Source organism: Oryzias latipes, chromosome 21 (genome assembly GCF_002234675.1).
Source record: "Oryzias latipes chromosome 21, ASM223467v1".
Lineage (NCBI taxonomy): Eukaryota > Metazoa > Chordata > Actinopteri > Beloniformes > Adrianichthyidae > Oryzias > Oryzias latipes.
Window position 1 is genome coordinate 20,530,303 of NC_019879.2, and position 503,350 is coordinate 21,033,652.

Below are 503,350 nucleotides of genomic sequence, written 5' to 3' on the forward strand. Positions count from 1 at the left end.
ATAATACGCTTTATTACAGACTCAAGGTCCATTTGCCACAACATACACAAAACATATAAAAGACTTAAGGATAAAAAAAGGACACACAAACAAGTATAATAACAATGACATAAAAAGTATAAAAGAAAACAATGTCATAAAAGTATAAAAATCAATGACATAGGAATATAAAAACAATGACATAAAAGTATAAGAACAGTAAAATAACCAGGTATCATGAACTTATTAAAAAGACTAAAAAGACTAAAACTGCTGATTTAAAATAAATAAATAAATACTTAAAAATTTATAAAGACGACCGTACCAAAACCTCCAAATACGGGATTGGTATCTAAAAGTGCTGTGCTTTACATCGGTGAGAGTTAAAAGGATTTCTTCATTTTACGCATTAAGACGATAAATAAAACCATAGATAAAATGTCTTAATAACGCTTGGAGAGTATTAACTCTAGCACCAACAAACAAACTGCTTGCACTGCATAAAATGCTTAGGGCATCACTATAGGCTACTTGTAGCTTCCTCATGCTGGATGCCCTATAATTTGTCCACAGGTAGGCAGCATACAAAGGTGTGCAGTGAGTTTTGAATAAAATAATTTTAAGATTGTCCGAGCATGAACAAAACCTGCGTGCAAGCGTGTTTGCCTGAGCATATAAAATACACCGTTGTCTGTGGATATCATTGTCATCTGTAAGCTTATCGTTGATGATATGACCAAGATATTTGACTTTTTGACAGACAGCAAGCTCAGAATCAGAAAGTTTAAAAGCAGGAAAATTCAATGCATCATCATCCCTTGTATGACAAACCATGACAACACTTTTACTGGAATTATATAAAAATATACACTTTCTATAAAATTTTACACTCAAAACAAGTCTTTTGTTTCTTTTTCATGTCTATTCAGCCATATTTATACTTGCAATTCAGATTTTTTTATCCAGGAAACTCTAAAAGGATGACAGAATATCCCCCTTTATTGGAACTCGGTAATCAGGAGAAAATGTTCCTTTAAAATTGAGAAAGACAAAGTGTTTGCTTAGGAGACTTTATCTGTATAGCAACTTTCACAGATAAAATCCTAAAGTGCTTTACAGAATAAAACAAATTATAATTTGAGCAAGATTAAAACAGTGAACAAAACAGTACAGAACAATGAACTAAAAACATCCTCAGCTGTTTCTTGAAAGACTCAACAGTGTCGCTTAACCGAAGGCAAAAGTGGGGTCACCTCGAGTTTTATATCAAGTCTTTGGGACCTTAAGCAGGTTCAGACCAGTTCAGGAATCGGCCGGAGACATACGGTACACACAGATGGAAAACAAAATTAGGAGCCTGCCCAATAAGAGCTCTAAAAAGTCAAATTAAATTTTAAAATCAATTCTAAAATGTATAGTAAGCCAATGTAAAAAATGTAAAACCAGGGAAACATATGCTTTTCACTGGTTCCTATTAAAAGCCTTGCAGCAGCATTTTGTATCAACTGTTTGCAATCAGCTGTGGATTAATTAAAACTAGTTAAAAGAAAATCTAAACGAGATGAGGTAAAAACCATTTATTACAATCTCCAGCTCATCTTTAGTAACCATTTTAAATTAGATTAGAAAAGTGACAAAAAAAAAACAGTTTTTGACCAAATAGCTTGAACGACTTTTGAAGAACACTGATTGGTGAAATACTATGCCAGGGTTCCCGAGGAGCCCAGTCTGCAGTGAAGTCTTTCTTTGTTGAAAGATAATCACGTTTCATTAGTTATTACTGTGATAACTTTTTGTGAATTTGCTTTGGTGAACATCGATGTCCCCTTCCTTTGGAGGATAAAAAAACAGATTTTGCTTGTTTGGAAGCTGCGTTTAAGCATAAAAATACTCCTTGGTGATAAAAAGATTAACCAACAGTATGTTTTCAATTATTTTTGGCAACAAAATCAATTATCAGAGCTGCTAGTTAGTGGCCACTTGAAAGTGTTTTGGCCTCCTGTTTACTCTTCTTGTCTGCTAACAGCACAGAGAGGGGTTTCAAACCCTCTCTTCTAATCCTCCATTATTCCTCCTTTCTTCTTTGCAAAGAGGGATTAGCCAACCATGTGAGCCTGTAAAGAAGCTTCTAATAAGCAAACAGTGACTTCTCTGCTTACACTGCTATGGCAGTCAAGCAGAAATATTTGTGTTATCTATATAAAAATCGCCAAATGAAAGTCAATTTCTTGATTTCTTTTTTCAAGTTGGGGTCTTTTAGGCTTAAAAACATGCAGGTATTTTGGCGCTTCATGCTGTCACACTGGAAGGAATGATTGTTGCTTTTAACCAATGGAATATGTATGGTCTCACAATATTGTTCTCGTCATGAATATTACAGCAGAAAGTTGTGCATATGCGAATAGCATCTTGATCCGCTCAAAGATTTGGGACAATAAGTATCCAAATGTTGATGTGTTGCCATGGCTGCTGTTGTCAGATCTCAAAACTGCCCCTGTGCAGGAAAACGATTTCTCATCAGGCATCAGCAGCAAGAGCACCAAGCTCATTCACAGAGGAGTCCGATATCTACAGAAAGCCATCATGAAATTGGATTACAAACAGGTAAATGCTTCATTTTTTCTCTGCAGCTGACACTTATCCGCAGAATTCCTGGTCCCTCTGGTCATATTGCTTTATTTACCCCCCCTATGTTCATTTTTCATTCACAGGAGGCAGTGACATGTTTGCCTTGAATGACTGCCTGCCTGGAATTTTTTTCTTTTTCTTTTTGGAAGTACTTTTAAAGAATTCTTACAACTTAGCAGACCTCTGTTGTTAGCTGTGAATTAATTCAAGAAATTATCTCCCAGCAATAGGCAGGATGAGGCGTATGTGTCCTCCTTTGTTATGAGTTTTTTAAGACGAGTCACCCAGGTTCAAACTAAAATGTCACCATTTTCTGTTACATTCCCCAGCCTTTGAGATATCTCGTTATTCTCCTCTTGTGTTTTCTGTAGGACCCTTATTTTCCTATCTGTGAGAACATACAAAGATGTTGAAGGTGAGCAGCAGAAGAGCCCAATTAGTGTGATTGCTGGAAACACAGCTGCCTAGTCAGCAGCTCAACAGTAAAATGCGAGCTGTGCTACAGAGCACAAATTAAAGCAACTGTGTTTGGGGGTTCGGGGAACTTTGAACTTCCAGTTTAATGTTTTAACCTAAATACATAATCTTAATTGGATTTCAAACTGCATGCAGGAAAAGAAGAACAGCATAAAGAAAATCTGCAATCAACTTACGGTTTTTTGATCATGAAGTGTCATTACCTGATACTTTGCGCGTTGAAATAAAAGACTATATAAGGTTTGATTTAAACACTATTTTTTTCTCCTGTCAGCTCTGTCTTATGACATGTTCACCTTATAGACCAGAAAAACATGTGAGCCTTTCACTTTATGAAACCATCGGAAAGATGAAAAAGTTCAGCCGATTGCAGGTAAACTTTAAAACCACCTTTTGTGTTGGCAGGCAGGTTGAACTGTGTGGTAGAGCAAGAGTGGTTCCACGGCGTCTTTGCGCCACCTCGCCTTTGCTCCGTGAGACTTTTCTGAACTCAGAGGCCTTGATTTGATTGGTACAGCCTTGAATCATAAGCTTTAATTGCACCTGACATTTAAAACCTCTCTGGTATTTAAAGCAGTGTACAGGTGTGCTTCATTACGGAGAGGGGGATAGGAGATTTTTTGATTTCGCTCTCATTTCTGGGCCATGGCAGAGTCTTAACTCATCATGCTACCTGTCATCATCCCCGTTTGCAAGTGCAAAGCTATTTCTAACTAATGTATGTCAAATTTCAGCTCAAAGACTACTATAAAATGAATTCTATTTTAGTAATGACAATGCTATTATGCGGAAGGAAGCTGCAGAGTGAATAACTGGAGACAAAAAGTGTATTAAGCATGCACATATTGAACATACGGCAACACAAATGTTAAGTTATCTCTTCAGGTTCCCTTAGGGCTAACAGAAAACAAATAAATTCCCCCAAAAAATTAGCTTAAATTGTACAATTGTATGGCATACACCAATCACCTTGAACATCTGTGCGTTACTTTGTGCAATGGTAAAAATGATAGCATTTATCACAGCTGGGGAAGCTGATGACGGCAATCTATGCAAAGGCCACTTTTAAATCTGTTGTGTTTTCCATTACTGCAAAGCAAGTGCAAGAATCCAAGTCAATTTTTTGAACAAAAAGATATTTTAAAACATTTTTTTGTCTATTGCAGCTTGTAATTGGTGTTTATGTGAGCGTAAGCACATCAGAAACAACATTTTTCTAAACAGAAACAGCCAGTAGGCATCACATCTAACTGGTCCCAGCATTGTTGTACTCCAGGCTATCCATGCTCAGTGTTGGCATCAGAAAAACAAAGCATATGTTGATTGTTAGCCAGGGTGTACATTGCATGTCCCATTCACTCAAGGTCTCCCTTGTAGCTTCAAACTCCCAACTTTGTATCTTTAGGCTATCTGTCAGACTTCATTTAGCATTTGATGATACGTGGATTCCCATGAACTGCAAAAAGGCAACATACTCGTAAGGAAACATGGCCACTATCTGAGCAGTGATCTGTCAACCTTGTTCATTTGGCAGAAGTAACAAGGAGGAGGGGAGATGTATTCTTATTTTTTATGTTTTCTTTAGATTTGAGGTACCAGGTAAATCTGATTCCAATGTTTAATTGCTTTGAATGGATTAAAAAAATATTTGTTGTGGGCACAATCAAATTTTTTTTTTTCATAATTCATCCTCAAGCAGTTTATCCACCCTTTTCCCATATGCAACTGGGTACATTATGGCAGTGACATTTTCTGTTCTGACCTTCTTTGCCGGGGATCGGGCTTTGACTGCTCGGGTTCATCTCCTCGGGATTTTTCAAGCCATCACAGTCAGATAGTTTCAGTAGATAGACATCATTTAGCCTTAGAATATGTGCTCTTCGCAAACTTTAATTTAGTACAAAATGCTTAACAGATTGTCACATTTTGTACTCATAAACCATGTGGACACATCCACATAAGGGGGAGCTCATAAACTACAGAAATACACCACGAAGCTTAACTTTGACAGCTGTGTCATGCATTTAAATTTTAGAGGTGGTATTGTTCTTTTTGTGGAGCGCCAATTCTTTTTTTTGCAAAACACTTTTACTTAGTATGTATTGTTACTATTTAATTACATTTGATTCATTTTTTAAGAAATACTGTATTTTTATTTTGCTGTGCGTTTTGAATAAGATTAAGTTTTTTAATTGTGCACAAAAAAAATGTACAGTGTGGCTGCTGATGTTTTTATGTCCTGCCCACCTGTAATATTTTAATTAGACAAGACTACCCAGCCAAGCATCATGGCTGTATGACTGGAAGACATGAAATTCATTGTCCTTATTGCCTCTGTCATTTTGCAGTTTTTTTGTCCAGCTGCAAAGTTCCTCTCACTCCACTGAGTTTTGTACCTCCAGGAGGCTGGAATGAGTGGTGGTGTGAGCCAAGCAGGAGAGGGTGGGGCTGGGGAGGGGAGTGTGTATGGAGGGGTTTTTGATGGGGGGGGGGGTACAGCAATGGTAAGGGAACTCCTCTCCTCCAGGGAGCTTTGATGCTCATTTAGCTCAGCTCTGTCACTCGGCCATTTTGGCTTTTAATTGCTGATGATAATTATCATCATCGTTATTTTTATCATCATCCGTGTGTCAGGTTATCATAGCTGGGCTACGTGCTGCTCATTCATAAACCCAGCTGTTCTGCAATCTGACTAATCCTTGAATTCCTGACATTTAAGGTAGTATTAATTCTCCTGTTCGCAGCCCAACACTGATCTGTGACAGGCTCACAACAGAGAGCTGTGAATCACAGGTCCAGGGGTCATGACGGGGCTCGGCAATCATCAGGAATCAGATGCTGCCTAACGGTGCCGAGGCAAAACTGCACATGTGCATATTCAAGCATGTGCTCACACACCACCCATGGCACAAGTTTTCTAACCACATACCATAATGGTCACGTTCACCCTACATAGATGAAGAAGTGGATTCCATGGTCTTCCTAATACATCATGGCAGGGTGCATACTCTTGTATGTAATTCATTCCAAAACGTGGCCTTTAAATCTGTTGTTTTCTTTCTTTCTTCACTTTTTGCCTTCAGTTTATTTATATATTTTCCATAGTGAGGCAGTAGCTTCCAGCATGCTGTAGCATTAAGCAGAGCCCACCAGCTACCTAGCCTCGAGTCGCTCAAATGTAAAATAAATCAGGGCACAAAGGACCCAGCTCATTCTTGCAAAGTAGCAACATTTTCCCCGGCCAACAACGTAGACTTGAACTTCCTTGGCAATAACAAATAGAAAGAAAGTCACCCGAGACACCAACATTAAAAGTGATTAATCATCTCTACTCACTCTTTACTTTTGAACCAAGGGATTGTCCGGCAATAAATCTTCAAAGATGTACATAAGAATTCCCTCCTAATGAAACCGGGCTTTGTTCATTTGTCACCTTTTAGACCCTTTCATTTAAATTACAAAACTTGTGACCTTGTGGCTCTGAATATAGATCTCTGCTATTTTGGAGCTGAAAGGGGATTAATCCATAAATCTTGATACTAGATTTCTCTGTTCATTAAAAAGATTCTGCCAAGGTATCGCTCACTTGAAAATAACATAGCTTCTGTCAGGATTTGTTTACCTTTACCCTGGCCATTTGAAAACTGTATTTTTATTTTATTTTAGGAATAATCAGAATTTATTTTTCAGGGGACTCTTTGATCCTCAACTGTTGAACAAAAACCACCAAAATTCCTACTACAAAACAGCTTTTTTTAACTAGTGTAAAAAAACAGCTGTCAAACTATCAGATTTTGAGCTCTAAATTTCTGTTCAGTTCAAGATTTTGATGCACCCACTCCATATCACCACATTCCTTGCGTTCTCCTGAGGAGAAGCTTCCCTTCCCAGAGCAGCAGAGGAGAAGAGATCAGAGGGGAGGGGTGGTTGAGGGCGCACTCTCAGGCCAAAGGGCCACTGTGGCTTTAAGTGTGCTCCTTGTGCGGCCAGAGCAGCTATTGCGCTGATGTAAAGTGACAGGGACAGATGTGACATATCGGTTCCGACACACTTCCATACCACCAGTCACAGGCTCGGGGTGACTCACATCCCCCTGCTCTGTTCCTGTCCCCCCGCTGCAGGACAACACGACGATGCTCGAATGAACCTCGCCATCGCCCTCACTGCTGCCAGGTATGGGGCTGCCATAGCTTATTACACTGAAGTGGTGCACCTACTGAAGAGGGCAGACCCTCAGACGGGGAAGCAGAGGGTCTGTGCGGCGCACTGCGGGGATTTGATCACAGGTAAATCCAACAAAAGCTGCTTCCTTCCTGCCTGCCTCCTTCTGTTGCCACCCTCTCTACCCATCACAACAGGGGCCCTCCCAGCACCTCTTATTCAGTGCTAGTTTGCACATAGTCATTGCACATCTAATGCAGGGGCTTTTAATATTTCATAAGTATTTTATAGTGTAGAGAGTGGCTTCAGATCTTGTAGGGAGGAACATAAGACCGAATTAGCGTATTCCAAATGGCCTTACTTACCTTTTAAATGTCATGCATAAGGTTGGCTTTGGAAGAATAAAGCAGTTAAGAGTAAAAGATGGTATTCTGAAGCATTTCATGAATAACCAAGATTTAAGGATCTCAACACATGACCACCCCCTGATGTTTTAAATGACGGAAGTGAGCTCTTGGAGGAGATGTCTCACTTTAATAATGTGGGAGGAGGTGCCTCATGTAGGGAGGGCTTATTCTGACAGGATTATAGAAACAGTTTTTGTCTCCAGACAGCTTTTCTTTGTTGTTTTTTTTATCCTTTTACCTGCTAAAAGAAAATTAATTCTAGTCTTATGACCCTGTCATTTCATCTTTTCTCTTCTCTATTAGTGTCATGGGGTGTGAATTCGGACACAAAAGCAGGACGGCAGAAGTTCGAATCAAAAGGATATTTTAATCCAAGGAAGGCTTCTTAAGCTCGTAGAGACCGAGGTCAAACAAGTAGAACGATCCGGTGACAAGTGAAATCAAAACAGGAGCTTATATACACACACATAAATGAAAACAGGTGGGTAAACAGGTGCCGGTGAAGACCGGGGTAAGTTACCTAAAGAACCAACAGAAGACAGAACATGAGTTAACAAAATAAAAGCCCGAACCCGGAAGTGAGACAAAGATGAACCGCCCTGGCCCCGGCTCCTGACAGTACCCCATCCTCAAGGGGCGCCTCTGGGCGCACCACCGGGCTTGTCAGGGTGACGCCTGTGGTACTCCCTGAGCATGCCTTTGTCCAACATCCTAGATGTGGGTTCCCAGGACCTCTCCTCAGGACCGTAACCTTTCCAGTCAACCAAGTACTGCAGACCCCGGCCCCGACGTCTGACGTCCATGATGCGTTTGATCGTCCATGCGGGCAGACCGTCGATGATGCGAGGTGGCGGAGGTTGAGATGGAGGGGGCTGGAGAGGACTAGTAACATGGGGTTTGAGTTGGGAAACATGAAAAACTGGATGTATGCGCATGGACCGAGGAAGGCGTAGTCGGATCGCCACAGGGTTGACGACCTTCTCCACCTCGAACGGTCCGATGAATCGTGGAGACAGCTTTCTAGACTCTGTCCGCAGCTTGATGTTGGCAGTGGACAGGAGTACTAACTGACCTGGCACGTAGGTAGGCGCCGGTAACCGACGCCGATCAGCCAGTCTTTTGTTAGCTGCGGACGAGCGAAGAAGAGCAGCGCGAGCCTCCCTCCAGATCCGTCTGCAGCGGCGGTAGAGGTGTTGTACCGACGGCACCGCCACCTCCTTCTCCTGCTCTGGAAACAATGGGGGTTGGTAGCCTAGAGAACCCTCAAACGGGGACATACCCGAGGCAGATGACGTCATCGAGTTGTGGGCATACTCAACCCAGGGCAGAAGGGTGCTCCAAGAGGTCTGGTGCCGGGAACAGATGCATCGGAGGGCCACCTCCAGGTCCTGATTGGTTCTCTCGGCCTGCCCATTTGACTGTGGGTGAAAACCCGAAGAGAGACTGACCGTGGGACCAAAAGCTGCACAGAAACTCTTCCACACCTGTGAGACGAACTGTGGTCCACGGTCAGAAACGATATCAACTGGGATCCCATGCAGTCTGAACACGTGTTCCACAATGAGTCTGGCGGTCTCTGAGGCCGAAGGCAGCTTCTTCAGGGGCACGAAGTGAGCTGCCTTAGAAAATCGGTCCACAACAGTCAGGATCACAGTTCTGCCAGCAGATGAGGGCAGGCCGGTCACAAAGTCTAGGGCTATGTGGGACCAAGGGCGGCTCGGAACAGGTAAGGGATGCAGCAGGCCAGCTGGAGGTCGATTGTTGACCTTGTTTTGGGCGCAGATCGTGCAGGCAGAAACAAACTCCCGGGCATCCCTCGCCAAACTGGGCCACCAGAAACAGCGACGCAGGAAGGCGATCGTCCTGTGTACCCCGGGATGACAGGTAAGCCGAGTAGCGTGCGCCCACTGGAGGACCTGGCTCCTTACGGCCCTGGGAACATAGAGTCTGTTAGGGGGGCCCCCACCAGGGTCTGGCTCCCGGGCCTGTGCAGTCTTGATCTCCCTCTCCAGCTGCCAGGAGAGGGTACCCAGAACACAGGAGGCAGGAATTACAGTCTGAGGAAGGGAATCCTCCATAGCCGGTTCCAGTTGTCGGGAGAGAGCATCTGGTTTAATGTTCTTGGAGCCAGGGCGGTACGACACCACAAAATCAAACCGAGCGAAAAAAAGTGACCACCGTGCCTGCCTCGGGTTAAGCCGTTTTGCGGTCCTGATATAAGACAGATTTTTGTGGTCCGTCCAGACCACAAAAGGCTGTCCCGCCCCCTCTAACCAGTGCCGCCACTCCTCCAACGCCAGCTTGATAGCTAAAAGCTCCTTATCCCCCACGTCGTATTTCATCTCCGCCGGAGTAAGCCGGCGGGAAAAAAAAGCGCAAGGATGAAGCTTGCTGTCAGCACCCTGCCGCTGGGACAGCACAGCTCCAACCCCGACGTCCGAGGCATCAACCTCCACAATAAACTGGGCGGAGGGGTCCGGTTGGATGAGAACTGGGGCGGTGGTAAAAAGGTGTTTGAGCCGCCGGAAAGCGGCCTCTGCAGTCTCTGTCCAAACAAAAGGAGAGGAGGTGGAGGTCAAACCCGTAAGGGGGGCCGCGACCGAACTATAACCCCTAATAAAACGGCGTAGGTAATTGGCAAACCCCAGGAATCGTTGAAGCTGCTTCCGATTGACCGGAGCAGGCCAATCAACCACCGCGCTGACCTTAGCTGGGTCCGGTCGCACCTCCCCCTCCGCAATCACAAAACCCAAAAAAGACACACTGGAGGAGTGAAAAATCACATTTTTCTGCCTTGACGAAAAGCTTGTTCTCCAATAGGCGCTGAAGAACCAGACGAACATGCCGCCTATGTTCGCCGGGACTCCTGGAGAAAACAAGAATATCATCAAGGTATACAAAAACAAAATGGTGAATGTAGTCCCTGAGTACATCGTTTATCATGCCCTGAAATACAGCTGGAGCATTAGATAGTCCAAAAGGCATCACCAGATACTCGTAATGTCCCAAATGCGTGTTGAAGGCGGTCTTCCATTCGTCTCCCTCCCTGATGCGAACCAAATGGTACGCATTCCGTAGGTCCAATTTGGTGAAACACCGGGCCTCCTGCAGCGTCTCGAAAGCGGAGTTCATAAGTGGAAGAGGATAATGGTTCTTTACCGTAATGGCATTCAACCCTCGGTAGTCAATGCATGGGCGTAATGTTCCATCCTTCTTCCCCACGAAGAAAAACCCCGCCCCCACAGGAGACGAAGAAGGTCTGATAAGGCCCGCCTGAAGAGAGTCAGTTACGTACTGCTCCATTGCCTCCCTCTCAGGTTTGGACAGACTATAGAGATGGTTCTTGGGCAGTGTGGCACCCGGCTGCAGTTCAATAGAGCAGTCATACGGTCTGTGCGGGGGCAAGGAGAGAGCCCGGAATTTGGAAAATACCTCCCCTAGGTCATGATATTCAGGAGGGACCTTGGAGAGGTCAGGTGAGGGCGGCTCCCCTACCGGGTCAGCGGAGTCAGACTCTGGATGCCGAGCTGAGCGTAAACAGGCCTCGTGACAATGAGTACTCCAACTGACTACGCGATTGGTTGGCCAATCGATGACTGGGTTGTGATTCAGAAGCCAGGGAAACCCTAGAACCACCGGATTATGAGGGGACTCAAAAAGAAAAAAAACTGGTATGCTCGTGGTGGTTCCCAGAAAGGATGAGGTGAACAGGTTCAGTGATCTGGTTAACTGTGGCGACCACCTCACCGTTGAGGGAGATCACCCGCCAAGGGCGGGGAAGCGACTTGGTCCTAAGACCGGCCTGTCTGGCTAGCTCAGCATCCATAAGGTTCTGTTCAGCCCCAGAATCTAACAAGGCCCGAACAGGAAACCCCCCACCCTTAGACACAATGTGACCCTCCAAAAGACAGGAGGTGGATTTAGAATCGACGGGCACCTGGCCTCCGCTCGTCAGTGTGCCCACTTTTAATGACGAGCGGAAGCTTTTGGGCAGTTCTTACAGTAATGACCCCGCTGACCACAGTAAAGGCACTCACCTGCTGCCATCCTTCGTCTACGCTCAGTGGGGAACAAACGGCCACGACCCAGCTGCATAGGTTCCTCCAACGGGGCTGCAGGAGGCACTGTGGGGGTAACAGAAGACATATGAGGGGAGGGCTGGACGTAAACGTCAGGGTGTCCCCTGAACTGGGAAGCGTCCACCCGGCGCCCCCGCCGACGATCCTGCAGTCGATTGTCGATACGAATCACCAGGGCGATAAGAGGCTCCAGGGATGAGGGCAGCTCCAAGGGAGCTAAGTGGTCCTTCAGCTCCTCTGATAATCCCTCTAGAAAAGCGTCCGTAAGCGCTGCGGGGTTCCACCCGCTCTCTGAAGCGAGAGTCCGGAACTCAATAGCATAATCCGTCACCCGACGGTTACCTTGTGTCAGCCGCATCAGCGCCCGAGCCGCCTCTCTGCCGGGTTTCGTGTGTTGAAAAACCTGGGTGAAGGCGTCGAGAAAGGCAGAGAGAGAGGCGCAGGTCGCTCCTCCACGTTGCCACTCCGCAGTGGCCCATGCTCCGGCTCTGTCAGAGAGGTGTGAGATTATAAATGCCACCTTGGCCCGATCAGTAGGGAAACTGGCTGCCTGCAGCTCGAAATGAAGCTCGCATTGAGTGATAAACGCCCGACAATCCCCTGAGTCGCCGGAAAACCTCTCTGGTCGGGCCAGTTGAACCCCCGGGGCGAGTGACGTCGTCTGGACTGGAATCACCGGTGTCGGCGCAGAGGTAGAGTGATGTGGCGGATGAGATGACGGCGGCTGCTGGAGCTGCTTTGCCAATGTCTCAATGCGATCACCGATCATGGTCAGCTGTTGCTCCTGGCGCCCAGCCATCTCCAGCATACCTCGCCTGAGGTAATTTAGCTGTTCCTCCTGCTGGAGAATGACCCTCTCCTGGGCGTCGCTGCTCGTTCGTGGAACTCCTGCGTCCGCTGCGTCCATGATGACCGGATCGTAATGTCATGGGGTGTGAATTCGGACACAAAAGCAGGACGGCAGAAGTTCGAATCAAAAGGATATTTTAATCCAAGGAAGGCTTCTTAAGCTCGTAGAGACCGAGGTCAAACAAGTAGAACGATCCGGTGACAAGTGAAATCAAAACAGGAGCTTATATACACACACATAAATGAAAACAGGTGGGTAAACAGGTGCCGGTGAAGACCGGGGTAAGTTACCTAAAGAACCAACAGAAGACAGAACATGAGTTAACAAAATAAAAGCCCGAACCCGGAAGTGAGACAAAGATGAACCGCCCTGGCCCCGGCTCCTGACAATTAGCACCTGTCAGATTTTTCGAGTAGTTTGTCATTCTTCTTGTTGCCACCACACATCTTATGATGTCCTCCTGGTATCTTTTGATGTATCTCCTATTATACACTGTAGCTGGTCAACATCAAGCATCACATTAACAAACATTTCCCTTCCACAAATTCAAAAGACCCTCAGTCACTGCCACTGAGCCAGCCTGTGACACAAAGAGGCAAGAGGGAAATTAGGTATGTCTGTTTCCTATTAATTACAATCCTGGGAAGTCTCCCATGGACACACTCGAGCCACTCTATTACGGAGAGAAGGGGGCGTTCGCTGATAAATTAATAATCCAGCTTGTCACCAGCCTCAGATGAATAGCCCCTGGTGATTGATGCTGTTTTCTTTCATAGGGCAGAAATTTGATGTCAGAGCCAAATGTGTTATCAATGCCACGGGACCTTTTGTGGACGAGCTGCGGAAAATAGATGATCAGAAGAGCCCCAACATCTGTCAGCCTGGTGCTGGGGCGCTCACCATCTTGCCGGGCTATCACAGGTAACTAACGGTGGACCCCTAAGTCTCTGTCACCATCCCGCTCTATCACCTGCTACTTAGCACTAGCGCCTCATAGGTTCATTAGTTAGTGCCAGTGGAGGCTCGTCAGCCTGTGGCCACAACAGCCGCGGCGTGTCTGGCAGTCTGCTGGTATGTGGAATTTAGTATTTAGTCCAACTGGGAGCTGCCACTGAGCAGTGTCATGCTTTTGTGTAATCAGTCACTGCAACAAAAGGGTTTTCCTCTCCTGTCAAACATCATCTCTTTCTTTTACACATGGCAACTCTGTTTTGATTGGATTCCTCTGGGACAAAGATTTATGCAATCTCGTGGATGCACTTTTCTCGTGTTTGCAAGGAATGGGGGTTACTTATATGACCCAGCCTTTTCTCTTAGCTATGACTTAAATTGAGTCGGTGCCATGCGCATGTGTTTTAAACAGGGCAGTATGTGCACCCTGCAGTGAGGCTATTGGGGTGCAGCCACTGGAATTGAAACCAGCTGAATTAATCTCCTGGAAAGCAACACTGACAGGAGCCTGATTATGGGGTGTCCCTTCAACCAGCGCAGCCTGCTCGTGCCCTCCCCTCCCTAGCAGACCAAAGGTTAATGCAGTCGCCTTGTTTGTTCCCCTCCCTATCCATTCTCCTTCCTGTGCACATACTGCTTGGACACTTCCACTTCCAATAGCGTGGGTCCAGTCTGATGATCTTCTAGTGACATGGGATACAGATGCAGGAACCCATCACTCCAGAAAGGGTCAAGAACCTCCAACTTTCAGGGCAAGTTGGATAATCTCCAAGTTCTTTAAAAACACAATTTTCTTACATATTTTTGACTGTAAAGCTGATAAACAAATGTGTTTGTCTGTTACTGTTGATCCAAAAACTGAAACATCTAACACTTGCATTTGGGACTGTCAGCTGTGATGTAAAGTATAACTTGCACAACAACAAACATATCATTTCTCAAAGGGAAAAAAATAGTCTTCACTGTGCACCAACACTTGAGGCACTGGAGTCGAGACGTCACAATCAGACCTAATTCATAACGTCCATTTATGATAATAAATACACGTCCAACAATGCCAGCCCCCAAATCCAGCATCCAGCAACCCACCCGCTCTGATTTACAAATAGCTGATGGAGCAAGCAGCTGACAGAAATAAATGAGCTAATCTGATGGCTGTGTAGAACTTCCACCAGATATTAATTCATCAGGAGGCCACGTAGTACAGACAGCTACAAATTCCTGTTTTAATTATGTATGGGAACGGAGCTGCAAACAACAGACACCTCCACCACCAGGACTGTGTCTCACAGTAATTTTATGAAGCCCTTCGATTTCGTCATTTTCCCGCTTTCGTTTGTACATAACACGTGTCTCCTCCTGTTTTCTCCAAACACTCGAGACAAAATAGATTTATTTTCCCCTTTATAGCTCTGCTTTCACTTGGGACATCTGATAATGAACAAGTGGAAAAATAACCTTTGCCACATTAAATTATATTGTTTTCGATTTGCAATTTTTATGAGACCTTCCTGGAGCCTCTATGATGTATTTTGTTCCCACTCGGTGCCTCAAATGACTGTTGCAGGCTGGCAGGCTTATCAAAACCTGCAAAGGTTTTATTGAATAAGTGACCAGTGGGTATCTAAACAGAATGCAGGGCTATTGATTTTGGAGTAGTGGTCTAATTGTTTCTACTAGACAAGGGCTTGTCCCGATTATTTGATTGATTATCTTGATACTGGTCAGTATCCTCATCCTGCTTCCCAGACTGTTAATAGCACTGTAATCCCAATACACTGCTGTATTTGTAATCCATCATCATTATTTTGGCTGTACTCAGCACAGGATTAGTCCATGAGGGTTTTTTTCCCTACATTCCTTTATATTACTTTTTCTCCTATATGCTAAATGAAAATAAAAGGTATGAAAGGTTTGCTCATGCAATGTCTTTAATTTACTGCATAGGCAGACACAACTGCAAGACAGATAGATTGAATAACACAAGGGAAAAAGATGATAAAAACATTATTAAAGACAGACATAATAATGGTAGTGTCCAGTTTTGTTACCTTTACTTGTGTTTGCCACTTTTTCTTCCTCTCAAAAGCACAAACATGCCGTATTTATCTATTTCCTTTACTTTTAAATGTTTGATCATGATTTAAATGTTTTTACTTATGTTTTCTTTGCTTAAGTCAGTCTTTCTTAAATCTTAATTTTTAGCATTTGTGAGAATTATATCAAAAAGTGTTTTTGTATCAAATGTTCAATCTTACCTTCCAAAACTGCAGATATTTACCAACATTTGATTCTGTGGATCAATGGGTTTTTTTTGTATTCAAACTTTTTTTTCTTTTTTAGCAGAATAATGTGTTTATTTATATGATTATTCAAAACTTCTGTATCACCTGTCTGTTAGCTGACAGGTGATAAATTCTGCAATCGATACCTATGCAAAAAAAAAAACATTGTCTCAAACTTTTCTTTTATACAGCTGAGTCAAATAATTGTTTAAGGTAGCGAACAAATTGCTGAATTAATGTGGAACCAGGTGTGTCACTGAGCCTGGTCATTTTACTTATTCTGGAATATTGTACACGTTTTGTTTTTTTTAACGTACAATTTTTTGTAATAATAAATAAATAAATACGATTTTTAATCTTAGCTGCTGAATCTAACAAAGTTAAACTCTGTATAATCAGATGAATGCTTGAAGTCACAGGAGGTTCATGGGGCTTAAAGTTTTTTTATATTTTATAATGATCAGTTTACATCATCAATCAAAGCTGTTGTGTTTTTTTCTGATGTTTTATTAATTCTTTTATCAATTGTTTAAATGATAAAAGATGTGTTTTCTTTTACCTTTTAATCCAATGTGGAGGACCTTAGTTGGACTTGATACATGCCTTTCCAAAGGACTGTAAAAAGATCAAAACAAAGAGAGACGTTTCATGACTCTCCAGTTCAAGCCATGGCTTCGGGCACCTTGGTCACAGACGGATGGGTGACATGTGGCGTATGTCTGGGCTAGACTATAGTAAAAGTCCCGTGGTCACAAAATGAACAAAAACAAAAAAGCCCTAGGCCTTGAAAGGGGGGGTGGAGAAGAGTATGAGGGGATAAGTGTGAAGTGATGGAGCGAGAAGCTGTGAATGGTGTAGTCCACGTCGTCTCTGTCCTTGCCTGTGGTAGTGACCAGGCCAGGGTCTTCACTCATTTGTCTGAGAGCGGGGAAGCACAGAGAAGAGGGGGGAGTGTGAAGATGGGTCATACCAGAGGGGTTTGTCACACTGTGTGGAGGTGACACCTCAGAAGAACTGCTGGACCCCAAAGTGGACAGCTAATATCTTCTGTAGTCCTTTGTTCCCCTTGAGGGACTAGGTTTCTCACAATCACACCATAGAGTCATTGGGTTGTTTGACGATTTCTACTCCCCTGTGCTGAGTTTAACTAGACTGGACTGTCCAGAGGCTGGAGAGACACATTTAAAGACTCTCTTTGTTTCCTTCCTGTGGACTGAAGTCAAATCACTTCTTGTTTTTGTGGTGAAGTCTTTCCACACCACACAAAAGTTCCATTCCCAAGCTATGAGTCAGACAAACAAAGGAAGTGTCAGTATTGCTCAATTGGCTTCTTGAATTTTTTTCTTTTTTCTTTTTGCAAGTTTGGACCACTCCAGTTCATTTAAGGTTTTTTTTAACCATATTTACATTTTTTTTAAATTAATTTATGGTTAATCTGACTGATTGTCTTCAATGCACATCCAGTTGCACTTCTACAGACATGCAGGTCTTTCAAGGCTAAATTCAGCCTAAGGGTTATTGTTCATTAACCTCAAGTTTTATTTTCAACAACTATAAACGGGCATTGTATTTTATATGCATGCTTGTTCCAATCCACGTGAGGCCTTCTGCTCCACAGCTACTCAGTTGTCATAAATGTTTAAAAAATGCCCTTTGATAACGAGTTTGTCATTGCTTTATTCAGAAATATCAACCGGCCCATTACAGTGGCAGGTATTTTTCAATCAATACACAATAGCGTATAAATATTTAATATTTTATATGTCACTGCAGTATAGGAAAAAGTGGATTGTTGACAGGCAGCAGCTGGTGCTCATTTATTTCCTTGTTGGACGGAGCAGTCAAATAGACAGACTCCTCTCTTTAGGTATGTGAGTGTGAATATTTACATGCGCATACATGATGTATATCTGCAAAATGTGGAACTATATACATATTTGGTTTACCAACACATCATTTGGTGCTGTCTTTCTCAGAGACAGCTGATGTCCTGTAATGCCAGTTGGTCTCCCAGTTGTGAGAGATCAAGTAGTTTCAAGTAGAGAACAATTTGCAGAAGATACATAGGCAGGGTAATGTGTTCATGGGATTTTGTAACCACAAGGGATATCCAGCGTAGTGGGAAACATGAAACAAGTGAGTTTTGGGGCCTTCTTTCCTTCATTTGATGTTCTTCTAAAAAAATGTCTGTGGCTAATGTTTAAGATACTGGAACTAAAAATATTTGAAGTTTTTGGGAGTCATTGTAGTTCAACGATGCAGACATTTCAGTTTAAGCCCTCTAGAGTTGCTGCTCCGTAAGTCACCCTGTCTAGCACGTTTTCTCTGCCAAAAATACGCCTGACACCTAACAGCCCTTAACTATGAATAAAAAAACTTCAAGACATCTAATGACTGAAAGCCACACATTTAAATCGCTCCAAGTGTTTTAAGTGTAAGGTCATTTAGGTTTCAAATTATGTTAAAGTCAGGATAAAGGGGTTGTGCATTCCTTTGTGTACACACATCACAATTGTTTCTATTACTTCATCCATTAGTTTATTATGCACAGAGATGTTTCTTTTAACTTTTATTATATTTTTGTGTTTATTTAAATATGAGTATGTGGCACATAATTAAAGAAATGTCATCAAATTTAATACATTTTTATACCGTGAGAGATTATGGAAAAATACTAACTTTTACAGTTAAATTGTATCTGGAATCAGAAAGTCAAGACAACAGTTTTGCTATTTAAATACTTGTGTCAGAGTGTCATGCTAAGACTCTGTCTCTTTGGATTTAGTTTGTTATTCTCATCAAACGCTTAATTAGTGATGGCTAAATTGTAGAAATTGTCACAAAACAGGCTGGTTCCAATTGCAGCAGATTTATTAGCTCAGCTAATAGTTCACAAATCTAAGTCAGTGTCAGGCAGGAAGGGGTCAATAACAAGCATGGGAGCATCAGAGAAGAGACTGGGGTAGTCAGGATCCAGGCAAGATTCAGGGCAGGCGGCAGGCAAACAGAGTCAGAGACAAAACAGGGTCAGGAAATCAGAAAATCGTGTCTGGATATAACCCTCGGTAATACAGGCAGTGTGGCGCAAACAACATTTTTGCACTAATGGAGGCTCAGTGCAATGCTTAAGTATATTGTGAGTGATTGTAAATGAAAGTCAGGTGTGTGGCATCCAGAAACTGTGCTGGGGTTGCTGGGAGATGTAGTGTGTTTAGAACTCTAAAGATGGTTCCTACCGACGACCAGATGGGGAGACAGAGCTCTGACCTCTGACAGAAATAGACCATTTACCAGGTTATGATACAAGATGTTTACTAGAGAGATTTACATAAATACCCAGTTAAGTCTTTGGCAATAAAATCTGGTGGCCAAGAAAGTAAATGTTTCCGAATATTTTTTCATTTTGTTGAATCTTCAAAAGGAAACTACATATTGCCACGACAGAAAAGACTGGTTATTAATGTGTTTATGTAGTTGCCTTCAATGTCTGTATCCAGTTATCATTTCAAGTTTTCATGTGAAAGATAAGTACAGTTTCAGCCTGATTGGTGGTATCTGCTGTTCTGGTTTTGGGATAGGTATTCATTGTTTTTAAAAATTCCAGTTCGAATTTCTGAGTGATGCCTGGACAAGCATGTCCTTGATATTGTTTTTTTTTTTTTTTTTCACCAAGCCTTTTAGAGTATGAAAATGAAAACACAAATTTCTTAGTACAAATTAAGGAAATTTTTATGAAAAGTCACTTTTATTTTAAAGAAAATGCTGACAGGCAACGTGCTGTCACAGTGTCGAATGAGATTTTCAAAAACCTGAAAAGTACAGGCATGTATAAAAAAAAGACTAAAACTGCTATAAACTGTGTGAAAATGTTGCTAAATTATCCAGATTTTTTAAAAGGAAACAGATGGATTAACATGGAATAGTGTGAAACGTGAACTGATCTGCTCAAGTTGCCTCAGCTGTCATCACGGAAGGTGTCTCTGTCCTTCTGACAATACACCCGTATCACAAGGACAGTCCGTGCCATGTTAGACTTCTAATAAACTATACAATGACCTGCAAATGACAAGCACAGAGAGTTCCAGCCCCCTGTGTCACTGGTGTGAATGACTTTTAACCCTTTCTAGGCAAAAAAGGGGAGAAAAGAAAGCTTAATCTATGATCCCAATGTTTCTGGAATGTTTAAAAAGGTCAATATGCTGATATTTTTGACAGCGCTTGACCTTTTGTGAAAAAAGTAACAAAACCATTGGAATTGAAATAACTTCTTTGTTTAGTTCTGGCACATAATGTATCACAGTCAAAGCATGCTGTCTCCCTGCAGCATCTGCCCATGAGTGACTTGACTGTTAATCCGCTGTATTGATCTAATATCAAAAGGTGCTATTTAAATGCAGCATAACTCCCCAGGAGCCATGATCTGTCAGTGGGCTCTGTTTGGAGTTTGGCTGAATAGCTAATGCCCATGCTGCTGCATCCAGGTGGCTCAACATCTGGCTGACTCTCCGAAGAGGTCAGGAGGCCTCATACACCCCTCATACAGATTTGACTTTTTTCAAATCAAAGAAAAAATAATAAAAACAGCAGAAAATTAACGGTCAGGTGAAAAAGAAACAAGACAGAATTAACACAAGGATCTGTGACGCAGCATCTAAAGAGATAGTGGCACATATACAGGCTAAGGTCACCAACTTATTGGAGACAGCTGAGTTCAACTATCAAGAGAATAAAGGAGTACAATGAAAAATGAAACACAACTGAATAGAGAAATACAAATAAAACAGAGTGTGATAGCCAAACAAACTAAATACTGCCACAAATTCAGAAGAAAATTATTCTTACAAAAAGTAAAAGTACACAAACCTTTTATTAACATTTCTGGTTTTAAGCCATGTAAAGGAAACCCCACTTGGGCAAAGACATGTAACACACAGAATTGTACCTATATTAATAGATGGAAGCAAAAGTATGAACCAGGGTGAAAAAAAAAAAAAAAAAAAAAAAAAAAAAAGGGGATTTCATCAAAAAAATAAAGCATAATTTAGTTGAGCTTTAAAACAAACCTGCAGTCTCTAAGTTGGTCTTATTGAACTTTAAAAAAAATCTCTCTTTTTTTAATTAATCTATTATGTCACTTTATCAATACATTTTGACCGTTTTCAATTTCATCAAATAAACTAGTGGAAAAACTCAAGCAGATTTGTGTTAGTTGACAATCAAAAATAGCCTTTGGAGGAACAATTTGTGAAAAGTGCAGTGCTCCTGCTTACTAACTCTACACTTAGCAAACGGAGCTTAATTTCACAAAGAGATCTCTTGAATCCATAAGAAATCAACTTTCTTTAAGAGTTCCAGTTTTTGACAGATTGTCCTTCTGTTACTCCAAGTGTTTAAAGCTTTTTAAGATTTTGCTTAAGTCCTTTAGTTGTGGTTCTCTCAAATGTCTTCTCAGCAGGTAGACAGCCGAAGAGCTCTACTGAGTTATCATTAGTTTCTGTGAGACATGGTATGAAAGGGCATTGCTCAAAAGCTGGAAAAGCACTTTACAAAAGTGAATTTCTGCTGTACGTTCAGGTTTGTGCTTCAATTCTTACAGATTTACTATTAATTAACATTTGGAGGAAAAAAACATTATAGTAAGACATCTTTGAGGTCACATGACCAGTTGTGCATGTTATTCTGAGCAACATCACAGCATGGCATGAGTAGGTGACTGTTGAAAAAACAGTTTGGCATTTTTTACCTGGCATAATAAAGTTTTTACCTGGCCTGTTTTTGATTTTATTTATTTTCGGGATGATAAATAATATGCTAAATAATATGCTTGAGAAAAAAAAATACCAATGGGGGGGGGGGGGGGGGGGGGGCTCACTAAATTTGTGTTTGCGTAATTCCTGATTTGTGGCTTGTGTCTCTGTTTTTGTGCAATTTTTAATTCAATGTTAGTTTGAAGCTGTAAATGTGAATACATAATTGCAAGGACACATAATTATGCACAAAATAAAGTATAAGTTATAAATCAAGTATTATGCACACAGAAATCCAAAGTTATACACAAACCGGCAGACACAAAAAACAAATTAAGAACTGCAAACACAAAAATGCAGTAAGTCTATTTTCTCTTCATAAAGAAAAATATACCAGTTTTCGGATTTTGGTATTAAATTTTGTGCAAAAAAGTAATATGTTTCGTATCAAATTGTAAAAGAGTGGTATCGCCCATAATTACCGGAGGACATAAATTAAGAAAATTAAGCTCAAAATGGCATTTTGAGATTGTCTTTATTAAATTGTTGTAAAGACGAAAAATGCAGTTTAAAAACTATCTTTTTTTCACATAGAAAATATGCTGGGTTGACCACAAGTTACCTGCTTCAAGCTTTTGGTAGCAGTGAGGGAAAGGGGAGGCATGGTTGGTCTGCACTAATGGTCCACCAACAATTCAGAGGTGGATTTTTGATTAACTATAGCTGCTCTGCAGAAAATATGTGTCAGAAAAAGGGCTTAAATCTGCATATTAAAAAAAAAAAAAAAAAAACATTGGGAGCAGTTTTAAAATAGCTCAAAAGATGTTTGGAATGGGTCTTTAAAGCTTGTTTCTTTTTGCCTCCTAACAATTTAAAAGAACTTATAATGCTTGGACTATATGCTCCCAATCTTTGGTTGATCTCTCCGATAGATCACTAACTAAACACCGTTCTAACCAGGAACTCGCCAAGTACTCTTGCCTGACCAGTTTGCCTGATCCCAGTACACCTCTCCCAGTCAGCTGTTTCAATTCCAGCACTGGTATTCCTGCACATGCCTTACATCGACCTCACATTAACCCAGAAACATTTGATCTTTAAGAGCCATAAATTGGCTTTTTCATTACCATAGGTTAATTACTGAGATTTACTGAGCACCATGGTTACCTTGAGATTGCCATAATATGCACTGCATTAAAGCCTGTGTGAGCGCTAAATGGGCATTGTTTTGATGTTTCTATTCCTGTCAGGAGTTTTGTTTGCATTGGTGTATTATTAGCACTTTACCTAGCAGTTCTTTTGATTAACTGTAATATTGCAAAGCTAAGTCTCAGCCTCACCCTTCCTGTAATTCTCTACCTACCACGCCAGCTGAGGTAAAAGCCAAATGTAACTATAGATCTCCTTTCATTTCTCAAAGCTCCTTTGGAAACATAACCAACCTGTTTTCAGAAAACCATTGCATGTTTTAGTTTTACAATCATGCAATAATACTGTTGCACAGTTCTAGATATAGCAAGTTTATTGAACAATTTTTTACTTACTTAGTAAAAAGGAATTATTATAATAAAGGTAAATTGAAATAAAAAAACATATTTTGTTAATTCAGGAAATGACACAAGAAGTTCAGACTAAAATTTTTTATTTTTGAACAATAAATGACAAGGGAAAAACATTTCGATAATTGTGGAGGAGAAATGGATTAGAATGTGAGCAGCTAAGAAGAGAAATTAACAAAGTAATGATTACACAAACATTATACATCCAGACAATTTTCTGCTGAGTATTTGGATCCTTCAAAGGTGTATTGGAGCAGGGAAAGGCCAGTATCAGCGAAATATATTTAAGGAAAATTTAAACTAGGTGAATAATTCATAAAATGATTTAAGGAGCAGCAAATTTGAATCAGCAGGATTCTTCTTTAAACAAGGACAATTCAGTTTAGATGAAACAACTTCGCTCGGGACACTGCTTGTCTTCATTGTTCCAAGTCCTTCTGAATGAATTAAGCTAATTTGGTATTAAGACCGCAGTTAACAGAACAAACTGAGTTTCTGTTTACTGTTATTTAGCTGGGATGTAGATCATGAGAGAAATTAATATTGTTTTAGTGTTTTGTATGAGGATCTCATGTTAATACATTTGACATTAATTACATAAAGTGATATGATTTTTTCCCCTTCTTTTCCAAAGACCACTGCTATTCTTAGTAGTTGGCAAAAGACATTAAGTTAAGCTTTTTTTATCTCATAAGTGCATGTTGTGTTAGTTCCTTTAAAATAAGGGAAATTGATAAATACAGTCAGGTGTCCTCTAAAGAATCTTCTCATTAATTGGGGTGTAAAAAAACATAATCTATTCAATTCTAATTTTCTTTGGCTGGTTTCATCTAATGAAATCGGCAATTGCAGCAAGTCTCGAACAGCATTTTGAACTGTAATTTTAAGGGTAATTCAATGGATTTTCAGTGATCAAGTCAAGTTTCATACTTTTCTGTCTGTGGGACATACAATACCTGTTTTCTGCTAGCCGATGCCTTTGGTTTCCTTTAGGTTGGTGACAGTGATGAATGCAGAACATGGAACACATTAATGTAGCACATTCTGGTCAATGCCAGCCCTTTTTTCATGGTGTCAAGTTGGACAAATAACATAAAGCAAATGTGAAGGGTAATTGACCCTCTTCAGTCACAGGAACTATAAATCTAAATCTAAAAATAGCCATTTTCAAATATGTTAAAATTGTTCAATTCTTATATTTCAACGTGTTTGAGCTGTCAGTCTAAAACTGCATATTTTACTGATATTTTTTTCAGACTTCTAGATCCGGAGGTGTCAGAATCCGGGTCTCGAGGGCCGGTGTCCAACGTGTTTTCAACCAAACTGCCCTTGAAGATCTTTATTAGCTAGGCACACCGAATCCAGGTAATCAGAAGCAGAAAAGGCAGGATTTTTGGAAAACCAGCAGAAAGCTGACCATTGAGGCCTGGAGTTTGGCACCAGGTCCCCAAGTAGTCCCCAAAAGCGATGGATAAAAAATATGTCCCCATAACACATGACAAAATGTGTGTGTGAGAGTGATTTTGCATGAGTGCAGACATAAACACAGGATGGAAAATCTCTAATGTCGTCCATTGGATTCTGCTTAGTGAACTGAGCCTGAAGTATGACGTTGACCTGCTTACAACGCCTAAGAGGTGGGATGAAATAAAGTTGAAAAAAGCTTCAGAAGCATAATGTACATTGGTATATTACGTAGAACATTTTATTTTTTTCTATGTGGACATCATTGAAGGTTTGTTCCTCTTTGAAACCTGCCTTCAATGGTCCTTGGAAGATATACAACATTTGCTACTTTCAGGGTCGGGTCGAATTCATTACCAAGGAGGGGGGGCAGAAATAGTATACATTAAAGATTAGGTGAATAAGCTATTGAATGACATTAGCTTTTTATGCATTTGTTTGGGAATAAATGTATTTGGGTTTTTAACAATCCCGTTCCTTAAATTTCTTCAGCACGTTATATTTAGGTAAACTTTAGGTAAATAAAAACAAGATGTTATTATTTATTTTTCAATTACCGGTAAGAACAAATGTATCCTCATTCAAGTGCTTTTTTTTTCTTAGTAACACAGACTTTCCCCTCCGTCCTTTCTAAGCCTCAAAATGTCCTGAAATTCTGAATGGTGTCAACCTAAGGCTGGTAAGGAGGATCAGATAGGATCACATCCTTTAGAAGACATAAATTTTTTTTGATAAAGTTAAAAAAATATATTATAGTCTTTTGAGTGCAAGAGGATTTTCAGTGTTTCTACAAATATTTATTGTAATGTAACATAATAAACTTTTGCTCATACTGATTTCAAAGGTTATTTAAACCTTTAAAAAGAACAGATAATAGCATAAAAATTGAACTGTTTAAAAAGTAGGTAACTGAACAAAAGCTACATATGCTTAAAGTAAAATTTAACACCTTTATGAGTGCAGTCATTTAATTCCGTAATCCCCTTTTCAGTCAGAAGGGGTCTCGTGCTAGGATTTTTTTTTTGTCAGACGGGAGTAAAACCTGCCTTCAATGGTCCTTGGAAGATATTGTCAAAAAGACAATTTTGATGATTTTTTTTTTAAATTACTTTGTCAGGTATGCATTTTTCTGATTGCATTGACATTATTAAATACAAACTTTTTACTAAATTTCATGTATTTGATACACTGCCACTATGAGATGTATCAAGAAAAAAAAAGAATAGACCATTTGCTCTGTTGGCAACCCATCCGGCTACAGTATCTTCAGAACCCCCTGAATCTCTTTTGGGTTCATGGGGTTGCTGGTGCCAACCCAGTTACAGTTGGCTCCATGGTACACCCTGAAAAGGGCACAAGTGTGTTGAAAGGCCACACACTTACATGGACACCAAGGGGCAATTTAGAGTCTCCAATTAACCAATAAAGTATGTGAAACCTCAGATCATAAGGATCAATGAGATGAGATGCATCAGCTGTCAGGATGAAATGTGCATAAACCTTTTACATTTTGGGACATAATTTTAATCTGTACATGCTCACTGGTCAGCGATTAATTGCATAAATACATATACCGTACCTCAGAATTGACTTTCTTCCTACATGCCATTGTCAATCAGTAGTGGAGCAGAAAAATGCTTCCTTTCTACAGGAAACTTTAGAATGGGCACATCTCTCAATGATGGTAGGGACAGTTCTGTCCAAGTGCACTTACCAGAAAAGAGCACTTGGTCGGAAAAAAGAAGATGCTACCCAAGGATGAGCATTTGAGAGAAAATACATATCTTTTTTGCTGTGGTTGAACTGGTTTGTTATTCTTTTTGTTTTGTTATCAGGAACCAAAAAATTTTAAATGACTCATATTTTTAGAATTTAATGTTAAACCTTTATATTTCAGTTTAAAAAGAGCTGAAGAATTTTTTACCTGCCAACTGATGAGAAGGCATCTGCTTTAGCCATGGTTTCCTGTAAAGTCTGAGAACTGATCAAACTGATACACCTTCAATCTTTTGAACTTTTCTTATAGTTATCTCATGCAGTATGGCATAAAAAAGGAAATCCTGGTGGAGTGGCAGTCAGCACTGTCACCTATGTACCACACACAATCAACTGTGTGAGCACATATGATTGATCTGGATGACTGGTATTAAAGCTGCTTCCAAAAAATATTTATTAATGCATTTCAAATTAATCTTTACATAGAAATATTAACATTGATTAGTTCAATATAAGAACTTATAAATAATCTCTTTCTGTTGAGTTTTTGAAATTTAAAAGTCAAGTTAAAACAAAACAGAAATTTCAACAAAAATTACATTCTATTTTCAATTCTCTAGCCACAGAAACTTTGATAAAATGGTGATGTAAGGTCACAAAATGCAGGAGACAAGGCTTGTGGCAAAAAGAAGACTTTTGATAAACCTAAACATTACAAAAACTTGACCAAAGGGAGCAACAAAAGCATGACAAAACAGATGACACTCCCACTCCAATCATCTTTTGATCTATTATAAAAGCATCCCCAGTGGTCTTTTAATTATGATTATGCCATTTTTAGCCAAAATCAAAAATCCTATGTTGTTTTCCAGGACATAGTTTCTGTGAAGCACCTGTAGTTCATCAGAGGTTTTAGCTCTGAGTTGTGAGTGGGACGGTTGGCGCAGAAATAACACACCCTCTTCCAATCATCTATTTGTTTACACGCTCTCTAGCTAGCCCCTCACAACCCCAACCTAATGTTATTAATGCAACATTGGATCCACCTAGTCATGCAGTTTTGAGCTAGATGCCAGCTAGGATATCAGAATGGAGTGGAGCAAGGAGCTTGTGGCCTGCCGTAGTAGCTTCTACATCACACCTACAAGCTTTTGCCAACTGTATTTTTGGGTCTGCTCCTGAGTTACAATGATTTAAATTAAGAAATACTCGAAAATGCAATATATACAGTACATACCAAAAGTTTGGGGACACCTTCCCATTCATTTGAATGAGAAAGTATGTCCAAACCTTTGGTCTGTACTGTATATATATACCGGTATATGTATTTGTATGCAATATATAAAGAAATATAATTTTCTGCATACATGTCCTTCATCATGTGAAAAATGCCACAAGGACATGTTAAAAACACCAAAACCAAAGTTTAGAATCTTTAGATATGCTAAGTATAATAAGGTAAAGAAGACCTGCTGTATATTATTATCATCTTCAAATTGGTGTGACTGGGAAACACATGACAAAAACCAAGAAAACACAACTAAACCAAAGAGTACAATTCTCACACAGAAGAGATCCAGTAACCCTGCACATCTTGTTTTCAAAATGAATGAATGCATCATACTTTATTCATTAAGCCTGTGCAAAATGGGATGCAAACCAACATTAAATATATTTAAATATACATTTCCAAGAATTTTTTTTAATATCTTTTTTTATTAGACTGGGCTTCTTGTTGTTTCCATTGCTGGCTTTTAATTTCTGCCTCTGTCCATGCACTTTGTGTTTTTATTACTATTGATTTACTGCTATGGTTCTGTCCGCTTGGCCACTCACATTTATAGAGTAATGAGGGAATACATTTAATGCTTCTTTCAGTTACATTGTGAATGGTGAGCATGAACAAAATTTAAGAGGGTTGTTTTAACCATACTGTCCCGGGATTCTAAGTGTGTTTAATTTCGCACCATCTATAAATTAAACAATTATTTCCTCATATCCAATTTCTATAGAAAGCTTTCATATTTTTTGGCACTTGTGAAAGGGGTTTAAAAAGACTTGTTATGTATCTGTGGTTCTCTTCTGGTTAATCTTCTTTAATGTTGACTATGGATGGTTTAGTAGGAAAGCAACACAATTTTTTTATTATTTTAACAAAGCTCAAATAAAGAGGGAATTGTGTTTTAAATTAACTTAAAAGTCAGGGCATTCCAGCACATATTTTGCTAAATCTACAGATTGTTATGTCTAGTCATGTGGGTATTATGCAACACAAACTTCTCAAAAGAGCACCAACACTGAAATTCTCAAGACTGAGTGTGTGGGAGGGCTTATCCTCTGCCTCTGAGTGTTTGCTGCCAGTTTTAACACTCGAGGATACAGGCTGAATGGGTTTATACTTTTAATTTCCAGCACTTATTGTCTCCCTGGCACAGCTTGGAAATTCTTGTCTTGATCCTTACTGAAAGAAGAGGGGAATAAAGTAAGCTGCCGAAGTCACTTTCAGCTTTAAATAGACCCAAAAATTAGCTGGTTGCACATTTGGCACTCACACTTATAATTCCTTGACTCTGGAAAATATATTTTTTTAATAAAACAAATTTTCCTACCTAAAAATTATCACTTCAGTTCATTTTTCAAGAAGTTTCACAGTGCACACATTCAGGTGGCTCTGTCTATAATCATGCATGCCTTCTGAAAGACCTAAATGTGCAGTAATTAGAAAATAATGGGCCGGTTTTCATGGATGGGAGGTTTATACTTAACATTTTCCTTTAAAGCAAATGAGCTGAAGTCAAGATCAACCTGGAGAGGGGCCCATCAGACCCCAATATAAAAGTTGATCTTGGCTGTTAAAAGATGGGAACTGTGCATGCAGAGGTGTAATGGCCACGTGGTCTCTATTAGGGCTAACAGCTTCGGTCTCTTTCAAGGTGGTCATTTAGTAGTGCTGCTCACTCAGCCTAATCAATGGTTGAAACCGCAGTGGACCATTAAATAAAAGGAGAGGATAGAGACGAGGTTCTTCTGATTGGGGTTAATTGGATGTAATTGGAATTTATACTGTACAGTGGACGACTCATTAGGAACACATTTAAAAATAATCTAGTTTGAGCTCAGGTCATTTACCCATTTTTCCACTGAAAAAGTGAGAGGTAGGACTTGCCAAACGCGGCATCATTCTTTCTTGAAGGCTAAATGAAGTCAAAGTATTTTATATAGAAATTATTTTTTTATTAAAAATATGTTTTAAATGCCCTTTGAAGAGGTTTTTTTTTTGTATTTGTTGTCGTAGTGCTTCCTGTGGCCAAGCAAGAATAGATCATTGTGCATAAATTGATGTCAAACATTATTATTTGACTTGATTTTTTTCTTTGTTGAGATTTGGCCAGCTAGTATCGTTTGTTGGACAGCTACTTGAGGTTTTCTGCCATGAGACAAGCTTAGACGGATGGATTTCTGCACTAATCCGTTTGATGTAAGTGAATTTAGGTTCTAATTCGTGGGCTTGTGCACTGTATAACAAGCCAGAATCAGCAACGCAAGGCCCATAAATTCAGGAGGAAAGCAAGAGTGAGACAGAGTGCTGGATGAGGGAAGGGGGTAGAAGAATATGGTGTTTAACTGGAAGGCAGTGTGTTTTATCAGTCATTGGCACCATTTAGCTGACAGAAATGAGCAGGCCCAGCTCTGGGAATAGGGCCTAGGCACCGGGTGTTCACCAAATCCTCACAAGAAGAATATCAGCACTTCTCACATGCTGCTGCCTGATATCCACTGCTGTAGCTGAAAACTATCTCCATTGTCCAGTTTGATTGCCTGAATCAAACTGATTTACTGCAAATCCATCTGAGCTTTGATAAATCTATTACAGTTTCATTTCACTGATTTCATTAACGTGAATAAAACCAGCCATGCTTTCTGCATAACTGCCTTTTAATGGCTTGGCCCTGTCACCTGCCTCAGTATTAATCCCTCTGACTTATTGCTCCGCAGAGGGAATGAGTAATGGGTATTTGAATGTGATCAGCACAGTACAATGCAATTAAGGAACCAGTACTGTTCTGTGCCTTTAATCCTGAACTAATTTGAATTGCAGTTTGATAGCACTGTGAATCCTGCATAATTATGTAGGGTGCATATTAAACTCTGTGACAAACCAAAGAAGCCTTTAACTAGCCCTGCCAGGGGGAAGCCAAGAGAGCCACTGTTAGGTAGCCAGCCTTGGCAGGCTAGAAGTCTCAATTACCACCGCCGTGGATGACAGGTGAAAACAAGAGAAGGGGACTCCACTTAAAAAGGGTTGACTTTGCTTTTTTTTTATTCATTTATGACTTAACAGCTATGTTAAACAAAAAGAAAACTGATTCTTGAAATATAAGATATTTAGAAAAAGAGTTTGGGCTCGGTCAGGGAAAATTAGCTGCAGAATTTTGATCTAAAAAACAGTTAAAGACCCACAAAAATAGATCCATGTACGTCTTCATTTTGTGGCTCAAAACTGTATGGCTAGATAGCTTCACCATTGATTGCCATTTTTGTTGCATTAATGACATTAGGGGTTGCAAAGGGGCTATAAGCTGGTAAGTGAGCATGTAAACAGATGGATGATGGGAAGTAAGGGTGGGTTTACTCTGTGCCAACAGTCCCACCCACAATTCAGAGGCACATTTCTAATGAACTACAGCTGCTCTGCAAAAACAAATAAAAAAACACTGGGTTTTTTGTATTTTTCCACAAAAAAAACCAGGATAGTCATCACCAATGAAATACACATGAAACACTTACAATAGATCAGTTAAGGGCTTTCCTCTATACTTTGTCTAATTTCATTCTGTTTTGCAATATAAAAGCAAGGATAAGTTAACCAAGTGGATAGAGCAATTCTTATCCCAGGTTACAACCTTGGGATTTGCCTCACCTCATTATCAAAACCTGGTGAAAACTTAAACAGGAAAAACTGTTCAATATCTTTAACGATAGCTAATTTTACTATGTAGAGTTTGAACCTGTGGTCAGCACATCCCACAAAGTGTCTGTTTGTCCATGTGCATAGGTTCAAATCTCAACTAAGTACTTCTACTATGATTTCCCACATTTCTTGTATTGCAAGTTGTCTGACTTGAGCATATTTCACACAACATTAAAATATTCCGAACTGTGAGCTATTCCACTTCACGCAACATTGAGCCACAGAGAGAAGAAAGGAGGGAGAGAGTAAAGACGGAGAAAAAGACACAGAGACGGAGGGGAGAAGAAGAGGAAGACACAGAGGGGGCTGCTGGCTAAATTAAGCCATTGTGACTCAAAATCCTCCTTTAATAAGGTTCATGCTGTCTACAACTTCATCATTTTCTCCTGAATGATAATTACTTTATTCAATCATGTTCAAGGTTTTAGTGAAAGCTAGCATTGATTGATTAACTTCAATTACCATGCTTGCATTTGCATAGATAAAAACTGCTTTTCAATTTGTGAGTGGCACACGGGTGGAAACCCTGCCTTGATATTTGCATTTCAATGTGAACGGTGAAGGATAAAGGTGGGAGCGGGGTCTGATCACTGCTAAGCCCTTTCTGGTTGGCTGCGCCAGCATCTATTTTTCCATAAACACCCTTTGTTATGATGTTGGTTTGCTCGCTCCATGCAGAGAGAGCCAGCAGTGAGCTCTGTTTGCAGGCTGGCTTGACGGCTCTGATGGGGGATTAGGCTGCGTTGCACTACAACTCAGTCGAGAGCTTAGGTGAGCTCAGGCAGTGTGAGCACGCCGTTCTCAAAACAGTTGTTCATCAAGCTGATAAATAGACGAATGCTATGAAATTTCACACCTGAAGAAACTGTATATGGCTTTGCGGAGATAATGAAGATGTACATGTGTACAGAGCAGGAACCACTGGGAGAAGATTATAGTCATTGCATGTCTAAATCAATCATCATTAAGCAGACAAAAAACTTGCATAAACTCAAAGTTATTCAGACTAACAGCACTTTTTTATGCTTCAGCTCCTTACATCTTTAACTGCAAAACTACTTGCTCATTTTCAAATAACAATGTATCTTCTCCAATGACAAGCTCAAGTCTTTGTCTTTTCAAAACTTTAAGTGATAATAGAAAACCCAACAGATACTTATAAGGGCATCACTGTAACTGGAAGACATGTGCACCTGAGAGTGTGAACAAAAAGTGAGTAGACATTTGATCAATGTGAGCTAAAATAAAAAATAATGAGAGTAGGCCTTTCTATAACATATAGAATTTCAATTTGTGCAGCAGGACTCGGGGAAAAAAAAAAAACTATACAACTACAGAGTGAGCAAAATCACAGCTGTGCCACTTATGCATGAGTATTGGGATTAGTGTCACCTTTGTCTGCATATTTTTCTTTGATTAATGTCACCCAAATGCTGTGTCTTCCAATTGAGAACCCAGTTCATTTGCATGATTTTTTGTACATGGTGCAAATTTGGGGATAAATTAGTCAGTCTCCGATCTGTGTTGGCACGGCACAGTGTCTTTTTTTTTTTTGTAGTAGGGAAGGAGTTTTCAGAGCAATACACCAAGAGAATTACACCTGTGAGATATGCTAATCATTAACACAGCTATAATGACCTTATTTACCTTCATATAAAAGACTGAAATTAGCATTAGGTGCCCTAAATGAACAGGGAGTTAATAATCTAGGCACTTACTTTTAGCCCTCATTTGTTAGCTGGAGAGGCTAAGCAGCAGCTTCAATATGTTCAGTGGCAGACAGCGATCAGTCGATGCCTTTACAATGCATTATAGAGCCATCTCCTATTGCTGCCTTGGAGGGGAATTCCCAGATGGTGGGCCATGATTATGTAGTTCACTGTGCTGTTTAGAAATGAGCATCTGGAAAAACAGGTTGAATTAACACCAGTGGGTCCCTCGTTTTCTCTAAATGAGTGTCATTCAATTAATCTAATTATTAGGCATGCAGAAAAAAATGAACTAATAGATTCAGATTATATCATCACTATCACCCCTCTCTGGCAATGATTACATTTCCAAGTAGGTCCATGTTTAAAAACAGCCTCAAGCTTCATTCTTACACCTTCAGTTTACAAACAGAGGAGTTGCTTTTTTTTTAAAGACGTTATCTGCATTTTTTTTCAGTTTAGCCGATTTGAGTTTAGCTCTCATTCCTGGTTCTTTTGCCATGCAGAGCCCTGCTGGACTCCATTCTTGTCATGTAATCAGTCTGATTTACCCTTGAATAAAATCACAAATATGAATGGAAGCAAGCTGTTTGCAATGCAGTGAAACAGGCCTGAGAGCCACCTTATTACAGTTCTGCAAAAGTGACAGAATAACCTTAAAGTTGTCCTTACAATTGATTTTTGATTCCGATTATGCAGTTTTTAGTCAAAATCAAAAAACCTGTATCATTTTCTAGAACATAGTTTCTGCAGAGCGGCAGTAGTTCATTACAAATTTGTCTCTAAAATTGTAGGCAGGACTATTGCCGCAGTGTAAGCCTGCCCACATTTCCTATCATCCATTTATTTACACTCTCTTCTGCTAGCTTACAACCCCTCACATCCCCAACCTAAAATTAGCAGTGCAAAAAAAATGATGAGCAATATTAGAGTTATCCAGCTGTACAGTTTTCAGCCAGATGCCAGCACAGACGAGGAAAACAAAGACGTTCATGGATTTATTTGTCTGCAAATAAATCCATGCGGAACAGGGACCATGTGATCTGCCGACTATCTTGTATGCCACAGCAACAAGCTTTTTCCAATATCATTTTTTATTCTGTTCCTGATTTGATTTAAAAAAAGAAATAATAAGAAATGCAATTTTAGCTATGTCTTTTAGGTTTGTCCTCCATCATGAGGAAAATGCTACAAGAACATTTTACAAACACTAAAAACATTATTTTCATCAGAGTGGGATTTTTAAGAACTTATTACCAGCAAATACCAAATTATCCTAATTATTTTTAAAAATAAAGAATTTAACAAACAAGCTTTTCTCAAATTACAAATCTTTTCTTTTTTTCTGTGTTTCTTACCCCCCCCCCCAAAAAGGTTTTTATTTACTGTTTTTGATGCCCCCTCTGTCATTTGACACCATCACACATAATGGACAGGCAGAACATATAATCAATGCCTTGTCATTGTCAGCTACCTCTTTTTACATTGATCATGACAAGCAAGGCTAAAGGGTCCCTTGCCTCACTTCCAGCTCCTCAGCCGTCCTCTCTGGAGCCCCTGCTGGCTGGAAGAACCCTCTCTCCAGGCTAGATCGGCTCCTGCTGGGAGTGTTGAACAACTGATGAAAGAGTGCGCGAAAGAACACAGGCCGGGAGGCAGGTGGAGGGTGAGGTTATACAGTCTTGAAGAACATTGTCGGCCTGCAACCATCACCATCCTAGTCTAACATCCAATGTCCCTCCCCCGTACAAGACAGCTGATCCCCCTGCTGTTTGTGTGTGTAAATGTGTCTGTCTGTCTCCATATGTGTGGTGGGTGTCACAGAGAGACAGTGCACGTGTGTGTTTCATTCATGCCTGCTTGTGAGTTACTGTTGTGAGTGCTTGTTTTGCATGTGTTCTCTGTACATGAGTGTGTGAGCATTGAACTAAAGGGGAAATGTAATGCACAATAAAAGTCACAGAAAATATTCCTATTATAAACTATACCCACTTAAATCCTAATAATAAATCTGTTACAGTGTTTTAATCGACTCATTGGAATCTTATTGAGAAATTGTCAGTGAAAGTGGTTTATTATTCCCCTTTTTGGTTCATTTCTAATGCCTTATACTTGTCTTTCTTTAGTCACTAGACCTCCTACCTACAGAACCTCCATACCCGATCTATAATGCAAACACTTGGGCAACTTAATTCACAGAGAAGAGATGGCAATTTCTTCTTAGCATGAAATATTTCAAGGATGTTAAACAAAGCAAACAGCCACATTGAATTCTGATGGCGCAAAGCTAAGCCTTCGATTTGATCCTTCTCTCTGAAGAAAGCAGTGGTTGGCTTCAAATATATTCCTGTTAGAAAAGAGGCCGTATTGTGTTATCATGAGAGTCTGTTTACCTAGGGAATCTACATATGGCTATCTAATATCTCTGTGCCATTGAGCAGGTTAGAAACTGGAGTCCCAGGGGTTTCAAGACTGGGATTATGCATGGCGGGGGTTGAACTATTGCCCCTGTGTGATTGAAAGACCACCACCAGCTTAGGCCCTGTTTATTGTACATTTGCATTGCTCAGTTCCAAGAGGCTGCTGGGAACTATCAGTAGCTGTGCAGCTCATATCTAGGCTTCTATAATTCTGTTTTCACTGGGTCCTGCTCATGGCTTCCAGCAAGGAGGAGATGCTGCAGGCTTATAGGCAATCATTTGGTCTGATTGACCAGGATATACACTGATCAATATCAGTCCAAGCCTCACACAGTGATAGAAAAACAAATCAACAATTTGTGTATTTCTAGATAGTATTTACTCTGGCATCCAGGATTCATTACCAGAACATTTCCTCCTTATTCGCTGTAACAAGTATTCACACCACGCCTTGCTGTTTACGGTAGTAAATTTCAGACTTGCAATGCAGTGAAACAGTTTTGAAATGTGTTGCATGTCTGTCAATTGCTTACTAAATCATCTTTTACCACTCAAGAGCAGATCTATTAATAAAGATAATTGCATTTGGATCCATGCCCTGAAGTGGTCAACTATGCAATTTCACTAATTCATCCTGGTGAAAGGTTGACCTTAAGAAATGTAATTACACACACACCTCAGTTACACGAGAGCCCAAGAGGTCTGCAGAACGTTTACTGGTGAAGAAGGTATAATTACCAGAAAACAATTAGCCCATTGTTGTGGTGGTTGGTAGGAGAGTTTTTTTGTGCTGCTTCTAGCTTTAAACAAACAGATGATTGGAATGAAAAAAGGCTTTTACCAAAACACATGTTGTTGTTGTTGATGATGCCAAAGTAAAGATTACTTAGGTAGTTTTTCTATGTTGGTCTACTTTTGTGCTTCAATTCCAATAATAACTATTAAAATGTATCAGAAACTAACAATACCTGCTTGTTTTTTTTAAACATACAATGGGGAATGGCATCAGTTCGACATGAAAACGTGGAATTAAATGGTTAGAAAACCCTGCTATAAACACAAATCATTTATGAATTTTAATAGGTCTACGTGTGCTTCATAACTATGCATGGTTTCATGCTTTCATAATTGACAGGATATATGAACTAGGCCAAGGGTCACCCATTAGAATGACTTTTCATTTAATTTTTTGACAGCCCAATACACAAATGCAGGGCGAATTTTCAGAACATATTCATGTAGTTTACAGGAACCTTTCTAGTACAGCCTTTCAGTAGTCCCCCAAGGCCAGGATCGCGTCTCTTATAATTACACTGTACCATATTTTGGTGTAGAGAATCAGGGATTCAAGCTTGTTTATTACAATGTGATCATTTTAAGCATCAGTGGTTATAAGAGAAGTCTAGAAAATCATGGATTTTTCTTGGTCATCGTTTTTGTTCTTTTCGGTCAAGTTTAGCTGTTATTCAAGATGATCCCTTTTTCCCATTTCTCATCTTCAGCACCTTCTCCTTGCAATGTTGCTGTGTGGCCCAGAGGTGTTCCCACACAATGGAACAATATGCAATGGGAGGGCAAAGAATGTGGGCCCCATCACCCGCTTTTTGGCATAAGCTGAAACTCATTGTGTCCCCAAGATGTAAATCTACACCTCTGGGCTGTAAAAGTGCTACAAAGACGGTTCTTCACTGAGTAAATTAACATTCATCCCACTCGCAATTAAGCAGACAGACAGACATTGTCGCTCCTACATCTCAGCAACACTGGGGGCTTTGTCTGGACAATAGAAAACCAGAGGAAAATATTTTCAACTGAGTCATCCGCTGGACCGTGGTATCCAGAGACATGCTAAGTCAAAAACAGAGATTTTAAATCAGCTTTCACTTCACTGTTGCAGCTGTGACATTATAATTTTCAAAAACAATTTGTAGATTGGGTTATCCATTTTTATTATTCATTTGAAACTGTTAAACTTGTGTTTAAACGTTGGGACCTGTTTTCCTTCTCATATACTAAGTACACAAAAGTATTGTAACACAAAATTAATAAGCAATATTACAACAATATAATATCATCTAGAAAAACCTGTTGTAAACAAAGCAAATAAGCAAGTATTAAGATCTTATCCAGTTAACATTGCATATAGGTTCACATTACTGAAAACATGAATACATTACCATCTGCTGCTTCTAATCCCAGACAGTTACAGTAGTGCCATGTTTTGGTAAAAGGATATCATTAATCATGGGTATAATCAGATGACATCAGGTCATGGCCCACTAAGTGTGTTTTCCTCATTATGGTAATATGCAGAAGAGGGGTGTGTTTCCGCTCCTGTCTTTTTTTTTTTTTTTGACACCTCTCTTCATGTCATCTGACTCCTCATTGAGGAGGAGGAGGAAGGGAAAGATTAGGAGATGTGGACACAGCGCCCGCCTCCCACTCAAACTAGAACAAGCAAATCTTTTGAAGTTGTGCAGATCTGAGCTGATGCTAGAAAAACAATATAAATTCTATTAATCCCTGAACATAAAAAAAAACGTTTTTTTTTTTATTATTTTTAACTCATTAATCTTAAAAGAATGACCACAGGCTAAACTAGCACCAAGACCAAAGCATTTCTGTAGCTGAACAAAAAGGGGCATTTCCTGTCTCCCTGATATATGAAGTTTGTGGTTTTGATTGTCTGCGATTATGTTCCAGGAGAATGACCTTTAGTGGCAACCATATTGTAATGTAATGAGGATGTGTCAGTCTGTGAGAGTACAGTGATAAGACAAGGCCAGGCAGCTGGCGTTTAGTGGATCGATCCAACGGTGCTGTGAGCACAGTGGAGAATCTGAAATATTTCAACGTCTCCTTTTCCCTATGTCCTGGTGGAGTTTGATGTAGTGGAGCCGCCAGCATGCAGAAACAGGGCTGCAGCACAAAGGCTATCTCATATTTTATCATTAACAAGAAATGCTTCTTCTTGGATCATACATGATAATAATGTTAAACAGTAAAAGCTTTGTCTCTTTGCACTCCCCCTTTTTTATCTGATAAAACCCTGCGCATGTGCTGTAACCAGGAAAACGACTATTGTATCAAATTAATGATGATTTAAGAGGAAAAGATCAAAAACAGGTGGAGTGGAGGTGAAAGTAGAGGTGGTGCAGATTGATATGGTGATGGATTCTCTTACTTCCACCTTCTCATTAACTCTGGCTGAGGTAATACGACCTGGGAGAGATTTTCTCCTCCCACTTCAGCACTAACACCGAGTCTCTAAGCCCTGCTTGGTAAGCCCTATCTCATAAAGCACAATTAACTGGACCAATCAGACAGGCTTAAAGTCACTCTCTAGTGCCTTAACTCCTAATTAACCAAAATACATCATCAGCGATGAATCAGCCCCGTGGATTTCAATCATAATCACACTCACTCATAATGTTGTAATTTTCTGTGACTTTTTCCTCAAGGACTACTTGGTGTAATCTGGACTAATAGAAATTAAAATCTATATTTTTAGTCAGGTTTGGTTTTTCTAAAAGAAAGAGTCAGTGGTTGAAAATGACTCAAGTATGTACTGACTAGTATATCTCTGGGCAGTAAGCCTTAACTATGGAAGCAAAGCACCAGTGCGGCATTAATCACCAAAGTATTATGGCTTACATCCTCGGACAGCCACATTAATTTAGATGACTATTAGGGTGCCTTGCAGCAAACTTTCAAACAGGGTCCACGCTGAAATTCCACTGACAGTTTACAGTGCGCAGAAATCTTACTATTCAATCATCAAATTCTAACACTAGACCAAACAGGCTGCAAAAATGAATGTAGCCAAAGTGTCAATAATATAAGAGCATATAATGCTATGAAATAATGTTGACTTTAGTGTGCTGCAGCTTTATGCTTTCTGTTCTGGCACTGCGGTCTTCCCTGTACTCCTTGTCAACAGAGACAGGCACTCTACCTGTGGATGGAAATAAAAAAAAAAGGCTGAAGAAACACCAATTAGAATGGCTCTCTCTCCTGCACTCCCACAGAAAAGCTTGGCTCCGCTAAAGGTCAGCCTCAAATTTGAATGACAGGGCCAAAGTCTTTTACTCATAATTTTTGTGTTTGCAATAGATTTCGGAGCAATTCACAGCCTTAAAGGCCTTAAGTGGAACAGCAATTAATTGTAATGAATAATCTGACAAATCTGGTTGACATATGGCCGCTAATACTCCTCCTTTCTAGAGGGAGCAATGGAAGGATTAGATTACCTCAAATGAAATCTGGGAGTGCGGTGCCATCTGCATGTACAGAGAGAGGCCCCTCACGTAAAACAGGACGGAGGTGGAAGCGGGGCTGCTCCCTGCTGCTTGAGTTCCCTCGATCTCACCCGCAGTCGATTTGGGAATAGAGGCTTTTTTTTTCATCTTATTGAGCCAGCTGCCTCTTATGAAATGAAACGCAATAATGCTGGGGCGTTGCCAAAATCGAACACTCCGAGAAAAGCAAACAAACATGACAGAAGTGATAAGTGTTGTGTAAACACATAAACAACACCACCCTCGTGTTGAGTCGCTGAAGTGCAGGAAAGTTCTAACTTTATTAAAACCTTTCAGAGAGACTGAATTACCCTGCCTCATCTTTTTACTGCTTTTCTTATTATTATTTTTAGCCTTATTGCAATTATTATTATTTTCTTTTGTTCCTCATGCAATCTTATTTAATAATTTTATGTTGTCAACATTTACTTACTGGTACATTGGAATGAAAAAAAATCTGCAATTTATTACTTTGAGAAGGTTCAGTGAATGCATTAACATTACTTAGCAAGCTACGGTAATAGCAAACTTAAGAATCATCATCTACATGAGTTAAACTGCATTAGCCAATAAACTGTTTGGGCCTTCAAAGCTGCAATAGATCCAGCTTCTTAAAAATAGCCTGATCCTGAGCTCTGCGAAACAATATATGGCTGGGAGTGTGCTGCTGTATCAACAAAGCTAATGGGTGTCATGGCGTCACTCTGTAAACTCCTGCTTGAAGCCTGATAAAGAGGTGGCGTTCTGCAAGACGGCTATTAACATCCAAATGACACAAGCAGAGGCAGAAGCACATTCTTTTACGGCGCGGAAATGCTGTTGTCTTGGCGTACAAGCATTTCCCATCTTTCAGTCTTTTATTTTTGTATGCACAAGAAAATCCAACAATTCACAACAATATTTAATGAATTCTATTTTTACTTGCTATGGGGTTTTATGTGCAAAATCTTTGAGAACTTCTTGTATCAAATTGTCTGCTATTTCTCCACACATGCTAATTCCTGTCGCCATGCTCTTTGGGAATAATGTTCCCCACAGAGACAAAGCTGAAAATGACTGAAAATGTGTTTCTTAATTTCCTAAACTGGTAAAAAATTATTGTTTTGCTCTTTAATAAAAGCATTTATTTTTGCTTCAACAGAAGAAAACCTACCACACTCACGGGACAGTTGCCAGGACCTTGTCCTTACTTGTTGTAATGATAATGAAAACATGTGGAATGAATTAATATTGTATAAAAGATATATATGTTATAACATCATGTTCAGTTAAAAGTACTTTTAAAGTAATATTAACATTTCAAGCAAAAAATAACTTTAATAAGTTGTGTTTTTGATGTGAACCTCACATTTTGTCATCAAGTTTCAACCCATAAAGGAAAGAAACACATCTGCAGCCGGGGTTGGCTTTGAAGCATTTTCTGTGAGTGTTACTGATGAGTGGAGGTGGAGATGTAAGACAGTGCATCTGCTCACATCTGTCTAACCAGGATCCATGTGACACAAACTCACCTAGAAAACATGCGATAATCACCTCATCCAAAGGCAGCGGGTGTCAGCTCACATTATCAGTCACCAGTGGCCGCTTTATGATCATCACTTTAGCCCCAATGTAACTCTGATACAGAACACTGGATTGGCTCCATTAACTCTACCTGACAGGAGGGAAAACAACGATGCATAATCACCCTTTTATTATCAGAAAATGCATTCTGAGCGGTTAGTTCAGGAGCAGGGCCTCATATTTAATTGCAGGAATTGAATAAGGAGCGTTTTCTGAGAGGTGCTGGTGTGTGGCTAGCATAATTGCCAGGGAACAGGTCTTAATTTAAACTGGGGGTAATTATCATGCAGAGCATTCCCACCCAGAATGTTTGCATAACTATCACAAGCGTTTTCATAAATGATGCTTTAATTAGTCTTAATTAGAATTTGTTTAAGTCAGCAGGGAATGCAGGGCCCGTGAAATGATGTATGTAATAAGCATCAGGCCCTGCTCAGTATTTTTTTTTTTTTTTTTTACTTGGGGAATTGAGCTGACAAAATCACATCACATTAAATTGATTCAGTCAGAATTAAAATTCTTATGGTATTAATTAAATGGGGGAAGATCTCATTAGCAGGCTGTGTGGTGAGGGAGAGACCCTCACTGCCAGCAGATGTGACGCTGTAAGAGCTGCTGTGCATGTTCACCATTAGGGCTTTCCAGACAAGGAAGAAGGGATGAAGCACGGAAGGAAGAGAAAGAAGACAAATAAAAGCAGGAATAAGTGGAACAGATGAATAAAAGAAAAAAAGTGGTTGACAAAGAGTTGAAAAAGTAAAAGAGAGAAGGAAAAAGCCGGTGCATATCTGTCTGTGTGGGAGGAGGAGAAGGAGGAGGAGGAGGGTGAGGAGGTAGCATATTAATGGGCAGTAGGCGCCTGACCATCTATAGCTTTATTTAGCTTCATTTGGTCTATTTGGCTGAAGGAATTCAATAAGAGGAGAGATAATGACTTGACCAGATACAATGTTATCAGCACTGATGAGACACCCTCTCTGCTTGACTCTATACAGCAACAGCACTCTAATGGGCCTGTGGAAGACTGTTACCCAGAATACAGACCTTCCCTGTGGAAATATAGAACATGATTGTGCCTCGGGGAGTTTTACTTGGTTCTTAGAAAGCTCACCTGATTCCACCAAATCACTACAGACACATCTGTTAAGGACCTGAAGTGCAGAACAGCAGAGGTGTTACTGTACAGAGTTGCTCCTCTTTCATCAAATCATGTTTTCTAACTTGGTTTTATGTTCGCAGAGGATGCTGAGCTTTGTAGAGGCTCTCAGCAACTGTCAGTTTGAGTGTACTGCTACCTTGAGTTGATAGAAATGCAAAAAAAAGCAAGTTGCCAACCATTGAGTGATGCCATATATCACATGGCCCTCATTTCCTACAGTATCAGTAAATATGGGTCAGAAAAAGACTCACAATTCCCTCAGAGTAAATAATACAACACTTTTTTATAGACAATAAATTCAAAATTTCTGAAACAGATCTCTTTACATTTCGAATGGCTTCGTAAAACACCTAAGGCCTGCAGAAAATGAGGCGAGCATTGTAAACACTGCAAACCCTGCCCTGTATAGAATCCAATGAAAATGATAATGGAGGAAACAATGGCCTCGAGCGATCCAGCAGCAAGTCAGCTCTGCCAATGTTACAAGGCATCACTTTTGCTTTATTAGAAGTAAGCATTACTGTTTGTAGGTCCTGCATAAATATTTGGGGTAAATACATGGTATATCATTTTTCTTCACACTTGAATTGCATTATGATTTCCATGCAGACTCAGGTGAACAGGGGTCAGGGGACTAAATTAAATGGGTCCTGGAAGCAGCTGCAATGGTTACTCTCTTTAACCATGCTTGGCTGGTTAAGCTATCAAAAGCCGCTTGTACATGCATCATAAAAAAACACTGTGTGTGTGTTTAAAATGATATTAAAATGCTGTTGACCCTTAAAATTAGAAAGGGAAACGTGCAACTCTTTGCATGGCAATTATTTCATGTCCATCCAGGGCACAGTGGAAGAGGCATGTGTGACAGACCCCCCCCCCCCCCCCCCTGACAAATACAGAAGTGAAGTGCTTCAGTTATGACAATGGGGTGTGATCCACCAAAAAGTCCCCAGCAGGGTCAGACACCGTTCACCATGCAAGTTTGAACCTCTGTGTCTGACATGGACATAAAACAGATGAAGGGGGTCATTTTTTCACACATCTAACTGTGTAATGTTGCCAAACAGAAGGATATCAAGTAAAAAATATTGTAATTTACATGCAGGTCAAGACCTTCAGGAAATATTAAAGTCCCACTTCAATCATCTTTTGATCTGTGTGTTCCCAGTGGTCTTTTAATTATAATTATGCAGTTTTTAGCCAAAATCAAAAAACCTGTGTTGTTTTCTGAAGAAATTGTTTCTACAGTAGTTCATTTGAATTTTGCCTCTGGGACTGCTGGGGTAGATGGGTGGCCTGCCCACCCGTCCCATCATCCATCTGTAAACACGCTCTCCCACTAGCTAACAAACCAGTCACATCACCTGACATCACTGCTGCAAGAAAAAATGGTAACCAATATTGGGGCTATCAAGATCCACATTAGCCAAATGCCAACTGGGTTGAGGAAAAGAAAGGCGTACATGGATCTATTTGTCTAAAATTGGATGCATCAGAATGGAGTGGAGCAGGGAGCTTGTGGCTTGCCGTAGTGGCTTCTACATCACAACTACAAGCTATTTCCAACGGTATTTTTGCATCTACTCCTTATTCACAACAATTCAAAAGAAGGAAGTATCTAGAAATGCAATTTTAAGCCGAATTTTCTTTATATAGGTCCTCCTTAGCGAGAAAAATGCCACATGAATGTAAAAAAAAAAATTGGAGTGGGTCTTTAAAGATCACATTAATGTTAAACAAGTGAAACAAGGCGTGTCTTTGAGTTCTTTTTAGTTTATTAGATTTTAGAAAGAGGAAACTTTTTTTCACACATATATACAAGTTTTCTACACAATTGTTTGAGCTGAACAACATTTTTTATCTTGAAGTGAAAACATAATCTGCTATTTCCCCCACAAATTGTTCTTTATTTGCAATCCTTTTCATAAGCCTGAACCAAACATACAACTACATGCTATAATGACAATCCAGCTTACTTTTAATAATTAATTGCTGTATATTCATTAGCCTTTTAATTGGGTAACTCTAGGGACTCCAAGCAATTCCAGTCAGTCAAATACTTTAATGAGACACACATCAGTTCCCTCCACAGATCTTGCAGAAGTCACCTCCCCCTGAACTTTTCTAGAGCATTCTCCTTGGAACTTCCCTCCAGCTTTGGATACAGCTGTCAGATTTGGCCGGAGAGGCAAGCTTTCACTTGGAATTTGAAGCTTTCTTCTCAGTGAGAGGAAGTACCTATGACGTGGGAGATAATCCTCCATGCAATTGTCAGACAAATTGGGGGTCAGCAGCGTTGCTGATAGGGGAACGTGGCAGGGGACAGGGAGGAAACATTCAATAGCAGGCCAGCCCATTCGGGAGCCACCCTTTTTTAGCCTCTCCAGCTTATGGTTCATCTCTCTTTTAGCACTCTCGCTCTGTCTTTCTCTGCCCACAGCTGCCGGGTTTCCACTGGGAGGAAGTTGTATTATGACTGGGTTAATTTACTGATTAATATCCAGCCACTAGATCCAGCTTTCCCCAGATGGCCAATTAAAAAATACAACTGGCAGCATGCAGAGGCCTGGCAGCAGGTTGCCATAGGGCCCAGAGCTGGAGGCTGTGACAGAAGGTGGGGTCTTTTTTGGGCCTGAAAAAAAGTCATTGACCATCTCTCTCTTTGACTCGTCATACAAATACAAGCTAAAGCCATCACTCAAACCAGAGAAAAAACAGCAGCTGCTGAGAGTTCAACTATTTCAATCTCCACTAAAGTCAACTTGAACCTATCAAGACCAAAAAGTTAGACCCTCTCCTGCTGCAGGTCAATAATAACATTTGTTTGAGTTCTTTTTGAGTACACTTTTTAATTATTAAATAAAAAGCAAAAATAACGATAGTGGGTGACCAATGAAAACATGGGACTGGTCAATGAAGCAAGATTGGTCAGACTTCAGGAAAGAATATGCAGGTTTATCTTTAAAAATTGCAATGTTTTTGTTTTTTGTTTTTGTTGAAAGGCAAGATGTGAAACAAATTGTATTCATATTCAGTACGAGAGCATAATGCATTCAGTAAAGCCTCCCAAGTTCACATGATCACAGAAATAACCTTCATTAGTTCATTATTCTATTAGTCCACACATTATCCATGTGCAGTTTTTCTTAGTCTTGCCTGGCATATCTTTTTAGTTTTAAGTCAATTTTGCTGACATAAAAATTGTGGTATCTGTTTTTATATTTTAGTGGAATTTAACAGATGAATTTAAAAAAAAATTAAATAAAGATTTAACTTAGTTATTATTGCTGAATAAGGGTGTTGAAAACTTACCCCTTATGTAACTTTAATTTTTACTTTGTAAAAATAACAGAAATTATTTCCCATGACTCACTATCTGACATTTGTATTTTATCTTTCAAGATGCTTTATTTTCATTACGTTTTCATTAAGTCATTAAGTATTTTCATTACTTTCCTTAATTTTCAGTTTAATTGTAAGTTTTATTTGCTGCAGAATTCAAGCAATAAGTAATTTAGTGCAGCCTGAAATGGAGCAATGTTAAACTGACTATAATAACCAGCACGTTATGAGCCGGGGCTATATTTAGACGGAGACTATCTGCATACAGGTCTTGCTTTAGAACTGCCACACACCTTACAAATGTGATAGTCACCATAGAAACGCTGTAAATACAATAGCCAATGCTCCTCCTGCAGGAAGGGGTAATTAATAACTGAATTACAGAAAGGAGACATAAAGCCAGACAGAACCATGTAGCCTTTTAGTCCCTTGATAAAGAGTTTAATACAAACAGTTGTACTTCTACTGGGTCAGCTAAACCAGAGATATCTGGGCCATCTCTGTTCAAAGAGAAAAAGGCCACGAAAAGAATTGATGGCCCGTTTCATTATGTAATTGCCTCTTTAGCTTCCTTGTTCTGAGCAATCGCTCTTTAAACTCAAGCTCAAGGTAATATATGCAGAGATATGAGGGTAGTCTCACAGACAGATAATTCAGTAAATAGCTGTAATCTTTGTATCACCTTTAACCACCCCGAAGCTGGCTAATATGTCATTTTAAAACCACGGAGTGCAAGAAATGAGGTATGGTACATAAAAACCTGGCCTTCTTCAAAGTAGAGGTGTACATCAACACAGAGTTCTGTGCCATCAGACAGACAGGGTTTTTTTGCGCTGAAGGGGATATCAAAAACCGGCTGTAGTGTAGAACAAGGCTTGAGACAGCCTTTAAGCTGCCACCCTCAGTGTCGGGGTACATGGAGCACAAAGCTGGATATGATTACCTACAAGGGAGTGATGCTTTGTGGCCTCCAACCCTTGAACTTAAGGTGTACCCTACACAGAATCAAAGTAAACACAGAGCTCCTGCTCAGAGCCTCTGAAGTGGGTAGATGTGAGAACACAACACGGGTGACCCACCTCCTTTCATTTCCCCCTTCATAAAGATCCCATAAATGAAAAAAAAAAAGATGTGACGCAACACACAAAGCAGTGGTGAGAAGGGCCACGTTCTTACTGAGGGGTCAGTCATAGGATCACTTGGAGAAGGTCACCAAAGAGTCCAAATTCACACCCCATAATTGAGTAACAGGGGTCGCTGATTACAGGAGATAGAGCATAGAGGAATGTTGGACAGTTGTAGGAACTGCAATCATCTCATACGGAACAGAACCCAGAAAAAACAATGAAGGAAGGCTCTGAAGACAGGATATTGGATGGTCTTCACAGGTCTACCACTGTGATAAAGAATGGAGAGTTAATTAGGTGAACAGCCGGATCCAACGATGGCGGCTATACCAGACGGACTGAGAGAGTGAATTCCTTTTTGTAATTAGATCAATTGGGCATAAAATAAAGAGGCTTCCAGGAGAGGCGCGTGTTTCTGGAGTGGGATCCTTGACTGTTGTATTCTTAATGCAAATATGGATTAGACCACAATGGAATAAATCTGTTTTTTTCTTTACTAATTATGAGGTTGTTTTATTTCATTGATGAAACCTGTATAAATATATTCTGTAAAAAATATCTTTAAAAGTAGTACATTTCTAATAAATGAAATTCAGTTTTCTTTTTATGCCAAGAAACTAGTCTTGGAAAATAATTTGGAAGAGTCATAAAGCACTGTCCATTTTTCTGTTGTAATCTGATTTTTAATGCCTTTCTTAATATAGACCCACCACCATAGGATGGTCCAAGTATGAGTGTCTCTAGGGAGAATGGTAGTTCTGTGGCCCAGTGGAGCAGTTGAGTGTCATTGTCTTTCTCTGTCTCTGTGCACCTTCTGTCCCACTCAGAGGACATTTGTGAGGGATGGGTCTCATCGTCAGGGGGAAACGGCTTGTGTCGGCCGCCCACACTGCGCCTCCTCTGTGTGAAATTGTCTGAGAGGATGTAGACATATTCCATGCACTGATCCATGGCTGAGTATAAACAAGAGAGGATCTCGCTTTCACTCCTAGAAGGTCAGGAAGCTTCCCCGTGAAACAGTAAGTGACACTGCCTCTTCCGCGCTCACTAACAGTCTGACCGGTGGAACTTGACCCTCCCTTCCCCCTTCCTCTGCATTCAGCATCTCTGTGACGATGCCTTGTATACAGCCGGTCCCTCCGCCCTCAGTGGGGTGCACTGATATTTGGTCCCTGAGTATGCCAACCCAATGAATATTTCCAAGGACAGTTACTTAAACGCAGAAGGAAGGATGGAGCTGCAGAGGCATTCAGGTAGTGACTAAAGATCCATGAGCACCTGGGAACACCTGTAACATCCAATGTCAAAACAGTACTCCCAAGTCATTTGTCATGGTTTCACTTAGTTAGACCAAAAAAAATTAAAATCCCGTTTCATCCCCGTCTTAGTGCTAACTCTGTCCAATTGGTTGAGGCAGAGGAGATCTGTGCATGAAATCTGACTGCAACTGAAATAAAATGGACTAGGGAAGGCATGACTGTAATTAAAGTGGCTGACACTTTTATGCTGGGTAATGGGACTCCGGGGCCCAGCTATTCCCTGACGAGCTCCCCTCATTGAAGTAGATTTTTACACTGCCATGCACAATGACTTTAAACGTACAACTTTCACAGAGATGTAATATTATGCCTAAATAGGATAAATAGCAACATCTAGGGGTTTAAGGACAAGCACCATCTAAGAGACATAATACACAGAATTCCTCAGGCAGGCTGTAAAGAGGGAATGAATAAAAAGCGGTGCATATTGCTCACCATGCAGAATCTTTTTATCTTTTTTTAAAATGCTGCATCCACTAAAAATATTGCCCTTGCTTGTGTTTAATTAAAACCAAATATAACTGATGTTAAGATAACTCCGAAAAAATCCTATTTGCTCTAAAGCGACTTCTTCAAAAGGGAAAAGCACAACTTTTTGATGTAATATTAGACATAATGACATCACAATAGGCTGTCCACATTAAGTGAATTAAACAAATGTAAACTGCCACTGTAAAAAAAAGTAACACAACTGTTGTGAATTGTCTGAGCAGTAATGTATTTCTCAATGCAGGTAGGAAGCAGGGAGCTTTTTAGATCACAGTGGGGTAGATAATGAAGAAGTTAATAAGAGGAATGGTACTTTCAAATGTTCCTCAACCACCCAGGTCCCACAATTTAATCTGTAATAAATAATCCGGCATCATTGCAAGATGGCATCTCATAATGGCAAATGAAATATGCTGGTATGATAGGTACAATAAATCTGGATTTTCTTATGGCTCCCTCAGGCTAGGACAATATGCAACTATAGTGCTCTCTGTCAGGAAGAGCAGATCTCAGCGCCATCATAAAATCTAAATGGGCACTAATTAGGCAAGCCTTCCCTCTCACACTTACTATTTCTATTGACATTTTCGGCGCGCCATCCCCCCTCCCCCTGCACTACTATAAGTCACGGGGAAAAGAACTCCCAAGATTGCAAAGCACAGGGCTGTTAAAAGGAAGTTCAACTTAGTGGTAATGAATAAATTTGCCCTACCATGCAGTACTGTTTCTTTTGTCTTGGACCCAAGCATATTCATGCATCTAAATGGTAATTTTCTTTGTAAGAGCCAGAGCAACTACAGCAGAAATTAGAGTAATAGAAAATACATTTTGATTTGTAACAAACTTTGGTTTGTTACAAGAAGAGAGGAAAGTGGGGAAAGTCTTTTCTGTAGTGCATTAAAACAAAGGTTTAGCAATAAAAAAAAGTCCATGTAAGAAAATAAGATCCAAAGGGAATATTTTACAGAGTGAAGGCTTCTTGCTGCAACACACCTGCAGAGTTTAGCTAAGTTCTCCATTGGGGATAAGCGAGGCGAGGACTGGTGGGATCAGGTAAATATATAAGTATGCATTGCTGGCTGCTTCAAATTAATAAAAATCTAATGCATGCTTGGCGCAGGACTGCTTGTTGAACATATGCTGCCAGCACGGCTAAGCCATCTGGCTCAGAGTCAAGTATTCCCACCAACTGTAGTCTTACGCTACCTGACAGTGGAAAAGCTTTATTCCCCTGGCATCGAGGGCACAAATGGAGAAATATTATTGAAATGATTATCTGCATCAAGACTCAGATTTGGGCTGACATTTCACTGGCTCTGTGTAATCCAAGGGGTTGTCTAGAAGAGGGTGGAGAGGGGGTTTGCCAGTAAGCCTTGGCGGGATGATTAATGAAGCCAGGATACTAGGTGGACCCAGCCCACCTCCACTCAGACCCAGGGGCCGAGCCCTGCATATGAAATTGGCCTCTGCTGCTCATCTCCCTGGGAGAGAGCCACTGATGATCCTCCCGACACAGCTATACCCTCAGTCACCAAACAGCACTCCAAAGCCGAGCCAGATCCAGGCTTAGGAGAGGCTCTCGTCATACTGTGGGGATGAAAGGGAGGGCTGCCTGATGGGGAGCAGCATCCTTACACCTGCACTCCTGTCGGTTCATTTTTGGTTTATGTGTGTGTTCAAAATGACAATTTTAGTGATGTTATATATGTTGATACTCAAGTTTGAGTTTGGGTTCTCCCTAAACCCCTTAAGCTCGATGGTTAGGCAAGTAAAAGCATCAACACACCAATGTTATAAAAGAAATGTAATTGATTAGTCGATGACAAAAAACAGACAATCAGGAGTGTTTTCACAACACTGAATATGTACTTTCTAAATAGTTTAAATCAAGTGTTTACCTTTTGTGATCCAGCCTTTGACACTGCAGCTTTTTCCTTCTTGAGAGCCAGACTAAAGGGAATGATTAATTGCAAGCTCACAGGTTTTACAGCTTCAAGACTAAATCAACTTCTGAGAAGTGCTAACTCGCTAAAACATAAACTAATTTTAGGCCCTAGATATTAAAATATAATCCATCTTCTTCCTCCACAGGGAAAGCTAATTAGAAAATGTGACTGGCATAAGAGAAGAGAGCTAGAAGAATGGTGGGATTAGGCACAGGGAGCAGAAAATCACACTCTCTTGCTAAATCTTGAGATTTCTATACACTTCAAATGTACTATTTTGCTTTCCCCTTAAAATATGACACTTTTTTCAAAGAAAGCCAAGACATAGTTAACAATAAATCTTTTAAAATGAAAAGTAGAAATACTGGTGGTGCTGAGAGCTGTCTGTGGACATTAATGCAAATATAAATTACCGTTACATATTTTATTCTTATATATTGACTTTGCAGTACAAGACAGAATCCACAATCTCATACGCTGTGTAGTTTATTTACATAAAAGCCAAATATGTTTTTAGTAGAGTGATTCTGACTGCCTTTCATTAGAGAAAGCTCTAAAAAAACACTAGAATAAAATTACTTCAAAACCCTTGTTAAATTAGTCTTGATACAGATTCTTTTTTGGGTTTGACCTCTTTCATTTTGATACAACCTATGTCAGCCAGTGTACTTCACAAGAGAATCTGTTAAAAATAAGTTGTATGAGAATGCTTTACATGTGACATGACACTGTGCAACAGATCTGAGTATCCAGAGCCAGCCAAGCTCTCACCAATCCCAGAAGACAATCCCCTGAGAGCAGAAATGCTCAGAGTGGTGACAGCTTAAGGCAATAAGCCAATAATAAAGAGCAGCAAAGTGGCCATGAGAGACACTTCCACTACTGCTGCATCCAAAACAACAGAGCACACAAGCAGTGTTAGACCAAATGTACAATGTTATTTTTTTGAGTATTTTTTAGCACATTTACAGGGGGGGGAAAAAAGATTGTCTCCTCACTTCTAACCTTTTTTTCCCTTTTTGTCTAAGCCTCTCTCATCAAATGAATAAGAGGGATGTAATTTGGCTGAGAGTGACATACTGGCAATTTATTTTCAGCAGACCAGTGTGTTAACCCTTTCAGTATATGACATAAGTTCATAAACCATTTGCAGAGGCGTGTATTTTAGCGCTATAATAGCTGTACAATTGCTGCCCTGCTGGGAGTCTATTTGGCTGCACCAAATGCATTGAAATGCCTTCCTACTGTCTGTAACTACTGAGAAACACTCAAAAGAAGATCGTCAGATTGCAAATTGCACTTAAGCTAGCCAAACTTTTCATAATGTATGGGCCAGGCACAGAAGGTGATGGTAAATTTGTTTAAAAGTTGGCGCAGTAAAGAACAAAATAAAGGTTTTAATGGAAGCTTTTTCTTAGGCTTTGAATAACATAACAAAATGTGTTTTTTAAAAAGGAATTAAAGTACATGTAGAGGTAAAAATTTAAGTGCCTTCAATTTCTTAAAAGCCAAACGAACTTTGAGTACATACTGTCATTTCGGTACATATTGTTTTCTTCACAGAAAATCTTAGCTTTCCGTTATCAGTCTCTTTGATCAGATGGTCCGGAAGAACTTGAGTTTATTTTGCACCTTAGTGCAGATGCACTCGCAGAAGTTGCCAATACATTTCTGGGCTGGTTTCGGAAGGAAAGGTGATGCAGAGGAGGGCAGTGACCAATTTGTGATGAAGACACCAATCAGTGAAAACTCATTTGGAATTCAGCACTGCAACATTGCCATCTTTTGGCCAGACTGTATACTCTGAAAAATCTTGATGCTCCGTCCATCTCCTGACCCATACTGAGGTTGATTGATCCCAACCGCTGTGATATTGATGGTAAGAGGTGTTGTCCTTTGCTAAAGAGAAATACTGCATTATGAAACACACTTTTTGTTTTCCCCTTTGGATAATTGATGGGTAACATGTTTTTTTTTTAGTGCAAAACTACCATATTTTATAAAACCCATGATATATACATAGCAACAACACAAAAAAACATATCTGATTTTTGACTTTTTTGCAGAGGTTTGGCTTAAAATAACCAAGAATAACAAATACATTTCATATATTTAGCTATTATTTGAATAGTAAATCATAAAATCAGTTTCCGAATTTCATCCACACATTTTCATCATTTTTTCCGTCTTTCTGGCAAAAAATGTGCAAACAAAAAAGCTTGAGTGTCTTCTATCTGAATAAATATTTGTCAGATGTGAGTGTGCTGTCCTGTTTTCCCACGGTGGTGTATGGGACATCATGGATAAGATAGAGGATGGGCTCTGACAGAGAGTGACAATTCATCCCTTCATCCCCTCTAACTGACATGTCACATTCTCTGATGACTTTATTGTGCTTGCTGTCACTGCACTTAATCTGTGTGTCAGTCAAGCTGCCGCTGCCCACACCAGCACCTCTAGACAGCAAAGCTAATACCCACCCTTTTAATGACATTAGATTTGGAGTAATGCCATTCAGCATAGCACTGATATTATCTTCTATTTGCATCGTTCAGCCGGCGACACAGCCAGAGCTCGGCCGATAGAGAGCTGGTCATTTCCCCATCCATTTCCACTCCGATGACAGATGTCAAGATGGAAACTGACTATTATTTACTCTAGCCGTGTTTTTATCACACAGAGACATGATGTCTCACTTTACTCCAGGCTGTCAGCCAACTGTATCACAACCTGTCTTTTTGTGATATTGGGAGCACCAAAAAATATGCATTTATTTTCTTAGTTTCATTTTTAAAGATGCGTTATTTTGTGAGTTTTGTTTTTAACAAACAGAACACATTACATATTATTTAGGTCTTATTGTAAGGGAAACAATAACTGATGATTGTTTATTAGTTTCTTCGGCTGAATGCAAAACAGCAGCTTGTGCATGCTAGACACTGCTTGGGAAAATATCCCTCCTCTCAAGAGGAATCTGTACTCCGCTCCTCAGGTGCTATGATGACAATGTAATGAACATGCCAGGAACGGTTCTGAGCAATTCAAATTCTATCTACTGCTCACTAGCTTCTTCTGTCACCTAGAATTAGTGTGTAGCATTATGAGTATATCAGTATTAGAAGAAACAAATTCTCTTTTTTTTTACTGACAGTGCATTCTCTCTCCCATCACAGCATCCAGTGCCTAATTAAATGTATTTAGCATCATAAATATTCCTGGGGGACAGGTTGACACAGTGAATTAATGTCTCGCCTCAATACCACAGTCTCTCCGTTGGCTGTGGTGAGAAAGTTAGCCCAATGCCAGGTAAATGCTGTTGCTTTCATGTCCTGTTATAAATCAACTGTGCTTTTGCTTTTTAATACAGTGAAACTGGAACCACACTGATACTTATTAACTGGGAGCAAGAGAACATTCACTCCAACTGCATTTTTGTTATACTGTACAGAAGTTTACCAGTTAGGGTTTTTCTTTAGTGTGAGAGACTGACAAATTTAAGCAATTACTTTTTGTCTTTAAAATAAAATAGTAGGAGTGTAACAATTAATCGACTTAATCGATTAAGTAATTCATTTCCCCTCGATCCATCTGTCTGAGGGAAGTTGTTAATCGGATTGTTTCAAAATGTAATAAATCAATTATAATCGATATTGGAAAATACCATTTGGATTGAGACACTGTAGGTTTATTTTACTATAACGTGAAAAAATGACCAAGCGCCATCACAGCAGACAACACACATGTGATGACAGCAAAAAATTACCAGTCCATCAGTACAGTCCGATGTATGGAAACACTTTAAAAATTTGCAAAGATGTGAGATAGAATGTTTTATTTATGTTCCGTTTGGATTATTTTGATATGGAAAAACAGCAGAACTTTATGAAACTAAAATGTAAATGGATTTGTCATTAACTCTTGTTTTCTTGTTTGTTTGTAGCCATATTTATTTAGACTTAATAATCTTGCAAAAAATACAAGGAATCTGGACAAATGTACCTGCACTGTTCAGTACCCGGGTATTTTTCTCACACTAGTTGAATTTTTGGCCAAAGATGTCCTGGAATAGTTTTTAGGTCAGTGAATCAGATCATATCAGATTGTTCAATATGAACTAATATTAACCATACATCATATCGGCAAACACAAATTTTGATATGAAAAGAATTGTAAAACTGAATCGTCACACCTTTGGAAAATAGATTTGTTTGATTTGTTATGAGTTGTAAGAATTTGACTATATTTCTTTCGTTAATAATTAATCAATATTTAATAACAACTTATTGAAGTAGATCAAAATATAAGTTTTCCTGAAAAGCTGTGTGCACCAGCTATAATCTCTTTGGATTTGATGGGATGGGGCAGCCCCAACCTCCTCTTCCTGGTAAATTCACAGGTGTCCTCAGCTCAACATCGCCCTCCCCAAATCCCCAAGGCAGGTTGAAGAAAATGGGATTTGAATCCTATTCTGCGTCTTCACTCCTGTAGAGTGAAACATTTCACAGATTCTCTGCATGAGAAACAAGAAAAGCATTCCGGTCTGCTAAACAAAAGCAGCAACAAACAAATATAGTTTCCCAAACTGAGCTTTGGGGCTTTGTGAAGACAGAATTGCATCTTAGCATGGCCATTTTTAAAAGTAGAAATTTTCTTTAAATTTTTTTTTCTCTCACACAGATTTTCCCTTTCCCTCCTTAGCAATTGCATTTTGCATGAGCTAAACTAATTTTACGACACAGAAGCACCCATATTCATCTCCATATTAAGTGAAAACAGGAAGTATAAATCCCAATTTTCCAGCAGCCACTGTCAGGGAGGATGTTCCTTGGGGGAGAAGGCCGTCTCCCTCGCCATTAAAATATAGGTTTGTTCCCCTCCTCTTCCATCAAGAGTGTCCGTTTGAAGCCTAAATCAGATTTCATAATTATGAATGGCAACCAATCTACATCACTAGACCGGACACTCTTTAATATCCACATGCATCATTGTGCTTTTAAGTTTCCATGTGTGCCCTTAGTTACAGTGCTTGTGGCGCCACATGCCCCCTGTGGGTCTCATTTAATTGAGGAAAAGGATAGCTTTCCTGAAACGCTCATTTGGATTTAACACAAATGCTTTCAAACATTTTTGCAGAGGACAAGAGAAATTTAAGAAATTAGTCCCTGAGATTTGTAATCAAGCAGTAGTATTCCAACCTTTCAGCTTCATGCTTACCATAATCTGAGAAAGTTCTAAGTTGTGTCCTGACTGATAGTTGAAGGTTATTGTGTTTGTGGGGAAAATTTGAGAATTAATGTGTGAGCCTCTCTTGGGGCTGTGCTCCTGCATTCCTCACAGTGTAAGTCATTACGCCATGGATAGAAAGGCGTAGGAGCCTTTGTCAGGTCAGGCTCGACAAAGCTATGGCTGATGTAGGTGGTCTACCTTACCTCATTAGTTACAACACGAGCTGCGGTCTAATGAACTTAAGACAATGCTAATTAATGGAGGAGAACAAAGGCTTAACATTTTTTTGAAAGAGTGAAGCACCGAATCTGCCTGTATGACAGCACTTAAGCCACCTTAATCCGCTTGTGCTGCGTGCGTGGAGCCTCGACCACACAGTTCCGGGGCAGGTCAGGGATAGCAGCTCCATACCTCAGCAGATATAGTCACCTGTGACAATCCTTTTTGGGCTGATAAAGTAAGGGAGGTCTCTCAAGGAACAGTGCACTGACTTGGCGAAGGGTGTCCCCAGGGAGCAGGTGTCAGGGTTGTCTATCAGAAGGCTGAAAGGAGAAAAGGGACGTGTAACCGGGCTCTATTGTATCCCGGTTGTCATTGACTGATCGGGTCCATTTAGCTGGCTTTCATAGTGAATGAAACCACCTGAATAGATGAAAGCGAGACAGCCTTCCTGACAAACAAGGAGCCTTGGAATATTCATGGAGGATCTGTGAGGAAAAGATTAATGTATTAGAAATTAAAATGGGGCCCGGACGTATGATCTTGCTCTAACACTTGGCCAGACCTGTGTCACCCGCCGCTAGCGCCTGAAGTCGGCACATGGCTCTGCCAAGGTGGAGAGGAATCATTAAGCACCCTGCCATTGTGTGAGCAGAATAATCAAACTTCGCCCACCCCCCCATTCTTTCCCACAGCACTGACAATGAATAATTCTGGAGCCATTTGCAATGTTAACTGCACCTATCTGGGCCATCCACGCCTTTATGATAAGAGCTCCAAATATGCATCTCAACAGTCTGAACAGAAGCTGCTTCGCCGGCATTTCAAAGGACACCTGTCAGTCACCTGAAAGAGCTGTCAGTCTCTGTCATGCAACGGTGCCGGTGAAATGGCCCAAAAGATAATCTTTACTCTCCCTCTTTCTGTCTCTCCACCTCTCTCTTTCAGATCACAGCAGTTACATTTGCAATAGAGTGACAAGTGATTTACACTGGAAAATGGATTGTGTTTAAACTGAAAAAAAAAATGGGATTGGGCGGGTGGTGTGGGGGTGTATTCTTTTAGGCGGTGTTATTCTTAGCTAGTGTACAGTTGTATCAAATATGCTATCACAAATGTGATCTGGGCTACACTGAATGTCATTATGTGTGATACCATGAGCACGGGATGGGTGACTGAGCTCAAAGGTGACTTTGATGAATCCTATCTCACCAAGCAGAGCTTCAAAGGAGTTGGAGCCTGATGGGTTTGGATCAAACAGGTTTCCTAAAAGTTTGACCTTTTTTGTGGTTTCATCTTAAATTTATCTTTATATAAAGATTTTTTTGTAGCAATGAAGTGGATGTTTTTGGCCATGCATTTTTGCCCTTCCTTTTTTTGGGAGGATCTGACAGGTTAGTGTAAATTCTAGCTTGTTTCAAACTAAAATTTGAATTGGAATTTCTGCCAATCACAACAAAAATGCAACTAAAGAAATATACATCTGTACAGAGATAAATCAAACTTAGGATAATTAGTGATGAATTGCTTAGAAAATGAAACCATAAAATATTAAGTTTGTCACAAAGGAGTTTTAATACTTGCTTGAAAAACAGTGGGACAAAGCAAATTTATATAATCCCACCCCCATTAGGCTTTACTCAACTTTTTATTTTATTGTTTTTTACATAATTATCATTATGCTGTTCTTAACCATTGATCAGGGTTTACCTTTACATGTGCAGATCATTAAAAAAATTCACAAGTAATGATAAAGTCAAATCACAAAGATATATTCTGAAATAAAGGCAAAAGAAGCTTTTACCTATTTACATCAGAATTCATTAAAGCATAAATAGCTTGTATGCCATCAGCTGTTGGTGATATTTACAGCTGAGTGCAGAGGATGCTTTTGGAACCAAACTTGCTGGAACATGGCAACACTGAATCCACTCTCCTTGAAGCCACTCCAAAGGCAAGGATGGCCAGCTCTCAGATACCAGACACAAGGAAACCACAACACAGAAGTGCACACAATGACTCATAACTTACATATAAGACAGTTTGCTGGCTCAGCAAGGTAAAGAGCAGGCCATTAGCTTGGAGTAAAAGTCTTTATGACACATCATCTTCCATCCAACAGGGTTAGGAATTTTGAGAAATAGAACAAACCCATTCCCACACTTTGTCTGAAAATCACATCAGAAGTTTGAAAAAAAAATTTTCATGCAAATCCCTCATCAGCTGCACGTTACTGTCATTTAAGTTCACCATGACTGCCTGAAACTAAACTCTGCTAAAAGCAGCAAACACAGTTGCATCCAGGACTAGCACATTTAAACCTTGGTCACATTGTTTTACACAAAGTCGGTCTGTTTTTTACACAAAGCAAACATCAATCTGGTAATCCATTTGAAATTTGGGCAGTCCTTTTTGCCACATAGTCCCGCACAGAGTCGACCCTCACAATCTCCTCGTTGTCTCAGAATGGACACGATTTGAGGAGTGAGTCACTCTCTGAATGCTCACGTTCATTTCAGAACGCAGTAGGACTGAGAGCACTAGGGCACAGTTTGTAGAAATGATAAACCCTGAAAACGCCTCTGGTGCCAATGTTGATGAAATGCTGAATTCTGTTACTTCTAGCATCTTGAATGTTCTGGATGCCATTGCCCCTATGAAGGTTAAATTGAGAAAACATAGACAGAAAGCTCCCTGGAGGAACGATGATCTAGTCAGGGCACAGAAACAACAGTGCCGCAGAGCTGAGCGAAAGTGGCGCAAGTCAAAACTCCAGGTTCATTATGAAATGTATAAGGGGGAGTTGTACGCTTACAACCAGATCTTATGCAGAACAAGAGAAAGGTACTTCTCTGAAATCATTGGAAGTTGCAGCAACAACTCTTGTGTCCTGTTCACAACAGTAAACAGATTAACTAACCCTCCAACCCAGCTACCAATAGAACTGGTTTGCACACCTAAATGTAATGAGTTTGCTGTATTTTTTAATGACAAGGTTCAGGGCATTAAAAAAGCCATCAACTCCACAACACATATAACTATCGAACGGCCACCTACTCACTCTAAGCTGACTCACTTTGTACCTGTCACTGACCAAACTGTCCAAGAGACCATCACCCGTCTGAGTTCGTCTACATGCTGCCTTGATGTGTTACCCACTAGATTTCTAAAGTCTGTCCTGAACAGTGTGTTGCCATCAATTACTCAAATAGTTAACATGTCTCTTCAATCTGGAATATTTCCAGAGGCCTTAAAAACTGCAGTCATTAAACCTCTCCTGAAGAAAAACGGTCTTGATCCCACTGTACTGAATAATTACAGACCTATCTCTAATCTGCCATTTTTAGGAAAAGTCCTTGAAAAAGTTGTCTACCAACAGCTCACTGATTTTCTCTTATTAAACAATTCATTTGATGTTTTCCAGTCAGGTTTTAGACCCCATCATAGCACAGAAACTGCTCTTATCAAGGTAACCAACGACATCCGCCTGAACACTGATGATGGCAAAGTCACTGTCTTAATCCTGCTAGACCTGAGTGCTGCCTTTGATACTGTTGATCATGGGATCCTTTTGCACAGACTCCAAGACTGGGTTGGCATCTCTGGATCTGCCCTAAGTTGGCTCAAGTCTTATCTAGAAGACAAGAAATATTTTGTTGAAATTGGGAGTTGTGTCTCAGACTACATGGCCTTGACTTCTGGTGTGCCCCAGGGATCGATCCTGGGACCCCTTCTGTTCAACCTCTACATGCTGCCACTAGGGCAGTTAATACGCAGTAATAACATATCTTATCACAACTATGCAGATGATACTCAGATCTATGTGTCACTGACAACAGGTGAATATGGGCCGGTGGATTCACTCAGCCACTGCCTCCAACAGATCAGTGCGTGGATGCAGAACAACTTTCTCCAGCTAAACTCAAACAAGGCCGAAGTTATTATTTTTGGCCCACAGAAACAAAGAGAAAGTCTCAGCAGCTACCTTCATTCTCTGTCTCTTAAACCCTCAAATCAAATCAGAAATCTAGGGGTAATCATGGACTCTGACCTGAACTTTAACAGCCATATCAAGTCAGTAACATCAGCGGCATTTTACCATCTGAAAAACATTGCCAAAATCAAAAACATAGTGTCAAAGCCAGACCTGGAGATACTTATTCATGCATTTGTCTCCAGTAGGTTAGACTACTGTAACGGCCTGCTCACCGGCCTCTCCAAACGAGCTGTAAAACAGCTTCAGTACATCCAGAATGCTGCTGCTCGAGTCCTGACCAAAACCAGGAAGTATGATCACATTAGTCCTGTGCTCAGGTCTCTGCACTGGCTCCCTGTACCTCAAAGAATAGACTTCAAAGCAGCTCTGCTTGTGTACAAGTCTCTCCATGGCCGAGCACCAAAGTACATCTCTGACATGTTAGTGCCATATGAACCATCTCGTACTCTGAGGACCTCAGGGGCCGGCCTCCTATTGATTCCCAGAGTCAGAACTAAACAAGGGGAATCAGCGTTTCAATATTCTGCAGCTAAAATCTGGAACAGCCTCCCTGAATTCGTAAGACAGGCCTCTTCTGTGTTCATGTTCAAATCTAGACTTAAAACATTTCTGTTTAGCCGTGTATGTGACTGAAAGGTCCTATCTGCACTTTTCTTTCCTTTCCTTCCTTTATTTTTAAATCAGTTTTCAATTTTTTTTTTTTTCTTTTCTTTTCTTTTCTTTTAAAGTAAATTTTATGTTGATTATTTCTATGATGTATTGTGATTTTAATGCATTCTTCTGTTTTGTGAAGCACCTTGAATTACTTTGTGTATGAATTGTGCTATACAAATAAACTTGCCTTGCCTTGCCTTGCCTAGGACGGCCAGTCCACAAACACTGAACCCTGACTCACCAGGTCTTGTTTGGACTAAGAATTAAGTCTTTTTTTCCACATAAAAACAACATGCTCTTTTCTTGCTGCTTTCATGTGACATAATCCAACTGCTCACTCAATAGTTTTTCCATAAAAATGCTTATCAAAGCTGTCAGAAACAAAAACGAAACAAGTAAACCCCGGTAAGACATTTGGGTGAATAATTCACGTTTGAATGCAAAGTTATGAGTTTATCAAATTAAGCAAATGAAAGAACAAAAGGAAGTGGTTATCTTGTCTGCAGTCGCACACAAATGAATTTCAATAGATATGTTTGTAAAACAGCTTCCGTACAAATTATTCAGTGGTTGCGGTTGAAGAAGTTGCGCACAGACACGCATTTACCTGAGTCACAAATTAGTATGTAATTGAGTCCTGAGGGAAATAACTCAGCTTAACTACTGGAAATAATGTGTAAATTCAATAGATTTTCTAATGAGCTCATTTGAGTTTGTCGCAATTATATCTGCTAGTGTAGGTGCAGATCACATTCTGCAGCTGAGTTGAGGTGAATAAAAACCACATCTCTGCTGCATTCATTAAAATTAGCATATGGACCTGTCAACACTTCTCAAAGGCACGTTGTAACAATGCCATTTAGGCCTGCATCAAGCAATGCCGGTGGAGAGAAAGTGCATGTGGTGGGTAAATGCCTCCCCACCCTCAGCGACAGCTCAGGAGGGGTGGAACAGGACTGGCAATGCTGGCTCTGACGCACAAAAGAGGGTGCATTTTAACAGCCAGGCCCTGGCCTGTGACCAGGGGCCATCCACATCAACACTGCTTACACTCCACCATACCTCCCAGCTATGAGCTCAGCCAACCAGCTTTATGCGCACACTGAGACAGACAGCGTGAGGAGCACGGGAGGACAAATGAGGACCCCTGGTTAGTGAGAGTATGCAGGAAGCAACAGAGAAATACTGAAACTGAGGAGTAAAGTGTGGTTTTTTAAATGCATTTTGATCTTTGCCTATTTTTTATTGTCTTAATACTGTAACAATAAGCTCTTTTCTTGTACACCACATATCCGATCATTATCTGATTTATTGGCAACTTCAAGGGACTCGTGGACAGGACAATCCAATGTTCTTCATCAGATAACATTTATCCCATAATAAGTATAATATTGGATTGATGTGTAGATTTTTCAGATCCCTGATAAGCTGATACAGTACTTCCAGGCATTTATCTACCTATACATAGTGTGTGTGCGTGTGCAAACAAAGCATAGAAAAATGAAGTCATATAAGACCCCAAAGCCAACAGAAATGTCTTCCTCACCGAGTATGAACAGGAGTATAGGGTTGTCTACTAGCCAAACTGTTGGCTCATACATTAGCAAAGTTAATGCTATGACTCTTGATGCCACAATGATTATAAAAACAGATAAGTGAGCGTTTTGAATTAAACAGGAAGCTTGAAAGTTGTTATTATGTAGGTATGTCATTCTTTAAATACAATTTGATAATGGGCTTTTATTAGACACCTTTCTGGACGCATAAACAGGCTCAATCACAGAACTTCCACTAAAATACCAGAGTATATTTTGGGAAAAACTTTTAAAAATGATCAAAAGGTGTCAGGATTGATAGGTCTGCTGAAAAAAACAAAAACAAAAAATCCTATTGTTATTTGTCACTGGTACAGTTGAGCTGCCAGTGAGAAGGTATTGTTGCTCAGTCAAGCACACAAGGCCCTAGTTGCATTGTTGTGCCAGGATTTTAAAACAGGCACGAGTTATCAATAGACCACAGACTATTCGACTCACTCAGCTGTGGCTCTCGATACACTTCAGAACCTCACACACCGATCTGCCAGCCATGATCTCACACAATTGGCCTGCTTCACCGACAAACACTTTGTTTCCAGATGCATCCAGCTTCATGTCTGATGGATAAACAGTGCCATGACTTTAAAGCTCCTGCCATCTCATTCAACCGCACACAATTAGCCCGATCTCACCACTTCAATCAGTTTTTCTTGATTGGCTGAAAATAATTTTGTGAAACTTTAACACTTTGGAAGCAACAACGTTGAAACTCCAAACGCTTTAACCAAAGCTCAGGAGTAAACTTTGCTTCTATAACTGCAAAACTAGACACAGTAAAAGCACAGCAGCATTACTTACATATAGCATCAAGAATTAAGTTACCAAAGCAGAGTTACCAAAGGCCAATTCAGTGGCCTGTAGGAGAGCTTCCTTGGCTGACATTTCCAAGTAGCTGGTTGCTGTTGAGCCTTACTAGACTAGGACAGCATGGAAAAAATGATCATTGTCCCAAAAGACAATATCAACATTATTTCCTGCATGGTTATGGTTTCTCACTGAAGGCTTCAAAGTTATGTTAAAAATGTTGGGTGTTTAATTAATTGTTAATCTAATTTCTTGTGTGTTTAATCTGACATATTTTTACATTGTGTATGTTTGAACATAAGTTGAACAAAGGGTTGAACAGGACTCTACGACCATTAATACTAAAGAGCCATTTGGACCAAACTGACCAAAACCTAGCGAGAGCCACAAAGTCACTCTTTGGTAAAATAAACCTTTTCATGTATTTGTGGCTATTCAGCCACTCTTTTATTACATGTATCTTTTAGATATTTCCATCATTATGACTCTGGTGCACTATCATTCTTTTTCTCAATTTTTTTATAGGATATAAACTTTTTAAAATATTATTATTATTATTATTATAAGGAGCCACATGGCTCCGGAACCTCAGGTTGCAGACCCCTGGTCTAGAAGGTGTTTAGCTGCTTCTTAAAAACTGAGGAATCCTGCGATTATCTAGATGACTGAGGATCTTTAGACTAACTATTCTCAGGTTTCTCCTCATTAACTGTGCAGTTTGGCTTTTTTCTATGAAAGTTCAGTACTACCAAGACCAAGGAGATGGATGATGGTGCTCATTAAGGAGAGCCAATATCCCATCGGCAGCAAGCATTAAATATGTTTAGCTAGAAGTTCCCAAATACGGACTGAAAATCTGAAGCTTATAATTTTAATTGTCCAACAACAGCCTGGATTGATCCACAACTAAATATACCCTCCAGAAAAATATTAAACACCAAAGAGCTAGATTCTTTAGAATCCGCCAGAAAATGATCCAAATATTATAATCCTTAGTTTCTTTTTAGCATTGGGGTGCTGGAAATTTAGAATTCAAAGAGAAATCTTATTGCATGACCAAATGCTGACCTGGACTCTTTGGCATCTGTATCTGAAAAAAATGCTTCAGGAATCAAGCCATCCGCTTATATTCAATGCTATCAACAGGCAGCTGAGCTGCTATAAAGAATGCTGTTTGACATCAAGACTTGCGAAGTTTCGGCTTCTTTCTGTCAGCTGGGCCTCCTGAGAACGCCTGCCGTTGGTCATGTGTATTTTGTTGCACACAAAATACTAACTTTTGAGCTGAAAGAGCTTTTTGAAAATCAATCAATCAATTAATCAAGCTTTATTTTCAATTGCCCTTCAGACATCTGCTTTGCAGACATGGTGAAATAGCGTTTTCTGGGACCATAAGAGTGAAGGTAAAAACAATAGAATAAGATACTAAACACCAATAAATAAAAGAATAAATACTGGTAAATTAATAAAAGATCAACCATACACCTAACTCTCCTGAACCACAACTACCTTCCATCCTCACTTCCAACTCCCCGCAAACTTATTTCCATATACCCCCATTAGAAAGATTGCAGTGATGTTATATGCCCGACCAATCAAATAATGTTTCCTACAAAGTGCGTATTTATCAGGATTATTTTGTTTGTTTTCTGAGAAAGACCACGTGATAAAATCTTCCAGGTTGCTCAACAATGGAAATGCTGGATGCTGAAAATTCATCCCTAGAATATCAAGAAAAAAAAGACAGGCTAAGGAGAGGACAAGGCCTCAGCTGTGCACCGCACTGTGACTACCTGGAGCAGAAAACCAAATGTAAAAGCCTTGGGCTGGCTTTGATATTTCCATTGTTCATTTGTCTGTTGTGACCTGGACTACATTTAACAGACCTAGACTGGAGGTCAGTGGGAATCAAGAGAGAGGAGAAAAGATGGGAAGAGAAGAGAGAAAAGCCAGGACTAAAATGAAGAGGTGGACATTTTTTATGTCCCATTTATGCTGACCCTCGTTAATGACACATGAAAAAGACAAACTTCTACAGTCACCAAAACACATTTATTGACTCTCTCAGTACAGTTTTCCCTCCAGAGCCTGGTTCAATACCTTTCCAACATTTTTTTCCTGTCAGTGTATTTATTAACTGTTTTTGTCAAACAATCTTTATTTTATGAAGCAATGTGCAACTGGAGTAATCGTGACGTTTACTTAACTTAGAAGTTTGTATAAAAAACTCATTGCCTTAATGGTATGTGCAGAAAAAAAAGTTAAATGGATAAGAAATTAACACCAGAGCTCACAAAGACATACAGCTCAGTGATTACAGCAACATCTTACTCACTTCTGTGTTTTCTGCAATCAGTGATTTCATTGTTGCAGTTCTCCTGATTTTCAAGGGAACTTATTTTTACTTGAGAACAATTGAAACCAGGAAATCTATCAGACAACAACTGTGCCCTGGAGAAATATCTTTAATTACGGTAATATTCACAAATACAGAAGAATTTTGTCTAACTGTGTTGCATACAAAACATTAGATATATGTATTTTTTATTATTATTTATTATTTTTAGTTCTTGATTTCAATGTATGACTTTTGTACAGATCAGGAAGAACTTTTTTGAATATCACTGTTCTAGTGACAATAACAGTAAATAAATATTTGTCTGAAATTCAAGAAAATTTAAAAAGGAAATTTATTGACAATCTTTAAGAAAGGTGGAAATGTCATGACTAATTCTGTGTGTTTTCCAAACAGAACAGAAAAATCCCATACGTCTATTGGTAATACAGGACAACTAATTCTTACAGTCAACTTCTGGGTATAACAACAAACCATGCTCTTTTTTTAAATCAATAATTACATCTGTGGTTGGTACTTATTGCAAAACTTTCATCCTAATTTTTTCTTTTTGTTTTTTCAGTCTGTGTCTCTGGACTTTCATTCTTATCTGAACATTTTCAGCAGAAAGATATCACAGTCAGAGATTTGTTCCTGGATTATTCAATCTGGGATTCCCAATTTCACTCGTTTCCTCTCACAAGTTGATCAAAGCAGTCACACAAAAAGATTTGATTCCCTTGCTTTCACTTTTTCACCTCATTGCATATGTCACAGATACACATCAACCAAATGCAAACATCTTATTTAACACAATTAAAAGCTCTATTACATCCATTACTATGTTGGTCAAAATCAGCTGATGGTTTCTGTTCTTGCGATTTGTCAGAATGACAGCTGACAAGATTTTAGAAATAAAGTCAGTGAACTATTCAATTAGGCTTTAAAAAAATAGTTCAGAATTGTGTAATTTCCCCAAGAAACTTAGTAAATTCTTCTAATCTGAAACACAAAATTGTGGCCAGGATTTCACTTTTTTTTATTTTTATCAAAAGTTCATCAAACTTGAATGCTTATCCAGCGTCTAATATCTTCTAGGTAGGAGAACATGCAATCTCCACACAGAGAGTTCCCGGCCAGGATTTGAACCAAGGACTTCTAACTGTGAGTCAAGAGCACTCACCAATGTGCCACCGTGGAGCCCAGACACAAATTGGTGTATCTAATAAATCCTTTTGCATTAATTCATGTGTGTTTCCACTTTCCTATCTGAAATCCATATGACTTGGTCAAATGGGTGGAGCATTGCAGGAAGAACAGCCATAAATTCTTGATTTGAAACTTGGTAAAACTCCCTTTCAGGCACATTTGTCTAAAAAAAATACAATTGCATAAATGCACCACTATAAAGGAAGCAGCTTGCATCCTAAAGCAGATGAGAAAGGCTTCAGTGTCTTTGAAACAAGTTTTACCATCGTCCTCTGCTTCCATCGACCACTCACAGCTATTTTTCTGTTCAGCTGATTTAAGTCTCTTCCTCCTGTTAGAACAAAAGAAAAAACCTTCTCCACCTCTACCTGATTCAATCAAGTGTGTTACATACCCATTGGCATCAAGGCGGCTTGTTTAATTAACAATGTAATACCCTGTTTTAAAAGCCCATGCCCTTGGGGTTCATGCTGTTTTTCCTTTCTATTTTTTGTGTTTTCATTTGTGCGTGTTTATTTAAAATCTCCCTCAAAAAGTCGCTGGGAGCTTTTTTGCACTTTTAAACTCATAAACTGGATTTGCTCAAGAGATCCAAGCAGGCCCTGTGTGAGGGAAGGGAAACAGGAACATACATATGCAACGAGTAAAAACCTTAACAAAGTCAACAAAAAAAATGGAAGATGACGGGAAGTTTGAAAATATCCAATGTAATGTTAAAATCTTTACGAAAAAAATGCATGTGGCCGTTGGGGCTATGTTGTGAGGAATAACAAGCACAGTGAAGGGTAAAAACACGCTTCTTTGGAGATTCTGGAAAGATGCCTTAGGGAGCTCAAGGGTTTTTGGTACCCAGGCTGTATTCAACCTTTGTTGAAGCCACACACGAAGGAACACAGAATTAGTGACACTTTTACAGTATACCATGAAAGGAACAAAATCATTTGTCTTTAGAAAAAATACAATTAATAAATCAAGTTGTAAATCTCATTACTTGCAGTTAAAGTCATACATATAAGCTGTTTTTGCTCAGAGAAGTTAATGGTTTTGATATGAAAAAAGATCTCTTCACTGTAAATAAACATAATTGATTCTTAGTTTTAGTAAGTAAGTGTTTATAGCTTAAAGTGTTAATGAAAAATATGAACAATCAAACAAAGATATCTTAAATTAAATTGCTAACAAAACATTTTAATTAGCTCAAACAGGCACAACCATAAGTAAATCTAAAATGATTATTCCTGCCCTAAGAGAAAGGCTGTCTCCCTGTGCTCTGTCAAAAGGTCAATAATGGCCCCAAACCGCCATGCAGTGACAGTGACCTGGAAGCGCTACTGATGACCCCACATCCAGGGGCCCAAAAGAGTTGATCATCTAACATGCAGGCAGCCTGGAGCCATGGAAATCTGACATTTGTCCTTATTTAAATGAACACAAACAATATGCATCTCATGCCTCTCCCTAACCTGTGCCAAATTTAAGACAGAGGGACCAGCAGTCGTAATGCATGGTCCTCCAAGTGTTTGCCCTTCCCTGTGAAAGCATCCTCACAGCAATCACACACAGAGCCTGCAGTGAGAGTGGGCTGAAAAAAGGCACCATCCTCACTAGCAGCACTGGTCATTACAGGCCCATTCTGCAGGCTGGGGGGTCACAAATTGAAAGCAGGTCAGACACTACAGCAAAATAATAAGAATGAGAACAATTCAAGTCCTGTGAACTGCTAACTAAGTTATAGACATCTTTTTGACATTTTAATCACAATCGTTTTTTATTCCAAAGTCCATAGTCACTCCAGGGACAGATCCAAATCCCACATGTATGCCCCTGCCTCAAAAGGTTGTTGGCCTTGATTTACATCAAAACTGCAGAATTTCTTGAAACAAAATCAATAAAAATATGAAATTTTCCCCCAATAACTCTAGGAATTCTACATATCCAAGTGTGTTTCTTCTTAAAAATTTAGCTAGTTGGGGTTGCGTGTTTTCACATTTATAGAAGTGGTCTTCTTGATGATTCTTAGATTAATTGTTATTTGCGTAAGTGTGTGCAGCTTTTTTTATTAATATGCTTAAGTCATCATTTAAAACTCAGATGCACAACTGTTATGAAAAACAAAAATAAAACAGGAAAAAATATGAAAAACAAAGAATGGATCAAACATGGAGAGTAACAAGACATTTTAAATAATGACATAATAACAACTGAAAAAACACTTTCAATTGCTGTCTTAAAAGGCTGTAAGGCTTTACATCAATAAGAAAGTAAAAAATGGTTTTGACATTAGTTTAGACAACCTAGGTGCTAAGCTCTTGGCCAATCAAGGCCTTGACTGTAGGCCCACTAAAAAGATTCAGGAACAAGGAATTATTGTGAGGAACTGCTGTGGGAAAACTGGATGATCAAATACAATCAAGGACTTCTTTACTGCTTAGTTACATGCACAGCAAGCTGATAAAATGTTTTTTTTAAATGCAAAGCATGATGAAACAAATCAACCTGAGCCAAATGTATCCCAAAAAAAGCTGTGCTTCTTTCTTTTTAATGTTAGAAATTCAAAAAAATCTTTTGTTCCTTTCAAATTTATATTTTGTTCTTTTTTTTTAGAAATCATTGCAGTGGTCCCTTTTATGCCATTAATTAATTAAAAAAAAGTTATTACTTCGTGAGGGGCCCGTTAAAGATAAGAAAAGTCAAGGTACAAATAAGCTTATACATTTTTTTTCATGACTTGTTGATTTATGTTGTATTAAACCAAAAACATAAAGTTCACATCTTAAACTTAAAAAAAAGAACAGAGAACCATGAAAAAAGGCGGCAATGTGAAATGTAAGCAATCTGAAATAAAGTAATATTTAAAACTGGCACTGGATCTCAAGGGCCATGCTCTCTCATTGAAACTAATGGAAAGATCTATAAACCTTTGAGTCATCTCAATCTATTTTACAATAATTGGAATGTTATCTAGTTCAAAGAGAAACCTGGCGAGAGTAATGTTTTTTTTTTTTAATGAAAGAACCATTTATTCATTCTTAGGTGTATTTTCTGTAAATAAATAAATAAGGGACAATTGTTTTCCATGAAACAGCATGAATGGGCTGTTTAGGTTAACATTTTCAACACTCTGCGCTCTAAGACTCTTTTGTGGGCCTTTTGCTGTCTAATTGTAATGCATTGAAAAAAACAAAGCATAATTTTTAAAAAAGGTGAAAGTCAAAGTTATTTGATTCTAACATAAATCCCTTTTTGATTTAAAAAAATATAGGGTTTGCAAAAACACTTCAAGGGTTATTGCCGCAGCGGTGTATACACGGTAAATTCCCCCTGAATAGCTCTTGCCTGGAGCAACACCTAGCACAGTGAATGTTTATCCATGTGGACTCTCCATCTCATGTTGTTCTGTCTGTGTGTACAGAGGGTAGCAGCCTGGCCAGGAACTGTACGACACAGAGCACGAGCTCTCATGTCTGCAGGGTGTTCCACAGAGCATGATCATGAAAAAGCAGGAACATGAAGAAAAACGCAAAAGGTTGAGCCTTGGAAACGTCTTTTTGCTGCACGTCAGTTAATTTCCTCTTTTTTCCCTTTGGTTCCACATCGCTTTTCTATTAGGTTTTGAACACAGTGAAAAGAAAATACAAATCATGCTGCCGGTAGGAGAGAAAAAATCTAATCATTACACCTTCAAATGGAAAAAATGGATGCCACAGAAAAATGTGTGGGAATTGTTATTTTTCACCTTCTAATTCCCATCACTAGGAACCGAAAAGAAACACGTGCTCTGTATCAGATTGGTTTGGTAGCTTTTGCCCCAAGCCATGCAGCAAGCACAGATGTTAGTTTTAAATACAGATTGCTAGCAATAATACGACCGAAGACTCTCTGCCTGCCACATGGGCCTGGTCTGGAGACCCTCACATTAGGAGCTTGCTAAGACAACTTCAATCAAAGAGCACAAATAAAACTAGTTCTTTGGGCTCTGTCAACTGTAAACTGTTATTGATCCCAACAAATGAAATTTGTTCATGTTGATCGATCAAACATATTATCTGTGTTTCCAGTCTATTACCAGCAAGCGGAGGCATCAATAAATAGAGTTTGGTTACCCCCGGGTGGATTTCTTTCGAGCTGGAAGGGCTGTAAAAACAGTGGCCGAACAGAAGCACTAATACTTAAAGGTAATGGACCCGCAGCATGACAAAACACTAAGTGCCTGGGGTGTCTAAATGTGAAAAGCCCTTCTGTAGCACCTTCAAGGTCTAGAGACACTTGTGTTTGTACTGTATGTGTGCCCTCCTCCCTTCTGCCCTTGCTACCTCCCAACACACACACATTAACTCTCCTCAACATACAAAAGCCTTCCAGCTGGCATCCGACGGCTGTACTTGGCAGGTCGGAGGGAACATGAGAATTAAACCTATATCACCCCAGTTACCAGCTCTCAAATATCAGTGGAGTCCAGTACTTCACCAGGGAATGGTGAAAAGAAAGCACGACAGCAAAACAAAAAGCGCCTTCTGGCAACACTCCGCTCAAATGTTCTGCTCACTGCCATTACAGCTGTGAAGTTTTCAGGAGGAATTATTGAAGGTACAAACGATCACAGGAGAAACCGATTCATGTGGAAGTCTGATAGCCAAATAGGGTATCAGTGATTTATCGCTAAGGCTTCAATTTTGGAGACCAAGCCTCTGCAGCATAATCATTGGACGGGATCAGGTCTCAATGCAAAGTTGGCGACAGTTTTCTGCTGAGCTATGTAAAAAACTGAGAGCGAGAATACACTGTCATTTGCATACATTAAAAGCCCTTCTTAGGTTTGGTTAAATGAACCGTTTCAGTCAAACACAACAGGCAAATTTAAATAATTTTGTGAAGGTCAAAATGGAGTCCTAAACCATTTTTAGCAATTAGAAATTTCATCATTTATTACAAGTGTACTTAAGGATTCTGAGCAGCAAATTTAACCAAAAAAAAACTTATTAAATGAGAATATTTACTTTAGAGAGCTAGTTTACAAGTTAAAGCTTCACTAACTTCCTCTGAGCCATCTTCTATTAACATCCCTTGGGAATTCTTTACTACTTGAAAGACCCACTCCAATACAAATCTTTTTTTTGTGTTCTTGTGGCATTTTTCTTATAATGGAGGATAAATATAAAGAAAGGTGAGCTGAAAAATACATTTCTAAGTATTTCTTCATTCAAATAATCGTGAATCAGGAGCAGACAGAAGAATGCAGTTGGGAAAAGCCTGTAGCTGCTGTAAGTGCTTCAATCGGTGGGCCACAAGCTCCCTGCTCCACTTCATTCTGATGCATAAAAATAAATCCATGCACGTCTTCATTTTCCTCGTCCAAACTGGCGTCTGGCTCAGAACTGTACGGCTGGATGGCTCCGATATTGCTCGCCCTTTTTGTTGCGCAAGAAATGTTAGGTTGGAGTTGTGAGGTGCTCTAGCTAGTGGAACAGCATGGAAATAGAGGAATGATGGGAAATGGGGAAAGGCCTTCCCTGAGTTAACAGTCCCATCCACAACTTTTAAGCACATTTCTGATGAGCTCCTGCCACTCTGCAGGAACTATGTCCTAGAAAACAATACCAATTTTTTTAATTGGCTAAATTTGGCATAATCATAATTAAAAGACCACTGGGAATGTTTTTACAATAGATCACAAGATGATCAGAGTGGGATTTTAATGCTTGAACCAGATCGAGAAAACAATAAAAACATTAAAGCGACTACTCTAAGCGGAGGATTTTATGTGGAAAACCTGCCAATTGTTTTCCTTGTTTCTGTTTTCTGAGGTCTTATGCAATACTTCCATTGTTAGAAATGCACCTCCTGAACTTCAAAAGTTCTTCTTCCTCTGTCATTTTATATTTCTTCCGAGGAAGAATAGAGTGACGGCTTGTCCACAAACCAACAGCAACCTTATTGGAACAGGTATATCCACCTCTTTACAGTGATAGAGCAGCTCTGATGGCTCCTTTATTATGGAAAATTATTTTAAACAGCATAAAACCGCAGAGGCTCATTTTTTTCCATGTTTCTGCCACTATCACTCTAGCTATTGATAAGATGTCTAAATTTATTGCAGAATAATTCTGCAGGAAAAGAGATAAAAGGTTGCTGAATAAAATATGAGGCGAAGGCTGTAAATTGTCGCAATGCATATCATTTCATTCAAATGTAGGACGCAATTACCATCTGCTACACTCATCAGTCCCCTCCTTTATGACTTAATTATATGTTTAATGCTATCAGATCAAGGAAAGGGCAAAACAGATGAATGAGAAAGAAAGAGGAAAGATTCTGCAACAAGACAAAAGACAGATGAAAAGTAACATAAAGGGGTGGAATTGATTTCATTCACTAGGAAATAGAAAAAGTTAATTTAGATACTACGTTCCCTCATCTCCTGTGCCTTTGTAAGATAATAAACCCAGCATGTTGCCAATAGGTCCCATGGCAGTCAAACAAAAGGAGTCAAGTTCCTCAAAACGGAAAGTCTTCCTGCATTATTTTCAGAAGGTGAATAATTCTAATGATACGCCACAATCTGGACTCCAGAATATTTTAACTTCATGTTAGTCATATGTATCCTTAAACTTAAATAAATAATTGTGCATAATTTATTCTCGTTGAACCATTTGCATCTTCCATTTTATGCAAAGTTCACCACATTTGAATCATATTTTTTGTTGTTGTTGTACACCAGTCATTCTTTTCTGCTTTGGTGTATTGAATCCCTGATTTTTTTTTCTCTGTCTATCCTTTTCCCAAATGAAACTGCTCAATGCACAAACTTTTTGTTTGGATGCAAATCTTGTACGTCAGTGAGCACAAAGAAAACGGGGGTTGTCCAAATTGCTGTGGGGTGAAAAGCTCGCCAGTGGGCATCACAGGTGCCAGCGGGCACAGTCCTAACTGTGTACCTTTGGCCAGAACTCATTATAGGGTGACATTTAGGACTGCTGCTGTCCGTGCCAAGTCAGCCCTCTGGATTGAGACAAATTATGTAGTTATTTTTTTATGTCAGACATTAAGTCATATCCAGTGGGAGCCAATCCTGCATCACCTTCATGTCACCAGAAAAAGGAAGGGGAAAAATACAGATAACTCACGTTTCTTGAAGTAAAAATGTCAAGTTTGGTACAAAATCCAAAAAATTGAATCAACTAAAAAAATGATTTAAAATATTTTTCTCTTGGAAGTTTTCAAATGATATCCTCAACTTAATCTTAAGAGATTTAGAGATTCACTGTTTTGTTTTTTTCTGGAAACAGAAAAAAAAACATTAAATATATAAACACTACAAGATTTTTAAAAAGTGACTAGATTTTATTCAACAAATTCATAACAAATACTAATTGAGGTTCATGCAAAAACATTTTATTTTGCCCCTAAAGCTACACATAGAATTGTCAATTATAATCTGACCTTCCAAGTAAATCCTGCTTTTCCAAATTACTAGCTAGAACTTCACACATCGGAGTTTGTTATTGTTGTTTACAGTTTTGTTTTATTCCTTTTCTAACTTACACCATTTGGTAAAAGTACATTTCCTTTTGGCTTTTTCCCCTTTTTTGGATTTTTTTCTCCAGAGGTTTTACAGAGATCGGTGCACAACTGAACAGAGCTAAAGCTCCATCTTGTGGAAAAACAAGAGAACAACCAAAGTCCTCCTGAACAAGCTTCCAGGATCTCTCGCCATTTTTAGAGTGGCTATAAATAAATGTACAAAAACTTCCAGAAGAAGCAGTGAGTGTTAAATATGTTCACATTAAATAGGCAGTCATGAAATGCATGGTGTGTAAAAGTACCAAAGATAAAAATCTCGCAATCAATAAACGTGTTTTGGTTTGTCAATTACTGGGGGAAACAGCAATGATCTGAGAATATCCACCAAAAGAAAGAATTAATTGAGCTCCAAGCAAAACAGAAGCATAAAAAGCCTAAAGTGAAACAAAACTGTTTACCTTTTTTGCATTATTGGCCAAATTACACATAATTACTCACATGATGTATTTAGAGTGAATCTTTCAAATGATGCATATGCAGCTAATTTTTTCTACACAAATCCAAGATGCAACAATAGAAAAGAAGCTGCAAGTTAATTGCTCAAAAGGTCTCACTGATGGGAACCATCTGTCAAAACAAGCTGTACATCCACTTATTCTAATCATAATTAATTAAATGGCTAACAAATTACATACATCATAGTTAGTAGATGGGGAAAACTACCGCAGGAAGTGTTATGAAACAAATTAGCATTTACAATGAAAGAAAATTACATAAGATAACCAAATATTACACTCATTTCCACAAGCCATATTTCTTAATGAATTCTCTAATTAATTTAATTCATATAATGTGCATATTTAGAGTTTAAAATGTCAGTGGGTCAGACTTAACCATATTGTTGCTGGCTGTCTGTTTCAACAAGTGCCATATTAGCACAACATGAGCTCCATGTAAATTACACAGACCGACTGTTGTAATTTGAATTCCAGGCTCTAATTAACATTTTTCAAGTATATTCAGTTCATGGTATGAACACTATTGTGAGTGAAAGATTTCCTAAATGCTATATTGGAGTGTTTGTTCTTAATATGTTAGAAATAGCGATTACAGCAAAAGATTATGTACTTTGTCTTTAAGCAGGTATATTTCCCAACATACTCATCGGTATGTCAAACATAAATGTAAAAATATTTTTATAAACACATATTCGGTAAATTCTACAGAGTATCAGTCCTCACAGGTTAAATTAATTAATTTTGTTTTAGCCCTTGTGCTATCTTAGATGACCCCACCCTTACTTTGACATGTTCTCCCTACCATGACAAAGGTGGATAAAGGTGGAAAGATTTCATGTAATCCATGGACACCAGTGAAGATCACAAATCATTAAAGAAAAAAGGTTCAGAGCACTGTCTAGTGGGTCTAGATGACCCAACTCCCAACGTTAAAGTGCCTAGGATAGCACAAGGGTGAAAGATTCTAATCTCTGTTTTGTTTCTATTAAAAGCTTCTAGTATATCTAAACAAATATTAATCTTATGTGGATTTTCTGTTGATTATTGACAAAAAACCTACATTTTTCTACTCAGAGGAAGATTACTAAAAATGTCTTTTGCATTGAAGTTGGTGCAGACAACTTTTTCTAAGCGACCCGAATAAATGAATACAAAAAAAAGATTTTGAACATAAACAGAAATCTTCAGAACTACTAAATTAAGATTCTGTAAATGCTTAAAAATGTTGTCAGATATAAATGAGTAAAAATCTTGCTCCCAAGCTTTAGTAAGCCAAAGCCTCGGGGTGGTTTGTACATCCAGCAACCAAACACCTGTTTGTATTTTTGACTCATTTTGTAATGAATATGGTGTCTGTGAACCGGGGTTTCTATCTCTCTGCTATCTGGCATGGGATTCCTAACTCTAGATATAAATAAATACATTAAAAACTATACACACCACCAAAACTATTATATTATACCACTGAGAGAGCGAATGCAGAAATTGAATAAATGAATAAATTGACCAGTAAGCTTGCACGTGTGTTGCAATGCTCCGGGGCTATCCTGAGGCCAATCATTTAGCTAACACGCTAATGAAAGTGTGTGTAGTGCAGTTAAGGGCAGGCACCATGGGAGGTACCACTCCCCTCCCTGCTCATGTTGGGACTGTTAATAGGCTGGATGGAGCCACTGGTACTCCCAAGAGAGGCCTGCTGATGAAGAGGAAAACCTGTCGTTGCCTCCACTAATCACTGCCTAATGGCTCCAGAAACACACATTTTATAAATGTGACCGTACATGTGTATCGGCTCACTGCAGAAACAACGCAGACTTAACAATGCTAAAGAGGAGGGTATGGACCTCTTGCTCATAGCAATGTGCATGTATTTAAAAACTATTGGAGAAAAATTCAGAAACAGCCCTCAATGATTTTTACACGAGCAGGTTTTAAAGTTTTATATAAAAGTGTCATTTTATCATTGTTTATTAAAATTTGACACTAAAGTCCACTGCATGGTTGATATTTACAAAGGTGCTGTGATAAGATTACCACATTTTTTTAATTCTTTTTGTCTTTCAAAATAAAATGCTTGGTTAAACTACTGTCGCTTCTGTGCAAACTATCAGTATTAAATGGGCTACAACTGAAAAAGTAACATCTCAAGACTGATAAAGAAAAACTCCCACTAATGTTCAGTGTTGATTGGAGTCTTATCAGCACACTTCACAACTGACATAACAGCCTAAAAAGGATCTTGTGGATTCAGCCAAACAGCAATGTCCTTGTCCGAAAGACTGATTTTCTGTTGAGAAAAGATGATAGACCAAAACTACATCTGAAGTTAAGCATTTTGCAAACTAATTTCAGTTAGTTTTAAGATGAAGCCTTTGTATTAATTTTCACAATGTTTCCACATTGTGAAAATTAATAGGAAATTTTAAACTCTTCCAGCTTTGTCAAAATCCCTCTTTTATATGCAGCTGTTAATTAATTTTAGTTTTAAAGAAAATTATTAGTTACTAAAACAGGGAAGTAACAACGTGAGTGAAGTAATAGACAGATATTCTGTAACAAATCAACCTGCTTAACAGGGAGGGCCACCAGTCTACCATTGAGAGAAAGTGAAGTTTTAAAAAAAAAAATCTATTTTAACGATTAGATTAAATTGGAAAGAAGATTAAGACCTTGGTTGTTGTATGACATTTATCCCCAAAAAAGTGGCTAAAAACACACTTTTATCTCAGCTTCACACATGCAGTCTCTGATAAAGACTTGTAGGAATTTTTGCTACTAGTTGAGTTCCCTGCAAAGCACAAGAAACCTCCTTTAGTAACCAAAATATTCTGGTTTGTTGGTTTGTTCAGACTTTATGTTAAAAAAAAAGTTACCAGTGGGAGAAATGCAAAGTACTGTCAAAAATAGGAAAAATGTGGGATAAACGTTTCAATCGTCAATAAATAATATTTTTTAATTATAAATACAAAGTGGTGAATGTTGTGTTATAATGTGACTGTCACTGGCTTAACATAGTTTGTTTTCCTGCACTTTTCTAGTACTTTCATCAAACCAGGGGTCATGGAGGTGCCTGGAGCCAAGTATTCAGGCTATTACATGAAATAAAAAGCGGGACAATTCACCATGGAGCACCACAAGAACAACAACTACAAACTTACTTGTTGGGGAGATAATTTGCACTGGAAGAAGAAGAAAGGCGACACACAGAAATAACCCAGATGGGACATCTTGCTATAATAATAATAAGAACAAGAATTTATTTTAAACATGCAGTTTAAAATAAACACATGATTACACATGGTTATAAAGGCCAGCATAAGCCAAAGGCAGCCTGATAGGACTACCATACATAAAAATGTATCAATATATTTATAGCAGGGAGTTTACAACTCCTTTTGAAATTGTTATTTAGACTGGGGGGTGATATATTCAATATGCAATTCTCAATTGATAATTCATTTTGCAATTAATGGTAGTTTTTCATATTGGAATCTCATCTGAATTGCAAAATGCATTTTCACATTGCAAGCCTGAATATTAAATTGCCAATGGCGAAGTGCATTTTGAAATAGCAAGGATCGATCGTCAATTGAGAATTGCCTATTACTTTGAATTAAGGGTAGACAAACACTTTCTTGGTGATCACGAGTTTTGCGATATAATTTTCAAGAAAATCAAAAAAAGGACAAATGATTAAGAACGACTTTTATTTTGAAGGTGTGCTTTGGCACTTCCTCTTTGATTCCAGTTTTTCGGGCTTTGCGTTAGTCGCTCTCCCAGCCAATCAGATTACAGCGAAACTGGAAGTAGCCAACTACTGCGTGCGTACTCATACAAAGTGACTGAGTTAGTTTTTGCGTGAAAGCAACTTTATCAAACCTGTTTTGACTGGGGGGCTCAGTTGAGCGACATTGTTTTCGTCGACTCTGGCACAATGACTCTGACTGAGTGGACTTGACCGACGCGACAGGGTATGAAAAACTTTTATCCGCGCCTCAATGCTCCTGGATATCCGGATATACAGCTGTCGTTGCTGCATAAACATTCGCTAGCATGCCACGCAAGCAGCTACAAAATGTTACCTCTGGAGTCAGCGGTGGTCTGTTTCAGTAGAGGTTTCTGACGTATTTCTGCTCACCTGTCATCATGATGAGGCTAATGAAGCTGAGGAGACACCTGAGGGGGAGTGGGAGGGTGCTGGTTTTTGTGTTTGCTGCTTCCATCGTTTGGCTACTGTTTGACATGGCTGCTCTGAGAGTGTCCATAGACGACGTGAACACTCATATCCTGAAGGAGCGCGTGCTCAGAGAAAGAGAAATGAGGAGGGTCAGAGCCACCCCGAATCTGAAAATGGAGTTCAAACACCCGGTTCAGAGGCTGGACCCGGCTGCCATTCGTGACAGGGAAAGACCACTAGCTTCAGATGTGTACAGAGAGGGGAGTAAAAGAGCAGTCCTGAAGGACAAAAAAGATCTTAAAAGAGACCGCTTTAAATCTGTGGCTCCTCAACACAAAGCTGATGTTTATAATCATGGTGTCATAGCTAAGCAGGATGCTCCTGGGAAGAAAAAGGTACCAAATTTGGACTTTGGTGTCGCAGTAGCCAATGCAAGTCAAGTACGGGCAAATAAAGTTGTTTTAGAGCGAGATGTTGCAAAAGAATCTCTCCATGCTGTGGCATCAAAAGAAAAACTTGGCGTAAATGAAACAATCGTGTTGGAGTCCAAAGACCTACTTCCATCCAAAGCAATGTCTCACCAAAAACCCAACAAGGATCCAAATGCACAGAAGGAACCACTAAAACCAACAGCCCACCTCCATGTGGGAAATATCTCCACTGCCGTCAGAAAATCTGGTGTCCACAAAGTGCTTTCTCTGGACGTGACGCACGCCCCTCGAGATCCAAATGCGCTGGGCCAGTTTGGTCGGGGAGTGATCCTTCCCAGTAGTGAGGATGAAGAGGTGAGGAAGAGGTGGGATGAAGGCCATTTTAATGTCTACCTCAGCGATCGGATTCCAGTGGACCGCGCCATTCCTGACACCAGGCCAGAAGTGTGAGTTATCTGCTGCTTTGTGTGTCTCATGTGATGCAGTCTGCACATCTGAAGTGTCAGTTTGCCGTTTTTTTTTTTTTTTTAGATGTTCGCAGGCTGTGGTCCACGACGACTTGCCTTCCACCAGCGTCATTTTCTGTTTTGTGGACGAGGTTTGGTCCACTCTCCTCCGCTCTGTGCACAGTGTGCTAAACAGATCTCCACCACACCTCCTCAAAGAAATCATCCTGGTGGATGATTTCAGTACTAAAGGTAAACAAATATGTCATGAAATCACTCTTAAACAACTAAAACTGCAACAAAAAAGGCTTTTTTATTTTAAATCTTGGTGATTTTTAGTTTGAAACAGAAATTGAAGATTGTTATAATTTGATGGAATGTCCCCTTACAGACTCACTCTGAGGAAATTTGTGTTTTAACATGTTCTTGTGGCATTTTGCTGACGATAAGGGACATGCATTAAGAAAATTAAGCTCAAAATTGCATTTCTGAGTATTTCTTTATTCAAATTCAGTTGAAAAAGAGCTTATTTGTGTCATAGAAAATACACAGGGGGTCACAAGGTCGATGCTCCGCTCCATTCTGATGCTCTTGCAGACAAATTGATCGTAAGCGTCTTTGTTTTCCTCGTCAGAGCTGGAATCTGGCCCAAAACTGTAAAACTGGATAGCTCCAATATTGTCTGCAATATTTTTGTCGCACCTGTAATGTTAGGTTGGGGTTGTGAGGAGCTGTAAGCTAGTGGGAGAGCATGTAAACAGATGGGTGACGGGAAGTGGGGGCTGGCTTACTCTGTGCCAACAGTCCCGCTCGCAGCTCAAAAGCGCATTTCTAATGAACTCCTGATGCTCTGAGGAAACTATGTCCATGTGTGGTTTACACATGCCGAAAAACGACATAATTATTATCAAAAGATCCCCAAGATCGCTTTTGCAACAGATCAAAAGATGATCATAGTGGGAACATCTGTTTGTGATGGTGGGTGAAACGACAGTTGTCTTATTATTTGCCTTTACTCCTCTTAGATTACCTCAAAGAGCCTCTGGATAAATACATGTCCCAGTTTCCCAAAGTGAGAATCGTTCGCCTCAAAGAGCGTCAGGGTCTGATCCGGGCCAGGCTAGCCGGAGCTGCCGTTGCCACAGGTAAGTGTGGTCCAGATGAATCATGTTTGCCTAAATCCTCCTATAATCTCTTCATAAAGACAGTCTTTCTCAACCCTGGCTGTTTGAATGATTGACTTTATGAGGGATGGACCAAGTGTGCGTTGTTGCATTGTTTTGTTGGATTTAGCTTAATTCAGAGCAGTGTGTTAGCTTTACAGTTGTCGCCATCTTGGCAGGCAAAAACAAAAAAGGGGCATAAAAAGCAGGACAAAGGACCCCAGTAGAGATCTTCTGAGGTCTAAAGATGAAGATTTTACTGTCAAACACAAAATAAAATGTAATTTAAGAAAATTTCAACCCTAATTCAGATGCCATTGGCATTGAATCTAGTCATAAAGGATAGAAAATGGATTTTGGAGTTAGACTGAAAAGCCCTGCACACACCAGATGCCAGATGATGTGTGCTGTCCTTTAGTGTGTGTAGTTGTAGATCTGCAACACACAAAGAGCAGCACAAATTTATGGCTGAACTATATAAACATTTATATTTAACAGTTTTATCTACGTTTGAAAGGAATAGTGTAAATATTTCAGACAAACAAACCAGTGTGTGTAATCCTCTTTCTTTTACCTGAGGCTGGGGCTGCAGAAACCCTCTGCTTTGGGAGGGGTTGAGACACCAGCACCATCAGCAGCTGCCATCTCAAACAATCACTATAATTGTTTCACACCAGAATGTCCAGAATTCTCCAAATTCTCCATGAAAAGTTGTCACTGATTCTCATGCAGAGCAGCGATCTGAGGAATTTTCTCTACATGCTTAGATAGAACAATATATTTTTCCACTTAAATGTTATTTTGGCCAGTTTAAAAAAAACTATTTTAATGTAAAAAAAGAAGAAAAGTTAAAAACCTTCACTTGAAATTCTGAATTTTTGCTTTATTGTCTCTCCTAATGCTCAAGAAAGTTTTAAAAGCTTTTGCGTCTTGAAACTCTGAAGTGATCCACGTGTCGCTCTGGGCTTTAGGGAGAGAATGAAACATGTCACATCGGGTCAAAACGGGTTAACAGCTGATGCTATTTCATCTGGCATGCCCTTTCAGTCATTTCCTCCAGAAATGTCTTGCATGTATGGAATGCTTTATAATGATACCATGAAGAAAATTACATGCAGGCAAGCTGTATGACTTTTAGGTTAAAGAGCATCCATGCTGTCTGAAGTTGTTTTTTTTTTAAATAACTCTTTTAAAAAAAAAAGAAACTTGATCATCCAAGCTATAAAAATTGTCTTTGCCAGTTTAAATGTGATCTTTTTAAAATAGTAAAACGACTAACCAGTTAGTTTGCGTTTTGTTTGCTTTAGTCACGGGTTTTTTGCTAGTTTTACAATAAAAAGTAGATGTTAAATGATGTTTGTTTTGATCTCAGAAGCTCCGTTTCTTTTCTCAAACGCAGGTGAGGTTCTTACCTTCCTGGACTCCCATGTTGAATGTAACGTGGGCTGGCTGGAGCCCCTCTTGGAGAGAATTTACCTGGATCGCAGGAAGGTTCCCTGTCCGGTTATTGAGGTCATCAATGACAAAGACATGAGGTGATGCCGCAAAGCCACAATGAAATAGATGGCTATAGATTCCACACAAACTTACTGTTGATGTGTTTTTGCCTCCATATGTCAGTTATATGCTGATTGACAACTTTCAAAGAGGTATTTTCAAATGGCCTCTGGTGTTTGGCTGGAATGCGCTCTCCGAAGACTACATCAGGAAACACAACATAACAGTTTCAGATCCCATCAGGTACTTCCACCTTCACATCCTTCTGTGCGTTTACCAAGTTTGTTTTGCTTCTAATTATTTGTTCATCTTTGAAGGTGTCCTGTTATGGCTGGAGGGCTTTTTTCTATTGACAAAAAGTACTTCTATGAGCTTGGTACCTATGACCCTGGTCTGGATGTGTGGGGTGGAGAGAACATGGAGATTTCATTTAAGGTATCTCTCATCTATAATCCTTCTGTCATTAAAGACCCACTCCGATGAAAATTTTGTTTTCAGTGTTTTTAACCTGTTCCTAAATTATGAATGACATATATTAAGAAAATTAAACTCAAAGCTGGGTGGGCCAATGGCACCCTTTACTCGGAGGCGAATTTCCGGTCTGTCGCTCTGCAGAAACTGTTCTAGAAAACTGGCTAAAAACAGCATAATCAAAATTAAAAGACCAATGGGAACGCTTTTATAATAGAGCACAAGATGATCTATGAGAGGGACTTTTAAAAAAGAAAATCAGATTCTTTTCCCTGTGGTCCAAATGAATTATCCACATTGTCATGTCAACAGATCTGGATGTGCGGAGGAGAGATCGAGATTATTCCTTGCTCCCGCGTCGGACACATTTTCCGAGGACAGAATCCATATTCATTCCCGAAGGACAGGCAGAAGACGGTGGAGCGTAACCTGGCCAGAGTGGCGGAGGTTTGGCTGGATGAGTACAAGGACCTTTTCTACGGCCACGGGTACCAGCACTTGCTGGATAAAAGTGTCACCGATATCGGCAACCTTACAGAGCAGATAGAGCTGAGAAAGAAACTCAAGTGCAAGAACTTTAAGTGGTACCTGGAGAACGTGTACCCTGAACTGGACGCGCCATTAGTCAAAGCAGAAGGCCTGGTACGTGCACATTAAAAAGACAGATGTTTTCTGAATCTCTGCTTTTGTGCTTCCTTTGAATGTTTTAAACGCAACAAAATATTGATATCATGTTGAATCTTTGCTGAAGATGAAATAAACAAGCAGCTTAGCTTAGTTATTAGCTGAATACATTTAGTTTTTTCCTTTTCTTTTATTCTTTTAGGTCTTCAACCAAGGCTTAAGAAGATGTCTTGCCATGTTTAAAGACTCTTTGTCATTCGAGACATGTGACCTTAATAAGCAGGTAGGTTTTATCTGACATAACTGCTGTTTCAGCATCAATATTTGGAAGCTCTGCAATTGTTTTGTAGGTAATCTTGACATTTGTCACGAAACTATTTGAGTTTGTTGTCTTGCCTGGTAATTATGTTCTTGCCAAAAGAAAATCCACAAGTGGATTTAGCTCAGAATGTATTTAGACAGACGCAGAGGCGAGACGTATGCCATAGTAAATAAGGGTGGAGTCCAAGGCGAGAGCAAGTCCTCCCAAATGTGGTTTTTCTGGATTCAGATCAACCCCTAATGAATCGTTCCGTGTTTTTTTTTTTTTTTTTTTTATTGTTCATGACATGTAGCATAATTACAAGCTGCAAACCTGCACTGTCTTCTTTTCTGGTGTTCAGAGTCAGCACTTTAGCTATACGTGGTTGAGGCACGTTCGGCAGGGGGACCTCTGCATCGCTCCCCAACAAAGCCTCAACAGTTTTTCTGTAGTCTCCTGCGACAACGCGAAAGCTGAGCTCCGCTGGTTCCACAAATCTTCTAAATCGACTCTTGTAAGTTGACCTCAAGTCTTCTGTTGTTGTTTTTCTGTTGCGCGTGAACTCCACAGGAAAAAAGTCCAGTAACTTATGTTTTGTTTTGTGTTGAAGGCGGATCACTTCATAGCGGAGTTCGCTTCCCAGCACATGTGCCTGGAAGCAGAATCTCGAGACGATTCTCTTCACCTCAGCCCCTGTGACTCCAACAACAGCTTCCAGAAGTGGCAGTTCACACACTATTATGCTTCAGTGTGAGGGTGGAATGTGTTGCAGTTATGGTGGTAGTAATGGGATGACAATCATGGATGATCATGTTGGATTGTGGGTCAGAGAAACAAGATTTTATATTTACTGTGGTACGTTTAAACCCATCAAGACCTGATGCAGCAATAAGTTGTGGCCGTTTTAAGATGCATCAGATCTGAGTTTTGGGTGTATTTTTGTTAAACACTCCCAAATAAAGTATCTAAAACCGCCTTTTTTTGCATTAAGGTACACGTTTTCAAAGATGTTACATATTTTATGGTTCGTGTTTGAGTTTTAAAGCTTCATTCTTTAGGATTTGGAATCTGATGTGAAAATGTTTATGGATGATTTTCTTCTTGACACTAGGGGGCAGCATTGGCTCAAACTATTAGAAAAAACTGATGGAATACTATGGTTTTACTACCTGTGATAAGTTTTTATGGATCAAAGTGATTTGAAAAATGATTTTTATAAAAGTGTGACAAATAAAAAATCTTGAACAGTAGTTTGCATTTGCACTGATTTATTTCTTTGGTTTCTACACATAAGCCATAATGCACTTCAGGAAGCTTTTCTTTAGAGTCATGAGATTTAAATACAATACAATAAATTATTTAAGTGTTTCAGGTATTACGTTTTATTAAAGAATGATAAATTAAGTAAAGTGATGGTGTCCTGACTGCTATCCTCAAAAATTTCTGGTACATTTCTCAGTGGGTCATTTCTGTCTGACAAGCAAACATCTCACTTTTTTCTTAACTTGATCTCATAGTCTTTTATTTTCTGCTGGGTGTTGCCTTTGCAGATCCTGCGGTAGGACACGGTGCTGTATTTGGAGGAGGTTAGGTGATTGAAGCCACCGGATTTCTTCAGGGAAGGCAGAGTAGGGGGGCTCGGGTTGGGGTTCTGAGGAAACTGCGGATGAGTTTGAAGAATTTGCTCCATTTCCGAGTCCTGCTGAAGCTGTCTGTTTCTACGCCTCTGTGTTTCAGCTTTTGGCAGATGTTGGCTCTTCTCATTAAATGGATTTAACAGGTTGCGGGAAGATAGCAAAGCTTGTAAATTCACTAAAAAAGAGAAAAGAGACATCTGCGTTAGGTTCTGGGAACAGAGACCTTCATTTAAATCTTGTTATTTGACAGGACAGTAAAGGAACCTTACCCTTTTCTTCTGGAGTATCTTTATCATGCTCGGTTCGAATGTCCACCTCTGCGCACTGTTGCTGTTGAACATCTTTCCAAGATGTAGGCAACGTTTTGGTAAATTCAGCAGGTGCTTCTCCTGGCTGTAGAGCATTGATTTTATGAGAGGATAACATGTGGAGGCTGTGGAATTCCTCTTTAGTCCACATGGCCTGCTTTTCCAAGCTTCCATGGTTAATAAAGACTTCTCCTGGATCCTCCTCAATTTGTTGAACAGTTTCACCTTCTGCTACACTGTTGACAAGTTGTCTGCACCTTTTGACACCAAAATGACTTGACAGGAAAGCAAGTCCGTCCTTCTGTTCTTGCTCCTCGTCACTGTAGAAAACCGAATCATCTCCCATCTCGTCTGACCTAGAATCACTTTCATCCGCCATCTGAAAGACGTCAGGTGTGTTTCCACCAAAGACCTCCGATACCCGAGGTGTTTTTGCACCTCCCTCTACTCTGAGTCCTGGATAATTGGGAATAAAAGAGCCAGTTTCCATGTCTCATTTAGTAAAAAAGACAATTTTCTCTTCTGTTTCTGCTCTGTCCATGTAAAAAAAGATCTCCTTCCTGCTTTTCAGTCAACAGAAAAAAGGTCTGGATGTGTTCTTTGTAGTTTCTGTACCATGTAAATCTTTGTTTGTTGAATCCCTGAAGAATGAAGCATTTGTTTGGAGCTCAACAAGGCTCTTTTGTGGTGGCTGCTTGTGTACCAATCGCTCTCTTTGGTCTCGGCTCCGAGTCAGGATTAACATTCTCCTTCAGGTTTTCCTTGATTCTTCTCAGTGTCTCAACCAGGAAGAGTTCTGTGCAGAACAACATTTACAGTCACTTATATCTAAGCACAACACACTCCGCAGGATTATGTTGATGTGCTGCAGCTTTTAATCGGTAGAAACATCTGAAAAATGTCCATTAATAAATACTGATGTAAAATAGTCAACAACTTCTGTTAACCGTCGATTTGAATATTTAATGCATTGTTTTGATTGCTTGGAGCTTTTTCTTAAAGCATGCCTGTCATTAATGAAAGGTAACATTTTGTTTTCATATTTGAATTGCCAATAAATAAATAAAACTATAGAAAGTTTAAGAAAGACAATAGCCTGCAGGACTGTTAATCTGAGCCTCTGTTGATGCATGTTTACGGCCAAACAGGCAAATTATACTGTGCTTCATAATCACCCACACTGTGGGTGTTGTTGGTTGTGAAGTTTGTTTCCTGTTAAGCTCAGAAGTTCACAATGATTGTGGTAGGGTCTCGTAAAAATGAGAGTACACCCTCTTTCAGTTGTATATTTTAAGGTTTTAAAACAGATTATTTGCACTTCACCAGGTCTGCAAACAAAATGTGGATACAAATAACTTCATACAGAGGAAAGAATTATCTCTGTGGGGGTTTATCTCCTTTTTTTAACAGTATTACTTTGGTTTATTTCCAATCAGGAAACCTTTAGCTTGTTTTTGCACTGCATCTGTTGCATCTCAAATACGTCTACATGTCTGACTCCTATACTTTTTGTAAACAGAGTTCAATTTTTGACTGACTGGATGTCTGTGGCTGTAAAAAAACAATCCCAAATGATCACCCCTCCACCACTATGCATGAGGCATGTTTTTTTAATTCTGTATGTGTTGCGCCAACAGTCTTGAGGTAAGTGCAGCTACATGCTTCGTAGATGCGTAGATATGTGTGTGTTTTTTTTAATGTGTCATCACACATTTTATGATTTCACAGGGTAACTAGTGGTTAGGGGTCTGACACGTGACTTTTTCATGTTTTACAAACATTCCTCCATAAGAAAATATGTAAAACTTCTAGTTCCTGGACATTAGATGCTGACTAAATTGCTTCCTCCATCCAAAAAACCTTCGTCAACGCAAAATATTAGATGCGTAACCCTTGTGCTATCCTAGGCATTTTAACATTGGGAGTTGGGTCATCTAGACCCACTAGACAGTGCTCTGGACCTTTTTTCTTCAATGATTTGTGATCTTCACTGGTGTCCATGGATTACATGAAATTTTTCCACCTTTATCCACCTTTGTCATGGTAGGGAGAACACGTCAATGTAAGGGTGAGGTCATCTAAGAAAACGCAAGGGTTAATGTTTTCATAACATCTTTTGCATTGACTTGCAGAAACAATCCACTTTCTAAAGTCGTTCTCTGTCCGCTTTGCACTGAAATGTTCTGAAACTAAAAAAACGCTTATATGATGGTCTTTACACTTCCCGGGGATAAATGTATTAGGTGCATCTGCACTGCAAAAAAGGCCCCCTACAAATTAGTCAAAAATTATTAAAATTAGGGGAAAAAAAGATTATTTGTCTTGCAAGACAGAAAGGCAAGACAGTTTTTACAGAGTGGGGATTGCCCCTTTACATAACAAATTATCTTGAAACATAATGAATCTCTCCTTTCCTGAGCATATTTTCATCTCACTTAAGATGTGTTATAGTTCATCTGTGTCACAAGGTTACTTATTGTGTCTGAATAGAAATACAATCTTGAGATGTTCAGGTGGATGTATGTTCCTGCCATGCAACATGAGACTAAAAAACATTTTTTAGTAAATGTCTTTTTTACACATTTATTTGGCATGTAGGAAAGTAGAACATTAAAAAAAAAAACATTTTAATACAGAATTTTCAGAGCATGCACAAGAAACAAAAAAAAAATGTTTCTGAACACCGAAAGTAGAGCGCATAGTACGAAAGTAATTTTGGAAGTAAAAGAGTTAAATCGATCTCTCATGCCCACATCCTGTTTTTGAGCTAAGCGGCCTCCTATCTGGTTTGGAGATTTGGTTTTGAACACCTGAGTTTGACAGAAGTGCTGTTCAAACGCTAACTGAATCATAGTAATGTTATCGAACAGTGGAGAAAGCCTCCGACTGTTCTAATTAATGCTCATCACCTTTAATCACAAAGTGGGAAAAAGTTAGTTCAAGTTAGTAGGATAGATTTCAGTAGTTATGGATATACACAGCCATTCAACTCACAGTTCTTTTCCCTAATGCTTTTGTTTTAAAGCAGGTTCACAGACGCAGTAAGCTTTGGGGAAACTCACATTTACAAAGGTTTTTAACAAATCCCTTTACTCAGAGGCTTTTAAGTGTCTTTCATCAGGGCTTTGATATACAAGGCTTCCTTTGACTTTTGTAGAGTTTTTGAAGCCCCTTTACAGCAAAGGGGCTATTGTACAATGTTGGCACAGTAAGTCCCAAAGCATCACTGAGTGGCTGTTCCCATCTCTTCCTCTTCAACTGACCTCTGCAGTCCAGGAATTAACTTGAAGATGTGTTTACGCACACTTTGTCTGGACCGGCCTTTCCGGGGCAGAGTCCCAAACAAGGAGGAGATCCTTGTTTCCTCCCAGGTGGGGGACAGAGAGCAGCTGCTGCCGGCTAAACTGGAGCTGCTGGAGCGGCTAATGAGTTGGTGGTGATGGTTGGAGCTGGATGAAGCCCTGCTTAAGCTGCTTTGCGAGGAGAAGTCTTTAGAGAAGAAGTAAGATTCGTCTGTGGTGCTGACTGCGCTGCAGGGACTGGGTGAGCTCAGGTCTCCAAACACACTGGCCTGGTCACTATCATCTGTCATCACACTCCTAAAGCTGCTGTCACTGGAAAAACGCTGGCCACGGCGGCACAGATGTGGGCTCGGAACAGAGGAGGAGTCCATCGTTGAGTTAGCAATGCTCTCCTTTGGGTTACCTGAAAAACAGGAGAATTTTATCTGACCAAACCCTAAAAAACAAAAACAAAAAGCAGCAGGAAGTTTGTAAGCAGCTTTAGCTGTGCTCAGTTTCTCAGGGAAACACCATCAGAATTTTGTGAAAGTTACGCTCTGCCTCCCATCATGAACAGTTTAGCAGAAATGACGGTGGCTGTGAGAACGGAAGTCCTGTGGTCTGACAGCTGAGCAAAAGCTCTCACCTCGCATAAGTCGTTTTTCCTGTAATGTGAGCGCCTGAAGCTCCATCCACTTCTCACGCAGTGACTGCTGCATAGGCACATGACAGATATGGTTGTGGTTAAACTTGTGCCGTGTTCAGATCATTCCCACATTATCAAGTGTGACCTTAATCCGAAGCAGTGACCTGTAGGTCAGGCCTTTCAGCCTCAGTAACCCACCTGCAGCACCTTCAGCTTCTTCTCCAGCTCCAAGTGCTTCACTATGTTCCCACACACCGTCTCCACCCTGAAACCAGACAACAACACACAGAAACTTTATAAAAATATGTTTTCCTCTTCATGTTGCATCATTTGCATAAAAGAAAATGACCACATTTGCTCACTTTAAACTGTTGGTTGACTTTCGGACTAGTTCAAGTATCTGCTGATGAGACAATCCTTCAATGCTAACCCCATTGATGGTGATGATAATATCACCTAAAGCAAGCGAAAAGCAAAAACATATAGAAACTGATGAGTAACAAGAAGATGGCTTTCATTAGGGCATTTATGTGCGTAGGTGGACTGCGTCTGTCAATCCTTATCTGACACTGTTGCATCTGTGTGAGGGTCTGTGGGGATGTGGGCGTTTTACCTGCGGTCAGGCCAGCATTTTCCGCCACACTGTCCTCCTTCACTTTGCACACAAACGTGCACATCTCCACAGTGGAGCTGTTTTTGGGCTGCAAGCCGTAGGTCTGCAAGAGAGAGCAATTTCAATTTTTTTCAATTTCACAAGTGGTCAAACTAAGCCAGAAATAACCTGAAGCAGTTTGCAAGAATATGTTGTGGTTTACCTGTATGTCAAATCCGAACGTTTCGTTATCTTGTTTTTCCAATACAACTGCGGTCCTGTAAGGTGAAGCAAGTTTTAATTTTTAATGTTTGCAATCAAAAATATGGAAAGTCAGAGTGCACATCAAATCTAAGATTTTTACCTTTCTGGATCCATGTAATCAACCAAAGAATTTGTCTGTTTTGGCTGCAAAGAAAATATAAAAAAAACAGAATAGAGCTCCTTTAAAACAATAGTGATGGATGAACACTTTGCCAAACTGCAGGAACTGCATTTTATAAAAAAAGACAAGTGCACGAGACAAATCTGGATGTTTTTTTCATCAGTGTTTTGCAGGGCATTACAGAGAAACTGCTTTATAAAGATTGTCTCACCTTGCACACTCTGGGCTGAGAACCATGGTTGTGCCTGTGTCGATCACTGTTTCCTCTGAGTGAGCGCCGGTACCACAGAGGATTTTTTTTCCTCAGTGTATTATCCACAATACAACTGTCTTGGCTGCTCCGGCGTTGAAGTCCATTGGCATTCATGGTGGCTTGCATGGTGGATTAGTCCTCAAAGCACCATCATGTTCTCCTGCAGCAGCTCTTCAGTAATTGTGAGGCTCTGCCCTGCTGTGCAACCAGAAGTAAAGTGTATCAAAACGGAAATCCACGTCATCTGATGGTTGTTGTGGGTCCGCATCTGCAGATCACTGCCTCACGCACAGTCTTTCCTGTTCACCTCTGAAACTTTTTGGTTCTCTTTCTGCAGAAGTGCTGCTCTACTGATTTGAAAAGAAAAAAAATGGTGAATTTTGAAGCTTTGTTCATAAATCTCTTCAAAAATTCCCCTTTTTTTTCTAGCTTGACAGTTCAATGTGCAGTCTGTCAGAAGTCAACTGGCCCGTTGCAGCAACACCAGCACCTACTTCCAGCCTGGTACTCTGTTTTTCAGTGAGCTCAGTCTGACTGAGGCCTGTGTTTGCCCAATAAGGGAGACTTGCTTTACAGGGACAGACAAAAGGCTGACTCATTTCTGGCTGGGTGCAGGGGACATTGGGCTATAGGTATCAGACATGGTTGGATCAAAAGAAACATCACACACAAGTGCAAGTTTGAGGGCAGACACACAATGACACATGCTGTGTTGCTCTACACAATGGTGTTTTCATCAAGTTCTTGCAAAACCTGCTTTCCAACCTGTCAAATATGGAGAAGCAGGACTATTTTGTTCAGTTTTTTAAAGCTTGAATTTGTACTGGTTACCACCAACACGTACCATAAAACAGCAAAAACAGACAAATTGTTTCCTAACAGATTTCCTCACAGCTGTCTTCTCTGAATGCTGATTTGAAGCACCACCTCTGACCATCTAACTGCGAGACTGTCTGGGACACAGGACATTCCAGATGAGACTGCTGTCATATTAGCACAGAAATAATATTCTTTTCACATCAATCTATCTAGTTATCCTCCAGCATTTAAAAAAAACACACAGCTGTTTATTAGATTTTTGGGTAAAAAGTGAAGTCTTGTAAAAGCACAGTGTGTCGCTCTACTTTTAAGGCTTGTTTCACGCTCACTGGGAATCTTAAATACAGAATCACAGTAACTATCTATAAAGTCAAACTGCTCATCATTGTATAACAAGAGGTACAGTGAACACAAAGTGACGGCTTTTTTCTTATTTTTGTTTCCTATTGCTGTAAGACTTGACTGATAAAGCCCATCGAGCATGATAAGAAGAGTTGTAACCAGGGTTACTGAATCACAAAGTAACAAATTACTGTAATGTAATTACTTTAGTCAATAACAGAGTAATGTAACGAAATACGGTTCAAATTTTGGTAATTACATTTCAATTACTAATCCTCATTACATTTTGATGCAGTGACACCATATGTGACTATTAAAACAAATTACCTTGTGTAAACACTTCACTTGACTCTGACGTCATCTCTTGGGTAACCCTTGTGCTATCTTAGATGACCCCACCCTTACACTGACGTGTTCTCCCTACCATGACAAAGGTGGATAAAGGTGGAAAGATTTCATGTAATCCATGGACACCAGTGAAGATCACAAATCATTGAAGAGAAAAGGTTCAGCGTACTGTCTAGTGGGTCTAGATGACCCAACTTGCAATGTTAAAGTGCCTAGGATAGCACAAGGGTTTAAATGAAACAAAACAAATACTACTAAAAAATGAGTTGCTGACGCATTAAGACAAATTAGGATTAATGCAGAAAATTGGTCAAAGTTGACGAGAGTGGAAATACAGACATGGATGAATTTGTAGGGGCATTCAGCAACTGTAGATATTTCAACGTTTTCCAATTTAAAAAACAGAATTTTTCAAAATGGTTTTCAAAATTGAGGGTAAGAACATTTGGGGTGAGGGATCAGAAATACTACTCTTCAAGGACAGTCCTTTCCAGGACTTCCTAATGCAACAAGCATTTAGAGTTCTGATTAGAATTTCTGAGAGTTCTGGATCAGTCAGTAATTGGTAGCCAGTGTGATGGTTGCAGTTCCAGAGTAATTTATTTTGAAAGAGAAGACAGAGTCCTGCAAGCAGTATGGAGTTCTTGCATTCTTCCTAAATTTGTAACCTGAAAATGCATCTATAATTCTTTACTTCTATGAAGAGAAAACAGTTTTCATCAACCGATGCAACATAGACATGCTCAATCAGTAAATGTCTGTCTGCTAAATGGCAATATGCATATTTGAAGTAGAGATAGAATTTGGAAGTTTGTAAATTACAGAAGTGGGTCTGCAGCACCAGGCTCAGAGACTTAACAGATCTAAATAGTTGCTGCTGTAACAATGTGCAGAAGGGATTCATTTAATTGTTAAATCAATGAAAAACATTTGCAGTGGAGTCCAAAGGCACCAACAGGAGTGCAAGGCTCTACATGACTGCCATGTGTGTGAAATTGTAATTGGTTTATTTTAAGCAGTCAAAAAAATTTATAAATAAATGTATCACACTTTGCATGATTAATCATGACTTGATTGGACAAATAAAGAAATAAAAGTTTAATAAAATAATCCCCATATATACAGTATGTACATCCACATATACATGAAAATAATTCAATTATAAGTACCCTTAACCATAAATAGACATATTTGTACATTTACATACAATACTTGACACATTAAATCTATTAAATAAAAAGTTAAATTCATTACTTGCAAAGTTAGATCGTGAAGTGTGTTTTGGTGCTAATATTCTGCCTTTTAAACTTTAATTTGAATGAAGCAGCTTAACACAGGGGACTTTATTATCGATGACCCCATAGATCATGTAGTACATGTTTAAGACTATAGTCTAAAATGGTAATCCGGTTGCATCATCCAGAAGATGTTGCTGGATTAGCATAAATGATGAAACTATGCTGATGCTGATGACAGGAAACACAGGAAGCACAAGAAAACCCTCAAGGGTTTTTTTGTCTTTTGTTTTTAATCTATCTGTATCTGAAACACATGAGAATTCATTTATAAAATCAATGTTCAGAGAATGAACCTCATAGATATTTTCTGGAATGAGAATGAAATATTGATTTTTAGTCATATTTCTTTGAGTATATCGACCTTTCCTAAAGGCATTAATGAAAAGGGAGTCATTTGTTTGCTTTTTTCTTTTTTCGAATGTAAGGTCAGCATTCCCTTTTGTTTAAAAGTAATTTTTCTGTTGTTTAACCATGATCCTGATGTCTTTTAAACTTAAGAGCTTTAGTGCATTTCCTTTTGCAGGTGCAGTAATAACATATACATCACATTAAAATCTCCATAGCTAAAGACCCCAAGTTGGGTCATTTTTAACTCAAATCCAAGGTTAAAGGGGGATGAACCTTTTTATGGGTAATTTTAACTCAGGAAAAATTGGGTTAAAATGAAACCACTATAACCCAAAAATGTGTATTGTTCCAAAAAGTAACTAAAAAACATGAACAACTCAACAATGGGATTGAAGAAATAACCCAAGTGTTTTAGGAGTGTTTCAAAGTGGGACAAAACTCAATTATATCTATCTTTGCTGGCCATTTCTTATGTGTCCCCTTAAGCCATGACCTAAAACATCTTTTGACCTTTGCTTATGTGACAGGCATCACAGCAAAATCTGCTACAGCTTCACAATCTTAAGATGTTGACTCATCCATGTAGTGCTGATGTCTTCGGGGTTACAGCTTTATTTCCTCTGCCTAACGGACACTAACGGCAAACACCAGAAGAGAAGCACAACAGAAAGCCCAGATGACTCACATCAGTTCAAATGAATAAGAGAAAGAAAATGAGAAGATGAAAGTGTTGTGTTTTAGATAAGTTGTTCCGGGAAACCTAACCATATGTGCTTCCATTTTTCACTGTTCTGCACAACTGTTGCTTTCACTGTGATACTTGGCTGAGTTAAAAAAAAAAAAAACTCCACTAAAAGAAAAGGTCGATTATGAAAAACTGTGTTTATTTCCACATAGATATCACAATTTTGAACAGAATAAATAGTGCAGGAAAAAGATACACTGCAGTGGCACAAAACCCACGTGTGAACAACACAATACAATTAAAGATACACATATTTTAATGAGGGTTGAGAAAATCAGAAGCAGGTTCTATTCCAAAAGCTGTCATCTTTTTTCCTATGTAATAAAGCCACTTGTAAGAGAAGGACTGAAGGAGAACTCCTTTAAATTATTGTTAATGATTATGACACCATAGATATAGCCTAAAATCAACAACTAAGACAAGAGGGGATTTTAGTGCATTATTTATTTTAGTTGTTTTATTGTAGTTTTGAGTTTCCTGTAAATAGATTCCCATCTTATTGTCAGCCTGGGTTTGTTTGTGAGAGTTTTTGAGTTGTTGGGGTGTTTCATTTGTTCCTTTTAACTTTTAAGGGGTGTAACAATCCAACACTGTTACTTCACAGAACTAATGCAGAGAGAAAAACACATGGAGACTTGCACAGGAGCTGATATTTGCAAAAAAAGAAAACAGGCCAAAGAACATGACTTGCTTTGCAGAGGAAACTATTTACAACGCTTTTACTGATGTAACATGTCAAACACTGATATCTGGCAGTTTAATGAAAGTGCGTAACTGCAAAAAAAGAGGATTTAAGGCTACAAATGTATGTGGATTCATTTTCACAAACATTTCAATGATAAATCAGCTAAATTGATATGGAGTACAAGCTGACAGATGCACACCCCATCACTCCTGAACCTTCACTGGTTCATACAAGCACAGTGGGTGTGCAGATTTACTCTTTTGCACCTTCCCTGAGCCTGTTACATAAAGGCTTTTATCTGCCACAGCAGACAGACGCATTAATAATCCAACTGTGCACCCACTCCTTATAACCTGTATTTATGTATTTTGTTGTCCCAACATCCTTTAGTGCAATCATTTCTTCCAGGTTGGGCTTTTTAAAATGTTCTTTCCTTCATCTTCTTCTAATTAAATGTAAATATCTGCTTTTAAAATAAAAAAAGGGAAGTTCATGAGCCTACGTGAACCTAATAGACAGTTTGTTATGAAGCAATTATTTTAAATTCCATCTGTCAATATAACAGCTAACTATCCTAGCAGTTCATAAATGAGCAAAATATTTGGATTTATAGCTTCACTTAAGTTTATATTAAGAAAATAAAACAGCAACAGCTGTATTAGACTCTGAAAATGAAATACATAAATATATGTAAATATTAACAAGTCAATAGATGTGAAATCCTAAAGTTAAAGATGCTGGAGAAAAGGTCAGCCATATTATGTAAATCAAAGCTTTTTATTCTGACCATTTACAGATCATCCACAGTAAATGTTTGTGGCACCAGTTTAAAAAAAACAACTCTTCCTTATCTGAAAGCTTGGGATTCTACTCATAATCTAATCTAAATCATTTGGGTATTTTTGATTTTTTTAAAAGACCCAAACAAACATTTCAGCTGCAACTGGACTATATTCCCTTTCATAAAGCTCACAAGAAATTACAAGTTTACAGAAAAGTGTGCAAAATTTCTTTAGAGTATTTGGAAAATTCTGCTTTGTACTTGTCATATTTCATAGTATTTGTCCCGTAAATCTATTTTTTGTTGTTTTTTTTAGCAGTACTGCATTTGCTACAGTGTATGGCACAAAAACACAATACATGTGCAACGTCAAGTGGGCACTTCAAATACTGAGGTAGCATGGCGGTCACATTTAACATGACTTACGTCGCATGGCTCTTCCTACTGAAGCTTCAGGTGTTTGGTTGTAATGTCGGTTAAGCTGGTGTCCACGTACAAAAGCGCACCTTCCTGAAGGCTTTGGCACCAACAGCAGCTCGAAGAAGCGCACTGAGGCGTGTGTCCAGAAGAGGGCCGCCTCAGGCTCTTATGTCCCTGTCTGCAGCAGTGGCCCCCCCTGCATGACGGCCGATCTGCAGAGCCACAAGCCCACCTAGTCTTTGATGTCCTTGATAGCACACAGCTGAGACACGGTTTTCTTCACTCGCAGAGCAGTCAGTCGAGCAGAAGAGTTGGCATACCAACATTCTCGCATCAGTTTGCCCATCACTCGCAGAGCCTTGCAGAAGAGGACAAGATTAATAGCACAACTAAAAAAAAAAAGTTAAAATACATAAATATACAAAATTGAAAAAAGGGAGTAAAGTGACTGGATGATAATTAAAGACCCAATCCAATGAAAATCGTGTTTATGGTGTTTTTCAAATGTTCTTGCAGTATTTTTCTGATGACAGCGAGCACATAGAAAGATAATTAGCATTAAATTGAATTTCTGAGTATTTCTTTATTCAAATCATTGTGAATCAGGAGATGACAAAAAAAAAAAAGGCTGTTGGAAATAGAGCTTTTTTGTGGCGGGCCAAAGTCTCCCTGCTCCGCTCCATTCTGATGCATGTGCTTGTAAACAACTAGATCCATGGACGTCTTTGTTTTTCTCATCCAAGCTGGCTTGCTCGCCATTTTTGTTGATCTGTTAGGTGTGAGAGGCTGTAAGCTAGTGGGAGAGTGCGTAAACAGAGAGCTCAGTTATGGGTGACAGGAAGGGGGTGGGGCTGTTCTGTGCCAATAGTCCCGCCCACAACTCAGAAGTGAGTTTCTCATGACCAGCTGCTGCTCTGCAGAAATAATGTTTGGCTAAAAATGGCATAACCATAATCAAAAGACCACTTGGAACGCTTTTACCATTCAGATTGAAGCGCGACTTTAAAGAAATACATAGGAGGGGGCAGGATTACAAACTAAAGAGGCAAAAAGTTACACGAGGTTTATCATTACAACTTTTGCATGTAGATGTTTGCCACAAGGGCTGCACCCGTCCACAGACACACTCATCCACACCCTCAAACGTTAAGCATACCCATTGGCTGCAAAAACATTTACACACATACATACACATACACTTACACAATACAAATCCAGATCAACTCACACACACACACATACACGCACACAAGCAAACATGTAAAGCATGTGTCCCTCCAAGGCGTGTACAAATATCCTGTTTAGGCAAAGGTGAGCAAGTACCTGTGCTCAGGTGAGAGGCTGTGTTCTACTGTGGGCAGGTATCTTACCAAATGCAAAGAGTAAAACAAAAGTTTTACCTAAAACCCGCCGCTGGCAAAAGGCAGTGAGGCAGTGAAAAATTGTCGATCAAACTTTGATTGATTGTAAATTACTCTGTACTCTAGGACAACATTCCTTTTAAGGTAGACTGCATGTTTCAGATAAAAAAAAATATTGACAGACTCCAAAGCAGACACAAAAAAGCTGCTAAAACTTTGGAGCAAAGCGTAGCTTCTCCAAAAAGTATATTTCAGCTGAAGGCGCGTTGTACTTTTTATTTTATTTAGACTAAACATGCTCCAGATGCTCCAGGGCCCATCACTTGTTTTAAACACAGTTTGACTTTTTTTTTTTACCTACCAGTAGTTTTCTGAAAGTCTTTCTAAATTTGAAGTCCTAACTTTAAACACATCTTTTTAACGTTTTCAATAAAATAATTCTTTATTGTCGATGTTCAGAGTATATCAAAATTATAACAGCATCGGATTAGCGCTTCAAGTGGAAAACATCGTAAATTTGGAAAAGTGCTATATAAATAAAGTGATTGATAAAGAAAGTGACAGCAAATAATAATAATATTCTTAAAACAGAATAAAAACATAAATGGCTGACATGGTCAGTTTTCAGATTATCATACTCATTGGCTCTGAAGCAGCTGCAGAAAGATGCACTCTGCATCACCCGCCCTACATGTTTTGGTCTATTAAAAATTGTTCATTCATAACCTTTGTTCTTTTTGCAAAAGTCTGCAATGTTTTCACTCCATTCTGTTTTCTAAACACATTTTCAGTCATTCTTCTTCACTGGACATTCTTTAGTCAAAACAACAATGTTCATTTCTACATGTCCTAAATTATTCATCATCATCATTTATTTATTTATAAAGCACTTTCCACCACCAGCCAAGGAGACCCAAAGTGCTGTACACATGGAGAACAAAACACAGAAACCTACCAAATTAAAACATTGTAGATACATAAATAGAATAGAATATATAGCCTAAAACCGAATTAAAACATAGGATAGACTGTTTTGATCCTTTTTTAGGTGTTTGAGGTGTGATACTTTGTCACAAATGAGTCCATAAAAAATCTTTTTATTGCATCCACACAAAGAAATATTTAGATGTTTTATAATTTGCAACCAGGTCTTGTTTTGTTTTTTATTTTTTTTAGTCTCACCTCACAGCTCTGCCACTGGTTGGGAATGTTTGGTCTGAGTTTCTGGTCACACACCACTTTCCTCATGTCCTCAATGGACGGATCTGAAGGCACCATGTCATAATAAGGCAGCTGGAAGTCTTCATGAAGTCCTGGGAGAAGGGCATTAATATTGTTTATTATCATGCTCTTACTTAACAGTTCAATTTGGAAGGATGAAGTGCACTGTAGCACCGGCAAACATATTAATCACCACAAATTGGCATGAGTGGGGTGGAGAGAGGACAAGCAGGAGGAAGGACTCTAAATTCACCACAGGAGCTGCGTATGTGCTGTTAAGACCGATTAAAAACAAGCAACTGTGCATATATGCAAGATACCTCTCACGGAGCATCTTCTGGCCAGTTCCCAAAACACCAGGCCCAACGAATAGATATCCGCTCGCTTGAATGACTCAAATGTGTTCATATTGATTGACTCGTCCAGGATCTCTGGCGCCATGTACCTGCAGAGAACAAAATGATTAAAGCTTAATGGCATAAAAGCCCCGTGCTGCTTGGGAAATTTGCTTAATCCATTTTGTGTTTGATGTTCAAAGCTCAGATATATTTAACTTCCATTTTTTTTTCTTACACCAATACATATTTAATGGGAAACCTGTAGTTGTTTAAACCGACTAGAAGAAATCAGTAAAGGTTTCTGTTGACCTGAGAGTTCATTAACAACCCAAATCAGTTGTTAGTCTGTACGTTTTTTAAGAGCAAAATACAACATTTTTATCTTCTTTACTATCTGAAACCTTAAATTTTGTTTATAGTTTCTGCATCTCCACCATCCTTTCATCAACAACTTCTCCAGACTTAGCCTCTAACACTGAACCACATGTTCCTCAAAATTTATCTCTTTGTACAAACGTTACAAACGTTTCCTTTCTGATATCTGCCATGCCTGTTTTGCGGATGTTAATTGTGCGCTCTCACCTCTTGGTTCCCACTCTGTGGTTGGACGGTATGTCGATGGTGTTTGTGTTGGAGTCGTGTTTCACAGCCAAACCCAAATCTGCGATGACTGCTGTCCCATTCTTCCTCACAAGGACATTTTTAGACTTTAGGTCTCTGTGAGCAATTGCAGGCTTCCCTAAATTCAAAAGAGTAGAAGAAAAAAGAAAAACCTGGTCTGTGAAACGCCTTTTTTGACTTTGCAGGGTTGAAAAGAAAAACAATTTTCCAAGTTGGATGATGAGGATGGAGGACATATAGAAAGAAAATTACGGTAAGCTTGAAAAGTGCATTTCTGAGTATTTCTTTATTCAAATCATTGAAAATCAAGAGCTGACGAACAAACGCAGTTTAAAAAACAGCTTATTTGTGACGTAGAAAATACACTGTGTGGGCCACAAGCTCCCTGCTCTGCTCCATTCTGATGCATCCACTTGCAAACGAAAAGATCCATGTACGTCTTTGTTTTCCCCATCTGAGCTGAAATCTGACTCAAACTGTACAGCTGGATAGCTCCAATATTGCTCACCATTTTCGTAGCACTGGTAATGTTAGGTTGAGGGTGTGAGGGGCTGTAAGGAGAGTGTGTAAACAAATAGCTGTTATGTGTGACAGGCCCGCCCACAACTCAAGAGGCGAATTTCTAAGGAAATCCTGCCCCTCTGCAAAAACGATGTTGTAGAAAATGAATAAAGCACTTTTACATTAGATCAAAAGATGATCGGAAATGGGACTTCAATGTTTACCTAAACAAAAAAGGGGTTTATTCAGACATACCTTTGGTTTGTCTGAAGATTAATAACCCCCTATTGTTAAAGTAAAATATGTCCAACACAAGAGGCCCTCAGCTCTCATTTGCCTGCCCAGCTGTTGGACAGGACAAGTTAAAAGAAAAGAAAAGAAAAAAAAAGAAAAACGTGTTTGTCTCTAATTAACATTTCTTCTCACCACATTTTGCATTTAGACAGTAAGGAACAACCTTACCTTGTGTGCCAATAATTTCCATGTGGAGGTGTGCCAGCCCACTTGCTACAGACAAGGCCAGAACAACCATGCCTTCCACTGAGACGGTGTACCTGTTCAGGTAGTCATAAAGGGAGCCATGCTCGTGGTACTCTGAAACCAACCAGAGCTGCGTCCAGGAGCCGTTATCTTGGGAAAACAGATCAACAAGCACAGGGTTAGAAAAACTGACATGTTCATCATAGGAATCAGATTTACCGGTAGATTTGATTTCCAGAATTTCTGGCTTTCAAACCTTTATTATCAGCAGCAATGAATCCCAGGATGTTCTCATGCCTAAGCATGATAGTCTGGTAAATCTCCGCCTCCCGGAACCACGACCTCTCGTCCCTGGAGGAGAAGATCTTTACCGCTACATCCTCTCCACGCCACTTCCCCCGCCACACCTCACCGTATCGCCCTTTTCCAATGGTCTCCTGTAGGACAATGGTTCGAGCTATGGTTCTCTGGACCAGGAGAGGAAGCCCTGCAAGGCAAACAGTTTATAGAATGAACAAATGAGAACAATGTTTTCGTCTCAAAAAATGTATACAACTTTTCCACAGAAGCTGCTGGACTTTCTCTCACCTGATCCTGAGCCGGAAGTGCTCATGTCATAAATCAGATCTTTAAGACATTTATCAGGAGACATCAACATCTGGTCATCCAGAGGCTCTTCTGGGTCTTGCTTGTGGGTTCGACTGTAGGCACAACGGTGGCCCTGGACAGCACACACGCCGAGCAGGATCCCCACACACAGCAGACAGCAGGGCACCAGGATCACCACTGTGAGTTGCAACCGGCTCCAGCCAGGCTCTTCCGAAGGCCTCTCTAAAGCAAACAGATCAAAATAACGTAAATAAACTCAGCAGGTTATGGTTTACTGATTTGCACATTCAGTTTTAAGACAAAGAATAGAGTAAAGAGGATTTGGAGTGGTTTCTCTGCTGCCTTTAACTTTAGCTCCCTCTGGTGGCTCATGGTTGTCTTGGCAACAGAGCTGCAAAATTAGTCATTTAAATTGAATTAAGCAGTCAATATTGTTAATGAGTAAATGGTTAAAAGTGCTCTCAAGCTCTTTGAATGTATAAACCAAAATAAGGGAATACAATCAAAAAGGAAACATAGCTACTTTAATGCTTTCCCAGTTTAAGGAGGAACACAATTATTTTGCAACTTCAAACAAAAATCTTCTCTTTTCTTTTTGTTGACATGACAAGATTCATTTAGTGTCTCTAATATTTTGCTCTAGAGAAAAAAAAAAAGAAGAAAATAACTTCATTCATAAAGGTGACATTGCTGATACAGAGCAGGTGCAATGTGGGACCTTGCAGTGAAATTGCGATTCTGGCAACCTAAAGTAATCTGATGCCTCTCTCTGACCTTCATTCTGTCTGTGGGTGGACAGGAGAGAACCTGGACCCAAACAAAAATAGAGAAACAAGAAGGCACATAGAAAACCCAAGTTTTACTGACATGCTAGGGTAGCAAATCCCAGTGAACAATGCAATACTGCATGCATAAGTTTGAAGACATAACGTTGCTTTGCCTATGAAGTCAAATAATTGCATCACTGCTTCCATCAGGTGCTTTTTTTTACACTTTACATTACTTGGCAAAGTCAGAGATAACAGCCTTTAGTCTTTGAGTCATCTCTAATCCCCAAACTGCGAAATATCCTCACCACAGATCCTCAAACATGCAACATTTGCAGACGGCAGCACTTTATGAACTCAACCACAGTTTCCTAAGACATCTTTAGCCTTTTACCTACATACAGATCCTGCCAGTTGGAGCTACAAGTGGAGCTCAGCAGATATGGTGCAAAACAAGGTTTTGCTCTCCTGTCGCCCGGTCAGGATGTGCTCACATGCTGATATTTAGCAGAGCAATGGAACAGATTGATTGTACTGGCCTCATTGACGATCACCGTACAGCCTCAGGGTCAGGCCCTCATCCACGCATCGACACACAACAGCAACGTACACCATCTGCTGCACTTCAGACACATGCGTCCAATGCCGTCTAAAACAAGTCAGAGTTTTTCTTGTTGTAAGGTAAAACGTTGATATACCCGGTATATAAAATTAAATGTACAAAGTCTTAAAACACATTTCAAGCATCAGCTTTATCCAAATCAGGATTGCAATAAAGCTGAAATCTCTCAGACGATTTAAATTCAAATTCAAACATTTTTTATAAAGCACTTTTCATACAGCAGAAACGCGAAGTGCTTTACAGGTTTAAAATTTAAAAAAATTAAAATTCTAAAACACACAGAATGCCTTCAATCCTCTAGAGGCCTCACACCCAACAAAACGAGACCTAAAATGACACATAAATAAAACTCAAAGTATAAATAAAAGCCGACATAGAAATCTGGCTTGATGTTGATCATGGCTCATGTCAGGCCAAAGTGAATTATTCATATTTAGTAACTTCTTTGATTATGATAAGATGTACTTAGGTAGTTCAACCAATCTTATAATTTTATATGCATGATGTTTGTTGTCTGATTTATTGGGTTAAATATATCAAGTTGTGATGTGTATTTTTGTAATTGGAAGGTTAAAAAAACAATAAATTTAAGTTTTCAAACACCAGTTGATTAAACCTCAAAGATTTTTATATCTTCTTTATGTTTTGTGTTTTTAAGACTTAATACTTTAGCATTGTACTATATTTTACATCAGTAAAGAGCATAGGAAGTGGATTAGGTCTGCCAATTCCTCTTTAAGATAATGTTCGGCACAGACTGAAGGTTTTAAGTCTAACTGCTTATTGGTCAGTGTTCCCATGTAGAGCAAAATGTTACTATCCTAAACCCAGAATTTCTCTAAGACAATATGGTGCCAATTTTAAAGCTAAAAAATGGAAAGTATAACACCAGAGAGATGCCATTTCTTCACAGTGTGATGAACAATGCCGACTAGCCAGCTCCACACACTCAGACAAACATCGAGTTTTTCTCTCACCATCTGTTCACCCGTCTAAACGGACCATTTGAGAACCAACATTGAACTCTGTCCCACAAAATCACGTCAAGAAACACATGAACAGATATGAAGCAACAGCTGTGCAAAAGCAGCTCTGGACCCTCCTCCCCAGGCAGTTTCACAAGCATCGACATCTTGAATCATGTGACCAAAAACATGACATCCACACCGGACAAATGCCTGAGCGACACTCAGGATGGGTGGGCCACAGTGGTCTGTGAAAGCTTCAGCACCTTCCACCCTAGTTTTTAAGAGCCAACCATAGAAGGGAAACTGCTACTAATTGAGCTTTCGTTTCAGGGAAAGTGTGATTATTTACTCTTTGGGTTACTTCTGGGTGACTGAGTATCCACATCAGCATCGTGCAGATTCTCAGCGCTCAGCGTGGGTTGTTAGGCGTTCAATCATTAACAATGATTTCAGACCTGCACCAAAAAAACCTGCGAGTGCGTCCACCCCCCCACCCCCCTCTTTGCTGTCCTTGCTTCCATAAAGCACATTCCGCCAATGGAGTTCATAACAGACCAAAGCACATCTCTGATCCAAAATATACTAAATCACTGGCAAGAATTTAAGCTCATTACCTGGTACCTTTCATTTGGTTTCTTGTCACCTGTGACTTGTTTACCTACATAGTCAATTTGTAGCTCATTAAAGATCATATACTGTACCTCTTAAAGTATATGACTTGTAATGAAAAATGTAATCCTCCTCCGTGTGCCATTATCATCCCCCAACATCTTAGTTACCAAGTTGCTTTATTTCACCTAAATGTATCCGTGAACATGTCTCACAGGGTCCCTTTGGATATTTCAATCAGACTGGTCTCTGCACTTTGACTGGGCCATTGCACTTCATGAAGTATGCATGAAGCATTGGCTCACAGGATGTGTCCTGATCCGACTGCCTCTAAGCTTTAGCTGTTTGACAGATTTGTGTTTGCTTGGTAAACATAGGAGTTAATAGTGAATACCTTAACTGGAAGATGCCTTGATAGCGGTGGAGGGGTGTAGTGACACCAAACTTCAACCAGTTCTAATCATTGATCTCTGATCAGTCATTTTTTATTGTAATGTCATAACTTGAATATTTGCAATGCTCTCTGAAGCCGTAGACTCTGGCATTCTGGCAATTGTTGGGCATTATCCAGTTGAATTTTTGATAGTGGTTGTTTTACAGACTCAATCAAAAAACAGTTTTTGGTGTTTTTTAACATGTTCTTGTTGCATTTCTCTCATAATGGAGGACATATATAAAGTAAATTAAGATTAAAATTGCATTTCTGAGAGTTTCTTTATTCAAATTGTTGAGAATCAGGAGCAGATGTGAAAACACTGTTTGAGAAAGATTGTATTTGTGATGTGGAAAATACACTGGGCGGGCCACAAGCTCCCTGCTCCGCTCTATTCCTATGCATCTACTTGTAGATCCATTTACGTTTTTTTTTTTCGCATCCGAGCTGGAATCTGGCTCAAAACTGTACGGCTGGATAGCTCCAATATTGCTCCCTATTTTTGTTGCACCAGTAATTTTAGATTGGGGGTGTGAGAGGGGCTGTAAGGTAGCGGTAGAGCTTGCAAACAGATAGATGACGGGAAATGGGGGCGGGTTTACTCTGCGCTAACAGTCTTGCTCCCAACTTAGAGGTGGCTTTTTAACTAGGTACTGCTGCTCTGCAATACGTCCTATGTCCTAAAAAAAAGTTTAGTTCTCTTTCTAATAACGACAATATCATAAATAAAATATTGGCAACACTTTTAGAAAAGATCAAAAGATGATCAGTGTGAGCTTCAGATAAATTTAAATGCTCTTTCTTGTCTAATGATAAATATAAAACTACAAACTGCAGGGTCAACCTCTTCAAATTCCTCCCATATTAACAGTTAGTGGTCTTCCAACCATATAATCATAGGTTTTGTACCGCTTCCATAAAGCTACCGTTCCAAATATCTGAATGCTCCGGACCAGCGGTTAAGTGGTGACAGGAAAACATGCTCCATCTATACATCTGTGCCTTCCGTTTGATCTTATCCTCACAGCGCAGTACAATCCAATACCTGATAAGAGCCGAGATGCTCCACTTGTTCTGTCCAGATTATTTTCCTGTTTAAACTGATAGTTTGATATTTGTAAAAATGGATTGAGGTGTTTGTTTTTTTTTATCTTCTTCAAAATGCCGCTTACTTGTGTGACATGTTTACACTTTCTTTTCTTGAAGTTAGAATCAGGGGATTTTTTTCTGGCCCCTGAGCGAACTGTTCTGTTCATCAAATGAAAAGTTCAATAAACCTGTAAAAAAAAAAAAACAACAAAAACATTGTATTACTTTTTCCTGCTTATTTGCATCTAATAACAAGAAATAAATTTACTTTTTCTTTTAAAAAAAAAGATAAGAGATGTGAATCTTTATAGTGTATAAAGTACAAGTTATAAAGTTTTTAAAGAAAATATTAATATTTTTTATCATTTTTTATGCAGCTATTCATTAGAGCATTTCAGTTTAACAGGAAATGCAAAAACACGGCATTACCCAGAATGCCAAGCCTGGCTGTGACCTCTCAGTGTTTCCACCAATATCCAGATGTGTGAGAAACTCACCCCTGCCCATCTGCTTTTACCCACCGAAAGGGCCATGAGAGGCTTTAAGCGCTACATGCCTGATGAGGAATTTATTTATAAATCAGGGGAGGGCCCTTCCATAACCTCTGCCAGATTTGTTATGTCACAGGATCTAGGCGGATCAGCGTCCGCCTCGTCTAGCCGGGACCAGAATGAATGGGAAATCCCTCACAGATTGGATTGGTGTTTCTGTTGACAGAACAACACTGAGAACTGCTTTGCACTGCCACATTCAAGTTCTGTAAGTGTTCAGAAAACCGGGAAAAGGTGTTTTATGCAGTAAATGCATAAACGCAGGTATACCTGGGTAAATGTGTAGAGTCTCGTTGTTGCAGAAGTCGGTGAAGCAACAGTTCCTCTTGGAGACATTTCTGGAACTGTAGCAGAACACCTGGCCCTTCATCTCGGAGGGCGACAGGCAGGATTTGACCGTCTCCTCCTTCCCGTCGATCAACATGACGGAGTTCCAGCAGGCCCCGTCTGCAGCCGTCTCGCAGGTGTGGTTGGCACAGAGCAGGCACACACACTTCAGACCTGAAAGGCACAACTGAGGATGGTGAAATCCCTTTTCGTCTCCCACACCATAATTATGCAGAGAAAAGGACTTGGGGTGAAACAGTTTCAGTCCCAGACCAAACAGGCCAATATTCTTAAACTCTGTCGATGCAGGATGCTGGTGTTACATAAGCTGGTTCGTGCTCTTAAATGGCTGGAAGTGGAGGAACAAGAGTAATACCTCTTAGTTTAACACCCACATAATCTTGTGTTCTACTCTGAGCTGTCATCCTTTATTTGATAAGCTGCTGTCTGATTGACAAGCTGGGCTGCACCACAAAAGAAAAAAAAACTGACAATAATTTTGTGATTTTAGACATTAACCGGGTCTGATAACAAAAAACCCACCTGCTTCTGAAGTAGAAATGAAACCAAAACAAAGCATTCTCATAATCTGCATATAAATTCCACCGGACAGATTACAGAGTTAAAAATGTTTTTCTAAATAAGCTCATTATGTTTGAAATCTGCTCTGCCCTTTCGGGAGTTTTAGCATTTTAGCAAATAAAACCATAGAAACCATCAGAGCAGTAGATTAAAGGAATCGATCGAAAAGTAGAAAACATTTTTTTAGAAGTTTCCGACAAAAAAGATTGTAGTCGAAATTGCTTTTTCCAAGGTCTCTCTAAATACAAAAACACGTCTTAAAAAAATAGCACCACAGTTGTCTTGGTAACCGTGGACACAGCCTAAAAGTGGAATGTGCTGGGTTTATTATTGAGAAGGAACAAATTACTTAAAATAAAGACAGCAAGAATACATAATAAAAAATACAAATAGTATTATTATAATTATTAAAAAAGTAGCAAATTGATATTGTGTGCATCTGCTCCTGATAAATACATTTAAATATAAAATAAACGTGAAAAAATACTTAATTGTTTTTCCAGATTAATGCAAAAATTTTATCATCTGATTGACAAGGATTTGAACCTTCAGGCTGCAGTGAGCAGGGATATTTACACAACATCAAATAACTATAAAAAGTGCTGTTAAGGATGGGGCTTAATCAGTCGTGACTAAAACTAAGACAGGCTCCAGCAACCCTGCCATCCTGAAAGAGATACAGCCTGTTAAGAAAATGGATTTGGCTGGATTTGAAATTGACTTACAAGCAATGATAAGTCTCAATATTAGTGGAAAAAAATAGCAAATTTTAGCCTCTGGATATTTTTCATAATCTTTACTTGACCTGATGCTTTCTGGAAATCTTGTTTTACTTTACCAACTACAAATTGGTACAAGCCACTCTTACATTACTTCTATATGAACACCTTAAGGCAGACTACCGTATTTTCCGGACTATAAGTCGCCCTTTTTTTCATAGTTTGGCAAGGGGTGCGACTTATACTCCGCAGCGACTTATATTAGAAATAAATTGAAATAAATACATTGTTAACCCTCCTGTTATGTTCATTTGTGAAGAACAGAGATGATGTTCCTGGGTCAATTTGATGTATGAGGTATGTTAAGTGTTAAGAGGATGTTAAGTGACTCAGAGAATCAGCAAACTTTTTTACAGTAAGATCTTGAAGGCTAACAACATAATATTCCATTTTCCAATGATTTCATAGATTCAGAAATGCAATAAAAATGACAACTGTTTCTACAAAAACAGGATGAAAACAGAGTATTAGTTGGCCAATGATGCTTCATGAAAGGAATAAATAAAGAACTTTGAGAAAAAATTACTGTGAAATTATTAGATAAACAGTCTGCTATGATTGTGTCATATAAGGTTATGAAAGTTAAAATGCGACTTATAGTCCAGTGCGACTTATCTGTGTTTTTTTCTACTTTATAATGCATTTTTGGGCTGGTGCGACTTATACTCCGGTGCGACTTATAGTCCGGAAAATACGGTAATATGAAAATATTTTGAATATATTATACTTTAAAAAATGATTACAATTACACCTTCATGTTTTTACTCCAAAGAGACATTTTTGTGTATATCTTGATTCTAGCAAACAAAATTATGATGCTCTTTAAGTCATTTTATGATAATCCTATAATTTATTTAAATTTTGTTTCTTTAGTATAACACACACTGGGTCCGTTTTTACTTATACTGGAGTTGCTTTAAAACTGAATGGGCACACAAACACTGTCTGTACAGACAGCTGATGCTTTCCACATGGAAGTGACTGAGAAAAAAAATAGTTATGCCTCAATATTGTGTTATTATGTATTGTTGTCAGTGGGTTTTTTTTAATAAAGAAAACATGATATGCCTTAAAAGAGGGTGGATCACTGATATCACAGAGGAGATGCTCCACTGGAAAATGAGTCACACTTTTACAGCGTTAACAATCTTGAGGTTTTCTTGTTTTTATTCAAACTAAAAGATGTATTTTCTTAAATCAAATAGGATGGATTTGGTGGTTTCACGGCTTATGTAATATTAAAGGAAAACATGCATACTTTTTTTAGTTTTGCTTTGTTTGTTTTCTGTGTTTTGACACTGGTACTAAACACTTTTCTGTTTAAAATGATTAATCTAAGTGATAAGAAATACAATTTTTATTTTATTTTTTAAATCATCATTTTCAAATGAGAAATCTAAAAAGATCACAGGATCATTGTCATCTTAACTCGGTTTTAAACCAATATTTGTGGAAACGAAGGAAAATCTAACAATGTTTCAGGACAGTCATCAAAAACCTTCAAAACATCTATATGCAGGATTGATCAAACTTGCCATAAATAGGCCTGACTTGTCATGCAGTTAGTGCACATTTAATAAGTGAGTAATAAAGTTTTAATGTTGAATTTTGTGCCATATGTTTTAATACAAAGTCTATGTCTTCCTGCCACATTAACTTGGTGTAATTCATTCTAAAACCTTCTTTTCACCTTGATGACAAATTCAGAAAGAATCTTAAAAAAACAAATGTCCTTTCTTTTTACATTTTGCATCACAGCTCAACAAAATGCTTCCCTTTTCAAGCTATAGTTGAAACTTTTATTAGTTAAGTTAATTTAAATGCATTTTTTCATTTCTATTGATGACCTGGTTATGAAGCTGTTTCTTCCCATCCCGATGAATACAGCATGCAGGTCTCCTCACACGAACCCCTTTAGATGTGTTGGAACACAGCAATAGCAGCTAAAGAGCCATCCATCAGGCGGGGACTATCTAAACTCTGCAGCATATGGCTGTCTGAATTACATTCATGTTGTCAAAGCTGTCCTACAGAGTAAATGTGAGGTCTGCACACAGATTTCTTGAACCATTCAGTCTAACACTCCCACATCAACATCTTGTTCTGCCAGCCTTACCCACAAAGCAGTCTGGATCCAGACTGTTGTGGTTCCACAACAGCGGTACATGCCACTGGATGCCACCACAGCAAGACAGTCCTCCGTCTGCCTTTAGCAAAATTCTGAAGACATTCTTTCTGAGAAATCACCTCCTCCCATCTGGACTTCTAGTCATTTCAATTCCTTATTTCTGTTTTGATCTTTCTTTAGTTTCTGTTTGTAATTAGTGAAATTAAAAGTTTACAGTTGACAAAACTAGTCATTGACGGAAGGACGATTTGTAAAAAATCTTGACCAAAACAAAAAAAAACTAAAGTGTAAAAGTTGAAGGAGTACCGTAATTATCTAGAAGCAACCCCTCTTTCAAATTTCTCAATTTATGTGTAAACCAAAATACCAGAGTGCAAATCTAAGAATTCAATCCAAAATCTCCTTATAAAATGTTTGCAGTGAATCAACAAAATAGTGTCATAAAGTGGTGTGTTGGTTTAAAAAGGAATGGCACATTAACCAGAGATCACTGACAACAAAGATGTGTTGTTGTTTACATTAACTGCATTCCATCTTAGTCCTTACACTGTCATTTAAACATTAATAGCTTACTAAATCAGATTAATGTGATGATGATCTTTGTTATTTTAAGTCAATCTGTATATTTGTGCTCATGGTAATCTAACAAAATATTGAGAAAATTTCATGTTCAGTTTTGAGTAATCGTGTCATTTCTATTAGGTTAAATAAAAAATAAAAAATAAATCTATATATATTTATATATATTATATGTGATCAATCCTCTTTTTGACTCGTGCAAAAGTACAGTGTTCTAAAAACTTGTTAAGAGAGTAGCAAAATGCAGTACTGTAATTCCATTCCATATATGAAGCAATAACCTGTTATTATAAAAACTACCACTTATGTGTCATATCTTAAGACAGAGTCAGGCTGCCAAACTGTTGCTTCCTTTTTGGCCAACCCACCAAACTTTTCTACTCTGTGGAGAGAGCAAAAAAAACTTTTCCTTTCCATTCAAAACAAATCAGCAGCCACATTGATAAAGTTCTGTTCATTAATGAGTTTCAATGGCTAATTTACAAGTGTTTTCTTCTCTCCCTTTCTAAATATAGCAGATATTTCTAATGAGATTTGCAGAGTCCATGCAGTTCCATGTGCTTTTAGGAAATCTGTTGCCTCTGTTTTCCAATGAGAAAAAGGTGGTTATTTTTAACATCAATTAGTTTAATGATTATACTTGGAGAGGATCGGATTAATGATTTGATCCTTGGCAAAGTTGATATTTAATGAAAAAATACTTTATTTATCACTTGTTGGTGTTTTTGATGCATAACTGAGTGACATTGGCAGCATTAATAACTTCTAAATAGTGAGATAACTCCCATTTTGTTCAGAGAGCTTTTAGAGAGCAGATAAAAGTTAACAACTGGGCTTTTCTGAATGAAGGCATGGTGATGCACACTGAGGCGGGTTACCTGCAGTCAGCTGCACGGCGTAGAAGAAGACCAGCGCCGCCTGAAAGCTTTGCTTCCTGGATCCGGTCATGGCCAGAGGCGCATCGGCTCCCTCCCTGACCGCAGCGTTTCACGCAGGCAGCTGCCCCGCGAAGAAGCCAAAAAGACGCATCGCGCCGCCCGAACCCGTCCGTGCGCTCCTCGCAGCCCGCCACAACAGATCCCTGTCACACGGACGGAGGGGGGAAACTGCAACGCGCAGCTCGCTCCGCCTCTGTTGACCGGGATTTCAGAGGATTATCGGCGCAGACCTCTGATAAAGACATGTGAATGAGGGCTGCAGGGAGAGCGCGTCGCACGCCCATTTAAGCGAGGCAGGTGGGGTTAAACGCCACCTCCAGACTGAATATGGAGGTGACCTCTGCGCCCTGCTCACAGAGAGGGTGATGGGTAAATGTTGGGATGGAGCTAAACACCCCCTGAAGCACACAGTATTACAGATCATCAAGACCCTGGCCTGAGCTCCTTACTGAGCAGAACAGGCGCATTTAGTACCAAAGTCTAAGTTGATAAGATGTTATAGTTCTGCAGGATCACGGGAAAACATTTCTGTTGCATATTCTGGAATTTGCTTCATTTATACTATAACTCTTACTACTGTCTATAACCCAGTATTTGGGTGGCCGAACACAATCACTTGGAAAGCTGCAAATTAAACGAATCTATCCGGAAAATATCATTTCTGTTCTATTACAGAAGAATGAACGGATCAAAGCCCAATTGATCACAAAACAGGCACCTAAATCCTGCTCAATATATAGAAAGTTACAGGTAAATTACATTAATGTCATCATAGCCACTGTTAAGGATAATCAGGCCCTATTAGAATGATCTGGATTTTCATAGTCTTGAATTACTAAGTTTTTTTTTTCAGTTCCAAATTACCTGAATTCAAATTAATGAAATAACAAGAGAATACCAGTTTACAAAAAAAAAATTTCTGTATTTTTTTATGTTTTCACATCATATTTTTAGCTTAATTACTGTGCATCACTAATATTCAAAACGCCTAAAACTTCTAAACGATCTTTTCGTGCTACAGGATAATATGATGCAGTTAATATATGTTTTGGACTATAATAAGCTTAGATGTAGTGGAGTAGGGGGGGCAGAGATTGGGCATTTCTAATGAATAAATCAAATACACATATAGTAATTCTTTTAGCTGCTATTTCAAATGATTAAAAAAGCAATTTTTTAGGATTTATTAATCTTTATCCATAAAATTTGATTCAAAAATGGGGGGCAGGTGTGACGGAAAAAGCTTTTTGATGGGAAGACAGCTGCCCCCCATAGCCCCACCCCTTTTGTGCAAAGAGTGATTTTTTTTAAACTTCTGCCTTTGTTATTTTCTCCTCTGTTGTTTATGCAGATATGATCATCCTTTATCTATTATTGTTTTATGCTTTGCACGGTGTCCATACAGTTCTTTGTTTAGATTTGCTTGGTTGCATTTTGTGGAACGAGTTCTCTGAAATGTTTTTGGGCTTCCAGCTTTGGTGTTTCACTTTATTGTTGTGGTGGCAGATATAATGTTAGCACATCTTAGCCAGAATGGTTGCGAGTATAAAAGCCAACAGCCCATCTTGCGCCACTGTGGTTGTTGCAATCCCTCCCCTGGGATGTGAGCAGTGCGGGACAGTAGGAGCAAAATGTCAAAACAATCTCTGGTAAAAAAAAAAAAAAAAAATGCTGAATGTGTCAACTGTACAGTCACTGGTGTGCAGAGCCTCACTCTGCTGCATGCAAAAAGTTATTTACAGCGGTCACAAATAACCACAGTCGTGCTTTTGCTGCCCAGGCTCCATGGCAACAATAGGTGGCAAACCGAAGAGTGCACCAAGCCTCCTCCGAAGGACCACATCAAGACAATACAAGCATAAAAAAGGTTTTTCTATTTGTTACTTGCAGGGGGGGGAAAAAGGACCATCTTTGTGGCGCTTGGGGCAGACAGCCATTCATGTACTCTATCCAGGACCTTTGGTTTTATTGGGCTCAGCAGACGGCACTAATGCAACCTCTGCTATCAGTGCACCACATTAAAGTCTGAGAGGAGGCAGACATGTAAGGAAATGTTCAACAAACCCTCTGACAGATAACATTGTACAAGAACATATCTGATGTGTAAAATGGTTGACACACTATCATGTCTCTGGCTGTTCTCGTCTTCACAGCATGAGTCTAGCGGGAGACACAGCTAAAGATGGCATCTATTTTGATGGAGAAAAAGAGCTCAGATTAACAAAATAAAAAAAGAACTTTTAACGCGTGATGTACTTGTGGATTTAATAGGAACAGGAGGGAGTGCACACCTCTGGCCTAGGATGGATCAAATGACCATGAATGTGAAGGTCGTCTACATAGGTCTGACAAAAGCAAGCAGGGTGTCTCATCCAAATTAAAAATGCATTGGCTTGTGTTTCCATCATTTAGCTCATTACTTTATAACATGTTAATCAAAGGGTAAGAGGTTAATAAAAAAATTAAACATTCTCCTGAATAATTTGGGTTCAGAATTTAGAAAACAAAACAGATGATTTTTTTTCCATTAATTAGGTTTTGTTTCCTATAACAAACTGCTCTCCACAGGTCTATACTATGTACATTTCTGCACCAAAACCTCCAAAAAAGTGTAACTTCATCATCATGTAGTAGTCTCCCGATTCTATCTTCTCACATATTTAAAAAAAAAAAAAGTTAAATACAAAAGTGAATCACAAATGCAAAGAATTTGTTTTCGGGGATCCTTTTTTTCTGTATTGTGAGGCACGAATGAGTCACAAAAAATGAAATTTCTCAGTAATAATGGACTAAACAAACCCTGACCTCCGTGTCGGGACCGACATTAGAAAAGAAAATATTCAAAGTAGATGCAGCTGAATCCGAAGCAGAGAGCAGGATGTTGTTGGAGCAGCCGGGAGAGCAGGAATGGATTTCAGATGCAGCAGGCTAGAGCAGCCTTGAACTCCAAAAGGCTGCACTAAGGAACAGTGGAAGAAGATTCTGAACAAAGAACCATGAACTCAAATAGCAAAGAAGTGAAAAAAGGATTACAATCAAATACGAAAACATTCCATTAAAAAAAAAAAAGAGTAATGTTAAAAAATCTATTTTATGTTTTAATAACAATGCCAGTGGCTGCAAAGTTAAGGCTGAAGCTGTAAAGAAATGTTGCCAAACTGGTCCAAAAAAGGAAGCTTCATGTTCTTATAAAATGTATCTTAACCCTTGTGCTATCCTAGGCACTTTAACATTGGGAGTTGGGTCATCTAGACCCACTAGACAGTGCGCTGAACCTTTATTCTTCAAGAATTTGTGATCTTCACTGGTGTCCATGGATTACATGAAATCTTTCCACCTTTATCATGGTAGGGAGAACACGTCAATGTAAGGGTGGGGTCATCTAAGATAGCACAAGGGATAAAAGAGCTGCTTCTGACGGTCAACGGAAGAACCACAGCGGATGAAATTCCTTTTAATAAAGGGAGTTTTGGAAAAAAAAATATCCAAGCAAGTCGTAAGAGAAGATGTCAATCAAGAGCAACAGCTGCTTTGCTCATGGCTTCAGGACAAATGAGACAGATGCAGAGTTTTATTTTGTTTCTATTTATTAATTACATTTCTCTAATTGATATAAAATGTTAAAAGAAATAGAAAAGGCTGAAGTTTGACTTCGCTTACTTGACAATGCACGCATTAAGACATATTTGCACGCGTTAAGACAGTATATAGGCTCTTACAGGCCACTGGAGGAATAAAGTTCAGCATCGTATAGCAGATATTTTATTTGATCTTTTAGCATTCGACTCTGTAAAGCTGAGAAAACAAAATAAAATAAAATTAGAGGAGATACATAACAAAAGTTGGAGTACTTTTAGCTGGAAGATGCATCAGAAAATACACTGCAACTGGCGTAAACCTTCAGAACTAATGATATCCCGACAGCCTTGTTCTGACAACGTTGTAAACTGTGGTGCATCACCGCAACAGAAATGAAGCCGGCTAGATGAGTTAGGAGGTTGGCCTGTTCACCGGGTGAATCCACCAGGATGCACATGAAGTCAGTCAAATTAAAAACGTACTGAAACTCGTCGTTCACACGTCTTTCCAACAAAAAAAATAACGTGTCAAACAAAAGCTGCACTTGTGAGAGAAACAACCCGACTCAAATGCCCAGGTAACATCTTCTTCCTTGAAGAACCGACTCAACAGTCCAGCTCCAATGCTTTAAGTTCGTTAGTTATTTTCTTATTTCCAAGATCAGTGGGCAGTTTCACAAATGCCCAATAAACCATCTTTGGATGCCAAAAACTGTCCCACAAAGTGTCTGAAATAAATACAGGTTTGTGCCACTATAAGGGCGTTTTAACCCAGTAAATCCTTTTGTCTCGTGAGAGGTCTCTACGGGGATCCACACTCTGGAAGTCTTCAAAGGCCTCTTCCGCTTAAACGCGGCTCAAATGTCTGTTTTGATCTTATCCAGAGAGTTGTCGATCTTTGTGAGAGTTTTTTTGATGCGAAGAGCTGTAAGTCTGGCTGATGGGTTCTGGTACCAGCACTCCTTCATCAGTTTGGCCATAGACGTTAAAGTCTGAAAGGAAAACACGAAGGGGGGAAAAAAAAAAACACGAATGAGTCCCAATTTAGTTCAGAATATGATAAAACGTCATTATCTGACTTACCAGGTCTGAAAACCATCTGTTTGGGATGTTGGGCCTCTGCTGATCCACACACACGACCTTTTTCATATCCTCAAAGCTGGGGTCACTTGGAACCACATCATGAAAAGGTGGTTTGTAGTCTTCCACAATCCCTACAAAATAAAGTTCAAATACTTCAGTTCACTTGTGACTATTATATTTAACCTTTATTTATCCATGCAAAACAGATAAAAAACAACAGTGGCCTGGCAAAAGGCAAAACCTTTTGGGGAAAAAGAAATAAAAGGACTAACAGGAGACACAGAAACATTCAGGATAAAACAGCAACAACACAAGACAATCATTGTATAATTAAAATAGTTACATTAAATCATTTGATAATTAGAATCATAAAACTACATTTTGTTATAAGATGATCATTAAGATTCCTTTTGAAATAAAACTCTCCAGTCTAGGATGTTTTTTTTACAAATGATACCAGTCTCTGGGTGCTCCAGACTGAAAAGATGAAGAACGTATTGAAGGATTTGATTTAGGGACTGTTCACAAAATCAGTTTTGCAGCGTGGGTGTAGTTCACGAGGGATGAAGAGTGCAAAAGCCGGCTCAAATACGGAGGAGAAAGACCAAGGAGAGTTTTGTTGCAGTGACTTATAGCAGATTATAGTGACATCTTAAAGACTCTTTCTGATGATTTTTTTTTTTGGGGGGGGTTTTAAATGGTTTTTTTAGTAATTTACTGATGATGAAGGCTATATATTAAGAAATATAAGAATAAAATTGCATTTCTGAGTATTTCTTAATTAAAATTGTAGTAAAATCATAAGACGAAAGAATTTAAAATAATGCTTGATGGGCCACAAGCTCCCTGCCCTGAGCTCTCAGTGAGGGGGAAGGGGGGGTTGCTCCACACCAACATCCCACCCACAACTCAGAGGTGAGTTTCTATTGCAACTATGTCCTAGAAAATGGCACAAATCTTCTTGATTTTGGCTCAAAATGGCATAATCATAGTTCAAAGACCACTGGTAACGCTTTTAAACTTTATGAATAGACAATAGGGTTTATGAAAAAATTGTTGCAGAGTTAAAAAAAACAACTTTTTTTTCCCCATTGAAATTGTGCAAAGAGTGCTAACAAATATAAATGTAGTTTGTGAGAGTTTACACCTGTACAGTGGCTGTACAGTTATAGTTTGAAGGAAAATCAAGAAAAACCCCAGAAGCTTATCTTGGTGCACAGCGGTCCACTACTGAAAATATGTGAGCGCGGTCAAGACTATATGCATGTCCGATTCTTGGGTTCATCATTCTTCTCTTACCGGGCCAGAAGATGGCCTAAGAGATGTGTTTAAACCCCAGACTGACCGTTGCTGACCGTCCTCCTGGCGATCTCCCACAGCACAAGGCCCAGCGCCCAGATGTCCACTCTCTTGTAGGACTCAAAGCTGTCCATCTGGATTGAATCATCCAGCACCTCAGGAGCCATGTACCGCTTTGTGCCCACCTTCGGGTTATTGCCCACGTCTAACTCATTGGTGTCTTGAAAATGCATGACTGCAAGTCCTGAAAATGATGAGCAGAGAAAATGTCGTTCCTGAAAGTCAAAAGGAAACCTGCCGGCTTAGAAAGAAGCAGACGGGCGCGAGGTCACATTTTTATTTGCTTCCCTCTTTTGATGTCAAACTCTGCTCAGAGAACATCTTATCTCAAAAGGTAACAATATAGCAGACATGCATTTGAGCAGACAGTCTTCCTGTCTTAAATAGATGCATTAAGGACTTAAATGGAGAAACACTACTTGTAGAACAAACAGCCATGTTCTAACGCACAGGATGTACTCCAACATAACAGCACCCCAAAGAGACAAACAAGTGCTGCTGTGTTTGTCAGCACAGCATAATGCCTCAGCTGGAGCAGAGTTTATTACCCTGAGCCCAAACACAGTCAAGCCTGTCACCTGGTTATGGCTTCTAACTGAATTAGGTATTTTTCAGGTTTCTGCAAATGGAACATTGGTGCTTTGGACAAAGTGGTGCAAGGTCTCATAAATAAGTTTTTGGTTATGCTGTTTTCTTTCCATGTAATTTAACAACATGGCAGAGCGAAACAGAGAAACTAAACTGCAAATTAATACGCAATAACATTCAGCTATTGACCTCAATAGTTCAAAAGCTTCGGTGAACAAGTTTCTAAGTGCTTTTACTGACTATTTAAACACTTCAATGAATGACAAATCAATAGTTTTATTAGCTTTCTCAGCACTTTGTGAACCTCAAATGTGATCTGACATATCAGTGTTTTGAATCGTCTTGGAAATGTTCCCAGCAACAATTTTGAATGATATTTATACAACCCTACACAGCCAGTATTCTTACCGAGGTCAGCAATGCAGCACTGTCCATTCTTTTTCACCAGAATGTTTTTGCTCTTCAGGTCCCGATGGGCGATCGCGGGCTTGCCCTGTGTGCCAAAAATCTCCACGTGTAAATGAGCAAGGCCACTAGCTATAGAAAGAGCCATACGGAGGCATCCGGGGGCATCGAGGGTGCTGAGCTGGAGGTAATCGTACAGGGAACCCATTTCATGGAAGTGAGTGATGAGCCACAGCTGAGTGCTGGAGTTTCTTGAAGTCATATCTGAGGCGATGAAGCCTGCATCGAGAAACATGTTCAAATAACAAAATATTTCCACTTTTAAGTAACTAATGAGTCATTACACTGCAATAAACAGTAATAAAAAGGTACTTTAGCATCTTTACATTACATACATGGCTTAGCTGGTTTACATTTTCTGTAAATCATTACAGGCAGTCTGTCTCTGTTTTGTTGAACAACAGTAATCATTTGCGGGTCATTGAACTCAGATATAAAAACATACCAAGGATGTTCTCGTGTCTCAGCAGGACGGTGTTGTAGATTTCCGTCTCTCTGAACCAAGACTTCTCATCTCTGGAGGAGAAGATCTTGACGGCGACACTCTCCCCTTGCCACTGACCCCTCCACACCTCACCATAGCGACCCTTCCCTGACCATAAAAAAGGGAAAACGTGGAGTGTTTAACATGAAATGAGCCCATGTCTGGTCTGTGGCTCTGAATCCTTAAACTAAGTCAAAGTAAATGAGTAAAAATCCAAATCAAATTCAAATGTATAAAATGACAGTCACCAAATTATAGGTAAAATCTTTTTAAGGTATAATATCATTTACATTTCTTATGCAACTTGTAGTAAACAATTCTGATTAGATACCATGTGAACTTATTAAATCACTTTTGTTGCTTAATTTAGAAGAAAAAAAAAAGAGAATCTCTACTATACCGTTTTTAAAGTATGGAACATTTAGCTCATCAAGTTACAGCAAGAGTTAACAGATTAGATTAGATTAGATATGATTAGATGGAGACAGATGATTCGCTGTGGCGACCCCTCAAAGGAGTCGAAGGGCAAAGAAGAAATTACTGCCACAGTATTTATAGGGCAAATTCATCAGTCAAAAAAGTGGAAATATAAAGAGAAATAATGTAAAATTTGATTTTAAAGCACAATTAAAGTGGCAACAGTCTAAGCAAACAGTTTAAGCCTGTGGCTTAAAGAATCCTGCCAAGCATGCTTTCTGCAAATGTTCATGCTTCTTGCTGCCCCCCAGTGGCCACAGAAACAGATTTCAACATAGCTTGCTTTTCAACACCAGTCATAATAGTTACTTAGACAGCTTTTTATTCCCGAGTACCAAATGTGTACAAGTGAAATTATTGAGTTTTACTTTTTTTACTTTTTGCAAACAAGAGAAAACTAAATCAGATATAAAATACAAAACCGTTGTTTATGCCAACACATTGGGTTCGAATTTTCTTCATATTGTGCAATAGCAATAATTAAACACGGATATGTTTAGAGGCTTTCCTGAGGCTGTTATTGAGCAAAGGATCCATAGATGGACTTAAAAACGTCTTAATTGCTTCATTTGAATGGCACCGATGCTTGTATGTGGACGTGCATTTGGTGTTGAAGGGGGGTGTTTCCATTTAACAAGGAAATAGTTGAAGGATGTACTGATTGCCCACCAATTAGGCCGCACCATAGCGAGAGCGCTACACGGTCCGATTGCTGGTTTCACTCGTAAACCCTTTTTTAGCACCACTATCCTGTTTGGAGTTCAGAGCTGGTTCTGTGAGAGACCTCTGCAAGGCGGCCCAGCGCCCAGCGGCGGCACCAGAGTGATCAGAGGACCCTAAATCAGCACTTACCCACACACTCATTTAGTGTAATTTGTCGAGCGACGGTTCTCTGAACGAGGAAAGGGAGTCCTGAGCCACTTCCTGAAGTGCATGAATGATCCAGTAGATCCTGGGGGAGCAAGTGACAACAAGGTAAATGATTGCATATCTGTGTGTACATCTGTGGATCCTTTTGCCAGAAAGCTGCCTGAATGAAAACCACGGCAGAAGAATGTTGTGGCTAAAGCCTGAAAACGATGAAAAACAGAGCATCTGGGACTCAGATGGAGATTATTACAAGCAAGCAGTCTTTGATGTGCCACCCACGCGGGGGGACGAGGAGAGCAAGTTTTCTGTGTGTGCGTGTACCAAGATAATGCGTTTGTGTGTCTGTGCTGGAGGTGCAGAATGCCCCCTGCTGAGTAAACAACAGTGGAGCCACCTCCTCCCCAGCGACTGGCGTGTGCGCTGGAGATTTGATCTAATCCAGGACCAGACTCCAAAAGCCTTTTATTTTTATCTCTCAGCAAGACGTGCAGCGTCTTGAGGCCGACACAGGGGGGCAGTGCGCAGTTACAGAGTTGGCAGCTGCCTTGCAAAAGACTGAAAGGGGGGGGTTGAAAACAGACGAGTTATGCTTGGGATAAACAGATGCATAATGCAAGAGCTGCCAGGGAAACAATTCGGAATTACAACATAAGAACAAAAGACAAGAGGCAATAAAATGAATGATGGTTACTCTAAGGAGGGTTCGAATCCCTCTCCGTGCTGAAAGGATTGTTGTTTGTGAGGGGAATATATATTCTGACTGGACCATAAAGCAGCAGAATGCAATCGTGTGCAATAACAGGATAATCAGATATGATGCTCGTGGAACAGGTCGCCTCCGTTTCAGTCTGACGGGTCTCCTAATAACCTCACGATGCTGCCAAGCTCTCGCTTTTTTTTTTTTATTATTATGCTGAAGCACACAGACAGTGGTTCAATATCTGGAACCTTTGCTGCCAAGTTTACTGATGAACTTTAGAAAAGTCAGAGTGTTTCTGCAACACACATATACTCATGCTTTAGCAGCTGGGGGAGTGGGGGGGGGGGGGGGGGGCATTTCAATAAGCTGTAAATTCAATTCATGAACTGGATCTTAAAGAGGTTAGATTTACTTAGAAATGCCATCAAAGGCTTAATGTGAGAAGAATAACCAAATGCACGGAAACAACCTCCAACTTTCTCAAGGGCTCAGCTGAATCCCACTGCAGCTCCTACACATTGCAAGCTAAGTGAGTGTGCAGGGTTTTGCTTTCAGACCAAACGCTAACCACAGGGCCCCACCCATGTTCTGGATCGGTTTAGCAGGCCTCAAAGCACAAACCACTACAGACAACCTATATTCCATGGCTGGGTGCAGAGAAAAACAAATATCAGTGACATTCCTCACACAGACTGCAGTGCAAAATGACTGAACAAATCTCTGCATATTTGAGTTAGGAAAAAAGAAAAAAAAACTCTTGAGGTTTTAGAAGGAAAAGTCAACAAAGTTCAGTAAAGATGCTTAAAATCCTGCACAATTATCAGCTCAGACTGCTAAACTAAACATGGAGACCTTTCCAAAAACTCCATAAACACAGAGAAGACTTCTTTTGGGGAGGACTTTATTCAGAAGGCTTGATAAGTACAGTGTGACCAGAATACTTCCTTGATCAGGCCTTTTATAATGCCATCATGCCTCCATTGTCTCAGAAAACGAGCACGTGTGCAAAGAACGTGCAGAGCTGGCGCCCTAATTTAAATGTGTTTAACGGGGCAGACGTTCCCCTCAAATACACAATTATGGAAGGGATTCGCATCTTTCTTATGACTGCTCATGTTTGTTTCACAAATAGAGGGCTTAATTTGTAGTTTTTCTCGATTTAAGTCTTTTCAAATCCGTCATTTATGATCACTTTAACAGACAGATTCAGGCTGCCTGCCAGTGTCCTTGTTTTTTCAGCAATTTCTGCTCAGTCACTGTTAAACAAGTGATTCATGAAGACCAGAACTGGGCAGCTAATGAATAGGGATAAACTCCAAAACATCTTTTTTTTCCTCCCCATCATTTTCTTCAAAACATAAAAATATATACAGTTCAGTCCTTTTACGGACAAAGAATTTAGCGATCTTCCCCTGGATCTTGCAGCACTCACCGCCAGCGTGCTCTCCCCCACGTTAGAAGCAATGAGGCCATCGATGGTGCCGTATTCAGCGTCTCGCGGCGTCAGTCTCTCCATTTGATTGCGATGGATGCGTCTGAACACGAAGACGGCCAAAGCAGAGAAAAAGATGAGGGCAATGATTGGTGCCACAATAACAGTAACCAGGGTGGTCACACTGTAGGCGGAAAGCACATGATCTGCAAAGAAAGAGAAAGCAGCGACTTCACTTCCATGCACATCATCGGCCCAGTTTTGTATCAGGTGAAATTATGGCTTCATTTATAGGGATTTAAACAAAAAATAGTGAGTTTTCCATGTCTGCAATCTAGAAAAGATAAGCGAGGCCATGAGACGTGAGCCTGGAATTCTTTGCCATGGTTTTCTTCCATCTGAATGGTCCACAGATGTGGAGATAAAACCATATCAGAGAGCTTAAGCTAAAACCAGATGTGGGTGTGTGCGTGAAAAAAACAAGAGCTTTGAGTCTTCAGCACACTCACACTGTGGATTTGTTCTATGAACGGACTCCATCCACAGTGTCTGAACCATCTTACAGCAAAAACTATTCAGTTCTGCCTGCAGCCCACTTCTGCTTTGGAGTTTGTATTAAAAAAAAAAAAAACTTTCAGGATAAAACGTTTTAGCATTTAAACTGTTCAACTAAGAAAAAAATATCAAAGGAAACTAGGCATTTAATACCATTAAAATGTGCTGCATAGTTTTGAGCGTGTTTTTTTAATTACGAAACTGAATCTTCTACAAAAAATGTTTACTTCAAGTCTATCCAAAATATTTTTTTATCACCAATGATAAATAACAGTGAATTGGACTCAGAGGAATTATCCTTCCTTATTGCCTCCACCTGCAAAAACAATGGCTCATTAAAGGCTTCTGAGTTCTGCCAAGAGGAAATGACAAAAAAAAAGTCTAAAGGAAAATCCCAAACCCTAAAAATGAAGATAGTTTTTTGGCAAGTTCAGGAAATGTGTATTTATTCTATATATAAATATTTATGGGTGATAAATGATAGGTGTAAGATTTCTCAAATTAAAATAAAGTAAATGTGATGGAATAGCTCTCCTCATTTTAAATATTAAGGATGCTTCATAGTGTAGTTTGGTTGAACAGTGCAGGATCTTGTTTTTAGTGAGATTGATGAAAAATAAATAAAGAAATGAGCTGTGATATTTTAACCGTATTGGTTTTTGTTTTTTCCCCACAAACTGTAACACTAACCTCACTGTTTTTTCTGTTCTCAATTCTAAAGTCTTGGTAACTTCAGAGGTTTAACCAGTTCTGTTCCATAAAGATATCTCTAATAAAAAAGTTACAGTCGTGACTCGTTTCTGTGGTTGTAGTGCATTCTGGGTAGTGCTGTGTTGTACCTTTGGGAGGCAGCTGAACAGTGATGTTCATGTTACACAGGTGTCCCTGGCAACACTCAACAATCTGATCTCTGGAGGGTGGGGTCTTGCAGGTTAGTGTGCTCTGCTCGTAGACCTTAAAGCAGCCTTTCTGGTACACCGTGGTTCCAGCACTGTCCGTTAGAGAAGAGAAACACTGGTGGCCCCTGCAGCGATTCCCTGTAACACACGAGCTGCCCTCACACACGCACTCATGCTCCTCTTTAGTGACGGGCTTCAAAACCTCCTCTGGAAAAGAGTGACGGGGGAAAAAATGAATTAAAATTAGCGTTTCATAATGAAAGCTTTTAATAGTTTAACTCTAAGTGGAATTTCTGTCTAATCCCTAGTGCCATAAGGCCAATGATTAAAGGCAGCCAACGCAAAAGTGTACAGTTACCTTTTCCAGGGGGGTGCACAGTGACGTTCATGTTACACAGGTGGCCCTGGCAGCACTTGACGGCATATAGCGGCGAGGGCGGCGTGGCACAAACGGCTCTGCCCTCCTCGTCGTCCCTCAGGCAGCCCTTCTGTTGGCCGGCTGCCCCGTCAATCACCTTCAGAGAAGAGAAGCAATGCTGCCCAATGCAGCGCTGTTCCTGCTCACACACTCCGCCCTCACACACACACTCCTGGTCTCTGAGGACTGGTCTGTCGGCAGACGGTTCAACATCTGATAAGAGGAAGGAGAGATAGGAGAAAACCATTAAAGCAATACCATCGATAACCCATTCAATTACATGGCATTCGCTGGCGAGCAGCATGCACGCAGGTGGAAGCATCTCTACGCTGAGCTTTCACTCGAAAGCCGCACAAATGAGTTTATTTTGCAGCATGAAATCCAACACCTGCTGGAATCAAATGGATTTCCTGCCAACACAGCCATCACTCATTCAAAAATGAATACAAGCTGAAATGTTATGTTCCTGTTTCTCAGGCCACAAATACTGAAATGAAAATGAGCAGCTCACAAATATGAACAATACTTCAGTGTATTGAAAATCCACATGAATGGTTTACATTTTAACTTAATACACTGAAACAGATTCACTGGTTTAAACTGCCTTAGCTGTGGTGAATATTTATAACACCGGTTGCTTAAAAGCTGCTTAGTCAACTTTCAAGCAACCAGTGTTGACCTTATAACAAATATTCTATTTAATTTGTTTGTTTTGATTGCTTGAAGAGCAAAAAAAATTCCACTTGTTTACATGTTTTCTCTTGAAACTATGTCAAAGATAGCCATAGAAAACGTTTTCAATCCCTTAAAAAAATTCAAATTTCAGATCCAATGTTTGAGTTGTTTTGAAAATCTGCCAAGAATCAGGCTTTTATTTTGAAAGCAAACAAAAGTTGCACCTAGTTTGAATAAGATGAGCACGTCTTGTATAAAAACTGAACAAGAAAGGGTCAATAATTTTGAGTGTGTTTCTGAGGTGCCCGTTTGCAAAAATGTCACCTTTCACAGGAGGCACCAGGGAGATGTTCATATTGCACAAATGTCCAAAGCAGCACTCCACCACCAGCTCAGGAGCAGGAGACTTTCTGCAGCGCAGAACCTCCTCTTCTTTAGAAACAATGCATCCCTTCTGGAAGACCGGCTTCCCGCTCAAAAGTGACAGCGACGCGAAACACAGCTGGCCAAAGCAGGAGCTCCCGGCGCAGTGCGCTTCATCACACAAACAGGCGTTTGTCAAACCGCTCATGCCTGGAAAAGAGAAAAACTTTGGATTACACCTCACTTTTAATAATTACAAGTCCTGCAGTGAAGGACAATCATTTGGAAAAGCTGGTAACTCACAGGGAGTACAATCCTTTTTGAAATGTTAAGTTGTCTTTCTGCTTTAGCAATAGCGGTATTAGGACCAGCCAAAGCCTGGATTCTTTTCTGGGACTGATTGTGCTCTAAGTATCGTCACAGTAGCTTTTAGAACTGGAAATAAAAATGAAGCTGCAAAAAATTGACCAAGGAAAACATCCTATTAGGGTTAGGGTAGAGGGAATTATTGAACTCCTTTGTAGTGTAGCTTTCATACAATATTACGTCAGAGAAGGGAGTTTCTCTTTAAAATAATTATAATTGTATGGTTGAAAAAGATAAACAGTGTCATTGACTGCATAGGAGAACTGGACTGAGCGAGTGTCACATCGTCTGGCTCCAACAAAACAAAGTCAGTTCATATTTTTGCATATGTTGGAGCTAGATGGGATCGGTAATAGGCCTGCACAATATACCGCAAATTTATCGTTATCGCGACATTAAGCTGTTCAATATGCATACCGCAAAAGACGGCGAAAATCGCAATAAATGGTTACCTTAAATGTGCTAAAACAATCTCATGGCAGCTTGAAATATTAAACAAATGAAATAAATCCCTTTATGCATTTAACCAATCAGAGGACCCGTTTACGTTGTTGATCAATCAGATGAGCCCTTTTATGTTTGATGTTTGCCTCCTATGTCGACGAGGGTCATTTGGAGTATCATTTTCAAACTGTTGCAGTGAAATGGAAATGATGTTTTTGGTTGTTTTGCTGTTTGTTTATATACCGCGAATTATATCGTTATCGCAATATTAATCACCAATATTGCATATCGCGAGTTTTCTTCATATCGTGCAGCCCTAATCGGTAAGCAGCGATTGGTCCAAGCTGGTCTGAGTCAACATTTCTATGGCAACCACTCTCACCAATTAAAGGTTTGGCGTGGGACAGCGGCCACCACCTACTTTTATCGAGGCATCTCATTGGCCAGTTTATAACTTGAATAACTTCCAACAATGAAAGATGAGCAAGAACATGTTAAAAAAAAGGTATCATAGCAGGAATGGTTATTCTGACAAATTATGATGACCAAGTCAATTGAGCTCTGAGGAATTTGGCTTCTTGGAGCCAGCGAGTACTTCCTGTTTGGAACATGACGGGAGAGGGGTCACTCAGTCCAGTTTGCTTCTACAGTCAATGGGCAGCACGAATAACTGTGTTTTAAGTTACAAAACATACTTATATAAATATGCAGAAAAAAATTCATAAAGTCATGTTTGAAAACTCTTTCATCTAAAAGTACCAGTATTGAATCCACTTGATGTTTCTCTTATTACATTTTATCTGAAAAAACAACAGCAAACACGTCTGTTTGCAAGATGACCTTAATTTTTTTTACATGAAGTGAAAAGATTTGTTAAAAATCAAAGATCCTTTTAAAGACCCACTCCAATGCAAATCCTGTTTTTGGTGTTTTTAATATGTTCTTGTAGCATTTTTCTTCTGAAGGAAAACATTTATAAAAGAATTAACAATAAAATCGTGTTTCTGACTTTTTCCTTATTCCAATCGTGATGGATTAGGAGTAGATAAAAACCCGCCTTTGAAAAAGCTCTCAATTGTGATGCAGCATCTGAAGTAGGCAGGCCAAAGTCTCCCTGCTCTGCTCCATTCTGATGCATCTACTTGCATCGAAACAGATCCCTTAAATCATATTTTGTCCTCATCTAAGCTGGCGTGTAGCCCGAAACTGTTTGGCTGGATAGCTCTGACATTGCACGGTACTGCCAATGTTAGGTTGGGGTTGTGAGGGGCTGTAAGTTAGCAGGAGAGTGTAAACAAAGGGATGAGGAGATATCTGCGGAGGGTCACTCTGCGCCAAAAGTCCGGCGCATAGCCTGTGTCGGCACTGCAGAAACGACACAGGCTATTTGATTTTGGTTAAAAACTGCACAAACACAAGTAAAAGACCTCTGGGAACGCTTTGAAAATAGATAAAAATATATTCGGAGCGGGGCATCAAATGTCTCAAGAACTGAAAAAGCTCCTCGTTGAGGGTTGTTTTACTGTGTGCTTCAATTGTAGTTCTGAGCATGAACCCTCACTGCTGCATCCTGTTCATTACCAGAATGTCCACAATTTCTGCCACCCCCCAAATCTACTTGCTGTCCTGAAAATTGCTGGTGAGTTCAGAAATGAGTTCATTAAAAAAAAAAAAAAAAAAAACGAATTCTCCAGTCTTCATACTGTCAAATCCTGCACTCATTCATTTGTCGAATAATTTAAAATAGTAACATGCAGGAATATGCGTCATTGGGGGGAAATGTCAGCTGTGTGATTAAAACTGCAGTCCCTTAAAAATTTGCTTTGGGTGCCTTGGATTCCACAGGCTTCCAATCCTTTTGCACCCACCCTCCCAGGTACGGTGAATACGGTTTGCCTTTTTAACATGATCGTTCTATTCAATCCACTGGAGCTGTCTAAAATAACGCCACCAGACAACAGATAAGAAGGAGACAGACTGAGCAGAGGGAGGTGAGAGACGAAAAAAAAAAAAAGTGTGATTTTTTTTGGTCTACGTAAGCAGGAGGGTGGGGGGGTGCAGAGGCTGCGACAGGGTTGCAGATGTCTGGCGCGCACCTTTTTTTAGTGACACTGTGGAGGCTGCTGTAATCTTGGTTATTGCAGTGATGAAATGAGGCCTCTGCAGCATAGCCCGTGCTTGGAGATAGCATAGGATGTTAACTAATGAGCTCTATTTGGGCCCCCAAAAGCAATACAACCCTCTGCTGCAACTTTAAATGAGCTTTTACCGTGAAAGGGTGGGCTGTGTGAGACAAGTGCTTACCGTCCAAGCTGGAACATGGGGTGACCAAGGTGAGCAAAACGGAGAAAAGGGCCACACTCCTCATTGTAGATCTAAGAAAAATGCAGAAAAAAATGACAGAAGTTATGTACTGAAGGAAGTTTGGAAGTTTGGTGAGGCAGCATAAACTTTTAGCCCCCCTCAATTCTTACAGGGCACAACTTCACAGAGGGAGACCTTTTATTGTTTTCAGGAGAAAAAAAAAAGTCAACACCAAGTTTAAAACGCTTCAGCAAAGTGGGTCTCATGCCTTCCTGTTGTCCTGGAAACAAGGCATTGAGTGGTAAGCAATAGGGAGACTGGTGATCTCCTATTGGCTGTGCCAGTGCATGAGTGTGTGTATATGTGTGTGTGTGTATCTTGATTTCTGTGCATGTTGGAGGGACAGGCTGCTTGGCAGAGAGTGAAGAGGAGCAGACAGACATGAGAAGAGGAGCAAGAAAAAGAGGAGACGGGGTAAAGGGGGAGAGAGGTTGTCCAAATACTATCATTTGCTAGGGCCATCTTTCAATCCCTATTGTGTCTAAAGGCTCAACCGTTGACTTTCTAAAACCCTAATACATGTTTAAATACACATACTTTTCACGTTTTGTTGAAGCCTGGAAAATGCTCGGTTCGTGTTGTGCTAAGCACGGGGAACGCTATCCGGGAGGGATGAGTGTCTGAGTGCATCTGTGCCACCGATAAATACCCAAACACCACCTACCTCCACCCCCCACCCACCCCAAGCCTTTGTGCCCATCTCCCAGACATAAATGATTAAGCACGTAATGTTAGCATTAGCCCAACGGCGGCGTCTGCACACGCCGCTCACACACAGACCACATGCTGCTCCTTTAATCAGAGCACAAAACAGACGCTGCCACACAGAGATAATCGGGAGCTCTGTCTGCTCCCCTTGGACCAGAGGAGGGAAGAAGCATCAATGAGGGCAGAGAGGAGGCAGGGAGGCCAAGGGAGGCAACGGGAGGTGCAGCCTGAGGGAGCCTAGGAGACATTGGGTCGAAAAGTAGGGCAAGTGCGTAAAAAGACACGGGGACAGAAGCGAACCGCAATGATTAAGGGGTAGTGGCTGTCTCATTTCAGTGACTGGGGGTTCTGTGTGAAGAAGGGCACCACCTGTGGGGTGAAGGAGGGTGGGAGTGGGGGATTGAGCTTGTCTGTCAGGGACAGAGAGATAAGTACTAGAGTTGATGCCAATCTAGCGGATGTCTTTTGTATTTTACCTCTCAATTATCTTCACTGGTTGGCTAAGTCAGTCTGCCCTCAATAATGACAAAACTCCTGATAGCAGAAAAACTTCATCCGAGTTTCCATCCTGCTTGTTTTCTTCATATTTATTCATAAACTATCTGTCAAAAAACAACCAGCGCAACCTCAACAATTCATCTGACACTTCTGTGCATATTTACCGCTAAATGACCTACAGGGGGACTATAAAATCACTGGTCCATCTCTCTCAACGAGACCATTAATCTCAAATATGCGACAGGGAGTTATCCTGCCAAACACATGGTCTGCTGTTCATAACTTTGCATAAAAAAATGGTTTGTTCATTTTACCCAGAGGGATTTTGGGGCACTTCAGAAAATAAAAGATAAAAATCTTAGTATCCGAAGTGCTGTCACTGTACGCACAATCGAAGTGTTCTCTTACTGTATTTAGTTTGCTCGAGCACGGTGAACATAGTGAGTGACAGGATGCATGACATACGATGCTGGCTAAGGGTTTTGCTTGACAAACAGGCAGTCGGGACGAGTCCTGATATTGGAAATCGCTGAAGGGATTCTTGGGAAGGAGAGAAGCAAGGCAAGCATCTGCAGAAGCGATTGTGATCTTAGCACACAGTTTTGAGGTACATTTTATGTGTGCGTGTGTGCAGCCCTCGGCTCCTGCATACTGAATTCTTTGCTAGTCTTGTGTAGTGTGTGTGTTAAGGCAGCTGGCATTCAGACAAGGGTGTGCCGACAACCCTCTGTCTTCAGATGAGGTGTTGTATTAGGAAACTAGTTTCAATTCCACAAGATTTAACATTCAAAATGTCTATTTTATTCTTAACATTTATCCTTACAGAGACATCCATAATGACAAAAAAATGTTACAAAATGTTGGAACAATCTAAAAATGATCTTGAATTTCTTTCCCTCCCAATAAAACATTTTGCTTTATGCATCACTTAGGCTTTTCTAGCTACATGCGTGTTTAAATTGTATTAAATCTAGCATTTAGCCTGAACATAGGCCAAACTAACTGTTTTTCTCCCATCATAAGTGTTTCGTACAATGATTTGAAGAGCCTTAGAAATGCCCAGTATTGACCATTTGCACAAACCACAGCTCAAGACAGATAATAGACTTGCCCTCCTGAAAGATATGCTATAGTACACTGAGAAAGTTGAAAGTGAATCCACAGATCTTTGCTGCCATTCCTTGACGCCACATTTTCCTTTCCAAACTCTTCCCAGAGATCCCACTATAAGCTGGCTTCATTCACATTACTCTGACTGTCATTTTAAGAGATAATTACGTAAATATCTCACTTTGATACAAGTTAAGCCACATAAATAGTATAAAGACGTTTTTGTTTATGTTAGCTACAATTGATTTTCCCACTATTAACTGAAAGAGATTGCTAAAATGGCTTTCACTGGTGCTAAAATCACATCAAAGCTGTTGGATGCTTTTTTTATTTTGGACCACTTTGTATTCAGGTCAGCTATAGGCGAGAATGACAGAACACTACTTTGTCTGATGAGCATGGCGTATCACTGAGGTCGAGGAGGAAAAAAGCTGAAGCCCTGCAGGAGCTGCTGAGTCATCATGCTGGCAAGGAGCGAGACGTGAGGTGGAATCTGTGTCTGAGCTTGCAGGCTGGCACAGTTACCATGTCTCAAATTGCCTGGACAGCCAGAAAACTGCAGCAAACTGCAGGGAGGCCAGTGAAAGAAACGGGCTGGGGGGGGGGGCAATGCAGAGCCTGCTGTTTGTGTCCCAGTCATTGTCCTCGACCTGCACCCGGCACAGTTAAAGAGCCGACGTATCATCAGGGACACGCAGATGGTTTGTTCTCAGTTGATGTGGGTGTATTGCAGACTTGAGAACGAAAGTTGTCCTCTTCACAGTAGCAGCCCACATTTAGATACACACCACTACCTTACAGACTAATTTGCCAATCGTCCTTTTCTGTAAAATTGAACCTCTAAGATGAATAAACCTCAGATAATGCACAACATCTGATGAAATAGGACTGAAACTCAAGAATAAGCATACTAGAGGCATAACAGGAAAAGACTACAAAGGAGCTTCAATAAAGGAGAACTAAGGCTGTGCAAAAACTTTCCAAGACCACAAATAACTCCAGATATTGGTTAATTCTATGCAATTATTCTGTGAGGATGAATCAGACCCACAAGGGGTCACTTTTACAAAACGCAAAGCAGCGTCAGAAAGATGTGATGACCACTGCAACCAGAAATGCCTAATTTATATTTCCAGCCATACAACCAGACTTGTTAGCCAGCAACATAACCACCCATTTTTGACTGATGTGCAATAAAAAACTGCAATTACCACCTGACATTCATTCTAAGTATGGTGTGCATGCATACACAAAAAAAATATCCTCTCCAAAAGCTAGATCTTTTTTTTTGTTGTTTTTTTAATTTCTGGCATATTGTATTGCTAATATATACTTTTCAAGTGGCATTTTCCTCTCCCTCTGCATGCTACTGCTTTCAGAAATATCAAAAACTATCAAAATACTACTTATTCACATACTATTTTAACACTGTATTAGGCTATAGTTTGTTGATTTCTTTTTTTATTAACTTTTCCTGTCCAACAGCCCAGCAAACAGATAAAAGCTGAAGGCCTCGTCTGTTGGACAGATTTTACTGTTACAATAAGGGGATATGAATCTTCTGACACACAAGGTGTAAATGTTTGTATAAACCCCTATGCCTGTTCATTTCTATGTGCAGTTTAAAGTGTACATATCAAAATCTTTCTTTGTACATCCAAATAAATGTATATAAAAAGGGACACCAGCTGACATGATTTTAAAAATGCTTCGTATCTTGTGTGTGATCTTTGTGTCACATTCAGAAGCAGGTTTCAGCAATGTGCTCAGTTATAGAGCTGTTTTGTCTTATATCATTTGAAAAAAATGGATACTTTTGTGCCCTTTTCAAACTTGGGAAATTTGCTAGGTCTACTTATTTTAACACTACGAGTGTGAATACTAACCGGTACTACATCTCATTGATTGCAGAGGGCCTCCTTAAAACAATTTCAATGTAATGATACCATTACTGGCCTTTGGCCCAAGGACAACCACTTTATTTTTCCTGTAGTCAATACCCCACTTACAACTAATCTTGAAAGCCAAACTCAAGACACATCATGTAGGAAAATGGCTCCCTAAATTGAATTTATCAAGATACAATAGTTGCCCAAAGTAGATAGTTATTTTTTAGCATCAAAGGTCTCTGTTGCTAGTGAACGCTAGTGCAGTTCAGCAATGATGTGAACGCACAGGAACCATGTAGCGGACCAAAGACAAAACATAAAACCAAAAAAATGTGGCCAACCGCAGTGGAAATTTTTTAAAAAGGGTGAAGCAACCACTATAAGTTCTGTTTGCTTTAGATATTTTACTAGAGGTGTTTACAGCTATTTAATGTCTTTTGGTGTCATTATATATCTATACAAATCACAAAGCTCAAGTATAAGTATCAAAATGTATCCAAAACCTCTCTGCAGTTCTAAACCGAGCTTTGTTGTCTTGTTACATAAATCGCTGCTGTGTGACAGATGAAACCTTTTGAAAAACTACTTCCCTGGCCGTGGGCCTCTTCAAACAGAAGGTAAAAAGGGATGCTTCTGGACTCTTCTGGGGTTACAGGAAACTACAGTATCTCAGCAGTAACCTCTTTTCCCAAAGAAAGGAATTTGATCAAAAGCAAATGACTCCTCCGTGCTTGCAATTGTCACAAGGACATTAATTGTAGTTGGCAGCAGAATAACTGGCTTTTGCTACTTAGTAACACTCCATGAGGGTAAAGGATCTTTCATTTACCCTGGGGCAAAAGTGTATGGTAGCCACCAATTGTAATAGTTATCTTTGCTAATGTGGTCCCAGCTCTTCTCAGATCAATGACCAGTTTACCCATGTAGTTCTAGACTTTTTCTTCTGTGTATTTAAGATAATTTGTACCCAGGAGAAGAGATCCCACATAGAGCTTCTAAGAATTGCTCCAACAGTTACTAATGTCTTGTATATTGTAGATAAATTCATCTCAGTCTTTTTATATGTACAATCTGTGTCCTAAGAGAGCTTAAATGGTAGTCATTGTAACTGGTAACGAGTTTCGTAACCCTTGTGCTATCTTAGATGACCCCACCCTTCCTTTGACATGTTATTCCTACCATGAAAAAAGGTGGATAAAGGTGGAAAGATTTCATGTAATCCATGGACAGCAGTGAGGTTCACAGAAAAAAGGTTCAGCGCACTGTCTAGTGCAGGGGTCGGGAACCTAAGGCTCGCGAGCCATATATGGCTCTTTTGATGGTCACATGTGGCTCGCAGACAAATCTTTAATTCAAATTTTTTTTCTTCATTAGACCAGTCCTTCTCGTGCGCGATGCGATGGCAGAGGCGCGCAGTAGTAGCGGTGCTTAGAGAGACAAATCTGCGCCAGCACTAGTATAAGTTTAAAATTGTCTATTAATTCACAGAGTTTGTACCACCCGGAAACCTGTGAATTGCCGTGCCTAAAACTGCGCGCTCCCGTCTCTGAGAAAGAGCGCGCAGTTGCGGGGACGGGATGTGTGAGGGAGAAAGCAGAGGGTGGGGCTGAGGTGTTGTGGGGACAGGCAGCAGGTGAATCGCGCAGGGATTGTAAAAACGTAAAACCCACTGCCTGTCACTCACTGCAGCGTGTGAGTGTGTGTTTGGCTCCCCGTCTGCATGTGAGCAGTCTTTCTCACATCTACAGAACATTCAGACCTACGATCACGTTAAAGTCTCAACGCCTGCATGAAGCAGAAACTCACCACGTAAACCAGACTAGACCATCAGCAAAACTACCACGAGAAATACTCATCATTTATTAGAAACAGCATAACAATGGTATTAAAAAGAATCCACAGACTTATTGTACTTTAAAAAGGTTGAAATTACATCAAATGCACACATTCACTTGTATTTTAGTTTTAAACATATTGTCGCGGACTGAGTTGGATGGCTGTTGGGCCGCGTTAAAAGTTCTGGAGTTCATTGACCGCATCAAGCAGAGAGCTGATTGGCTCTCAGTTCTGTCGCTCAGCCTGTTGTTAGGTAGTTTGGACCAATGGGGTTCAGCTATGGGCCGAATAAGGGAAAGGGGAGGGCTGCAGCGGGAGCAGGGGAATATAAAGTTGGGAGACGCGCTCTCGTCTCGTCTCGGCGGGAGAGATTCAGGAGTTGCTGAATTAATTGTTCGGCGTTTGTCGCGGTCTGCAGTAACCCGAATAAAGAACCTTAAAGAGGTTAAGTCTCCGTGCCTCAGTGTGGGAAAGGGACACTACATTATTGTATGGCTCTTTCGAAATTACATTTCAAAATATGTGGCGTTTATGGCTCTCTTGGCCAAAAAGGTTCCCGACCCCTGGTCTAGTGGGTCTAGATGACCAAACTCCCAATGTTAAAGTGCCTAGGATAGCACAAGGTTTAACCCTTGTGCTATCCTAGGCAGATATAGAAGCAGAGACAGGATTCTTACTTGATAGTTGACGTGTACCTATGATGAAAATTACAGACCTCCCTCTTTTGACTGTCAAACGCTTTTTATTCCATTGTAGACTGAGTGCCCTGCGACAGACTGGCGAACTGTCCAGGATGTACCCTGCCTTCGCCCACAAGTGGCCGGGATAGGGTCCGGCAGCCCTGGCCCAAAAGGGCAACGGCAGCAGATGAATGAATAAATGAATGTAGAATGAGTGAGTGATTAATGTTTTTTACTGACAATGGCCTATGTATTGTTCCCATGACCACTAAAAACTAAATAATGGTCTTTAAAGTTATACCATATGATGCACTGTAAGACAGTGCTGCACACCACTCTGAGAATATAATTAAAAAGCCTATTGCCCAACAGTCACCATGGAAATTAAGGCATCCCTTTCACACAAGGCATTCAATTAATCTGAAAAAGCCAAATCAAACATCAACTTCTGTGGCAGTCTGCCATGTCTGCCAACAAAGGAATGCACAAACACTCTTCCCTCTAAATAACCATTTCGGTAAGTTCACAGGCCCTGGAGCAATCTTTACTCAAAGGACATTTAGATTTGTATAAAGGTATACTTTTTAAACACATTTCCCACTGTGTGAAATCAGTCAGCCAGGGAACCAGACCAAAGAAGTGCAGATTGCAAATGCTAAAAGAAATATTTAGCCTGCTGTCATGTCCTGGCTTGAACAGGCCAAGTGATATACATCAGAGGTCTAACATGATGACCCACACTGTAATGACTAACGAAAATAGTTTCCAATAACACCATAAATACAACACTGCTCTAAAATATAATTGATCTTGGCTATAACATCCTGCTGCCAAAACAATCTTTACGGCTTTAGGTTTTCTGATCTTCCAACCGAAAGACTTCTCGGGATTCAAAGCAGCAGTAAATGTTTTTAAAGCCTTTTTCACACATGCACTGCAGTACGCAATTTTTTTGGCAAAATTGTACGTGGGAAAACAAAGTCTTTTTGCCAGACAGTTTTTTTTATATAAAGCTATGACAGCATTTAAATTAGTTGTCAATGTAAAAGGTTGTTTTCTTTTATTTCTAATTCCATTAATTTTGCTTTAGATTGGTGATTTAGAGTACTGATATTTAAATAGTGATCCACTAATAAGGTTTTCTTTCAAACTCAGATGCTATTCCTGAGAACTAGGAGAGACATGCAAAAAAATTATCAATAAGAAGTTTTGGGTTTAAAATAAATAAAAAATTAAAAAAATGATAAATTCTCATAAATTTTAGAATTTAGAAAAATTCTAAAATATATATATTTAGAGGATACAATTCCATGTATGACTAAAACATCATAGATGCCCCATTTGGAACAGGTATGGGGACTTACCCGAGCAGGCTTCATACACAGGGACACCATACGGATGGCATGACAGAAATACATCAGCATAAGATCTTCTTATGTACAAAATGAAATATTACTATTAAATTGTAGACAAAATGCCCATACCAAACAGTAGTCATGCCTGGAAATGAGATCACAAAGAAAGAAAAACAGCTTTCCCTCATGTTACAACTGAGCAATAAGACGAGAGCACTAAAGCGGCTAAAGGGCTCATAAAAAGTGCATTGCAGACTGTCTCCAGTGCTATCTAGGGGAAGTGTGGAGAGCAGAGGAGCCACGGGTGCTGCTGATCCATGCCTCTGTGCAGACAGTAGCGTCTCGTCTCCCTGCTCACTGTCTCCACCGGTCTTCATCCACAGCAGAACACAGAATAAGGGGAATCAATACGTCTGTGCACAGCCACCACATGAAGAGGAGGGTGCGCTCCCACACAGCGAGCAGTGAAACCAGGCTGAAATCTGGCAGACACACAAGCAAGTCTTTCTATTCGGTTCTTGTTCTCCTTCAAACTTCCTGTGTCCTGCTGAGACTGCAGAGTTTGAAGACCCCAGACAGATCTTCTTATCCTGATTTGTTTCCACTGCGCAAGGATTATCATTTTTAAAGGGATTTATTACTAAAAATAACATGGATCCTCGTGTTTATAGCAAACTAAAGCTAGATTTATTATCAAACTGTATGACTGTATTTCAAAAGCAGTACAGAAAGTAAAGACTGTGATCAAACAATTAAAGACAAACCCCACCTTTTTCTTTCAAGCTTCGGCCTACACCCCCTTCCTGCCTTAACATGCAGTTTTATACCAAAACCACACATTCAAAGGCAGTCTCTGTTCCCTCTCTTTTATTCCCCTCCAACGTGAGAGCCACCTCCATAAAAGACCGATGAGCCATAGACTCTTGCTCAGACTTGAAGTAGTTTATCCTCGTCTCATAACTGCAGCTCCCCCTGTTAATGACAGACTATGTAACCTGATTCCACACATAAATGCATGCAGCCCCTCCACACAAACATACACCTCCGCAATCGTCTCAGAAGTTTCTCCAGCTTGTCCTTTAAAGCAATTTCATATTGTTTTAGTTCAAACAACCAGCTGTGTGTGACAGATCACGGGCCACACAGAAAATATAAAGTTCAACCACCAGAAGAAAAAATAATAATACTTTGTGCTTTCTGAAATATTTGACCTCTGACGGGAAATTTACAAACTGCATTTCAAAGATCTGAAGTGGCCTCGTTAGTCTCTGGACCTCAATCTAATAATAAAATCTGTTTAGGGAGAGGAAAGTCATTATTATATACATAACAAAAAAGTGAAACAACTGAAAATAGGTCACATTGAAGGTTCTTCAAAGTAGCCACCTTTTGATTTGATTACTGCTTTGCACACTCTTGGCATTCTCTTGATGAGCTTCAAGAGGTAGTCACCTGAAATGGTCTTCCAACAGTCTTGAAGGAGTTCCCAGAGATGCTTAGCACTTGTTGGCCCTTTTGCCTTCACTCTGCGGTCCAGCTCACCCTAAAACCATCTCGATTGGCTTCAGGTCCGGTGACTGTGGAGGCCAGGTCATCTGGCACAGCACCCCATCACTCTCCTTCTTGGTCAAATAGCCCTTACACAGCCTGGAGGTGTGTTTTGGGTCATTGTTCTGTCGAAAAATAAATGATGGTCCAACTAAACGCAAACCGGATGGAAAAGCATGCCGCTGCAAGATGCTGTGGTAGCCATGCTGGTTCAGTATGCCTTCAATTTTGAATAAATCCCCCAACAGTGTCACCAGCAAAGCACCCCCACACCATCACACCTCCTCCTCCATGCTTCACAGAGGGAACCAGGCATGTAGAGTCCATCCGTTCACCTTTTCTGCGTTGCACAAAAACACGGTGGTTGGAACCAAGAATCTCCAATTTGGACTCATCAGACCAAAGCACAGATTTCCACAGGTCTAATGTCCATTCCTTGTGTTCTTTAGCCCAAACAAGTCTCTTCTGCTTGTTGTCTTTCTTTAGCAGTGGTTTCCTAGCAGATATTCTACCATGAAGGCCAGATTCACACAGTCTCCTTTGAACAGTAGTTGTAGAGATATGTCTGCTACTAGAACTCTGTGTGCCATTGACCTGCTCTCTAATCTGAGCTGCTGTTAACCTGCCATTTCTGAGGCTGGTGACTCGGATGAATTTATCCTCCACAGCAGAGGTGATTCTTGGTCTTCCTGGGGCGGTGTGCATGTGAGCCAGTTTCTCTGTAGTGCTTGATGGTTTTTGTGACTGCACTTGGGGACACTTACAAAGTTTTCCCAATTTTCCGGACTGACTGACCTTCATTTCTTAAAGTAATGATGGCTACTCGTTTTTCTGTAGTTAGCTGCTTTTTTTCTTGTCATAGTACAAATTCTTACAGTCTCTTCAGTAGGACTATCAGTTGTGTATCCACCTGACTTCTGCACAACACAACTGACAGTCCCAACACCATTTATAAGACAGGAAATCACACTTATTAAACCTGACAGGGTACACCTGTGAAGCGAAAAACATTTCAGGTGACTACCTCTTCAAGCTCATCAAGAGAATGCCAAGAGTGTGCAAAGCAGTTTTCAAATCAAAAGGTGGCTACTTTGAAGAACCTACAATATGACATATTTTCAGTTGTTTCCCACTTTTTTGTTATGTATATAATCCCACATGTATTAATTCACAGTTTTGATGCCTTCAGTGTGAATATATACAATTTTTAAAGTCATGAAAATAAAGAAAACTCTTTGAATGAGAACGTGTGTCCAAACATTTGGTCTGTACTGTATATGTCCTCCATCATGAGAAAAAGGCACAAGAACATGTTAAAAACACCAAAAACATGATTTTCATCAGAGTGGGTCTTTAGATCTGTTCAAAAAGAATAATAATAATAATAATAATAATGAAAAAATGACATGAAACACTGATTGGAAATGCTAGAATACTCTGGCAGACTTGGTTGGGTTGTGTAGGGAATGCTTAAAAAAACTCACACCTTCATTTTATTTTGATTTGCTTTCCCACTGAGACCAAACTGCCTGGAAGTAATGCTCAGCTACGACAGCTGCTCCTTTGAAGGCAACCCTGCTTGAAACAAGCACTGACCAAAAAGAACCGAAATAAATCATAAAGTAGTAAGACAGATAGCCTCACCTAATTGTGAGTCTGTAATTTTTTACCTCCACACTAAACCATCTTTACTGAAATTACATTTTTAAACTCGCCTCTTTTGATTCACAGATCCTTTTTATTTCACAGATAAAAATATAAAGTACTTGCATTATCTTGATTTATCTAAATTCTTTTTTCTGCTAGACTGTATTTCTGCATTCATACTGCTGGTACACAATGACAGAGTTTACGTGCAAGCAAACAGATACCGTAATTTTCAATGGTGACTGTACTTTGATAGTTTGATCCAAAGCAGTGGTTAGAAGACCTTTCGCGCTTGCCACATGAACAGTATTGTCTGAAGAAACAAACCAAACAGCTCAGGGCCGATCATTTTTCGAAATTTAAGTTCAACTACAAGACACACTGTGTCCGAGGACTTTTGAGCCCAAGGTAAATCGGTCTGTCATCAATTGATTTTAACAAATCTGGCAGAGGTGACCAAAGGTATAGTTTTGTAAACACTAGTCTGGTATGACCCCTAAATGTTCCAGGGCACAATTCCCTTACAAAGCATCAACTATGCAACACCCCATGTTGAGTGCTACTTGCTTAAAACGGATCTGCGTAGAGTAAAAAAGTAAAATGGTAAATGGTGGATACTTACACAATGCTTTCCAACCTTGATTAGGGCCCAAAGCACTTTACCGTCAGTTTCTTACGCCCATACACACAGTAAAGGCAGATCCACTGCTGTCCAAAGCACCAACCTGTAACCACCAGGAGTAATGTGGGCTTCAGTGTCTTGCCCAAGGACACTTTCGACACATGGGCAGGCGACCTCCAACCTTCTTATCAGAGGTCAACCACTCTACCTCCTTACCACAGCCAACCTACAGTGTAAACTAAACTCCAACCAACATTCTGCTGAACTGATATGCATGCAAAAGGGAAAATATATATAAATAGTTTTTTCTCTACAAACCCGTAGGTTTTTCTCACATTTATCGGTTGATTGCAAAACTGCTGAAATAGTCCTTTGCACCACCTACAGTACGGTGTGTGTAAAAGTGAAAGCTGGCCGAGGCACTCGCATTGAAAATTAGGTATTGCCTTGAGTAAATACTGAAAACGACTTGCCAGATTTTAATAAAGTATTATTGATCTGATAATGAACTGCACAGTATCCTCCTAACAACGTACAATGGAAAAATTAGAGACTGCTTCATTTTTGTTACAACCTGCACATAACCTTCTTTTCTACTTAAAAAAAATATCAGTTTTGATTATAATTACAGTAAAGCTCAAAGTCTACCTTCATACAGTTTAACAAATGGTGGTGGATTGCTGACTTCCAAAACCCTTACCCTCCTTTATAATGAAATTGTTTTGTTCTCTTATTTATACAGAATTATGTGTTCTTAAAGTTTTTAACAAAACATAGAAATAAAGTCAACCACTGGAAGCACAGTGTGTGCATGGTGTAAAATGGTAGGCTCAGGTCATTAGATAGAATCCAATGTTCAGATCAAGGCTCTTGGGACAGTTTGAAATAACAGAGAGGTCACCAGTATTGACCCCTGAAGATGAAACTGATGGATTCCAGAGAGAACCCAAGCTGTTGGTTCTTCTTTTGCTTGCTAGTATTGTGGGTACTATACTTGATTATCTAGGAGGAAACAACTACACTTTTTTTAATCTCAGTATTTTAAGGGTTAAAAACTAATGTATGTAGTGGACTGCAAATTAAAAAGAACAAGGTTGGTAGTGGCAAAAACAAAAACATAAAAACAATAATACAAGATCAGACTATAGAGGGACCAAACTAAATTTAGTTGGTGTATTTGTCTGGGTTTTTTAAGTGGTAATTACAGCTAATGAAGCAAAGTGGAGTAAATCTCACTGACATCATCAGTCATGCAACATTTCAAAGACCCTCATTATGCAACAACACAATCCAGCAACCCCATTAGGTGCTGGGAATACCCCGTTACTGCACATGAGCTTTCTGAGACTTTGACCCTAGGCAGGTCAGCAACATCATCATCGACTACAAACTGTTGAAACGGGGAGAAAAACCAAGCTGGGTAAGCCTCCACAAACTTGTTAGTTCCAGTTACTTAAGCCCAAAGGGGCATCTGGGCCATATACAAACTCAGACTATCTGATCTGACCGTTATCTGCCAAAGTCCACAACAGAGGTCTCTCGAGAATCCCAGGCCTCCATGGAAGCCGGAGCTCAGTATCTGGTCCACTCTATGGTTACATTCTCCGGATTGCATAAACACGCCAAGTGCAATTCAATATCACAGAATCTGTCCGACCCTGTCACAGCACCTCCTCACACTTCCATGACCACCATACCTCAAGTGCCACAAGTCTAATATGATAGGCAGGAAGTGATGGCATCTCAGTGAAGCTGTTTACCTTTTTTTTTTTTAAACTAGCATGCATCAAATGCATCTGAGGATGAGTGAACTGCTCAGAGAGTGGGGATGTAATTTGGAAAAAGGGGGCAGGGAGTTGATAGTGAGAAGCACTACTGTGAGACATTCCTATTCACACGTTTTCCAATTCAATCAGCACACCTATCTCTGAAGGCTCTCATCGAGCTTTAACACTTCAGTAATGAAGTTTACGCCCTCACTGCATCTGATTGCCCCGGGGCTCCTACGGTTTGACCACCCCACACTTGTGCAAACAGTGTTTGATCACCCCGTTTTTCCCTCCAGACTACACCTCAACACTGCTGTCAACTGTGTCTCCGGCTCTCCCCACCTGCGATGGCCGCGATCGGGGTGCGTGAATATCTCTGCATGCGAGGCTGAGACACGATCGAAGCCGAACGACCCTCCCAGTGTCCGTTTGCATGACAAAGCCTCCAACAAAGTCACAACTAGTTGCAGAGATTGCGCGGCTGATGTTACAGCAGAGCCGAAATGACGGGGCCGCCCGATCGGCCGCAGCAGTTGTGAAAGCGAACACTCATTTGAATTCTTTTGACCTGGAGCTCATCACCATTTTTTTTAAAACAGCAAATAACGTCTGCCTGGGAATGAGATGGACACTGTCTTCAGGCTGGTCGTAACACACAGCTGTTCACAACCAAAAACACGTAAAATATGACATTTTTATAGGTAAACACACAAAAGAAGGCCTGCTTTTTACGAGGCAAAGCTTGAACACAGCAGAGGTTTCTTTCGAGAAACTTTTCCATGTCGCATTCCCAACACACACAGATATACGTAGAAAGAATTTTAAGCCAGCTTTAAAAACACCTTCTGGGTATGTTGCGATTTGACTTACCCTTTTAAGGTGCTTCACGGTGGCTCGGTAACCAACACAGGTAGAACTTACGCTTTAACTGACAATAAATTAACAGACAATACCCCATCTGTTTGCCGAAGTCTGAAAAGCAGAGCCTTCATGACGCCAACTAAATCGTCCATCGGTCGCTCCGTTCGTGGCCAAAAGCGGTGACAAACTCACTCGCTATTCGTACTTACAAACAGCCGAATTTGTGCTACATTTTGCGGCACTGTCTGTCTTTACGCAATCGAAAGAGGGGGGCAAACCGTCTGACTTTAGTATTTGCAACCCGGCGGCTCCGTTTCCAAGGCAAAAAGCCAGGATTGGTGGAGGAAGTTACCTTGCGGCGACTTACTACTGTAATTAAGCTAGCGGAAGTGAGGGGGGGTTTCCGAAACTCACTTCCGGTCAGAAATGCCAAAATAAAACAAAATTCATGACTCGTTGAGCAAATGTTCAACAAATAAAACGTGCAATTATAACATAAATGAATTCATGAAAAGGGGGATAGGTTCAGAACTACTAAGTACATAACTATATTACCATTTCCAAGTATATTATACCCAACAACTCACTTTTTTTTGTCAAAGAGCAAAGTTAATCACATTAAACTGCAAAAACAGAATGGACATTTTTGCTATAAAGACGTGTTTTCAACCTTTTCTCAAGTTCTATAATTGATAAAATCTATTAAACAATCTATTCATTGTTTATTTTTTATATCATTCATGTTATTCCCTCCTCACATATGTACAGGAACATTTTGAAGGATTTATTGAAATTATTTATGGGCCTACTTTTTATCTCAGAGTTTCATGGTGATCAATCCTATAACCAACCCCCCCTGTGTGTATGCAAATGATTTTTTCCTTCTATTTAAAAACAAAAATTCAACAGCAATGGTTCTTTGAAAGAGGAAATAACACCACTATCAAATTATCATTTTGCATTGCAGTTTAAAACAGTTATTGCTTTTTCAACAATATTATGTCCTTAATCAAAGTGAAAACTACTTCAATTTGTATCCACGTCTTCCCCTGTAAAAGTTTAATTACCAACACATTTATTGTTGAGTAAAGTAGAAAGTTCACGCAATTCAATCTGTTTTTCCTTTTTGGTGTTTTATCTTGCAGTAGAGATCAACATTTCCTGTCCTGTACATAGTTGCAATAAAACTTGACATGACCAAGTATTTTTTTTTTTTTTAAAGGATTTGGTTGTTTCTTGGCTATGCTCACCTTGTTGGCAGGCAAGATTCTTACGGAACATGAAACAAACTATTAGGATTTAACACTAATAAGATTTTTTAATATTTAAAATACGTATTTATTTAAATAACTTAACAAACAAAAATAAATGGCATAAATGCATTTAATATTTTACAACATATTTAAATCAAATATTTTTCAATTTTTTCAAGTGTATTTTTGGACTGCCTTTATTTAATTAATAAATAATAATGTTTCCTTACTCATAAGAAAACGTGAAATTTTAACAACTTACAGCGCAAAAGCGTGATCATCAGTGAACATTATGTGCTAAATTTTATATCAAAAAAGGTGAACGATAAAAATAAAAATAAAATAATTTACCAAAATAAAATACAAGAGCGACCATTCTAATTATCCTTTTCATTATAGTTGTTTTTGTTACAATACCTGCTGCTGTTTTGAATTATTTCTGGAATAAAGAACATTTATTTAAAATTATAATTCATTTTAATGAGAGTTTTGTCGTTTCACCGACCAAACGGAAGACGTGACAGACTTTTCCACCTGAACAGCTGCTGCCCGTGGTGACCATTTGAACCCGTTTCCATGGAGACGAGGAGTCAACTGCTACACGGAACTAGCAAAACAGTTTCTTCCGAATTTGCTCTTCTACGATGAATCCCAAGTAGGTTTACAACACATACAGATTCTGATTCTGCGTCAACTTTAACCTGTTTTGGATGAGTTAATAGAACTGATTGATGTTAACCACTTTAACTAAACCTTGTGGGCGTCATATTGCTCTTGTACTTGTAGCTGCTTATGCTTTTTTTCACCAGAAACGCGCCGTTTTTTCTCAATGATAACGATCTTGAGCTGGTCAAATCTGGTAAGTATAGCTGTTTACATTCATTCATTCTTAAAAATCTTTACAAAAGCTTCTTTTGTGCCTTGTACGCAGAATATTGTGTAAATTCACTTACATAAACAGTTTTAGCAAAAAGTAGTACACCTAAAGTTTATTTTAACAAGTATACTTGATCATAAATACTTTTAAGCAAGTATACTACCATGTATGTGTAGTGTAGGAAAAGATAGGCCTACTAACTGAATACCTTTTCAGACTGAATTGGAACGTTTTCATTTTACAATGGTACATAAAATGTAAACTTCAAGTACACTTTTCTCACTTTTAGTACACTTGTAGTACACTTAAATTGGCTACTTTTTTCTAAGGGATTTAGTTTGTCTTGAAGTTGAGTAATGGCATAAATAATTCTCTCTCTGATTCAAGTGTCTGACTATAATATCCACCATTATATTTTGTAAGTTTATGGATAAGTGACATGAGCACCTCTGCAGGAGTCAAAACGGGGTACCACACGCTAGATGGTCATATCTCCCAGATTCCTGGTTTGTCCCCAAGCATCAGGACTCTTCCTGAAGAGAGGGCTCGAGGGAGAAGGACCGTCGTCCTGGAGAGTGATTCTGCTTATGTCAAGCTTGCGAAACAAGGGGGACATAAAGGTACAATCATGTTCCTTTTCCAGTCATTGCTTTGGTTCGTTTTATTTCTGTTACTACACTTTCTTTCCCCATTTTTTGTCATAAAAACAGGACTTTTGTCCCAAGAGGAAGCAGTTACCTCTACACCAAATTCATATAAACCTCCAGACTGGTTCTGCTCTGAATCAGGAGACATCAGCCAACAAAGGTGCTTGAAAAATTTGATTAAATGTTACGATGAAGTTCCAGTTTGTAGTTATATTTCTGGCTTATTTTTTTTATTTAATTTATTTATCTTTCAAAAATGTATCTTGATTTATTTTTTTCCTCTAAATATCTAATTAACAGCAAGGATGAGAAAAACTCTGGAGCCTTTCAGACATTAGAAGCCCCGTTTGGCTCTGACAACATGTCAGCCTGGGAGAGGGACAACGTGAGCTTCACTGAAAAAGAAAAGGTGAACAAGCTATGTAACGATCTATTGCTTTTGTTTGCACAAGTTGGTGTAGTGAGACCAAACAGAAGGGTTATTACCGAGTAACCAAAAGGAAAAAAAAAAAACAAATATTTTTGACTTTTTTTTTTATCCTCAGAATGTTGAAGGGCTTCCCATCCATATGGAGGAGCTGAATTCCCAAACCGAGCATCAGGAGCCCGGCAAATACAAGAGGTTGTAAGTTGTTCTTGTCACAAGGTGGTGCTGTTACTCTGTATTAACACACACAGTCCATGAGAAGTATTGTACAAAAGAATATGTAATTACATACTTGAGACAAATGAACAGAGAGCCTCATCAGTTATTTTACCTATTTTCTTCCTAAATTCTTAGGGTTTTAAAGTTTCTGTTGATTTGATCAATTATTTGTAACATTTTGAAACAGAACGGCCCGCTATTTGATTAGTGCAATTCGCTCAAGCTTTCCATCTTGCACAAAACTGTTCCAGCTTTAATGTGGGGAAGTCTAACATCTCATTGACTGGATGTGATGTATGTAGAGAGAAAATAGACAGAAAAAGGCCAACTGCTAAATGTTGGCATTAAATGCATTCTTTTTGGGTGATATAACTTTAAGATACTCTGTGATATCTAAATCCATTCCGGTGTATTTTAGAATAACGCTTTATGAATTGATTCATGATCTGTGGAAAATTTTAACTAAACTGTAAAAATGCTTTTGTTTTTAAGGTGATAAATCAAGCAAAACTCTTAAATTGGAGAATGGAAAATTTATCTAATTGGTTATTTTCATTTGTTTTTTCAATTACTTAAATTAGATGAAAAGCATAATATGAAAATTAAAAATATATATAACAGTATGATGAGTTTTTAAGAACTGAATCTTTCTCATATGTTCCTGACGCTGTGTAATGTTGTTTTGATTAGGTTGCTGGCTGATAACAGTTAGAAAGGGTGTTTATGCTTCAGAGCTAGTCTTGTATAGACTGCAGTTCATACATTATGTGATGAAACGGCAGGCAGGCTGCAAGCTCAAGTCAAACCAAACAGAACAAAGTTTAATGGCTTCCAGAATCATCTGTGAGCCCGGCTGTTTGCTTTGGCTCACATCTGATCAGTGCTTTGTGTTCCCCAAACAGTCAGGAGAATGTCAATGACTTGTTAAAGCCCCGCAGGAACTCACTTTACCGCTGCAGAGAAAATTCATGACCATAAATATCATAGTGTTTTTACAATGCAAGCAAACACACTAATGAGGCCATTTAAGCAGGTTTCTAACACAAATGAAGGAATTACTAGTTCATGAACAATTTGTGACTCCATGTGGGAGAAAATATGCTAGTAAATGGATGACAGTGAAAATTTCTGTTTGAAGAATACCATTACCAGTTACTGATTATGTGTACTTTTATATAAACCAGAAATAAGTACCGAGGTTTACCTTAAAAAAACAGTTTTGGATTAGTGAAAGGAACAACTCATGTTTGATGTTTAAACTGTAACCACTGTAGTCTTTTTGGCCACAGTTCTTTAGATAATTATTTATATTTTGAAATGACTAAATATTTCCACTGATTTAATTTACATAAAAAGGCAAAAAGTGGATTTTCTATACAATTTTGAACGACTAGTTCAATAAAGTTCATAGTGCTTGTATTACACCTAGATATGTGAAAAAACAGAACCGTGTCTGATAATAGAAGAACCTAAGAAGTCAATTTGAAATGACTTTCTGCTTTTTCAGAGTGTTTGACAAGAAGCCGGCACCTGTTGACATGTCTAAGCTTCTGAGTTTTGGCTATGCTGAAGCCAACAGCCCAATCCAATGATGCAAGTAAGGAGCCCTAAACACCCCAAAACACTGTCATTTCTTTTTGCTAATCACGCTTTCAGTGCTGTAAAAAAGAAACAGACACAGATTACTGAGCAGTATAAACAAATAGCCAATAAAATGACTATAATTTCAGCTCTCTGCGATTTCTAAACCTCTTGATGTAAAGATATTGGTGAATTATGCTGTAAAGGCGAAGTTAATGATTTTTGCTCTGCTTCATTTTATCCTCAACAGTCTGGAGGTCTGCCAGATCCAAAACCACGCCGTCTTCTCCTATGACATTCATGTCTGTTCCTCTTTCTCGTTAAGTCCCGTCAAATATTGTACCGGCATTTCTTAGAGGATTAAGGTTGTCGACTGACTCAGCAGCATTTGCGCTGTTTGTCTCATCTGCTTTGCCTTGTTACTAAAGATGCTGAATGTGTTATATTTTTAGCTGGATTGTTCCGGTTTGCAGAAAATTTCAAATAAAGTTCTAAAGATTTGGAATTTCGTCTTTCTGTGCTTTCATGCGTGTGCACTCTGTGTGATCAGTGCTTGTTTGTTCATTTCACTTTGTGAGCATGTCAATGTTTTGGAGGATTTGCCAAATGTCTGCAAACTCAATCGCAGGTCATCTGCCTGTTCTCTTGGTCAGTTATGTCAAATCACGTCAGATATCCTCTCGCCTCCTATTGACTTATGTCAGGACATTACACACTTTCCTAACATGTATGTAATCTTTAACCTTAGCAGTATTTATATGGGATGTGGGGTTTCCAATTGCAGCGGTTTTTAAATCACTTTTTACCTTGTGCAAATATTTTTTGTTGTAGCTTTTGCTCTGTTTGTTTGGAGCCGGTACATTTTAATCAGGGCGGGGACCGCTGACTACTCCTCTCTACACAACCAATCAGCTGTTGGGTCAAGAGTCACAAGTATATTAAGTCAGCCGTTAAAACTGTCTCTTGATTGAAAAGGCACACAGACAGGGGCTCAGATTTTGCATAGACTGGTAAAAGCATTTTTTTTAAAAACCTTTGCTTGAAAGCATCTCCTGCCATGGCACTGATTCTTCTGAACCGCTTGGGAAAAGACCACAAGGATTACATCAAGTAAGTAAAGGATTAAGTGAGATTGTGATATTTTTTCAAATATACTTGTGAACGTCTATTTATCCAGAACATCACTCTCAGACAACAGGTCCATGTCAAAAATCCTTATCTTGACACCATGGAGGAGGACATTCTGTACCACTTCAGCCTGAGCACTAAGACTCACAACCTCCCAGAAATGTTTGGAGATATCAAAGTTTGTAAAAGAGTTCTATGTTAAGCCTAAATCTTCTGAGACGAGAAGAGAAACCGGAGTTTAATTGTTCTTTTGTTGCTGTTTCTGTAGTTTGTGTGTGTTGGTGGAAGCGCAAATCGAATGAAGGCTTTTGCCCACTTCATCCACCAAGACCTACACATTCCTGGAAACCCAGACGACATCCGGGATATCTGCGAGGGCACTGATCGCTACTCCATGTACAAAGTGGGGCCAGTACTCTCTATAAGTGTAAGTATGTCCATGCTTACAGGAACGATCTACCTATTTGCTGATTTGTAGGCTTATTATTTGCGTACGAACTGAGAGTTTTATGGCTGTTGAGTTGATTTACTGCATTTTGACGTGACAGCATGGCATGGGCGTCCCATCCATCTCAATCATGCTGCATGAGCTCATCAAGCTGCTGCATCATGCTCGGTGCCAGGATGTGGTTTTGTTTCGTCTGGGAACATCCGGAGGAGTCGGTATGTTTTTTTTAATTTTTTTATTAAAAGTACCAGTAAACCTAGCATTTATGTCTATATGTCAAATTTACTGCATGTCTATTGTAGATGGAACTTGGGTTTGGCAAAAAATGAGAAAATAAATAAGCAGTTGCCGTCTTGTCCAGGTTTAAATCCAGGGACGGTGGTAATAACAGATAAAGCAGTGGACTACTCTTTCTGCCCCCAATTTGAACAAGTGGTTCTGGGTAAGGTCATCACCAGGAGTACAGAGTTGGACGAAGAGGTGGCCAGTGAGCTTCTGCAGTATGCCTCTGAACTTCAGAGCTTTCCAACTGTTATTGGAAAGACCATGTGCACCCATGACTTCTATGAAGGTACTGAAAAAAAACTGTTTTTATTTCAGTCCCATTTGGGAATAAGTCTCCCGCCCCTTTACTAACAAGTCAATCTCTGTGGCTCTCCAGGTCAGGGCCGGCTTGATGGAGCTCTCTGCTCTTTCTCTCATGAGGAGAAACTGGAGTATCTAAGGAAAGCTTATGAGGCTGGAGTGAGAAACATCGAGATGGAGTCCACCGTCTTTGCTGCCATGTGCCGGGTCTGTGGCCTCAAAGGTAAAACTCCTGTGCAGTTTTTGTTTGTACATGATCTGAACAGCATGACAACTGACCTATCACTGATCCTTCCCCCCCTCAGCTGCTGTGGTCTGTGTCACGTTACTGAACCGCTTTGAAGGAGATCAGATCACCTCTTCTCATGAGGTTCTGGTGGAGTACCAGCAGAGACCTCAAATCCTGGTGGCTTACTTCATCAAGAAACGCCTCGGACTTATTCCCTGAAGCCCCAGATATTTAAACAGCTGTAAATATGTAACATTTAAAAATGTAAATACACACAACAAAAATTGATTAGTGATACTTGAAATGGGCACCTATTTAAGTTTTAAGAGTTTAAATGATTTGTTTAATAAGCCAAATATATTGGATTTATTAGATGTTATTTTAAATCCTTTGATATTTATGAAAGCAAATAAAAATCTGCAAAAAGATTTTATGTTGCCTGGTTTCTATGACTACAAAGGTTGTAAACTGCACATAGACCACAAACACAACAAACATAAAATAAACTTGATTCATTCCTGAATTAACTTTATTTAGAGTTCTAACATTTAGTAAAACAAACTGTTCAGTAAAACTGGATTGAGAGGACCATGCATCTCAAATATAAGTTTTAAAATAAACATGTCCAGTATCTGAGCACGAAACGAAAATCACTTGTTGGGCAGCTGCACTGCTTTTTTATGATAAATGAACAGAGCTTATCTGTGGGTTTTCCCACACTAAATAAAATAAATGTGTGTAAATACTGAATGCACAGAGCCAAGACAGGTTCAGACTTGACTTAAATACAAAATGATCAAAACTTAAACATGGATTTGGTGTCTCGTCGAGGCGGCTTGAGAGGTTTGATTTCAGACAGAACCTTTGTGGCGTAATGACTTTGGTGCAGTCCAGCCTCCCGCAGAGCCTGCTCGACCCGCACTCTCGGATCAGACACAATCTGTAAAACAGACATTTGGAGAGCCACAGTAAATTAAGCTTTTATTTGCAGCTATGTGTCAACTTAATTACACACAGCCTTTTACTTTTGTTAAAAAAAAAAGAAGAAAAAACAGACTCCTTTACATTGTTTGCTAGTGGAGGGGAAAATCCCCAATTTGACAACCATAAATCACTGCTTGTGTTACATAATAACCAAATCCTAACATGTTCTGTACATAATGAACATAACCAGCCACAGATTCCAAAGTTTACATATTGACAGAGTGGCTTTGAAGTTTTGGTTGAAATAAGGACAAGTTCTGTTTGACTAGACAAATCTTACACAATTTTCCCAAAAGTAGAGGTCAGGCTCACCGAGAAAGAAACGAAACACAAAACGTGACTGACTGACTGACAGAAAAAAATAAGGGTGGGAGATGATCATGTAAATGTAAAACATTCAAATTAAAGGTGAGGAACTTGGAGAAAATAATCACACAGGTAGTTTTTGTAATCTTTTAAACAAAAAATTAATAACCGTGCCTGCGTGTCTGTGTATGTGTTAAGGCTGTAGAGAGGCTTCTGGTATTCTTTATCCAGCACCCGGCTGCTCCAAGCCTTGGTGTTAGCTGTCATCCTCACTGGATCTGCCTCTGCCACCACCTCCACCTACATTTATACAAATAAAACCCATTACGCAAAGTCAATAAGACACTTCTGTATTTTTACAGTCAGCCATTAGGTGGCACTGATGTCTCTTCACAGTAAATCCATTTTTTTTCCCTTGTCACTAATCTTATCTGACAGGAAAACCGGCAGGCTGAAAGTGTAAAGCCCGGCTAATGATTGACCTGCTTTTTGAGAGCTTCCAGACGATTCTGTCTGGCTTGTTCTTCTCTCTGCCGCTCAAGCTCGAGCTCCCCTCTCTCTTCTTGTCGCCGCAGCAACATATCTGCCCGTAACTGCACCCTGAGGGAAGCAGAGAGAGGATGTGGACATCAGACTTCCAAGATGCTTCTCTTCTTTTGCCATGGCCACAGGCAGCATTACCTATCAGTTCCCACACAGCCTGCCTCTGGCTGTGACGGGGCCAGGGAGAGACTCCTCACTCCATCATCAGTTCTTATCTTTTTCTCAGCCCCCCCCGGTTTACCCTCATAGCCAAAATTCTTCCCGTTTGAATGCATAAATGCAAGTGTCTGAGCGTGTCAGTAGAAACAGATGGCAGACGTCATGTCAAGTTTAGTGCTTCATGGTCAGAATACTCTGCCAAAGGGGACCAAAACTGGAAGAAATATGACCATTCTGAATTCTGGAAAAACAAGGTTAGTCTATTATTTTTTACTTATTTATTCACAAAATAAAATACTTATGTTTATCTAACCCTTGTGCTATCTTAGATGACCCCACCCTTGCATTGACGTGTTATCCATACCATGACAAAGGTGGATAATCCATGGACACCAGTGAAGATCCCAAGTCATTGAAGAATAAAGGTTCAGAGCACTGTCTAATGGGTCGAGATGACCCAGCTCCCAATGTTAAAGTGCCTAGGATAGCACAAGGGCTAAACATCACAAAGCTATGAAATAATCCATAACCAGCAATGGATGTGAAGTATGACACACTGCAACAGATGATTCAGGGGTGGATTTTGACTATTTCTAAAGGATGGGAAGAAAAACAGAGGAGAAAAAAAAAACTTTTTGAAAATGTAGGTGCCACGTAGAGAGACATTATTAAGACTTGTTGACATAATTTAAAATCCCACTCCAATCATCTTTTGAGGTATTTTAAAACTATTCCCAGTGGTCTTTTAATTATGATTATGCAAATTGAGCTTAATTTTCTTTTTATAGGTCCTCCATCATGAGCAAAATGCCACAAGAGCACATTAAAAACACCTAAAACATAAGAGTAGGGGCTTAATTGTGACAATGGACAAAATGAGAAGGGGTTTCTCCCCTGGACAAAAGTTTAAAAAAAATCACATTCAATAGTTATGCTTTGGCGCTGCTGAACTAAGTTATAAACATGATACCTGACTGGTTAATAAATAAAGGATCTGTTAACTTTTGCCTTTTTGTTAGACAGTTAGATATGGACAATCAGACAGAGCAGTTTTCCGTTAGTGTGTCAGCATCCATCAGACAACAGTCTTGTGAGACCGTTAGAATTGTGTAGTCTAAGTGTTGGTTTTTCATGGTTTATTATAAAATAATTTAAATCAAGTAGTAAAAGAAAAGATTTGGGAAATGTATAAAACCTTTTCAAACACAAAAAGTTGCTTTTACAGGTAGAAATGTTTTCAGAAATTCCATGTTGTCAAAGACAAAAAGGTTTGTACTTCAGTAAAGTGCGATTCCCACTGAAGTGTGCACACAGATGATGTTTTCCTTTCAAGCTTCAGCAAGTAAATCAACTTTCTGTCACCATTCACCTGATGATTTTACGGTTATGAATCTATACATTTAACACATTTTATGAGTAACTAGAGATAAAACAAAATTTAAGCAGAAGTTATTGAGAGACATATACTGACATTAAACTTATTAAGATAAGTCCATCAAGCTCTATCCACTAATGTAAGTCTTTTCCGTGTAGTGTTTTTTAAATAAAAGACGTGAGTTAAGTCAAGTCGGAACAAGGAGCTCTAACTCCTCTCAGAGGACAAGCAGTGAACCACTTTTCAGATGGGGAAACAAGGCCAAAAGTATGGAGGCTGCTGGCCTTAAGACACAAGCAAAAGGTTGTGGGAAAAGAAAAAAAGTTATTGTAAAGTCACCATGAAGCACTTTCTGGGTCATGTAAGTTGTTGTATTATTGCACACAGGAGGAGTTGGACATTTGGACCAAACTCAGCCCACCTTGATCAGCTAGAGATCCTTCTCCTTTTTGAAACACGTTTATGCTAGTAATTCAATTCAATTTTAAGCATGTAGCCCAACATTGCAACAATAGTCGTCTCAATGAGCTTCATACCGGTAATTGTATAATGAACATGAAATCATAAAGAACATAAAGTCCTAGAATTCAATTGGTAATGCCTAAACTAAACTAAACTAAACTAAACTAAACTAAACTAAACTAAACTAAACTAAACTAAACTAAACTAAACTAAACTAAACTAAACTAAACTAAACTAAACTAAACTAAACTAAACTAAACTAAACTAAAGCGGGCATCCCTGCCATTAGACCCTCCTTCTTCTCTACATTTCTGCCCACAGCAGGGTAAAGACACTAAATATAACCCCAAATTTTGCAAGAGCATTTAGAGTCTGAGTAAAAAAGGAAAGACAATGAGGGCAAACATTGCTGGAAATGAATAAATATATGTTTTTGTTGAGGAGAGGAAGAAATCGTTTTAAGTACGTAATAGAGTCAGTGTCCAGGTTTCAACCCTTGAATTTAAGTTAGAATTTAAAGTCCCACTCCGATCATCATTCGATCTATTTAAATTATTTTTCCCAGTGTAATTTGAATTATGATTATGCCGTTTTACGGCTAAATCTAAAAACCTGTTTTGTTTTCAAGGATATCGTTTCTGCAAAGCGGCTGTAGTCCAGTAGAAATGGAGTAAGCCCCCCCCCCCCCCCCCCTTTTCCATGATCCATCTGTTTACACTCTTTCCCACTGGCTTACAGTCCCACACAAACTTAACCTAATATTACCGGTGAAACAAAGATGGCGAGCAACATTGGTTCTATCCAGCCATACAGTTTTGAGCTAGATGCCAGTACGGACGAGGAAAACAAAGATGTACACGGATCCATTGGTCTACAAGTGGATGCATCATAATGGAGCACAGCAGAGAGCTTGCAGCTTGCAGTTGTAGCTTTGACGTCACAACTACAAGCTTTTTACAACGCCATTTTTATGTATACTCCTGATCATGATGGTTTGAATAAAGAAATACACAGAAATGCTATTTTAAGCTGAATTTTTTATATACATGTCCTCCATCATGAGAAAAATGCTACAACAAGATGCTAAAAACACCAAAAAATACAATTGCTACAACTGCCAAGGTGCAGCGGTAGGGCAGTCGACCCATGATCGTAAGGTTGCAGGTTCAATTCCCGCCTTGCGCGCCCATGAGTCGAAGTGTCCTTGGGCAAGACACTGAACCCCACCTTGCCTCTGGTGGTAGGTGTGCGCCTGTGTTTGGCAGTGGTGCGGCCACCAGTGTGTGAATGTGTGTGTAACTGGGTGAATGGGTCTGTGACAGTAAAAGCGCTTTGTCCTTGTAGGTAGATAAGCGCTATACAAGTATACGCCATTTACTAACAATACAATTGTCATTGGAGTGAGTCTCTTGAGAAAAAAGTAGACAAATCAAAAAACGTTTTTTTTTTTTAGATCTTGAATGTCTTTCAGGATACTGACAAACCATCGATTAATGAAAAAAAAACGGATCCAACTTACCTTTGCCTGTCCCGCCTTGCCTGTTCCTCCATGACACTCCTCAGAGCGGCAAGTCTCTCTTCCTCCCTCCGCTCCAGCGCCTCCCTCCTCTTTAGCTGTGTCAAATAAAACTGTCTTACCTGAGAAAAACAAAACAAATATTACACAAAAGTTTAAATGAATAACAGCCACACAATCACCAACTGGCTGACTCATAAAACTCTGAGGATCATCATGTCCTATTGATTGAGACAGAGCCGAAATCAGATAAGTGTAAACAGAGACAATGAGTTATTTCAATGACTCCCAGACTATTGTGCTAAATTATGGAATCCAATGAGGCCTAAATGTCCTCATTAATCAGTGCGTGTCTCAGGTTGCCCATAGTCTCCTAGCAGACCCCCGAGGAGCGAGTTAATTAAACAGCCAGGAATATGATGTTATCACACCTGTGCCTTCAGTAAACGCAGAGAAAAACATCAAAAGCCCCAAATAATTGTAACAGCATGTGCATCCAATTTGACATCCTTCAAATCAATGCAATTTATCCACCGGGTTCTTCACATTTTGATCCCATCGTGTGCATCTTAAGTAAACAAAATGCATGAACAATATGTTTACTTTAACCAAAGAGGAAGAAGCTGCACATTGCACAGCATCAACGGTGGAGATCTAAGGAAGACATCGTCCACGTTCTTGAAAGAAATGTTGCAGTGTAGTGTGCTCTCTTTTACAGAAATATGTAAACTTGTCTTGTTTTGATCAGATTTAATCATAAAAGCTGTGTATTCATCGGATTCAAGGTAAAACCAAGCTGTAACCCTTGTGCTATTCTAAGCACTTTAACATTGGGAGGTTTGTGATCTTCACTGGTGTCCATGGATTACATGAAATCCTCTTCACTTTTATCCACCTTTGTCATGGTATGGATAACACGTCAATGTAACGGTGGGGTCTTAGGATAGTACAAGTAGACTTACCTTTTCCTTGTGCTGCATCCTGACTGCATCTTCCTTCTCTTTCTCCCTCTTTAGCTTCACTTTCTCTTCCTCTTGTTGTCTTGCTGCTACAGCTGCCTCCAGCTTTGCCACCTCTTCCTGCTGGGCCCGCCACTGTTGCAGCTACAAACACACAAGATTATTGTCAATCGGCAGCTGCTCCTAAAGAATTACACGGAGACAACTGGCTGACAAAGTGCAGCATGAATTCCAGAGGTGACAGAAGCGCTTTTTTCACTTCATGCTAAATCCCCTTGGGATCCATCAAAGCACTGAAGAAATAGAGAAATGCTGTGTTTCATATGTGAAAAAAATCTTAGAGCGTGAAATCCTTATTCATTTGTTCATTTAATACATTTCAAATAATATCAAAATCTCAAGGCGTTGAGAGATGCATTTAGATAATGTTCCAAAGCCTTTTGCCCAACAGCAGCCAGGTTTGGCTCTGGCAGTCCAGGGACCCCTAAATGGATACAGCAGGTTAAGAAAATGGACGGATGAAGTGGCCAGGTTTAAAAGTCCTGCGTTGAAGTAAAGAAATAAATGCTTTCCCTGCACATTTTTTTTACACAACACCTAATGCTAGGGAAGGAGTGAGCGAAGGGTTAGTTATGGGAGCAGCTTCTCGCTGATCTGCTGGGTGTTGAAGTGTGGCATTCCGACTTGAGAGACGGATTTGCAGATCTTTCAGCAGAGAGCGTAGAAACCCCCAAAGGAATAAGTTGAAAATGAGCTTGGCCTCACACACATTAGCACCCGTCGTTATCATCAAGTCAATTGCGTTTAATAGTCCTCCTGAAGCAGCAGCAGCTGCTGTGTGTTTGAAAAGGGACTTTAAAAATGATCCACCGTCTAATCCTCTCCTACTTAACACTGTTAAACCCCAAGATAAAACGTTTTCTCTTTTAAAAATCATAATATTTCTACATAATCACTTTCAGTAAAATGTTTCTTACTGAAATCACAGGCAGCATGTCAGTCCTCAGTGGCTAAGTTGAGAAAAAAAATGAAGATGTAAAAAGACATTAATGCTGGCGTTCACTAATTTTACCTGGAAAGCCAAAGTCCAATGTTTTGTTTATCACTGCGTCTTAGCATGTAAATTGCGTTTATTTTATTTAATGTGCTAATTTAAACAAGCGCAAAATTGATTCACATTACAACTGACAATCACTGAAAAACAAACTAAATCTACTAAACCTTTAATTCACTTCAGTTTTAGCATCAATAAAATGCTAAAAGGCTTTGTGGGTATTTCTAGTCACAATGAAGCTTGATTATCAACTGCAGTTTCATCTTGATACTTACGGTAATTTTTCAAATTAATTTAAGCAAAAGAAAGTAACATACTAAAGACATTTGCAATGCTTCACTAAAGCAGTGTGATGTGTGATACTTGAAGGTGTGGGAGCAACAAATTCCACTACTTTAAAAAAAATAAAAAAACGGAAAAATCCCATCTTTAGGGTTTTGAACTGTACAGTTGAAAGCAGATCCCAGAACCAGACCTGATTCCTGCATTTGAGTTCTCTGCAACTAAACACATTTTGAAGTGGTCCAAACAATTTAAGGAAATACTTTTTTTTCCGACAACATGACAAGCATGCACAAACAATCAAAGCATTCACATAACTTGATTCTAATTAAGATAAATGTCTTTATCACCCAGACCAGGGATGGGCAAACTTTTTTACTCTTGGGCCACAAAGAGTTCTAAAAGGGCTGGACCAGGACAATATCCATGGAGTGTTTTGGTAATCCATATCATGAGAGAGATAAAAATATAGTTTCTGAACAAAAACATGCTTTAATTTGGATTAAAACTGAACATTTTTGGAGATTTTGTTTCAATACTTTGACTTTGTTCTCATTTTAGAGCCAATTGCACCAATGGGTTGATGTCAATCAGGGAAAAACACAAACTTGAAAAACACAAACAGAAATGCTGCGTTCAGGTGGCGATGGAATGATCGGAAAAATGCCTGTTTGGCTGATAAAACACACTTATAGGTCAGAAAGACATCAAATCTTCCAACACCAAATGAATGCAAAAATAACTTTATGAACCTCGACAAAGGTCAATGTACAGTACTTGTAGTGCACCATCTATGGAAAGATACTAGAATTATAGGGAAAATAAAAAAATCAATAAGGAATATCTCATTTCTTCCAGTTTGAAGGGCCAGATTAAATTGCTTAATGGTTTGCCCCCCCCTGACCCAGACCCAGGAGAATGTAAATAGTGTTTTTTTTTTTGACGTTTTAAACCTTTAAATTGTTATCATGATGTCTTAAAGTTAGCAGTTACAGGACATATTAAAAACGATTTTGCAGCATGAAATCACATAGGATGGCAGCATAACAGGTTCTGATATAAAACATATTGAGAGGACATGGTGTGACTTGCTGCTGATGCAGAGATGAAACAGGAATTTTACACAACACAAAGAATAAAATGGCATTATAATCAGCATATTTGTCGCTAGAATCTCAATTCCTGGGGAATTTAAATGGAATTGGGACTCCATCCTTTTTCATGGCAGCAAAAAAGAAGAAGAAGAAGAAGAAGAAGAAGGCGTTGGGAGATGTCAGAATGACAAAAGAATGATAGTGTTTTTATCTGGGCGCTGCAGCCCGCTCAAAGCTTTTGTTAGCATCGCTGCACAATTAAATCTCTTCTGTTGGGGGCGTTGCAGCAACTCTGGAACTTTTCTTGCCGTGTGCCACTCAATGACAAGCCTTCAATATACATATGAAACATAAAGTGTGAACAGATTAAATATAAACTGATGAAAAACAGCAAGTCTTCTGTGGAAAATGAAGCATCACTCCTCCACATGTGCGACCACTCGACTCGGGTAGCGTTATTACACAAGGCTGGAAAATCTGCCTAGAACTAATGTCCATTATGAGATGACAAAAAAGGAAACCATGTAATTATAGTTATAGTCCCGCAGCTGGCAGAATCAGAAATTCTCTGTGGTTCTTTACCCTGGAAAGAAGAAAATCTGCACACATGACTCATTAACTCTTCAGAGAGCTGTCAGCTCTGACCTTGCATGGCTCACGCTGATATCAACTACCAAGGGAACACTGAGGACATGCAGACATGCTGCCCAGAGAACACCCTCACTACCGACTGAAACACACGTTGAATAAATTTACCAGCGCAAATATATTTATTTTCCATGTCCACGACTGTCGGAATAAAAAAGAAAAAATCCCTCCTCTCTTTATTGTTCCGTCGCTTGCCCTGCTGGCCTTCTCATCTCCTCAACACCTGAACATGTTGCAACAATCTGTCATCCCTCCAGGCTCGATTCACTCATGAGGAAAACACAATCACTCATCAAAGACGCCTGGGGGCGAGATATAAGGAGGAGGTAAAATGAAGGCAAAGACAAAATAAAAGCCTGGAATGAACAACAAAATCAAGAACAATACCGGCTAATTAAAGCAGCCAGAATAGCACCAAACAAACGGCTAATGAGTTGAAAAGAAGAGCCTGTCTTTCAGCGATAAAATGCAGCGAGATGAGAAATGTCTCAGGCATGAAATTCAGACTCGATGTTTCAATCGTCCATCTTATTTCATCCTTGCCAAAGCGTGGCACCCCCTGCTCTTAAACTGTGCATCACAGCTGTCATGTGTCACCCATATCCCCACACATGGATCCAGCAGATTCTTTGGTTGTCAAAAAGAAGTCTGTGTGACAAGTCAGAAATAAATCATCTTGGATTTTCTCCTCTTCTTACAACCCCCACCCCCTCCCCTGAAGAGTGTCACACAGCAACAAACTGTCTTGCTTCCAAACAAAAGGTCTGGATTGACCAAAAATCGCTTTTGTGTGTTCTCATCTGGACTAAAATATCAAATGAAGACAGTTGTCTGGGGGAAAAATGAACTTCTTATAATAGTCTCTAATTTTCCAAGTGTTTAACAGAGCTAAATGCAGCCATTATATGTTGGAAAAGTAACCTTTTTACTTAAACCATGGCTATGAGCCACTCTTAAATTGCAGTCCATAAAATATACATTTATATGCACTTCCCCATCAGTAACTCTTGACCCAAATCTCATTGTAATACAGGCAGTGTTTTATACAATATTAACTCATACCACTGCTGCCAGAGCAGCCAGGTTCAGCTTAACATCCCACAAATGTTGGAGTCACAGAAGCAAATGGAAGAAGTATCTATTTTGGTTCACTAGTTATACAGTAGGCCATTGTGCTACAATCAAAATAGCAGTGAAAAAAAGTGAGTGGACGCCATTAAAGGTAAATGAGAACTGGACTGAACAACCACTTCTCCCTCGCATTCCAAACAGGAAGTACCTGTTGGTCCAAAAAAAAAACAAAAATAAAAAATACAAATCCCATCCCACTTCTATTGACTAATCATTAGATTTTTTTTTAGAGCGTGAAATCAAATACAAAACAGCCATTACTCAGTCATTATGTTCGTCAGAATAATCATCCTTACTTCTTTATTAACAAGTTTTTGCTAATCCTCATTTTTTCATGATATTTGTGATGTAGTGTAAGTTATTCAAGATATATACTGACTGATCAGATGCCTTTATAAAATGATTGACAGAAGATTCTCCCGAGCCTGCTTTCAGTGGAAGGGCTGTAGCCTTCTAACATGCTCACTCCTGATTGGAGAGAGGGGTTGCCATAGAAATGCAGATGGACCAATCACGGCTTACTATAGAGAAATAGAGAAAAAGCTTTTAGCCAGTCAAAAATATTTGTCAGAATAACTGTTCTTGCTCTTGTACCTTTTTTCAACATGTTCTCCCTTATCCTAATTTGCATTTTGCTGAAAAGCCCTAAACATTTTCCTAAAAAAGCCACAAAAACCAAGCTGTAAACATCTCATGCCTGCAGTGTCTTTGTCAGCATCCTTGTTTTTAATTGTGTGACAATTCATAAGCATTTGTATCTGATAAAAACCCCATACATTTGACACTTTCACATAATTCTAGAAACCTACTTTTGAGGTAAGGACTACAAACTGAACCTCATTCAGAATTTATCAGACGTAGATTTACTTGCTCTGCATGTCATAATTTCATCCTCAACATAAGCGGCTACTCCTGCAGATCCAATTCTACCTTATAATGGCACCTTGAAAATATCCTCTTGTTCTTTCAGCCCATGCAGTTCGGCTCTTTTTGAATATTAACATTTGGATTTGGTTTTAGATCAAGCAGTGAGGATTAAAACCCTCAAGGGCTTTTACAACTGTATATTTTATCGAAATTTTACACACGCAGCAGGAGCGTCAAAGGTTTTCCGACCGTAGAGGTTCACAAAAGTGTTTTTTGCTTGATGATGACAACAGGAAGCATTTAAAGGAAAATGAAATCACAGCTTCTTTTGGAAAAAAATGTTCTTTAGTTTTAGCTTTCAGGGCTGATGCAGCTTTTTATAAAAGGCAAAAATGTAATTACGTGTGCCGCAGCAACTTATCAGTGGTCCAAGTCTTATCATAGTCCTATCATTGTAATTTAATATTCAAAAGGCATATTAAATTCTGGAAGCACACCTCAGAAGGAGCAAACTATCTGTTAAACTGCCTAACTTTTTCTATGGATCTAAGGCTTACCTTTAAAATCCCTAACCATAGCCGATTCACACTAAAAATAAGGAATAAATGAACCAAAATAGTTTTAAAAAGAAATAAAAACACTCAACAGATCTTAAACCTTCAACTTTGTACCAACATAGCTGAAAAGAATACATGTAGTCATACAAAATACAAATTCAATTTGTTTAGGACTGGTAATCATCAGATGAATCTGTTATGTCACTGTGAACTATAGCCCTCCTCAGAGACAGAAGCATCATGTTTGCAAAAGCCTCCTTATTATCTTGTTTGCATGCACAGCCCGTCCCAAGTGGCAGCTAAAGCAGGAGCTGCTGTCAGGCAGCTTGGTGGAAAACACAGCCTCATCAGCAGATGTACTGCACGCTAAATGGAAGGTGCTGTACAGATCACAACATTAACAGCTGATAATGTAAAATGACTGTAAAAGAAAGTGTTTGTTCCAGTTTAAAGATGAACACTTTGTCTGATTTTAAGTTAAAAATCAAGAAAAAAAAAAGCGTAAGAAAAATCTGTGAAGGTGTAAATGGAATATTAACTTTTTCTCTGAGGTGTAGGCAGATCTCCTGCTGGTGCCGGCGGTCCCTGTGGAGCTGCAGCTCCTTGAGGTGAGCATCTTTTGCCTCCTGTAGGGTGACCAGGGCTCTGGCCAGCAGCTCCTCCAGGTCTCTCTGCCACTGCTGCATCACAACTTTCAGCTGTGTCTGGGTGAAGCGCTGCGAGTCCCACAAACGCTCATGCTCCACCTGGACAATGGACAGGACATTGCAGCACCAACACTTACAATACATAAGTATATTTATGGGCGGACTACAAAATATTTCACCAGATCAAAACCTGAAAGGCTAGCATGAAGAGCATCGTGTTTATACAACTAAACTAACGGTAACACGTGATTTATGCAGCAAATCGAAGATGTGTTAAAAGATATTTACAAGCACAACTTTCTGACACAGTCTGTATTATTGGAAGGCGTTCCATAGAGACACCTCTGTTCCAAATCTAACTTTTGTTGGATAAAATTCTTTTACTTAGTTGTGAAACATCCTGAAGGAAAACAGTGTTTTTCTGTGTGAGACTGCCCATAGCTATTCATCATTGTGTCAGCGCTCTCACAGGCTGCCCCACTTGGCTGCCTCGTTGGAACAGAGGAAATGATATTCATCTAAGGGCTAATAGCGGCTAACTGACAGTGTGAAGGCATTAGACACCTGACTGCTTTTATTGAAAATGAGTGAGCTGACAGACCTGCCAATGGAACAGGAGTGCCGGTGTCAGAGAAGCATGTCCTGCTTATTAACATGCAACTTTAAGAACTCTGGGATTCACCCGTCATACTTCACTTTGCCTTGCCCTCACCTTCGCCACCCCCGTCTTTCCTGTGTTACTGTACGAGTGTGCACAAAAGACGTCAGCAGTTCTGGGTACACGTACTGTTATGTTTGCACATGTTGTGCAATGAGCTCTTGACTGTCGTACACAGTAAGAATGTGGACATTGGGACAATGCTGTGCACACACAGTTTCTCTGTTTGAAGAGTGCTGCCCTCATAAGCACATTACAAATTAAAGGAACAAGCAACAACAAAAGGGTAAGTGAGCTGTTCCTGCTCTGGGCATCGCACATTATAAAAGAAATCCTGCTGTAGCATTTCCTTACTTGCTGCCAATGTTTTTTCGTTTTGTTATTGTTTTTAAACACCAATATATCCCCAACCAGCAGAGGGAGCTCTTGACTCAAAGTAAGCTGAGGTATCTGTCAGCAACATTCAAACTGGTTCAACTTCAGGTCAACAAAAAAACACAATATTTAAGTCTACAAGCTGCAACATGCAAGATTGCTCTTTGCTAAGATGGCAAAACTCCCTTGGATTACACTTGAAAGGTGCTGCAAGAAAGTATTTGCTCAGAATATTTTGGGTAAAATAGGGCAAATAAAGTAGTACTTAACAGAAACGTTATGCCTCTAATCCCATTGTTAGTAGTTTCACTGCAAAAGCACAAGCAATAAAAGCAAAATGCAATAAAATAAACTTTGATCAAGGCAATCCCTTTGTTATTCTTGCTAGACTGTAAAGACTTGCCCTAGAACAATGTAATAACAAAGATTTGGGAACAATTTTCAGCAAAATGTTATCACTCCAACTGAAATGGCCATTTTGGATGCTAAATAGAAACATAAATGTTTGTATTATTTATCTTTATTTACAAAATTGGCTCCTAAAAAGTCCAAACTCTGCCAGAAAAGCAGGACCTCTCATATCATTGGGGTTTCAGTTCAGCAATCCACAGTTCAAGCTGGTTAGCAGGCCAGTTTAATTAAGACTAATGGCAGAATTTGGTGGAATCAGAGCCGTGCCGGCACTGATTTCATTCCTGAGAGAGTGTGGAGAAAGACATCTGTCCTCCTCGCAGTACCCCCGAGGCTGAACGAGCACGGCTCTAAATGCAGCACCCAGCTGGAACTGAAACGGTTCCTGAATGTGGGTGAGGGAGGAGAGAGGGCCTGGCTGTTGTCATGGCAATGCTTAGAGGTGGCGAGCTCGAATTGTCCACAGTGGGCGAAATGGCACATCCTGCAGTTTGCTAAGCAAATCATTGTCCAGGTGTATCAGTCTGCTCAGGCAACGAAGCTACATTGACCAGGGAGGCTGCGAGTCACACTGCAGGACCACCTCTGACGGGGGGGTTCTTTTTTAGATGAGTCTGCATAAATGTCCATGGAAATGTGGAACTAAGATTTAGTTGATGAACAAGCCACATAACTAACATGTTTATTGATCTGCGGATGATTTCACTGGATATTCTCAGGAAGAGTCAACTTAAAGAACATCTGTATCACCAGATCAGTCAGGGAGAAGTCATTTCACTCTGTAATTCTCTGAAATATACCTGCATGTTTACTACATTCCCAGCAAAGACTTCTGGGTAAGACTGTCTGTGCATGCTGTGCACTCACTGATATTTCAGCTTGATAAACTTTAGTTTTATTTAATAAGCCACTGGGGACATGTCATTTTTCCTTCCCACTAACCAGTTCCTGTCTTGTTTTCCCAGGGAACAGCCTCCGCATCATGTCCATGCAGAGGGCTCTGTGTCTGGGTATCTCCTGTGTGTACATGGACTCCACAAACTGGAAAAGATGATGGTCATCGGAACACCAGCCACAACACCTGAAATCATTTCAGTGCAGAATACACAAAAAATAAATATTTTAAATTTCTTTTTATTTTTAATTTATAAGAGTGATTTATAATCAAACTCACATAAGGAATAAAGCAGCTTAAGTGACTGTGGATCCATAATGTAGATCAATTTTACTGCGTTTAGAACTGTGTTCTGCTTTCAACTCAAACTATTTATAAACGGAGCAGACAAAGTGTATTGGCAGATATTTAATTTGACTAGTTTAAATTCTGTTGTAAATTCTCGCGATTATGATCCTTTTCGGATCGTTTTGGATGTTTTTACAGCGTTTTTTCTTATACTTTCAGCGTTTCCTATCAAACTCATATCAAACCATTCAGAAAATTCCTCCTTGTACTTTTAGTTTTGCTGTCTATTATAACTACAAGAGCAAGAGGTTGTATTAGGGTCATTAGTGATGAAAAGGAAAAGCTTCAAATTCTTTGAAACGCTGTGCTCTTTTGAAGCAAAATGTTTAGAAGACATTCAGCTATATAGAACATTAAACCATGAAAAAACTAAGCAGCTATTTGTCTTTTTATTTGTTTTTTTTTCTAGATTTAAAAGTTAATTCATAGCTACATCCGTTACCACTACATTAGGTAAAGGATAAATAATCAAGTATTCACCCTTTGTAGGTATCATACACATTTTATGGCTCGTCTTTCATAAATGTAACTATTAAATGTTTCTTATTTTCAGATAATTTAACCAACAGTGAGAATCTTTACCTCCTATTATCCTTGTTTGATCAGCGTGAAGGACTTATGAAACAAAGTAAAGTGTCTATCCAGGCTTTCAGTCACAGAAAAACTTGACTTCTACCGAATTAAAATGTACCTGTCTGTGTTTTGAAGTTGCTCCTGCAAACTCTGCAGCCTATTCCTGTAGCTCTCTGACATGGACTGGAAGGCTTGGATCAGTGATTCCTTCAGCTCTGGGTAAGGGCAGTCTGCATCCAAAACTTCTCTGGGAACTTTGTCGAAGTTTACCAAAATATCTGAGGAACTACAAAAATATTTCTACAAAAAGAGAAGAAAGCACAACTATTTTGAAGTATGGGATAATATGAACGCTCAAAGTTATTTTGCAGTTTTGTAACCTGAAATGATAATATGAGAATAAGATTACAATCATATATTGCCCAATATTCGATTAATAAAAAAAAAATATTTAAGGACAATTCCCTATCTCTGGAAGTATTTCTTTATTTTATGGTACAGAAATATATTTATAAAGTTTAAACTCAAGTATTCCCCATCATGTACTATGAAATAAAAGAACAGAGTATATGCAAGCAGACATGTCTGATTCAAATAATACAGAAACTCTAAAGAGGTGTGTAAAAATACCTGTAAATAAAGGCTCCCGATCTCTTCTTCAGTGTCCTGCTGCTCCTCATGGAGATGTGCAATTGTGACTTCCTGATGATTTCTCATAGTCTTTATCTGGTTGATCATTATTAAAATCAGAAAAATATACATTCATATTTGTGTAGTTGATGGAAAATACTCATAAATGTGTTGGTAATACACATGAGCAATCCATGAATTCAAGTTAGGCAAGTTTGAAACAAGAACAATAAAGTAGTTGGTCAATTAAAAAAGTAAGAAATAAATAATTTAACATTGTGAAACTACAAATTACATTTTCAAGATAAACTTTAGTTGCAAATCACAAAAAAGTATGTGACATACCTTACAGATTCATTGACTTTAAGGATCTCAAAAATCACAGTACCCAGTTACATTTTTTTTCAAAAGTAACACACAAAAGTTATTTTTGCATTTGTTTTTATAATTTACGACATTTTTGCTTTGGAAAAAAATCTATCCTGATTTTTTTCTTTTTTTTTATGACTACCTTACTTAAAAGAAAAGCAGATAAGACACAAAATGAGGGAACCAAACAAAAGGTTAATAAAAAACAAATAAGCCGAGGTTTTGGGCCAACAGAAGAAGCTCATGGGAAAGAAACCAGCATTTGTGAACAACTCAAAGCTGACAAAATGTCGAGAAGATGATTCACTCAACCGCGGCCCCCTTTTTTAAGACCCTGGATAACTCTTTAAGCACACAGTTCATCTTTTGAACACAGAAAACCCCTCAAAGAGTCGAAGGCAGAGCTGGTGACTTAGAGACTCTTAAACAGAGATCCATGAATGGCAATTAAAGTTTTGAAGAAGATAAATTCACAGCATAAAAACAAGAGTTTAAACGTCTGATTGATGTGAGACTGAATAGCTTGAACTTATAGAAGGTTCACACAACTAAAATTCACAAGGCAGAACACACAGGGTTAAGCATCAGATGGCTAAATGGCAGAAATTGACTGAAATTGGTTTTGTTTTTGTGGTAAAACTATTATTTAAAAAAAAACTATTTTCTCTTTCTATCAGGTGCAATGAAAATATGAACATCTTTGAAAACGCTGTACATTCTGTCTGCAAATTTAAGGCAAATTAAGTTCATGAGGAAAAGAAAAAACTTGTAGACACTTGAACGCAGTCTTTTTAATTTTTGACACAAATACCTGCATTTTTACTGCTTCCAGGTGTCCTAAATGTTCACTGGGTGGTTGTTGTAGTCCTTCGTACAATCTGAGGCGCAGCTCGTCTCTCAGCTGCTGAACAGGCTCCATAGTGGCTCTCCTGAAATCCTCCCGTTCCCTCATAAGAGACAGTCCTAAAACACATTTTTTACAACCTTCATGGACTATAATAAACAAACAAAAAAGCTTGACCTGTTTTATCCAAACTCTACTGGTTTAGTTTACCATATTCTTGAAGAGAGAACAGGCCAGTGTTTGCACTGTTTGGCTCGATCTTCTCCAGAAAATCCTGGAGGGCGTCCTCAGCCTGCTGCCTGTTTTATGAGAGATAAAGGCGACCCATAAAAACAGAACGATTACTTTCTTCAAATGTTTACAAAAAAACAAACACTAAGGGCTTTTTGTATAGATATCTACTATTACTACAGACATAGTAAAATTAGTGTTGGCTCAGAAAGTTATTTTAACCACAACATTGAATACAATTTAAAACATGACAGAATATTTGTTACACAGAAGCCTAAGATCTAAATCTAAAACCATGTCAACAAATCCATGTTAAGAGCTCTACAACTGTATACCTAAATACTATTAAATGCCAATGTTTAGGGTTATAAAAAAATATTTAAAAAAAATTTATATATTAAAAAGACTACATGTCTGGGTTTTGAACTGTTTATAAAATTTACTGTAGTTACACTTTTGTAAAAAAAAAAAAAAAAACACAATTACAAGAAGTAGACTGAATCAATTTCAAACCACGTTGGAGGCTTTGCTTTTTTTTTCTTTTTTTAGAAATATTCAGGATGTATAATATATTGACTTGTTTAACAATCCAAAAAATCAACACCAAGTTTTACAAAATCTGGCACAAATGAATTTTATTTATTGCCACTGTCAGAGCAGATTTTATTTGAATTTATTGGTACTTTTTACCATTGCAACTCATTTATTTAGTAGAAAAACAATATTGATGAACCTCTTTGTGAACTTTATTGCCTTTTTTCCCCCCTTCTTTCTGTAATGAATCACTGGGTATTCTAAATCTCATTTTTGTATTCCAGTGCCATTTGAAACAAGCATGGAAGGATAATGCTGTTTGTCTTTGCTGAAGATGTATAATCTTTCCTTTTGTTGTCCATTCCAAATAAAAAAAATGGAAAGAGTAAAAAAAGAAGAACAAATTCAGTAAAAGAAACAGAGTAAAGATGCTTTTACTGTAGGAAGGATGAAGCCAAAAAGGCATGTTGTGGACACCACTTTCTGTTGTTTTGCTTCTTGTTAACTGGCCCAAGGGTTGTCAAAAAAACAGTAACCATAGAGATAAGTTTGTGTTCTTACTCGTGCGACATTTGGCATCTGAAACCAGAGGCGATTTAAACATATATTTATGTGGGGAGTTGCAAGCAGTGGCACTTTTTTATGACCAGGCTCATTACTGAAGCTTACATTGTGTACATCATTAACCTTGGGTGGCTCAGACAGTCATTACACAGCCAAATACGCTGCACCCCAGAGCTAGAACTGCCCTTCTCCCTTCAGAAGGCATGACTCCGCCATGCCCCGGACCCATACTTCTGCCTTAAACTACTCCTGCCTCTGCCAGCGTTCCACCACTTTTCAGTGTCCTGACTGTCAAAAAGATCCGCTTGAATATCTCTAGTTTTTTAACCCCCCCCTCCTCCAGACATTTTTTGGAACAAAAATTTCATCCACTTTCTTGATAAATGGCAAAGGTTCCGGTCTGGATATTAAAGAAGCTCAGGTGGAACGGCTACATTGTGTAGAAGCTGATTCCGAATACAGCGGAAAATAATGACAGGCAGTAATAAGGGCTTCTTACTTAGCCTTTTGCAGCCTGGGGCACTCTCTGCTCCACACCTGTCTGTGCTGCCGTAATAAGGAGCTCTCCGTGGTTGCCTTGGCTGCACAGCAGGTCTTCTGAACCTAGTATATGACAAGGTTTAAAGCACAACAGGAATGAATTGTTTCCCTTCCAACTGCAATAGGAAAAAGAAATATCAAACAGATGGAGAGCACCTGAGCATGTCTTCAAAGCCTTTGTCTAGACAGAAGTTGATCAGCGATGATTTAATGTATCAGCATTCCCATTTACAAAAAAGAAACATGTAGATCTGCATAGGGACTATATTGAAAATAAAGCAATAAAGCAGATCTTTTTTCATTGGGAAAGTTAAAACAAAAACTACTGATGTGCACAAGGGAAAGTAAAGGTACATTTGGTTCTTCTGCTCTGCACTTCTTCAAAGCACTCTCTTATTGCAACAATTCTGTCTTCTATCAGTGTTTTTATCCACAGGCCACTGACTTGGATAATTACACAAAAGGAAAACTCACATAAAGGATCCGATAAACACATTCAATCAAGCAGAAAATCTAAAGGGAGTACGGGGTTTATTTATGCTTTGAATGAATTTCCTTGCAACAGGTACCTAGTATGTAAGATATATATATATATATATATATATATATATATATATATATATATATATATATATATATATATATATATATATATATATATATATATATATATATATATATATATATATATATATATATATATATATTAAGGCTGCACGATATGAGGAAAACTCGCGATATGCGATATTGGAAATTAATATTGCGATTACGATATAAATTGCGGTATATAAACAAATAGCAAAAAAAACAAAAACCTCATTTCCTGCAACAGTTTAAAAATTATACTCCAAATGACCCTTGTCAAGGTAGGAGGCAAACATCAAACATAAAAGGGCTCATCTGATTTATCAAAAACGTAAACTGGTCCTTCTGATAGGTTAAATGCATAAAGGGATTTATTTCATTTGTTCAATATTTCAAGCTGCCATGAGATTGTTTTAGCACATTTAAGGTAATCATTTATTGCGATTTTTGCCGTCTTTGGCGGTATGCATATTGCACAGCTTGATATATATATATATATATATATATATATATATATATATATATATATATATATATATATATATATTAGGGCTGCACGATATGAGGAAAACTCGCGATATGCGATATTGGAAATTAATATTGCGACTACGATATAAATTGCGGTATATAAACAAATAGCAAAAAAAACAAAAATCTCATTTCCTGCAACAGTTTAAAAATTTTACTCCAAATGACCCTTGTCAAGGTAGGAGGCAAACATCAAACATAAAAGGGCTCATCTGATTTATCAAAAACGTAAACTGGTCCTTCTGATAGGTTAAATGCATAAAGGGATTTATTTAATTTGTTCAATATTTCAAGCTGCCATGAGTTTGTTTTAGCACATTTAAGGTACCGGTAATCATTTATTGCGATTTTTGACGTCTTTGGCGGTATGCATATTGCACAGCTTGATTTTGCGATAACGATAAATTTGTGGTACATTGTGCAGGCCTAATATATATATATATAAATATATATATATATATATATATATATATATATATATATATATATATATATATATATATATATATATATATATATATATATATATATATATACATTGTTTTTTATTGAAGAGTGAATTCAAGTATTCTGGTAATGCCAAGCAGGAGGAGCAGCTCCAGATCCTACAGCTACCCATCAGTTTGAGAAAGGATACAAGGTTATTTCCAGACTATTAAAAGCCCATCATTCTAGAAATACAAAGACTATTCAGAAGAGGAAATCAATCTCTGTGGCTTCTGATATTCTAAGCAGTGGAGGTCTGGGTGAGCTCATTCCATGACCAAAGGCAACTAAAAAAAAATCTAAAATCCAAAAATGTACATACCTCACTTACCACCCACTGTGTCAAAAATTGTGTTGTTTTTAACATGTTCTTGGGGCTTTTTTCTGATTATAGAGGACAAGTATAAAGATATTAAGCTCAAAATTTTTAGCATTTTTTAATTCAAATTGTTGGGAATCAAGAGCAGACGAAAAAAATGCCGCTTGAAAAAGCTTGTAGTTGTGACATAGACCCTACAATCGGAAAAACCACAACCTCCCTGCTCCGCTCCATGAGACAAAGAGATCCATGTGAGTCTTTATTTTCCTCATCTGAAATGACATTTGGCTCTAAACTGTATGGCTGAATAGCTCCAATGTTGCACCAGTAATGTTAGATTGGGTGTGTGAGGGGCTGTAAGCGAACAGGAAAGTGTAAACAGATGGGTGATGGGAAGTGGGGGTGGGCTTACACTGCAACAACAGTCCTGTCCACAACACAAAGATGAATCTCTAATGAACTACTGCTGCTCTGCAGAAACTGTCCTAGAAAACAACACTTTAATGTTTTTGGTTAAAAACAGCTTCATCATAATTAAAAGACAGCCAGGAACATTATCAAATAGATCAAAAGAAGATCGGAAAGGCAGCTTTAAATATTAACATTTATATGGTGTGATCACATTGACACCTTCTAACTATAGTTCAAAAACGCTGCATGGAAACTGGCAATTTGGTCAGAGCAGTCTAGGTTGCAAAGCTGCTTTTTGACAAATTAAATAAAAAATAAAACGAATAAACTGGACCAAAAAATAAAAAACTACGAAATAAAAAACAACAACTAAAAATGCAGTCAGCTTGAATGGAGTAAGCATGTCCATACCCCCTCCTAAAGCAAGACTTTGTTCTGCTCTTGATGCTCTCTTTGACCAAAGCCATTTTAGACAAAAAAATGGGTTTTATTGTTGGAGAAAAATTTGGATGCTCGCCTTGAGCCTTCTCTCTATCATCTCACACTTCAATTGCTTCTTTCATCAACCAATATAATGGCGACAATCAACAGCTTCAAAGTGACTTAGCATGCATGTCAGTGAAAACTTAGTTTTTCTAAAAGGACAGTTACTCCTCTAATGGCGACATTGCAAACAAATGTTTACTGCTGTAGAAAAGGGAAAAAAATCCATTCATCTCATCACATATAAAACTAACCACTTTCCTTAGTGAACTAAAGCTGAACATATTGCATGTCTTATAGGGTTTTTGGAGAGTGTGGTTAGAGTTGATGACGCCAGACACAGCTTACCAATTAAAAGAAAACGTGTGAAAGCTGACTCATCATCTCTCTCTGTAATAAATGTTTTCTCTGACTCATCCAATAAAAGACATTAAACAGTTTTCTAAACCACAGGGAGATGAATCGATATTTAAAAAGGTCTGTTTTGCACGGCAGTAATTGAAATGTTTCACTAAATGAAACAGGAAGGTGCATCAGCTTTGCTGTTTAAGAGCATGGATGGCAACAAAACATACCTTTTGTCCTATTAGATCACACTCCAGGCGCTCTGCATCAATAACTGCTTGAAGTCGTTTATGTTCAGCAGGTCTGTACCTTAAGCTGCTGAGGCCATTTTTCATTTGCAGTACCAGTTTTTCTACAAAATAAGCAAAAGTTGGTTTAGAATAACTGTAATTCCTGTAACTGTCAGAGCTGCCTGGACTAAGCGGTAAAGACATAATCCCTGTGGAAAAATTAATCAATTGCATATTTAATTACGCAATTAACACACAGGCAGAGTGGGACAGCAAAGAACAAAATAAATAGATTCCTTTTTTCCTTCTAACCTTTACTGTGACTTAAAGTGGCAGCTGAGTAAATTTGACACTGTTGCCTTTGGCAAAAAAAAAACATCCAAGACATGAGCAGAGAATTCATCAGGGCTTTGGGTCAGAACAGTTCAATGGACCACAAGGTCATGCAGTATTTCAGACTCATTATTCAGTGACTCACCTGAATCTTCAGCTCTGTATGGTGTTATGAATGTCTGTAGACCCCTGGCAGCCATTGTTGAAGAGCACGCTTTCCAGAATGTTCTAAAGGATTAACAGTCATACAGTTTGGAAGCGTTTTGCACTGTTTTTGCGAAACTCTGCTTTTTGTAAACATGTAAAAACATTAATTAGTTCATTGATTGGCATTGCAATTGTATTTTAAACATTGTCTTTTGTTCATCAACATGAATGACTTTTGGACCATTTTTATTTCTGTAATTTTAAAATAAAATAAAAACTGAATTTGCAATAAATTATAAAATGTTTCATAATATTAATTATAACATATTAAAAATATGTTATGAATATATATTATTTTATACAACACCTCTTAATTGAATTTTTGCCATACTTTGTCTCTGTGAGTATATTGTGGGGAATATAGAATTCAATATCCAGCCAAAGGACGTGTCACACAAGACTGGAGCTGGAGATCAAACCTTTAGAAAAATGCATAAAGGGCTGGAGTGAAGTATACTTGAATTTATAATTTAATCTGCAGTATGAGTGACAAGAATCTGATTCTGGATCCATTTGCTGGATCAGTGCTCTTTATTGCCCAATCCTTTGGCGCGTATAAATTATTCTTTGTTTAATCTTAGCTTGCTTTTTCAGACTTCAATCTTAGCCTTCCCTTGAACTGACTTTTTCTTTAGCATTGTATAGAATAATAACCTGACAACTCAAAACCTTTAGACAGCTTATTCCACCGGAGCAAGCCACAATAGTGCACACAATTACCGGTAGGTTTGATTAAATGCTGGGTTGACTTTTAATTAAGTTTGCTGATTGGTCATTTTATGGAGATTCCTGTCTGCTGTTTATGTTAGGATTTGAGCAAAAAACTGTATATACTGCATATATATATATATATATACATGTACTGTATATATATACACATACATACATATATATATAGATTCACAATGGAAAATTCACAATGTTCATTAAAATGGTAAAAATAACAGCTCATGCAAATTTAACTTAATGAACTTTAGCTGTTTAAAAGTTAAACCTTTATTTTGCTTATTTCTTTAGACTACAGAAAACTTCAACCCTGTTGACAAGAACAATTTTAATTGTATACTTTTAATGAGCTACGAAAAGTACACCACAACATAGGGGTGTTATGTAACTGGTACAATCACTGTATAAACTTGTAGATTGTTTCTGCCTGTAGGAGTTTTTGAACCTGGTTTTACGATTCTCACTCTTAATTAGTTTGAGTAGCAGGCTCAACTGCAAAACATGTTGAAACTGGGAAGATTTCTCAAAAAATAAGATGGCACTTCCTTGCCAATATCATGTGCATTCACTTTTCATTTTACATGAAAGTTAAAACAGAACATAACTTAGCAAAACATACATAGCTATAACTAAATGTAGGCATGAATCAAAGATAATGGGTCAACACCTTCATAAATGTAATTTGGGACAATACTTGAAAGCATATATAACAATAAATTTGTATGTTCAGGGTCCCAATCTGATCATATTTTCATCTATCGTAAAAGTGTCCCCAGAGGTCTCTCAATTACAATTATGCCATTTTTAGCAGGGGAATATATATATATATATATATATATATATATATATATATATATATAATAACTTACATCACACTGGAGCGGAGCAAGGAGCTTGTGGTCAGACAATTGTTTTCTGTATGTAACAACCAACTACAAGCTCTTTGATAATTCATTTTTTGTCAACATGGGAATTTGATTAAATAATACTCAGAAATGCATTTTTAATCTAAAATTACTTTATTTATGTCCTCCATTATGAAAAAACAGCACCAATTAAAAACACCAAAAACACTTTTTTTTAATTCAAGTGGAGTAAGTTAAACAGCTATAACTAGATCTAGGTGTGAATCATAGGTAATACTGGGACACCACCTTAAAAAGTGGACTGCAGGACACATTAAAGCGCATATGACAATGAAATCTGAACGTTTAACCGTTTTGTACAATAAATATATCGCACCTGACCAGTATAAAACATGACATTTGAATTGCTAAGTCGCCTAGCTTACCTTTTCACCCCTTGGTACAGCGCATAGGTTTACCAAGTTGGTAACCACGGTAACTATTTTTTCCTTTGTGATTGGTTTATTCAACCTCGCGTACCTCCTTAATAACGCCCCTTTCTCCCACTCCAGCCAATCAGGAGTGCCGATGGGTTTCCCACATTCCCGTTGACGTCATGCACGCTCGCTCTGCCTGGGACTGCTGCTGCTGCAAGCAGCCGAGGGGTCCTCTTCTTCGTTCGGTCATGGACACGAGTTTTGCTCCTCCACATGCATGGAAGTAAGCGCCTTTGGGACTTTACAGATGAACTTCCATGTTCCCATGTCGACCCGGGGCGCAGCTTAACGGTCCTCCTAAGGTATGGGAATTTAGTTTTCGGCGTTTCTCCAACTGTACAATAAGGGGAAAACGAGGGGGAAAAGAAAACACATCTGGGGCTGGATGGTTGCACAAGTACGAGAACTCGGAAGGAAAGTAGGAGATTGAAGTGTGCGTGCGACACGGGACAATCTTCTTTTAGGCTCCTTCACAGCAGGAAACAACCTAATTCTACCTTAATCTGCTTCTTGCGGTCGATTCATGGCAGACAATGCTCACCTTTGAGGGATACTCTTTGATGATGGTGGCTGACCGCTGATACCCAAACTTCGTCGATTAGCATGAAGAAGAAGCTACGCGAAGTGCTCCGGCCGGGTGTCCGCGGCGCGGGTTTAGTTTTTCTGCAGAAACTGCCCCTTCATCGTGGAGGAGCGGTAAAAATGGGAGGCAGGTGAGCTTAGAGTGTGGGAATCTTTGGAATGCGAGGTCGCTGAGGGAGGGGATCGTAACTCTGTCCCAACAAGATAGTTTTTTTTAATACTCCCACGTTACACGATGATACGCCACATTTTATCATGCTTATCATGCCCCCAAGACATATATATATATATATCATTTTAAACAAAAAGTACATTTAAATTTTACTTTAAATTCGTGTCATTATTAAGACACAATGATTTTTTCATTTTTTTTTACTTTCTGACATGATATAATTAAAGCGTTTGAAGTTCTAAAGTAAATGTTTCAATTTGGATTTATTTCTTCTTCTGGTTTATTTCTGTTAATGTGCCATCTGCAGTTATTGTGTTGTGTCTTTACTTTTATTCCCTAAAAAGACTGTTTTTGTCTTTTTTTTAGCTAAGTCTACCATCAAAACAGTGGACGTTTTTATGGTGCAATTTTAACCAGATAATTGATTTTATTCCCATGTGATTTGCTCAATTTTAAAGCCCATGGTGGAAGCATGTGGGCTTTAGTATTTAGTAGGTCATATTTTATTTTCTCGCACACAAACTGCTAGAATTATTATATGTGTTTAGGTTATTACACTTTTAAAGTAAGTTAGTGGTTTTAAAATAGAGGTACATAGATTGGTGCTTGGTGGTTTTCCTTATGCTACTACATTTATACTAGACATTTTTCTATACTTGTCATAATTGTATACAACTGTCAGAAATTTGTAAACCTCAAGTGTTTTTTCAATAAAAAATGTATACTAGACATTTTAAAAATGTCTAAAAAGACCCATTCCAATGAAAATTGTCTTTTGGGTGTTTTTAACCTATTTTAACCTATTCTTGCAACACGTTTCTCATAACAGAGGACAAATACAGTACAGACCAAAAGTTTGGACACAGCTCATTCAAAGAATTTTCTTTCTTTTCATGACTATGAAAATTGTATAGTCACACTGAAGGCATCTAAACTGTGAATTAACACATGTGGAATTATATACATAACAAAAAATTGTGAAACAATTGAAAATTTGTCATATTCTAGAGAATTAAGAGGAAAATTGAATTTGTGAGTACTTCATTATTCAAATCATCTTAATTTAGGGGCAGATGGAAAAATGCAGTTTAAAAAAAGCTTGTAGGTGTGATGTAGAAGCTTCTATGGCAAGCCGCCAGGTCCCTGCTCTGCTCTATTCTGATGCATCCGCTTTTATGACTAGATCCATGTACGCACATTTCTAATAAACTCCTGCTGCTCTACAGAAACTGTCAGAGAACACAACAGTTGTTGTTGTTTTTAAATTTAGGACAAGAACGCCATCAATCCAAACAAATGAAATCTTTTACAAAATCGGTAGTTTAGAAGCTGATCGGAGTGGAGATTTGCCGGTATTAAGGGGGTTTTCTTTTATGCTACTAGATTGACATTCAACTTTTTAGAAATTAAGCACAGATGGCACAATACTTTGTGCTGTTTTTTATTTCTAAAAACAGATACACTATTTCGTCATGGTATTTTATTGCGGCCTAAGCTTTATGCATTTCTGACATGTTCTAAAAATTGCGTCTGATTGTGAAAGGTGCCATGCAAATTCACCTGCCTGGTTCCTGGGTAGGTGGTACTTTCACATAGAGTATGTCATTGAAAAGTTATGCACAATACACCTTGATACATTAACATAAATCTTATGAAATAACATCTCAAGTGATGGTTTAAATTCTCATCTGGTAAATGATGTGATACAAAATGAGATGTCATTAGAAATGGCTGCATTGAGCACAGTTTTGTTCCGTCTTAAACAACTGTGGTAGCTAAAATGTTTGATAGTAGTCATTGAACCTGAATTGTGCAGAAAAGAAATGTCCAAAGTGGTAGTTAAATGAATTGGAAACCGGCATAAATGTCTTTTATTTAGGCTGCAATGCCTTTGAGTATCTCCATTGTAAATGCAGTAACCCTTTATCACAAGGAACTTTTTCTAATATTTCTCCGGCAGAGTTGGATGAGCAGCTGTTGAGGATATTACTCTGAATCTAAATGAAAAGCCTGAAAACAGCAATTGCCACGGGTACTTTTTTGTTGTTTTGAAGCCAAATGAAAGATCTGGAGCTCAATAACTTAAAGGCAATTTCTTTCCAGCAAAATGCTAGCAGTCAAAGGCCTTAATACCACTAGTCTAAAAATAGTTCACAGAATGGCCCCACTAATCCACTGAAACTGTTGAATTCAAGAGGAAAAAAAGTACAGGTAGTTACATCTCATCCCACACTTTTTTTAAACTAGTAATACTTATTGTGTGACAAAAAATAAAGTCCAAACAAGTTTACAATCGCTTTAATTGTGTCATTTTTTTGTCACCATTCTTATGTTCTGTTATAATGAGCAGTTGTTTTTCTGGTGTTGCTCATCAGAGTGGAACTTCGTAGGACAATGTCATTTTAGCTATTTGACACTGGAAGTTCACGTAGTGCACACATCCGCTTTTCTACAGTAAATGGACTTCCAGATTCCCAAATGGTTCCTGGCTCCTCGTGATCCACATTACTGAACTAGACACACACAGCATCAATGCTCATAAACACTGTTTGAGATTCCCTGTGAAACACATATTTCTTTTTCTGTTTTTTTCCTTTTTACACGAAATAGAAAGGAATGTTTTAGCTTACTTAACAGTTGGAGATGCATCAAGCCAGATGTCATTTTAATGTGTCATGTTTCTGGTTGTTTGCTCTAAGTATATACCGGTAGTTTGCTTTTCAGATTTTTCAGTAAGTTGAATTCCACACTTTAATATTTTTATAAATGTTTTTTTTTAAAGGACATCCTAACATTATCTGAGGGACAAACAAATCTGTACTTAAGGTTAAGTATAAGATTGTTTGACACACAGTGTGTCTGTCTAACGGACACTAACAATAGCTGAATAGTTGAGTTCTCCTTAGGCAGGCTACTCCCTGTGCATTTTCACCCCCCAATTCTCGTCTAAACTTCAAGGAATAATCTCTTATCCCCACACTGCATGTCAGATTCTTTCTACTGTGATAAAAACACGACCCCCTCCCCCTTCCATTTTAAGCTTTATTAACAGACAAAAAAAATGTCTAGTCTCTGACTTCTAGCTTGTGTGTCTAAAAAAATGAAATGTCTGTTTCCCCGTGAGTCTGTACTCCCTCTATGTATGAAAATTAAGTGGTAAACTACTCGTTGTTATGCCTGAGTAAGCCAAGAGAAGTCATGCTCAGTCATGTGTTCTCAACAGATGTGCAGTCAGTACAGTCTCCATCCTGAGACTGGGAGGTTGTGGGTTCAAATCCACAGTAGGGTCATACCAAAAACTCTAAAAGTGAGACCCAATGTCCTCCTGCTTGAAACTCAAGATTAAGGGTTTATTCCGACTGGGATCACTGTTTGGTCCAGACCCAGTCTATTTAATTTGGTCCGGATCCAGTCCTGAACTAAGCGTTTGCTCTGTATACCAATTGAATTGTATTTAACCCCACAGTTAACAGGGTTGCATTTTGTTCTTGAATTGTGAATGCCTCCACACCATTTCGGTCTTTTAATCTGCTTTCTTCCCTCTAAGGCTGCATGCACTGCCTGCCAGAAGTGGCTAGCTACTTACCTCCTTCTAAACGCAGCATTCACTAATGGAGTCTGGACACACATGCTGGAATATCTAGACCCCGGCCAATCAGTGGAGGGCTTCGCTATCTCTGATTGGTTTTAACCATAAAATAGGCTTGACCCTTTTACACTAGAGCTTTAGCTCCAGCGTTTACATTCTTAGCTCACTGTAACTCTTCAACAGTGTGCGCGATTAACATAATTCCAGCAGATTCTGCACAGCAGTGTAGCGCTCACACGATCTACATGAATTATTCTGTTGCAGATAAAAGTGTCTGCTTTACCCGCGTTAGAATGAGCTTATTCACCTTGATTGCTTTAGCGGTCGGGGAGTTACGATATGTCAAAGAGCATGTGTCATTTAGGTGTTGACAGCGACATCTCTGGTGTAAAACAGCTATTGTGTTTCTGATGTTGAAACACGGGAGAGTTTCAGAGTTGCAGAAATGTTTTTATTTATTTATTTATTTTCTACTTCAAACTTGTGGGCTGGCTGGTATGGTCGTTTCTTTGAAAATTTGTTGGTCACCATTGAAAATTAGGTTGCACTCTAGAGCCCTGTGTATTGATAAATTGCAATAAATGGTAAAATAAGAGAGTCTACTAAGTAAATTTCAAGAAAACACTGTTTGGACACTTCCAAAAACATTAAGAGCTGTTTGGGGTTGCATCTTGATTGTATCTTTGCCAATTTTTTGTACAACTTGAGCCAACAACAGAAAGAACACATTATTGACATTATGGCATACATCTTGGGATGCGTAAAGCCTCTGCTGACTTGGATATTTTTTTACTGCAGTTGTTGTGAAGTCAAACAATTTGTAAGACATCAGTTGGTCTTGTAACACTTCACAGCAGGTGAGTCTCATTAGAGCAATCCTATAAATGATCAAAGCCCCAGCATTGTTGGGCACTAAGACAAGGACATTTATTCAACCTCAGAGCAACTAGTAACAAAAAAAAAACAAGTGAACAGGATTTCTTGACCAGTAAGGATTAGTCCTTTCAACTGTAAGGTCAAAAGTTACATCAACCATTTGAGTTGTTTTTGGTTGGATTTTGAAGATTATCTTGCTTTTTCCAATAAAGTGAAAATGTGTTCATGTGCTGCTGTGTACATGGTCATGGTGTGTGACAGTGCAAAGTATGACTATACCTGCCAAATATGAGGTCCATTATAACTTGGTAGTTTGAGCAAGCCCCTCATTTTGTCATTACTTGCAGACCGTCCAGGTTCTGGCCTTTTTGTCGACCCCCTTTGTTCCTTACTCTCTTGTCTTGCTCTATTCCTGTCAAAATGTAGGCTACCAAAGTCCCTTTAAATTGTTATAGGGAGAAAATCTACGCCTTGACTCTGCTGTCAGGAAGAATTACATTTTTCAAAAAATTAATGCCTTTTGCGGTACTTTCGGTACATAGAAACAAAAATATGTTATCTTTTGAAAGTTCCATTGTAATAAAACTATCCAAGATCTTTAGTCATCAAATAGTTCAGCTAAACTGAAATGGTGAAGAGAGACTTACATTATAAAAGCCATGTGTTAGGAGAGACTGACTGAAACAATTTTTATTGCTTTGATTTCACTCTTTCGTTGTTACGATCAACTTTGCCTGGAAGGATCTTTTCTTCTCATGTTACTTTTCAGTGGAAACCACATGTGGTGAAATGGGGATCTTTCCAGACTTGAGTCTTTCTATACGTCACATTTAATTTTTAGATGAGATCAAGGATAACGTCTAAAAATATTCAGGGCTCTTACTTTAAGAGTGTTTTTTCCCCAGTTCAAAATAGAAAACATCATATAAAAATCAGAAAATATTTAGTGATATTGATCAGAGGTATTTTAGATTGGCCAAAACTATGCAGCTACAAGCTTCAAACTCAGAATGTCCAAAAAAAATCATTAGTTTTATTTTGTGGATGGATTCCATACAGCTACAGATAAGACAAAACTAAACGTATGTCAGCACTTTCAAGGATTACATGCACAATAGAATTTTGTCCAGTAAAACAGCCCTCTATTGACTGGACTTGCTGAGTCTGAGAGATGTCCCTTCCATTGACAGCGGAAAGAATCGGCTTCACTATTGTTGCCTGCTGTAAATGGAGCCTTCCTGCTGGAGTTTATACTCAACTTCATATTTTAGACTGACCGTGGATGTTTCTCAGCAGAACTACCCTTTATTATTTATAAGTATTACACACATCATCACCCTGGGCAAGAGGTTAATCTTTACTGGTAGCAAAAAGAAGGGTTGGACGAAAGTTCACAATGGTGGTGTATGACATAAGCCCTTGTCAGAAACATTCAGTAGCCTCTGAAGTCATAAAGACATGTCAAAACAGAGACTAACATTTATTGTGGAGCAGAAGTGTTTAAATTAAACATCATGCCATGGAATGGTACCGGCATATTCGTTTTTGATACAATAGTTGCTTTATAAAGTTTTTTATCGTCACTCTTCTTAGAATTTATCTGAATTTGTCTTTAGCCTGATCCCAGTAAAGTGTTGTAATAAATAACTGTTTAGAAATCATGAATCACTCTTAAAAGCTTCCACAGGCATGAGTCACAGAGGGTGTGTTTATGACGCTTGCTGTGATCTACGTTTACAGTCTAACTTCAAGTCTGACCAGGTTCGGTGCTGTCCTGTGGCTGTAACAGCATCTGATAAAAGTCACTTTAAGTCAGAACTTTTAAATGTTTATAATTTAGTAATAATGTTTATATACAATAGATAGATAGATAGATAGATAGATAGATAGATAGATAGATAGATAGATAGATAGATAGATAGATAGATAGATAGATAGATAGATAGATATGGGTCTTTTTCCACCTTAACAGTTTTATTACTTAAGAATATATCAAACAGCTTTTACCGACAAGACGAGGTAATTTTATTGTTCAGTTTCAACTCTTCAAAATAAAAGCCCATCTGCAGCATTCCTGTTAACTTAATAGCACAGCATTGGCTCAACATAAAATATGCTTATGTAAAGTTCTTTGTTAATTTGTTAATTCCTACTAACTTGGATTTTGAGTCCCTGGAACTCTTTGCATACTCTTTAATGTTGATGAAACAAATCTCCCATTCACGTTCTACATGTAGTTTTATTTTAAAATACACTTTTGGTCTGTATAGCATTTTAACAGCTATTGAGAATTTGTGGCCCAGCAACGTTTTGGCATTTTAAAATCTGCCTCAACTAAATGTATAATTGAAGAGCCATGCCCTATATAATCTGTATCCAGAAGTTTGCATTGTCACCTTGTTGAGCTCTTAACTAGGTTGATTAATTTTCTGACAATTGACTTATTTAATTTACTTTTCCTCTGATTACAGAGGCTACAAACCTTAACCGATGCTTTAAAAATGATTAAGGTATTTTTTTCTCATTGTCATTTAAGTGACCATGAGTATTGGCCTTTTATTTAGGCTGCAATTAAAGCTAAAGAATTTTGAAGGATTATTTTGTTTGCCTCATCCATTTACATAGAAATTTTCTTCCTTAAATGTCAAGGCATTTAGGAAGTTGGAGACAAAGTCAAATTACATTTGAAAAGTGAAGTTGTTGACAGTGAAAGTGAACAAATGAATACAGTTCAAGCACATGGCATTTGGAATGACATTTTATAGATTGCTAAGCTTAGGTTTTGGCTGTTAAGTTGAGAGGCAGATGCTGGATTTATAATATCAAAGTGCACACTATATATATTAGTTTAGCCAGGGTCATTTGATAACACCATGGTTGTATGGTCTGTATCTTGAATGCATTGGTTTCTCCTTGAAGCTCATAAATGTATTTGGTTCAAAAGAAATTTACTCGAAAAGAATCATTTGCTTTATTACTAAATTAGAGTGCAGCAATCAAAGTAGCAAAAGAAAATACAAAAACATGGAGCGACAAAAGGCTGCATTTTTGTGTGCATTACATGCCTTTTCACAAGATTTGCTCTTACTACTGACAGCACTGGGCTGCATGGTGGGGTAGTGGTACTCACAGTGAAAAAGGAAAAATCCCGGCTGGGACACTTTTAAATGAAGTTTGCATGTTCCCCTCGTGCATGCATGGGCTTTCACAGCACAGTGCTTCCTCCCATGATCCAAAAATATGCATCATAGGGCAATTGTTGACTTTAAATTGACCTTAGATGTGAATGTTTTTTTGGTCGTGTGGCCCTGCAATTATCTGGAAACCTGTCCAGGGTGTACTTCACCTTTGCCCAATTGTAGCTGGGATAGGCTCCAGCAACCCCATGATCTCAAAAGGTATCAAACGAAATAGGAAGATGAATGGATTGATGGGCAGCGCTGGACATCACATAGTTGTGTCAAAGCCATGAGTAAAATTCAGTTAAAACAGTCTCCCGAGTGGTTTTGTTCTCAAACTTTTACATTTTTAAAATGGATTTTTTAAGGGTTATCCTAAATTTACCTTTTTTTGCTCAAGTGTAGTTTGTGTTAATTTGACTCATTGGGTCTGTCCCCTCTGCTCATAGAACATAAAACCTCATTGCTTCCCTTTAGTCTCACTTCAGATCACCAGATGTTTTTTTCCTTAAGAAAAGGCGTTAAAAAAGCTGTCTTCACTTTAAAAATCCTCTGTGCAATTATTTGCTTCACCTTTCTATTGCTTCTCTTCTTTTCTGTATTGTGTTAACTGCACCAGGCAGAAAGGTGGAACTCTTCTTTCTACTAGTGTTACACCTTCATGGAAGTTTGTGATGTAACAACAAAGCAGAAACGGGGTCAAGAAATGATCTGTAAACCGGTGAAAGTGGAGGACAACTAATACTGAGCCTACTGCTATTCAACTGATTTTTGTTTTATTGTCAATTGCCTCCAAGTAGAAAAATTAAAGTATGGATTTAATAGTAATACAACAACAAGAAAATAACAGAATTAACACTAAATGACCAATAACCACAGTTAGCAAAAAACTATAGTACCGTTAAATGAAACTGAAATCCTTTTCCCTCCCAAAAATAAAACATATTTTCTTTTAAATTATGTTTTTGTTCCCCATGGACACTTTGACACATGGATGGGCAAGCTGGGAAATGAACCTGTGATCTTCCTTGTCAGAGGTCTGCCACTCTACCTCTGCATCATGGTTGCCAAAAAGACGAAAAAGAAGCCACAGAAGTCCAAGATATTCCGGCTACTCCAACTCCTCAGCTCTAATTATATCAAGGCCTTATCAGTCGAACCAGTTTTTACTGCACGTGTAAAGACATGACAGATGCTGCAACAGCAGCAGACACTTAGATGGACTGGTTCATCTGTGACATCATGTAAAACAAAAATCAAGCAACAGTTACTACAATTGTAATAATGGGTTTGTAAATCCCCAATGACCACCACTCTGTCCCTCTGACTCTTTTGTGCCTTTGGTCCTAGTGTCATGTGATTAAACATTCTCACAGTATGTCTGGACAGTCATAGGGGATTTTGTTTTTAATAATTTCACAATCTACCCACGTGCAAGAAGGATCCTTCCGAGCTTGAAGTACCGCCTCTGGGATTCAGTAAGGATGAAATGACCATTCTGTCATTTAAATAAAGTATCATTGATCTTTTGGAAGCATAGGAATTTGTTTTCCTAGCCGGCTACTCCTCTAAAATATACACACTATAATGCTATAAATCCTTATTGGGCAACATTATTACTACAAAAGCCATGTTTGCATTGCAGTCTTATGCAAAAATCCATTAGGGTGTTAAATATGTTTGTCTGACAATCTGTGACAGGGTGAAGCATGTCTGTCTCGCACAAGATCTGGTTCTATTCAAGGGATTTGCATGCAATCAGAATAATTTATGTTCTGTTCTGTCACAATGTATTACTGGAGATGACATATTGGTAGCAGCCGATGAGAGTCTATCAGTGGAGCCTCTCTGCCTTTCATTATGTGAACTTTAGTTATAGGGAAATGATTTTGAAGGTGCATAATTTCATTGGGAATTTATTCATGGAAAGATAGTTCTTTCTTTACTCTGGCACAATAGAATTCTAGATTGTTTAGTAGGGGACTCATCTTTCCTGGCTCTTTCAGTATGTGTATCTCGCAAGATTAAGTACACCTCAGGACATGAAGTGTTAATGTGTTGGGTGTTTTTTGTATCGTTAATCAGGGACAAGCTGTGCCCTGTGGACACATGTTTACATCGACATCCGGTTATTGCGACATTTTAGGGGTGAGGTTCGTTGTGTAAAGAAGGCATGGACAGTTTTTAAAAGATCCAGTGCTCTTGGCTTTTATCTCAAAGGAAATAGTGAAGGAGCCTCATAGATTTCAACTAATTTAATCCTAAATCAACAGAATGACAGGTATGTCTCTTTTTAAAGCCGTCTCTATAAATGCCTTTGGCTCAGACAGGGTAATTATTAACAGAGTGATTATGTGTACAAGCGAGGTGTTATCTACTCCAGAAAGGAGAAATTCATTTGACTCAAGTGTCAATAATACCATTTTCAATTTCAGCAGTAGAAAAAAAAAAGCAAATCATGCTTTAATGTCATAAGGTTTTAATGGCAGTGAGCTCTCAATGTAAAAGACTCAATGAATTGATTCCCTTTACAGGGTAATTTTAAGTCTTGATGAGTAGTTACTGTATAGTTCATGGGTGTTGTAGACTGTTAGTGGGAAAAATTATACATTTTGTCAGCACTTCTGCCTGCACTTCCTTAAACGTTTAGGGGGCCTACACCTTTTTGGTATGTGGGCTTCTTAATAACGGGCCAGAGTGGTACTTCGCCAGGGACCAGGGAGAAGAAAGAAAGAAAAAACGTCATTGCGCTCATTTAGTATAACAGTGACATGTGTTTTAAAAGATGTTTGATTGGTCGTTCTGCATGTCAATCAAATGATGTGAGGACGAAAACTCGCTGACAGATTTTTAAAAAAATATTTTAGTTTTTCTTTTAGTTATCTTTGATGCCCCACGATCCACTAGGGTTGGGCGATGTCCCTTAATTTGGCCGTTGACGATGTTTGCTGTCAACCATCGGGATGGACGATGACATCGTCGGGGGGGGGGGGGTGGGGGGGGGTATTTTTTTTACATTTTTCGTTCTTATATAACTGCTATTCGTTATTTTGCTTTTTTCATTTTATTTCCCAACTAATGGTTAATCCGCGATGATCCAGTATAAACTGAGGGAAGTGACTTTAACAGAAAAAGTAACAAACAAAATAGAAAAGAAGTAGTCCACTCCCGCACTTAGCGGAGTGGACCGCCGGAGTGCGGATTTACAGCTTTGTGTTTTATGGGAAGGGGGGGGGTACATGAGCGGTATGTGTGAGAGATTTAAGACTGCGATCCGTCCCGCAGCTCTAGGGGTACTAGCTACCGAACTCAGAACCGGGTCTAAAAGTGTGTGTCTGAGCACAGCACGGATCGTCAGCAGACAGAGGTTTGAGCATCAAAGCAGAAATGTCGCTCAGTCCTTAGAAAACATTCAAGCAATCACGTGGATTTGTGTTTCCAGTCGTGTCCCGACTAAATAAAGGCTGATGTTATTCACAGCATGCAGCGCCACCCAAAGCTAATGTTGTTAGCCCGTGTTAGCATACTGCTAATCCTGGCTTCGTTCAGAAAAAGCACTGACCACACGGATTAAAATTCAAACGATGAGCGAACAGGTGTTTTATAATAACCGTAACATTATTAAAAGCACGTTTAGAAGATCATCTCGTATTTTACCGAGCTGACATGTCAATATATATAGCCGCTCGGCGCTGTTATCGTTTTGTATCGAATTGTTACATTCAATAAAGTTTGGAAAAAAAGCCGCTCGGCGGAACTTGTATCCCCTTCCGGTTTTCAAACTGCGCATGTGGGAATACTGCGCATGTGCGAATGATTTATTCCGACCGAAATTGTGACCTTAGTGAACGTTTTTATATTCTGAAAACATTTTTCTGGGCCCATCTACACGGTTGGATTCTAATCCGACCATTGATCCCATCAAGATATTTTGTACATGTAACCGCGGCTTATGGTGTCGTCGCGCAACGTGGCGGGGGCGTGGCATCACGATGGTGGTCTCTCCATCGGGATGTCAGTCACCCATCACGATGGACGATGATATCGTCCATCGGCACAACCCTACGATCCACCACCACATCCGTAATGAGCACTCCTGTTCTAGTCAAAGTAAAAACTTAAAATTCATGAGGTTCATTGTTAACATCTAAGATCAGTTTTGCTGTCTGTTTAAATAGTTACTGATAATTAGGGCTGCACGATATGAGGAAAACTTGCGATATGCGATATTAGTGATCAATATTGCGATAACGATAAATTTGCGGTAAATAAACAAATAGAAAAATAAACAAAAACATCATTCCCATTTCATTGCAACAGTTTAAAAATTATACTCCAAATGACCCTCATCGACATGGGGGACAAACGTCAGGGTGGCTAACCCTGGTCCTCAAGAGCCTCAACCCTGTCTGTTTTCCAATTCTCCCTAGACTGCTCGATAATGATAACCAAAGTCAGGTGTGTTCAGTCAATCAGGATGTGAAATCACTTGAGTCAGCCAATCAACAGCAAGCTGGTTAAGGAGAGCTGGAAAACAGGCAGGGTTGAGGCTCGTCAGGACCAGGGTTAACATAATAGGCCTCCATCTGATTGGTCAACAATGGGAAGGCGTCCATCTGATTGGTCAAAGCATAAAGGGATTTATTTGATTCGTTAAATGCTTCAAGCTGCTAGAAGATTGTTTTAACACATTTTGGGTTTGCGATTTATTGCGATATTCGCCGTCTTTTGCGATATGCATATTGCAGAGCTGGATATTGCGATAACGATAAATTTGCGGTATATTGTGCAGGCCTACTGATAATCAAACTTTATGCAGTAATAGTTTATTGGACTGGATGTCACCAATCATTTCTAGAATTGACTTGATTCACCAGAGACTGGATCGATTCGATTCTTGATCCACTCGATTTGATTTTAAATGTACATGGTTCACACATTTAGACATATTTGTTTACTAATACAACAATAATCTTTTAAAATGTGTTTTGAAGATATTCATATTGTTCTGATACAGCTCACATAATGATCCAAGAAAAATGTTGGACAGTCTGTTTGCCTCTCCTGGAGGGCATTTCAGTTTGGCCACTAGTTCATTCAGTTTGGCAAGAAACGGTGCTTTAGACCACAAATGGTTTGTTAAAAAAAATGTTTCCTTGAAAGAGTTTGAAAAAATCATGCCTTTGAGTACACAGAGCTGTTCATTTAGTCAGCAATGGATGTTTAGGTAGAACAAGCATTAACATTAGCTGTCCAATGGGAAATTCCATTATACGTTAGCATCAAGCCTAGCGGACTGATCAGAAGCTGTCAAACAACTTGCCAGAATTGCTGTCTCTGTAGTGGTTGTACCAACGTGTCACATTTGCCTCATACATTATATTTTCAACATGGTCTGTCTTCATTGTGTCTTCACTCCCCCGTTGCTTGTTCATCCAGACCCCCTGGGGGAGTAAAAGACGGTCCTATCTTTTTGCATTTTTTTTTGAAATGGCCTTACAGTGTGGTTATATAAGCAGTAAATATGTACTAAAGACAGCAGAAACGCAAAAAGGTTTTTTTTTGTCTGTACATCATCACCAAGCTAGATTTTGCAATCAGTTTTTTTTGGTGATGAAAACTTTGATTTCTTGTGAATAATAAAATAACATACAATCATTTATTTTGTTATTACCTTTTTCCATGTTTCTTTTGGTAAATCATCTTCTACACTTGTACATACACAGCATGACAAGAAATCAATCTCAAATTTTGATCAGAGACGGCCTGTAATATTTAGTCATACCAGATTTATAAAAAAAAACATTGCTGCAACATCAGTTGGCACTGCAGCATTGCAGATATTATACCATTCTGTCTTCCCCTTTCAAGCAGCATTTGTGTCTCAGGGCCCACTCCCAACCCAACAGTTGGACTGTGCTATACTGACAGCACCACAGGGGCTTGATTTGGTGTTGTCCCTGGCTCTACATATTATTTTCTTTTACCATCAGTGCCCAGGCAGGACTAATATGTATTGGCCACAAGATCAGGGAGGGCCAGCAGCCAGTGTTGGGGACAACACCACAGCGGTCAAAGCAACTAAAAGAGTCATACTTTGAGGGGGCACGACTGATTCTGGCACAGCCCAACTGGTGTACTGCGAGTAGAGTCTCTGGCTACGTTCACACTGCAGGGCTTAATGCTTAATTCGGATTTTTTGAAAAAATCCGAATTGTTTGCTAGACCGTTCACATTTCCAAGTAAATCCGAACTTTTGTGATCTCCAGTGTGACCGTGACACGACCCAAACGAGACCCGCGTGCGCAGAAGCCAGAAGAATACTCAACGGTGAACGACGTCACTTGTTGTTTGACAAGCAAATGTTAACATGGATGTCAACAACAGTGTTGTCAAAAGCGGAACTCTTTTTGTAATATTAAATTTATTTTCACGAAGGAGCAGCACAATTACAATCTTCTCATTTTAAGAAGGCAATGGAGTCGGGATCGTCTGTACCCACTGTAGTGGAAGAGGAATGTGTATGTGTTGGGGCCGCGCGCCCGCGTGTGTGTGTGCAAGCGCGTGCCGCGATAGAGAATAGGGGGGGGGCAGTGTGGGCGCGCATTCATGTTGTGTGTTACGGAGGACGGTAATAAAAGAAGGTTTCCCCCAAAATAAATGCTATGGACTCTTTATTAACCCGTTCTGGAGAATCTAAGGATCAGAACAGGGAGGAGGAGGAGGATCGCCTCGGGTCCCCCGCGCTTCTGAGCACAGTCGGAAAGGGGAGAAAGAAAAAAAAGTTATCGCGGTAAAGGTTCAACACCACGCTCTGCCATTTATCTGGAATTTTTTTCAAAAACCGCCCAGTTGCGATAAGAGCCCTGGAGTTTGGCCTGAAAAGAGCGATCAGCCCAAATATTAATCCAATCGGGGATCTCGCTTCCCTTCCACTGACTGATCTCAGCAGCATCGTTCACCATGGTTAATGTTTACGTTCTCGTTCCCGCCTACTTCAACGCAAAATGATGACGTTTGTTGCGTGTCGATGACCTACAGTTCGGAATCAAGTCGCCTGGCCGGTCAGACGGCGGTCGCAATTGAAAAGACCGGCTACAATTCGGAATCAGGACGGCAAACCCACGGGGCCTGGGTCGCAATTGAAAAGATCGGATCTGTGTCATTCAGACTGTCATGAAAAGATCGGAATTGGGCCGCTTAGGGGCAAAAAATTCGGAATTGGGTCGTTTCAGCCTGCAGTGTGAACGTAGCCTCTGACTCAGTGTTTTGACCATCTCTGGAGAAGATAAAAGATAGAACAAAATACTTTGGTGATGGAAAACAGGCCATTCAAAACTACATAAAAAGGCACTGCATGATAATAAAAGCTATTGTGTCACCTTCCACTTCACACTTTCATGGCAATTAAGCAAGTTAATGCCTCCATTACTAGCAAACGGATTGATTTAATGCAAAGTATTAGTATCACTGTGAGTGATAAACTTAACTACATTCCTGTGGTTAATATAGTAAAGAGCAGACATGTAAGCTAGGGGTTTTTCTTGATTTAAAAAAAATGCCACTTTTAATTCATATCAATTGTAAAGAATGACAGCAGTACAACTTTAAAAACCCAAATCATAGGGCAAACGCATGGAAAAACAGCTTAGTGGCATTGAAAGTCAAAGTCCCATTATCTGTCACACACCTGGGTGTGTGAAATGTGTTCTCCACATTTGACCCATCCCCTAGGGGAGTGGTGTGCTGCAGACACCTCTGAGATCTGGAACATTTTGGTGAATTAGCCCCCCAATCTAACCCCATAATGCTAATGGGGGTCCCATTTCTAGAGTCTTTGGTATGACTCAGCCTGGATTTGAACTCACAACATTTCAGTCTCAGGGCAGACACTCTACCATAGAGCAATTGGCGCAGAGCGATGCTGAAGCCACAAAAACTGTGGATAAATGGATGTGATAAAGTGTAGCAGCTCTGCTAATCTCGCCTCTAGTTTTATTAAAGGACAAATACATTTTAACAACCATTTAAAAAACATATTAGGTGTAAATTGGTTTAAAAATCCATTTTGCCAGTTTCATCTATCAACTAAGTGCAAAAGATTTAAAAACTTCTTGTGGCTCAGCAAGAACAGACCGTCAGCTGATTCTTCTCAAATATTGTGTGGAATTGATGTCCATGTTAATTTCTCAGCACATCTCTATTTCTGTGCCGTGTGTCAGTGATGTAGTATCCCTTGCCCTCTTAAAGACAAATCTTCCACATCAGGAGATAATGGTTCTAATAGGCCTAATGGGTCTGACTCATTGCACCACTGCATGTGTGGGGTTGAGGGAAATTTATCTTCTTTTTAGGAAAAGTCAGGAATACAAGATGTGAGAAATTACCAAAGATATTTGTGTTGTGCAATGGTGTAATTGTGAGTTTCAATATCTAGGGGTTCTTTTTGAAACGATACAGATTGTTTCTGTAGAAAATTGTGATAAATGCATGTTTAACAAGTTATCCAGTCTCCTGTAGTTTTCAAGAAAAGCTGGGAAAAAATTGATTTTATTGATTAATTTGGATTTGTGGTTGTTGAAGGTGTTAGAAAAAGTAGTATTAATATTAAATTGTGGTTTAGGTATGACATGTGAGATGCCATAGGTTGTTTTTTTAGGGCTTAGCCACCACTCGTTCATAACACAATAAGGGATTGACTGCTTGCTGTCATTGGCTCTTTTCAGAAAAGTGTTTCATTTGGGTTCCTTTCTTTTCTTCTTTTTTTTTCTTGGATGGCATGGGGACTTATGCCAATTCCTTCTATGTCTTTTCTACTTTTATGTGCATGAAAGCCTTTATACATGATGAGTAAAAACCCAAAATTTATGAAAACACGTCTTTTTTTGAGACTTCTGTGGATGGACTCATAAAACCAAATTTAGTTAGTTGCATCAAGCAATTACTAACAGCACTGATCATTTCAAATCCAGCTTCACGCTCCAAAAATGTTTGCCTTACTTTCTTTTGTTCTTTTAATCCTATTTGTCTCTGTAAACTGTAATCTTGTGAAGATGTAAATGTAGCCATTAACTGGTATCAGATTTGCTACATCGGGCGTTTCAGGCAGGGTGGCCAAAGGCTCTGCTGGCTTTCTGGGGGATTAGAGCACACGTTCTTTTATGTCTCCTGCTGAAATTACGGCAGTATGGAAGAACCTAAGCTTGCCTAAACAGTTCTCAGTGCTTCTCAGTGTTAGGCATGTTTATGTAGGATTTTAAAGGGCTGGAACTGCTACGCCACTGCTAAAAACCTCCTTTTTTCTCCACCAGAACCATGTGTTACGTTTTGTTTGAAAGACAAGTTTTACACAAGACATGGTTGTATAAGAAGTTCATGGCCAGCCAAGTTTGAGGTCAGCAGATCAGATCATGTGATCCAAAAGTTTAGGGTGGGGTCGGTCTTGGATTTTTCTTGGCAAACTTGAGAAACTGAGAATTGTTTTTGCGCGGAAGGGAAGTTGAGCTCTGATTACAAAGAATGTTTTGCAAAAATGTTGACCAGTGAGACAGATGACAACTAATAAAGTCTGTTTTGTTTGACCTCGGTGTGTTATGTTGCCGTTTTACTTTATTCTTGTTGCTCCGTCCAGGGAAACAGCCAAAATGGTAATAATTAGATGCTTGATTACCTCCTTGTTTTGACTGGAATGAGGTCATATTGACTTTGTGGGGACTGTGCAACACGATCCTCAGACATTAACCTAATCACAGCCTTGAAATCTTGCACAGACTGGACTTGTTTTTTTTTTTAGCTTCTCATCTTCTTCTCAGTTATGTGCTGCTTGCTAAAGTTGTTGTCTTTCCTTACATTTTTCTGCCAGACTTTTTAACTGTCTTTTGTACCTTCTGTGTCAGGAGTGACACCAGCATAGAAACATTCCATGACTGTCCTTTGAGACTGTAGCAGGTCCTCAGATACATTGTTGCCTTCACTCTAAGTCAAGTTTCTCAGCATGCAGAAGCCAGCACAAATTATTCTGGTCTGGCTGTAATGGGGAATTTCAGCAGAAAGCCTCAAAGTTTTTTTCTTTTCTTTCTTTCGCTTAATGGTGCCTGCATAAATAACATTTCCTTTTGTGCTTGCTTTTTTCTTTCCTTGCTATTTTTCTATTTAAACTTCATATATACTTTTGCAAACGCATTTTGTAAACAGACTGTATGCATAGTTATTTTATTGTTTTGCAAATGTTATTGACTAGTAATCAAAGAAATTGTTGTAAATTAGAGTAAAATGATTAGTAAGAGCTATTCTTATGAATTAATATGGTCAACATTGTTCCTCCAGATGGAATCAAGAAAACCAGCTTGAGTTCAGCTTTCTATAATTTGGTCGGTAACATTCCACTGTGTTGCTCCTTCTGAAGCTTTGTCTGTGTTGTTCTCAGCTGTGTTTTTACACAAGTCCTAGCAGCTGAGCTATGTCAAATTCACACAGCTTGTGCTGTTTCCTGTTGCTGGGTTTTCTGGAAGTAGAGTTCCATGCCCTTGTCTCAAAGGCTGCAGGGAAAGGGAGGGGGGCACTGGGCCGGTGTGATTTGGGAATGTTGAATGAACCAGAAAGGAAATCTTGGAGACTGACAGCAGAATTCCGGGGATATCCTTTATGACTTGCTTGGTGGTGGTAGCATGTTAGTTGTTATTCTAAACCAAGGCTGACACCTGACTGTGGAGCTCAGACACATTGAATGACTAACACTGTTTCTTTGACATGCTCCTAGAATACCTTGGGGGGTCACGTTTCATCCAAGTATGTGGGGACTTTTTACGTGCTACACGCACATGCATAGCTTGTTTTCAACAACATGCATGTGGAAGCCATGCACCTTCTGAGTTACTGGATACCTTATGGTCATCTGCAGCTCTAGTTTCTGGTAAAGTTCCTTCTGATGTCCTGTCTCTCAACAGGCTAGCATCTTGTTAATTTGGGTCCAGCTTAAAAAGGACTTCTCTGTTTACTTAAATTATGTCAACAAATGGGAGACAAAACTGGTCATTTCCCCTAATAGTTTCCTCTTTTTTTTTTAAGTCTAAAGAGTCAAAATTGGAACTTGTCATTAATTCTGTCTGGAGCCATTTTATGCCCTCCAATTTTGTCTATTTGAAATCAGCCCCACACTTTTTGTTCCCAGATTTGACACAATCCTTGAAGTATCCAACGCTTTAGGTCCTCAAAAGACCACCAGAGGCAGGATGCAAAAGAACGTGATTTCTAATTGACTCTCATGTTAAAAGTTAAAGTAAAGATTTGACACCAAAAATAAGCATTTTAAGTCTGGTTTCAAGAGTCTTTAACTTTATATTGCTTTATTTCCATAGCCATGAAAACTGCTGTAGGCTTATTTTTATCATCAGTAATTTTGAATTAATTCAATCTTGAATTTGTGCATAATTGGGGCATGGTTTCTTGATTGGCAGGTGACTATACCCACCAAAGCTTCAAAGTTGTTGGGAGGTGTGAACATCCAAAAAGTTTTTCCTACCGTAGTTTTATTTCTTTTTGCAGAATCCAATGTATGACATCAGGAATAATCAGTCTAGTGCAGGGGTTTGCAACATTTACCACTCAAAGAGCCATTTGGAACCATTTCCCACAAATATTAAAACACAAGGAGCAGCAACACTCTTTGGAAAATCCGGTGTTTCCGGTGAATGGCATCATTTCCCCAGTTTAGTTTGTGAAGAGATGTTCCTTTTTTTTAATCCTCCGTCATTTAATGGGTTCTGATGAGAACCTTTGGCCACAAAACAAGCAAATATGTCATAATTAACTAGCAGTTAATATGCTTCTCCGATAGAATTTGTCGACAACTTTTTTCTCATCTCGATGAAGATGTTTTTGGGCAAAAGCTGCGAGTTTGGAATGTCTTGTTGCCACATTTGAGACTGATTCCTCATGACATATTAATCATACTGGTAAAGTCGTTGAAAGCAAACAAATCTGCCCAGGTGCCATTAAACGTACCGTTTTCTTCAGGAGCTTCAATTTTCTCGAAATTCTCCATCGTCGTCCTACCTTAGTTGGAACATTGTTGGGATTACACGCCAGCGGGAGTCTTGGCGGTGACACACATAGAACTTTACTTAGAAAATGTCTACATTCATTTTTTTTAAGATAATACTTTAACCTAGCACTGTAGCTTTTTTTAAAAACATTATATTTATGAACCTTTCCTGTCTACTGCGTGCCGACCGTAGTCGTCAGCACAAGGGATCAGTTCCAGGGACGAGCAGCTCGCCTGGTTCTGACCCGGAGAGGTTCTGCATGATGAGGCTTTCATTCCCCTCTCATTCAACATCAATAAACATGTACTTACTTTTTAGAAGAACTTTCCATCCCATGACAGACTCTGGTCCGCGTTCACAGCCGCAGACACGCCCCCTCTGCGCGTTCACGCTGCTTTCCTCCTTTTGTCCGCTGGGACATCCCAACGGTGTTAAATGCACCATGACAATCTTAGAACATAATAGTTATTTCACAAAACCACAGAGAGCCACAGGACAGGAATGATAGATCTGCATACGGAGCCGCAGGTCGCCGACCCCTGGTCTAGTGGATACGTATCTATGTTTTAATACATAATCTGAAATAGTTTGTGTATTGTGGACAGCTCTTTTAAGAATTTCTGTTGATTATTGTTTTCGTTCACAGAGTTGTCATTGTTCGGTTTGTATTTCATCTTTATCACACTATCAAACATAAATCATTTGTTGCATGTTGTCTCGTGGCCATATGGCATAAATTTGCACTGTCATAGATCTCAAACATTGACGGTCCTTCTCTCTTGGAGCCATATGGCATGTGTGGGTGGATGTTTGTGTGCTGCGTTAGCACCCAGAGTGACTTCTCTCCGTCACTTGCCAGTGTGTCGTAGGGAGGGGTTGAATCAAGTGTGTATTTATTTGAAATGTGGATTTCCGCAGGCATGCACATATTTCAGTGTGTAAGATATGTCCTTTCTTTTGCCAAGGGAATGTGCTGACTAGATCTTTGTGTATATATATGTGTGTGTGCACAGGAGGAATGCCTGCTCCTGAGCAGAGCCCACTGACGGAGGAAGGGCTTCTGCTGACCATCCACAACTGCTCAACTGGCCGCAAAATGGAGGCTGATAGAACAGCCAATAACATCCTGGCCTCCGTCAAAGAACAGGTCATTTCACCTCCTTTAAAGTGCTCGCAGTCCCTGTGACTCATGCTCTGTCTCATTACTTGACACTCTTCAAGTTTATATGAAGCACTTATGGATTGTAGCTTTTATAGAAGTTTTTCCAATGTGACCCACACGAAATGTACATCTTTGTACAGCACGGGTAGGATCTTGGTGGAGTTTTAGTTTTGGTTTTTTTTTTAGTTCTATGGGCCTTGGTGAGATAGAGGCGTAGGGTGTCACCCCCACTGCAGAGTCGGTTTAAAAACTCAACTCTTAGTTTTTGCTGTTTTGTTAAAATGGCACAAAAGATTAGTTGATGAGCAATCCAAAAATGTCTTCTTGAAGCTAGAAACAAGATAGAAAAATGCTGAGTTTTTGCACTGCAGTATATACTAGAGCAGTCTAAAGGACACAATACTGTGGTGTTTTCTTCATTTTTGAATAGCTGAAGTATTGTTATTTCACAAGAAAAGCAAACTTGTTCATAAATGTGTAAAATAAATGTCGTGCAGTTCAATGCAAATGCCACAAAGGCTTACATTATTTTCCAATTTTCAGTTGTTACAGCTTAGTTCATTCCAGTTCACTAAGATTTAGAAGCCATTGTTATGAGAAAAACTATGCAGCTGCCCTATTTACCAACTCATTCATAATTTCTTGAAGAATCAATTGGAGTGGTTTTGGTCATGTGGACAGTTTGATATCCTGGTTGATAACTGCCTCTGGCCACAATCTGGTTCGGCCTATAGCCGCGGTTACATGTACAAAATATCCTGATCGGATCAATGGTCGGATTGGAATTCAACCGTGTACATGGGCCCAGAAAACCTTTTTCCGATTAGAACAAACGTTTACATGCGCAGCACTTCCGGTCGGAATAAATCAGGTGCACGTGCGCAGTTCTGTTTAAAATACCGGAAGAGGAAAAAAGTCCCGCTGTAAACAAGCCAAGCTGCCACATAAACATATATGTAGCAGCTCCCTCAGGACGTCAGGGGGCACGAAGCGCTCCTTCACGGCGCCCCCCTCGCGAGGGGTGTCGGAAAAGATAGGAAGGGAGGGCGAGGGCGGAGCGCAGAGGCATCCACGTCTCGCACCGGGCGTCTGCGGAGCAGCAGTGACACACGATAGGAATAAACCATTTACATGAACAACGATCGGATCAAAAATCGGCATAACCCACCTATAACCCACCATCTCGATCGGAAATAAATTTTGATACGAACGAGTCCGATCGGGGCAGACCATTCCGAACGGCAGGTTAAGATGACGCATTTTTCTTCCGATCAGGCATTCTTTCCAAAAACTTTTGTCCGTGTTAATGCAGCTAATGAAATAACCAGAAACGTCAGCAGTAGCAAAGTTTCAAAGCTTCAGAAGGGACATGCCCTCTGACTCACCCTATCCCTGCCTTTGTGATTCATCTGCACCCCATGTGGTCACTTTCGTTTTGCCTCACACACACATAAATCCTCCTTTGCATTCTGGCTTCATTGTAATTTTTTTTTCTCTTGGAAGTCCAGCACCGGGCAGAACATTGTCATTCTTTTGGATATGTTCCAGCATATATTTTCTTCTTTACGGACAAACCTTTTGGCTCAACCTTATCTGGTGTTTCTTTTTAATGAGTTGGGAGATTCCTCTTAGATTTGCTGCTTGAAGCTGTTTACTTTAGGGAGGGACGTAGAGGGAAGTACCTCACCTTCTTATCTCACCTTCCTCCTTGAGGTTTTCCTTGGTGGCCCATGCAGCCAGGGCAGGAATCCATGCAGGCAAACAGGAAAAGCAAGTATTCCGCCTGCCTTGATTTTTAAACCGACCGGTAGGAAACATTCCCATAAGGTATTTAAGCTAATGTTCCGTCTGTTAAATTGTCGTTTCTTTTTCTTTTAGGCACCTTTGACTTAGACAGGCTAAGAAAAGGGCAAGTAAGGATAGAACTTCATAGGAAGTCAGAGTGAAGGCTTTTTTCCGCCCTGTGGTTTGTGTAAGGTTTTCCTGTGATTGTTGAGAGCCCCAGCTTTCGGGGATCGTGTTGTTGGTGTAAACACACTAGTCGGCTGTGCTGTGTTGTATCCCTGCTCATGCTGAAGGCTTTGGCGCTGGGCGGCTGCTTGCGTGGTGAGTGTTAATCTGTAGCTCAGTTTTGATGGTTGGTGTTTTTTTTCCTTTCATTTTTCTAGTCAGTGACTTACTCAGCTTATCCGTCTTTCTCTCTCCAAACTTCAGCTTCTGTCACAGTTATAGTTACAGCCACACAGAGCTGCCCAGATGCCCAAAAAAGGAGATAGCCACCAACTTTTTGTCTGGTTTTATTCTCTCAACGTGTTTCCTTGCTTGGAGACGAGACCTCTCTTTTTTTCTACATATTGAAGCGCTGCCTTTAGAGTGTTTTTTTTGTTATAGCATGTAATGCACTGGGGTTTCTACTTAAAGATTAAATCTTCCTTCATTTAATGTTGAAATACTGGCATTTATCCTACGCACAGTATTCAGAGAACGTTAAGTATTCATCATTTTATGTTTGGTGGAAAAGGATTTTATCAGCGCTTAAATCAACCACAGGAGGTTTTCTCGGATAATTAGGCTCACCTATTTCTGCCTGTTTTATTCTAGATTCGATTAAACTAGCCAAAGATAAACATATGGATTCATCAATTATGGACTTGTTTCCCATCAGTCGGGCTTTTCCAATTTTGCTTTCCTATTAATGATCAAAGCTTTTGAACTATTTTTTATACCTGATACGTGATGTGCAGAGCATGTCTGGCTTTACTATTATTATTATTAATTATAAGAGCAAAGGTTATAGTAATAGTAATAATAATAATTTGCTTAAACCTACTTTTTCCCTTAACAGTTAAAATTCTGAAGTTTTCTTATTATTTTATTATCTTTTGAAAGTGAGGAGAGGTTGAGATAAGTTGATGAAGATGTTGCACACCTGTGCAATAATCATGCTGTCTAATCAGCATCTTGATATGGCACACCTGCGAGGTGGGATGGATTGTCTTGGCAAAGGAGAAGTGCTCACTATCACAGATTTAGACAGATTTGTGAACAATATTTCAGAGAACTGGTTATTTTGTGTATGTGGAAAATGTTCCACATCTTTGAGTTCATACCATAAAAAATGGGAGCAATAACAAAAGTGTTGCGTTTATATTTTTGGTCAGTGTAAATACAGGCTATAATACTATTAAATGTTACATTTTATATGAGCAAATATATAATAAGTCATTCACAGCAAAGCATTAGACAGTTTAAATACAATTGTTGTGGATTTGTGTTATGCATCCACTTTTCAAAATAAGTGTATTTACTTTGAGAGCAAATCTATAAGAAACATAAACTTGAAATTTGATTGCTTGGTTTTACAGACTTTGCAATGTGAACCACGTTCAGCAGCCTTCAAGAACACGTCTGGTTTGATTTTAAAAGAAGCATGCAGGATTCCTTATTTGGTATTTAGCAAGAGGGTTTGACATCTTTAGTGCGTGCATCTTTGCAGAGGTCAGGCGTTACAGAGCATCTCAGTGATGGTTGAGCTAATCTATTCTTTCAAAAACATCACCCTGGAGAAAAGCAGCTGCTGGAATGGAGTGCCCTTTAGCAGTGACAGCTCTGATATCGCCCTCAAAAGGCGCATCTTAATGTTCACACACGTCCTCAGTTGCCCAGCGTTGGACCTATTTTTGTCGTATTGGCCTTTAAGCATCAACAGGCAGAAAATGAGAGCAATGATAGCTCAAAAACAAACCTAACAAGTTTAAATACCCCAGTATTCGTTATAAAGCACATTTGTTTAAGTTTTTTTTTAAACATACATGACATCCCCCGTGAGTCAGAGTGAAGACAGTTTTGTTGAATATGACGCTTTTTCAACGTTTTGTGTTTTTCTAATTAATAAAGTCACATTCAGTATTAAAAAAAAACTACATTTGGACGTGCAGGCCTTTGTCGCCCACATACATACATGCTAAACATGAGAAAAAATATCTGATCCCTACTTTAGACATTTAATTTTATGTTTTCATTGTATTCTAAGGCTTTTTTTGGGTTACTTTCTTATCCTTTTAGCTCTAAAATTTAGAATTATGTAAGTTGTGCTAGAAAACATTTACTGGTATACGACATGTAGGAGTAGGACTTTATTATATTGTTATTATTGAATAGTGCAGTGATGAGATAATGTAATAAAAACCCAACAAACATAAATTGAATGTTACATTAACAAGCAGACTAATGAGTTTCTACAACCTGTGGTGACCCAGCATTAAGTTCTGAGAACCTCACTCTTTGGTGTAAGCTCCACGTAGGAAGCACATATAACCTCCAGTGATTGCTATGCAAATACTTGATCCTGTTAAGCAAGCTATTAAATCGTGGCAAAGCCATAAATTAACATGTGCAAATAAAAGCTCTAATAAAATCAGTATCTATCCATGTTTAAAACCCGCTGAATCTTTTTCAGGGTCATGGGATAGCTGGAGCCTTACCCAGATACTGTCGGGCAAAGGCGGGGTAGACTTCTACAGATTAACCTGTGAAGCATGTTTTTTTAGACTGTGGGAAAAAGCCCTAGAGAAAATCCACACATGCACAAGGAGAACATGTAGAGGAAGCATCCAGCCAGGATTCAAACCAGAGCTTTCTTGGTGTGACTTAGTGTGAGCAACCATTGTGCCACCATGCAGCCCGCTGCAATTGCTGTAGAGTGGCTCTCTTCTGCAACCTGCCTCCAATAGTTCCAGGATAAACATTTGGTCATATAGTAGGTTTCGTTGTAGCTGTGGATAGAATTTCTCTCCTATTTTCTTTATAATGTCTTCCGCATGCATTATATGTATCTACAGCCTCTTCTAATACTATACAGAACCGTAACCTTTTTGAGACTGTTTTCTTTTGAACGAGATAGGCAGCATACCTATGCAGAGCACCAGCCTGACCTCACACTGGCTGCTGTTTCTGTTAAATGCTTGATGAGCTGGCAGAAATATTACCCTCTGTGTGGTACCTATCAGGGGTTGACATAGCCCAGAAATTTGCACTGGCCCACAGGGCCAGTAGTTTTTGAAACTTACTGGCCCTGCCTGAAAGTTACTGGCCCGACACCGCGCATAGCGGGACCCGCCGCTCCGCAGGTGCTTGCAACTTTAGGGGGGTCCGGGGGCATGCCCCCCCGGAAACTTTTAATATGGTGCAATTTGGTGCATTCTGGTGACATCACTTATTTCTACACTTTTCAATGACTGAAAATAGACCATATCAAACTTAAATCTGCTCTAGTCTGTTTCAGATGTTTTGAAGAGAGCACTGCAGTGTAGTAGGTAACACTAGTTCAGAGGTTTTCATGGTACTTCTAACGGCAAATATCACAATAAATCATAAACCTTAAATGTGTTAAAACAATCTAATGGCAGCTTGAACCATTTAACGAATCAAATAAATCCCTTAATGCATTTGACCAATCGGATGGACGCCTTCACATTGTTGACCAATCAGATGGAGCCCTGTTATGTTAGATGTTTGTAACCTATGTCAACGAGGGTCATTTGGAGTATAATTTTTAAACTGGGAATGGTTATTTGGTTATTTTGCTGTTTGTTTATATACCGCAAATTATATCGTTATCGCAATTTTAATCTCTGATATCGCATATCGCGAGTTTTCCTCATATTGTGCAGGTCTAACTGAGATCATTCAGCTAACTAGAAATACTTACTGCTTACAGTGTTGTAAAGAAAAACAAAATTAAGTAGTTTAACATTCTACTGCATTTGAGTCTGAGATTCAGGTATTTGGAGTTGCCTTTGATTCTTTGACATTCAGCTTAAAGCTTAGTGCATACAGTTTCATCTTCAATGCATTCATTAAATATCTTGCTGTCCATACTACTAATTCCACCCATTACTCCATCCAACATATTCCTATCTATTCCTGCCATGTCTTCCACATCTCTGACATGCTTCAGTCTCTCTTCAGTGACGGTGTCAGATTTATAATCAAATGTAATAATAACCCACTGGCTTGTGCCTTCGTTGTTGCTGTTTAACATTGTTTTGTATTGAATTGTTACATTCAATAAAGTTTGAAAAAAAAAAGTAGTGAGCGCGTGCCGCGTGGTACTCTGCAGTGAAAGCCGCGCGCGCGCAGGCGGGAGAGAAGGAGAAGTGATCAAAGGTTTCCCATAGAAACCCTTGAAGTCTGAACACAGGACTAGCAGAAAAAACAAATTATGAAGACGAGGTAAATCTACACGTTTTCGCAAAATTTACTTTATTGAAAAAGGTGAAGAATATATAAACCGTTAGATATTTTAGTGGCCCGAGCGGACAAGTGAAAAGTAAAGTCTTGTGGTCCGCACTGCTCGAAAACAGGACCGGGCCAGCGGACAAATGGCTATGTCGAGCCCTGCCTATCCAAACCTTTATCCTATTTTAATGAATCCAAAGTCCACTTTGTCTCCTTTTGGTTCACAAATATATGTACAATAAGAGCTGCTATAAATTTTGACCTATCCTCCTCTTGTTCCTCTGCCAGCCATTGCTGCTGTGACGCAGGGACGGAGAAATCTAGAGGCACACTGGCCTCGATTATAGTCATAAAAATGGAAGCCCAGTTCCAAGCAATTACCCCATGGGGGACTAGAACACGTATAGGAAAGGAAGTGAGACGGATTCTGAGGTAGAGGATGCAGGTGAAGGAGAGTGCTGAAATATTCCAAAGAGAGGCAACATGCTTGGGGGGGAAATGGTGGTAACTGAAGGGAGAAGGACAAAAGTGAGACAGTGACCATGATGGGGGAGGACAAAGTCAGAAGGGCTGTCACCTGTGAACGGTTTGCTCACTGTGACAGGAGGCCGTCAATGCAGTGGAAAACAGAAAAGGGGGAAGAGAGGATAATCTGTTTTCAATGTGACATGATGTCAGTGGGCTGCTGTGTCTAGACTAGCACAGCACTGTCGTTTGAACTCATCCACGGGAGATATCCTCCCAACTAGCCTGCTAATACTCATCACCATCACTGTCATCCTTATTGCTGTAATCACGGCCACAGTCAACAGCACGCAGAGGACACAGCCACTGGTGAGCAGAACATGCGGTCTGCATACAGCACACTATACTACCCCAGAAACTCTAAAGGGAAGGACAGATGAAAGACTTCGATTTTTTTTTTAATGAAGTTGGTCTGATTTGGTCCAAATGTCTAGAGGAGCTTCTGATGTTCCCGGTCAGTCTCTGGACAGTCTCAGATAGCTTTTGCCTTTTATTGTGGCCTAAAGCAGCGCTGTTTTTCTTTGACACAACAGTATTGATCTCTCTATGTTCAACAGTCTGTATGAGTCGCTGTGGCCGACCGATCACACTGCTGCTGTTCGGAAGTTTTTTGTTCCAGTCTCAGAGATACAGATTACCTTTATAGGAAGCCCAGATTTACGCAAGAATACAACTCGCTGTGATCATATGCTTTTACAAAGAAGAGTCTGTTCTAGTTCAACAGCTTCTTCCTGCGCAAACCAGAGGCAAATGTTTCCATCAATAAGTCAAGGCATATTCTGGATTTTGAATAATTTAGTGCAGTGGTACCATTTGTCTTTAGACTGGTCCGCGCCCCATTTGGTACCGGGCGGCAGAAATATGCAAACGCCAACTTTGATTTTTTTCTGTTTTGCCTATTTTCTGATACTAAAGGAAGTTTTATTTTCTATTCTGTTCACCACATCCGTCTGTCTTGACATGTCACGTGACTTTAAGCAGCTGCTTGGACCGCAAAGTTGGTAGCTCAATGCTTAAAAGCTAACAAAAGCCAAACGATAAAACACATATTTGGAAGGTTCTTTGGGGAGAAAAGAGACAGTGGGGAAAGCTTTATTTATCCATCACACCTTAAAAGTTGGCTGAAGTTAACATCCAGTTGGTGGTATCCACTTTGACATAAAAGGCAAAATCTTCATCACCAAGTCTAAGTTTAAACCAGCTGCAAACATTTTACAGAGAATGAAGATTCAATCAAATAAAGTTGCTGATTTGTGGAAACTTGTAAAAGGGACATTTATGAATTTTCCTACAGCAAGGGGAAAATTTGGCAGGCATCTCTTAAGAAATTTGAGCACAGAAAATGTTCCTTGGTGTTAAAAAATATACAAGGAATCAGGATTTATGTAAAAACAAAATATGATCAATCTTTTTTTCCTGAAAGATGATCAGAGACTGGATTACATTTTCAGTATTATAATTAGGGCTGCACAATATACCGCAAATTTATCGTTATCCTAATATCCAGCTCTGCAAAATGCATATCGCAAAAGATGGCGAGAATCGCAATAAATCGTAAACCTTAAACGTGTTAAAACAATCTTATGGCAGCTGGAAGTATTTAATGAATCAAATAAATCCTTTTATGTGTTTGACCAATCGGATGGACGGCTTCACGTTGTTGACCAATCGGATGGAGGCCTTTAATGTTAGATGTTTGTCACCTATGTCGACGAGGGTCATTTGAAGTATAATTTGAAACTGTTGCATTGAAATTGGAATGGTAATTTTGGTTATTTTACAATTTGTCTATATACCGCAAATTAAATCATTATCGCAATATTTATCTCTAATATCGCAGATCGCGAGTTTTCCTCATATTGTGCAGCCCTAGTTATAATGGTATTTTATTAAAAAAACTGTACTTATGCTTTTATTAAATAATAATCAGAAATAACTTCTACAAATCAACAACTTTGTTTCATTGAATCTTCAACATCTGTAAAAAAAATGAAAAATAAAAATTGAACTGATGTTTTCAGATTTTTAAAAAATAGATTTCTTGTAGTAGCGTTTAGATTTGAAAACAAGTATTTTCAGGAATTGGAAGCCTAAAAATCCTAAACACAAACTTCATTCCCGTTTGGACTGGTCCGTAAAAATATTGTCTGACCAGTCCCTGGTCTGAATAACTTGGGGACCACTGCTTTAATGGAACCTTTACTCTAAAAGCACAGCTGGCGGCCTGACCAGTAAAAAATATAGATAGATGTCTGTCATCCTTGCTTATATTTTCTTAAAGACCCACTCCAATGAAAATGATGTTTGATTTTACAAAAACAGATATAGGAAGTTTCAAAACTATTGCCCTCTTTCCAGTGGCAGCATGCAATGGTGTGCCTGTTGTGTTGTGATAGATTTACTGTCTGGGGGGGTGGGGGGTGGGGGGGGGGGGTGGGGATAAATCTGCTCCAAGTTGCTTGCCTGATGCATTTACTTGCTGGATAACATCTGACTTTTCAGTGACTGTCTGTCATCAGCTGGTCAAGCCCACATGTAGGATTCTGGTTACTGGCTGAACATTCAGCTCATTACTAAAAGTTATTGAGAAATTCTGACTCATTCTGTCCCTTTTGTTTGCTTTCTAGATGTATAATTCAGGAACTCAAACTTATTATTTGAATGACCTGTAAAACTGTCAAAACTGTCAGATCAGATGAAGGAATTTGGATTTAAATCCTTCCAAAGATCATTTTTGACAGACTATTGTGGAATTGGGCATTTTTCTTTTGTACCATCTTTGACAGTCTTTCAACTGTTGTCATTCTTTTGAATAGCAAGAATTGGTACCATTTGTCTCCCTTTTATACATCATTTTTTCTTCCAGTAGTCTCAATATATCTTGTAAATGCCAGTAAAATGTTGTTTCATTTAGTCCTCTTTTATTTTTTATGAAATCATAGCTTTTGAGATATTTTTAGATAATTTCTCTCATTTCTGGTAGGTAAGAAACTGAGGTTTGGTCAAATGAATACATCCCACATAACCTATGATAAAGACTGGCATTGACACGTGTTATTGCCACATGTGCCCACAAGTGACATTGCTATTGTTCATGCAATATTTATACATGCTCCGAAGGAAAGCTCAAACAATCATCAAGATGCACAGACCAAAACAGAATTTTATGGAGTGATGATTTAAAAGTCACCCTAAGAGTATACGGTAATATGTCCTACAAAAAGCATTTGTTATTAATTTGTTAAACCAGATTTAATTTGACAGCTACTTTTTATTTTTTATTGTCAATTAGTAAAGGAGTTGTAGAGTTTTATTACTGATAGTTTAATAGTTATAGGAATGAAACAAGTAAAATAGAAAGGATAGAATCCACTTGTGTTTAGAAATCTCCCTTGAGGAGAGTTGGGATTTATTCTCTAAAAGCAGAGAGAATTTAAATTATTTAGAGCCGTGACTCAGATACTTGCCAGAAAGTCAAATGTTCTTGAATTCCATTATCTGCAGTCATGTGGTTGAGTAACTTGAGGTAATCATTTTCCTTGTGATGTTAACAGTTCCTTGTGTTGTTTGGGGAGTAAAAAACCTACTCTTGCTTTAATGCTAAAGTATATTGAGTTTTGCAGACTTTTCCCCCACAAAAATCAAAGTCCTGCCACAGCAGCTCCAGCTCGAAGAGTCCAAATGTTGACGTGGCAACTTCCCATGGATTTTTCTTATCTTTCTTTTGTCTCTGGTCAGGAGGCATTGGTTTGTGCACAAAAGCTTAAGGAAAAAAGCACCAAAAAAGGTTTTGTAAAGTAATGGAACCATGTTTACCACTGAGACTACAAATTGACATGGATTGAATTGTCGTCTCAACTCGTGCTAGAACTTTGCAGATTTTAATTGTACAAAGAATTAGTGATGCGTTGTGTTTTTGTGGACTATAATGCAGATTAACTTTTGAACCTGGGAGATGTCGTTCTAAATAACTCGCGTTCTTTGACATACTGTTACACTTTGACTGTTTACGCAATCAACGTGAATCAGCTCATTATGACGTGGAGAGAGCAGCTTGGAGATATGTGTTGCATATTGCTGCAAAATAGAAACAAAAAGCCACTTTTGTTTTTAACAGCTGATTTACAGTGATTGTGATGGCACATCCCTACTGTAAAGTGTTGCATATCAGCGTGTGCCTGCTTTTCTCGACCTTAGGGGGTTGAAACAATGAATCAATGAATCAACTAATCCAACCAGATCCATCTGTCTGGGGAAAGTTATTAATCAAATCAAACCCAATCAACTTGTGCCATTAAAAAAAATTAATTGATTTTAATCGATCTTGGAAAATACCATTTGGTTTAAGGCATAGTTGGTTTATTTTACTAAAACGTAAAAACAACCTAGTGTCATTAGAGCAGACAGCTCACACGTGATGGCAGGAAAAAATGAGCACGCAGTCATTTCAGTCCAATGTGTGGAAACACTCTGAATTTTGCAAAGACGTGTGACCATACAGTATGCTAGAATGTTCTAATAATGTTCCGTTTGTATTATTTTGATGTGGAAAAACAACAGTGGGAGAATTTTTTATGACACTTAAATGTGAAGGGATTTGCCATTAATTCTTGTTTACTTGTTTGTGCACATTTTTAATTTACACTTGATGATCTTGTAAGAAAGACAAAGAATCTGGAAAACTTCACCTGCACTGTTTAGTACCCAGGTGAAGAGTTATGGTAGTTGACAGGATGTTGACCCTGAAGATAATTCTCTGGTTATTCTAAACAAAACATTTAAAACTGTATCACGCCGCAAAGCTGCAGACTACAAAGGCTTTAATGTTCAGACAATCCACCAAGCCCTATGTCTTTGTGATTTACCTATAATAAGGTAGAAAGATGTATACTTGGATTGCACGTTTAGATCTTGATTAAGACCCCAAATCACCTAACAGTTTCATTCCCTCATGCACAGACCATAGACTGAAAAAATAATGGGCAAAATCGAGGTGTGATGTCACCTATAGAAAACGCTTTACCTCCGGCTCTCGCAAAATGTGGAAAAATCCTTCACCGTTGCTTCCTGATGTGGGCGCCGCCATAATGAAACCAGTCGACAGTGATTGGTCCGAGTCGCTCTGGGTCATTGCATCTATGCCAATGGCGACAGTAGTTGCCATAGATACGATGACTCATAGTGACTTGGACCATCACTGTCCGCTAGTTTCAACATGGCGACACCTGTAGCAGGAAGCAATGGTACCTCCTATTTGGAAACACGAGAAGGGAGGGGCTGAGCTGTCCATTGTTTTTCCAGTCAGTGGCACAGACACATTCACACACTGTGCAGGCGAGGCAGGAATCAAACCTGCAAGCTTTTGATCAGGGGTCAGCCGCTTTATTATTGCATCACTACTTAAACATTTTGAAATATTTTTGGGGATTGTGTACCACAGAAAATTGGTTCAAGGTTAATAAACAACAACAATGCATAAGGCTCAACGGATTTTGTGGCACAGTGTCAATTTTTGAGAAAATTAAAGGATTTTAAGAGCGCCTTAAAACCAAGTATTTAACTCATCAGCCATGTGGTGAGCCCCTGTCAGTGTACCTGTCGGTTTGTACTATGGATATCACAAGACCACTAAAAACAAAAATCACCGTTTCATAATTTTACCTACCAGAAGCCTTCCAGCATACACTCAGAGGTCCTTTCAAACTGGCCTATTTATGGAGAACAGAAGTAACTTGGATGCATATTTTTCCTAATACCAGTACTTGAAATGGATAATACAATTCTTCAAGAAAAAAAACATTAAGTATCAATATAACCAACTCAATGACCACTTATTTACCCATTTGCTTCCGTTTTGTACAATTACCTTTTACAGCAGCTACCAAGGACCAAAACACAGACTGCAATTGACCATTTGTAAAATGTGATTGCAGGAGAGTAAAAGACTGGGATAAATTAAAAAAATAAAAAATAATAAGTTATTTGGTTTTAATTGATTAATGCATTATTTTAATGAACTTATTTGCACTAAAATTAACTTCTGGTTGGGCTTGCTTTATGTCCTTTTTTACTGAGCTTTCATTAGCCCTTTACAAAATCCCCAAATGAAAAATGTTAAGTTGTTTTTTTGTCAGTTTTTCTCTGTTTTTGATGTCTTTACTTTATTTTCTAGCTTTACACAAACCAGCATTTTTAAATATTGGTACCACTCAACGCGGGTTTGAAACTATGGACTTTTCCGATATGAGCAAACAATCTAGTGTTGTAAATGGATGACTGTTCAGGTTATTATCAGTCCTTGCTCTCGATGACACTGTGGTGTCACATATGTCTAGAGAGGAGAGGCAGCCACACCTGCTGATGAAATTGTTCATTTAAGAAAAAACAAACTGTTACAACTTGGTTTCAGCGTATTACATCAGAAATATATCTTTGTTTGTTTTCACAAATGTACCTCTTTTTTTTGTATTTCTTTATTTTGGGTGGGGGTGTATATTTTTTTATTTAAGTAATGGTGGAAGGTAAGTTATCCATAGAAGTAAATGTGTGTGTTTTAAGCATGTAAACTATTTTCTATAGTATATTCTATAGTATATTTATAAACCTCTGCATAAACGACTTACCTGTACTTTTATCCAACTGCCTCCACAATGTTCTTATTAGTATTCTGCTACAGTTGTAGGCTGCTGCCGTTTTTCCAGACCTACATTTTCTAACAGGGTGTTTTTATTCTAGTTTGTGTTAGTAAATGTGATTCTACCAGGCCGGTTATCTTCACCCCCGTCTCTAGTCTGCTTTTCTGTCCCTGCTGCTGCAGAACTGCTTTAACCTCTGCTGTCATTCTGCCACTGCGCAGCAGCGTTGGTCTCTTGTTGGAATCTGTTTGTACCTCTGCAGTGAGGGTGCAGAGCTGCCAGGCTCCACTGACACTTAATGAACAAACAAATATCTGGTAGATTCTTCGGTTAAGTGGGAAAGCCATCTGCAACGGTTATGGTGAACGGATTCCGATGTTACAAATCATGTTTCATCATATGCTGATGCCAGATGGTTTTCAGATCAACTGCTCAAGTCTGCTGCCTGCCATGTCATGAACAATGCTTGATGAAGGTTCTGCTCTCTGTCATTTCAGTTAGGAATCAGAAGGAACTGTGACATCAAGAATGACATTTTTGGCCTTGTCTCACATAGCTTGTCTTTCAAAACTAATATTTAAAGAATTCTTGATTTTTAAGCTCTGTTTTTGGCCCTTTTTTTTGTTATTCTTTGATCAAGTCTTTAATACATGATATTATACAACAGCGTATTTATAAAACGGACAGGATACATTGATATATACATACTCAAAAGTACATATACACATTATATTTTTATTTTTTTCTCATGTATTTCTGCAGTCGTGAGCCAAAAGTCCACATCTACGGTAAATCCTGAAAAAATGTTGGTGCAGAAAACAGTTTAGTATGTACATTAACTTAAACTTGCATAGAAATTCTTATTTAATTAAATATGATTGCTGGTATCTTATATTGTATCTTAATAAATGCCTGTAACTCTTTAGCACACTTTAAATCCAATTCAGTAACTACTTTTTTTGCATTTACATTAGAAAAAAAAATGAAAATTTGTTTTTTCTTTTGTAAGGATGAATTTATAAAAATGAATAATTTGTCATTCATCCGTTAACCAAATATGAATGTTTGATCTATATACCAATGATGTTTTTAGAGTGAGGCATGCGCCGGAGTCCTTTTCTGTTTCTGCTGCAGTCTGAGGCAGCAGAGGCACAGGTGTGTTAGGTTTTCATTTATCAGTGCAGAAGAGTTAGCCAAACTCCTGTCACAGAGGAGCGCTTGTTTCTCTCAATGGCGCATCTTCAACGGGTGGTGACTTAGAAGCCTCGGAAGAAATCAAGAACATTTTAAGATCTAGGGTAGGTTTCTTCTGGTAGTTTGCTTTATTTGGTAGGTGTGGAATCTCACCTTTACACAAGTGTGGATCAAACAAGAGAACCCCGGTTCTCCTGAGAGCAAGAGACCCTAACCACTAAAAAACTACATAGTGCGGGGCTATCTAGCGCCGTGGATTTTAAAAGCAATCTGGACACCGTGCTCACTATTTTATTTTTTTTTAAACGGGAAATATTTCACAAATTAAATATATATTAAATACTATCATTTTACAACAACAATTTATAAACCACTGTGTTGTGATGATGAAAATGTTTACTGTATATTCATAAAATACATTTAAACACATTTTCTCCGCAAAACGCAATGCATTGTGGTCTATATTCGCCAATTTCGTGGGGAAAATGGGGAACAAACTCTATAGTGCTCTATGTAGTGAGTAGAGAAGGAATTCGGACCCAACCTTGGGTTCTTTGTAAATGGACTCTGTTACGGTTCAGTTCAGTGTGTATGCTAATGGACCAATGAGTAGAAGCGAACTTACGGGAGTAAATGACATGTACGGTGTAAATTACAAGTAACAAGCTAAAAAAAAAAACATCCCACTATATATTACAGACACATTTTGGTCAGGAGGTATTAAGACTTGAGTAAGAGGGCTAGCAGAACTAGCTAGTCTTTAAACTTCTTTTTATTTTTTAGAATTAGCCTATTTGCTTCCACCAAATGAGCAGCTATTGGAACGGCAGAATATTTTGGACAGTTTAGACCACTTCAATCTTTGATTTGCTCTGGAGGTCATTCCATGTGAAGCTAACTTAGTATAAACCAAACCAAAGAAATGATGTGGAAGTTATTAGTGTTCCTCTTCCATTTAAACAAAGTCCAATGGACAATTTTAGTATGAAAGTGACCTTGTAGGTTAGTAAAGAGTCATTCCAATCCCATCGTGTGTTTACATGGAATATTTAGCTGTCCAGAAACCTGTGTAAATCAAAGCTTGTTAGTGTTTGCGTTAGCCTCTCTAACTTGGCTACAGTTCATGTGCTGAACCGGCAGTGGGCCGATGCCACTTCAGGCGCTGCAGATGGGTCTTGTATTGTCAGCAGTGCCCATGCAGATGACATGTTAGTGTATGCATTTGTAGCTTGACCGGCTGCCATGTGTCATCTGTTGGCTTAAGGTCTGTCAGAGGACACAAGAGAGCAGAATCAGCTCTTGACTCAGCTCTTGGAGTGTTGTCAGCTCTAGCCTAATAAGCTCATTGTAATGACAATAAAAGTGTATTTAGAGTCTTGTTTTAATGATCAAGTCTCCGTCTTTTTTCACCTTCACTGGGCTGTAAGCCAAAGCTTGTTGGTGTGATCTTTTTGCATCCCCAGCAGACACTTTGAACACATATTCCTGTGTTATTGCAAAGTCGTCATGAATCATTGGCTGTGCTTTTGTAATCATTTAAATGGATTAAACACAGTACGACAAAATCGAAACCAGTCATTTTACAACCAAACCAAGACTGAGTCAAGTGTTTAAGAAGACATGTAAGGACTGCATAGATGGAGCTGAGTACAATTCTCAGTGCTACTCCAATTTAGAGCTGGATATACATCTGTCTGTTGTAGACAGGAAGCTGTTTAATTGACCAATTGTAAAGTCGTCCAGCTTTCTCTTCTATCTACGCTAACAACTCTCTAATAAGGACTGTCCAGCCTTAAAAGAAGTCCCTCTGCTTGAGAGGGTAACACTTTACAAAACAAAACGATTGGATTATGAGCTTATCAGACAGAAGGCTTGGCAGTAGCAGGCCAAGAATAGTGACATTTACAAGACCAAGGAATCTCAGAGATGGCTGTTTATTCAGCGTCTCTTACCATATGTTAACTATCTACTCAGATGTGTCTGGCTCATACAAGTACACAAAAACTGTCAAACTCTGATCAGCTAGCATGTAAAAGCACCTTTGTTTGGGATATTTTTTTGTTTGGATTTGTTCATCTCAAATTTTTATTAATGCTTTTTTTTTTGTAAATTCATCATTTTATCCAAACCTTTACTTTAAGATGCCTAATTTGAAACACCATCTGTAAGATATCTTAAAGTCACACTCTGATCATCTTGTGATCTATTGTAAAAGTGTTTCCAGTGGTCTTTTAATTATAAGTATGCCTATTTTTAGCAACAACAACAAAACCTGTGTCATTATAAGGACATATATTCTCCAGAGTGGCAGGAGGTGATTAGAAATTCCCCTCTGAGTTGTGGGCGGGACCATGGGCGCAGAGCAGCCCTGCCGCCATTTCTTCCATGTTGCTGAGAGCTCTTTGCTTACATCCTCTCCCACTAGCTTATAGCCCCTTACAACCCCAACCGAACCTTACTGGTGCAGTAAAAATTGCGAGTAATATTAGAGCTATCCAGCCGAACAGTTTTGAGCCAGCTCAGATGAGAAAAAAAAAGAAGACATTAATGGATCTATTTGTCTGCAAGTAGATGCATCAGAATGGAGCAGAGCATGGTGCTTGTGTCCCGCCAGCAACATTTTTCATCTGTTCCTGATTCACAACAATTTGTATAAAGAAATGCTCAACGTTGCAATGAGCTTAATTAAATTAAAAACACATTAAAAACACCAAAAACATGATTTTCGTTCATCTGAGTCTTTAATATGTGATCAAGAAACAGATTAAAGGTGTGACTGAGAATGAATTGATGAGGACTAATTCCGACCCATATCCAGATTTCATTGTGGTGGTCTGAATGGTGCAGCAGAATCATTAGAGGGGATTGATCAGAGACGAATCCGTCTTCGTTTTATAAAGTTTGGCGTCTGAGCCTCATTAGAAATGCCAGTGCACTAAGTGAGCTGAGCGTAGCAGCTTTCCCCCCACCCATCTTCACTGGCTCCCACTGCAGCCAAGCGCTAGATATCCTCAGCTGAAGAGGAGGAGAGTCAGGCAGTGGAGGGTTTAAAGTTTGGCAGTGGGAGGGATGAGCAGAGCATGTCGACAATGTGTGGAGTGAATTTTCAGCGCAGCCCCAGGGAACACAGGAGAGGTGTGAAAAGAAGGCTGGTCGCGTTGATGTAGACTCTTGAAATTTCCTCAGACAGGTCACAAAAGAAGTATCCAGTTTGTGTGTGCTCGCCTGTGTGTGGGCGGCTGGCTGTGAATGTAATTGACCATGGTAATGGCCATTACATGGGACAGCAAAGGACAGCAATGAGAGAAACCTTGCATCTGTGGAGGGACTTTATGGTGAGTTAGCTGTGAGACATGCTGCATTCTTTGTGTTTACTTGTAAATATCTGCTGTATTTGTGTATATGAGAAAGTCTTGAGTACCACAATGCAGAGGTAGGAAGTAGAGGCTTGTTCAGGCTAGATAATTAGTCAAATGCTGATTTCTTCCTGGCTCTCATTATGAATGTGCCACAAAGGCTAAATATCCCTCACTAAAGAGGTGCTTATTCTTCTGTGTGGGCTGGAAAATAGCAATATCATCTATTCTGTGGGCCTTTTTCTCTGTGTTTAACGTTTATTTTTAAAAATTTGTCTTGTATTTTTCATTTATAGTTTAGAACTGTCTCTTTACTTACAAATTGGTAGATAAAAAAGTGTTTTTAGAGCAGCTTTCCCTCATTACCTTTTCCTCTATCATTAACCCCACACACTGTGATGCTGCACAAATGTGCAAACGGCAAGCTGTGAAGGTGCAAAGCCTCCTGTTGGCTTTATGGTTCCGACATTTGTCACTGCAAACTTCATAGCAAGCCCCGATGACGGTGCATTAAGTTGACCTTCAGTCCCATGCCCGTTATATATGTTGCGCTCTCCCGCAGGAGCTCCAGTTCGAACGGCTGACTCGGGAGCTGGAAGTGGAGAGGCAGATTGTGGCCAATCAGCTGGAAAGATGCAGACTTGAAGCGGAGTCACCAGGCACCGGTAGCAGCAGGTAATCAGAAGATGCACACACAAACACACACAGAAAGCCATAATCCAACACATGGTGTTTCCTTCCTCCCCAGCAGTCTCCAGATTTTATAGTTTATGGAGCCTTATGGTATTATAGGTTTGTTATAAGCTGCTCAGCTTTTTTTTTTTTTTTAATATTGTGGGCTGTATGGGTCTGCTGTCGGTTTGTGTTGTTGCCAAAATTAATTTCGATGCTTATGTATAGTTTTTCCTGCAATTTTAAAGGACTTTTCAAGCTTTTACCATCTTTGATATTTTAGTTTTTTTCTTTAATGCAATCAGGTGTTATGGTTACTATAATGAGCCTAAACACTATCATTTGTTTTTTTTTCTATTTTTTTTTTACTTAAAAAACTTAGTGAGAATAATAAGCATCACAGAAATCTGCATCCATGTGTGGCAGGAGAGTGACTCGGTTTCACAGGTTCATGTCAGCCATGTTTTAAATGAAATGAATTGCATCAAACAGCATAACCTAGTTTCTGCAATGTCATGTAAACGTGAAACCTTGTTCATATAATAAGGAGAGGAAAAATACTGTAGTTTCCAGAGATTTTATTCCAGGAAAATCTGCTTCCTCTGAAGTCCTTTTCACATAGACATGGGAATAACGGCGTGACTGAGGTCCAACTTCATTCTGCCTACACTCTAGTGATTTTGGTTCATACAAATGTCTGGATTTAATTCTATATATTATATCAAATGCACAATTCTCAGCATGATGGGGAAAAACCTGGAGCTCAGAGTGGAAAGAAAGACCAAAAATCTTTGATAAGACTGGCTTATCAAATGTTTTGACTGTGTGGCTGTCTCCCCAGAGCACGCCATCTCTAGTTCCCGTGGTAAAAAGAGCAACACGGGCGACATTTTGCTGCTTTGTAAAACATTCGCGCTGAACAGTATGTTTCACACAGAACGGCGATGCAAAAAAATAAAAGGCGAAGCAAAGTGGCCGTGTGAAAGGGTTCGAGATGTAAAAAGTTTTTAACCCGATGCCAAGTTTCCTCCAAACATGCTTTTGCATGACAACTGCTGCTGAGAGGTGTGAAGATGTTTGTGCAGGTGTGAAACAGTTATGCATGCAAAAAGGCAAACTGAAATGCATTGCTAAAGCTGTTGATATCAACAGAATTTCTCTGTTTCACTTGGTTTAAACAAAATTAGTCAGTATGTTTATGGAGGTTTAACTAACAGAAAGCAAAAACAGCTCCTAGAAGAGACATTCCTGAGGTCTCTATTTTTACTTTAAACTTATCTGAAGATCAAGAGATCATTTAGCAAATAAAACCCACTCTTTGACATACTGTAAATCTTTGACTGTTTAGGCGATAGCTTTGAATCAGCTGATTCTGATGTGTAGAAAAGCAGCTTTTCATAGCAGCTTTGCACCAAAGTGCACTGAACGTAAGGTGCTGCACAACGCCGCAAAGCTGGCACTAGTAATGGTAGTTGGAAAAAATGTAAACTGTTAGAGGGTTAATGACAATATACCATGTCATATAGTTGAGGGGTTTAATGTCTGAGGTACTAAAGTAAAGAGTGATATAACCTAGGTTTCTTTCAATAAGTTCCATAATCATAACAGACCAACTCCAAGAAAAATTGTGTTTGTTGTTTTTAACTTGTTCTTGTTGCATTTTTCTGATGACGGAGGACATCTATTCTATTCCAACACATTCAAATAGATCCACGTTGTCTGTTAATTACGGTAACTCTTTATCGTAATTTCACCTGACTCTGGTGTAAACGGCTGAAGAGTTACAGTAATTCAAAGAACGTCAACACTGATGTAGTATTGCAAAGATTTAGTATTGCAATTGATTTTAAAGATATGTCAGAGGATTAGTTGCTTGGGATGGTCAAGCGTGAAAGCTTCAGTCCGGTGCAGAAGAAACAACACTTCAGTTGAGGATGATCTGTACAGTATGGAGGTGGAAGTAAATGGCCTAAGCACAGAGTATTAGGAAAGGCAAAATGAAATGAAGAAGAGGGGATCAGGAAGAAGTCAGAAAATGTAATCGGATGTCAAATAGTGAAGAAGTGCAAACACTTGTTACCATGTAGAGCAGGGGTCCCCAGATCCAGGCCTCGAGGGCCAGTGTCCTGCTAGTTTTCCAGAAACCCTACCTTATTTGCTGCTGATTACCTGGATCAGGTGTGTTTAGCCAATAAGGAGCCTCAATGGCAGGTTTGTTGAAAAACGTGTAGGACACTGGCCCTTGAGGCCTGGATTTGGGGACGCCTGATGTAGAGGATTAGCTGGACTAGCTATTTTCTTCCTGTTGCGCCCCCCGTCTTGACCCGCCCACAGGTGAGCATCTGTTGGAACTGTGGGATTATTCCATCCAGTTTGGTCCTGTGATTCACCGCTAAGGAACAAACCAAACCAGGTGGAGATGTAAAAAAAAAGTATTAGCATTCTCTGCTCGTTCAGGTTTTACTAAAACATGCAAATGTTGGCACTTTACACAACAAGCACCCCCCCCATTCCAGCCCCATAAATAAACATGTAGCACCATTGACACACATTTTCCTTTCTTTTAAAAACACAAACAATCAAACAAAGTGCTTGCTCCAGGGCGAGGGGGCTTCAGTGGAGATCAGCTTTTAACATAGACATTACATTATAAATGTGAGGCTCAATAGCACGGTGGGGGCAACAGCAGAGGCGACAGAACCCTTAGGCGTTCTGATGAGAGTCATTACATTTCACGACACCTCTAGTGGGGGGCTACACTTTTCATTTCTTCAAGCATAGAAAGAGTGGATAATCTATTCTGACCTCTGGTAAAACTCATCAAAAAGGGGCGCACCTTTCACCCCACCCACTCATTCAAGAATCAAAGGGGTTTATGGGAAAAACAGAGTCCTTCCATTGTTAGGCCTGCTGTGAGTCACTCGTGATGACAGTGTCCAGTTTTCCACTTGATTGTAACCTGTTGAAGATGTTTTGTAGAGCAAAAGGTTTTCAGTTTAGACGTTCAAACCACTCACATGCTTGTGGTATTTTTAAAATGTTAAATATAAGTTACAAGATACACTAGGGTTATTAATGATGACCAGTAGAACGGTGGAACCTTTACAAAGACCAGAAAAGTCGAACACAGGTTACAATAAAACATCTTTGTATAAAACACTTTAAAAATAATTGTATGGAAGTGCTGTACAGTTTTCCATTGTTTATTGCTGGGGTTACGTTCTAAAAATAACCTACAATAGGTGAAATCTGCAAAGTAGGAATATAGATGTTTAAACGCTGTAAAACCCACACTTTTCTCATGAGCATTTTCATTTTTCTCTTGTTTTTTCACTTTTAAAGTTCAAACCTTAATAGAGAAATAAGTCCAGTTTCATCGAATAAAAACAAAGATCTGCTCGCGATTGAAGATTTTGGCAAGCTGCAAGTGCCACGTCTCTGTACAGCAGACACGGCACAGAGGAGATTTAGAGACAAGGTCAGCAGCCAATCAGGAAGCAGAACACAATGCACTCTTTAAAAAAAAAAGGATGGGAAAGACCCTGACAAAAAAAGAGATGAGGAAATGCTGTACAGAAAAAGCATATTAACAAAACATCATTCTTGCAGTAATAAATCCCCCCATAAATAAACCACTAAAGGAAAAACTTTTGTTTAATTGAAAAATAAAGATATTTTTTTAATAGTAGGTGTAAACATAAATATTTATTGTACTAAGGCAAGTATTAAGTCTGTTGTGCTTGATTGTATCAATACCTTAAATTTAAAAATAATAATAGCCAGTTTCTGTCATACAGCAGTGTTATACAAGACATAAAGCAAAAGCCTGCAACTTTTTTTGAGCTGAATGAGTCAGTGTTTTATACATAGTAGCCGTTTGACAAAAGGCTTTTGTTTCTCTAACGAGCAATAAAAGTCTTAATTTAGAGTCCAGCATTTTATGCAGAACTGTTGTGAGGCAAATCTGAGGAAAAGAGCTGGAGACAAAGTAGAAAATATGACATCTAGTAATCAAAATAGTACAGAACAGTTTGCACAAGTTTTATGCTTAGGAAACTTGAAAAAAAATCCAAATAAAGTCTTTATATAAGATTCATTGTATTAAAAAAAACAAAAAAAATAGTGTTTTCCCCCGTCACTCCAGTATTATTACTCTGTAAAGAAAAAGAAGAAACACATTTATTTTGTTAAAAAAATAAACATGTGCTGTTTTTCTCCTTTTAAAATTTGAGTAAATGTATCAATTAAATCTTCATCAATCTATAAAAAACAATACATAATGTTTTTTCTCTGTGCTTATTTTTCTGAGAACACAATTCTCATTTTTCATTAATGCTCACATTTTTCAAAGAGACAGAAGAAGTGAAAGTAAAAGGATTAATTGTTGGGGGAGTGGGCAGTGCATTAAATGAGGTTAAAAGTGCTTTTTTATAACAGTGTCGTCACAACACACTGAGATATTTCTTTTTATTATCATGTCAGGCACCTTCATTTGTCATGTGAAACTTGGTAGAAGTGAACGGAGGAACAGAAAAGTTCATCTTCTAGAGAAATAAAATGTTAACATGTTGCCTTTTCAGATCTGAATTGAGCTTTTCATGTGCAAAACATCTTACCAACCATTTATTCTTAATAGAAACAAACTCATTTTGAATATTATATTTCAAAATGGTTCAAAATGATTGATAGGGGCCCATGTTTACCACTACAGCATCCCCCCTGACTCCCCCATCTGTCCATACCCATCTTGAGACTCAGAAGACAAGTATTTGTAATTGTGAGAGGAACCTCCACAACAGCTTAGACTGTTCTAAGACGTCTGCACCCACCCATTAATCTATTTCAGATGTGTAAGCCTTCCATCCCATAGGCCAGAGGGAGCCATGCTTATGTTTATCAGAATTAGTTTTCAGTTTTTCTGATCAAAGGACTTTTTTGAACATTGCCTCGCTCCATTTGGTCCAAGTAAGATAGTGGCGTTCCTGGATCCTGTTCACTCATAGTTTTGTTTTTACACCAGCTTCCAGTGGTGTTTGTGAGGCCCAGCAAACATGTTTATGGCTGTTTTTTTTTTAAAGATAGGCTCTAGGATCTTTATATTATATAAAGGTTTATAAAAAGGTAAAACCGTGTCACACAGTTTATTTTTTGTAGCATTTGATTAAAATTCGCTGTACTATTGTCATGTTGTTTTCTTCTATATTTCTATTTTTTCTGGTTTAATTAAAAAAACACATTTTAACAATCATTGTGTACATGAATTTTGCATTGACCAAAGAGAACTTTGAAGATTTGGTTGTACCAGGCAGAATGACAAATTCCGGACAAAGAAAGAAATAATTTCTCACACATTTTCTAACTTTTTGGTTTGCTTTTCCTCTCACAGTTCATCTGAGAAGTCCCTGCCATGGAAAACAGCAGGTACGTTAGCTCCCTAAGCAACTGAACTACGATTACTTGGTTCTAAATACAGTCAATTTAAAGTATATTAACATTTCACAAAAGCATTTGGTGTTCTGACCTCACTCCTTTCACTCAAGTTATCGTCCTGGAAGGAATTTCTAAGCTCACATTCAGACAAATTTCTTCAACATTAGACAAACATAGAAAGATTTTTTTAGTTTTCCTGTGTGAGAAAGTAGATTCTCAAAGTATCCATTAGTGCCCATCCTTTTTTAAGCGCTAATGATTTGTTTTTGTTTAATTAATTGATCCTAAAAGACATTAATAACCATCAGTTGTCTTCTTTTTGCTGTGGTCCACTTGAATGGTAATGATGGGACACGTGGTGTTAAATCAATTTATGAAGTGCGGAGACAGTGAGGCATAACTGTTTCACTAAGTGTTTTTACTTTTCACTTAGTGGCTGTCAGTGGACGGGGTTGTAGTCCTGCCATGTTTTACATTTCCCTCATCATCTACACTAATGCGAGCCTTTTCATCCAGGCATTTGACAGCTCCGGGCATGTTCTCGTTTTAATAGTCATTTAAGCTGTGTCTGCTCAGTCAAACAGAACGGCATTAGTGACAGGTAGCGGAAGGATTTTCCTCAGACCCCCTCGGTGTCTTTTTGTGTAGCCCTCATCCTTATCAGATCTTTAGGAGAACAGATAATGAATCGCATTTTCTAATGTCTTTCACGGTTTCTTAATTGCAGCGGAAAGCGGGATTTTTGCAATGGCCATTAATCTTTTATTGTCGATTCTGTCAGTTGTCCCCACAGGGGTGTGTTATTGCTGTACATATGCTCTGGGAATATTAATGCCATTTGCTTTTCTCATTTGCTGTCTGCTCCCCATTTCCTTGCTGAGTGCTTTTCATTAGTTAGAACAGAGTCTGGGACTAATCGTAATCACTGTTTTGGTTGTCTATTGACTTCCAAACATGAGAAATGAGAGTCCGGTGAGGTTAGTGTACATTTTCCACGTTGGATGAAGTCAGCTCTAAATGTTTGACATTATTTTTAAGCTTATTGGCCTTGTGACCCATTGACTAACCCTGCAGGGAAAGAAGCGTTAGAAGGAAAACGGGTCTCTTTGCCCCGTGGAAATGTCGATGCAGGCGCAGCAATCACCCGCTGCAGGGGGAGGAACAACAGCAGAAAATCCAGTTTTCTCCTTGTCTTTGTCCCCGCTGCTCATATCGTTCGATATGAAAGTATCATATTTGACAGAGGTATAGGAGTCACCGCAGATGCAAAATGTGAATGCACATAAGAATGAAAGCATTAAAAATATCAGCCCTTAAAGGTTGCGAATCCCTTTTATCACGTTTAATGATAAAATGTTTAAAAACACAGGTTCACCTCTAAAACAGAACAAAAAAAAGGGTTGCTAACCGTTCTACAGAATTACTGTAAAAGTCATGAATGTTACAGATGCAAGTTATTCAGGTTTGGGCTTAGCAGTTCAACCATACTTGGTTTGAAAGGTTTGAGAGGCTGTAAAACGATGAATGAACTACTAGGAAAGGCACAGTTATTACTTTATTAAAGTTAATCACTTATAAGCCATTTATTTGGTGTAAATGTTTCTGATATCCTGTAATTATCCTGCCCTTTCTTTACTTTATTTAATTTGAATCCTACAAATCCTTGAATCCTTGAATTAATATATAGAGTATAAGGCATTTGTTAGACATCTTCAAAAACCAATACAAGTCTTAATATGTCCTTTAAAGACTTCTAAAGACATAACTAATGCTTGTTAATTTCTGATCATTAAATGGAGTTATCTTAATACAAAGTATTAACCAAACCCTTTAGTTGATTATGAAAAGAATATTAAACCTTTGACTTATGATGATTTTAATCTTAAAGACAGCATAAGCAGTAAATGAAATCACAACTAATGTTTGAAGTGATCACAGTTTCTTTTCTGTTTATTATTTTAAAGTTATGCTTGAAGTATGAACAGTAACATAGATGCTTCTAAAACATTGTTAAATTGTAATTAAAAAAAAAAAAAAACGTCTATGGTTTACCAAGACGCTCTTGTTTTTCTGTATCATTGCTCCATCCTTCCATTCTCTGAACTTGGTGAATCCCTGTCAGGGTCACGAGGTTGCTGGAGCCTATCCCAATTATTGTTAGGCGAAGGAATGGGTTGCCAGTCAAAGCAGACAAGGCTTAAACCATTATGCAGTGAAATATTTAACATTGCAGTATGTGTCGTCGGAGCTTCTCTAAAGTTTGAATTCCTGTTTAATCTTTCAAGTTGTTTAGTTGTGTCTCTGTCAACAGTCACGACAACTAGATGTTTCTTTGTTGGCTTCATATCCTAATACCAGCCCTGGGAGGTTGATTGTATTTATCCGTTTTTTATAAATAACCTTGCCTAGAACTGTGTTTGCAGTTCAAAGCGATAAAGGACTCTTTTTATATCATTACCTACCCTGCCAGAAGTGACACAGTTGGTGAACGGTGAGAAGGACTAATTTAAAGTGAGTTTACAGCAGTCGACAGATCCAGGTCACATAAGGGTTGACTTTTTCCCTGCAGGCGATAATCTTCTGCATTCTGGCAATTTGGTTTAAGACCATCTTTAAACTGGACTGCGCCAATCCAGCCCGTAGAGATGCAAACACCCTAAGGTGTCTGGAGGGGAAAGTGCAACATGTCAGGTTGTCAGCCATCGCCTGCGTGTCAACCGTTTTTTGTTTTTTTTTCCAGCAGGACAGCTTAGGCAACAATAGTAAGTACTTTAGTGCATTCAGCTCTCATTCAAACCCAACTAAGCAGGCTGGGTTTCTGCCATCATTTCACGTCCTTTCTGTCTGCTGCCTTTTGTTCTGGTGATTGCAGAAGAGTCCATTCACTCTGGTCACGCTTAACTGGGCTGTGACTATACGGAGGCATTGTGCACAGGCTCGAGAGATGGCTAATTCCAGTTTCTGTCGAACAAACTAGCTGCCTTTGTGCACGAAAAGGGGGAGGAGTGTCAGAAAATATTAGTGAGGTATCAAAAAGTGATAACCGTGCATAATTGAAAAGAAGCACGCATAGTTTTCTTTACTTAAAAAAAAAAAATCCCTGATCGAATGTGTTGTTTTTACTCTGCTTGTTTAACCTTGTGGTCTGCTCTTTCTTCTCAGATGTCTCCACCTCAGGGGACAACAAGTCTCGAGTGACTGACAGCTCCCAGTCGCCCAGCTACCGAATTAGGACTGAGTCAGAGCAGGTGTCTCTGTACTCCCCAGAGCAGTCTTCCCTTCATGAAAGTGAGGGTCTGTTGTTGCCTTCTCTCTATCCTCCGCAGTCCTCTTTTCTCTGCATTGATGGTAATTTTCTGCTATATTTATACTGGCACTTGAGTGTTTGAGTGCCCCTAACCCCTTTTTTCCCAGCATGCTGAAAAGCAGACATTGTGCCCTCATTGTGCCTCTCCCATCTGCATTAAAGTGTGGCCAGAGTAGTTTCCCCTTTGAGCCAGTAGGGGACATAAGTGAAGGGTATGATGCCGAGTCCATTACCCCAAAAGATTCAGGTTGTGAAACATGTCAGCACACTTTCACAGCTTTTTTGGAGATGAAGCTACATGTGATCAAATTCACTCACATACTGCAATGGTGACTTTGCCCAGATGCATTCTGGATGGGTGGCGTTTAGGAGCACAAACGGTCACAAAGACGTCTCCTAATTGTGTTGAGGTTTCCATCCAGCTCCTTGGCAAAGCCAGAGATAGCAGTGGATGTGCATTTTTTCTGAAATAGATTCTGTTTAGTAGCTTTTGCCGCACTTATTCCCTCATGTTTCAAGTACCATCTTTATTGGTGTATAGGTCTTGGTTTTTTGGCATAGTTTGGCCAGGGGATGACTTCTATGTGTTTACTTAAAAAATTATATTTTTATCTATAATTGTTATCTTTTCCATAATTATGATTTGTCTTTCAAGATGAAATGTTTATTCTTGGTCCTATATTTTCATAAATAGATTTCTCCCCAAAATGCGACTTATGTTTTTTTAATTTTTTTATTTAGCTTTTTAAATGTTTTTCTTTCTTTTTTTGCTGCTGCGACTTATACTCCGCAGCAACTTATAGTCTAAAAAATATAGTACAGGGCTGGTATTTACCTATGTGTGCAGCCGATGCAGATTTTAACCTAAAAAAAGAATAAAGTATCCTTCTACTATGGAGTTTGTAGTTTTACTGCAGTGGGGAGTAAAGGTGGCAATCTGTGCTTTGTGAAAAGTATCATTATTATATTTAAGTATAAACAGAGCTTCTGTCTGTGTCAAAGAGGCTAGTGATAACACTTGATCTGCTGCTAAAGGTTATATTGAAAGCTCGGCGAAGGCAAACTAAAACATTGGCTGGCAGAGCTGTTATCTTCCCTGCAGTGATGTCGGTCATTAGAAAGGTTGTTTAGGTAAAGGTCACGTCAGTTATGAAACTTCTTGGGACGTTCGTCCCCTCTGCCTCCATTCCTTTCCTCCTCTGGCTTCCTCGCCTTTCATTTCTGCCCTGACTGTCTCTCTTTCTCCCTTTGACAGGATCCGCAGGGAATTCGAGCGGCTCGGCTCAGATGAACTCGTACTCCGATAGCGGCTATCAGGATGCCAGTAGTGGCTATCTCAGCAGCCAGAGCCAGGGCAAGGCTGAGCTGAGGGTGCAGCACTCCTTCCCCGGTGCTGGCACAGGTACCCTGGTGAGGAAGGCTGAAGGCCAGGCGTCAGCACAGGTACTGACAGTCGCAGTGTGTTATTGTTCGTCACAGTTTAAGATTTGTGGATGTGATGAACACATGGGCCAAAACAGCCAAGAAGGTCATCCTTCATACACTTTGAGTGAAGAGAAAACAAATGGTTGTGCTGTCTAGAAAAATTAATAAGTAGCCACGTTTTGTTAGCGTTTTGGACTTAAGCGTTCAAAACTCTCGTGTTCACGTGTAGCTATGCACATTTTGAAGACCGTTTTCATTTTCTTCGTGCCAAATGTGTGGCCATAGAACACACACTGAAACTTAAACCAGGTCAAACTTTAACCAATCAGGGATTGATTTTGTAGTGACGTATGGATGGCGTCCCTTTCAATTCACGGAAGTGCCAACTGTTTGAACATTGATCGTGGAAGAGAAATGTAGAACTGCAGTTTGTGCCTGGCCTGGACTATATGACAGCGAATCTTTCAGATCTCGGAATGGAGCGGTGAAAGTAAAAGCCTGGAGCAAGATTCATGAGAAAACACGACACCAACCGTAGGTGGCGGACATCAATCAATCAATCAAACTTTACTTACAAAGCACTTTATATAAAAGTATAACACAAAGTGCTTTATATTTAAACAAAACAAAATAAATAATGTACAAACAAGCATTAAAATAAAAAGAAAAATAACAAAAATAAAAAATTTAAAAGTAGGGCCCCCCTCCCCGTACCTTCACACAACCCCCCACTTCTTTCACACCCCCCACCTCCCTAACTGATGGGGAAAGATAATAAGAAATAGGCTGAGTACGAACACAAGATGTTGGAAACGCTAATAATTGGAACCTCCTTCTCTGTGAACAGCCGCATAACCAGCCAAATGCAGCATCACAGGCGGGGACCGCTCCACCACAGCTAAGCAGTGATGCAGGTTCCCATCCAGAGCCGCAGTGGCTGAACAGCAGCCGATCCAACTGAGGAAGCACTGGAAATGAAAATGACAATGGAAATGTAAATATCGATAAGAGCAATCAACAATAAAACATTGAAATAAGGTCAATTAAAATTAGAATAACATTAACAATCTATTTTAAGTTCATAAAACAAGATAAAATGGATAAAATAGATAAATAAAAATAGAAAAAAATAAAAATAAAGATAAATAAATAAATAAAGGTAGTAGAAAATCAGCTAAAAGCCAGGTTAAAAAGATGGGTCTTTAGCCTTTTCTTAAAAACTTAAAAAGCTCTCTGCGGCTCTCAGGTCCTGTGGCAGACTGTTCCATAAACGGGGGCCATATTATTGGAAAAGATGCTTCTCCGTATGTTTTGGTCTTTACAGCTGGATTGGTTAACAGACCAGTGACATGCGCTTGTGTCGGATAGCGACAATCCTGTGCGGAACACCATTGACTTGAACGCACGTCACATGCCCGGTGTGAACGCAGCTTTAGAGATGAAAAAGTTGATGCAAATCTGGGTCATCTGGTTTTTTGAGGGTGTCAAAGTATTTTTTCATGTCTGATAACACTCCTCCTTTTTTGTACCTTTATAAATTCATCTGTTGTCTGCTCTGCGTATTTTTCTCAATCCTTCTCTCTGCCTCCTAGAAATTATTTTGGAAATGTCCTGTCTGATAGCCTTTAATTGCTTTTTTTTTTTCTTCATGAAGAAAGTTTCTGCCGTGACTTGGATCTCTTCTTCTTCCCTCTTCCTTTGACGATGCCGTGCGCCGCTCAAACTAGGAATGCATTCAGCCTTGTCAAATAACTTACTTGATGTTAAATGGACTAGATGTTTATCTCCTCTCGTCTTAATAAGACTGTATCCAGTGGATTATTTTACCTCTCACGGGAGATATGTTCCTTGTGACTTTGGTTTCCTGGGGGAGCCCCCTCACAGCACTGCCATCTCTTTAGCCGGAAAGCCGGAAATCACTGCTCTTTTTATTTCCTTACAGGTTCAAGCTGTGACGACAGCAGTACCTGGCCGTGCTATGCGAAGGGTTAGCTCAGTGCCTTCTCGCTCCCACTCGCCAGCTTACGCCACCAGTATGTCCCCGTCCCGCGGATCCCTGCGCAACACCGTCAGCAGTGCCTACGGCTCTCCGATTGTCACCGAACCCAAGCCCCTCGCCAGCATCTACTCCACGACGCTGCCCTCTCCCCAGCGCACCGGCAGCACCGCTGGCAGCTGCTCGCCCTACTCCACCCAGAAAAACTCCCCGGCAGGACTGCGACGCATGAGCTCCACAAACTCTCGATCCAGCCGCACCACGTCGCCCTATCATACCTCGGCAGGGTCGGCGACAGGCCGCATGAACTCGCCATTGACGATGGCGGACAACAGCAACCCTCCGCTGACGAAGCAGCCCGGCCACTCATCGTCTCCAGTCAGGGCTACCATGACCGCTGTGCCCCAGCAATACAGCTGCACTCTGCCTCGCTCTGTGCCCCACAACGCTGACCCCTACGGACCTCAGAACTACGACATTTATGAGAGAATGACGCGACCTGACAGCCTAACAGGTGCGCCACTGACACATGCTCACACAAATACACACCAGCTTAGAGTGCATCAGCGATCTGTCAAATCAACAGGCATTTCTGTGGGCCTGACCACTGAAAAGGGTTTACTTAAGAAAAAAAAGAACTCCCAACATTAGTAATATAGTGTTTTGTGTATCTTTTGGAAACAGACCAACAGATAAAAAATAGGTATTTCAAGTTCCAGCTTAGTTCCTTTGAAAACCATGATTTGGGTTCATGTGTCATCAACTGATGGGGGGGAAATATAAAGCGATTTTGCAACTGCGTGCATGCCTGTGTGAGCAGCGGTTGTGACAGTTTAATTCCTAAGAACACAGATGACAAACTGGAAAGAAAACCCTTGGAAGATTTGCATGCTGAAACTAGAAGATGTCTGCCTTGAAAGAGATGAAGAAGGAAATGGGAGCTGTCACGTCTAATTAATGTCATATCTTCCCCCAATCTGTAGCCAGCCAACAGTGTCATGAAGAAGTCTGCCTGTTCCGACATATGCCCTGATATCATCTACAAGGAGTTAAACCTGTGCCAACAGTACCTGATACAGTTACTGATGACTACGTTTATTAAAATAATAAAAAAAATAGAGGCCTAATTTTTACCTAAGCAACTTGTTTGTCCGCCTTGTGGCAAAAGGCAAATATTCCTTATAGGATTATTAAAATACATGGAAACTTGACAGATTTTTCTTTGAAGACCCATTCCAATGAAAATTGTGTTTTTGGTGTTTTAAACATGCTCTTGTGGCATTTTCCTGATAATGGGGGACTTCCATAAAGATAATTTAGCTAAAAATTGCATGTCTGAGTAATTATTTGTTTAAATCGAATCAGGAGCAGAAAAAAAGCAATTGTATGGGACAAAGAAAACTCGCTGGGCGAGCCACAAGCTCCCTGTTCCGCACCAACGATCCCGACCTTAAGTCAGAGGTGAATTTATAAGGAACTCCTGCCGCTTTGCAAAAACTGTCCTACAAACAGTTTTTTTTGTGCCTAAAATCGGCAAAACTGTAGTAAAAAAATGGCTTGGAACGCTTTTAAAATCGATCAAAAGACAATTGGAGGGGTTTTTTAAACAGTATACACAGTTATACAGTAAACTTTGTATAGAGGCTTCATATAGCTGGTTTACTTCAAATAGTATAGTAAAATACTAATCTGAAAGAATTTTTAAAACTCTTTTTTCTTTTTCTTTTTTAGAATTTTTTTCATTTTTTCGTGATTATTATGAAATATTCCCACTAAGCTTAAAGCTAGTGCTACAACTCAGTCGTGTTGCCACACACTTGGTCATGACTTTTGGGGCTATATGTTCACAGTTTGTTTGCATCCGTCCTGTATGTTGCAACTATTAAAAGAATGACCTTAACTGAAGGGTTCGCAAGAAGAATGCGTTAGAGCTTGTTAGTCTGACAAGATGTGTTTGATTTAGGAGCACAACTCTCTGAGAATTGTGTCTGTGAACGGGCAAAAAACTGACTTTAGCACATTCTATATGAGAAAATGCTATATGAGCGTCTCTGTTGGTACGCATGAAAATTGGAAGGAGTAAATGTGGTTTCCTGGACGCGTACAGGAATTTTTCGCGTCTGTATTTGGCCCGTCTGAAAGGCACAAAAGGCTTTCCTTATTGGCGTAAAGAGGAGGAGGAAGCACAGACACCATGAGAAGACGGCACATCTTTTCCGCTTGAGTAAATATTTTCGGAACGCCAAAGGCAAAGATTATTGAGACGTTTCACAAATCCAGCGTTTCAATCTCAGAGCTCCTGGAGGGGTTACGGGCGACTTGGGAACAGATCGTGGTAACTCAACATTTCTTTGCTGGAACCTAGGAATATTTTTATTAGCCTGTTTTCTATTTCCATTGGATCAAATTTGATTTTAAGTTGAGGACTTTGCCACTTTCCCTCCAAACTCTTGATTGAATTTTCATGCCAGCACTGCTGTTTCTTTTAGTTGATCAGCAACAAATCAAAAACAACAACAACGTTTTTGCATCCAAGCATAATTTTGCGCTCTTTACAAGTAATCTTTGTAAGGTGAATAAAGCAAACCGGAGGAGCAGAGCTCATGCTAAGCATCACAGTGGTGGAGTTTGGATGTTAAGGCCGGGCTCACTTGGCCTTGTGTAGAAGCATAATGATGCAGACTGCTCTTTTTCTCACATTTTGCTTCAGTAGGTCCTGAAGGTTAAGCCTTTTTTTTAAAGTGAGTGTAAGTTAACAGCTTTCTATCTCAGTAGCAGTATTGATAACTCTGCTCAGATTTAAACGGGTGACAAGTGTCACCTGCTTTGCCTCAGTAGAAAATCGTTGCATACTGTTTTCTTAGACCACCTTATAATTTGGCATTAAATCAAGTGTTTCTGCCCAGAGATGCACACTTTTTTTTCCTTCTTAACCTTTTGAGTTAATGGCCATGATCCTATATACACCCCCCCCCCCCACACCACCACCACCACCACCAAATCCCCAAAAATCTCAATGGGATTAAGGTCTGGTATATACAGTTGCCAGTCCATGTGTGAAAATAACGATCCCTGTTATCCGAGTCTCTCTTTCATCACTTAATCCTGGTGAATCGGACATTGCGGTCTGCTATCTGCTGGGGGAATCATTCCTTCGATCGGCTCAACATGTGTCTTCAGAAGAGAAGATCCGCTGACCACATTATAGAGACAAACAGAATTCTTGAAGCTTCAGCTGAAGTGAAGCAACTCCAGATTGTGACATCAGCTGCTGATTTATATGATGGAGAATGCAGCATCTTCTTATGCTGCTGCCATCAGTGTGGACTGACAAGATCTATATTGTTCATTTTACCACTCTGCCACTGTTAATCTTACCTGAAAATTGATGTTTTGTTGTGGTTGTTGGTACTAGGTAACGTTGATTATGTCACATGCGTTCAGTTTGTGTGAACCTACAGGACAAAATAAACCATCTTCAAGGACCTATGTCATGCAAAATCAACTTTTTGAGGTTTTAAGAGTACAATAATGTTAATTTCTCATAAAAAAAACAACCCCAAAGCAAAATTTAGATTTAGTCATCTCTGAGCATTCCTCTAAAAACCTGCTCTCTGAGCACCAGCGCCTCCCAATCCACAAAAACCACTAGATCCTCACATTGTGACATCACAAAGTGAGAACAGCCTCTTCCAGGAAGAGTATGCACAGCCAGCACCGCCCCCAGGTTAACATACTTCGCAGAGCTGGCAGTGATTGGCAAAATGCTGTTATTCTATATGCACAATATGCGCATCTTTGCAAACGTTTGGATGTTGTTTGTTTTCGTGGGCGAGACTCAGACACACTGGCGAGTTTGACGTCATGAAATGGGCGGCACCCACATGAGCGAAAGCCTGCGCGTCAGAGATCGAGTCGTCTTGCTTTGGGTAAAAAAAAAACAAAAGCCCCTTCAAGCATTTAATTGGTCTAACCTAAAGGGAGAAACTGGAGATTTTTTTTTAATTTTCTTTTTTACCTTCTGTCACTGATTTGCACAGGTGTTTTGGCAGAGAGCTTTTACGCCGAATGCCCTTCCTGACACAACTCTGTATTTTAAGTTGATGCAACACTGGCCTTAGGACCCACACTGGATTTTCTAGCTCATTGGACACACTGGGAAGTCAACCCAGGTTTCATGCATGACAGTCCTACATCCACCCAACTGAGCTATCCAGCTGCTAGGGGAGAAATTGGAGTTAATCTACAAATTCTTGAGGAAAAAAAAGGAAATCTGGCTTTAAAACTTGTGAAAGCATTTCCCCTTTTCCTCAAAAGACTAACTAAGCTCTTACTCAGCAGATCTCTGTTCCATTGTTACTTGGTTAATTGCCTTTTTCCTTTTATCCTTATGCGGCGGGGGATTCCCACAGATGCCCTTGTTGATGGTGACATTCAAGGTGAATGGTCTTGACTGTTATGCAGCATTTGTTTCCATCATTTTGTGTGCTCAGACATTAGTGTTGCATGCATTCCTCTTTATTTTTAATTGTCTTTTTATTCTGTGGATGTGTCATTCCCAGCTGTTGCTCTTGGTAACACATACTGTTTCAAAGTGAATGTTGGCGTTGATGTTTTTCCTACTTCAGTGGATGTCACACAACGTGTTTAACAAAGTGTCCGACTTGTAATGAATGAACCTGGTTTCTACATAACTTTTACATTAGACATTTTTTGATCATTTTTATGAGGCAAAACATTGACAAAGTAGCAAATATTGGCATTTTTGCAATGACATTTTGGGAAATCAACTCCTGTTTTTTAGGGGTTTTAACCGTGGGCAGAATTTTGGGGTTTGAGTGAGCTTCTTTTTATTTCCTTAATGCTTCAGTTATCTGTGCAGCGTGCACAGCTAACCTCCTAAAACATGCCAGAACAGGCAGGATTTAGCATCCCCAGCACACCGAGCCGACACCATCAAACTGACATTAAAATCGTTCACAGGACGTTTAATCCTCAGACGCAAATCTTTTTCTTAATTCATGGATTCAAATGGTTTGCGCCACACTGCAAACAGCCAGCTGTCAGTGTAAAATCACGCTTTATTTCCTCTGTCTCGTGAAGACTGAGCCCAGGCTTTTCTTTTCCATGTGACAGTTTAAAAGGGGAATTTAGAGAGGTATAATTACTGAATTACTCACAGCTCTGTTTTAATGGTAGCTTTTCCTGCAGATTAAGGGGGGGATTTCAAAAACCAAGAAACAAACAATTCCCTGCAACAACAAAAAAAAGAATCAAATATTGCCATAAAATAATCCTGATTTTGTAACACTATAAATATTTTTTAAAGTGTTTGTTCAATTATTCATGAAGTAAACATTTAGCCTGGTTTGAAAAAGTTAGACATAAACAACAAAAAAACGTAATATTTCATTCTCACAGCAAATCCATCCTGAAAAGAGGATGATGCAGGTTTTTAATCATCCGACTAGACAGAGAGTTCAATTTAGGAAGATTTAAAATAATAACATGCATTTCTTTTAGTCTTTTTTTTTCCAAATAGACTGTACATGTGTTTCTTTGTGAACCATAAAATGAAATGCATTCAGTAGGTTTACAAAAAAAACAAGGGAAAAATCTTTATATGTTAATTTTAGAAATTATTAATTTTAAAAATTATTACCCTTGATGTTTTCTTTCTTGTTTCCCAAATTATTACAGAACATTAAAAGTCATCTTTTATTTACAATTAAATATCAATGTTAAATTCATTTAAAAACAAAAAAAAAGCCAATTTTATTTCTATTTTAATCCTGGTGGGGTTTTTTTTATTTCCTCTTGTAATGTTCCCATCTGATTGTAAGAGCAGGTCATAATCTCCTCTTTTATTGAGACTCCAGCCTTGTTATGTATTTGTTTTTCTCTTCTTCCTCCATTCTGTCCTCTTTATTTTCAGCTTTTGTCTCCATTCAACCTTCATTGCTCTTTATTATGGCCTCCTTTTATTTCTCAGGCACCATCTGCTTTTTGCCTTCAACGTCTTAAACACTTACGGCAGAAAACTGCAAACGTTTAGGCGCTAATGTGAGCATTAAAATGCACCACAGGCTGGGAAGTGATATTCCTTCAGAAAGCTGTTTTTCAAACGTGTCGTCATCTAGTTCCTGCTCCGCCGCACATTTTGTGGATTTCCTCGTCTTCCTCTCTTCTCAGACTTCTGTCCCTTTGTGTCGTTTCTGCACTTCGGTGCCCTTCCTCTCCTCTTTTTCCTCTCCACCACCACCTGGTTCCACTCTCTGCACTGTCATTGGCAACATGTCACCGGCCCCCTCAGTGCCGAAAAATGAAAAATGAAGACAAATTGTTCCTATTAATTTGCTCATTACACTCCGTCCGTCTGACAGCGGAGAGGGACAGAGGGAAAATGGAAATGGCGGATCTGCCGGTGCACTTTCTCATTCTGACAAGCAAGCCTACCTCGGAAGTTTGGACCATAATCCCCATGCATGTCTACCAAAAGCTCCTTTCATGTGCAGCAAATCTCTCGGAACTTGTGCTTTCTCAGGTTTTTAATGCTTAGAATTTTTTGTACGTATTATTTTTGTGGGATTTATATATAAATATATATGTACAGCTGCATGTGTTTCTCTTGAGCAAGCACACTGCAAGCTACCGCCGTCTTTTATCTATCCTCTGCCAAGTGCAATCTGTTAAAGCCACAGTGGAGGACTGAGGGGGAGAATTAAATGACTATAACACAGAAGGAATGTGGGCCATTTGTCCTCAACAGACAGCAGTATGTTATTTCTCGCTGACAATTTGCAGAAGGTTTAAGAAATAACTGTAGCCGTTCCATCGGGGAACGGAAAGATTAGTCCCTCAGATAGGTTGCTTGACTGAAGCCCAAGTTGGGCAATGATGGATAAGGGAGCATATGCATGACAGCTTCTGTGTGTTTGTGTGTGTGCAGGGGGGGGGGGTTCTGTCCCTTTCACTCATTGAGCTCTGTGCCAGGAGCCCCAGTTATGTAGCCAGGCTTTAGACTGGGTTGAGAAGTCTCTGGTGGTCCCAGACAGCCTCATTAGCCCTCTTTTCTTCTCTGTCCTCTCCACCCCCCTCCACTCGTCACTTCCATTCTCTTCTGACTTCTTGTCTGACTATCCCACCTTTTCCTTATGTCTTGCCACCGCCTCTCCATCTTTCCATAGTCTCATCCTCTTCAGGCCTTTGAACAAGTGAAGCTGAACTGATTTCTTGCCAGGCTGAGTCGAATTCGACGCACTGAAAGCTCTTCTTAGCCGTTAAGTATGCCGCTGCCGCATTCAGCGGAAAATCGTCCCTCACTTTTCATCACGTTCTTCCTAATAGCATATGTCTTGTATATAGAGAGAGGGAGCTTTTTGCTCCTAACAAGCTCCTTGGGTGTTATTCAATATTTCCAAGTCAGATGTTTGAAGCAGAAAATTATGGCTGCAGAGATCTGTGTGGATGTTGGCTATGAAAAAAAGAGATTTAACATGTTCTTGTAGCATTTTTCTCATGATGGAGGACATGTGTTAAGCTCAAAGATGACTTTCTGATCTGTATTTTTTATTCAACTTGTTTTATTCAACTTGTTGCCATTTGAAAAAGCTTGTAGTTATTAGGTAAAACCTACAATCGGCACGCCACAAGCTCCCTGCTCCGCTCCATTCTGATGCATCCGCGTCTTTATTGTCTTTGTCTGAGCTGGCATCTGGCTCAAAACTGTACAGCTGGATAGTTCCAATATTTCTCACCATTTCTGTTGCAGTGTTAATGTTAGGTTAGGGCGGTGAGGGGCTCTAATCTAGCAGGGGAGTGTATAAACAAAGGGATGATAGGAAGTGAGGGAAGGCTTACTCTGTGCCCATCAATTTCCATTGCATTACTGTCGCTCTGCAGAGACCATATCCTAGAAAACGACACAGGTCTTTTCATTTTGGCTAAAAACGGCATCGTCATAGTTTAAAGCTCACTCGGGAACTCTTTTACAATAGATCACAAGATGATCAGAGTGGGACTTTGAATGTAGAACAACAGAGGAGACTTTCAGGAGGAGAAAGTCTCTGCTCTGTTTCCTGCAGGCTATGGTGGACCAGGGTCTGATTAAAAACAATTTGCTGGGATAATTCAGCTACTTTATCATTTTTGTCTGGACCTCCAGCATCAGCCCACTAAGGAAAGCTGAAAGTGAGCTCCAGGCGGTGTTGCAAACAGAAAAATCTTGCTTTGCACTTTTTTTCCCTCTGGAGTTAAGTGAAGTTTCTATGAAGGAAGAGTTCTCTCCGGGTTCCTAGAGTGGAGAACATTAAAAATGCCCAGATGCTCACAAAATAATGCTTTCATTTCTCTATAAATGGAAAAAGAATGTACGGTGTCACATAAGCACTGTCCAAAATTCCCCATAGGTAATTTTGAATTCGTTTTTTGCAGCAAAAGCTAATGCAGTTCCAATGATGAAAGGTTGCCTCTTGGATAAATAGGGGAAAGGGGTGTATGATTGTTTGTGACTTATCTCTGTGACAGCAGTGAGAGGCCTGCTTAGTTTCATTAACTGCACATGGAAGATGAATGCACCAATGGGACCTGAGAAATCAATGACCAAAAGCTCTTTTGGGTTCAGTATTGCATTGTATTTATGTAAAATGATAAAAAACCAAAAAAGCTGCGGTAACATAGCAATTTTGCTTAACGAGATTTGATTTTTTTTTGATTTGAAATGGTTTATTTCAAGCAATCAAATAGAAGTTATACACAAAAGCAATATAAACATCAGTTATACATTCATACAGTAACTAATCAAACTTAGGATAATTAGACATAATTAATAAATATTGCTTGAAAGGGAGTGGAAGGAAGCGAACTTATATAATTCCACCCCGTTATACTATAACCATTTTATTACATGATTTATCAATATCTGGTTCCTAGGTTTTATCAGACAGAATTAAGAATCATAAGGTATCAATAAGGCACATGCCAAAGATGAATTACTTAAGTACTACGTCAAAAATAACTATTTTAGAAATTAACATGGCAAATGCAGCATCTGAAATATATACAAATTATGTTACTTTTAAAAATCATTCATATGCTTTAAAAAATAATACTATACCAGTAAAATAGACACAACACTGTTTCAGGAGTTGTCATAACAAAATTTCATCAAGTATCAAAAGTTAAAAACATGTGCAAAGTTATGCTACATTAGGAAAGATTTTTGAATCAATTTATCAATTTTAGCAGCTAGTGAAGTAATATCATCAAAAGTCAATCAATTTAACAATTTTCAAAAGTGATTAATCATTTGTTTTACTCTTTTTATATATTTTTATTTTTATTTTTTTATTTTTTTATAATAAAGTAATGCTGTTGGGGAAAAATAAAAAGGGTCCATAACTGTCGATTATCCAAGGTTGGTATTTCTTCTTTTACTGATAACAGCTGATCTCCTGGGTTCAAAACAGAGTTTATAGTTCTCTTCGATGTTATGACTGCAGACATTAGATTCAGGTCCATATCCTTCTTCAGCTGATATCAGCTGCGGTGAAAGTTGAGGTCAAGTTGTCTGCAGCTCAGAACTCTGCTGTTATTCAGGTGACGTTAGACGATGGAGAAAGTGATGATTCCTGGTGTCATATTTCTTGAAATTATTTGGCAATCACTCAGTAGATCTAATAATGGCTTCTATCAAAGTGCCATTTACCAGAAAAAACTTCAGCTGGAACCTCTGGTAAATAGTAAAGATGAGTTTAGCTTATTGGATGCTTTCAGAACTTACCTAACACTAATATTCATTTGTTTTTAACTGAGGATGCCTCCTTTTTACTCATTAATATCTGCACTTTTTGACATGTTTTATACACCAAGGAGACAAATCTGTTTATTTATGAATTCCATCCGGTTTAGGACTGGAAGTATCTCTCATTTGAGTGGTTCTGCATGGCAGAGTCTGTGGTTAGTAGCAGTCTCCTCCGAAGCTTTTGGAGTTGGAGAGGACCCAAGTGACATATGCCGACTGTGGAAATGTGCGATGAGCTGTAAGTTGCCAACTGCGTAGCGGTCCGCCGGGGTTCACACTTCCGTGGGCTTCAGTGATGTGGGGTTTAACACAAACATGTGCTAGCAAATCATTCAAATTGTATGGCTTTTACTAAGACAATTAAGAAGGATAAAGCAGACTTCTTTTCTTTTTTTGTAGCACTTTCCTCCTCAGAGAAAACTGATGGCATCCATTTACTGCAACCTCACATTTATTCAGTTTATAGTTTAAAAAAAAGGTTACTAGCAATTTGTTTCTTAAAAAAAGAGGCAATTTAGATTTTATTTAAACCTATGCATGCTTCTCAAGGTCAAACTTGTTTTCTATTTTTCTTAATTCCTTTTTTCTGTATTGTTTGTTAGTTATTCTGCATGCCAGACGCTCTGCAGCCGTTCTCTCGTCCAGCTTTGCTTCTGTCCTTCTACGATTACACAGGGCCAGCGTCCTTCTTTTTCAAGTCACCAGAAAAAGCCACATCATGTTTATATAGTGGCCAAAGAACAAAGCAAATGCCCCACAGTCTACAGCAACTCATGGAATTATACAACACAGTGAAATAAAAGTTTTGTTATTTAGGTTTTAAATGCAGATATTAAAATACTTTTAGAAATAATTTGTTTTTGTTTTTTTTCCCCCAAACTTTATTTGTTTTATGTAGAAATTGTAGAAAATCGCCATCAAATCACAGATATCAGTTGAAATAAAGGTACTTTTGCACAATCTTTTTTGTTTTTTAAATTAGATAAAAGAATTGAAGAAAAAACAACAACAGAACAAAAAAAGACACACAAAAGAAATAATTTCTTTTTGAGAAGTTGGTAGAGGTGCATGCTCCAGAGTCTGAATCTTTTTTTGTCCGTTTTGTCCGTTACTCCTCTTATTCATCCTGAGTTTTTTCTTGTTATTCCTACAAGTGTTCTTGATTTTCTGTTTGTAAACTTTGAAAATGCCTTGGTTACATGTTTTCTTGGGTATACCATTGTTTAACACAACCTGTGATAAAGTTTCCGATTGTTTTCATGTTGACATATCTAAACAACTATGATCTTGTTCCCTGCAACATATTTTTATAATAATTTCAAACTGTTCCAGGGGGTTAAGGCAAGATATTCTCTTGAAAAAGGTTATTTTTCCTTGGTAACTTTGCAGGTTTTTCTTTATTAAGTAATTTGTAGGTCCAAAACACAAAAAACTATAATTAAAGAAGATTATTTTTCTCCTCTTTTGTCAATTTGGCTAAAAGCTGATAGAACAACTAAAGCTGTTTGCAGCCCGGGGGGCTTTTATTATGGGCTCCTGCTTTGTTCTACTCCAAAAAAGAAGAATAGAAACTAAAGTTTGACTCACATCAAAGTGTTACATTGAAATTACAGCTTTTGAACGGGCATAAAAGGATTTTAAATGCATTACTTTTCTCTGTATTTCAAGCTGCCGCCTTTTAACTGTGAACATTTTTCTGTATCTACAGGAATGCGAAGTTCATATGCCAGTCAACACAGCCAGCTTGGCCAGGATGTAAGGACAACAATATCTCCAGATCGGCACATTGCACCAATCTACGAGGATCGGACGTTTCAGGGGCCGTTATACCGCAGCCCCGGCCACACCCAGCAGGGCGCCCTCTACAGAAGCAGCTCAGGTAGGGTCCATTTTATTCTGAAGTGAGAAGAAGACTTACCGTATTCAAGGGCAGTGGCAAATAAAGCACAGGACCAAAAAAAAGCCTTTAGAACAAGTGGAGTGACCCTAAATGTCAGATCATGGCCTTTAAAGGACGTGAAATTTACCACTGTGTAATACTGCCACAGACTTTGTTTCTTCAAACTCTTCTTAAAGACCCACTCCCATGAAAATCATCGTTTTACATGTTCTTGTGACTCTTTTTTCCATAATGGAGGAAGAAAATGAAGATTAAAATTGCATTTCTGAGGATTTCGTTGTTTAAATTGTGGTGAATCAGGAGCAGATGCAAAAATGGAGTCAGAAAAAGCGCTCATTGGTGATGTAGAAAATACGCTGGGCGGGCCACAAGCTCCACTCCATTCTCTTGCATCCACTTGTCTTCGTTTTCCTCGTCTGAGCAGTCATCTGCCTCAAAACCGTACGGCTGGACAGCTCCATTATTGCTCGTTGTCCAGGTACTGTCAGGTAGGGGTGGTTAAGAGCTGCAAGCTAGCAGGAGAGAGCGTAAACAAAAGGATGATGGGAAATGATCAATGAACAAGGGTCATAATCTAAATGTAAAAGTGCTTATTTTTTGCAATTTCATTTCAATTCTACTTTGGATATTTGTTCAAATATGACTGAAATCTTTAAATTTGTGAAATCACTTATTTTTGTCAAGTAGAAATAAGTGTCCTTACATCAAACAGTTGGGCTTTTCTGCAGGTGTGTGGTGTTTTTTTATCCTTTTTGTTTTCCTCAAACTTTCCCAAAGTTTCTTTTCCACACAGCAGGCGACCCTGCTGTTTTATCTTGTTTAGGGAAGACTCTCACTCTGCCCTTCAGCTCTGTGTTTGTTGTGTCTTTTCTCTTAAGCTTTCCTCTCCTAAATTTCCATTCTTCTCTTCTTTCAACCTCCCTCATTTTCCCCGCTTAATGTTTCCATCCTGCCTCCACTGCTGGACAGGAAATGTTTGAAATTGCGTTAATTGACAGGTCTGTGTACATTTTTGCACCACAAAGAAGTCCATTACCTTTGTGCCGCACTGAGCGGAAGCACAAAATGGGACAAAGAGCTAAGGGACGGCTTGGTCCCCCCACTTTGTTTTTCTCTCCCTCAGCTCTCTTCATGTTGGCATTCACTCCTCAGAATCTCCTTTCTGCTTCGGACGCACACGCCTCATTTCCACGCAGCATTCAGACTTCTGCTCTGCACAAGATCCTCTTAGACCGATAAGTTCAATCGTAAATGATAGTGATGCTCTGTGGAAGCTGCAGAGACGAACCATTATGACGTGTTTATCTCAGTGATCAGAGTTGGAGCCAGAGGGGGGGTTTCGTGTGCAAGAGCTCCTTTATTTGAAAAATCCAATTTGATCCCGGGTTTATTCTCTCTGTTAGTGATTCTTCTTCTAGCCATTTTCTCCTGTCTGGCTCTTCTTGTATTTCTGGCAGTTTCTCAGACTTATTTGTGCGAGTTCTAGATTTTCTTTGAAGGAAAACATTCAATGTTTTGCTGGAAAGATGATGAATGAGCTCCGAAGAGTCCTGGAGAATTTACTGATACACTGTGTTGTTTGTAATTTGTCTTTCCCCGTTTCTGTAAGGTTATGCTTAGAGGTAGTCGCAATGCAGGCTTGAGCTGCTGCCTAACATAGAAGTGCGCTCATGCAGGAAATTGTGTTTTTGGAGTTGCGCCGTGTGTTGACGTCTTGGCTCCTGATAGGAGGGGTGTGAGCACGCTGCTGCCCGGTTCTGTTGGAAAGGCTGATACAGATCTGACCCGTGCAGCTTCAGTGCTGGCACGCGTCGTGTGGGTGGTGTAAGAAGGAGGGCTAAATCTTACCAGCTTGTTGACGCAGTTCTGTTTGTGACCCATTCTTTCTGCAAACCTTTAGAAATTACCAAGAAACATGAGCAAACAGAAACAGGACAAATGCTCGAAGGAAGATGCTTTTGGTGCTTCCGATCCAAAAGCACCACAGCCGGGCTAACCAAATTTAATTTGCTGTAGGCGGATTTTCCCTAAAACAATGCAACGCCACAATGAATCTAAAGGATGGTGAGGAGAAGCTTTCAGGGTCATAAAGCAGGTTGAGTGGTCCTGCATTCTCTGAGCACCAGACAAACCTTGCTGGCTGAATACAGACTTGTAAAAGCCAACAGGTCTTTGAAGGGGAGAAGGAGGTCTGCTTTCTGCAACCACAGGAGCTGCGTTTTATCCTCGTCGTTAACTGGATCCAGACTTGAGAATCTGCAGAGTCAGTCAAAACGGCAGCATGTTTGTTTTTTCAGTTCTGTCTGAACTTACAGTCTGACAGTTCAGTGTTGGCGGAGAAGGTCTTAACTTTGCTAAATCTTCTTGGTGTTCCTTCTTGCAGGTGTTTTCCTTGAGTTTGTTTAACTCAACTTTCTTTTTTTCTCATCTCAGGTGTGGGAAGTCTGAAGCGAACGTCCAGCCAGCGAAATGCCATGACTTACCAAAGAAACAGCTATGGTCTCAACTCTGCTGCCACTTACGCTGACGGGTACCGCTCGGCCACGTACAGGCCCCCTGATCCAACCTACGCCCGCCAGCCTCTCATGGTGGATGACGGCGCGCCTCGTTCCCCGTCCATCGACAGCATTCAGAAGGACCCCAGGTTGGAACTCCTCACATGACTAAGGCCTTTGTAACAACTGCCCTTACGGGCGGATACGGGCTGTCAGCGGGCAATAAATAGGCAAATTTGTGTTGGGCATGCAGTTGGACAGCATGAAATATCAAGGTTGTAGACCTTGTCGATCGGTGAGGATGTAGAGCGAAAATGCTCATGCACATTTATTACTACAGGCATGTTGCAGGGCACAAGTTGTAGGGAGACTTAAATAGCACGTAAGGGTAAGTAAGTGGGAAGTAAGTTAGATGCTGGCCCGTCGTACAGGTTTTTCATATTTCCAGTCCCAACTCACACCCTGTACACTGCTCAATGTGGCTATTAGAGCTAAGTGCATGCTTCTTGTGTGCAGCCATTAGGAAATTAGACAATCGGAGTATAGTTTACACTGGACTCCTATAAGGGTCATACAGGCATTTAAATATCGCGCGCGGCAGTTGCGCACGTCATTAAGGAGCCGACAACTAGCAAAAGGGCAGTGTACGACAGCGTCACTCATACGTAATAAGTGCGTGCAGCTTACTTTAGCCTTACAAATACTTCATGTGTTCGACTAATGCATGTTCCGTTTTAATGACATTCCTTGAGGTGGCCCCATGAGTTTCAAGGGAACTGCAAGACACACCTACGCTCCTGGTAACCCTTGTGCTATCCTAGGCACTTTAACATTGGGAGTTGGGTCATCTAGACCCACTAGACAGTGCTCTGAACCTTTTTTCCTCAATGATTTGTGATCTTCACTGGTGTCCATGAATCACATAAAACGTTTCCACTTTTATCCACCTTTGTCCCACCTTTGGTAGGGAGAACAGGTCAAAGTAAGGGTGGGGTCATCTAAGATAGCACAAGGGTTAAGATGCAACTGGTCCTCTATACAGCCCTCCAGGGGTCAACCCCCATACAGGTGCATGTGACTGAGGCTTAAGCTCCCACTGTGCTCCACCAGATTAACTTCCTGGTTAGCAACCAATGTAGAGTATCACAACCCGCTGCCCAGGAGGGGAGCTTATGCTTACAAGGCAGCCCTGTTCTGCTGGGTCAATACCGGTGTCCTCTTACTATTTAAACAGAGGGCCCCCCACCTCCCAAGGCAGCCGTGCACAGCTCCAGTTATTAAGCTGGCTCAACTATGCCTGGTCATTTTACAATGAAGTGTGAAGTGCTGCTTTTGTAACACAGAGGTGTGGATGTTGACTCAAAGGATTGACTCCTGGCTTGAACCTCTCTTCCGCCACTTTGCCACCTTATTTTACAGTTGTTGTGAACCAGTATTGTGTCATTTCAAATCAGTGCATCCTCTGGTTTGTTGGACGTGGGTATGTTGAGGGAAATCCATCTGAACCTCAGTCTGAAAACAGACACATGTGAGATTTTTCATTCGTACTCGTGCTCAGTGTCATTAAACATTATACTTCAGCTGGATATGTGTTGGAGGACATGTAGCAGAGTTTATAGCCTTACATACTGATCAAACGGCAGCACAGCAGAAACTAAGATGTATTTCTGGCGTGCTGATCAACCCGTCCTCTGCCTGTTGTCGTCTCAGTCTCGTTTAACCCACCTGTGCTTGCAGAGAGTTTGCATGGCGTGACCCAGAGCTGGCGGAGGTGATCCAAATGCTGCAGCACCACTTTCCGTCAGTGCAGGCCAACGCAGCTGCTTACCTGCAGCACCTGTGCTTTGGTGATAACCGAGTCAAGACGGAGGTAGGTGTTGCACCACTGATGCCATGCTTTCTTATTTAGGAAAATAGTTTTTTTTTTATCAGCTTGTGGTCAGGTTTGGTTTTTCAATATCAAATCCAAACAAGAAGTATAGCCCTTATGTAAAGATAATCTTATTATCAATAGAAATGATTTCCACGTGAGTCCACATGCTTTTTAAACTGTTGCAGAGTTTAAAGTGCTCCTTAAATTCTCACAGCCAAAGGAAAAGTCATATTCTCAATGTTCATGCTCATGATGATCCGATGAAACACACAGACAGTAAAGGTCAGTGTGTGTTTGGAAGCACGGCTCATTCTGCTGGAAGACCCTGCCTTTGATTGAAAATATATGAAGAATGTATTTTTAGTTCTTGGATGCCAAAGGCCAGCACAAGACAGCAAGTCATATAAAGTTTTTCTTCTGCATCTATTTTCTATTGAAAAGAAACAAGATTTTATTAGAAAATGTATTTGAAACATTTTTAACTTATAATGTATTTTTTTTTAAATCGCCTCAGTAAAAATAGATACTGATGATGAAAATGCTCTGACTGCAGGGATTTGGGTTTCACCATCTCATTTGTCTTCCTCAGGTGGGTCGGCTGGGAGGAATCAAACACCTGGTGGACCTGCTGGACCATAAGGCCGTCGAGGTGCAGAGGAACTCTTGTGGCGCCCTGAGAAACCTCGTCTATGGCAAAGCGATGGACGATAACAAGATTGCTGTGAGGAACGCCGGAGGTATTCCAGCGTTGCTCCGACTCCTGAGGAAGTCTGCGGATTCGGAAGTGCGAGAACTCGTCACAGGTGAGTCGGCGTTGGTACCGGATTTTCATTTGGTTTCAAACATCCATTTTGCTTTGACCAAAACTATTGAAGACAACCAGTTTCTCCATTACTTTTTTCGCCGTGGCTCTCAACCCATACAGGGTCTGTAATGTTACAGACACGTAAAGATGAGTTGTAATTTAAACCTTTTGGTTATGGAGTTATCTTTATATAATTTATATAAATCTATGGGTTTCAGTGTCACAATGCTTATGGAAAGATCAGATGTTTTGTCACAACAGCCTTCACTCATTTACCGCAGTAGTTAAGTAGTAGAAATAAATCCACGACAGTAGTCACTTTGTACAATTTTTCCCCAATAATTCTAGATGTACGCACTTTAGACACTTTCCTCAGTCAGACATGATCATATTCATACTTTTCTCTCGTTAAAACTCTCAAAGTTTCAACCTTCAGAGACAAATACGTCCTGTATCATAGAATGAAAACAAAGCTCTGATTTGTAGATTTATGTAAATTTGGCAAATTTAATGCATTCTGTTTTAGAGACACGAGGAGATTGCATGACAATCAGGACGCAGAGCACAATCCTCTCTAATAGATGAAAGAAAAAAAGGAAAATTGCACTAAAAAAATTAAGTTATAGCGATATAGGCGTTATAGCAAGAGACCTCTGTATTCTAACGGTTTTTACTAAAAAAAATACTGAGTATGCATTATTTGGGTTTTGCTGTTTAAGCTGATTGTCTTCATATTTCATTTTTTCACACATATTTAAACCATTGATGTTTTTAAAATTGAGTCAACTGAGCATAACTTTGTGTAGCTAGAGCATAATTTTAGCATCAGTGGCTTGTAACTCACTTTCCACAAACTGTTTTCTTCTTCCTTTCATCAGATCCTCTGGGATTTGATGGGATAGTCTTTGTTCTTGCAGCATTCAGGGAAGACCTTTCCCTGAGGACAGTTTAACTCTTTAGTGTTCAGATTGGGATTGCCCATTTGTCTAATCCCGTGAAAATACCTACTCCCGGGGTCTTGGGATCAACATTTTTTTGGAAAAGTTTCAAAATTAAGCCCTGTACAACCGTCCGTCTTCCAGAATATTCTAAAAAGCGAAATTGGGTTTTCTAGAAAACCTCCGAGTAGGCCTGCACAAGAAATCGCAGATTTATCGTTATTTCAATATTATGTGTGCTATACACATAAAAAAGGCAATAAATGGTTACCTTAAATGTGCTAAAACAATCTTATGACAGCTTGAAGTATTTCACAGATCAAATAAATCCATTTATGCATTTAACCAATCAGATGGAACCCTTTTATGGTAGATATTGATGAGGGTTATTTGGAGTATAATTTAAGTTATGTTGACTCTTATTTAAATTAAACTGTTGCAGTGAAATGGAAATGATGTGTTTAGTTGTTTTGCCATTTGCCCATGTATCGCAAGTTATATCCTCATGGCAGTATTGATCTCTAATATAGCAAATCGCAAGTTTTCCTCATATCGTGCAGCTCTACTTCAGAGTAATTACGTAAGGTTAATGGCCGACGAAGTGTGCATTATTACTTTTTAACGCATGCCGTGGCGGAGGACGGTTGCTTCCGCGGAGTGCGTTAAAAAGTAATAATGCACACTTCGAAGGCCATTAACCCGCTTATACCGCTTATATATGGTCACTTACAAAAGCAATACATATAAGCAGTTTTTAGTCCTTAATTCTTGTTTTTCTTCTGATTTGAATCGCTTTTCTCACAAAAAGCGGACTATTTGTTACGTCGCACCCTTAACCACGTAAAAAATAGTCCGCGTCATGCCGCACCACCGCTGCAATCAAGATTCGGCGATATATATATATGCTGATCGTCCCGATGGGTAGAATAAAGCATCAGTTCAGAGAAAAAGTTCACCTCTCACCGCTTGTTTTTGTCCAAATGATGAAGCAAAAGGTTGTTTTAAAGAAGCCGTCGCAGTGATACAAAAAATTTAAGCTAGCTGACCGGAACTTCTTTTTTCACCATGCGGTTATCACTTTTTAATGTACACCCAGCTGCCAATCAGAATCGAGTATTCACCCGGACCATGGTATAAAAGTGCTTTATTACAACCCCTTTTTTGTGTTGTGTTCTCTGCAACTCTGTTTCCATTAAAAAAAGAAGAAATAAATCCTTGTTGTTTAGGATCAGGGAGGGGCACTACAGAAAAAAAAGTCTAGAAGAGGCTGTTGGCTCCCAGGTTGCTGAATCAGCTGTTTGTGCTGGCCTCCTGCTCTTTTCTAACATGGTTTCAAGTTCCACTCTAGTAGTCCCCTGAGACAGAGCAGTACAGCTGGAGTACGAGTGCAATAATCTCGCATTTTCTGAGTAAAGATTGTTTTCAGTCTCTATCTGTCAGCTGTGTTTACTGTGCCGAATGCATACCAGAGAGGGAAAGTTGTGCTCGCTTTCGAGCGTTCCAGAAACGCCTTTTTCCCGCTCTGTTTCTTCTGCTTTTTTTTTTAAAGGCTCCTGGTGATCAATACCAGTGATGGTTAGCAGCTTGAATGTAAGCACTTAAGTTTCCCTCTTTCATCTACTCATCAGAGAGCCGGCTGTGGCTAATTGGTGGTGCAGTCCCCATGATGGGGAGCAATTTGAAAAGGTCAGCAGTGCTGCTTCATGTTTGGTTAATTACAGCTGATGAGAGGAATGCACACAAACAGCTCTTAGGGTGGATGAAAACGCAGTGCTGGAGGGAGTTCATAGAAATCCTTCACTGACTTTTAATAGGTTACTCTTTGCATTGTTTATGATGTTGACTTGATGTCATCTCGCAAAAAGAAGTTTAGAAAATGTTTGGGTGACTTTTATGTCAGCCTTGCTGCTTCTGGAGGTCTGTTGGTCCCTTTTAGGGTCTTTCAGAACATGCTACTCAGTCTTTAGGTTAAAGGTCAAGGTTTGGATTGCCAGAAACAACCTGACTTGCTTTATCTTTCAGCATCTGTTGAAGTTAACTCTCTGTCCCTAACCCTTTTGCATCAGAGCTTTAGCTCCAGTGTTTACATTCTTTCAACTACCGTAAAAAAAAGCAGCTTTACACTGATGTGCAACACTGCAACGTAAATCAGCCGATTGTCACGCAGAGAGCAAACATTTTTGTGCCGTTATGGAAAACTTTAATGTTGTGCAAAGCTGATATGAATGATCGCTTCTCTCTGTTTCCGATTCAGCCGATTCAAGGTTAGATGATTTACTGTATGCCAAAAAGCGTGTTATTTATATGTCATCACGGGTGTTAAAGGGTTAAAAAGGCTGCTTCCGTTTGTTGTGCACACACACACATATGCAGTCCTGTTGTTCTTCCTGTTGGACAACAAGGCACAGTGTGCTTAGAATTTACAGACTGATAAAATATCATTATTTAGTTGATGTTTATGAACGTCTGTCTGGAGGTTTGATCAATAAAAAATGTGAGAAAATGGTTTTAATAGTAATAAATGGAGTTGTACCAGCAAAATCTTGATTTAAAACCCTAAAAGATTCACAGATTTTCATTTTTTAAACAAAATTTTTACTCATTGACTGTGAATGAGAACTGGACCGAGTGAGTGTGACATCACCCAAAGAAAATGGCGTACTTGCGACTCCAACAAAATTGGACACCACCATGTTGGAGCCTGATGTCCTCAGTAAGTAATCGATCTGAGTCCTGAGTTTCTGTGGGAGACACTGTAAGCAATCAGGAGTGAGATTATTGGAAGACCACATCCTTACCACTCGGGAGAATCTGTCAATCAAACCATGTTCAAAGTGAGACCACCTACTTTGATTGAGGCATCTGATTTGACAGTTTATATCTTGAAAAACTTGCACGACAGAAAAAATATTATAAAAGCATTGAGGATTAACAAGAACATGCTAAAAACAAAGGAAGCAGAGGAAGAATGGTTATTCTGACTAGATACCTGTTTATTTTATGTGGCTTCTTGGAACCAGCGGGTACTTCATATTTGGAAGGGGGAGGGGTATCTCAGTCCAGTTCTCACATTCAGTCAACTTTTTCATATTTTTATCATTTGGAGTTCCACAGGCGGCTGCAAATGTGGACCTGTTCCCCTTTTCTTGCCTGAATCTCCTCCTTTTATTCTGTCACGCCGCTCACACAGGCTGATGGACAAGCTCATCCACTCTGTAATGAACCAAAACCCCAGAAACGGTTACAGCTAACAATTATTCATTCTGATTACGTGCTTATCTGCGCTTTCAGAGCTTTTTCTTCTCCTTTCCTTTATTGAGCTTCTCTTTACATCCACTAGTGCTCTTTTATGGATTACTGGAGCTGCTTTTGCAAAAGGTTTCAGGTCAATGTTTCAGAGTCAGACGGCACAAAGCCAGATTCAAATCAAATGCATATACACAAACAGGACAGGTCCACCTGACTTTCAAATATAGATTATGAAAATTACCCTGGGTGCTGCAGCCCTGACAGGGTTGTCAGTCACACCACAGTAACTTGTGATTTCTCCAGCTGACTGCCTCCATGAGACCAGTCTGTTCCCCTGCAGAGAACATTTGTTTCTATAAATTGCAGTTTGAGTGGACACAGAGGACACTGGTGGATGTGGAGGGTCGGGTAGACTCTGAAGCAAAAAGGAAAATGGGGGTAATGTTTCTGTTTCAAGACACTGCTTGCACGTCCCGAGGAAAAAACTCCAAAACACACCTGGATGTGTCGGTGCAAGCCCAGAACTTTGAACGTTGTGTTTCAGGTGGAGCTGGCACAGAACTTCATGTGGTGCTAAGCGTGTGCTGCTCCCAGTGGCGGGAAAAACATGTTAATTTCTCTGTTTTGTTTTCATGTTTTGCATCAAAAATAAGTAAAATAATTTATTTTTTAAATTAAATTTAAGAAGTTGGACATTAATGGTAAATGAGCTTAAATTCTGCTTTGAGGTATATTCAGAAGGTTAATATAAAATACTAAATAGTAGATAACAAAAGGACTTGAAGATGAAAAAAACATTATAAAGAAATGAATCTCTTCTAATCCTTAATAGTCCAGGACCTTTTTGGGCTTGTTTTTCTACTTCACAGTTTGCTCATTTATCATTTAAACTGCTGTTTTTCAAACATGTAGAGACAAAATAGAAATGTATACAATGAAAAGACAAAATTCCAAGGAGTATCAAATGAATGTGTCACAGTTCTTTCAGTTTGTTTTGGTCAAAAGATTTCAAAGCTAGAAACATTTTTTTAAACCTTCATGCTGAATTTAGACTGAAAACTCTTCTAAAAGGGGGGGCGCTGTCATTCCAACGTCATTTTAAAGAGATGCGTGATTGGCAAACTCGCCAGTGAGTTCAGAAACTACTAAATTTTCATTTTTAGGCAAAAACAGCTTTTTCTAACATTTTTATTAAAGAAGGTTTCTCATTTTTTGAGTTTAAACCACTACAAATGTGAAAATTGGATTTTGTAAATAAAAGCAAACGGAATTTGGACCAAATTAGAATCCAATTGTGTTCAATTGGAAATAAAATCAGTTATGAACCTACAACAAACTAATTCTACTGTTTAGAAGCTCTAGATACCACATACCTTTATCATTAGCAACATTTCCTGGTAATTTACCAAAAAAGTAAAAATATGTCGATAAAAAAGCTACCAGATAGCATATTTGATAGACTGTATTTAGTACATCATGGCTAAAAAATAAGGAAAAGAAAATGGAAAATCTAAACTAAAGTGATTTAGTAGTTTGGCAGGGAATTTCCAGTTGTGTTATTTGGTGGACTAAACGCTGAAAGACGCACAAGGAAACGCAGAGTTTGGTGTAAAGCTGCCTCTGTAGACTCGTTCCCATCTAAGTGTGAGCTGTCTGCATATTTTCCCTCTGTATTTCCAGCACATATTTGCTGTCTGGTGCAGCGAGCGCCTCCTGCAAAGTTAGCTACACCCCACAGAAGTGGGTTTGCGCCGATGTGGAAGCTACGCGACAAGAGCCGCCTAATTAAAAGAGCATGCCGCATGCTGACAAATCCTTAACAGATGCTTAACAGATTGTGCATCATTATCAGTATATTGGAATTTATGAACGTGACAGCAGCTTTTCTAAAGGCTTCACATTATTGATATTTCTGACTTTTTCTTTTTCTACATCCACGTTTTTAGGAGGCTTACTTAACACTTTCAAAGACGAACACCTCCAATCTTAACATTTCTGGATCGGAAGGAACAGCAACAGGATATGACATTTACAATAAGCCCCCCGAGTGATTTAAATTGGTTTTAATGTTTAGCAAATGTTTTGCAGAATAACAAACTTGGAACAAACAAAGCCCTTAATGCTGGCATGTTCATTTCTGCATTTTTGTGGGTTTTTGGCAAAAGTAAATCTTGCTTTCAGTCTGATTTTAATAGAAAGTTGCTGTTTTTCCTAGTGGATCGGTTAAACATGCTTATCATTTTCTAGATCAGCAATAGTGCTCACCCTTTCTCTGTAAAAATGTGGAAAAGAATTAGCAGAGCGGTGAAGTATTTCATGTCGGTGTAATGTTCTCCATCTCTCCTATTATTCAGGCTGATTGCTGCTGGTATTCATTATATAGCAGGTCTTTAAAGGCTTGGCCCAAGCATTTTTATGTGTTTCAGGCTTGGACTTTGACTCTGCAACAAAAACACCTCCTCTGTTCCATTGCATTGTTTGGAAACACATCAGTACCCTTCAGAAGCGTCACTCCGCCAAAACTCCTTTTACAGCGGTGCTCACACTTTGGATAGGGCTGTTGAGCAGGGCTCTTGAATTACCAGCAGAAGCTTTTTTCTGTTGTTCTGTCAAAATCGTAATAATAATGCAGTGTAATGATTTATGTGATGTTTGACCTGGCATATTTTTCTTTTTCCTCTGGAATCCCTAAAACCTTTAAATAAATAAAAAAGGTTGGAAGTGTTTTTACATCCCGACCTGCTCTTCAGTGTCTGCATCTGACCGTCCCCCCCAGGTGTGCTGTGGAACCTCTCATCGTGTGACGCCGTCAAGATGACAATCATCCGAGACGCCTTAGTTACTCTGACCAACACTGTGATCATCCCTCACTCCGGATGGAGCAGCTCCACCTTCGACAGTGAGCACAAGTTGAAGTTCCACTCCTCCTTGGTGCTGAGGAATACCACGGGCTGCCTGAGGTAAAACCACCTGTTGCGCTCGCTGCCTTCTAGCGCCACCCTGTGGACACATTATGCCATTACTGCTGCGCCCAGGCACTCTGAAATGTTCTAAACAGGCTGTAAATCCTCCACAAATATCTGGTTATGTTTAAGGAGGGGGTGGTTTACTAGAGTTATGCTCCTTGGATATAAAACACCCATGGGATGACATCAAACTCATTTCTTGGACTTTTTATTGAAGTTTATGCATTTCAGGCGCTTTCTTTCTTTCTTTGAAGTCCACATATCGCAGGTAAAGCTGATGTGATTACCACCCCCCACCTATCCACTGCACTTCCTTACTTTGAGGACGTGTGGGAGCTCAGGCTTTAATTGGTGTCAGATAGTTGGACGCTTCCCACCCCCTTCTATGTGAATATAAGCAGCAGTGTGGTTGATGGCTTATTGGATAACCTGTGAAGTGGTGCTTGCAGTTCAGCTTAGACCACACATGCGTGATCCTCATTGATTGATGTCATGGGAGTGGCGAAAACTGTCTTTGGTTTGTTTGGCCGTTCCTTGTGTGCGTTGTTTAGCTCCTAATCAGAAACTTGCTGTGTGTGTGTGTGTTTGTGTTTGTTTGTGTACCTTCAAGGAACCTGAGTTCGGCTGGAGAGGAAGCCAGAAAACAGATGCGCACTTGTGAGGGTTTGGTTGACTCACTGCTCTACGTAATCAAAGCCTGTGTAAACACCTCTGACTTCGACAGCAAGGTAAACCACAAACAAACCCCAGCGCACACACGCGTCTACACACAAACAAACACGTCCATGAATGAAGCTGCACAATAGAGGCTCTGCAGAAAGATCCTGGTTACTTAGATGAAAAATGGGGTTCTGGGTATTTTTAACATGCTCTTGAGGTATTATTCTGATGTTGAAGATCATATTTTAAGAAAATTAAGGTTAAAATTGCATTTCTTTGTATTTCTTTATTCAAATAGTTGTGAATCTGGAGCAGATGAATTAAATGGCGTTTATAAAAGCGCTTATTTGTGACGTTGATAATATCCTGGGCAGGCCACTGGCTCTCTGCAACATTGAAGGGAAGGGGAGCGGGGTTGCTCCAGCAGTGCTGCCCACAACTTGGAGGCGAATTCCTAATAAATAATAGTTTTTTTGATTTTGGCAGAAAACAGCGTAACCATAACTAAAGGACGACTGGGAACATTTAAAAAAAGAGATGATCAAAGTGGGTTTAAACTTTAACTTAGTGTTGAAGAAAGATTTAAAGCAAATATCTTCTTAAACTTTATCAAAACAAAAGGAACATTTTCATTTATAGACAGATGTTCAAATTTTTTGGAGACTGCAGTGAAAAGGAAACACAATTTTTGGAATGTAAATCTTGCATGATTTGATACACAAATCTATATACATGCTCCACAATCGATACACAAACATGATTTGTGGTGATATAATGCAGTCCAATTCTTGTACCTAAAAGGATCAAATCTAGATATTTATTATCCTTTTGACATTTAAAACTATAAATTCAAATTCATTTGAACATCAAAACTATTTTTTTCTTAATTTTTTTTAAGCAACAACAACAAAATGTCTGTGACATAACAGCTTCAAACATAAAAACCTGGCATTTGGCTCTCTTAGATTGTTTTGTTCTTTGTAGTTTAAAAAAAAGGTGTGATTTTAATGTATTCAGGTATTGTTTGAAGTACTATGAAAAAGAGTTCTCATATGTTTAGCGCTGACAACACACATCCCTCCATTTGGTTCACCGACACCCTGTTGTAATTGACCTGACTTGGTAGGACCAAGCTTGTGATTGGACGTCTTTTTGTTTGCATCACATGGACATAAAAAGGCAGACGGTAGAGACAAATCAAGAGGATAAGTTTGACAGAAAGATAATTTACTTCCTGATTGATTTAATATCTCTTAACCAACATAATCTTGTTTGTATCTGTGGTTTTCAACTGAAACTGCTGTTACTCTCCTAACTAGATAGGTTATTTTGGTTCGTATCTGTATGTTTTATATCCCTAATTTAATGTTCTTCAGCTACGTTGTAGAACATTGTCCCAGTAAGAAAACACTTTTTCTTTAGGATGAGGCCAACCTGTTTAAAGACGAACAGGATCACTTTGATTTCCAACCTGCTATGGTTTATTTGTATGCCTCTTACTGCCTACAATAAAAAGGCCGTGAAATGATTCCTTTTGGAGTTGTGTCCCAGAAAGACCCACGCCAAGCTTTTTGTTTTTCTTCTAGATTGTGGAGAACTGCATTTGCACTCTAAGGAACCTCTCCTATCGTCTGGAGCTGGAGATGATGCCGTCTCGGCAGATGGGTGGGGAGGAGGTGGACGGCTTACTGGGCAGAGAGTCGCCCAGCAAAGAGGTGGACTCCAGCTGCTGGGGCAGAAAGAAGAAGAAGAAGAAAAACAGCATGCAGGAGGATTCCGTGAGTTGCTTTTTAAGCAGTATTTTTTAAAGCCTTGCCGGTTTGTAAACATGTGGAAACACTGTGCTTGCTGTTTCAGTGGGACGGTGTGGGGCCCATCCCCGGGTTCTCCAAGTCTCCTAAAGGGGCTGAGATGTTGTGGCACCCGTCAGTGGTTAAACCCTACTTGACCCTGCTGGCTGAAAGCTCCAATCCGGCCACTTTGGAGGGTTCTGCCGGGTCTCTACAGAACCTGTCAGCTGGGAACTGGAAGGTACATCAACATCCACCTCCACCTGTACACCCACTCTTTTACTTTTTCCATTGGAGACACCTTGGAGAGCCTCTATCTATTCAACTGCTTTAAAAAGATTTGACAGTTCACCTGCTCTCCGACAGCCAAAGCTAATGTCGATTTCACACTTGAAATCACGCACGCCAACGTGGGAATCCGGAGGCGTGCATTTTTCAGATGTGGCATCCCGGCCCTTGTGAAGTTTTAATGCCTTGTTGTGTGCACAGTTTGCAGCGTACATCCGTGCAGCGGTGCGCAAAGAGAAGGGACTGCCCATCCTGGTGGAGCTGCTGCGGATGGACAACGACCGGGTGGTGTGCTCAGTGGCCACCGCTCTGAGAAACATGGCACTGGACGTCAGGAACAAGGAGCTTATAGGTCAGACGTCACTTTGGAGAGAAATCTATGAACCAGCCGTCCTGTTCTAGAGCAGTCAGTGTCTTCTGGAATTGAATCCACTGTCTGCTCATGAACTTTTATAAACTTATACAGATTTTTCTGATCTGTAGCGGCTACCAGCTTTATTTGGAAAGGCTTTTTTCTATAATAATTAAAATGTTGTCGTTTTTGTTTACATCATCGGTTTGGTTAACCGCAGGAGTTTTAATGCCAGCAGACATTTTTCAACGGTAAGGTGCCACTGCTCACGCAATCAACGTAACTCAGCTGATTTTGACACAGAGGAAAGCTGCTTTTTCGATGTGCAAAGCTGCGATTTGCTGCGACAAAATCAGCTGATTTACGTTGATTGCGTAAACGGACGAAGCTTTGCGATATGTTTAAAGAGCGTGTGATATTTAGAGGGAGGCCAGTGACGTCTCCGCTGTAACGAAACAGACACACACCGGGCATGTGATGTGCATTCAGAAACCAGCTGAACATGGATTCTAGAAAGTGCTTTTAGCATTAGGTGTTCACACTGGACTGTGGCTACCCGATACCTCTGCATGCACTCACAGCTGGAAGAGGCTTGGTGAGAAATCTGAGGCTTTAGAGCCTGAAAATTGACTTAAAAACCTGCGTAACAACACATGAACGTAAAACTTTAGAATGCAGGTGCATGTAACACGCATGTAACATTGGAAGTGGTCGCTTGAACGTAGCAATAAAGGGTTAAACAATGAGCATAAGAGGAAGACAAGGTTTTATGATCCATATTTAAACAAAAGGTTGGCAGCTTTTGTGAAATATTTCTACATTCATGGTTTGAAAATATCAGGCGAACTATTTTAGCACAAAAACTTTGGGGTCAGGACTGGAATTAGAGCGAGAGGGATGCTGGACTCCAAAACTAGTTCAACAGAGTTTCTGCCCTTTTGGGGAGGTTCAGGGAAAATGGATGACGTGGAATTCCAAGAATTCTTCCCAAACTGCACCAGGGCTGGATTACAGTCATGGTTTGCCATGAGTATCTTCGAAAAAACACGAGGATCCAGTTACAACAAAGTTTATGCTAATTTTTCTTCTCATTATAAAAGCTGTCAGCAGAGCGGCAAACCACGCTTCCCATTGAGGAAAAGAGTCACGTGAGCCCCTTAAGGTGGGAGCACATAAACTTTCACTTACATCTCCATTGTGCTGCGAGGTAAAAGCAGCGTCAGGTCGGATATCTTCATAAGCTTGCAGAAAGAAAGAAGCAGCTGTTCTACAATCTTTGGTCTTCAACTTCAACAGATGGTTACAGCTGGTCACAAGAGAAACCATATGACCCTTAACTTGACCTCTGGAGCCACATGAGTACCAACTGTTAAATGGTGGAGTGGTATTGTGCTCTGAGCGGAGCACTGCTTGTGGGATTTAAAGTTTGCATACTTGCAAATGATCCAGATATGTGTTGCTCCAATATTTTAAATAATTTCTAACCCAAACTTCCAGCCAATGAGAACACAAAACAAATCACAGTGGAAATAGATTTTGGAAAAGGCCTTTAAAAAAGCCAGTGGTCCACTCTGTGGGACAGTTGGTGCTGGACTGCAGTAAAAAACTTAACCTTCATTTTTTCTGTCTATTCACAATCTAAATCAGGCAGGAGTTTTATTTTGAAAAACTACAGCATTTGCCCCACCACATCCAACTCATTCTTGACGCATGTCAAGTCGATTGATCGCGTGTCAAAAATCCATATGCTGCATTTTTAGCAGCTTCACCGACCCCTAAATTTCGACCCCCGAGTTAGCAAAGTTGGCAAAAAACATATTAGGAAAGTTTCTTTTCGCAGGAAACAGCCAGTGAGGAAACAGAAGAAGAGCCTTTGACTTCAATGAAAAATGAAATCTGCATTCAACACACCATAATAATAACAATAATAATAATGCATAATATTAAACAACCGGCTGTTCGATGTTACGAGGATGCTGCAGATAAAGTTGCTCAAATGGTGGATTCACGTTTTTTATTATTTTTAGAAAAAACTTGTTTTAGAGACTTTTTCTTTTTAGATTCCACTAAAGGAAAGTCTAGATTACATTTGAATGATTCCTACACAAAATCTACTGTTTAAAGTAGCTGCAGATATTTAAAAGAGAATTTAACGAAAAGTTTAACGAAAGTTAGGTTAGGGAAACTGGAAGCTAAAATAAAAGGGGACTCCTGCTCTAAGCTAACTGAAAATATGTGGGTGGTAATCCTTTCAAATCAAATACAGCTATGACATTTACTCTAAATAACATGGGTATGTAAACAAAATGAAATGTAAACAAAATTAAATGACACAGTAATCCCACTTTCCATCAACCAGTTACCATAGCGACGGCTGAAAATGATTTCAAGTGTTGTCTTTGTGTAATTAAGGGGCTGGCAGCGGCAGGCGTGGTACCTGAGGCGGTGAGGGTAATGACTTTCACTGATGGGTTTGTGAGTGTGTGAGGTTGGTACCTGGTGTGTTCAGCTTCCTCAGCTGGACCGCTGCACCAAGGGATAGACGGGGGAAGCAATCCCCTTTCATGCACACAATCAAACGCCCTTACAATGTCATCCTGGGAAAAGTGCTTACTGCACTGCAGGCGGATGCAGAATTAATGCATCATTCCTATCCATGTGGATTATGCTGGTGTGGAAAACCTTTACTGAGACTCTATGTGACATGAAGAAAAAAAAAAAAAACTGCACCACATTCTTCTATGTGCAGCAGTGTCAGCCACTTATCTCTCTGCTAGAGCTGCTGCCCAGAAAGCAGCAGTGCAGTATGTCTGAATGCTGCATTTCTCCCCCTGCAGGGAAGTATGCCATGAGGGACCTGGTGAACCGTCTCCCCGGGGGGAACACCACCCTGCTGTCGGACGAGACCGTAGCAGCCATCTGTTGCACCCTGCACGAGGTCACCAGCAAAAACATGGAAAACGCTAAGGCTTTGGCCGACACGGGCGGCATCGAGAAGCTGGTCAACATCACCAAGAGCAGAGACAGGTGTGCACACGTTTCACCGGACACGCGTGGTATTTTCTGGATCGTCTGAGGTTCCCTCACGCACAAACATTTAAACGCATGAAGAAAGAGAGGCCACAGCCACAGGGAAGGTGGGAGTGTGCAGCCTGAGGTTTTCCATCCCTGTGGAATGGTGGCAAAGCAGCTATTTCTTGCCTGTTTTATATTCAGCAGTGTTCCAGGATAAAACACACTGAGGGCGCGCTCATCAATCATGCTGTCCTTTAAGATTCACCATGTGATTGAAAACCAGGTTAAAGCGATTCAAGAGAATAAATGTTACGGGCCTGGACTGTTTTCTAGGTGCTCTATGAAGGTGGTGAAAGCAGCAGCTCAGGTGCTGAACACACTGTGGCAGTACAGGGATCTACGTGCCATCTACAAAAAAGTAAGTACGGTTTGTTTTTGTCAAATACTTAAGAATTAAGAAAAATGTTTTTTTACCTGAGTTAAAGTTATTCGTACTATTTATTTTGGATTATTTATGAGTTTTGTAATCATTTGCATGCTGAAATAGCTGAAGAACTTGACGTTATTGATTATTATTATTTTTTCAATATATTTTGAAATTGGCTACTAATTGGCAAATGTAAAAGTACAAAACATTTCCAGAAAAACATTTAGTTTAATACAATATACTATATTATGAACAGTATTGACAATATTGTATTTTTCATTTTAAATGAGTCAAACCTTTAGATGGACTCTAACTTTAGAAAGAGAAACAAATAATTTTAAATTTTAGTGATATTTTTCCATATAAAAGACAGAAACATAAATTTAAAAAAATCAATTAAAATACATTTTAGGATTAAATTAAATATATTATGAATACCATTGTTACTACTGAAATATACTTTCACATTCTTATTATTCTAGTTTTAAGGCATTTTCTTAAGACTGCTGCAAAGTAAAAAAAAAATGATTGTCTAATGTGGGAGAAATGGCGCCATCTGCTGGACACTACTAAAACAAGAGGTCTAATGTCTATGAAGACTCTCATTCACCCAGACCTGAGTCTGCAGTGCATCTCCACCTGAAGGCAACAAACCACTCTTTCGAGGACAGTGAAGTCCGAATTCTAGCCAGAGAGAGATGATGGTTTGAGCGAGGAGTGAAAGAAGCCATCTTTGTCAAGAAGGATAAACCTTCTCTTAATAAGATTGGTGGTCTCAGGTTTATTGTTCCATCCATCTACGGCAGTGTCTTGAAACCTAAACAAACCAAACCAGTTCCACCTGAGTCGTTAACCGCTGAAAGAGAGGACCAATTTGGAGAGTGAGTCACTGGCTCCCCAACCCCCAGCTGAGGACAAAGGACTGTTAACGACCCAAAACCATGTAGGCTAAGTGGACAAAACCTCCAGTTTCAGGTCTGACTCCTCCCCCATGAACGCATATATATACCATATATATATATATGCGTTCATATATATATATATGGGTATATATATATATATATATATACGCATATATATATATACCAGCTCTTAGACCAGCTAATTCAAAATTGACAAAGCCTCTTGGATACGAGGTGAAACGTCTTCCAACTTTAAAAACCAAGTCCAGATGACATCCCCTAAACCTATTACAAGAGGTCTAATCTAATAATTTTTAGCAGAGCAAAAATATCAGGATGATTAAATAAAAATAACAATTGAAAGGATTTTAAATTAACTACCCTCTCAAAAATAAGCAATATTAACTCAAGGCAAACAAATATGGTTACAAAGTTTTAAAATGACAAAAAAGGTGCCCAGGATTTCCTGGGTTGTAAAATGAGTTCCAGCTGTCGGTCATCATTCCAACATTTTTACGGTTCTCCCTGCGTTGCTCTTACAGGACGGATGGAACCAAAACCATTTCCTCACCCCGGTGTCTACACTTGAACGGGAGAGGTTCAAATCCCAGCCCACGCTCCTGACCAATTCCATTCAGATGTCTCCAGTCAGTCACCCGGGTCGGTGTCATTAAACAGTAGCCCCTGTTTAAAACAATTATCATTATGCTCAATAAAAATACTAAGACAGGAAAAACTGTGGAAGTTAACTGGATCTTTTTCTTCTTTGCAGCTGCCAGTGCCACATCATCTCCTGCAACTCTGGGTATGAAAGAGCGCAGGGACAGCATGAGGGATTATCAGAGCTCCCACTCAACTATGCAGTTTTATAACTACAGAGAAGTCAGCAGTAATCACAAAAAACAGTACACAGGTACGCTTTTCAAAGCAGAGGCATGCTTTTGCCTTCTCCCCCCCTCCTCTTTCTCCTACCAGATCTCATTACCATTTATATCAGACTTGAAACAGTCAGTCAGGTTGACACAAAGGGCTTCAGAGCTGGTCCTCTTCTGTAATCAGGCCGACCAGTCGGGAGCGAGCGCCTTCACAATAGTGGCGTTTGTGACTCTGCAGGTCGCAGATGAGGGCAATGAGTCTGTACCTGGACAGACAACAGCTGGGCTTCTGCTTTCCCCCAGCCCACACTGGCTGCTGGTAGCCCTCCATGTTTGATTTGGGGAGGTGCTGCATTCCATAGTTTTGATTAAATGCCAATGAAACACCCATCCCACGGGTTATGTAAACAACAGAGCAGCCGAGGCCAAGTCTATTATTTGGTGTTATTTCTGTCAAGCACAGCGCAGCACTTCTTGATCTGACTCTCTATAAATACAGACGCTTGCCCTTTGGGGATGTGCAGACATATTCAGTCATAGAAATGAGATGCTTTTGACTTTTGATGTATAAATAAATCTCCTTGTTGCTTCTTCATCTCCATTTCTGCAGGTTCTGGAAAACCCTCTCCGTATTACTACTCCACACCCACGAGGGAGGAGCCCAGAAGAACACAGGTGAGCGTTCTCCCACATGTCTGCTCACATTTCTTCATTTGATTTCCATTTCTCTGAAGGAGGTGTTTGATAGTAAGACTCCTCATTCTGAACCCTTTCAATGATGAGCTGTTCCAGCCCCCTTGCCTTGACACGTATTCCTCTGGCGATGCTGAAAATGACGCCGCTCATCAGCAATTGTTTGGATGAGATTGGATGTGACTGCTGGGATTGGGACGGGCCGGGTTCATCTCAGGCAGCTGTCACAGCCCGCTACGTCTGTGTCTAATCATCCAGATGAGAGGCGGGGACGAGGAGTTTGGGCATCGGGGTTATGGTTTACATTTAAAACGAAACGTGAAATGGTACTGTTTTTACTTCCTGAAGATATTTAGGCTGGAAGATCATTAAAAATATCCAGTTACCGGCAAACAAAAATACGATAAGGAGAATTGTTGAAGAAGAGATTTGATGCTTAACATTATTCTTTATAACAACAGGTAGAAACATTTCTTCAACGTTTTGATTTGCTTTTCTTGCAGAGCAAAAGTATTCAAGTTGATGTTGTTTTTGTGAGTTTCTGGTAATTTACTGGAAGTAAGGAGTCAAGTATCTGACTATGGATAGAAAAGACAACTTATCAATTATTACACTGATTATATGAGAAAAAAAACTAAGATGAAAGAGTGGTGACAGACAGTTTCTACACATGAATGTATTATTTTTTTTTGCCACATTCTTTTTATTGAATTTTCAAAGTCATAAAAATACAGAAACACAATTTACAATTATAAATTTCACTTGAGTCAGCCATTACAAAAATTGCAACTTTATCAACAGTTTTTAGGTAATGCTTTCTCTTATTCACAGTCTTTTTTAACCCCCCCCCCCCCCCCCCCGCCTCCCCACCCCAAGAACAAGAGTGCCTCTCCTTGGATATTGACAAAATGAAGAATATAACCTTAACACACTTAAAATTAAAAGAAGAAAAAATAATAAATAAAAATTAAAAAACAGAGGTCTGTGTACCATCCAAAATTAACAATCAACATTCTATTCCAGAGGATCCATATTCTTTACAAAGTGTATGAAAGGTTGCCATATATTTTCAAATTCTTCTACTTTGTCTTTCAAAATATATGTAATTCTTTCTAAAGGGACCCCTGACAGCATTTGTTGGAACCATTGGTTTATGCTTGGACTGTGAGTGTTTTTCCAGCGTTTAGCAATACACATTTTAGCATGAATCAAGCTGAGATCTATAAACGCCCTCTCACCTTTGTTGTAGTGATGTATTTTAGGAAATATACCTAATAAGAAAAGCTTTGGCTCCAGTGGGATCTGTTTTAAAGTAATTTTCTCTATTGTGACTTTCACCTCTTCCCAAAAAGTTTGTATACATTTGCATTCCCAAGTACAGTGGAAGAGTGTTCCTTTCATTTCCATACATTTGGAGCAAACATCTGGTATATTTCTGTTATATTTATTTAAATCCGCTGGTGTTACATATGTACGCATCAACCATTTGTATTGTGTTCATTTTAGTCTCGAGTTAATTGACACCTTTTGAGCTCCAGCACAAGCAGCCTCCCATTCCTCATTTGTAATTTGTTTTTGGAGATCTTCTTTCCAAGCATTTACTTTGTATTGTGAACTTTCATTTGAATTTGACAAAAACAGATTATAAAATTCAGAAATGGCACCTTTTTTGGAACTGTCTCTCACCATGAACTTTTCTAAAATTGAGCTTGGTGGTTTATTGAGGGTCTTCTGTGTTTTCCTAACAAAGTTTCTGACCTGGAGAAATTTATAAAAATGTTTTTTGCTTAACTCATATTTATTTTTTAATTCTTCAAATGACATCATGATATCAGAATCTGGAGAATATAAGTCCCGGATGGCGGAAAGACCCTTTGCTGCCCATATTTTAAAGGTGGCATCCGCTCTACCTGGGGTGAAGAATTTGTTCCCCCAAATTGGGCTGTATTGTGATAATGGTTGAGTTTGGTTCATGTAATTTAAGACTCTGAACCATATGTGTATCATGTGTTTAAGAATTGGGTTCTTTGTCTCTTTGCGCAGCTTTTTTGAGGTGTTTGAGTTAAGAAATAATGGGAGGGGCAGCTTTAGATCATGGGATTCTATTTCAACCCAATGAGGTGTATTTTTGACAGTAAAATGAAACATTATAGATCTAATCTGTGCAGCCCAGTGGTACCATTCAATGTTTGGACTTTTTAGTCCTCCTCTGTCAAAGGGAAGATATAGTAACGTCAGACGGAGTCTTGCTTTTTTGTTGTTCCATATAAACCTGGCGAAAAGTTTCTTTAGTTTTGAAAATAAGTCTAGAGGTGGTGGCAGGGGTATGTTTTGAAAAAGATAAATCAGTTTTGGGAGTACACTCATCTTTAATATATTTATTCTTCCCATTATTGAAATTGGTAGTGTCATCCATTTCTCTATGGAGCTGTTTATCTTTTCCATTAAAGGATCATAATTTGATTCTACTACCTGTTCTAGTCTTGGTCTGATGTTAATTCCCAGATATTTGAAATTGTCAACTACATTAAATTGGATAATTTCAGAAGTTGGATTTTTTCTTTCTTCTTCATTAAGTAATAAAATAGAGGATTTTGTTTGGTTAACCCTGTATCCAGAGACATCACCATATTTTCTGATTATTTCCATTAAAGAAGGTATTGATTTTCTTAATTGAGAGAGAAACACAATCACATCATCTGCATATAAAGCTATTTTGTGTTCAACTGAACCCACCGTGATTCCATGTAGCCCAGTATGGGATCGTATTGCTACTGCTAGTGGTTCGATTGCCATTGTGAATAGCAAAAGTGACAATGGACACCCCTGCCTGCAGCCTTTTGTTATGTTTATTGACTGTGAAGTGTTCCTGTTAGTCAAGATTTTTGCCTTGGCATTTTTATATATGATCTGGACCCACATTTTAAAGTTGGTTCCACATCCAAATTTGTCCATAACCTTAAAGAGAAAAGGCCAATGGACCTTATCAAAGGCCTTTTCAGCATCTAGTGCCAATAAACCTGTTTCTGCTTTATTTGTGTTATAATGAATAATATTTAAAACCCTTCTCACGTTGTGAAATCCTTGCCTTCCAGATATAAAGCCATTTTGGTCTCTATCAATAATGCTTGGCAACACATTCTGTAGTCGTGTTGCCAAGAGTTTACAGATTATTTTAAGGTCAGCGTTTAACAAACTTATTGGTCTAAAATTTTCACATTTATTTGAGGGTTTTCCTGGTTTAGGTAATAGAATTATCAACGCACTGTTCATTGATGGGGGGAGATTGTTATTTCTAAATGCTTCTTGGAGCATTTCAAATATGGGTGTTATTAGTTTATTTTTAAATTCTTTATACAAGTCAACTGGGAGACCATCTGGACCTGCTTTTTTTCCTGATTTGAGACTATCAATAGCATGTCCAATCTCCTCTTTGCTGATTTCCAGATTTAAAGCCTCTCTTTTGTCATCAGATATAGGTGGAATGGTTAACTGATCTAAGAAATTGTTTATGTTTTCAGTATTTGTTTTCTCTTCTGCATTGTATAACTCACTATAGTATTCTCTAAATGCTTCATTAATTTCAGTGGGATTTACAAGAGTTGTGTCATTTGATATAATAGATGTTATTGGTGTTTTAAACTCCAATTGTTTTATCTGCCAAGCCAGCAGTTTGCCTGCCTTGTCACCTTGATCATAGAAGGATTGTCTCAGCCTTAAGAGACTTGCTGCTGCTCGACCAGCTGATTGTTTATTATATTCTGCTCTTAAAGTTGCTAACTCGTTTATCAGTTGCAAATTATTTTCTTTGTTGACCTTTTCCTGAAGCGTTTTAATCTTGTGTTCCAACTGTTGTCTCTCCCCTCTCCACTTTTTTGATTTTGAACCTGTATAGCTAATGATGTGACCTCTAAGAACCGCTTTGAAAGCTTCCCATCTTATACATGCAGACGTCTGCGCCGTGTTTAATTTGAAATACTCATCAATATGTTTTCCTATATATTTGATATATTCTTTGTCCTGTAACCATTTATGCTGGAAATGCCACCGGGGTGGGTCTTTAATAATATTTTTATCCATATATACTAAACAACATGGAGCATGGTCTGAGATCACAATGGACTCATAAAAACACCTGTTAATTTTATGACATAATTCTAAAGAGATTAGGAAATAATCAATCCTGGAAAATGTCTTATATTTACTAGAGTAGCAGGAGTAGCCCTTATCATTAAGATTTAATTCTCTCCATATGTCTAGTAAGTTCAACTCTTTAATATAACCTTGAATAACCGTTCTGCATTTATTGTGAGATTGATCTGTTCCTGTTGATCTGTCTATTTTAGGGTCTAGAGTACAGTTAAAGTCACCTGCTATGATATATTGTCCTGTGAGTGCTGCTATTGTAAGAAAAACATCCTCAAAAAAATTAGCATCATCTATGTTAGGGCCATAAACATTTACAAAACATAAATCCTCTGAAAGTAATTGACCTTGAATGATTAGATATCTTCCCCATTTATCTTTTATTATATTTTTTACTTGAAAAGGAACTGTATTACGGATTAATATCATAACTCCTCTTGCATTAGAGGAAAATGGGGCTGTAAATACACTGCCTTGCCATCTTCTTTTAATACTTTTCAAATCTTTATCAAGAAGATGAGTTTCCTGCAGAAATACCACCTGACCATCCATATCTTTTATTCTGTTCATGACTTGTTTAACTTTGTTTGGATTTTGAAGACCTCTGCAGTTCCAAGAAACAAACTTAATTTTTACTTCTTGTGTCATTTTCAACTACGACATACATATTAACTTGACACTTTTTTGTAGAGAGGCACAGAAAACCCTGGATGCTTGAACATGCATCAAAACAAATCCCCTTTCCCTTTGTTTAAATAAGAAAACCCTCCCCCTCCCCCCTGAAAGTCGTCTCCCGTTATCGCCTTGGACCGTTCCACGCCTGCGAGGATCGGTCCCTCCACTCACCATCGTCTTTGTTTGAACACTGGTGCTATCTCGTGTAGTAACACTCCATGATCTACCCTGAAATGTTCTCTAACAGATTTATTCACTGATTATTTTCCACTTATCTTCATTATCAACATGATCTTTCCCTCCCCCGTTACCTGTTGCCACAAACTTTAAAGGTATCCCCGATATTACTTGCTTATTCACTAAATAATAATACACATATATGACATCTCCGTGGGTATATATTTACGCTGTGTCCTCCTGGATATTCTCGACAAACTTCTGTGCTTCAGCTGGACTTTTGAAGGTGTGGGTGCGATCTTTGTAGGTCACCAGCAGTTTTGCAGGATGAATCAGCCCGTGCCGAATGCCCCGGTTATGCAGCTCCCGGCGCACCGGGTCAAACTGCTTCCTCAGCTGGTGAAGCCCCGTGGCTAAATCCGGGAAAAATCGAACCAGTTTTCCTTTATATTTTATGTCTTTGCTGTTTTTTGCTGCCACTGCAACCGCTTGCTTCTCCCTGTAATCGGCGAACTTCATTATTAATGTTCTCGGTGGCGCTCCAGGTTCCCTCGGTGGTCCGACCCGGTGTGCTCGCTCGATCTTCACCGTCGCTTCTCGCGCCTGCATATTTAATGCCTCCGGGATCCACTTCTCCAGGAATGTGTACGGGTCTTCTCCTTCGGCCCCCTCCGGCAGCCCGACCAGCCTCAGATTATTTTGTCTGGATCTGGTTTCCAAGTCCAGGAGTTTGTCTTCCATCCCTCTTTGTTTGGACTCCAGCGCGCTCACTTTGGCCTGTAGGCTGGCGACATCCTCTTCTGCACGTGATGTGCGCATCTCCACTTGCGAGATTCGTTCTGTGAACTCCCTCATTTCTTTTTTTATATCTCCGATTGCGGTCCCGATTCCATCAAAACGAGTTGTGAACTCATCCCTCATAGCTCCAATGGCAGCCAGGATCTCATCAGCTTTGGATCTCTCCAACTCCGGGTTCCGTTCTCCTTTACCTTCAGCCATGTTGCCAGCCTCAGTTCTTTGGGAACTGCTCCGAGTTTGAAAGTCCGTCAGCTTTGGCTGGTTGTTGGTATCCGGCCTTTGTTTGTTGCCCCTCGGCATTCCTTTTATGTTCTCAAACCCCTTTACCTAAGTTTTGGGGGAGATTGGAGTATTTTCGCAGGATTTAAGTGTCGGGATAGCAGAGCAGTGACTATTGCGTCTGCTCAGGTGGTCGCCATAACCGGAAGTCAAGCATGAATGTATTATTAAGGTTTTTCTCCTCATCACAAACCTTTAAGCCGACTATGGGTTGGCCGTGGTGCAGTGGTAGGATAGTTGACCTCCAGTCATAGGTTTGATCCCCGCCTTGCCCGGCCATATGTCGAAGTGGCCTTGGGCAAGACACTGAACCCCACCTTGCCCCTGGTGGAAGGTTGGCACCAGTGTTCGGCAGCAGAGCTGCCACCAGTGTGTGGCTGTATGGGTGAATGGGTCTGTGACTGTAAAGCACTTTGGACCTTTGAACGTGCTATATAAGTAAACGCCATTTACTATTTACTCTTGCAGCACAGTCAGAATGATGTTGACTGACAGGTGAAGATTCAGACTGAATGATCAAATGTGCCATTAGACTATGCCACATTGACGTGTGAATATTAGGGTCTTGTTTTGCTTTTACTGCAGAAAAGTTTGTGTAATTGTCAGACTTGAGTGAGGTTTAAAAAGTTCTTCAGTAAACGTTTGCAAAGCGATGTTAAGCAAATAGATTTTAAAGAAGGAATAAAATAGAATAGAATAAAGATCACTGCTGTGAAAATTGCTGTAGAAATAAAGATATTCTATTCTATTGTATTCTAAAAAGTTGCAATGGGATATTTTTGTGCCTGATAATTATTTTAGGGAAGTTTGTGAAATGCTCTAATTTGCACAAAAACAGTCTGAAATGACGGCATGAAAATCTTTAGAATTGCTTTATTAACAGTCTGCTTCCATGCTTTCGCCTGCAGCCGGTGTATTACACAGAAGATCCCTGCCAGAGGAGCTACGATCCATACAGAATGTACCTGCAGCATCCTCACAGCTACGACGACACATATTTGGAGGAGGTCATCACGTACCCCCCCACAGTGGACTACAGCTTTCAGCCTCATGGAGTCAAACCCGCCCCCAACTATGTGGACTATTACGCCAGCACGCAGAGGCCTTCTTACAGGGCGGAGCAGTACCCAGGCTCTCCTGACTCCTGGGTCTAAGCATTCAACTTCAAAGGGGAACATCTTCCTCCTGCAGCTAAAAGTGTCGGGGGGGGGGGCACAGGAAACGACAGCATTTTTCATGGACTTGTTTTTTATACGTGTTTTTGTGCTCAAGTGAGTGTGTGCGTGTGGACAGGAGTTCAGCAGATAGAGAGATGGAATGTGTGCCGAGGAAGGAAACCAGAGAACGTTTGGAAAGCTTTTATTTTGTAGCAGAGGGAGATGGGAATCGTGCCGAGGGTCTGTTGAAGGGACACTAAAGCGAGGAGCGGCGCGTCCTGATGTCTGTAGCTATTAGCTTTAGTGCGATAGCATGCTTGAAAGGTGTGAGTCGTGGAATCAAGGGTACGCGATGGGAGTCAAAAATAAAGAGAATGGTGTATGTGGAGAAGATGAACTGGATCATGAACTCATCTGTAAATCCTGCAAGAGTAGTTACATGTTAGATTGTACAGAAAGATCAAATTGTATCTGTACTTAATGTTGAATCAGTGTCATGCCGTTCAATCTTGTACATTTCTTCCATTTGACTGTAAATACCAGAAAAAAAGAGACCTGTTACTCGGTTTACACATCAGCACTGGTAAGAAAAAAACAGCTTGTGCCATTTTAGATGTCTATGAAGATATATAAATATACAAAGTATGTGGACAAAGTTGAAATTGCAACAATATTGGAAAAAATAAAAAGGTCAGTCGTGTTTTTTAAAGGAACTGTGTGGTTTCATCTTTTCATAAACTGACTTTCTGCTGTTTTTTGTGTTTGGAAGAAAAAAAGAAGAAGATCTATCGCAGAAAACCAAGTGTGACAATGTGACATTCTCCTCTGCTGGATCAAGAAAGATGTCATTATGCTGTATATATGCACATTCATGGGTGGAGGGAGGGGAGCTTTAGAGCAGCAGGAAAGCTGTTTCATAAAACTGCACCCTGAAGCAAAATGCCAAATCCCGCTCTGTGGGATCAAGGACTGACTCTTTGCTTTCACCTGAATACACAGATGCACAAAAACACAACATAATTTCAAAGCAAAAGGCTCTCCAAATGCTGAGTCTGAATATTATTATTCAGCTCACGTCAAGTTCTCGTGCATCAAGCCCAGCCACTGGAAGCATCCCTGCAAACTAAAAATATTCTGTTATTGTGAGGTTTAACATCTGAAGCAAAGCAAATCATGAATGTCACTTCCCACTGAATAAAAATGTTATTTATATATAATATTTGTCTTGACTGGGATGAATAAATGTTTTCCCATGTCAGCACAGAATTTTTCTTAATGGCGCAACAATGTACTAAGCTTGACCTGTGTTCCAGGTACATTGTTTAGTATTTTGTTTACTTGTTTAAAGGAGGATCCCCATAAGTCTTCATCAATGTAAAGACTATTCTTCCTGGGGTCCGCTGCATTAATACGTAGCATATTTATTCCAAATTTAAAGAAACAGACAAGGCAACAGTAAAATGTATGAAATTCCTAAATTAAAAGTGATAAATCAGTTTTGTAATGTAATTTCATCATGAATTCTTGACTTCCTAAGACTAGCTTAAACCTGCTATGACTGCCTATTACCATTATTTCTAGAGGCAGCATATTCCAGTATGAAATCACTCAAAATATGGCTGTTTTTGTTTGTATGTTTTTTTGTTTTTGGAGTGTTTGGAAAAGGAAAAGTAACAAAAGTTCTTTTAGGGTTAAAACCATATCTATTACGTACAAGTGCTGGGCAGTAACTATACTTAGAGATCTGTCCTATGTCCAGATTTTATGCACAGACAGAACTAGACTACACGCATGTCACTGACTTTTATCCATGACTTTGACATATCCAGTTTTAAAAGGATGATTGTCTTGCAGCCCGATTCTGCACCATCTGAAGTTTGTTAAAGTCTTTTCTGGCTGGACTTGACCTAAAAACAGGGCTATGGTCCAAGTATTGCACAACTTAAGATTGCAGAACCAATCTTCTTGTTTCGGTTGACATAAGTCGCATTACATCTAATTATTGAAATGTTCGTCGTCATTTTATCTTATTTGTTGTTTATTTTACCTTAAATCCGTATAGGAATGATGATAAAGCAATGAAGTATGACTGAGGAAACCAAAACATGCTCAAGTCCTCCTACATACAGCCATGAAGCCCCTGTTTTATTTGTATTTAGTGTGTGTTAAATACTTTTTCCCCATCAGCTTTAATCTTAATTAAAGTCAGTTTATATTCAATCTTGTAACTTTTTTGTGGGGGGTTGTAAAATGATATTTGTACCGTTTTACTTTAAACAGCTCTATGTTTAGACAGTTTTAATTAAAAGGTAAGAATGTCAGTGTTGAACAGATCCACCACAGGCCCACACAGACGGGCAAACACTGTAATTACTACCCATTTGCCCCTTTAGTAGACACACCTATGGGCGCTCACTGACTGCAGTTTTCCCCGAAACACTATTTAAACATCAGGATATGGTTCTTTTCAAATGTAGGCATTAAAATTAAAGCACCTTTTGCATTTTCTTGTTAAAACCGGTAGAGATTAAGCCAAGCCATTTGGATTTTTAGGTAAGTTTTACAGCATTTATTTTTTCTTTACAGTAAAAAGCAACAACCTCCTAATTTAGTGTTTTCTATTAAGTGTTAGGGACGATTTGCCAGAGAAATAATTAATAATAGTTTTTTTGGGAGTTTTTCTTATTAAAAACTAACAGTCATTTTTGTAACTTTACACGTTTGTGCTTAATAATCAACCATTAACTCTGTTTACTGGACTGTTTGGTGTTCTTGGTAAATCCCCTGCGTCTGTTCGAAAACACAGATTGTGAGCAGGGGGCGTGTCTTGCGGTGTACTTCCTGTGGCCTCGCGGGGCGTCACCAGCGTTTGAGGATAAAAACAACAGTGGGCGCATGCGCGTCACATCGTTGATTTGCAGCGGAAAGTTTTCGAAAATGGTGCAGCAGCTCCCCAAATACGGACCGAAAGAGAGCCCTTTGCTTAAAGGGGGTCACCGTCCTGCAGGTAGACGACTTTTATTTCCACACGACGATTATTATTGCTTCGTTCATCATTAGCTTTTCTTCGTCGGGTTGTTTTTTGTTTTAATCTCCATCCATACGGAGGGTTGTTTTTGTTCTCTTATTGCTCCGCCCCAAAAAAAGGAGCATCCGTTTTTGCAAGTAGTAAACTCTCGCTCGATGTTTTGCACATTTTTAAAAAACAATTTATTGTGTATGACTCTTTGCCCCATGAAGGTATTTCTTGCTGCGTCAGTTGAGTTTAGCGCCACCAATCCGACTATTTTATCCCGTCAGCGCGATTCGATTTTTTTAAATGTAATTTTTTAGTTTGTTTTTCAAAAAATTAACTTTTTAAACAAATCCTTACTGGATAACCGAAACGACTCCTGTTTTGTGTCTAAAGTTAAAGCTGGAGGTAAAAGGGTGGTTAAGAAGGGCGTGGAGGAGGGTGCCACCCACGTGACTCCAGAGAAGGACTCAAAAAAGGCCGATCATAAACCCAGGTATGTGCTTCTATTTAGACTTGCATCTAGGTTAAATCTGTTTACATGTTCATTAAGTGGAACAAATCAAAACCTGTGTAGCAGGTCTCTGGCAACCCCCAACAGGATGCAACAAGTTGGAATCCTCCTGACAGGATCTCTTGACAAGGTGAAGGAAGCCTGTTTTGTTTTTTCCTGCAGAGACCACATAGGTTTGTGTGTATATAACATATATTTGTGTCCCCACAGCTGAGCCACAACTTTCCAGAGACGCCAGTGAGTGTGAGACATAGCAAGATGTGCCCTGCTGTGGAGAAGCCCCACTGCCCTCGGAGCTTTTTCATTCAGCAGCCCAGGAAATGGTGAAGTGGCTTCCAGAAAGGCAAAGACAGCTGTGTGAAATCAGCTGTGAGATGCAAACAAAAGCTCTTAAGGGGAACTGTAATGTTTGCAGGGTATTGATGGGGGTGAAGGGAATTTCTTCAGCATGTACTTGTGTAAAAGAAGAGAAAAAAATCTAAATTGTTTGTTTATGATGACTTCTGTCAACAAATGTTAATTCTATTTCCTGCTATCTAAATTTATTTTTGCTAAATAAAGATGGTAAAAAAAATATGTAAACTTCCAGAGAATTGCAAAATATAAAGCGAGTTAAAGATTAATTCCACAAATCTATGCATGTTTTTGTACTGGTTGACAATGAACAAAAATAAAGAAATAAAAAGAAAGGACTTGTGTAATAAAACTTTGCTATTTACCAGAAATGTCCACTAGGTGGTAGCACATCCCTGAATTTAAGCTAAGGTGTTTTTGTTTTTTACTTAAACCTTCAAACCAAACTTGGTTTCTCAGATTAAGTTTTATTTTTATTGGCATGAACTTTAACTGGAAGAAATAATTTAATAATGAAGTGATGGTTCTGGTTTTCAAGCCACCAAGGGTTAAAAACTATGAAGCAGACTTGCTTAGGAGTACATGGTTTTAACAAAATCCAAACAGGTTTTTTTTTTTTTTTTGGTACACTTTGAGACTATAACCCTTTGAGCAGGTCAGCACAGCCCTACTCTTTGAGGACTACTGTGCCTGATTTCCACCTTTCCCTTCCCCTCTTGCTGCTGACTCAGGTGTTTCCATGTTCTTCTATAATGACTGCACACCTGATTCAGGGAATCTGCATCAAGAAGAGCTGGAAAATAGCCAAGTGGTAGATTGACATTATGGCCATTTGTCTTGCGGTAATAAACTTTTCAGTACATTTACTAGTGGTCCATAACTTCAGTCATTAAGAGTCACTATTCGTTGGCCCTGATCAGCTGGATCAGGTGACTCCAGCTTTTCAGTGACCGGAATCTGTAACTAAGCCTGAGTTTGTTGGAAAAGTAGGACAGTAACTATTGACCGGGGTTAAAGACCACTGACTCGTACCAAATGTGCAAGCCATAAGTGTGTTTGTTGTGAAAGCGACCCCTCGCCTTTCGCATCAGGAAATCAACAAATGGCGTTGTCTTTGCCAAGAAAAGTGCACATTGATGGGTTTGCAAACACAAAGAGCTGACCTTCAGTTCTCTGTGGCCCTCACGCTGTTCTCGCGTGCCTTTCGATGCCATCTGTGCGAGGGGTCCTCCTCTGCTCAGTTGGAGCAGTGGACACCGCTTTGACCTGCAGCATGGTGCATCTCGCCGTGGTCACGCATCCATCTGAGGAGCCTCACTGACCGCTCTGCTGATGAAGCGCTGCATCATGCTGCCCATCACTGAAGGATGGGAGAGCAATTTGATTCATGTTGCAGGACATTCTGGTGCCTCATGGGGTCGCCGTAGACTAGTGTTTCGCTGGCCAACAGCCCAGTTCTGCATGGGAAGTTACTAGTAAAACATTTTACTGTGTTCACCGATGTTTTATACATTTATTTTAAAACAAATAAACGTTTAAACTAGATCCCTCATGCAAAAGCTTTGAACAACTGGTTAGACTTAATGTAGTAAAAAAAAGCTTATTTGAAATGTGTAATATTTTTTTTAAGTTTATTTTACTCAATCCACTAAAACAGCTTTTATCTTAAAAATAAAAAGGCAGTGGTTAAATGGTGCATCCAATCCCTTGGCAAAAATAAGTCTATTTAGGTGTACTACAAGTATACTTAACCTATGAGGTAGCATACTTGAAGTTTACTTTTACATAATACAGTATTCTGTTAGCTTGAAATGTTCCAATTCAGTCTAAATAAGTTACTTTACATCCTTCACTGCATGCACATGGTCTGTAGTATACCCATACTCAAGTGTACTATCCCTTGTGCTATCCTAGGCACTTTATCATTGGGAGTGGGGTCATCTAGACCCACTAGACAGTGCGCTAAACCTTTTTTCTTCAATGATTTGTGATCTTCACTGGTGTCCATGGATTACATGAAATTCTCTCCACCTTTATCCACCTTTGTCATGGTAGGGAGAACAGGTGACCACAAATATTAAGTCATTTTGAGTCGTTGGAGAATTAATTGTCAATTTAATAAATGAAAAACAAACAAAGCCTCATCATTTCAGCTGATTTTTCGCTTTCATATCGCGTGGTTTATTTTCTGTGTAAATAGGATGACTGCAGTTTGCTCGCAAGCTCCTCCCACCAGAGAACCTCATGGGTGGGAGTGGCTACGTGAGAAGGGGGAGGAGTCTTGGGTTCTGAAGTCTACCGTGGACAAATCAATTGAGGATTGAGTCCGTGTGGAAGTAACGCGCTACGGTCTGGGAAAACTTTTCTTAGCGCTGGTTTATCCATGACATTTGGCAGGTAAGACCTCCAGAAACTTCCACATGTTGTGTGTGTAGAAGCAGTGAGAGCGTGAAGGCGGGGGTTTGTTCTCGGAAAAGTAGATGGAGATGTTACAGTCAGTTTAAGTTTTCGGGAGGAATGTTGGGACATGCCCATGGAGCTCTACGGCAAGCCGTTTGAACTTTTCCCACTCCTATCGCGAAAAAAAACCCAAAACAATATTAAGTTGGTAAAGATTGGTAGAAGCCCATCATGTCCTTTTTAAACATATATGTCTTTTGTAAATGTATTTATTTATTTAGCTATTTATTGTTTTAAAAACATTGTGTATGTGTGTCTAACTCAATTTCACTTTTTTATTTACTAGTTTAAGGCTTTATTTGTTTATATATTTGCCATCTAGAAAGTTACTTTTGGTTATCTTAACTCATAAAAGATTAAAATAAAGATTAAAAGAAGCTGTAATAAAGAATTTATTGCTGATTAGAAGTGCTTTCGTGTTTACAAATATCCTTCCATCTAAGTCTTTCTAAAAATGATTTTCAATCATTAAATCAGCATTTTTATTTTTGTATTTCTGAACTGGTCACTAGATATTGAAAATATTTCAATTTACATCTACATAAAGAACATGTTTTCCTTTTTAGACTAATAGTTAGATTTTAATTGTATTAATCCAATCAAAAACGAGTTTTTGCTGCCCTAAAACAACACGAATAACAGTATATGTTATGTTTTCCAAATATTCTATGTGGTTTTTGTCCTTGGTGTCTCTGTCAAATAGACCAATTCATTCAATTTAGATTTAACATTTTATTATTTATTTCAGTCTATGAATTTATTTATTACTGATTTAATTATTTAAGTATCATGTTTGTTAAATAAAAGTTGTTATTCGCATAAATAGTGGAACTGTATTGACAAAATATTGAATTATGGCAAAAATAAGAGAAAATCAGTTTATTTGATTGAAAAAAAAAACAATCTAAGTTAAAAAAAAAAGTAAATGAATCTATGTTAACAGAAACTGGTTTGAAACATAAAATATTCCAAGTCAAAATATGTATTTAGATTTCATACCAGTTTTCTTTAAGAGCCAAATGTAAAGCCTGTAATTCATTTAATTGATGTCTTGATGTCTGTTACTAGGGAGGCATTTCCACAGACTCCCTAACAAGGTCTGATAAAACTCTTTTTAGGTCAGATCCCCTAAAGACTTACAACTACAAACCAATTTAAATTCTTCCTGCTCTAACAAAAATCCTACAAAAAAATAATAGCAGAACAACCCAGATTTACCTAAATTATTAATCTAAAGTGATTCAGATTTTGGCCAAAATATTCAGCTGAAAAGAACAGAAATTATCTAGGTGTGGGGAAAGTAGTTGGAAGACTTTTTTTTTCGGTTTTAAGAATTGCCCTTGAAACTTTTAACCAAAAGACTTTTTAAAATAAACTTGGAAAAAATAAAAATTGTCTTAAACCTTGTTGAGAACTTCAGATGCAATGAAAAATAATGGGAATATATTGTCATCAAGTTAAAAGTGATGTTCCACATGGATCAGTTTTGGGCCCCATAAGTTTTTGTCTTCACCATTGCCTGTATGAGATGTGGGCCGAGTGAGTTTGACGTCACTCATAGAAAGTGGCTTAGTGCCTGCTCCAACCAAATAAAGTCAATTCAGTCTCTGTTTTTTAACGATATGGATGTCGCCATGTTGGAGCCAGACGTCGTCAGAGATTTCCCTAAGTCTGTCAATCAAACGCATTCAACGTTTGACATGGGGCTTAGCAGGCTCAACATACTTTTATCGAGTCATCGGATTAGTCAGTTTATAATTTGAGAAAAACTATAATGAAATTATAGGATTAGGAAGAACATGTTAAAAAAACTAGCAGAGCCAAAATGGTTATTCTGGCAAATATAATGACTCAGTAATAGCTGTTTATTTCTCAATAGAAGTCGATGTTTTAGAGCCAGGTGGTACTTCCTAGTTGGAACCCAAGGAGGGAGGGATCCCTCAGTCCAGTTCTCATATACAGTTAATGGTTTTTACATTAACAACTGACAAACATTTGCACTGAGGTAGAGTATCAACTGTTTGTGGATGATGCAGTTATTGCCTCAACAAAGACACCTGCTGAAGCAGCAAAAGTGTTCAAGAAACAACTGCAGTAGTCCATGTTTCACAGTAGGGTTAACCCTGGAGAACCCACAGGGTCAAATTTGGCCCTCTTTTTTATGTAATTTTGTTTTCTATGTTTTTAAATGTATTTATTTTTAATTTGTCTGATGCTGTTAATAACTGCTTCTTTCCAAAATGAACAAACAAAAACCAAATTTGTTTAATAATTAACCTTAAAAGCCCTGAAGAAAATTGTCTCCGGGTTCAACTGCTTAACTTCAAATTGTTCAACAACTTTAATACGATTTTGATTAACATCCAAACGTACAGACAGTAATTTTATCAAAATACACCAAAATCAACTCCAATCAGAGAATACGTTTATGGAAGTTTAAGTTTGGCCAGCTAAGAAAATTGATTCCAGCTATTTAGAAATCTTTAAATTGGTTTGTACAATTTCCGTCTGCTTCCATCAAATTAGACTCAGAATCTCTGCAAATGTCATTAACATTTTCTCGTTTCTCATATGAAATAAACATTTTTAAATTCACAAGTAGTCTCACTTTTGAGTTAGTGATCCATGAGTGCTGCAACTCAGGTGTCACTGAGAGGAGCTTTCAGTGGAGACCAAGAACCCCCAGTGAGAGAAAAAACACTCACATCATTCCGTTATAGGAGCCAAGATCTGGAATATTTTAACCTGGAGTTTTTCAACCGTATCACAAAACAGTGGCTTAAAGACCCACTCAGAAGAATATGCTACTTTTGTTGTTTTTCTCTTCTATATGGGATCTTCTATAATGGAGGACGTAAATAAAGGAAATTAAGCCTGAATTTGCATTTCTTAGTATTTCTTCAATGAAATTGTTGTGAATCAGGAGCAGACAAAAAATGCTGTTTGAAATAGCTTGTAGTGAATTTCTAATGAATTACTGCTGCTCTGTTGAAACTATGTCTTGGAATAATGATAATTAAAAGACCCCTGGGAAGGCTTTTACAAAAGATCAAAAGAGGATCAGAGTGGATCTTTAAACTAAAATGAATCCTTTGGACATTAAATAGTAATATTATCAGTAAATCTGTTTTGTTGCAAAGTTTTAATATCTGTCTTTTTCCATTTTTTTGTGTTTCAGCTGCAGGTTTTACTGATCTTAATGAAGGGACTCAGTTTTCAAAATAGCTTTGAGTTATTAAAATAAGTAAAAGATGGATAGTGATAGTCTGTAAGGTAACTTTTAAAACCCCTTTTAGTTTTTTACATATTCTTATACTGAGAACATTTGCAGACGCATTAAAGCAGTGATTAGAATCATAAATCAAAAGAAGATTGAAAGAATTTGCTTTGCTTCCTGGCTTTTTATTTGTCACACCCAGACAGACTTTCTGTTGTGAGTCCAAATATTTTAGTCTTCATGCTGACACATGTCTGACCAGGCTCCTAGCTTTAGCCGCTTGTGATGTAATGATTAGTTGATTGACCACAGTCCACGATGGGTATTAGACGAGGTTGTATGCATGCTGCTTCAGAGTGGCCATATTCTTCCAAAATACATATAAAGCATTATAATAACTACGGTGATGTAATATCCCCTTTAGTTTACCTGTAGAGGCTTTATTGGGTTTTACGTACCATTTGAAAGTCTTTTGGGTCGTGTTGGTTTTGCTCTATATGTTTTGTTTGGATGTGGCAGTTTTTAAAAACAGAAACCAACCCAGATACAGCTGTAACCCTCATAAATTGAATCACTGGCTACATATAGGTTGCTTCATTTTGACTTTTTTTTTTTTTAATGCTTTGTCTCCAACTTTATAAAAAAGTGCATGTAAATGTCAGGGCTGGGGATGCACACAGCCATTGATTTGACTCTTCCTCTGTTGTCTGAAATCTTCATAACCTGCCCTCCTCCTGGCTTTCATCTCACATGATGAGTTCCGTGATTCAGTGGAGCGTGAAGGATAATATTGAGTGTTGATCTTTTGATATAAGCTCAACAGGTGGAGCAGGCTTTGCTGCTGACAGCCGTGTGAGTTAATACGAAGCTCTTCAGCCTCAAATCGGACAACATTTCATGCACCCCCTTACTCCCCAAATCTTGAAACCACAAGCTTGGATTAGCATGGCTGTGTGCCAGATCTGGACTCATCTTGACTGTCGGCTGTTGGACGTTGGCATTATATAACAGTCATCATATTGAAAAGCCAGCAGGAGTCTGCTCCTCACTCTTTTTGCGGAGCTTGGTTCCCATGGTCGACAGCCAGTTGGCCAATAAAAGACGCTGGCATCAGAGCTGCATTGTTATGGCTGAGGAGGGAAAGTTACGAGTGACCTGACAGAAAGCGCAGCACAGACCGAGTCGCCGCTGCTAACAATAATGACTCTGTCCTGTTGAAGGGACTGAGTAATTGGTCCCAACAGGAAATCCAGATTATCAAGACCGTTTGAAGCTTTAACGTGTGTGGAATGCTGTTGTGGTAAGGAAATCTCACCCCACTGGACTAGCGGTTGTTCATTTGAATAACCTAACTCTTACTGTCATTCACGACGCAGTAGCACTGAGTTTGATATAATGGTTGCACCTCATGGTTTGGGGACAGTAGCCATGTGAACCAAGCAAGAGTTTGAATCTCCCTTTGGTGAAAAACTTTCTAGAAAAGCCTGCCAAAGGGATTTTCTCAACGTGAGATGCAAATGGAATTTGTTGGGAAGGATCCAAGACACTTGAAGATTTCAAAAGCATAAGGGTGGTTTGAAAGCCAGTTGTGAAGCAAAAGGAGAGATTAGAGTATTACTGTGGAACGGTCAAACTGGATGAAGTAAACAAATAATAATTCAGAAAAAGACAATGCATGCTTTAATTTTCTTAAATGTCTGCTTTTATGTCCACAATTCATATTGGACTTTCAAAATAAAATACAAAAAGCCTATTTTAAAAAAAACCATCAAAAACCTAAATTGAAAGTATTTGTGGTTTAAATCTTTGGCGTGGGTTTAGTGGAGACATTTCCTCTGTGGTTCAGGTGCATGTCAGGTTTGGAATGTAGGAGGAATGGGCTGCAGCTTGCATGAAGTCACCCTTGCAGGTGCGTGTTATGTGCATCGCTCATGCATATTTGTCTAAACAGAGCTTTGTCAGAGGAGAAGTTTATAAGAGATTTTAAGTATACTCTCTCTTGAAGCCAGTAGATTAAATAGCGTATAGCCTGAGCTGTTCTGCTGATTGTGCAGTGTTTCTGCTTGTGTTCTTCTTTGAACCCGTTCAGATCCTGACTTGGTTGGTTGACCTCCTGACTTGGTGCCTTTAGTGGGAAGAGAAACTCAACCACCACACAGTGCACAAACTTCCTGTAGACTTTAAACATGTTTGTTAATGTTTCACCCTTAATCAAATACCAGTCTTTCTAGGAGGCAAATGTTGAATTTAGAGTAGGTTGGAGAAGTCTGAATGAATTTTTCTGCTCTGTTAGTATTAGATTTCATAGGAAACCATTTTAAAAGTGTATAACGGCACTGAACAGTAGAGAAAACGAAGAAGACACATCACAACTGACTTCCTCCTCAAATCCATGTTATAGAGGGACTTGTCTGCCTCAAATGAATATCGGTCAAATGTTTCAGATTAGTCATTTCCCAGAATCTAGGGTGTAACTACATTATGAGCTGTGATTGTGTTGTGTAATAAGCCTCCATGCTTCTGAAGCTGCACTCCTGAGATAAAAAAAAAGGATTAGTCATTATTGCTGAGGAGAGACAGCATTTTCAGTTTGACTTAGAAATCCTAGTTTGTTTTTTCAAAACAGAAAGTTCCCTACAGGTTTAGAGGACCATCTGATGATGTTCAACTGGTCAAGCTATTTAATTTTCTTTTAAAGTCCCACTCCAATCATCTTTTAAGCCATTTTTTAATTATGATTATGCTGTTGTCGGACAAAATTGTACCATCACTTGTTTTTTCTTTGAGCTGCCATGATGAGTGAGTTTCTCCCTGTGAGATAAAGTCAAACAATGAAAGCTTTAGGGCTAGTTTCTGCAGATCGGCTGGAGTTCATTAGAAATTTGCCTCTGAGATGTGGGGAAGACTGTTGAAACATTCTTTTCTAGGTAACAAAATGATCTTTTTCAAACACCATTTTTTTCCTCTGCTCCTGAAACGCAACGATTTAAATAAAAAAATATTCAAAAATACAATTTGCATCTAAATTAAAATGTCCTCCATCACCCAATAAATCATGTCATGAGCACAATTTTTCATGGTAGTGGGTTTTTAAGACTACATTTAATTTAATAGTATTATGGTGAGTCTGAACTATTAGTCAGGTCTAAAAGTGCAGAAAAATCTCCTCTAAACAATCTTTTAAAAAACTTTCTGAGACTGAACCTGAAGTTAAAGACTCATTCAAGAAATAATCTGGCATGTTTCTGTTTTCTATATTTCTCTGTATCTTTTTTATTACAGATACATTTGTTTCCTTTTTTTTCTTATAAGCTTTGAAGTCTCTGCAAAACACAGGTGCACATTGATGCTGACTAGTTTATGAAAATAGACCACAATGCACTGCTTTAGAACAATTTTGGTGGAAAAAAGGGTATTTTAATTTATTTGTGGTTTTAAGACCATCCAAGTTTTCATCGTCAGTGGATTTTTAAATAGCCTCAGTGAAACGTTGTTTTATGAGGTTTTTACTTTGGGAATTCGGTGACATCATATTTGGCAAAGAAAAAAAAGATTAGTGAGCATGGTGTCCAAAATGCTTTTAAAATCTGTGGCACTAGATAGTCCCGTACTATATAGTTTTTTAGTTGTTAAGGAGTAGTGAGGGAAATCAGACATAGCCTTAGACTAAGAATTCACTAAATATTCAAAATCAAAAGGTTTGGTGGATTGATATTGATCTTCTTGGTACTTATTAATCAAATACTGATTGTTTTTAAATTATTGTTGTTATATTTTATATGTGAAACCTTACCCTAGCCCTACTTATACATGACATACTGCGTTACTCACCTGGATTAAAGAGGGACTAATAGATGGTTTTACTAGAATGCATCAAAAAATAATTATTGTTTCAATGTTTTAATGTCAGAAAATTAAAGTAGACTTGCAGAAGCTATAAGGTGTTAAAGTTTCAAGTCCTTCTTATTTTGTTTAGACATTGGCTTCTCAGTACAGATGAGTAGCTCTGTTTGAAATGATTTCTGTCTCCTGCTGTGAATAGAGTTCGGCATTATGAATACAAAAACTCAAGGCTTTGTTTGAGAAAATGCATTTCCTTTGCAGGCCTCTCCGGGCTCGTATTGATTCAGGAAATACTCGAGTCAAACTCGTGGACTTGTTGCATTAAAAATATCCATTCCACTGTTGTTTCTCTGCAACTCTCATTAGTGTGAATAACAAGCCGTTTCTGTTTACAGTGGCAGACACTCGCTGGTATCCTGCATACCTACTCCCCACACTTCCTCCCTCACAGGTTTGTTAGCTTACTTCTATTGTGTCAAACTTCTTGAACTCACAGACCGACCCGAGTCTGTTTCCTGCGTTCAGTAAGTGGGCAACAAAAGAACAGATAATTATGACCTTCACATGAGAATTTCAAAGTTTCCCTTGTACCCAGAGCTTAATAAAGCAGTTTGGAGGTCAGCGCAGTGTGAGAATTTCCGGGTTGCTATGCCAACCGTGTGGAAATCAGTAGAATCGGTTGATGGAAGATGGTTGGCACAAAGAGATGAGCGCAGGGTGGAAAATACCAGCTTGCTTGCAGAGACGCTGGTCTGTGTCTTGGGTTTTGCCTCTGTCTGCCAGACAGAGCAGACTTAAATCAACAAGATCCAATGTATGTGTAATGCGTCCTTTCCTGAGGCAATCAGAACAAACAATCTTATTTTCATTCTATGTATAGCCGCTTGTCAGATGACTCTGGTGTAGCCACATGCCCCCATTAACCCCGTGTCATGTCGGCATTGAGCAGGTGAGGCTCTTTTCTTCTGCTCAACCCACAGCGATTTGAACTATATCACATGACATCTGACCTGGAAAATAAACTTGTAGATAACCCGAGGTACCTTTTTTAAACACTGCAGAGTCCAATTTCTACTTCCTGAAAGAAATCTTGTCTCAACAAGGTACCGCATCTGGGATCTGGTGTGTGTTTCCACATTTATCAGGTGTGCTTTGGATATGCGTTTAGGATTTCTGAGGTGCAGATAAAAGACTACAGCGTGTCTGCACAGTCTGACAGTCAAATGTGAATATTGGATGCTTCTTCAGTCAGCCCATGTCTGTTAAACGTGCAGGCCTCTGCAGGACTTTTCACTCCTGTGTTGTAACACTGAGAGGCCACCTTAAAGGGGTCTGGTTAACATCCCAAACTAGCTTAAATGCAACAGAAAAAAAACAAAAAACTGACCAGAATTGAGAAATGTAAATCCCAGAGTAACACAAATCCACTTTATGCTAGAGCTAGAAGAAAATATTTATGCATTAATATTTCAGAATAAAACTTGAACTATGTCTCATTTTTGCTTATTGAAGTATTTCTTTTAGAAAATAGTTTCAACGGAAACTATCAAAGGTTTAAAAAAAAAAAAAGAGCAAATCAATAGCCTCATACTGCAGCGGCAGGAGGACCTGGATATTTAGAGCTTGGCTTCAGGGTTGAGATCTGTGTTTTATTTGCAGATGGCATAACCATATTTGGTTGAAACCAGTCTTTTCTTTTCATTGGAAGGATTTCTCCGCTGCTATTAATATAGTGCATTTTGCTGTAGCAGCCCATAATTCGCTTAGAGGGCTGGAAACCATGAATCCCACACAATTAACCGTTTTAGCATACTTTTTAACTATTGTCCACCAAAAGACTAAGAATATTTTCTAAATCAACAAGAACAGTCGAGCGAGGCCTTGAGTTTATGTTGTATAAATGAACTGTTAAGATTCTAAAATGCACGCTGGTTTGTGTGCTGCCATATGTATCAACTGAAAACACAAAAGTTCATCCACATAACGGCAATTACATGTGCAATTTAGGGCATCTGACCGAGTGTTTTCCTACATAACAAAATAGAGAACGTGTTCTTTTCTGTTTAAATATTGGAGCATTCTTTCCATGCTTCCCTCCACCGATGGCCTGTTGGATTGCTTTGAGAAAACTCCCGTGTTTGTCACCGAAGCAACATGAAATGTGGAAATACAGTGTTTGCCTATTCGGATACCAAATTCTTAATTTTGATCTAGTCTCCAGAAAAACACCCTGCACAAAGTCTACTGTTAGCATTTCTCTAAGGTCGGTTGGAAGTCTGCTTATGGCTGTATTTATGATGAACTTTTTTTTGCTTTTGTTTTCTTTTTTCTTTTACTCCAGGGGCCCTGAGAGAAGGATTCCAAGAATCTTGACATGTTCAAGGCAGTACTGAAGAAGAATAGGGATGGAGGCAGAGGGAGCAAAAAGGATTCAGGTATGTGAGGAAAAGCAGACACCTCAACCCTTTAGGCTCCAACGCCAAACCCCCACGATCTTCTTTTTGTAAATATACACCCAAGTAATAGTATGAAACATCCCTTACAGGCGCCTTAAACAGTATGAGTTAAGATTTTGATCTTACTGCGTAAGTAAATCTACATCACGTTTTAATTTCTTCTCATCACAAACCAATAAATTTGTGTTTTGTCAATTTACAGAGAGTTTTAGGCTCTGTCAAAATAAAAATCAGTCTTGCTAAGAAAAGTCTAAATGTATATAAACACAGAAATAGTATTTATTGTCTTAGTTTTTTTCTCATAACATATTCAGTTACAAGCATATAAAGCATGAAAGCTTGAAATGCAACATGTCTGCTTTAATTTCATGGTAATCAACATTGAACAAGAATGTTTTTAGTGCTTGTGATGGTTTTCAGACTTTTTTTTGTTATTCTGTCAGATTAGTCAAGTTATTTAGATCTTGAACTTCTTAAAATCCTGTGTTTGATTCTCCCATCATATAAAATGAAGTCATTTTAGCTTTGGAAACTCATCAGTGACCCTTTCTTTATACTATGCCTGTTGGTCCATGAGAACCCTGTTGGTCAGCAGAGTTAGAGCAGAAAAACTCTCACACTTCCATTTCCCTGATGCCACTTACACGCAAGGCTCGGAAATGCACGTTCAAGCGGTCACTTCCAATGAAAAATCGATGTAAACGTGCATATATGTGTGTTTCGGGCTTCCACGTTCAAACCCTTCATGTTCACGTGTCGCTACACACGTTTTTGAATCCATTTTTGGAATCTATGTACAAAACGAATAGCCATTGAACACGCTGAAAGCTAAACCAGTTAAACTTGGACCAATCAGGGACTCTGATTTGGTGACATATGGGTACCGTCCTTCTGTCCAAGTCCAAATGCCAACCGTTTGAAAATTAAAGATGAAGACGACGTTAATTATTGCAGTTTTCAGTCATATATCTAAACGGCAATAAGAAAGAAGAAGCCGGGAGCAAGACTCGTGAGATTTGCAGCACTTCAACATTTCGTGCCAAGCCTCTTCCAACGTTCACTAGTATGGGATAGCAGCAGTCCATTTGATAAAAGTGCGTTCAAGAACCCACATTCAGCGTGTTCCTGGATGCACAACATGTTCCCGGTGTGTATGTAGCATGACAGGATATTTTAAATTCTCTGTTTAATGTCAAATTATGCCAGGTTATGTTGCATGCTTTCAATCATGAGCTGCTTAATGCCTCATTTGTATTTTCTTTGCACTTGATTCGTTTACTGAGACTCTGTGTTGGTAAATCTATGATACCCTAACCATAATGGAAGGGTATACTAATATTTAGACTTGATAGACTCTGTCCTCCCTTGACTTGAGCTTTCAGCCATTGTTAAATCTCTATATTCCAGATGTGATTGGTACCCCCACCCTTCACCTTTTATCTATAATTTAGAGTGTAACTGCATCCTGAGTTGGATGTCATAGCAGGTGTTTTCCCTTGGGAAACTCTGAATAAGATTTCCAACATGAGTAAACATGAATCACGTTCATCATCACACCACGGACTAACCTTTGTTCATGTTATGGCACTCTTTCAGTGATGTGTCCTGACAAGGCAGATTGACTGTACTTCTACTGCATCTACCAGCCTCGACTTGCTTCACAACCTCACTGGTGATTTCAGAGGGCTGATTCAGCAGAGTCTACAACAAATGCATGTCTCATAGGACTTCTGTCTAAAGCCTTTGTTTGACTCAACAGTCACTGTTGAAATTAAAGGGAATGTATGTCAGTTTGAAGGCCCAACCACTTTGCCTGCTCTGAGTTGCAGTGCAAAATAGGGATAGTGTTATTAAAAGGTTGTATGCAGAGTTCTCTCTGTGATGGAAATATGCAGATCTGTGTACGTAAAGGCTCCAAAAGTTGGACTTTTTTTTCTCCAATTAGACATCGTCCATCGAAGCAAGAGCCTCTTGTTCTCTTTTCATTTGACTTAATTTTTACTAGATTAGTTCAGAAGTCCAGATGTTAAAAGATCTTTTCACAGTCTTTGCAGTGAGAATATAAGAAAAAGGAATAGATTTTTGTCAAAGTGCCTACTCAGCATTCATACAGAACAGATAGCTATCTCTTAATTTTGCACTCCACCTTCAGTGTTAAAGATGCAATTATGATTAAAGGTAGTTTACAGAATAAACTTGAGTAACATTAAATGCTGAATCGTCTTTTCTAGTCTGCAGAATTATGTACTTTGCAGAATTTTACTTCTTTTTATTATTACATTTGCAGTTTAAGTCAGAATCTTGGTGCACTAACACATTTTTGTCCGTATCAATAAAGTAGCAGCCCAAGTATTCCTTTAAGTCCGACTGAACAGACGCCCTCTTCCTTCAAAAGACCAAAATCAGCGAACAATCTAGTGGAAATAAGTGGGAGGAATGGCCATGATAATGCCATAATTGCAAGATGGTTACACAGATGTTGCTAACAACTTGTGGCTGTGGATTGGAGACATTTTAAACATGGTCAAGGAAACTTGGCCTGTGTGCCAGATATCACCACAGTCATTAGCTTTCCTTTTGGGATCTCCTTATTGCCAAAACCACAAAAAACCCAGTTTGCTAATTTAGTCCTACCATGTGTGCTCCTTCCAGAGGTTTCCTTCCCTTGCTGCGTGCCTCTTCTAGAACCATTTTGCTAGGAATCAGTTAGGAATTGGCCATTTTTTTACTCCCCTTAATCTACTACAGGGGTGTGGAATCTTATGCAGATTATTTGACTGAGGTGTGTTCCACCGGTGACCAAAGGATAAGCACTTTCTTACTCATCACACATACTTGTATTTGTTTGTTTCCTGGGACACTAATCACAGCTTCAAGAAGGAGATCCCTTATTGTCATATTTTCTGACCCTTGTTTTTTTTTCTGAATTGTCATTCCAATTTTCCTTAATTGTAGCTTTAGGAAGCATTCTTTGCTTTTACCTTTGGCGCATACTTGGAAATACTCGGAAAGAGGATGATTCATCGCTGTGGTGACAATGTTTCTCAAGTAAACATGGGTGTTCTAGAAGTAGAATAATATTTCTACCTGGTATACGTTCCAACTGATTTTTGACCAGAATGTGGGTTAGCTAAATCTCAGATGGTCAGATGGCTTCTTGCATCAAGCTGTTTGAAGCAGCTGCCTCTCATTGACATGGACCACTGTCCTTTCTTTATGGCTGGCAAGTCTTTCAGCTGTTCAATTCTCGTTTCCAGTCGCAAAAACCCTCCAGCTTTGTAAACACAAACAGCACCAGTTGGCAGTGGATTACAGATTTTTTTAGACCAGTGGAGATAGATGCCACACGTACAGTACGTACACCTGGTTTAACATTATGTAAAATATTATAAAAGCGCTAAAAAAATTAATATAACCATTTACCAATGCTGCATTTGTTTATTTAAACTTTCGAAAACATCCTTCTGCTTCTTTGATGGTCTCGCTTTAAAAAAAACAACCTGTTGGGCTATTGCTGTGGTCTTAAGGTCGTGCATCTTTTTTTATCCTGTTTTCAGTCTTCTTAATGCAATGTCTATCCAGTGGGGATCTCTGCTTGGATGCTTTTTCTGTGGTGTTTGGAAGAAGAGCAGCTGACATTGCAAGGATTCCTTCGCTCTTGTCTCTGTTCTTCTTCCTTCAACTGCCATTTTCTTTTTAACGTTTGGGGCAAATGCCTCTCAGTGAACAATAGCCACAGGTGGCTGAGCCGTTATTTAACCAAACATAAAGCGGTTTTTGACAGACGTGTTGAAAACTGAAACACTCAACAAGAGTTTTGAAACAAGGAAACATGGGATTATTATGCATATTTGGATTTCTATTCTAGGTTATTGAACTAGAAAAGAGTTTCGTGTGAGTTATTTGGACACCTGGGCCTGTCTAGACTGTTAAATATTTACTTATGGCAAAAAAAAAGAAATGATTTATTTGCATTTTTAAAGGATCATAAAGCTTTATAGATGTATTTTTATATTTTAAACATTTGTGAAAGAGTCTGACATCGCTAAGCAATACCTAACTGTAGATAACCTCCATTCATCTATTGCTCATAGTAGTCATTTTCTGCTGTGACAGCTCCCTGGGAGGTTTTGGAAAAGCACTTCCTAAAAAATAACTTGTGTATTTTTGCGGCTCTGGTCACTCCATAAAAACACCACCCAGCGTCCGTTTTCCCTTTTCCATCAAAAGTAACACCATATTACAAGCTTCTTGGTGAGTTTTTGGCCCATGTTTGCTGCTTTTGCTCCCAGTTGTGTTTATATGGATTTTCATGCCCAGACAGTTATAGTAGGGCTTATAAAGGTGGATAAAGAATGCACCTGATTTACAAAGGGGACCATTCAGTGCTCAGACCTACATGGCTATCAAAGCACTGTGGAGCCAGCAGGCAACGATTAGCGGGGCGTAGCTCTAACCACATCTTTCACTCGCGTACACTTATGTGCAAACTCGCACACATACACACGTCCACAGACCTCAGGTGTATCCACATTACACTCCCTCTTTCTAAATGAAAGACAAAATAAGCACTCCTGGGAAAAATAATGAACCTGGGTGTCCAGTCTCAGATTTTGTTTGTGTCTAAAGGTCTACAACAAACTTTCGACTCTGAGCATTTTGAAATCGCATGAACAAAGACCTCTGAGAGTAAAAGCTACGGCGCTAATCGTTTTCTGATCCCATTCCAGGCATATTATGCAGCCTTTACATGCTGGCAGGAAAAGCATATTTTAAAAAATCTGCATACTTAAACCTGTTTACTAGTTTAGTTGTCTCCTGTAATAATTTTACTCCATTTACAAAAAAAAAGTTTTCTAAAATAAAATAAAATGTAAAAGAAGTTTGCTTATGTTATTTAAGTCTAGTCACGATTTAAAGCTAAAAATTTCCTTTAACAACTGGACTGTATTTGATCTAGGTTGTAAAGTTGGTTAAGTACAGGACTGGATGAGCTCCCTCCAGTGTGGGTCTTTGGGCAAGACCCTTCTTGCTAAGTAGGTAGCCACAAGGGGGCCCAAGTCTGGGTTTCCCTGTGCCTGTCCTCAGCCCGGGAAAAAAAAAAAAAAAAAAACAGGGTTGTGTCAGGAAGGGCATCTGCCAAAACCTCCTGTGCAAATCAGTGAAAGCTGTTTCACTGTGGTGATCCCTGAAGGGATATGCAGAAAGGTGAACAACATAATTATTTTTCATGTAGTTGTTTTTCTTACTCAATATTGCCTTTGGAGGTTGCACCATGAACGTTCCTATAAAAGTACCCTTAGACTACAAATATGAAAGCATAGAGCAGATGGTGTGAAATAAATCATTAAAGATGCTCCAGGAATGCATTTTAAAAAGGCCTAAATGAAGGCTAAGAAAAAAAAGTATTTTATTACAGACAGATTTTTGTCCTTTAAGATCAAGCACGGATTAGTTGATTGAACCAGGACCTAAATCAGTTTGCGGTGTTCAACAGATGGTGAGCCAGTTTGTCCACAAGGAGTTCATGAGGTAGAAGCAAACGTTGCTCTTATCTTCTCTAAAACTTTGATTCCAACCCTTTTTATCTTTAAATATTGGGGCAAATTGTCATTTGAAAAAATGTAATAGAAAAGTAAGCATTAAAGTATGATGAGGGAAAAAAATAATCAGAAATTTTAGGAGCACAAGCTACTTAAATGATGTGAGTAACACAAGGTCATGGTGTGTACTGATAACAATGTTGTCTTTGCAGCAAATAAAGTAAAAATGCTCCTTTATTTTGCTACATTCAAATAATGAAATTCACAAAGTTCCTTTGTTTTCCTTTTTCCTGTAAAGGTGTCCTTTTTCTGACACTCAAGGACACCGCCGCACATTTAAAAGAACCATAATACACATAAAACCAGACTAGTACAAAGACGGATGGAAACATGAACCACAGGTTAAAATCAGACACTGCTGTTTTAGTCACAGACTGAAAGAAATTTTAAACATGAGTCTGGAGTGAGGTTAGAAAACAGTGAATAAAGGGACTGTCAGGTTGACACGTACGCCATATTTCTGGGCTTACAGCTATTGTCTTGAACTAGTATGAGCCAGTGGTCACTCCTGCCACCATCATGTCAATGGCAGGCTAAACCACGGTTCTTTTGATCTATAAAAAAAAGGAAAAAATTTCAATTTTTGCAAAAGTTTGGTATTGTTGTTAAAATAGCATGAACTACAAAGAGCAAATGCGATTTTCTATTTTCTTTTTTTTTATCACAATCTATAAGGTTATTGTATCCTAACACATACTAAGAAATTGAGTAGGCTCTGTTTAGATAGATTTAAAAAGTCCAAATAAAAACATTAGTTTTCTATTGAAAATGTAAACTAATTTCAATAAACCCCAATTTTTTAATGTATTAGCAGTTTTTCTCCTGATTTGTTAACGATATCATAAAAATAATATAGACTTCTGGAAGTCTGGAAAAAAAGAAAGCTGGTGATGGTAAATTTAAAGGGGTTTCTGATGTGCTGACATAACTTCCTATCTGGATGAAAGGACTGACATTCTGTATGTACAGGAAGTGGTATCATTGTCAGCACATCAGAAATGTTTTCACATCCACCATCAGCAACTTGCTCTTCAAGTGGGAATCATGTCACTTTAAAAAGAAGAAAAACATTCCAATGTATTATCAGTGTTTTTTTAAGGGGGTAATGGCAGTTCTCACGGTAGTTTGTTGGCTGTAGAGGTGAACTGACCCCAGGGTTTTTATTTTATTTAGCATGACCTTCCAGAGCACAGAAGGAATTGTTTTCTATGATAATAATTTCTTTTACACATTAGTGTAAATGAAAATGATTTCTTTCCTCTTGTCAGCTGTGAGACATAAAGTTTTGGGTGCTGTTCTTTTATTTTTTAGGGTTATTTTTGCAACCTTCTAGGTTGTTTTATTATTGTTTTTTCTTTTGGCCACCATCTATGAACATCTTTAGCTTCTAACTGTAAGATCTTTGCTTGGCCTTGGATCTTTAGGCCACCTTTCCCTCCTTTTAATCCTGATTTGCTATCTTTAGATTTTCTCAAAGCATTTTTTGGGGCCAGTTGGGTTTGCAGAATGTCTTCCTTAGTTCAGGCTGACTTCAGACAGGTTGAACTAATGACCCCAACTTCTTTGTCCCCAGCCATTAAAGATTTGGGGGGATTGTGCTGATTGCTGAAGGGGTCACTTTGGACAAAGTGCTCCCTCTTCACATTTCCATCTTTGTTACCCTAAGTGGGCCATTTTCAGTTCTGCCTTTAGGTAGAAACTATGGGTTTTCGAATCATTTGCCACTGCATTGTGGGACCTCAGCATGAGACATCTTTTTGGCGTTGACAGGATAATATATTTGCTGTTCTAAATCTACTTTTTCCTGCAAAAGTATTAACAGCACATTCTCTTTGTATTTTATTAAATACATGTGCTACATATCAAAATATCCAGAGTTTGAACAGAGTTGCAAGACCTTACTGCTCCATATTTACTTAATGGATTAGATCCTTTAGGAGGATTTGGTGGACGGCCTTTGTACTGCATCCTTGTCCGTGTAATACTGCCAAACAGGCTGTTGCCCAGAGGTTAGCAGTCTTCTCATGACCTCACCTGGCCCCAGAGAGAGCTCTGCTTAATGGTCTGTGTTAAAGGCAACCCAAATCTTTCACTTGTCCACATATCCATGGCAACACACAACCATAGGCCACACTGAACTTTAATCATTAAAATGGGTCACACTTTTGTTAGCTGTTTTATTCATTCTTTATTAATTACAAGTCACAGATTTGTAAAAGTTTAGAGAAAAATATTCATTTAGGAAAAATCTGATGTACCTCAGTGAGGCCCCCACATATTATGTTCACTTTGTTAAAATCAATATGCAGACGTGCCCTCGAGTCATTTGTCCGTCCTTAAGCTTTAACAGATGTGCCTTTTACTTGTAGAGGGCATTGTTGTAATTAACGCAATTTAAAACCCCATATGAGGATTTTTATAGTTGCGCTCCAAAGGCTATAATGCACCTGTGTTTCGGTGATAGCAATCACTTTGTCATTTCCTCAATGAAGCAAGCATGTTTTCTTTGACTTTTGACCAGATACAAGGTTACACCTACCAGTTTGTCAATACATCATGCCTTTTCTGTGAAGTCTTTATAAAGCCACAGATTATGTCGCTGACCATTTTAAGTCTTTCTTTTGGATTGAGAACAGTTTGTTTTTTTCCTTATAGAGACAACCAAGAGGGTCTCTTATTCTTCTTAAGACTGTGTCTGATAAACCCTGTGGTGAAGACTTGTAGGGAGTTTATGCTTTTGCAATAAAATAACAATGTAAACTACATGTCAAGTTTTCAATGTATGGAGAATATATGTCATCTGGAGAGGGGTATTTATTTACCTGTCAGGTCGATGTGAACTGCTGCAACAGCGATTAATCCTCTTGGTTGTTTTCTGGTTCTGGTAAATCTGCTTTTTCAAGTTTCCATTGTTATGTTCACAGTGTCCAGTAACTTTGAAGCATTTTCTTTGTAAAGGGGAAACATAGATGGTGGTAGTCAACTGCTTGTGAGTTCTGGAGATTGAAAACAGCTTTGCAAATTTTAAAATGTGTTGCACAAACACACTATACCATCTATCTGCATGGCAACACACCAGATACCAAAAGTTCAAACCAATCAAAAAATATTTAAAATGGCCAAACATTTAGACAGGTACAAGGACCCTACAGAGAGTTTTGGAAAAACCGGATAAATTGACAACAAAAATCTGTTGTGTAGCTTTTATTTAGCCTAAATTGCTCATTTATAAAGTGAGACATGTCTTGGTGCCTGGTCAGTGCAACCCTTCACCTCCTCTTGTTTCTTATCCCAGGACACACACACCTCCCTGCCAGTGAGTCTTCCCCTGGGGCCAAAGGGAAAGGCATTCCACTGCTCAGTCTACTGCAGAGCTGTACTTTAGAAAGACAGATTGACAGTCTTCTTCAGTCATTTCAAGTTTAAAGAGAGGCAAAAATATTCATTTTCAGTAGAGGAACCAAATACTTCTTTTGTCTTTAAAGCTCAACTTAAAAATGGGATTAAGTTTATTTATCTCTTCATATACAACCAAAGCCAAAAACATTTTTTTCTTAAAACTAGCAAGATTAAATCTTAATCGAAATGGTTTTAAAACATGATTATTCTAAAACAATGTAATTTTTTGTGTGAAGCAGCAGAATTTACATCGTTTTCCTTGTTACTTACATCATCTGGAGTTTACAGTCCGTTGTAAAGCTGCCTGGTGTGGTATTTTGACTGTTTCTATGGCAACCCTGTGTGACTAAAGAAGTCCTAATTACATTTAAGGCCTCATGGGAAAAGCTTTTGTGTCTTCATAGTGTTTTTCCCTTTGATTACACGCATCTTCTTTTAAAAAAAAATTAACGGGAATTTTATACTGGGAAAGTTTGCAATCTGTTCATGTTTTAGACCCTCTTCTTGGTCATTTTGGATGACTTACACTGAGAACCCTCCCCCACTCTGTATTGTTTGTCCTTGTCGGGATGTCTCTCCTCTCTGTGGGTTTTTGCATGTTAACCATGACAGCTTTTGTAAAACCGTCTCGCTGGCCTTCCAAGTACACAGGAAATCCTCATTGGCACTCAGTGTAGCGAAAGAATTCTCCTCTTTGTTGTACTGCCCCGTGGACATCGCGCTTTGTGTTTTGATTGGAAGAATTTGCATTAATTGCAGTCCTTCATGTATTTCTTCAAAATGTGTGTCAAGCTGATGTGCCTCAGTGTTTGTTTTCCATAACTCTTTTGGGAGATAATCCAATATGTTGATATAATTTTTGTTGGTCAGATTGTATTTTCTTTGTAATTTCTGTTGCACCAACAATATTTTTCCTGGCAATAAGGTGCTATGAACCTATTGGCTATTTTTGAAGCTGTATCTTCAGAGAGGCATTGCATTCCCTCAAAAGGGCCAACAGATAACATTCCACTGCACAGATTTACTTGAGAGGAGAAAGGAACTTTCCAGATTTACACCCATGAAAAACATTTCCACAGAATCAGCTGTGTCAACAGCTCCAAGCATGCTGGCAGGATCAAAACTTAACTCTGCATTGCAATACAAATCTTCCTTATTTTATTGTGCATTATTGTAGACTTTGCAAAGGTGCAACATTTTAGTCTGAACAAATATCAATCATGAATTTGGGTTTGTTTCTGTTTATATCGTGGGAAATTACAGCCAAGGTCATCTTAAGATACTTTATATAGAAAGAAAATCAAGTTTTATATCATCCATTAATTTCTATTTTAGATTAAAAGCAGAGAGGCACTAGAGGAGCAATTGGCTCCCAATAGGAAGAAACCTCCAGCACAAACATTCAGCTAGACTAGAGTGCAAGGAGAGAGACTGAGTTTCATTGGATGACTCATGGTGGTCCTGCTCTACAGTAGCATGACTAAAAGCTTTGGGTCACCGATGCTAACCCTGAGCTTTAAGCTTTGTAACAAAGAAAAGTTCAGGTTTTAAATAAAGCCCTCAAGGTTGAAAAAGAGTCTGAACTGAGGCAAAAAGCAGATCCACTAAAGAGGGGTTTTGGAGCCAACTCACAGCCCACCGCTTGTTCTATGCCAGTCTAGTATGGAATATTTGCTTGCATGAAACGCCTGGCTTCCTTGCAGAGGTGGCCACGGCACCATTCCCTGTACGCAAGAACAATATTGTTATTGGGTTCAAAAGATAGCACTTTGCCAATTGCTTGTTTTATTGAAAGAACTGAGAGTATGTGACTGTTTGGTTCAGGACAAATGTCATCCAAAAGTGACAACAAAGGGGTCTGTCTGGTCTGTAGCTGAAGATGAGTGTCTACTTGAAATTTCGGCCAACAAGATGATCCAACATTTGTCAAACAAAATGCTCAGAAACTCGCAGGTTAACTCTAAAATCAGCAGTGTTATGAAATTCCTGCAGATTTAACAATGCTGGGTTTTGTTTCATTTTTAAAGTGTCTTGCTGATGCAGGTTAACCATGTCTGACTCACTGCTAAAGGAGGAAACGGACACAGGCACCAACTGTATCAATATCTGTATTAACAAAGCGTAGACAATTATGATAAAAGTTGGGTCGGGGAGCCCTAAATTTGGTGCAAAGTAGAGTGGTTGACCAGATTGGGGGTTGACGTGATTGGAGGTCCAGTTCTTGTTTTGCCTGCCCATGTGTCAAAGTTTCCTTGGGCAAGCAACTGAGCCACACATTGCTCCTGGTGATCTGGTTATTGTGTTCATGGGTGACTGTAAAGTGTAAATGCTATCACCTGATTTTCTTTACTTCTAAACGAAGTTATTGATAGCAGACTAGACTGAAGCTGACTAACATATCAGAGAAAACCATAACCGCTCATTTGGTGTTGATATTGCACAAACCAATTTCTGAACAGGAAGGGTCTAAAGTAATAAAAACAAGTTAAACGTTTCATTGTTTATGGCATTTGACCTATTCGCTGATAAGTAAGCAGCAGTCACATCCACACTTTGGAACTATTTGGTAGTTTAACTCCCCCAATTCTATAATTTAATGTTGAGTGTCAAACATGGAGGCATTGGGTCTTAATTTTTTTTAAAAGAATTTGATTTGACTTGACTGTGGATTTGAACGGATGGCCTCCCAGTCTCAGGGCAAACATTCTTCCACCAGGCCCTTGACTGGCTTTTTTAAAATCTGCACTAAGGTTATAGGTTGCGGAGCCCGGGATCTGTAATGGGTAAAATAAACAAATTATTCGTTACTACGAAATAATTTGTTCCCACAAAATAATATTTTGTTCCCATGAAATAATATTTAATTCCCACAAATCAACAATTCTTGTAATAAATCATTCAAAAACACGGATGTGACCAATACCTGGATTTACAGCAGATACCTTCACATTTCTATATGTGTATATTTCATCACAATGCTTGGAAGACACGGCGAATGTTTAGTAGGCCTACACAAAATACAGCAAATTTATCGTTATTGCAATATCAAGCTGTGCAATATCCATATCACAAAAGACAGCGAAAATTGCAAAAAATGGTTACCTTAAATGTGCTAAAACAATCTTATGGCAACTTCAAGCATTTGACGAATCAAATAAATCCCTTTATTCATTTAACCATTTGGATGGACCCCTTCACGTTGTTGACCAATTAGATGGAGCCCTATTATGTTAGATGTTCGCCTCCTATGTCGACAAGGCTTTCTGTGACCCACATTAATTCAAGAGGGGGGAAAAAAAGGGGGAAAAAAAGAATCAAACTAGGGGATCTATTTATTATTGTATAGATGAAAATAAGAAACATATCATAAGATCGGCCGTGGGCGAGCCGCTGCTTGTCATGCCGGCATTCGGGCAGCTTGCTGGCCGGCAGATGGAGAGGCGCTGTGGTTTGGGATGTTGTAGTCTAAGGTTGAACAGGAATGATCATATTCAGGAAGTGCTGAGGTAACTCGTCTTTTATTAACATACTCGTTAGCAGTCACTTTACATCTGAAGGCGACATGCTACGTATCCCATCATGCATCACAAATATCCTACGATGCATCTCGACCAATCAACGTGTCCCTGTAACTGTGGTGCATTCAATTGCAACAGGATAAATGTATATAAAAATTTATTTTGTGGGAACAAATTAATTTTTCATGGGAATTATTTATTTATTTTACCCGCATCAGATCCCAGGCTCCGTAATAAACCAAACAAAGCAGACTGCCCAAAGAAACAAAACCTGGGTTGGAGCAATCCAGGTCAAAAATAACAAAAAATGGAAACTGGGAAAATACACCACTCTGTTAAGACACATGTAAATATTAGGTGTTTAGGATAAAAAAATAAGGTTTAAAGGGAATTCTGTGTTGAGTACAACATTATTTTGTTTAAAAATGATTCAGAACATTTGTCCATTTTTATGACATGTTTTTTTGCAAGCATGTAGGATCAATTCTGGTGGGTCTATGTAAATAATTGATCTGTATCTCTTTGCTAATTTTTATCTCTTAAAATTGTACTAAACTGTTTTGATTGGTTCCCCATGTCCTCTTGGCCCTAAGGCCTTCACTTTGATGAAGAGGAAAGAGCATGTAAGAGACTGTAATCATTTTTACATCATAGTGGGCCAGCGCTGCTTAATTAGAAAGAACTGATTTCCTCGACCACAGCACGGGCTGAAATTGCAGGGCTTGCCCCAGCCAGGCTTTCGGAAAGGAACTGAAATAGCACTGGCAAGTTTGCGTCCTGGTGTCCATCTGCATATTATAGTATTGGTCAGATGGCAGCGCAGTCACCATGACACACTGCTCCTCATTCACCAGCACTTGGATGACAACCTTTTATGTGGCAGCTCATGTTTTTTGAAGCAACTACCAAAATTACAACCTAATCTCTTTAACATACACCATGCCAGCAACATATATTGGCCACTGCCTGCTTTAAATTAACAGCCTGCTGGCAGCTACCACTGTGAAACCCAGAAGACGTTGTTAAAATAGACCTACTTCAAAATTTGAGTGAGTTATTATTAGCCTTTTAAGAGAACAAACTTTTTTTATTTAAACCCCCCCCCCCCCTTTTTTTTTTTTTTTTGGCCAAGAACAGAAAGAGAAACTGGTAGGAGATAGATTATAGTAGAGGCCTCTTTGGTGTTGACTTTTTCACAGTACATTAATAAGGGGCACAGTTTAATATACTCTTCCCAGCTGGCTTAGGCTTATTAGCAAAGCCAGTCTCTGAGAGAAGAAAGGAGATAACTGAAGAAAAGGTGTAAAAAGCAGATTTAGGACACCAGCTAAAACATCACATAGCAAGAAGAAACCCAGCTTAACACATTCCACAGAATTTGACAACCAGCCAGACAACTCTCCTGTCCGTTAACACTTCACTTAAACCTCCAGGCTCAGTAAAAACTAAACAAACAAACATAAAATACAGACTGATGAACTAGCAAAGTTGGCAAAGCTACATAGCCAGGTCAGTATCATCAACAAGGGCCAAATGGTGTCACTTACAAAGTTTATTAGAATGTAGCAGATATGTTGAGGTCAGAGTTCAAAAGAGTATTCAGAATTTACGAAGTCCTGAAGAAGGCTTATTCCAAAAGCGAGATACTCTGCTAAGTTTGGGAAGTTTAGATTTATCCCCCTCTTGAATGCTGAAGGCCAGATTTTCTTCCCCATAGTACTAGGAGATTGATACATCTAGTCAAAAAGCTGGAATAACTGACTTTTCAGGGTTTCTTAAACACACAAGCATGATCTAGCATCCAATCCATTTAGCAAAGTTTGACAAGTGAGTTCTGCGTGTACTTTTCCTAGATTTAGCAAATGCATTTGTCTCACTCCCACATAGGTTTGCTGTGGGAAACATTTGAATATTTTCAAGTGCACATTAAGTGGATATTTGAAAGTATGTTTCTGAGACAGTCATTTGTGTTTTAGTGCATCTGAATTTAAAACAGACGGTCAGATGTTGGATTCATTGTATGGTGGAGTTTCTCCTTTATTTTATTTTTTTTTAGCAATGGGGGCTATGGATGTTATTGTTAGAGCTTCAAACTGGATTTTAGAAGGAGTAGAGCTTCTGTCTGGGGAACAGCCCCCCCCAGTTAGAACCTACATGCATGATATGACAACAATAACAACCACAACACCATGAACGAGGAGGCTGTTAAAAGTTCAATTCAAATTTACAGTTGGCCACGATGAAAGTTTAGCTTCAAAGATCCAGATGTACAGTATTTCAAATGGTGTTTTGTCACAACTATGCAAAACTAAAGTGAAATAACTCGGTAATTGGTTGTATTATATGAATTGGCTTCTTCCCACTCATTTTAAAGCAATAAATCAAGTTCTGCTTGACTTTAGTTAATAATCCCTATATTTAATGAATCACTTAAGTGTGTCTTTGTTTTTGTTTGTTTGTTTTTTTAATCAATACATTTCATTATTTCTGTGTTGAGTTTGATAAATCTCCAACCCCCCCGTCTGTTGTCTACAATTAATGTTTGAAAGAAAACCAAATCAATCAATCAAAAAAAGAAAGTGGACCAATCTGCCACAATGCCTTCAGCAGTGTGACCTGGTATAGATTACTGGAAGACTGGAGCTCCAAGTCATCTAAGTGGTAATGCGAGACTATAAATGACTTCAAAACAATCCAGGGTCAAGAACATCTCCTGAAGGTTCTACATGCATTTCAGAAGCATCAGGCAGCACAAAGATGTTGTTGGAGAGGTGCAGTATGGGCGTGGTGGCTTTGGTTTAAACCCATGTCAGCAGTCACAATGCAGAACATCTGCAGCTGATAGAATACTGGTGTCTGCAAGCTGTGTAGCTTTGCTAACTTTGTTAATCAATCTGTAATTTGTTTATTTTGCTGCCTTTACTGAGCTTGGGGATTTAACTGACGGTTGACTTCGCTTCTTGCTATTTCATGTCTAAGATGCTGTGATCAATCTGCCTTTTGCCTCTTTTCTTTACTGTTTCCTCATTTTTTGTGGAGGCCGTCATTGCCAATAAGCCCTGTTCAGCTGGAGAGTCTGATTTAATCCTGATTTATTTTTTTGAGCATGTCTACTTCATTCATTTTTTTCTCTGTCTCTTTTTCTTTACTTTTTCTGCATCTCCATCTTGTAGAAGGGCGTTTATTTTAAACTTGCAGACTGGCATCGATCAAGATAATTGTTAGAGTTTAATTAGTTGTTAGTATTGTGACTGCTTGTTGCGGTCTGATTAGCAATTTGGGTTTAGAGAGCTGAGGGTATGGGTGCAGAAACAGAGGGGGTGCCTCTGGGACGGTGGAACATGCTGTTGAGGTGTCTGCCTGTTTCATGAGCTTAATTCAACGAAACGCCCATTGCTGATGGGGTGCCCTCTTCTAGACCCCAGTGACCTGCTTGCACACTTGCACCCGTGACAATTGTGCATTATTTTAGAATGTAGAACACAAAGTTTAGGGTGTATAATGACGCTGCATATTGTAAAGCCCCAAAGATCTCTGACTGCACAACCTGATGTGTTTCTTTGAAGCTGACGATGGGTCAGAATATAGGTTGTCCCTTTTCATTAGTTTACTTTGTTAATAGGTAATTATCGCTGGCACATTCACTTTTATATTTTGCAATCTTCATATATGAATTTTCAATAGAAACTTTGGATGTGAGCTTTATTCATTACAGCAGAAATACGTGAGTCAAAAATAGATATTTCTGATATAGATGTGTCTGAAGTTGAAAAGCACTGTTATGCAATCCTTCAGAGACTCCCAGAAGACCTCTCTCAGGGGTGAAGTATGTCCAAGCCAGGTCAAGGTTACACCAGCCCCTTCCCTTTGCTGGATCTCTCTCTCTGAGTTTTCCATGTCTGCAGGCACGCTGAGGTGTCATTTAAATCTTTCTGGCTTCCTGTATCTGGCATTCCTGTTTGTTAGGGAGTCTTTGAAACAGCGAACAGCTCTGTGTTGCTCTGGGGAGACAGAGGTGAGCAGGAAATGGGTCTCTGTTTGTGATTACCCCAACAGTGCAACAAGCTTGGAAAAGAGTTGGAAGACGCTCATAGTGGCTAATAGTAGCTTGTCTACTTTGGATTGAATCCTTCGGTAATGTTATTTTCCCCCTGAAAACGTCATGTAGCATTAGACTGGAGCCATCACTAATTTGCTGAAGTCTTGGAAATGTACCCAAAGCTAATTGTCCATACTGTGGTTCACCACATTTTCAGTTATGATTTTAGGCTTACTGATGCATCGTCTATGCAACTTGCTAAGTATGACATGCTTTCTGTAGTTTGAAAATTTAGATTTTTTTTTTCAAGTCTGTGATGACTGGAAAGAATAAAGATCCTGCAGAAAACATTACTGTCTTGTGAGCCCTGCTAGGAAAAAATGAGCTGGTAAAGTAATTTACAGCATATGAGAAGACATCTGGGAAATAAGTCTGAAAGTCTAATAAAGTAAAGAATTTATTTTGTTCTGAAGTTCTAATCGGTGATTAGCCCCCTGTCGTGATCATGTTTTTGTAACTTCAGTACTGTTGGTTTTAGTCGCAACAATCACTAACTGGCTGAACATCAAACTGAGAGTGAAAGGGAATGGTTTCACCAGAGACCCGATAAAGATAACCCACACCTAAAAGTTGTTTTTTCCCCATGAAATACTTGAAATGCTAACGAGAAATGTCCATGCAGTCTATTTAGTGAGTGAGATAGCATCTGTGCCTAATGGTCAATGCCACTCTTATTTGCTCCACTGGCTTGCTGTCCTTCCCATGTATCGAAGAGGCATGGGAAATGTTCACATGCCCGTGACCCCAGGTTTAAATACACATTAAAAGCCTTGTTTTTCCCAGATTTATATCTGTTTTGATTCTCCCTGCCACCAACAGTCATCTGTATTTATGTCCTCCAGTCTTGAACAAAAAGATCAATCTTCTTTTGTCAGTGTTCATGATCTTTTAATCTAAAATGGAAAATAAAGGTCTGTGTTGTGCGCTTTGTCAAAGTTCCCAAATTATTGCATTTATACAGTGATTGTGATATTCAGACAGCTGCCACAAATCATGCATTTATATTGATGTGAGCTGGGACGACCTTGATCACATTGCAAGTGGGAGGGATGCCATCTAATTACCCTTGATGCTTTGGTGTGACATACTTTGAGCTTTCACCCAAGAGAACAATGCACCAATCAAAAGTTAGATTTTACTGGTCTGCATGTTTACACTGGGGCTGTGGATTGTTACATGTTTGGCGATCCGATTCCATTTTCAAATCAAGATCAACGATTCCCAAACCGAACCACAATTCAATCCAAAATGTCTGAATGATTACTATATTTATATCTTTTTACCGGATGTATTAAAATAAAATAATATGTATATAATCCACATCATTTATACCTTTTTATTAAGAACAGGTATTCAGAGTCAACAAAACATGACAGATGAAACACAAAGAAGAAATAAATGGTATTGGTACAGTGTCACACTACTTTTTTTTGTTTAACTTACTGGATTATTTCAGCAGTAAACAAAACATAAATATCACTTTTGCTTTGGAGGGTTTAACAACAAATCCTTGAAAAAGTTCGCCATAGTTTTTCCATCCTGAAAGTTTTAATTACTACAGCACCTGTGGGTGGATGACAAGGAGATATTAAATGAAGACACAGCCTTGTTGTTGTTCAACTTTCAGATTCATTCTCTGAAAGGGGTTTCAACAAGCATCAGTTTTTTATGCACAACAATCGTCCGTTTTCTCATTAAGAGTCGCAGTACAGATTCTGGAGAAAAGTTGGACATGTTGGGTATGCTGTGACTACAGGTTGCAGTAAAAACTTAAACAACTCACGAGGGTCAGTAAGGGTGAGTATGAGGCGCACACACACCGTACAGACTTTTCCTTTTCTTTCAATCCCCTCAAATCCTGCGCACTGTGCAGGGGTACTGTTAGTGCTGTTCAAGTGAAACATGCGTGCTCATTGTGCACAGTGCACAATCAGATTGTAGTTTGTGTGGGCATCCTTCCGATACTGTGTATCACATGCAACACCCTTACGCCATTAGTGTGTAACTTACATAATCCTTACAAATACTTCAAGACACACTTACCACAGGCACCACAATCCTACATTTCATTTTCCAGATCTCCTTTGAGATGACTGTATCTTAAGAAGCAGCCGCTCCTGTCCTCTCCAAGCTGAAAGCTCCCTTCCTATAAGGACCTAAACATACTTATTTGCTATCTTGATATGTAAATTCAGTTAGGGGCTTCAGAACTGCTTTGTTCTCTGCAAATGAATGAAGCAGCGTGCACTGATGTTTGGATTGTGCAGCTCTTTAAAGGATTTTTGCTCTTATACTACAACTTTCTGGGTATGAGCTAGAGACTCTGCACGAGGAATCAAATACTTGCAAATTAATATCAACCTAAGCTCAAGTGTGATTTGCCGTGCTTTCCACATAACTTGACTTCCATCCTTTGTCTGAATTGTTCCGGTCATATGGAGCTCATATGTGTAAGGGAGTTAAATGTGAGAGGCCTTTATTCCTGTGCCAACAGAAGTGGAGTAATCTGTTACAGTTTCAGGTTGTTTATAAACCTGAGGCTGCAGAGGGAGGAAGAAAGAAGGAAGTGCTTTGAAATCTTGTTTAGGTGTCGGGCATAATGGAATGAGATTAACAGTGGAGTTGGTTAAGTGGGTGTTGCTGTGGACCATTGTGAAAACATTCTCCAAAGCCACACAGAACCTTTTTGATTTTATGGGCTTATCAGCTTTTTCCAAGACAAATTCTTACCTCAAATAAGGTCCATGTTTGCTCCATCTGCATTATCACTGGTTTGTTTTAAATGAACAACCTATGTAAGTTTGTAAATTCATTTTTTGGAAGCAGCACAGTGCTCTTCGGGATTGTAGTTTAACACTGGACATGACATTGTTTGTCAGAAGTATAATAGGTTGAATAGTCAAGATTTTAGGCTTACTGAAAATAAAAAAGACACCTTTTTTTAGTTTTTGAAAGGTTGATTGCTCTGCGAAAGCTCAATCAATACCTCGCTGGATTAACTAAACTTAGGGTCTACAACCTAAGGCTCTGCGGTTGAAGAAATTAAATGTTTTTAATTGTAAAAAGTAACATTTTCTGTAGTTTAGGGAACATAGCGCTCAAAAAAACAGTCGAATAAGTTCAACTTTATTTATACGTATCACTCCGCAAGGCTGCTGAATACAGTATCCTTTATGGTCCAATTCCAAGTTTATCAATCGCACTAAAAGCATTTTAAATATTTCTAAATGCCGTGTATAATAGAAAAATAGTTTGAGGTTGGTAAGCAAAACCTGAATTCATACGCAAGGTGTGCCGTGCCGTATCATAAAGAGGACTGAGAAATTGAGAAATTTAAGGAATTTATATATGTATTTATATATCCAAAAAATAGCTCTAATTGAATTTGAGTTAGTTAGGTTAAGGGATTTTTCGATGCAGTGCATCTACTAAAATAAATTGGGCCTAGTTGTTTTTTTTTCTTATTTTTTTAATCACTGACGACATCGCACTATCTTCTACAACATTTGCTCCAGTGAGATGATTCAGTGTGGCACATGGTGTCTTTTATTTTGAAAGGAAGTCATGTGAACCTCTGTCAAAAGTTATAAGCTATTTTATATTAAGAAGAAAGGCTAATTGTTTGTTTTTTATTTTTTACCAAAAAAAGGGTAGTTTATTTTATTTAAACATAATAGTAAGAATAACAAATACAAAGCAGTGCTTTATTTTTCTAAAGAGTTAATAAGACGGTGGCTCCTACTGGGTTGTCAGTGAGAACTCAACTTGAATGGCTCTTTAAGTGTTGATGGTTGCAGACTAAACCAATCAACTATGAATTTAAAACTTTATTGTGAAAGTTTCAAGCATAAAAGTTAAATTAACATTATGTCTTGGCTCCCTTTCATTCCTGAAAAACTTTTCTTTTGCTAAAACTTATCCATTTCAGTTATGGAAAGCCTCACTTTAGTTGGTGTATTCTGTTGTACTGTCAAGGTTTTTTTTAAATTTTTAATGAAAATATGAGGCCTCTGGCTTAGCTCATGCCATTTCTTGTTCATCTCGTCTTGAAGGAAATGTGATCTCCCTAACAGGTGATGTTCCCAGCCACGGCGCTCAAAGACGATTCCCACCTGAAGAGAACCTGCAGCCCAGCAGTGGTCACCTAAATGCACGAGATGATGTTTTCATGCTGGGTTTTAGCAAAGGAGTCTCTATGTCTCTGCCGTCCTCACCTCTTCTGCCACGCCAGTCTCACATGATGCCTTTACGTCCCAGCAAGAGATCCCCAGGTACTTCTTTTCAAGTTATCTTTATTTCCTTTTGGTTTTTTTCAGCTTTGAGTTGTTCATTTGACATTCATTTTAACAATAATCTTTATTACTGCCAAACACTGAATCGGTTCAAATTCATTTGATTTATAATTTGAATAAAAATAGTTTTTTTTATAGTGTCTTTGGTATACATACCAAATGAAAATAGAAAAAAAATGTTTAGATTAAAAACTAAGAGGAATTATTTTTTTGGTCTTAAGTACAAAAAACGTCTTTTAATAAAAATCAATCCACAAATTTGATGTATTATAGAATTTTTTTAATGACGTTTTATTTCAGTTTATCTTTTTTATTTTTTATTTTATTAAATCAACCCTATTTTTCCTTACACGTTGCCCTTGTCATTGCGAAACACTCTTGTTCAAAGTGTAAGAAGAAGAAAACCTGAGAGCATAAGTATGCTACAAAATGGGATACCTTTGGAAACAAATCTAGGAAAACCTGTTTAAGACATTTTCTGTTATTTCATCTTTATTTTTTTTAAACATCTGAAAGGTTTATATTTTTCTTATTGCCCTAATGTACTTCTGTTGCAGATTTTCTTTTAAATTATTCCATTAGTTCTGAGTAACTGTTTCATTTTTTCAAAATATCAGCTTTCTAAAATCTCTCAAGCTTTGAATATTTGTGTCAATAAACTTCATCCTCTTAATTCAGCTTTAAGAAATCAGTCTTTTCATCTTCACAGTGAATTCGTACCTCCAGTGGATTTGTGCTTACGTCCAGAATTTCTAACATCCAACACGTTGTGAACATTGTCACCAGCTGTGCTAGGCTTCAAAGACCAGGGGGGCATCTTTTGTAACTGAACTTGTCTCAACCTGAGTCTTTGTTCTCTGGAGACTTGGCAAAGAGGAGAGAAATCCTTTAAGTGGTCAACATAGCCCCACTCACATGTGGCACTCATCTGTTGGCCATCAAGTCACTGTTTAGATCAGCTCGAGCTTTGATCTGCATTAGTGGGAAGATGGGTTGAAGAGAAGTTGATAGACTGATTTGGTCCAAAATTGTTGTTTTTGTTGTATTTTGTATATTGGAAACATATTTTTTCTCTTCTTTAACCTTGATTTAGATTGTTTGGTTTTGTCACTTAAAAAATACACTGTTGGAGTTTTTGTCAGACATTTAGATTGTACAATAAAATAATCTTGACATTTATTAAACAATTAATGTTTTCGAAAATGTCTTTGTATTGATAGTTGAGTTAAGGAAATGGGCAATTGATTAAATGTTCAGATGGATGTAAAGCAAGCAGGAGACATAAAGAGATGAGGCAAGGTCTATGACGGTGAAAAGGGCCCTTGGGATTGGGGGAGGGTAACACTCATTAAAAGTATTCCCGCTTGTTCTGACAACATGGAAGAGGGGGTAAAATTGACTGACAACATAGGCGGGAGGGCTAACCAATAGGAGGAAAGTTGGGGGAGGAGCGTCTTTCTTTCCAACGATGTCTTCACAGGTAGCCGTGAAAACCCTACAAGAGAACTGTTCACACCTTGACTTAATAGACGCACGCAGCTCAAAATGTCCCAGCTGTGTGATGAACTCAACGCGTATCATAATGTAGCATTGGCTTCCCTTGAAAGTAGAATTTTTACAAGACCTTGACATTGTAATGGTTAAATGGAAACTGTAGATGCACCAATGCTTAACTTGTATATTTCTACAGAGACTTTAGGAAATATTTATTATAAAAAAACACGAAATGATCTTTAGATTTAAGGATAGCTGTACCAGAGATACGTTTTTACATTTCTTTGCAATTTGATGCATAAAACTGTGAACGTACTGTTGTTCTTCTGTTGTTAAATCTTTAATTCTAAAATGGCTTCATCTTTCAATCTGTGACTGTTCATTTGACCCCAGGGGACATTTGGTGTGGTTGTTACTTTTCTGCCTACTTTTGTACCATTGGAGGAAAATAGCTCTTGTATGGGTCACTTTTGGGCATTGCCTCTCATTGGCTAAAAAAAGACTTTGAACAATCTTTTTGCGTTGTTTTTTTTCTTCTTTCAATTTCACATGACACCTAAGGTTTCATGAAGGAGATGTTGAATAATATATGCAATATCTTGTCATACTTTGTACCCTTCAGAAAATTAAAGATCTTTGATCTGCCCTCCTCATGTTCAGTCATGATGTCTCTTAGGGGATGGTTCTTCACAGTTTTATAAAGTATTTTGTGGCTGGGGTTCATTTCAACACACATTGGATAATCTGTTGAAGTTCACAATCCTCCAACTTAGTGGTTGCTCTTTTCTTGAAAACTTCACAAGGGGGACAACAGGAAAACATTTAACTAATTAGGAGTGTGACGGATGCCCGAGCCACAGAGTCTGATGGCGTTGAGTGCCGTTGGCTTTGATCAGTTAAGCCCGGAGTTTAACCATGAATCGCAGCACCCTGTGACATGTGTTGAGCAGCACTCACACATTACTGTCTGTTTAGACTCTCCCCAAGGGCACCCCTGGTATGAGTGCAACCCTTTAAGCCTACCTGTTTTACCTCCCCCAACATGGTGCAAGTCAACCATGAATCCACAAACAGAAGGTCAATAGAACTAATGTAAAAATGCTTTTCATGTCTTTCTCTGTGCGTGTGGATTCTCCTGGGCATGCACACAGTGACCTCCACTGGTTGCAGTGGGTTATAGAGCGTCTATAAGATGAAGAGCATCTGCTTTTCTAAGTGGAAAAAAATATGCTCTGTGGTTGCACATGCACTGTAAGCATACCAGGTTTGCCACAACCTATTCCACTCGAGGGTTTTTGAGGTAAAGTTGATTAGCTGTTCAACAGAGTGTTTTTTTCCTTTCATGAATCAAAATTGAGACGGTTTACTCTCGATGCGAGTCCTTCCTGTTTCTGGTTTGCTGCTGGACCTGCATGTAATTGGTAATAAAATCACTTTATACATGTCATGGACTGTGCATTTTAATTGCTTTGTGGTGCGGTCAGGCGGTGGGGCAAACGTTTGAAGATTGTTTTTTTATATATAAAAAACAGTTAATTGGTTTTGACTTTGATTCTTGCTTATAGTTGTGTGTGACTCATTCATTGATCCCATTCAACAGAGAGCAGGTCTGACTGTCTGGACATCTGTTCCTGCTTAGAAAGAACTTGTGAACCATTTATTTCACAGATGAGGTGACCACAGTGCTGTTGATTTTTAGCTGGTTCCTCTATCAGCTTCACTCCCAATTTGTTAATCTCTAACATTTCTGAACGTTTTTGGCTCTTTAGCTGTGAACTACATTGTTGGTGTATGCCCGAGAGCTGATAAGGTCATGAATTTGACTGCTTGTTGGCAGCGGCTGCTCATAAATCGACGCTTTCTGACGTGGTGCCATAATTAAGTTTCCGTTTGTTTTGTGATTGTGAGATTCTGATTTTGGATCATGGGGCTTGTTGACTAATCGACTATTACAAAATTGGTATTGTCGGCACGACGTTCTTTTTTTTTTTTAAATTGTCATTTATGTTTATATTATGAACAGGGAGAAGATTCTTCTTTTTACGTGCATTTACTCTTAATTAGCGCTCGTCCGCCACCTACAATAGGAAGAGGCTTGGTGCGCAGCTCTGTTCCCATAAATATCCGTCTCTGAGTCATATTGATCCGACTGGACACAGGCCGCAGTTATCAATGTCTCCTTCAAGATCATGTTTACGACGGTTGGCACTTATGTGTTTTGAAGCGGACACCACACACGTCACTACTAAATCCAAGTCCTCGACTGGTCACAGTCATGCGTTGCTGTCATTCAGCGTGAAAATGTTTAACCAGGCAAACTGTCAGTGCAAGATCAACACCTGATGTGTACATACAGCTCGGGACCGGACTTAAAACTTGTATAGCGACGCACGAACAAGCCCAAAATTCTGGTCTGCGCCATTGACTGTAGACTGGGGAGGAGCCAGTTCACACCATAGATATCCTTAACGTGTTTCTAAAAGGAATGAGACCTCTGTCAATGGTTGAAGATGACTGATTTAAAGACAGGATTTAGTTGCTTTACCCTGACTACCACCTAAGTCACTTTTGCAAACTAATAAAGGAAAATTTATTGTAGAGTATTTTAATGTTCACTAATTGCAATAAAGTAAAACCCAAGTTCATAAAAATATTTTTTGGTTTCTATTTCTATGGGAAGTTTAGACTAGCATTAGCAGTACCATACATGACGTGAACCTACATGTACTGAGTACCAGCACTGTCACCTTTTGTAAAAAGAAAAAAAGAATTTTCCCATCACTTTACATACACAATAATGTGTGACTAACCGACTAATCAAAAAAAATAATCGTTGACTAACCGACTACTGAAATAATCGTTAGTGACAGCCCTAGTAGATCAGAGGTTAACTTTAACTTTACCTCCACTCTAGGCTGCATTAACAAATCCTTGTTAGCAAAATTTATTTTTTTGTTAAAGCCTTAAGTGAATGGAATGTGAAAGTTAAGGGACATTGCAAATAACAAACTTGTTGTAGATGAGGATTTGCATCAATAATCCACAGCAACAGTACAGAGGGTAGAAAGTCTTCAAAGCCAGCTTTAGCCTCTTAGGTGAGCTCTGTTTGAGCCAGCACTCAGATTTACTGCTACAACACAGCTCTGATAAAATACTCATGCTTTTCTGTTAGCTGTTGTCAAAGATCTTATTAAGGTGCAAGGACTCTGACTCAACCGATGAGCACCTTCCATTAACCAAGTTCACCATTTTCTGTAAATGCAATTCCTCATTAGATTTTGACCACGCGATATGTCTTATCACATCTTTTATTTTTTAACACAAACTGACAAATTAACGTTCTGTCTCCTCAAGCAGTGACGAAATAGTATTTTTTTTTTAATTTAAGTGAACACAATCTAACATAATTGTAAGAAAAATATATACTAAAGAAAAGGTGCCAATTTAAAGGACCGATAAAGAATTCTGGGTAGTCACACAATGCTGGGCAGGGCAGACCCTTAAGAAGAGCCTGCAGATCTCTCTGCTGGCTTTGATTTAGTTCTGTGTGGTTAAAAAAAAAAAAAAAAAAAAACGTGTCTAGATTCCTTCCCAATGCATTTCTACTTGAAGAAGGTTCCCTATAAATTATAAAAGAACAAGAGTCAATAGTCAAAAAAATACAGTCTTCATCTTGTTTTTGATCTACATTGCCTAAGAATCAAACCATCTAAAGAACAAATAACTAAATCAGTATGTCGCTTAGTATATAAAAGATTTATTGCTTTCAGAAAAGATGCAAAACAGAAATGACACTCCCTGCCGATACTAATGATTATGATCTGTTGATGATGCCACTAAATGAGTTTGTAGTTGAAATTCACAGAAATCCCTCATACTTTCTCAGATTTATGTTAAATACATTTCTGCATGTATTCAAAGTTTTTATCCCCCTTTTCATTTAAAGGGAGCCGTTTCCCTCTGAGATTTAAAGTGGTTTGTCATTCAGGGTTCAGAATAGCACTCTCATCTATAACCTTTAGTGCTTGAATATTTTCATTTGTACTTTTAGCCTCATTAGCACATTTTGGAGCATAAATGGCGCTATTGTGGAGCAGCATTCATTCTCCCTGCTTCCACAAAGACTACACAGTGTCCTTATTGACGAGTGGAAATGTGAAAAAGTCAGAGTCCATCTTCAAGAATGTTGGGGAAAGTTCCTTGATCACTTCCTCACTGCGAACAAGCCTCCCTTTCACTGGCTTTGTCTGGACTTTGTAAGTTGTTGGTGAGAGGTATGTGTACGTGTGTGTCTGTTGACTGATGGCATGCTGGTTATGGATACCTGACTCTTGAGTGTGAATACCAGCGAGTCCTCTGCAGTCTCAGCTGGCTAGCTGCTTAACTCTTAAACATTCTGTTTCCATCATCTTCTCTGCAACCTTCTGTCTGCTCGCTTTTTTATTCCATAAATGCACATCACCTCAGACTTGCTCAATATTCTCAAGGTGAGAAGCGAAGGATTTATGTCTTTGTGGTTTTTTTTTTGGTACTGCTGCTTCCAATAACTTGAATTTAATAAGCAGCGACTCAAATTAGATCACTCTGTGTAAATGATGTGCCTAATTTTCCATTATTTACCATTTTACCCTCACATACTTCATAATTTTTGAAATTCTACATCAGTTATTAGGCATATAAATGTGTTTGCATCCAGGTGTTAGGAGGCTAGGTGTGATCAATTTAAGTGTACATGTCATGTCTGGCCGCCTTTCATCGTCTTTCAAGGGTAATGCATTTGACTCCTCCATTTCTGTGACCTTTTCATAGCTGTAATAAACTGCAATTGCTCCTCCGTCTGTGCTGTCACGACTTTTTTCACGAGCAGTAATGGCAGCCTTTTTAAATTTTGAAATTAGATTTTAAATGCTGGAGAAACTCCTTCGAGTCTCGCCTGGCTTTCAGATGTCGGAGTCCTGCTGTGGGCGATCTACCTCTCGACTGAATCATCCCTCAGAAGTGGCAAATGATTAACCCTGACAGTGACTGTTTAATCTAGGGATTCTTTTTTTTAATAGTTTGTCACCTCGACATGAATTTGGCACATAAGCTTTTATTTTTAATGAAACAAAGAATCTGACAGTTACCTGAACTAGTGTCTCTGTAGCTTAATTGGCGTCATGTGATATGTTGAACAAATGGGTTGTCCCTGACCATCCATATTTGAGTCTTTTTCATGTTTTCATTCGTTTATGTATATATCGCCTTCAGAACATGAGGTTCTTGCATGTAAACATTTCTGCATCCATGCTACGTTAGAAATCTGGTTTTTGAGCTATTCATAAAGCAAAATCTCTGCTTCTCTTTAAAAAAAAAGCTTATTCTGTTTTACTGATTTATTTTTGATTTTTAAAGATTACCTAATTTTTCTCCCAATCTTTCATTTCTATGAAATTTAAATTGAAAAATCCATACTTACACTGCAGCAAAGGTACAAAGTTAAAGTAAAGCCTTTGGTTACCATATGAGGCGGGAGTGTCTGTTCGTAGTGAAGACCTTTCCCAGCTCCCCATCTCTGCTGAACCTTGTAACTGGAGTTGGAAAGGGAAATGTTTGAATGTGGAGATTTGAAATAGTTTACGAGTGTGTCGGGGCTCTAGGTAGAGGACTTTATGTGGCCAGTTGCTAGGAAGGTGTTTAGATTCACAGGTTAATATTTAGACTACTGTCCATTTTGCAGTATTTATAACTGCCTTTAAAGCAAAGTTAAATAATCATTTTTGTAGTCCACAAAATGACCTTTTTAAAAAAAAAACTCTAGAGGCAGGAAGGATTGTGACCATCAGAAACATGTTTTGGTTTTGTTTGAACTAATTAAAAATCTTGCAAAATGTTCTCAGGACACATTGCGTTTGTTGCTGTGGGATTTTCAAATCCATCTTGTTGTGAGAGGCACACTCATCCGAGAAGTCCTCACTTAAAAAAGCTGTTCTTCAGAGGACGTTACTACCATCCCAGATTCCCCCCCCTCGAACACCTGAACCTCAATCCTTCCATATGACGTAAGTGCAAAAACTAGAAGGGCATACCCCCACTGTGGCACACAGAAATAGTGTTGGTATATCAGCTCTTGCTCCTGCAAGGTTAGATGGGTTTTTTATTTTGCTAAGAGTCTTATTGTTGTGGTTTCCTGCCGTGGTTTACATTCCCACAGCCGTGCAGTGGTGTTTTACCGGATGCAGACTGCATCTCGTGTTTTCAGTGTTATCAGTGGAAGGAGCGTTTTTCAGTGTGCAAGGGAGTTTTTCTGTGAGCCACAGTGTGCATCCAGGCTCATCTAACGAAGACACAGCTGAGTGTCATCTTCAGCCCCCATCTGGATGGTTTTAATCATGTGAGAAGTCTCTCCATTCTCGCCTCTTTAGCGCGTCTGTCTGTCAGTTACACTCGCTCATTTTTTGTGTGTATTCTGTCCGCTGGCAGGTCCGATCAGGAAGCCCAAATATGTTGAGAGTCCGCGTGTTCCGTCTGATGCCGTGGTGTCATCTCTGAGGAAAGTGTCCAGTAAGAAATCTTCTCATAATGGTAAGTTTTTGTAACTTCTGTTTTTGTGCCTGCTTGGAAAAAAAGATGTATAATTAAAAACTTTTGTTCGATATAAATGTACATTTAGTTTTCTACAGATTTAAGCGAACTCCTCCCATTTACCTCCTTTGCAAGCTTATAACAGGGCTTCGGTTTACTTTAAAGTCTCTGTTTGGATTACAAAGGAGTCACTTTTCCACTGTGGATGCAGTGTTTGACCGAAGCATTGAAGGGAATCACGGGAAAGCAATGAGGTCCATGGATTCCTCTGTAACTCTTCATGTGCTTGTTTCTGTTTTTCATAGCTGCCTGTTCTTTCATGTGTTGTGTTTGTATGTGTGTGTGTGTGTGTGTGTGGGGGGGGGGTGCAGAGTTCTACTAAAGAGGTCTGTTTTGATTTCCAGCAGAGAAACGAAGGCTCAAATTCTTTCCACTGGGCTGAGAGGAGATGTGAAACCCGTTATCTTTAGCAGAAGACATTAAAGGAAGTGTGTCCTTTGACTGTACATGGCTGATATACATAGACCAGAGTAACCCGCTGTGGCCCTGTTGACAGGACACACCAAAGCATCAGGGTGTGCCTGACATTCAGCTGGAACACGTCTCAGACAAGGCTGCCAGCAGATTGCTTATGCTAGGTCAATGGTATCTCACATGACCGCTTTGCACTTGCAATGATAATGAGCTGTTTTATGAGACAAAAACTCAAAACATGCAAGCAAGGGTTCTAGTTTGCACGCTGGAGCAGAACTTTGAAAGCTAGATGAACACATGCTTTCAGTAAAGTCGTGTTGTGTGTGTAAATTTATTGCATGCTTCTAAATCTAAGCCCCACCCCTGTTTTCAAGTCCTTTCTAGCGTTCCTCAGGACCCCCCCCCCCCCCCCCCCACCCACCCACCCATCCACCCAAACCTCCCCAGCAGAGGAGGAATATTCACATGCCTGTGCCTTTATAGAAACAGTCTGATCTAATCTAACCCTCCTTCCTGTTCTGTGCTTTCTGACACAACAAAAAGAAAGATGCTCGAGGAAGAGCAGTTTAAAAATTGCTGGTGTAAACAGTAGGACTGTGTCTTCTCAGTGAAACCGCAGTTGTCCCTGGAAAATATTCAGGTTGCATCTTTTTTTTTTTGCAAAAAGGCTTCTTATTTGACTCGCTGGTATTCACACTGACTTTTTTGATGCAAAAAAACTACTTGAAAATTTTGATTAATTGGTTAAAGACCCACTCCGATGAAGACTGTTGTTTTTAACATGTTCTTGGTGCATTTTTCTCATGATGGAGGACATGTATAAAGACAGTTAATATTAAAACTGTATTCAGAGTATTTTTTTCTTAATTCAAATTGCAAATCAGGAGCAGATGAAAAACTGCTGATTGAAAAAGCTTTTAGTCGTTACTTAAAATCTACAGGCCACAAGCTCCCTGCTCCGCTCCGTTCTGATGCATCCACTTGCAGACAAATAGATCCATGTACGTCTTCCGTTTTCCATGTCCGAGCTGCCATCTGTCTGAAAACTGAATGGCTGGATGGCTCTGATATTGGTTGCCATTTTTGTTTTACCGGTAATGTTAGGTTGGGGGGTGAGATGGGCTCTAAGCTAACGAGAGAGAGTTTAAACAAAGGGATGATGGGAAATGAAGAAATGGCTCACTCCACACCAATAGTCCTGCTCACAACTCAGAGGCCGCGCTGCAGAAACTATGTCCTAGAGAACGACCCAGTGTCAGGCTATGAATAAGCTGGACCCAAACTCAGACGGTAGAAGATGAGCATTATTGAAAGAGGAAAAGTGAAGTGCAGATCTTCATGAGAAGCAACTGGAGGTAGATCCAGAGAAGTTCTATGATGGCACTGAGGGGTAGAATCCAGAAAGAATCAGACGAGGCTTGACTTAGCTTGGTTTGGACTTGCTTTGCTTTGCTTGATTTTGCTTGGGTTGGGTTGGCTTGGCTCGGTTTGGTTTTGCTTGGCTTGGCTTTGTTCGGCTTGGCTTGACTTGGCTTGACTTGGCTGGACTGGACTGGGCTGGGCTAGGCTCCAACCAGCATAGGTCGATGGTTTCTTCCATAGAGATAAAGCAGACAAACCGACAAAGGCTGGAGAGCGTAATGGACTAACAAAGGCAGTCTAATTGGATGCAGAACAGGTGCGAGTGACTAGAACCTCTGGCAGGTGTGCGAGAACGATCTCGACACCTGACATCCAGGTTTTTGGATTTAGGCAAAAAATGCCATAATCTTAATTAAAAGAACGCTGGGAACCCCTTTACAATAGATCAAAGGGTATTTGGAGTGGGCCTTTAAGGAACTGACAAAAAGTGGCCGCGAACGATGCGGGACTTCCCCGTGTATGGATCAGCTGTTTGAACCCTCCTGATTCTAATTTATCAGAAGTATAATATGAGCTGCAGCTGGATGACGAAAACTATTAGGAAATAGTCAAAACCTCAAAAACATTTTTCCAGTCTTATAAAACGACATTCTATAACTCTGTCCGTGGTGGTTAAAACGATTTTTTTGCTCGGTCTTTAATGACTTTAGACCAAATGACTCGTGTCATACGATCTCATTCAGCCGTCTCATTCTTTTTTTGTTGTCATTGTGTGAATGTTTAGAACTTTTGATTGATTTTATTACTGAGAAGAACTCAAACTTTGATCTGGCAGGCAAGATACAATCTTGATTTCTGTTACTTATTTCACTGGCTGTTGTGCCGATCGTTGTTTGGCCTAAGAAGGAGAAAGGAAACTACGGCAACGGCTGATCATACGACTTTCAAAGCAGCTGGACTGAAGTCATTGAAATCATAAAAGCCAACTTTTGCATTCAGAACCATCTGTAAAACATGTTCACTGATCTTCCATTTAATTCATCGTGTTTTTGTACCAAGACTAAGACAACAGAAAATGGAGCAGCGTATCTAATAAAGGGAAACATTTGGGAATGTTGGAAAAACCGGAGATAATGGAAACAGGCTGTCTTCCACTCTTTATGGACTTTTGCCCTTTTTTGAAGTTTACTGTTGTTTTCTCAGATCCATCCATTCTTTTATAGACGTGAACAATCACCTTAATCTTTCACCTAAATGAAACCTGTTTGTAGGTATTTTTTACTGGTTTAGTTAAATCAACAAAATGATATATTTTTTAAACTAAACTGCAACAATAAATGTAAAAGTTATGCATACTGATACCCCTTACAAAGTGCTCAATTTAAATGACTTTTTAAAATGTAAATATAGGCAGATGTTTGACAAAAACAATCTTTATAGAGCGTTGCCTGGTGTACTTCTGTACATCTGTTCAAAATTACACTTAATTTAGATTTTCTGAAATGAAAGCAACATCGGAATACTTTATAAACTTTAACCAATTAGTTCACAATTCCACATGAAAACACATGGAAAATGTCTGCTGATTTAATCTCTGTTGTGTCACTGCTGTCCAGTTTCTACAACAAAGATGTGTAAATTCATGACAATGAGGAAGTAACAGTACATTTAAGGAGGCACTAAGCTGCAACTTCTTAATGAAATGCATTTGTTCTTCACGTAAACCACTTCAGACAGTTGTCTCTGACTCCATCCTGTAGGATTGTTTCCTTTGTCTCAAATATTGAAGAAGCCTTTAAAAGCTTAAAGAAATATTCAAGTTGTTATAAGGTCAAACAGCTTTATCATTAGGGTTCTGTTGTTCAATAAAAGCTTGTGTGTCACTCAGGAGGAACAGCAGCATAGTTATTTAGTGAGCAAGAGAAGGTTAACTAAAAAGGAACTGAAAGAATGAGCCATCTCTTTCTTTGGGTTTCATTGAGAATTTTATGATGAGAGCTGAAGTAAATTAAACCCTGCTGATGGGGTTGGCCTCACCTACTGATGCAGTTTTTTTGTCCTAGTAGAATATTCTACATTGCAAAAAATCAATAATTGATGCAAATCAAAATCAAATGGTTAGTAAAACATTATTTCAGAATATTGGCATGCAATTTAAATGTACTACTACTTTGATGGCAGATGGAAACTTAACCATCCTGACAAGGAAAGCTGCAGACATGCATTTTTTGTGGTATTATTTGTTCAGATCGTAGATAAGTAGGGGATGGGAACTTGAACCATGGTTTGGATTGAGCTCATTTCAGATTAGTTTTTTAATCAAGTTGCCATCTGTCCGTCCGTCCGTCCATCCATCAACTCTCAGGACCTGCTGAAACTCTTTTGGAGCCAACCCAGTTACTGTTGGGCAAAGTCGGTGTCCACCCTGAACAGGTTGTCAGTTTGTTGCAAGACTCATGGAGTACCTTTCAAAAAATGGATTAAAGGGCCAGACAATGGGACTTGTCATCAGTTGGAACACGCCCAATAATGCTTATTATAGATAAAGCCGTTTTAGAAAAAATGTAATGTCAAACATATTAAAATAACAAATTATAAATTGTCTTGATAATACCTCTAAATAAAAGTTTTTCGAAGCCACAGAATTTGACTTCTATTGTAAATGTATGTTCTTTTTCACTGCAGTACAGTGTTCCTTCGCTATATTGCAGTTCACGTTACACTGTTTTGACGTTTTACAGATTTTTTTTCATTTAATTTTTGCATGTTTCTTTGTAAACATGGTACGGTGTTCTGCATCCTGACTGCTGACATTGTCAATTAATCTCACTCTGTGCAGTGTCTGCTGTGACAGAATGTGTTCAGTTTGCCACATTTTCATAACTCTTCGATCGTCAGCAGATCTTTGTTTTCATGATAGATTTTAGATTGAACTTGGAGAGTTTTAACAAGAGAGAAAAGTGTGAAACTGTCCATACCTGTTTGAAAAAAGTGTATAAAGTGTGTAGTGAGGAGTTTTACATCCTTAAACTCTTCATGCCTGAATTTATTTCCAATTATATAAAAAATTATTCTTCAGTGGGTTTTTTTCCATTCAAGTGGATGCCAAACTAAGAGGAGTCCTGAATATAATGGTACTTTCCGAATTAGTGACATGCAGCATAAAGGGGTTTAAACATCAGTTATCCTACTCACCTGTTGCAAGTTATTTTTAGAATGTAACTCCCGTGATAAATGAGGGAACACTGTACAGACACTGATTTGATTAACAAACCAACTAGTGTTTACATGGTGAATTGATTCGGCATCAGTTGTTTTAGTTTTCATTTCAGCCTGGAGTGTCTGTTGCCCATTAAATGGATGAATGACTGATTTAGGGCAGAGGTTTTAAAGATTAGATCTTCCATTTATTGAAGAATGTCAGAAAAATGTAAGCTTTCAGTGAAAACAAAGCTTTGGTGTTTAATACTATTGTGGAAATGATGCGACAATGTATGCCCATTGGTGGTGGGTGACTTCTTTGTTTCTCAGCAGTCCTTTCCAGAAACACTATTAAATATTATTGGGATGTGTTACTGGCTTTGCAGAAACAATCTTACACTAGTAAATGCTGAGGAAACTTTCCTCCTTCAGCAACTGTTGGGGCAGAACTCAACGTCTCTCCGACACTCTGCCTTTGCGTTAAAGTTGACGTCACAATGGAGCGTTGATAAGGGTGCCATACAAATGTGGGCTGCAGAGTGTTACAGCATTAAAGTGTGTGACATTTAGGGCATGGATTTATGGAGGACTTGCCTGTGGGTGTGCTGAAGGATGCCTCTCAGTAAATGTCAAAAATGTGCCACATTTATCACCAGGGGAATCGGCTGCAGAGAAACTAATATGTCCAAAATATTTAGAGTTTTAGACCTTTTTTTTGTTTCTTTGTTTCATTTGGATGTTAGAAATTTGCACTGGAACATCATTTGTTTTTCTTTTGGGCTGTAGACTGTCATGCTGTGTTGTGTAATATCCGGCTGGGCTTTAGGGTAAGTAAAGAAAAATAATTTTGAGCAAAAGTCTTTCTTTATATTACATTTTTTTGAGGCTGGATCTGGTGTCTTGTCTCCAGGTCCAGTGAAATATAATCCTGTTTATGCACCGGCAGTCTTTTATTTGTCCGTTTTGCATGAGTGTGTTTGTAATAGTCAGGTGGACAGAATTGTTTCAGCTGCAGCTCCAGAGCTCGGTTTGTGTCAATCTTCACTAAACCACCAGTCCTTCACAGTTGTCTGTCTTCAGATCCCCTGAAGATCCCCTGTTTTGCATCTCCAAATAGATTTGAGAGCAAACATTTGCCATTTGTGTCTTCAGAGGAATCAATTTAGTATTTGAAAGTTTGTCTCTCTCTCTCTCTCTCTCTCTCTCTCTCTCTCTCTCTCTCTCTCTCTCTCTCTCTCTCTCTCTCTCTCTCTCTCTCTCTCTCTCTCTCTCTCTCTCTCTTCTCTCTCTCTCTCTCTCTCTCTCTCTCTCTCTCTCTCTCTCTCTCTCTCTCTCTCTCTCTCTCTCTCTCTCTCTCTCTCTCTCTCTCTCTCTCTCTCTCTCTCTCTCTCTCTCTCTCTCTCTCTCTCTCTCTCTCTCTCTCTCTCTCTCTCTCTCTCTCTCTCTCTCTCTCTCTCTCTCTCTCTCTCTCTCTCTCTCTCTCTTCTCTCTCTCTCTCTTCTCTCTCTCTCTTCTCTCTCTCTCTCTCTCTCTCTCTCCCTCTCTCTCTATATATATATATATATATATATTGGGCCTGCACAATATATCGCAAATTTATCGTTATCGCGAAATCAAGCTGTGCAATATGCATACCGCAAAAATCGCAATAAATGATTACCTTAAACTCATGGCAGCTTGAAATATTGAACAAATGAAATAAATCCCTTTATGCATTTAACCAATCGGAAGGACCCGTTTACGTTTTTGATCAGTCAGATGAGCCCTTTTATGTTTGATGTTTGCCTCCTACGTCGACGAGGGTCATTTGGAGTATCATTTTTAAACTATTGCAGTGAAATGGAAATGATGTTTGACCTATTTACAATAATTTTGCCACTGGGGATTATACAGATGAGAACTATTTAGAATTCTTATAGTCTAAATTGTTGTATTCAACCCAGCAAAAATATGTTTGTAAGAGGTGGAAAACCAGTCTCATTAATTACGTGAATGACATGTAACGCTATGGACACACCAGGCATGTGACGCTCATTTAAGGACATGCTAAAGCCACATTCTTGAACGGGCATTTAGCCCATAGTGTTCACACTGGACAAACAGGGAGGGGCTTCTTCTTTGCTTTCTGTTTCTGCCGTTTAGTAGTGCATGTCCACCACCTACAGTTGGAAGAATGGTTGCGAAATCTTGCTAATCCTGCTCCAGGCTTTTTTTTACACAGCTATGTTCAGATATATGAAAGATTTGGTGTCATATAATTACAGCAATAATTACTTTCCCCTCCATGATAACATTTCAAACGGTTGGCACTTTCCTGAATTAAAAAGGACGCCATCCAAACGTCACTACCAAATCCGAGTCCCTGATTGATCAAAGTTCAACCTGGTTTAACTTTCAACGTGCGTTCAATGGCTGCATGTTTTGTACCTATAGCCCCACAAAGATGGTTGAGGCTTTCGTGGCTAAACATGAACATGAGAGGTTTGGTCACAGAAACCCGAAACGTGCATTCACACGCACTTATATTGACTTTTCATTGAAAGTGGCTGCTTGAACAAATGTTGCTGAGGGCAGTTAAATGTAGCTGAAGACCTACTGAGATAATAATACACACTAATGAATATTTTACGGCACTTTCTTTAGTAAAAAGGCAGAATTAATAGGTGATGAATGATTTAATAAGATTAAGAAAAGGGCTGCCAAATCCGTGAATGATTACATTTAAAGTGTTGGGGAATAAAGTTGATCCACATATCAGCCATTATTCATTTTTTCCTCACCCAGTGTTAAAGCTTGTTTATTTAACAAATTTAACCTGCAAATGTATATCTTGACTGGATGAAATGCTGTTCAGATGTGAATTGATTTTACTGTTTGTCAGAAGTTTTCGGACATTCAGCTACAAATGCAGCCGGCCTCACCCTCTGTACCTTTAGATTGCACTTTTCATTCATTTGGGAGGAGAAAAAACTCCACACAACTCAATTATTGTACAAAGTTGTTGACTACAAACTAGCTTTTGTTTTTTTTTGGTAACATGAATGCTTACCTTCCCTGCCATCATCCTGGGCTGAAAGACTGAATAATAGAAACAGCCAACTGTTGAGCAGCTCGTGTTCAGATCACAACTGTACATCCTTTAATGGATTAATGAAACATGGTTGAATTGAACTAATTACATCTGTGTCTGGCAACAGGTTGAACAAAGATGTCAAATCCCTGAAAGGATGTGCCGTGTGGTTCCACCGCTGACATGTTCAGCTTTAAAAATTGCAAAACACAGGTGGACTGTGTTTGCATTTATGGTTAACAGACGTCAAACACTATTAATAGTTTTTACTTTTAAGGTTTTTTTTAGAAGTCGTATTGATTAATTTTGACACCAACATTTTTTAAAATCATTTCTTTAGTATTAAAAATAAAATCATTTAAAACTTTTTTTTTGTTTTTAACTGAGTTAAGCGGGCCACAACACAAACACTACACTAAACCACACTGAGGTTTAAAGACTCAGCTCTGGTCCAATCAGCGGGTCCGATTGTTCAGCACCACACCTAAAAACAATCAACACAAATTGACACAAAAAGATCTACAAAAGACAGCAATGCCCAACTCTAACAAAGAAATAAAAAAGCCAGTATAGAAGTTAAATAAATAAATAAAAATAATGCTGCCACAGCCATAACGACAGAAAAACAAAGACTGAGGGACAATGGATAGATCTAAAGGAGTATTTTTTTTAGGTATTTACTTAGATACTTTTATCATGATATGCTATTCTATATTGTGATTTGCTATTGTGATTCATTTATTTGATGCTTTATGCCATCAATTAACTAAAGTTTTTTTTAAAGTTAGCTTGTTTATCATCTTTACATGTAGAAAAAATATCAACTAAAACTTATAAAATAAACAGCATGTTTTTTCAGTCATTTTTCAGTCATTAGTTTTTCCTTTTTTTCTTTTCTTTTTCGACTTGATATTTTTCACCCCACTAGAATTGGGACTATGGTCTCTGTTTCTTTTTGTTTGTTTGTTTGTTTGTTTATCTATGTGTAGTGCTGCTGTGGGAATGTTGCAGAACAAGATCCTGCAGCAGTGTCTCCAACTCTTGATTGACTTGAACGATAAAAGTCTTGTCCTCCGATGCTTACATCATTAATGAAATTCCATCTAAAACAGAATAATCTAAAATACAGAATGGTTAGCATATGGATGTCAAACTGAGATGTTAGTCAAATATGATGGCTATTACCTTTTCATCTTCTTAGTAATCTCACCTTAATTTAGTTCTCCCATCTATGTGAGCAACAACGGACATTTTTGTGGTTTTGACATTGGAATGTGCAATAAAGTAGCTAAAGTTGCTTCAGGGGGTCACATCACCTTGTACCTCTGAACTCAAATGGAGTAGCAGGATGCATGTTCTCATTTTTGAGGGTTCATTAAAGAGCCTCCATGTTAGGGAAATGAAACTCCAGCTGCTAATGAGCACCGGCTGGATTGCTTTCTTGGCAGGGAGAGCCAAGACAGTTTGATGGAGCCTCTCTGTTCAAGGTGTCCTGCTTCTCTTCTTCCTCCCTCATTGTGCCCCTTCGTCTTCATTTTTGTTTTGCCAATTCACACGGCTACTATTTCACACCTGCTCATAAACTCCAGGCTACAGATAATGATGTTGTTTGGGCTTTTTTTCTCCATTTGCAGTAATGTTGCCGGAATAATTAAGTGTTCCCAGGTACTTCCCTAGTTTTATACATCTCCAGGGCGGCGGATGATTGAGAGCACAACTCAGATCCTATGTCTACTACAAGGAGCAGTGTTTCCTTCAGGCTCTTATTTTAATGCCATCTAAAATTTAGGAGAAAACTAAACTTTTTATATTTTTAAATATTGGCAGTTATGATTTGTTTTATTTTTCATGATTAATAGTCAGTAATCAAGCCATTTTCCTGATAAAGTTTCAAACTGATTACAGTGTCTATTAAATTCTGTTTTTTTTTTTCATTTTAGGTCAATTATTTTAAAATGGAAATCTAATTGAAACCAATAAATGAAAAAGGTAAATCTTGAGGAGACAGGTTCATATCTGCTCTTACAACCGCTTCTCTTTTTATTTTCATTTTTAGATCAGATTCTGCCTATTGTGATTTTCATAGGCTTGCTGGCTTTGACAAAACCCACATTTTTATCGGATTTATCTCACGGATGTTTCACATAAGTTAAACATTCATGTATTTCTGTAAATTTAAGGACTCTCCCACCTTCAGTCTTTTCATGCAGCCACATTTTATCAAAAGTTAGATCAGTTTTCTCCTAGTGAAGCAAAAGAAGGAATGCCAGCACCTCTTTGCTAATCCACACTCCTCATGACTGCTTGTCTTCACCCCTATTAAACCTTGTTTTCTTGTGTTTAAGCAGTATTAACCATCCTATGTTCTCTATAAAAACCATTTCCTCCAGCTGATGTATCTCAAATCTGACCGCCTTTTCTTTAATTTATCATTTTATTATTTTCATGGTTCCTTTCTTTCAGTTTTTTGTGGGGACAATGAAATGTTTTTTAATTTCTTAAAATATCTATTCTGTGTGAAATTACATCTTACAGACGTAATTCTTTAAATTGTTAAAAGGCTGTTTTCTGTTTATTTACTAGATATGACACATTCTTCATATAGTCTGGGACAAGATAAAACAAAAGCAAAATAAAAAAATCTTTTTTCCATCATAAATAGTGTGGCATTGAAATACTATATATCATAGCAACCTTTTCTTATTCTGTAAGAGAAACTGGTTCACAAACACCAACCTTCCATTTTTGGAGTTAATAATAAGTGAGTGAAAAAGTTGCCAATAAAACCTATTTCCTATTTTCGAATAAAGTAAAGTGAAAGGTTAAGGGACAGGTCATGGAACTGTTTATGTGTTGCTACTCCACAATATAAAGATGATCAGATTTAGGATTTAAACCTCTGTTTGAGATCAATTTCTTAATCTTTCTGACACCATCCTTCAATAGTTTTTTTTTTTTTTTTTACCAGAAGATGCATGTTATTCTGCAGCACCTTAGTGGCCTCAAAACCACACGGGCACCAAGCAGGACACAGACGTGATAACCACTTCAAGCTCAGTTTGCATTTAATGCCTTACGTCAAAAACTATTTCAGTTTAAAGAAATCTAACTGGTTTGTTTATCCCAGCAGATACTATCCAACACTCACTCTATAAAAACCAGAGATTAAGGCAAGGCAATCAATGATGAGATGAAGTCAAGAGTATGTGGGAGAGAACAGAAAATGTGCTGTATAAATGAAGCCTGGCTGATTTGATGTGTAAACATGGGGAGATGTTTGGAAGGAACTGAGAAGAACGTGTCTCCCCCTGAGGTGTTTTCTCTGAAATGCCCTGCAGCAAAAATACTTGGTATTAGCTGAATTACATCAAAAACTTTTTCTTTTCTTTTTCTAGAGTGAACAGAAAGCTTAAACACCCTAAGTAAAGCATGGTTCAAATGTTAGTTAGGCTTCTGTGACACTAATGACTGTTTAATGTTAAATGCAGTTGTCTGTCGAGTTTATTTGTCCTACTCAAGCAAACAGACAGTTGTAATGGTGGTTGTACTACATAATGGCTCTTTTAATACTAATTTAAGTAAACAGGATGAACGGTGAATCATAAATATTTAGAAGTGGAGGATAAACAGCTGAAGTGGTTCGTTAAACTTAAAGCAAATAAGGCTTTCTGCATCTGCAGGCTAGCTGCATGAGTACAGAAAGCAATACGTCCTTGCAGAGTGAAGGCTTTTTATATCTGGTTGAGCTCAGTGCATTGATCTCAGAGCGCCCCTAAAGCTGTATTTAATATTGATTTGGCCCATGAGCTTGAGGTTTGTTTTCTTTGAGCCGCATGTGTGTGATGTCTTCATGCCTGCTTCCTCCTGGACTCTTCATTGTCCCTCTGAGGGTGGAAGGTTAAAGTGCTAGGAAAGAACCACTGATGGAGTAGAATTGTCAGAACTCTAGGATTAAAAGGGTTAGTTATAGATGCTCTGTAGGATTTAACCCCTGATCTTATGTGATCGTGGCCGCTAAGTAGGGTTGGGCTTGGTTAGTCTTTGGATGGGAGACTTCTTGGAACTCCCAGGTGCTAAAGGTTACTGTAGCCGCATGAGGGTATCATTCAAGGTTTCAATGTACGGATCCTAAGTCCAGGTACCGTAATTTCCGGATTATAGGCCACTACTTTTGACACACGCTTTCAACCCTGCGCCTTATTCAAGGATGCGGCTAATTTATGCATTTCTTTTGACGGCCGCTAGGGGCGCTCGAGCAGAAAAGGTAAGCGTGAGACAGGGGGAATACAGTATCTGACTTGATGCAAGTTTAATGTAACAAACAGACACTTACTCTGGTAAGCAGATGGTTCAAGTTGTCAGTCATCTGAGCCATAAACCAACCAACTGCACTGGAGAAGTATCCATTATCCATACACTGCTCAACCCTGAACAGTCTCAGAGAGGAGGAGGCAGTGAGAGCGGTTGAATACATAATTTCTTTTCCAATATCAAGCCCATTATTTTGACACATCCACAAGCAGCCAAACAGCATGGACCTGATTTGTGCTCTTAGACCCGTAACTCATGGTGTAACAAAAAGAAACACCCATGCTCAGCCCTATTTTGGCCGCATCCCACAATCCCTTGCTGCCTTTAGACCCAACGTGCACATGACCGCCACTACAATATGACTCAGCTTTTAAATTAAAAGAATCTACGACGTCATGTGCTACTAATAGTAACCTTTGATACTGTGCTCCCAGTTGTCTTTAGATCATTGACCAGTTCTAGGCAGTTTTCTCAGCGTTCTCAAAATCATTTCTACCCCATGAGATGAAGTCTTGCATAGAGCCTAACATCAAGCAGGCCCTGGTTCAAATCCCAGCTGGGACCTTTCTGTGTGGAGATTGCATGTTCTCCCTGTGCATGCGTGGGTTTTCTCCAGGCACTCTGGCTTCCTCCCACAGCCCAAAAACATGCTTCATAGGTTAATTGGCTACTCTAAAGTGTCTCTAAGTGTGCATGTGTGAGTATGTGTAGAGTGATTGTTTGTCCTGCGACAGACTTGCAACCTGTCCAGGGTGTACCTGGCCTCTGCCCAACAGTAGCTGGTGTAGGTACCGTAACCATTTGGCCTGCAATAACCGTTTGGGGTCCTTTCGACTGAGGATAACGTCACACTATGGCAACCCCACTTGGACAAACTACATAGCGTGGAAATCTGATCGGGTTCTACATATTTTCATTTCAGGTTTCCTTTTGTAACCCAAAGTTCTTTTCTCTCATAAGTTGTGTCTGACATTATTCTTTGTAGTGTTTATAGAGAGATTTTGCCACAACCCACTTTTTAAAAAGATCTGTGGCTGTTAGAATGAACCTGCTGCTCCACACAAGCAAACCGTGCCTCTGAGTAGAGCAGCTGGAGTCTCGTAGCTTTGTATTAGCAGGCAGGGACGGTACTTTGTTATAGCATGTGGTCCGGAGAAGGGTTCGGAATGCAGTTTGTTCGGCTGCAAATGCACTTAATAATAATAATAAAAGCACATTTAGAAGATAATCTCACTCCATGTCAGAGCTCTGTTTGTTTACAACGGACCGCATAATATCTTGTTCTATGGTAGTATGGTAATTTGTCCAGACCAATCACTATCTGATACGTCAGCCAATCACATTATGTGACGTCATCACTATTCGAAGGACCCAGAACGGTTGTTGCAAGCTTCGCGGCAGAATTCTTTAATTCTTTGTCTGCCCCATCATGTAAATAAATTAGTTAGAAATCATGCAATGTGATTTCCTGGAGTTTTATTTTTATTTCACACATCAGAAAGAAAAGAGGCAACAGTACAGAGGGGATGACTTATGGATTTTGCAACTCAGAATGAATAGTTCTGCTGTTGTGGTGGTCAGTAAAGGGTTAACCTATTTTTTTTTACATTTATTTTTCTTATTTAGTATTGAAATCAGTAGTTGGTAAATTTAAGCTCAAACATATAACTACTATCATCAGGGTCAATCACACCTCCTTTCTCAAAGAGATATTTTGTACTTTTTTACCCTGTTTGTTTCCATAAGTTGCCCGAATTGGCTAGATTTGACAACAATTGACAAAGGGGACAAAAAGGAATCTATCTGAGCGGATTCTTTGATCTGTGGAAATTTCTCCCTTGAACTTCTGTCAAAAATGTCTACTTACCTTTGTGGTTGAAGCTGTTGACACAGGATGAGGATGCGAGCAGCAACAGAAGCATGTTGCTGTGAGGAAGCTTTCATCCACAAATGAAATGTGTTCTTGCATCATGCAAACACAGCGTGTCAACACCTCTGTAACTATATGAAGACCTGCTATACTTTGTGAAAAGCTTCAAGGCCTGTGGAGTTATAGCCGAGTTTTCTTGTAGGCATTCAGAATAATTTATCTTCTAAAAAATGAAAGGGGTAAGACATAATGCAACTTTCCTTAAGGGAATGTCTTTGTTTGAAGAAAAAAACTAAACTCAGAACCACACACCCCACTGGGCGTTTGCATCAGAAAGTAATTCAAGTATTCTGTGCAGCCTAAAGACACTCATGTACTCAAGTCTGGTATTCCTTACATGTGTCATTCGTTCACCAGAGGACAAAGGCACAAGCTTTACATGGAAGTGGTTCTTAATTCAGTTTTACAAGGCGCCTTTGATGAATGGCTGGAATAATTTGATATGAGACATTGATATTTTATGGCAATAATGGAATCAAAAGCTCCTAATGGAACGATGTATCTGTGTTAACAAATGGATATTTGTTTATTATTAGGGTTAGATACCTCGGGGCTGCGTGGGGATCTGCGCATTGGCAAGGAAGAAGAGGCCTGTGTTTGTAACCAATGAATGATGCGTTACGCCACATTTACAGTTTGTTTATAAAAGAGAAATTTATAACTTATTTGTTGCATAAATGTTTCCCACATCAAGTAGAAAAAAAAGAAATAGAAAAAAGAAAATATACAAATAAACAAGTATTTATTTAAAACTAATGGCAGAAACATTTTTATTTTAATTTTTGACAAAAGGGGTCAGATACATTTGGAATGTGCATGTGTAGTTTTTCTGTTAAGGTGTATTTAAACTGGACACATTTGGTTCGCTTAAAGTGAACCAGAGTTAGTTTCCCCCGATAACCAAGAATGAATTTTCAGTCTGAATACTCTCAAGCAGAACCTGATCCAGGACCAGCAACCATCCGCTCTCTTACCCTTCTTTTAAGGTGGTCTTAGTTCATTTCCAATTGGAAAGTTTCCTCTGCTTAAATAGGCTCCGTGATTGGAGTAGAACAACTGGACCAAAGCAGCCACTGTAGCCAGGCATTGCGGGGATGTAAACAGAGTAGAAACGTAGCAACCATGACAAAAGGAAACTTAACAGCTTCTCACATTGTTTTCCAGACAATCTATATACCATAAACACGTATCAGCGTACCTTCATAGCCCTCTCGTCTTCAGTATAACTGCCTTCCAGCAGTTCCACCTCCACCGTACCAAAGTAGCAGTAAAAAAGGTTGTACCTGATGTTGATATTGACGTTCAGAATTGGTCAGTGAAATATGATGTTTGAATAAGTGAACTATTCAGACAAGGATTGTAAAGCTTAAGACTTCTGTTATTTTTTCTCTTGTGGCTTTGCCCCGTCCTCATAATTCCTGGCCAGTGACTGAAGAGATCTTTAGTCAAGTGGTTTTGTTTACAAGCTTTGGTTTGGAACAGAATAGTCCTGTTGATGGCAGTTGAATACAGACCAAACACAAGATTCAGGACTCAATCCACACCAAATTAAGTGGACTCAATCTTGACAAACGCACTTTTCCAGTCTGAATACGCCCTTGGAGAAGTAATGCTGCCTTGTTTCCACTGTATCTAGACTACTTGATAAGCTCTCTATCATTTTCATGCTCTGCTGTTTTGTTATTCAATTCCTTTTTCTCACAATAAAACGTAATGCAGCCTCCCTTTGTTCAATTTGATTGCCATTATTGTCTGGGAAGTAAGTGTGGCACTGCAAATAATCATCTTTTTCTTAAAACTCTTTAATTGCTAGATCTGCAGAATGCAATACGTTTTGGTGTGCTTGTGACAGATTGCAGAAAAACGTGAAGAACTGGGTTTTGCGTAAGATGTAGGCGAGTAGACCTCCTCTTGGTTTTCACAAAATAAGCTTAAAGCTCATCCCAATGACAAATAAATAAATAAATACAAGTTTTTGTTCAGTTAGCAAGCCGAAAAGTGTTGCATATTTTCTTTTGTTACAGTTGTGTCATTGACACTGCTCTATTTTATTGATGATTTTAAACCTGAAAATACTGTGGACAAATGTGTAAAAAAAACCAAACAACATTCTGATATAGAATCTAAAATTATTACATTTTTACCTAAAATGGTTTATTTTAAAAAGAGTTGTCCGTGAAGTTAAAGGTATGCACAATTGAGGTCTAAACACAGTCTGATTCTTTTTAAAAATAAAAAATAAAAAGTTTTTCAATTGTCAAGCTGAATTTAAAAAATACTCTTACAATATATAAATCTTTAAAGCTTATCTATGGCTAATAAGTAGAGGTCATATACTCCAGTGGAATGCTTCGACCTCATGAATTATTGTGACATATTTATATTTTAAAATGAGAAAACGATATCGCTTGCATGACATAAATGATTATGGCAAGATGTGTTTTTTTTATTCCTTCAGAGCTTGGCTGTGGACTCCAACACTGGACTTGTTTGTATTTAATCAGATTTACTGTCAACATTATTAATAACCGTAGAAGGTGGAGGCTAAAGAAGAGAATGAAGAGAGAAAGGGAAGCTGCTGACAGAGAGCTGTATAATGAGCTTTTGTACTCTGCACTCCTTTTGCCTCCTGACCCATCATTGAAATGTCTGCATGCTCTGTGATAAAGCTTTCACTTGAGTGAAATGTGGCACTCTTCATTGCCGCTACACGTTTAAATATTGAGACTCTGTCAAATCAGGATGAGCTTAAAGTAAATGAAAAATTCAGATTGTAAATTTGAAAAACAAAATAGAACATTTGAAAACGGTTTTAAACCTGAAAAATAAAACATTTAAAAATTAATTAATTTAATTAATTAATTAAATTAAAATTAATTAATCAAATATAAATATTTGAAGGGCTTTGAACCTATTGGCTACCGAGACATAATTGACAAGGGATAGAGATTATGGGGACGTCATTTCTGCTCCAATACAGTCTGTTTTTGGCGCCTCTTGTGTCATCCCTCCTTCGATGATGCTCTTCCAAAGTGTGGTCACATCAGAGGAGGGATGACAGGCGGCTCAAACATCAGACGCCGTTTTGGAAATGACGACACAATAACTTCTATCTCTTGATCCCAATCATGTCCCAGTTGTCAATGGGGCTCAAAGCTCCACCCCCATGACAAACTAAGCTCAACTCAGAAAACTAAAGTTCTGAATTTAAACAGCAGCTGTTACCAAGACAATTCTTCATTTCTTAATAGTTTTAGGTTTATAATTTTCAGTATTTCTTTTAAGTTTAGAATACTCTTTTCTTTAAAGGGCGTAAATAATTTTTTCTTATCATTTTTTTGCTATAAAGCCATCTCTAAGCAGCTAGAAGTTCCTGTGACCACAGTGGCACATATTATTCAGAAATTTAAGACTGACGGGACAGTAGCCAGCCTCCCTGGACGTGGCCGGAAGAGGAAAATTGATGACAAATTGAGGAGACAGATAGTTCCAACTAGGGCTGCACGATATGAGGAAAACTCGCGATATGCGATATTGGTGATTAATATTGGGATAACGATATAATTTGCGGTATATAAACAAATATCAAACCAACCAAAAACATCATTTCCATTTCAATGCAACAGTATAAAAATTATACTCCAAATGACCCTCGTCGACATAGGAGGCAAACATCAAACATAAAAGGGCTCATCTGATTGATCAACAACGTAAACGGGTCCGTCCTATTGGTTAAATGCATAAAGGGATTTATTTAATTTGTTCAATATTTCAAGCTGCCATGAGTTTGTTTTAGCACTTTTATCCCTTGTGCTATCTTAGATGACCCCCCCCCCCCCCCCTTACTTTGACGTGTTCCCCCTACCATGATAAAGGTGGAAAGATTTCATGTAATCCATGGACACCAGTGAAGATCACAAATCATTGAAGAAAAAAGGTTCAGAGCACTGTCTAGTGGGTCTAGATGACCCAACTCCCAATGTTAAAGTGCCTAGGACAGCACAAGGGTCAAGGTAACCATTTATTGCGATTTTCGCCGTCTTTTGCGGTATGCATATTGCACAGCTTGATGTCGCGATAACTATAAATTTGCGGTATATTGTGCAGGCCTAGTTCCAACTGTATCCAAAGAGCCCAGAACAACCTCCAAAAACATTAAAGGTGAACTCCTAGATCAAGGTACATCAGTGTCAGATCGTCAGATCGACAAAACTGGAGCTTTTTGGTAAGGCACATCAGCTCTATGTTCATAGACTCAAAAATGAAGCATAAAACGAAAAGAACACTGTCCCTTCTGTGAAACATGGAGGAGGCTCAATTCTGCTTTGGGGCTGCATCTGACATAGGGTGTCTTGAAGTTGTGAAAGGTAAAATGAAATCTCAAGATTATCAAGGCATTCTGGATAGAAATGTGCTGCCTAGTGTCAGAAAGCTTGGTCTCAGTCGCAGGTCACGGGCCTTCCAACAGGACAACGATCCAAAACACACAGCCAAAAACACCCAAGAATGGCAAAGAGAAAAGCGTTGGACTATTCTGAAGTGGCCTTCTATGAGCCCAGATCTGAATCCCATTGAACATCTGTGGAAGGAGCTGAAACATGCCATTTGGAGAAGACACCCATCAAACCTGAGACAACTGGAGCAGTTTGCTCATGAGGAGTGGGCCAAAATACCTGTGGACAGGTGCAGAAGGCTCATTGACAAATACAGAAACCGTTTCATTGCAGTGATTGCCTCAAAAGGTTGTGCAACAAAATATTAAGTTATGGGTAACATCATTTTTGTCCAGCCCTATTTCATTAGTTTGTTTTTTAAAATAATTCTGTTAATCAACAACTCAAAAGTAATGGCTGATTTTGATTATTTCATTTTCAATACATTTTAATTTATTGTTACTTTTGAACGTTTCAAGTCATTTCAGTGAGCATTGTGGACTTTCTTTCTTTAACTGAGGGGTACCAACACTTTTGTCCACCACTGTATATGACAATATATTACCTTTGGGACTCTGAAGAATGTATTTTTTATGAAATAGGAGGTATTTTTGCAGTTGAGTTTACTACCCAAAAGAAAGACGACTTGATCTTTGAGGCCCCACTTTTCGCTCCGTGTGGGTGCCGCCCATAGGTCAACCTAGAGCCCGGCTAACCAGTGTGTTTTTAATTTACTATTTTATTTTTGAGGAGTTTGCCAGAAAAAACATTTTTTTCTTTCTGTAAAGCTGCTCTGCAGCACTGAAACTGCAGTCCAAAGTGGTTTTAGAACCTAGTTAGTTTAAGCTGGGCTGTCTGTATCCACACATTTATATTCAGAGGCATTATGAAGGAGAGCTGTAAACAAGCAGAAAGCTGGTGAAACTGGCACTCAAGGCATGTTTTAGTAGACGCAAAGACACACAGGCTCTGTTTCCTTAACAATGCCAGACAGTCACATGTATTTACACTTTTAGAGCATCTACTAAAGCGCACACACACACACACACACTGAAGCCCCAGCCCCTTTCTCTCTCTCTCTCATCTTCATTCCTCGCCCTCTACGGGTCTGCAGCAGATCAGCAGCTGCCGGGGAGCGCAGCGTAGCATTTCAAAGGAGACCAGAGCAGGCAGCATGGCCCCGTCTGGGCCATGCACCAGAGAGGCAGAATCCTCCCTGCTTTACACTGAGCATTTTTCTCTCCTCTGCCCTTCCCTCTCTCGTCCCCAGACCTACAAGCGGAGCAACAGCCAAGCTCCTCCTCTCCTGCCACTCAGGAACTGATGACAAGATTGGGATTTTTACTTGGAGAAGGGATCCCGGGTACGGCACACATACCTATGGACGACAAGAATGAAAAGAAGGTATTTCATCTTCCTCTCCACCAACTCTTTACCCTCACATGCAGCTGCTGCTGCCGGTGCTGCATCAAACAGACAGAGACAGAGGAGAGCTGATCAGAGGAGAGGCTAGTCATCACTGTGACACTAGAACAGATTATTTTCTAGCTTTTGTTGAATTCCTTTTATCTATGGAACGTTATCCCTACTGTCAGTTTTATTGATTTATTTTTAAAACTGTTAAACATGTTCTGAGCTATATTTTTATGATTGGTTTCATGGGGTTTTTATGTCCATGGAAGCTCCACGCTGTCACGTGTTTGTCTCCCAGTAACTTGAGTGCTGTTCCAGGGACTCCTGAGAATGTAGCAGGAGTATTTGAGACCAGGTCCAGAAATAGAGTTATGTTAGGTCTGAGCCTCAGTTTGTTTGGCTCGACTAATTAAGTTGGGAGTGGGGAGCTGAGCCAAGCACGCTGCTCTTCACTTATTCATACTTAGGCATGTTTGCACGGAGAAGTAAACCTGACAGAAGTTGCAAAGATCATGGACTAGGGTCATGAAATCATGAGAAACTAACAATTTAGCCATTTTTTAATGCTTGTTTTCAAAGTTTATTATCACCTCACGTTATATCTTACCTCACATCATATTGTTTCTTTGGCATTGTTTTAATTTTGCTTGGGATCTAAACAATTTACATCTGTATAGCTACATTCACACGGCCCTTGGCAAAGTGCATTCAAGCAGCCACTTGTTGGTGAAAAGTCTATAAAGGCACAGAAAATTCATGTTTTGGGCTCCAGCATTCAAACTCCTGAGTTCACAGGTCACTACGCAAGTTTCTATAACCATTTTCAGGCTCAACGTTCAAAACGGGCGGCCACTGAACGCGCGTTGAAAGTTAAACCCACCAATTTGACCAATCAGAGACTTGGATTTAACTTACAGATGGCGTTTCTTTTAACTCACGGAAGTGCCAACTGAAAATTTATCATGGGGGAGAAATAAATAATTTGCGGTTTGTGCTCGGCCGGAATTATAGGACACCAATTTTTTCATATGTAGATCTGTGAAAGAAAAAGCCTGGAGGAAAGATTTGCAAGATTTACACCACTTTGACATTTTGCACCAAGCATCTTCCAACTGTAGGTGGCGCACATGCACTAGTAAAGATTTGAAAAAAAGAAAAGACTGTCCCTGCTTGTCCAGTGTGAACACCATGAGCTAAACGCACGTTCAAGAACCCGCATTTAGCACACTCTTGAACGCGCGTCACGTCCCCGGGGTATCTGTAGCTTAAGGCCTTTCCCCTTATTGAATGAAACCACAAGTAGAGACTGAAGACAGAAAGTTACACAGTCATATTATCATCCGTTTGTTTGTCATTCAACCAGCATTTGGCAGCTGTCTTATTATGCTGTTTGTAATCTTCAGTAAGCTGCTGTATAAACACACAGACTTTAAAACAGCAACAGCTTGTGGTTCTCAAATGAGAAGTTAATCACTTGCCTGAATGTAATCTGCTTTTTCGCAGCTGCAAATATTCCAACATAATGTTAATAGTCAAACATAGAATATTACTGCTGAACATTAAAATCCAAATAGGGATAGTGTTTCATAAACTCATATTTCTGCAAATGGCTACTAAAGTCTTTCTGTCATGGGTTTCCTGCACAATAGTATGTCTATATTGATGTAAAAAAAAGATTTGACAGCTCAAACATTTGTTATTTTGAAACACAGCTTAAAGCAAACTGGACCTCATCTGGATCTGATCTTAACGTCTTGATGAGCTACTTGCGTAAAGCAGGACAACAGGAAAAGGGTAGTTTGATGAGGCGTGTAATGCTTGCTTTGTTTGAGACTCTGCCCTGTTTCAACCTTGTGATAAGTGTTCCCTGAAAGAGGAAAATTCCAATAAAAGCAGACTGATGGATGAAGCTGGTGAAAGTTGAACTTGGTTTGGGGCTTTGAGGTTGGATTAATTCAGTACTTTTACAGTAAAAAAAAAAAAAAATTATTTATGTATATCAGCACATTTCAAGTATTTTTAAATTACTAACCCTAACTCAAATGGCTTTAGATGAATGAGAAGTTGCTAGGAGACGGTAATGCATTAAATCTGCACTGTGATGTGGTTTGGTTCTTTTTCTTAATGGCAACCTTGGGCTAAAGTGTATAGTTCTGCAGGATAGTGAAGAAATGGGACAAACAAGCTTTAACGTAGATTTCTTCGGTTGTCAGTTAACTCAGACAAAGCTCCAACCGTTGTATGCTAATAGGACAGGCCTGATTCCATTTAAAAGATGTCTATTGTATCCCTGCAGAATTCCCTTGTGAACTCTTCTTTTGGCTTATTTTGGGCTCCTACAAACAGATGGCCATGAGTGTGTAATTTTAAAGCTTTGTCACATTTACAGTACGTCCACCCTTCAGTTTGTGTGTCATGCTCACACATGAAACAGTTGCTTATTTAGATGGAATTTCCTCAACTGCTTTCACATGATTTCAGTAAAAAAAAGTAAAAAAATTGCTTTTGGAATCTTTGGTGAAGCTCATTACTTTATATAATGGAAAAATTGTTTGTTTTTGACCAGTTTTAGGAGAACAGTTCATTTCTATGTATACTTACACATTTCCGCTGATCTTTCCTCAGTCCTCTCTGACCTGCCAGGGCATCAGCCCCTGTTCAACACTGACAAGCAGCACAGCATCTCCCAGTACCGACAGTCCCTGTTCCACCCTCAACAGCACAACTAGTCGCCCGCCGCTCAGCCGCTCCAGCCCCTGTGGAACCATTACCAGCCCCAGCTCCACACTGGAGAGCAAAGACAGTGGGATCATAGGTCAGAGAACCACCTTGTTTAGACTAACCTGTTTGGACTGAATTGCATTATATTAACCCTGTATGTCACTCACTTGGTTTGTAGTGCTGAGATGACAGTTGCTGCAGTTAGTTGTTGGGTGCTCTCTCTTTGGTTATTGCCCCAGAAGACATTTGGGAATTTGTAGAAGCAGACAGGAAGATGCCACAGGCGATGGATGGTTTCCTTTTTTTTTAGGGGGTAGGAATGAAGGATCAGCACTTATTCAGTGTTGATCTTTTAGTTTCTTAACGGTGGATGTGGACAGCAACAGGTGTAAAAGATAAACCTAAAAGGTGGACTCTTAATGCAACAACTTTTTGAGGAACTAGTCTCAGGAAGAACGCTTTCCTTGTTCCTAAGGTTTCATAACCCAAGAGGTAACTGGGGAAAGATTCTACCATAAAACCACCCCCGTGGGGGTTGTAGTACTGTTGGGAAAACCTGTGTTGAGCATTTCTGATTGGACATGCTTTCCTCTGCCGTTTTATGTCCTCCGTTTTGTCTGGGAAATCTTAAGTTTTATTGCCTTTAAGATGCTTTTTATTTTTATATTGTTTGAGTCTGGACTGAAATTTCTAACGAAAGATTCAAAACGGCTCTGAAACTTTGGCTGCTTTTTTACGTTTGGGGGCATATAGAAATCAAATAAGTTCTGAGAAATGTGTAACATGAACTAATCAAGTATCAACTCTGTCGCTAGAACTGTTGGGGAGGAGCGGCACAAATGACTCCATTTGTCTCCTCTAATCTGTAACTTAAACCTCAAACGCAAAACGCTGAAGTCATTTCTTAGTTTCTCACTAAAAAAGCTCTTGGGTGGTAAAGTTTAAGTGCTTTACAAAAGTCCCAAAGCTAACAAGGATATGGAACCTCTACATTTTACACCATTACCTAACATTTTAAACCAATGCCTGTCATATAGGAGTTTGAATTTCTAATATTTCTGTGGTTGGAAAACTGATTACTATGAGTCAGTCATTCTGTTCCCTTAAAGTAATATCATCACCAGCTTTTGAATATTTTATGAAAGCTGTGTTATTGTATCTTCCAGCTGCAGGGGCATCGATCCAAATCAAAATGAATTGTTTTAGAGAATTTTGTGAACTTCATCTGTCATTCAATTTCTCAACTGGATGATCACAAACTTGGAAAGTTTTTGAAATGTTTTTCCATTAGTTTCTTTGATTAAAGGACGTGGATGTGATAAAATGACTAAAACTTGTTCTTATCTATGCATATGTGCTGGAGTCTTAAGATCCTTTAAAGCCCAGTCAACCTGTCATCCTTGGATTCCTGATGATGCATGTTGGCATCTTCAATAGAAATCGTGTTCCTGGTATTTTTAACATGTTTTTGTGTCATTTTTCTTATATAAGGAAAATTAAGCTCAAATTAGGACTTGTCAGTCTGTCTTTATTCAAATCATTGTGATTTAGGAGCAGATAAAAGTGTATTTGGAAAAAGGCTTTTGCAGTGATTTAGGTCATGCATTCAGTGGGTCACAAGCTTCCTGCTCCTCTCCATTCTGATCCATCCCCTTGCAGACAGATAGATCTATGTAGATCTTTATTTTTCTCATCTGAGCTGGAATCTGGATCAAAACTGTACAGCTGGATAGCTCTGATATCGCTCGCCTTTTTTGTTGCAGCGATAATGTTAAGTTGAGTGCCGGGAGAGTGTGTAAACAGGTGGAGGATGGGAAGTGGGGGCAGGCTTACTCTGTGTCGACACCACAACTTGGAGGCAAATTCCTAAAGAACTCCTACCATTCTGCAGGAACTGTCCCTGAAAACAACACGTATTTTTGAATTTAAGCTAAAAAAGACATCATCATAATTTAAAGACCCCTAGAAATGCTTTTAAAATAAATCAAAAGAAGATTGAATTCAGATGTCCTTCAAAATGCATAAATCAGAAATTTGAAGGTGTAATATTTTCAGAGACTAAATGAATGCTTGCACAGACGCCTCCATAGCCAACAGAATAAAAGTGTGTGATTGAAAGGGAAGTGGTCATGTCTAATACCCTGTTTAAATACCAGCTTTTCCTCATCAGTCCAGCAGCTTCAAGAGGACAGAGCGACGTTTGACGCCGAATCTCCAAGTATATTTAATCTAAAAAGCATGCAGTTTAATTAGATTTAAGATAGCAGATTGTACAAGGCCATTACTCCTGCTTGGTGGTTTGGCAGTGAATGAGTAATATTAAAAAGCGCCAGACCTCAGCATTTCATCCTCAGCCTTGATAAAGTGGGGCAGGACGGAAAAGTACAAAGCTGCGGTGCACAAGTCAGACTCCTGCCTGAGATTAATGTTCCCCTCTGTCTCAAGTTTCACTCTGACTGTGCTTTGATAAGCACATTAATTTGGCCCTGGACCGCCTTAAAAGTTCTTTTTTATTGCATTGTCTTAGCATTTACTGAAGAGATCCACGTCCAGCCTGAAGGAGGACTTTTACGTTCATCCAAAGTTTAGGGGTACCTTACTTTTCTTATATTAAAAGGGTTTTGTGTGTTAGTTTATGGACTTCAACCTTATAAGAGATAGTTTTAACATCTTTAAAGCTTAAACTACATTTCTAACCAGCCTGCTGATATGCTTTTATAAACCAGCTCACATTTGCCCGGAACGGCAGAGGATTTGCTCCGCGGATCTGGTTGTTAGATTAATAATGGTGCAATGTGCTTTTGCATGATGAAATCCACATTAGCAGGGTGTTTTATGCAGGCTCTGCCAGCTGGTGGGTCACTTCCAGTCCTCACACTGTGCTAATATTTTAGTAACCAGCTGCCTGTCATTGTGTGGATTCAGCGCTCCACTTAGCTTCTGCAACAGTGATGACGGGTCTGGTGGCACTGGAAGGAGTCAAACTTTTAATGTCTTTCCTGGACATACATTTTCTCTGCTTTTTGGTTCTTAGTTAATCCCTTTTTGAAATGATGACTAATAAAGAAAAATGCTCCAAAAGTGCCAGCTAGTGCTGAAAACGGACACAAGCTTATTGTTTTTTTTATTGAATTTATATTTAATTTTGCTTCAAATTTCAGATGAACTTCTAAAGACTGTTGATAAGGGCCATGTGGAAAATATGTAGTTGTTTCAAAGTTTGATCACAGATCAGAATCTGGCAAAAGACTTCAGCAGATCAACATTCAGATCACGCTAAAGCAAATCTATTTGTCTCGCTTCTTTCACACACATTGCACGATCAGTTATCCGATTTTTAATCTTCATCTTTTTTATCAACCTTTCAGCCACCATCACCAGCTCTTCGGAGAACGATGACCGCAGTGGCTCCAGCCTCGAATGGAGTAAAGACGGCAGCCTGAGGGGAAATGGGCGCCATGGCCTGGCGCAGTGTGTGCGGGCGGATACATGCTCTCCTGTGGTGGAGGAGGACTCCAGCAGCGCTGCAGCCGCTGAGACCCCCTCCAGGACGGACCACCAGCTGCAGAAGATGTCGACAGGATTAACAGGACCAACGCAGGCTCAGAGTCACACACCTGAGGGAGCCAATCCGTACCTACCGCAGACAACGTCGTCCCTCATGATGCCACGACCAAACTCTGTGGCGGGTAAGAAGCTTCTGCAATTCACTTCTTTTTGTTGAGATGTTAGGAAGTCTCAGGGTGAAGTCTGTTTAGGTTAGCTTGTTGCTGGCACTCTGTAGGCCGTGCAGATATTTTGGAAATACAGTTTGGTTGTTGGAGGTTGTCTAAGCAGGAGTGTGGGCTTAGGCAGCTGTTGTTGAGTGTGCCTGCCATGTTGAACCCAAGCACAAGTCTGGCTGATCTGCTGTGCATTCCTGCCCTTGAACCTCCCTGTTGTGGTTCAGCTCCCCATGTCCACACAGCTGTCACAGTTGTTAATATTCCTTGCTACCCCTTTTCCCCACATTTCTATTCCCTTGTGCCCCTCACTTTGCTCCCCTTTGTTTTGCTCCTGTTACCGTCGACCTTGGCTTGTTTTTGAACGTGTCTTTGAGAGCTGTTCTTCACCGATCTGCAGTGGTTTCTGTGATTTGTAAAGTCAGAGACAGTTGTTGGAAGATATCTAATACGATAACAAATCACCAGGTTGTCTTTAGTTGAGTATACAAGCCCACGTTGGTGATATGACTGCATATTCAGGCTTTCCACACCTCCTCGGTTTAATTTACACCTGAAATGAGAACAATTTCACCATGAAGGGCAGGTCTCTCAAGGGTTGCTGCATAGCAGTCAAGAAAAGGACAAAGCATTAGTTTAAAAAAGTTGTGGGTTTCTTAAAACACTAAAATGGCTGTTTAGCAGTGCACTGACACTGCCACTTCACACCACATGAACAGCAAATTCCACCAGTGGGGTTCAATTTCAGCAGCAGGGTCGAGCTGGACAGGACTTCAGAAAGATGCATAAAGCACAAGTGGACTCAGGTTAAAGCAGCTGCCAACACCGACTCAAGTCAAAGTCAACAAACTCGTAAGACAACACTAAACCATCACCACTCAGCTTCTACTCGCCGCTGGGTCAATGTATTCTCAGCTCTTTCGTAATATATTCAGTTTATTTTTTTAATTTGACCATGTGATAAAGCATAACAGTGCAGACACTCTGGCTCATAAAGCTAGCAGACCCAGAAGGACTTGGCAGAGCCCGTGTAACTGTTTGTGTGCTCCGAGTTTATGGGCTGATGTCATAGTTATGCTGCGCTGCCCTCCAGGGACCCTCACAATTCACACCTTACATTTTAATGCTGCGCAGCAAAACCCGGGAGAGGACATAGACAGAGAGTTTGTTTTTAGCGTGGTTGGGGCTTCTTCACGGGGAATTAGTAACTAACTGAAGCTGATGAATAGATTTGAAAATGAAATGATAAATGGAGGTGATAGGAATGGGAACCTGGAAACAAAGGTGTTTTCCTTTTTAGTTTAGTTACTAGAATTCTGGTGATATTTAAACGGAGTGGTATAAACTGGATGTGTAATCCCAGCCTCATACATTTTCATCAACGACATGAGCAAATGTTCTGAAATTCTCTCAATAAAGCTAACATTTTCAGAAAAACCGTGGTCAGATTGCTGTTGGGAATGGTTTCTACCCAACACGTTTCAAACTGCAGGTGGTGGCACAAGGCCACGACTGGAAGACTGATCCAAATTTAGTGCTGACATACTCCAGCCGTGCATTTTGGTATCAGTGGGGCTAAGATGTGTGCAAATACAGGTTGAAAATGTCCTCTAATGTGCAGTTGCATTGGTAATTATACATTCATTACTCAGAAGCGAAGTCATTGTATGCTAATTGCACTTCAGGCTTTTGTTTGTTTACCCTCCTGCTGTTATAAGTGGATTGAGTGCATTCCATTGAGCTGGCTTTATAGTGGTGTTTGAGGCTTCACTGCGACCAACAGTTGGCCATTGCCATAAGCTAAAATTGCTACCATAGAAATAGTTCCTTTTGGATGGTTTGGACTTTCTTTAAACTGTGGCTGAAGTAGGAGCTCTGAGCAAACCGAAATCTGTCTAAGATGGTCACGAGTTCCTGGGTTATCCAGGGATCTTTGCTCTTACAGAGGATAGGATTGGCCTTGGGATGCTCCAGGATCCAACAACAGCAGCTCTGAAAAACATCAACTTTCCTTTTATCTGCATATTGATAAATGAAATGATGACATATAAAAATGTGCACACAAGTTATTCTAAGTTCACAGTGGTGTGAGGGTTCAAGCAGGAACCTTTCTGTCCTTGAAAGCGCTTGAATTTGATTGGATTTTTTAAAGCTTAAAGTGGTTTGAACTGTTGATGAAATTCTTTAAATTTTAAACGTATTTCCTTCACTGCTAAGATTTATCTGACTAAATATTATTGAAGAATGACATTGAATCTGTATTTCTATCGTGAGCTCACCCTATCCTTGGAAAACCTTGAGTATGTTTTATCTTTTTTTCTTTTCTAAATATGTTTTTCCATTTACAAAACCCAGTTTTTGTTGTTTTCTAGCCAAAGGACTTAATTTGATATGAATAAAAAATGTAAACAATACTGAGATAAATATGTAATTAAAGTTGAAGTATGCTTAAGGTCAGGCAGTCAAATATAATTATTCCTTCCTGTGTAAAGCATATGATATTTTTACTGGTGTCGTGTTTGTTTTACTTTAGTAAGTTCAGTTTTGTATAGGATTTCATTCTACATATCCTTCAAGGATTTTGTTTAACTCGATAAATTTGGATAAAACTAGAAACTAAAGCATTTGAGTTCTTATATTCTGAATATGCGAAATATTGTATAAAACCGATAAAACTCTTTGCATTTATCAAACCTAAACACATAAATGGTGTCAGTATTGCTCATGCTTAAATGTGCATTAAGCCAGGCTTGTAAAAGATGTTAATGTACAATGAAACATTAAGTTTCCATCATTTGAGAGACTAATAACAATCATTGTTTACTATTTCCTGAATAAGGTCCTGTAGGCAGCGTTAAAGTAGTCATTAAGTGGTACAGCCATTTATCTGTTGAAAGACACGATATGCTGATATGACATATATTTTGGTCCATTAAACATATGTGATGATAGTTTTCCTCCTTTATGGCTGCGTTAAAAGTCCTGTAAAGAAAATATGTCGTTTTATTGTTGAAAGTTTACTGAAACAGCTTTCAAGTTACGATCGTAAAATGAATGCAGTAAATGGTAAATTTAGTCTCAAAGCACCTATGAGATGTCACAGGCGGCGCCTAAATAACACACACTCTTTGATATCAACATGAATCGGCAGATTTGAATGCAGAGAAAAACATTTTTTTTTTTTTATCGGCTTTGCACCTATGTGTTGCGTAATGACGCAAAGCTGGTTTCCTTCGCGTCCGAATCCGCTGGAATTGCGATAATTGCATAAATGGTAGGCGACTTATGGTAGTCTGAAGAATGTGTTAAAGGGATTGAGCAAATACCTGGGTGCCTCACCTTAAAACATTTTGTCGTGTGACGCGAAGAGGCAGGAATCGGATTACCCCCTGAGACGGACTGGTGACTTTTCCATTCTGCAGCCTGCTTTTGACCAACAGGAGCTTGGAAAGGCTGCAGCACCAGTAAACAGGTTTGGAAGATGGACGGATGGATGGATGAATGAATGAATTAATGAATCGATGAATGAATAAGTGAGTGGATGGATGGATGGATGGATGGATGGATGGATGGATGGATGGATGGATGGATGGATGGATGGATGGATGGATGGATAACAACCATACCTAGGAAGTTCCCACCCTAAATCTTGACAGCCAATCGGCATTTCCGTGAATTCCTACAGTTGAAGCGCCAAAGATAACCTGTTTTTTTTATAATCTTTTATTTTACAATGACATTGTTATTGAAAGCAGACAGTTTTTGGAGCCTGGTTCATTTATTGAGACACCAAACATTTGCAATTTTTTTTGAATTGATTTAAATGATTGTCAGTATTTGCAGTTTATGACCATTTTAGTTAGAACTTTTTTGGCAGAGCTCTCCTCTCAGTGGTTGAGTTGTTTAGAAGAGCTGAGGGATGGATGGAGTTTAACAATCACCCGCTCTGCTCTGTGTTTGTTTCCTGCAGCACACTGAGTGATTGGAAGCACAGACTGTTTGATTGTCCTCCAAATGACGTTTTAATGGGTATATTTTTATAAAAGGGAATATCTGAATCACACCAGCGCTTTGTTGCAAATAATGACATCGTTTGCACCCAAACCCACGTCTATTCAACATGAAGATTATCTTTGGTTTTAACATATTTGCGAGGTCAATCAGTAATTACAACTCATATCTGGTATTGCTGTAGTAGATATTCATAAGTAATGGCAGTTTGAATGTAACTTTTTAAGCTATCTTTGGTTTGTACTAAAGCAGAAAAAAACAGCTTTAACTGCTATTTTAACATCGCCTTTTTTTTTAAATCTGTTTGTACATGTTTCTGTGGGGCGGGGTCTATCTCTAGTGTGGCCCTTTAGGAACAAGTATTGACTAATGAAAACAAAAAGAAACTAGTAAGCCATTAAGCCTTTTTTTATCTTCCCACACTCTGGAAAGGTCACAGAACCATTTTGAAATGTCTTATTTCAGAGAGTTTGGTTTGATCTTTTAGCATCACAGCAGGAGCAAACGGAGATCCAGAGATTTGTGTGCCTACCCTGAGTTTGGAGCTTCTCTTGGCTGCACTGCATGGTTCCAGCCGAATCTGTTAAATTCAACGTCTTAAAAGAAGATTGTACAGTTAATTATTTGCTGCCATTCCAAGGGCAATTTGTCCAAGTTGGACTGCCAGCAGTCCACTCTAGAGAATTCAGTAATCGCTTTTAGAGGAATAATTGCGTTGTGTAAATATCTTAATGTTTTTTTTCTTTTTTTGTCTGGCACAGATTTTCTGCAGTGAGTTATGAGTCAAATGCAAAGCAAAGCCACTCTCTTATTAAAGAATATTTATTACTTTAGTTTAAAATGTTTCCCTTTGTCATGTTTAAAACACTGGGGGGACTTTGGAACCAATTTGTTTAAGCTGTAATTATAGCTACTGGTAAAAAAACAGAGATGGTGTTTTTCTGCCAGTTAGTTAAAATATTCTGTCACATGTTGTTTTTTTCCCTAAATCAAGAAAATTAACATATTTTAATGAATCATTTTAGCAAATCACATTATTTCCAGCTCTTGTTTATTCTCGGTTAAATTGATTATAAATGATAATGGCAGAAACTGGCTGAAGCTGCAAAAAACACCAAATGATAATATTGCATAAGAATGCATCACGGCGGTTAATCATGTGTACTGAAATCCATTTGGAGGATCTTGAACCGTTATTTGTCAATTATTTTTGTCTTTTGTTTACATAGAAGAAACGGGGGAAGTGAGTAACGGGAAGCTGCTCACATGCCATGGAAAGGATTTTGCCCTTACAAAATTGTGGAGTGGAAACAGTGTTTTCTTACTTCTCCTGCAAATAAGCGTTCCAATTTGGAGAGCAAAACAACCAAATCCTGGTTTTTACACCAGATTTCTGGCGTGCACATGGTGTGCATTTAGAGTGTTATATTTTAATGCCATCTCTCACTTTAGCAGATTAGCGCATCAACAGCAGCTGCGCGAGATGCGTATTTTGGCTGCAGCTCAAACAGTGCTGCAGCCGCTGGACCCCAAGGTGTTTCTATTACACAATGTTACAAAAGAGATCTGCTGATTTTTTGGGTTGTGAAGGATCCAAATCTCGAGTCAAACTGTGACGTCCAGACAGGGAACACCTGATACCATACATCTCTACACTGACAACTGGGTTTAAAATCAATAAATGGATGTAAACTTGATCTTTTCTTAGAAAATCAATATCAATTCCCAAATTTATGAACTGATTTTAATTTAAAAGATTTGTGTTTTTTTCTAATAATATATATTTCAGTTAGTTTTTATCGCAAAATTTATAATTCTGTTAATGAAAATTTCATCCATTTTCATTTTTTATTTTAGTAGCTATGTGAAAATTTGTTTTTCAAAAAAAAAAAACAGGTTTTGAAAGAAAACGTAAAAAATAACAATGCTGTCAAATCAATTTAAATCATATAATTGAATTGTTTTGTGGACCAGTAAATCAAATCCTTTTAGTATTTTTTGACTGTGATACCCAACCCTAACAAGTTAAAGAAGAGTTTTAGGGAGATGTAAGAATTGGGAACAGCACAACTGTTTTGACGTTTGGTGATCTATTATGGGTCACCATGCAGGAAACTAAGGACACAAACATGACTTGGTTTAGGGAAGAAAAAAAACTATTTAATAACTAAAAACTGCCATTTAAAATGAGTAAAAAGTAACATATCAGAAGCAAGAGTCAAAAACCTCAAACATGACTGTAGACTGTACAACTTAACAGTCTAACAGATGTAATTATGGTTTAATCCTGACAGAAACATTCCATCCACTACTGCTGTTTTTTTTTTATTAGAGTATTGTATAACTTTACTTTATTTTTATTTATTCTTTTTTGTTTTACCATACCTTCATTTGTTTTGCACGTTTAATATTTTTTTTCACACCTTGATGGCTGATCCCTGGAGCTGCTCTAACAATTGAATTTCCCCACAGCGGAATCAAGTTAATATTATCTTATCTAGTGAGAAGTTAAATAGATAGAATTTGATGAAAAACAGCTAAAAACCAGTGCCAAAGATGTATTTTTACAGAGACAAGCTGCTTTTTTGCACTTAGAGAAAAGATCTAATGCAAATTCTGTAGTAATGAAAAAGCTTAAATTTGTGCTTAAAACTGTCTTGAAGAAACAAAATAAAAAGTGAATCAGGACTCTCGGAGCTTGCATCACAGGGAATTATGGGAATCGATCCCCTTTGCCTGCTTTGGTCAAAATAGGGTTGAGCACGGGTGTTTCTTTTGCCTATGGGTCCTTTCATCTGGCAGTTATGTTGTTTCACCCTTAGTTATTTCTTCCTGTTGTGTTAACTTCTTTTCAGCACCATGAGTGTGGGAAGGGGAGAGGATGATGACACCTGTGCGATGAACAATGTTTAGCATGTCAAAATAAAAGTCTTATCACGTGACTCTGCCTCTGTTATAGCATGGCAACAGTGTTTGTGAATACGCCGGTTTGTGAATATGTAGCCAGATTTCAAACCGGTCCGTTGTGCATTAAGGTTGGGGACCGCTGTTGTAGCAGACTGGGTGGCTGTTTGGTCACGTTCTAAGTTCTGGAGTTCAATCAAGCAGAGATGCTGCTTAGCCCTCAGTTCTGTCGCTCAGCCTGTCGTTGGGGAGATTGGACCAATGGGGTTCAGCTATGGGCCGAATAAGGGAAATAGAAGGGCTGGTTCGGGAGGGGTGGAATAAAAAGTTGGGAGAAGCGCTCTCAGAGGGAGAGATTCAGGAGTTGCTGTACTAGTTGTATAGCGTTGGTTATGGCCTGCAGTAACCAGAATAAAGCACCTTAAAAGAGATTAAGTCTCTGTGCCTGAGTGTGGGAAAGGGACTCTACAATATTGTATGTCTCTCACAAAATTGCATTTAAAAATATGTGGCGTTAATGGCTCTCTCGGCCAAAAAGGTTCCAGACCCCTGTTTTAGATATATGTAAAGTACATCTAATCAACCCCCATTTCTAATATGGATCTCTATCAGCCTATGAAACGTTGGGATGATGGAGGTTTTTCCAATTTTAAAGCCATTTTTTTCTTGGCCAAAGATTTGCACTTGCTAGTCTGTAATCTATACATATTTCATCCTATCTGCCCTGTGTGGAGCTGCCTTGAAACTTTGCGTTGCCTGGTTTGTCAGAGCCCAGCCTCTATTATTCTTGTTTCTTCATTTTCAGCTTATTAGCAGAACATGTCATGATCTTTGCTTGATGGTTCTTAATTTTTTCTCCCATGCTTGGTAGTTTCTTGATGGATCTACTAGATGTGACTTGAAAATGTAATCCTAGATGTGTCATTAGTTCTGGATGGTAATTTTGGCGCTCACCGGCCATTGACTTTCTTTCATCCACCCTCCTCTTCTGTCTTGTTTTGCCAAAGTCACTTTGTGCGGTTTAGTGTAGAGTTTCTTCTCTTCTTGTGTGTCTTTTCCCTGTCTGTGGGAGAAGTTACAGCTCTGAGTTTAGTTTCAGCCGTCTGGAATAACTGATCTGTTCACATTAACGTGTTGCTACTTTTCCACTTGGGGGGGCTGTATTTATCTGCTTTTTCAGCACAAAGGTGCTCTTTAGGTGCTCTTTAAGTCACCTTGTGGTACATCCCTAATCCAAAGGAAGAGGAAATGGGTAACATAAAGACAAAAGTGAAACTGGGAGGAAGTATATTGCAGCTCAGGTGTTAAATGAGCATTAAAGTAAAAAAGGGAATTAACAGGGTGTCTGTGGATCCTTAAAAAGTCTTAAATGTAGTTGAACTAAAATAAGGGCAATGTGAACTCCTGTCTAAAAAAAAATAAAAAAATTCTAGGATCAGGGCTCCAGACTGCGACCAATTGCTCGCATTTTGCGACCAAAATTTGAGAGTGTGCGACTGAATTTTACATCCAGTCGCACATGTGCGACCAGTAAATTTGCCTCCCCCACCCTCCGTATTTTTTTATACATTAAATGTGGAAGGGGCACGTCAATGATCAATGAAATAATCTGAGACGCGAGCGCATACGCACGCAGGCAGACACACAAACTCGCGCACATACTCATGAAACGCGAGCACACACTCTCGCGCGATGCCCGTCTGTGAGGCGGCCACTGCGTGTGAGAAGAATAAGTCACTGTAAGTGGCTAAAATATGTGGAGGGGGCGGGGACTAGAGATATTCGCGCGCGCGTAAACATCTGTGGGAAGGAAACGGAGACAAATATAGTCACAACCTGATATGTGCGTCTGAGCTATGAGCAAGCGAACTATTGATTCATTCTTCCGGCCTGCGGCTAGTGTACCAGTGCCAGAGTGTACAGCAGGGGTCTCAAACTCGCGACCCGCGGGCTATTTGCGGCCCCCAAGATGATATTTTGCGGCCCCCGCCTTAAATGAAAATTTAATGTTACTGCAGCCCGCCAGTTTTAATGAATGACACTTTTTCATTGTCGTGCACGGAGATGACCAACCAATCACAGTGGGGTAAATGACTCTTGGGGGCGGGACAATGTCAGGGCTTGAAAGCAGGACACCTGACAGCCCCCTCCCTCCCCGGACCACATTAAGTAGTTCCTTACTTTCCTTTCTAGAACGTATCTATTCGCTCGTAATTTTCTAAATACATGCAGTCCGTGCTGAACTTTTCTCTGGGTCACACAGACCCGGAGGAAGGTTAAGTTTTGGTTACGGTTACGGCGGCGCATCAAACGGTTTATGCACGGCTGTTACGGCAGCACACCGCTCCCGCGGGAGTCGGGTCAGCTGAGGAGAATAAATGTCCCCCACGTACGTGCGTGACAGCTAACGGGGCTTGAAAACGGGGCTACGTGGGGAAAATGCAACGATAGACGTGTTTGAGATGAACCGGCACCTCTCCTGGATCGTTGGGGAGACCGGGGGGGGGGCGCTGTGGGATAAAGGCGAATCTGCAGCAAGACTAAAGGACAACAGGAAGTTGGAGTTGTCCTAAACATTCAATTTAGTTTTAATATTCCTCTCCCCCTTAGTGTGATCTGTGTTATTATATATTTATTTTACGATTATTTTAATGTTTTGTAATGCATGTAGCCTTTTTTAATGAATTGGTATTTTAAATTATTTTAATTAATCACTCAACTACAAAAACCATCAGGACACATGTCCCATAATGCATTGTTTTGTAGTCTGTAGGGCAGCTTTCAGTCAGTTCAGTTTTCAGCTGTGTCCGGGTAGGTTTGCCCCTTGCTCCCACCCCTTTCTCGCAATATTTTTGTGATGATTGACAGTTGATGTTGGAGCAAAAACAAAAATATATGTCTCACACCAGGTGATCTGCGCAGCGTTGAGTTCACCTGGGTGACAGCGGTCCCCACCCTTTAATGTCTTCTTGTAGCATTTTCCTCATGAAAGTCATTAAAAAAGAAAAAAATAAGATTGAAATTGCATTTCTGAGTATTTATTCATATTGTTGAGAATCAGGAGCAATGAAGAAAACAAATGAATATAATTTGATGGAAAACAGCTAAAAACCATTGTCAAAGATGCATTTTTGATTAGTGGTTTTCATTTTACCTTTTTTGTTAACAACGGAAATATTTTGGAAAATCTACAATGGGCGGGTCACAAGCCCCCTCCTCTGCTCCATTCTGATGCGTCCACTTGCAGACAAATAAGTCTGTGTATTTTCCTCTTCCTAACCAAAGCTGGAATCTAGCGAAAACCTGTACGGCTCACTAGCTGGGGACAGGCCTACACTGTGCCAACAGTCCTGCCCCAAAACTCGGAGGCCAACTTCTAATGAACTCCTGCTGCTCTGCAGAAACTATGTCAGGGACACATGCTTTTTGATTTTTGGCTAAAAAGGGCATAATGATCATTGAAAGACAACTGGGAAAGCATTCACAATAGATCAGAAGATGATCGGAGCGGGACTTTGAAGCATTCCTGGGTTGTTTTCATTGGCTGGTGAGAGGGCAAGCCTCAATCTGATTTGCAGAAGGTCGAGCAGCTTGCAGAACTTTGCTGAGCCTCCTGCAGGGGGAATGTACACATGCAATTACACTGCATGAACAAAGCCAGACAATTCAGTGCTGCAACCCTGCTAAAGCTCAGACACTTTTTTAATGAAAAGTGAAATGAGCAAATTAACACGTAATTACTTTAATTTTAATTGGTCCCAAGCTATTTCTTATTGATGGTTTAGTTACAGTATTATTAAATGAGCAGACATTTTAGTTGGTTGTGTTTGTGTTGTCCTATTTGTGCCTCTATTTTGGCAAACATAATGCCCTTAGTGACATAACCTAACCATATCTTTGTTTGTTTTAAAAATGCCAGTGGTCTGCAACTTTTAACAATAAAAGTCCCATTTGTCATATTTTACCCTTTTGAAAAATGTAATACTGATTTGCATATTTGTTACATTGTTACTTTTATAATGAATAGGAGTTACATATATTTTTGGCTTTAATAAAAACATAAATATAAAGAGAAGCTAGAATTTTCTCATGTGTAATTATTTTTTCTTCTTCTTTTTTTTTTTTCTTTTGACAGAAAGTCATGTGACTTCCTTTTAAAATACACAACTTTCTCTGCCAACCAGGATCATCTTAGTGCAGCTAATGTACAACTATGTTTTAAACAGTGTAAGACAAAAATGGCATTTTCACCTGTTATGCCTTAGGTCTACTTTAGTGAGGCATCATCCTTATTCCTACCTGTGTTAACCTGAACATAAACATGTCCTCATTTGTTTATGATGTATTAGAAAAAGTATATATCTACAGTACAGACCAAAAGTTTGGACACACCTTCTCATTCAAAGAGTTTTCTTTATTTTCACGACTATGAAAATTGTAGATTCACACTGAAGGCATCAAAAGTATGAATTAATGCATGGAATTATATACATAACAAAAAAGTGAAGCTGAAAATATGTCATATTGTAGGTTCTTCATAGTAGTCACCTTTTGCTTTGATAACTGCTTTGCATACTCTTGGCATTCTCCTGATGAGCTCAGGCTTCCACGGCGTGCGTTAAAAAGTAGTAACCGCACACTTTGTCGGCCATTAACCCTTACTTGTGCATCATAAGAGAATACCGAGCAATCATACAATGTCAGACGTTTTGGCAAAGTTTTGCGGAGTATTTGAAATCTATGAATTCTGGAGGAAGCAAAGAGCGAGCACGGCCTCTTGATGTCAGCTGGGATGAAAAAAAGTGTTTACATAGTTCATCTTAGAGATGCACTTTAACCATACAATTTTTAACTTAACTCTTCTTAATTAAACCAATTCCAACTCTAGTAACTCTCACTTTTAAAAATAACTGTTGTTTTAATTTTCTTTAGCCAGAGACATGTGGCTCCATGGCTGCACGTTGCAGACCACTGAGCTCTCCAAACTAAACTAATATCATGATTAACCTTGCCTTTAGAAAACAACTGAGTGTGTCTGAAAGGATAGGATGACATTAAACTCATCTTGGTAGTCGTTTCCTTGACAGCGAGGGAAAAAGAAAAATGCATTTGAAAAGTTGAGAGTTGCTGCAGGTAGACCAAAGGAGCTCAGGTCCAATTCTCTCTGCTGCATGCGGCAGGAGAAAGAACAGATGGTTTCAAAGGAAGAAAAAAAATCCCCATTTTCATCAGAATACAACTCACCACATTTGCAAAGCTTCAAAGCACAGAGCTAAAAACTTGAAGTTTTATCAGTGAGTTGAGGTGTGCGAGAACGGCTGTGGGTTCAGACTAAGAGGGAAAGAAGGGGAAAAAGGAGATGATTACAGTAAGAAAGAAGCCCTCTGGAGTTTTTCTCCTTGAAAAGAATCCTGAAAAAAAACCTGCATGACTCGCCAAAAAGGAGAAATGGAAAACATGCAGGATTTTTTTCTGCTTGATGAAAATAAAGGCCACTAGGACTACTTTTTTTTATCTACATATGTGTTTTAAGTTTTATAGGTCCACTTCTTATTTTATTTTATTTTTTTACATAAAAAAAATGTTTAAAACACCTGAAAAATACACTTTTGGTGACTACTTATTGCATTGTTGAATTTTTCTCATGCCCACATCGTCTGATGTTGGCACATCCCACTCTGTCTTGTGCTCATAAGATTGCATCTTTCTCTCCCACCTTTCTTTCCACACTCGGTACGAGCCGGGGTCCTTGATGAATGTCGCACTAGTTTCTGATTACAAACCGCTATCAGCCTTCAGAGACTGAATCTCTTGCTTATCACTTTCGTTTCTTGCACTTCTCTCCAGTTTGATTCTCCGCTGCTACCCAACATTGCGCATGTGTGTGCATGCAAATTTGTGCAGCACGTGGACAGAAATGATGTACACATGTGTGCAGGGAGGGTGGAGAATGGGGGTTGATGCTCTTTTGGAAAGCATCACATTTATTTGGCAAGGGAGGCTGAGGCCTCTGCTGCCAGGGTGTCTGCATGGGAACACCAGGACAGGGGAATTTCTCTGATACCCTCACTGAACTCATCCAGTGGGAGCACTTTCCAAAGCTTTAGCCGGGGGAGGAGGGTTTATTCCCTGTTTGGTTAATTGTGTGCCCGTCTGAGTATTTCTATTTGGTGCATTACAGTTGTGGAAAGATTTGAGAATGACCACTATCCCTTCTGGTAGTGCTGTTACAACTACTTTTGGCTACAGGATGGTCTGTTTTTGCTTTAGTAAAGCAAAACTGAGCAATTATGTGTTTGCTACTGCATGGTGCTAAATTTACTGAAATATGTCTTATGTAGCTACATATAGTGCAGGTCACTGCAATTAAGGCCTTCCTTTATTTTCCATTGCAGTTCCAGTCGACAGGTTTTAATTAGTGTGACATTCCAGAGGCTAAGTTAGCAACTAAGTGACCCCAAAGAGGGAATTTGGGTGTTGGTGACGGTCTCTGGAAGGTCTGATTGTGACAAAAGGATATAAAGGCAGTTACTCAACATACGTGGTTCATTTCAGAAGGCTGCATTTTTTTTAACCTGTTGATTCTGTGATTTCTGCCTGCTGCCAAATAATTAAGTTGGATGTGTCTGCCAAAACATATTCAGAATTTGATTCATTTTCTAATTCAAAGTAATTCCACATATATCAACATTTCTAATGTTTTTCTAAAACCAATTTTGTATTCTGACAAGCAGTTTTTATATAATAACTCATTCCAATTTAACTGAAATTGAACTTTTTACAGAATAGCTGTTTTTTTGGCCTGATAAAATGCACAAAGTTGCTTTAAAAGCAAACTACTGCAAGGGTTTGATCAATTAATTTTGCATTTTCTAAGTGAAGTTTTGTTTAATTTTACTGATCAATGTTTTTCTGCAAAGTTAACCCCTTTCGGATGAAAAGTTTCTCAGAATTTCCATCTTCATCTCTGCAATATGTTCTTTTTTTCAATAATAAAAAAGAAATATTGATTGACAAACGTTCGCTGCAGTACAATGGTTGGGGATTTGTGCCCCAAAAATCTGAAATTATAAAAGTCTGTGCAGTAAAACTGAGATTGGCTTTTTTATTTTATTTTTTCTTTTAAAAATCTGTTCTATTGGTCTTGCATTTCCTCAAAAACGAAGGCGGTGTTTCATGTCTGTGCAGTGTAGTGGGGAGTATATTGAGACAGAAAACAGTCCTTATAGTCCTTCATTCTTTAAGACTCACCTTTAACCTTTATTATGGCATATCATAGAAATGTTCAGGTCAGTTTTTGACTTTGCACGTGTTAGTTTATTGCTTCACTTGCTAAACTTGCATCAGTTAAGCAAGTAAAGTAATATCACTTCTTGATTAAAATGTTGATCTAAGGTTTGTTTCAAACATTGGTAAAAACAACTAATTTAAGATAATTGGTTTGCATAATCTTGGCTGTTTGTGCTGACTTTTTTACATCTGGACATGTTTTCCCTGTCCTGACTGGGGGACCTTTCTGTGTGGAGTTTGCATGTTCTCCCCGTGCATGCGTTGGTTTTGTCTCTAGGTGTGATTGTGGCCCTGCGTCAAACTGACTGGTGTACCCTGCCTTTGCCCACAAGTGGCCAGGCAAGGCTCCTCCTGCGGCCCTGTGACCCCGAAAGGGACAAAAACAGGTTTTCATTTAGCTTCTGCAGTGCACCTCTTACCCGCCATGACACTCTGATGGATTCTTTTCACCTGCTCATATTTGATTTTCAAATCGTTCAATCATTTCTTTGGAGCTTCTTAAGGTTTGTAGCTTCATATTCTAATGCAATTTGCTGTGAACCACTGAGTGGATCTTGGTGTTAAAACCCTGATACACCCTGATACAAACAGAATGCATCAGTTTACTGCACCATACTCAAAATATCTGAAAAAAAACCTTTTTTTGAGTACTTTCTTGGTCATTTATTCTGGTTTGTTTCTGCCTTTCTGTTTTATTTGTAAGTTTTATGACTCCCTTTGGTCAGCTTTGTTGTGCTTGGTAAAAAAAATTTGACCTTGACCTACTGCTCTCCAGTGTGTAGCTGTCAGATGAAATCAAAGAAAAACAAAGAACAAGGGGCTTTGACTCTGGGATGCTCTCTGCTGCACTACACTGGTGCTCTCACACACATGCACACACACAAACACTGCCTTTAGCAAGCTAGAAATGTCAGAGCACACTGGTTTGTTTCTCCTTCATTTATCTTTTCTCAAATATGGCACAACTGCAGTAACATTTTTTAGCAGTGTCTGATTCTGCCCGAGTCATGTTTTTTTTTTTTTTTTTTTTTTTTTTTTTATGAGGGCACACCCCAAAAAATTTAGGACAGTCTGCTTCATTTCCTTCTTTTTCTGTCTACATTTGTGTTTACAGCAACCAGTTCCACAAAGTTAGAAGACTTGGGCTTTCTTGATGAACAGCGCAACACTCCCCTCCGGACGTCCATCCGTCTGCCCTGGCATAACACAGGAGGACGACCCCCCCACGACTCCAAAGGTGACTGTGCTGGAATGCACTGTCAGTTTATTGCTCACTCAAAGATAACTTTGTCATTTTTGGTAGATACAGATAACAAACAAAGTTGGTGATTTCCTATATTGCTTTATTTTGAACATTTTTTGTGTTAATTCGACACTGCAAAATGTGTAACTTCCTCTCCTGATGTTTAATAGTGGATGAAATTGTAGCTAGAAGGTTGTGGATTTTCTAGTTCTAGTTTTTATAAATCCAACACGTTGAATAAACAAGTTAAGAAGAAATGCTAAATATTATTGGGATAAAACTGCTTATTTTTTTAATTGTATTATCTAAGTACTACAAATGATTGGCAATCTGTACTTCAAAGCAGTTATTCTTAATTCAGTTATCTGTGACACAAGTCTTTCACTAATTTGACAGCACTGAGGATAGAAAATGTAAGTCAGCTTTTGCAAAAATAAGATAATATTGTTTTTTTTTCCTTTTCAGCCCGCTTTGCTCCCTACAAACCTGCGGACATCATGCTCAAGCCTTTGCTGTTTGAGGTGCCCAGCATCACCACTGACTCTGTGTTTGTTGGCCGAGATTGGCTCTTTCAGCAGCTGGAAGACATCCTAAAGGCCACTGAATCGAATGGCAACCAAGGCGCTGTCGTTTTGGGCAGTGTGGGTCATGGCAAGACTGCCGTGATTTCCCGGCTCGTTGCACTGAGCTGCCATGGAGGACGCATGCGCCAGATTGCTTCCAATAGTCCAAGCGCTTCACCGAAAGGTAACACCTTAAATGCAATACAAACATTTCAAACTCCAAAAATGGGACAGAACGTTAACTGGCCCGCAATAAGTGTAGTTTATGTAGACACATTAATATTGTTTATATGTATATATGTGTTTCCTATGCATTGCAGCCCAAAGCACAGAACTCCCCCTCAGCCAGCCGGCTCAGGCCACTCCCCCTTCCAGTGCCGCCAACACACTGAGGACCAGCAACTGCCCAGCAACCCCTGAGGTGCAGCGGCGTAGAGAGGAGCCCATGAAACGTCTAGCTTCAAAGGTACACGTCCGGGTGATGGATCCCACACTATGAAGAAAGATAAAGCAGACCGATGAGGAAAACTAAAAGCTTTTTGTGGTAGACGATTAACAAAAATTTTTAACTAAATATGAAAATAAAGCATTACAGTGCAGATTACCACTGAAAATAAAGACATTTTGACAAATCAGTACATTTCAGGTATGCAAATCTATTATCTTGAAGCCATCAAATGTTTTGTACAGCTGAGACACTTTCATGAATCGAATTCTTGTAAAGGATCGACTGATAAAAAGATTTTACAACTGTGGGGTTTTTTAAGCAGGGTTTTGCAAGTCAATGGCTTTCTTGGACCCATAAGAAATCACTTTAAGATTGAATCATTTAATGAAATTAAAATGTTTCCTTCTATTTTTATTTAATAATTCAAATAATCCTTTTTTTTTTACATTCTTAAGATGCAAACTGACAGGGAAAGAATAAACTGCACAGGGATGCAGAATGGGAGCAATACAACAGCATACATTCATATTAATCAAACCACTTGGTTTATATTTGATGGACACTTTTGATCACCTTCATGAAAAATGAACATTTTCAGCTGTAGTTGGGCAGTCAGACCACCTATCAAATAAACCCTTCTTAATTTTTGTATCCGCTAAGTGATAAATTGGCCTAAACCAATTTAGGGGATGGTGTATCTTGCAGTCAGTAGAAAATGTAAAGTATAACATTGATCTTCAAAACTCGTTAGTTTTAAGGTAAAAAAGAGTCAATCTAAGAGACAGTTTAAAATAATAAATAATAAGCTTTACACTGAAAGTCCAGATCAGGATTAAAGAAAACTATTAGATTTAATCAAAACTGAGACCTATTTTCTAGTGAAGGCATCTGTTTACAGCTTTTTAAGCTTTTGTGCCCTGAATTGCTCATCTGTCTTAGCCGCTGTGTCGTCTTGCGATGCCTGTCCGGTGGAGGCAAACTTACCAAAATAAAAGCCTAAATGTTCATATTTTCTGACCACTGAGAGATCATTTTAGGGGGGGGTCATCCTACATATCTGTTAAAGCCTAGCACCACATCTTGTGCCAATTACAACTTAAAGCGTTTCCAACTTAGTCTTTCTCTTGGGCAATGCTGCTGCTTTCGAACGCTGATGCAACACTGAGCAGCTTCTGTCAATTCTCTGTAATCATCGATTCAAACGTGGACTTCAAGGCTTTTACTTTTCCTGCTGTATTTCAAGCCTTGTAGTTTATTCATTTGATAGATGAAACAACATATATTTAAGTGTCTGCCAGTACAAGCACAGCAGGCGGAATGACTGATTGTAATTGCTTATTGATGAAGAATTTCCATACAATACTTAGATTTAGCTGCTGTAATGAAATGGCTTTTTAGCTTCACACAGACACTGTGAGCCGGACATCTTCTGCAGCTTCTTTTGGTTTCACAGCACGTATCTTCTAAGATTGTGCGAGTCGTGAAAATACACAATCTATACTTACACCACCGCTTCTTAGACGTCACCCTTCCTCTCCAACCAATCTAGTCCCAAACCTCCCAAATCATCAAGGGAGAGAAATCTTAAAAATCCTAAAAGAGGTAATCAAGTAGTAAAAATGTGAAAGGACTCTAATCTTAACAATAAAACCACTAGAAAGTAGTAAGTGATCTCTCCAGGCATCAAGTCATTTTTACTTAATGAGAAATCTTATTAAAAGATCTTAAAATATAGAAAAAAAAGTTTCTTACAAGCATTAAGAAAGGAAAGAACAAACTTAAAAATATAATTGTAATAGAATTATTTAAAATTGAATGTTATTCATCCCAATAATATGTATTTTTCTGATAGTTCTAAGCAAACAGTCTGTATTTTGAGTTTTGATGGACCTAATTATAGTTTTTTGGATTATAATGAAACTAGTGTAATAAGCAGAAATGATTCATTGTAGAACAAAATGTGAACAAAATAATAATATGATCTCAGTACATGTTGGCCCATTTAATAAATCCTCATAAAATCTAAAACTAGAACTGATACAACATAAATCTAAATTTTTGTTTTCAAAAAATGACAATGAATGCCAGTCTAACTTGTTTGGTTAAACTGTAAACTTTAAGTTCTTTAAATTAACATCCTTAAAATTGAACCAAAAATTACAATTTGAGTTTTTAAAAGTCTTAAATCAAGTTTTTCTTTTATCAAGAGTATGGAGCAAAATGATTTTGACTCATTTAAATAATAATTTCCTTATTTCTGGATCTTAGCTCTTATTGAGACAAAAAGTTCTCAACTGTGCTGATTTTGAAAAAAGCTCGAGCAAAGAGAAGTTAAAACTTAAAACCTGGTGGAATGTATTGAATGTCTAAAAACAAGGTTACAAGTGTAGAATAGTTTTCAGTAGATGAATATATTCAGATAAAAGTCTAAATTCTACAGTTTTTCTGAATCTGGTTGTTTCAACTTTAGACACGGAGCCATCAAAGGAACCAGCCTCTCCTTTCTTCGTGTGACTCGTGATTGGGTGTTAACTTCTCCTTACTCAATCCCTCCCTCCCATGGCTGCCCTCCCATAAATGAGAGAAAATCCCTCACCATTGCTCCCTGATCCGGGCGCTGCCATGTTGAAACCAGTCGACAGTGATTGGTCCGAGTCGCTCTGGGTCATTGCATTTATGGCAATGGCGACAGTAGTTGCCATAGATACGAGGACTCGGAGCGACTTGGACCATCACTTTTCACTGGTTTCAACATGGTGGTGCCCGGATCAGGAATAAATGGTACCTCCTATTTGGGAAAACAAGAAGGAAGGGGTTAAACTGTTCATTGTTTTTACAGTCAATGATTCCTCCTACTTTCTGTCAAATTGGACAATTTTTAAAATAAGAAGTCTTAATTATTACTTGTATGAAATATATTTTGCTTTTGGAAGCCAGCCACTGACTTACTGGATCATCTCCAAAGTTACTGACAATTTAAAAACATCAATCATAGTTTCTATATCTATCCAGCTGTGCATAATAGCAGATGTTCCATAAGACAAGTTTTCTGTCTTCAGTTATCCTACCTGAACACCATATTCTTCATTCTCTCGTGTGTTTCAGGTGGTTGCATATCATTATTGTCAGGCGGATAATACATACACCTGTCTAGTGCCAGAATTTGTGCACAGCATTGCTGCACTGCTGTGCAGAGCTCATCAGCTTGGTGCATATAGAGAGCTTCTGCTGAAGGAGCCCCACCTACAGAGCATGCTCAGTCTGCGCTCCTGTGTCCAAGACCCCATGGCTGCCTTTCGAAGAGGAATTTTGGAACCACTAGCAAACCTTCGTAAAGGTAAAAAAACAAACAAGAAATTAGCTTTTGTAATCTTCTTTTTAATGCATCTCATGTTTAGCCATATATTTAATGTTTGGGTGTGTTAGTATAAGCAGCTCTAATCTTAATTCCTATTACAATATTTAGGACGTGTTAATTTTTGTCTATAGAAAGGAGAATTTCAGAAGAAGACCACATCATCTTGATAGATGGACTCAATGAAGCGGAGTTCCACAAGCCTGACTACGGGGACACCATTGCTTCCTTCATCGCCAAAATCATTACCAAATTCCCATCCTGGCTTAAGATGGTGGTGACTGTCCGAGCCAACATGTTGGTAAGTGAACACATAACATCTTTGTGTAAAAGTGATTCTCTAGCGCTTCTAAAAAACTGTCTAAATTCCCTAAAAAGCAAATGTTGCTTGCAGCTGTTGCTGTATTTGAAGTTATTTTTTATATTCCTCTCAGTACAAGCACAGAATCCAGCAAACTTCCACCCTGATCTGTTGTCACTACTTGGAAAGCTCACTAGCTGACAGAAAACCCTGTCAATTTAGACAAATGTGGGAGTACGTGTCTGCAGAGTTGAGCGTATCCAGTGACATTCCTGAAAGAATTGACAGACGGTGGCCCGGGATTCAAACCTGCATGACAGGAAAGAGCAGCCAGTGTCTTTGAGCTGACCAACCCTCTGACCATCAACTGAGCAGTCACAGCATTTGGGTGCTCTGCTCTCCCAAATGTCTCCCACTGCCAGTAGTTGAGAAGGGCTGAGGGTTTCACGTGCTTGATGAGCCATATGGCAATAATTGAATCTGGAATGATAAAGTTGCTGCTGACTGACAGAAAGAAATGAGGTAGTTAATTCTTAGGCAGAACCAGGTTGTGTTCGTTACTAGTGTGCAGTCCCATTTCAATTTGTGTATTTCCTTAGCTATTTAGCATAAGTTGAAATGACAAACAGTTTTCGTTCTGCTGGTTTGCTTTGTAAAGAATGATATTTAGCATAAATGATTCATTTGGACTTTTTCTGACATTTAAAGTAAAACAAACATTCAAATTTAGAAATAAATGTTTCATGTTTTTCTTAAATAAAATTTAAACAGATACAGATACAATAAAATGATGATACTCTACATTATGTCATCAAAATGATTGCTTTGTTGTCTTCTCTGGTTTCATGAGAGCTCAGACTGTGAGAAGTATGAACCCCTCTAATGAAAAACATTCTTCCATCAGTCAGCTTCCATCTTTCTCATTTAGGAGCTGACAGATAAGAGTCTTGCTTCATGAAGAAATGTCAGGGACTATAATACTTTCTAAAAATGACAATCCTTCAGATATCCATGAACAAATTGTGTTCTTTATCACACTAACCGTTTTCGTACGTCTAAATGTTTTTTTTCCCTGTTTTTTGTAAAGAACGAGACCATTTTATTATGTCAAGTTCAAAAATTAAGTACAGTTTCTTACCATTTCCACACTAATTTCTTTGTGTTTCCTTTTGAAGTTATTGGAATTTGAAGTTCATATTGCTAAAGTTATGACATATATCTTTAGAAAATAAAAAAAATGAAGTTTTTATTTTTTTTCTAAAATATTAGCAATCGTCTTAGTTTTTATTACTGTTACTTTTTTGATGGTGGTAGCAAAGCTTTCTCTGGAATAGCAAAGCTCTTACTTTTGGATGATGCACATGTGTTTCGTCATTAAAAAAAGCTTTCCTGTTATGCACATGCCTCTGGCAGGTGTGTCCACCTTGGTCATGTGACGTATTGGTTTGTAGGACTGTGGATCGTTACCTTAAGGTGGCGATCCAATTCAAGTCAGAAATCAAGATCAATGATTCCCAGACAAAACCACATTCACAGACTTTGTTCTATGGACAACCTGGCAAGTAATATTTGGTTGTCCTCCCCAATTTTTGGTTGTCCCTCGATATTCAACAGCAACGAAACCTACTCAGATGTCAGTACTTACATTTTTATTTCTTCTATACATCTAATATCAACTGCCTCTTATGATGGACATTTAAAAAGCTCTTTAAATATTAAAAACAAACATTTTACTAAATATTGAAGCATCTGGTTACAAAAAGTATTGCCATGTAAATCAAATACTGTTATGGTCAAATGAAAATACTTTTTTCTTACCCTATAATGAATGAGTATTTTTAAAATTTAGAACACTTGTATGGACTGGGACCAGTACAGCATTCCAAATATAAAGTAATATTTATATGAGATGAAAAGTTATTATATGATATAACATCTATTTCAAATAAACACATATGTAAATGATACCATGTTTACATTGTGCGCTACAGTAGCAGTAAAGACTAATATCGCTGATCTTTTAAACAAGACATGCAGGTGCAATGTTGTCATTTTGCGATGTCTTCGGGCGTACTCGGTTCGTTCGGAAGTCACGTGACATCGTTCGTGTACACTCGGTTTTATCTTAGAAAGTCGGACGTCGGTTTCCCAAAAACTTTGAAAAGTAGTCGAAAAATACCAAAATGTTGAATAAAAGACCAGGTTGTCACACGGACAACCATCAGGTTCATTTTTGGTTGTCCTCGGTGAAATCTGGTTGTCTCGGACAACAGGATAGCCGCTTATTTCGAACGCTGATTCATATGACATCACATAATAGATCACAAGATTTTTGTGATGCTCTTAAATTCATATTCATTATATTTTTTATTTAAATTTTCGACTATGTTGTTGTTGTTCACCTTTCGGCTTATCCCTTTAGGAGTCGCCACAGCGAATTGGCTTTCAGTGATTCTGCAGAGATTTTTACGCCAGATGCCCTTCCTGAAACAATCCTGTATTTTTCAGGGCCGGGGACCGGCACAGGGGGACCCAGATTTGGACCTCCTTGTGGCTACATAGTTGGACAGTAGCAAAGGGTCTTGGCTAAGGTCCAACACTGGATGCCCCACTTAAATCTTAAACTATATTTAAAACTGAATAGTTTTTCCAAACTTATTTCAGTAACTTGAACTTCAGTCTCATTAACTTTCATGTACAAAAAATATGTGATGCTTTTATTTTGAAAAGAAGAAGCTTCACCGACACGACTTTGAAGATTTATTTACCTTCAGTTACAGTTGCTCATGCAGTTTGTCTAGTGCATACTTAAAATCCAACATTATTTTGCTATTTTAGAGTAATAGTAACTGTGCCTGAATTATATTTTTACTTCACTTTACTATATTTATAAAAATCGCAAATCAACAATCTTAATTATTATAAATATTTATATTTGAATTTTCTGTAACAGACTGTGAATATCTGAGCATTTGGATACTCGTTACAGTCATATTAGTTAGCACTGGGCCCTTTTGAAGTCCGTTTCATCATGGCCAGACCATGTCAACTAACCTTGATATTTACAAAAATGAGCAAACTCACAACAAATAGGCCTGAGAGTCTTTAGAACATGCCTAGACTGCACAAAAATTGAGGAGTTGATTGTCACCCATCAATTAAATGGCCACACCCATGCTTTTGCATGATTTAAGAGTTAATTTATTTTATCAAATGACAACATTAGAAATCTATATTCTTTTATTTTAAAAAAAAAGGTTGAATGTGCGTCAATATGCTGACATCAGAAAGCAGTTGTATAGTTTCCAATGAAATTTGCTGGTGGTGCGTCTCACACCAGCTGTTCCCTCTGGAAAATCTTACAGAAGTCTGCTGTGTTGGCAGTAATCTGCTAAGCGCCTCTTGTGTGGTGTTGCTAACTGATTGTTAGTTGATCATAACTTTCATGAAGGACCATGAAAATAGCATTTTTGCTACTTATACAAGATAATTGTACCCTTTCCCCTTGAATATTAAATGACCGTGGTTATATCCAAAGTTGCTCTGAAACATTTTGATCGTGCACCACGTGTTGCCATTTATGTTTGCCCTTTTATCAATCACAATTTGTGTTTGATGGAAAGATATTTTTATCGTTTCAACTGACTGACTAAACATTTTTTGCGAGGAAGGGTATCAACACTGTGGAGAACATTTTTTAATTACAGAGAATTTGTGCGTTAGTCTTTGAAGTTGTGCTGAAGCAGAAAAACAGCCTGTAGGATGGTTCTGCTGCTTCTCCAGACTTTGAAAGCGTGGTTGCGGTCTGCAGCAGTTCTCTTTGATGCCGTTTTCTGTTTATGAGGCCCTGATATTGAAACTGTTTAGAAAAAAATGCTGTTAATAGTCCTTATCTCATACCTCTGATAGGATTTTAGGTCTTGTAATGTCATATAACTGTGAGAATGAAAGTATTTATTCTATGTTTTTCTATATCAGCCATAAAGAAGTCAACACATATAACTAATTGTAGCAGGCATTGCTTGCTAGATTATCCAAATTTACTTCTGTACTCATCTTTTTATAACAATCAACATGAAATGTATACATATGTGAGCTTGTGGATTCTAGCACATACATGTGTCTGTTTGCTGTTCCCTGTCATGATGGAGTGAGTATTATCTCACTAAGGGAATGTTTTTCCAGCCACTGACAGACAGAGGATTGGAGGATTAAGGTGCATTGATTTCCTCAGCCTGCAGGACATGGATTGAAATGTGAGCTCTGGCTAAGACCCCTGCTTGCCTGCTAGCCACTATACAATCCATCCCCTGCCTGGTAATACTTGCTTCCCAAGTACCGTCTTTCTCATAGACTCATTTCTCGCATTAACAGGTGTCTGCTTGGGCCTGATAGCTCACTAAAATGGCCTCCCCACCGCTCACAGAACCTGCTTCGATAATGAATGCAAGCAGATGAAATTTTTTAACGACAGCTCAGACTGTGAAGAATACTTTTGAACTTAATGTCCTCTGGTAGCAGGGGAAGAAAACTTGACTATATCATAACTGCATGTTTTAGGTTGGACAACAGGCAGCATCAGTTCTGTAACTGTTCTTTACTTGTCTTTTTTAGGAGATTACCAGCCTCCTGCCCTTTGCCAAGATCTCCCTGGATGAGTTTTCTGACAACAAAGAGATACCCAATGATCTTAATGCATATATCCAACACCGCATCAATGGCAGCAAGGATATTATGAACAATATTAGCCTTAATGGCAAAGCCGATTCTGCAAGCGTGAGCAGGCTCAGCAGTCACTTGATCTCACTAAGCCAGGGCTCCTACCTGTACCTCAAACTCACTCTGGATCTGTTTGAGAGAGGTCACCTGGTGATCAAAAGTGCCAGCTACAAAGTCGTGCCTGTCTCGTTGACTGAACTGTACCAGTTGCAGTGCAACATGAAGTTCATGACCAACTCAGCCTTCGAGCGTACCCTGCCTATCCTCAACGTGGCTCTGGCTTCTCTGCATCCGCTGACGGATGAGCAGCTGTTTCAGGCCATCAACGCCGGCTCCGTCCGAGGGGAGCTGCACTGGGAGGACTTTCAGCAGCGCCTGGATTTGCTCTCATCTTTCCTCATCAAAAGGCGGGACAAGACGCGCATGTTTTGCCACCCCTCCTTCAGAGAGTGGCTTGTGTGGAGAGCTGATGGAGAGAGTACAGACTTTCTCTGCGACCCCAGGTCAGTCATGTACCTTATAAGCAGATTTATAACACTCAGCAGCTCTTCTTGAAGAATGTGGGCTTATTGTGCATGCATGACAAACTAATAACTCATTGTTATGACATTCTTGGAGTGCATTGCAAGTAGAGCTTGTCAGCTGCAGCACATAATTGAGCCATGGCTTGATAAGCTTGCAGTAGTAAAATTGATGTGTCTAAAGTGGGATCCTTAATGTAAATCATATGTCCTGTAATTTAGTCTGAAAGCTCTGGTGGAAATTCTGCCTATTGGATAAAAACAATGGCCAGGTTTTAGTTCTCAGTGGGGCTCCCAATTAAGTGCTCTGGCTGTCTGAGCTGGAGTTTGGTGCTTTGCATGCAAAGAGGGAGCGTGTATGAAAAGTTTGTAGAAAGCTTCAATCAGTCACTCCGCATGAGTCACTTCTGAGTCAGAGGAAAATCAGTTTGAGATGAGGTAGAATAATCCCAACCATCAACTTGCAGTGCTGCAGCACTGATAATTAAAGCAAGTCATAAAAACATACTATTGATAGAAATTGTCTTTAGTACATTTATTCTGCGCACTTTATTTGGATTGGTAAAGTCTAGAGCCTGCAAGTCTGAAATGTGACTTCCTTTGCTGATGTTGCACCTGCACACAGCGACACCATCTGTTAAAGTCCCACTTGGATCATCCTTTGATCCATCTTAAAAGCGTTTCCAGTGGTCTTTTAATATGATTATGCCTTTTGTTTTATTTAGCATAAATCAAAAAGGCTATGTCGTTTTCTAGGACATAGTTGTGAGCGGGACCGTTGGCATGGGAAAAATCCCGACCCCTCTTCCCCTCCCTGTTCCTGTGAGCTCGAAGCAGGGATCTTGTGCCCCGCCCAGAGTATTTTCTACGTCACAAATAAGCTCTTTTTCAAATAGCATTTTCCGTCTGCTACTGATTCATAATGACTTGAATGAAGAAATAATGCAGTTTTAAGCTTATTTCTTTGTATACGCCCTCCATGATTAGAATAATGCCACAAGAAGACGTTAAAAACACCAGATGCACCATTTTCATCTGAGTGGGTCTTTAAAAAGAGTGGTAGTTTGTCCTTCTACCTCCCCTTAGATCATTCAGAGTGCTGTTTAAGAGCGTGGGAAGTGCTCATCTCTCCAGGGCTTGCCCTTTGTCTTAAACGGAGCTAACTAGATTGGAATTTCAGTGCAGGTGGAGTTACAAATGTTAATAATCTCCACAGTTGAAGGATTATTCTCGCCTTCAAGATGCACAGAAGATCCTCTGTTTGAGGTGGTTAGCCACCAGGTCAGAGTTGCTGCAAGACTTAAGTAGGATCAGCCTTCAGTCACAGAAGAGGTTAAATACAGAAGCTAACGCTTTCTTTTTTGCAAGACGTCCTGAGGGAACTGAAGGTGGAAAACTTTCACACAAAAGAAAATACAGGCTAACCGAATAAATAAATATTTTAGATACATTTTGCGTAGGTACATACTTTTCTTTGTTCACTGACGAAAACCATTGTGTTCCATTTCCTTTCATCAAAACACATAACTCAGTTTTTTGTTTAGAGTAGATCAGTGCTCATAAAAGCACCAGATGTTGGTACGCAAAAAAAAAACCCAAAAACATCATGCATCTTAACATAAAGCTCCAAGTCTGTTGGTTTGTGGACTGTAGCCCATTAAGAAGAAACCAGGTGCTTTTCATCCAATTTGAAGACAGTTTTTTTTGGTTTTGTTGTTGTTCACCAATTGTAGCATCACCAAAGACTAAACTATTTAAAAAAAAAAAAAAAAAACTTGGGAGTTGTTGCAGCACGCCTAGTAATGGTGTGTCATTTTTGAAAGTTTGGTTTGTAAGTCGAACAAAATTGGTGGCAATAATATTTATATTTAGCTCATGGATGCAGCCCGATAAATATTGGGTACATCCACTCAGATAAAGATGTCCTTAGGTTTGCTTTTTGCTTTTCATGGAAGGCACAAAGAGAAGGGATTTTAGTGTGCTGATTGGTGTGTGTCTAACTGCGATTTTCTTTCCTTTTCTGTCATACAATCTACTCACATAGTTGTTTCTAAATGAAACCAAGCCAGAGATTCAAATTCTGGTCATTTACAACCTTCCCTCTGCATTATTAAAACAAACAAAGGCTTTTACTGTTGCACAAGCTGACAAAAGCTGTACGCGCTGTGCCTTTCTGTGCTTCGGCACAAGTTGGGAATATTGCGACAAGATCAAATTGATCTGCATTCATGCATGTCCTTTTAATGAAGCTCCGCATTAATTGGTGCCGTAGTGACTTAATAAAAGAGGACACGACGACCCGAGGCTGTTTGACATTTTTCCCCCTTTCCTTGTGTTGGCCTCTGCTTAGCATTACTTCTGTATTATCACAAACTAGGGAGTACTAAGGGGACTCAAGGTTCTCTTCAACACCAGAGTTATAATTGCTGTCATGAAAAATAAGATAAATGAGCAATGGTTGTTCATCTTGACCACTTTTGTTATCTAACTCAGGACTGGTCATGCTTTTATGGCCTTCATGTTATCCCGGCAAGAGGGGAAGCTGAATCGCCAACAGACGATGGAGCTAGGACACCATATCCTCAAGGCACATATCTTCAAGGTATGACTACAGAGGTGGGATTCGTCTTTGTTGAAAAATGTGTAAGGCCTACTGTTTTTTTTTATCCTTTGAGAAAGGTCCACCGGTGCAGCGGCCCTTGGCTGTTATTTGGAGAGAAATGCAAGAGTGTATGTCTTCACCCTTTTATTTCTTTGCAGGGTCTGAGTAAGAAAACGGGTGTCTCATCCAGTGTGCTTCAGGCGCTGTGGATCAGCTGCAGTACCGATGGCCTCTCGGCAGCCTTGGCATCCCTGAGGAACCTCTACACACCTAACGTGAAGGTAAAGAGTTTTCCAGCCTCAGGATGCAAAGTGGGTGTTCTAGAGGGACCTGCGTTGGTAACTGGTTTCATTGTAGTTTCAGCTAGTTACTGCCTTTTAAATATTGAGGTGTGCTATGAATACTACTTAGTGTGATGGTTTTTAAAAATGCTCTATGCATCTAAATATTCAATTTTAATTCAATTTTATTTATATAGCCCAAATTCACAACAACAGTCGTCTCAGTGGGCTTCGTGCCGGTAATTGTAAGGTAAATATGTCAATTTAAAACCAATTTTTATTTTTGATGACATTTTTTAAATCACTTCTTGTACTTTTACTTCACCATTCACATGCATGCTTGATATCATTTACATCAAGTAACTGGATCTTGTGGGATGAACTCAACTCAACTCAACTCAACTCAACTCAAACTTTATTTATAAAGCGCCTTTCATTTCAGTTAAAAACACAAAGCGCTTCACATAAAAGCAGATAAAACAGTCATAAAAACTGAAGATTGTTAAAAACAGCAAACAAAGGACAATCACACAAAGATGGGACCCTTCCCTCACCCCCCCAACCCACCCACCCCCCACCCCACCTACCCAGTTCCCCCCGTAGAACCCTGAACAGAACCAAAGAACTGCAGCTTAAAGAAGGTCTGACTGAACAGCAAAGCTGAGTCAGTGGGTGGCACCCATGAAAAATGTACCAAGTCTTCTCTGCCAGCATTTAATAGCTTTTTTTTTGTTGTTTCTGTTATCGTTTTTAGCCTTTGATACCGCCTGGTATGAGCATGAACCTATTAGTAGAGTGTCTGCCCTGAGACCCGAGGTTTATGCATTCAAATCCAAGATTGAGTCATACCAAAGACTTTATAGAAGTGGGAGGCATTGGCTCCCTGCTTGACACTCAGCATTAAACAATTGCCTCTGAGTTGTAGGCTCCTGACCCAGGCTGTGTCTGCAGGGTGCTGCTCCCCCAGGGTATGGGTCAAACGAAGGAGAACACATTACATAACATAAAGGAAACACCCCCTTTGACTGATCTAAGTATTTTAGGGTGACTTGACAGATTCGTACTTGAGATTTGCAGAGTGACATGCTAACAACTTTGGCGTGATGCTTCACACGGCTCTCCCTGGTTTCACTGAAGTAAACTTAGAATTAGAGAAAGAAAGTTATGTTCAGTGATGACTTTGGATAAAAGAGTCAAAGTGTAGAAGACACAGAGAACCCCTTAGCACAGTGGCCCTGAAGTGCAAATCCCACTAACAAATCGCTCAAGGCAAAAACATAACAAAGATCACAACGACAATTTAAAAAGCAAAAAAACAACATTAAATTTTAGAAATCAAAAAAGAATTTCCCCCAAAAAAACAAAATAAATAGGAATGTCGTAAATGGTAAATAGCGTACACTTCTGTAGCAGTCTCATTCACACACACATTCACACACTGGTGGCCACTCTGTGCCGAACACTGGCGCCAACCTCCCACCTCCCGCCAACCTCCCACCAGAGGCAAGGCAGGTTCAGTGTCTTGCCCAAGGACACTTCGACACATGGGCGGGCAAGGCGGGAATCAAACCTGCAATATTCAGATCAGAGGTCGACCGCCCTAGCACTGCACCACGGCCACCCCAACATATCCTAAAACTAAAGTAATTTCCAGAAATGAACATGAAAAACGAAATACGATTGGATGAAGACGTTTGAGTTTTTTCAAAAGCGTCATCCATGTCCACATACACATTAAAGTTCTATGATTTGTGTGGGTCATATCCAGTATCACTTCATGCCAAATAACCTTTATTAAATGATGTGCACACCACAGCATAAGAGTGCACCTTTCCTCTTCCTCACAGACGGACAAACCTCATCATCCAATAAGTGATGGCCCATAGTGCCTACCTCTATGGTTTCTTCTTTTTTTCACTTTTTTAACATTTTACTTTGATTTCTGGAAATTACTTTTGTTTCCAAAAGTTTTTTTTCTTCTTTTTTATGGAAATCGGGCCACCATACTTTACTGATGCTACACTGCTGAGCTGTCTTTTGCTGGAAAAACTAGGCTCGTCGTCATTGGAGGCAGTTTTAATGCAGAGAGATGTCAAAGGGAGAATCAGTGGTAGTTTAATATCTTTACAGTCTGGGGCTCCCCCAAGGCAACAATGCCAACTTCCATAGCACCCATGGTTTGGGGATGGAAAAGAATGAACGGCCTGCCAGCGTTGTGGCCGCAGCCTTATTGCACACTGGTGAGGTCAGCTTGGCTGTGAGTGACCAACTACAGTAGCAGCATAAGGCGTTTGAAGAATGGGACGCCGTCCCAAAGCAAAGTCTGACCAGGCTGGAGAATAAGAAAGAGGAAGATGGGGAGTGGTTTTTGTGGCTGTGTCTGGTTCTTCCACACACCACTGAAGATACTCTTTGTTAAATGATCTGCTAACAGGTCTTGTTTTTTCAAAAATCAACTATCAAACCCACCAAACACCAAGAGTCATTGCAGAATAAGCTGTTTGGCATTGGCAGAGAAGATTTAGCGAATATCTTTATTGGGGCATCCCACAAACTCATCCCACAAATGTGGTATCATTTACAAGCTAAATAATCCAATGGTGTTGGAAGTGTTGTCAAAGCAAAGAAGTCTAGAAAACATAAACCTTCTTACTTTCTTACTTCTTACTTACCTTAATGCTTGCGATGTTTACTGCGATATTCAGAGACACGTCTAATGCTAATAATTTGTTGCTTCTGGAGATAATTACAGAGAAGTTCAGCAATTACCAATCATTCTGCTCTATCCATCATTATGCTAATGTTTGTGGTAGAGCTCATTAAGCTGCTAAGATGGGACATGTGCTTCTACATTACCCTCGTCTGTTGACGTGTTTTCTAGGAAGATAATCGCTGGCCTTTCCTGGAAAGGTTATTATGTCAAAATTATGTATTCTAGCTCATAATATTAAATAATCTAATATAATTTAGTTTTTTCATATTATGGTGTTTTTAATGTTGAAATCCTTCACTTCTTGTCGGTTTTATGAGTTGTTGAGTATCCTAAATAACTAGGAGGTTTTAGCTGACTTTGTTCTGTCCAATAAGAAACTACTTGTTAATTTATTGAAAGGAGGCCAGAAACACACCATTTATTTGTTTTTTGTGTGAGACAATAAAGTTTTGACTGCATATGGGAAAGCTGAGACATCGCTGATGGGAATCCTTTGCTATGGCTCATGTGGGGGGAAGAGGTATTATGATAAGGGGTAGCTTCAGTTCTTTAGATCTGAGCTTTGCAGGGGTAGTAGGTGAGGTCTGACTCTCATTAGATTTTTGTTCTGTGGTCACAGACCCTTTCCAAAATATTAGAATATCATGGAATAGTCTATTCATCTCCATAAATCCATTCAAAAAAACAAAACTTTTAAGTTTTTGAAGTATTGAAAATGGGCATATCATTTGGAAAATACTTTATTTTGATGGATTTGATATGATTGCAATCTCAGCTTTTTTGTAAAAACTGAAGTAATAGTGATTTCTCCACAGCATTCTAATTTTCTGAAATTCACATTTTGTTTATATAGCTAAATCAATGTTTCATGTTTATACATGTTTTTCTGTAAATCATTATTTGGAATTGCGGAAAATAATTACTATAGATATTTGAGCAATCAATTTATAGTGCTAAAATAAGTACTGCTAATTATTATTATCATTACTATTACTATACTAGTCTGTGGTTTTGTTTTTTTATTTTGGAAATTTGCAGTAAACAAGTCCACAAAATGCACAAAAAGGCTGGTGACCCCTGAACTCTGCCATTATTCATACATGTGCTGGGTTAAAAAAAAAACAACCAAACTAGACTTTAAAAAAGTCTCCAGATAAAGTTAAGTTTACAGTAGATAAGAAATTCATTATTAACTGAATTAAGTTTAGTGGTATGGCATACGCTCACAACTAAGGTGAATTAAGGGCATTACCCATTAATGCAAGGATTTACTAAAAGGAGGTTGTTTTTACTTGTTAAACTAGGTGAGCCGTCTCCTGATGCTGGGAGGAGCTAACGTGAATTACCGCACGGAAGTCCTGAACAACGCGCCAATCCTTTGCATCCAGTGCCACCTGGGCCACCTGGAGATGGCCTCCTTGCTTTTGGAGTTTGGTGCCAGTCTAGACGTTGTGTCTGAAAGTGGCATGAGTCCCCTCTGCTTCTCAGCTGCTGCAGGACACACTGGACTCGTCATGCTGCTGTGTAAGAGGGGAGCCAAGGTCAGGACTTTTTTTCAGAGATTCTCTGTGTCTATAGTACTTTTTACATGAAGGTAATTGCATGCAGGGTGTGCTGCAACTTGAATAAATGTCAGACCTAGCAGCCCTCGTGTCCGTGATGTGAAGCAAATTTTCTGTTTCTGTGCTGTAATTTCAAGAGTCCTGTATTTTTGCCAGGTGGATCACGTAGATAAGAGCGGCCAGTGTGCCCTGGTTCATGCTGCTTTACGAGGACACACCGAGATAATCCAGTACCTGCTGGAGCTGGAATGGATCGCTGAGGGACTGCAGCAGGACTGCTCTCTGAAGAACAAAGCTCTGCAGCAGGCTTTGATTGCAGCCTCAAGCATGGGACACACACAGGTCAGACTAACGCACACGAATATGAATTCACTCAACAAAATCAAAATCCAACACAATCATTACTCCAAAGATGAAGAAGCCCAGCCGTAACGAGCGCTAGTCTGAAAGGTTTTAGAGCCTGTTGCATCTGGGAGAAGGATTTGGGGATCCGTGTCAAAGCTTTAGCTACGGTGTGGACTTAGGTTTTATTTCAGCCCCATCATTAGCTGGAGCGGGGTACCATGCTTGGCTTAGAACAACAGAACTGGGCCAAGCCAAGCTGTCAGCTCCATGTAGAACAATACCCAGCTCAACTATTAATTAGACTGGACCAAAGCGCATAACCTCATGTAGGGGTTCAGGCACCAGTAAGCCCTGCTCGGATTCAATCGTGATTTTTTATTTTCTTTTATCATATGCTAAAAAAAAATAATCAGTTTGGATTATCTTGAAGGGTTTAAATGATATTTTATTCTCAGGTATTATGTCATTAATCAACATTTGTTTTTTGACAGGTTGTGAGGAGCTTGCTGGTGTTGAAAAATGAGCACGCTGTGCAAATTGATAGTCATGACACTCTGTGGGGAGAGACAGGTATGTTATCATCAATCTTTTTGCATGACATGGCTCTTTCTTTTGCATTATCACCCGCTGTTTTCGTATTCTGGACCTGGCTGCTGTAATTGAATGCTGCGGCAGAAGGTCTCGTTTTGGGCTTTGTGCAATAAAACCATCTCTTTGATGCAAAGGCTGTCCACACTTTAACGCTTGTTCTCCAGTCTCCTGTGCTCTACTCTATGGTGTGTGCACAGACTCCTACTTCTGCTTCCTTTGAGATGTCACTTTTAACACAGATAATAATAATCTGTGAATTGGTTGGGTTTATGCAGTAAGACCTGACCTTGTTTTGCGTATCACAGTACCTGATGTTAACTCTGTTAGTTTAAAGAAAAATCCTGAGTTCCCACCACAAATATATTCAAGACTGGCATATTTTAAACCTTTAGCTTGGTGTCCTTACTATTCCTCACCAAAGGTGTCCCTCAGGGATCACATCTGTGACGATTTGTTTTGACTTTATTAACAGTGTCAAATGCCAGTTTTCGTTTTAACTAAGTAATATTTATAACCGAAATAAGACTGACTTTATGTCAGTAGCAACCAACCTTTAATAACTATATCAGTTTGTGGTATTCCATGTTTTGCCTAAATGACAAAAACGTGTGGAATTTTTCAAATGAAAAGTACTAGTAAATAATCTGTGAGCTGTTTTGATATTTCCAAAATTGAATTGGTGTCATAGCATAGAAGTTGACAAGTCTTACTATATTTTGAACCTCAAAAGTTGGGGGTGGTGGGCGGACTAAATTTAAAACTTTTTGTTATTTTTTTACAATCAGATGATGCCTCATAATGCTCGTCTTTTAAAGCACATAAGAGTTTCATTACAAATCTTTTAAACTTAACATTTTTGGACTCGGGACTGTTTTAACCATGGAAAGTCAGCTTTTTGTATTCAGTAACAACTTTTTCTCCCTCGGACTGGTGTTTGCAGCCAGATTGAAGATTTTGCCAGTCAGAGGACAAGTCCAGATAGAGGAACACATTTGCATTCTGAATGTAGCATCTCCCACTATTCAAACAGCCCCTTATGGTATAGTTTCAAGTTTACTTGCTTGTTTTGTTTATTTTCGAAATAGAAAATATTGATCCGTGTCCCTGAGTATAACAAGATTTCTGCAATATCTTTGCAACCCTTGATTATGTGCAGACTGGTGCAGATGACAATGTATGTATTACTCAAGCCTCGCGCTGCAGAAATTATTGATTTCATGATTTTGATTTGCTGCATCAAGACAAATATACATGACTTGGGATGTTAATAAAATCCACATATTTGGGTGCATGTTGCAAATTTAAAATTCACATATGTCCTTAATCCAGTTTGTCCAAAGATTAAACACTCACTTTAATAAATGTAATTATATATCCAGAAATCTAGATGTCCAGATTTTATTTCTCAACTCTATTTCAAAAAGAAATCCCTAAATCACGAAAAAAAGAGTTTGACACAACCACGGTTTTTACCCCTGTATCACACTGAAAAGATGCAGCCAGAATGCTCATGGTGACTAATTTACAGTTTAAAGAAAATGAGCGCTCAGAGAGGTATTCATTATCGGTTTCACCTCCTCAGCTGCAGAGTTGATCAAGCAGCCCTGCAGCTGTGACAGATCCAAATCACACCCGGTTTTGTTTGAATGTTCCCATCAAAATCATGTATTCTTATTTAGGAAGGGAGATTTTCCCATCCCATTACAAATTCTTTGCTAGAACATGTATTTGTACCAACAGGCCTGCTGAGTTCTGTGTTTAAATAGAGACAGATTAGAGTGTACCTCTGTGCAATCTCCATTTTTTGTTAAGTCCCTCTTAGGGTGCAAAGCATGTCTGGGCTCTGCAAAGAAATATTATTGAACTGCACAGACTCATCATTCTTGCTGCAGAGCAGAGACCAACTACAGTTCTTTATTATATTCACACGCCATTCCCTCATTTCCTATTGTATCTGGTTTTAATTATAATTTGGGGATTTAAGCAGAAGATGTTTGGGATATTTTTATGTTAAATGAGGTTTTAAGCAGGTTCCGAATTTGATTATTTTAGGGGGTATAATATAATTTTTTTTCTTAAACGGATTTGTATGCTGTGCTGAGACTGTTCGACTTTCTGAGACACAGCAGTTTTTCTCTTGCCAGTTCTTAGTTTCTTTTAATACAAACATGTTAAAGACCCGCCCACTCCAATCATCTTTGGATCCATTTTTAAAACTTTCCCAGTCGTCTTTTAAGTAGGATTATGCTGTTTTTAGCCCAAATAAAAAGATAGTTGTGATCCACCCAGTGTATTTTCTACGTCACCTATAAGCTCTTTTTCAAGCAGCATTGATGATTTGAATAAATAAATGGTCAAAATGCAATTTTAGCTTCATTTTCTTTATACATCTCCTCCAACATCAGACAAATGCCACAAGGACACGTTAAAGACACCAAAAACACAATTTCCATTGGAGTTGGTCTTTAAAAATGCACACAAACACATCTTTACCTATTTAACCTCCACTGTATTTGTAGTAAAAGTTAAATCTAGTTTTTTCTTTTAACTTTCACTTTTTTGTCTTAATATTTTGCTTGTGCATTACCTTCTAGATGAAAATAAATAAGAAAAATTATGTTCTGTCTAATCCTTCAAAGTAATTTTCCCTAAATCCTTTTAAAACCCTCAAAAAGTCAATGTTCTGTGTTTATTCTATTAGAACATTTGTAACGTTCAGTTAAAATCAATATTTTCATAAATCAGTATATATTTAGTCAGAATAAAAACTGCATTAGATAATGGATCTCTTCTGTATTGCATGACAGGACATGGCTGCAGAGGTCATGACCTTTTAAAAACAAACCTTAGGCGAGTTGTTGGGTGACTCTTCTGTGACAATGGTCAAACAGCTGCCATTCCTCAGTCCAGCTGTTCTCCTGCACGCTGGTTCGAAGCTGGCAGCGCTCCCAGTGCGCTTCTTGTTGCTCCCTGGAGCACAGCCTAAGTTTAGCTTCTTGGAGTCATTGTTCTGCTGGAGGGCCGAGTGAGGAAATCCACATTTTTAAGCAGATGGAAGGTGGGGCTGTTTTCGGCTCCGATGACCGTTGGCCCAAACGGGTGATGTCAGTTAGATACAGAGGATCGGCAGCCCCTCAAGTTCTCTGGGATGACTGTGAAAGCAGGGCTTCTCTGATTCTCACGGTGGATCTCGCTGCTCGTGGAACCAGAGCTCCTTTAGGACGCCTGCATCTGCTGTAAGCACCCGGTGTCTCAATAGACTCTTGATTTTGGTGTCAAAATGAATCAAACTGCACTGTGTGTTTGGCAAAGTTTGTTTGCCTTTGCTGGCTGATGATTTTCTGCTCATCCCTGAAATGATCTGTGTGTGTGTGAGGCCTGGAACATGAGGCAGGAATTTAAAGACTTTGACAAGCAGAAACCTAATTACCCGTTTGTGACTCAATTAAACTCTGGGTTTAGCTTGCATTTCTTCGCTTGTTTAGAGTTTGCGGACTAATGAAACTGTCATTATTACAAAGCTGCAAATTTTAGTGTCCTCTCAAGCTCTTGCTGCCTGATCAACATGTCAATGTATCATCAGGAGTATTTCACTTGCCGAAATGAGTGAAGCAGCAATACCTGGATTCACAATGAGAAGTTTGTGCTACTTCCTGTTTGCAGCTCTGACGGCTGCAGCCGGCAGAGGAAAGATGGAGGTCTGCAGCTTCCTCCTGGATCAGGGTGCGATAGTGCAGCAGGTGAATCGACGGGGGGTTTCTTCCCTGTTCTGTGCCGTCAGACAGGGACACTGGCAGGTGAGAGTTCTTTTTGTTAAGTCTCCTGTATCCACGGCAACCACGGCAAAGAAAAGACCAGAGGGAGCCGGCATTGAAACGCTGTGGTTTTTCACCAGAATGCTATGTTGGTTTGTTCCTCAGATCGCCGAGCTCCTGTTGGAGCACGGGGCTGAAATCAACATCAGTGACAAACAGGGCAGGACCCTCCTCATGGTGGCGGCCTGCGAGGGTCACCGAAGCACCGTTGATTTTCTGCTGTCTAAAGGTGAAGCGTTCAAACCCCTCCTCAGTGAGCGCGTGTGAGCGCCAGCGTCCTGACGATTTCTTCCTCTTGAAGGTGCTTCGTTGACCCAGATGGACAAGGAGGGTCTGATGCCTCTCAGCTGGGCGTGTTTGAAAGGACATAAGGATGTTGTGCAGTTCCTGGTGGAGAAAGGTGCGATCATCGACCACACGGATAAAAACGGACGAACTCCGCTGGATTTGGCTGCCTTTTATGGAGACGCAGAGATTGTGAGTAAACCTTTCATCCATCCGAGACGGTGAGAGCGATTTAGCTAAGCGCTCACTGTGTTTGTCATGTAGGTCCAGTATCTGGTGGAACAAGGAGCAGTGATAGAGCATGTGGATCACAGTGGGATGAGGCCTCTGGACCGGGCCATTGGTTGCAGGAATACATCGGTGGTGGTGACTCTGTTGAAGAAAGGGGCCAAGCTAGGTAAAAGTTCATCTTATGTGGCTGCACCTTACCCCTCTCACAGAAAATCAGTCAACTAGGGAAAATGCATTTTCCATCCTATCCAGCCATGCATGTTCAAGTGGCCACTCCCAATAAAAAGTCTTTGTAAATTTGTGTATGCGGGTTTTAGACCTTCACATTCAAAAACATTCTACCGCCATTATCGGGCTCTACGTCCATTAAACACGTGCTGCCTCTCAAGGTTAAACTTTGACCAGTGAGGGACTGGGATGGCGTTCCTTTTAATTCAGGGAAGTGCCAACCATTTGAAAACTGATCATGGAGGAGAAATCAATACTTGCTCTGTGGCTAAGTCTTTCATTCATTGGAATAGAGCTGCAAAAGAAAAAGCCTGGAGCAAGATTTGCAAACTTTGCACCGCTTTGACATCAGTAAACAGTTGCAAAAGAAGAAGCCCCTCCCTGCTTGTCCAGTGTGAACACTATGGTCCAAACATGTCACATGCCTGGTGTGATCGTAGCTTCAGGTTTGTTGATAACCAAACTTTCATATTACTCGTTATTGTTGTTCAAAAGTAACCATCAACTTTACAATCTTGCTGTCTCAGAGTTATAATGTGTAACATGAGTCCTCCTTTTTAATTATAATGTATGCAGAAATAGACCATGAACTAAGAAGTGGCAAATAGACTGCAGAGTCTTTTACACTGCCAGTAAAAAGTTGTTTTGGGGACTCATCAAGAATATTGTTTATGTTGGAAAGTTGAAAGCAGAGAAGGCAAAACTAAAAGACCAACCCAGTCAGTTTAGTCCATAAAAATTAAATTTAGGATAAAATAACAGAACAAATATTGAACGGGAGGGAGGCCTGTGTGCTTTAGGAAAAAAACATTTAAAAAACCTGCCAAATAAAAGCTGCTTAAAAATACTACAACTAGCTTACATTTGCTTAGTTAAAAAAGACACGACTGACAGAAAACAGGACCTATTGGTAATACAAAAACAAAAGGGTTTTGGTCTGTGAGGATTTTTAGCAAAATTACTCCCATATTGATCAAACTGCTTCTTAAATTTAGACATAGTTAGATTGGGGCTGTGAGGGGCTGTCAGCAGCAGGAGAGCAAATAACCATGGATAATAGGAAGTGAGGGCAGCCTTGCTCCGAGCCAAGAGGTGAATATCTAATGAACTCTTGCTGCTCTGCAGAAACTATGTCCTAGAAAACCAGATATCTTTTTTGATTTGGGCTAAAAACGGCATAAAGACCACTTTGAAAATGGATCAAAACAGGATCAGACTAGGACTTTAAGTCTTGAATGCCAGCTTGTTTTCTAGTTTTGCATATAAAATGACAATTTTTTGTAGATTTGCAAACAAAGTAAGAAAAAAAAGTTAAAAACATATTACCTATGCTACTGTTTTAAATGTTTATTTGTGTAAATATCTAAAATCAAGAAAATCCTGGCTAGATTAATGAAATGTGCTGTTCTGTGGGAGTTCAGTTACGTCTTCATCAGCACAGAAACTGCTTTGTCTGTCTGGCTTGTTTATCCCAGCTTGGTCCTAAGAATAATTCCAGACGAACGATATGGAATGTTGTGGAAAAGCGTTCCAGCTCTGCTTCTGTCTGACCCGCAGACCGGCTGGTCCATTCCTCCCTCATGTGCTGCTTGACTAATTTTAAGCATTTAGCAACACTTCCAGCTGATATTCAACCATTTTCCTGTGTCTGCAGCCTCTCTGCTGTTTCAGCTAAAAACTCTTCATTCCTGCAAAGTTTCCTGCATGTAAATAAACTTGAACATCACTTTTTTTTTATTTTTTTTTTATTGCCGCAGTGCAGCTGGTGTAAAATCTCCTGCTCTTGCATGACGTCTCCTCTCTTCACTCTTTCTCTCCTAACTTTGTTCCTAACTGCCCTCAATAAACTAAGGCTACAGAACGTCTCCTTACGATCGATCAGGTACAATCCTTAGGTAACTTTCATTTGTACCAAACATAAGAGAAATGCACTGTTTCTCTCCTGTTTGCGTGGCAAATGGAAAGATAACATTCTCGCCTCCTCCCCCAGGAAACGCTTCCTGGGCCATGGCCACTTCCAAGCCAGACATCCTCATCATCCTCCTCCAGAAGCTCATGGAGGAGGGAAACATGCTTTACAAGGTAGGAACCTTTCCGGCTCTATTAATGTTCCTCATTTCATTTGTGCTGCTTTCCTCCAAAGGGACAGAAATGTCAGTATTTGAACACAGTATGATGGCCGTTCGTCCTGCTCTGTTAAATATAGAAGCTGCTCCCAAGCAGAGGTGCTGTGATCGATGTCTGACATTTAACAGATTGAGTTTTGCAGCAGAAAGGACAAAACTGTCAGATGTAGCATGTTAGTGTGCAGGTTTTTTGGTGTTTTTTGGGTGTTGAGCGTGTGATTTATGAGAGACCAGAAGACTTTCTGATGAACACTCACGTGCTCTTCTTTTCTTTCTGCTTCTGTCTCCGTCTGCTTTGCCCTCTGCGCGTCCTCCAGAAAGGGAAGATGAAAGATGCGGCGCAGAGGTACCAGTACGCCCTGAGGAAGTTTCCTCGAGAAGGCTTCGGAGATGACCTGAAGCCATTTAAAGACCTGAGGGTCTCTCTGTACCTCAGTCTCTCCCGGTGTCGCAGAAAAACCAACGTGAGTGTCTCCCAGAGGGCCCTTTGTTCCCCTGCCAGTCACTCCTTCAGTGACTTGAAAGCACTCAGCAGAGGATTTAATGATTTTCTTTAAGTTAGGTGGGGAAACTATAGACTTATCTGTTGAAAGGAAACCCAGTTCTGAAATCAGGCTGAGGAATCTTGTTTGTTCTCAGAGATGCTGGTTGTTGTCTCAAACAATCATGTCGAGGAATGAAGAATCTGACGTTTATTTGAGCTAAGCTGCAACTGACCTCAAAGCAAACACTGTGGCCTGTAAAGTTTTTCTTTCCTGGATAATTGTTTCTGCAGAAAGGCTTTGTTTAGACAAGTTGGAGTCTTCTACATTTGTAGAAGCTGTTTCTGCATCTAAAGGCAAGCTGAACTCCTCCAACCGGAGGCATTTCCTGGAAGTCTCTGGGAAATTTAGGTCAAATGTTGTCAGCTATTTCCATCAAATTGCAGCCGTGATCCAAAACAGACACGCTTGCTCTGAGCATGTCATCATTTAAAGGTTTAAATGTACTAATTACTGTTTTGCAGGATTTTGGGATGGCTGAAGAATTTGCAACAAAAGCACTGGAGCTGAAGCCCAAATCCTACGAGGCCTACTACGCCCGCGCCAGAGCGAAGAGGAGCAGCAGGTAACCTGTTCACCCGTACGCAGTCCCGCTGCGTTCACGCTGGACGCGGGGGGGGGGCAATGTATAAATGTGATCAGAGGTGGGGCACTGCAGTCTGGCAGAAGAACGTTTAAAGCGGCGAGGACTTCATATATCGGAACTTTAGTGAAGAATTGGCATCTAGTCAACCAATCAGGAACTGGACTTTGGCCTCGTTGATGATATAATCTGTGGTTGAACTTCAACACCAACCTGAAAGAGATTCTGATGGTTCTCTCCCTGAATTTTGTGGTATTTTTCTTATTTGCACGGAGACAAACACAAAAAGGCCTTCAAAAGCGAGACAGGAAATCTTCAAACTGGGTCACAGACAGACGGAAGCAGCCGCCATTCAGACGCAGCTCCTGCAGTCGATGATAAAGCTCACCGTATGGGGAGAGTCTCTGAATGATCTCATGAAATGAGACATGGAGACGTGATTATTGATGCTTTAGTAAAGCTCTGATCTCTCTGCATCATTCACAGCTTCCATGCATTGACTGTGTATAAGGTAGTGTTCTCTCACCTTTCACATTCTCGCAGATTTTTAAATGCAATTATGCATACGTTTATTTTAACTATGCAATGTGTTCTGCATCCTGATTGGCTGTAGACCTTTGTGCCATGTCTGCTATACACAATGCGTTCAGTTTGCTACATTTACATAAATCTTTTTTTCTTTTCTATTCTGTAATACTGGACTTATTCTTCTGTGGAGGGTCGATCGGTGACAGTTTAAATAGGAGAGAGAAGTGTGAAAATGTTTGTGTCTGAGTGAGAAAAGGGTATAAAGTGTGTAGTGAGGGGTTTAACAGGGCTAAAATGTCTGTAACTACTCTGCTAATTTCAGCTATCGCAGGCGTACTTACACAGCAAAAACTGAATCTTAGGGGGAAAAAGAGCCTTGTTTCAAGAAAAATTGTCGGTTTTTCTGTCTTGCAAGAAGAATCGTATCAAGAAAGTTTTTCTGTAGCAAAATGTGTCTTGGTGGCTAGAATTCTTTTATAAAATAAGAATTCTTAGTAAAACAATATTTCTTACCCCGTTGGTAGATTTTTATTTAACGTATTTAAAGAAAGCAGTAGTTTTGATTTAAAAAAAAGCCTCCAGCAGTGAATTCGCTGTGCTTCAGCTCACAGAGCCGTTCTCTGTCCACAGGCAGTTCACGGCGGCGCTCGCTGACCTCCATGAAGCAGCCAAGCTGTGTCCCAACAACCGGGAGATCCGCCGTCTGCTGGCCCGAGTGGAGGATGAGTGTAAGCAGATGCAGAGGAGTCAGCCCAAAGGAGGCGTCGCCGGGGCTGCAGCCGCCTCCTTCCAGCCATCCAGAGGGCAGGAGTCTGACCCGGAGCAGGAAGAGGGCCAGGAGGAACCCTCTGAGCACAGCCTAGCAAGGAGCGTGGAAGCCCAAAGAGAGATCCTGGAGGAGGAGGAGGAGGAGGAGGAGGGTGACGAGGAGGAAGAGGGAGTGTCCTTGAAACATGACAGAGCAGGTGAAGCCTGCTGGACCCACAGCAACTATTCCATAAACAGAGTCTTACCGTCTGACCCCCCAGCAGCCAGCAGCTGCCTCGGACATCAGACTCCCAGCTCGCCGCCTGGCCCCGGCAGGCTGCCGCCGCACCGGTTCCATCGGGAGCACCGGGAGCCCCTGGCCCAGCAGGCGCTGGTCCTGCAGCCCACCAAGCAGGCTCAGATAGTCAAAACCAATCAGCACATGGGGGCTGTAGGGGGGCGCTCCACAGGGACCAGATCTCAGTACGCTCCGTCCAGCCCTTTACCCAGCAGGCACATGTCCAACATGCTGAAGCCGGGCCCGGGCATCGACATCAGCCCTCTGTCGACTCCGGCTGAAGAGCCTGTGTACGGGACCCGTGCGCTGCCGGCGTCCGCCTCCCCCTCCGCGGGTCACGGCTGTGAAAACGAGAACCTGCTTCCGCCCCAAACCTACAACGGCTCCAAAGCTCTGGGGCAGGACAGGCTGTCGGTCCACTCCGCATCCTCTCTGGACGGGTCGGCCCTCTCTGGACTCACGGGGAACCCCTCTGACCCGGGGAAGGAGGGCCTGTGTGCGGCGGCAGCATCTCAGGGAGGAAACCTCAGCGGCATGCGGGTGTCCAGCTCCACCAGCAGCTTGGCCTCCAGCAGCAGCCTATCTGACAGCGGCAAGCTCGGACCCGACGTCCGCTCCAAGATCTCCGACAAAACCAAGCTCGGCAAGCAGGCCGGTTCTGCGGCAGAGTACAAACCCAGACCTTTTATGGGAATAACTGACAAGACTGCACGCTTTCAGCAGCAGCAGCAGCAGCAGGTCCAGCAGCACCACCACAGTCTGCAGAGCCACCCAAGCCTGCAGTCCACTGGTCGCAGCTGGCTGAGCCGCTCCTGTGACGGCCCGGTGTGTCAGAACATGTCCGCCGTGAGCCTGCAGCCGGCCGACTGCGAGTTCCCCTACAGCAGAGCAGGCGGCGTCTACCAGGAGCAGCACAAACACCCGCCGCCTCAGAGCGGCTTACAAAACGGCATGCACGCCAAGGAATTTGCAGAGAAGTTCTGCCAAGCAGCAAACTGTTTCCGAGAGTCCAAGCCGCCGCTGGCTGTGCCCAAGCAGCACGGGTTGGCCCGAGATAATCCTGCCCTTCACGTAGCTTCAATGAAACCAAAGCGATCATTCATAGAGTCGAATGTGTAAACCAGTCTGTCTCACCGGCCAAAACTACAAGTGGGACGCTGTCCGTTTCTATTCTGCCCGGGTCTTTAAAGAAACGACGATGCACCAGAAGTTTCCAATCTGTCGCTTCAGCCTCCTGTTACACGAAGACACGTCCAACGCCCCGCTGCCCAGCTGGAGCCATTGCACTGATCCGTGGGCGTGTGCTGATCAACAACACGGCGACAGCCGGGCCGAGCAAGTGCTGCAGCCTCGACCTCCAGAAAAGTCTGGTCCTTCACTCTTTGCTCATGGGGAGTCCTTCAGTTTAATCCAAGGAAACTTCAACAGGGTGTTCAGCTAATAAAACGTCTCCTTTTACATCCTATTTAGTTTCCTGAGAGACGAGGGGCCATGTTTTCATTTAAAGGAATTCATGCACATCATTAGAAAGCAAGAAATGAGAAGTTAGACTTAAATAAAAGCTACAAGGAATTTTTTTTTTTTCTGTTTGTTTTAGGATAAAATCAGTTGAAGTGAAAGTGCTATGTACTGAGCTACAGCTACGTAACAAGACGACTGCTCTAAAGGTGCTGAAAGACCTTCTTTTAGGACTTTTCAGTCCAAAAAGAGGCAGATGTCTTTCTCTGGGACCAGATGACGGATTCCTGGGATTTTTACGTTTTTTTGAGCAGTTTGGAAAAAGTGGTGAATCTGTGTCTCGCTCATGATTGCATCCAAACACGTTTTTATTCCAGTCTGGATGTTCATTTCCAAACTTTATGCTCATAAAGCAAAAAAAACGATTTTGCTGGCATTTAGAAGTTCTTCACTTTCCTACATTTTGCAGATTCTCCCAGGCAGGCAGCACAAACAAAAACAAACAAAGCAATGGATTCCATCGAAACACCATCATGTTCAAAAAGTGAAGGCTTTGTAAGAGTATTCAGAGAAGCGATTGTAAGGAATGGGCATTCCGGTGTTTTTAGGAAGGATGTAAAAATCCTCACGTGTAAAATATATAAATATGTTCCATTTCTTTTTCAGTGAAGGTCTATGTTTTGTGTATTGGCAAGTTCAGACGTGTGAATTTTGAGTTTTCGGCACAATGTTGTTGAAATGGTGTTCAAATGTTAGTTAAGTATATATTTGTACATTATATGAATCACCGTTAACACTGAATTCCTGCTTGTTGTTGCCGTCTAGTTTAATTTATTTACAGCGCCAATGGCTTTGGTTAATTGTAAAAGCAATATATTTTATATAGTTATTTTTGCACAGCTACTAAGACATTTTACGATTCTTATTATTGTTGAGAGCTCAGTGCATGCTTCAGTTGCAGTTTATATTGCAAAAAGATATATATCGATCTATAAAAAATGAGCGATGGATGGAGGGCAGAGTGCCGCCGGCGTCATTTTATGATGTACGTTAAACGCAATTGTTGCCATGTTTTCAGTATTGTGAGCTTTATTAGCCGTGATCACATACTGTAATTGAACATTACTGCCATTGACACCATGGGAGACTGAATAAAGGCCCACTGAGGAATATCCCACTCTTCTGTTTGGTTTCTTCCAAAACGCGTAAAGAGAAGGATGCAACACGAGTAAAACCATGTTGGTTAGTTTGGTGGCTGCAGAATAAGTGAATCCATCTGTTTCTTTGTTTATCACAAGTTCCCTATTTTTTTTATTTGTTAAGGCAAAAATAATCTTAGAAGAGCGAAAAATCAGCTGTTTTGTAGGCAGAGTGATCATCTGATATTTCAAAGTTTTAAATAAAACTTTATTTCACACAATGTAAGTAGTTTGGATGTTAGAATTAGTGCTTTTAAAACATCTTAAACTTTGCAGCAATGTGCCTTGCATTATACATTTTTCAAAATAAAAGCAGTATTTATAAGGCCAACTGGGCCTGAAATGCTCATAATTTTATGAGATGAGACGGAGTAGCATTTTCAAGAACAACAATTGATCATTTGGTTCCCAATGGCAACGATGAGCTCTCGTCTAATGGTCTGACTTCCAGTGTGTGATTGCCATCTTCAGGGATCTGTTGGGGGTGAGGAGCGTGGTCCTGAGGGGCAGGTTTGTCATGGGACTGGTTTTGTGCTTTCCTCGGATCCAGCTCTCTATGGACTCGCGCTCATAGGAGAACCCATCTGTGGAGTAGAAGGACACGTTTTGGTTCCAGAATTCCTGTGGTGAAGCTCTGATGCCAGATCGACTCTGGTCCGACTGCGATGTGTCTCCCTTGCGTTGTGAGGGGAGTCCGTCTCATGATTGTCCCCCCTGGGAGTGGTTTGTCCAGTCACGCCCACGTCGAAAAGTTTATCTAAAACTTTGGCCCCATGCCCTCTCCTTGGGATGGTGTTAACTTGTGTTATTGCGTGGGTACATCTATATCCCCTCTGCTATCCTAGGCACTTTAACATTGGGAGTTGGGTCATCTAGACCCACTAGACAGTGCTCTGAACCTTTTTTTTCAATGATTTGTGATCTTCACTGGTGTCCATGGATTACATGAAATCTTTCCACCTTTATCCACCTTTGTCATGGTAGGGAGATCACGTCAAAGTAAGGGTGGGGTCATCTAAGATAGCACAAGAGTTATAATTTATTTTATTTTGAAAGTCTAATGTCTTATTTTGAAACCCTGACCTATTTCTTTGGCTTTTTACCGCAAAAGTGAGGTGTCGACGGACAGGAAATAGAACTCCTGCGTCAAACTCGGATTGCCTAGCGGAGGGACAGACGTCAGTCACAGACATGATGGAGGCGATGTAAATATTCAGGTTGATTTTATTTTCTTTGTCACAAAACACAGACTCACCGCAGACGGACCAGTGTGAATCAGAGGAACTGTAAGGCAGAACCCTGCAGAAAAGTCAGGTGCACCAACCTGCAGCAATGACCGGATCCTTCATCAGCTCTCTGGTGATCGGACACAGGAAGTGATCCGGGGCTTCGGAGCCGTTCTGCTCTGCCTTCAGGGCGTTGACCCTCCTCAAGAGACGACCACGAAGACCCACAGACTCTGAAAATTCACAGCTCCATTTTTTAGCCATCTGTGAATGACCATTTTTATCAGACAGTGATCCAGAGTGTTCAGAGAAACCAAAGTGAATCTGATGCTTTGCTTTGAGCCGTTCACCACTGAAAAACATAAATATCTAGTTCTTTTTCTGAAAGAGGTCATCTAAAAAGGTCAAATCCCTGCAACCAGCTGCATGCATGCTGCTGCTGACAGCAGCCTCTGGATTTATCATCAGCTGCAAATTTTGAGCGGCTGCTAAAAGAGATGGGTGACCTTTGTGGCTGCAGGTGATTAGTTATGGGGTTTTTTAGAAGGGGGGGGGGGTCGTAGTCAGGCGGTGAGAACAGATGCAGATACACTTTGCCTGCATTCTTAGTTTTTGAGGAATTTGTAAGAATAAAAGGAACTCTGTGACTCCATTCTACGTCATGGGAAAAAGTTCTCAGGTGCAGGGAAACCAAACAAGTATTCAGCTTAAAAATCTCACTTCAATCATCTTTGGGTTTATTTTAAAAGCTTTCCTAGTGGTCTTATTTATGATCATGATGTTTTTAGCCAAAATATTAAAAAACCTGTCGTTTACAAGGACAGTTTCTGCAGAGCTGCAGGAGTTCCGTAGGGGCGGGACTGTTGGCGCAGAGCAAGCACCCTCCCGCTTCCCATCATGCCTCTGTTTACACTCTCTTCTACTAGCTTACAGCCCCACACACCCCCAAGCTAATATTACCAGTGCAGCAAAGATGGTGAGCAGTATCTGATTCAGATTCCAGCTCAGACGAGGAAAACAAAGACGTACACGGATCTATTTCCTGATAGTGGATGAATCAGAATGGAGCAGAGCAGGAAGCTTGTGACTTGCGACTTGCTGACTGGAGCTCCTACATCAAAACTACAAACGTTTTCAAAACTGAACTTTTTCGTCTGCCCCTGAAGAGAGAATTTGAATAAAGAAATGCAGTTTTGAGTTGAATTTTCTTTATATTTTCCTCCGTCTTTAGCTAAATCCCACAAGAATATCTTTATCAGAGTGGGTCTTTACGTTAACTGTTTTGAATGATTTCTTAAGTCAAGTTTAGCTTTAAAATCTTTTACGAATCACTCATGAACAGTCAGATGATTCTGGAGTGCTTTTAGGGCCGACGCGTCTTTGTTTCTGGTATCATTTATTACTTGACAAATAGCCCACAGCATGATCTGTCCACTGCCGTGCTTGCCAACTGCATTCATAATTCGAAACCTCTTCTTTTTAATTTTATTTTTTTGCTAAAACAAACTTTTGCCCACTAAGTTTGGAAGGTTTTGCCTGAATATTGCATGGAACCTGCGGCCAGGTAATACCGTAGTAATTTAGCAAATAATTCCTTCTGCATGATGACTCATCTATGGGACTCATATTTGTCAACCGTAGAATAGTTCTTTGCATCCTAATTGGAAGATCTGTTTCTCCGTGATAATCTGTGCAGCTTTTATCCCTCTGTCTGAGTTTGCTCCACCACGGCTCCACTTAGTTCCCATTTCTGAATGGAATTACCGAGAAAACACAGTTAACGAGCCCATTAAAGTCTGAGCTCTAGGCAAAAGTAATCAAGAGTAGAAATCTCCTGATGTGCCCAAACTTGACGAAATGGACTCTTATTTTGTTAAAAATGTCCTCGTCTGGATTTTCTGGGACTGTCTTCTTAACAATGATTTTTCCCCCCCTAAATATTTGCATGTGGAAACAGTCTGAAACACTTCCTGCTATCAAAGACTGGGGTCATGCGTACTGATGGTATTTTGCTTGATTTATAAAGAAACAAATAAGCAGTTCGGCTTCAATTTGGAAAAAGAACATTGCCAATCCCGTTGGATGTCTTTTCATAAAACTCTGATTAAGCTCCTAACCAGCAGTTGGATAGAAGATCCACACTTGGAAGATAAGATTGCTTATGCATCTTTCATGCTAAGCAAAGTCCAGATTGATAATTTGATGCAAAGCAGAGAAATAGGAAATAAGCATTAAAAAACAATGCCCCCCCTCTACCCTCTTTATTCCAACACGCATGAATATTTCAGCGTGCAGAAATGTGATACACACTCTCTGTGCTCCCCCGTATGCAAAGAAGGAGCCCAAAAACAACAGCAGCACGCTGCACAACACAATACAACACAACACCAACCAGAGCACGGTAATGATGAGAGCTCCGCTCCATACTAAATGAAGAAAACAGGCAGACTTTGTATTGCTTTTGGTCTTACCCCCCCCCCCCCTCCTCCTATTATCACCCTCTTACCCACACACCCCCTCTCTCTAACATCCCTCTCTCTTCTTCCCTTCTTTCCTTTTCCGTCCGGTCCAATACAAATGTTTTTCAAACATGGTTGAAATTAATAAAGTTTGGCCTCAATTAAAAAAAGGGGTTTATTCAGACATACCTTTGGTTTGTCTGAAGATTAATAACCCCCTATTGTTAAAGTAAAATATGTCCAACACAAGAGGCCCTCAGCTCTCATCTGCCTGCCCAGCTGTTGGAGAGGACAAGTTAAAAAAAAAAAAGAGAGCTGGTCTGTGTATCCCGACATTTATTCTAAAACTAAAAGCGAAAACCAGAGAAAAGTTCAACAGGAAATGTCTAAGCGTGATAAAAGGGAGTTTGATCTTAACAGTGTGATATTGCTATTTTTTAAACCTAATTATTAGCTACCTTTTATTTTTAGTTTGTACTTTTGTCTCATATATAAAAATTCCTATATCACACAAAAAACCTAAAGTGAATGAATTCAGAGTTGTAATTGTCCTTTTTTTTTATATATAGGTTTAGGGTGAAATGTTTTCTGAACTTCCCTGAACTTTTTATAGTCTTTTATCTCTCTGTGGAGGAATTTTTATCTTAGGTTTGAATTGAAATGCCTCAGATTAAAGTTTGGATCTCAACTACTAATAGCCTCAGCTATTAATCATTATACCGCCACCACTGTGTCCTATTGTTGATATGATGCTTTTTCTATTACATGCTGTCCATTTTATCTCATGTTTGTATCATCAATTCAGAAAATATTTTTTTCTGTTTTCATAAATTGTCATTTAAAGAAGTCAATGTCCATTTATTTTGGTTATTTATTAGTAGTACAACTCCATTATATGTCTTTTCTTTTTTTTACTTTTCATTTTGTATACAAATTTTAGGTAAAGGTTTTTCACCCTGCTTGAAATTTTTTCGCTCTTTATCTCCTTGAGGAATTTGGGCCACTTTTCTCTGTAGAATTGTTTCACCCACAATCATAAATATATGCACATGTATACTTAAATTGAAATTCATCCAATTAAAGCTTGGATACTTCTTTTTTTTTTGGCAGGACATTTTTTATTATGACACTGCCACCACCATGTTTGATAGTTTGGTGTCAGTTTCATCCCATTTGTTGACCAAAGTTGACCTTTTATTTCCTCAGAAAATGCAGGATTTTAGGGAAGCGTCTTTGCTTTTTGTATCAGAGTAGTGGTGGAAGACTTTTTTTCTGTATTTTACATAACTATCTATCTTTTCATTTTGGTCACTCATTAGCAGTAAGAAATTCAATTTTTTCCTTTAAAATATTTTCATTTTTCCACAAACGCATGACATCACGCAGCGCTCCATTGTTGCCTTGATCCTTTTGAACTTCGTCACACCTTCCTGGAGAAGTCCAGGTCATCCTGTGCAGAAACCCTCCTCTTCTGCAGCTGCACCTCTCATGTATGCAGGCGGTGGTCGTGGATCGCCTTGATGAAAAATGCATGAACGCATTCTTGAATGCAGAAATATTTTTCTGCATTCATGCCGCCACAGCAGCACACCAGCATGATAATAGGATTATAGGTGATATTACTGCTGAGTATTCTAATAACCACACCACTTATTAGACACACTTTAGAAGGCTATATTGATCCTTTTTGGACAAAATTTGATTCAAAATAAAGAAAAATTGACTTAAATACAAGAATAGAATAAATGGCAATTTTTTTATTTGTGATCTATGTAGTTTTTAATAAAGTCTGTCTCACAATAAAGAGATGTGTGTAATCTAGAATGCCCACAACTCTAATATAAGTAAATTCCATTATATTTATGGCATTAACCCTTGTGCTATCCTATGAACCCGCCCTTACTTTGACGTGTTCTCCCTACCATGACAAAGGTGGATAAAGGTGGAAAGATTTCATGTAATCCATGAACACCAGTGAAGATCACAAATCATTGAAGAAAAAAGGTTCCAGTGGGTCTAGATGACCCAACTCCCAATGTTAAAGTGCCTAGGATAGCACAAGGGTTAAAGAGAAAGGTCTTATTACTTGGGAAATTAAATAAAATCTTTTTAAAAGAGATTTCCCTCTTGGACATTGCAGCTCAGTTGTCATGACGCCCTTCGACTTCCTCAACTTTACTGTTTGAGATTTGATCAAGTCTGGATGGATGAAATACTAACAAAGAAAAAGCTGTGATTATCTTGTAGTTTGACTGTCTTTATCTCTGTGGAAAACCCAGAGAGTGATTTAGTGTTGAGCTGGTTCTCTGTGAATCCACATCTGATTTTCTGACCACACTTTAAACTGGGATGGCCCCATCTGGACTGCAGGGCCCATCAGTGTGTTTGTGAGGTAAAGGTTGTGAGTTGATATTATACAAAGAGGTTCCTGCAGGCTCTCTTCTATAACCCTTGTGCCATCCTAGGCACTTTAACATTGGGAGTGGGGTCAGCTAGACCCACTAGACAGTGCTCTGAACCTTTTTTCTTCAATGATTTGTGATCTTCACTGGTGTCCATGGATTACATGAAATCCTCTCCACCTTTGACATGGTAGGGAGAACACGTCAATGGTCATCTTGACCACATAGGATAGCACAAGGGCTAAATCAGATGAAAAGTAGCTTAGTTTTCCTCTTTAGTCGTGTTTTAGGATCAGTGAGTAAATCCCCCACAATAACCTGGACTGGAATGAGAGCGCCTCCATTTTTCCTCCTCACCGATTCCCAGCTCCGTAACCGTTTCCTTGCTCAGCCGGCTGAGCTCCTCTCCGTCTATGTTGTTGGCTTTAAAGACGTCGACCAGCTTCTCCAGTCCTTCCTCGCACAGCCAGTTCTGCACGTCCTCCTCTGTCCAATCAGCGAGCAGCAGCCTGCAGTGAACCGGCAACTTCCTTCCTGCAAAAAGAAAAAAAAAACACACAACAGGACGGGAGTCAGTGTTGGACTATTTCACTCCAATCTCCTGGAAACAAACGGTTTCCCCTCCAGCTCCACAGAGAAGGACACATTCTTTCTGTGGCGATATAGGAGTGAAAATTACTTTCATGTGCAGCAATCCACCCACATAGAAACCCACCCACACCCATATAAATCCATCACTTCAAAGGACACGACATGAAACCACGTCCTTGTGCAATAAATCAATGATTTAAGTTATTAAAGCTGACTATGTCTCTAGAGAGAGGAGAGCTCTGCTCCCTATCAACACACCACGACCTCACCATACAGCCAAAAAAAAAAAAAAAAAAAAAAAAAGGTTGTCTCAATGAAACTGCTAGGATGAATTTCAAAAACCTTTGAATTCTCACACAAACAATTCTGGGTTTGCAGGATAAACCTGAAGCTTTCCAGTTTGTTGCTTTCAATCATGAAAATAACAGACATTTTAACCCCCTAAAGCAGGGGTCGGGAACCTTTTTGGCCAAGAGAGCCATAAATGCCACATATTTTTAAATGTAATTTCGAAAGAGCCATACAATAATGTAGTGTCCCTTCCCCACACTGAGGCACGGAGACTTAAACTCTTTTAAAGTTCTTTATTCCGGTTACTGCAGACCACAACAAACGCCGTACAATTAATTCAGCAACTCCTGAATCTCTCCCGCCGACAGGAGAGCGCTTCTCCCAACTTTATATTCCCCTGCTCCCGCTGCAGCCCTCCCATTTCCCTTATTCGGCCCATAGCTGAACCCCATTGGTCCAAACTACCTAACAACAGGCTGAGCGACAGAACTGAGGGCCAATCAGATCTCTGCTTGACGCGTTCAATGAACTCCAGAACTTTTAACGCGGCCCAACAGCCATCCAACTCAGTCCGCGACAATTTGTTTAAAACTAAATATACAAATGAATGTGTGCATTTGATTTAATTTCAACATTTTTAAAGTACAATAAGTCTGTGGATTCTTTTTAATAACATTGTTATTCTGTTGCTAATAAATGATGAGTATTTCTCGTGGTAGTTTTGCTGATGGTCTAGTCTGGTTGATACGTGGTGAGTTTCTGCTTCATGCAGGCGTTGAGACTTTAAACGTGATCGTAGGTCTGAATGTTCTGTAGATGTGACAAAGACTGATCACATGCAGACGGGGAGCCAAACACACTCACACGCTGCAGTGAGTGACGGGAAGCGGGTTTTACGTTTTTACAATCCCTGCGCGATTCACCTGCTGCCTGTCCCCACAACACCTCACCCCCCCCCCTCTGCTTTCTCCCTCACACATCCCGTCCCCGCATCTGCGCGCTCTTTCTCAGAGACGGGAGCGCGTAGTTTTACGCACGGCAATTCACAGGTTTCCAGCTGGTACAAACTCTGTGAAATAATAGATAATAGTAACTGATAGCGCTGGCGCAGATTTCTCTCTCTAAGCACTGCTACTACTGCGCGCCTCTGGCATCGCATCGCGCCCGAGAAGGACTGGTCTAATGAAAAAAAAAAAAGTATAATTAAAGATTTGTCTGCGAGCCACATGTGACCATCAAAAGAGCCATATATGGCTCGCGAGCCATAGGTTCCCGACCCCTGCCCTAAAGCATGTAAACTGATGCTTTATTTCTTTAGGATTGTAAACATGAGTTGTTGTTTTTTTGTTACATTTAAGCTGTTTGCTAAAAACTCTAAACAGAGGAGTATAGGACCCCCTAACGCCTCCACGCATAGCGGCGCCCCCTCCTGACAAATGCTTCTGTGCTGCCCAAGAGCACAAACCCTGTCGTCATGTATGCAAATAAAACCATTGCATCATTTCTTTCTTCTTAGGTTCCAGCTTTAAAGGATCGGGACACGAAAACCGTGTATTTGTTCAGCCAACTGGAAAAAAAAAACAAAAAAACACAGTGAATCAGACAAACCCAACAATGAAGTGATTCATCTCCAGCACTTTGGAGCCAAATCACGATTTCATTGTGAGCCTTGTTGATCCAAAAACTGTAAAAACACGTCATGTTTTGGGACTTGCTGCTTCTTTTCCAGAAAATAATTGGATCTCCATTATCCCACGTCTGTAAATCCCAAAAGAAGGACTAATGCATTTTAATCTGAGGGTTAAAGTAGTCAGACAAAACCCAGTAATTACTTCTGTCTGCAGCTTTGACTACAGGTTTACTAAACACCTCATGTTCTGTGCTAAAATGTGACACCACGTTGTGTCACCTTTAATAAAAAAGGATTTTTATTAAAAAATGATTTAAAAAGGGGCTGACCCTTATTAAAAAACATGTTTCAGTCACTGATCTGATCTGCAGCAATGTTATGGCTGCACCGAAATGATCAGAAATCAGATCTTTCTAATGTTTTTAATTCAAATTGTGTAAATACCAAAGCTTTAATTGAATAAAAGGCTTCACATGTAATGCATTTATATGACAGGACAGATGTTTTAGAATCATTTTTCACAATTCCCACCACATTTTACAATTCCCTCCATGCGCTCAGATGGTGAGTTTCTGTTTCTACATGAAGATGATGACCGAAAACATAAATTCAAACTATTCAAGACGAACCTGGTGACTAAAGATGAACATGGTAAACATAAAAACATGGAGTGATCAGCACAGTGGAAGAAGGCAACCAACACGTACGGCAACATCTTTCAAAAGAACATTTTATTTCTATTGAAGAATAAAAGGTGCAACTGTGATCAGCTGTTGTTGTGAAAGGTGGCAACTTCCAAATAAAGGTTTACGGGACATTTTGGTTTACACATTGATTCCAGGATTTTCTTTTGTAAATCTACTCTGTTATTTATGCTAACGTTTCTTATAAAAAAAGCAACAAGATTTTTTCCTAAAACTTTACTTTTAAAAATGTTCCTAACTAAATTTAATCAGGAGTGAATGTGACGAAGAGTTTGATTCAGTTCAACAAAGAATCTTTTGGTTCATTTAGCTGAAAGTTGCGAAACAGGAGGAAGATGTTTGGGAATGGATGACAGAGCATAAGGGATGGCAAGGTCAAATGAAATACTGCCGCTATTCAGAAACTATGTCCAAGAAAAAGACAGTTTTTAAAATTTGGTCTAAAAATTGCATCATCATAAATTAAATATAGATAAGCTCAAAAGATAATGGGAGTGGGACTTTAATAAAAAAATGTTGTTTTTTGTTGTATCTTCCTATTTGGGTTATTGGGGGGGGGATATTAGAATAAACTAATATTTCTAAAAATCTATTATACTGAATGTAATTCAAAGAACATCTGTCAAGAAAAACTTCCATAAACTTCCATTACAAACGAAGAGGGTAAAAAAAAAAAAAACATCCCAACCCAAGAAAAGAATGACCCCTCCCTCCTGCATGGCAGGCTTTGTGAGGGCAGAACACAGAGATGCAGTAATTTACCTTGACATGACGCCTGCTGCGCCTCAGCCTCTGCAGAAAAACACACAGAGAGGGAAGTTAGATGTGTGAGGAGAAAACAGCATTAAGAGTGAAGGCGGCAGGAAAGAGTCATAAACAAAAGGCAGCCGAACGCGGTTCATGCTCATCCGTACGACTGATGGTGGAAGCAGGAGCTGCACGGGTGACGCCTTTGAGGCCTCCAGATGTCTGTGGATGCGTCTCTCCATAACAACAGGAGTTTTCTTCATGTGAAGCAGGAACGTCGTTTTGCTTCCCCAAAAACTGTTCGGAGTTTATGTGAGGAGTTCTCTTGGCTGCACTGATCATCATTAATCGTAAATCTTCATGGATGCACTCCAAGTACACGGGGCTTATCGAGGTTCTTAAGACCTTTTTGGGACATTTTGATTTGCTCCAAAAAACTTTATTTAGACCACTGTCAGAGACAGTGCATATTTCTGAAGGTCTCTTGTTTGTATTTACCTGTTTCTCCGAGTTCTCCCCCCATTCTCCACACATTCACACTTCTGTCCATGGAGCCAGTGGCAATCACGGCCTGGTGAGGAGACACAGCCACAGCTGTCACGTATCTGCAGGCGGGAGGAGGAGGAAGAGGAGTGTGAAGGGTGTGTGAGAAAAAGAAGCTGGCAGAGAAAGATCCTTTTAAGTCAGCTCCCCCCAAAAATATTTATTTATAAAGAAAAAAATCTAAGATTGTCTCAAAATCGTGTCATGCACTTCAAAGCACTCTGCTGGTTTTTACCTGTGGTGCCGCATCAGTGACGGTGCAGAAACAAGAATATACTGTTGCATCACTGCACCCAGTGCTTCAGGGAAAAACTAATCAAGCAAAAATCACACATTTTGATCGGAAACACTGGGCCTCCTGTGCCGCTGTGCGTCTGACGGCTGCAGAGATTGCATCACAGCAGGTGAGGAGGTAATTTACCTGTCGTGTTGTTTTAAAGTGTGAAGCAGGGTTCCCAGGTTCTGTAAATAAAAGTACAAACAGACAGACACTTTTTGAAGATCTATAGTCTAGAAAAGTCTTTTTAGACAACAATATAACTTACTGCATTGTATATTGTCACAGATTTGTCCACGGAGCTGAGAAGAGAGTAGAGAGTAATTTTCAGAATGTATGGTATGAAAAAAACATTTTTGTCAGAATTTCGAGGATTGTATATTTATATTTTAATATTATCACTTTATTTGAGCAAGAAGCAGATGGACAATACAGAAAAATATGTATATATGTATAAAACACATATTTTTAGTGTTTACAGTGAAAAGAAGTGAAAGAACAAACACAAAACTGAACAATCATGAGGATCAATATTCAGTTACCTGCCTGGGATGTCTTCATTCGTTCTGCTCAGAAAACATTGCAGATGTGATGTCTGCTCATTTGTTCAGCTTCTTACCCAGAGACGAGCAGCTCTCCATCCGGAGAGAAAGCACAGGACAGGACGGGAGCCGACTGAGCAGCGAGAGAATGAAGCAGCTTCATCGTCCAGGCTGAATGAAAACACACACACGCAAAGAGTGACATACACCTAGAGTGACAAGTTTACTAGAAAACAACTGTTTTGGCCGGACATGTTCATGCTAAACATTGTGAGAAACACATTTGATTGTTCTTACTTCTATTTCCTCTGCATTTGTTCCTTGAAACTGAGTGAGCTGAGCGAAAGACACCTGCTGGAGGTCTGATGAGCTGTCCAACCACGCCCCCAGTGACATCATCCATCAATGTCTCACATTACGAATCCTTCTGGCCCTGACCTACACCAGTGTGGACGTACAGTGCCTTGCAAAAGTCTTCGGCCCCCTTAAACTTTTTAACCTTTTGCCACATTTCAGGCTTTAAACATAAAGATAGAAAATTGCATTTTATTGCACAGTTTATTTAAATCCAATAAACTTCATTTCACTTCTCAAATATCACTGTGTTCATCTGCTACATGATATATTTAACTGAAATTGATGATCCAAACAACCAATGATTTATGAAATAAAATCTTGAAAACTATCAGGGGGGCCCAAACTTTCTCACACCACTGTGTGTCTCTATCAGTTTTGCACATCGAGAGACTGAAACTTTTGCCCATTCCTCCTAGAAATAGTATTATTACTAGAAAAAATTAACACATAATTGAAATTATCATCCATTCCAAAGAGGAAAAAAGAATTTTACTGAATTATCTTTAAAAAAGAAAAACATCTAAAACTTCTTTTTTTTTTTTTAGTTATAACAAGCTAGATCAGGGGTCTGCAACCAAAAAATAAAATAAAATAGTTATTTGGTTTAGTTTTTCACTGACCAAAACCCAGCGAAAGCAGCAAAATCCCACTTTTACAAATTCCCACCGTTTAAAAAGATACACTATGTTTTTGTGGCCATAAAGCCATTGATTTATAAAATGATAGTTGAATTCATTTGATAAATAAATATAGCAATAAATGTAATGTGTTTTTCTATATACAGTATTTTGCCTTTTTTTCTTACATTTTTAGCACATCAAATACCTTTCAAAATAAAATACAAAGTATTGGTGCTAAAAGGAGAAAAACAATACGGAAATATGATGTAAAATCTAGTAGAAGTACAAAAACGCATAGCTTGTGACTGTGACAGAATCTCAAACCCTCCTTTCAATAAAATGACTGGTTATTTATTAAATGCAAAAGGACACTGAATGTAAAGACAAATCATTAAAGCCGTTAATGAACAGGTTTTGTTGTGAAGCTACATTAGGTTCAAAAGTGTTTTCATATGACCCTAAACTGCAGGATCTAGGTGAATGGATGAATGAAAGGAAGCTCCTCACACTTTAGAGACGTTCCTTTTTTAGTTTTTTATATAAATGTATTGAACTGAGGAGCATAAACGGGAATCAATGATGGACTGTTAATTGAATTATACAACCTTGACCCACAAGGCTTCCAGCCAGACTAGAGTAAGAAAACATTATTTGTTGACAGAGATATATATATATATATAGAGAGAGAGAGAGAGAGAGAGTGAGCTTTCACGCACATAAAGCACATGCTGGAAAAATGTTCCACATTGACTGCAACTCCACAAACCAAAGTACAACCCTGAACACCTCAGACGTAAACCTGAGTAAAGTAAAAATAAGGGGTTTTGAAGCATGTCAGCCTCTTGTCGGGCGGGTCATGATGAATCCATATTTGAGGGAGGCAGACCTGTTTCAGGATCTTTGTCACAAAGAACTGAAATGATGACAGACATTGTTCGGTGTTCCTCAACAAGCAGCTCAGAGAAAAAGAGAAATGATTACCATGAGCTGGGGTCATCATGTGGGACACATCAAGCCCTCCTGAAAGAAGGCTGTTCCCATGGCAACGCATCTTAGAAACTAACACCATGACGTGTCCATGTACATTACAGAAATATCTGTGACCGGGTTACACAACCTGTGAAATCTGCCTGTCCGGCTGGCTGTGTGCACACGTGCATACGTGCACACGTGCACAAACACCAGGTTTCCACCAAAGCATTTAATCCACAAGTCGGCCCGATTCAATAAATGATGATAAGTGGGGGGACCTACCGTCTCTTTCATCCTGAGCAACAATCCAGATTTTCAGGCGGCTGTCCTGTCCACAGGACGCCAGTCGAAACTCCAAAGCGCATTCTTCTGCAGAACAACACAACACTTCACTCGCCACACGAGAACACAAGGAAGACAACCATCTGCCACCTCCCCAAGTTTCTAAAACATGACAAACACATTTATTTATTACATATTTTTCTCATGTTAAGAATACGTTAGGGTGCATTTGACAGAAACATGCAAACATCTGGAGGCCATAATGTTGAGCTCTCTTAGTTTTTGCTTCAGAAGGAATTTTGAAATTTCGTTAGGTCATAGATTCTCTTGTTTCTTTTTTTTGTCTTGTTTTTAACATTAAAGTATTGAAATTTTTAAACTTTGTTTTAATCAAAAGTTATTTAAAAACAAAAACAATCCAGTTTTATATAGAAATTTGACAAATAGGTGGTGATGGAATGAAATAAACATCTTGGTTGTGAAACACAAACTTAATATTATAAAAAAAAGCAGAATAAAGAGGTTTTAAGCAATTATTTGTCTTAAAAGACAAAGAATCCGTCTCCAGATCTTGCAAATTAACATGTAAGGAAGCTCTTTACAGCAAGTCATATGGCAACGTTACGATCTTTTAGATAGGATCTAATAAAAATCAGTTTAAAAAAAAGACATTTACAACACTCAAACATTTTAAGTCCCACTCCGATCATCTTTTGATCCCTTTTCAAAGCCCAAATCCTGAAACCTGTGTCATCTTCTAGGACATAGTTTCTGCAAGACTTCATCAGAAAATACGCCTTTAAGCTATGGGCGGGACTGTTGGTGCAGAGTGATCCTGCCCGCAATTGCCCTCATCCCCTCGTCATCTGCTCTGACCAGATCCGGTCACGTCATGGAATGTCCACCTATCACACATTTCTAATATTTTTATTGGTTAGTGACGACACCTCAGCCACAACTGGGGCCTGATAAGCCTTGCTGTTTATGTCTGTCAAGGGGAAGGGCTCCAGAAACCAGTTAACAACATAACATTTAGGCTGAATGGCCTAAAAGTAGAAAAAAATCCTAATCTAATTGATATTTTATTTATTAACTTTTTATTTTCACCTTCTTGAGATTAGACATTTAAATGTCATTGCCTCAGGCAAATAAAACTAATGTTTGCTACTTTTTGTATTTGCACAACAAGGGGAAGTATTTCTGAAACCCACCAATAGTGAACTGGGGTGCAAAGGTGCAGCAGGTCACTCCCAGGTCATGGGCGTCCTTCTGAGAGTTCAGCAGACTGGCCTGCAGATCCCAGAGCTTCAGGTCTCCGTTGGTGCAGCCGCTCACAAACATCTGCCCACAGGGGGAGAAGCAGCAGGCCACAACACTGGCCTCACTCACCGCACTGCAACTGGACACAGATTACATTCAATTAGACTAGGGGGGTGCTCTCAAAGTCTCAATGTTTCCAAAAGTGGCTCACAGCTGACTGATGAAGACTGTAATAAAAACATAAGGATCTGATTAAAGGTTGGGTGGTTTTCCTGCAGGTCATCAGCTCCATCTGCTGATGATGGAGGAGGATGTGAAGCCGAAGCAACAAGTGAAAATTTGATTTTTATTTAAATATATTTTTTACTGTAAATGTACAGAGGTTTATTTATCTATTTGTTTATTTAAACTTTGCCCCTCACCTGAGCAGCTTCCTGGACCGGAAGTCCCACTGCGCCACGGTGCCGTCACAGGCCCCGGCCAGCATCCGGGAGGAGTCCGGCGACAGGGCGCACACCCGGAGCGGGCTGCGGCTCGGATGCTCCAGCGTGGCCAGCAGCTCGCCCGTGTCCGCGCTCCACAGCAGCGCGAGGCCGTCCGTGGAGCAGCTGAGCAGGTACCCGCCGCAGGAGCTGAAGCAGCAGCAGTGAACCCCGTAGCCGTGCGCCGTCAGCGGGGAGAACGGCAGCTCCGTGAAGCCGGTGGAGGCGCTGTAGACGCGGAGGCTCTTGTCTCCGGAGCCCGTCGCCAGCAGGGACGGGGAGAACGAGCAGCACCGGACCTCGTCCGTGTGGTCCCGCAGGGTGTGGAGGAGAGACACCATGACGAAGCGCAGACCCACTGCTTGAAATGCACTGTTTACTTCCTGCCTTCATAAGGCCTGTTATCTGTCACGTGACCCCGTTACTGCCCTTAATGTGGACTTTGATCATGTTTCCACTGAGTTATGTTCAATTATCAATTACACAGAAAAGCTAAGCCTGGGCTCTAATAACAATGATAAATAAATGTTAAATATATTTTTGAATGATTTTTTTTAAAGAGAATTTATTATATTTTAATGCACAAATGAACTATTTAGCTTAAATGCTTAGTTTTGCAAAACGGGTTTTCCCCTAACTAGACTAAGCAAAAAATGATAATATAGAAATTAAAAAAATAATTTTAGAGTATTGTTGGTTCAAAATCTATTTATAGATAAAATACCCCCCCCCCCATATATATATATATATATGTGTGTATATATATAGATGTCTTTGTTTTTTTCTCTCGTTTTTTTCCCCTCAGGTACTACTTTACATGTCAATTTGATTGCTCCTTTCGTCATTCTGTAGGTATTCCTGCTTAGAAAAAGCTTTTAAATGTTATTCTCTTATGTTTGTTTTTTTTCTAATGCTGAAATGGGACTAATTAGCTTTATATATATATATATTTTAAGTAAAACTCTGACTTCTGGTTTCCCAAATGTAAATCACATCCGGATCAGATGTGTTCTGTGAAAACCCCAGAACCAGCTGATCAACAGGAATGCAGCAGCAGCTCTTTAGGATGAGGGTTGGAGATCACTACTGTAGAAGTGATGAGCATCACCTTACACTCTCACACTGGAGCTCATAAGTGAGTTGTTTATAGCATTGGAATTTACAATGATGCAGTTACACAGACGCATAGATAAGAAGACTGATCCTTCTGGAAAGTATGAGTCAAAAGGCTGTTCTTTTGACTTTAGTCCAAAACAGTCAAACTTTACTAATGTACTAGTTTCTTCTTTTTTTTTCCGGGAAAGACAGAGTTAAGAATTTAGTTGCACAAACTACACAGTTACCATTTTTGTAATGACATTTTTATTCCCAAGGAAAGCAATCAAAAACCGTTTGAACATAAATATCGAGACAGAAGGAAGACCTTTCCTCTGCTCATCTTTTATTAGTAACAAATCTAACAATTTAAATTAAAAAAAGAAAACTTTCTTTAGCACCACAGAAAAGTCTGATCGTATTAACAAGTCCACACTGGAGTCATTCATTTTTTTAACTGTAGAAGTTCTTCAAAAAACCTCCTCATGTTGTGGCCAGCCCGTCCAATTTCAGAGTCGTCCTCGTTAAATTTTTCACAGTTATCAAAGACCAGGTTGACGTCAGCCATGAAAGTCTCCAGATCAAAGTACCTGAAATAGATAAAGAGCGTTTTAAACAGACTGCCGGCCTTTACGTGAGAAAAAAAAAAAGCTCTGAATGGAACAGAAACTCTGACAGGAACACCTACAGGTTGTTGTTGAGCTTCTTCTTGATGGTGGAGAAGTCCATGGGTTTCTTGATGACTTTCCTGTATCCTAGGATGACTTTATGGTTGACCGGTGTGAGAAAAGGCCATGCATCTTTATGAGCCTCCAGCTCAGCTAGGAGCACTCTGGAAGGAGTAAAAAGAGGGCGAATAGCTAGGCAAAAAGATTCCATTTTTAAGAATTAAAGGTAGAACTCAGACATTTCTGCTGCACACACCTGCACACTGCCAGCTGGCTGTTGTCATCCTTTGATATTTGGGCTTTTTTGGTACAGGAAGCAGGATTGAAGTCTGTTCCAGTTCTATTTTGCCCACTTCTGCTGCTGGCAGCCTCCATGTTGAGCCATGCAGGCGCAGCAAGCTGGCAGCTTTGTTTCAGTCCTCCTCCAGCTGTTTGACTCTGCAGATCTCTACGCTGTGAAGCTCTGCTTTTTTCCTGAATGAAATTACATTTTCTTTTGTCAGAGATAAAAGCGTTCCGTCAATCATTCTGCAAAGACGTAAAGTGGAACTCACCGCTCTCTGGACGGCTTGCTCCCAAACGACGGACTTCTGCAGATGTTGAATGCAGAGTGAGAGCTGGGCTGAGGCGCGGACTTGCCTGAGAGCTTTGTGCCACAGTCTGCTCTCAGAACCAGCTGCTGCTGCTGCTGCATGGCTGTAAAGACAAGGAAGCAGAACGCCTTTTTTCAGTTAAACAACCCTGACATGAATACGGGGAGAAAGAAGATCTCAGGTACTTTATGTTCCTCTCCAGCTCCTCCAGCCTGGCGACAGCTGTTTCAAGAGGATTGTCGGCCTGTCCCGTTACAGAGTCAGGAGCGTCCTCCTGGCTGGTTTCTTTCCGTCTCCTGATCTCCAAAGATGAGGTTTTGTTTTCACGATAGCCTTGACACATCCGGTCTGCCACGGGGGACGTCCCATCCTGAGGAGGACGGCAGGGACACCAACTAATGACTTGATGATGTCATATATAAAATTCATAACTTGAGATCAAAATCTACGGTGGCCCTGAAGTGCCATTCACACTAACATTTAAAAGATTACAACATTTAGAAAAGCAAAAAACATAAAAAATATTTAAAAAAATAAAATCATTACATTTTAGAAATCAAAACAAAATTTCAAAAATGTGAACAAAATAAAAATGAAACGTTTCGGAAAATAAAATTATTTCCCAGAACTCAAACTGAATACTTGTCTGCATACTTATAAAAGTTTGATGAGCATATCCAGTGTTGCTTCGTGCCAAATAACTTTCAGTTGAAATGATGGACAAACATCTTCATCCAATCAGAGATTTCCCATAATACATACCTTTACCGGTTTCTTATTGCGTTTTATTTTTTTTAACAATTTCTTTTAAATGATGGAAATGAATGTTGTTTTCCAAAACGTGTCATTTTTAAGGAATTGTTTTGGTTTTCTGGAATTTTGCTTCAATTTCTACAAATGTAATGTTTTGTTTTGTTAAGTTTTTTAAATTGTCATTGTGATTTTAAATGTGTTTTTGCGTCCATTGATTTATTGGTGAGATTTCTACTTCAGGGACACCATAAAAAAAAACAAACGGTAAATATGATTCATCTGAACCTGCAGGTCAGCAGACAGGACTCTTCTCTCCAGAGCTTGGACCTGTTGCAGTAGAGAGACGTCCACCTCTTTGGCCTTCTGCTCCACACTCCAGTTTTCTATTATCCTCCTGTAGGAGTCAGACTTTCCGGGCGCCACACTTTCAAGTCCTGACCCAAAAAACACTTTTTAATCACTTTTTATTCATAATTTTTTAGACAGTTATTGATATCCCCGACTGTAAAAAACCCACCTGTGGTGTTGAGACACAGCCGGCTCAGATGCTCCTTGTGTTTTAGGATCTGTTTTTGCAGGTTCCTTTCCCTGATGCCACGGCTATGGAGGCTCTTCAGCAGACCCTCCAAGTCTGACACTTTCCACCATCCATGCAGCATCTCTGCCAGAACACACAGATCAAAACAGCTGTGCTTTAAAAACCATTTTTCTAAAAAGTAGGCATTCGTGTTTTCATCTCACCCCCTGTGATAGGCTGAGGACAGGGGTGGTCCCGCCCCCCTGTGGCCTGCTCCTCCGGCTGGTTTCTGTGAAGCTCTGGGTTGATGGTTTGGTCTCCATCAACCTCTACGGGCGGGGAGGGCAGAGAAGTGCCAGAGCAGGACAGGCTGGGACTCGCTGTCAAACTGAACTCATCAGACAGTGTCATTCCCCCGTGATGAATGTCAGACTTGACTTGCTGGGAGGAGTAAGACACACATTTCGTATTATAATCAGTTTGATTTCACGCCATATTGAAAACATTGACTACAAGATATTCTTTAAGAATAAAGTTTCTCATGCAAGAGTCCTAAAATCAAATAAGCAGCCGAAAGAAGGATCAAGTTCTTGATGTGCACCAACCTGAGGCCCGGGGGATTTGACGTTATTGATTGCAGATCTGGTGTCTGCCGCTGAGGGGGAAGCAAAAGGGAAGACTGTGGTCCTGATGGCTTCTGGAGAGGAAGAGGCTGATGAATAGGAGTCAGACGTCATCGAGGAGGCATCACACGGAGAGCGAGGCAGGAGGCTAAACCACCCGCCGCTTGTATCAGTCGATACTTTGGACGGCTGGTCGTTAGGAAGGATGGATGGAGGGCTATGGTTCATCCAGTTAAAGTTCTGCAGCTGTGGAGGGCTGAGCAGAGGCGGCTCATCCATCTGGGAGGTGGGATTTGAAGGAGCTTCAGGAGAATGACTGCTTTGACCACTGGCATCCTGATCTTGATCGCTTTTGGCTTCAAGTTTGGATGGGAATTTTTCTGGTTTTTGGAGAAAAACGTCTTTGTTCCTAAACTCTGACTTTTGTCTGTAAATATCTGAAGTGAGATCTAGAATGAAGGGCTCATCCTTCACTCCGATAGTCTCTGGTTGAGCGTCGGTTTGGATCCCTCCTTTCTTGTCTGCCTCCTCGTAGTCTGAAAGCAAAAGAATTGCAGCATCTTTAGAGCAGAACAAAAAAAGCCTCGTCTCTGCATCCGTTTTGGTTTGTTCCCTCACCGTTTCCAATCCCCTCGACAAAAATGCCGCCACACTGCGGAAGGATCCAGTAGCGTCTTTTGTATCGGTCCTGGCCAATCATTGTTGAATGCAGCGAGTGAGACGAGTCGAACAACTTCTGTCTTATTTCCCTCTGAAGCTACAAACGGGACAGAAAATGATCCTTAAAGACCCACTCCAATCATCTTTTGATCTAAAGTAAAAGCGTTCCCAGTGGTCTTTTAATAATGATTATGCCGTTTTTAGCCAAAACTTTAAAGAGCTGTCATTTTTTAGCGCCGGTACATAGTTCCTGCAGAGCGGCAGTTGTTCATTAGAATTTCTCTTCAAATAAGCTTTTGTTAAACAGGATTTTTGATCTGTTCCTCAATGTACAGCAATTTGAATAAAGTAATGCTAAGAAATGCAATTTTTAGGTTTCATTTTCTTTATAATTTTATACATTGTGAAAAAAGCCACAAGAACATATTAAAAACACCCAAAAAACACAACTTTTCCTTGCAGTGGGTCTTTAACTAAATCAAGTCGTGTAATTTAGATGCAGGTATTTCTCTCAGTTTGTTTCTCTCCATTTCCTCCACAGCGTCTAACAGAAAAAAATTGCTGGGATTCCAGTGGATCAGCTGCCAGCTAACCAACAAATCCCAGATTTTCTAACTTAATTTGTCCACATTTCTGTCTTTCTCTTCATTTACCTCTGACACCATTTCTTCATTGTCCCCTTGGTCTTCACTGTCATCGCCCTCGTCCTCTTCTTCTTCACTGTCATCTTCTATTTTGTTCCCTTTGGTTTTGACTGAGCGGTTGGGAGCGGCGTGGCTTTGCTCTCCTGCACTGCTGGACTTTATTCCTGTGGTCTTAGCGTCGCTGTTTCTCAGTCTGTGGAGGCAAGACGGAGTAGAGCTGGTAGTTCTTCATTCAAATAAGAAGTACAAGATCTCCTGATTTTGACTCACTTGCGAAGCTTTTCCTCGACGGTCCACTTTTCCTTCCTCAGATTGGCTATGAAATCCATTTTTTTGTGGATCTCACTGACAACATCGCACACATCAGAGATGAGTTTCAATGAGAGTAGTTGACTTTACATGAAATTCAGCTCACTATAAAAGATAATCCAGGCAGCAGAGGAAGGTCACAGGATCTTTAACTTTCATTTTTAGCCAAGAGGATCTGTGAGCCTAAAAGGCAGACAGAATGAGTTTCTGTAGATGTGAGGACCCTCACCATATCACTGCCTTACTGCAGCAGAGCTCGTTGACCAGGAACGCCAGCATGAAGGCTTTCTGTGGGGGAGTGTGAGCCTGAAAGGCCCTGGTCTTCAGGCTGTCAGCCAGCACTGCCACATGGGTCTGATCCGAGTGGCTCTCCATGAAGATCTGCAGGATCTCGGACGCATTGTCTTTGTCGATCTCAACATCAGACAGATGTTCTCCCAGTATGGTTTTGCACTTAAGAAAAACGGAACGAGAAATGAAATGAGAACATTGCCTAAAACAACTAAAAAGCTCTGCTCTGTTTGTACTGTGAGCTTCCTCTGGGCAGGAAGTCAATCAGACAGAAATGTATTTTCAAGGGTTCTGTTCCCTCCTAACGGGACTTTAGAGACCCAGAGGTGAAAATCACTGTCACACATCCTCACTGATAACAGTTCTGTTATTTGAACATTCTTCCTCTAAGCAAGCCTCCATCTAAAACTCTGATTATCCACAAACACTTGAGAATGAAGGAAATAAAGAAGTGGAACCCCACAGATTTGTAAACAAAACATCCCACGCTTCAACGATAGATAAAATTATAAAATGTCGATCAATTCAAAGAAAAAATAGTGGATTTTAATAATGATAATTAGGTTTTACATTTTTATGACCCGTAGCAGTCCTGAACTGCAAGGAACGAATTGTTTTAGCAGATATTCTTTCTTGCTGCAAAATTTGACCCCCACCACACACTTTAAAACCTCACCAAAATTTGCCCACGGTGAGAATGAACCATAGTGACACCCCCCACTTTCCAAAAAAACATTTTTTTAATAGATGGCACCACGGCGGGAGAAAATATCTAGGGGGAATTGGACTTGAAATATCAGATTTGGCAACTATACATTAGGACTTAAACACTGTCCATATAACCTAACCTGACAGAATCAAATTTAAAAGGATTTATGCTAGAGGAACAAGCAAACATATGTTTTCTATTCAACTGTAATTGTCACTTTAAAAAGTTATAATAAATAAATGAATGTGTTATTTAACATTAAGGAGTAGTTATGTTTATTTTTCATTACATTTACCGGTAGTTACATGTTTGAGGACAGCCACTATGCTGATGTGGCCCTGGGTGAAAATGAGTTTGACACGCCTGGATTATGGGATGGCTGCAGGACATACAGCTTGGTGGCCATTTGGCGGCAAAGTATGAAGATTGGTGATTTTCACATTTTCCTACAGTGTGGGGGGAAATAAAACCTTTGTTTGAACAAATGTCACAAAATTAAAATTTCACACACAAGCCACTAAAGTCAAATCTACAACCACAACAGTGTTTAGTTAACCTTTGACCTTGGGAAGAAGGCACCATCTTGAATCTTCAAAAAAAAAAGATCACCTTTTGTGCCAGCAACACATTTAAATTCCTCTTAAGGATTTCAATCAATTGCTTTTTTACTTTTTAAACATCATTGGGAAGCTACTTTGGATAAAGTGTTGAGTTTTAAGTTTATAGATCTTAAGTTTATAGATCTTACGGCGTTAGAGTGACGAGCTCACAAAAGTGCCATTTCTCTGTTGCTCATATTTTTTACTTAAATATTGTGGAAATGTAAAACATCCTTGGGTCAAGCTGAATGAAACAACATGACATATGTTATAAACCTTTTTGGAATGTGGGCGGGGTTAAAAATGCCAAGGAAATCCAAAAACTTACTTTTTTTTATTCAATTTCAATTCAATTTTCTGTATTTCAAACACAAATGAAAATTTTAAACAATTTTCACAATTAATCAAAATAAGACAGACCTGTCCGTCATCACCACGGCACCAAAACATAGGATGGTTTCTGCAGAAAAGCTGCCATTTTAAAAATAAAAGTGTTTTTGTTTTAAGGATTTACAATGATGACCGGAGAGCGGCTGTTGTTACATCGTTGTTGTAAAAGTCTGCTGCTGAATAAAGTTTTAGCATTTCTTATTGAAGGACAACACAATAGGGTTTTTTTTCTCCTAGTTGTATTTTATAGCCTTTTGTCATTTATGCTGTTTTTGTTTTTTTTGACTTTTTATCTTAATTTGCTCATTTGTCAATTTTCTTTTTGAAAAAAAGATTATTCATTCCCTTTGATAGTGACTCATTGAATATGACATTCATTTGACAAACATAAGCAATTTCTGAGCATTTTTTTCTCATTTTACTCTAACCTTTTGAATTCTTATAGTGAGGATGCGAACGTTTCAGCACTGTTCCCAAAAAATCCTCAAGATTCTTACAGAGGTTTGGGTTTGAGCATGAAAGACTCTTCACCTAAATCAAAGAAACCTTTCTAAATCATCTCAACATTCCCTTTTGCTGGTAACAGTTTTTCCCTTTCAGTGATCACCAACATCAGTCAGCTGAAGTTCTTGGAAGCTGGAATTAGTGGAAACTGAAGGTTGCATTAACTATAAAAGCATGTCTAAACTCCCAGCACAACAACAACCACATACTCTCACCTTGTGGCCTGCAGGCACACCCGGGTCACACACGGCAGCAGAGAGCAGGCTCACCAGCAGATCCTGCACCAACAGCATATTGTTCCCGATATTAAGAAGCCCCTCTTGAAGGCTTCCGATGGCGAGCAAGCCTGAATCCAAACCCAGTCCCAGGACCTCGCCAAAGTTGCATAGAAAGTGTAAAACCATCAAGCAGTCAGAGACAGCTCTGCCAGGTAAAACCAGACCAGGAATCCGGGACAACTCTGGAAGAGGCTGGAGAAACAAATCAACAATGTGAGAAAAGCTTTGAATTATTAAGAATCAAAAAGACAACATAGTTTAATTGTTTACAAAAAACATATGACGCTTTTAGACATCAAAGTTAAGACGTTCTTTATTCAGAAGTTCATCACTTCTCTGCATTTATCTGCTATTAATCTGTAGTTAGAATTATTAAAGTTATACCACAAAAAACCACTGGGTGGCACTGTCTACATCAGTTATAAATCTACAAAGGCTCTTTGCAAAATTGTCTGCTTTGAAAGTTTACAGATAGATTTAGTGTCCCACATTAAAGTCCCATCAAACCTTTAAATACCTTGTGATCGGTTAAACACATGTCCTCTTTTGGCTTCCTCAGCTCTTTTGCCTTTTCCACTTCTATTCTTCGGTGTTCCAGTTTCCGTTCCCTTTTTAACCGTTTCTCATTCAGCTTTTCTTTCTTTAGCCGCTCCTTTTCCTATGGAGAAAAAACAAATATTTATCACTAATTAATATAACCGACAGATAATAAATCAGTTTTACTCTCCTCTTAAACTAGGTTATCAATTCTCAAATGCCAGTTTCTGAATACAGCACTTAAAGAAAAGGTTGGGTTTTTTTTTTTTTATCAGATTCCTACACACTATACTTGGTTATATCTCTGTGCTCCATCTGATACTGCAGGTTTGTATGAAGCTGGTAAAGAGTAAAACATCATGTGAGTAGAGAACAAATAGGAAGTGAGCGGTTCCTCACCTCTGATCTTCTTTGGGCTTCCAAAGCTTTCATGATGACCATGTGCTGCCGGCGTCTTTCCCTCTCCTGCCAGAACGCAGACAAAGTTTCAGCCACATGATTTGTTCAAAGGAAACGGCCATTCTTTTAACACTACTAACTATATGGTTCAAAAATGCATATTTTGAGGTTCAATTTAAAGGTATTGACTGAGGGAGATTATGCAAAACACAAAAGCACAGAATCCAACTAAATGCAGCAGATGAGTAAAACTGGCTTTATGTCTATTTAGTTAATAGATGAAGTGATATGAGGTGGCCGATGACAAACAAATGCAGAGCACAGGGCATGCAAAGGAGAGTTAGGACAGCCATAGCTCCCCTCAGCATCAGCTTTAACCACAGCACACGCACATGTCTGTTCAGAAGCAAACATGCTCCTACCAGATCTAGTTTATGCCTCTCCCGTTCCTGGTAGAAAGAGTTCCCAAATTATAGACAAAGTAGAGAAAAAAACACATTTATCCTAAAAACCTTTAGGTTAGAAATCATTGAAAGAGGTTTTACTTTATTGGCTTAGAGAAAAAAAAGAACAAACCTGCTGCTTTTGCATGATGGCTTGAAGTTTATGCATCTGCTTTTCCTAAAGAAACCAAAATAAAAGATTATTAAAGGAGTAAAAATCAAACATCTAAGCTTTGATCAGTTTTTGAGACGGTCAGAAATTCATAGACTACTGGAATAACAAATAGAGTGGAGTGATGGAATGCACAGATTCATCTGAACGGAGACGTCTCACCTTTTTGTGTTTCTCAGCTTTAAGTATTCTGGCGTTGGCTGCTGCTTCTTTTTTCATCCTTTTTTCCTGATTTGTGCAACAGAAAAAATGTAAAACCTTTTTTACTTTCATCACAGCCAGGACTCATTGCAGGAAACACCAGACAAACTGAAAATGTTTGTTTTTTATTAAGGTTGACAGTGAAAAACAAGCAAACGTAAATGAGGATTTTAAAGTTTTTTAACAGTTGACTGTTTGAATCCATGGAGCTTGTCTTTGAAAATGAGATCATCATTTACCTCCCATTACCTTTAATGGGTAAAAGGATGGAGCATTAATGAAACACTACGAAGCAGTGAGAATTGAGTAAAAACAACTCTCAGCAGTTCCAGCCCCAAACTGATCCTGTTAAGAACAACTTGTGAGGCACTTTGTCTGAAATGTAATTCATGATAATCCTCCGCTTGTGTTCGTGGCTGCTTCTCTTCATCACAGTAAACTCTCAGCCTCCTTTTACTTAATGAAACACTGTTGGGTTTATTTTCAGCTCCAAGAAGGTCTTTAAAGATTTCCATATTCAGTGGCACTTAAGCAAGAAAGCAATTAAGCATTAGTGACATTTACTGATTAAAATGGGCCCACATTAAATTAGAACCAGGCTTTGGTTAGGTAATATTTCGAAACATATCAATGTTGAAGTGCTTAAAAAGTATTCCTGCTGGAAACTTCTTGGACAAACCTCGAGGATTCGCTGTGCACGGAGTTCTTTCTCTGTACGAATCTGCTGAATGCGCCTGATTTTCTCCTGGCGACAGGATTGAAAGGATGAGGGTCAAATGAATGAAAAGTTCAGTCAGGCATGTTACAGAGCAGGATGTAAATGGAAAGGGGAAAATGTACTTTCTTGGAGAAGTTAAAAAAAAAAAGAGGACATTTCACGTTAGAGCTTTTTAAACTGCAGGACATAGTTAAGTATCTGGATATAAAAAATACTTGCTTGTTGTTTCAGAATTTTTAGCTCCTCCCTCTTCTTCTGCCTCTCCTCTGCAGCCATTATTGCTAAAAATGGAAAAATAAAATTGTTTCATATGCAAGTATAAACAATGTTTTTAAACGGAGTGTTTAAATACAGGTGCGTCTTACCTTGTCGCCTCTTTGCCTCTTTGGCTGCTTGTCTCATGGCCTGTTTCTCAAATTTTCTCCACATTTTGATTTGAGCTGCCCGTCGAGCAATTTCTGCAACCAAAATAAAAAGACAACACAACATCAAAAAGGAAAGGAGTTTTTAAAAAACATGACAGAAGTGTTCAGGACAAAAACACACAATCATTCATCAATAATCAGAAATCTGAAGCAGTAGATGTTTCATGTCAGGTGATGCAAACTGACCTTGAGCTTCTATTCTGCGGAACAACTTGGCATCTCCGCCACTTTGTACTTTGCTGTCAACAACATTTTCCAGATGAGGATTTTTGGCTCCAGAACCATCACCTTGCAGCTGATGCTTCGACTTTGCCCCATGTCTCCGCCTTCCATTCATCGCCGCAATAACAGGAGCAATCTCACCGTCAGCCAACAAAACCCACTGCAAACCCTGGATTGTTGCAGGCAGGGGGAGGAGGATTTAAAAGCAACAAAAAAAATAAATAAAGGGACAAACTACAATTTGTGTTTAAAAACAGTTTTATCTTGCTGATTTGAAAACAAGTATTTATTAAGATACTATAAAAAAAGAAAAGGACAAAAACTGTAATACTAAAGTTATTATCCCACCGAGAAACAGTTTTTTTGTATTTTTAAGAAAATTGTAGCACCCACAATAATTCCCAAAACGTCTGAAAAAATTGGGGATAACTAAAAAGTTCCGACAAAACGTAAGCACCAGCCTTTACCTGTGGTCCATCTCTGGCTTCATAGAAGTCACCAACTTTAACTTTGGCACTCAAGCTGAAATGATGCCGGGAAATTTCTGTTATTCCGTATCTGATTAAGTACTGTGAAGAGAGCAATGAACGCACACGGACCAATCAATCACTAAACGTCTGCATTTGGGGACTAAAAATATATCAGTTTGAGTTTACCTTCATAATGTCAGAGTACTGACGCAGTCTCCTTCCACATGGAGCGATGTAAGCCACCTCCCTCTGAAGATGCCCCGCCATCGCCCTGATCCGGGTCTCTCTCCTCCACCTCAACAAGAACAGGAACAACCAAACACAACACCTTCAATGCAAAACAAATGCATGCTGTAAAACATGCAGCTTTCCTGTCCCCTGGAATCCCTTGTGAAAAATCACAGTCGGACTTGAACACCCTCCTGACTTCTTAAGAGAACAGATATGGAGTTACTCATAAAAAAGTGGCTCTCGTTATTGTATTCTTAAAATAAATACAAACATGTGAATTTGACTTCCTTTAAAACTTTCATATAAAAACTTCAGTGAAAAATGTCCAATTTTTCACATTTAACTGCAGAGTTTGAAAGTAGAAAGGCACTCATAGTAAGCAGACATGCTATATGTAATCTCCACTTATAATGAAATTTCATTCATTTGCAAATTAAGTTTTAAACCTTAAAAAAAGCTATTTCTACAAATATTTTTTTCATGACATAAATATAATCTTGTCAATTAACAACAAAAAAACTATAGTGGTCTCTAAAGGGCTTGGCTGTTTGCTTTAAGTTTTTAAATCCAGTGTTATAAGTGTCAAATGTTTCATTAAGATGACAAAAGGCCTTATGAAAGGTCAGATTATTTTACACTACAACTGTAAATCAAAACTTAATAACCTATGGCCTTCAATAGTTTTTTCTTTTGTGTAATTTTGTCTTAATGTGTCTCTAAACCTGCAACTTTTTTTTATCTATGCATGAATATATGTCAAATACATGAACTTTGGCCCTTTAAGACTTTATACCCAATAACTTTAAACATGGGTTACGTGAAAGAATCTTTTCTTACCCAAACTCAAGTGGCAGTTGCAGAGTTCTCTCATCCGTGACTCGCTTCGTTATCCCAGATCCTTAAAAAAATGAATCAGTGATCTTCTTATCCAAAACCAACCAACTTAAAAACTGTCTACGGGAAAATAAATAACTCAAGTACCTTCTTCTTTACAAATGCTGAGAGAAATAGATACATTTATACATTTTAACCCCGTTATGAATACTTGCTTTATATATCAAAGTGGAAATCGTCATTAATAGTCATTAAAATCAAGATACCGTAGTTATGTTAAAAAAAGTGTTTTTTTTTAAGTTGGAGCCTTTGTAAGCTTCTTTTGCATTTTTCAAGAACAATTATGATCTACTTTGACATTTCTGAAGAAATCTCACTGATAGTAAATCAATTTTACAATATGAAGGAAAAAATACATTCAAAAGACTTGAGAAAAGGGCAAGTTTAGCTATTTTCTGTTGTTGACCTTAAACTTAATAAAGAAAATCTTCTACCTTGTATTGTTGCAAAGGCGCTTTGTTCTTCCAAGACTCCTGTGGTTGTGGTGGATCTAAAAAGACCACCACTTTGTAAAACTAAAGGCTCTGTGAACATCTTGTTTAGGGATAAGTAGTGTGCTGAAGTGTTTGAAATATCTCCATGACTGGAGAATGAAGCATCAGATGGTTTCAGCAGAGTCCCAACAGCACGATTTTCCATTCCCGTCTCTAGACTTTCCTTGACCTCTTCCTCTGATCCTTCAGACACCGTGTCAGGATTGTTCTCTGAGGGTTCAAAGATGTTCAGAGGGCATCATAAGAACACAAAATCTCACCAAGTATTTTTGTGTAGTTTCTAGCCTAAATATCTAATGAGACAAACTAACTTACATGTAAAGCCTTGGTTTAAGACAATACATCTTGAATTTCTTGTGGAGTCATTTAACCATGAAAACATCTTGTGATAAGCATTTTCACTAATAAAATAGTTTATTTTACCCCACATAATATTTTTAAAAGACGTTTTATTTTTGATAATGATGGTTAAGAAACAGACTTGCCTGATTTTGGGATAGTTTTAAGACAAATGGATCTTAAATTGTGCTATGGTCTTACTTTAACATGATTTTGGTCTAGTAATGAGGATAGTTGGAGCACTTAAAATAGGATACATTTCAATCCAATTCAATTTTATTTGTATAGCCCAAATTCACAACAACAGTCGTCTCGATGGGCTTCGTACAGGTAATTGAAAAGTTAAAGATAAAATAAAAGGGATCATGAATACATAGAATACAATAGGAAAATACTAAATTGAACCAACTAAACAGACTAAACTAAAGTGGACATTTGCGGTGAGAGTTCAAACATACCTACCGGTACTTTGAAAATATAAAACTATTTTTTGAGCAAAACGTGCTCATAACATAACTTACCAGAGTAACATACAGGAATATAATTGTTTATTGATTTTTTCAAGATGTAATTTTGTCCTTAAAGGGCAGGACATCACAACCTATAAGAAATCTTACCAAGACAAATTCTACTAGTTCTATTGGCAAATTCTTTTCACTCAAAACAAGGGAAAAACATTTTGTATTCTATATTTTTTTAAACTTCTTGGGAAAATGACATTTCTTTCAAGTGAATTAGAAGCCTGCTTTGAAATTTTTGCACATCCATGATATTTAAACAGTTATTAAGTGGGCATTTGTCTTTTGGGGATCAACAGGATGTCTTACAAATCATAGATATTCAAATTCTTCTAAAATTAAGTAAAAGGACTAAAATCCTTCTTACCTGAAAGGCTACTCCCAGAATCCTCATCATCATTGTCTCCTAAAGAATCTCTTCTGCAGAGCAAATAGGATTTAGTATTTCTGCTTAAGTTCAAAGGTGAACTGGACGAGTTCGTTTTGGTGAACATTTTCTCTCCACTCAGAGCTGCATTATTCTTTTGCGATTGCGGTGGAAGAGTTGAGACGGAGGGCTTCAACGATGAAGCATCCAACACATCTCTGTGTTGGGAGTCTAAGTTCATGACGGGGAGGTGACGGGGGCTGCTGGGGGCGTGGCTCTGGCAGGGGGCTTTTTTGATCAGAGCCAAAGGAGCATCTTGCACAGCATCCTGCATCCATCCACGTGGGTTTAAGAACAGGTCAGAGTCACTGTTGGGTTTGAAAAAAAAAGGATCATAATTTGGCAAATAAAGTATGTGGGACAAATGGTGTCTGCAACCAAGGACAAGGAAGTAGATGAGAAACTTTCATACCAGAATTGGCTCTTAGGTGGAACAGAGGAAGTCCCCTTCGTAGACGGCTGTAAACAGAGTCGCTTTGTGAATCGCAGGACAGTGAAAAGAAGTAATTAGACTGTCTGTCACTCAAGTGATATTACTGTAAATGAAGGAAACTCGTGCTGCAGTACAAATGAAGACAATGCAGACACAGATAGAAGGCTGTTATTTGCAATGAAGACGAGAACCTCGCTGCAAAAGTGTGCTTTCAAACTGCAGGGCTTAGTGGCACTCAGATGAAAACTAGCTGTCATCTTTTATGTGAAGCTTTTGTTCAACTCTGGCAATCAAAGCCAAGATATGAATAAAACCTTTTTGTTATTAGTTGCTTCATTCATTGTTGTTGTCACAGAATGGTAACAATAAGTGAATTTTGTGAGCCTTTCTCCTCCTGAAGCACAACAGAGCTAATTGCTTGTCATTGTTGTGAAGTAATTCCATGCAGAGATAACAACATTGTCACTTCAAGTCGTGTAAGGGTCAAACACTCCTGAATAATAAAGAAAGCCCCCTTAAAAAACAAGAGTAAGGCATTTATCTTTTGAAAAAAAACAAAGAAAAAGCAACACAACCCACCCACTGTTTTCTGATGTTCTTCAGTGATGAGCGTTCACAGCTTTGCTTCATGCGATCAACATTTTCTGGTTTCCCTCCAGCTTCCTTTGAGGTCAAAAGAGTTATTTGTTTTGTTAAGGAAGATGGGGAGAGGGTTTTGGGAGAACTAATAGATGGATGTGAGTTTATAGTGAAGGGAATTCCAGAGGAAGAGGCATGGCTTTGTCTTGCTGAGGGGGATGAAGTGAGCGTCTTCCCTGAATGAAAACCAGCGTAGTGTTTAGATCTGACAGAAGCTGAATTGGGTGGAGAATTATGGGGAAGTGGACTTCTCTCCTTGTGGGTTTCTGCTAAAGATCCTGTGGCCTGTATGACGCTGACATGCTGCTGGTCTGGCCCCTCTGCACTGTGAGCAGTGGACTGAGGCCGATCAGCAACAGAATCATGGTGGGGATGATGGCTCTCCCATGCAGCATTTCCATCCACAGAACCGGGTCTTTTCCATCTCTTCTTGTTAGTGCCGTGTGTCAGCAACTGAGTAGGAGGACAAATAAACCAATGAGAAGGCAGAAAGTCGGCTTAGGCCATCAGAAAAAAAACACAACTTACATAATTTGGTATAATTTCCTTTCTTAAATTTTGTAATCTGGTTAATTTTCCTCATCCCTTCAAAAGTACAACCACAGATCAAGCGGTTTTTTGAGCCTAGTGGACATTCTGAAGTACGGCAGATTTACCTCAACATTCCGTTTAGCTGCAGTCTCTTGCTTGGAGACAGAGTCCTCGCTGTCACTGCTCTGATGGTCTTCTTCCTCCACGTCGTCGGGATCACTGCTGCCACTGCTGATGCTGCTGTCCTCAGCATCAGTGGAACTGTCCGTCAGGGGCCCCGACTGGCAGCGACTGACACGAGTTTGGGGTCTCTTCAAAAGCTTGCAACCGTAAGCAATAAAATAGACAAAGCAGGAAAAAGTTCAATAACAATTTAGCATATATCTTTAAAAAATACCAGACTAGACAAATATGAACCTGTTCTTTTGGTTCATGAATGGTTTTCCGGTGTACTGGCCGATGAAGGCTCAGAAGAAGCCCATTGGCTTTGGATTTGTCTTTATTTTGTTTTTCTGCTGACGAGGTAACATTAACAGCAGAGTTCACAGGTGGTGGGGAAGTTTCTGTCCTCTTCCGTTTGCCTAAGAAAAACGATTTTATAAACATATTTAGTAAGAAACATATAGATTAAAAAAGAAAAACAACACAAAACAGTCAACAGAAATCAGCTTCATATTGTTTCTTGCAGTTTTCAGTAAGTATTCATGCGTTAATAAATCATACAAATGTAAATGTTGTATTCTGGACGTTTTCTTTCCCACCAACTGTTTTTGTTTTTTCTTTAGAGCACCTGTTTTTTGAGATTTACAAAAATGAGAAAAGACCAAAAACGTGCCTGAGGGGTGGGGTTGTAGAGCAACAGGACAGAGTTTGTCAAAGTTGGATACAAAAACAGGATGCAGGCCCAGAAATGGGGAGAAAAATGCTGTTGCTGCTTCATTGGTGTGTGCTGCTGTCGGCTGCCACCAGTCTGAGGTTATAACAAGACACACACAGATACACAAACAGCTATAAACAACCAATATTTACAAAGAACAAGCTGCTAAAAGCATTATTTAAAGCTATAAATTACTTTGAATTAAGACAAAAAAAAACGCACTACTCAATTCTTTTCTATTTCTCCCAAAAGCTTTATGAAATCAAGTATTTATATCAAAAAATAAAATTACTGAGAGTTTTCTTACTTTTAAATGTACCAAATTGTAAGTGAGCACCCAGGGAAGGCAAATCCAAACTCCCAATGCCCCCAAAGCCAAACCGACCAGAACTTGATGAGAGGAGCCCAAAACTCGAGCTGCTGTTCGTTATAGAGCATTGGAGATTCGTCTTCTGTATTGACTCACCTGGAAAATATGGACAGTCTGTTATAAAATTCATAAATCAGTTCTTAGATACACACAGATCTGACTGCTTGATGTTTAATCACACAATTACCTGCAGTAAAATTTCCAGGTGAAACTCTGCAGACAGTTTAGCATAAATAACAGCAACAGAAACATGTTTGCTTTTCCTTTTAAAATATTAAACTTAATTTTAACAAATTTCAACAACCTTCATCACCTGAATCCTTTTGAAATATTTCAAACTTCCTTAGATATCTTTGAAATACCTTTAATTTACTACTAAAGCAGATCAAAGTCTCCTTGGACATTATTTAGTCTAATAAAAGGAGTGTAGATGAGAGGAATTATTACGTTTAATGCTGTTCTACTGATGTTTTAGTGAGAACAAAAAGATGACAGCCCACGGTGTCTACATTTACACATCATTTTTGTGGTCAGGGATAATCTGACAGCTTATGCATCACTTCTACTTGGTGCATAATGGCTTTGGCCAGGCCACAATTAGTTTTCACCCGACTGAGGAAGGCTGGCGGCTGCAGGCACAGTGGGAAGCTGACAAGCGTGTCGTTTCACCAGAGATCAAGTGGAGCAAAAACGCTGTCAGGAGAAATCCTCAAGGACTTGTGTGGGTTTTTAAACTGACAGAATTTATTCATTCTTTCTTTTTCATTTTAGAATGGTCTAAACGTGTGAAGGGTGGGAAAAGGGCAAGCATCTTTAATTCATCATATCATATTTTTTCAAGCATTTGGTGACTAAAATGACATGGATTATTACTGCAAAAGAGTCGATCCTTTAATATCTCAGTAAGAAATATAAAAATTAAGAATGATAACTATATCTATGTTATTAACATTGACTCAGAAAACAAATTATTGTCCAGAAGAGGTTAGTTTTGGATGATTTTCACTTTATCTATTCATTTTTACCACAGACGGCAGAAGGGATGTTTCCTGCAGACGGTAAGCTGCACTGCGTAGTGAGGTTTTGGGGAGGAGCGGCGGAGAAGCTTCTTGAAGGTGAGAGTTTATGAGAGAAGGCTGGGATAGGAGCCACTAGATCCTCTTCAGACTCCATATCTGTCAAATGATAATTAAGACAATTAGTTAGAAAAACGTCAGGAGAAAAAAAATGTGTGAAGGAAAAAAAGAAATATTACTGAAGCATTCAAAAAATCCTAGCTGATAACTTGCAGATATCTGTTGATTATGGTTTTTGGTGTCTAAAGTGTAGAAATGGTGTTTCAACGTTCACATTACAATCTTGCATATCCTGTTTTGAACCGTTTGATTAAATATTTAATCAAACTTACTGTTTGATCAGAGAACATACAGCCAGCAAATTTGCAGATCCATGATAGCCATTACATCAAGTTATTGCTTTTAGACAAGATCCCTGCATTCAAGCCTATGCAGACTTTAAATGTGGTTTTTATGGTAAATGTAAAGGCCAAAGAAAATGTAAACAGTTTAAGTTGTCTGAACCCTTCCGAATCTGTACCTAAAAACACGGCATCAACAAGCTTTGAAAATCTTTTTATTAAAATCAAATCCAATGATTTACAAACACTAAACACTTAGCACAACCCTCAGCATTGTACTCTTATATTTATTTAATATATAGAATATAATAAGGAGTTATGACCCGTAAAATAAAACTGAGATATGAGACAATTAAGTATCAGATGGTTTTCAAGTCTCTTAAACTGGTTTTACACCTGGGGAGTGCAAGTCTTTAAAAAAAATCAGTTTTATCAAATATTCTAGAAACAATCTTAATTCTGTAACAGTCGTTCTTTAACGCAACAACATTTTAGAGAAGTGACTATTGAAAAAACATTTCTTGACTGTGTATTATAAAGAAATTCATACATGTGTTCCCTGTTACTTTTGTGTTTTGCAATTGCATTTTTACGTGCACAAAACCTGTTATAATTCATTCCAGGATGTATCTTTTTTTCAGAAAGTATGTGAAAAAGGGAAAAAACAGCTTTAATGTAGGATGAGAGTACTTACTCTATGCCAAATGTCATCAAAACAAAAGATAACTCCACAACCTGGATCAAGGCAAACGTCTCTATGACAGATTTGATCCATTTTCAGCTCCTCTCTTTCACTCTTTAAAGAGCGGGACGTAAGGAAACAGGGCGTCAGTGTAGTAAATGAGGCAATAAAAAAAGGTCCCAAGTGTCCCTTTCAAGGCCACAGTTTCCATATGTCCACTGCTTTATTGATGCTGCTTCCATTCAAGCAGCTGCGTGCCGTGAACACCAGAACTGTCCTGACTGAAGGTCACAAATATAAAAGATGGCATTGATCAGAGTTTTAACCTTGCAACATGCTGCTCTGGGGGGAAAAAAAAGGTACCGGTAACTATTTTCCTAAAGTGAGGGGGAACATTAGTCATCATTAGTCAGGGCTTTTTAAACCAATCATTCCTAAAATCTTAATCAATGTGGTGTCTGTGGTGTTTGCTTCACCCTCGTTCCAGCAGAGTCCACAGGTCTAAAGCAAAAACAAAAAAACGATTCCAACCCTGAACTTTGTTTTACTGAGGCAGACCACAGCTCAGGCCTACAAACTCCTCCCCCTTTCAACCTGCAGCTCCCAAATAAGGAATAATATTAAACAATAGTCACTGTGGATGTTGGAGTTTTTTCAGCAGCTGAACAGGAAGTTGTGTCCAAATTATCATCAGGAGTGTGACTTCTACAGATTCGCATTGCTAAGGTTATCTATGAGCTCACACAGAAACAAGCCTCCAGTTTTTGCAACAAAAAAGGGGAAAATGTGTCACAACTCATCTTATAGTTTCATTTCCTTTGCAGTCGTGTCCATTTGTACATAGACAAAAAACCTAGAACCTCACAGTAAAACTCTTCCCACTGACATTTTGGAATCAGATTTTTGGCACTCTACAAATATACTTTAAACTTTCAGAACACCAGGCTAACATAGTGTTGGAACACCAATTCTATTAGCACATTCTTGAACTAAATGATTTTTTTTCTGCAAAAGGAGATCCATCTCAATGTTGACAAACAATATTTCCATCATCTGTTTAAAAGATAAAATAACTATTTTTGAAAGGAAAGAATACAAATGTGATGTCTAAGTGTCATTTTGATCAATAATCTGCATCTATAGAGGGCATTTGATGGTTCTCCCTCGACACCATCCACATAATTCTTTCCGACTCTTCAGCCTCCTTGAATTTAGTATTCATTATCCTGCAGGAAGCCAGTCAATGCATAACAATGAGGCCTGCTAATATAATCCACCATCAAACTGAAACATACATATTAAACTGGTGTGTGAGTGTCATTTGCATTTTGCTCGCTTTGCTCTCTTCCCTTCATTTTTCCACAAGTTCATCAGATTTGTTTTCTGGTCAAGAGCGCATTTCTTAATTTTCTCTTGACTGCATTTGCTATATCTGTTTAATGAGAGGAGACATTACATCAATTAATGTAATTTCCAAACACATCATTTTCATTATAAAGCTTCAGAGTAAAGCTATTCATTTATTTGAAGTCAAACAATGTTTAGCAAACCTAACTGCTCTTCTACAAACCCTTTCCTGTTCATGATTTTTATTCTAAAGTATGGATTTTAAGGTTTCTCAAACTAAGATGTTACACATAAACACTAGAAATCAAACATTTCTGTATTTTTCCTCTTTTTCCCCATTCTTGGCATCTCTGGGACAGTAGAAGGTCACTGCAGTGAGCAGAGCTCATGAGGAAAATGCTCCCTAACTGCCAGTTTTCTTCCCTGGATGAGACTCCATCTGCCACCAAGCAATTTATAGAGTCCAAGATAGAATATCAATGACTTCTTACCATTTTACAACTCAGCATTCACCTTGACGTCACCTCTAAACCTGTTTAAGTGCTGATGCCACAGATCCTCCCTGTGCTGGTTATGGAGAGAGCAGACAAAAGGCTTCCATTCATCTAAGTGTTATCTATGCAGCTCTTTTTGATTAACACCAAATGTATATTTGATTTCAAAGTGCCCAGTTTGTGTCCAGATAAAAATATCATTTCAACAATAAAGCAACAACATACTCAACGTTTAATGTGTTTCTCACCAATGCCATTCAGCAGATTAATGATCTTAGGCTTTAATATTTAACATTTAGTCTTTTCTTTTACCTTTGACATGTGTATTGGTGCAATCAAATAGATTTTCCTCACAAATATCATCTCATTTAAAAGATTGAGAGACAGACTAACCGCATTTTAAAGTTCATGACCAAGAAGCATTGTTGGAATGGTAAAAATAATATTCTCTGAAAAGAAACACACAAAAGAACAACCTGGCACTTTCTGAGCTATGTTAATAACAGGTCAAAAACGTTCAAACTTATTTTTTAGGTTGTTTCACTTATACAGAAACATTTTGGCAAACCCACTCGTAGCTCTGGGAGAAAACTATTTTTTTTAAAACAGGTTGGGAGGGGGGGGGGGGGGGGGATTATGAGGCCACATAAAGTGAAGTAGAGCAAATTAAAATTTCCAAACAAAATTAAGAAGCAGTTCCAGTCTTACATACGACACCTATCAAGTTCAAAGCAATTTATCCAGAAATCCTCGGGAGACCAGAAATAAACTCTTTCTTCCACCCCAAGAGATTTAAACATGCTCTGAAGCCTTGACGCTCATTAGAATAAATATGTGAATTAATTAGACAGTCACAAAATGAGAGCAGAGAGTAATGCAGCACAAAGTCATTTTACAGTAGGACTTTGCTCAATCTCAAACAAATTTCTAATCCTGGGCCTGAATAAATGAGGTGTTCTGCATGGTGCTGCCTTTCAGTCAAAACTCGTTTTTTTTCCAGTGTCATGTTTCCAAAGCAATATGGGAGAAAATACTTTAATCAGCATAATGCAAAAAAATTGAGATGATAAAACAGAATTATGAATATTTACAAGAACATTTAAGTTAGATCTATAATAAAGCTTCTCCTTGCATTAAAAAAAAGCCTTATTTGCTAAAGAAAGCTTAATTTTTGCTAAAGCTAAATATGTTGACATTTTCAGAGTACAGTCTAATGCAGGGGTGGGCAAACTATGACCCACGGGCTGGATCCGGCAAGCCTCCATGTTTGGTCCGGCCCACTGAACAATATCAGAGACCCCTGTTTTTGGGTTGTTGTTTTTTCTGGCCACTCGATCAAGATGTGATCTTTTATTCCCCCCTCCTGCAGTCTGTGCTCCAACCTGAAACCCTCTCAAAATCTCTGTCAAATAAAACAGAAAACAATCTTCACTTTCTACGTCACAGTTAATCTTTCCTGGTTTAGCTCATTCTTTTAGAGCGATTATGCTGCTTTTTTTAAACGGCGCACCCTGTTCTGTGTCCTGATTGGCTGGAGACCCTGTCAATCAATCTCCTCCGTGTCTTCTGTACAGAAACGCAGAGCTTTTCAGATCAGAAATCTTTGATCGATCAGATCTTTGTTTTCATTCTAAGATCCTTGACCTCATTTCTATGAAGGTTTGAGAACTTAAACAAGAGAAAAGGGTCAAAATGTTCATGTCTGTGTGAGAAAAGTCTTTTTAGGCAGTGAGGAGTTTTACTGCCATAAACGTCTGTAATCAAACTCCGTAGATTTCACCGATCGTGGGATATTTTTAGAACTTAACTCCTGTAATAAACGAGGGGACTCTGTACTGGTGAAAACGCAGATATATGCATAGCTGCAACAGAAGACAAAGAAATGAGTTTTTTTCATTATTACTGGATCAGAAACAGACGTGCAGGACACAGCGCAGCTGCGCAAACTGTGAGACGATGTGTGAGGAGCTGCAGTGCACAAAGTCTTTATTAGGATTATAACGGGAGAGGATCCAATTTATGTTTTTTTTGTGTGTGTGTGTGTTTTTTGTAAACGTATCAGTATATTTTTCCTGAATTTTTGTCTTTGAAAATCATCGAGTGTTATTTGGTCATTGTTTTATTTCATACATAATGTTATTTATTTTATTAAAAATTTATTTTATTAAAAGGATCATGAATGAAACTTTATTCATACAGCACTTTGGTACTCCTTGAAGGTACCAAAGGGCTTCACAATAAAAAAGAGATCTAAAATAGGGAACAAAAGTTTTAAATTAAGAACTTTAGAATATTCTGTTTTAGAATCTAATTTTCAATCCAAATGTTTTCATCTACAGTCCATGTTATATCATTCTCACTGCACGCATCTCCTCCTGGTCCTGGTTTCTATAGAACTTTAGAACCCAATGTGGCCCGTGAGTTAAAATAATTGCCCACCCAGGTCTAATGTTAGGCTGCCCCACCCTGGTGCTTGAGGTCCATCACCCTGCCTGTTCTCCAGTTCTTCTCTGCTTTGACTTCTGTTGATCTGACTCAGGTCTTTCCACGTTCTTGTAAATGATCACATCTGATGGTCCAAAGTTGGTTTGTCTTGTTTCATAGCATGATTTTGCAAGAACTGCTTCCTTTTGGCCTCTCTGACTGAGCTTATTTTATTGTATCCATTCTTCATCTGGAAGACACTGATATCAAAAGCCAAACAGGCCACAGAAAGCAGGAGCAGCAGCATTTATCACCTGAAATGTGTTTGATGTTCTTCTCTAAAGAAGAAACACCTCAACTTAGAATGATAGCAAATTTAAGCCACTATCCAATATATGGACATTTTCAAGCATTTGTTGGCTAATACAGCTATCAAGTGTTTAGTTCTTTTTTTCTTTTTCTTAAGAACCAAATAAGTTAAACAAATCAAAAATAACTTAAAATTGAACAAAACCCCAGGTCAGAACAAAAAAAAAAGAGTGCAGTTTTTAATTTTGTCCTAGTCACAAAATTATATCAGAAAAAAGGTTCTTCTGCACTAAAATTAGATTTTTATAGAATTATCTACCAATACTGATCATGTCACAATATACCGTAATCCTGCATCTCTACAACTTCCTTGATTTGTAATGTGGTGTACAAAATATGACTGAAGGCACAAATTATTTAGTACTTCCACTATTTTCAACAATCTGTTAGGACTGCCTGGCAAACATCTTTTCATGCTATTCAGAATAACTTGGCTCATTTTGTTAACACTGAAGAAACCCTAGATAATTACCTTTTCTTCATATTGCAGATCTTGCAAACATGTCACAACAGCAGAACATTACTCTGGTAATGAATAAAAAAGGACAATGAATGAAAATGTCCGCATTATCATCCACAGTAAAAATTTAATTATTATTAAACAGATTCTCCATCATATATTAATGAGCCACTCACATCCCAGTGATAAATGCCTTCTAATGATCAATTTATGAAAGCATAAACAACTCAGCAAACAAATGGAACTGTCTCAACGTTGAGCACTTCGTTTTTTTCTAAAACCATTAGAAACCCTGAAAGTGAAAACCATAGAACTGAGCTTATTTAACTACTAAAAATTAGAAAACATGAAAGGCATCATGGGTAAAAGTTTACCACAACAATTAGCAACGTATAGCAGTTGCTGACGTCTAACTGGCAGTCGGCCAATGGTCAAAGGATCGGCGGTTCAATCCAAGTGCCCAAGTGTCCTTGGGCAAAACACTTCACCCTTCCTGCCTCCAGTGTTGCTCCACTGGTGTGTGAGTGCGTAGGGATGTCCCGCTGATGGTCAGAGAAGCCAGAGGGGTCAGTCTGCCCCAGGGCAGCTGTGGCTACATCTGTAGTTACCATCACCAAGTGTGAATGAGGAGTGAATGAATAATGTACACATTATAAGGGCTTTGAGCGTCTGGAAAAGCGCAGATAAATCCAATCCATTATTATTACTATTATTATTAATGAAGGAGATAGTTGGAAACACTTTATATTAAGATTCCTTAACAAGCTTTGTTAACGCATTAACAAGCATTATAATCGAATTTTTAGCGTGTTAGTAAGACATTTATTAGTACAATGAGTCTAATAAGGTTAATTAAATTACTTAGTTAACACATTTACCAGCATTCGTATTAGGATGTTTTTAAGATCCTAATGATACATTTTTGGCATTATAGATGCCTAACAAATTTGTCAGTGTTAATAAGATTAATAAGATGTATTAACAACCTTTGTTAACAAATTAAGAAGTAAATTTATTGTTTGGGGTTCTAGTAAGACATTTATTAGCTTTATAGATGTCTTGCAAATTCCTGAAAGTGTTAAAGATTCATTAACATCTAAAGTCAGACCATTGCCTTCAAAGTCGATATTACTAAACTGCTTATAAGCTTAACAAATGTATTAATTTGTTAACAGTTTATTAAATGTTTTGCAGCACCTTATCTAAAGTGTGGAATGCTTTTACCACAAACAACCACAAAGCATAGAGCTTGTAAAAAGAACTTTATAACATTAAAACAGACTAAACATACAAAAATCTTTCTGTAAAAGAAATATAATAATTTAATTCAGACAAATTAAAAACAACAACAACAACAACAACATAGGGACCGGTGTCGGATGACGCTAGCATCATCATAGCTAATAAGAATATTAGCAAACTATCCTGAGTGAAACATTCATAGCAAATCCCATCACCAGGAGACAGTTCGCTGGATTTATTGCCATCTGCATTCAACCTCTGTTGCCTTGCTTCCAAGTCCACTGGAAAGTTGCACAAGCTAGTAATTTTTGAAAACCGAAGGCAATAAAACGCTAACGACCGACAGGTACAGAATCAAAGATGGACAGGTTAACTAATTCACCATTGGCTAATGAATCTGTCAATCAAATTCTTCAGCAAACGGGCGTGCTCGCTTTCAGCCAATTGAATGGCCTCTAAGACTTTCACACAGGTGACAAAAAAGCCCCGCCCATCTTTGATTCTGTCCTGATGAAAGCAAGGCAACTGTAATAATAATGCTTGTAAATGTGTTAACTAAGTAATTGAATTAACCTTATTAGACTTTTTGTACTAATAAATGTCTTATTAACACCCTAAAAATTCTATTATAATGCTTTTTAATGCGTTAACAAAGCTTGTTAAGGAATCTCAATTTACAGTGTTAGCAGATAGTTTGAATATGAACAATCTAAAACCATCCACTAGCTAACTAGCTAGCTGCATTGCAGTGGACTAAACCAGTGTTTTTCAACCTTTTTTGAGCCACGGCACACTTTAACCTTGACAAAAATCCCGCGGCACACCAGCATCCAAAAAGAAAAAAAAAAACAGAAATTCATGGTCTGTATTGATCGACAGCCCCCCCCCCCCGCCCGCCCGCAATCTCACGTGTATTTTTGTGATAATTGTGGCCGGAAAAGCAGGAAGTTGCGGCTGTTTTTTCTAAGAGATGAAATGAAAGTTAAATTAGAAAAATTTAGAAACTGTTTGTTTGTTGGGGTTTCAAGGCGTTTCGCAAGGACAACTCATTGTGCGCTGGGACACTGGCTCTTTAAGCCAATGCATCATGGGAGATGTAGTGTGAAAAGTGCCGAAAACTTGCAGAAAGACTGGCGTCTCTGAGATTTATTGTATTGTCCACTTGTTTCACGGTCTGACTCTGTGGAAAGCTACACCACTAAGGAAGAGCTTTAGCCGGTATTTTTGTTAGAACTGAGCGACTTTATCAGCAGAATTAAGAACAAAGAAGTGAAGACTTTAAGCACTTCTGATTGGTCAGACTGATGACATGTGACTAAGCCTTCAAGAATGATTGGTGGAGACAGTTAAAGGGACGGAACTTTTCCGCAAACTGTCATAGCTGCAGGTAAATCGCGGTAACGTAATCCTTATCAAAATGTCTTTAATAGAATTAAATAAACACAAAGAAAAATTAATTTTAAGATCTTTCATATTCCTAACTACTCAGTGTTTTATCAGGGCCTGTTTGGATGAACAAAGAGCTGATATCCTGGAGATGGGAAATGTTTTCAGATCAGTGAATGATTAATGAGGGCAATTTCTCCACGGCACACTTGACCATCTCCCACGGCACACTAGTGTGCCGCGGCACACTGGTTGAAAAACACTGGACTAAACAACCCTTCATGTAAATAACCTCAGGTAAACAATCTAAGAAAAGCCACATTCAACCCTGATTTAAGTACAACTATGAAAGAAAGGTTTATCTCCAAGTTCACACGCTAAATTCAATATAGTAAAATAATATAGACATAAAACATACTGTTAAACAATCGCTACTATTTTTTTTACAAAATAAAAAAGAGACAATTCATTAACCATCAAAGTACATAAAGAGAAATGTATGATACACAAAATGTAGTCTTTTTTTTACCATTGTTAATCACTCAAACATTGAGTGTATGTATCAAATATGTATCAAAGGCAAATACGGGAGCTGTTTGCAGCAGTGGTGACTGGATTTTTAATGCATGTAGATCAATAAAAAAAGATGCTGAGGCAGTCTTTGTTTAGGCGCAAAGCGGTTTGCAGTGAACCAGCTGCTGGACAAAAAGTCTGCTGAAATTTCCAGGTAAACATGCACTGATGTGACAGAACACTAAAACAAATTTTAAAAAAAACGGTGTTCTCTTGCAGCAGTCACAAATCGGATTCTGAGGACACAAATACGCATCTGCATAAATAGGATGACAAAGGCCCATTTAACAAAGGAGGCAGAGCTCAATCTGGGAAGCATCTGTGGTTTGAAATAAAGCATTTCCAGCCAGAAAGATGAGTGAAACACAGTAATCTCCCTGACATTCTTAATAATCCACCTCCCTAGTGCCGTTCCCCTCCAGCTCATCTAATCATAAAGTGTCAACACTGACCTACAAAAAGGAACTGCTGTCAAGCCTTACATGTTTCAAAACATCAATCACAGCCGACAAAGAGGGAACATCAAATTATACAGCATTAACCTTCAGGGCTTGCATATAAAGAACAGATTTATTTATGCTTGTGTCTTAAGAGCCTTTTCTCTGTTCCTTGCTGAAAGCTGGCTGCCAAACTGATGAACATGCAGCTCAGCCCTCAGCAGGAGCCATGCATCTTTGATTAATGAGTGCAAACTTGTGGAAACTGCAAAGGAACAAAAGCCTGGGTCAAAATGGGTAAAACAATTATTAACATTTTTTCCTCCTATGGCTCTTTTAAAATGCCATAGTAGATCTGAACGCGCACTCAAAATAACAGAATCGTTTTAAAGATTGAATCTTAAGAGGGGCAACAGAAATGTCTTCTTTAGCTGTGATTTTAAGATAAAGCAGGAAAAAAAAGAGGTTTGTTAACAAATAATGTGAATCCATTATTTTGATGAAGCTTTGATGAGAAAAGAAAACATTTAACAAACAGTGATCAAGTAAAACAGCAGTCAGAGAATGAATTTACTTTGAAATATTTGTTTTAAATAAAAATAAATAAATCATGAAACTTTAACTTGACAGCGGTTACAATTGAAGATTTTGGTTTGATTACTTTACGGTTATCAAAGTTATTTGAATGATAAACAAGACGCTGTGTCCTTAAACCTGGTCAGTTTATCTTTATACCTTCATTTACATTCAAAATACTTCTGTTGTGTCAGAAACCAACTAAGCAAACAAACAAACAAACATACAGTTAACCAATAAGTAAAATGAGTCTAATGTCATTTGGACAGGTGATGATCAGTCAGTCAAACACAGGTTTGGAGCCACTTCTTTAGGATAAGGCCAAAAAAAAGCCTTAAATTCCCTTAGAACTAACAGTTTTGTTATCTTCTTGTGTGTTATGAGAATTATCCCAGCTAAAATTGATAATGATGCAATGCGACATTTCATTGCCATAATTGTTCATATCAATCCAAACTATTGTCAACACATCATTTTAATGTGCTATATTAACTTGGGTTGAACCAATAACAGAGGACGCATTGAGGCATGAGGAGGAACTTCAGTTCAATGTTCTTTCCCTCCATGCCTTTTTGTCACTCAAAGCTGTCATTCTGTGCACAACGTTAAGGTTCTATGTTGAATTAAACTGCCGCTGTGGTGCCAATACATCAATGATAATAAATAAATCATTAACTATTTCTGTCAGGCTCACAATACCACGGCTTAAAGATAAAAAAATATATATATATATTTATTTTTCACACCATCCAAAACAACTAATCCTGAAAGAACTTGGTCATTCAGTACACATGGATTGTTAACAAATGCAAAAATGAAAGAAAAAAAAAACAACAATCATAAATTCCAAATTGTCTGGTTGTAACTTTGCTCCCACAGGTGTGCCCGTTCTTAGCATTTCAAACTCATTAAGACGCATGTCACTGTTTTACAATCTGTTATATATAATTTAATAGGAAAAACATTTATGACTGCTGTTTTTCCATTTTGCTTATTCTCTTCATAAATATTTGCTCCCATCCAACTAAAGTCTTTCAAGATATTTTCCAACAACCTTTTTCCGTCAGAAACAACAATTTGCCATTATTTTTCCATGTTTTGTCTTAGTGCCCAGTATAGTAGTTATTCCACGTTGTTTTCATGAAAACAAAGAGGATTTGAGGATCATTCTTTTACCCAGAAGTTCCTTAGACAGTTTACCAGAAGTAGAATCATAAAACGTAAAACATGTCATTCATATTAATAAAAGTTGACTCTGCTTCCTCTCAGTACAGACTGGCAGTAGACTATCATAAATAGATCATAAATATACACCCTAAATTTACAGTTTGGCTGTGGATTTATGATGTGGTTGGTTCATTTTCCATTACCACTCAAGGACATAAGCACTCAAACACTGGCGTTTCCTTCTGTCCACCCTAAACAGCTAAAACCTCGAATAATTATCATAAACGCTGCTGGGGGTTGCTAACAAACAAATGTTGGTATTAGCAGCTACAAATACTGGTAATAAATAAAGTACAAAATGCTTTGAATGTGAAAGCAATATTACTAATATATAGTTTAGTTTGTTCAAGTTCAATTTTTTTTTTTTCAATGATTGGGTTTGGGGGTCATAAATTCTGTTTCATGATTCACTTCGTTGAAAAACAAACAACAATTTTCCTCGAAATATTGTAAGAAAGTCGGCACAAACATGGCCCGTTTTTAAAAAAAAAATATTATCTTAATTACTTTAGCATTGGCAAGTGTAAATACAGAAATAAACTCTACTTGGTGAAAGAAAGAAATAAAACGGTTAGCTTAAAACAGTTAGCCTACTTGACCGAAACATTTCAGACCAAAACACCAGAACTGATTATAAGATAACCGTCAAAAACTCACCTATTCGCTCCAGATCCGTGTACTTCTCATTCAAAGTGTCAGAGAAAAGGCTCCGCAGCTGAGTCTTCCAAGTTCGCAACCGTCTCGAAGTCGCTGAAGGAAAACATTAAATGAATCTTCATGGACTGAGTGAGACGACCGTGGTGGTGCTTCTATATGACAGATTGAAGAGGCTTCACTTTCAGTCACCGGAGCAACTCAGGCGAAGTTACATCTGCGCGTGCGCGTAAGCACGTGCAGCTCGAGGTGAAGTCAGGGGCGCATCCACAACATTTTTAGGGGGGTGAATCCAAATCCCCTTTTCTTTTCTTTTTTTAACCTGTGTTTCAGTTCATCCCAATTTAGGTTTTGTATTTTTCATTCCTAAATTCACCTTTCAAGTAATATTTAACTCAACTTGATTTAATTTAGCTGTTTCAGTATGTTGGCAGAATTATTTCTTTAAAAAAAATTACACACATATACAAGGTTGGAATATAAAAATAAAAGACAATCCCCTCCAATTGTCCTAGCCTTGAAAAATAAATATTTAACCAAAAAAATAAAATGCACTTTCTTGATTAAAAAAAATCTTTAAAAAATTAGATTCAGTTTCTAATTATTTTTAAGCTCTTTGATTTGACAAAGACAACATTCTAGTGACAGAAAGACTAAAGACGCTTCCTGAGTCAGTCACAAGGTCTGTGATTATTTAACTAATCTACTGAACTGAACGATATTATGGTGTAATGATTCATTTTAACAAGAATTAACAGAATGTGTACCAATGGTGTATTTTGGTAATCATTTAGTGCTATACTCTTTGTTGATTGGGTTATGCAATCTTTCTTGCCTATAGAAAATTACATGGAATGTGTATGAACATGCATTTTCAAAGAGACGATGCAGTTCTGTCACTTTACCGACATTGTCTGGTGTGACGATTTTTTAAAAATTAGTTACATGTGTACATCTAACAGATATATTAGAGATTATTAGTCTTTTTTTAACATGTCTTTTTATATCAAAAGACAGGAACCATACAAACATCACCTTTAATCTGGTGTCAGGTCCAACTGTTTAAAATCCAAATAAGAAGAACTAACTGTTTGTGGCAAAGAAAGTGTTTAGCCTAAAAGAACAGCAGTAATGTGTCATTCAATACACAGTGAAAGCAAATGTTGATTTGACTGAGCAGCAATAATTCAGAAAGGTGAAATTTCTTGTAAATAATACAAATAATATTTTTTGCAGCCCGTCTCCTGCTATAGCTTTCTCAGCTGTGGGGCTGAGCTGATGTGTTAATATTTTACATAAATGCAGAGGGCACAAAAACCATTACCTTACCAGCTTTTGTCATTAAAAAAGATGTGTATTTTCTCACTGAGAATGCCTCTTGCTCATTGATTTGTTCTCCCTCGTTTAATTTTCCATCACTGCTGACACCACATTCACAGGTATCTGATAGAAGGACTGGGATAAACGTGTAAATGCGGCTGGGTGAACACAACAAGGGGATGGTAGAAAGCAATGATGGATTAATGGCTTCTGTCAAGCCTGAAATACCCAGAGAATTTCATTGTTCAGATTTAGAGTAAGGAAAAGAATGGGAGCATCCTGGTGTAAATTCAAAACATCAACCACTCTTTATCATTCGTCTTTTCCGCCAGCATCTTACTCGCATGGCAGCCACTGCGAATGCAATACATGCTCTTTCCCCCTTTAAAGAGGAATTTTTTTGACAAGTCAAGATTAAAAAGTATAATGAGATCCCCAAGATGACAATAATTATCCTTATATAAATTAGAATGTGTGCTGAAGTGTTTATCTTATCAGAACACAGCTCAGAATTCTCCCTGGGGCCACAGCAACAGTATGAACAAATGGATTTTAATCACAACAATGCACACTGCTCCGTCATGCAAAAACACCTCCAGCTCAGAGCACATTTTGATTTAGCAAATGACATTATATCATCAGGGCAGTTTGCAGCTATTGTGATTGAAACATTTAAGTCTGTCTGACACAGTAAAACCAAATATTGTAAGTTACCTAACTTTGTTCCTTTCCCGATTTAAAAGAAGCCCATAAACATGTCCCACCATGGGGCTCTTCTCCAGTTGCAGGATATTAAATGGGGGGAAGAACCATGAGACTCTTATAATTTGTCAATGCTGGTACTGCAAAGGGTCAAAGGGTACATTACGAAGCTTTTAGTGGTCTGTTTTATACACGAGTGACGGCAAACTAATTGAATTCACACACATGCCAAACTGCTGAGAGGTTGACACATTCAGTATCCCTTATTAAAAAACATTTTAGTATTCATGATATGACTTATTAACTGTGCAAAAGTCACTGTGGCTAATGAATGTTTCAAGATTCATTACCTTTCTTTACTAAATGCAAAAAGCCTGATGATTCTGGTCTGAATATGAAGGATCTTTTACATAAAAACAAAACAGATCTCCTCTTTCTGTGCATGTAACATGTTTCCTTCATACTTTTACCCCCATTTAAAGTTATTTTCAGGATTTTTGTGATAAAAATATTTAGCCCTGATAGTATATCGTGTTTTTTTTTTTTTTTGGGGGGGGGGGGGGGGGGGGGGGGCAATTTGGATATTATGATCTATATCTAAAGGTAGCTTTAATTTATCAGAACCTGATACTATTCAAGATTCTCCCATTGCTTTACGCAGTTCTTCTGACATCATAAAATGTTTGTTGGAAGATTGAATTTAAATTTACAGTAGAGCTAAAATAAAAAAAAAAAGGAATTCACTGAACCCTCACCTAACCATTGCATTAGTTTACGACATATTACATTTACATCCTGAAATAAAAGCTGGTTGTAAATCAACGAAAGAAAGTAAATAGCTAAAAATGTTGTGTAATTCTCATATTCAGAAAAAATCTTGTTGAGCTTAAGGGGATACACTAAAATGTCAATGTGTTTTAGTGTCCCATCTAGTGGACAAACCTTGACATCACTGTGAGTAAAAGAATGTTTATATTCAAGTCTAACATGGTCCTCAAATGTCATCATTAAATATTTATGTCAAAACAATCCTAAAAATAAAACTTTGAGAAAGAGAAAAAAACTAGAAAGATGTAGTTTTGTTAATTTAAAAAAATAATTGTAGTTGCTTTAAGATGTTTAAAGCTGCAGAGTTTATCTGGCCGTGGTACAGAGGTAAAGAGGTCGCAGGTTTGGTTCCTGCCTTGCATGTCGCCGTGTCCTTGGGCAAGACCCTGACTGTGCCGCCCGTCTCCACTTCAGTGTGTGAAAGTGTGTGTGTGTGCATGTGTGGGTGAATGAGACTGTGACTGCAAAGCGCTTTGGGCCTCCAAGGAAGGTAGAAAAGCAGTATTTAAGACTTTAATATTTCAAATAAAGCTTCCAGTCTTATAGAACTTTACAATTGAAAAGCAGATGAGGTGCAGTGACCAGAAAAATTCAATGCATTCATAGAACAAACATCAATTTTATTTAATATCTGAAATGCTGGGAATAGCAAAATTATGATTGTCTTCTTTCATCCACAGTACATTTTGTTTACCAATTTAACACTTGTGTTATTATTGAATTTCTACGGGCAGCAAAATTATACTTTCAAAAGAAAATGTATTTAAAGCTCCCACCACATGTAACATAAGAATCATGATATCAAAGTATACATTTTTAATAGACACATAAATTAGGTACAACATTTCCCCAGAAACATCAAGCACATAAACATTTGGCCACATTTTCACAAAATTCACACTCAAACAGAAAATTGAAAAAGGCTGGTTAGCTCAAAGAGGCTCCCTCATATTCTTCTGTCCTGCATTAGTTCTAGTGAAACAAAAAAAAAATCCACTGCAGTGCGTGATGGAGAAACTTTTTTCTAAATGTTCTATCAAACAGCTAAAAACCAGCAACAGATATATTTGTTTTTGCCATGGATTTCAACATACTGCTGCATGTATATAATGTGTTATGCTAAAAATGATCTGCACTTCAAGAATCCAATTGAGAATTGTGGTATTTCTTACTTCCACATGGGGCAGATTTCCATGCAGCTTTTGTTTCTGGATAGAAGTATAATTAGGAGTAAAGTGCAGTTGTGTGTGTGAACACTGGCCAGACTGAGGTTTCATAGTTTAGGCAGAAACCAAGAAGGATGCCTTCAAACTATGTAGGTTTGTAGAACAACACATTCACTGGATGTACCTGAAGTCCCCTCACACTATACGCTGGTAAACCTCATAAAAACTTGTTAGAAATTTAGAAGATGACGGGTAAGCAACGTCTTATTGGCAGCCAAAACTTGCAATCAAAGGAACTTTTAGAGAAAGAGAAGCCCACTCAAATAATAAACCTAAAAATACCACCAAAACAACAAGCATTGATCTCTTTCTAACACTTTTTTCCCCACAAAAATGAAAGCTTATTTTGGCCTAATTAATAATTTAGTGTTTTGTTGAGCATTGTGTATTGTCTCTGGATGTTTTTTTTTTGTAGCAGATCATGCAGGACTGTGAAAAAGTCTCGGTCATTTTTCTGATTTAGTGTAACTAAAAAGTTTTTAGAGTTTGGTTAAAAGAAAAATAAAAAAAACTCTGAAATGGCTCAGTGGGATTAAAAAATAAAAGTCTAAACTTTACCTATACTTCACAGTGAAGCTTGACAAATGTTCTTCCTTAAAATGTACTGGTAGAGAGCACAAGCCATCATTTATGGCAAGAGGAGCTGGTTCTGAAGCAGCAAAGCAACCACAGACCACTGCACTACCACCACCGTGTTCTGATAACAGATATGATGTTACCATTTTGAAACACTAGCAGTAAAATACTTAATTTATAACGCTGAAAGCTACTAAAATCCACAAAAAAAATAGCTTGAAAGTTTTGATCAAAGCAAATGTTCTTCTTTTGTTCTAGTTAGACATCTATCCGTGCTATTATTGATCAGTCGCTTCCGTTTTGGTTAAATGAACAAGTGAGTCCCATGTTTTCCTTTATTTTTTCATAAAAGCAATTAGGTCTGGGTGGATTTTTGATTTAACAAGTGAACCCATCATTTAGCTCATTTAGTTTTATTCACAATATCTTAATGTTTAAAATCACTCGACTGAATGTTTGAAAACCAGGAGAAAAAAATGTAATAAAAAAAAGAGGGGAAAGGTGTTTTTTCACAGCACTTAAGAGTTAGCTTCAAATCAATATATTCATAACATCATTAGAGGAGAAAGCAGCAGAAAGACGCTCATATGCCTCAGTAAAGAAGTTAGTAAGCTTATTGATACGTTTCCCCCAAACTTCTATATGTTATGGGAGCATCCCAATGATTAAAAATCAATGCACAGCTGATACAAGAATTAACTCGTCTCTGTATGAAATGTTCATGCTGTGAGGAGAGCCCTGCAGTGTTTCCCTGTAATCAAATGCAGAGAAAACAAATCTTAGGGCATGCCGTCAGTCTCCTCTGCCTCCACGAGGCAAGACTCGTCTGTGTCTGGCACTCGGAACGGCGGGTGGTACTCAAACGCAGTGAAGATGGGGGAACCGGAGTTCTGCCTCTGGTGCACAAACCAGATTCCCGCAGAGACTCCCACCACAGCCACCACACTGAGAATAACCAGGGTGGAGAGCAGCGCATTGGGTTCTAAGGAGAACAAGCAACAATGCAAGGAAGGCCCCGACAGTTAACACAGTGAAATGAGAACACACAAAAAACCGACAACGAAAAGTTCAAAGACATACTTACTCCTTTTTGGCGGATCTGCCTCTGAAAAAACAAAGAAAAGAGATTTAGTTTTAAAGAACATGTTTGCTGTCTGCACAAACAAAAGGTCAGAGAAAAATCAATACAAACAGACGGCAATTCTGTGCAAAATTGATAAACGCAACAATTTGTAGAGATGACACAAGTCAAACAAAACACAACAACAGAAAGTTCAAAGACCTTCTTTACCCTACTGGTTTCTCAGCTTCTGAACAATAAATAGCTCCTTGCTGGAAAATGTCCACATTTAGTAGAAAATGTTAAAAAAAACTTAAGTTTCAAACTCCCTTTTCTCCACTTCAAATGGTTTAACTTCAATGGTCTAGCAATTTTTTGAGCATATGATCCAAAACAGAGGAAGTGAGAACTCTCCCACCCACGCACAAGTGATCTTATTTATTTACATGATTGCAGATTTATTGTTGTTTTTCTAGGGATGCAACAGTTCATTTTCCACACGATTCAGTTCAATGGTGTAACTGTGAAGAATTGTGGCATTTCCAGTTTTTAACAACATTTAAATCCTCTCTTACAGAGTAGCCTGCAGCATTCTAGTATCTTTATTTTAATGTGTGTATTTTTTGCTTTATACTTAAGTGCTATTTAAATAAAGTTAAGGTATATTGATGCAGGTACATGCTTCAAGTAGCAAACAAATCTTGTAGATTAAGATTACGACGTGACATTTTTAAAAATTTCATTAAAGCATGTTTTCTCATCCTACTGTCACTCTTTCTGGATCCCCAATACAGGCTTTGCTTTGTTTGTTCTTTAGTTAGCTTTCTGCTAGCATGTTGCCACACCAGGAGTATAGCTTAAATTATATAAATATGATTTGTGCACAGTTTACCATTAGATTATACAACAGCCTAAAAAAAAAGTCATCGACATTGGATTGCTTTGTCCCAGCTGTCTTTGTGATCCTTTTGAGACACTATAGTTTATAACAGCATATCATAGTAATGTCTTTCACACACCAAAGCAATTTTGGAAATGGGTTTATGAATGTGATTAAGACAAACAAAACGGAAATGGAAAGTGCTCCACTAATGACATTTTCAAAGTTTATCTAGTTAAATTAAGAAGCATAACTTCATAGTATTTGCCTAAAAAATGAAACTTACTCTGAGCAGTTTCACAGATCACTCCATTCTCCTCCTCCTCATCACAGCTGACGTTTTCCCATCTTCCTGAGATGCTGTGCAGAGCCGCACACGTCTCCACCTTCGGGAGGTCGGACGGATAAGGGCTGTACTCCCAATTAGTGAATGTTACAGGCTTGTCATTGAACCACCTCATGGTATCAGCTGAACAGATGGGAGACAGCACAGGAGCGTCACTTTTGTTCTTTTAATTTCGACAGAAACATTGTACTTGGAACTTTTAATATGTTTAATAGGTAGGCCTGGCATCTGTGGCTCCTATGAGCAAATTATGACCTTCTGTTATTTTTCCCAAACCAGTCAGATGTATTTTCAGCTGGTTACCTCCATTAACTAATGCAGATCAATCTTTAATTGCTAATAAGAACAAATTTAAATGTTGTGATCAGCATGTTTCAAAATGATACTCACTGTCTGTGTCATAATACATTCCCAGCCACACGTTGACGTTGCCTTTCCACACTTGTGGGCTATATTTAATGACAAATTCATTCTCTTCCGCACTGTGGATGGTCAAAAGTTCTACAAAAAAATAAACATAAAAAACAAACAAACGTTAAAAATTGATCTCAGACACACCATGTTCTTCCTGGCTTTTAAAAAATACCAGTACTTGAAACATAAATGTGACATTACTGAAGCCTCTGCAGATTGTTTTAGCGCTGTCGAAAGTGTAGCTTTTGATCGCTTCCTCCTCTCCGTGGACAAAGTGGTAACATTTGGCTCCAAATGTGACCCAGGTACGTCCGTCTGCTGGGCAATCTACGAGAAAAATGTCATCTTTATTCAGCACACAGATTCTTTTAGTGTCTGCTTTTTAGACAATCACTATTGAAGATCTATGTCCACTAAACACATTTCATACAAGCGCATCCCAGTTTTCTCAAATGTTTCAAAGATAATCCTCTTGCCGGCCCGCAGTGCAATGCAAATGACGCTCTATATCAGTCACTGTTTTGAATAGTAAGTCACCGTTCTGCAAGAATAAATTCTGTGGGATAAATAACAGTATAGTGTGTCATTCTGCACAAACCTTTAACATGTTTTTTTTTTACTTTTATTTATTTCATTTATCACTTGTTAAAAAAAAACTAGTAAATAAAAGCAGACTATACAACAATGCTCACAAGGAACCCACAAGGGGCATAACATGTGGCCACCCCATAATAAACAATACATATCCAATTAATGCAATTACATAATTATATCACGCAAAAAAAAGACATGCCATATGGAAGAGTACAATTATTAAGAAGAAAACCTTTTTAGAGCTTTTTTAAACCAAGTTTGTGAAAGTTCTTTGAAGAGGAAGATTGTTCCAAATTTTACATCCTCTGTCAGTTAAGACACTAAACCGTAAACTGAAAATTTGAGAACAAATTCTGAAATGCATTAAGAGCAGATAAAACGCAGATAAAAGCAAACAGACGGAAAAAACAATTTAAAAAAAGGACATATCAGTTACATCTTGTGACCACTGACCATTGTTCCCGTTTACTTTAGCTCTTTCTTGACAGGAAGTGACGTCAGACCACCGGATTTATGTATTTCACTTAACTGTACGAGTATATTAACAATTCCAATAATCTCAGTATCGTTTTAATCATAAATAAATTCAAAGTGCGTCAAATATTTCTGGCTTTTTAATCATTTTTAAATATACGCATGTTTTTACTTCAAACTTAGGGGGAAAGTGTTGTGCAAAGTTGCATAGATTAGTGAAGTGTTTCGCAAAGCAACACGGTGAAGCTAACGCGTAAACAAACAACAGATGATATTCTTAATCTGGACAAGAAGGAAGAGAACGGGTAACATTTACAAACAGGCCTGCAGTGTCAAGATTATTTCATTTATCGGGTAGATTCTGTTAATCTGGCACCAAATCCGGACACACGACTTGCCTCACGGGCCTGGTTGGTTGGTTGGCGTTGAAAACAAAAATATACTTTAGACACGCGAACACTTCAGTTTAGGTTTTAGCTTCTTACCTCCTGCGCAGCTGAACTGTGCCTGAATAAACACGGCGGAACAGATTAGTAACGACCTAAAAACCAATCTCCTTTCCTGCGACTCCATGACAGCACAAGGAACCGTCTACTGTTGCTGCTGTTGTTTCGAAATTTGACATTAAAAAAAAAAAAAAAAAAAAAAAAAAACGTCACCCCCGCGTGCGCACGTTGCAGCCATTCCCCGTATGATAACAGAAATCATGTCGATAAATTATTGACAAACAACAATAAATGAAATAATTTCCTATAAAATAAAGAACTAAAAAACACAGCATCGTGAATGTTGCGCTAAATATTCCGTATTTGTGTTGCTTTTTACAGTTATCAGGTTTGGTTTGGGTGCGCTGCACCCAAAAAAGAAATAGGTTTGATTTGTGAATAAAACACGAACAATAAATTCATGTAATGTAAAACAATATAAATTATATAATATAAAAAATATCACACATATATTCATAGGTATAATCAGCACAAATGTGATATTCTATAAGGGCTGCTTAACCTCAACCTTTGATTAATGTGCACTTTTTAGTTTTACAGTTTCTTCAAATTTCATGTGAAACTTTTCTATAAACAATTCAAGTTTTTAAAAATGTTTTACTAAAGTAATTTTGCAACTTCATAGTTGTATTAAAACAATTTTACATCAAGAAGTAAACGACAGAAAAAATATTAATGATTTTAGGCTATAAATTCAGCTTTTATCTGTGAGGATTCAGATTTCCATTTTATACAAATATAGGTAGAATTGGTATGCATTAGTGAAAAAATAAACATGAATTGACAATAAAGGACAATAAGTGTGATGTGCATCAACTGGAAAGGGGAGGGTTGTTCATAAAGGACGAAAACCAGGCTTGAAGTCCATTGCTTGTAGGAGCATGTGGCACAAACAGACAGCTGAAGTGGGAGTTTCGCTGCTCGTCTGGAGCTGGGGGCCTCCCGTAGGGTGGCACAACACTCTGCAGGATACCATGGGGGGGGGGGGGGGGGGGGGGGGGGGGGGGGGGCCATCCCATCTGCCATGTGGAGGGCTGCTCACAGACGGCTCTATCCAAACTATTATGAGTGCCCCAATGTATGCCCTACGCCTCAGTCTCTGAGACCAGAACCCACTCTGACCAGGTCTCCACTGTTGGGAACAATACGGAGTGACCGTGTTCATGCCATCCTCACCAGGTCCTCCCCATCTGACCTGAGAGCAAAGCCTTTCATTGCCTTTTTTTTCCAGAAGTTTTCACTCTGCTCAATAATAAATAAATAAACACAAAGACCATCAAATGAATTCTATATTTTTTTGTGCATTTTCAAGATTTTTAGGCTACGTTTATACCTGTTTGGTTATACATTGAGTAGTTTGTATCAAATTAATTCTTGCAAATCAGATGGACGAAGGATTCACTTTGAACTAATCTGTGAAATAACTGAAAGAAAACCAATTAAAGCACCTATTTGATTTTATTGAAAAAAAGAAAAGAAATGCACAGAATCATGCAACAATCCAGGGAAACATTTTTTTTTGAACAAACAGAGGAGAAATTCTTTGCTTTGTACATAACTCTGTACACAAACTTTCACATAGCTCAATGAAAGCCTCATTTCTCAAGCCGTCTTTACAAAAATCTTCATAAGTTAAAATTCTTTCTCAATTAACTTAATGACTATTCAATATGGTGGTTGCTTTACACTTGTGCACCTTTTCAATCCAAAACTGAGACACTGTGGCACTTGGTTCAGACACTAGTAGCAGCATAAACCTCACAAAGACAAAGTTTGTCAGCCTCAGTGGTTACACAGAAATCTCAAGTATAATTCCAGCAGCCCTTTACGTCTATCACTCATTCCAGCAAAATGTAGAAGAAAAAGCTGCAGCTGTTTTCTTGAACCAAGACAAAATCAATGAGCATTTTCATTGACGATTCAAAGCTTCACAGAGAGAGCTTCTCTGAAATGCTGAACATCAGCATCCAGACTATGCTGCTCTTAGAAGAGCAGGCGAGGAAACACGTGGAAAACATTCTCGTTGCCATCTCCTCCTTAGGACTGTAACTTACACGTCATATAAAACAAGTTGGAGAGAAATAAAACAGTATTTCGAACGTTTAAGATAACAGAAGTGTGTTGCCGGCTCCTGAGTGCGGCGTTTGGTCTGGAGGGGCGGGCTGGACCTGCTAACCCGACCTAAATATAGAGGACAAAAAAACTGAGGTAGATAACTGGTCAGCTGACTAAAAACCCAGTCCAACCACAGGCTTGCAGGAGGGCACTAAAGTCAGAATGTTTGCTTTAATTCATCGCTCCTGTCCTCTAAAGCCTCGCCATATAAAACCACTAATTCCTTAACCCTTGTGCTATCTTAGATGACCCCACCCTTACATTGACGTGCTCTCCCTACCATGACAAAGGTGGATGAAGGTGGAAAGATTTCATGTAATCCATGGACACCAGTGAAGATCACAAATCATTAAAGAAAAAAGGTTCAGAGCACTGTCTAGTGGGTCCAGATGACCCAACTCCCAATGGTAAAGTGCCTAGGATAGCACAAGGGTTACCTTTCTATTTGGTTTTATTTCATCTGAGAGTTTTTCAGTAGAGTTGTGTAACACTCATTAGGGCCTTCCTCATGATTGTCTATATACATACTATGATACATTAAAAAAAAAACCTCTAAATGTACAAAAAAAAAGGCAAGCGGTTCGAAGTAATTTAAGTTTGCAGAGTCACAAAACATAATGTTGTGTTCTCAAAAGCACAACATCATATTACAATCAGCACAAAACTATCTTACAATCAAAAGTGCCGAACAAAAGGTTAAGGTGCAACACACATACATCTAATTTGAACTCCTTAGGTTGTCCAGAGTTTGTCGTGCTTTTCATTTTTTCAGTTTGCGGTGGTTCTTTGCTCAGGATGTTGTTCCGATAAAGGGGGAAAACATCAAAATGAAAAAGAATTTCACTCAAAAAACAAGTTTAACCAGCAAACGAAAACCTGTCCTCCATTCCAGTCCCACTAAATGTATTTTAACAACTCTATGGTGCCAATTTTTAAAAATCTTTTAAGAAAAGCTGTGTTGCAGAGTCACAGGGTTGCTGGAGCCTATCCCAGCTTCTGTTGGGGGAAGGCGGGGTACACCCTGCACAGGTCGCCAGTCTGTTGCAGGACCACTCAACATCCAAACATTTCAGGGAATTAAAAAATATATGTGTTTAACTTGTAAAATTGTAATATGGAGTCAATTGTTTGACTGTTTGAACTAAAAAAACGTTTGAATTTGTCTATTACTGATCTCTCCGAACCTTTTCTGCTCTATGCTTCTCTGCTCTGCACAATTTTTGGACTGAAACGATTAAGGCAAATCTCACAATCATACTGATGTTCTTTAAAAAGTAATCTCATACCAGAAATTAAGACATTTCACCATAAAAGCATTAACACAGCAAATGCAACATTTTGGAAAAAAAAAAATAACAAAAGATTTTTTTTAACAGCATGCACTTTTTACAACTAGAAACATGATTTTTTTTTTTTAGCTTTTTTTAAATTTTTTTTGGCAACCCCTAGTAAAAATAAACATTTTTCTAGTATGAAAATAAAACTTCTTTAAATAGAATATGATTCATTTGATGAATTTTGGATCATTTGAAAATGAGAGCAAAAATAAAAAGTCCTCCTCAAATGTTTTCCAATCCTAGAAAATGGTCTTTTGTGTCCGCTGGATTTGTAGATAAGAACTTTTCTTGCAATTGTTCAAGTGTTCAAAGTAATCTCAGCCCTATTTGGTTTGTTGGTAGGAGTAAGAGGAATGATTACTAGAGGAATCCACTTGTGACTGTCCGATACTTTCCTAGAGGAGATAGAAGATTATTTGCATTATTTGAAACAAATATTTAAATTATGACATGGTTTTACACGTCAGGTCACATTTACCTCTAGAGAAACAGCTGCCGTCTGCATGTGTGTGTACTGTGGGATATACGCTCCCTGCACAGGTGTGGTTGCAGCCATAAACTGCTAGAGAAGTGGCAAAAGAGCACAAACAGATTACACAAGTGTAATAGTAAAGTCCTAATTTCGAAGTAAATGGCGTGCCAGATGATTTCTAGTCCCTTACCGATCCTGGTCCGGCCAGTGACAAGTGGCTCATCTGCTGAGAGAGGGGGGCCATGATGGAAGTTTGCTGCAGTTGCACAGACGGATCTATAGATGGCGATATTACTGCACCCTGATCAGAGAGAACATGGTGAACGTATTGAAAGAAGCTTCTTCTCACACAAAAATTATTTTAAAAATGTTGATCTCCTAGGGAGAAAAATAATGTTTAGCAATAGAATAGAATAGGATATTATAAAAAAATAATATAATTTTTGAGATTTAAATGCAAATTGAATGAGAGTAGATCAAAAACAACAATTTTAAGTTTAAAAACAAACTATTCTAGATTTTCTTTAACCAGATTCTATAAAATCATTAGTTTTTTTCACTTCTTAACTCAAGTACTTGCAGAATGTTAGTGTCATTGTATGTGAAACTAAGTCTTCCATTAATTGCATTAAAATGACAGGGGAGATGCTTTAGAAGGATTACAGAGAGCTGTCTTACTGGGTGCTGCATGATATAGGCTTGATGAGGCACCCAGGAGGAACTCTGCACCTGAAACACCAACAAACACACATAACAGAGTTAATGCCAACTCCAGTCATCACCTACGACTGAGCACAACACAATCCAGGATGGTGTTCTGCGTCCTATTTAACCCACATTTTCTAAAATTCCAAAACAACTTCTGCAGCTCAGATAATGAGCCTTTAAACCAAAATGATATCCGTGCAAACCTGATACGCTGAAAGAGGAGACATGTAGGGAGACATGGACGCCTGAGCAATCATCCTGCTGGAAATACTGTAGGGTGCTGGAAAGAATCTGTGAAAAACAGAAAAAAAATGGGTGTATTCACACTATGACAAGTGTCACACACAAGAGGAACAAAGAGCACAACCACACGCTTGCACGCCGTTTACCCGTTCTGCATAGCAGCGGCGCTGGGGTCGTATGTGAGCGTCATTCCAGCCTGGCAGAGAAGAAGTCACAAGGTGAGCCACTCAGCTGAAGAAAATAAACCTCTCAACCCAAACATGACATGAAATGTCTCCACTGCAAAAACAGGCCCGTAAAAAAGAAGTTGAAAAGGTTTACCCCATGGGCTGATTTTCTTTAAATCAGCAAAAAAAATCTGCCAATGGGGAATTTTGACTTAAGAAAAAATTCCAGTCATTCTAGACATGTTTTCTCAACCTAAGATAATTTTGCCATTGAAAAACCTTCTTAATAAGATTATTTTGCTTCAAATAGAAAGTAAGATATTTTCTCTTGAAATGAGGCTCTTTATACGTTCTCAAGATTCCGTTTTTGCAGTCGATGGAGCATAAACGTGTAGAAACGTGACATTTTGTATTACATTTGTGTGCAAAACACAATACCTGAAAAATATTATTAGAAAACTTGGCTTGTTTTTAAAAAGTTAAAGTGCACATAAAATAACTAATAATGAAGCAGCTTAGGTCTGAGTTTGTTTTCACATTTAAAAAAAAAAAAGTTTTCTTTCGCTATTTTACATTTAACAAAGACTGAAAAATGTCCGACATGGTATCTGATTTTCATAAACTCACTTTATCATATTTCACTTTGGCCTCAAGAATTTTGCTTTTATGAAGGCGACATAACAGAAACTCCTCAAGATCAGTAAAACAATTGATCAAAATAACATATAATCTGCTTTGCGAAGCTTACAATGGGTGACATGAACATGCAGCTCAGGTTCTGTTGTTCCTAACTGCACAGCAAACTATTTGATACTTGGAAAGATTTCAAACTTTGTTTTTAGACATTCAAGATATTTTACTGGGTTTTAAGTTGTTTTAACGTCTCTGTGCATCACACCTTTCCAAGCTTTTCTCAAAATCAGCACAGTTTTGTCTCATTAGAAGCTACGACCTAGAAGTAAGGAAATAATTCTTTTGCTCCATGCTCGAGAGAATAGAACATTTTGAATTAAGAATAAAAAACTCAAATTGCTCAATTTAAGAAAAGCTAATGCCATTTTATTTTTTTCACATTTTCAGGTGCTGACATTTTATTTATTCATAAATGTAATAAGAAGCACTGTAAATTTTGGTTTAATTTTAAGGATGTTGTTTTAATAATTAAACATTTTAAAATTCAATTATTGTCATCAAGCTAGACTGACAAAATCACTGTTATTGTGTTGAAAACAAAAATGTAGGTTTATGTACTAAGAATAATTGCCAGTTTTAGATTCTAATTAAGGTGGGCCAACTAGTGCTAAGATCGTAAATTTTGTTCACATTCTGTTCTAAAACGAGTCTATTCCACTAGTTTTTGGTCACTTTAATCAAAGCAAAGCGCAATTAGGTACATAAAATCTCATAAAATACAAACTATTTGCTCAGAAGTAGCTAAATGATTGGTCTGTATAAAATTCAACAGTTAGCTTTTTTTCCCCCTTTGACTCCTTGTTTCTTGATTTTTATTATAAGATTTCTTGTTAAGTAAAAATGACTTGCCACATAACAATTTGACAACTTTCAATTGATTTTCTACTTCAGGTTAGTGTCCTTTTCCTGTTAGGCTGCCTCTGTTTGCAGTGTGTGCATTGCTTACTAGTCTGCAGTCGCTGTCTCTAGCCCAGGCGCGACCATTTTGACCAAATTTATTTGGATTCTGTCTTTTTTTCTGTCCTCCATCAGCAAACTTGCACAGCAGCGGTTCAGACGGCGCTGCGAAGACAGGAAAAAAATAAAAAATGTCAAAAAGAGATGACGTAAACGGAAATGCTTGCCTTTAAGATACTCGGTACCATCACACACTTGCAAAGGACCACATCTGTCGCTCCAGTGGCTTAAACCACAAAACTGACTAACACACATCTATTAAGCAGCCTGGGAACAGACACACCTAATTTGGCAGCTGTAGAGCCGTAATCTCCACCCCTTCTTAAAAGAGGCAAGGCCAGCAAAGCCTATTTCAGTCTAATAATCCAATTATAAAGCTTAGAGAAGAAGCAGAGGTCACGCAGAGCTGCTCTCCCTCCTTTTCTTGATGCTGTGCCACTTTGTGCTGACTGCAGAAAGAGCAAGTGCAGCGGACTCACTGACTCCTGCTGGATGACTTTTCCTCCCAGCCCTTTATTGTCTCATCTATGGAGCCACTTCTTAACCCAACCCACGATAGTGAGATCATGGTGGAAAAAAAATTGAGTTAACATCTTATTTTATTTCATAATAATTATTTGTTCCTCTCTGCAGCTTGCACTAAAAAAACAAAAAGATGTCCTCATTTGAGGCTTACCTGAAACCCCTGCAGGTGTTTTGATGAACTTTCCATTAAAGTGAGAAATGACGGCCTCGCATTTTTCTGTCGACTCCATCCTGCAGATAGGAGACAGTCAGTGATAACTTCAGTGACACGGGCGCAAAAGCAGGTGCTTTCCTAAACCTACTTCCTTTACATCTTGGAGGAAGTGGTGGCGTTGTAGAGAAAAAGATTCTTATCATCTGCAAAACGGTGTGCATATCTTCTTAATTGCATGGCAATTTTCTGCCATTCAAGTCTGCTGTGGGGATGAAGGCTATGTCCGTCACATATCAGGTTTTACAAGTCCAACAGGTAGTCCAACCAGCAACTCACCAGTATAAAAGAAATACTTAAGCATTTTTATACATACAAAGATGTCTGCATGGATATCAACAAAAACAATTATGGTTTTGGGGTGAAGTTTGAAGGTAACAAATAAGATCAAAAAACAGATAACAGAATATTTGTCTTGTGTTAAACTAAAAATGCTGATTCCTACTGTTGATTAAAAAAAGAAAATATGTCCGTTTTGCGGTATTCTCATACATATCTTGGGCAACATCAGGGTGGCAATCCCTGCTTTGACTATGCAGAGGCACACCCATAGTTTACGAAAAGCAGGTTAAAGCTGCTCCATGTCAAATACTGGAGGGAGCCATCTGTGAGGCTTTACAGCCAGTTTGCATGCAAGAGATACAAGAATTGTGTTTCTTAAGTTGCTGAAAGCAAGTGAGCCTGACTGCATGTGTAATGTCATGTGAGCTTGCAGTTTAGCTTCCTGGTATCAATATTATTTTTTTAGGGGTGGGTAGGTTTAGGTTTAGATTAATATCTAATGTTTGTTAAAGTCCCATTCTGATCATCTTTTAATTTGTCGTAAAGTGTTGCCAGTGGTCTTTTAATCATGATTATACTGCTTTTCGCCTAAATCAAAAAGCCTGTGTCGTTCTCTAGGACATAGTTTCTGCAGAGGGGCAGTAGTTCAGTACAAATTCACTTCGGAGTTGTGGGCGGGACTGTTGACGCAGAGCAACCTCCCCGTTACTGAGAGCTCTCTGTTTATGTGCTCTCCTGCCAGCTTATGGGCCCTCAAAACACCAACCTGACATTTCCAGTGCGGCAAAAGTGGCGAGCAATATTGGCGCCATCCAGGCGTACAGTTTTGAGCCAGATGCCAGCTTAGATGAGGAAAACAAAGACGTACAAAGATCTTTTTGTGGATGCATCAGAATGGAGCGGAGCAAGGAGCCTAAACACATAACGTAGTGGCTTTTTCTTACACAATTTTTTTGTCTGCTACTGATCATTCTTATATCCTTCATTTTATTAACAATCACTATATGGTGGACAATTTTTCCAAATATTAATTTTACTATAGTTGAAACTATGGGAAAAAAACGGTTTACCTTAACATTTTCCAAGTCAATAGCAGATTCTAAATTCTATATTTGTAGTCATTGTTTATCATAAAATCTGAATTTAACACATCGAGAATCGGGATAATTTAAACCCACAAGTGATGTTTTTCTTTTTAAAAATGTGAGTTTCTTTAATAACCCCTAGAAAACCTTTTTTAAAGGAAGACTTCTCACTTCACAACTGCAACACATCTTAGAATATCAAGGTAACTAGATGGTGCTGACTTTCTTCCCAATTGTTTTGCAGTTTAAGGTTCTTATGGGTTATGAAATCAACACTATTACTTCTCTCTTTTCTTGGCTGGGTTTCTCTTCCTGTTTAATGATGTTAAAATGTTTATTTTGGCCAAAAAACGGGCGCAGATACATTACATTCAACTCCTTTGTAAATCAATGTTTCTTGAATCCATGTGTAATAAAAAGCTAACAAAGAAGGGTTTTCACCTGGCAAAGCCCACTCCTCTGCTGACTCCACTGGAGTCCCTCAGGACGCGTGTGGAAACAACTTGGCCGAATCGTTTCAACATGTTCTCCAGCTCTTGCTCATCCATGGACAGAGGTAGGTTGGAGATGTATAAATTGGTTGGATCTTGTTCTTGTTGCTGTGTGACAGAAAAGGCATATATGTATTGCTGGTAAACCCAAGGTTTTGCTTAATAATTGTTAGGAAAAATACACAAAATACAACAGGAATTATTATGTTCACACCAAGAAAAGACATGCTTAGGATGCATTGAGACACAAATGTCATCTACTTCTACAGGATTTGGGTTGCATGTCTTTATTTTCGGGTTTCCAGGAGTTAATCACTTTCACAGTCGTAAGAGAACTTTCTCAAGGAGCTGCAGCAGCAGGAGCTCCCCCGATCTGATTTTCTGCTCACTTTTAACAGCATCAGTAAAACCACAGGTCAATCCTGGAAGCTCCTTTGGTGTTTCACAGACTAGAGATAAGACATTGAGGCCGAATACGAATTCTTCCCCTACCCCTATGGCTTCTCCTTACCTCTCCAATTGCAGGAGCATTTGGAGGAGTAGGGTTGTCCCAAATAGTTTTTTAAGGGCTAACTGTCACGGCGGAGGGATGCCGAGCCCTCCACCGCGAGGGTGTTAACCGTCGCGCTGTGTACCATGGAGGAGAAGGGCTTTTCTTCACGTGATGGTGCTCTGATGCACAAAAGTTTATATTTAAATGTAAGTAATAACTTTTTGTTTTAGCATGACCACTATAAAGTTATATAATTGATGTTGTGTACTTCCGAGCACTAGCAGCTCCGCGCAGACGTGGATGACCGGCGACTAATATCATCAAGCGGGAGTAACATCAGAATTCAAAGACACTAATTTTTCATAGCTCTCCGTTAGTCACTTCCCTCCGCTTAAGAATTAAATAATTATTTAGGGCAGTAGAAAAGCGCTATACAAGTATACGCCATATACCATTTAACAGTCCAAATGAGCTTTTGAAAGGCATAAAAAGAACATAGTGCTGTTATTAGAATATAAAATGATAAGACAGTAAAATACTAGCAGCAGAGCATGTCACGGAAACTTCACATGGCATGAAATGGGAAACTACCGGTACTGCGCCACCATACCCAATGAGATATCACATATTTGAAATCCATCCAGAAATGAAACCACAAATGTCTGGACTTTTTATTTCCAAGAAGTGTACTAGTAATTGCCAATTTGTATTTAATTATTCCTCTACAACATATAATTGAATCGGTTCGTTCAAAAGGGGCCCAAGTCCAATAGGTTTGTTTTTTCCAGGAAATGATTTTAATTGCATAGCTTAAAGGGAGGCTACACCAAATGGTTAATACTTTACCGAGATTTAGCACCAGTTCATAGCTTATGAATGCTATAAAATTTTATAATTTCAGAGGACTAGCAAACTTAAGTCTCTGGACTTGGGCCCTTCTTGAATTAAACAGCGGCACTGACATATTGGATAACTAGTGCTGCCATCTATGGGAGTTAGAGGTAGAGGGTTAGAGGTACCATCACCGGTCTCTACACTTCAAAGATGCCATTATTGTGTTGAACCGTACTTTGACTTCACTCTGAGCTGTCAGCTAAGTGAATTAGTCTTATGAACATTTACAAATCTATATTAAAGGTCAAAATTTCTATTATAAAACTAAAAAGGCTTTGTATTTTTTAGGCGTAATCTTGGCTCCCTAAAATCTAAAGTCTGAAAGAAGAACGTTCAGTATGACTCTCCTGTGGAGGCATCTTACAATTCTGGTTTATGTCTATGAAGATGTAAAGTTCCTGAAGCTTTGATAATAACCACACCCAAGGTTTGTTTAAAACCAAACGTGCTTCTCTCTGTACAGCAGTTGCATTGTTTGTGCAAACCTCAATAACCCGTACTCTCTGATCTGGATTTTCTCAAAGGGTCTTGTGGTGTCATAAATGGCAGATTGTTCCATCTTTTGGAATCTTTAATTTCATAAATGACAGCACCTTATAGCTTCTGTTACAGAATACCCTGACGATGTGTTCACTAATAACTACTATATCCCTTTGGTCTGTACTTAATAAGCTGTGTCTAGTAACTCCTTGACATGTAATCGTAGAAGCATCTCTCACAAGAAACTGATATAGGATTTAAGTTCAGACAATCAGGTACAGAGAAAACACCTGAAAGCAATTTTTTTAGACACAGTTCATGCACATCCTCGCAGAGCACATGCTTCCTTCATGATTCAGCCACGGAGGCACAGATCCGTCACAACAGACCAATTGTTGTGGAGCATACACCCTGCTGGCCGGCATTCCTGTTCTGTTATTTAATGCTACAAGGCTTAGGGTTAAGTTTCCTGTCCGGCCAGATGGGAGCAAAGCAGTGCTGCTGGGTGACTTATATGTATTTGATACCAGGATTAGTCAGTCGTGAATCCTTGCCTTTGCCATCTGAGCTTGGATACCACTTGTCTTCAGGGCAGCCACGGCCTTCTGAGCGGCGGCAGGACTGTCAAAGTCCACAAAGCCATATCCTGAGGAGACAGTATAGTTAGGTGTATGTTTCACCTGCAAAACATGCAGTTACAGTATGTTTCATCTGCTTGGGACTACTGCTCAAGGGTTAACAAAAACCAAAAATATGACATAATGTTATTATATATTTTTGTAGAAAATGAATGAGCTCCCGGAAAGGTATGAAAAGTAAAGGAACAGAGCTGATTGGTTGATTCAAATGGTGAGATAAGCACTAAATTTGTCCAATACACAAACATAAGTGTGCTTTGATTGTGTGAGTTTGTGGCTGAGCGTCATGTGACCACATAGACAAAAAAGAGCTGAGTATACAGATGCTAGAGGCTCCCGTCAGCTCTTTTTTTCCCGGTGGGTACAAAACAAGTTGAACTTTCAGAGTCTTTGTCTGACCCAAACTGTCTTTTTAAATCTGGGATGTAGATTTGCTAGTTTGCCCACCGACATCCTCGTATTGTGATACGAGTTTGACCAAACTTTCACAGCTGGGCAGATAGGCTCATGTGTGGTAATAAAACACTGAGGAATTTGTGGTCAACTTAATGACTTCAAGGTCCTCTTGATGCCACCGCACCACAAGCTCACTTGTATACATTCTTTGGGTAAAAAAAAGCTCTAAATAGGTCTACATTGTAAAAAAAACTTTGTTTGTCATTGGTATTTTTCAATTTATGAAAGTGTGACATGGTCTGACTTTGAAACGAAACTTAGACTATTTCCATTGGTGAATGACAAACTAGCTCTCGTAATAGAACACGGACTCTTGCAGCTACACTGCTGAAATAAAAGTATTGAAGCTGGTTTTCCATTTTTTCAAGACCTCTTTTGGCTAAAACCAGTATCCAAGAACATCATTAGATGATCGTTTGAGAGCTCTATAGACAGTCGTGTATTAGAAACCCTTTGATTGGGTGAGGCTTCGGTCATCCTGAGGAGAGGTCTTTTAATGCCACTGCAACTGCACACAATCTGGAAGTCCATTTTTAGTCAGGTGGACAGCCTACTACAATTAAACTAGTCATGGTGCTCAACAGGAAGAGGAAGAATTGGTCATCCAACCCAGGAAGCATGGACAACAATGACACAAGGTCTGTGGCTTAAAATAGTTAACATTCAACAGCCTGGCTTTCGATTTCCTGACTTCTCCGTTTCACTGGAAGCCATAAAAAACACTGAATGGAAGAGAAACAGACGTTCACCTTTACACTTGTTTGTAGTCTTGTCAAGAATGGCTTTCGTTGAAATGATTTTGCCATACCTAAAGGAGAAGTAGAGGGTATTAATAGTGCTATGTTTCAGGAACAGCCGGTTCTAAAACACACAAAGAGAAAGAGGGTTGAGCAACAATCCATGACATCACTGCAAAACTATGAGAAACAGGAAGTGGTTTCGACGCGGTGCTGAAAACTCCGCCATGTGTGCAAAACACTACTCTTAAACAGCCGCTATTCTGCAGCCAGACCAAACCACTGTGTCAAGCTGTGTCAAACAAGGCTCTAGGTCACTTAATGCCCTGGTAAAGTCCCTGTGCTGCACCAACAACACCTTTTATCATGTGTTATCTAAAAACCAAACCACTCTAATTGGCCTAAAAACGATCTTTTATGATGCAATGGTTAAGATTTTTTTTACTAACAGATTCTGTGATGGGAATTTAGGGCACTTTCGATAAGATAGAAATAAAAAATAAAAAGTCAGACTTTTAATGTATTCCTTTCCACTTCAAATGTTGCTAATAAGCCTAGTTAGTTGTGGATGATAAGATAAAAATGTTATAAAAGCTACTATTTATTTTTAAAGCATTAGCTGGATGAGAAAAAACTTCAAAAAGTAAGAATAAAAAATTTAAAATTAGACTTAAAACTGGCATTTTAGAAAGAGTTGATTAAAAAGGAGGAATTCTATATTCACTAAAAGGAATCACACAATTGGATTTATTGTAAAAAAAAAAAAAGAAATATATTTATGCTTAGGGCCACCGTAGATACTAAATGAGGTTAAAGAGTGAGAACTGTTGACCTCTTTGTCTTCTAAATTCTAATCCCAAGTAGTGAGTTCAAGGCATGTTGGCAATTGAAGCACTCTTGCAGTCAGTGCAATGTATTTACTCGGATAAGTGCATGACATACATATACATTTAACATATTTAAAAATGTTTGCAACCTCTGAAAAAAGTCAAGCGGGTTGATTTTCTAGAATGTAGCATAGAAATATGTGTGTGACTCCGAAATTGTGTAATGCATTAAAAGAAAAGCATCATGAATATACATTAAAAGTCAACAAATACGAGAACTTTCTCCACAACAATAGCAAAAGATGATTTTTTTCTAAAAAGTTAAGAAAGTTAAAGACTTTTAATTGTTTTACATTCTATCTTTAGTAATAAAAACCCAACATGCTGCTGCTCAGACCACTTTATTTTTAGACATTTACTCTATTAAAAATGAAAACAATTGCAGGGATACAAACTCAATGATGCAACTGGGAATAACATGATGAGTAAATTGTATCTTTTCCTCTGTCTTCACTCTTAAAATCTCTAACAAATTTGACATCTGACATTTGACATCAACAGCAGCAGAGTTTTTTTTAACGTACACAAAATGTAATTACACAAGCATAAACCTTTTTTTTTTGTGGTTGAAGATTTAAGCATTTGCCTTTTTTTCCCCTCCAATATTCCCAACACTCCATCAATACGTGCCTCTCCGCTGCAGGTAGACGTCGTTTGCTAAAGAAAAATCAATCCCAGCTCAGATAGAGGGTAAGAATGAAAGGAAGTGCGGTACTCACGGCTTACAAAGCTTGACCAGGTCATGGTCTGTGGTCGAAGGGGACAAGCCTCGGATGTAGAGGTTTGTTTTACTTAGCTGGTCCCAGCCTCCGGTGCTGCTGCTGTTGGTGCTGGGGCTGGGCGGAGCCATGAGCTGGGACAGTGGAGCTGCAGGCAGCTGAAAGACAGATGGATGCAAGACGAAGAGCAGTTTTAGCTAACATGAACAAATTCACTCAGGAAGACACCGCGTGATGAGTCTCAACACTAGATTAAGCAACTTCCATCACATGTCCACAACAAGCACATTCATCCCACGGGGATCCATCCATTTGCCAATCTCTTTTGTGGACATAGGGTTGCTGGAGCCAGTCCTAGCCAATGTTAGAGGGGGGCTACACCCTGGATGGTTTGCCATTTCATCACAGAGCCCCACAGGGATCAGTCTTCCTAATATTAGTGCAGATAACAACTACTGTCTGGTATAAATAGTGTTACATTTTTTCTTAAACTCAACCTTTCTTTCTTGTTTTATCACAAAAGGTTTGGAGGAGTTACAGGGTTGCCTCGCCCTCCAAAAGTCCTTAAATTGCCAATCTAACAACCTCTTTCATCTAAGGTCAAAGAAGTAAGCAGACAATAAAAGCTTGTTGTCTTTAAAACCTTTTTCCCCTTCAGGCTCCCTATCAGACCCTAATTATCCGTAAGAGCTCCCTCCATCTGAAGAATCACTGGCTGAAAGGAAACTGATGGAATCCCAGGCATGCAGTGATGACAGGATTGAGCAATCTAACATCATCCCCGAGGAGCTTCTCTTGTGACCGACTTCTAAACCAGCTCACATGCCTTTAATGTGAAGCAAATGGGAGGCGTTTGCTTTTTCCCCATTTCCAAACAAGTTAGTGGCAAAAACAAAATGCATTTATCACCTTTTTAGAACTCCAAAACACAAGATAATGGAGTAATCAGAACAACAATCCGATCAGAAACCTGTCTACCCCCCACCCCACCCAAAAAAAAAGTGGGATGCATGAGTTCTAAGCTCCTTTCCTCTATCTTCGTGGGAACGCCTGACAGCCCAGATGCAGGACCATGAGAGATTGAGATGGGGAGACGATGGCAGCTTATCAGGCAGCCCCAGACCAGCAGGGCCCGTCACGAAGTCTCCGGAAACACACGCAGGGTTTCCAGTAAAAGGCCTCGCCCATGAAGTTCAAGCCACAGGATAATAACACAAGTAGAAGTGCGGATCTTTAGACTGGGAGAAGTTTAGAAGCTATTTCAATGATCGGGAAGAGGCGTTTTTATGGCATAATGAACTAGTTGATCAGGAGTGATGCATCGTGTCCAGCAGATTGGTTCTGAACAGTATCCCAAGAAGGAGCAGGCACTCTCCTCCTGGTACAATAATCTTTCAGCAAAATTAGCATCATTTTTAAAACACAAGCGTACACGGCCAAACCGATGTTTTATTTTTAGCTTATTTCAGATCAGAGACAGCTATCGACAACTTCGACTTCCATAATAAAGTCTGCTTAGCAGACGTCTTAACTTTACTGTTTTTGGGGTCCAAATATGTTTATTTACCTGTTTGCGATACGAAGTTCTGGGTGGGGTTCCAGTGTTAGCAAAAATCATTCTCATTTGGAACATTAAGTTCAGAAAAAACCCTTCGGATGCATCAAACTCTGAAGTACAAACTAAAAGCGGTTATCGGATTCCGAGGTATCCTTTTTCGTTCATTAATGGAGAAAAAGACGGATTCTGTGCTCAGTGGGTGTGTACATGTTCCCTACGGTCGAGGATCCCGGCGGCATAAGGCTCCGTGAATTGTCCCAGCTTAGGTTTGTCTCCGGGTCCCGTCGCTCTGACTTCAGTGAATCGCAGTCGCCGCTGCGCAGGCGTGACGCTGCTGCCATGGGAGGAACCATTCGGTCTCTGCAGAGGGGGTGGGGGGCCACTTCTTGACATTTAATTAAAATTTAATTTAGGGTTATTTAGGTAAATTTAGGGTTATTCAAAATTATCTTTCGTGTGCTACAAAAATAGCAAAAACAAAGATGTGCCCTTTAACATTAACCACACACAAAATATGCCACTTCTTCAGTTTCCGTTTTCTACGTTCATAAATAAAAAGTTGAACGACCCACCGACTGGCTGTGGCTCTAATTGTATTGCTGATTGGCAAAATAAACAAGTCTTTAAAAGTATTTTATTTACAATTAAATTAAAAACAAAAAATGACTGAACTTAGTGAAGCATCCCTATTCTTATGAAATCGTAGTTAATACTGTTGTTGCTTTTACTGTGCCCAGACGTTGTCTTTGGCATTTCGCTGTCGGATAAGCAACACATTTAGGGGCTGGGAGCAGCAAACCCAGAAAAAAGATTTACCCCCCCCCCCCCCCCCACTTGCACCCCTCCCCAATTTTGCGTCCCTACAAGTATCATTATTGACAAATAATAACACACCATTATTAGAAGCCTCTTTAAAGACCCACTCCAAAGAAATTTGGTCTTTGGTGTCTTTAATACCAATTTTCTAATGATGGAATACATAAAGAAATAACATTAACATTAAAACTGAGTTTCTGAGTATTTGTTTATCCATATCATGGTGAATTAAACAAATGCCATTTGACAAACGTTGTAGGTGCTATGTTCAAACTACTGGCAGCAGGACACAAGCTTCCTGCATCGATCCATTTTGATGCATCCACTTGCACTAGAATAAAAACATGCAAGTCTTAGTTTTCTCATCTGAGCCGCCATCTTGCTCAAAGCAGTATTGCTAGACAGCTCCAATATTGCCCACTATTTTTGTTGCACCGCTAATGTTAGCTTAGGGTTTTGAGGGGCTGTAAGATAGAGGAGACAGTGTAAACAAAGAGATGATGAAGTCGGGGAAGGTTTACTCCTTGCCAACAGTCCTGCCCACAACTCAAAAGGGAATTTCTAATTAAATAATTACTTCTGTCACTCTGCAAAAACAATGTCAAAGAAAACAAAACAGTTTTTTTTCCCATTTTGGCTAAAAACGACATAATTGTAATTAAAAGACCACTGGGGACGCTTCCACAATCGATCAAAAGAGGACTGGAGTGAGAATTTAAGCAATGCAAAATTAACAAAAGTAATATTTTTTAACGAAACCCTTATTTGCTACATCCCATATTGTGTATGCTGGCTGATCTGGGCTGTAAGCACCCTGGCCTTAGCCAAAATCTGTTCTATTTCAATTCTAGGGCAAATGGAAATTCTTATGGATTTTAGAAAAATCGTTTATTATAATTCATCAATAATAAAACATTTTTTGATCTTTTCATTTGTTATGGCCTTCCACTCTGCTGTTCTCATTTGCCACCCTTCCAAAGTCCTCTGCCCCTCCCAATATAAAATGTTCTAGCTCCGCCACTGGGTGAGAATACAATTCTTTTGTATTGCAAAACCCTGGGAAACAGAAACTTATCTGGTTTTAATCTGTTAAAGGAAATTGGGAAAATATGTTGACTTTCCTCTTCATAATCTGGTTCCTTCGTGAAAGTGTTTCATGGCAAAAAGGGGGAAAATGCTGGAATGCTGTGTATTTTGTATTTGCAGACTGACCCTTCTTACCATACATAATAGTTGTTTTAAGTAAGACTTGCAGATGTTTTGGATGTACTTTACTTTTATCAAAACCATGTGTAACAACTGGAGAGAACATGAGCTTAAAGATTCTGTGCTTTTGTTGTCCCATAAAAAGTATGTAACTTAAGAATCACTGAAATGACCCTCCTGAGTCCACTCGGACACCAGTTACCAAAACAGTGAAAGGCTCTGACCAGTGTAGCATGTTGTAAATCAATCTCTGTGAAAAAAAAAGGTCATAAGTCTTGTTTCTGAAGGCCACCGGGAGTCATCGGGTCAGTGGTGGAAGAAAGGGAGTGAGGTCTGATTCAGCACTCAGTGAAGGATGCTGGGTGGGATGGCGGGACGGCCACAGAGGTAATTGTACAGCCTTTTATAAAACAGTGAAAGGTTAACTCGGGATATGTTTGCATCTGACCTTGCCCACCTAAAAGCCATTTCTGTTCCTGTCAACATCCCAGATGAAATAACAATAGAACATGCAGTTGTGGAACGCGCTCATCTTTTAGCTGAAAGGTGTCCTCACAGACTCTTGTGTTGACTCAGATTACATGAACCCAAGCCGACTGAACATGTATTAACACGAAGAGCTGAAAAGATCTCAAAATCACTTTGAAATTAAAATAGATTTGCAAGACACAAACAGGGAAATTCCAAGGTAAATCACTGAGTGAGGTAATACCAACACTTTGTGCTACTTACAGCTACTTTAGTATAGCCTTTAACTGAACTCAAAAGACAGTCACTATGAGTAACCAGCTTCCAAATGTTGATGTTTTGATGTCTGTTTCACAAATCAGAGCAGAATCTCCGGTTTCACAGATATATTCTCAGTCATCGGGGTCATGTCATGTCAGACTTTCGATCTTCAGGGCAACTGGACTTTAAAGGTTTCTCAAGAAGATGCTCCTCATCCGAGGAACTTTTTCCGTTTTTAGAGTTCAATCGTCTCACAAAGAGAAAGACAATCATCCACACTTCTCCTCATCTGCAGTTTCCTAAGAAAGTGGTAATGGCAGAGTGAGCACTGCACAGTTTTAACGGCTAAAAGCTGTATGCAACACTCATCTATCTTCTTGCTTTATCAGAAGGGTCTCATTGGATTGCATTTTATGTGTAAGTAAACTATAGGTGTTTGAAGAGTATTAGAAGTAATTGTGTTAGTGTGGATTATACTATTTAGGCCCTGTTCTTTCTTAAATTTAATATTTAAGTATATTTAAGTATATTTAAGTTATGTGTTCTGTTTCAATCTATCTTCTAAATATTTAGTGAAACATTTATGGCCCAATTGTCAACTACGATGTAATAAAAAATATTGCATTCTCTCTTATAACAGGAATGACAACTATGCCAATTCTTAATTTGGGACAAAAACAATAAATTATTCAAGTTAACGGCTTATTTGTACATCTACTGACCATCTGCTTCTCATAGAAAGAGCAAAGTTTTGTTTGATGAGGCTGGCAAAGAGACTCACGCTGTATGGATATTATCATAAATTAGTTGTTGAGGAGAAGCCGCGGGCAGTAGAACCAAGGAGCAGTATGATTGAAACCCAATTTAAGTAAAACAGTTGACCATGATCAGAATTTAGCATGACAAAAACATAAAACACCTCCACCATGAAGAATAAAAAAGACGGTGATAAGCATTTTTTCAACAATGAGGGACAAAAACAACAATTTAGTACAGTTAGGGAAAATCAAATGAGTAAGATTAGTAACTTCAGGTGAGAACATGATCACATTTACACTAAACCAGAAAAAATACTGCAGCTACATAAACTTAATCCAAGTAAAAATAAATAAGATTGTGAAAGGTGTAGTTAAGACTATCCATGGTGGTTAAATATTATTAAACAACTTTATTGTAAATTCAGTGTAAGTCGCCAAAACTCATGGGAAATTTAAGATTAAGAATATCATCTTCAGATTCCAAAACCCTTGATCAATTGATTTTAAGAAGTTCTTTTTTGTAAAACGTTTTTCTTCCATCAGCAACATTGTTTTAATCTAGCAAAGAGATAATTTCTCCTACAGGGATTGGTTTTGTACTGAGATATATATTTTGCTGTCTTTTTGGAATTCCTGTGTGAGCCAAACACAGAAAACAACCCCGCTGAGTTTTAAAGCACATCGTTTTAAAACTTAGTATACTAATGTAATAATAAACTTTTAGTACACACAAGCACACAAGTGTGATCTATTTTTTATGGTCCTAAAGACAGTTTTTGTAAATCAAAACCCTTTTGACAAGCAGGATGAAATATTTCAACAAAAAAAAAAGATTTGGCGTGCCATATACTGTAACACCACATTGCAGCTGCTAACGTTTTCATACCACACAGCTGGAGCCTAATTTTTATTCTTTTATGTTTGCATTCGATAGTTCTGAAAATAGGTATGTGAAATGTCTTGAAGAAATGTAATTTCTTGTTTTACTTTGCATTTAATACAACCAGAAATAATGTGAAATTTGTTTTTTTATATGTAAATGACAAAGGCTTTAACAGGAGTAATATGAGAACAAAAGCTCTTAGCCTGGATACTGACATAAAGAGCAGCCCTGCTGGGCTCTTTCATTGTGCACATTTTGCTGCTGGGCAACTTTCCAAACTTTATTGTAAACATTGTATGGAGCTGTTCACCCTCAACATAATGCCATTGTGTGTCACTGTCACAACTGCAGTAAATGCAGTCACCTGATGGTATAGTTTGATCATTAAAGTTATTTAAAGCAGTTAGTATCTACAATTAAAGAATTTAATTATAAAATCAGTAAACAAGTGCCAAATAAAAATGAATAGAGCAATATTAACAGGAATACCACTAATTTGTTTCACATTTGTAGCTTAATTACCCTAAAATGTTTATGTTGTGTCATCCAAAACTATTTAAACTAACTGATTTTAATATTACAAGTGTTTACATGTATTTTACTGAAACCCATCTCATACTTCTGTTAAAAAGGCATCAAATGCATCTAAAAACAGGATATCCACTATTTTCATGCTGGCATGACTGAAGCTTTTCACAATCAAGGGACTTTCCAGCCCCCACTAAGCTCATATATTGACTCTGTGACGTGCATCCTCTCTGTGACATTTGACCTGCCAGTTCCAAAATCAGATGCAATGCATTGTAAAGTGAGAAAACCTATCTGGCTTCAATGTTTTTAGATATCAAGGAAATTTTTTTTTATTTAATATAACATTTTAAGAAATGTATTGGGAGGAAATGTGTTGATTTCAAATGTCACTACAGTGGCAAGTTAAAAAAGAATTTTGTCCACGTGCAACAATTTTGAAAGTTTTGAGTTAAAAAAGTAGATTATTTGTAGGTATTAGGTGCCGGACAGTGACTTGACATTTTTAGAAAGGTTTTGTTCTATAAGAAGCATTACCTTAAGGCAGAAGAGACCTTGATCATTTGTGGTTGATGGTCAGGACTGGGCTATTGCATACAAGTACCCGTAAAAACCTCCCACAAAACAGAAATGATTGTGCCTTTATCTGTACGAATCTTAGTGTCATTCAACATGGAAACAAACATTCATATTTTACATTCACAAAGAATTCGTGAAGGGAGGCATCAGGCTAAAAAGAGTTATTGCACATGGTTCATGCTCATGGTCTTGCGTAAAATCTCTTTGTCAGTGAGAGCATTGTGGTTTAGCTCCTTTGTTGACGGGAACAGGGCAAAACTTCCTCCCACTATCAATCAGGAAATTCTATATGCATGCAGGAAAAGCCTCCTTGCAGTTTTTCAAGCTTGAAACAACATGATATAGGTCACACAAAGCAAACACAATTCAACACAGTTTCGTGTCTTCAAAAGGAAAGCTGCTAACGTTCTTCCATGTATTTTAGGAAACAGCAAATCTCTTTATTGCAAGATGCATTGTTTTGGTTTCAAAAAGAATGTATCACACACAGTTGCAAAAAATGTCTGCTCTCTATTCTTTTTTTTCTTCTTTTTACTTGGTAACTCTTTTTTTTCTCCTAACAATAAACGTGTTTCTCGCAAGCCATCTTTGTTTTTACTCTCCTCATTTCCCTCTGGGCTCCTGAAATATGATCTGTGTGTTTCTCCCCTGCATTCCTCCTCCACTCCCCTCCTCTTTTGCTCCCCCATGCATGCCAGAGTCCTCAGCTCTGTCCTCTATCAGATCTCAAATTTCTGCAGACCTACAGCAGATTGTTTATTTTGCTGGACATGGAGAATACATGGATGGCTTCTTCAACCGCTTTACTGCTGATCCTGGCTTCAGAGGGAGGATGACCCCATAAGACAGATACAAAGACGTGACAAATGACAATGAAGCTGTCCTCACAATAAATATACTATTCTAAAGACAATGATCTCAAATAGTACACAGGATTTTGTTGTGGACGTTGTGCACATGGAGCACAGTTCAGTGTGATCAAAGTACAAAAGAATATGAACATCCTATCTCTACAACATTTATCTTTATGTTAATCTTACCACCAGTGCACCTTTTGAAAGAGGTGAGGTCGGTAAATAATAAAGAAAATCGCCCTTGAAGACTCATTTCTGAACCAGAAACATTGTTAGTTTCATGGCATAGGTTGACCCCCCCACCACCACCATCACACACACACACACACCCCCCCACACACGCACACACACACACCCACACCCACACACACACACACACACACACACACACACACACACACACACACACACACACACACACGCATATACATATTCACACACAAAACCTGGAAATGCTTAGAGAAAATCTTCTGTGTGTGAATTTGCTACTCTATACAATACATTTGATCTAAGAAGCGCTTTTCAGACATTAAAAGGTCACTATATGTTTGAAACAAAAAATTCATAAGAAAACACAAACACACACAAGGATTAAACTATTCAGACATGGAGAAAAATTGGACTTATTAAGGGTAGAAAAGCCTTAACAGACGAGTTTTGTTTGAAAGATGAACTGATGCTGCAAATTTTGGAGGGGCATGTCCAGAGCCAAAATCCTGTGAGATTTGCAAACAGGACAGTAACAGGACAGATGAGACAAATCTGAGTGTGGGGCAGGTACAGTGATGTGAAAGGTGGTAAATAAAAAAAAGCATAATCTTGCACTGGATGCAGTTTGTGATTGGGAGCTATTGGAGCTGCCGGAGAACAGGTGTGACAGGTGGATAAAGTTCTCGTTATGCTGCTGAGTTTTGGACCAGTTGATGTTTGTGGAGCGTTATCAGAGTTTATCAAACAGTTGCAGCAGTCAGGTCGAGAACTGACCACACTGTTAACCAGAATGGCGGCATTGTGGAGGTTGAGAGACTGTCGCAGAAGGTTTATGTTCAAAAATGGAAGTGGGTGGACCAGGCAATGCAAAGTGCCGGTTTTCAAGGTTTAACACCCAGACTGTTAACATCAGGGGAGAAAGATGATGCAGAAAATGCACAACTGACAGAAAAAACTGATAAGACATATGTATTTCAGTCAGTATGCCAAGATAACTAATCTTTGTGGTTCCGGCTTATGGGTCACGTGAGAGGGAGTAAATGTGCATTGAGTCCATACTTGTGTCTATAGGACAAGCAGTGCAGGGTGTTCTCACCCAAATGTGTCATGTCCACTTCATGAAAACTGCTCTGCTGAATTATTATTATTATTTTAGTCTGATGTTCAGAACACATAATGTTCTGTGCAGTCAGCGCCGTAATGGGTTTTTCTCCTCAGGAAATATAAACAAAGGGGAATTATAAAGTGAATAGTGAAAGAGCATGGTAATTGAGGTGAAAGATTCTGTGGTCATTGAAAGCTCTCATAAGCCTCACTCAGTGTTCAGTCATAGCTTCTCCCCTTATCTTGTCTACCACAATCTGACTGACATTTTTCCTTTACCAGAACCACAAGACAGGGGTTATACCAGAGTGTTTTGAGTTCAAAACAACCATCACAATATATGTGAAACTTTGAAGATACCCCACTGTTTTCTTATTGGAATGGTATGGATAGGGTTGTTTCTTCATCATCTGCTTTCAATTACAGATTAGGGGGGAAAAGAGGGATTTCAACATTTCACCCCTAGGGGAGCCTGTTCTCTCAGGCTGACAGCTCTTTTGAAGCTCTGTATTTATATAAAAGCAGCTCAGAAGCCATAGACTGCACAGTTGCACATCCTGTTTGTCATTTTTAGAGCCTTTTGTCTTCACAACTAGAGAATGAAACATCTTTTCAAAGTTGCTCTGTATCTTTTAAAAGTTGCTCATATTTGAAACTAAAAAAAAATCACTTCAGGTTAAAAAGAAAAAAAACAATCATAACCATTTTTGCAACCAAATTGTGCAATAGTTTGTGATGTTTTAAATTTAAATAATGCAATTATTTAATATTTTGTTTACTACTGGCTTTGTTGTAAATATTGGCGTCATATGGGGGGGGGGGGGGGGGGGTAACATTTATTTGAAAATGTGTTCTTGTGTTCAAAAAAAATGAGGTGGTCAAAATATCACCACAAATTCCTTATATAACACATCCTACAAAATATTTTTAATGCAAACTCATCATATAAACCCTAATGATTCTTCCTCTAAACAGTGTTTTAGCTTTAAAATCACCTCATTTTATATTTCTTTTACTTCCAGAAACACCTCTACTCCCTGCCTTTTTGTCATTGAGCTGTTATAAAGACAGCAGGCTTAAAAAAAGTCGCTCTCAGCTGCCATCTACTGGTAAATTCTTCGTACCCTGGTTGTGTTGGCGTGTGCCTTCCGCCTTGGACCACCAGTCCAGAGATCACGTCTACAAACAGACAAGGCCAGACATGAATCAGATTGAAAAAAAGGTCTTAAATCACATGCATGTCATACATTTACATAAAGAAAAGACACTAACTGTGAGACCCGCTTTGCAGACACAGGATGGAAATGAATCATAATGTCAACAGGGCAGTGAAGCCTCCTATTGTGTGTGTGTGTGTGTGTGAGCAAAGTATTTGTCATAAGGCTTGCATGCTTTAGCCTGTGACTAAACAAAACATTTTCTTACAATCTGTAACCATTTTTAAGTAAAACATGTTTATAAGGCATTGTTTCTGGAAAAAAGTGCATTAAAACTTTAGTGTTTATGTGCATATTTGTCATAGAGGCTCCACTTTAGCTACAATTGGAATAAATGACAAATGGCATATACTTATATGGCGCACTACTACCTTCTTTTAAACTCCATAGGGCTTCGACAGTCACAGTCCCATACACATTCCCACGCTGATGGCAGCTGGGGTTCGGAAACTTTGACACATGGTTGGGCAAGGTGGGAACCAAACCTGCGATCTTTTGATCAAGGGTTGACCACTCTACCTCTGCAATACGGTCGCCTCAACTGATAGAGAGTTCTATACAATTTATTTCTAGATTAGCAGACATTTATATGCACTTTTTCTGTGTTATCCCTTGGCAAATAGTTATCTATGTAAGTGTACTACAAGTAGTGAAGCAGAATACTTGAAATTTACTTTTTATAGACTATTTATATAATGTAAACTTTAGTATTCAGAGAGTTACTTCACTTCCTATACTACATGGTTTATAGTTCACTTGCTATACTTACACACAAGTATACTTAACAAAATACTCTTCAAGTGTACCACTTTTGGCTAAGGGGTGAAACAAAAAGGGCATGCTCACTGTAATAAACAAAATATAATGTTTTGCGACTAAAAATGTTTATGAGGTTATATAAGAAAAAAGTGCATTAAACCTTTCGATTTTATTTGTTCTAGAGACTGCACTTTAGAAACAAATGTAATCACTTTGTCTGTTTATTTTATAAATTTGCTGACAGTTGTATGCACTTCACATTGATACACACTTTTTCTGTGGTAGCCCTTAGCAAAAAGAGGTCCATAAACGCATATTCCACAATATATATCTATATATTGTAAGCTTAGAATGTTGCAATTTAGTATTCTTCAGAAATATTCAGTTAGTTTACTTCCTACACTGCATAGTCTATAGTATACTTGCCATACTTATACTAAAGCATACTTAATAAAATAAACTTCAGTGTTTTGCTAAGGGAGGAAACAATAAAGGACGTGCTGATTGTAATAAACAGATAATGTAATGTTTTGCAAAAAAGGAAAAAAAAAGTGTTTATGAGGTTATATAAGAAAAAAGTTTGTGGAGAATAATGAGCACAAGAGAAGTCGAGTTTGAGGAGAGTTTTCACATGCAGCCAGTTTGCAGACGCGTAGGCTGGAAGAACCCTCAACCATCTAACCACCCTGCGCCTCTCCGAGACGCCCGCTGATTGGCTGGAGCCGCGTGAAGGCGGAAGTCCACAGAGCAGGGGATTCCCCGAGGGAAGTTCCCAACTCCAAAGGGCTATGTAAAACACAGTGTGCCATATCCTCTCTAGCGCTCGCTAACTTTGCATCTCAGTGTTAAGCGGCGCCGCTGCGGTGGTGTCAAAACAACAAACTTCAAAAAGCAACTCGAATGAAGGTAAAGGAAGGCTCGTTCTGGCCGTTTTTCACTCGCCTTGTTGGTTTTTTGGGGTGCCTCCATTCCCAGTGTAGCTGTCAGTTCGAAGAACACGGAACTACTACCCGGAGAACTTTTTCATGACACTTTGAAGTGAACCTCCTCTTCCTCGGGAGGACTTGGGTGCTGCTGCTGCTGCTGTGGTGAGGCGTCCCTGGCAGATGAGTGGGACTCACAATTATGGACGTCGCCTGAATAATTGATGAAGAGCTCATAAGGAAGACTGCCTCATCCTCCTCAGTTTTGTAATGCAGCCGCTCAAAACGTCTGTTGCAACAGTAAGTGTGGAGCTGCTTTTCTGTAAGAACACTATTAGTTACTCTGTAGTTGTGTGTTGTTCACAAAAACTACGCCTTTGAGGATTTGTCAACATTTTGCTGCATTTTAACAGTTGACCTAGATGTTTAAAAAGGGACACACTTCCTTACATTTTTAAGTGTATTACAGATGTTATTACAAAATTGATCTCTAGTCAAGAAATTCCATAATTTTGCTATAGTTTTTTGTTTTTTAAATAATTATTAATATTTTAGTGTCAGATAAAGGCATTCTGAAATGCTTTGGTATTCTTGATATTGTTTTATTTAAAGAGGTTCAATGCTCTTTTTATGGTAGAAACTGTGACTTTTCCCCCCCTGTGGGCTACCCGTAGGGCTCATGTCTGCTGTGTCAGTGATGATCCTGGGGCACGCGGCATGGATAGGAACATTGGGGACCAGCTCAACAAAGCTTTTGAAGCTTATCGCCAGGTCTCCATCGAAAAGGACAATGCTAAAAAGGAGTTACAGAAAATGGTAGGAGCGACCGATACGCTTGTATTTGCTTCAATTGACTCTTTCCCAGAAGAATAACACATTTGATTGCGTTTGCAGTCAGAATATTACGAGCGATACACTCAAGGACTTCAAAAGAAGATAGAGGACCAGCAGAGGCAGATCTCTGAACTTACAGCTAAACTCTCAGCAATGAGGCAGCCCTCAGGTTAGTGCTTCTCCATGTAAACTTTGGGTCTATTTTTCCCAAGTCCCCCTTAAAGACACAAGTAACCAAAATTTCTACTTGGTCTATATCATCCAGCTAACACCCCATTTTCTTGCTCCATTTGACCCTTAGGAGAGATGAAATGTGAGCCTTGCAACCAACTCCTGGAAGGGGCCAGCACTTACAAAACAGTGCAGTTCCCGGTATGTTTCGGGTTGCATTATCTTTTTCCACCTCCTCATGAAATGAAGGATGTCCATCCAGTAAATGACAAGCTTCCTCTCTCTGACTTAGAAGCGTCAAGTACTTCTGCTTAAATTTCCTGATTCTATGCAAAAGATTGTTACGGGAAATGTCCAGTTACTGCAGTGGTTTCTGTGAGTTATGATACATCGGTGATTATTACTTTTTAATCGCTCTTGTATTGTCTGGGATCGTACTGTAGGTAACTTTTTTCAAGCGATTACCTCACGGATATTGCGGCAGAAGCACACGAGCTGTTTATGATAGTAAAAAAAGCATAAAGAAGGAAATAATCTGGAGTTTTCCAGTCTCCAGCATGCTGAGGTCATTTGTTTTTATTGGCTTTGATGTGACCTGCTGTACTTTTGTAAACCAGAGAGAGTGTGTCTGCTTTACTTCACCAGATGGTGCTAGAGGATAATTTCACCCTTCAGCTCTGCAGCATCAGCTTTTTTTTGTTGCTTTTTTCTGTGCAGTCTACAGGAAAAGCTTTCATGCTTATGATGTATGGTTAAAGTGCACATGTATCACCAGTTCGACCTCAGATAATTGCTGTTAATGACCACTACAGTTGCCTGTGTCTTTTTTTCCAGGAGAAAATTGGCTCTGTAGCTGTTGCTCCTAATTTACCAGTCAGCGGCAGCGTTGATTAGTATGTGCCAATTTCTGCAAACCTTTTTCCCTCTATTTTTCACCAATCACTTACATGCAATTTGAACAATTGACACTTAATAATGACTGGTTTATTGCACTGATCTTATCATCCAGTCAGGAGATGCTCGAAGCATTTGAGGCCGTTCAAGGCAAATTCCGACAGATCCGGTCTCTCACCAGAAGGCAAAAAGACCACCTGAAAAGATTCCATGGAGGAAGCGAGGCGTCAAACGGTAACATTTGTCCTTCTTTTCCCCCCCATCCTGATTCTAAACAGATTGGTTTTTGACGTTTGGTTGAGGATCATTTAGAAACTACCACCTGAAGAGTAAATGAGGATTTTTCAATGAAATTTGACCCTTAAAAATAAAATAACTTGGAAAAACAGCTGTAATATTTGCACAAAAATGTTAATTCTGCGTCATAAATGATTTATTTTTCATGCACAACAGGACGTTGTTAAAGAATCCAAAAAAACACACATTTTAGCTTTTAAGTTGATCCTAAAAGTTGTTTCTTGCAACATTTCTAAGTTGACTTTGTTTCCTCCCTTAGTAATAAATGCAGAGATGGTTGTAACTCCATCTCTGGGCCACAATTCTGCTTCAGCTATTTACCTGCTGGTCTGCTTAAATTCCATTTATATGGAAGGGTCAGTTTTCCTTGTATGAATAATTGAATGTCTCAACCAGCTAGGACGTGCCACATGATAATGATGTTTTAGTCACACTGTCATGTAAACATAGGTTGACGCAAAGTAAAAAGTAGTAAATTACAAAAAAAGGGCAACTTCACAACAAGAGGAACGGAAACTTTTAAAAATAGTTAAGATTTAATGTTTTTTTTCTGTAGACTCAGTTCCCTATGGTACACGTTTACTAGAACATTTTCGTTTTTATGCCAGCAGCTTACAATAATTAGAAAAATATTGTTGCTGGTTTCGAATTCTTGTGATCCTTTATAAAAATCCAAGTACATATTTAACGTGCCCTTTCTGGATGTTTTTAATTGTACTTAAAAATGGAGGTCTTTGAACATAAAAAGGAAATTAAAGATAATAGTCAAAGCTTACAAAAAAACGACTTCAATTTGAGCTGGCCAGTTTGCCCACTGATTTACTGTCTTTACTGTCTAAATCATAGGTCGAATGCTTGTAAAATGAATGTGGTTCAAAAATGCTGCCACATTAACACTGGTTACTCAAAGAATAATTGAATTCAAACACAAGGACAGTACAGCTTAACACCTATAACTTAAACATTTTACAAAGAAGTGAAAGACAATACAGCAAAGGGGTAAAAACCAAATCACAAATTGTTTTGCAAATATCCAATAAAAACAACTATTTTGGAGATGATGTGTCACCTTAAAGTGTCCAGCAAAAATGGCTATCATGTGAAGTGGCCTTGTGTTTCTACTGCTCTTTCATGCGGCTTGAGAAATATGTAGCATCCATACAGTTTATCCACTGAGCTTTTATTTTCTACAACCGAGTCAGTGTAGAAACAGGCTGCAGCCTTTGCTGCTTATTCCTCCCCTCCACATCCTTGAAATGTGTTGGAAGCTCCAGAAGGAGTTTTTTTACTCAAACTTTGCTGTGTGTTTAAAGCTGTGTTCTGCTTAGGTTTGGTTTAATTATTTGAAAATTATTGTTTCAGTTAAAAAAAAAATTCTTTTTGGAAATGTGCTTCTTGTTAAGTAATAAAGCTTCAGGCATTCAAAATGAATACAGTCAAGAAGGCTCATTTGCCCCTAAAAGAGTTATCAGTATTTAGTTTGTTTTTAACATTTATTTAGTTACTCTGAACAGCACTTTGGCACCTTGGATCGCGAAGTCCCAAAGAAAGACTGGACAAGAAACATGACAAGTTCCATCATTTTGTAATCTTGAAATAGCATTTTGCCGAGTTGCTGGCTTTTTATTGCTGGACAATAGCTTTTAAAGTGGAATGTTGTGTGTTTTTTCTTGATTCTGCTTAATAAGTGAGTTAATATTGTTGTCTGTCTAAACTGTGATGGATTAGTGCCCAGAGTATAAACCCTACCTCCTGCTGGATGATCATTTAGACAGCTTCAGCCCCCCTGTGATCTGTTAAGGAGGAATCAGGTGGAGGAAAATTAGCCGCTGGATGCCAGGAAGGATTCCTGCAGGAACTCTTTAGCTCAATTTGGAAATAAGCCCACCTGACAACACCTGTCTTTAGATTTGCCTCAGAAAAGAACCATTTCATTCTAATTTTGTTTCTTTTTTATTGCTAGTTTGTGTGATTATTGTTTTTTTTGGGACAACTTCATCTCCTAACAATAGTCAAAGTTTTATTGTCTTAGCTTTTCATCACAGCAACTTAAAATCTTAAAACAGAAAGTAGGAATTGCGGGATTTCCAGGACAAAAATAAAAGTGCAAGAGGAAGAACAAACACTTAAAAGCTGGACTTTGGAGTAATTATTAGTACAAACACTGATTTGAAGTGCAGCAGAGGACATTTCCACTAATGCTAGAGTGTCAGACCCAAGCTGAATATTTGGAATTTTTACTGATAATTCAAGAGTTTCAGGCTTTACTTGATTGTTTTCTTTGTCAATTTATATCTTTGAACAACAGCAAACTTATCTTAATCAGTCTTAAACAGAAGAGTTTTTAGTACTTTGACAGAAACACAATGTAAAAAAAATGATCCATGTAAATCTATGTATTTTAAGAGTTGGAGAGAGAAACAGTTCTTGGATGTTTTCTTTATTTTTATCATCTCAACTTGTTCCAAGCATGAATCTTGTGAAGTCATGCTTGAAGTACATCACAGAGGTGACCAAACGAGAAGAAAAACAGAAGCAACAGGACAAAAAGCCTCACATTTGTCTGTTGTGACAGATCAGCGGTTCTCCATGCCCATCCAGTGCACAGACCGAACCGCAGAGGCAGAAAGAGCCTTCCCCTCAGCTTTAAGGTCTGACATCCCTCACCTGCACCCATCTCTGGCGTCCCGTGGCGCCAACCAGGAGGAGCGGGACTTGGTAGACTCTCTCACCAAACTCAGTGTCAAATTCCCACCCTCAGCAGACAGTGAATACGACTTCCTAAACAGTTCTCCGGATAGAAAGATTGGGCTGGCTATGCCCATGGAGCGGCCTCTGGGGAGCGTCTCTCCAACACTGACAGAGGAGGAGCCTGTGGAACTGCCCATACCTTTTGTCTACCAAACATCCCCCACCCACTCAGCATCATCCTCACCCTCCCAGGAGAGCGTGCGGGGACCCCAGCAGGTGAGAAACACTGGTGAAGGTCTGAGAAAAGTAGTAGCAAATTATCAGTTTTTGATTGGTCTGTGCTAATGGAGGAAGAAAGCTGTGAAGTCCAAAAATATCTCCTTGGCTAAACTTGAAACTTATTACTGTGTAATGTGTGCTCAGTCCTGCTTTCGCTCGAGCATGGATGCTGTGGTTATGTTTGGCATCTTTGCTTGAAAGTGAAAGCCAGATGGAAGCACACAGCAGCGTCTAAATTCGAAACAAGTATTTGTGAGATTTTACTGCTGATGTGTATTCATGCTTATCAAAAATGGCAAACAAGAAGATCTAAAAGTTTGAATTAATTATTTCACCCATACTCAAATTTATTAGAAATGAGTCTATTACTTTTTAATGGCAAAAAGACGGCTGGCTTTCACTCCAGATCTCTGCTTTTCGTGCATTCTTTTTTCAACTTCCTTTAAGTTGAGAGGCCCGAGTGCTGGAGCATATGTCAAAAGAAAAAAAGTAGACATTTTGGAGGATAAATAATCCATTCCCGTCTGTGATTCCTGCAGCCTCTCTGGAGCCCCGAGCTGTGTGATGCAGTTGATGTGAGGGCGGAGCTGGCGACAGCTTCAAGCAGCAGCAGCAGCAGCAGCAGCAGCCCGGATAAATGCGCTTTCTGCCATGCCGTGGTTCCTCAGGACCGAATGAACAGCCACCTCTACTCGCACTGCTCCCCTAAAACTGAGGCTGACAATTGACAGCGGAAGAGGCGAGCGACTGGCAAAGCTCCCAGCCACTTCCAGACTTTGACTGTCGTTCATGGCCGAGACCCGCCCGCCGTGAAGTCCGAGCGCTGTACAGGATTTGACACTTCAACAAGACTTGAATGCATTTATTTAATATAAAAAAGTAAATAAAGTGGTACACTTTCTTGACCTTAATGATTTTCAAAAAATACAAAAAATTGTTTCAATGGTCCAAACACACGCACTCATATTTATTTATATTCTTTTCTTTTAAAGAATCATTAATTAAAGGTAACGTAAAGATTTACACACACACACTTAAAATGTAGACTCAAAGAATGACCATATGTTAGGTACTCCGAATGCCAACAGTAACCCATTATTCAGTAAGAGAGCAGATGCTTTGCTGTGAGTGAAGTTATAGCCTTATCATTTGCAGCATTAAGCAGCATTTAGGTTGACTAATTTATTTAAATAGCTATGGGAAGATAAGTGGTACAGCTCGCAATTAGTACAGTCGACGTGTGCCAGCTTTAAATTATATATCCTACAAAAATGATGGAAATCTATAACAGACTTGAAGTGTTCGGCACTAAACAGTAAAGCAGTGCTAACCGTGGTTTGTAAATTGGCTGTACACTGTGAAAAGTACACATTTTTGCAGTCTGTGAGCCACCTGTCAATTGACTAAACCTAATTTTTACTTCTTTTTTTTTTCTTTTTAAACCAACGGCGCTAGCTATTGTTTTTTTCTTCGTTTATTCACACTTTCACAGAAATGGCGGAGACTTTCACCACTCTGAAGATGTTAAAGGAAGCGGGGAATCTCTGTGTTGGAACACTGTTGTGCATTGGGGGCCTTGCAGACCTCCGGCTCGAGTTTGGTAACACTTGCACTGGCTAGATGAGCTGGTGTGAACGTTGCAAACAAATGATTATTATTTTTTTCACAATTACTGACTATTAGAAGACACTTTTAACAATCAAATGTAATGAATTGATTTGTTATTTCAAGTTGAAGGAGTTTTTCTTTGTCTTATAGCTTTCCCCCTGCATGTTTCAAACAGCTCAGAAGTGTCTTGGAATATGTGATAACGCAATCAACTATTCTCAACCAATGAGTCATTAGACTAACACGCAGGATTCAAACACAACACATCATCTGCACAGCAGAAAAGAGTGAAAATACACGCCATTTGGTGTACATGCGAAGGTGACTACTACATATTGATGTATTGTAACGTGTCAAACAAAAATGTGTGTTTATTTTGGATTGACATGAACCACATAAGTCTACGTTTTGCATCAAATCATGAACACTAGGGGGAAAAAATGATACGCAATTTTTTTTACATTTTTGATTTTGGCAGATAGATATCCCTAATGATCCTGTCTGCTTAATCTGTGAACAGTTGAACATTGTGCAGCCTGCATGCTTTTCTCTCTGGGATCATGAACAGCTGCTCGCTCATAATTATGTTGTCATTGGTTGTTATTTGGAAGAGGAATCTCATGCTGACAGCTAGAATTTTTTTATGTATTTCCTTACGCTACATTCATTCACTTCTGTAGTGGAAACTGGAACTGCACATTACCTTTGCTGTCTTTTTTTGTAAAAAAAAAAAAATCAGCTTTCTTCTTGGGACATTTCGGGCGACCAGATTTGAAATATATTTAAAAGCAATATAAAAATCTAAGGTGGGACCCAAAAAAAAAATAAAAAAATGGAAGAAGGATATGGATTGAGATGGAGAAATAGCAGGCTGATTACAAGGTGTCAAAATTGCCAGGAGCAAGAAGGTGAAAGCAATCAGGGGTGAGAAGAGTGCAGCATTCGTGAGGGGCAACTAATTATCCATCTCATTTGTGGAGGGAAGCATTTGAGGCAGCTCTAGCCCGCTGAATGGTGACAGATTGGTGCGGAGGAGAGGGGAGGTGTTAGAACAATGGAGCCCAGCTCACCATCATTACTGCATGCTAATCAGCAGTGCTTCTGCACCACCAGTCGGTGCTGCAGAGAGTTTGGGCGACAGGGAAGTCACCGCTTTCAGGGGACTTAAGTACTTTCCAAGTTCCAAGGAAACTCAGAGGCCGAGCGCTCTTTACTCTGCCACTGCTTATTGGAGCTCACAGGTCATCCTATTATAGGCTGTGCTTTGTTATCAGCTTGTAATTGCAAAATCACTGAGCTGCAGGTTTTGGGAGTTCTTAAATTTGGAAAAAGGTCGCTTTGGTGTTGTACAGAACAAACACAGATAATGATATTAGATTTATTTTATTAAAGGAAAGTTAAGGAGAAAATCTTGATAAGTAAAATTGTACAGGAGGACAACTGTCTGTTGGTAAAAATAGTTATGGTAAATGGTGTATACTTATATAGCGCTTTTCTACCTACAAGGCCCAAAGCGCTTTACAGTCACAGACCAATTCACCCAGTCACACACACATTCACACACTGTGTTTTAAATACCTTTAATGCACCTCAGATGTAAATGTAATTATTAATATGGTTTAAACTTTGTTACCTTTACTTTTTTTTCCATTCCTCTTTGACACCACTCACAGTCAGGGGAACTGGACTTTTATACAGACTTCCTGCAGAACTCAAAAGAAGATTTCTGGAGAGAAAGTGGATCAAGCCTTTCATGGATGTGACCAATATGGAAGCAGCTTCTAATTCTGAAATGCCACTCACAACAAGCTATGTTTTGAGAGGAAATGAAACATGCATGGACATAGACAAGTTTCTTTCAAATATTTAAACATGTATAGATTTCTCTGAATGAAAAAAAAAACGTTTCACACTTTTACATTACAAAGGCCAAAACATTTAGAAAAAGTTGATGGAATACAATCCAAAACCTTACGACCTGCTTTAAAAAAAAGAATCAAATACAGTTTTTGCATCATAGTCCATACAGTAAAATTGGGGAGTATAATTGCCATAAAGCTCAAATTTTAGTAGTTTACTTTTTACCTAAAATTCATTGCATAATACAAAACTTTCATGACATTCAACGGAAATAATTTTTTTTACCTATTAACATTTTTTTCTTTGTAATCATGAATCCCTATATATTTATTTATACCAATAAGAAAAAAGATGTCATTAAAATGTTTTTTGTGTTTTTAAACCAAACCAGTTTTTTTGGGGTAATGGATATGATGAGATAGACAAATAATTCAAAGATCAGATTTGTTATATTATTTTATATTATATTATATTATATTATATTATATTATATTATATTATATTATATTATATTATATTATATTATATTATATTATATTATATTATATTACATTATATTTATTGTTTTTTTTATTACTTACTGTGCTATTGCCAAAAAGAAAAGACAAAAAACAGAGGCACCAAGTGGATCAAGGTCATTGGGTAAGAGCGTCCTCTTCACATCAATGTCATTTAGACAATAAACAACTTAGTAGAGAAGCATATTCAGCTGTCTGTGCTCTGGTCACCGTTGGCATGAGCGGATGCCAACTCTCGTGGCGTTGTGAGTCGAGAGTATCACCTCACAGTTGTCGTGCCATGCGTTGGGCTGCTTGTGCTCTCTGTGCAGAAGTGGTGTGTGGCTGACTCTGTGTTCGATTAAATGTGTTGAAGCCATGGCTGCCTGTGTAAAGTCTCAGAACAGCCCCCTTTTTTCTTTTTTTTAAAATCTCCATTGTGTTTGTTTCAGTGCTGGTCTGAGAGCCCTGATTTCTGGAGCGGAGTTTTGGCAGTCACAGCAAGTGATGACAGAGGCAGTGGTGAGATCGCACCCACAAGCCCAAAGGAGCCCCACATTTCAGGCGGATGAAAAGTCCGTTCAGTGCGCCAAAACACTGATCAGTGGAGTCCAAAAATGCTGCTGTTCTAAAAGAAACATGACAGTGTTTAGCTGTCTACTTCCACTTTTATAAAAGAAGTGCTATTTTTGTGAACTTCATGACTGTGCAATGGAAAGTCCAACCTATTCTTTTATTTTTCAGTGCAAATCATACATTCTTTTCCTCTTTTTCTTCTGGACGCATGGGGGTGGGATTAGGCATGGGGATGTTTGCAGAATTGCAACTTGCAATTCAAGGGTTAAGGCAGCATGAAAGAATCCATTCTCGGTTTAATGACCTAGCCTCGCTGGGCGAGGGCGACAGGGAACATGCTCTTGACTTGTACTGAATTTGCCAATTAACACCTCCAGTAACAGGCTGCCTCTGAACATCACCAGTGTGGAGAAAGGAGGAGCAACTCTCCTGCTTTGTTTCACAGCCTCTTATCCTGTACTGATGAGCTCCTTCATATAGACGCTTACACACATTTTGGTGACTTTCTCCTTGGGGTTGTTGCTATGGCTTTATGATAAACCTCCAAACTATCAGACCGGCAATAAAGTTGGAAACCCTTTTCATTTTTCCTCGTGTCGCTCGAATCCTTGTGTAGTTATTGGGCATTCTATTTTTCGCACACAGCCATATGGCCCTGCGCAGCTTCAATTAGACACATGGCTGGTATCTAAGATACACGGTGCCTGATTAGCTTTGTCCCTTCTAATTGTTGCACATGAAAATACAAGACAACAGCTCTGTCCTTCATGGTTTTATCAGAAAAAGATATTTCTCTTCAAATAAGGTTCCCGTTCTAGCCACCCCTCTGGCTTCACACATGCTTATCAGACTCCCAAACAACACCTAGCACAGGTGTGAATATCAAAATCCCCAGTGAAAATCACAGTGGGTACTCTCCTGTTGTCTTTGGAGTCCTCTTACATGCTGCAGTGGCTTTGCATTGGGGCCAAAATGCAGCTGGCTAACAGCAACTGCCGAAACACCTTTGACTAAGTGCAAGGTGGACCTCCTTACACCAAATGCTCCTAATGACTTTAAAAAAAAAAAATCTCCCAATCTAATTGAAATTTGAGCTTCAGTGTACAGTAGCTGGTTACTGCCCACCACAATCACACCATAACACTGCAGCTTCACAATTCATTAGCAGGTACTTTCACAATATACAATAATTGAAAGATGGTTAGCATAATTGATAGCAGTTCACACCGTAGGGAAAGTGCACCGATCCATCTAATGATAGTAATAAAGTGTAGTAGCTTGAAGATGATGCCCGCTGGAGGTGTGAGCTGTGTACATTTGAAATGACAAAGGCCCTTGTCCTTGCACTTTGTCAAACGTAACAGATACAAACACTGTGAACATGTTAGTCATATTCATGTCAGCAGAGGAGAAGAGTAGCTCGTGGAGGTTTGCAGATTTGTGGCACTCATTCTCATGCTGACCACCTTTGTAAACTGTCTAGAATAACATAAACCTTGTTAGAGATGCTACATAGAAATCAATTCATTTATTCAGTGTTAAGAAACCATCTGGCTCGATGGGAGCTGAAAGTCATCCTGGCAGGCCAGTTTCCTGACTGACACCTCATAGAATTAGTAGGAGGGTGCCTTTATTTAACATCATTGCTGAGCTCAGACGTACACCGCTCATCATCATCTTGCTGCACTTGAAGATCAGACATGAACCGATGAGTTTCCCACAAGTCTTTGTTTTTAGAGGTTCTGCATATCTTCTTGTTTTTATTAGTCCAAGGTAGTCAGATATAACACTTTTTGTGTTCTCTTTGTGGAAGCTGTGAAAATGGCGCGCCATATGTAATACACTTGCTTGCTGTCGGCCTTGCCAATTCCCCCAAGATTGATAATTCCTGTGCCAATGCTCACACTCTCTCTTTGTCCTTGTGATTTGATCAAGCTGGTTAGATTGGTAGATTTTTTTTTGTTCTTTTTCTGGTGTTTAGATGTTTGTGCGATAGTTTTAACGATTTAACGTGACGCATAAAAGGGACGTTTTACCTGGAAGCTGTTGGAAATTCATTAAAATCCAGACTCACAGTCCGAAAAGAAGCGTTCATGAAGAAAATATCCAGATAAACCGTCGCTTACTACTTTGATGCTTCCCCCCCTTCTTCTAATTCTGCAGAAAATAAATTGGCTCCATATTTTGTTCACACCTTGAGCAACTTGGGGATAGAGATCCCAGTACTCCCTCGTCATACCTGTGACAACAACCTGCAAAGTGCTCCCAGTGCCCTAATCTGCATCGTAGACATGCTGTTGCTTCATGTTGTTTTTCCTGTTCTTTAATGTTTGCTTCTGTATGTTTTTTTTCTTCCTACATTTGCACATCCTCCTGAAGAACACGAGTCATAATAATCGATTGTCTCACAAGCTTTACTGCTCTTGTTCCCTCAAAAACATGTTTGGATCTAGTAGAAGGACAAACTGATGGTGCTTGATTTTGAGATGGCAGTCCGACAGTGATTTCAGCATCAACAGATGGCCAGAAGACTGGTTTAAATGAGTAACACCACTGCCTGCTTAAGGAGTTGGCTCCAGTAGTAGAGTAGTGTACTACTGTCATATCATATCTCCTTGTGTGAATGATGATGTCACGGTGATAGATGCGACTCAAGTGGGATCAGACCCACTCAGTGATGCCTGTAGAGACTCGCTCTGGGAGATCCCTGTCTGGCTGCATTATTCAACAATACTCCCTACCTCTCGCAGGGAAAAGGGACTCTTGAATATTTGAAAGATAGATTTGATTTTTTATTTACGTGTATAGATGTGGATGAGAGAATGGGGGTGGGGGGATAGAAATAGTGCCAGTCGGTGCAGCCTGGATGGTCACCAAGGCAACTTGCCGAGTTCTGCTAACTGATCTACTGTACGGGACTTCTTGGCTGTATCACAGGGGGACGGTTTGGAGAAGCGTGCTACTTCGAGCGCCTTTTGACTGCGACTGTGGGCTGCCGGATCATTGATCATTTCAGTTTCACAAATATATGTACTAGTTAGTCAAGCATTGGACTTTTGTTCTGCCAAAACTCATTGTGATCACCCGTTGGAAAGCGGTTTCTTGCAGATTTTATTTGCTAAAACTACCTTCTAAAACTCTTCTCAGTTTTAGTAGTGTAATGGATATGATGAGACAGACAAACAGAAACTTGGGGTGAAACTTGAGCTAAGTGCTGCTGAAAATGACTGAAAAGTCACAGTGCCAAGATTAATATATGATATTTATAAAAATATATTGTTGTTTTAAATCTCTATGTTCCTGAAGCTGTACAAACACAACAAAAATGACACATTTGAAAATTAGAAGTAGTAAGCATTGGAGGAACAGATCCGCATCTGCATTTGTAGCCACAAAGCTTTGTGCCCAAAAGGATTTTTATTTTAAAAGCAGCAAAAGATGCTTCAGTTTTTGACTTTGCATGATTGAGCAGACTTTTCTGTGAATTTGCCCAGTTTGAAAATCTTATTATCACAAACACAGTGACCTAAAGTAGTCTCTAGTAGATTGAAACTCCAGGATAAATTTTAGGTGTCTCCTCTGGAATTGTATGCTTTTGTTCCAAAAAAATAAAATAAAAATCAATATTTCAGTTGCAACACAAAATAAGAAATCTGCTCATTGATAATGTAACAGACACTGTGGCGGACAGCCATAAGCCATGTAAAAAAAAGAGGAAAAAAACATGGCTGCCTAACCACTGCTCAGATCCTGACAAGCCAAGCTGAGTATTGATCCATCTGGCTCTGAAGACACTGTCATGTCACCTTTGCATTTAAGTGTTATCTTGTCAGCTTCAAATGATGTAGCTGTCAGATCTGGAAAAGGCTGGCCTGTGCAAAGCCGCTTTGTCTGTAATGTCCAGCTGTGTGTTCCAGCAATCTCAAAATCTTAATGTTTACAGTGCTTTGCATATGTCAGGATTTCCCCGGATTTGCTAACATGCAGCAATCCAGTGAAATAATTATTTTTAAAAAACGACAATCTGTGTGATCATGTCAACAATAATTGAGTCAGATCTGGAGGCTTAAATTCCAATTTTAGTCAGTTTCCTGTCTTGATGTTGAAAAATGTAATTTATGTGTCCCATTATTACACAATTGTAGCTAAAAAAATTATTTACGTTCAATATACAAAGTGTAATTACTAATAATTAAGTAATGACAAAGTAAAAAATCAATTATTAGAATTTAAAGAAATCAGAGTACAAAATTACTGAAAATGTAACAAAGAATGGAAGCAAATTTCCTTCTATGAAAAAGTCCTTTCATACTGACAATGTGTTGCATTGTGGGTTGACTAAAACGTTGTGAACAAACAGAAGTTTGCAAAGACAAACTTCTTTTCCATGTACTAAGTCCATATTATGGAAACAACTTCACACAAAAATGTAAGAAGAAGTCTTCATACCTAAATAAAAATGTGAAGAGTACACTTATGATGCTGGTAAAGACAATTTCATTCCTTCATTCCTCTGAGGGAACAGGATTTTGTTGATTGAGAAAACTGGACCTTCTTCTTTCCACAACAGATGGGAAAGTCTTGAAAAAAAAACTAAAAGTCTCTTTTGTCTCTTCTGATTGTTTAACCAATCTTACAAATCGAATTAAAAGACAGCAAAGCTAAGATTGTTAAAGAACCAAAATCAGACCCGGTAGCTACAAATGAAGAAATAAGACAAATCATCTATAGTTTAAAGGCATTTTTTGATTATGTGAAATGTTTTGATTTTATGAACTATATAACAGGCTTGTCCAAAGTCCGGCCTGTGGGCCAAATTCGGCCCGCATTCAAATTTCCAATGGCAGGCAGGCTCCTGTAATAAAATCAGTATGCGGCCCCCAGCTTTTTCTAAACACTGTGTGTAGGATTTCTAGATTGTGGTTAGCTAAATTACGTTTAAGGTTGTTGTAAACCTGTGGCAATACTGTCCTGCAACCCTTCTGTGACACTTTTTTAGCTCATTTCTAAAATATCAACTGTAAATAAAAAAAAGTTGACACTGAAAGCCACCACTTCTAAAACAAGTGAAAATGTGCAATTTCTTAATGAAACATGAAACAATTGTCTGCCTAAAATGCCAAGAGACTGTTATCAAAGAGTTCAAAATCATTCTGATGCATCCACTTGCAGAGTAATCGATCCATGAATGTCATTTTTCTCTCTCGATTGAACTGGCATCTTGCTTAAAACTGTACAGCTTTGAGAACTCCAAAATTACTCACCATTTTTGTTTCACCGGTACTGTTCGGTTATTGTAAAGATTTGTAAGCTAGCGGGAGAGCTCGTAAACAGATGGATGATGGGAAATGGGGGCAGGGATATTCTGTGCCAGCAGTTCTACCCACAACTCAGAGGTAAATTTCTAATGAACTACTACTGCTCTGCAGAAACTATGTCCTAGAAACAACAGGTCTCGTTATTTAGGCTAAAAACAGGATAATCGTAATTAAAAGAGCACTGGGAACACAATAGATCAAAAGATGATTGGAATGGGACTTAAAACATGGGGATAAAACATCTTTTGTCATTTAATTGTGTTTTTCTGTGTGGACTTCTACATAATGACCAAATGGCAGGTAGTGGTCGCGCGCCAATTAAGGACCACGGCTCCAGAGAACTGATGGTTCTGTCTTTTGGCTTTTCAGACACATTAGATGCAAAAAATCAATTTCTTGCTTTATTATGTTTAATTTTCTTTGAAACATGAATATAAAGAAAGTAGTTCCTAAATCAGGAACAGTGTTCTGCGCAAATAATAAAATGTTCAGTTCAGAAATGCTTTCACAAACACAGGAGCACTGTATTTATTATCATTACCAGCAGGTGTTTACTGTTCACTGCTCATTAAAAATATCAATTTAAATAATCAAGAGTGAATTAACAAATAAATCAGCTCGTTCATTTTGCTAATGGTAAGGGAAGACAGTAAACTGAATTCCACATGTTTGTTTGCTCCTGCTTGGACATGAGTGGTGGAGCCGTAAAGCGAGACAATTTTATTTTTCCTCTCAACCTGGAGCGTAATTCTCTTCCCTGTAGAATTCAGAACTGATCATTAACCTTTCCTTTGGTTCCTTCTCTTGCCTGGTCACATTTCCTTTCTATTTGGTTCCTGGCCCCATATGCCACTTTCCTATTTCCTGCCTGCAGACAGCAGGGAGTAGCTCTATTATCACCTTCCTAGAGCTGTCTTTGAATGTGAGAGGCAATTCCATTTCACTCAGCCGTGGGGAGGAGGAGGAGAAGGAGGAGGAAAAGATGCACTGCCGAGCACACACAGAAGTGGCTCAGGTTTACTTTTTCCACCTGAATGTAAGACTATTTTGCTTTTCAGCCTTTATTTTGCAGATGAAATGATTATGAGCTTCAGATTATGCACTTTCAAGTATGACCAAAGGTTAAGCACTTCATATCATGCCTGCTTGTTGTGTGAACACTTTATCGTCAGCCCCCTTCCGAAGTCATCTTCTGAAATATTAACAATCCTAAAGAAGCTATGTTACACTGCTGTGAAGCTGTGCTAAACATACTGAAGCTTCACTCTCGAGTGTGCTCACCGCGTTTTGCAGCATTTTACTGATATTCTCCCTTCTTTTTATTCCATCTTTTATCCGCATTCTAGCTCTTTGGAAGAGACGGACTCTTGACAATATTGCTCCTGGATAAATTAAACATGAGTTATCCGGAGTGATAATCTGTGGGCCTCTCTTTTCACACTGCATTCCCAATGAGCTGTGTGTTGGCCTGGTGTTGTTGCCTGCAATTTTAATGAAGATTATTCTTGTAACACGACTGTCGCCTGTTTGCTCCTATTCTCCCCCAAAATATTTTCTCTTTTAACAGAGAATTATGTTTTTTTTCAAGCAATCTGTGCAATATTTGTGGGTTATTTTAAGATCATTTCCACCGCAGGTCAATCACACATTTGTCAGACTTGTAATTGGGATATTTAGGCAATCAGATCACTGTTTTCTGACTCTGTGTTTCAAGATTAAATATTCATCACCATGTACTGGTTAAATGATAATCGACAAAGGAACTAAATGTTTTTCCCCCCCGGTATTTTAGATTTGAATTAAACTGTCTTCTTTTGTTTCTATTCAGGCTAATAACACCTCAAGAAACAGGATCATCAGAGGCACAAGTGCACACTTCAAGGCTCTCCTAAAATGGAAGCAGTGTCTAATAAATAATTTCCAAGTCACAAACATCGAGCCTCAAAAATCACAGGGATTCAATGATATTCATTTGGCATAAGTCAGTTTCATTTCTGTGTGCTTTTCATCAGAAATGGCTTAAAAAGTGGAGTTAGTCTGAATTTTTCATGCTGCTGGGCTTACAGAAGGGACAGTAGCCGTGTTCTTCACTCGCAGGCGTCTGACAGTGCATGGCAGCAGAAATAACAAAATGGTCACAAACCCCAGCTGCACTCCCAGGGTCACAGAGGCTCTTTAAAATTTAATGAGGCCACCATCAAACCAAACAGTTGATAACAGACCAGAAGCAGGTGATAAAAGAAGTTTTGGTCGGAACATTAGCCCTTCCACTGACTTTGTGCTTCACAATATCATATCCTTGCAATTTGTTAAGCCAAATAATCCACGCCGGCATGTGCAAAGCCGTCAAGTGCAGTACTCCCAGAGATTTTGATACCCACAGGAGTGCAATATTTCACAACTGTTACTTGTTCATAGGCAACATTCACACATTTGTAATTATGCATGGCTTTCACATCTTCTCTTTTCACATTATTTGATGTTTTGAGCGAAGTAGCTAGAGTGTTTCCACTGGCGTCACAAATCCGGAAGTTAGGCTATATTGGAGGATTGGAACAGAACAGATGATTCACAGAAAAAGAAACCTACACTATGCGTCAGATTGTTCCCACAAGTGAATGAAGAATCACAGATTGGTGCACAGTTTAAGAGCGACACCCTTGACCTAAAGAAACTAAACGTTAATTCAAGCTGGGATGATGAAGACAAACATATAGAACAGATTTGTCACCATTTACAGCCAATGTGTATATAGTAATGCTAATTTCTTTGCAGATGATACTTATTTTGCTCATCTTTGTAGATTACTTCAGGTTAGTTACTCAGACATTCAGGATTTTGCGTCAAGAGTAGGGATTGGTTCAACCAAAGTTCACATTTGGCTAAATGAGAAGCTGCAAAGCAAAGACATTTGTTTTTGCTAAGATGTTCTTGTCATAAAATTAAAAGAATGAATACATTTTCAATCTCGCTTAAAAAAGTAATATACGTATATTATATACAAGGATAAAACTATTAATTATTATTGTTATTAATTTAAAAACAAGCAGTAATCACCTGAAGCAAAAGGAGCTGATTATTTAGTTTTTGATTTTAGCTGCCAAGTCACTAATGTTTTTGATATGTGTTTATTGCTATTGTTTTTTTTTTCATTTTTAACAATTAAAACTGAGTTTTGTTTTTTCTGATTGTGAAAATCTGAAGCAGAGCTGTTATTTACAGTCTAGACGTTTGCCAAGTAAAGAAATGAAAACTGTGTTTGTTTTAGACAATAGGAAGTGCCAACGTGGCCATTTTCAAGTCCGGCAAAACATACCGGTAGTCAAATAATTTACAACTATAAATCTCATTTTTACCAGTTCAAAATGAGAACAAGAGAAAAAACAGTATTTTTAAATGATTTAGTCAGTTTTAAAATGTTATGGTTTGCAACAGAGCAGTTGGTTAAGCTCTTAAAAAGAGACAAAGATGAGGATTTAATTCATTTCCATTAACAATACATTTAATGCAGGAAAACGAAAACCGTTTGAATGCACAGACACAAATTGATTTGATTTGGCAAATAATGAAATACAATTAGGATATAAAAATGCTAGTACATTTTAAGAACGTTTTCATTTTATTCTTTGCAGTAAACTCATTGCAACAATGCACATCAGCTGCAAATGTTAAAGGATCAAATAAAATATCAAATAATACATCTAACAAAATCTGTTTTTTTTTTTAACTTGGAAGTTTAAATCTGCTCTCAAATATCAAGTAAAATATCAAAGAATAACTTTGACACCCTCAGTTTGTGTAGGAGTCTGATTATACTGCCATACCGCCATAAAAACGACTGACCTTTATGGCCAAACATGACTTGTTATCACTCCATAGCTTCAAGCCGGAGTGCTGGTCTGCAGGGCTCATTATTGCTTGCAGGCTAGGACTTGCGTCTGCCTCACCCCAGGAGAAGTGAAGGATTCGGTGTATTTGACTAGCACTGCAGCTTTCCATGTAGTTCTTCAAGAAGTTACAGGAGATGTGCTTTGTTCTTTTTTATGAGCTGACAGACATCCTAATTCCCTAATGAACAATGTTTGACGTGATCTGGTCTAAACTCCTCAGGGACAGAGCGGCTCTTCAATTTTTTAAGGAGTAATTTGCACCTTTTTTTAAACATTGGTTATGGTTGGAAAGAATTTGTTCAATCTTGTTCTTTTAATGACCACGTCTGATGTGATTAACATTCAGATTAAGGTTTAAACAACTGAAAATTTAGACACAAGGGACTTTTGATCAAATTTAAAGTGTAAAGTGAAAGATAGGTTGTCTTAATATTACAGTTTTTTATTTTTAGATTAATTGCTCATTGTTATTTTTTCTCTATTTTTATTTTTTACACCTATCTATTCTTGTCCTTTGACATTCGAGCATATGGAGTCAAATTCCTTGTATGTGCACTCATACTTGGTCAGTTAAAATGACTTTGATTTGGACATTTTCCAGTGTAAATTAGGATACTTATGCAGAAAGTCTTCCAGATATTCATTAGTAAGTTGAAGTTATTTATTTTTTTATTTTTTATAAATGTAAAGTATTGATCATTTTTTCTGGCTGGATAAAAGTATCTAAGAATTAAAAATTATTTTTTGTTGCTATTTCGGGTTTAAAAAAAATAATTTTGATCCGCACCAGGTTTCATTTCCTATGACCAGTGTCAAAGCCCGCCAAAATCCTGGAGCAGACCAAACAACCGAACCCTTGTGAGACCAAGGATCTGAGTCCAATTGAGGGTTAGCCAACGTACGAAAGTAAGCAAAAAGGAGTGAATGACATGGCATAAATGTGAGCAGCATAAAAGAGTAAACATGTTGTAGGAAGAGAGTACAGACACTTGTTACAAGACAATTAGAGCAGGATTAGCCGTTTTTGACTTTTGAATTCTTTTTTCCCACAATCTTTCTCGGGGAATAGCGCCACCAAGTGAGCAGGGTTCAGAGCTTCATGTTTTTTTACTGCCCTTTAGGTTCGCTTCAGTTTTTGGGTTATTTTTGAGATAACAAACCGACTAGACGAAGGTGTCAAAATTATCATTTGAACCTGAGGGACTATCTTTAGATAGGACAGTCCTGTCAATCCTTTGATGATCTTGCATTAAGTGTCTTTACCCCTCGGTATTTTAAACTTCTTCATCATTCCTGTTTCTTCAGTTTTGTGCTGTGACTTGTTTTTGGATGTTGTGCGCCATTTACTCCCCATGGTTCACTTCCGCACTCTGGTTCATTGGCAAGCCAACCGAGGGTTAGCATGTTTGACCCACATCAGAGTTATTGTGGGCTTTCACACCTGCCAAAGAAACAAACCATCAGAGGAAACGAATCCTGATGTTAATCCAAGCTGCCAGTGTGACTGTGTGTCCGTAGTGCAGTGGTAGACCTCTGATCGGAAGATCACAGGTTCACTTCCTGCCTTGCCCACAGAGTGTCCTTGGGCAAAACGCTGAACCCCACATTGCTGCTGGTGGTTATAGGTTGGCGCCAGTGTAAGGCAATGGAGCCGCCATCGGTGTGTGAACGTTTGTAGGTGAATGAAACTGTGCCTGTAAAATATTTTGGGGGCTTAAAGCTAGATAGAAAAAAACGATACAAGTAAACTGAACTTTTGCTCGAACAGTTCCAACTCAAACATAAAGTCCTGTTTAATAAACATGATACTAAGCTTAAGGTGATATTTGACCCTCAGTGTTACCTCAATGTAGGTTTCCAATATCTTTACATTTTGTTGTAATTAAGCACCAACTCTTTGGCAGAATTTATCTTTGGCATTTATTGCAATTTTTGCCATCGTTTGCGATATGCATATTGCACAGCTTGATGTTGCGATAGCAATAAATTTGCGATATATGGTGCAGGCCTTATGGCCAGTGACGATTGTTGACGTCATCCAGCAGTAGTAATTTCTGTATTTTACGACTATTTTTTTCATTATCTCCGCTTGGAGGGTTAAATGTAGGGTTCGGGAGAAGACGCATAGGGTAGGAAACCAATTTGGATTCAAGATTAAAACTTCTTTTAAAAATAAAGCAACTGATTGGGTTTGCTCTTGTCGTACTCAACATAGAGGGACAAATGTAAATAGCTGAAAAAGTTTTTAAATGGGCTTGCACTAAACTTGGTTTTTGAACAAATATAGAACTGTAGTCAGCACTGATTCACCAAGTAACAGCTGCTTGTTCCTGAAGGAGTTTACTTCGATGTAAAATGGTCAAAGTATGGGAGGCAAATAAACATTAACAGGTTGTTTAAAAAAAAAAGTTTCACCACAAAAGTCTGCTGGAAGCAAAATTTTTGCATGTAAATAAATTTGGTTTCAGATGAAAACCTTTTGGGTATTAGCACATGATCCCTGTCACTTGAATGTGTCCCAAACAACATGATCACCTGCCATGAGGTTAATTTGCCGTGAGCGTTGTGGTAAAGAATCACGGCGCAGTCTGGTCTGACTGGGCGAGCCGTAAAGGACATCAATAATGAGCAGGTGTAGGAGTGCACTTCTGCGTAGGCGCGTGTCTCTGTGGGTCCAGGGACGATGGCTAATAAGGGTTTAAAAGCCACAACTGTCCACTCCGCCCCTTAGCAGGCCTCCAGCTGTCTTTTTTGTCAGAAAGCACCCTGATTCCCTCTGACAGAGCAGATCATTGATGGCAGGAAACCACGGGGGATAAAGTTATGTTAACACGGCACAAGGCAACCCCAACCCTCAATCTGATTAACCATGCCCTTGTAATTAAAGGCTTTAAGGCAAATTAATGTTTAGTTGTTTGTAGGATCATTTTAGGTGCCAATAAGAAGTAAAAAACAAAAGCTTGACTTTGATTTATTGATGGAAGTTGCAATCTGACATTGAGCAAACAACTTATAAATAACGTAAAAGCCATCTTAAATGCATTCCTATAAAAATTTTAGAGCCACTGTAACATAAGCCACTACCTGTCATGAATCCCCAATAACCTTGGCTCCATCCTCTTAGTTCAGCGCGGTGTGCCTCATTCCTTATTACTGGCCTGACAAGGAAATGTTTACCCATCCGACAAGAGACAAGCCATTCCATAGCCAGGAAAAGCAATTTCACCTGACTGGAGTAGCACACTATGTCCCCATATCCTTGCTTGCAATAATTTTGTTGTCATTTTGTGTGCTGTGATCATATCATTGATGTGACAGTGCTGGGCATTAGGTAAAGTCCCTAAGCTGGTGCTCACTTTCAGGCTTTTTCTCTCCTTGTCATTCACATTGATTGGATTAGACCCAGGTGGCACGCAGAGTCCTTTTGGCACAACGACAACAACAACAAAAAAAAGTGATGATATGATGGTGGAGGAAAACACATTGTTGTATGCTTAAATTAACATTGTTAACCAGGGCTTGGTTGGTGAAAAGTAAGCCTTAGAAAACTATTACATTGATGTATTTTTTTAGGATGAATAAAGGGCATTTCTGTAAGAGCTCTTTGCTTTGGCTCAGATTTATTCTATAGTATCCCTATACGTACTGACTGTAAATCTATGCATATATCATCATTTAATAGCTGTAAATGCTGTTCACACTGAGTCACTGGATTATGCTCAGCTGGTCAAAGCAGATTTGTGCATGAGATCCTAACCTGTGCTGCTCCTCGTCTCCCCGAGGGACAAAGCTGGCCACAGACATAACAAATCAGCCCCCTTCCCACTGGCTCTCCTTTATGATTATGTCCGCTGACTATCCAAGCCAATAAAGACAAGAATTAAACCTGGGAAAACACACCAAAGTGCTGCATGACTGATTCAACAATTGGTTTGTTCAGTGGGAGAGACAGAGCGAGAGAGAAAAAAAGAAAAAAGTCCTCTTTGCTTATTAAAGATCAGGGATGGAAGTGAACCATAATCCTGTAATGAGTAGAGCAGAGAGTGGCCTCTTTTCCTTGGGTGCAGACAAGTCTGTGCTTGCATGTTTCTCAGAAATAGATTGCTGGACCCAGTAGCCCTTCTGTAATAACCTATCTTGTTAGCTTCAGAGATTCATAGCTCTTCATTAAAGATACAACTGCTGGCTGCACCCAACTTAACCTATGGTGTTTCTTTAAGCTTATTTAAGTTCAGATTGTTATCGATTTCCGAAGAGCAAATGTTCAGTAAAACTGAATTTTTATGTTAAAGCCAAAGCAAGAAAAAACATTGTAATAATTTAGAATCATGTAAATATATTTTTATATTATTGCCAACAATAAAAGCAATAAAAATAAACTACTATGATTTACAAAACTGTCAGAAAATCCTTAAAACATCCCGTCAGTGAGCAGATTTGAGATCCTATTTGTAATTTATGTAAGGTAGTCATCGACAATACATAAAGAAGTGTTTATAAAGCATTCCCACTGAACATCAGGGGTTATTTAATTGTAACCTTGTCAGTAAATTAAGCTCGAAGGCGTTTAGACCAGCTGCTTTGACCAATTTCTATCCTCTAAATTATCCTTTAATAAAAATATATTTTTTATACATTTCCTTTTTAAAGATTATTTTCTTATATTTCAGGGGAAAAAACCTTCAGTTTTTTTGGAGCTTGATTTGCTTCTGCAGCCGCCGTTATGGGCGCACTGCTTCCTAACTTTTAGTGCATCAAATATTTACCAGCGCTGGGACTCATAAACACATCTTCAGTGGGACGCTCTGATTTCACGCGATATCACAAACATTTTAAGGCTTCCTGTCATTTTTGGCGTGTTAATAATAAATCCTGATTTCATGGGCAGACATACTTTGGCACTCATGGCGCATGAATAGGTAAACAGGTAAAGGTAAATACCGTTGACAGGAAAAACAATCCAAATTTTTATTTTATTTTAAAGACCCCCCCCCCCCCATATCAAGTTGGAGCACATTTTTTCTTGATATGCAGGTCCATCACAATGAAAACAAGTCACTTGCGCTCCTCGGATCTTCCTAATTAAGACCTGTCTAATTAAATTACAGCCTGGACTTAACCAATGACAGCACTTGTTTCATTAGCAAAGAGAAGAGAGAAAAAAATCCTCCCTGATTGCAGAATGGTGTCAATTGGCTAATTTGCCGCCTTCCATACTTCAAGACATGCGCGAGGCGTTTTCACAAGATTAGGAAAGGCGTGTGCAAAAGCCTGTGATATAGGTTGAGCTAATAGTTGCTTCCCATTGAGCTATGCAGGTTGAGAACTGCAACCCGCTGGCGAGTGATCTCTCCAAGAAATTTATAAGTGTGGGCAGTGGCTTTCCGAGCTCCAATGGATCGGAGTTTTCGTTGCAGGACCATCCTATTATATCTGCAAGTGACAACCTGGAGAGAGGTTCACCTCTGAAAAAAAACTCCAGGGAGATGACGAATCAGTCAGAGGCAGACAATTTTCCCGACTCCAAGGACGCATCAGGGGACGTCCAGAGGGGCAAACTCTCTCCTGATCTTCACGGAGTCTCTGACATCCGTCATAATTTCGATGGATCTGCAGGAGAAAGGTGCATCTTTTCTCCGTCTACCCAGCCGCAGTCAGTTTCAGCAGCAGCCGCCAGTGCCATGTTTCCTTACCCGAGCCAGCATGGACCCGCGCATCCGGCTTTTTCCATCGGGAGTCCCGGCCGATACATGGCCCATCATCCCGTGATAACAAATGGACCGTACAACAGCCTTTTAACCAACACCTCTCCTCAGGGCTACCCGGCAGCGGGTTACCCCTACGCGCAGCAATATGGACACACGTACCAAGGGGGGGCTTTTTACCAGCTATCCTCGGCGCAGGCGGGACTGGTTCCGGGCAAAGCGCAGGTGTATTTGTGCAACAGGGCCCTGTGGCTGAAGTTTCACAGACACCAGACAGAGATGATCATCACAAAACAAGGACGGTGAGTGCGCGCAAATGCGCAAAAACCACACGGATCCGATACATTTATTTATTTTCGTTCATTAAAGTGTGAATAATAATAGTAATAATAATAATAATAACAATAATAATGGATCAAAACGGTAAATCCGTTATAAAAAACAATGGAGTGAGCGATCATCTCAAAGATAAAAAAAACTTAATTCTAGAATGATTAAATAAAACAACGAAAATGAAAATCCATCTTGTTATTTCTGATTTCCGACTGTTGCATTTTTCCATTTTTATGCACTTAAAAACAATCTTGATTTTTTTTTTGTTTCTATCCCACAGACGGATGTTTCCCTTTTTGAGCTTTAATATTTCTGGCCTGGATCCAACTGCTCACTACAATATTTTTGTGGATGTAATACTTGCTGATCCAAATCACTGGCGCTTTCAAGGTGGAAAATGGGTGCCATGTGGAAAAGCAGACACAAACGTGATAGGTACGATTATTTTTTTACTGTTCCTGTTAATTAAACATTCATGCTTTTAATGATTTTTTATAACTTTTTTCCTCGTCTGTTTTTCCAGGCAACAGGGTTTACATGCATCCAGACTCTCCAAATACTGGTGCGCATTGGATGCGTCAAGAAATCTCGTTCGGAAAGCTAAAGCTCACAAACAACAAAGGTGCCTCCAACAACACCGGGCAGGTAATTTAACATTTTTTTAATTAAAAAAGTTGATTTGTTTTCTTCATTTTTATGTTTTTTTTTCTGGATCTGGATCTTTGCGTCGTTCTCAGCGCACAAAGAAAGCTGTGGCTTTTGCGCCTTCTTCATTTTTTTTTTAAACTTCAAAAGTTAGTTTTACGCGCGCGCTTCTTACTTTGAAACTGCAGATGGTGGTTCTGCAGTCCCTCCACAAGTACCAGCCAAGGCTCCATGTGGTGGAAGTAAACGAGGACGGGACAGAAGACACCAGCCAGCCAGGAAGAGTGCAGACTTTCACCTTCTCGGAGACGCAGTTCATCGCCGTTACAGCGTACCAGAACACCGATGTGAGGGTCCAACGCCGCACCTCAAGCGCACGCAAATATAAATAAATATATAAAATAAACGCTTACAAAACAAAATAAGAAATCTCCTTAAAAATTAAACCCCAATTGTTGCATGCCACTGATTTAACTCTATACAAATAAATACAAATAAGTAAAATTGTTTGAGTTATCACCACTTAAATTAAACTGATCGTTGTCAGATTTTTTGAATTACCATTATCATTTTTTATTTTTTACAGCAATGTTGTTGCAGTAAATATATTAGCACCTAACATTATTTTTAAATTGAATTAATGCTTTTGTCTTCCACAGATCACACAACTAAAAATCGACCACAATCCCTTTGCCAAAGGATTTCGGGACAATTATGACACGTAAGATTTATTTAATTATTTGCATTTTTTGCTTTCTTTTAATAAGCCTGCATATTGATACATAAAAACAGAAACTTAAATAATAGGAAATTTCATATATATATAAATATGTTCATTGATATTTTATTTTTGTTGGAGTGTTTAACCATTTTTTACACCATAAATATAAAGAACAAATGCGTAAAATGCCTGTTGCATGGTTCTTTCTCTGTAATGTGCACATTAACGAACGTCATAATAATATTCTGAAATTACCGTGTAATTATAACATAGATAAAAAATGCAACAAAACACATTTATTTTTAGAGATTCTTTTTGAGAAAGCCAGTTTTTATCTGCGTAAAACTGGAAGTCTATTAAACGGCCTCCACTTTAAATCTAATCCAATCTTCAGAAACAGCTGATTGATTTTTTTGTTTTGTTTTATTTTTATTTTTTTTAATATAAGGCCTTTATTTTTTTATATCAACTCGCCACCGTCCACATTCAGCGCCTGAACCGTTTCTGTTTTCTCCTCCATCTTTTCAGTGTCTACACAGGCTGCGACATTGACCGCCTAACTCCATCACCGGGTGACTCTCCGCGTTCACAGATCGTGCCGGGTGCGAGATATGCCATGCCTAGCTCTTTCCTGCAGGACCAATTTGTCAGCACTTATGCCAAATCTCGCTTTCACCCTGGCGTGGGGACTGCTCCTGGCACGGAGCGCAACGTTCCACTCGGCAACAGCTTGCTGTCTCCTCAGCAAGCCGAGGAGCCCACTGTTGCCACCCCCCCGCAGCGATGGTTTGTCACCCCTGCCAACAACCGACTGGACTTTGCAGCCTCGGCATACGACGCCGCTGATTTCGCCGGTAACGCGGCCACCTTGCTGTCCTACGCAGCGGCCGGAGTGAAGGCTCTCCCCCTGCCGACTGCGAGCTGCTCCAACCGGCCTCTTGGCTATTACGCAGACCCGTCTGGCTGGGGAGGACGCACGCCGCCGCACTACTGCGGCGTCAACAGCAAAGCCAGCTCGGTCTTTTCCTGCTGGCCCGCGAACACCATCGGGGGCCGCTCAGGCACCAGCTACCTGCAGGAGGAGGGGGACTCCATCAGCACGGAGAGGTCACCGATCGGTGGCGCAGAGGAGAGCAAAGCCAAAGACATCACATCTGAGTCTAGCTGGATAGAGACGCCCTCCTCCATCAAATCCATCGATTCCAGCGATTCTGGGATCTTTGAACAGGCCAAACGGAGGAGAATCTCCCCCACTGCCACGCCGGTTTCAGAGACTGTGTCCCCGTTAAAGTCTGAGCTGCTGGCACCGAGGGAGTGTGACAAAAACTGTACAAAGGACATCGGTTATTACAGTTTCTACTCTCATAGTTAGGAATCTATCTATCTATCTATCTATCTATCTATCTATCTATCTATCTATCTATCTATCTATCTATCTATCTATCTATCTATCTATCTATCTATCTATCTATCTATCTATCTATCTATCTATCTATCTATCTATCTATCTATCTATCTATCTATCTATCTATCTATCTATCTATCTATCTATCTATCTGACCGTTCCATCATTACATCCAAAGTGTACATTTTTTGGTTATGACATAAACTGTTAAGATTTGTTGTAATTATGGATATAATGTATATAAATAATAATATTTGGCATTTGTGATAGTGACTGGATGTCCACAAAATAAGAAACAAATATGATCCCCTATGGTGTCTGACAGAGCCAACTGTTCTCCTGTTTGAAGTAGCCTGTTAGTATCTGAAATGTTTAGGAATCTGTACATGAAATGGTTTTTTTGTGTAGCAGAAACTGACACGTCAGTTTTGGGGGAAATGTATTTCTTAATTCTATCAAAGCTGCGGGTGAAGCTGCAGGAAGTTTAAGCGACGATCTCCTTCCTTCATGTGGTTAAAGAAGTTTGTCAGTGTTTGTAGACATGCAGGGTCTCTGCTTCATTTGAGTTTATTTGCTTGTACATGACGTTGTGGAAAATCTCTGTATGTGCTGTGATGTGGATGAAACTTAATAAACAGTGTTCCCCATCAGGGCACGCTTTACTGGATTTAAATGGATCAAACAGATTTTTTTCCTTTAACTTTATATACCTAAATTGCAAAAATTCTTTTATTTTGACATTTTCCTGTCATGCGCAGACTTATTCTTGAAATTTAGCGCTAAGTACAATACAGCAACTCATTATAAACAATATCACATATTTATATTTACATAATGTAACTAACATTTCATCGTTTTTTTATTATTCAAGAAATATGAAAACACGAAATACATAAAAGTGTATTTTTTTCTCACATAAAAATAAAGTAACACATACGATCTATGTCAAGGGATGCAAATTGGCTGGATGCGCTCCACGCGCACACCACGTGAACAAAACCCCTGCAGCTGTCAGTGAAGAAAAACCCTTTAAGAGGCCTCGCTGCGGTTTATGCTCCTTATTATTATTATGAAGCCTTTCCAGATACAAACATCAGATGGCGACAACTGTAAGCTTTAATCAGACAGCTTTCATCAATGGTGGGATCAGAGACGGATTCATTTTTAATTGATGTTACCTTTGGATTGTATAGTGCAGCGTCTGCAATGTACACTAGATGGCGACATTTCACTAACTGCCACGAGATTCAGTGCGCGTGCGGAACATCCAAACGTTCACTTGGATGCAGAATAAACATTTTAAAAGTAAAAAACAAAAACAAACAATTAAAAAAAAATTCGTGAATAAAATCTTATGTATCTTTTGAGGCAAGTCCAGCCTGCAGCTCAATTAAAATAGACACAGGCAGTACAACCCATCATGTATAATACAGAAAAATATGGTGAAAATAGTTTTTTTAATACAAAAACATATAACATACTTTATGATCAAAAATGTAATCTCCTGTTGATCTCAAATTCCCTTGGTGAATATATACCAAATAATTTTCATCAAGTATTTAAAAACAAATGTGTTTCTATGGTGTTTCTGTCAACCTACCAACAAAAAAATGCAATAGATGTATTTTTTCAACCTACATATTCTTAGATTATTTTAAGTTAAATTTTATGTTTAAAAATATTTTTATTTTCAACCTAGACTTATATTTTTAAACACCTGGAGAGCACTATTTTTGTTGTGCATACAATGCCAATAAACGATATTCAGATTTTGACAAAATAAATTCTATAACTGTATATACATTTCAATATACTTAACATGTAGTAGATATGCAAAAAAAGTAACACTTTTCATTAAGTCATAGATGCTGTCACTGAAATCTTAATAATTCTTGTTAAGCCTTGGAAAAAAATGCAGATTTAAAATCTGAATACAAAAAGAAACAGAGAACCTTGGTGACATCACAAATCCCTTTTCAGCAGCACACTTCAACTATTTCATAAAAAGTCATTCCAAAAGACGTAAAAACGTCCAAACAGGTTCCAAAATACTGAAAACACAGAAACCAACAAGGTCAAGACCGAAAATAAAAGTGCACAAATGGACAGTTGAAAGTGTTACAGCCAGATGACTCTTTTACTAAGCCTCCAGTACTTCTCCAAATAAAGCTTCAGTTTGAGTTCATTTTATTATGGAGGGGAGCAAAACTAAAAGCTTTTTTTGTGATTTTGTTTTACCTGTGAGAACAGCATGAAACGTCTCTGAACAGCTGAGATCAGAGCTCCTGAATTCTACCATCTGACATTTGTGAGAGCTGTAAGGGTCAGGCCAAAAACCGCTTTGTAGGAGCACAACAGCGCATCAAATACGGGGAGGTCCAGTCATCTCATTCATCCTGCACATCACAACGTGTGAGGGATTCGAAAACAATCACATGCATGAAACATGCATAAAAAAAATTATTGTTCAGGATGCTTGTATACTCTAGAGGAAAGTTATATCTTAAAATAACAAAACCCCGAGCCCCAGACGAGCAGCTCACCACCGGGAGTCCCAGGCATCCCCCCTCCCCAACCCCAGGCACGAGCTAGAGCCCCCTAAGGGAGATTCGCCCCATGCTCCAGGCAACCACCCTCCCACCCAGCGGAAGGTCAGGAAGAGAGCAGGGAGGGGGCCGCCCACCTCTGCCCGTAGGAGGACACTCAAGAGAGTCGGGGGTCCATGAGGAGGCTCACCCACAGTTGAAATTTTGGAGGAGGCCAACGCTGGAGGACAAGGACAAAAACCTGTACCACAGTGACACGGACACCCCCCAGCTCAGATGGGTTATGATCCCTGATTCATTTTCCCACCAGGGAACTCAAGGATCCCTCTCCCTGCGTGGAGAAGGGTCTGCCCGGCCCAGGAAGCCAGCACCCAAGGGAAACGGTCCCCACCAGGGATTGGGTAGGGGACAGGAGATCAGAGGTCCCACCTTCCTTGTGAAAAGTATGTGTTGTTTGTGTGTGTGTTGGAATGTATGTTGTTGAGACTTAAGGGTTGTGAGTAATAAAGGGTTTCTGAAGACATCTCCAGCTCGATGGCAGTGATGTCCAAGCTTCCTCCCCTACCAAGGGCTCTACATGCCTAAGGTGCAATTAAAAATGAAAGGGGGGAGGGGATTCCAAGCTGCAACCATGGAAAGGGCGCCAATGCCAAGTAGCCCCTCCCCAAAAGCGCATTGCAGGCCCTAATAACTGGTTGAAAGAGGAAGGATGGTAGGTCGGGTGTAGCTGACAGACTGACCCCCGATTGGTGAGGCAACTGTCCCCCAGCCCCCCAGTCCTGTCAGAGCCTGGAGACTCCAACATGCCAAACCTCCAAGGTCCCATACCAATAGGGCCCCCCCCCCCCCCCTTCCACAGACAGCCCCCCAGAAAGGGGTCAGCCCCCCCGACCCAGCGGCCATGGAAGGTGTAACCCGGACCAGCCCCTCCTCGTCCCATGGCCGGAGAATTTTTTTTTTTTAACGATGCAAAATGTTTTATTAGGTGGGTGCTGAAAGAACGAATTAATGTAGCATTTTGATGTTCATATACTTAAAATAATTTCACCCCCCATTCATGCATTCTCTCTCTGAAAGGCGTCAGCGGTTCAGTGACTTTCGTCTAGCCTCCGGACTGTGGGGGATTTTCACCTACAGGCTGTGTTCCTAACCCCCGAGTATGATGTTGTTAAAAAAAACAACACCACTTTATTTTTGTGACCTCTCCTTTTTGAAATGCTTTTTCAGAGTGCATGTTAGGATTCTTTTATTAGTTATTTTCATAATTTTGTCCTTGAACTCTCACCTTTCCACCAGTTCACCTCAGCCTGGATTATCAGGTCAAAGGAGGCACAGAGTTCCAAGAAGCTCAGAGAGAATCAACTTTTTTCTTTTTTGCACCAAAGGTCTGGAATAGAAATGCTACTAGAAAAGCACTACTTTTTTTTTTTACGCGTCTTAAAACACATACTTAATTCACACAGTCTGCTCTTATTTAACTTTCATATGTAACGGTTAAGAAATTGACTATATTTTTCTTACTTTTAAGATTAAGATCAACTTTATTAATCCCTGTGGTGAAATTCAGTTGTAGCAGCACAATAAAATAAATACAAAATACGATCTTCTGAATCTCAATTACATGAACACAAGCTGAAAATGATCCAAAAATGTAACCTTTTTTCTAAAATGCAATCAATGGGCCTCAGATAGGTAAATGTTTATTTATTACATTTTCCAAAAAGTTGGAAAATGCTAAACATGTTGTTTTCCTCTTTATGTTGTGTTATGTTGTAATATTGTGTTGACAGTTTTTTGCAGTATAAGTGGACATGTACCTAAATTTGCTGCTAATTAAAAAAAAAAATCTAGATTGTTTTACAAAAGCTCCAGTATGCAATGCAAGCCCACATCATTATTCTTCCACTGCTTTGTTTGACAGTTAAAAGATGATCTTTTGCAAACACTGCAGCTTGACATTTTGATAACTCAAGGTTTTAGCAAACTACAAACTTTTTTTAGGATTGCACAGCTGTGAATAAGGTCAGGTCTCGAACACATAGATGCAAATACAACAGATAGCCCATATACAGGGAATAAACAAAATCAAATAAAAGGAAAGACTTGCCCTGATGCAGTCCCCCTCCAATTATCTTTTGATCTATTGTAAAATAATTCTAAATGGTCTTTTAATTATAATTATGTTGTTTCTAGCCAAAATAATAAAATAAAAAACCTGTGCTGTTTTCTAGGACATAGAGCAGCAGCAGTTCATCCAAAAGTTTGCCTCTGTTGGCGTGGAGTAAGTCTGTCCTGACTACCCATTATCCATTTGTTTACACTCTCTCCCGCTAGCTTACAGCCCCTCACAACCCTAACATTAGTGGTGCAACAAAAATGGTAAACAACATTGGAATAGATGCCAACTCAGATGAGGAAAACCCAGATCTAGTCGTCTACAAGTGGATGCATTTTACAATCAAGCTTTCCAGAATGGGATGGCTGTGTGCATTTTATTTTTTTTTCATTTGAACCATGCTCTTTGTTATGTGTTTTTTCCTTTTGTAAAGCACTTTGTGACTGCTGTCTTTTTGAAATGTGTTATATAAATAAACATTACGTACATCGGAATAGAGCAGAACAGGGAGCTTGTGGCTTTAGGTAGTGACCTCTAAGTCACACTTACAACCTTTTTCCAACGCAACTTTTTGTCTGATCCTGATTCACGATACGATTTGAATAAAATACCCTACTCAGAAAGGCGATTTTAAGTTTGATATTCTTTGAATAACTCCTCCAGGATGAGAAAAAATGTCACAAGAACATGTTAAAACACCAAAAATACAATTTCCATTGAAGTGGCTTTTTAAAATAATAAAGTTTATTTCAAACGATGAAAACGTTATTTTTAAGGCAGCCAGTTTCACAAACAAAAACATAATCTGTACATTTTATGTATGCTTGCCCAGTAGCGGTTCTAGGCACGGGCCGTCCGGGCGGTGGCCTGGGGCGGAAAACTGAAGGGGGGCGGCACCGGCGGCTCAGCCCTTGTAAAATATTATATGCACCACTATTGGTTTACTTATGTCACAGTTTGTGAGTTTGTAACAGCCTGAACCTGGCCGCGCCGCCGCCCTCGCCCCGCAGCTGCGCTCTCCTGTCTTTGAGAAGTAGACACAAATGTGTGTGAAGAAGGAGAAGGGAGGGGGCGCGGTGTGAGCACGGAGCGCCGCCGCGTTTGCGCATGCGCAAAACCTGACTGACTCATCTTTCAGGGGAGGCGACGGTCGCGGGCTTGATGAAAAAAATAAAAGTAAAAACTGCGACTGCGCCGTCATGTAGCGAATCAGCGCCCCTGGCTGTAGCTGCACGCGCTCCTGCTGGAAATGTGTGAAGAAAGGGGGGGGGGGGGGGGGGGGGGGGGGGCTGCGGGGAATCAGTTCAATTGTGGGACGCTTCCAAATTAAGTGGCTAGGTGGGGACAAGGGCGGGGTTTTGAATCTATTTTATAGAACCTTTTTATAAGTCAGTCATAAGGTGACATTCTATAACCAACATTTTAATAAAGGTATAAAAAATATATTCTGCTTTTTTGGGTTAATTTTGTGTGAAATGCCCAAATGAAAAAATGGCAACACAAAACAATGCTGTCACTAAGGTGACAGTTGGTTCAGTCGATGGACTTGATGCCTTCTTCGTGACGTTAGGACCTTTATGCCAAACAAACGCCAAAAACATCTAAAATATGGAGAAAAAAAGGTCAAAGCCATCTGGTGCCCAATTTAGAAAGAAAAGAAGAGGAGAAAAGAGATAAAGAAAAGGGTAAGTCCTCACAGCTTGATGCATGTTCTTTCTAAATTCTAATGCTACCTGCCCTACAACAACGTTGCCGATGAAAACTTTATTTTGGTCGATGACCAACACTGAAGTAGGCTCAAATGTTGCAAATAGCGTCATTTTTTATTTATTTTTTAGATTTTATTCTTAAAAATTTGCTCTGCCTTAACTTGTAACATTAGTTATGATTCATGTGTCTGTCTGCTCTGCTGTAACACAAAGGTTGTGTTGTGTTTTGCTGTTGTATACTAGTTCATAATGTTAAAAGCTGTGATGGTTACACAGCATGCTGCTGCTGCTGCCATAAGATGCTAATGGGGCAAATAATTTGAGATTGGTCTTAAATTTAATAATCGTTTGTGGCAGCCTAAACGTTTTCCCAATGTTTTTTTGACATTTAACTGGGGATTTAGGGGTTAATTTTGAGCCTGCATATGAAGTTTATTTTTTATTTGTTTTACAAATGTGGGGTTATATTTTTAGCCAATAGAATTTCCATAAATCTGTAGGTAGTTTTAAAAATGAATATTTACCATTTACTGCAACTCTATGGGGACAAAACATAA

The 503,350-nt window shown here is 39.2% G+C and overlaps 17 protein-coding genes across 38 annotated transcripts; 8 read left to right on the forward strand and 9 right to left on the reverse strand.

Moving 5' to 3' along the window:
* The first annotated feature begins 78,509 nt into the window (after nucleotides 1-78,509).
* galnt5 (polypeptide N-acetylgalactosaminyltransferase 5) lies at nucleotides 78,510-85,085 on the forward strand. Its single transcript, XM_004081886.4, has 10 exons — nucleotides 78,510-79,779; nucleotides 79,865-80,031; nucleotides 80,805-80,924; nucleotides 82,342-82,477; nucleotides 82,563-82,682; nucleotides 82,757-82,874; nucleotides 83,223-83,552; nucleotides 83,737-83,817; nucleotides 84,197-84,349; nucleotides 84,446-85,085. Exons 1-10 carry the CDS (start codon nucleotides 78,872-78,874, stop codon nucleotides 84,587-84,589), a joined length of 2,277 nt encoding a protein of 758 aa, XP_004081934.1. The 5' UTR covers nucleotides 78,510-78,871; the 3' UTR covers nucleotides 84,590-85,085.
* A 1-nt stretch (nucleotide 85,086) lies between these two features.
* LOC101173266 lies at nucleotides 85,087-86,414 on the reverse strand. Its single transcript, XM_004081887.3, has 2 exons — nucleotides 85,742-86,414; nucleotides 85,087-85,647 (listed from the first exon to the last, which is right to left on the reverse strand). The coding sequence occupies exons 1-2, from the start codon at nucleotides 86,268-86,270 to the stop codon at nucleotides 85,325-85,327; spliced, it is 852 nt and encodes a 283-aa protein (XP_004081935.1). The 5' UTR covers nucleotides 86,271-86,414; the 3' UTR covers nucleotides 85,087-85,324.
* Nucleotides 86,415-88,362: 1,948 nt separating this feature from the next.
* Nucleotides 88,363-91,434, reverse strand: cytip (cytohesin 1 interacting protein). The gene is made up of 8 exons (XM_004081888.4): nucleotides 90,896-91,434; nucleotides 90,664-90,707; nucleotides 90,523-90,577; nucleotides 90,321-90,423; nucleotides 90,070-90,163; nucleotides 89,906-89,972; nucleotides 89,708-89,774; nucleotides 88,363-89,485 (listed from the first exon to the last, which is right to left on the reverse strand). Exons 1-8 carry the CDS (start codon nucleotides 91,061-91,063, stop codon nucleotides 89,004-89,006), a joined length of 1,080 nt encoding a protein of 359 aa, XP_004081936.1. The 5' UTR covers nucleotides 91,064-91,434; the 3' UTR covers nucleotides 88,363-89,003.
* A 3,521-nt stretch (nucleotides 91,435-94,955) lies between these two features.
* Nucleotides 94,956-112,489, reverse strand: acvr1c (activin A receptor type 1C). Its single transcript, XM_011489716.3, has 9 exons — nucleotides 112,167-112,489; nucleotides 107,164-107,394; nucleotides 101,834-102,076; nucleotides 101,502-101,732; nucleotides 101,228-101,395; nucleotides 100,226-100,382; nucleotides 99,626-99,750; nucleotides 99,267-99,397; nucleotides 94,956-97,081 (listed from the first exon to the last, which is right to left on the reverse strand). Exons 1-9 carry the CDS (start codon nucleotides 112,234-112,236, stop codon nucleotides 96,956-96,958), a joined length of 1,482 nt encoding a protein of 493 aa, XP_011488018.1. The 5' UTR covers nucleotides 112,237-112,489; the 3' UTR covers nucleotides 94,956-96,955.
* A 3,301-nt stretch (nucleotides 112,490-115,790) lies between these two features.
* Nucleotides 115,791-144,256, reverse strand: acvr1 (activin A receptor type 1). Its single transcript, XM_011489717.3, has 12 exons — nucleotides 143,879-144,256; nucleotides 129,287-129,357; nucleotides 126,134-126,382; nucleotides 125,075-125,347; nucleotides 124,657-124,923; nucleotides 123,263-123,468; nucleotides 121,113-121,212; nucleotides 119,745-119,891; nucleotides 119,243-119,518; nucleotides 118,233-118,430; nucleotides 116,888-117,018; nucleotides 115,791-116,796 (listed from the first exon to the last, which is right to left on the reverse strand). The coding sequence occupies exons 2-12, from the start codon at nucleotides 129,348-129,350 to the stop codon at nucleotides 116,662-116,664; spliced, it is 2,046 nt and encodes a 681-aa protein (XP_011488019.1). The 5' UTR covers nucleotides 129,351-129,357; nucleotides 143,879-144,256; the 3' UTR covers nucleotides 115,791-116,661.
* A 1,386-nt stretch (nucleotides 144,257-145,642) lies between these two features.
* On the forward strand, nucleotides 145,643-149,378 carry LOC101174384 (uncharacterized protein C7orf57 homolog). Of its 2 annotated transcripts, none has more exons than XM_004081725.4 (8): nucleotides 145,643-145,777; nucleotides 145,932-145,981; nucleotides 146,455-146,619; nucleotides 146,710-146,806; nucleotides 146,947-147,055; nucleotides 147,192-147,271; nucleotides 148,800-148,889; nucleotides 149,124-149,378. In XM_004081725.4, exons 1-7 carry the CDS (start codon nucleotides 145,767-145,769, stop codon nucleotides 148,882-148,884), a joined length of 597 nt encoding a protein of 198 aa, XP_004081773.1. In that variant the 5' UTR covers nucleotides 145,643-145,766; the 3' UTR covers nucleotides 148,885-148,889; nucleotides 149,124-149,378. The 2 variants fall into 2 exon arrangements, with proteins under 2 accessions (XP_004081773.1, XP_011488022.1); XM_011489720.3 differs by having other exon boundaries at nucleotides 145,644-145,777; nucleotides 147,192-147,268.
* Nucleotides 149,379-149,658: 280 nt separating this feature from the next.
* upp2 (uridine phosphorylase 2) lies at nucleotides 149,659-151,691 on the forward strand. The gene is made up of 7 exons (XM_004081724.3): nucleotides 149,659-149,983; nucleotides 150,065-150,179; nucleotides 150,270-150,428; nucleotides 150,550-150,664; nucleotides 150,811-151,020; nucleotides 151,111-151,257; nucleotides 151,340-151,691. The coding sequence occupies exons 1-7, from the start codon at nucleotides 149,931-149,933 to the stop codon at nucleotides 151,480-151,482; spliced, it is 942 nt and encodes a 313-aa protein (XP_004081772.1). The 5' UTR covers nucleotides 149,659-149,930; the 3' UTR covers nucleotides 151,483-151,691.
* An 83-nt stretch (nucleotides 151,692-151,774) lies between these two features.
* On the reverse strand, nucleotides 151,775-183,038 carry ccdc148 (coiled-coil domain containing 148). 3 transcript variants are annotated; one of them, XM_023950639.1, is made up of 15 exons: nucleotides 182,313-183,038; nucleotides 174,685-174,767; nucleotides 174,207-174,328; nucleotides 170,779-170,882; nucleotides 169,161-169,249; nucleotides 168,918-169,069; nucleotides 167,738-167,833; nucleotides 167,226-167,407; nucleotides 166,234-166,372; nucleotides 163,740-163,946; nucleotides 157,571-157,711; nucleotides 156,612-156,730; nucleotides 153,036-153,153; nucleotides 152,728-152,853; nucleotides 151,775-152,203 (listed from the first exon to the last, which is right to left on the reverse strand). In XM_023950639.1, exons 1-15 carry the CDS (start codon nucleotides 182,330-182,332, stop codon nucleotides 152,060-152,062), a joined length of 1,842 nt encoding a protein of 613 aa, XP_023806407.1. In that variant the 5' UTR covers nucleotides 182,333-183,038; the 3' UTR covers nucleotides 151,775-152,059. The 3 variants fall into 3 exon arrangements, with proteins under 3 accessions (XP_023806407.1, XP_023806409.1, XP_023806408.1); XM_023950641.1 differs by lacking the exon at nucleotides 182,313-183,038 and adding an exon at nucleotides 176,858-176,957; XM_023950640.1 differs by lacking the exon at nucleotides 182,313-183,038 and adding an exon at nucleotides 176,764-176,837.
* On the forward strand, nucleotides 176,946-270,173 carry pkp4 (plakophilin 4). 8 transcript variants are annotated; one of them, XM_023950631.1, is made up of 23 exons: nucleotides 177,001-177,116; nucleotides 198,270-198,403; nucleotides 216,931-217,043; nucleotides 222,427-222,461; nucleotides 225,633-225,818; nucleotides 227,033-227,220; nucleotides 229,145-229,712; nucleotides 233,611-233,637; nucleotides 240,709-240,879; nucleotides 243,334-243,544; nucleotides 245,133-245,265; nucleotides 245,858-246,071; nucleotides 253,037-253,220; nucleotides 253,837-253,954; nucleotides 255,473-255,664; nucleotides 255,744-255,917; nucleotides 256,166-256,316; nucleotides 259,154-259,343; nucleotides 259,665-259,749; nucleotides 261,203-261,320; nucleotides 261,433-261,573; nucleotides 262,146-262,210; nucleotides 269,212-270,173. In XM_023950631.1, the coding sequence occupies exons 2-23, from the start codon at nucleotides 198,275-198,277 to the stop codon at nucleotides 269,455-269,457; spliced, it is 3,639 nt and encodes a 1,212-aa protein (XP_023806399.1). In that variant the 5' UTR covers nucleotides 177,001-177,116; nucleotides 198,270-198,274; the 3' UTR covers nucleotides 269,458-270,173. The 8 variants fall into 8 exon arrangements, with proteins under 8 accessions (XP_023806404.1, XP_023806399.1, XP_023806401.1 ...); XM_023950633.1 differs by having other exon boundaries at nucleotides 225,633-225,764; XM_023950634.1 differs by having other exon boundaries at nucleotides 225,633-225,758.
* Nucleotides 270,174-272,329: 2,156 nt separating this feature from the next.
* On the forward strand, nucleotides 272,330-273,676 carry dapl1 (death associated protein like 1). 2 transcript variants are annotated; one of them, XM_011489729.3, is made up of 4 exons: nucleotides 272,330-272,467; nucleotides 272,870-272,969; nucleotides 273,051-273,117; nucleotides 273,198-273,676. In XM_011489729.3, the coding sequence occupies exons 1-4, from the start codon at nucleotides 272,356-272,358 to the stop codon at nucleotides 273,312-273,314; spliced, it is 396 nt and encodes a 131-aa protein (XP_011488031.3). In that variant the 5' UTR covers nucleotides 272,330-272,355; the 3' UTR covers nucleotides 273,315-273,676. The 2 variants fall into 2 exon arrangements, with proteins under 2 accessions (XP_011488031.3, XP_023806797.1); XM_023951029.1 differs by having other exon boundaries at nucleotides 272,335-272,467; nucleotides 273,054-273,117.
* Nucleotides 273,677-275,634: 1,958 nt separating this feature from the next.
* tanc1 (tetratricopeptide repeat, ankyrin repeat and coiled-coil containing 1) lies at nucleotides 275,635-386,390 on the forward strand. Of its 4 annotated transcripts, XM_020713038.2 has the most exons (28): nucleotides 275,642-275,738; nucleotides 283,257-283,312; nucleotides 285,203-285,296; nucleotides 306,010-306,207; nucleotides 314,185-314,286; nucleotides 334,338-334,471; nucleotides 337,106-337,295; nucleotides 340,570-340,890; nucleotides 356,243-356,365; nucleotides 356,837-357,118; nucleotides 357,255-357,400; nucleotides 360,488-360,719; nucleotides 360,872-361,038; nucleotides 365,653-366,260; nucleotides 368,772-368,880; nucleotides 369,039-369,161; nucleotides 373,179-373,415; nucleotides 373,593-373,778; nucleotides 374,273-374,351; nucleotides 378,036-378,169; nucleotides 378,293-378,416; nucleotides 378,489-378,664; nucleotides 378,737-378,869; nucleotides 380,784-380,813; nucleotides 380,922-381,013; nucleotides 381,375-381,521; nucleotides 382,064-382,164; nucleotides 383,341-386,390. In XM_020713038.2, exons 3-28 carry the CDS (start codon nucleotides 285,236-285,238, stop codon nucleotides 384,872-384,874), a joined length of 5,769 nt encoding a protein of 1,922 aa, XP_020568697.2. In that variant the 5' UTR covers nucleotides 275,642-275,738; nucleotides 283,257-283,312; nucleotides 285,203-285,235; the 3' UTR covers nucleotides 384,875-386,390. The 4 variants fall into 4 exon arrangements, with proteins under 4 accessions (XP_023806547.1, XP_020568697.2, XP_023806548.1 ...); XM_023950779.1 differs by lacking the exon at nucleotides 283,257-283,312 and having other exon boundaries at nucleotides 275,635-275,738; XM_023950780.1 differs by lacking the exon at nucleotides 380,784-380,813.
* A 208-nt stretch (nucleotides 386,391-386,598) lies between these two features.
* Nucleotides 386,599-402,396, reverse strand: LOC110017379 (WD repeat, SAM and U-box domain-containing protein 1). Of its 4 annotated transcripts, none has more exons than XM_023950783.1 (11): nucleotides 401,738-402,387; nucleotides 401,267-401,454; nucleotides 400,056-400,139; nucleotides 397,902-397,995; nucleotides 397,551-397,584; nucleotides 397,427-397,467; nucleotides 396,961-397,067; nucleotides 396,478-396,507; nucleotides 392,818-393,033; nucleotides 387,737-387,871; nucleotides 386,599-386,996 (listed from the first exon to the last, which is right to left on the reverse strand). In XM_023950783.1, exons 1-11 carry the CDS (start codon nucleotides 402,136-402,138, stop codon nucleotides 386,845-386,847), a joined length of 1,482 nt encoding a protein of 493 aa, XP_023806551.1. In that variant the 5' UTR covers nucleotides 402,139-402,387; the 3' UTR covers nucleotides 386,599-386,844. The 4 variants fall into 4 exon arrangements, with proteins under 4 accessions (XP_023806551.1, XP_023806550.1, XP_023806552.1 ...); XM_023950782.1 differs by having other exon boundaries at nucleotides 400,056-400,142; nucleotides 401,738-402,385; XM_023950784.1 differs by having other exon boundaries at nucleotides 386,642-386,996; nucleotides 392,857-393,033; nucleotides 400,056-400,142; nucleotides 401,738-402,380.
* Nucleotides 402,397-403,139: 743 nt separating this feature from the next.
* On the reverse strand, nucleotides 403,140-433,267 carry LOC101174472 (bromodomain adjacent to zinc finger domain protein 2B). Of its 3 annotated transcripts, XM_023950778.1 has the most exons (37): nucleotides 433,062-433,267; nucleotides 420,796-420,945; nucleotides 419,708-419,866; nucleotides 419,359-419,493; nucleotides 418,941-419,104; nucleotides 418,649-418,843; nucleotides 418,174-418,445; nucleotides 417,933-418,086; nucleotides 417,333-417,379; nucleotides 416,861-417,228; nucleotides 415,577-415,846; nucleotides 415,086-415,146; nucleotides 414,204-414,312; nucleotides 414,015-414,116; nucleotides 413,512-413,716; nucleotides 413,266-413,358; nucleotides 413,120-413,181; nucleotides 412,862-412,927; nucleotides 412,144-412,209; nucleotides 411,943-411,987; nucleotides 411,789-411,815; nucleotides 411,367-411,432; nucleotides 410,948-411,088; nucleotides 410,368-410,622; nucleotides 407,889-408,112; nucleotides 407,621-407,695; nucleotides 407,360-407,543; nucleotides 406,665-406,803; nucleotides 406,029-406,582; nucleotides 405,648-405,864; nucleotides 405,424-405,567; nucleotides 405,192-405,340; nucleotides 404,339-404,523; nucleotides 404,115-404,256; nucleotides 403,817-404,034; nucleotides 403,581-403,724; nucleotides 403,140-403,482 (listed from the first exon to the last, which is right to left on the reverse strand). In XM_023950778.1, exons 2-37 carry the CDS (start codon nucleotides 420,941-420,943, stop codon nucleotides 403,338-403,340), a joined length of 5,730 nt encoding a protein of 1,909 aa, XP_023806546.1. In that variant the 5' UTR covers nucleotides 420,944-420,945; nucleotides 433,062-433,267; the 3' UTR covers nucleotides 403,140-403,337. The 3 variants fall into 3 exon arrangements, with proteins under 3 accessions (XP_023806546.1, XP_023806544.1, XP_023806545.1); XM_023950776.1 differs by having other exon boundaries at nucleotides 417,933-418,445; XM_023950777.1 differs by lacking the exon at nucleotides 411,789-411,815 and having other exon boundaries at nucleotides 417,933-418,445.
* A 3,240-nt stretch (nucleotides 433,268-436,507) lies between these two features.
* Nucleotides 436,508-456,793, reverse strand: cd302 (CD302 molecule). Of its 2 annotated transcripts, none has more exons than XM_023950480.1 (6): nucleotides 456,757-456,793; nucleotides 440,612-440,662; nucleotides 440,387-440,497; nucleotides 439,937-440,119; nucleotides 438,795-438,815; nucleotides 436,508-438,692 (listed from the first exon to the last, which is right to left on the reverse strand). In XM_023950480.1, the coding sequence occupies exons 1-6, from the start codon at nucleotides 456,776-456,778 to the stop codon at nucleotides 438,490-438,492; spliced, it is 591 nt and encodes a 196-aa protein (XP_023806248.1). In that variant the 5' UTR covers nucleotides 456,779-456,793; the 3' UTR covers nucleotides 436,508-438,489. The 2 variants fall into 2 exon arrangements, with proteins under 2 accessions (XP_023806248.1, XP_004081777.1); XM_004081729.4 differs by lacking the exon at nucleotides 456,757-456,793 and adding an exon at nucleotides 441,964-442,112 and having other exon boundaries at nucleotides 440,612-440,737.
* On the reverse strand, nucleotides 444,675-458,442 carry LOC101175607 (RNA-binding motif, single-stranded-interacting protein 1). Of its 2 annotated transcripts, none has more exons than XM_023950479.1 (13): nucleotides 458,142-458,442; nucleotides 456,575-456,732; nucleotides 454,981-455,039; nucleotides 453,692-453,783; nucleotides 451,221-451,378; nucleotides 449,353-449,432; nucleotides 448,666-448,781; nucleotides 447,006-447,055; nucleotides 446,820-446,907; nucleotides 446,587-446,637; nucleotides 446,099-446,209; nucleotides 445,915-445,995; nucleotides 444,675-445,831 (listed from the first exon to the last, which is right to left on the reverse strand). In XM_023950479.1, exons 1-13 carry the CDS (start codon nucleotides 458,205-458,207, stop codon nucleotides 445,760-445,762), a joined length of 1,182 nt encoding a protein of 393 aa, XP_023806247.1. In that variant the 5' UTR covers nucleotides 458,208-458,442; the 3' UTR covers nucleotides 444,675-445,759. The 2 variants fall into 2 exon arrangements, with proteins under 2 accessions (XP_023806247.1, XP_004081778.1); XM_004081730.4 differs by having other exon boundaries at nucleotides 445,915-445,998; nucleotides 458,142-458,441.
* Nucleotides 458,443-468,519: 10,077 nt separating this feature from the next.
* tank (TRAF family member associated NFKB activator) lies at nucleotides 468,520-476,297 on the forward strand. Its single transcript, XM_004081893.4, has 8 exons — nucleotides 468,520-468,998; nucleotides 469,373-469,514; nucleotides 469,593-469,701; nucleotides 469,834-469,904; nucleotides 470,538-470,596; nucleotides 470,713-470,831; nucleotides 473,470-473,861; nucleotides 474,404-476,297. The coding sequence occupies exons 2-8, from the start codon at nucleotides 469,416-469,418 to the stop codon at nucleotides 474,590-474,592; spliced, it is 1,038 nt and encodes a 345-aa protein (XP_004081941.1). The 5' UTR covers nucleotides 468,520-468,998; nucleotides 469,373-469,415; the 3' UTR covers nucleotides 474,593-476,297.
* Nucleotides 476,298-492,635: 16,338 nt separating this feature from the next.
* On the forward strand, nucleotides 492,636-497,089 carry tbr1 (T-box, brain 1). Its single transcript, XM_004081731.4, has 6 exons — nucleotides 492,636-493,620; nucleotides 493,932-494,086; nucleotides 494,175-494,296; nucleotides 494,485-494,643; nucleotides 494,956-495,017; nucleotides 495,546-497,089. The coding sequence occupies exons 1-6, from the start codon at nucleotides 492,926-492,928 to the stop codon at nucleotides 496,387-496,389; spliced, it is 2,037 nt and encodes a 678-aa protein (XP_004081779.1). The 5' UTR covers nucleotides 492,636-492,925; the 3' UTR covers nucleotides 496,390-497,089.
* The last annotated feature ends 6,261 nt before the right edge of the window (nucleotides 497,090-503,350 follow it).

What these genes read in the sequence shown, in the direction of transcription:
- galnt5 (XM_004081886.4), top strand. Translation starts at nt 78,872, where the DNA reads ATGATGAGGCTAATGAAGCTGAGGAGACACCTGAGGGGGAGTGGGAGG. An exon ending in CCTGACACCAGGCCAGAAGT is followed by an intron (nt 79,780 to 79,864) that starts GTGAGTTATCTG and finishes TTTTTTTTTTAG; the next exon opens with ATGTTCGCAGGCTGTGGTCC. An exon ending in ACAGTTTCAGATCCCATCAG is followed by an intron (nt 82,683 to 82,756) that starts GTACTTCCACCT and finishes TCATCTTTGAAG; the next exon opens with GTGTCCTGTTATGGCTGGAG.
- LOC101173266 (XM_004081887.3), bottom strand. Translation starts at nt 86,270, where the DNA reads ATGGAAACTGGCTCTTTTATTCCCAATTATCCAGGACTCAGAGTAGAG. An exon ending in AGATACTCCAGAAGAAAAGG is followed by an intron (nt 85,648 to 85,741) that starts GTAAGGTTCCTT and finishes TCTCTTTTTTAG; the next exon opens with TGAATTTACAAGCTTTGCTA.
- cytip (XM_004081888.4), bottom strand. Translation starts at nt 91,063, where the DNA reads ATGCAAGCCACCATGAATGCCAATGGACTTCAACGCCGGAGCAGCCAA. An exon ending in AAATGCTGGCCTGACCGCAG is followed by an intron (nt 90,164 to 90,320) that starts GTAAAACGCCCA and finishes CGCTTGCTTTAG; the next exon opens with GTGATATTATCATCACCATC. An exon ending in GGAAAAACGACTTATGCGAG is followed by an intron (nt 89,486 to 89,707) that starts GTGAGAGCTTTT and finishes CCTGTTTTTCAG; the next exon opens with GTAACCCAAAGGAGAGCATT.
- acvr1c (XM_011489716.3), bottom strand. Translation starts at nt 112,236, where the DNA reads ATGACCGGATCCAGGAAGCAAAGCTTTCAGGCGGCGCTGGTCTTCTTC. An exon ending in GACTCTACACATTTACCCAG is followed by an intron (nt 102,077 to 107,163) that starts GTATACCTGCGT and finishes TGTTTGCTTTAG; the next exon opens with AGAGGCCTTCGGAAGAGCCT. An exon ending in CACTTCCGGCTCAGGATCAG is followed by an intron (nt 101,733 to 101,833) that starts GTGAGAGAAAGT and finishes TTTGCCTTGCAG; the next exon opens with GGCTTCCTCTCCTGGTCCAG.
- acvr1 (XM_011489717.3), bottom strand. Translation starts at nt 129,350, where the DNA reads ATGAGGAGTGTGGCCCTTTTCTCCGTTTTGCTCACCTTGGTCACCCCA. An exon ending in TGTGCACCCCCCTGGAAAAG is followed by an intron (nt 124,924 to 125,074) that starts GTAACTGTACAC and finishes ACTCTTTTCCAG; the next exon opens with AGGAGGTTTTGAAGCCCGTC. An exon ending in GTGCTGCATTGCTGACCTCG is followed by an intron (nt 118,431 to 119,242) that starts GTAAGAATACTG and finishes CATCATTTTCAG; the next exon opens with GACTTGCAGTCATGCATTTT.
- LOC101174384 (XM_004081725.4), top strand. An exon ending in TCTTGAGCTGGTCAAATCTG is followed by an intron (nt 145,982 to 146,454) that starts GTAAGTATAGCT and finishes GCACCTCTGCAG; the next exon opens with GAGTCAAAACGGGGTACCAC. An exon ending in CCCGGCAAATACAAGAGGTT is followed by an intron (nt 147,272 to 148,799) that starts GTAAGTTGTTCT and finishes CTGCTTTTTCAG; the next exon opens with AGTGTTTGACAAGAAGCCGG.
- upp2 (XM_004081724.3), top strand. Translation starts at nt 149,931, where the DNA reads ATGGCACTGATTCTTCTGAACCGCTTGGGAAAAGACCACAAGGATTAC. An exon ending in GGCCAGTACTCTCTATAAGT is followed by an intron (nt 150,429 to 150,549) that starts GTAAGTATGTCC and finishes TTGACGTGACAG; the next exon opens with CATGGCATGGGCGTCCCATC. An exon ending in GGGAACATCCGGAGGAGTCG is followed by an intron (nt 150,665 to 150,810) that starts GTATGTTTTTTT and finishes CGTCTTGTCCAG; the next exon opens with GTTTAAATCCAGGGACGGTG.
- ccdc148 (XM_023950639.1), bottom strand. Translation starts at nt 182,332, where the DNA reads ATGGACCTCATATTTGGCAG. An exon ending in TGGAAGCAGTAAAAATGCAG is followed by an intron (nt 167,834 to 168,917) that starts GTATTTGTGTCA and finishes ATGATCAACCAG; the next exon opens with ATAAAGACTATGAGAAATCA. An exon ending in GGATGCAGCACAAGGAAAAG is followed by an intron (nt 156,731 to 157,570) that starts GTAAGTCTACTT and finishes TGTTTTTCTCAG; the next exon opens with GTAAGACAGTTTTATTTGAC.
- pkp4 (XM_023950631.1), top strand. Translation starts at nt 198,275, where the DNA reads ATGCCTGCTCCTGAGCAGAGCCCACTGACGGAGGAAGGGCTTCTGCTG. An exon ending in CAGGAACAAGGAGCTTATAG is followed by an intron (nt 256,317 to 259,153) that starts GTCAGACGTCAC and finishes CTCCCCCTGCAG; the next exon opens with GGAAGTATGCCATGAGGGAC. An exon ending in TACGTGCCATCTACAAAAAA is followed by an intron (nt 259,750 to 261,202) that starts GTAAGTACGGTT and finishes TTGCTCTTACAG; the next exon opens with GACGGATGGAACCAAAACCA.
- dapl1 (XM_011489729.3), top strand. Translation starts at nt 272,356, where the DNA reads ATGCGCGTCACATCGTTGATTTGCAGCGGAAAGTTTTCGAAAATGGTG. An exon ending in AAGGCCGATCATAAACCCAG is followed by an intron (nt 272,970 to 273,050) that starts GTATGTGCTTCT and finishes AAACCTGTGTAG; the next exon opens with CAGGTCTCTGGCAACCCCCA. An exon ending in TGACAGGATCTCTTGACAAG is followed by an intron (nt 273,118 to 273,197) that starts GTGAAGGAAGCC and finishes GTGTCCCCACAG; the next exon opens with CTGAGCCACAACTTTCCAGA.
- tanc1 (XM_023950779.1), top strand. Translation starts at nt 285,236, where the DNA reads ATGTTCAAGGCAGTACTGAAGAAGAATAGGGATGGAGGCAGAGGGAGC. An exon ending in TGAAACGTCTAGCTTCAAAG is followed by an intron (nt 357,401 to 360,487) that starts GTACACGTCCGG and finishes CGTGTGTTTCAG; the next exon opens with GTGGTTGCATATCATTATTG. An exon ending in CAAGCATGGGACACACACAG is followed by an intron (nt 373,779 to 374,272) that starts GTCAGACTAACG and finishes GTTTTTTGACAG; the next exon opens with GTTGTGAGGAGCTTGCTGGT.
- LOC110017379 (XM_023950782.1), bottom strand. Translation starts at nt 402,138, where the DNA reads ATGGTGTCTCTCCTCCACACCCTGCGGGACCACACGGACGAGGTCCGG. An exon ending in TGCACCCCAGTTCACTATTG is followed by an intron (nt 400,143 to 401,266) that starts GTGGGTTTCAGA and finishes GTTGTTCTGCAG; the next exon opens with AAGAATGCGCTTTGGAGTTT. An exon ending in ACTTTAAAACAACACGACAG is followed by an intron (nt 397,068 to 397,426) that starts GTAAATTACCTC and finishes TCCCGCCTGCAG; the next exon opens with ATACGTGACAGCTGTGGCTG.
- LOC101174472 (XM_023950776.1), bottom strand. Translation starts at nt 420,943, where the DNA reads ATGGAGTCTGAAGAGGATCTAGTGGCTCCTATCCCAGCCTTCTCTCAT. An exon ending in CAGCTAAACGGAATGTTGAG is followed by an intron (nt 418,446 to 418,648) that starts GTAAATCTGCCG and finishes CCTCCTACTCAG; the next exon opens with TTGCTGACACACGGCACTAA. An exon ending in AGAGGCAAAGAGGCGACAAG is followed by an intron (nt 413,182 to 413,265) that starts GTAAGACGCACC and finishes TTCCATTTTTAG; the next exon opens with CAATAATGGCTGCAGAGGAG.
- cd302 (XM_004081729.4), bottom strand. Translation starts at nt 442,051, where the DNA reads ATGGAGTCGCAGGAAAGGAGATTGGTTTTTAGGTCGTTACTAATCTGT. An exon ending in ACAGTTCAGCTGCGCAGGAG is followed by an intron (nt 440,738 to 441,963) that starts GTAAGAAGCTAA and finishes TTTTTCTCGTAG; the next exon opens with ATTGCCCAGCAGACGGACGT. An exon ending in AATGTATTATGACACAGACA is followed by an intron (nt 440,120 to 440,386) that starts GTGAGTATCATT and finishes CCATCTGTTCAG; the next exon opens with CTGATACCATGAGGTGGTTC.
- LOC101175607 (XM_004081730.4), bottom strand. Translation starts at nt 458,207, where the DNA reads ATGTTCCAAATGAGAATGATTTTTGCTAACACTGGAACCCCACCCAGA. An exon ending in GAACTTCGTATCGCAAACAG is followed by an intron (nt 456,733 to 458,141) that starts GTAAATAAACAT and finishes TCTGTCTTTCAG; the next exon opens with CTGCCTGCAGCTCCACTGTC. An exon ending in AACACCTGCAGGGGTTTCAG is followed by an intron (nt 448,782 to 449,352) that starts GTAAGCCTCAAA and finishes CTGTCTTCGCAG; the next exon opens with CGCCGTCTGAACCGCTGCTG.
- tank (XM_004081893.4), top strand. Translation starts at nt 469,416, where the DNA reads ATGGATAGGAACATTGGGGACCAGCTCAACAAAGCTTTTGAAGCTTAT. An exon ending in ACAAAACAGTGCAGTTCCCG is followed by an intron (nt 469,905 to 470,537) that starts GTATGTTTCGGG and finishes CTTTTTTTCCAG; the next exon opens with GAGAAAATTGGCTCTGTAGC. An exon ending in AGGAAGCGAGGCGTCAAACG is followed by an intron (nt 470,832 to 473,469) that starts GTAACATTTGTC and finishes CTGTTGTGACAG; the next exon opens with ATCAGCGGTTCTCCATGCCC.
- tbr1 (XM_004081731.4), top strand. Translation starts at nt 492,926, where the DNA reads ATGCAGGTTGAGAACTGCAACCCGCTGGCGAGTGATCTCTCCAAGAAA. An exon ending in AGCAGACACAAACGTGATAG is followed by an intron (nt 494,087 to 494,174) that starts GTACGATTATTT and finishes CTGTTTTTCCAG; the next exon opens with GCAACAGGGTTTACATGCAT. An exon ending in CAGCGTACCAGAACACCGAT is followed by an intron (nt 494,644 to 494,955) that starts GTGAGGGTCCAA and finishes TGTCTTCCACAG; the next exon opens with ATCACACAACTAAAAATCGA.